Below are 487,587 nucleotides of genomic sequence, written 5' to 3' on the forward strand. Positions count from 1 at the left end.
TGAACCATGAGGTCAGTTTGTCAACTAGTATTTTGAGTTTCTTCCTTGCACTTTCTGGGAGTCTTCCTGACGCTACGCTAGGGCTATCACATCATCTGGGTATAAGTCCTATGGTTGTGTTTTGAGATTTCGGTATGCCATGTGTGTATATGTTGGAAAGTATTGGTCAGTCAAAGAGCCTTGTGGTACTCCTATATTTACCTGATCTTCTGTATAGTATGAAGTATTCTATTATTTATAGATTTCTTCTATTATACTTCACCATGAATTGTCGAATATAAATTTACGCCTATCATCTCCTAAAATATTTCGTTCCATGTCATATCAGACAATGGTAGCGAATGATAAATCCACTATGTCAGTAAGTTCTCAAATTATTCTGAACCATAGCAGTGTCTTTCTTTGTGAGATCTTGCAAATAGTATTTAAAAAATGGTATCCAATATTTTATCTAAAACTGACGATATTCTTCTTGCAAAACTACTATTTTGTTAGTAAATGTCTGTCGGCCAGTAAAAAATGTCTGTGAATCAGCAAAAACTGTGGCAATTGCTGAATGTTCACTCTTTCTAAGACTTTTATTGTTAACAATATTGTTACAATTCATTTCTATCTTCTCCAACTCCCTAAATACCAAATCAAAATTTGCTATGCATCCTTGTTATACATCCGTTGTTTCATCTAATGATAATCAAATATTTTCATCTTTAGCTTTTTCTCGTAGCTTTTCTATTGTGGCTTTATACAGAATGAGTTGGTTTGTACATATATTTCAACCTCAGGAATCTTCAGTTGAAATATATCAAAGGTTCACCCTATGTATAATGACAGAATAGTTTCTTCGAAGTGTATATTCATCTGAAATATTTTGCTTGGTATATTCTTCCAAAAAGATTTTAAATTTCGTCAAAGGTATGTACGCAAAAAGTAGAGCTTCATACAAAACTTCGTTGTTCATGTGTAATAACGAATTTTATCTTGGAAATATGTAGACAAATAACAGAAAATGACTAAAATATGCACTTCGAATCAAAGATGTCTCAAATATGAATTAGAATAAGAATATGCAATTATTCAAGGGCATTATCCGAAGTCTATTAATGACAAATTTGTTTTAAGTGAAACAGATATGAAATTATATCACAATGTTAGACAGTCGACACACCATATACCTCGATAAATTCAATTACATTTATTGATACTATTTTGCTATTTCTCATATAGCAATGAATAGAACTAATAAAAGTGGATACAATTATTGGACAGGTGTATCGCTGATATTTTATCAATGTTCCAACAATGCTTATATAAATGAGTAAGGCTGCATTGAAATATAAACAAACACATTGTGTTTTATGATTACCAGCTGCATACTCTGGATTAGTGGACTGGACATGGTGTAAAATATTACTCATCAATTTGCATATTTCAATTCGAACTGAAATTCTGGTAGTGCAAAGGTGTGCTATGACCAGTCTTCCCATTGTAAGAGGTCGAGAATTTTGAAGTCAACATAAAGCAAGGTGACCTTGAGGCATTCCGAATTTTCTTTATTTCCGAAAGAAGAATAATAATTACTGACTCATTCATTCTATCACTGTTGAAAAGAAAGAGAGATTACTAATACGAAACACGATTTTTATTAAGCAGAATAAAATGATATGTTCAGAATATAGGTAATGATAAAAAAATTGTTTTTAACACATAAAATAATAAATAAAAAAATTACCAACAAAGTAATGATACTCGGTTTGGGAAAAATAAGTAAGTAAATGATACATTCAGAATATAATTATATAAAAATTAAAAATTTCCAACACCTATGATACTAAATAAACAATTTTACCTACAAAATAGTGATAAATGATGATGGGACAGAATTATTTTGAATTATCAAAAACTTTTTTACATAGACACGATAATAAATAAGAACCACAATAAAAATTCAGATGTTTGAAACTTGAACATAACAACACTGTTTTGAAAATTATTAAAAACTTCTTTTAATTGATTTATTTATTTAATTATTTATTTTTTAGTTTTAAATACATCAATCAATAAGAGAGGAAGCAGGTTTGGAAACTATTATAATTAAAACAGAAATTCTTGACTTACATCTTCTCTTCGTTAGTTTTGGTTTCAATATTTAAAATTTTGGAAAAGTTAACAACTGCTTGCATGAAGGATTATTCCACGACTGAACTCATTAACATGATAGTTTTTGAAAAATGCGCGAATCTCGATGGCAATCTATACACTTGGGGTTGGATAACAAAATTTCTAGCAATCTTTGATTTTTTCAACGAAATGATGAAAAATTTCCTTCAAGTTGGTGGAATATTTCAAAACAGTCAACTATTTACTAATTTCACTAGATGTAGTCTTACTTCATATTAATGTTCCACTTGACTTGGCACAAGCAACGATAGAAAATAATTGGGTGAAAATTGAGCCTGATACATCTCTATCAATTGATGAGTTTTTTTAATTGTTCACATTCACAAGTCTGTTAGCCATCAAAATATTATGCTATTACAATCAATTTCAGACATCAACCAAATTTTCTAGTTTCTTTTAATGATTCTGAATTTTTCTTCAAGGAAATATTGGGGAATAAAAATGAATGAATATAGTGCTCAACATTTCAGGGCCTACCTATGTAAATATTCACACACATCCTACAAATGAAATTGGATCAAGCTCTTCTAATGCAATAATTCTCATCATAGAAATAATTGTAACGTCCTAGTTGATAATTGAGATTACGATTTTTATCTAGTGTTAGGACAAAACAAGTGAGAACTTGAAATTAGATAACTCCTCTATTATATTTTCATCACTGACGCAGTTTTCAGTACCCTAACAATACACCACAATTAAGAGCAAGAATTTTTTTGAGTCAAGATTGCATCAATTACCCACCTTGATCGCTCAATCATTATGCGCAACTCAGTTCTCAGAAATCTCATCCATTCTTTCTCTACCGGTAATTCACATCCATTCAATGAATGGTATGAATTGATAATTGCGAAATTCAGAACGTTACGTTGAATTGATATTAGATTAATGGGTGGGTATAACTTCAACTCAACCGCTGATTCATACAAAGCCAATGCATTTTCTTCGCGGACAAAGCTCTGCATGCAACAAACACATATTATTCCACCTACAAGAGTTTTTAACGGCTGTATCTCAAGGAGAGTTAATCCAAGTTCCGAAAGGTAGAATCATGATAAGATTACTAACCAGTTTCGATGCCATTAAGAACAGATACACCTTAGGCGGCTCAGCATACACTAAGCGATCGGTTTGTCGGCCGACAAAGCCCTAGATATATGGACTATATCCTCAAGAGAGCAGTGCAATTTTCATAATTGCTAAAAACTAAATGAGGTGGTGTTGCGTAAGCCGGCAATTCAAGTTAAATTCTCTAATGATTTTTGATTGAATTGGAGTTGGAATGAAACTCTTCTCAATAGGAAAATTCAATGATCAAACAAATCCCGTTCCAAAGGGGACCACCCTCAGGGGTGGATTTATCATCCAAAGAAGAACTAACAGAAAAAGGACGATTGCCTGATCACCTAGTTTTAAATTACCAAATATAAAGTGGAGTATTTCTTTGTCTTTTAATTATCGTAAACCAAGGAAAAAAAGCACGTTATAAAGAGAACGGAAACTTCTTAGTAGAGATTCACGGCTTGACTTGAAATCAAGTCAAGTTGTAGTTTTTCAATGTCATGAATTGCAAAAATTCAGGAAGAAAGAAACCTAATATGGCAATTATTGTAACATATCCGACTTTTTTGAGATTTTTGTATATACAGGGTCATTCTTTGACTTGTACATATATTTCAACCGAAATATACTTTTTCCTCTACCAATTTTTCGATTCATTTCGATTGAAAAGATAAAAATCCATAAAAAAATTTAATTTTCAGTTGAATCTCGCGAATGGAATGGAATCGAAGGCATTTATTCTCGGAATATATTTTTTTATTGGTGTGATGAATTTTTTCCGAACTTGAAATTCCATCGAAGTCCAAACTCCAGAATGGCCGCTATAGTAAGTGAGACAAAAAAATTGAATCAGAAAAAATGGTAAAGGAAAAAAGTGTTTGTTTTGGCCTCGGGAATCTTAGTTTAAAAAGTCAAAGACTCACCCTGCCATGGAGTAATAATTTCCAGCTTCCTGAAAAATTTTGAATTGACAGCGTCGCCAATACCATAAAAAAATCAAGCAATATCCAAAAAAAAATTCAAACAACATACAAATTCACTAGACATTAGTCTAGCTAGATAAACTAATTGACAACAATGATGTCAAATCATAAACAGGGTGTCCCGGGAGTAATTGTATATACTCTTATCTAACAATATGGAAAACAGCCAATAAGTAATAACTATCTCAAATTTCAGTTGTCAGCATGCTTTCAGCATAGAAAATGACCTGAAATTCATTTCTTGTCTTTGGGAGAAAATTTTTGTCTACTTTTTATTGTTGTTTCACTGATCAATTATTTCAATTCTATTATATCATATTATATATGTGAATTCTTATCATCTATTAGACGTTCACTGTGTTTTGAAGAAGATTTTTACTCTTTATATTCATTCACGACTTTCACAAGATACATCAATCCTGAATAAATCAATGTTTTCGAACTTTGTCAAATATCAAAAATTCATAAAAAAGAATGAGAGATGTGACTTTGAGTGATACCGCGTATTGAAGCGGAAAGGGTAACAATGATTGCAAATTCGAAATACAAAGTGATATTTTCAACCTAAACACTTTGAATTAGGAATAATGAGTCAGGTCCTGAAATATTGAAATAATTATTATGTCTCTGATACGTCCTCGGCATGTGTTGAAAACATCCCAAGTTTCAATAAGTTCAAGCCATAAGTTTGGTTCTGATGATGATTTCATTATTTCCATGAAAATGAAAACTCACCTTGTAGCTTTCTGAGGAAGGAAGAAATTAATTTTTAATAGTAAATCCGTACTCCCCTAGTCCTACTTTAGCTCTGGTAAGAGTATGTGCACTTACTGCCGGGCCACCCTGTATATTTAGGTATACAGTGCAATAAGCGCATGATGACAACGCTCCAAAACTCCTGGCGCCCAGTCGGTTTTTTTTTCGTTTTTTTTTATGTCTCTTCCTTTTTCCCTTCTCCCTATTCTCAAAAGATCAATAAAATAATTTTTTTTTTCCACAATAGGCTTGTTGCATTTCCTTATGTTGTTGAAATATAATATTTTAATTGCTGAAGCCTCGGCTGAAGCTAACCTTTTTTTTTGAAAAATTGGAAGTTGCCTCAAAATATAGATAATAATATATCAACAATAAACCTAATGATAACCCAAAATTACCGATCAGAAAAGTGCAGACTGAAAGTATACAACCGTACAGGTAGGAGTGAAAGATCTGTTCCAAAATAATAAAGAGAAACGACTCAACAGGTGCGAATGAAGCTGCAAACAAATTCTAGGTCTCTAACTGACAGGTACTCATTTTAGCGATAAATAACTGTTTTCTTCGAGAGTGCATTAACAGTATTAACTTCAGTAAGGGTCAACAGCAATTATCAGGCCCATCTTTCCTTTTCATACTTCCTTGAAGATGTTAATCCACATGAATGGTCAAGACCTCTATTGGCTTCATTGAGTTTTGAATGGGGTATTCACAAATAATTCCTTTTTATGGTTTGAAAATGGGATGAACAGGTGGGGATACTAACCGTACTTGTGATAACTTTACTGATAACAGTGACACGCGCTTCAATGCTCTAATCCACTTCACCGTTTATTCTGAGAGTATTTTCCATTGCTTATACTTTTTTAATTTACTTCACTTATCATGTGTGCGAAATCAGAAACTTCTCAAAATTTGAATAAGAATTGACAATACACAATTTATAATCCTCATTTTCGAAAGTTGATTATTTTGAAAAGCAACACTTTTCCCTTCAAAGGGAAAAGTAAGAGGCCAATTGAAAAGTCCCCTGTCTAGCATAGTAAATTTTTATTTTATTATTCAACATAGTTGTCTTCGAGGGCGTTATAGCGATCTTCCAACTTTTCGATAACATTTTTGTAGTACGATTTGTCTTTCGCTTCAAAATAGGCCTCAGTTTCGGCGATTACTTCTTCATTGGCGCTAAATTTCTTTCCAGCGAGCATTCTTTTGAGGTCTGAAAAAAGAAAAAAGACGCCGGGGGCCAGATAGCAAAAATTCAGGTTTATTGCACTTAATCAGCTTCAAACACCGCTCAGAATCATTAACACGTTATTGCTTTTGATCGATTGTGAGCTCGCGCGGCACCCATTGTGCACACAGCTTTCTCATGTACAAATATTCGTGAAGGATGAGCTGTACACGTTCAGATGATATCTTCATAATGTCCGCTATCTCGATCAACTTCACTTTACGGTCATTCAACATCATTTTGTGAACTTTTTTGATTTTTTCGTCGGTGACAGTCTCTTTTGGACGTCCACTGCGTTCGCCGTCTTCGGTGCTCATTTCACCACGTTTAAACTTAGTATACCAATGAATGATGGTTGATTTTCCTGGTGCAGACCCCGGAAACTCTTCATCAAGCCAAAATGAAATCGTTAAAAAACGGCCCCATTCGAAGAAAAAAAAAAGGTGCTGTTTCATCAAGACAATGCGCCATGTCACAAATCAATGAAAACAATGGCAAAATTGCATGAATTGGGCTTCAAATTGCTTCTGCATCCACCGTATTCGCCAGATCTGGCCCTTAGCGACTTTTTCCTCTTCTCAGACCTCAAAAGAATGCACGCTGGAAAGAAATTTAGCGCCAATGACGAAGTAGTCGCCGTAACTGAGGCCTATTTTGAAGCGAAAGACAAATCAGTCTACACAAATTATACCTGAAGAATTAAAAATTGCTGAAACAACTTTCAAACTTCAGGAAACTGCGAAATTTCTTGGAATAACCTTGGATGAACACCTTACTTGGGGAGAACACATAGAAAAAACCAACAGCAGCCTGAACTCAGTATGCTACACAATCAGGATATTATCCAAATACTTAAGCATGGAAATATTAAAAACTGTTTATTTTGCAAACTTCGAATACAAAATGAGGTAAGGTATAATCTTTTATGGAGCAAATAGAAACATAAAAAGCATCTTTATAACTCAGAAAAAATTACTGAGAATCATCCTTGGACTCAGATATCGGGAGTCCTGTAGAGGTCTATTCAAAGAAAATAAAATTCTTACAGCATATGCTGTGTACATTCAAGAATGCTCAAATTTTGTCTTTAGGAATAAACAACTGTTTGAAAATGAATTGAGCCAAAATAAATATAAATCAAGAGATGCCCATTACATATATCCCAAACATCACCTCACAATAACAGAGAAAAATTGCCACTACTCTTGTCTAAAAATTTGCAATAAACTACCAAATTATATCAGGAGAGAATCTGAAGTAAAAAATTTCAAGAAATCTTTATATAAATTATTGATGGAATTAGAACCCTATGATATGGAAGAATTTAATAATATGTGATTATTTTTTGTTTGACACTATTTTCTTTCTACTATTTGTAGTATTTAGAAATAAAGATCTGTTCTATTCTATTCTATTCTATTCTAATCGTACTACAAAAATGGTATTGGAAAATTGAAATATCGCTATAATCGCTGTATCGCCCTCGAAGGCAACTATGTTGAATAATAAAATCGAATTTTGCCAAAAAAAATGTGTTTTACTATGGTAGACCGGGAACTTTTCAATTGGCCTGTTACTTTATGATTCAATAAAAAAATTATAATAAAAAAACTAAGAAATGTGTTAATTTTGGGAAACCCTTCATTCAAATTTGAGCAGTTATAGAGAAAAATTGTTATTTCCCCACTTGTTGCACAATATACTATTTCCCTTCTTTTTGATAAGCCATAATGAAGAATCCTACAGGTGAAACTGATCTTTGGCAATCTCATTGTTGCTCCTATCACGACCAAACAAAAGGACCTACTGCGTCCCACCCCAAAACCGATAGACCGATTTCGACAGCAATAAAAAGACGAGTCCATGAGTGTATAACACACCGAACCCAACCAACACAAAGGTTGGGCGATTGTGTGAACGTAATTATAAATGGTGGAATGCATATTGTTGTTCTTGGCCTGTTAGGCGCCAAGAGCCGATACGGTCGGAAAATAGCTCACCGGGTTGCGTTAATGGCAGTAAAACAGTAATTAATAGGCGCTTGTAGGGTCTGACAGACAGGGCTTGATCGCTTGACGTATCGTGACGCCTAGGTGTTAAATGGGAATAGAACGTGAGCGAGCTTATGGGTTGATTGTGGCCTACAAGGCTACAAAGGATTTTACCATGCTTATACTGTGACGGTACCGAGACTGGATCATTAAAAAAGCCTGCTTGAAGGGATTGTTGTTGAGTTGGCAAAGTTGTCAAGATCTATTGCCATGTGTCGATGATGATAATAATCACGTACAGGGTGTTCCCAAATTGGGGTACAAAGGAAAATGATATAATATATTCCTTGGATGATTGATATTCTAAGGAATATATGGACCCGCAAACGCTTTGTTTCCGAGATACATTATGTTTCTTGTAGTTCTACTTTTTTTTTGATTATATCAATTTATCGAATTTTTATTAATAATCGGCAGATGGGCTAAATAAGTACCAAAGCTCACAATTAATTCATTCATCACGGCTTACTAACTGGATCATTATAATGATTTCGATTTTCCTGAGAATTACTGGACAATTTTTTTCTCAAAATAGGTAGCAGATACGACAAAGCTACAAAGAATCAAAAAGAGTAACTAACTAGACCAATTGGATGATTGGGTAGGGTCAAAATCACCTGAAAATCAACTTTGAATGACATTGTATGATATATCGTTGAATTCAGCATTAAAAGTTATTTCGAAAAGTGTCAAAAAATATACAGATCCGTATTGAAAAAAATGAGGTTGAGGGTGGCCCAGAGAGCACGAAACGTTGGATACGAAATCTGATTACGTCAAATTGAGAACAATTTACTGTCGAATAAAAAATTCCTGTAACATTTGAAATAAAGTGGGAAAAAAAGAAAAATCAAAATGACAGAATTTACTTTTCTTATGATATCTCAATAACCGGCCCTGATAATCTCGATTTGTTTAAACTGCTTGATAATGCTTCTATGCATGCAACTTTTTCTCCATTTGACCGACCTTATAACTATTATGGTTTAAAAGTCGCCAATACAATCCTATTGAAAAAGTGGCCACCCTGTATATCATTGAATAATGGGATCCTTGAATTATTTCCGAAAAACGTATTTTTTTATTTGTATTTCAGATTCAATTTCGAAACGTATCTTCTATCTAGTACCTCGAACACTCATATTCAAAGAATTTTGTATTTGGTTATTTTTTATTGGGTTTCTTTTATATCTTTGCCGACGATTGCATGTTTTTGGCAATATTCTAAGTTATTTCGGAAAAGAACTTTTATGGAAATGAGTAATTTCTGAAAAAAAACACAAATAACATAAACGATTTTCACGATGTCATAGGTAAAATTTGATCCATTCTTTCACGATTTCCTTAAAAAATTTCTTGTTTTATTTTCTAATCTGTACGCATCTCTACTCTCTATCCTATTCATCAAGAAAAATTTAACCATAAGAGACATTAGACTAAAGTGTATTCTGAATGAAGTGAAAATATAATGCAGCGCTATCTTTGTAATTTTGTCAAAAAGGATGTCAGTAGATTTTTGGTAGATTTCTGAACGATGTTGGAAGATTTTCAGTAGATTTCTGCGGCAAGTTTAGTAAATTCATCATATTCCAATTTGGTCACGCTGAATATGGTCCCGCAAACGCTTTGTTTCCGAGATACATGATGTTTCTTGTAGTTCTACTTTTTTTTGATGATATCAATTTATCAAATTTTTATTAATAATCTGCAGATGGGCTAAAAATGTACCAAAGCTTACAATTAATTCATTCATCACGGCTTACTAACTGGATCCTTATAATGGTTTCGATTTTCCTGAGGATTACTGGGCAATTTTTTTTAATTTTTTCTCAAAATAGGTAGCCGATACGACAAAGCTACAAAGAATCAAAAAGGGTAACTAACTAGACCAAAGTTTTTTTTACATCTTTCTAAACTACCAGTGGTCTACCAAAAAAGTTCTGGAGGAAAGGAGTGGGCACTGTTGCAGAAAAAATATCACCCTGTAGATTGTGCACTCAAAAATAGCATATCTCATGATGAAAACTTCGAATTGAAAATATTTGCCAAATATAAGTTGAATATCTTGTGAAGGGACTGTAACTGTAACACCCTGTGCCTCGAAAACAAAACGTTTGCGGACTTTTTCTCAAAATGATCCGAGGAATCTCTAAAACAGCAATTTATAACTGCGTGGAGTAGTCTGTGACTTTTGGAAAACACAGAAAGAAATTGAAATTCGATGTTTCTATATCTAAATTTTAGATTTCAAGAATTGTAATGAATTATTCGTAATTGAAAATTGTATTGGTTTATGTATTTCTCAACAATCCCAACGAAAAATCAATTACAATTCATGAAATGTAAAATTTAGTTATCAAAACATCGAATTTCAGTTTCTTTCTGTGTTTTCCGGAAGTCACAGACTACTCTACACAGTTATAAATTGCGGTTTTTCCTCATTTAAAGTTAAGACTAAAATAATGAAAAATATAGGTTCTACTTTGAAAATCTTGAGTTTTGATGAATTTGAGTTGTCCAAGTTCATGATCTTCTTTTGAACACTCTCTATATTTTTGGTCCAAACCGCTAAGTTTTATAATACTACGTATTTGCAGAATAAAAAAAAATTTTTTTCGAAGAAAGCTTTTTCTGCCAAAAATTGAAAAAATATGAGTCCTCATCGCCACCATTCTTTTCATAAGAATCCCATTAACTCATGAACCATTGAGTTTTTACCCAAGGTATGGCATATTGCCTAAATTGTCGTCAAAAAAGCTATCTAATGATGCAATAATATTTTGGTTGTGCCATTTGAAATAAAGAAGTAGTAGTCTGTTTCCGGTATAACCGGAAGTTGTAGAGATCTGAAAATATTTTAGAGAGAAAGATCATTGTTTTTAACCCCAATATGCAAATTTTTGGCTCAAAACTATGATTAGCTTTCCATAAACGTTTAATAGGCCATCCCGGTGAATCACCCCATATGTATATCGACCCCCATGCAAGAACAGAAAAAATGCAAAAAAAAAATAAACTTTGGTTTCTAGGGGGAAATTTCATACGGATAGTTCGAATCAATTTGTACCAACCCTGTGAGCTTGATGACAGCAACCTCCAAAATCTTAAATGAGGGGTTGAGTGACACCTGTTTTAAAGGTAATTCGATTGAAATAAATCTAAATGTGTCAAGTCTGGGGAGCATGGTGGCCATTCAATCGGCCGGCCCTCTTCTACCTTTAAAACAGGTGTCACTCAACCCCCATTTCATTTGAGATTTTTCAAGTAGCTGTCACCAAGCTCACAGGGTTGATACAAATTAATTGGAACTAACCTATTTCTCTTGGAAATGATCTGTGAGTCACTGCCTGTTCTACTTCTTCTTTTTGATTTTTCGGAAGTGCAAACAAAAAATGTCATTTTTGCGTCATTTTTGAAAAGGCCATCGAATAACCTTCAAAACGAAGTGTCACTCAACCTCTCTTATCATTGCTGTCACCACGCTCACAGGGATGTTTCATTCAGTATATTAATTTTTCAGAATTCTGATATTATTATATATTCATTAATATAGGTACAATGGTTTTATTGTCAGTCTGTAATTGAGTAAATTCCAAGTAAATCTATAAATGGTGAAACCATTGACTATCAGGTACCTGAACTGACCCTTTAATCCCCTAACTTTGAGAGTAAGAGTAAGTAAGAGAAAAACTCATAATTCCTTCGTTACATATAAAGTTGGGCTTAATTATACAGTTTGTGAAGGCTCTTGATAAGATTGGGTCATGTTTTGCATATATAGGGGTAAAAATGCATCAGTTGAGCACAGAAAAACTGAAATCAGGAATATTTGACAGCACACAAATAAGACAATTAATTAATGAAGCTGCTTTCATAAATTCAATGAATCAAGTTGAACGAGAAGCTTGTACCGGGTTTTTCACCATAATTTGACCACCCTTTAATTTTTTTTACTATAAGAGGTACTAAAAAATGTTTTCTACAAAAGTTTCATGAAATCGACTAGTGTTTTTTAAAATGATTTCACAAAATGAAATATATACAGAGTGGGCAACATATTGATAGCAACTTCATTTTTTCAAATGGAACACCCTGTATATTTTTCTATATTTGACTAGCTCTTCTTCCCCTGATTTCGAATATATAACATATGTTTGGCCTATCTTTTTTATATTCTGAGTACCACAGAGTAATCTGTTTTCAATTGGAAGGCTGCAATAATTCAGAATGCCTTTTTTTGAGTTATCTCGTTGGCAACGATATATAACATACGTTTGTCATTGAATAAAACTATTCATCGAATATGAACTACACAGAAGCGAAAAAATTTGAAATATTTTCACTTTATGTGGAAAACAATAAAAATAAGGAAGCTACAACGAGAGAATATATGGAGTTGCATCCAAATGATCCAATTCCAATTTATAGTGAAAAACGTATGTCATATCGTTGCCAATGGGATAACTCAAAAGGGAATTTTGAGTTATCGCAGCCTTTCACTTTAAAACTGATTACTTAGCTTGCCAGGTGCTTCTTAAAATTTGAAACTCTGTGGTACTCAGAATAAGAGAGATAGGCCAAACATATGTTATATATTCGAAATCAGGGGAAAAAGAGCAAGTTAAACATAGAAAATATACAGGGTGTTCCATTTGAAAAAATGTTATTAAAAAAGTTAAAGGGGGGTCAAATTATTGTGAAAAACCCGGTACATCATTTGTAGCAGTTATAAAAAAATTTCTAGGCAAACTTAAAGCTCTTATTGAAATGGTTAAAAATATGCTTAATTATTTACAATATGAGTATTAGAATACACTATTTACACATCCACTTAGACCGTTTTTCCCAAAATTTAGGAGACATGAGTGAGGAAAAAGGTGAAAGATTTCACCAAGGTAATAAACTTATGAAGGACTGTTACCAAGTAAGATGGAATATGCTCATGATGGCAGATTACTGCTCGAGTTTAAAAAGGGACTGTCAACATTCAACAATGTCGCGGAAAGAAGCTTTCAAAGTGTTTAGTGACTATTTGATTTCTTCAATGTTTTTTTTTGTCTGTGAATACGACATAATATTGTATTTTGTATAATTAAAATAAACCTTCGTTAATTTTTTTTTATTTTACTTTTATTTACTATACCTACGGATTTAAGTTAAAATAATGTAACTTATATTTCTCTAAAATTAAATATCCTAAAAATATGAGATACTTGGTAAAAATGTAAACGTTATTTGAATTCAGGAAAACAAATTGATTTAGAGTCAGCTCAAAAAAACCTCTACACCAAAACAGTTGTTCCCTTGTGATAATTCATTAAAGAAATGAAAAATACTGGTGTACCTACTATATGTTTGCATAAAAACGGCGTTGCATACACAAAAAAGATTTGAGAGAGTCTGGTGAAGTGTATATTTATAGGAAGTGTAGTATGTAATAGTTTTCTATTCAGTTCAAGAAATAACTGATTATAAACACCTATAAGATGAAAAAAACAATAACTTTATCGCCCTGTAACTTCATTATCTACATAGGGAAATATGGAGTTTGTCAAATTCACACGTTTTCTTCGAAAGTACATAAATAATCAATTTGTGATGTTTTTTTACCAAAAATTGAATCGCCATTCATGATTAGTTACAATTGTATATGAAAATTGAAAATTATCTAAATGAACATCAAGCAACTGTGCAATATATACATCAGTTTCAAGGATATCAGATGTCTCTACCAGTTCACCTCAGATCCACCTTTCTCAGCAAAAATACCACTGATATATCTAGCTTACCTGATCCAATACAGATGGCTAAGCTCGTGAAAATATGAGACAGCTGCATTTGCATCATTTTATAGCGTTTCCGTTTCATTTGGTATCATTTTATCCATCGTATTCGAACATGATATTTGTTTAACATGTGGCAAAGCTTATTGACTTTAATACCTAATGAATAAACTCAGCAACTAATGTGAGAGAGCACGTGGATACTAAACCAAAAAAATTAATGTTTAGAAAACAGCATATAGTTCATTTATTTTAGCAATGGCATGACGGTCGAAGGAAAATATCGAACCTTTCAATGTGTACTGGAAGATTAATTATTCAAAAACTTATCGAGAAAAACTATGAGTTAATTAAACAAAGAATAACAAAACCAATTCTTATGACGAATGAAATAAATACGCACCTATATCATAACGAAGGGTTAAAACAACAACTTTAGAGATTGTGTGAGTTTTCAATGTGGATACAGACGATACAGTTGGTATCTCTGATTCGCCATCCTTGATGTAACCTATCACTTAAATTAATAAACTTTAGCTATTGGAAATGATGTTTCAATTCCCAGGAAACAATATTTGTTTGTCCACATTATGGCATCCTGAAGTCTATATTTCCAGCTAATTCCGGAAGAAATACACATTTGGTCCAAATTAGGTATTGTTGAGCAAGGCGAACCGAAAAGAGACACAATAAAAGAGTCCCAAAGTGCATTGGAACTTGCCGCTGGGATCTTCAACAATGAAGAAGTATAAACATCTGTTTGTTCGTTTTAAAGAATTTCAAAGGAATTGTCCTGTTAATTTCAAGTGGTTCTGAGAATGTTTATTTAGCAGTTTTACTTTCTCCCAGACATTTCTATATTATTGTAACTGTTGAGCCGAAATTCTTCAGAATTGTCTTGCAGATGTTGACCGGTTAGGTTAGACCCATCATTACATTACCTTTGATTTATTCTTTCATTGTTTCGGTTTTGATGAAATCCATAGCTTAAACAGGTGAGTTAAGTAAACCAACTATACAAAACAATATTATTATCTATAAGAAAGTTATACATACAACACATATCAGATACAAATAAAATCTGAAATTTTTAAATGGGTGTTGAATATATTTCTTCTATTTTTTTTTTCATTCTTTCACATGCGAATAAATTCCAACAGCCCAGGTTTTAGTTATTCGCGTTTGAAAAAGAGATTTCTGTATAGAAATTGAACTTTTATTGTGTCGTGATAATATTTATTATTTGAATTAGTTTTACAACAAATAATTATTTGAATTAGTTTCACTATAACTAAGGTCATTAGCTGAAAAGGTGCGGACTCATAGCAATGCCAAACAGAAAATTGTATAAAATATGTAAACAGATATAGACACATATACACTCATATATAAATTCTATAAAAAATATAAGAAATAATATACAAACGAAAATTATAGACAAATATACGAATAGAAATATATGAAAAATATAAATAACTAAATAAACAAATGAATAAATAAGTAGATAAATAAATATTAACATAACGATAAATAATAATTAAAAGTAATGAATAATTATTATATACAAAACATACACACACCGAAGCATAACAAGGAAGTTAAATTGAAGATTGAACAAATATAAACTATTTCAACGAAACATGTGTTGATCAAACGAACAATGAATTTTGCAGATTAAGTGAAGTTGTACGAATTTATTATTAGTTTTGTTTATTTATTCAATAATTATCATTTCGGGAGGATAATTATTGAAGAAAATCAATTTATTCTAATTAGTTTAGTTTTTTCGATGAGTATCCTTTCAAAATGATAATTATTGAAAAAAATGAACTAAAACAAATAAATTAAACCACTACACAATAAAAGTTAAATTTCTATACAGAAATTTGAAGATATTCACTGTAATAATTTACATCAATATCTAATATACTGAAAAAAAAACATGCTTTCATACAAAGAAACTGAAGTTGACTCATTTCCCATTCCCTGATAGTCTTGGAATCCCAGCGTAAGAATATAATACACCTTATCGCACTGATTTTATGTTCTTTTTCTTCTCATCGTGGTTAAATTTTATTTTCACTGAATGTCTGATATCAGTTGGAAATAGAAACCTGACGAATCCATAAAATACAGCAAAAATAATGTTTTTTGTATCCTTATCTTTATTATACTTTGAAATTACTATCAAATTGAGAACCTTATATCAATTGCATATCTGTTAGAAACGATATACATATATATCATATCATACTATATTATGCAATAAAATATTTTTTTTAATATTGTACATGTGTATTTCACAATGCAGCTTTTATTTTATTTAAACCACTCGAATCGTATCAATAAGTGGAAATTGGTTATGTCCTTAACAACCGATAAATAATAATCTTTATGGGCCAAGTCGGTACATATGCACTCAGAATGAACAAGAGTATCAAGAGTGAGAATTCTAAATAGTTATAAACAGTTTGCTGAAAGTCAATAATTAATCCTGAGAGAGCATACAATATGGAAAATAAAAAAAAAATTTCATTTTTGATTCAGTTGAGTTATTTTTGGTACTGGTGTACCCGATGATGATCTGATTAAACATTATCTTGTCAGATTTTATCAGTCAGCACTCTCCTCATATCCATCTGGAACAAATAGTGAGAATAAAAATACTGGAAGTGATAAAAACCAAATAATCCTTGATTGCGCTCTTATGAGAACACGTTCATGTGTATAACGTTTATTATCCTTGAGATGTTATTATTCCTAAATGTTGGGCAGGTCCTCTGAGTCCTCATTACAGGTGCAGAGATTCCTGAAAGAGGAATCGAAACAGGGCCGGACTAACGTACTATTTCATTTCGATTCTTCAATAATTTTGATGATTTCTAAAGATTCCCAAGAAAAACATAACATTCACACATTTTAATCAACCAAGTGATTGTTCACAGAGTTGAAGAATTCCGTCCTTTTCAGGCATTTTTTATTAGGGTTTTTCACCTGATGCATCTTTGGAGGATCATATTCAGTACCTATCAACTAAGGAAAAATTCCTCCGATCCAAGTAGTTATCGTCCTCTTAGTCTTCTGAGTGTTTTTTATATGATTAAATCCACGCAAACATTTATGGATTAATACTTTTCTTCAATCTAATGAAAATGAAAAGTCTAGTCGTTGATCCTTCACAGAAAGTTCTAGGTTTCAATCTTCCTAGGAAAATTTTGTATATTTCAAGTCGACTTAGGACTGGTCATGGTCGTTGTAATAGTATGCTTTTCAAATGGCATTCTATTAAAAGCCCACTATGTGAGTGTGGTGTAGAAAAAACCATTGACCATAGCGAATACTTGTCCAATTTATAAATTTCATGGTGGTTTCCAAGCTATCTATTCAGTTTCAGATTCTTTTTTAGAATGGGTCGCTAACTTCAAATGAATATAATTATAACTAATATTTAGTACTCCTTTCTGGTTCTTTTTTTTTTTGTTTTAGGATTTAAATATAAAATCGTTAACCGTTGGTGAAGAGAAAGGGTGGAGAAGATTTTGTTTTGGATGAGGAAGAACCCCTTCAATATAAATATATCAGCTCATTCTGTAAACGTATACAAATCAGTCACTATACCTATACAGGGAGACAGAGTTTTTGCTGAGGTTTTGATTTGTGCTCTTGTATCGTACGAAAAAATGTATGATGCCCTGTTTACATTTCCTCTCCTAATACTGAGATTATATCTACACATACTTTGTTATTTGAAGTTGACAATTTTTTGTATTGCTCCATCTCAAGAGAATATTTAAGTATAAAATGCCGTAAACTAATAAAGTAAATCTCATTATAAAAACAGCTAAATGAATAAAATTCGAAGTTACTGATCTTCTCTATTCAAATGTTGATATTGCTGAACTCGTTAAAATATAACTCAAAAACTCTGAATTATGTGTGGAATCTATTACATTTCGACAGTAAACAATAGCTGTTGTTTTCTTCAGGCTGAATAGTTCATTTCAATTTGATATCACCAAATTCTACCGAACTTATGCGGTCCAAGAATATTTCCCTGTGGGTCTCCAAAATTATTAGAATAAAAAGAGAGTTCGATAAATGGAACCAATAATGGGAATAAAAAGAAGCTTGTTATATATATTGGATGAGTAGCTTCATGAGATCTTATGATAGTTTGCGAAGTAGATAGGTTTTTCGGTAACTTCTAGGAAGTGGCGTTTCTCATTTGAAGCCATTAAAATAGAAATATATCTACGTTCTTCCGAGATATTTCCGTCCGAATAAGTGTGTGCAGATTAAATGGGCCAGAAAATTTATTCCATCATGTGTGACATGAGAGTGTCCGTGACGTAATAATTGCCCAGATTTCACAACTGAAAACATCATAACAACTCTGCTCATATCAAGGAACTTCCGTGCTTTGATCGATTGACGCTGAACACTGTTAGAATTGGTTTTTCGAATAGTTATTTCAAAAATGTGTCATTTTTATGAATCGAAAGAGATGTATTTTTGGATAAAATGCGAGAAATACGTAACATCCATGCATCATTCTAATTGCATTCGTATTTTATTGAATCTATTGAAATCCCAATCCACTAATTTTTCACAAGACTCAACGATGATTTTGGTAATATTAAGGGGGGTTCATACCATGTGGCTCTTTCGTGATCTGCTTAAGTTTAACTACTCCTTCCTGCTCAGAGTTTTGGAGATTTCAAAAGGACGGTAAAACTGTTTAATCGTCTCTTTCTACCACATGCAAGAATTCAAAATAAATAAGTTTCTACGTCTTCATTCTCAATTTTGAAAAAACCGTTCTTTCAGCCTTTGGCAAGACTTTTTGTCTAATATTTTCATGTGAAAATTTATAAAAAAATAAATGATTGTTCGGAAAGTTATATCACGCATATATTTATTTTTCAATAAATCAATCTAATTATTTTTTTTTCTTTCCAGAAAATTTAATAAATAAGGACTTTCCACAATGGCGTACTGTTTAAAATGAATAATAGCGATGGTCTGTAGCATAAAATAAAGCATATTAATTTTTAAACTCATGGCTGAAACGGTATAGACAGACCCTGTTTTTTTACATGCAAATTAAAAAATGTATTCCTACTGCGCAGGTTTTATCTACGAATAAAACCTGCGTTGTAGGAATAAAATATTTATTTTCATGTGAGAAAACCATTCCTAACTATTTTTCTTGTACTACAACTATCGTTACAAGTATTATTATTCTCGATTCCGATATTTTCACTTGTCTTAATATCACCAATAAAAATACTTAGTGCGAAATTGTATGTTATATGAACTGATATTGAAAGATAATTTTTTCAATATGACTGTTACAGCCCTATTGTGATGATAAGGAATAATAAATCGGTAGATACAACAAATGGAAGTTCTTTTGACGAATTTCAATTCAATGTTACTTTCATAGAGATACTGTCGTGCTTGGAAGTGCGGAATTTTTTTGAATAAGTTTCTGTTAACAAACACTTTTAAAATCAATGTCGGCAATTCCGAACTCCAAACGTGACGTATATTATTCGTGGATTTAATTCAGGAATTCGAGCACCAAATTCCCTGAAGCAGTTGTTTTGAAAAACGATGATGCTAATTGGCTGGCAAGATGCTGTAATTTGATATCATTACAGATAACTCTGTTGGAATTATAGTATGTAAAACTAAATCGTAAGAGAATCATGAGCTGAAAAAAGAAATAATATCCTTGTAGAGTACCATATAGAGAAATCTATTAAAAAAACTTCCATTGCTCAGAAACTGTTTGTAGTAAATCTTTAGGGCAAAAAAGTGATTTTTACAGAATGATAAATTGTTTTATTAAAATATGATGAACAGGGTGACCCAGGATTGAAGCGCCAATGATATTTTTTATTTGGAAACCATTTTTTTTCTACTTTGGGTGGGTATGTTTCCTAACTTGCTTCATTCTCTAGATGCAGAGTGTCGAAGTTGACCCATTTTTCTTTGAATGAAATGTAAACAGAATTAATTCCCACAAATATTAATTTTTACATTTCGACATGTGAAATTTGCCTCAGAGTTAGCGAAACAATTATTCCGAATAATAAATTTGTGGAAATTAATTTTGTTTTCATTTGATAATAAATTTTTAGGTAAGGACCAAATGCATTAAATAGGCAGCTTTTCATTACTTACCGAGAAACTGGTTTTGATAAAAGTTGATTTGCGGATATAAAATGCTTAATCAATCAGAAGAATACATACCTACCTACCAAAAAAAAAATAGGGGCACCATCGGAACTTAAAATTTTTTTCCCAGCTCTTTGAAAGAAGCTTCTTATTGCCGCAAATGAGCATACCAAGCTCCATCAAATTCAGGTAAAAAATTTCCGTGTATTTTTTTTTAATGATTTTTACACCCTGACTACAGGAAAACATTGAGGATGCTTGAAGGAAAAAAATCTTATTTTACAAAAAGTTTATTAACAGTTATTATAATTGAAGGCTTTGGTTCTGATAAACATTTTCCAATTCTTTGTTATCGAGTTATTAGATTTTTGGTATAATTTCCAAACTACAAACTTCGAAACTAGTATGTTGAATAATCAACATAATTTGATACTATAGTATCGCATATGTGTGAAGTTGATGTTCTTCTCTATCTATAAAGATAGAGAAGAACATCAACTTCACACATATGCGATACTATAGTATCAAATTAGGAGAGGAAAAAATATTGTACAGCATGCTTTCTTGACAAGACAGGTTCAAAATAGAAACACAACGAAATAAAAACATATATTTTATCAAAAATTTTCCACGAAATAAAATCAACAATAATAACTAACTATTAAGTTTTATGGAAACAATGTCGTTCTAAAATTTAACAAACAAAAAATAAATAAATAAAAATGAAATAAATAGTTTAGTTTTTGCAGAGTACCTATATGTAAGTTTGCTCATATTGCACATTTCTGGCAAATTGATATAAGAATTGTACAAGTTTTGAAACCATTTTTAATGAATGAAATTTCGGGTATTTGTGGAACTTCAAACAATACAATTTTCAATCACATCTAATAAAGTTACATGTTTCAAATATTACAGAGCAATCTATCAATAATAAAACTAAGAATGTTTTTTAGACGTTTAGAGTTATGTCCCACTCTAATCTAAATAGTTACTGAATTGGATAAGTAGTTAAATATTTTTTCCGAAGATTCGAAGGAGTTTGGTTATGTTGCACATTTCTGTCAAATCAATATAAGAATTGTACAAGTTTTGAAACCATTTGTAATGCATAAAATTTCGGGAATTTGTGACACTCCAAACAGTACAATTTTGCAATCACATCTAATAAATTAAGCAATTTATCACAGGAATTTGGACAGAAATAAATAATCAACTATGATTTTGCCAACGTTTCGGAACGTCTTGTTCTTTTTTCAAGGCTGAAAATAAAGCATTTATTAATCATAAATAGAAACATTAAACATTGGATTTCATACCTCATCATACAATTAATAAAATAAATATATTTAAAATAGTTAGTCAAAGTGAAGAATAAACAAACGGTTTCGACGTATGTCAGTCAGATTAAAAACAAAAATCGGAACTACATATGTTCTAGTGCGATGTATCATTGACAAATATTTTCAAATTTAGCCTCGCCTTATTCAACTATTCGAACCAGCAAATACACAGCACAAAAATAAAAACAAACACAAACACAAGAGGCGAACATCAATCTGGCGACGAACACGAAATTGCTATCCATTAGGATAGTGAATAGTACAGAACATCTAATAAAGTTATCTCAAATATTAACAGAGCAATCTATCAATAATACATCTAAGAATGTTTTTTCAGTCGTTTAGAGTCACTCTAATCTAAATAATTACCGAAAGGTAAAAGTTCATCAATGAAAAAAATGAACCGACGTAAAATCCGGCCAGTTCGGCGGACATTTCCACACCTGGCGCCGGCGAAAAATCCACACAGGCCGGACCTGACGCAGTGGAAAACATCGGTAGATTAGGGGTATATCCTATATCTGAACGAGCACCTGCCAAAAGTCTACATTCCAAGCCCAGCACGACTGTAACTTCTCACACTCCCAGTCCGGAGACGAGACTGCTGGCGCCAATGCACGGCGCCTACGATCCGCCTTCAACCTTTTACAACACAATATCCATGTCGACTTAGTGTTCTTTGGACCTTCGCGTTGGTAACTTGGTCGTAAATCGGCCTCTCTGCTGGAACGTCGACTCTCTCATCATCATTCTGAAACAATACGCGAAGTGCAACATCTGGTCGGCTCCGCTCGATTTCTGGTCCACCGATTCCGGATAGAAGCAACGTGAAATGTGCTGAGGAAAAGTTCGAACTTGGAAACGTGAAAATTGGACTGTTACTTGTGATATTTTAAATGCATTTTCTTGTATTATGACGTATGGTTTAAGGACACTAAGTTGTTTATCAGAAGGTAAGAACGCTCTTGACATTATTTGTTTCAACAAGTTCGCTCGAATCCGATAAATTTTATATACTCATTTCGCGATAAATCAAAACGTACAAGTCTTTTGAAACAAGAGTGCAGTAAAAAGTGCAATTAATTTTGTTTTTCCATTTCTTCACAATTGAATGAAAACTTGATTGTTTTTATCATCCTGGTAATTGAATGTTGACATAAAATTTTGGTGGAACAAGTCATTAGGAATAAACTAATGGAATTTCTTTATCAATGTTGAACGTTATAGTGTTATGATTATCAATAAATAATGCAGCTAAGAATTTTGATAACGATCGATGAACAATAGAAAATTAAATTGTAAAGCAATTCTGATACAGTACATTCCGAAAGAACAATGCGTATTTTGCAGTAATAATACCAATACTCTATAACTATGAAATGTAAGGGAAAGTTATGCATGTATTTGAAAATTATTTATTGATTGATTGTATTTTTGATCTTTTTATCTTTGAATTTCGAATTATTCAATAATTCGGAGTTTATTAATCGATACCGGATATGAACTAATTCAAACCGAATAAATCTCATGGAGACTTGTTTCATAGATATATTTTTTGGTGATTCTAAAAACTTTGTATTTCATGAAAACCAAAATATTGTTCGTATCGGAATAAAATTTCCCAGTAATTCCGATTTGCTATTCTTGAGAATTCAATATTCGAAAATACTTGCCCAATCCAAAACATTTAGGGAAAAAAATTAAATTATTACAATACATATTTTCAAACGATTTTCAAAAATCGACTTCAGTACTCAGGTCGATATGAAGAAGGTTTTATCGAAAGGATAATGCATCATTTGTAAAGAGGAAATCATTGGTGGCTCAAAAAGATTTCTTAATATTTTAGACAAAAATGAGTCATCATTGCAAAATTCAATGCAACACTTCAGACACTCTTTGTTCGAAATTTTATTCGTCGAAAGAATCCTTAACAACGAAATAAATAAAAAATGCAGGCTAATATAAGTTCATTTTAAACAATCAATTCCAGTACTCAGGGTGTTCCTAAATTGGAGGTGCAAAGGAAACTGAGAGATTCCTTGGATAATTTCAAGAATAAAAGTCCTATAAACATGGGCCCGCAAACGCTTTGTTTTCGAGATACAGGGTGATTCTTGTAGTCCTACTTTTTTGTGTGATTATATCAGTTGATCGAATCTAAATCAATCTTCGGTATATATTGGGTAAATAAGTACCAAAACCTATTATCAGTTTATTCATCTCAGCTTACTAAGTGGATCTTCATAATAATTTGGATTTTCCTGAGGATTACTAGATAATTATTTGAACGTTATTTCTCGAAATCGGTAGCAGATACGACAAAATTACAAGGAACCAAAAATTTTAGTTTCTTTTTACATTTTTATAAACTACTCGTGTTCCAGAAAAAATAACACCCTAAACATTTACATTGAAAATTAGCACATCACATGATGAAAACTTCAAATTGGAATATCTATGCGGATTCAAGTTGAATATCTTGAAAAGTGAAGGTGTTATGAGAAAAAAAACTTGAACTCAACACCTGTATCTCGAAAACAAAGACTTTGCGAGCCGATGTTCATAGGACTTTTTTTCTCAAAATGATCCGAGAAATCTGTTTCGTTTGTACCTCCAATTTAGGATTCTATAAATAATGAAATGCTGTTATTATTCTATAACAAACTGAAATATTAATCATAAAAAATTTTCACTAAACCATTCTCTTTAATTTTCCAGATACCATCATGTCGAAGGCACGTGACGTCGACTTCGGCTCCGCAGAAGAAGAAGAATTCTTCGAGGACATCCACTCCCCCACAGACAATAGCGAGGACAGTGTCGAGGTGAAAGTCATCCCCATCTCCTCAAGAAACAAGAGAAAATGCTCCGAACCCCGCAAAGTGCCCGATAAGTTCACAGGACCCCTGAAAAAACGCATGTGTCTGAAGGTCCAGTCGGAAAAACTTTCGGAAAAACACAGTGAGAGTGCGCCCTTCCGGCCCTGGAGCCCCAAGGCGAAACCGGAAGCCAAAAGGCCGGAAGTTAACAATATAGTAGCGCCAGTTGTTAAATCGGAAAAACCTGACTGTGACTCGGTGATCGGACAAAGATTTGTGGTGCCTCGAATGCCAGTTTTACACCCTTACGGTTTTACCAACCCTGTGGACATACCTAGGATGACTAACGGGTATTTTAGGCCACCCTCACCTGTGAAATTCGACGCTGATGAACCAGTAGCTTTAATCAAGAAGTGCCAGAAGACTGAGATTAGTGTTAAGAAGGAAGTGGAGATAAGCTGTTCAAGTTCATCAAGGCAGGATATACCTAGGGTCCCTTTACACCCCCAAGCTTCTTGCATGTCTTCAATGGATACTGAAAGAATGATTTTAACAAGTTCTGAAACCTTTCCAGCTTTAAAAAGACCAGACAGCAACTGTGGGAAAAGAGAGCAAAGGAACTACAAGAATATGACAAGAGAACGAAGAATAGAAGCGAACGCTAGAGAAAGAACCAGAGTGCATACTATAAGTGCAGCATTCGACACTTTAAGAAAGTCCATACCTTCCTATTCCCACAACCAAAAACTTTCAAAATTATCTGTGTTAAGGATAGCGTGCTCGTATATAATGACCCTGTCCAATATAGTCAAGGACGATGATCCAGCCCAAGTAGCTGAAGGGGTGAATACGATCACCAAGACTATACAAAAAGAAGGAAAACTTCGCAAAAAACAGGATGACAACGATTGAACCATAAAAGCTTGAATCTCCACGTGCCATACTGCTACTGGTCGATGTTGAACATTTCGAGTATTCCTAGAAAATAACGTTAATGTAGATAAGATACGAATTATGTGAATCTCCAAGTGCCAAATTGAGGATATTTCCTATAGTCCGTGAAGGAAGATAATAAAGTGACAATAATGATGTCTAAGTTCAAAATCTGGTCGAATAGAACGTTGTTCCTATATTTGTATTGTGTAAATTTCCAAAAATACTCAAACTATTTTGGATAGAGTCTTGCCAAAAGTTCTGTGAAATTGTATATAGATATATCGATATTGTAAATACTGAATTGAAATTTTATTTATTTATAAATATATACAGGTTGATGTTAAAATGTGTTTCATTTCGGTAATTCAGGGGAGTAATAATTATTAGTGGAAAGTAATTTATTAACACGTTTCTTCAATCAGGTGTTAATTCATCTATCAGAAGATTAGGTGACAATGACATTGTGAAATTTCTTCAGATCAAATATATTTTCTCCTCGATTTTCTCGAATATTTTAATAGTACGCTTCAAAATTTTTTAAAATGTATTATATTACGTAGAAAGTGATAGGAATCATTGAGAGAACTTGAAATGAATAGCATCCTATGATTATGGGGTGTTGAAAAAATAGCCCTCATAACTGCGAACGATTGAAGCCAAATATTTTATTCATGTACAGGCTGTTCCAAATTCGATTCCCACTGAAAGCATCTCGAAATATATAAGAATTAGAGAAAAAATCTTCAAGGTGCCCTGAACTCTTTTTTTTTCACCGCGATGGACTTCTAGACGTTTATGGATACCTGATCGTAATTTTGTGCTGAAAATTTGTATATTGGGGCTTGAGACAATGATCTTTCTCCCGAAAATATTTTCAGACCTCTACAACTTCTGATTATACCGGAAATAGACTACTACTTTCCTAATTCAAATGACACCCCTAGTATATTATTGCGTCTTTGAATAGCTTATTTGATGACTATTTCAGTCATATGCCATAACTGAACAGTTCATGAGTGAATGGGATTCTCATGAAAAAAAAAGGTGGCGATGAGGACCCATATTTTTTAGATATTTGTGCAGACCAAGTTTTCTTCGGAAAAATCTTTTTCATTTTGGGTTCTTTCATTATAATACTGTTTGGACCAAAAACGTATAGGTTGTTTATGAGAAGAACATGAACTTAAACAACTCAAATGCGTCAAAACTCAAGATATTCAAAACAAAACCTTTACTTTTTATTATTTCAGTTATTTCTACGTATTAAAGATTTAGCCATAATAGTTTCGGACGTATAACATTTTATTTAGAATTCGAAACAAATATGCTAGTTTACGTATGTGTAGAAATTTGAAAACGTTAAAAAAAATTGGTGCGAATTCACAGCTTTTCTGGAGAATTATAACAATATTTCATTTATTCTTCAGGATCGAGAACTTGATAGCAAAAATTATAGAATCATCTTCCGACAACTTGACGATATACAATTAATTAGGAAATAGTTACTATCAGATTTCTACCACCACTAAAGAAGTCATAGGTCGAAATTGTTCAACTTTGGAGTGATGAAACATAGAAAATGTATTTGTGTTATTATGTTTTATGTATTTAATTCATTCATTATGAATCAGTCTTATTATTTGAAAGAAATGAATGATAAAAAAATTTCAACATTGTAACATTTAGGTCTGTTTCTGTATTGATAGAATAATCAATGTCTATCGGTGTGTATTTTTCATTGTTACAATATTCTAAGGTGGTCTTCGGATAATCATATAATGTTATCTCTGATTCCCATCAGTCCGGTTAATAGACACTTGATTGACAATTAATTATGTTGTTTTGGCAGGCACCAAAGAAGAAAGAGATGTATGTACCTATCTTATTTTTGATTACACAGTGAAGTTGAACGTTCGAAGAAGGATGACTACTATTTTACAAGCTTCGTTTCATTCTTAGGAAGAAAGAATACGAATTCTGCATAGATCTATAATTGAAAAAAACGTTATAAGTATTGTCATGAAAATTGGTACGAAAATTGATGCATCCCAATGATTTTCACTTTAGTTGGAATCAATAAAAACAATTCATTTCTGAAAAACTAAAACAAATAAATTAATAGAATAAGAAAACTGCAAGTTTTATACAACAGTGAATTAGTCCTATTTCGAAAAACTTTCAAGGTGAATATTCTATGATAAACATCAGTGCGTGTAGTTTTGATATGTGGATTAAAGTCGTCTAAAAAAAATTAAATTTTTCAAATATTTCAGCCGAGAATAACAACAATAATAAAGATGAAGTCATCCTTGAGTTCAATTCTGTCCCTCCAATTGTAAAATACATATAGAACGGAAAAACGTTTGTGGCCAAATCTGGCCATTAATTTGGGGGTTCGAAAATTTGAATCCGAACGAGATGAAATTTTTCAATAACATTCAGAAAAAAAATTCAAATTTCATGCGAGATTTTATCGAAAGAAAACATAACAGTGATAACAGATCTGGCCGAGTTGAGTTTTTGCGTGTATTTATGAAATAATTTCAAGCTTCATGCAATAATATTTCATATTGATCGCTGCACCAGAACTATAAAATATTCAACCTGAATGTTGAAAGAGTTTGTTGATTCAATTTGTATTTTTTTTTTAATTCTTCTATACATTCTAAAAAGTAATAATAAAGGTTGTTCGCTGGGAATTTTTTCGAATGATTCAAAGCTTTTATTAATGGAAATAACGAAAGTACCTATGATTAGTAGATATTATCTGAAGTGAGGGCATTATATCTTATGTACAAACCTACATACATCTGGCAGGAAAATCAGCAAGATTATTTTGAAATCAACAAAACTCTATCTCAATCATCTGGTAAATACATTTTTGATTGGAAGAATTTAAGTGCATGTGTACTTAACTGGCTACGAATGAATGGTCTATTTCTATGTCCTGATAAGGAGCAACTCCTGATAAAATGTAGTATGGGCTTCAAGTAATACTTGTATCAGAGCTATCTATGCTGTAATATCTCAAATGAATTTTAAGTAGAGGCAGAAAACTGCTTTGTTGGGCTTCAAGTATTACTTGTACCAGAGCTATCTATGCTGTAATATCTCAAATAAATTTTAAGTAGAGGCAGAAAACTGCTTTTTTGGGCTTCAAGTATTACTTGTACCAGAGCTATCTATGCTGTAATATCTCAAATAAATTTTAAGTAGAGGCAGAAAACTGCTTAGTTGTTTTCAGTGAAGCTACCATCTGCTGGTTATCGCCGGGAGCTTCATTATACCGTCATCGGCTTCTTCTCAACATGAATTCACTTCCAAAAAATTCCATAGATGTCACTAGCAGTATTGAATAGTTATTCAAATATGGAAATGAAGAACCCTTCGCAAAAAAAGACTAGTAACAGAAGCCTATCCAAAAAAATAGTATATTGAAAAATGTCAAAAAAACATATATCGTTAGTCAATACAAAAACAATCTTGGACGCCTGCAGATTCGTTCTTATTGGGGCAAATTCTTCTAGTTATCTTCGGAAGTTTAATACCTTTTTCTGTTTTATTCTCTTCAGAGTTCGATCCACCAATTTTTGATTTCCTTGGCAGTAGTCCGTGTTTCTTTTTGTACTCCTGAAATATTGATTAATTGAATTCCTTTGAGTATCCCTATCTGATTATTGTTATGTTTCAATTTCCAAAATTATGCAGATTGAACTGAAGGTCAAAGTAAATGCTAAATATAAATAATCTCAAACATAAAGTTTTCTTTCAGGTGTTTCTAGGATATGTGATACATTCTCAATATCGAATTCAAAATTATAATAAAAATTTGACAGAGCGAGCGCAGTCAATCTCTCACTTCCCATTGTACTTCCTACATAGGCATACAACTTTGCTTCTGCCGTTTTTTCCGAAATTCGAAGCTTTACTGTGAAAAACTGGTTATACATTTATGATTCAAAGTATTGTCCATCGCTGGCCACTAATTTCTCTCATATTTCATCTTCTCCATAAGACCGGAAGTGCTGGCTAGCCAGGCCGTGTGCCATTGATCGAAACAAGTGATAGTCCGAGAGAGCAACGTCTGCACGACCACTTTCGCAACATGGGGTCGAGCATTGTTATGCTGTAAAATCATTTTATCATGTCTTTCGTTTTATTGCTGCCGTTTGTCTTTCAATGCTCGACTTACACACATCAATTGCGTTCGATAACGACCACCTGTAATTGTTTCAGTCGGTTTCAACAACTCATAATACACTACGCTTAGCTGATCCCACCAAATACTGAGTATGACGTTGGAACCGTGTATATTCGGTTTGGCCGTCGACGTGGAAGCATGGCTGGGATATCCCCATAATTTGCTGTGCTTGGGATTATCGTGAGGGACACAGTTTTCGTCTCCAATCCCAATGTGATTCAGAAATCCATTCCGTCTTTTGAGTGCAAACAGCTGTCCACAAGCAAACAAAAGCCGTTCAACATATCTCGGTTTCAATTCGAACGGCAATCAATTTTCTTGTTCCTGAATGACCTTTAAGCGTTTTGAAATAGCTTGTTGCGTCACTCCCAATGATACTGCCAATTCTTGATGCGTTCGACACGAGTCTTGATCAAGTAATGCCTTCAATTCTGCATCTTCGAAAAACTTCTCTCTTCCATTGATATGCTGGTCTTCGTCATCAAAATAACCCATCTTCCACTAATAGGGTCCTCACCATATGTATTTGAGAGCATTCGATGAGCTTCAGCCGCAGATTTCTTCATTTTAAACCACAAAATTACAATCTCCCGAAAATGACCAGAATTTGGCTCCTAAGCAGACATTTTTAATCCAGAATAACTTTATGATGCAGACAAAAATCGACTAATATTTCGACGACGTTGTGTTTACAAACAGCTGAACTTATTGTATAACTATAACATCTACGATCTATTTATCTCGACTACCGCTACAGCCATCTATTTCAAAACGGCGGACGCAGAGTTGTACACCTATAAATACGTTTTCATTTTTTTATTTCATTGGCTATTTCTAAATCTATTTCAAATAATTTTTTAATGCAGTTGAAGAGTTATTACCATACTACGATCAATCAAACACATGAAGGATGATAACACAGATAGATGTTTGAGAAATATGTTACTCAATCGCAAATTTTGACGCATGATTTTTCTATTGCTTCGGAACCTTTTTCGATTAGCATAATTGCTTATTTTTTCATGACCGAGCAATCCCAGCATCCATCGGCAACTTCATCGGCTCTAGGAAATATTATTGTAGGAAGTGTTCAAAATCATGATAGTTGATACGACGAAATAAGAATATTTCTTTGTATCATGCTGTTCAGCTTATGAACTATTACCTGGTAACCATAAAATTCAAATTTTGTTGATTTTGATTTCATTGAAGTTCATTAGAACAGCTTTGATATGTGCAAACACCTAACCCACAAATGCTGTTTATCAAAAATAACATTAGTTTCCAAGGATACTACCTGAATATTTCGGTTTGAAATGATAATATGATTAATATGTTATACTTATTCTAGTTTCTAAGTTCTCACAACTATTCTCGAACTTGAAAGAGATTGAATAAATCAAAATAATTACCAATATCGCCGATTCTATCGGATAAGTAGATTTTCCAGCAGCCTTCTGTTTCGCTAACATCTCTGCACCGTACTCTAGGAACATCTGATCTTTTTCTGGGAAATCATTCCATTTGAAAGCATCCTCTATTGCCTGTTTTTCAGCCCTCAGTTGGTCATTTCCTTTCTGAAAAATCATAATCAACTTGAAGGACAAGGTGAAACTAATTATTTATTTTTTGTAAATCTCATAGTGATGGTTTCAATCGTTCTATCTGAAATATTCCAAATTATTTCGCATTTCACAAACCACTTGCTCGTCTAATAACGCTCTGTAGTTTTTCATTTTCTTTTTCCGATCTTCTTCCCTCTGTTCCTCTTCTTTCTTACAAATTTCAATCAGTTTTATTCTGTTCATCATTTCCCATTTACGTCCCTCCTTTTCTATGTCTTCCTTGTCTTTTGCCTTTTGGATAGCATTGTCAAAGTTTTCTTTTCTTTCTTTGAGGAGCCTAGCCTGATATTGTTCACGTTTTCGTCTTGCGAAATTCTCCCTGTAAAAATGTCATTATTCAAAAAAATTCGGCCTTACGCATTGAAAGGATTACACTTCTTCTTTTTCGGCTATTGCGTTGGCTATTAGTTGATCCTCATTGGAGACCAGCTGCTTCTGAATCTCTTCGAGCTTACGAAAGGCGATGTCTTGAAAATCTAGCCGCTTTTGTATATCCTATTGAAGGTAACAAAGTTATTGCAAATCGTGAACTGTTGATGTTTTACGCTGTCCAATCACAAACAGCGTTTTCTTCAAATGTGGTAGATTTTGGCTTTCATACTAAATAAGTTTTCAAACATTTGTGTTTTAATTCAATATAACATGCATTCCTTAAGGATATGTGAAAGAATATTGAATGAGAAAATTTCAAATTGCTAACAACATAACTGCCATAGGCGTTTTTATTATAAAGACGGACAATTAAGTTTAGTTTGAGCGCGCGTGAAAGATGGACAATAGTAAGGAGGAAATACGCTGTATTTTACAGCTTTTCTGCGATAAAGGCGAAAATGCAGGCCAGGCGGCTGAATATATAAATAGTGTTTATGGTCATGATACTTTAAAAATCAATCACGCGCCATTTTGGTTTCGTCCATTCCGTTCCGGTAATTTCGGAGTCAAAGATGCACCATGCACTGGAAGGCCAATTTTCTAAAATGTCGTTAAAATGATGGATACTGTCGAGTATGACCGTCATGTAAGCACTTTTTCAATTTCCCAAGAGCTAAAAATTACACAAAAAACTGTTTGGAACCATTTGCTCAAGACTGGTCTCAAGAAGCTGATGGACCACACAAGTTAATGCAAAAAACCTCATGGACCGAACTTCCATCTGCGAATCTCAACAAAATCGTCCCATTTTTGAAGCGCTTTGTTACTGGTGATGAAAAGTGGATCACTGACGACAACGTCAAGCTGAAACGGTCGTGGTTGAAACGCGGTGAGCCGGCGCAAACGGTGGCCAAGCTAGGATTGACGGTTAGGAAGGTTTTGCTGTTTGTTTGGTGGGAATGGCAGGGAATTTCCTACTATAAGCTGCTCCCGTACGGCTCAACTGTAAACTGTATTGTCAACAATTGAACCATCTGATGGAGTAAAAGTAGTACGTTTCGATAATTTCTTCAGTCAAAATATGACGTTGTTATTGTACATTTGAAAAAAAGGTACTATCACTATAAGATTAGGTATGGCCTACATTCTTTCTCATCTTTTCTCGTTGACAATTGATTTGAGTTCTGGTATCCTTATATATCTCACAAACTGTTTCCAATTCAGCGGCTTCTTTTTCTTGTACTTGATGTTTCCTTTTGGCTTCATCCCTGCTATCTTGCAATATCTTCAAGGAACAACGCTTCGCCTTGATGAACTGTGAAAAATGAAGAAACAAATTGAATTTGGACAAAATTTAAAGAGTTAAGTAGAATACGGATTACATCATCTTCTGCGTTCTTGCGGATTATTGCCATTTCTTGTAATTGTTTGGCGTTGTCCGATTTCTCATTTTCAAGCTTGGTTTTCTCTTCTTCTTCTCGGAGTTTCTGCTTATGTGCCATTCTTAAAGAAATATGAACAAAATATGTTAGTATCTGATTTCACCTCTCCAGTATTATATTATTGTTGTTATTCGAACAATTTTGTAGCTTTTGAGAGCTCGTTAAATTATTTCATCATTATACAGGGTTAGAACTATGCAGAGTGATAATACAGGGATATCGAAAACCGTTAGAAATACAGGGTGGCTAAAATTACAAAAAAGTTGCTATATTTAGGGATGAGTGTATCGGTTTGAACAAATCTAAAATATCTCCAATGGTTCCCGAGATATCTCGAAAGAACTTAAAATCGAGATTTTCTTTTTTTCTGTATTTCATCATTTGTTTTTAGAGATAACATCTCGAAATTCGGTTTGTAGCTATTATCCAATATGGAGGTTCTAATGGTATCTGATTTTGTCTGTTTCCCATTGTTTCAGAGATGCGATAGTCAATTTGTTTTTTATGATTGGTTTTCCTTATGGGGTGATAAAAAAAATTATGAATTCAACAATGTATTACACTCTACACAAAATATTGAGTCTAGCTACCCAAATTTGAACTTCATTATTTATTTTATTAACAAGTAGTTTTTTTGACAGTTGATATGTGAAACCACGAGTTTTTTTAATTATTTAGAATAATTTCTACAGACATTGCCAATTGTACGCGATTGTAGAGCGTTGGTATCAGCATGATTATGTAATTAATAGAACGTTAATTATCAAACAGGATTCAGGTTTTTATGTTATGATTTCACATAACAACTGAACAAAGTAACAAGTTATTTGACAATTCTGGCACCAGCCTATTACTTAAACAAAAAAATAAAAAGGAAGTTCAAATTTTCGTAGCTAGACTCGATATTTCTGTGAAGTGTGATACATTGTAATATTGTATCACAATGTCTCGCTGAATAATATATGTGTTTTTTTTATTTTTAAATTGTATCTTCACTATTGGAAAACCCCACTTACGAATCTACAGCTGTTTCGATTTATAACTTACTGTTCTCTCACGAAATTTGCATTATTTATTGCTGCAGTTCTCTTCTTACATGTTTCTATAAGAGTATTCTCTTTGAATTCCTTATCTTCCCTGATTATTTGCTGTTCGAACTGCCTCCAATCTTCATCTATCTTTTCCTTCTCTCTTTTTTTATGTTCGATAAATTTATCGTTAGTGTACAAACAATCAGAAAAAAGCACGCTTGAATTGATTTCTCGCTGGGAACCTCTCATCATAAAAATTTTCTGTTTAATTTCTTCATTGTAACGCTTTCGGTCTTCAGCTTGGGTTTTTAAGACTTTGAAGTACTGTTCCACACGATCGTCAGCTTTCTGAGCTAATTTTTGTTGACGGGCTTCTTCCTTCTTCTTCCTCAAATTCTATGTAACAGAATTACCGTATGATTGAATAGCAGAATAATACACCAACAGAATCAAAGAAAAACAGAATAATAGATTTAAAACAGATTAGACAAAAGGAGGATAACCATAATAATTGAACTCATAATCATTCAATTGTTATACTATCATATACAGTATGATTCTCAAATGATACAAAAGTTTCTAACATATCCCGTATATCCATCCACATATTTATCTCATTTATATCTTTTTTTTAGTTTTTATATAAATTATTTTCATATCAGAATTCGTCATAAGTAGGGTTTGTGAATTGGTTGGAGGACCTACTGCTCAGTTATCATTCATTTTTCGATTTTTTTTTCTGTTTTTATCTACCTTTTTTCTAAAAGTTGAACTTTCACCGATCTATGAGGAAAATGATCTATTAAAAAAGAAGTTATTGAAAATTAGAGAACGACTGAAATTATCATCGCTTTCGAAAATAAATCACTTAATGTTTTTAAGAAATAATAAACTCTCTAAAACTTGAATTCCGAAAACATTGACAAATTTGACCTAATAGAAGATGGTATAAAGAACCTTTTCTGGTGAAGGCATATCTATTATTTTATGGTAATCTTATCCAATATTCGATAACGGATTGGAACTATGAGAAAAAAAATCTCATCAGTATCATCAAATTTCATGATCGAAATTCATAATTTCATTTATATTTTCAATTCTGAGAAACTCGAACACTACCTACTTCTACAGAGTTATCCCATTGAGATGTCATTGCTTTTGTTGCATCTCTTAGATATTTCCTGTGAGCAGCTTCTTTCTCCAGATCTTCTTTGAGCCTTTCTTTTCTGTCTAGATGACCAGTTATTCTCTCAAATACTTTTCTGCTTGCATGGAGAGCTAGCTTGTGTTCTCCACCAGGTCGTCCTTTTTCTGAATAATATCTCGTTTCCATTATGAAAAAATCAACAAAAATACAACAAACAAATAGAAGCTGACTGATACTGAGTGACAAGTTGTCACCATAGACTAATGGTTCCAAAATGAAATTCGCGGTACCCTCAGAGTAACATTCTATGGTGGTATCTAATCATCAAAGTAAGTATCGATTTTTTGTAGTTTTGGAGAAATCATCGAATAACGTCAGATCTTCAAAAAAAACAAAATAACTCTGAGTGATTTTGGTATTGAAGCTGAATTTATGACCTTCGTAGAAATCTAAAGGATTATTTCAAATTCGAAATACAAATTGATATTTTTAACCTGAACACTGAGGAATAATGAGTCCGGTCCTGGAATATTGAAATAATTAATATCTCTCTACAATTCCAAGTTGCAATAAATTCCGCAGGTCAGTTTGGTTCTGATGGTGGTTTTATTATTTCCATAAATATGAAAACTCACCCTGAAGCTTTCTGAGGAAAGACAGAAATTAATGCGTACAGCCCTAGTCGTACTCTAACCCTGATAAGATTATGTATAGTTACTCTCGGGACACCTTGTATAAACTTAAAGAAAATTCCAAACGTTTCGATATATTTCCATGCCGATAATATTTGTAATGAATATTCATTGACAAAAATTCATATCATAAAAAAACTTAATTCACCTAGTGGAAAAATGTCATATTATGAAATCAATTCATTTCCTTTTTGTATTCAAAAGTTTGAACATCGATCAATTCTACAGCATGAAGTAGTAGTGTTTTTTTTTTTTTTTTTTGAGAAGTGGTTTACATTCATTGTATATGTTTGCATATACCTATATATATATATATTTTTGCATATATATATATATATATATATATATATATATATATATATATATATATATATGCATTTATCAGAAAATATAAATTCAGTCTTTCCTTCCTATTTAAAAAAATATAGATTCTCTATAAGTATAGTATGTATATTTATTTCTTACAGGATTGTGAATGGAAAATTACAAAATGAAAAATAACATTATTTTAAGTGATACTTATCAGACAACAATGTCTCTAAAAGTAAAAATATATGTACCTATATGTTGTATAATAATAGAATTAAAAACTAATAATTGTCGATTAAATTAGCCTTGTGATTGAAACCAAAATATTCCTTATTAGAGTATTATTGTTGATATATGTTTGCTTATACCTAATGTTCTATTATCTTTCATGCATTAACTGTGAGTCTAAATCAACGAATTTTTTCTGAACTTCAGAAGGTACATTGATGAATTGTTCCTTGTAAGATAATAAAAGCTTTTTTCCACATGGAGTTTCTGTCCTCTTCCTCAGTATCAATGGTTGGGTTTTCTTATAATTCTGTAATTCAGGAAAATATTATTTTTCCAAAGAAAATAAATACATTTAATTAACTCTAAAAATGAATTGGCTCCCCTTCGAAGAGCCTAAAAAAATAAACAGAATAAAGTCAACCACTCCTAGAGCTATAATAAAATTAAGATATGTTTTTCGAAATGATTCAATCATAATTTATTCCAACGAGTAGTACTACACGAGAAATACAGACTAAGTCAATTATATTTATTGATATATTTCATCATTCTGCCGAGGACTATCTTTTCGAAAACTTTAGAAAACGAGTTCAGCATAGAAATTGGCCTATAGTTGGTGATGTCATGAATGTTATTCTTCTAAAAAACTGAAACGGCCGTAGCTTTCTTCAACAATGAAGGAAATATACCCTGACTTATTGATAAGTTTATGCAATGACGACAAACAATTCAGACTGGGTCAGCATATAATAATAATAATAATAATATTTATTTGCCAAAAATTTGAAATTAAGTATACAATATATATAATATAACAAATGGTGAATAAATATAAGAAGACCCACAAAAGTAAAACTTGTGCGTGCGTAGAAAAGTAAATTTAAAAAGTATAACAACAATTGAAAAAACTGATCTCCACAGAATTTCAGGAACAACGATGATGACGTAAATGAAGAAAACACCTAATTTAGACAATACAATATCAACAACATAATATAACACCAACAATATTCATTGCTCCTGCATCATATTAACGAATATCAGCATCATAAAATGATTTTCACGAATAAACAGGTGGACCCACAGAAACCTAGGTTGTGCGTTGGGTCCTTCCTGTCCACTCATAAATTTTGCTGCTTGGTGATATGAGATCACACATTCAATACCGGACTCAACAGGGGGGCAATAACCCAGTAATTTTCAACCAACTGTCCTGTACTCATAATATATCGTGAATTATTTTTCTGTCCAAACCCAATGTATACGATTTTAGCTTTTTTCTAATTAAAGTGATAGAGTTGGTGCGAATGATGAATTCCTTCATACTTATATGTAAGAAGTTGAAGAGTCGAGGTGCGAGGTAAGTATAACATCGCTGTCCTACCGCTTTTTTTGAGGACTTCGTACGAATATCAAAATTGGTTTTCTGTCTTGTTGTGTACTTGTGCTCTATTGTTTTCAGTTTGTGTCTGTTTCTGTATAGGTTAATTAGGATACAATAAAAAAATGATTGTTTCAGATCGAAGCATTTCGCTTCTCTATATAGTTCGTCTGTTGGATACCTATACGGTTTCTTGAATATTATCTTCAGGAATCTTTTTTGCAGAATTTCAATCTTTTTTTGGTGGATATCAACTACGCCTCCCCACCCTAGAATCCCATATTGTAATCTGGATTCTATTAATGCGTGATATAGGACCTTCATATGGTGAGTATTCAATACCTTTCCCAAACATTTGAATCTCGGGAGCATGTACCTCAGAGTATTAACGACATTCTGAGCGTGCACATCCCATCTCAAGTGTCGATCTAATGTTACTCCCAAATATTTTATACTAATTGTGGAATGTATAAGCTCAACTGTATCATTTTTTTGAATTGAAATCATTTCATACCGAGGTAAATTATTTTTGTAGATGACAAATGGCATAAACTTGGTTTTATCGTAGTTTACTGTGAGGTATTTCTGGTCGAACCATTTCAAAACATTTCCAAAACCCATCTCGATTTTATTTTTCAGGTTACCCCATGAGTCATCCTTGTATAATACAACTGTATCATCAGCAAAGCTAAAGATTTCCCCTCCACATTTCAGGGTAAGTAGTTTATTTATGTAAATGGTGAAAAGAATGGGTCCTAAGACGGTGCCTTGTGGTACACCACAGCTGATTGTCTGCCTAGTGCTTATTTTGTCTCTAATTTGTACTGATTGTTTTCTATTTGATAAGTAATTTCTGAATAATTTTAGCACCGTGCCCCTGAATCCCAACTCCTCCAAGGCCCCCAGAAGCAGCTCATGATTAACTGTATCGAACGCCCTGGAGAGATCGAGGAATATACCAATTGTCATCAAACCGTCTTCCATACCTTCATATATTCTTGATGTTATATTCGCGATTGCATCCTGGGTAGACTTCCCCCGTCTAAAGCCATATTGCCTATCCGAGATCATCTGATATTTATCTAGATATTGTGTCATTCGACCTTTGATTATTTTTTCAAAAATTTTTGTTATATTCGTTATGAGTGACACGGGTCTATAATTTTCCGGTTTTGTCCTCTCTCCTTTTTTAAAGAGGGGCTTTACAATGCTCATTTTGAATTGTGAAGGACAAAATCCAGTAGAGAATATTCTATTTATCAGATGTGCCAAGGGGATTGAAATTTCTTCTGATATTTCCTTGAGCATTTCGGCGGTGATCGAATCGTATCCGGGTGCTTTCCCATTTTTTAGTGAATCAATCGTTGTCCTGATTTCTTGTTCCGTAGTGGGTGTCAGGAAAAACGAGTTTGGGACTGGTTCTCCCTCAGGTGTGGCTTCAAGTGAGGGGGCTATATTTTCTGCTAGTGTTTTCCCCACATTTATGAAATAGTTGTTAAAGATTTCAGTCATCTCCTGTTCATCTTCGACTAAAATGTTATTTTTTGATTCAATTTTTGATATCTCTTGTTTTCGGGGGGGGTTGTGTAGAGTTTCCACAGTGTTCCATAGTGCTTTCGTGTTACTTCTTTTTTTTTCTATACTTCTGACATAGTAGTTTTTTTTTGTAATTTCTATCAGCCTGGTCAACTGATTTTTATATGTTACATATTCTCTTTTGTATAGTTCAGGATTTTTAATATATTTTTTATACAGTTCTTCTTTGGTATTAATGGATTTCACCAAGCCATCTGTTATCCAAACTTTCCTCTTGATTGATTTCCTCTTAATTTTTATCATCCTAGTGTGTTTTCCGACTGTACCAATCAATTTTTCGGTGAAAGCTTCCATCGCATCTTCAATCCTTGTTTCATCACATATAATTGACCAGTTAGTTTCTCCCAGTTCCGATTTCAATTTATGATAATCTATGTATTTCTTATAAGCAACGCTTTGCTTTTTTCCCGTTACTTTGAAAACCATCACCAATAATGTAATAAAATGATCGGTGATGCCTGATTTAATTATAACTGGTAAGCTCTCTTCTCTAACGTACTCTGACTCTGTTCTCAAAAAAATATGATCTAAACAACTTGATGAATTATTTTGTACCCTTGTAGCTTTGTTTATCATTGAGACGTAGTTATATTCAGATAGTACATTTAGATAATCACTAGATATTTCCTGATCTTCCACCAGTATGTCAATATTAAAGTCACCTATCAAAATGTGATGCTGGAATTCATTATTTTTTATTTTTTCTAGGTATCCTGACCAGCTCTGGACGAATGATTCCAAGGAAGTTGATGGGGGTCTGTATACAGCTGTTATGAGGACATTCTCATTTTTTGACATCTTTATCTCTATCTCGACAACACTCCACACCCCCAAAGACACTATATTCGATTTATATTTAAGACTGTTCAGCAGGAATACAATAACACCATCGTTTTTGTTAATTCCGCCATTACTATAAATTAAATCATATCCACTCCTGCAGAACAATCCTGGATCGCTTATTTGAAACGTTTCAGTCAAAACTATACACTCAAAATGCGTGTTGATTTGACCGAGATATACATCCATTTCATCAATATTTTTTGAAATACTTCTAATATTCTGGTGAAGAATTTTAAACATTGTCTTGCGTTCTGTATTACACATTACTTGATTGAACTGTACAGCGTTGTCAACTTCTAAAGTATCCATTTTTGAGAAATTGACATCTCTTATGAAAGGATCCATCGATTTAAGTTTATGAGAGCACGCATGAAGATGAAACCTTTTATGTAGGCATTAAACGAAAAAAGACAATAAACAAACAATTAAACAATTGAAACGTACCCACCCTCAAATTTTTCAGCCCAACCAAAGATAATCAGCGTATGAGCAACAAAACGGTGAAAGAATATTGAGCTGAGCTAAACCATTACCATCTACTTATTTGATCTAAGTCTATCTCGAACTGTTTCCTTGGTTAATGGCGCAATAGCTGGTTTAGTGGTTTTCCTTATGGTACCTGTTTTTGGGGTGTTAGAATGTTGCTGTAGGCTCGATGGTTTTTGCTTTTCTACAAGTTGACTTGTTTGCCCCTCTCCAGTGTTTGTTTGAATTTGCTCTAAGGTAGGTGCTTTGGTGTTTTCTTCTTGATTCGATGCTGGTTTGGATGTTATATTGGGAGTAGGTGGCGAACTATAACTTCTTGGTTCTGGTTCCGTCTCGTACTTTAGATCCTCAACAGTATATGCGACGTTATTAACATATAATTTGTTTCCTTTAATATAGCAGCTGTTTTCAGTATCCTCTCTTGCCCGACTGAGGTGCTCTCTCAAAATCTTATATTCACCCCTCTGTTCCTCAGTAAGGTCGTTGGCTATGTAGATTTTTGATCCCTTCAATTTACGGCAGTTTAGCAGGATTTCCCGTTTTTTCAACATAGACACCAATTCAAGTTTAATTGGGCTATTTTCAGCATTTCCTAGTTTGTATAGGTTATTGATGTTGGATTCGTCCAGTTGCACATCCAGCAATTGTTTTATTTGGCTGCTGATAAAATCAACAGATACTTCTCTGGGAACACTATTTAGTCCGAAAATTACCAGATTATTCCTTCTACTCTCTCTATCTAAAATTTCTACTTTATTTTTCAGTTGACGATTTTCTTTTTCCAAAGTTCTTATCCTGCTGTTCAGGGATTCGATTTTCAGTAGTACCCGCACCTCACTAGCCTCAATGGAGCCTCTCAATTCATTCCTGCTTTTCACGATCTCCTCATAAATTTGTTTGGTGGTTATTTCCACTTCATCATTATTCATTTTATTGGAACTCTGCGGGTGCGATCACCTTAACTGATATTTATATTTATCGACCGTGATATGAGAAAGGAGGATACAAATAGGACTCTTCACTTTCTTGGGCCTATAAGAAAGTCTTACACAGACGTTGGAGGGCCACGGAGGGAAAGTGAGATAGAATGGATCAAGGATCACCGTAACACACCGCGTAGGAACCGTCGGTCAAGCCTAGCGTTGCGCTCGGAGCGCTGCGCTGAATGAACCGCTTCACACACGCTGACAATCGGCGAATGTAAACAAAAATAAAAGAAAAACAACTGAGGAAAATTATCCTAAGGAATCAACAAAACTCGGTTATTCGGATTGGAAATGTAAACAGAATCAAAAGATAACTAATTCTTTACCTGCTCACACACTAAAGTAAGAACAATACCAGGGAAATAAAAGAACTCGAGGAGCACAATAGTTCACGTCTGTATTCTACAATATATACCTAGGCTGGATTGGAGACCGCTCTTTGATCCATCCGAAATCACCAGGGTGGGATTTAAGAAGTCAAACAAGTGCTCAAAATCTTTTGACTAATCCAACGTCAGTGCTTTGCTTACCTCGATTACTTTTCTAATAGGAACAGTGGACCATTTCTTATCTTTTGCAAAACTAATAACTTCATCCGCATACTCAGCAAAATGATCGTCTTGTTGAGAGAAGCTATAAGCGACATATTCGTCTTCCAATTTCTTTTCGTGATCTCTTATGAACTTCTGTTCTTCCTTGAAAAATAATAAAAAAGTTTAAATATTTCTCGGAATTCTCACTGCTTAGGTCAGTTCCTACTGCTTGTCTCAGAAGTTCCTGTCCATAATTCTTCTTCTGTCTAATTTCTTCTTTTCTATTAACTTCGTCCAAGTGCTTCATTGCTTCTGCTTTTTTGTATCTTTCCATCATTTCCATGCGTTTCAACTCGGCCTCTTCATCCTCTTTAATTTTTTGCCGTCTCATATCGTCTTTGTAATTGTTTATTCTATCTTCGCTATGTTTCTTGTGCTTCAACAATTTTTCCTCCATTTTTCGTTCGTATCTAGAATATACGAATATTGTAAAAGAAACAAAAAATCATTTCCTCCATCAGCAGTAAAGAATGTAAGTATATTTAATTCAATACACTCATTACAGATTCAATACGAGCGGGTTCCATTTAGATAAGTACCTATTGACTATTTATAAATTGATTGGGTGACCTTTACCATTGTTTAAAACTCTTCAAAACAATGCCTTCACTGAGCCAGTATATATCTGGTGCATATATATTATCTTTGAAAAACAAAATCAAACTAACAAAGATATTGGTCATTCCATATACAAGAAGCCATGACATGACATTATGTGGAAAATTTCAAGAGGATGGCCTCACAAATTGCATTTTACAAAATATTTTTATTCTATTTATTAATTTGAACTGGGGTCATTGTGGCTCGGTAAGCCTTCCGGGAACTGCGACCATTTTGTTCTTTACCCTTCTTATTCATGGAAACCTAGGGAGGTCGTCAATGGCGTCGATAAAGCTGACAACCTCTTTAGGGGCCCTGGGCGTTACCTCACGGGTATCCAGGGCCGGCTTCCCCATATGAATGGTTCTTAGGCCAGCCAGCTCAGGACACTTGCATACTATGTATTCAGCTGTTTTCGCTTCTGGTCCACAGAGCCTGCGAATCTCATCTGCTGATTTTCCATACGGTACAAATGATCAAATGATGTTTGTTCCGACAGTGCCCCGTCAGCAGTCCACCATCACCCGAAGCTCAGCTCGTGACAGCTTCAAGAGCTTTCTGGCATAGGTAGGTGAAATCATCATGAATTTCTTGGTCTAAGTAAGTCCAGGAGTGTTTGTCCATTGGTTATCCTGTTATTGAACTCTCATTGCTGGACCGCTGCCTTATATTGGTCTTTTCCTAGCCCACACACTTTTTGCAAGTTCATCGCATTTTTCATTTCCTTCAACATCACAGTGCGGCAGTGTCCTGGTACCCATAGTAGAGTCACCTTATTGCCTCTGGCCAGTTGCCTTATGGTGTTACGACACTCCCAGGTCAACTGAAACCCTTGGCAGTATGATTCCAGGGATCTCAGCGTGGTCTGGCTGTCCGTGGTGATGTAGGCTTGCGCCCCCTTGAGATTTTACAAAATAAGGAGGCATGCCATAGGAACTCCATGTTACGTTAGCAAGCAATTAATAAGAGACGATCTAAAGAGCCCGGAATCACAGAAAAGATGAAGAATAGAAAAAAAATCATAAGGACGAATGAAAGGACAGTAAGCGAAATAAAGAATCAATCATAAGAGTTGTCAGGAGAACAGGTGATTATTCAGTTGCGGAAACTCTTTTCATGGGAACTAATATGTTCTATTTTTGTGAGATTCTAAAAAATTATCTCATGCAAGTACAGTTCAGTTTCTTATATTCTTCAGACATAAAGCTCTCACTTCTCAATGAATGCATGATCTTTTTGAAAGTAGAACACACTCTATTCACTAGGCTATAGGGGCTTGGTTCTAACATCAGGCAGCTTTCATGCGATTGAATAATAAAACCACTGATACCAAGAAGTTGGCAGTGTGCAGTTAGATTCATTGAGTGATTTTTTTTGCATTCTGTTTGAAAAAATGAAGTTGGTAGGTATTTGAATTTCTTTTCAGGCCTGAATATTTCTTAACCAATAAAAACATATTCGGTTTCGAGGTAATTATTTATTCTCAATGATTGAAAGCGAATTTCCTCTAACTTTGATTGTAAATGTACTCACTCCTTCTGATAATGGCGAACTCCATTTTGAAAAATTATTTCCTCACTTGGCTCGATTGGCGGTAGTTGTGAAATATATTTCACATATGATTCTTCATGTTGACTCACTCTATCTCTCGCTTCCTAAAATATAAATCACTGATAAATACCACGTCTCGAAAAGACTAATTTGGCTAACATAACAATAGAAGATTTTTTCGATTTTCACCTTTTTTAAACTTGATGTAACGAGGCAATTCCTCGTATTGAATACATTATTGATAACTTCGTTAACCTTGTAGAGTTCCTGTTCCTCTTTCTTTTTGGAATGACGTCTATGGTGGGCATCCTCAGCGGCCTTCTTCAAGAGCGACAATGCTTTCTTCTTGTTTGATAACAGCTGCGAAAAAAATCTATATGTAGTTCAATCAGAGTTCGAACATAGTCTCTTTATTGTTATTAATGAACTATTTGATTTTGGGTTAATTATGGCATTTCCACCGCCATCTTCAAAAAGCAGATACCTCTAATTCACGTCCCATAAGAGGAATGAATTTTCAAAATTACCTGTTCTCTCCTAACTTCCTCCTTGTTTTCTAATTCTTCAGTCATTCTTGAGAGATCCATTTTCTCTTGGTTGACTTGATTCTTATATTCCTCCTGTTTTTTCCTTCGATTTTCCTGGCACCTAGTCATTTGAAAGATAAATGAAATAAAACAAAATTAATTTCCGCAAATATTTCAATATCAACAACCATTGTTTCGCAACACTGTGACTTCTTCAGGTTGATTTTAAGTTTTGACCGATACAAAGCAGAAGAGCTTATACACTTACCTATATAGGTAACAAGATTTTAACGTTGACCGAAAAAGCCAAAAAACCTAAAAAGACCTGAGGAACTTCACATGTACATTGGAAATTTGCCGCCTGATATTTCCAAACTATCGGATGATGTTCACCAATGGGGATGATGAGCCTATATAAGTATATATGTTCATTTAAAATAATATTTTGGGAATTATACCTATTTATTTCGAAAGATTCTGACAGTGTTAATCTTCTTCTTTTATTTTCCATATAGAGAATTTAGAAATAAGTATTAAAGGTATTGCCCATATGTTTAAAATTACTTCCAAATGTTGAAAAGACCCACGCAGAAGTAAAGGGTTTTTTCGAGGTATATAACTTGAAGTTGGCATTACTGTTCAAGATGGCGACCGATTTAACAGCTGTCAAGTGATTTATTCTCAGTTTGGTTTGGCAATTCATCATGAATAGACTCATGCCTGAACAACGCTTGCAAATAGTGCAATTTTATTTCGAAAATAATGGTTCTGTGAGGAATACGTATCGCGCACTACGTCCATTTTATTTTGTTTAGCGATGAAGCGCACTTCTGGTTGAGTGGCTACGTCAACAAACAAAACTGCCGCATTTGGAGTGAAGCTAATCCTCAAGTGTATGTCGAAACACCGTTACATACAGAAAAACTGACTGTTTGGTGCGCTTTATGGGCTGGTGGAATCATTGGCCCGTACTTCTTCAAAAACGATGATGGCCAGAACGTAACAGTCAATGGTGATCGGTATAGAGCCATGATTACTAACTTTTTCATTCCTGAATTGAACAACCATGATGTCCAGGAGCTGTGGTTCCAACAAGACGGCGCAACATGTCACACAGCTCGTGCCACATTCGATTTATTGAAAGACACGTTTGGTGACCTGTGAATTGGCCTCCAAGATCTTGTGATTTAACACCGCTAGACTACTTTCTGTGGGGCTATGTAAGGTCATTGGTCTATGCGGATAAGACACAAACCCTTGACCGTGTTATTGCCGATATACGGCCACAAATGTTGGAAAAAGTAATCGAAAATTGGACGTCCAGATTGAACTACATCCGAGCCAGCCGTGGCGGTCATATGCCAGAAATCATATTTAAAATGTTATGCCACAAACTTATCTTGCGGATAAATAAAATTCATTAGAATAATCCATCGTTGTTTTATTTCAATTTAAAGTTCTATAGCTCTAAAAAAAAACACCCTTTATAACTTCTTTAATGTTCATGTACCCTATTCTTAAATGATCTTCTTTTTTATCCAATATAAACAAATCATAGAGTAATCATTTCAAATCTACTTGTAGTTTCCGGATGTACTTTCTCAGTTCTATCTTAATTGTTTTTGATAAAAAATTTCAAATTAAGAATCATTGAATATTTGAAAGATAATTGATCGAATTATATTTGGATTTTTCTACTTACTGTTTCCACACTTCCGCTTTTGTTTCGATTATTCTACATTTTTGATTCTCTTCTTTCTTCTGTTGGAAAATATCATGAGCTTTCCATTGACGTTTCAACTCGTTCGTTTCCTTCTCTTCCATTTCTTCTTCCTTCTCCCTTATCTCCTTCCTCAATTCAATATCTTTCTCCCTTTCATGTAGAACTTTGGCTTCTCTTAATGCTCTTGATAATTCCAAAGTGGGAGTTCTGTTTATTATTGTTTCTCTTTGATATTTCTTCACAATTTCCTGTCTTTCCATTTTTTGATTTTCCTTTATGCGTAAGTAATCTTGTGTTAAGGCTTCATATTTACGGTCCAGTTGGTTTTTCTTGTCATCTAGCCGTTTGGCTGCTGCTTCCTTGAACAATTCAAATGCAAATGAGATAAATTCTGGATATCACAAATCGTCGGCTAAGAGTGTAAATCTGCTATGTCCATAATGAACAATTTCACAGGAGACCAAAAAAACCGTACAGTACAGTGTTATAATAATAATAATAAGAGAGTTTATTCATGAAAATACATTCAATAGAGTTTATTGAATGTATTTTCATGAATAAACTCTCTTATTATTAATATTATAACACTGTACTGTACGGTTTTTTTGGTCATAGCAGATTTACACTCTTAGCCGACGAAATGATATTTTACGAATTTATTTTTATTTTTGTCATATGAATATTTCACCTTTTTTGAGTCATGTCCGGCCACTAGAGCAGTACTCATTTCCTTCATGTACTTCAAGTATAGTCTCTCTTTTTCCTGTTTTTCCTTCTCACGTTGTTTTTCAGTCAGCCAATTAGTTAAAGAATTCCATTTTCTTTTTGGTAAAACGCAAATTCCTTTATCGATCTGCATTCTTCAATGAATTTTTTGTGTTTTGTTGATACTGTTGATCAGGAAATTGGCTTAGGTAGAACTCTGATGTTTCTAATGACAAATATGTTGAATCGATGTAACCATGGCTTTGTTTATATCGGTTCAGTTGGTCGATTACCTACCTACTTCGTTACATGATTTGCAGAGTCCTAATTTCAACAATGAAAATTTACTTGAATTTTTTCGCAAACTCGATTCTGGTAATTTTTGGAGTTCGAGTAAATACAAAAAAATCACCTAGAGCTCGGACACCTTGTAGAAAAAAACGAAAGCATTTTCTACGAAGAAATTTTTCTACATTTTTTTTCTGAATGAGGAAAATTTGGGGTGTGAAGTTTTTAATGATCTACCAGATAGGAACTAAATACGCCACTTTGTATAAGTTTTGTTTATATTTATATAATGCATTATTAAACATGAGTAAACTGTATATAAATATAAATATAGATGAACATAACAAAAAATTGAACAAAAAGATTATTTTCAACAAATTGAAGTTTCTGAGGTTGGGTATTATTGAATTTTTATAATCGTTTTGGAGACTTCTTTACTGAACTCCTTCAAATTTTTGGCAGCTTCACTTGATTCATTGGAGTTGGTTGTGCAATATTTCTTTTTTCCAAACTGTCTTCTAGATGCATGGGTAGTTTATTTTTCTTAGAGTATTTCTGTAGAAAACAGAATAAATTAACAAAGAAAATCATTTTTCCATAAAAATAATAATGATATTAATCCCATCATATCCTCCAAGATATATAATATGTTGTTTCTGGAGAAATAAAGTGTTGAAGGTATTGAATTTCATACCTCAAAAGGCCTTGAAAGTGTTTTTCTTTGAATTTTTTATATTTTCTCAATCATTTGGCTTTTTCTGAAATTTTGAAGAATTACTACACACTACACTATTACCCTAAGAAACATGAATAAAAAATAATTTAATTAATCAATATTTACTGGGTGTCATTTTTTATATGATATATTGCTTAGTATCTTTTCGGGCAGGTAAAGCTGGCCAAGTGTCTTTGGAATTACTAATTACTATATTCGGAAATTTCCGAATCAATAAAAAGAAGTAATAAACCTACATTCATTTCTCTCTTGATCGGATAATCTTCCATCCCTTTCCTTTTAACATCGTCCAGAACATCCTTTGCATAAGCAAAAAATCTTTCATCTTCAATTCCATGAAAATCCACAAACTTCTCAGGAGTGTTCTTTGGAGCATATTCTTTCCTCAATATCTGTAATTACGAAATTTAAAACACCTTCAAACACAAAAATACAAAGAATTAACTTTTTGCTTATCCCATTCCTTTGTGAAATCAATTTCGGATTCTCTAATTTGCTTCCTTCTCTCTACATCGTATTTTCTGTGTTCTTCCATGTCTTTCAGACGTTCAGCCAATCTGAATCTTTTTACTTCTTCAGTTACTTCGTCTCTTTTCTGGGATTTTGTCATGCAGTCGGAATACAGCGAATTTCTTTCTTCAATCATTTTCTTTTTTCTGTCATCTTCTTGAGCTTTTTTCTGTTGATACCTGAAACATTCGATGTAAAATATCTTCTAGTGTCAGACATTTATCTAATTAATTTTACTTATTTTCTTCTTCTCCATATTGCTTCAAATAAATTCGATTCTCCTCAATTCCTTTGCACTCCTCTACTTGCATATTGGCAATGCCCATTTTGTGTTTCTCTTCTCTTAATTCCTCAATTTCCTATAATTTATTCCGTTAATATTTATAACTATTTTCAAACTTCATCACATAACATCTTACCTGTTTTTTCTGCTTCAGAATAAAGCATCCTCTTTTCGTATAAAAATCGTTGTATATAGAACAAACTTCTTCCATTTCTGCTTCTTCTTTAAGATGACTGTTTTTCTCTCTTTCTTTTCTCTGCGAAAGAGCACTCATATATCTTTTCACACTCATTTTACGATTTCTGAACTGAAATTGATGAATATTAGTTGGTGCATCTATCTATAAAGAAATTTCAATGAATAGAAGGTCTGTAAGGTCATATTTCAGACGCATATATCAAGTGAAGTTCCGTAGGTATCTATTCCTTGTTCAAGAGACAATAATTTCAGTCAAAAACTTCTCCAATCCCCTCCAAAATTTTGCCGTCATCCCCTAGAATTTGACATACTGAGGCTATAATAATTACAAGATCTGCAAAAATTTACTTTGATTAAATTTCTGAATCAAAAATGCTGACAGTACGGATAAAGAATACCGGAATGCCCAAAATACCACTACCTTTTGGATTTCGAATATCTAAAAGGCAAAAGATTCCCCCCAAAGAGTTGGACCTTAATCCGCAACTGGTGAACACTCAGATTTGCAACTGCTCTTTCCGCTGAACGCAGCTAAAGATACGCCGAGTAAAGTGATACCTGACGGCGATAATCAAAACTAACAACACTTGAGGCAGATTCCTTTTAAAGGTAACATTTTACAGCCTAAGTTATTCTACTTGATAATAGGGGGCACCTCTTGTAATCTTAAAAATGAATTTTTACATTGTTGATAGTCCAGAAGTTTGTTTCACTTACATCCTCTATTTCATTATTCTTTCGATCCTTGATTTCTTGTTCCAATTTCTTCAAATCTTCTTGTTCCTCTTTCATTCTTTTCTGTCTTTCCTGTAATTCTGAGTCCATCTTATCTTTAATTCTGAAAAAAATTTAAACTATTTATGTATTCCTTGTAAATATGACCATAAATTTCTTCAATATATTATCCTATCGTCATATTAAGCTAATTCAAGTGAACAATTTAATATTTAATACCTATATTGTCGCTTATGAATAATGAAATCTCCAACACTTGCATGGCCTCGGTAGCGCAGTAGGCAGCGCGTAAGTCTCATAATCTTAAGGTCGTGAGTTCGATCCTCACCCGGGGCAAATTTTTGTTGTTTGGAATGAATCTCTAATTGATTTTGCAATTAGATTTTGCCTTTCTCAGTTTTTGTGGAATTTGATATTGTTGAGAAACTAAATTATACGTACTGTTTCAACTGGAACGCTTGAAGCAATTTAGACTTTTCTCTTGCTATACATTTCTTCTCCTCCTCATTTTGTTTGAATTCTTTAACGGCTTCATGAACTGATTCAGCCCATCTGGCTTCGTTTTCTTCTTCTTCGCGTTTTATCTCCATTTTCAACTTGATATTGGCCTTATTCTCTGCTCTAATATGTGATTCCACCAGTGCATTAGACAAAGACGAGTTTGGAGCTCTTTTCATTTTCATCCTTTGTCTTATATCATGAAGAATCTGTTCTCTCTCTTTCCTGTGGAATTCTTTAAAATATTCCATTTGCTTTGTTCTCATTTCTTCTAAAATGTGTTCTTTCATTTCCCTGCGTTCTTGCTCCCTATGCTTGATGTTCTAAAGATTTGGAACTTAAGTAAATGTAGTTCACCGAAATGAAACAAGTACCGGGTTTTTCACCAAAATTTGACCCCCCCTTCAACTTTGTTACTAACAGAGGTACAAAAAAAATGTTTTTTACAAAAGTTTCACGAAATCGATTAGTGTTTTTTAAAATGATTTCACAAAACGAAATATATACAGAGTGGCCACATATTGATAGCAACGTCATTTTTTCAAATGGAACACCCTGTATATTTTTCTATATTTGACTAGCTCTTTTTCCCCTGATTTCAAATAAATAACATATGTTTGGCATATCTCTCTTATTCTGAGTACCACAGAGTTTCAAATTTTAAGAACCACCTGGCATGCAAGCTAGCAGTTTTCAAGTGGTAGGCTGCGATAACTCAAAATGATCTTTTTTGAGTTATCTCGTTGGCAATTTGACTATATGTCATATCATTGCCAACGAGATAACTCAAAAAGAGCATTTTGAGTTCTGCCACTTGAAAATTGATTACTGAGCATGCTAGGTGGTTCTCAAAATTTGAAACTCTGTAGTACTCAGAATAAAAGAGATAGGCCAAACAAACACATGTTATATATTTGAAATCAGGGGAAAAAGAGGTAGTCAAATATAGAAAATATACAGGGTGTTCCATTTGAAAAAATGAAATTGCTATCAATATGTGGCCCACTCTGTATATATTTCGTTTTGTGAAATCATTTTGAAAAACATTAGTCGATTTCGTGAAACTTTTGTGGAAAACATTTTTTTGTAACAAAGTTAAAGGGTGGGTCAAATTATGGTGAAAAACCCGGTAACTAAATCATGAGATTATTAACTGTTAGGTCTAAGATCAAGTTTCGGAAAGCCTCACAGCAACTAAGAGCCTCTTTGTAAGAGGTACCTAAGTAGGTAGGTACTATAAGAATTTTCGAAGTTACGAACACTAAAGGATTATTCTATAATTATAATTAGGTTATAATAATAATAAAATCAATACACAAACCAATCACTACACCTATACGTGAGACACTGTATTTGCTTAGGTTTTTCATCTGTGCTCTTGTATCATACGTTAAAATGTATGATGCCCCGTTTACATTTCCTCTGCTAATCCTGAGATTTTATCGACACATGCTTTATTGTTCGAAGTTGATAATTTTTGTATTGCTCTATCTCAAAAGAATATACCTCTGTATTCTATCTTTATGAAGGAATAAACATTCCAAACCTCGATAAATACTGAAACATCCAATAAATTTCAAATAAACGCAGGTGTCGCACAAGGTACTGTTCTTGGGCCGACATTATTTCTACTATGAACTTCGGATGTACCGGTACGAATGATACAATAACAGGAACATTTGCGGATAATAATGTGATTCTATTCAATCATATCAACCCACAAACATCATCGGGCAATATACAGAGCCATCTGAATCTTCTAGAACAGTGGATAAACATCAAATGGAAAATTGAAGTCAAAGAAGCAAAATCCTCTAAGATAATATTCACTCTAAGAAAACTAGCCAGTCTTTCAGTGACGATAAACAATGTTACTATACCACAAATACAGTCGGTCGAATACCTCGAACTTATAAGCTACTTTGGAAGCAGCACTTGATATAGACAAAGAAGCAAATGGAAATTAAAATGAGAGATTTGCAATGGCTGCTTGAAAAAAATTCTAGACTCTCGATTGAAAATTAGATCCCACTGTGAAAATGTGTCTTCAAACCTATTTGGACATATGGAATTGAACTTTGGTGTTCTTCCACAAAGTAAAATATTGCCATTATTCAAAGAAGTCAGCTGGTCGGTGCTCCCTTTTATGTTTGTAGTGACTCTGCATGCCCGAAAGGTGACGTTATTGGCTTCGCGTCACTGTCTAGCGAAGCATCGGTGGGTTCATGAAGAATCACCGAATTTGTGCAGAGTCACCTCTCCACGATGGTGTGAGAGAGTATGTCTTGGGCTTGGGCAGAGATCGCTGCATAGCCCCACCTACATTTTTTTGCTTTAGAAAGTCAAACCATATATACAAATCCTAATATTCCAAGAGACAATACTAAGCTGATCTACAATTTATCATAACAAAATAGAAGTCCATCTATCTCATCTGATGCATCAGGTCAAGACTAAAAAAAAAATATGTCCAATAGAATTATCTAGTTTTACAAGGTGATGCTGTGACCTGCAACCGTCTCTTCATTTGTACCTTTATGCCTGATTGTTAAATAATAATTATAAAATATAACAAAAAATTATGAATTAATTCAAATTCTCCTTCGAGATGAAAAGGATATAACAATTGTTTAAAACTTCAAACAGTATTTTTGAAAACGACTCCTACACAATCGAAAGATTTATAAACCTTACTTGTATAGAATCAGGCCACCGTTCAGCCATCTCATTAGAAATTTTCTTCAATTCTTCTTTGTAAGCTTTTTCTCGAACCATATTCTCATCTTCTATTTCTTTTCGATGAAGGTGTCTCATCAACCTCGAGTAACTTTTACCGGATAAAAACAGAAAAGAACCAATCTCTTTTTCCACCATTATCACAAAACTGAAATAAATATCCTCACAAAAGTAAATCTAGTAGAATTTACGTAATATCGAAAAAATTGTCATCTTTCAATTGACTTTTTCTGGGGTATGATGACATAATTTTCAAACTGACAGACTTATTCCTCCTATGAAATGATAATTTAGAATTTATTTACTTTCATGTTCTATTGCGAGAAGAAGACAATTTCCAAATTGAAAACTGGTGGAAAAATTGACTAATTCAGCATCATTGAATAAGAAATATAATTTCTTCCTCTAATAAAAAAAAAAAATACTAAATTGATGTTTCTATTGTATATTTGCTCAGTGCTCCATTTAAAAATTTCAATGCAGAAATGTCGTCTTCAACATTTTTGCATATGTAGGGTGAGCATGAACTACTCTAGCCAAGTTCTCAGCGGTTAATCCATACTGCTGCGCCACAGTCACTTCATTTATGATTTCCCCAGCTTGCGCTCCTATTATATGAGTTCCTAAGATTCTGTCTGTGTATGTACAAATAAGAGCTTTAATATAACCAGTTTTGTTCAAATCTGTCCGTGCCCTTGCGCATGTGTCGAATGTAGACCACGATACCTGAAAAAGTCAAGATTATTAAAATATAAAAATTCAGGCAATGGTTTAGTTATGCACAAGTTAAGTTGAATAAGGATACAACATAAGAGAAAGATAGATAGATAATTATTCTCAAAGTTGCTATAAATAACAAAATGAAAATAGGTCATAATTCGAGGAAAAAAATCACCCAAAAATAACAACAACAGAAAAGAAAATATTTCACCTAAAAAAAAACATATATTAAATTTTATTTTCACAATACATTTCAAATTCTGATATGCAATAAGGTTCACAGTAAATTAAAATTAAAGATACATTTTTCTCGAACAAAGTAAAACCTGAAATATCTCTTATTTTTCTTGGAGAATAATTAATATAGATATAAGTATAGAAAGTCAATTGTGATTATTAGTTTTTCTGAAAAACATCAATGTTGATTATGAAAACATGATGTCAAGAATGGAATAAGAAGAAGAAAATAATTTCATAATATTCCTGTTTACCCGATAAGGATGTCCTTCTTTCTTCAACTGGTCCTCATTTTTTCCCACGCAAGCAACTTCTGGATGGGTGTATATGGCCAGAGGAATATGATCGAAGTCTATGTGAACATCCTTGCCATTTAGTATATCCATCACTAAAATTCCTATAGAATCGACAATAAAAAAAAACAATAAGGTTATCAAACAAATGATATAAAATAACCTCCTTATATTATTTCGTTTCATAGGAATAGCCATGAATTGTTGATAAAAACTCTGCGAATTATTCCTCTGAAATAATTCCTGAACTATTTTTTAACAAATTATGGCTACATGTACCGGGTTTTTCACTATAATTTGACCCCTCCTTTAACTTCGTTACTAAAAGAGGTAGAAAAAAATGTTTTCAACAAAAGTTGCACGAAATTGACTAGTGTTTTTCAAAATGATTTCAAAAAATGAAATATATACAGAGTGGGCAACATATTGTTTGTGACTAAATTTTTTCAGATGAAACACCCTGCATATTTTTCTATATTTGACTAGCACTTGTTCCCCTGACTTCGAATATATAACATATGTTTGGCCTATTTTTCTTATTCTGAGTACCACAGAGTTTCAAAATTTAAGAACCAGCTAGCAAGCTCAGTATTCAGTTTTCAAGTGGTAGGCTGCGATAACTCAAAATGCCCTTTTTGGAGTTCCAATTTATAATGAAAAACGTAAGTCATATATATCGTTAACAACGAGATAACTCAAAAAAGGGCATTTTGAAGTATCGCAGCCTTCCACTTGAAAACTGATTACTTAGCTTGCCAGGTAGTTCTTAAAATGTGAAACTCTGTGGTACTTAGAATAAGAGAGATAGGCCAAAGATATGTTATATATTCGAAATCAGGGGAAAAAAAGATGGTCAAATATAGAAAAAATGAAGTTGCAATCAATATGTTGCCCAATCTGTATATATTTCAATTTTTGAAATCATTTTAAAAAACACTGGTCGATTTCGTGCAACTTTTGTAGTAAACATTTTTTTGTACCTCTTTTAGTAACAAAGTTAAAGGGGGAGTCAAATTATGGTGAAAAACCCGGTACATAATTCATAATTACATCGCATCGAATATATTTCATTATACTAGTACTCTAGTCAAAGAAACCATAAGGATATATTTTCGAGAAGTTATCCAAAAATGAAGATAATTTGATCGTTGAGTATCAAATTTTTTCTCAGTGAATTTATTTGTAATAACGCTAATATAATTTTTGATTCTGGTCGATCAATGAATTTCGAGAATATGATAGAATCTTTTTTCTACATTCATGCAAAAAGCAAAACTTTATTGAACTATATTTAGTGGAAAAAGAAGTTCTTTATTGCACTAGTGCAATAAAGTTTTTATTGCACTCATCTGTCATTCTACTTCAACGTGCTGTCATCTTGACAAACATAAACGTTCAAACCCACTACATATTTATCAGATATGCTGTGAGATTAGCAATACGTTTTAAAAAGATATATTATTTTGTATTAATGTTAGCAGCCAGAGATAAACAAACAATGCCTTCCAGAGAATAACTCCTTACTCAAAACTGATCCGATTTGTAACCGTCTACCTCCATAGAGCAAAATGTCTGTACTATGACCACACCCCATGATACATACATTTTTTGCTTTTTGCATGAACGTAGAAAAAATGTTGTATGCAACTCGTGCAAAAATTGTTTATTGCACTTGACGTGTTGTCCACCTCGGCCTAACGGCCTCGTCGGACAATTTCATGTCGAGTGCAATAAACATTCACTTTTTTTCACTTGTTGTATAAATAACTATTATTAGTATTGTCTATGCTTTCTAATGCTTGTTTATAAATATTTTATCATTGATAATGCTTCAGATTGAAAAAAAATATTTGAAATTTATCCAATTTAATTAATTCACTTTAGCAGATGAAGATGAAGATGTCCTGTGTAAACATAAACATGGACGACTATCAATATGGTACTTACCATCTTCTATAGCCTTGTGAGCGGTCATAGGACCAGGTGTGATATCGCCAACCGCATAGAAATTGGGATTACATGTCTGATAATGTCTGTTAATTGGTATAAATCCTCCTTTATTAGTCTCAATTCCAGCCCTTTCCAAACAGAGGCCTTCGGTGTATGGCATTCTTCCTATAGCTACCATTAAGACATCACATTCGAGCTGAAGCAAAATGTCCAGTAAAATAATTAAAAGAAGAGATAATAGAATATTATTAAATTCCTTTGTTCATGAATACTTCTGTGTTTTCTGAAGAACCCCGCACGTTTAGTGAATTATGTCGGATGTGTGCACCGGGCCTTAGCCCCGGTGCACACATACGACTTTTGCAGTTACGACACCCGTTGCGGTGTCGTACCTATTCAATGCACACTACATACTACACCGACGTGGTTGAGTAGCCGGATCAATTCAATGCGCACTAGTTTTCCATTTAGCATCGTGAATGTAATACTTTCTGGACTTATTTGATTATAGTATTTGTTGGATCATAAAAATTTAAAACTTTTTCAGTTTTTTATGATTTCTACGAAACTGTCACCCATATGATCTTGAAATCTCTAGCTGTTTCAAAAATTGAATTTAAATATTTATCATTAAGAGTTTGAATAAGACACTTTATTACTTTCACAATAACTATAGACAATGATAAAATCGTTCGGAAGAAAATATAAAGGCTACCAGCGGACTCACCGATCATGAGAAATAGAGATGAATTGTTGAAAATCCTGTTGTTCGAAGAATTGATGAGAACAACATACTACTACCCAATAAATTTTTCTGATGACATCATCTCATTTTAGTTTCTTCAATGAAGAACTCGATATCCAATTCCCTCTCTACCATTGTGCGAACTCACGACAAAAGTCGTATGTGTGCACAGGTCAATATAGAAAAGAGTACTGAGAGATCGCATGATTCGCATGTACGACTGCGGCCCAGTTACGGCCTAGAGGGACATGCTACCAAAAAACGACCGCATGATGGCAGTAACGACGTCGCAACGGCACGGCGGGTAGTGTGCATGTTCCCATTTGATTCTTTGTACCACAGGCCGCAAGTACGACACAGCAACCGTGTAGTAACTACAAAAGTCGGATGTGTGCACCGGGCCTTAGGACTGTAGGTCAACTCAAGATCTATCAAAAGATTTATTTGGATAATGTTCTAGTATTAACTGAAAGTTCATACATTAACTGAATCAATTTACATCAGCCAAACAATGAGTTCATGCGTTCACGTAGCTAGGTGGATTTACAGAACCCATAGTTCTAATTTATTTATCTAAATAAATAATAAGGTGTCTACCCTTTTGCGTAATGTTTACAGACCTCTTTATTGTTCTTTCCATCTTTGTCCGCTGTTTGATATCTCACGCAATTATCACAGTTGCTGGCGCACACGACTTTCGTCTCGAACATGAAGTTCAAACCTTGTTCTTGCAATATCTTGAGGTATTTCTTCTTGATGTCCCTGTCCAAAGTCGGTCCGACAATCGAGTTATCGTGGGAAATTATAGTCACTTCAGACCCAAGGTCCGACCAGATGCTTCCCTTAAACATAACCCTGAAGATATGAATTCAAAATATAAACTGTCATGAAATTCATAGCAAGTACTTATTGGTGGACAGAATCAAATGCCAGATTCAAAGGTCGAAAACTTCTCATCGTAATAAGGCTAAGGAGACGTTCCTGAGACATTTTTAAAAACAAAAAATACAATTTCAATGCTAAACGAGGAATGATATCGACATAGGTCACATGAGGGTACGTTTTCTTCGGACGGTCTCCGAAGACCGTCGCGTTCGACGACTTTATTTAACCAATCGCAATTCTATTAGTGGCGTAGCTGGGCGGAGCTATGAGAATTGCAATGGATATGTCATGGTTCCACAGACGTCATTCATTTCATTTATCTTCTAGATTCATTAATCTATCTAGATGGCTCTCGCCATCTATACATTGAACAAGTCAAATCACATTTTTTCAAAACAATGACAAATTCATTCCAACAATTTACACCATACAAACACTCCTCTATATTTTTTTCTTCAGACTCTATCAAATCTTTGAGTATAACTTGGGTTTAGAGCGCCAAAATGGGACCCGAGGAAAAGTAGACATCTCGGCGTAACAACCATTTTGGAAGTCCAAATTACCTTCCACAGACTTTGAATGGTGAACTGCCACACACTTTCTGAAGAGAAATGCCAAGAAGATTTTTGAAAAGCAAGTCAACATCCAAATGACGACCTAAAAAACTAGTTGACTGCAACAACCCTGATTAAGAAGTAATCCACTGTTTCTTTTTGGTACATTTCCAAGGTGGCAGTGCCCAACAAACCCCCCACCACCCAGATATGTGCAAGTATTCCATGGGGAAAGATAGAGGGCGCCTAAAGATTCAGTTACGACGTTCTACTTCCCAAGAAACATTGAATCTATCACCAAGGAACCAGAGGTAAACTATAAAGGAACAGAAATTAAGTGAAATTCAATTTCAAATATCAAATAGAAGATACTCTCTTATGAAGGTCATATGTGAACAAAAAACCACACGGTAGAAATCGTGGAAAAAAGGAGTCAAGAACTTATTAAGCAAGTAATTCCGGAAACCTTGAAAAAAGCAGGTAAGGTTTAGTGAGGTAGGTTGTGCGAAAACCTGCATCGTTAGATAGTTCGTCCATGAAAATTTCCCCTTTTACCAAGCTCATGCATCTGCCACGAGATTAGCTTCGAATTATCACGTGACACAAACGGTATCAAGGACCATAACTAGACAACCTAAGAAGCATCTTCTAGGCGAGACAGTTCTAGATTATTACTAATTGATAACAAAAGCTGAGGAGAGCATAGAACAGAATGTAATCTAAAATCTTATAACTGAGTATCAAGCTCTTGGCAGTAATAGCCAGGGCCGCTGCCAGACATTTTGGCGCCCCGGCAAAATAAAATGTTGCCGCCCTGCTTTGCCTAATTCATCTTAGTTTTCTTTGAAGGTGCCTCTGGTAATCCCCTCAGGCAACGTTTCAATTTCTTATGAAAGCGTATTTTGTAACTTAAAATCACCTTGTCAAATTCATCAAAGGTCATTGTGTCGATTTCATGAAAAACGTCCTGCATTGTTCAAAAGAATGACGCTATATAAGTCAACAATAAAATGACGACGTACTTCTTAAAGGTGCATTTTAGTACCTATATGTATTTTCATAACTATAGTTGATAGGTCTTTGTAACTTTATTTTTTTTTATATTTTTATATTTTTGTTTCAAAAAATATGTCTTATTTTATTAACTGACTGCACCCCAAAAAATTGGCGCCAAGCCAAAATGTCCGGTTTGCCAGTCCTGGTAATAGCATCTGTATAGTGCTCAAAATTATAGTCTAGACTATCAAGAGGAAAAAAGTATAGAGGAAACAAAAATCCTCTGATTTCAAGTTTTGGTTCTCGACCTCCTTTTAATTGACTTAAGAAGGGTTCAATTTTAGAAGACTGGAAGTTCTTTATAACTCTAAGTTTTCGAATTTATTCGGAAACAATGAGAAAAGAACGGTTTCGATAAATTGTATTTGATTCAGTCCATCCAAATAATAAAAATGCAGATGTTTCCAGCAATACTCACCATCTCCAAACCTATTATGCCAGCCCCAATCACCGTCATACGCTTAGGAACTTCTTGCAAAATCATAGCACCATTCGACGAAACTATCCGCTTCTCATCTATCTGGAAAATGATAAGTTCAATTTTTATCCCGAATCTTCTAATCTACTGTGGGACTTTCCAGTATCTCCCAAATTTCAGTAAAAATCGCCGTCTCAAGAGGGGAAAACCACCACATGGCTTTCTCGTGATCTGCCAATATTTGCGCAGAGGAGAAGGGGGGACAAAAATAATGTGCGGTGTTGCCAAAATGATTGAATGATCAGCAGAAGTTAGGAATATTAAAATTGTTCCAATTTTTGTCGGAAGGAAGTCTTTTTAAAAATTTTCACATGATTAGAGTAAGCCTCTTTTGATTTTTTTTCAAAAATTATTTCTAAAATACATACATGTAGGATCCAGTTATTGTTTCCCGTAAATAATTGAGATGGTCAATGGGATGCTTGGAGACCTATTAGTTTTTCAAGTGTCGAAGGCATGACGGTTTCAATGAATTTACAGGGAACTAATTGTTATTGTACATATAATGTAAAAAGGATGTGTAATTCTTCGGGGTGTCGAAGATGTGTCATGTCGGTTGTAAAACTTAAGAGATTCACTGGGGTTGGGAGAGTTCGAGAACAATACGGTTGTACCAGATGTGTTACATCTGTGTATCAGGTTCTAGGCCTTCGGGAATATTCGATTTCCAGGAATCCGCGAAGATCTTTGTGGGCGGTACGGCAAAGCTCTTATTGGACTAGGGGATAGTACTTTCCTCTAAGGGTGTAGTCCAGCCGAAAGAAGAGAGGTCGATATTCGAGACAGGGTAGTTCTAATCGGGGAGAGACAGTTCAACTTAAGCCGAAGACGAGTCAAGTTCGGTCGGTCAACTTAAGACGTAAGACGAAAAGACGATTCGCGAACTAAATTAAGACGGTTCCCGGACAAAATTAAGACGAGTTAGAGACGAGACGACCGAAAACTTGAAGTACGACGAAGACGTGATAAACGAAGACGTTTCGAGTAATCAACAAACGAGTTAAAGACGAAATTCAATACCGTAATGAGAAACTTGTAATTAAGACGTAATTAGGATCTTCTCAATACTGAGTTTGTACGGTATAAGTGTGGCTTTGTAAATAGATGTAAATAATTGAAAAGAGTTTAATTATTACAAATCCAACAAAGTCACGGAGAAAAAGACGAAAAGCCAGGTAATCGAATCATACCTCTAGACGATCGATTAACCAAGCCTACATACATACAGTGATTTGTAGGGAAACCTTATCATTAATTTTTTTGCGAAAAATCAGCAAAACTATCATTTTTTTTCAATTCGCAAATTGAAAATATTTGTAAGAAGAACTACCTCTAATTTAGTTTCGAACTGTGCAATCACATGTTGGTGTTGCCTCTAAACCACTGTTTTCTGTAGTAAGAATTTTTGCTTACCACTACGCCAGGAAGTGGGCGGAATGTCGATCCAGTTGCTAGCAGGATAATGTCAGACTCAACAACTGAGTTCTTTCCATCATTTCCATCTACTGACAGTTGGTTACAACCACATATAGTCGCCTTTCCTCTTATAATTCTTATTCCTTTCGCCTTGAAAGCATTCTGCATATAATCGCTGAGATCCTTCATCACCTTAGCCTTCGTCCTCATCATTTGGTCTAGATCGAGTTTAGGTTCAGATGCTGAAAAAATATCACAAATAATATGATACAATAAACCAGATAATCAGAGCAAATTTGACACATTCGGTTATAGTTTCTTCTCCTATCCCAAAGAATATTAAAATACAAAAATTACATGGCAATATTATCTTACTAGATTGAAAATCAGCTGAAAAGTTCATAAATAACGTATTTGAAGACTCCAACATCATGTGAGTCATGTAATGATGAACATACTTTTCTATGATCATTGGACTAAGCTATAGCGACCAATTTTTGTACCTTATTCCCAGTAGATCACATTTCGTACGATACAAATTGTAGTGTGAGTAACTTTTTCGGTCAATGGATAAAAAATGTAAGAAATTTGAAGGAAGAGGTCATAAATAATGTTTCTGGATCGGTTATCGCTTGTCACGGAAATACTGGGTATTCTTTTTCCAATATTTATCTTGTTTTCTCTTTTCTCCCTCATATAATAAAATTGAAATTCTGTGCAGAGGTTGATATTACAATTTTAAATCTACACACAAAATCTCAACACCGTCGGTTTTGTGATAACGGAAATATTGGGTAATTTTTTTTTTGCATACCTATTCTTTTGTAACGATCAGCATGAAATTTGAAATTGATATTCATCTAAATCCAATATTACATTTCGATCAAATGAGTAATTTTGAAATGATCAGGAACAAATTATGAACTGCCTAGAAAGGTATTTTCGATTGAGAGTTATCGTGCTTACGGACTGCCGAACAGAATCGAATTTTGGGACGGACTTGTCACCAGTAAGTTGACCTTGAGACCATTCCGGCTCAAAATTCGAAAATTATAGAATTATATATAAAGATATAGAAGAATTGACCTCTTCGGGAAGGGCTGCTCAAAAATTCAGTAACCAGACTCTTAAACACGAAATTTTAATTGACTTCAGCGTCATATTGTTCGACTAATACAACGCAATATCGATAATATGTTACTCACAACAGGTCACACTATTTCTGAATAACCCATTCGATCTAAAGAGGGATTACCATCACATGGCTTTCCGCGTATCAGTCAAACTTTGTTACCCTTTCATTTCTCCTCTGACGGTTCTGAGATGACCGAAATTTGTACGGTGTACATTCACTTCATCTTCTTTCTCTTTTCGAAGCAAATTGGTAGAGGGTAACACTGTACGACGGTCGATTATTTTTTTTGACAAGATTATAGTTTTAACTCTTTTGTTATGGTAGTTTTTTTTTTACGAATATTTCAAAAATATATCAGTGCTTGCAAATATTGACTTTCCAAAATGTAGATTATAGTTCGAAAGAAATTATGAGAAAACCTCATGAAAATCTATTATTTCGTTTTGAACTAAGCAGTCACGTGGTGGTATTCCATCTTAATTTCCTACTTCTTGACCAGCCAGCTTATTTTCCAGATCTAGTCTTTTTTCAAAACCCAAAAATTTTCCGGGAAAAGAAATTTGCTTCCGAAGAAAGCAAAGACGAATCTTTCTGCAGAAAAGTTATTGAAAAAGTTAGAAAATCTTTGTATGTAACAGGTGTTTTTTTTAGAGCTATAGAACTTTAAATTACAATAAAACAACGATGGATTATTCGATTAACATGAATTTTATTTATCCGCAAGATAATCTTGTGGCATTACATTTTAAATATGATTTCTGGCATATGACCGCCAAGGCTGGCTCAGATGTAGTCCAATCTGGACGTCCAATTTTCGATTACTTTTTCCAACATTTGTGACCGTATATCGGCAATAACACGGCGAATTTTGTCTTGCAAATGGTCAAGGGTTTGTGGCTTATCCGCATAGACCAATAACTTTATATAGCCCACAGAAAGTAGTCTAGCGGTGTTAAATCACAAGATCTTGGAGGCCAATTCACAGGTCCAAAACGTAAAATTAGGCGGTCACCAAACGTGTCTCTCAATAAATCGATTGTGGCACGAGCTGTGTGACATGTTGCGCCGTCTTGTTGGAACCACAGCTCCTGGACATCGTGGTTGTTCAATTCAGGAATGAAAAAGTTAGTGATCATGGCTCTATACCGATCACCATTGACTGTAACGTTCTGGCCATCATCGTTTTTGAAGAAGTACGGACCAATGATTCACCAGCCCATAAAGCGCACCAAACTGTCAGTTTTTCTAGATGTAACGGTGTTTCGACATACACTTGAGGACTAGCTTCACTCCAAATGCGGCAGTTTTGTTTGTTGACGTAGCCATTCAACCAGAAGTGCGCTTCATCGCTAAACAAAATAAAATGGACGTAGTGCGCGATACGTATTCCGCACAGAACCATTATTTTCGAAATAAAATTGCACTATTTGCAAGCGTTGTTCAGGCGTGAGTCTATTCATGATGAATTGCTAAACCAAACTGAGAATAAATCACTTGACAGCTGTTAAATCGGTCGCCATCTCGAAAAAAAAACATCCTATATATGCGTTGTATAAGCATGTTAATTATGTTGACGAATAAAATCGAATTTTCAAGAAAAAATGTGTCTTTACTTTACTTGTTAGGCCTGGGTATTTATTGAGTGAAATGTTACCGGTAAAAAGAAGTGAAGACAAGTCAGGAAAACGTACCTATCTAGTAGTAGGTAGTGGAGTATAATAACTAGAATTGTAGCTCTGGATTGCTACCAGCATGTTTTCATTTAGTTAGTTTGTACATTTAATTTCTGAAGGAGAAAAATAGCTGTAGAAACAACGTTGATGGCAAAATATTCTTGGGAGAAAGTAGAACATTCAACATTTCAATTGCATTTTGATTCATTCACTCTCAATAAGAATGATTAATATAATTGTTCAACTCACTGACAATTCCTTGAAGTGCAAAAAATCCTTTCTTCATCAGGTGATATGTGTGGGAGCACTTCAACAGGCATTTCGTTGGAATACAACCATAACTAATGCAATTGCCACCCATAGTTGGATATTTATCGATCACAACAATCTGAAATCAAGACAAAAACATTTAAATCAGGCGGTTGGTTTGTTAGTGGTTGAGAACAATCCGTACTCCTAATCTGAACCTCGTCTTCAGACTGGACTTCAGTGAAGCAAGTTGATGCTCAACTCAATAATACAATGCGAAAGACTACTAAGTCATAAAATATGAGGTAATCGAAAGAGAAAAACTCTGGCGGAATCTTCCTGGTTCGGATCACTCCAAAAAGTTTCTTCGAAACTTTGACTCTACAAGATCCAAGAAGTATCTGGATCTTAGTAAGAATATGCTACACCCCCTCACTGGATTTTTCACACGGCATTGCCGCCTTAGGAAACACCTCATGAGAATGGGTCTAACAGAAAACGACGAGTGCAGATTCTGTGGGGAGGAGGAAGAAACTCCGGATCACCTGGTGACGGAATGCCTCGCCATCGCTAGCCAACGCAAAACCTGCCTTGGACACGAAACTTATAGAAGTGTGGAATTAGCCTCCTTGAAGACATCCCAGATAATGGAGTTAATCAAAACTCTGGAATTGGAAGGCGGGTTGTAGAGAGAATAGCTCTGAAGGGGGGCACAATAGACCATTAGGTTGCAGTGAAACGAAACCTCCTTAATTAAATCTAATCTAAAATCTAATCTGAGCCATAAAATAAATATAAACGTTCTGAGAAAGTACAAGAACATCCTGAACAACCAGAAAATTCCAATATATATGGGGTCATTAAAGAAGTCTAACACAAGAGTTTGCGATCCAGAATGCCATCTATCAAAATAGCAGTTACTGTCATACATTAATGCAAAATTTCGAAATTTCACATTTGTAAATGCGCGATTTGAGAAATTTTCACTTTTGCACCGAAAGACAGGTTCACAAAACCAAAGTTGATAAGAAAGTTCTCAAATGCATTTTGCGAATGAAAATTTTGAAATCGGTGATTGAATTTTTTTTAGCCCAAAAGTTAGCACAAAGATCCCTCTACCTTCGATAGATTCGGTGGTAACGAATTTCGATTTTTTCTGATATACAGTTCAGCAAGTGCAAATCTAACATTCACGAGATCTCAATTTTTCGAGGTACACAGGTTGGATTTGAATGATATTATATATCGGTCGTCGAATTGATATAGTATTTTGGTTAGACAAGGGGATTCGATTTTGTCTGAGTTATTCACGGCAGTTTTTGAGCGGAGAACATCTGCGACTCTAAACAGAAGCTTGAAGAATTAGTACAGGCCTCACTGAAAGTCGGTCTCCAAATAAATGCAAGTAAAGCCCAAATGATGACAAACCGTGTACTGACACAAAACAACATCACATTGTTCTCATTCACTCTTCATAACAGAAGAGATACATTTAGGTAAACAATTATAAAAATACCTTGGACATGAAATACAAGTTGAAAAGAACAATCAAACTCACGATACACATCATAGAATGAGTTTGGGTTGGGCAAATTATGGGAGATTTTTAAAAGCGATTCACCCATATGTCTAAAGAGAAAAGTACAAGAACTATACGTGCTACAACTAATAGCATACGGAGCAGAAACTCTGACACTAACAAAAACCTTCCAGAATTGAAAAATTGTCTGAACGCCGGGAATTTAATTTGATACTAACAAAAACGTCAGCAGAAAAACTAAGACTAGTCAAGAAAGCCATGGAGAGAGCCATGCTTGGGACCAACAGAAGAGATAGAATACCTACCTAACAGTGCCATCAGAATAAAAAAACATAATTGAACACATGGCTAGAATGTAGTGGAGATGGGTAGGTCATATAGATGGACCAGGAGAATATTGAAGTGGCGACTACAAAAGGGACAAGCGTAGCATAGACACACAACCAACATGGTGGATTGATGATGTTAACAGAACTGCTGGGAACTGGATGAAGACGCCTCAGAACCGTAGGACGTAGAATAACCTGAAGGAGGTCTACGTCTACGCTACATGATGATGACTGGTTAGGCCAGTGACTTATTAAGAGAAGCGGTAGACACCACTGATTTTTTATACTACTGAATTCATTAGAGATCCCGGGATGAAGCACCCCAATCCATCTAACTTGGTTGGAAACACCTCACCAAAATAGCAAACCCCCGTTAGAAGAAGGCACCCTATCAGAAAATATTCGCAATAGGATTATCAGTTTTTCTGAATCTACAGCGCTCATTGCTCAGTCACCAAGTTGGAATTCCCAGGATCTCCGAAGGGCGATTCGGATTGATTCATAATTGGTTCCATGAAAAATTCAGCTAGTGAAAAACTGGAAGGCAAAAATGGGTAACACATAGTATTTTTTGTTTGACTTACATTCTTGAATCCATTTTCTACAGCTCTGAATGACCCAAAAAGTCCAGCTGGCCCAACTCCAACTATAGCCAAGTCCGCCTTGACCCTCTCGCAGCAGAAGTCACGGTATAATTTTCCGCAATCACGAAATTTCAGTCTCCCCTGATGATAAACAATGAGGTATTAATTGCTAATAGGTAATTTATTTGTATATGTACTTACTGTTAACCATGATTTCCCACAAAACATAAACATGGTTGATATTGAAAAATGAGTTGAAAAACATTCTATACTAGTTGATTCATTGATTGACATGAGACGTCAATTGAAGTGATTTCTGAAGAAAACAGTTCATAGAATACAATGAAAATGAAATATTTTGTTGGCATGGTTGGCAACAATATCTGATATATTGAGCACAGATTATTCTATGAGTTTTTTTTAGTCAATTAATATTTTTAGGGTTGTATAAAAAGTTCCTACCCTAGTGGACAAAGAAGAAAAAAATTCCTAAATTGAATGTATATAAAAAGCTGATTATTTGATTGATTTCAAGAAGAAGAAACATGCTGGATCCGCAAACACTTAGTTATCAAGATACCTACAGGGTGTTAGAATTTGCCTCGTATCCAGGTCTTTCCTACTAGCTCTGCTTTTCTCAACGTACTTAGCTGAAATTTAGCAAAATAAAACTTTAAGGTTTACACCTTATTAGATGTCAAAAATTCGTAAAATGAATATAAAATTACAGGAGTTCCTAAGTTGGAACTACAAACGAAAAAGAGGTGAATAGTCCGATTACATAAAAAAGAAGTTCTCGAATGCATTGGTTGAAAGAATGCTTCCTTTTTTAAATAGGTACAGATTGTTAAATTAAAAATATTTTCAAAGAGTTATTGCCATCGAATGTGCATTTCTCAAGATATCCAGCTGAAATTTGCTGGTATACATACGGCTAGTTTCATTCGTACAAAAATTCAAACTTTAACACCCTGTATGTCGAAAGGAAGCGTTTTCAGGCCCATATTTACAAGACTTATTTTTAAAGTATCATCCAGGTAATTACTTCTCGTCGTTCGTTTTGTTGTATTATCATCAAGTATCATTTTTTATTAGTTTTTCTATGTTTGACTTGTTTTCTTTTCTGAATGTAAATTTTGATCATAAAAATAAATATGATTATTATTATTATATCAAAAGTAGCATATTACAAAATCTTACTTTACATCTAATTTTAATCTGTTGAATAATAAATAACATGTGATTAAACCTGGCTTCTGAAAATCTTTCCAAAAAATACTTGTAGTAATTTCAGAAAAAAAATCAGTTAAATGCAATTTCGTTGTTTGAAACCAAAATGTCTGCGATGGCCGGGAATCGAACCCGGATCAACTGCTTGGAAGGCAACTATGCTGACCATTACACCACCATCGCACGTTGGTTCTAGAGCATTACAAGCCCGTTAGTCAATTCGATTTATTAACCGGAAAATGATAAAAAAAAGTATTGCGATGGCCGGGAATCGAACCCGGATCAACTGCTTGGAAGGCAACTATGCTGACCATTACACCACCATCGCACATTGCTTCGACAGCATTATAAATCCCTCAGTCTATCAGCAACTACATTAGCTGGAAAATGGGGAAATTATTCAAAAAAAGTAACAATGCGATGGCAAATGGCAATTTTGTTTTCAACTTTTCATATTATATTTTATTACTATACGTATATAGGGTCATTACTATACGTATACAGGGTCAGTCTTAAAGGCGTACATTAAATTCAGCCATAGATTCCTCCCCTTTTTCATTTACCTAGGTACCATTTTTCCAGATTCGGCAAGATGAAAACTTACAAATGCAAAAAATTTTGTTTCAGCTTTCACTTGATCATTCAGAATTAAATGAAATTTAGTGTGAATTTTATTATAACCGGGAGAATTTTATTATAACCGGGAGACATATTCTTCAATTATAATTTTTTTCTACATGCCATGGTTTTAAAGTTATAACCTCGCAGATAAATAAAACTATAAGAAGGTACAGAAATCAATTGGAAATAATCCAAAGTCACCCTTTAAGAGCTTAATCATTTTAAAAAACAAAATTATTTCCATCGTTTTTCGCAAAACGCATTATTGTTGAAGATATTCAAAGTTGAAATCAGTGAAAAATTCGGCAAATCAAATTTTAATCAGCAAGGAAATGCCTTCAACACAGCTAAGGCTATGTTGTCGCCTTTTTTGTGTATAATTAAACTCAGACCATTTTCCCTTTTTACGAAAGACATGCACACCAAGATTCTTTCGATGACAAATTCTATATACAGGGTAATTCACCGCGATGACCTATTAGAATATTTATGATAAAATTGTGCTGAAAATCTGCATATTGGGGTTTAAGTCAATGATCTTCCTCCCTAAAATATTTTCAAACCTCAACAAATCCGGTTATAGCGGAAAGAGACTACTACTTTCTTATAACAAATGGCGCACCCAGTTTATTATATTACACTATTAGACAGCCGAGTAGACAGCTTATTTGATGACAATTTCAGTAATATGGCATGACATGGGTATAAACTCAACGATTCATGAGTTAATGAGATTATTATGAAAAAAAAATGGTTGCGATGAGGACCCACATTTTTTTGAGTATTTCTGAAGACAATTCGAGAAAACCTGTTACAATTTCGTTTTTGCGCCAATATGTGATATTATAAGACTGTTTACGGTTTGGACAAAATATGTACATGTGTTTATGAGTTCATGAACTTGGACAACTCAAATTCATCAAAACTTACCTAAGATTTTCAAATTACAACCTATTTATATAGTTTTACTATTTCAGTCAATTCTACGTATAAAAAGAAGGTGGTTACTTATGCAAACCCTATACCTAAAATGAAAACTTCAAGATCATCGAGGAAAAATAAGAACTAAGGAGTAGGTTGTCAGTGACTTACGCAAAACAAAAACTAAAAGTCGATGTTTTCATAACTGAATTTGACGATTCATGAATTGTAATTAGTTAATCGTAATTGAAAATTTTATTAGTTGATGAATTCTCATCAACAATTCCAACGAACAATAAATTACAATTCATGTTATGATAAATTTAGTTATCGAAACATCGACTTATAGTTTCTTTCTATGTTCTATGAAGTCACAGACTACACCACTCAGTCATAAATTTTTCCTTAGTTCATGCTTTTTCTCGGTAACTCTTGAAGTTTTAATTTTATGTAGGTTTCCTCTTTTTAAAATTTGTATCTTTTTAAGGACAAAGCCAAAGTCATTCAACCAAATGCAGAAATAAATTTATATCTGTCAAGTCCCGGTTCAGTTTTATAAGAAAATAAAAAAAATATATCTGAATTAACGATCTCAATTGTAAAATTTGTAGATATACATATAGACCTCAATAATTTAAATATTGCATCTATGTAGTACAATAAATGCTCATCTCATCAGAGGTTCCTCAATAAAGGTAATTGGGTACGTGCTCAACTTCTTCTACCAAGTCTATAGTCTAGTTCTGAATAATACGTGAATCAGAATGAAAAAGTTGGAATAAAGATTAGCAATATTTATATTTTTTGTTGCAACAACTGGTTAGCGAATAAATGGCATGCGGTATGCAAAAGTAGTAGGTGGTTATGGTCAAGGCGTACTTGACAGAGAGAACGTTACGAAAGCCACTGAGTTGATAAAGCAGCCCTTTGACTACACGACTTGTGTGATAAATAAAAGCTGAAATAATTGCTCGCTTATCCATGATTTTTTATTCAACGCAGCAGATACCTATTCTTCTTCCAGAAATTAGTATTATTCATTTCAATCATCTCGATAGTCTCCTGATTTTATAATTTTCAGTTTGTTTGGAATTTTTTCCATGTTTTGATAGTTCTGCTGTTCGAAGAAAAATCTAACAAATCAAAGATGAAAGTCCTGCTGTTCTAGAGTCAATATGCTCATGAATTTCCATTCAGAAAAAATGAAGGAAGTGGGATATTGATCTAAAATGAAATTAAAATACTTTTGATAGAATTAAGGAGAACCATAAAATTAAATTGAATAATAATAATATATTTATTGAACCTTTACAACAATTTTATGGGCGAAGTCCCAACAAGAATATCAAAAGTATGAACAAATTATTATGCAACAAATCTAACAGAAAAAAAAATTAAGAATGGTTATACCTACAGGGTTCATAATTATCGAATTCTAATCAGAATGCTATTCTGAGAACACTTCAAATCTGAAAATTGGTATTACAGCATCAATAAATAAAAAAATAAGTAAAAATAATTTGTAGAGAACTTATGCACAACAATTTTAAAGTTCCACAATACAAACGACTCTGGAGAACTATTAACTTCAGATTATAAAAAATTGGAGAAATCGACATTATAGTTTCGGGATATTTCTTTATTATAATTTCTTCGAAGAAATAAAGTGTATAATTAATCATTATACAGGGTGGACGACTATTGAGTACCAATTAAAAATATCTAGAGAAGAACATAGATTTGACTTATGAAAATTTGACTTATATTATTATTTATGGTTCTACCTGCAATGTGGATCTATGAGCAATATGGATCTATCGGCAATGTTTATCTATGGGCAATGTGGATCTATGGGCAATATAAAATGCAGATCTACCGGAAATGTGGATCTACTTACAAGGTAGATATATGGGCGTAACAGTTACATGTTAAATAATTGATCATTCCTAGAGGGTATCATCACCAATAAACCCTGAAACTGAATAATTACATTCACCCAACAAGATTTTCATTATTGTTCTTCTAAAATAATTATTTACTAACAATTTCTAAGAATTTGCTAAATGATTGAAAAGCTCTGGTAAGCAGGCAAACGCTCATAACTTGATGTTCTGTGATTTGACAAATTCAGAATGTTTGTGTTTCTAGTGTTTTAACTATAAAAAGTCAGAAAGATTTGTGAATTTATTTCAATAAACACCTGAAAATATAAACGGTTTTTTTTCTGGCAAATTCAAAATGTGTTCAATTCAGATGAGCCTCCCCATATTAAAATATTTTACGATAAGTGAGGGTAACATAAACAATAATACACATCCCTGAGAGATTGGAGTACAACGCTGTTCACGGTAGCTTCATTATAATTAGTGAGTTTGTGATGGTGTTATCTTGATACACTAAGGGTGAACTGAGTTAGAACTTCAACTGAAGATGACTGAGTTGTCATAATCGGAAACTACAGGTCACTCAAGTAACTTCATTAAGCTGTAGCTTCTGAACTTAGTTGTCGAAACGTGCGTGAAACGCTAATTAAAAAAATTCTGTGCGCAAGATTGTGGTTACTTTCAAGCTTTCGAATTTAGTATCAAGTCCACAGAAAACTTTTCCATAACAAGGTAATTGATGTGTTGCTTACAATTCTATATAATGTTTTTGTTTCATGGACTTTTTCTCGCGTCTCTGAATTTTTCATGTGCTTCGTACTGTCGACAAATACTCAATCCACCAAAATTTGATACAATTGTTGATTCAGATTAAATGCTAAGAAATTTTCAATGCTTGTCTTATGCTACCTGGTGTTCGAGGTAAGTCTCGTCACGTGTGGGAACTTTAGGGACTTTATCAATTCGTTGTTTACATAGCGCCGTGTGCCCGGTCCCTTAGCCTCTGGGCGTGGACTTCTCAGGAGACGGGGCCCCAGCTCAATTCCAGATTCAGTCTCCCATTTGATGTCGGGATGAGCAAACATATAATTCTCGTACCGGTGAGACTTCGGTCACGTGTTATTGCGTAGACGTCAAAATGACAATAGGGACTCGTTCTAGTGCCATATGGATCTTTGGTTTTTTGACGGTTTTGTGGTGCGGTGACAGTGTGTCGGCACAAGGTGGGAGGAGTGTTATTATTTATGTCTTTCTGTTTTTATATTTTATTTTTCGCGCTTTTATTTATGAAATTTTTTCTAACCTATGTTGATATACATATAGTACATTCCTATAAAATTTGGTTTTATATGTGAGAAATGGATGGCATTTGCTTTTACTTCATGGAAAACAAATAATAAATATACAAAATGTTATATCGATTACAAAAAACTCGAGAAAAAACTCGAGACAACGTTCAATGGAAGTTATACGAAAATACACAACCTGATGAAAAACAGTGTTTTTACTGAAACTAGGTATTACTATTATTATACATTATAAGACTTAAGGATCACCTAGGTATATAACTCACAGAACCTAAATGAATTACTATTGTTCATTCATTAAAACAAGCTAGGTATTACAGATCTGTCCGATATCAATTTTTTCAGATTTTTGATTGGAAAATGTCCTCAGCATACTGGTAGTAGTAGTAGTAGTTTGCTTGTATCACTTCTGAAGTCATCGTTTTTTTGGCTAAAATATAACGATTCATTCTGAAAATATTCAACCTCAAATTTGAATTAATTGTTATAAAAATAGGTAATTGAAGATTATAATTCTAGGTTAAACATGAAGTGAGAAAATCATAATTCCTAATAATAACCACCACGATAACCACTGATTTCATCGATGATCCATTTAGTTCATTCGAATCGAAAATTCTTCACTCAGATTTATTATTCCTATGAAATTTATTAAATATGTAAGAATTTCTTGCTAAAAAAACATTCTGTGTCGCAAAAAAAAAACTAGAAAAATTAATTCCGTTTTCATGTTTACAATAAAACTTTATGATCATCCTCGTACCTTTCTTAGTCCACTCGACATCTCCACATTTTGATTTTGTCGTCATGGAAATATTAGCTAATTTTTTTCGATATTCTTCCTCAATTAAGTACAAACTCATGCAAAGCTTGAAATGGTTATTGTATAGAGTGTGTTCCTAATTTGTAGGTACAAAAGATAATGAGAGATTCCTCAGATAATTTTGAGAAAAAAGTCCTATAAACATAAATCCACAAACGCTTTTTTTTCGAGATACAGTGAGTTAAATTTTGATTTTTTTTTGAGTTTTTTCTGATAGCATCTGCACTTTGAAGATCTTCAACTGAAATTTGGCCTTGAATTTGGCATAGATACTGCAAAGTACAGTTTACATCACGTGATATACCAATTTCAAATTCAAATGTACAGGGTAATATTTTTTTCTGGAGTAGTAGCCGATTTTTTCTCTATAATTTTTTTTATAGGACCACTAGTAGTTTGAAGAAATTTAAAAAGAAAATCTGGTAAAGTACTACACTTTTTGATTTCTTATAGTTTTGTCGTATCTGCTGAAGATTTCGTGAAAAAAATCAAACACTTTTCTCGAAATCCTCAGAAAAATCCAAGTTACCTCAAAAGTTCAGTTGATCATTAATTTTGGTGTTTATTTTGGCGATCTTAAGAACGGTTCATTCGATTAACTAGTATCATCGTTTGAAAAGAAACATCCTGTATATCGAGAACGAAGTGTTTCGGGCCAATGTTTATAGGAATGTTTCTCGGAATTTTTCGTCCTAAAATTAATTATCCAAAGAATTTTTATTTGTACCTCCAATTTAGGAGCAACCTGTATTATACAGAGAATTTCAACCTGATTGGATCTCTTATCCAGGAAATATTTATTTATTTTTTCCTAAATCCCCCTCAGATTTTCTATGGTTCTGATTTTGTGATCTGTTTGAAAATTCGCACGGTATTTCGTATCAACACCAAAACTACGTCGATTTTGTGGAAATATTGAGGAATATTCTTTCGATATTCATCTTGAAGTTTCCATGATTCTTGTTACGCTATCAACATAAAATTCCAAGAGAAACTTTAAATTGTTTATTCTATGTATGCAGGAAAATTCTCGATATATGACAGAATATTTAATCACGGAAATATTCAGTATCAATACAGAATATTCCCTCGAGTATTCCTAGATTGAAAGTACAAAGGAAAATGAGTGATTCCTTGGATAATTTTGAGAAAAATGTTCTATGAACTATGCCTTGCAAACGTTTTGTTATCGAGAAACAGGGTGTTTCTTGTAGTCCTACTTTTTTGTGGTGATTATACCACTTTATCGAATCTTTATTCATCATCGCTACAGAATAGCTAAATATGTACCAATACTTAATATTAATCGAGATATTATTTTATTCATGACATCTTACTAACAGGATAATTTGGATCTTCCTAAGGATTACTAGAAAATTGTTTGAAATGTATTTCCCGAAATCTGTAAAAAAAAGGCAAAAAAAAATTAGTTTTCACATTTTTCCAAACTACTAGTGGGTAAATCAAAAAAAAGTTCTGGAGTGTTCCAGAAAGAATATCATCCTGTAGATGAGCATTCGAAATTAATGCCAATTTCGATAGTACCAAAACTTAATTTATTCATCATGGCTCACTAACTAGATCTTTATAATACTCGTAATTTGTAATTTCCTGAAGATTACTCTAGGAATTACTCTCGGAATTACTAGAGAATTGTTTGGAATTTCTATCTCGAAATCAGTAGCAGATACGACAAATCTACAAGACACCAAAAAGTGTAGTATTCGGACAAAAGTTTCTCTTTACATTCTTCAAAACTACCAGAGGTTACCAAAAAAAAGTTCTGGATGAAACAAGAGGCTACTGTTGATTTGCATTTAAAATTATCTTATCACATGATGAACACTTCGAATTGGAATATATCTTTGCCGAATTTAAGTTGAATATCTTGTGAAAGAAAGGTGCTATGAGATAAAAACTTGAAAAAAAATCAAACTTCAACACCCTGTATCTCGAAAACAATGTATTTGCGGGACAATGTTTATGGAATTTTTTTATTGAAATAAATAATAATGATAGTTTATTCTGAAATACACTATAAACGTTCCACACGGAGGTATGACCTGTACGTGAACCGAGGAAAGTGTAATTTTCGTTTTTACCCCAATTTGGAAACATACTGTCCATCCAATTTGGAAACATACTGTATTCAGTATTTTTTTTTTCAATATTTTCCGTCAATTTTCTATGGTTTTGAAAAAGGAACATAACCTCTACTCGGACTTTGTCCATCAATTGCCGGATTCGAAACTTATCCTGAAAATTTCAAGTTTCTTGGTCCTTCGAGGACGGATTTATCCTTGGATTTATCATCATTGAGTCGACATTGCGATGTAATGATAAAGCGCTATGTTCGAAGAACGAACGCTCAAAAACCAAAATCACCTCGTGAGCGTCGAGGTGACCCAGCGACTACCGAAATTATTCTTCGAAACTAATGGGATATCATTCCACTCTAAGAACCTCCGGTCATTATACATCAAAATCAATATGTACAAGACCCTTCTGTCTTAAAAATTAATGAAAGAGGCTATCGATTTCACGTTGTGTAAATATCCCCGGGTGAATCCAGTGGGGTTCCGTAGAGAGAATTAATTGAATGATTTAAAACACAGGACGAGCATAAAATTCATCTGCCCAATATAAATTTAATCATGTTAAATATAGACTCGGCGATGGGTTGTACAAGTATCTCGGTATGATATCATACGCTTCTTCATTTTTCAAATATGTGTCATCTACAAGTAAATTACGCTTTTAATTAAAGGTTTGTGTTTTCCATTAAAGATGACAGTGATTGAGTTGTGAATTAGAAAGTTGAATAGTTGAATATAAAGTGCATTTACTTGATAATGATATGTATTACATGTTTATATCTTAATTGATATTTAGTAATGTGGCAGGGAATGATTTTGATGTTGTGGATCTGGCTCGGGATCTGGTTTATTCGAAGTTTAATAGTTTTCTGCTATTATTCTACTATTCTTTTGTGGCTTTATCAAAAAAATTTAGTTATACAATGATATTGAGGTTTCCAAGATATGTTATATGAAATCGTTTAAATCTCGGTTTAAATTTACATAATTTTATTTATTGCTTGATTTCTAAGCCCAACCATTCCTCAGAAATCGTGATCAGAAGATAAAGTCGATTAGTTACCAGGCATTTTTGTTATGGAGGATTTATATCAACTGAATCATTATTGATGCTTCCAAATTATTAACCTTCTTAAGCAAAAGGTACAATATTCTTCAAAGTAGTAGTTTTTAAATTGTTATTATTCTTCATCTTTTTAATCCATCGGAAACTAATTTAATTACTTTTGCAATTTTGTTTTATGATGAGAAAAATTGAATTAAAAATCCGTCTTTACCTATGTCCAGAGCATTTCTCGGCAATTACAAAAACTAGAAAAATGATTTTTTTTTGGTGGACATACATACATTCATTGGTATAATGGAACAATTTTTAAATACATAGGCGTGATAGCTTTGATAGTTTCAGAGATCCGAAAAATATTACTGGTTTTCAGTCCAGCAGCTAGAGATTTTTTTGTATGAAAATCTACCCTCATGGTCTTAGTATGGTTTTGTCTGAGGTTTTGTCGATCTCTAAAGATCTCAAAAATTTTTGGGAAAATATTCGAAGAGGATTCAATTACATTATATTTGATTTGAACTATCAATGTTGCCTGTAATACTCTCGGTAATACCAACTTGAAATTTCCACATATTACTTTTTGCAATTTTGATGTCTATTGAGCCATATTCATTGATAACAGAAAATCAACAGTTTCCGAGATATTTGAGTTCTTCTCACCTTACTTCATCTTTTCATTTTTTTCTACGTTAGCTAAGTTGATTCTATTATTGGGCTATTTTCAACAGAAAAGGATATGATATGTATGAAAAAAGCAAAACTATGATGTATTAGATGTTGCATAAATATTGCATTATTATTTGAAAGTTGGTATATGAAAAAAAAATTGTAATTTCTAATATGATTTTGCCTGTAACATTCGAATTCCACATTTTAAGTATCAAAATTACTTTGAAAACCTGTTAAATTCCTTCTTCATTTCCCTAAGAATGCAGTCAACTAGATTTGTTCCAGCAGCTTTTGATCTGAAAGATGAAAGAAGCAAAGAAAGGAATGTTATCAATTTAATATTTTTTTTTGCAATTTAACTCAAAATTTCAGTACAAAATGTTTGAAATGACATCCATCATTCCTCATACAAGCACGTGCCCTCTTTCTTATTTCTTCAGTTGTTACTTTCCGCCTGAAATGTACTCTCAATCTTCTCGCTGCTGCGTCTATTCTAACGGTGTTAGATCTAGACTTCTCGCCAGCCATGAAAATAATCCAAAATTATAGCCAAATTTGGTCAACATTAAAAATAATTGACGAAAAACGAAATAATGTGAGAAATCTGTCAAAAACCACAAGAATACAAATATCTCGTAATCTGTTTTTGGTTATCACTAAAATGTCTCAAACAACAACAAATTAGTCCTACTAACACGTCCTCCAAAGTTCACGTCTAATTTGGTAAAGTCCTGTAAATCAATCTAATTATGTATTCTTTCGTGATACACGAGTACCCTGTTCAGTTCAGATGAACCTCCCCACATCAGAATATTGCATGCCATATGTGGATAGCACATACCGTTAATATTGTAAACGTCCAGAAGTGATTTGAAAAAAAAAACAATTTTTATCTAGAGTAAATATGAAGAATTCAAATTTTTACATATAATATTTATATGTTCTCTCTATCTCGAACCATCGTCAATAAGGATTCCCAAAAATTGTGTGGATTGCTTAGAGATTATCGAAACATTTTCATGAGATATTTCTAGTTGTAGTGCCATTCTTCATACTGAAAATAATGAAATTGTTTGCTCTAGATTGACAATAAGATTATTCATTTCTATCACATCAGTCGGCAAACATTTCAATAATCATTGAGGTAACATAATTCCTCGAGACAATGCTGTGGTCAAGAATGAGGAATCTGCGTGAAGGGCAATCACCGTGGCTCGAATATGTCCTGGTAAATAATAATAAATAATAGTTGTCCATGTACTGAACCTTGTGGAACACCAATATCTACTTGAAACTCAAATTTTCGTAGCTACCATTGTCGACCAATTTCAAAGATGAATCAGGCAATACAAATGAGAAGTATAGTATGACAAACAGATCCCTATCTCAGTGCTGCCACCTAAATCACATTCCAAACAGACCGGGGGTATCTCTCCATTCAAATTGCGCAAGATATGAGTCGAAATCCCCTGGGGCCGGAATGCAAAATGAAAAATCAGAACTGGCGACATAAAAGAAGCAGATACACACACACACAGGCATAATGCAGAAAACCGGGTGGTGGGTATGGTTTATGCACCTACTCCACCGGATTATGCAAAGTCCAGACCTGCTGGACATAAATTATTTTAATTGCCGCTAGGTGGAAACTGGGGTTTGGATCTGGCCTGCAAGACCACCCGAAAGTATCTGACTGGCAGATTGATTGGGACGATTTTCGACGAGCTATGCATATTCAACTAGCGCCAATTTGACGGAGATTGGCCTCTTCTTGTTTGGTGTATTGATTTGGTTTTTTTGGCGAGGTGATATCTCAATTGTATATCCGGAGATCGATTGATATGTCTCGATTGAGTGTCTATAAGTTGAATGAGGTTGGGATGTTGTGAGACAGTGGGGGAACATGTATTTATTGCATGGTCTTGATGATATTTAGTGAAATTTTATGTTGATCAGAATCATAGAAAATTCGAACGTTTTATCCTCAGAGTAATAAACATAGATAGAGGGAGCATATGTCATTTTCAGTAAACAAATTACGCGGAAATGATAATTTATTTTTATTTTATTTTAAGGATTCAAAACACTTTGAGTTTATGTTGAATTAGATTATGTTGAAGGCGAGGTTGAAGTCCAGTTTATTTGTTGAAAAAAAAAATGGAAATTATTCATAATTCATGTTTTTAATGAATTTGGTCTTTACTTGATGAAATTCATGATCAAATAAAATAAAACAAAATTAATTTCCACAAATATTTCTTCATTTACAATAGTTGTTTCGCGAACACTGATGTGTGTCCCATCAATATTCATCGCTCATATGATCTGCTGAGATGTCTACAAACTTCATCAATAATTTTAGTATAATTGAAAAGAGATGCAGTTCCATTTGAAAACAGTTTGCAAACGTGGTCTCCACTTCATTTAAAAAAAATGAATATTCAGATATATTTTAATGATTTCTTCGGTTCGGCTTATCTTTAATTGATATTATTAGTAGTATTGAGCAGAATTGAGTATTTTTATACCTTTAAAACTGTTTGAGTGGAAAGTATACTGCAGACCCCGTAAAAAAAAAGAAATTCGAAGCTTTTCGAAAACTATTCATTTTAGGCACAAATTGTCTAAAAAAAAAAGACTTTTCACTAGGCTATCTGACAGGACAGGCAAGACAAATCCAGGCCATGTCATTCAAATAAATGGACTTATGGAATAAATGTGCAGACGACTTGAAAACCTTTCGGAAATTTAATGAAAAAAGTCATACAATTATCTCGAAGGTTTTTCCAAATATAATCTTCAGTTTAAACTTTTATATCCATGAAATTTATCGAAGACAGTGGACTATATCAAAAAGTACCATAGATAAATGATGACAAGTGGCGTATTTCGAAATCATAATTTTATTGAGATTATGAGAATGATATAAAAATTTGGCATTTAAAAAAAACAGGGTGGTATTGTCTTCCACCACTTTCAGACCAGTCTGTAAAGCCAAAAATAATTTAAGCTTATGTGCTGAGTACTGCCGATTTCCTCAAAATTTTAATCATTCTCCTAGCCATATAATTCCCAAGATTTATCGACCTATTCAGCACTATTGACTCATCAGTGGCGTATCCAGACATAAGCCTTGGGGGGGATAAAGAAAAAATTTTTTCAATTTTCCCTTCTTTTGAAGAAGTTTTTCAAAGAATTTTGCTCACTCATAATAAGATTGTGATATATAAGGTTGTTACATATAATGGATATTCCTTCTGGGGGGGGATATATCCCCCTTATCCCCCGTTTGGGTACGCCACTGTGACTCATCCTGTAGAATTCAGAAAAATCAATTGCTTCATCCATATCTCACACTTGAGAGTTAATGATTTTCGAAGGTGGAAAATAATGGGATAAAATTTGGAAAAATCTAATGATTTAAGGACACTAACGTCATTGAATTAAAAACTGTTATTAATTGAACCCCTAGCAAGTACAGAGTACAAAAATTTCATTAAATCAAATCATATTTCATCAGATATTTGTTTAAAGCGGTTAAATTATTTCTGAACAGCTGAAAAAAGAAATAGTGAGCTTGTTTGAATCCTCCAGTGCTTTTCATCTTTCAACAAATCCAAAAAAATTTACATACTATGAAGGCTTTTGCTAGAAAAGCAATTCTATTGAATGAACTGCAAAACCTTCAATCGTATATTTCCAGTGTGCCAACCTGAACTCAATCAACATTGAAAACGAGGCTGAATGTACCTGCCCACAAGCGAACATTTTATACACATTGCACTCTCAATATAAGTAGATGCTGACTTATTTATGGATCCAATATATACCTTCGCGCCGAGAGCAAATTAAGATCAAACGATTTAATAACTCTTGATATTAATGATGCCATTAAATCTATTATGGCTTGTGGTTTATTGGTTTTGTTGGGAATAATTCACTGTAATGTTATTTTGTATCCACATCCAAACCAGTATAAAAGCTAATTGGATGGTAGTTGTATACCGAGATACATTTTTTTGATCAATGTATTGAGCGTATGAATGAGGGGAATTCCATAAGAGAATGAACAGTAATTTTTCATTGACAACGGTTTATTTTTTGATTTTATTAGTTTGTCACAGTTTTTAAAAATTTCATAACTTTTGTTATTTCGCTTATTGTAATCAGAGACCATCATTTTTTCAATTAATTTTCAAGTCAAAGAGCACAAGACTTGTTTTAATGGAGGTCTTAAGGCTGATTTACAAAATTATAGTAACTCTCCTGATACTACTATCTTGATAGTGCGGAATTGCAGGTGTTGCGTCAGTGCGGTAGTAACTATCGAAACATTTTATAAAATAACGATATTGAAGTATTTTTTATTATTAAAATAGTTATTTCAAGAATTTTAATGAATTCCGGAAAAAAAATTTAATAACGATTAGAGTATATTCTGCATAATTTTTTTTTATTTATTATTATAATATCAATAATTGATATTTAGAGATGTTCAAGAAAAAAAATAAACCCTTCCCAGAAATGTCCACAGTTAACATTGTTAAATCTATAGAATTTGCATAAAATATACTACAAAAATCATTTGTTTTGCCTCATTGATATAATTTATCCCTAAATTAACTCCAATCGAGACTCCAATGTACTTGGAAATGTTATTGTCACATCGATAAAAAAGGTGCATACTTTTTTATCGGATAAAAACTTATCTTCCACAATATCTAGTGAAACTGACAATTAGTTTGTCAGATTTTTGAATTTTAAACATATAGTGCTTTTATTTTGAATCGGTGTGTTAATTTTTTAACTCTGTTGATATAATTATTGTTGTTGTTTCTCTTCAACTCAAAGTTTTGCCAATCACTGAATTTGCTCGAAAAACTGACATTAGATAAAATCGTGACACCGAAGGTGGAGCTTCAGTTTTTCTCGTAAAATTAGTGATTGGCAAAACTGTTTCGTTGCAAAGAGAAATTTAGCCGATAAAAAAAAAGCTCTTGTGTTTTTACTGTTTTTTAAAATATCGAAGTAAGTATATAATGGCAAATTTATAATCTAATGGTTTTTTTGTGGCGCAATTTTGACAAATTTCACGAAATTTAATTTTAATGAAATGAATATATTTTCTTTATTGTTGAATAGCAAAGTTTTTTATTTGATCCCGTGAAAAAGTTTCTTCAGATATATTGGAGGGCAAAATTTTTCTGTCAAATTTCGTAGTGTATTTGTCGAAAAAACTTCTAATTCAATGGACCTTTTATTCGAAACATTTTTCCGTAAGATATTTCCATTTCGAGATTTTTGATTGATACAACTCAAAAAATTCACCCGGTATGCTCCAATATTGTGAGATTTACTGCTCCAGACTTTTCTCTTTTTACAAATATGATTTCTAGTGGACTAACATTTTTGCGATCTAGAGTATAGAATAATGCCGGAAATAACAAGTTGCGAAATTGTTTATCACTCAGAATACGGCCTACTCACAAGTTGAACTTTTTACTTTGTATTCGAAATACATACACAGATATTTTTATTCCACTTCAGTTCACGCGGAAATCATTATCGCTTAATTATAAATTGTATTATGAAAGCCGAAGGATTTCTTGGCAGTTTTACAATCCGGAAAATTGTTTATTTCGACTTCAAAGCAGCGGTAGAAATCCGAATCTTGGCTAGAACGTTTGAAGTTATCATAAATATTATTTTGACATTATGGTGACGGTTTCAGGTCATTCATTCAATGACAAAAGGATCAATTGATCTTAACAGTATAGTCCATCTGATGAAGAGGATTTATTATTGGAAATTAAGCGGGCGGAGAGAAATAAAAAAAGGATTATTTACAGGGTGATACAAATTTTATATTATATATTTTTATATAACTTCGGCAATTAAACATTTATACAATTTAAAAAAACTATATGTGGATACAACTTTCTCCGGTTTTATGGGCATATTCTTGTGATCAAAAAGAATTATCACTCCTGTTGAACCTTGTAGTTTCTCATTATTCAATAATTGAACTAGACGACAAATCAAATTTGGAATTTTCAGAATGTTCAATAATTTCTATACACAAAAGTAACTTTTAAAAAAAACTTCATAAAATATACTCTAATCAGATATATTCATAAAAATAACATATCCCAACATGCCTAAATCCAACAAATTAATGAAAATACAATAATGGTTCTTTATAATAGAAGTATGGACATTAAAATGTATGTCACCCTTCTTAACAAATACTGGCAACTATTCTATACAGGGTCCTGCAACAGTGAGGGTTTTCCATATTTATAGTAGGGGAAGTAATAGAACTTTTTAAAAAGTTACGTAAAAATATATTTTCGGTTACACAGGGTGTTGAGTTTTTCCTGGACGGGTACCAACTTTGTTGTTTTAAAGAAAAACTTATTTTTTTTTCATTCATTTGGTTTCTACTAAAAAAATCAAATACCCTGTACATATATTATAAATTCCTGAGATGAACTCATGAAGGTTCTTCACTTTTATAACCAGTTATGGTCCTCTGGTTTTCCTTGAAACAGCTGTATTTAATTTGAAATAAAGAAAATTCTGCAAATTATCATTTACAAAATTTGCCAATTTGTTTTTCATGAACTAGGATCTGCGACCATGTAGATCAATACTGGTCATTTCACATATACTCTTCGAGAGAGTGACTCATGTTCAATGTTTTACCAGAAATGTATTTTGATAGGACTCACCATTACTTTGTTAAATCAAGTGACTAATATTCAATTAAAAGAATGTCATTCTGAATATCTCGAAAATTATCAATATTTTCGAAGTGAAATTCTGTATTAAGTTTTCAATATTCGATGTTTGCAAATTCGTGATGAATCTATTGAGAATGTTTGACAGGTCTTTACGATGGCACAATTATTAGTTATAATTTTATGGTAGATACAAAATCTTTTTTGAATTCAACTAGAAATTATTTGATTCCGATACTGTATAGAATGAATGGTTTTTGATACTAGGTTTCTATGTAAAAAATCTTCATTATCGATTCATCTAAACATTTTTTTTTCAGATTTAATGTGCTGTTTGCATGCTACAGGATCATGCAGAAATGTCTGCGAAAAGGTAAAAATTTGAATATTATACTATTACATATTTAAGTCAGTGAATATTAAAAATAATTTCGAACAGGGAAGGTAGTGGAGTGAAGAAAATACTTCTCTTGTACTTTTAATGCTTGTTGAAAGCGACTATTCGATTTCAATAAAATTAGCGCCTGACAATTTTTTTTTCTACAAAGAGTGGTATTTTCACTAGGAAACATTTTTGTATCGAAATTTATGTCTTGTTTTATTAATTAACTTTGCGACCCTGTAATTTGGCGCCCCGGAAAAATGTTGGGTATGCCGGTCCTGGCGGCAGCCCTGCATAGAACTCTCTATGATCCAAACCATAGTTATATCTGTCATAATGAAAGATATTTTAAATACAGGATGTTCCTAAATTGGAGATACAAACGAAAATGATATATTCCTCTCATCATTTTGAGAAAAAAGGTCTCATAAATATGGATCCGCAAACGCTTTATTTTCAATATACAGGATGCTACGTTTTTTTTTTGCTCTGTGAAACTTCTCTTCACAAGAAATTCAACTTCAATTTGGCGTAGATATTCTCATTCAAAGTCATCATGTGATATACTAATTTTGAATGCAAATCTATAAGATAATTTTTTTTCTGGAACAGTGCCCGTTTTCTTCCTCCAGAAATGTTTATTGTTGAAACAGTGGTAGTTTAGAAATATGTAAAAAAAACTTTGATCCAGAAATACACTTTTTGGTTTTTTGTAGTTTTGTCGTATCTGCTACTTTTTCAAGGAAAAAATTTGAAAATTTCTCTAATAATTCTTAGGAATATCCGAATTATTACAAAGATCCTGTTATAGTTAGCTGTGCTGAATGAATTAATTATAGGCTTTGGTACTTGTTCAACCAATCCAAGCAAAGATTAATAGAAGGACTACCAGAAACACCTTGTATCTCGAAAACAGAGCGTTTGCGGGCCCATGTTCATGGGACTTTATTTTCTTAGAATTACCCAAGGTTCCTTCCATATTCTTTCGTACCTCCAATTTAGGAAAACCTTCAGAGTAATAAACATAGATAAAGGGAGCATATGTCAATTCCAGTAACTATCAAATTTGACAAGAAGCGCGCGGAATTGAAAACATATTAGTGATGAGACATTTCACTCAATTCGCGAGTTTCTCCACAAAGAACGCACTTCTTATGTCCTGTAGTAAATCAACGTTTCATATTAACTTGAAATATATTGAAATAAATACCTCAAAATAAAAGAAATTCAGAAAACAAACTTCAAGCGCGCCAAACGACGTGAAACAACCAATGAAACTAGAAGAGCAAAAGTCGGCAAACCTTGGATTTCAGCAGGTAGATATAGAAAATAATAAATATTCTGCTTAGTTATAATTCCAAATATTCAAATTTGCATATTTAATCGGGAATCACTCAAATAAATATATTTTATTCGATATAATATACATTCGTAATGATATTGTAAAATTGTGGATTTGAAAATATATCAGAATCCGACAATGTAATCTAACCATGTTTGGGACATGTAAAAATTGCGTATACTTCCTCTATCTATGTTTATTACTCTATGGTTAAACCCTTTATATATGACATATGTCATTTCATTACGCTGTCATATATAACATCTCTTTCGACTGAACACTACGGATCACATGAAACCAACTGATACTTCCATGAATCAGAATGCGTCTATTTTCGAAACGGCGTTGTCTATGAAAAATGAAGAAATGAAATTCAAATCGCCATAATTGAACAGCTGAGACGAAGCAAAGCGTTGGTTGCTATTTATTCACAGGAGAATGAAAAAGGAAGGACTTGATCACAGAGAGTCGGGCCTCCGACTGGCTCTTGGCCAAGTGTGTATTTCCATCTGTGCGTTCGCACCAAGACCTTTGTCGTCCTATCTTATTAATTATGGCATATCTTGTCGTAATAAATTGGGAAGGAATGACGATCGTGATGTGGACGTGGTGGAGGAATTATCGCCTATTTCAGGACGGTTTCAGGAGGGTGAGAAGTAATTAATGAGTTCATTACCAGACCGGAGTACAGTGACTTAATGAAACACAGTGGCGACAATTCTTTCCGGTCGTTTTTCAGTTTTTTGGTCATAACCTCCAAACTAAGTAGTTTTCGAGCAAAACGTCCATGTTCAAAGTTGTAGATCATTAAATTCTCTACAATTTTGTATCCACAAACTTTTTCTCAAACCTAATATCAATTGAGATATACTCGATCAAATTTCTAGTCCAAGCAAAAAGTCTGCTGTCCACAACTTTGAAAATTAACGTTCGGTAATTCTTTACTTTAACGCCCCCTCGTATTTTTTCGACCAGAACGTTATTCTGGTCGAAAACTACTTAGTTTAGAAGTTATGAGCAAAAAACTGAAAAAAGTCCGAAAATGTTGAAGTTCTTCGGTCCTCCTCAAGTTAGCACAGGGTCCTCGTATTGGATAACTTGACAGTCATGCCACAACACCCCCGAACAACCTGTAGAAGTTTCATTAAGTTCGGAATTATTTCCAGGCAAAATGTATTTATCTACTGGACTATTCGTTCAAATTGAGCTTAAAAATGGCGAACCGTATGGCTTAACCATAGAACTTATGAATACAATTGACTGAACTGAACTGACATTTCGTCAAAATCAAAATTACTGGGCGTGATAGTATTTGATTGTATATAGAACAAATTTATTCAACTGAAGAATACTACAGTGATTTAATAAAATGGGCCTTACATTTTGAATAAATACCAAAAATCAGGTAAATGGAGAATGTTAACAAAAAGTCGCCATATTCAGGCTCAGCCAATCAAAAACCAGACCACGCGTGTCGCCAGTGTGGTTTATTAAGTCTCTGTAGTTATTTCTAATGACATGTGAAGAGGATTCGAGCAAAAGCACTGGGATGAAGTCAGGAGCTTTTGGATGCTACTTCACATAGTCATTCAGAATTGGAATTTCTGAGTTGTTTAACAACAAGATTATCAGTGCATAAAAGAGCAATCACCTTGCCAGATACTGACACCTTCCAACGCTTGACTTGTACCTCAGAGTAATAAACATAGATAGAGGGAGCATATATGTCACTTTCAGTGACCAAATTTTGTCCCCAACATCAAATATCAAATTTGACATAAAGCGCGCGGATATGAAAACATATCAGTGATACGATATTTCACCCAACTCGCGAGTTTCCCCACAAAAAACGCACTTCTTATGTCCCATAGTGAATCAACATTTCATATTTATACAAAATATATCGAAATAAATACCTAAATATATCAGAAATTCAGGAAAATGGTGCAACTGGCCCTAAGACTAGTTTTCGAGATAAGTTGAAAAATGGCATATCTTTAAAGTAATATTTCTCGTAGGAAAACATCTTGTATAAAACACTTTTGCGTGACAAATATTGCTTACCTATAAGGTAATAATTTTAGACTTGCTTTTAATAAAAATTCTGTACGTACTAATCAAAGTATACAACAGAGACCAGTGGTCAAGCTATGTCCTTTACCCGTGCAGTAGGTGTAGATGGATATATTCCGAACTCCTGTAGTTCAAAGAATTTATCATATTTTTGAATTCATACGCGCGGCATATAACATATGTAAGAAATGCGATAAACGCCCGAAGAATAAAGAAACAGTACGTCTTCGACACTACCATAAGAAGGTACGCGGTAACTCGATTTTCTTTGCTCTTTGCTAGTTTTAGAACTATTTCATTTTCGTTATTATTCAACTCAGAGTTTATCATAAACTCTATCTATTGTATAAACATTATCGTATGTGCTTGTGCGGTGCTGGTTACCAACAACGTCAATGACTTCAGCTAGCTGACCAACAGATCACTCAGGAGTTACCTGCCTAAGGATTGTCACCTGTTCACGGTAGGCTTAATATCGCTCGTTTCCAACATTCGAATCTTTCTCATAAACTTTCCTTTGGAAATAATTTCTATAACCAAGCTATTTGGTCCATTTCGGGCCATATTATGAACCTTATTTCGAAATTCTTTGAATTACGCAGTTCGGAATTTATGAATTTCACATATGGATTTGGTTACAAAAAATTATCGTTGTTAAGTTAGATTAGGCGCTTATCGTCATACGTCAATTCGGTTCGAAATCACAGACTAATTATTTCATATATTAAGTTTCTGTGCTCATAACCATAATTTCAAAACAAAAACAATTACCTGAATATTCTCCATTTTCAATATTTTCGAGAACAAACAAATTCGATTAATTTCTCAAAAGGGATGTTGCCTATTTTTTGAAATTGCTTTTAATTTGCAGGAAAAATATAGAAAGTACCAAAAAAAATACGTAAATAAAAAAGTTTTTAAAATTTCCGCTGAAACGCTCCATTTTGTAACGGTATTATGGTGAAGTCACTGCATAATAGAGTCATCACCATAGACAAACTAACTAATTTATCTATGGTCACTACGTGCTAACGGTCTGTCAAACTGAACTGATATCAGCTGTTATTGACAGTCAAGTTTGATTATATCACTCTCTCTCTCTCTCTATCTCTCTCAATCTTTTAACCATGTGCTTGGCTAGTCGCCATCGACACATTAAACAATCTGTAACACAAATCACAAAAAATCTTAACAATCACAAACTATCTTCACAATTTCAACTTCACAAACTCTTCAGTATAATTTTGAAAAGACTGTTTCAAATTAAGGAGCTCCAAAATGGAACGTGAGGAAAAGTAGTCTTCTCACTGTGACGACCATTTTGGAACTCCTTATTATATCATCTGACGTTCTAAACCATAGATAAACTAGTTCTAGATAAGATTAGTTTGTCTATGTTCTAAACGTTTCAGTGCTATGAAGTCAAATTGGCCTGATTGACGTTCGCAATCACGTGCTAGTCGATAACAATTAACACAATTTAAATCAATTTTATTAAATTGAATTCGAGAAATAACATAATGAAAATGCTATTTTAGTATTTTAAGAACGGCCTTTAATCTCTATTTCCCTCAGGTTTTGTTTTTGTTTCAATTATTTTAGGAAATATATCCAGAATTATTTCTGTTCATTATTTTCAACTTCTAATTTCGTTGCATTGTTTCTCATTTTCAAGTTTGGAAATCATACAAATAGATTGTTTACATTTATTTATTCTTTGCAGTATACCTTGAACCTCTGAATTTCAGTATTTTCAATTTATTCCATTCATTATGAATAATGAAATTAAGCAAAATAAAGCTCTACACAGAGCCGTAGTAGGTACTATTGCGCCTGTGGCAATATATTAGACAGCGCCCCTCATTTTCGAAGATTTTTTTCATCCATTATATTTTTTATAGTATTTTTTTGTTCATAATTCGAGTCATATATTTTAGTTAAAGTTTCAAAATAATATACAATATTATACAGGGTGTAAATGAAAAGTTGCGAAAAAATTCAGGAAGCGATTCCTCGTGTCAAAAAATAGAGTGGGTCTTTCATATGAACTTTTTTTTGAGCCCCCCCCCGCTTAATTACAGCCCCCTAAATATGGCGCCCGAGAAGTAGTTTTTAATGTGGGAAAAGTTTTTAATCGTTTTCTTGTAACAATTATTTTATATTTATATTAAAAAAAATATCGTTTTAACTTGCGCCTATTGGACAAAATTTGAGGTCGAAAATAATTCCAACCTCCTCAACTCAGGTTATATCTGTTGATATTTTTTCTTCAAAAACCCTGAATTTAATCAAGAAATTACAAGAGATCTTATTCGTCAAGAATGGATCAGTTTGTCCAAAATTGATTTTCTTATTGTAAAATATGAAAAAAAAGTTATCACGAAGCAAGTTTGATGGGTGGCTTTTTCTACCCCTTGGAATCATAGAGGAAAATCATCATAAATTTTTTGAATACCTTCTCTTCCGCATGAATTGTCAGCTTAATTTCATTTTTGTGAATTTTTTGGTTTTCAAGAAAATAATTGGAAACTACTTTTCGGGCGCCATTTTCAAGGGGCTGTAACTAAGCGGAAAGGGGCTCAAAAAAAAAGTTTATATGAAAGACTCCTCTTTTTTCTGACAAGAAATCAACCGCTATTTTTTTCATTCATAAACACCATGTATATATTTACTTATTTTTATTGAAATCATTGAAATACTACTTTCATATACATACATAAAAAAAGATAACTCCTGAAGATCTAAAAGATCGTTAGAAATTGTATAACAGAAAAAGATGGCGCACTTCTCACAAAAATAGATACCGTTTGTCGGCGAAATATCAACAAGCTTGATGAAGCTCAAAAAAATTCGCTAAAATAGGGGTAAGCACAAATGCCGATGTGCGACCGTAACATTTATGATCCGAATACGGCACCTTTGACCATGCCGAAGCCCAATAGAAATATTTATACTAGACTATGGCACGCTTGACCAAAGCCAAATTTATAATATTTCTTACCTTAAAGTTTTGTTGATCTTGTAATTATTGTAGGCATAAGTTTTCGTAAGGTGGTATTTGGTCTGTATATGCATATTATGACTAGTTTTTTGTGATGGCTTGTTTCATATTCTACTGCTGAGCATTCAATTACACGTGGAAAACTCTTCTATTTTCTCATCTTGCACTTATTTCTTAAATTATCCTTCAATATATGTCGCTGCCACCAATGTTCAATATATTGTGATGCTTTTGTAGTTCTCCAATTTCTCTCGCCATTTTGTATATGTTGGCTTCTTCGTGCTTGCTGATATTTGACTTGCAGCCTGTTCCATACATTTAGGGTGGAAGTTTTCAAAGCATCTATAAGACTTGACTGCATCCACAACTTTTTTTTTTTGCATTGTATGCATTCAAACTCACTTTCTCTACTATTTTAGTTGCCTTCACATGCGTCATCTTCCCCCGCCATCTTTTACAATATTATATAAAATTATTATAGATCATATTTTTCTTGAAGTTAATGTGTAATTTTATGGAAAAGAACTTTGAATTTTCAAAGTCCGGAAGCCATTCTCTGTCTAGCTGATTCTCTCCGCTGTCCTTAATACCAAATAATATGTCCTAGTGATATCTGTTCTGATCTCCCAATTTCAACGAATACTTCTCCACTTTGTCTTCATCCATGTTGCCAAATTCTGTAAAATTCCCTTCAGTGTTCTAAGGATAACTTCAGCCATAGTGCAGATGTCCTTCTTCTAAGAATAGGATTTTGAAAACCTCTGCTGCTTGTTCCATTATTACATTCTGAACATGTTTTGGGTTTCCCGGGTTCACAAGACAAGGCCAAGAATGTTTTGTCAATTATTTTTTTCGCAACCATATCCTCGTTTTCAAATCTGTAAAGATCCAGTTCTTTCGCTCTAAATCCGAAGAAGAACAACATCTTTTCTAGTTGGTATTTATGCATAGAGGATAACATGAGTCTGTTTTCCCAAAATCCTTTGAATGTCCTTTCTCTAAGAATAGGATTTTGAAAACCTCTGCTGCTTGTTCAATTATTACATTCTGAACATGTTTTGGGTTTCCCGGGTTCACAAGACAAGGCCAAGAATGTTTTGTCAATTATTTTTTTCGCAACCATATCCTCGTTTTCAAATCTGTAAAGATCTAGTTCTTTCGCTCTAAATCCGAAGAAGAACAACATCTTTTCTAGTTCGTATCTTCCAATAAGCGCTAACATGAGTCTGTTTTGCAATCCTTCGAATGTCCTTCTTCTTAGAAAAGGATTTTGAAAACCTCTGCTGCTTGTTCCATTATTACATTCTGAACATGTTTTGGGTTTCCCGGGTTCACAAGACAAGGCCAAGAATGTTTTGTCAATTATTTTTTTCGCAACCATATCCTCGTTTTCAAATCTGTAAAGATCCAGTTCTTTCGCTCTAAATCCGAAGAAGAACAACATCTTTTCTAGTTGGTATTTATGCATAGAGGATAACATGAGTCTGTTTTCCCAAAATCCTTTGAATGTCCTTTCTCTAAGAATAGGATTTTGAAAACCTCTGCTGCTTGTTCAATTATTACATTCTGAACATGTTTTGGGTTTCCCGGGTTCACAAGACAAGGCCAAGAATGTTTTGTCAATTATTTTTTTCGCAACCATATCCTCGTTTTCAAATCTGTAAAGATCTAGTTCTTTCGCTCTAAATCCGAAGAAGAACAACATCTTTTCTAGTTCGTATCTTCCAATAAGCGCTAACATGAGTCTGTTTTGCAATCCTTCGAATGTCCTTCTTCTTAGAAAAGGATTTTGAAAACCTCTGCTGCTTGTTCCATTATTACATTCTGAACATGTTTTGGGTTTCCCGGGTTCACAAGACAAGGCCAAGAATGTTTTGTCAATAATTTTTTTCGCAAAAATCTCCTCGTTTTCAATCTGTAAAGATCCAGTTCTTTCGCTCTAAATCCGAAGAAGAACAACATCTTTTCTAGTTGGTATTTATGCATAAAGGATAACATGAGTCTGTTTTCCCAAAATCCTTTGAATGTCCTTTCTCTAAGAATAGGATTTTGAAAACCTCTGCTGCTTGTTCAATTATTACATTCTGAACATGTTTTGGGTTTCCCGGGTTCACAAGACAAGGCCAAGAATGTTTTGTCAATTATTTTTTTCGCAACCATCTCCTCGTTTTCAATCTGTAAAGATCCAGTTCTTTCGCTCTAAATCCGAAGAAGAACAACATCTTTTCTAGTTGGTATTTATGCATAAAGGATAACATGAGTCTGTTTTCCCAAAATCCTTTGAATGTCCTTTCTCTAAGAATAGGATTTTGAAAACCTCTGCTGCTTGTTCAATTATTACATTCTGAACATGTTTTGGGTTTCCCGGGTTCACAAGACAAGGCCAAGAATGTTTTGTCAATTATTTTTTTCGCAACCATCTCCTCGTTTTCAAATCTGTAAAGATCCAGTTCTTTCGCTCTAAATCCAAAGAAGAACAACATCTTTCTAGTTGGTATTTCTGCATAGACGATTACATGAGTCTGTTTTCCCAATATCCTTCGAATGTCCTTCTTCTAAGAAAAGGATTTTGAAAACCTCTGCTGCTTGTTCCATTATTACATTCTGAACATGTTTTGGGTTTCCCGGGTTCACGAGACAAGGCCAAGAATGTTTTGTCAATTATTTTTTTCGCAACAATATCCTCGTTTTCAAATCTGTAAAGATCCAGTTCTTTCGCTCTAAATCCAAAGAAGAACAACATCTTTCTAGTTGGTATTTTTGCAGAGACGATAACATGAGTCTGTTTTCCCAAAATCCTTCGAATGCTGCTATACTTGTTCCAGGTTCAACAAGAATAATTGGTTCGGTCAAATCTTCTGGAAGATGGAAGTTGGGTGCCATCCTAATAAAAACACAAACATCTTCTCCTACCTCAACTTCGTTCAAGAAATTAGCAAAAACCCCAAAATGTCTCGGTCATTTTCCATCTTGTGTATTTGCTGCTTGTTCCATTATTACATTCTGAACATGTTTTGGGTTTCCCGGGTTCACGAGACAAGGCCAAGAATGTTTTGTCAATTATTTTTTTCGCAACAATATCTTCGTTTTCAAATCTGTAAAGATCCAGTTCTTTCGCTCTAAATCCAAAGAAGAACAACATCTTTTCTAGTTTGTATCTATATTGGGTTTCCCGGGTTCACGAGACAAGGCCAAGAATGTTTTGTCAATTATTTTTTTCGCAACAATATCCTCGTTTTCAAATCTGTAAAGATCCAGTTCTTTCGCTCTAAATCCAAAGAAGAACAACATCTTTTCTAGTTTGTATCTATATTGGGTTTCCCGGGTTCACGAGACAAGGCCAAGAATGTTTTGTCAATTATTTTTTTCGCAACAATATCCTCGTTTTCAAATCTGTAAAGATCCAGTTCTTTCGCACTAAATCCAAAGAAGAACAACATCTTTTCTAGTTTGTATCTATATTGGGTTTCCCGGGTTCACGAGACAAGGCCAAGAATGTTTTGTCAATTATTTTTTTCGCAACAATATCCTCGTTTTCAAATCTGTAAAGATCCAGTTCTTTCGCTCTAAATCCAAAGAAGAACAACATCTTTTCTAGTTTGTATCTATATTGGGTTTCCCGGGTTCACGAGACAAGGCCAAGAATGTTTTGTCAATTATTTTTTTCGCAACAATATCCTCGTTTTCAAATCTGTAAAGATCCAGTTCTTTCGCACTAAATCCAAAGAAGAACAACATCTTTTCTAGTTTGTATCTATATTGGGTTTCCCGGGTTCACGAGACAAGGCCAAGAATGTTTTGTCAATTATTTTTTTCGCAACAATATCCTCGTTTTCAAATCTGTAAAGATCCAGTTCTTTCGCTCTAAATCCAAAGAAGAACAACATCTTTTCTAGTTGGTATTTTTGCAGAGACGATAACATGAGTCTGTTTTCCCAATATCCTTCGAATGTCCTTCTTCTAAGAAAAGGATTTTGAAAACCTTTGCTGCTTGTTCCATTATTACATTCTGAACATGTTTTGGGTTTCCCGGGTTCACGAGACAAGGCCAAGAATGTTTTGTCAATTATTTTTTTCGCAACAATATCCTCGTTTTCAAATCTGTAAAGATCCAGTTCTTTCGCTCTAAATCCAAAGAAGAACAACATCTTTTCTAGTTGGTATTTCTGCATAGACGATTACATGAGTCTGTTTTCCCAATATCCTTCGAATGTCCTTCTTCTAAGAAAAGGATTTTGAAAACCTTTGCTGCTTGTTCCATTATTACATTCTGAACATGTTTTGGGTTTCCCGGGTTCACGAGACAAGGCCAAGAATGTTTTGTCAATTATTTTTTTCGCAACAATATCCTCGTTTTCAAATCTGTAAAGATCCAGTTCTTTCGCTCTAAATCCAAAGAAGAACAACATCTTTTCTAGTTGGTATTTCTGCATAGACGATTACATGAGTCTGTTTTCCCAATATCCTTCGAATGTCCTTCTTCTAAGAAAAGGATTTTGAAAACCTTTGCTGCTTGTTCCATTATTACATTCTGAACATGTTTTGGGTTTCCCGGGTTCACGAGACAAGGCCAAGAATGTTTTGTCAATTATTTTTTTCGCAACAATATCCTCGTTTTCAAATCTGTAAAGATCCAGTTCTTTCGCTCTAAATCCAAAGAAGAACAACATCTTTTCTAGTTTGTATCTATATTGGGTTTCCCGGGTTCACGAGACAAGGCCAAGAATGTTTTGTCAATTATTTTTTTCGCAACAATATCCTCGTTTTCAAATCTGTAAAGATCCAGTTCTTTCGCTCTAAATCCAAAGAAGAACAACATCTTTTCTAGTTGGTATTTCTGCATAGACGATTACATGAGTCTGTTTTCCCAATATCCTTCGAATGTCCTTCTTCTAAGAAAAGGATTTTGAAAACCTTTGCTGCTTGTTCCATTATTACATTCTGAACATGTTTTGGGTTTCCCGGGTTCACGAGACAAGGCCAAGAATGTTTTGTCAATTATTTTTTTCGCAACAATATCCTCGTTTTCAAATCTGTAAAGATCCAGTTCTTTCGCTCTAAATCCAAAGAAGAACAACATCTTTTCTAGTTTGTATCTATATTGGGTTTCCCGGGTTCACGAGACAAGGCCAAGAATGTTTTGTCAATTATTTTTTTCGCAACAATATCCTCGTTTTCAAATCTGTAAAGATCCAGTTCTTTCGCTCTAAATCCAAAGAAGAACAACATCTTTTCTAGTTTGTATCTATATTGGGTTTCCCGGGTTCACGAGACAAGGCCAAGAATGTTTTGTCAATTATTTTTTTCGCAACAATATCCTCGTTTTCAAATCTGTAAAGATCCAGTTCTTTCGCTCTAAATCCAAAGAAGAACAACATCTTTTCTAGTTGGTATTTCTGCATAGACGATTACATGAGTCTGTTTTCCCAATATCCTTCGAATGTCCTTCTTCTAAGAAAAGGATTTTGAAAACCTTTGCTGCTTGTTCCATTATTACATTCTGAACATGTTTTGGGTTTCCCGGGTTCACGAGACAAGGCCAAGAATGTTTTGTCAATTATTTTTTTCGCAACAATATCCTCGTTTTCAAATCTGTAAAGATCCAGTTCTTTCGCTCTAAATCCAAAGAAGAACAACATCTTTTCTAGTTTGTATCTATATTGGGTTTCCCGGGTTCACGAGACAAGGCCAAGAATGTTTTGTCAATTATTTTTTTCGCAACAATATCCTCGTTTTCAAATCTGTAAAGATCCAGTTCTTTCGCTCTAAATCCAAAGAAGAACAACATCTTTTCTAGTTTGTATCTATATTGGGTTTCCCGGGTTCACGAGACAAGGCCAAGAATGTTTTGTCAATTATTTTTTTCGCAACAATATCCTCGTTTTCAAATCTGTAAAGATCCAGTTCTTTCGCTCTAAATCCAAAGAAGAACAACATCTTTTCTAGTTTGTATCTATATTGGGTTTCCCGGGTTCACGAGACAAGGCCAAGAATGTTTTGTCAATTATTTTTTTCGCAACAATATCCTCGTTTTCAAATCTGTAAAGATCCAGTTCTTTCGCTCTAAATCCAAAGAAGAACAACATCTTTTCTAGTTTGTATCTATATTGGGTTTCCCGGGTTCACGAGACAAGGCCAAGAAAGTTTTGTCAATTATTTTTTTCGCAACAATATCCTCGTTTTCAAATCTGTAAAGATCCAGTTCTTTCGTTCTAAATCCAAAGAAGAACAACATCTTTTCTAGTTTGTATCTATATTGGGTTTCCCGGGTTCACGAGACAAGGCCAAGAATGTTTTGTCAATTATTTTTTTCGCAACAATATCCTCGTTTTCAAATCTGTAAAGATCCAGTTCTTTCGCTCTAAATCCAAAGAAGAACAACATCTTTTCTAGTTTGTATCTATATTGGGTTTCCCGGGTTCACGAGACAAGGCCAAGAATGTTTTGTCAATTATTTTTTTCGCAACAATATCCTCGTTTTCAAATCTGTAAAGATCCAGTTCTTTCGCTCTAAATCCAAAGAAGAACAACATCTTTTCTAGTTTGTATCTATATTGGGTTTCCCGGGTTCACGAGACAAGGCCAAGAATGTTTTGTCAATTATTTTTTTCGCAACAATATCCTCGTTTTCAAATCTGTAAAGATCCAGTTCTTTCGCTCTAAATCCAAAGAAGAACAACATCTTTTCTAGTTGGTATTTCTGCATAGACGATTACATGAGTCTGTTTTCCCAATATCCTTCGAATGTCCTTCTTCTAAGAAAAGGATTTTGAAAACCTTTGCTGCTTGTTCCATTATTACATTCTGAACATGTTTTGGGTTTCCCGGGTTCACGAGACAAGGCCAAGAATGTTTTGTCTATTATTTTTTTCGCAACAATATCCTCGTTTTCAAATCTGTAAAGATCCAGTTCTTTCGCTCTAAATCCAAAGAAGAACAACATCTTTTCTAGTTTGTATCTATATTGGGTTTCCCGGGTTCACGAGACAAGGCCAAGAATGTTTTGTCAATTATTTTTTTCGCAACAATATCCTCGTTTTCAAATCTGTAAAGATCCAGTTCTTTCGCTCTAAATCCAAAGAAGAACAACATCTTTTCTAGTTTGTATCTATATTGGGTTTCCCGGGTTCACGAGACAAGGCCAAGAATGTTTTGTCAATTATTTTTTTCGCAACAATATCCTCGTTTTCAAATCTGTAAAGATCCAGTTCTTTCGCTCTAAATCCAAAGAAGAACAACATCTTTTCTAGTTTGTATCTATATTGGGTTTCCCGGGTTCACGAGACAAGGCCAAGAATGTTTTGTCAATTATTTTTTTCGCAACAATATCCTCGTTTTCAAATCTGTAAAGATCCAGTTCTTTCGCTCTAAATCCAAAGAAGAACAACATCTTTTCTAGTTTGTATCTATATTGGGTTTCCCGGGTTCACGAGACAAGGCCAAGAAAGTTTTGTCAATTATTTTTTTCGCAACAATATCCTCGTTTTCAAATCTGTAAAGATCCAGTTCTTTCGCTCTAAATCCAAAGAAGAACAACATCTTTTCTAGTTTGTATCTATATTGGGTTTCCCGGGTTCACGAGACAAGGCCAAGAATGTTTTGTCAATTATTTTTTTCGCAACAATATCCTCGTTTTCAAATCTGTAAAGATCCAGTTCTTTCGCTCTAAATCCAAAGAAGAACAACATCTTTTCTAGTTTGTATCTATAATGGGTTTCCCGGGTTCACGAGACAAGGCCAAGAATGTTTTGTCAATTATTTTTTTCGCAACAATATCCTCGTTTTCAAATCTGTAAAGATCCAGTTCTTTCGCTCTAAATCCAAAGAAGAACAACATCTTTTCTAGTTTGTATCTATATTGGGTTTCCCGGGTTCACGAGACAAGGCCAAGAATGTTTTGTCAATTATTTTTTTCGCAACAATATCCTCGTTTTCAAATCTGTAAAGATCCAGTTCTTTCGCTCTAAATCCAAAGAAGAACAACATCTTTTCTAGTTTGTATCTATATTGGGTTTCCCGGGTTCACGAGACAAGGCCAAGAATGTTTTGTCAATTATTTTTTTCGCAACAATATCCTCGTTTTCAAATCTGTAAAGATCCAGTTCTTTCGCTCTAAATCCAAAGAAGAACAACATCTTTTCTAGTTTGTATCTATATTGGGTTTCCCGGGTTCACGAGACAAGGCCAAGAATGTTTTGTCAATAATTTTTGTCGCAACCATCTCCTCGTTTTCAGTAAAGATCCAGTTCTTTCGCTCTAAATCCGAAGAAGAACAACATCTTTTCTAGTTGGTATTTTTGCAGAGACGATAACATGAGTCTGTTTTCCCAAAATCCTTCGAATGCTGCTATACTTGTTCCAGGTTCAACAAGAATAATTGGTTCGGTCAAATCTTCTGGAAGATGGAAGTTGGGTGCCATCCTAATAAAAACACAAACATCTTCTCCTACCTCAACTTCGTTCAAGAAATTAGCAAAAACCCCAAAATGTCTCGGTCATTTTCCATCTTGTGTATTTGCTGCTTGTTCCATTATTACATTCTGAACATGTTTTGGGTTTCCCGGGTTCACGAGACAAGGCCAAGAATGTTTTGTCAATTATTTTTTTCGCAACAATATCTTCGTTTTCAAATCTGTAAAGATCCAGTTCTTTCGCTCAAAATCCAAAGAAGAACAACATCTTTTCTAGTTTGTATCTATATTGGGTTTCCCGGGTTCACGAGACAAGGCCAAGAATGTTTTGTCAATAATTTTTGTCGCAACCATCTCCTCGTTTTCAGTAAAGATCCAGTTCTTTCGCTCCAAATCCGAAGAAGAACAACATCTTTTCTAGTTGGTATTTTTGCAGAGACGATAACATGAGTCTGTTTTCCCAAAATCCTTCGAATGCTGCTATACTTGTTCCAGGTTCAACAAGAATAATTGGTTCGGTCAAATCTTCTGGAAGATGGAAGTTGGGTGCCATCCTAATAAAAACACAAACATCTTCTCCTACCTCAACTTCGTTCAAGAAATTAGCAAAAACCCCAAAATGTCTCGGTCATTTTCCATCTTGTGTATTTGCTGCTTGTTCCATTATTACATTCTGAACATGTTTTGGGTTTCCCGGGTTCACGAGACAAGGCCAAGAATGTTTTGTCAATTATTTTTTTCGCAACAATATCCTCGTTTTCAAATCTGTAAAGATCCAGTTCTTTCGCTCTAAATCCAAAGAAGAACAACATCTTTTCTAGTTTGTATCTATATTGGGTTTCCCGGGTTCACGAGACAAGGCCAAGAATGTTTTGTCAATTATTTTTTTCGCAACAATATCCTCGTTTTCAAATCTGTAAAGATCCAGTTTTTTCGCTCTAAATCCAAAGAAGAACAACATCTTTTCTAGTTTGTATCTATATTGGGTTTCCCGGGTTCACGAGACAAGGCCAAGAATGTTTTGTCAATTATTTTTTTCGCAACAATATCCTCGTTTTCAAATCTGTAAAGATCCAGTTCTTTCGCTCTAAATCCAAAGAAGAACAACATCTTTTCTAGTTTGTATCTATATTGGGTTTCCCGGGTTCACGAGACAAGGCCAAGAATGTTTTGTCAATAATTTTTTTCGCAACCATCTTTTCGTTTTCAAATCTGTAAAGATCCAGTTCTTTCGCTCTATATCCAAAGAAGAAAAACATCTTTTCTAGTTGATATTTTTGCATAGACGATAACATGAATCTGTTTTCCCAAAATCCTTCGAATGTCCTTCTAAGAATAGGATTTTGAAAACCTCTGCTGCTTGTTCCATTATTACATTCTGAACATGTTTTGGGTTTCCCGGGTTCACGAGACAAAGCCAAGAATGTTTTGTCAATAATTTTTTTCGCAACCATCTCCTCGTTTTCACATCTGTAAAGATCTAGTTCTTTCGTTTTAAATCCGAAAAAGAACAACATATTTTCTAGTTGGTATTTTTGCATAGACGATAACATGAGTCTGTTTTCCCAAAATCCTTCGAATATCCTTCTTCTAAGAATAGGATTTTGAAAACCTCTGCTGCTTGTTGCATCATTACATTCTGAACATCAACATGAATATGAATGTAGTCATCGACACTCAAAAGCTTTATTTCACAGATCAGGCCAGAAATCTGGGCTTGCTTCTAGATACAGATATCCGCTTCACGGAACACGTTAAAAATTTACTCATCAAGGCCTACTCTAACCTAAAGTTAATTTATCACAGCCGCCATCTCTTGGTCACTAGAGCTAGAAGAACTTTGTGTGAGTCCCTTGTCTTGTCTCAATTCACATATTGTGATTTCATTTATGGTCCTTGCCTCATCAAACTGGGCAAGGAGAGAATACAGAAGGTTCAAAAATCGTGTTTTCGTTTGATTTACGGTGTGAGAAAGTTTGAACCCATTTCACACAGGATTAAGGAAGATAAGTGTCTTAATATGGAATCTAGAAGGCTATATCACTTGGGTTCCTTCACTCATGGAATTGTCGCTAATCCCAGTAGTCCGTATTTTTTGAGACGAAGGTTTGTTAGGCAAAGTACTGTACACTTCAGAGCCACGAGATATAATGATAAATTCATATTACCACATCATAAAACAGCTATGTTTACGAGAGGTTACATTTACCAGTCCATTTCACTTTATAATGCATTGCCTTCTGACAAAATACAAAAAAATTCAAATATGAACTTAAGGACTTTTTACTCAAAAAGCAATGATTAACTTTGACCTTGTATTTCTATATGTGTATTATTACTGGGTGTGTATATATATATCATATATGTTTTTTTTCTTGATTTTTTGCCCTTGCTGTGGTGGGGAGGAGGTGCTGGGTGCTCTCTGATTCACATATTATCGCATATTATTTTTATTTCAGCCATCTCGTTGTTTCAATCTTCATTAAAATTATGCAATATTAGTCTTGCTTCGTACATCATTGTGGGGTTGAGTTGAATAGCTTGCTAGACTTCGCCCCTGATGTCATGATTTCTAGGCATATTATAATCTTTCTCGGAATAAAGACGTTATTTATTTATTTATTTATTTATTTAATTTGGGTTTCCCAGGTTAACGAGATTCTCTAGAGGTCTTATGGATCTCCGCTGTAATACCAAATATATCCTCTTGATATCTGTTCTGATCTCTCAATTTCAACAGATACTTCTCCACTTTGTCATCATCCATGTTGCCAAATTTCTGTAAAATTCCCTTCAGTGTTCTAAGGATGACTTCAGCCATAGTACAGTCGCCACAGACTTCTTCTAAGAATAGGATTTTGAAAACCTCTGCTGCATGTTCCATTATCACATTCTGAACATATGTCTTGGGTTTCCCTGGTTCATGAAACAAGATCAAGAATGTTTTGTCAATAATTTTTGTCGCAACCATCTCCTCGTTTTCAGATCTGTAAAGATCCAGTTCTTTCGCTCTAAATCCGAAGAAGAACAACATCTTTTCTAGTTGGTATTTTTGCATAGACGATAACATGAGTCTGTTTTCCCAAAATCCTTCGAATGCTGCCATACTTGTTCCAGGTTCAACAAGAATAATTGGTTCGGTCAAATCTTCTGGAAGATGGAAGTTGGGTGCCATCCTAATAAAAACACAAACCTCTTCTCCTACCTCAACTTCGTTCAAGAAATTAGCAAAAACCCCAAAATGTCTTGGTCATTTTCCATCTTGTGTATTGGTCTGGATAATAGCAACAGTGAGATTAAATTCTTTTTGATGCTTTAGAGGACTCGAAGAAATTGGCTTAAGAGCAAATATTGAAGCAAACACCAACAATTTACGAGGAATACTCTAATTTCACGAGAGATTACTTGAATTGTAATCATAGGTCAGTGGTGTCTTCGTATTTCAAGACCGAGAAAACATTTTATATCCCCCATCATTGCTTTATCAAACCAGATAGTGTTTCAACCAGGTTGAGGGTCGTGTTTGATAGTTCAGCTCATGTTCCAGGAAACTGTCATTGAATGACACCCTTCTAATTGGTCCTAAGCTGCAAAAGGACATTGTAGTCAGTTTGTTGAATTTTCGTATTCACAATTTTGTTTTCACAGCCGATATAAAACAAATGTACTGGCAAATATTGATTCAACCCTCACATCGATAATTTCAAAGAATAATTTGGAGATTTTCTGGATCTGATCCTATCGGCTTCATTTCTTGCTCTTCGTACTTTATTTCAGCTGGCTAAGAATGAGGAAACATCTTAGCCTTATGCTTCTAACGGAAGGCTTACATTTTCCGGTCTATCATACGACCACAAGCACCCAGCTCTGCTCCCTTCTTCTCATCGGCTCACTGAACTTATAATTCAGCACTTTCATAGAATTTACTTTCATTCAGCTCCTCAAACTCTGCAGTTCCTTCTCACCCAACAGATCTTGTTATTGGCCGCCCGAAGAATTATAAACAAAATCATTTCTCGTTGTCTTACTTTAGAGTCAATCCAAAAAGTTCTCAACCCTTCATGAATAATTTACCCTCTTTAAGAGTGAATCAACTGAAACTTTTTAAATGTGTTGGTGTAGATTATGGAGGACCATTTCATATAACTATGTCCAAATCTCGCGGTTCAAAATCTCTTAAAGCTTACATATGCCTCTTTTTATATTTTACTACAAAGGCTTCACATCTAGAATCGGAATCAGTTCTCACTTCCGATGCTTTTGTTGTTTTTTTGCTGCACTACGGCGATTTATTGCTAGAAGAGTCACATATTTAGTGATGGTGGATCTGATTTCAAGAGAGCGTATCGAGAGCTCTCAAATTACATGAGCAATGCAGTCATAGAAGGAAGGATAGAGTGGAGTTTTAATTCACCTTCCAGTCCTCATTTCAGGGGCCTGTGGGAATCAGGAATCAAATCTGTCGAATCTCATTTACTTACTTATTTGGTAATCAAATTCTGACTTATGAGGAGTTTTACTCGGTATGAACTCAAATTGAATCTACTCAACTTACTGTGCGCTCAGTAATGATCCAAATGACATCTCCGCTCTAACCCCCGAGACATTTTTCAACATTATCCCCATTAAGTGCGCAACCTGACCCGGACTTGTCGCATTTGTTCATCAGAAAACTGTCGCATTGGCAGCTCCATAGAGAAATGAATAGAAAAGAGTTACAACTCAACTGGTAAAATAAATAAGCGTGATTCTGCGCATTTGATGCTTTAAATCATGATTCGAAACAATTTCCCAATTTGAATGAAAACCTACACTGAAAATTCTGAACAAACTGTAATTGATATTAGAGTTTGTTCAATATTTCAGTGAGATTTTGCATCCAACTTAATTTTAACCTACGTAATAATAATCAACGAAAACTGAAATACTTTTTATTGCACATAATAATTATACAAATTTATATTTGTGATCAGAAATTAATTAAATAATTGAATCAAATTATTCCTGACTAAAACCAGGAAATCGAAGGGTTGATTTAGAATTGGAATCTTCAATTCTTTGGCAGAACTCCCACGTAAGCCGTTCGAAACCTGATACAAAGTGAAAAATTAATGGTGATCATTGAAATTGTGATAACAATAAAACAATATGAAGTGAAAATATAGCTCTGTTTTCTTCAATTTAGACAACTGCTTTCTTTGACATTTACTAATATAAGAAATTTCTCTCCATATTTTAATTGACCCTCTCCCTTGATATTAATTTGATTTAAAATGCCTGATCTTTTCTTCACAAAAGGTTAAACAGTCACAGTACTCGATTGGTTATTTCTGATATCTGAACTTGAATCTGTCAGACTAGTACTCGGCACACAATTAATTAAATCATTCTGATCTGAAAGCAGTGCATAATTTGAAAAATCTGGCGGAGCTGAAGGTTAAAGTCTTGTTTTAAGTGTTTTGAAAAAATTGTCTTCATTGAAAAATTCCTCACATATTCTACTGCTTATATTAATATTACAGCTGGAATGAACAGCTTTGATTGTTTTATCCCATTCAAAACTTCTAGTTGAAGGGGGTCGAAAAAAGTGCTTGTTCGTGGTTGAACCCCTAATATATATAATCGCACAATTTGGGATACAACACAATGATATGATGACATGATGATCAATTATAACAAAAAGTGCTTTATATTTATACTTACTGTACTTATACCTTATACGAAAAAACTAGAAGATAACAAAATTGAACCTGCAAAAAAATAAGAATCAAGACTGAACTGAAACACAAAAGAAAGGTTGGAATTTACGCCGAAAACATTTTTCAGTAGAAAAGGATGAAATATGTTTTTGAGTGAAATAGTGAAACATTAATTCCAAACTCTGCCCCTTGGGTCGTAAGCATCAACATTTCAAACGACTTTACGCAGTCGTCAGTGTTCTCCTTTATTTGTCTATGGGCAGCTCTTGAACCGAATCCATCAAGATTTTTGGGAGCGTTGGCACCTAGAATATTTGAATACGTTGCAACAACGCAAAAAATGGTACAACAAAAACTCCGATTGTCTGTCACAAGATATGCTTGTCCTCATTAAAGATGAACCATTACCTCCGTTGCGTTGGCGATTTGGTCGCATCGAAAAGCTCCATTATTGTGGTGATAAAATAGCTCGAGTTGCTACTGTACGTACTGATCAAGGTATACTGCAGAGACCAGTGGTCAAGCTATGTCCTTTACCCGTGCAGTAGGTAGATGGATATATTTCCTTATTTTCTTTTTTTTTTCTTAAATATATTTTTTGTAAAATATGTTATATTTTAGGTGGCCGGAAATGTTATTGCAACTCACTATATCAGTGAGATGTAATTGATTTTTTTTTATTTTCATTATAATTTTTATACTTATATTCCGAACTCCCGTAGTTCAAAAACTGATCATATTTTTGAATTCATACGCGCGTCATATAACATATGTTGGAAATGCGATAAAAGCCCGAAGAATAAAGAAACAGTACGTCTTCGACACTACCATAAGAAGGTAAGAGACTTTTTTAATGACAAGGTGAATGAACTAAATGAATTCGTTTTGGAATAATGTTTGACTCAACCCGTATCTAACAATAATTTTTATTGAGAATGAAAACATAAAATAAAATAATTACCTTATAGGTAAGCAATATTTGTCGCGCAAAAGTTTTACATTCAAGATGTTTTCCTACGAGAAACGTTACTATAAAGAAATGCCATTTTCCTTTCTTGTTAAGGAGGTCATATTCTACGAAAAAATCAGAAAAAATAACCGCTGACATTTTTTTTCATTTGGCTGCTGCCTGTTCCTTTTGTCAAATTTGAGTTCAATGACAAAAAAATGCACTGTTACAACAAATCTGAATGTTTTAATTGGGCATTCGACAAAGTAGGCCATTCCATTCAAACAACCATTGGTTGTACTCGAACTAAGAGTAATGACAAAAAATTGGAAAATTCCACGAACGACTTTTTTAAAGAGAAGATGAATTATGAACTAAACGAAATCTATTTTGAATAATGTTTGACCCAACCCCTATCTAACAATAATTTTTATTGAAAATAAAAAATAAAATAAAATAATTACCTCATCGGTAAGCAATATTTGTTGCGCAAAAGTGTTACATTCAAGATGTTTTTCTACGAGAAACGTTACTATAAAGAAATGTCATTTTCCTTTCTTGTTCAGGAGGTCATATTCTACAAAAAATTCAGATAAATTAACCGGTGACAATTTTTTCATTTGGCTGCTGCCTGTTCCTTTTGTCTAATTTGAGTTCAGTGACAAAAAATTGCACTGTTACAACAAATCTGAATGTTTTAATTGGGCATTCGACAAAGTAGGCCATTCCATTCCAACAGCCATTGGTTGTACTCGAACTAAGAGAAATGACAAAAAATTGGAAAATTCCACGAACGACTTTTTTAATGAGAAGATGAATTATGAACTAAACGATTTCTTTTTTGAATAATGTTCGACCCAACCCCTATCTAACAATAATTTTTATTAAAAATGAAAAATAAAATAAAATAATTACCTCATCGGTAATCAATATTTGTCGCGCAAAAGTGTTACATTCAAGATTTTTTCTACGTTACTTTAAAGAAATGCCATTTTCCTTTCTTGTTCAGGAGGTCATATTCAGAAAAATTTTTTACGTAAATATTAAATTCAGAAATCTCGCAAAGACGAAGAACGAAAATTTCTCCATAAAATGAATCAATAATAATCATTTCACTTTCTTTGAAATCGACACGTCAGTAAAGCTTGTCTTTGTCCGAGGTTTATTATTTTCCTTTATCTATCAGCTTTCTCGGCATCGCCCCTTAGTTGCCATCTGTGATTTTTGTTTTCGGTTTTTTGTATCATTGTATCACATAATTTCGATATGTAGTTATCAAAGAACTGAACTGAGTAATTCGCATCGAAAAATTGTCTAGGCTTTGTTGTACAATTTGTTGAGTTTCATTCAAATTGCAATTTATTTGTGAAGACATTAGTTTTGAATTGACTATATCTATAGGGTGTTCCTAAATTGGAGGTACAAATGAAAATGATAGATTTCTCGGATCATTTCAAGAAAAAAAAGTCCAATAATATGAGTCCGCAAACGCTTTGTGTTTGAGATACTGATCAAATTTTTCTCTGATAGCACCTTTCCTTCACAATATATTTGAATTTAATTGGCATAGATATTCCAATTTAAAGTTTTCATCATGTGATATCCTAATTTTGAATGCAAATCTACAGGGTGAATTTTTCTGGAAGGTGCCCGCTTCTTTCCTCCAGAATAATTTTTTTGTGAACCACTGATAGTTTAGCAAAATCCGAAAAGTAACTCTGATTCAGTACTACACTTTTGATTTGTTGTAGCTTTGTCGTATCTGCAATCAATTTCGAGAAAAAAATTCGAACAACTATCTAAAGTATTTCTCAGGAAAATCCAAATTAATATAAAGATAAATGAAGTAATGAAGTTTTGGTACTTATTTACCAACTATGTAGCGAAGATAATAAAAAGTCGATAAACTGATTAAGCATCACAAAGAAGTAGGACTACTAGGAAACATCCTGTATCTCAAAAACAAAGCGTTTGCTGGCTCATGTTTATGGGCCATTTTATTATACAAGGCATCTCTCATTTTCCTTCGTAACTCCATTTCTGGAACACCCAGTGTAAGATAAGAACAATCGAATTGGTAATAAAAAAAATATTTCGAGTATTTTGGTTCAAACTTCGTTATCAAAACCTCTTTTTCTTACATTATAAGTATGAGTGTACAATGTCGTAAAAAAATTTTTTTTTGATTACCCCCCCCCAAGAAAAAAAAAGATCTACGCCCTCGTTTTAAATGAGAAGTAGAGCGTCGAGTGAGTAGAATTATCATAGGAAAATAAATTAATGAATCTCTCATTTGAGAAAACCCACCTCTTTTGTCACTGCTCAATTAAGTAGGTACTCAATAATTCCCATAGGAAATTTGGATTTTTTTTATGAATGGCGACATTAACGACGATGCTGAAAATAGAAACAGGGTCACAATATTATCTATCATCGAAAAAAAAATCTTCCAAGTGCCGAGAGGTTATCCAAACAAACAAGCAAACCGAAGATAAAAGAATGTTATATTACATTCATCCTCTGCTTGACAGCAGCATCAGCGCATATTCGAATATTAATTGAGAAAAATTACGTTCAGATCCCGATGAATATGTAAAGGAATTATGAATAATTTGTCAAGACATCATATTGAAAAACATCCAAGTTGTCAGAGGAATGTATAAAATTAAGCAGTTAACTAATGGATCACTCGATGAATTAAGTTCTTTGACCGCATCTATCTCGAGACGCGCATATTAACTTCAATTAGCTATTTTAAATTCATTGAACGCTGTCCCGTCCAAAATAGACAACTATTATACTTTATTTCAATTTCTTCTTAATTAAGTTTCGTTTTCTATCTCTCAGTGTTGTATTAGAAATTGAAATGATTAAATTATAAGATTATGAGAAAAATTGAAACTTGTATTAATGCATTTAATAGAATTCAATTAAAAGAATGGAATAAAAATGTAATGAATAATTTAACATACTCATCAACAATATACTTCAGATTCAGTTCATCTTTTTATTTTGTTAAGTCTAACGAGAAAAATGTAGGTATAATGTTTCATAAGAAGTAAAAGTGACTTTTTGTGTCTTGATTGTATGTTCAACTACAGAATTCAACTCTATAGTGCATGGCGTTGCATTTATGATACTAACAGTCAATAATAGTATATTCTTCCATAAGGAGAAGAAGTGTCACTTTTCATGGTGAGCCTGTGTTTACTGAACGTAGTATGCGGGTAATTGAAGGCGAGCCATGAAAAGTCACTCCGAATAAAATAAGTAATTTTTTTTCCAAAAATTTTGGAATTCATGAAAATCTGGAGATTCAACTTGAAATGAAATTTATATTGACAATCGCTATAATTGATTGATCAATGAAAAATTTTCCTAGTTACGGTTGTCATGTTGAATTAATTTAGACAGACTTGAAGTATAATAGTTGATAGTTTTCAATTCTAGGCAACACTTTTCCCTCCGGCGGACAGAAAATAGTATAGCATTTTTACTACTTCTTTTACCATTCCACATCAATGTGTGCAAAAGAAAATCCTATTTTTCCGATTGACAGCAAATATTGATTTTGCAGACCCATATCAATCAGCACTTTGTTACCTATACAGCAAAGTGATTATTCCCAATGCGAATAAAACATTCGACATTTTCTGACATCAATATTTTTGCAACCTTCCTTATTTCTGTAGTGACTCGGTTTGCTCAGAGATGGCGCCATGGTCGTAATGCGCCACACAACATCGGCCCCGGCGTATTTATAGGGGTCGACGCAAAGCAACCGATTCACTTCTCACCCGATGGGTGGGAAGGTGTGTCTTAGGCAGAGATCGCTGGATAGCCTAACCGATGAGTCCACCAGCGATCTCGGGACGAAACACAATACCCCCGGGAGAGGGCGCAACTAAATATTAGCTCGAGAAAGACTCGCTAAATTTCTAAGTCGCCATCACTGTCCATAATATAAATATATCCGATATTTTTCCAAAAGACTGTCAGATATTTCATAAGCTCTCAAACTATAATTATCATGTACATTACCGTAGCAATCAATCATTCCAACAGTTGCGATTTCTATCAAATTTTGTTTTAATTTATCACTGCAGAAAAAATATAAAAAGATTGTGTGAATTGTTATAACTTGCAAATACAATATCCTACATATATCGTTATAAACAATCCAAGAAAAAATTATATGTTTAACTCGGCTGCAAAATAGATTGACTGCCTTGTCTGAATTCCTATGAACTATCAGCCGCGGCAGTTAATCTACTATTTTGCCGCCTAGTGAAACAAATAACTATTTTTTGTTTGTGTTTGTCGCTTAGTCTTGTTATGGGTATTGCGATTCCTAATCTCAAAGTTAAAACATTGGAATTTCATTGAATCTTCTTGTGCTTTAGCTCAACAATTGAAATTATTTTTGCTTTCTGGTTGAGTACTGTTGCATGCTACTTTTATAATATGAAATCTACACAAAAATATAGATGCTACTGTTATGCTATAGGATCTACAACGCATAATAATGCAGCTGTGCACACATTTCCATAATTTATTCCCTTTTATTTATTTTTGTTTTTATTTTTTTCTGCAAACTATACTGATTTTTGGTTGGAATTGTAAACACACAGGAACAATCGTGTAAAATGAAAGACCTTCTATCACACCCATCGGTGTCTTAATTATATGTCATTGATTAATTTCCCTCCATTGTTTTCCAAATTACGCAAATCCAATTGCTTTATATGACAATTTAAGTTGTTCAGCTCCTAACAAATTCGAGCCATCATCTTCTATACAATTGAGAACCGACGCCTTCCGAAAATTGAATAGGAGTCCAATTGTCAATCTTAGGAAATTCTCAAATTATACTATGACTTCTCTACATTCAACCATACGAGAGTTAACTAAATCAATTCGACCTTGCTATCCTTTGACACAATCCAGTACTCCTACTTTCGTTCTAATACCTATTAACCCGAGTAGGATTCTTCGAATATTTTACATATTAGCACAAATGAATCCAGATTTATAAGATTCCGACCAAATCGTATCCGCAAGGCTAGGGATCTATAAGAATGAGAGAATCGAATAAAGGGAAATTTTTGGAGAAGAACCTCACAATATAAAATCAATTCTAAACGTATGATGATGGGTCAATAATAAATATTGGACTTCCCCATGGTTCGAAACTTGGATCTCTATTATTCTTAATTTTCTTGAATTATCTTCTTGACAGAATTAGTTGTTATGTTTATAGAACTTTTTTCTTGAAATTATCCGAGGAATCAGTCTTTTTGATTTGTACCTGCAATTTAGGAACACCCTGTATATTATCTATCTATCTTTCTATTAATCATTTGAAACAAACAAATGTTCATTCATATTTTTATTAGGTATACTATCATTTTCATACTAGTTTTTTTTACAAATTTTTTATTTTTTTAATTACTTATTGCTATCACGATTTTTGTCTCTTCATTTAGATCCTTTTTTCTGAAATATTACAGTAAAGGCTGCTTATTGACCTTTTCAAGATGTATCTGTTAATACTTTATTCGCTTTTTCGTTCATCCTGTTTCTCTTCTCGCAACTTTCTGTCATTATTATTTGATTTATTAGACATTCCTAAGACGTTGTGTGTTTGTGAAAATAACTCATTTATTTACTCATTCGTCTGTAATAGCTGCATCCAGCGATTCATCTATGTTTTGTTTGTCTTCGATATTTCAATGAAATGTTTTTTATACCAAATACAATAATATTATTCTCATTTGACTTTTTTTTATGAGTTTTATTTGACTTTCTTATATGGCATTGCCTTTTTTCAAATTCTTAACTTTCTGTTTTAATAGCTCTCCTAACAATTTCATTTCACTTGCATCAAAGCACGTTTGCCTCATTTTTTGAGTATATTATTTCTTTCAGAATAGTTCCCTTGTGTTCATCATCAAAAGTGCGGTCACCTTCGGATTGGATCTTTCATTAATTGCAATATATATTTTTGATGCCTAATATCAGTGTTTCTTCTGTTAATGTTGTTGTTTATCACTCATTATCATACATGAAGCACTTTATATGAACAACAACACATACATTTCAAATATCTAATTGGTTTTGTTAATATTCACAAGTTTGTAAGTCTCATTTGCTGTTGTATACCATAAATGAAGTATCCCATATTAGCGCAAATAAATCCAACGTAACCTAAACAATTAAAACGGACAGTTCACATATTACCAAGACGCAACAAACACCAACGGCCACCAGGGACAGTGCAATAATAGTATATCTTGAGAAAAAGACTACAAGATACCCTGCCTGCATGAGTAATTATCAAACATTAACATTGCAAATGTATGTCCTCGCTCTGTCAGCCGATTTGATAATAAATTATTGAACAATAACCACCCACTTGGCTCTGTCTAACGTGCTTGGAAAAAGAGAAGTGTCAAGTGGTCGCGTCACGTGACCGGATGCGTTAGTATCTACCATCAGTGGCATTTAGTATTTCCATGAACTTCCTCCACATGAAGGATGTGAGTGATGGGAGTCACATTCTTATTGAGTTGAATATTCCGTGGCGAAGTGAGTGTCGTACTTCGTTCTCTGCTTGGCTGTAAATGAACAAACAGAGGCGCTTTTCAGGTATAAATGTAGAAAATTTGAGAGAATAACTCAGATATGTGGATTAATTTCAAACTGAACTTCCACTGTGAAATCAAAGTTTTATGGTTCTCCTAATATGGCAAGTTTTTGATAAACAATTCAGCAATTTCCAGACGTTGTTGAAGCGTGTATCTTTCCATGTGAAATGGCACCCTAGTAAAGCTATCGGAACCACTTTGGAATTTTAGATTTTTTTCACCATAATTTCAGGCTAATTTATTTTCCTATCGAAAAATGTTTAGCTCTTCAATTATGGGAAAAATCGCTGGTTTTGCCAATTCCTTTCATAGTTCATCATTGCGGAAAGTTCTTATTTATTGATTTTTTCGAATTGGAAAACTAGAATTCAATCAATTTTTCAGTGGAGAATAAATATATGCATGATATAACTTTCCAAAAAAACAAAAAATTCACAAACATGAAATTACGCTGACCTTTTATTCGAGCTAGAAGGCGTTCAAAAATATTTTTGGTGGTGTTTCTCTATATTTCCAAGAGGTAGAAAAGCCACTCCTCAAAATTGTTCCGCAATAACTTTTTCTCTATTCATATTTCACAATAGGAAAATTAATTTTGAACGGTTTCTGAGAAGAAAAAAATTATCAACCGATAATACGCCTGAGTTGTGGAAGCTGGAATTATTTTCGACCTTAAATTTATCTTTATCCTATAGGCGGATGTCAAAACAAAATTTTTAGTGAGAACTGGTACAAATATAAAATAAATATGACAAAAAAACAATTATAAATTTTTCACAAATCAACACCATCTTTAGGAAGCTGTAACTAAGCAAGGGAAGGCTCAAAAAAAATTCATATAAAAGACCCACCCTAATTTTTGACAGAAATCGTTCCCTAAATTTTTTCGCAACTATTTATATACACCCTGTATATTTCAAATTAATTAGTATATGAATTAAAATTTATCGAATAAAATATTATATTAATCCATTATAACTTGCAAATCATTTCTTACGGACCGGGAATTAATAAACATAGTTTTAACAATTAAGCGAAAATTTCTCACACACTTGTTGTGCTCCTTAATGGAAATAAAAACAGTAGTGAACATTGAAAAAAAAAGAACATCTATATGGGATAATCAACAAGAAGGCCAGTCGTGATGAAATGTAACTTGATATTTTTATACTTGAGGATGCCAACATGTGGCTTATCCTATACCACAATATTGACCATGTGCTAACAGGAACATAGATGATTTCATTATCAATACATTCATGTATTTCTATCTTGAAAAATTGAGAACTGAATTGGCGACAAGAGATGATTTCTTATGATCTCATTGTTGTCGGTTAGTTTATCTAGATGACGGGCTCTGCTGATACGATTCTTCTGAAACTATTAAATTTCAACCTAATCGAGTCTGTTGTTGTATGTTGGAAAAAAAGGATGTTTTTGAGAGCTTGTTCTTGCGATCCAATCGTTCTACATGTATCATTTCGATATAATATTTGTGAGTTCTGTAACTCCCAAGAATTTATCTTTTTTAGCTTTTTTCGTTCGTGATTTATCCTGTTTATGACCAGACAGAATTATATTTAACCATGACTTCATTATCAGTGAATCGAATCCTTTTCTTTTGATACCATTTCCATCTCAAAATTCGAAATTCACAGACATTATGAGGGAATTATTTAGAGCTGTGTTCAGGGAACGAGCGCTAAAAAACACAAACTGCGGTAAAATTAGGGAACAACGTCCTCAATTCACGAAATAAATGAGCAATTCCATGGTCTGAAATCAGTGTGAGTATTCTTAATGTACGCCACTTCTAATACTTATCCTTCAAGGGACAAATGATTTCCTCTCACGTTTCTATTAGGCATTCAATTATGTATGCAAGACGTAGAAAAGTTTTACTGCATTCAGAGGAAAGGTTTTTCCTGTCACTCTATTCTTATTCGGAGCGTGAACTCCAACTATTACTAGAAGAAAATCATTGACATTCGAATCGAGTTAGAAAAATAAATTTCAACTACATATTTTGCTCTGATCATAATATCACCTAGTGTCTAGATGTAGTTGCGAAATTTCAAAGATCCTAAGAGTCCGTAAAGTATGAAAAAAATTCATTTTTAGCTAAACAGGCCAATTCAAGAAATAATCCTGAAACACGTCGATTTTTTATTTCAATTTACCGTATTTTAAAATAATAATCTAATATACAGGTAGAATTACTTTCGAGTAATGACGTCACCGTCATTTTTTCAAAATGGAACACCCCCATTTTGTCTCAATTTTTCGATTAATCTAGCCGAGCTGATTCCAAAAATGTATCACATGCTGATTCCAATTGGTTCAGGGAGGACAAAAATATAATAGTTTTGTGTGTGTTCATGAAGAAACGCGTAACATTCTTTATCAGTTAAATTAACAATATTATCAAAAATACTTAGTGTCTAGCGGCAATAAACAAATAATGGATTTCACAAAAAACTGGACGACTATGTTTTTTCTTTAAATTGATAAAAATAATTTCCTAAATTATTATGTCTACTAGACCACAAGTACCAAACATGTTTGGAAACAGCTAATTTTTATTAATCTAAAAATGTAACAAACTACAGGGTGTTACATTCAAACCAATTGCCGCTAGACAATAAAAATTTTTGATAATATTGTTAATTTAACTAATAAAGAATGTTACGCGTTACTTTATGAGCACACACAAAACTATTGTATTTTTGTCCACCATGTACCAATTGGAATCAACATTTTTGGAATCAGCTCAGCTAGAGTAATCGGAAAATTGAGACAAAATGGGGGTGTTCCATTTGAAAAAATGACGGTGACGTCATTACTCGAAAGTAATTCACCCTGTATATTAGATTAATATTTTAAAATACGGTAAATTAAAAACAAAAATCGATGTGTTTCAGGATTATTTCTGAAAATGGTCTTTGTACCCTAAAATGAATTTGTTCCATACTTTACGGATACAGTTTATATGACTGTCATTATACTTGACTTCTATTCAGGAATGATCTTCGTGACATAATCTAAATCCTCGTTGAGAAATTTTTCTGTGTATATAGATGTCCAAAGGAGAATTAGCTATTCAGGATCTAAAAATTAATTGATTTCCATATAGAAAAAAAATTAATAAATTTCTGCAGACAAATAACGTGATATTGCTTTGTAGATCACAAGATTGCATTTCAATAAATATTCAAATTAGCAACTCAATTAAAATACCAGTTTGATCTTCTCTCATCCAAGACTTTTAATGGCTTCCTGGTAATCCTTATGGTATTTTATGTTTAGTTTTTAAGTGGGTTTATTATGGTCCAATTAAAAAGGAGTTTATTATGAAAGACAATATCCTCTAAATGATTGATATCCGAGTAGATATCGTTTCTCTCAATTTTTTAAGAGGTAATGAAATTGGAGTAATAACCGAAGAGGTTACAACTTTGGATTATAATTCCTAGAGATGGACGTATGGAATCGTTCAAGGGAAAAGCATATTTCAATGTTTATGTTTTGAAATCTTTGAATCCCAGAAATTTGATACAAAAACGATCCAAGACCGTCCAGAATATCTATAAGTTGTTTGAATTATTAATGAAATTATTTGCGTGCAATTTGGTAAAAAATATAAGATAGACTCATTGATTGCTTGAACATATGGTTCTGATAGAACTAACAATACGAAATTTTGCACGATGCTTGAAATTGTTATTCTAAATACAGGTTGTTCTGAAATTTGAAGTACGAAGGAAAATTATAGATTCCTTGGATAATATTATGAAAAAAAAAAGTTCAATAAACCTGGCTCCGCAAATGCTTTGTTTTCGAGATACAGGTGTTTCCTGTAGTCCTACTTTTTTGTGATGATTATACCAGTTCATCATAGTTATTTATAATACAAGTGCAGATGGCATTGATATTCTTCCACGAGTTCGAAATTCAAAAACGAGACACGAAGTGGCGAGTTTCGGAATGAACGAGTGGTAGAATGAGCCTTCTGTACGAGTATTATACATTATTTTCTCTAATTCATTGCATTTTCATTGAAATTAATGAAATATTTCCATAAATATATTTTAGTGATTTTTGCATTGAAAAATGTTGGTTGGCAGAACTGATTTCTTTAAGGCAAATTGATGAATTGACAGATAAAGCCGTGGCGGAAAGTTCGGAGTACCAACATAGAATAATAAAATATAACCATGAAAACTGTGCGTTTCGGATATATTCTCGCACGATTTTGTTCTACAAGATGTGGAAGAATGAACGGAATAACCACAGAATTAGAGAAAATCTTTTCCAATCTACGCTACAGATTGGGTGAATAAGTACCAATACTTATAATCATTATATTCATCACAGCTCACCAACTGGATCTTTATAATAATTTGGAGAATTGCTTGAAATTTTTTTCTCGAAATCTGTAGCTGATACCGAAAAAACAAAAAGTGTACTGTTGGACCAATTTTGAACGAAGCTTTAAAATATTGAACAATCTGCGACTGAGGCTCATCGAATGCTCTAAAATTTCTATGGTGAGGCTGCTATTAGCGAAAGAACGTGCTGGGAGTGATTTCAACGCTTCAAGAATGGTGATTTTGACGTCGAAGACCAGCATGGCGATGGAAGAGAGAAGGTTTTCAAAGAGGCATTGCTTGATCCAGACTCGTGTCAAACGCAACAAGAATTCGCAGGATCATTGGGAGTGACGCAACAAGCCATTTCAAAACGTCTGAGAGTCATGGGAATTATTCAAAAACAAGGAAATTGGGTGCAGTACGAGTTGAAGTCGAGAGATGTTGAACGTGCTGGGAGTGATTTCAACACTTCAAGAATGGTGATTTTGACGTCGAAGACCAGCATGGCGATGGAAGAGAGAAGGTTTTCAAAGAGGCATTGCTTGATCCAGACTCGTGTCAAACGCAACAAGAATTCGCAGGATCATTGGGAGTGACGCAACAAGCCATTTTAAAACGTCTGAGAGTCATGGGAATTATTCAAAAACAAGGAAATTGGGTGCAGTACGAGTTGAAGTCGAGAGATATTGAACGGCGTTTGTTTTCTTGTAAAAAGCTGCTTGCAAGGCAAAGACAGAAGGAATTTTTGCATCGCTTTGTGACTGGAGATGAAAAATGGGTCCATTACGGTAATCCCAAGAGCAGAAAATCATGGGGATATCCCGGCCATGCTTCCACGTTGACGGCTTAACCAAATATTCTCAGTTCCAAGGTCATTTCCAGTATTTGGTGGGTGTAGTGTGTTATGAGTTGTTGAAACCGACTAAAACAATCAAAGGAGATTGTTATCGAACGCTATTAATGCGTTTGAGCCGAGCATTGAAAGACAAACGGCCGCAATACAACGAGGGACTTTATAGTAATTTTACAGCATGACAATGATTGACCCCATGTTGCGAAAGTGGTCAAGACGTACTTGGAAACGTTGGAATGGGAAGTCCTACCCTCGGTCCTACACCACCCTCCAGACGTTGCTCCCACGAACAATCACATTTTTCGATCAATGGCACACGGCCTGGCTGACCAGTACTTCCGGTCTTATGAAGAAGTAAAAAATTGGATCGATTCATGGATCGCTTTAAAAGATGACCAGTTTGTTCCACCTGGGATTCGTACGCTGTCCGAAAGATGGGAGAAAGAAGTAGCTAGCGATGGACAATACTTTGAATTATAAATGTATAACCAATTTTTTATGATAAAGCCTCAAATTTCGGGAAAAAACGGCTGAAGCAAAGTTGTAATCCAATGCAGAAAAAACTTTCCACAATAATATTAGACTGCATTGAAGTTCAATTGCAGGATCGAATATCAAAGTTCAGTAATAAATACTCAAAGCGCCGATAAGATCAATCGTAAATGTCCGCAAAAAACCTATTATCGGCGTGTCAAAGCAACCTCAAATTTCGCATTATCTACAAAAGAAACCTGATCAACTCCGTTTCCAAATATTCCCGTAAAATCTTTTCAACAATTAAACGCTTCTCAATGGCACAAAAGACGTAACAATCGAAGCATCCCATGGGTTTTGGACAGGATCATTCACACCTCGTCTTGGGTTTTACAGTTTTCTATTGTGGAACGTTTAGTGTAGAATTACCGCTCCAATTGGGGGCTATTCTTATTCCTTGAATTCGACAAACGTGAGTTTCATTGTGTTTCTTTTGGGGATCCGAAATACACTTGTTCGAAGCGGAAACGGAGTGCATAGAAATTGGTCCTTCCATGGGGATTAGATGGGATTAGAGCCAACTGAAATTTATTGAATTTACCGGGGGTGTTGGGGGTGTAAATCAGAGCGGAATAAGTCTTTTATGCTGGGATACATTTTATGGATGGATTAGTGATTACTTGGATTTTCGATAGGCACGTATGTTCTTGTTTATGGTGCGTTGATAAATAACGTGTGGAATGGGATGTTTTGTCTTCAGGGATGATCCGAAACAAAACCTAGTAGATTTATTGTTGACAGGCACTGATGAGAGATAAATGAATATTTTGATATTTATTTAATTTTCTATGGTTTTGACGACGCTATCAACGTGAAATTTCGCCCGAAATTGTTATTCTACAGGTACATGTAAAATCTCAACCAAATTGAAACTGTCGTTACTAAAATATTTCGATTTTCTCTTCCGATATTCTTATTGAATTTTCTATGGTCCTGATCTTGGAATATAGAACAACAGGAGGTAGCATAAGACCTAAAATTGAGGACCAAAAAGGTTTCCGCATATGGCCGACTCCAGTTTCCGTAAGCAGTGGCGTAGTAGAGTAGAAACTTCATTTTCAATAACGAATGTCAGCATTGAGTATCAAAGTAGATATATTAAAATGAAACTCAACTTAATGTTTATGATGGAAAAGGAAGATGAGGAAGAGACTTTATGCAGTTCAGAAAAACAATTTCACGAGGAAGAACGGGACAATCATTATTTTCAAAAATCAGTAATATGAATTAAAATACAAGGAGAATAAATTGGCGATTTTTAAACTTTGTAAATGATTTTTGAATAAATAAATAAAAGTAGTTCATATCTTGTTATTTTACGTGAAATTGTCATTTTTGGACTGCATAAATTTTCCTTAAGTTAATAAAACTTTACATATTGAACAGTTATTGAATTTGCAATTATTTTGACATAATATAATAAGACTGCTTTGAACTGAAATTGAAATAAAAAATTAGAAGGAAAAAAATATATAATAATCAATTTTTTTAAGACGATAATAAATAAAAATTTACAATGATTGTTCATAAGTATGTGATAAAATAATGAACATTCAATAGTTCCCCAAAATACCAAGGCCTGCAAATTTATTCAGTAAACGTTCTCATGGTAAGCTATCTTCAGAAAAATGATGAGAGCATAAAAAACTATTGATTTCGAAGATAAAGTCAAGTTTATTCGCAAACTGTAAGTTTGCAAATAAACTTCATCTTTGTATAGCATTCACAACTACAAAAAAAAAAAATCTTAGTTTCTGATCTTATAACTCTCTGAACCACAGAATGTCTTTATTATATTTAGATTTTCGTTAATTTGCAGGGAAGGTTGAAAAAATGCACAAAAACCAAAAAAAAAGAATATCGATGCCAAGAGGACGCAGTATTTATTTTTGTAAGAATTTGTAAATTTCCATAAGAACGAAGATCTATTTCATCTGAAACAAGCAAACTGAAAAGTGAAATAGTGAATGGTCTGGTGCACTTACATAATGACAAATATCGAAAAGGGAAAAATTGAACATTTTTCAATTTTCTATACTTTTTCGTTCTTCGAAAAAATCATTCAAAAAAGTGATAAATATTAATTATATAGTATTATATGTTTTCACGGCATGCCACAGATCAGAATTTTTGAGAAGATATTTGGTTTGTGGAACGAGTAACCCGTGATTCAAAATCAGTAATATCATATGTCTTCTTTGATTTGGGCTATAAGGATGTTATGTGACCAGAAATTTACGAAATAAGATTCCATAGTCTAAAATGATTTGAATTTTTTTTCAAAAAATAATCATAATAATGAAAAATTGTTGCAATATTTCAAAATTACCAACAATATCAATTTTCTGAATGAAACTTCGGCAGTATTTCAGAAAACTTATCTAGAATTTTTTAGGTATATTTCATGAATAAATAAGTAGTCCACATGAAACATAAATCGCAGTAGTCTCTTTCGGCGGCACACTTTGTTTCATCAACCGAAATCGGTGTCTTTGATCTTTGACAAGTTGGAAGACGGACTCTCAAACACCAAAAGATGTAAAGTTTAGGTTTATCGGCTGCCAGTACAAAAAACGTCGTGATTTAAAATAGTCATCCTATAAATCGTTGTGTGTTTGTTTGGGAATTCGTAGGTGTCCTCTTTCTGGATGTAGATATTTTTAGTGTTCTGTCTTATTTGAAATACGCCACGAGGTCGTATTTTATGGGGGTTTCCATAATGACCCTAATGAAATGTTTCTACAAAGTGTTTCAGGCCCCTCAAATATTACCGCATTATTTAAATAAAACTTCTGAGGAACTGTAGGTATCGCATGTGTCTTATGTTTATGAATTTTTTTCTTTCGAAAACCTGTATCATCATAACAGTATATGTACAGGGTGAGCTACATTGAACATTTTAGTCAAATAAGAAACCCAAGAAAAACGCTGAAGCGAGAAATTTGAGTAACAAACAATTTTTGAAGTTTTGCAATTCTTTGAATTATTGAACATGCTGAAAAATTTGGCGTTTGTTTTGGGTGTGAAAAACTCTTTGAAAATGATGGGTGGAGACTGGAGATCATTAAGGGGTCCAGTTTCTGAACTAACTAATGTTGAAATTGAATTGTGGATTTGTTAAACTTTTTCCCTTCGTTTAATATTAAACATGGAATAGGAATTTTATTTTTGCCAGTTAGCAAAGGATGAACAATTCCAATATCTCAATACCTAGGATTTGTTCAAAACCTAGAACATATACTGCTTTTCACCCATCACTTTTAATGACGTTCGAACGTATTATACTCTCATATACCTAATTGAATTGCGGAATGTTCTATGTGAAATTATATGTGAATCGACCCCTGACCTTGAGGGGGTTGTCATCAAGTTTAAGTGGAAAACCCACAAATTAGCAATCACAAAATGAAGAAGAAGATAATGCTCCCTTCAAATTAAAAAACACTACTTAATTTTAGGCTATGGTTTATTATTTCCTTGTTGAACTTCTTCAAATCATTAAAAAGGGCGGTTATAAAAATTAAAGAAAAGACTATATTTTTCACTCTATGAATGAAACCAACAAATTTCATTTCGCAAGGAATAGAAAATTCCGTACAAAGTGGCAAATAAAAGATAAGACAAAAACGCAGTGGAATCTTTCGAAGAAAAAAAAAGTTTTACGTACGATAATATCGTACGCTGTTTTCCCATCTGAAGAATTGCCCCCTGAAGCCTCTACAAATATTTCGAAATAAAATTAATTTTATTTCGAAATATTTGTAGAGGCTTCAGGGGGCAATTCTTCAGATGGGAAAACAGCGTACGATATTATCGTACGTAAAACTTTTTTTTTCTTCGAAAGATTCCACTGCGTTTTTGTCTTATTTTTTATTTGCCACTTTGTACGGAATTTTCTATTCCTTGCGAAATGAAATTTGTTGGTTTCATTCATAGAGTGAAAAATATAGATAGAGGGAGTATACGCAATTTTTACATGTCCCCAACATGGTTAGAATACGTTGTCGGATTGTGATATATTTTCTAATCCACAATTTTACTATATTAATATGAATGTATATTATATTGTATGAAATATATTTATTTGAGTGATTTTCAATTACATATACCAATTTAAATATTTGGAATCCGATATTTTTCCTAATTGTCAAATTTATAATTAGCAGAATATTTATTTTTTTCTGTATATACCTGCTGAAAGGTTTGGCAATTATTGCTCTCCTAGTGTCATCCGTTGTTTCACGTTGTTTGGCGCGCTTGAAGTTTGTTTTCTTAATTTCTGATATATTTAGGTATTCATCTCAATATATTTTGAGTTGAAACGTTGATTCACTATGGGACATAAGAAGTGCGTTCTTCGTGGAGAAATTGGCGAATTGAGTGAAATATCGGATCACGGATATGTTTTCATTTATGCGCGCTTCATGTCAAATTTGATAGTTTATGTTGGGGACAAAATTTGCTTACTGAAAATGACATGAGCTCCCTCTATCTATGATTATTACTCTGAGGTTTTATTCCATCCTCCCATCAATATCTAGCTTGTGGTTTATATTGTATTCGATGTGCACTAAAAAATATTTGAAAATAACAGATTCCTAGGATAATTAAAAAAAAAGTTGAACGTTTTGTTTTCGAGATACAAGGTGTTTTTTGTAATCCTCCTTTCTTGTGATGATTTTATACCAGTTTATCGAATATTTATTGATCTTCGCTTCAGATTGGGTAAATTAGTACCGAAACTTAGATTTGATTGATTCATCACAACTTTCTGACTGGATCTTCATAATAATTGTTTGTTGAAATCGGTAGCAGATACGACAAAACTTCAAGAAACTACAAAAAGTGTAGTACTGGACCAAAGTTTTGCATTTCTCTGAACTGCCGGTGGTCCACGAAAAAAATTCTGGAGGAAAGAAACTGGCACTGTTCCAGAAAAAAATATCCCCTGTAGATTTGCATTCTAAATGAGCATATCACATGATGAAAACTTGGAGTTAAAATATCTATGCTGTTTTTAAGTAAAACATTATAGGTTTGTACCTCTACTCTTATTGAAATAATATTGATAATAATTTTGTGAAAGGAGAGTGGTGTGGCCTGTGAGAAATTCACTTAAAAAAATTAAATTTCAACAACAATAAAATCACAAAAACAAAGATTTCACGGACCCATATATTTTATAGGATTTGTCCTACAACTGTTATGGAAAGTAGCATATTCTTCATAGTTCACTCAATTTCAAAACTATGTATGTGATTGCTCATACTGTAAGAAATATTATTCCACACGGCACTTTGCCCACACCTCGCTTGGTAGACCAATGAAATTGGGCTTTTGGGAAGTCGTTTCTATGGAAACGCAAGACATAAACAGATACTGTCAATGAAGGCCATAATATTTCTCACAGTATGAGCAATACATAGTTTTGAAATGAAGTGAGCTATGAAGAATACGCTACTTTCCATAGAAGTTGTAGGAGAAGTCCTTTTTCACTCGTGTGTTTGCAGCACTCACTGCCATAAACTTCCACACTCGTGAGAAAAGTTTAACTTTCCCCACATGTTGCACAATATATTTTTTTCTCTTAAAATGATCCTAGGAATCTGTTATTTTTGTTTTGACCTCCAATTTACCAAAACCCTGTATTAACATCATTTCTGTGGATCATTCTCAAGAACTACATTTTAAGTTGTTGCAAAACCTAAAACCCAGGATTGCATCCGATGTCCAAAACAACTCAGCAACGGAATGTCAAATACAACATCAAATGACTCCAAACAGATAAAAATGCAAATAAGTCATGCATAGCTTTTGAAGAAAAAAAAACTCTGAGGACATCTACATATCACGCCACTATATCTTAATTTCCCTCTTAACATCACTACCAGCGAAAAGGTGACCAGAATATAATAAAAATCCGTCAGGCGTCAGGTAGTTATCACAAAGTTGTCACCCAGAACGCATAAAAAAGTGGTTATACCAAACGTCTTTCGAAGGGGGCATTGTTTGAGATATTTTATTTTTGTTTTAAGTTACAACCTCCTAGATTTATAAATTCGGGAACGTGACAAGAGTTAATTAATCAACCTTTCAGGGTAAAAACAAACAGACAATACTGAATGAGTTATGTCGACTTTTTAACACCAAGTAGGTGAGGAATCCAAACAACTTGATTATATTTTGACTAGGAATTTGTGGCGGTTTGGGCTTTCAGGATTATTCATGGTTTAAGACGGTTTCTTCAGGATTGGAGTATTGTGTAGATGTGGAATGTTTTGTTTCTGTGGTATGTTTATGGTAATTGGTATTTTTGTTACGTGGTTACGTCGAAGAAATGAATGAGCGACCAGGTTTTCATTGGTATATTATAGTCCAGTGTTTTTTCCAGAGGAAAATTTTGAAGAAGTTTTGGTTTCTTCGATTTCGAACTTTTTCTGGGGTGGTGAATCCGAATCTGAGGTTTGCCACTGGAATTTCGTGACGGAACATTGAAAAAAATGCAAAAAAAAGAAAAAAATCTCTTTTTTTGGTTTTTTGCACATACCTCAGAAAATATCAATTTTTCGTGAATGATCTTTCCATACTAAAACAGAGTAAATCAAATTTCTCAAAAGTTCTGGCTCGAATTATAGTTAAAAATTGGCGTATTTTATATGTCCCTACAAAAACCCACTTTTTCTACTCGAAAACTCGATTTATTATTGATGGCATGTCCTTTACTCAATAATTCCTTCTTCCAATACAATTCAGATAGGTTCAATTTATATAGCCATCATCAGTTTAGAAGAGAGCAATTTCAAAATTACTTTTTGAAATTTAGTTAATTTATTCCTTTATATCGATTTCAATATTGACGAAATACAGAGTGTCGAGTGCATTCCCGCATTCTTCCCGGGACACCCTGTATAACCGTCGTAGTATTTACACAATACAAGTACTCAAATTCAATATTTTCCGAGTTATATGCAAATAATCGCCAAAAAATGAAATTCCTCCAAAATGTGGATTTTAAATATTTTCTTCAAAATCCCTGTCACTGTTTAATTTTGTGCTATAGTGCATAAATTTAGCAATAATTGAGCAATCATTAAAAAATATTCGCGGAATAAACTGATTCGAAAAGTATTTAATTGTACCTATAGCATGAGAGAAAGTATTCAAAGTGAAAAAAATTCAATATTTTCATAAAACATCAAATATTTCGAAAACTGTGAGACTTTCATGAGAACGCTTTTTTCGCATTCGGTAGAGCACATTCTAACTCATACCATTTTCGTTTGACGTGTTCTATTTTGAATTATGTGAATTTATTAATTAATGGAATGATCATGCCGTTCAGGAAGATTGTATCATCAGAACTTGCCAACAATAATGACTTATAAATGCACTGTACAGGGTGGGTAAATTTCGATATTTGAGAATTACCATTCTCGTTCTCTTTTTCTGAGAAACTATCAAGAGTAATTTTTTATTTTTGGCCACCTTCTTTTGTTTTCGAGTTATAGGCGAAAATTGGAAAAATGGCGATAATGGCTCTTTTTTTAAGTAGAATCCAGTGGCGTGCTCAGATTTTTAGCAGGAAATTTAATTACGAAACTATGACCCAAAGTTATGTTCTTTCAAATGGAAACACTAAATTTCTTTGTCATTTTTTGTAATTTTTTCTTCTTTCAAAAATATATAACATCTTATGGTTTGTATCAACATAAATAATAAAAAATGGTCAAAAACTTTTTTCATCTAAAAGTCTCAATATTTCTATGGTTGGAAACGAACACTCAAAAGCTCTCAACTATACAAGCAAATGATTTTGTCGGTTTTTTCAAACTGTCTCAGTTTAATCAAACGACTCATACCAAAAATCCTGTACATCTGGTAAATAAAGATATCATCAACGATTGTTCATACATTCTGGATGAGACACCATAACACGACCTATTCCATATTGAGGTTTTCTTTCAAAAGTTCCGACCTCGTTTTTGTTTGAATGTGTACGGTACTTTTATACCATTCATATTTACGTGATCCATCCAATAAATATTTTCTTTCACAATTGATTTCCAATCTGTTTGTTTAACAGATTATAATGTATGAATTAGATACACTGATTATCTAGAACCTACCATTAAACTACTATCATCAACTGTATAATATTTACTCCTACGTTCACTCTGTAATAACCGTTGCTTCGATAACCGGCATTTACATAAGCTATTTATTTATTCATTACATTATTCAAACAACAATCTACTACTTTATAAACAAATCATAGCATGGCTGATTATCATGAACGCCAAATTCCGAGAAATTGATAAGATTTAGAATTGCAGTCACACTTGTGGTCCTGGGAATGGAAGAATTCCTTGTACAGATACGAGACATGGCCTCAACAGTATTGAAATTTAAATGGTAGCACTGCGTACATAATAATGCCAAATGTGTGTTCAATATGCAAAATGGGTGGTCGATACCTTGATGGTTCCGTATATGTGATTTATTGAGAAGAGGATAAGCGGAATATGGTTTAGAGAATTGATATTTGTTTTACTTGACATCAAAGTAGTAGATTGATTGCCGCAGCTGATAGTTCATAGACGAGAGTAGCGAGGCTAGGAATTCAGCCAAGGCAGTCAATCTACTTTGCTGCCGAATTAAACTGTTGAACATACAATTTTTTCTCCGATTGTTTATAATTATAATGATACATGTAGGATATTGTATTTGCAAATTATTACAATTACCACAATATTTTTATTTTTCCTTTAGTGATAAATCAAAACGAAATTTAATAGAAATCGCAATTGTTGGAATGGTCGGTTGTTATGAAAAAAAATGTCCATGATAATTATGGTTTCACAACTTATGAAATATCTGACAGTTTTTTGGAAAAATATCGAATATATTTATATTATGGACAGTGATAGCGACTTAAAAATATTTACTCCTCCAGAAATCAGAAAGATGGCAAAAAATATTGATTGTCAGAAAATGTAGAATGTTTTATATAAGCTGTTTTCAAGCTAAAGAGAAACTTGGAAAATGGCGTGAAATAAAACGTTCTTATAACATATTTATTATTAGTGCTATAAACATGTAACAAAAACATTCTATAGGCTTTTTTTCAGTAGAACCGATTGCACTAAGAAACAAACGATTACACCAATGTATTTCACTGAAAAATGTGTCTGTTGAATGTTTTTGTTTCATGTTTATAGCACCAGTAATGAAGAAATTATGGGAACTCTTCATTGCAGGCCATTTTTCTATTTTCTCCTATAGCTTGAAAACAGTTGAATTTATTAATGGGGTTTTCACCAAATTAATTATGTTAAAAATCGAGTCCAAAAATGTGCCATCATTTCAATTTTTTCTCAATCTCAAAGGATTTTTGAGACACCGACACCGATACGCTAAAGCATTAAATTAATATTTCCAATCGAACCACCAAACATTTCCAATTCGGATCGGTTATACTTTCATTTACGTGAGTCACGTGATCTGTTAGCAGGCGGTCGGCAATGCTGATGAATGAATTCATTGGGCCAACGTATCAAGTTTATTGGGGGGATGAATGTGTTTCATTGGGTTGATGTACTCTGTATATTCCTATGATGAACTGTTAATCCAAAAGCCGAGTACGTACTAAAACCGTCAACGAACGCCTGTTCATTGGGACAACGAAACTGTACGTAAGATGAATTTCAACTTAACGAATTTGTTCGTTAGTATAATGAAAAGTACATTGTATCAACGTACGTAAGGTCGATGAACGGCATTCATTGATATTACGAACAATATTTTTTTCAGTCCTTTAAACAATAATTTTCATTTTTTCATATCAAAAAATAACTATTGGTTGAGATACTGTAAATTTCATTTCTTGATTTCATTTTCCATTTGCATGTCCATACATATACCTAGCAATGATTGACAAAAATTTATTACTATAATATAAAAAAAAAAAAACTATAATGGATTGGATATCATCGCAGCATTATTAGTTTTAAATTTCATGATATGGCATGTTTTTTGTCAATCTCGTAACGATTTTTAAGATAGATGAATGAAAGCGGTATAGCATTGCTATGATTTTTTTCAAGTGACTATACTGTTCGAATTTTGAGTTTTTTTTTTCGTGTTTCGACTCACTGATGAAGAATTTGAGGTCAGAATAGATTATGTTCGGCCAACCGTCCGTCGTGTATAGGTTAACTCTTGAATAGAATGAATTAGAAAATTGGAAATTGAAGTATATGTTCAGGGTCCTTATATATCGATTAAATTAGTCAGAAGGTTTCGTAATTATATTCATATTTTTGTTTTCTCAAATATTAAAAAGAACTCATCTGATCTTTAGAAGTCAATTACAAAATAGTAAAACGAATGTTAATGTCATATTTCTTGAAAGATCGCATCATTGGGAGGCCATAAAAGTACTTTTTCTAGTTTTGAAGTTCACTTTTTGAAACTTATTGACGTTTTGAACTCTTTTCGTAAGTATATTAATAATAATAATAATAATAATAATAATAATGAGTTTATTCACCAAAAAAAATGTTTTACATAGATAACAAAAGAATAGTTGAGATGTAAATAAACATTGAAATCCCACTAAAACTAAAGTTGCGCGTGGGTAACAAAAACTAAATGATTTTGCAACTTTTGAGGAGAAGTATATTGCGCCTTTAATGTTGTACCATATAAATACGAGTATATTATTTCGTCTAGGAAAAATTCAATTAATTTCTATAACTATTTTTAGGAATTTCTTTTTTCATCAATATTGAAAAAAAAATGTTTCTTTCCTTTCTTGAAAAATATAAAATGATTATCCTTGAGAATAATATAATATTCATTTGATATTGTTCAAGAAAAAATTACAACTGTCAGATTTTTTTATTAGTTTGAATTGTCGAGGAATCAAATAAGAAAATATGCCTTATCACTTATCAAAATATAGTTAATGAACATTGTATTGTCTTACACCTCATAAAGCTTCTGTTCAGAATCAGGAACAGTAGACGCGAGAACTTAGAGATCCTTATACATGAGTTCAAAGTGTTTAATTGCTGAAACCGAAGTGTTGTTAAGTCAGGCTTACATTCTGGCATTTAAATGACGGAACAACACATGCTGCTTGAGTTATTTCAGTCCCGGTTGAAAGACATATAGGTTACATTTCCTCTTTTATGAAGTATCCCACTAAATAGTTTGGTCCATTGTTAACTCGAGTTGATGGCTCTCAAGTATTTCCTTTTGGACTTTTATTTCCAAGGGGAAACGATAGAATAATTCTATTAAAATCCACCAATATGTTTTCCATGTTTTTTATTATTGTACGAGGTGTAAATGACCCAGATGTCCGAACACCTCAAATTATTTTATGAATACAAACAAATCAAAACTGCTGAATACATGGAATTTTGCACGATTATTTTAATATTCCTCGTTGTGAAGTGTATCCCTAATATTTTCGAAGTTACACATTAATGGGAAAAGTTTTTTTTATGGTAGTTGAGATACCTTATTTGAGAAATGGAGGCATGTGTGAAAAGAATTAGTTTTTACAATGCAAATTGGTTTCTTGATATCATATTCAATGTGCCTCAGTTTTTAACTATAAATATCAATTTGTTAATGACAACTAAAATTAATTTCAAATGCATTAGACCAGATCTTTTTTTAATATTCAATGAATCTTAATCAGGATTCTGTCGATTCTGAGTGCCTTGGCTGTGCATATCTGAATAAATAAGAATTATTTAATGATCGTTTCAAATTAGTTGGGGTTCAAGCAGCAGAAAGAAGAGTGATGAATTGAAGACCCTTCTTCACGCTGGGCGCCATATGCTGTCGTAATTTGGTGGAACCCATCGGATACGAAGAAATGTTTTTTCTATTTGCCAAAATTATATTTGGATTGTCCCATGAGATAATTTAATAATTTCATTTTTTTTTAAGTCTAATCGTATTTTTCATTTCGTGTACTGATTTATATTTCACTAATTTTTATACAGGGTGTTTTTTGAATTGATAAAAAATTTGGGAGGTGGTATTTGAAATATGGGAAATCCTTCAATTGCATAATTTTTTGACTTCTGCAAATTATTGGTCAATGAACATATTTATCGTTAAGAATTTATTGGATATAAATTTACTTCATTTTTGTTAATATGACAGCAGCCTAGTTCATTTTCTAAATATATTATAACGCTTCCTTGAATTGATGTGAGAAAAATCCGGAGAAGCAGAGTACAGAGGAAAAAAATTGTTGCTTTCTAATTTTAAATTTCTGCACACAAAATGCAGACCATCCTAAAAATTTTGGTTTCGTGTCTGTCTTCTTAACTTATTTTCTGATTTGAATGAATTTTAGTGTGGATGTTTATTTATATTGAGCTGTAGGGTCAAAATTCAGCTTTTCCATATAAAAGGTACCTTCGTGTTGATCTTGTACGAAGATGAAATTCCTGCTATTTCCAAGTTTGTTATTTTAATCGTCCGATTTCCATAAAAATTGGTTCAGATATCAAAATCGTTAAAATCAGCGCTTTCCGATGTGCCTTTGCCATATGCGAACTGCAATTACCGGGACCTCAATTTGTGTTTCACTAGTCCGATTTCAATGCAATTAGGTATGAATATACGGGTTGGAACATTTGAGGTGTAACTCTACAACGTAATATTTATTTTCAATTGAATTTTTAAATTTTATGGCAGCTAAGATATTCTCGTTTGAAGCAGGGAATTATTTAGAATTTCTATTGGTTTTTGACATAATTGATGACTTTTTTGATGAAATATTTGTAATGAACAGAACCTTCTTTAAAAACGATTTTATTTCTGTTCGAATTGCATTCGAATCCTATTCTTATAGTCGTGAATTGAACACACCTCGTGTTTTTTGCTCATTTCGATTTGATTCATTCATGAAACTGACGATAAAAAATAAAAATGATGAAATCACACTTGTCACGTTACTCCCTATGGTTGTTCTTAATGTTCTCATGTATAAATAATTTGACATTCAGGTGTATATTTCAATACCTGGTTTCTCTTCACAACATTACACCTGCTGAGAAAAGATAATATATCTTTGCCTTCTCCGAAAAGACTATTTGATAATATTTTATTTCACGGTTGACCGCTATGAAGATAAATTTTCAATCTTTTGTTTTCAGTTCTTGTACTTAGAGGATTTATTGAAATTTATTATTTTTCTCGATTTGTCGGGATGTAGAAGACAAATATGTAGATTTGATGATATATTTATTCGATTCTAATGATTTTTTTTTAATTCTTTTCTTCCGTTGTAAAATATTGATTGGTGTTTTCTTTTACAGATTTCGTTAGTGGATTTAGCAGCCAATAGTGGATTAAGAAATCAAACTACCCAAGAAGTACAAAAATACTGCTCCTCTCAATTGGTAGGTGAAGCATTTTCAAACCTGTTTGTTTATTAATTATTGAACGATTGAAATCATTCGAGGGAAATATTTGATAAATTTTTGGAATTTTCACGATTTACGTTTCAGAATATTGAACGGAAAATTCGTCAGACGTCAAAAGCATTTTTCAAGAACTATTTGCATGATATTTGGTACAAAAATTGGACCATAAATTTACAAGGAAAAATACGGGGAATCATATACAGAAACTTTTTTCAGAATATGTCCATCACTTGATAAAATTGAAAACATGTATTTCCATGAAAATAATGATTTTACCGCAAAATTCTAAATATTATCGTTCGGAGTTTTTCATTTTTTAAATGTACTTTATGAATTTTAACGTTATGTGACTGCGCCCCGAGGGAGAACATGTTTTTCATCTCATGAAGTCTTTTGTTTCAAGGATTTTGATATTTCACGAAAGAGGAGGAAATAATAAATCGTAGTGTAAATTTTGGAGTGTTTTTTTTATCACATGCTTTCGGGTCAGCTTTTTTAAAATTGTGAAGAAACTTCAAAAGATATACAGTGTATTCCTGAATTAGAGATGACACATTCTCCGGATAATTTGAAGAAAAAAAATCCTATAAAGATGGGCCCGAAAACGCTTTGTTTAGATACAGGGCGTTGAAGTTTGGTTTATTTCAAGTTTTCTTCTCATGGCATCTAAAATTCACGAAATATTTGACTGAAGTTAGGTATGGATATTTCATTTCAGAGTGTGCATCACGTGCTATGGCTATGTCAATTTTGTTTGCAATTCTACTGGGTGATTTTGGGGAACAGTGCCTTCTTTTTTCCTCCAAAAATTGTTTTTAGTTTTCCATTGGTAGTTCGAAAATTTCAAATGAAACTGTAATCTATTACTGAACATTTCGGTTTTTTGTAGTTTGGCGTATTTGCTACCGATTCTGAAGAAAAAATTTCGAAATGTGCTCTCGAATTTCTCAGAAAAATCCAAATAAACATGAAATCTGTGATAAATGACTTAAGTATTAATTTTGGTGCTTATTTTTCTGATCTGTAGCATTGATAAACTCGCATACCCAACTCCCACAAAAGGGGAGGACTACAAGAAACACCCTGTATCTCGAAAACAAAGCGTTTGCGGGGCCATGTTTATAAGATTTTTTCTTATAAAATTATTCAAAGAATCTCTCAGTTTCCTTTGTACCTTCAATTCAGGGACACTCTAAAGAGGTACTGAATGAATGAAGATGCAGTGAGTGAACTGTGATGAATGAATGAATTAAAATTTTCAGTACTTATTTACCCAATCTGCAGCGAAGATTAATAAAGATCCGATAAACTGGTATAATCATGAACAAAAAATAGGACTACAAGAAACACCTTCTATCTCGAAAACTAAGCGTTTGCGGGGCCATGTTTATAGAACTTATTTTCTTAAAATTATCCAAGGAATCTCTCCAATTTAGGAATACCCTATATGAGCTTTTTAATGTACAATGATATGTAGAATGATTGACTGTTGTTATGAAATATAGTTTTTGTATTGTCATGTCAAAAACTTTATACATCCTTCGTTATCAGTTTCACTATGTTTTAACTATCAGGTTCAATCAATCAATCAATTCAATGATGAAATAAACCACAACGGTTATCGTCATTTTTCGTGTCAAGATACGGTTGACTTGAATAGAATCTGTTGAGTTTCTCAACATTTATCTCCGAAAAATGACATTTTTCCTGTATCCTCTTACATCTCGACATCCCGACTCCAAGATTGATATCAATCATTTTTAGCAGACGACCCTACAGTTCCATTTGAAATAAATGTTGAGAGAGAGTTGATTGTTTCAAGTGGTTAGACTGGATAAAATGAAGTCATCCAGATGACGGTCTTGTCATGTATTCATTTGGGCTTTTTAGGAATATTAATGGGTTTTGAATAGATACGGGCGCATCAGTCCTGATGTTATCCAGACTTCGGGATGCATCAATCATTTTGGTTCGTCATTTCCAATGATAAACTTTTTTGAATCTTTTGAATGAAGGAAAACACTAGATTCTACCAATGTCTGTTTATTATCACTTCCCATCTCAAAGAAAATTTGACTCCATTGGGAAAAATCATAGGTTCATTTTTTAGTTTACATTGAAAGTGAGTTTTAGCGCTTTTTCTCTGTAAGGTGTACAGGGTGTTACTAAATAAGTAGAAAAGTTTTATAATAATTAATAATAATTTATTCTCACATGATGAAGTAATATATAGACAGAATACATGAACAAATGATTTGTCATCAAATAATTTCATGGCTTGTCAAGGGCTATTTAGTCACACTCCTTGATAAAAGTACAATATGTACATAAAACCCCATAAGTACTCATATGCAAACACTTAGAGACTGAAAATAATTATTATGGGACATAAACAATATTAAGTAAAATAAATGTACTTAAAAATGGAGTTCATCCTTGTCAAAAATTGAAGGTGGTCTTTATTTAAAGCAAAACTCTTCAAGCACTATTTTGGATTGCATAATAATTGAGTCATTTGTTTAATTCTTCGTTTTCCTTTTTTTTTGTTGTTTCTGAAATTTCAATTCATTTTTAGTTTTAATGTGAGCAACCATTTGTGTAAATACATAGGTTAAGTAGAGCAGGATTGAGCTATCTGTATAGATGCTCAACCCTGGACTTCGCCTTTTTTCTCAATGAAGATATGACTAAAATAAATGTTCCACTTTGTAATACTCATGTATATTGAGAAAATATAGTCATAATTATTATTATTATTATATGAAAAACAGCTCTGAGGAATTCCATTAAAAAATTTCAAAATTTAGAAAAGAAATATATTATTTTTTCAATTTGCTTAGGAGTTGAAGGATTGGCATACTGTCGTCATTTTTCATCAATAGGATGGATACCTTAGTATATTTTTTAAATTTTGTTGTGATTCTTTCAAGGGGCAAAATGCAAAATATAATTTCAAACTTTTAAAGTTACTTTTGAAAATAACGATTCATTGCGAAAAAGTTCGGACTCTTGTGTTATGTCCATGCAAGTAATAAAAAAATTAAATACAACCTTGTGCATCACCGCATCTTCAGTAAATGGAATCGAAAAAATCTAGCAGCTGGCTTGGAGGCTATCTCGTTTTTGTTTTGTTTTGTTTTTTATAGAACATGATCACAAAATGATATTTCTTCAACTGTTCAGTAATTTCAAGAGAAATAAACATTTTGAAGCAAAAGGATGTAATACACTTACACATTATTTTTTGACGTAGATTCCACCTGAAATTGGTTATTATCCGAAAAAATTAGTTTTGAGGTTTTTTGTCATGGCTGACTTTAACATTGAAATCTTCTGTATGTTCAATTAAAATATAAATTCTCATGTGATAACCTCAAATTTATTAACATTGGAAGAAAGCCCTATTTGACGAAATTTGAATATTATTTGCAAATTTCGGACAAATTTTCTGGGAATAATGTGCAAAGGATACATTGTAGCAATGAAGAATTCAATGAGTGATCTGATTATAAATGAAAAACTAGCTGTTACATTTAAAAAATGAAAGTTGGTTTCATTTCCGGCCAAAACGGATGCCGAACGAATTTGAAGTTTTTCCCTAGAATCCATCCCAACAACAAAGCTTAACTATAAAATTTCAAGTGGTTATCTACAGTTTTTCTTTGACATATTCTAACCAACAGTTTTTCTGAATCTCCCTGTAGATATATGCCTGTATATCTTCATGGATGATTGTTTAAAATTTAAACAATTCTGTCATATTTAGAAGAATGTTTGTAGTAAAAATATTTTTCATCGTCATAAAAAAAATACGCTGCTAAAAAGTGTCGTGGGTTATTGTTTATATTTTACTCAATAGCTATTCCTACAAAATGTTCAAATGGGTAAATATGAAGTATCTATTCTTTATGGGGATTCAGAATTCAGTACAGAAAAATAATATGTAAACTGTTTTTTTTTAAATGAAACCTTCTGTATTTTATTTTCCTTTAGTAGATCTCTTCCTCACGATTTTGAATATATATTCTTTATTGAGATTATCTATGTCAGTTTTCGAAAAGTATAGATTTTTCGTCTGAATCTAAGGTAGCTGTATAAAACGCCACATAACAATGCTGCGATCAGAAAAAAATATGTTCACAGATAAGAAAAAAAAGATATCAACAGCAATGAAAATTAAATCAGATTTCCTATATCTAAGTGAAACTGAACAAATTTCAACAATGAATTTTCAACAATTAATTTCCAATAAATATTCAACCATAAATTTTCAGCGGATCTTCATATATGAATCTTCAATTAATTTAAGTAATGAATCTTCAACAATGAATTTCTAACAAATTTTATAAAGAAATCACTGCATTGTGATGTGTTATCTACCTTAGATTAACACGGAAAAATCTATATTTTTCGAAAACTGTGAAAGATGACCTCAATAAAATAAATATAGTAAAAATCAGGAGAAAAAGCTCTACCGATTAGGAAAATAAAATACAGGGTGTTCCTTTTAACAAATACCAGTTCACATAAAATTGTTTGAAAGTTGTTTAGAATGCTTTCTTGCATTTCCTAGTACTGAATACTGAATTTAGAATCCTCATGAAATTACTTTATGTTTGACATTTAAACGTTTTTATAGGACCAATATTAACTCAGCCAGCTATTGAGTAAAAGATAAACAATTAACGTGTACATATTCTTTTAAATTCAATCTTGATAATTTCGAAATATTTCAATTTTAATGAAATTTCAGATTGCCCCAATAATGACCTCAATGAAAATACCAATAATAATCATCCACTTAGTATAAAAAAATAACCTCCAATGCGGAATGTCTTTCTCTTATCGCTTATCATTACCGATCCGTTTTACTTAACGAGATGTCACATGTGCTTGGAATTTGAAATGGTGCATGCTAAGTTTATTTTTTCCAAGGAATATCTTTTAATGTTGTGGTGACCCATGTAAAGCCAAGTTGGTCGACAGTTAATAAAATGGATACCGATATTCATTTAACACAGTCGAATACTGGCATATACATTATTTAGAGCGTGGGCTTATAGGACTTGAGTGTGAAATAAAATATCACCTGAGATGCTATCAATTTTGTCGTTTCAATTAATAAGATTCTTTTCTTACAGACGACGTTTTGGGAGTGTCTCAACGCTACATTTCGAGGTAAGTGTTGCTGGACTATTTTTTAATTAATTGGTAATATCGGGAATTGTATAATGAGATGTAGTGAATTAATTTTGGAAAAATACAAGATATAGTTAATTATTGGGGGAAAAATTATTTTGTTTCATTAGGTGTAAGTCCATGACTTTTTTCTGAAGTTGTTCAAAAATTCCTACTTTCTCAGAGCAAATTCATAGCATAAAATACCCTAATCCAGTATTCTGATCCATTTATATGCCACGAACTGTTTTCTATCCGGAAAAGCTATAACTTTTTTTTTTTTGAATGACTACTCAATCTTTTTTCCTGATTCATTACACTTACCTAAGTGATATTGTGAAAAATTGGTCTATTAAGGTAGTTAAAATTTATCCCAACTAGTTTTTATATAGTATAGTGACACCTTGTATAGTAGGTAAATTATTATTATGATCCATTTCTATGCAATGAAATGTTTTCTATCCGGAAAAGCTATAATTTTTTTTTTGAATGACCACTCAATTTTTTTCCTGATTCCTTAACTTACTGAGTGATAGTGTGAAAAATTGGTCGATTAAGGTAGTTAAAATGTATCCCAACTGGTTTTTATATACATAGTGACACCTTGTGTAGTAGGTAAATTCACGCTCAAAATCAACTCATATCAGAACATATATTTGTAGGATATATTATTCGATACATTGTGGAACGTTGAATGTTTATTATACAGTGTGTGGATAAATTAGGGAACATAACCCACAACTCTGTTATTGAAAGTTCTCGAACAAAACGCTCGAACAGGTCAATATTAATTTTTCATTAGCCACCTCATGGCATACAATTTTACTTATGAATTCATTCATTTTTACAGAGCGACGTCATAATTTTTTTTCTAAATGACTACACCATTTTTTTTGCAGATTCATAACTTACTCAATTGATAGGGGAGAAAATTGGTACCGTAGATAATTTTTTGTTTGAGAAAATAACACATTTACTGTGAAAGTAGAAAATATTTTTTTTGGAAAAACTGTTCGAATTATGCTCCGTTAACCATTTGGCAATACATATGTACCCCATCAAAATATGTATAATCAACAAGATGATCGGGCTTCTTCTCACTTTAGAATAAATCTTCCTCAAGACGTCGAGAACCTATTAGTGGCCCCCGCGTTCCTCAGATTTGACTCCCTCAGACTACAAAGTGTCAAAGTGCCAAATGGTTAACGAAGCTCAATTTGAACATTGTCGCTAAATTTTGTTGGTTTCTGGGGTTGAATAAAGATTTTCTTCCATGAAATTTCAATTTTTAACTCTCACAGTTAATGTATTAATTAAAAAAAAATTTTTATCTTTGGAACACATTTTTTTACACCATCATAAATGAATTCACAAAGTAACAATCAATTTTGAATACTAGTTCAAATAAGAGGTTGTAACCAATTTAGTGTTTCTCCTCTCTTCAGAGATCTGTTACTTACTAGCTTCAGTCGGAGAGGTGGTCGGGGTTAATAGGTTGTAGCTAGCCCGGAACCTATTTTCAAAAAAAAAAAAAAAAAGAAAGCAATTTCGAAGGCTTTGGTTCCCACACAAAAACAAACCCATCCACTTTCAGAGATTTATTAATAAGATGAAATGATCCACTAAATTGATCAAATTGTAATGAAAAGTTAAGAGTGAAATATTGAAAAATAGCTGCTTACAATTGAATCTCAACAATGAAAATTATAATGAATAGCTTCGAAGCGAAATGTCTCAAATGAAAAATGAAATAGAGCATACGAAATTATATAAATTGGATATCAAATGAAATTACAAAATACATAGCAGAATACTTCCATTAGCATTTAAAATCCAGGTGAAGTGCTCCCATGCACGAAGAACCATCTGATTTGGTACGATACTGTCGCAGCACCATGTAAGGATTTCCAGGTTCTTATGACCACAGTTTTCAGGTGTGATGGACCCTTCGAAGTTGGATGTTGGTCAACGAAGTTCAATCTTGGAAATATATGTTCAAAATCGAAATTCTGGGCTTCACCCAAAAACTGGAAAATTAATTTCTTTCAGAGACCGTTCAGTAGAATATATTGTCCTTGCCGTCCATGTTTCACATAAAAAGTTGTGTACTCAAGTATAAAAAATTACATATGTGAATCGACAGCCATTTTTCAAAAAAGAATAATAATCTAGCAAATAAAATTGGAACTGATTTCAACTGTTATATTAAATTTTGAATGGGAAAATGAAAAATTTTTAATGAGTGAATTGAATTGAATGGAAGATTTATTTTATATGGCGTGAGATTTTGAATATGAAAATGATCTAAATAATGAAATCTATAAGAAAAATTAATTTTGAAGCGAATGAAAATGAACCTGAACGGCAAGGATGAATCGAAATTTGGTTGAAAGAAAAAAGAATCTTTGTTGGGCAGAGGAGATTGCAAAAAAAAAAAAAATAAATATACATTTTAAAATATATAGGTACCTTACCTCAATTTTTAATTGAGATTCACTAAACCAATAGAAACTATGAAATATTAACTGAATCTCAAAATTTAAAACAGAAAAAATATCTATATCAAGAACCCAACTCTGATGACTTATTTCATTCACCAGACAAAGCAGAAAAGAAAGAATAAAATCTTCGAATAACCGATTAATATCTTATCAGATTGAAAACATGCGCCCATCTGCAAATCTGAATTCTTCGATACACGTACAAATGCAGTGGCGGTACAACCAATATGTAATGAATAAATTTAAATTTTGAAAAGAAAGAAAGTTGTAACGATCGTATCGTTACACATCTCCTCTACCCACCAAAAAAAAAAAAAAAATGAGTGCATAAAACCCTGAAAGTGGCAAAAATTTTAATGTTTAAATATTGAAATAGAAATTAATCATATTCGAAACAAGTACCCATCAAAAATAGAAAGGAGACATGGTATGCTAGATGGTCAGCAAACCTATTGGACAGTGCGCTACAGGAAGTTTGTGTCTGTACCCTCTTCAGTCCAATAAAACAAAAAAAAATATTACTAATAGACATTACTATATATGAAAGATATTTGTCCTCACATCAGATTTCTAAACAAAACATACAATTATAATCACGAATCACAAATAATTCAAGGTTATTTCATGATGCTCTCAATGATATGAGTAGCTAAAAAGAGAACAGTTCTACGGTTCTTCTTTAATTTGGTTTGAAAAGTTCTAAAATAAACCACTCAGTGAACAGTTCAAGGTTGGCAGTATATAGCTACAAGAAACTATACACAAACAATCTGACTCTCCTCCCTACCACCCTTTTCATAATATAATTTATAACCCACGACAAAATAGGAGATCAAATCAGAACGACATTAAAAGATAGAAAGAACAACAAAAAACCAAAGTTGGGCGCCAGTGAGATACTATCTCACACTCAAAATACTACACAAGGTAAAATTATTGGTGCTAATCTATTCGAATCAATTACAAAAAGAGAAAATCTGAAAATATTGTGAATCTAAACAAAAGCAGTTGAAAAATCTATCCAAAAATTAGTTTCACTGAATAGTAACCAATCGCTTCTGACAAATTTCGGACAGACAGAATATTTATGCAAACTTACATACCCAATGCATAATCTCTATGCCAAAATAACCAAAAATATGGGAATTCAATATTCATAACTGAAAGCCCCAGCTAAAAGCTGTCTGTCCAAGTTTATCAATTGAGAAAATTCAAAAATAAAAAAAACACTAAGCTGAAAATCAAATAAATGACCTCAACATACAAAAAATGTGAATTAATAAAAAAAATTGAAAATTATATTTGGTACTAATAATTGTCGTTCTGATCATCAGTGCCACTATCACTAATATCCAACTTCAAATGGCTAACATGAAAATTACCCAGGTCATTTCCATTGAGATCCCTCAAACTGTATACCAAGGGTGAAAGAACTCTATGAATAACACAAGGAATATACTTAGGTGCTAACTTAGAGGAAAAATCATTAGCTGCATTGGATAACATAAAATTCTTCTTCCAAACCCTGTCTCCCACTCGAAATCTGACATCCCTACGTCTTAAATTATATCGACCCTTATTTAATTCATGCGAATGCAACAACCGCTTTCTGACATCCTCGAATAGTTCAGGGACTTTAAGCTGAACTTCGGGATCTAATACATTCCCAGAAATATCTATAAAATTATTATCTCTTTCCGAAATCTTTCCATAAAATGAACCATCAGTTGGGACGTTCCTCATAAAACATAAATATGAAGGGGATAACTTAGTGACCTCATGTTTAGCTAGGCGAATAGCTTGTGCTATTTGATGGATATTTTCATCCCAGAGTTTGTGATCATCCTGTATATAAGATCTTATAGCAGTTACAATAGTCTTATTGACTCTTTCAGTTGGGTTTGCCTGTGGAAAATATCGAGCATTGAACCAAATTTTCTGTACTTTATATTTATTCATCAAATTTTTGAATTCACTAGAAATAAACTGAGGTCCATTATCGGCAACGAAAATTTGAGGTACTCCGAATATCAAAAATACATTATATTCTAGGAATTTCACGATAGACTTACTAGTTGCTTTCGCTAAGGGATGTATGAAGACAAATTTGGTGAACCAGTCAGTTACTACTAAAAGATATCTATTGCCGCTTTTCGATCTAGGATAAGGTCCTAATAAATCAGCCGATATTAATTGAAATGGAAAACGTATGTCTCTATTTTTGCCCATAAGTCCTGCCTGAGGAAGATTACTACTTTTACAAGAAGCACAGACTTTACAGTTCAAAATATAGTTTCTCACCTGTTTCCTCATTTTTGGCCAATAATATAGTTGTGATATACGTGACAATGTTTTATAAATACCCAAATGAGCAGCAAGAGGATCATCATGATACATTTTCATGACTTCTTTCCTATGAGGACATGGAATGACAATTTTCCATTCTGGAGAATCGTCACAAAGTCTAGATTGAGGAAGTATATGCTTGTATAAAACTTCACCTTCTACTTTGAAATCGGGATACTTTTGAGGATTTTTCTGTACTTCACACAGCATACGTCGATACCAAGTGTCAGTTTTCATATCCTTCAGATCAAGCACAGCAATCTCGTCTTTATGGCTTTCCGGAATTCTGGATAGAGAATCTGCCACTTTATTGAGAGAACCGCTTCTATGGACGATGTCAAACTTATGTTGTGACAACTTTGTTATCCATCTGGCTAAACGTGGAGATGGATCCTTCATCGAATTCAACCACTTTAAGGATGAGTGATCAGTGATAACAGTAAATTCAGTACCTTCAATGTAAGGTCTGAATTTATCGATAGAGAAAACTATAGCCAATAGTTCCTTCTCTGTAGTGGTATAATTTTTTTGGCATTTGTTAAGGGACTTACTGCAGTAAGCTATAGGATGCTCAAAGCCATTTTCTTCCTGGAATAAAACTCCTCCTACTCCATAATTACTAGCATCAGCAGCAACGAAGAAACGTTTTGAGAAGTCAGGACTGGCAAGTATTGGTGCAGTAGTCAACATTTTCTTAATGTTTGTGAATGCTTCATCAGCCTCCGTTGTCCAAACGATAGGTTGCCCCTTCTTTCTTCCTTTGAGAAGATCGGTGATAGGAGCACAGATTGTTGAGCTATTCTCCAAAAATCTCCTGTAATATCCAATTAAACCAATTAATCGTCTGACTTGAGTAGTATTTGTAGGAGTGGGATATTCTAATAATGCCTGAACTTTATCGGGGTCTGTTCTCAGCCCATCCTCATCCACAACAAAACCAAGAAAATTCAATGAAGACCGACAAAATTTACATTTATCGAAATTAACAGTCAAGTTAGCGTTATTAAGTTTTGAGTAAAGTTCCTTCAACACACGTATATGAGTTTCGAAATCTGGGGTTACTACAACAATATCATCAATATAATAAAATACCCAAGGTTCCAATGAAGGACCTATAACTCTATCCATTAACCTACACATAGCTTGGGCGCTATTATTCAAACCAAAAGGTACAACTTTAAAGCAGAAGAGACCTCTACCAGGAATAGCAAAAGTTGTTTTTAATTGAGATTCTTTGTCTAAAGGAATTTGAAAGAAGGCTTGTTTCAAATCTAATGAGGAAAGATATTGTGCATCTCGAACTTTGCTGATAATAGAATCTATTAAGGGCATAGGATAACTATCCGGTAACGTGATAGAATTTAGCTTCCGACCGTCGAAGCACACCCTATATGAACCGTCCTTCTTTTTGACTAACCACAAAGGACTTAACCACGGAGAACATTCAGTTACCGGTCTGATTATGTCCAATTTCAACATTTCGTCTACCTCATTATTCAAAATCTTCAACATAGCCGGAGACAAAGGATATTGCCTCTGCTTTATTGGTTTCGAACCCTGGGTGTCTATGTGATGGGTGTATAAATTAGTTTTACCAATTTTATCTTTAGGGCTGATATTCTCGAACGAATTGACAACACTATCGAGTTGAGCTTTTTGCTCTTTAGTCAGAGATTCAGGGCCGTGTATAGCACGAATCGCAGAAATATTCAACATTTCTGAATTGAATGAATTATCCCTAAAATCTATGGACAGTTCAAAACATCGGATAAAGTCCATCCCCAAAATTAATTTGTGCGCAATAGAAGGAACAACCAAAAGTTTTATTGTTTTTGATGTACCCTCTAAACAAATAGGAACATGAATAAAACCTAGTGTGTTCTGCTCTTGTCCATCTGCTGTCGAGACCTGAACAGATACATTATAATTCAAGGACAAATTATATTTCTTTAACAAAAAGAGAGCCGAATTACCCATGATTGAAACGTTGCTCCCACTGTCCAACAAAGCTGTTACCGAATCATTGAATACTTTAACCGATATGTAAGGACGATTATCACTAAATTTATTAGCTAAAATTGGACTCATCTCAACAGGATGATATTTTGAAGACTTCAAGTCCGAAAGAGATGGTTTTGTGGGTATAACTTTGTTACCATAAAAATTTTTAACTGTGATGAGCCATTCACGCCATCTTCTCCTTTCAGACTCAAAATCTATATGAATTACTTGTTCCCGTTGTGAACCTTGTTGGCAGGCTTTGCTTGTTCTCCCGAAGGTCCTGCAACGTCTGCCTGATTGCAGTACCTGCTCGCGTTTTTTGAACAGTTAGGGCAGTTACGTTTGGTAAAATCAACTTTTCCGCACAAATAGCAAAACTTCCTCATTGCCTTTTGACAATCCGAAAAAACATGCCCTGACATATTACAATTCCAACATTTTACATTAGAAGAAATTGCGGAGACAATAGTCCCTCTAGGACCCGAAGAAAGATTGAGTGACAGAACATCTTCAACTTTTTTACAAAGGGAAGTTAAATCCGTAATAGTCTCAACATCCTGAAAAACTAAAGCCTTCATATAATCGGGTAATAAATTATTTTTTATGATTCCAACAATCTCCTTTTCAGAAGGTGAAGAATTTAATCTATTGAATTGACATTCCATATCTGTGATGAACATAGTTACTGATTCTCTAATTGATTGCTTTCTTGACTTGATCTCGGCTAACTTAATTTCATCATGACTACTATGAAGAAAAGTCGATTTTAGTTTAGAAACTAGATCAGACCAATCACTAAATCTATTTTTCAGAAAGTTATTATGCCACCACGTCCAAGCATTGCCTTCAAAAAGATCGGCAGCTGAATCAAAAAGATCGGCATTATCACAACCCCTTGAAAATTTTAACGAGTCAATCAATTCTAAAAAAGATAATAAATCTTCTTTTCCAGAAAATTTCTTTATACCCCATTTATAAACTGGGACCTTTTTAGTAGGCACCGAAAAACCTGCTGCACTATGATGAGTTGGAGTTGATGTTTGTAATGGATTGTTATTTTGTGATGAATGAGATGGCGATTGAACAATTGGATTTCTATTAACATGCCTATCCGAAAAATCCGCTTCCAAAATTAATACTCTTTTCAAAAGTTCTTGTTTAACATTGTTTTCAAATTCTGATTGGGCGAACAACCTCGAAATTCGCCCTGTGGCGTGAGTTATTCTAGACTCCAACTTTTTTTCATCATCAGAAGATTCATCACTAAGATGTTGCAGTAAAGCCTCAATGTCATTTAAGGTATCACCAATTTCTTTAACATTCTCATCAAACTTATATGTGTCCGATATTTCAACAAAACTCCTGTCGGAATTTTCCTGAGATAAAAGACCTCTTAAAACTTTCCGTTTTTCCTGAACAGTAGTGGGGGGAACAATACCCCTTATTGATATTTCATAGGTTAGTTCGAGACTTCTCAAATAATTTGGATTCAATTTAACCATAATGAAGATTAAAATGAAAAATGTTGTGGAGACAAATACCAGTTGAGACAATTACTTGTCGTGCTATACTTTGTAATGTGAAGAAGATATCTATGAATATGTGATCGTGTGAGGAGCCTTCAAAATTGCAAAAATTTTAACAAAGGATGCAAAATAAGAAAAATTCGCCCCACGTTGGGCGCCAAAATTGTGTAACCAATTTAGTGTTTCTCCTCTCTTCAGAGATCTGTTACTTACTAGCTTCAGTCGGAGAGGTGGTCGGGGTTAATAGGTTGTAGCTAGCCCGGAACCTATTTTCAAAAAAAAAAAAAAAAAAGAAAGCAATTTCGAAGGCTTTGGTTCCCACACAAAAACAAACCCATCCACTTTCAGAGATTTATTAATAAGATGAAATGATCCACTAAATTGATCAAATTGTAATGAAAAGTTGAGAGTGAAATATTGAAAAATAGCTGCTTACAATTGAATCTCAACAATGAAAATTATAATGAATAGCTTCGAAGCGAAATGTCTCAAATGAAAAATGAAATAGAGCATACGAAATTATATAAATTGGATATCAAATGAAATTACAAAATACATAGCAGAATACTTCCATTAGCATTTAAAATCCAGGTGAAGTGCTCCCATGCACGAAGAACCATCTGATTTGGTACGATACTGTCGCAGCACCATGTAAGGATTTCCAGGTTCTTATGACCACAGTTTTCAGGTGTGATGGACCCTTCGAAGTTGGATGTTGGTCAACGAAGTTCAATCTTGGAAATATATGTTCAAAATCGAAATTCTGGGCTTCACCCAAAAACTGGAAAATTAATTTCTTTCAGAGACCGTTCAGTAGAATATATTGTCCTTGCCGTCCATGTTTCACATAAAAAGTTGTGTACTCAAGTATAAAAAATTACATATGTGAATCGACAGCCATTTTTCAAAAAAGAATAATAATCTAGCAAATAAAATTGGAACTGATTTCAACTGTTATATTAAATTTTGAATGGGAAAATGAAAAATTTTTAATGAGTGAATTGAATTGAATGGAAGATTTATTTTATATGGCGTGAGATTTTGAATATGAAAATGATCTAAATAATGAAATCTATAAGAAAAATTAATTTTGAAGCGAATGAAAATGAACCTGAACGGCAAGGATGAATCGAAATTTGGTTGAAAGAAAAAAGAATCTTTGTTGGGCAGAGGAGATTGCAAAAAAAAAAAAAAAAATATACATTTTAAAATATATAGGTACCTTACCTCAATTTTTTATTGAGTTTCACTAAACCAATAGAAACTATGAAATATTAACTGAATCTCAAAATTTAAAACAGAAAAAATATCTATATCAAGAACTCAACTCTGATGACTTATTTCATTCACCAGACAAAGCAGAAAAGAAAGAATAAAATCTTCGAATAACCGATTAATATCTTATCAGATTGAAAACATGCGCCCATCTGCAAATCTGAATTCTTCGATACACGTACAAATGCAGTGGCGGTACAACCAATATGTAATGAATAAATTTAAATTTTGAAAAGAAAGAAAGTTGTAACGATCGTATCGTTACAAGGTTATTCCGCATAGTTTCATTCTCGAATTTGATCTAGTCAGGAATTAATGTGCCATCCATTTCCTAATTTTTCCAATAGTTTTCGAGATAACTTTACTAGATAACGAATTAGGAACTCCTAATGTCAAGCATATTACTATTTCACTTATTTGAAATGAAGCAAAGGACTCATTACACTGAGTGAATTTCATGACCGTTGGAATGACTATTGGTCTGACCTATACAGTTCCAATTTGATGTCTAATGATGGAATCTCAAGAACTAGAGCAGTTATAGAAAAAAAGATGGCACATTTTCGAGCTCCTTTTTCAAGAACGGAAGAAGCTGAAAATAGGATTTTTTCCTACCATCATTTTTATTTCTATTAGAAAGAACAAAACTTTGTAAACTCAGAAAATTCTTGAAAAATGTTTTTTCTTCATAACCCATCAGTACCTATGGAAAATTTAAATTCAATTACGTTGTTTCATAGCTATAGCATAAAAAATCTGGAAGTTATCAAGATCTGATGAAAATATAAAATCTTCAAATATCGATAGCTCTCGTTTCCCGAAAAATGATTTCTAATCCAGTCAATTTGTGTTCACAAGAGCCCCCCTCATGGGAATGTTTTGGGGTAGTTTTGATTTCTTCGATTTATTATTTTTTTTGGTGCTGAATTCGAATCTGAGGTTTTCCATCGAAATTTCTTGACGGAACATTGAGAAAATGCAAAAAAGTTAAAAAATTTAATTTTTTGTCGGTTTTTTGCATATAAATACCGATTTTTCGTGAATGACTTTCCTATGCAGAAATTTTAATTTGAGAACTCTATGGTGAAAATAATACTAGGGAATTATTTCCTCAATATATTGATTGAATCAATATAAAGAAATACTAAATAGAAAATGATTTTGAAAATGTTTTTTTTTAAACTGATGATAGCTTTATAATTTATACCCATCTGTATTCTATTTGAAGAAAAAATTATTGAGTAGAAAACATGTCATTAATAATAAATTGAAGTTATGTAGAGGAAAAATTGGGTTTTTGTAGAAACAGATAAAATACGCTCATTTTCAACTATCGTTTGAGACAGAACGGTTTATCAGACAAAATACCTCAAAAAAAGAAATTTGTAGGAAATTTTATTGACTTTGGTTTTGTATGGAAGGTTCATTCACGAAAAATTGATATTTTCTGAGTTATATAAAAATGAAAAGATCGCCAAAAAGAAAATTTTCTACCTTTTTTTTTGCATATATTTCAATATTCCTTCACGAAATTTTGGTGGAAAACCTCATCGAAGAAATCAGAACTAGTCCAAAACTTTCCTGTGAAAAACACATATTGACTGAACTCTTAGAATATTAATAAGAAGAACGGAAATCGACTTGTAACAGATGCATTTGCTTTGATTCCAACATTCGCCACTCCTTGTCTGACAGGACACTATAGCAGTAGCGTAACATAATTTGATTAATTACGATTATTATCAATGGATGCTCGAAAATAGTTTACAATGAGATTTATTCATAAAAATTTTTCGTGCTTCATTAGTGTCAATGTTTTTCTCAGTTTAAAGATGTAGCTTTGTGAAGTTATGAAAAAAAGGATCCTGATAAAGCATTCAACAATCAAATCAGGATTCCCCACGATTGTTCGATTGTGATTGGTGACACTTAACTTCCACCTCGCTTGTATTTGGGATCGAGCACAAATGTTTACTTTCCGTTCCTTCTATCTATATTCTAAGAATGGACTACTCGTAAATGTGCCATCCATTTTCTCCAACTTCCGTATTTCCGGAGATGCCAAAATCAGACATCGAATTCGGACCACATGCACCCGTACACCTTCACCTAATGAAACTTTTGCTGACATCTTCTCGCTATACGCATATCCACCCGATATTCCTAGAATAAAGATACAAATCAACCGCACTGAAAGGTATACCCCAAGGTGATATCACGGAGTCTCCGAGAATACCATAACATCATGACCACTTTGTATCGGACGCAGACAACGGGGACACGATACCTCTCTCCTAAAGACCATAAATCTGGTACAGCGTAGCGGTCAGCGATGCTGCGTTCAGCCGGCAGAATCTGGTAGCCTCTCGTATCGCACACATCTGCATGCCTGCCTACCCTCCTGACTGGAAGCCTACCCCGTCACGAAGATCACGACGGTCTCGGACTTTACGATGCTGATTAATTCGCGAGAGAAGTTCCTTGGAGCTTGGCTCATTAGACACGTCGATGGGGCATCATCGGGCCTAATTGGATTTATAGGAGGGTCTGCCGTTAGGCTGGAGTCAGTAACGGATCTTGGAGTTTTCTAGAAGGAGAGGCAGTAGATGAACCCTTGTCATTACTTTCATTCCTGAATTTTGAGCCAAAAGTCTAGCGCTACTCATTCCCTGCTAAGAGGGATTACCACCACGTGGCTTTCCGCGTATCAGTCAAACTTTAGTACACATCCATGTCCCTTCTGGCGCTCTTGCGGTGACCTAACTTTGTAGGGTGTACGAAGTTGCACATTCACTTCATCTTCTTTCCTTTTTCGAAGTAAATAAGTAACGGGTGTTTTTTTTCGAGGTATATAACTTTAGTTGTCATTACTGTTCAAGATGGCGACTGATTTGACAGCTGTCAAGTGATTTATTCTCAGTTTGGTTTGGCAATTCATCACGAATAGACTCACGCCTGAACAGCGCTTGCAAATAGTGCAATTTTATTTCGAAAATAATGGTTCTGTGCGGAATACGTATCGCGCATTACGTTCCATTTTATTTTGTTTAGCGATGAAACGCACTTCTGGTTGAATGGCCACGTCAACAAACAAAACTGATGCATTTGGAGTGAAGCTAATCCTCAAGTGTATGTCGAAACACCGTTACATCCCGAAAAACTGACTGTTTTGTGCGCTTTATGGGCTGGTGGAATCATTGGTCCGTACTTCTTCAAAAACGATGATGGCCAGAACGTTACAGTCAATGGTGATCGGTATAGAGCCATTATTACTAACTTTTTCATTCCTGATTTGAACAACCATGATGTCCAGGAGCTGTGGTTCCAACAAGACGGCGCAACATGTCACACAGCTCGTGCCACAATCGATTTATTGAAAGACACGTTTGGTGACCGCCTAATTTCACGTTTTGGACCTCCAAGATCTTGTGATTTAACACCGCTAGACTACTTTCTGTGGGGCTATGTAAAGTAATTGGTCTATGCGGATAAGCCACAAAACCTTGACCATTTGGAAGACAACATTCGCCGTGTTCTTGCCGATATACGGCCACAAATGTTGGAAAATGTCATCGAAAATTGGACGTCCAGATTGGAATGCATCCGAACCAGCCGTGGTGCTCATATGCGAGAAATCATATTCAAAATGTATTCCAACAAGATTATATAGCGGATAAATAAAATTCATGTCAATCGATTAATCTATCGTTGTTTTATTGCAATTTGAAGTTCTAAAACAAACACCCTTTAGAAGTACAACGACCTTCACGAAATTTTAATTTCACCTCATTTCTAATGATTTTTGGTAGTTTTCTTTTCACGAATATTTTAAAAATATATCAGTGCTGTGTGCAAAATATGAATCTTCAATTTTTCTGCGTAAAACGAAAAGTAACCAAAATGTTTTTTTTTTTCATGAGAATAAATACCTCTAATGTCGTTTTGAACCGAGCAACCACATGGTGGTTCCCCTTTTGAGACTATACATAATTTTTTTTCCTACTAGCGTTTCGAAAGTATTACTTTCCACACGCTTTGATGTTTGGAATGTAGTATTTTTCCAAATTCGTGAGGGAAAAACGTCCTGCTATTCACTCCGCTTTGCGTCGTTCGGCCAACTGCAGCCTTTTGCGGAAAAGTATCACTTTCCACACTTGTTAGGAAAATAACTATTTCCCAGACTTATTGGAATTTATTGGACAATTATCAAATAAAGGGCGTGAGAGGAAACAATCAGAAATAACAAAAGATTTAAAGTGTATAAATGTATAAGTGTATTATTAAATTATAAACTTACTTACTTACTATTACATTTCTCATAACATTACAAGTTTACTCTTCCAGTCTGTTCTACAAATGAATCTGTCGCCTTTTCTCTCAAGAGCAGTTCGATTTCATTAGGTGTAGTATAAAGAAATTCATTATTTTTCAATATATGGCTTCATTTATCTGTATCTCGCATTGTCCGATCGGGTTCCACTAGATAGCATTAGAAAGATTAGATTTCATACTACAAAAACTTTTTTGACAGTTTTGTGATTAGTTGACTAAGTTTAATTTGAGTGCGCGTCAAAGATGGACTCTAGCAAAGAGAAAATACGCTATATTTTACAGTTTTTCTTCGATAAAGGAGACAATGCAAGCAAGGCGGCTGAAAATGTAAAAATTTCTTTATGATCCTGATACTGCAACAGCCAATCATACGCAATTTTCGTTTTCTCGATTCACCACGAACTGGAAGGCCAGCTGTCAAAAATGTCGATAAAATCATAGACATGGTCGAGACCAACCGTCATGTTATCACTGTTTCGATTGCACAAGAGCTAAAGATTACACAAAAAACCGTCTGGAACCATTTGCATAAGGGCGGTCTTGAAGGAAACTCGATGTACCACACGAGTTAACACAAAAAACCTCATACCATCTGAGAATCACTGCTGAATCGCAACAAAATTGACCCATCTTTGAAGCAGTTGGTGACTAGCGAGGTGACTAGTGATGAAAAGTGGATCAAGACAAAGTGAAGCAAAACAGTCTTGGTCGAAAAGCGGTGAGCCGGCGGAAACGTTGGCCAAGCTAGGAGTAACGGCCAGGAAGGCTTTGATGTGTGTTTGGTGGAATTGGCAGGGAATTATCTACTATGAGCTGCTCCCTTACGGTACAACTGTTAACGCGGAAATGTACTGTCAACAATTGGATAGTCTGAAGGAAGCAATCACCCAGAAACGGCCAGATTTGGCCAATAGAAAAGCTCCAAACAGCGTTTAGAATCGACGATGTGTTGCTTTATATTAGTTGTGAGCAAGCGCGGTCTCCATTCCAATCAAAATTCAAATTTTTACGCAAAAGAGTAACTGCTTTCTGATATCTTTAACCCCATCGATAGCTGACGTAACTTCAATTTACGATCGCTTAAAACCCTTTCGTGGACTTTTTTTTATATGTATTTTCTGAAACAACTGCCGAATTCGGGCGACCCTAGCGTTCAGTACTTCAGACTTCAATTCAACTTTTAACCATTGTTGTCGATAAAGCAGTGACTGAATAACACTTATCTCAAGCCATTGCTTTGCATGTAGGTACAGTATTTTATTCATAGGATTTTATGAATACACGAAACTCGTTTTCATCCATTTTACAAACAAGAACAAATGTAGCATCACTTAACCTTCCGTATCTCGATCAGGACTTGACTCTAAGTTGAAAAAGTGGTATTTTTGGTGCCATATGTGCGCTAGACCTTGGACTTATTGAGTGATGTAGAAAGTATGAATCACTGTAATCGAATTTAATTATTTTATCTTTTTGAAAATGTAATGAAAACTCTGAAGCATTATGTGATTTTATTTTCTTATTTCCATTATATGTTCGTAAATAATTGTGCACAACATTATTTGCAATCAAATTAATGGAGAAAATACACTAAACTATCTCTTAACTACTTAACAGTTTTCACAATAAGTCATAAAATTCGATATTCAAACATGTAATTAGTTGATGAGATATGTCCATTTCACACTGGAAATTGATTAAAACTAACATAAACTCTTAACGTAATGGTACCCTTGTTAATTGAGCGTAAGCCAATGTCAAAGGAATTGTACTAAGCACTCAGTTTATGATCACTCTTTTTTAATGCACATTCCTCGCACAGAGCGCTATATGCCTGTATTTCAGAGTCAAGATCGTCTCAAACGATAACCCTCGACTCATTGATGACGTATTCGTGGGGAAATGAAATTCTGCACGTTCATCCGGTCGGAAACGAGATAAATCTCAAACGGAAACCTCTAGAGAATTTTCAGGGTAATTTCGAATCTCGAATGCCTCTGTTATATTTGTTTATAGGTGATTTCCGACTGGGAGCGAGGTGAATATGGCTGTATAAGAAATTTTGTTTTCGTGATATTTCAAAACTACAGAATCGATGGAGATGAAATTTTACTTTCTGATGTAGAATTACAATTTCAAGCAGTGTGCAAAACTTTATTATATTCACGTCTCTAGAACCATAATAATTTTTAAAATAATATAGGAAAATATAGAAGAGACTGGAGACGGTGGATACATTTTTTACGAAATGGTAATCGTAATATTACGATTGATTATGAGTTCTTAAAAATGTCGGTGCAAAGTCTCTCAAATCTCCCAATACTTGGATGGCTCGATACACTTAAAGGGAACTTTGATACAATTAAAAATAAGGTACAAGCAATAACATGAAATTAATCTTTTATTATTATAACACTACCTAATTCCTACATAATTCGCAAGTAAACATTTTTATTTTACTACTGACACTTGCACAGCCTGAATGGCACTCCATTTTCTGGTGGAGATGACGATCCAGCTTGCATCTACTGCAATTCATTATTTTCGGCATTCATCAGAAAATGGATCTTTTTCATTTTCGTCCTCAGGTTCCAAGTCATCAAACACACTTTTTTTTCTGTTTGTTCATTTCTGTTTAAAATTTTTTTTATGAGGTGAGATTCACTGTGTCAAACCTCACTAGAAGACAAATTTAGAAAATATAGGACTTGAACTTATTATAATATTCGATTGCAGATTTTTACTACTGGCTCCTATATTCTAAATCAAATGCGAATTAAGAATAAAGTAATGAATTTCGTTAGTTTTTTTAGATAAATAGATAAAGCCTTACGTTTGTTATGCAAATTTTCACATAGAATATGTAGAAAACACACTTTAAGTTAAAAACTCTTGTTAATGACGCGATCGTTGCTAGATTTCAACTGACACTATTCTCACACCCTTAGATGAACTGCAGGCGATTACGCCTTTTCTGAAGAACCAAGGCGGGAAATTTGAACGTGTATCAAACCTCCCTTGTATCAACCCTCCACAGTCTCTCCTACTCCATATTTCAGTGACAACAGATCAGACCAAGTTGGATTGATTGTACGTGTATACAGGGTGTCCCGTAAAGACCACGTCAAACCGAGGAAGAATGTAGATCAAAGGTTAACTCACCTGCTATGACAAAATTCCCATTATAAAAGTCTTACCGTTTTCGAGATATTCTTTTTTTTTGAAAATAATAAATTTTTGCCCCTTTTAATAGTTTTGCCCTTACGGTTGGTACAATTTTACATCTTTCTGGTTAATTTTTTCAGTAAAATATTGCTGAAGAATGATTTTAATGTTTACAATAAAAACATCCTCCGAAAATTTTAAAGGGGGGCTATGAGAAATATTCCTATTGGAAATATTGGTAGTGGATTATTTTGTTCATGAAGTTTAGCCCATCGTAGTGGAAAAAAAATGTACCGAGCTACTGCTGCACATAACACCAATAAATTGTCTATTTTATAGTGATTTCAAAGAGGTATCACACAAGTCATTTTTTATTCAAAGAAAAGAGATATGGTTGTTTTTATCCAAATGGGTACGTTTCTGACAATCAAGTTTGTCAATTCTGTTAAGAAATCTTCGATGTTTTCCAATGAAAATATTTCTCATAGCCCCCCTTTAAAATTTTCGGAGGATGTTTTTAATGTAAACGTTGAAATTATTCTTCAGCAATATTTTACTGAAAAAATTAACCAGAAAGATGTAAAATTGTACCAACCGTAAGGGCAAAACTATTGAAAGGGGCAAAAATTCATTATTTTCACAAAAAAAAATATCTCAAAAACGGTAAGACTTTTATAATGGGAATTTTGTCATAGTAGGTGGGTTATACTTTGATCTACATTCTCCCTCGGTTTGACGTGGTCTTTACGGGACACCCTGTATATGAATTGTCATGCAAAATTTCGTGATGATCGGGTCCCCAAAGAATATCGAGAAAAATTACCTGTAAACATTTATGAAGTTTGAAGGGCGCAGTTGGCGCATGAATGATGCTTTTCTCGAATTTTCCACTTTCATCATAATCATCAGTACAATTACAATTACAGTTCTATTCAGTGTATGTGTTCTCTCGCTCAGCAAGACAAATTAAACCAGTTAAAAATATTATCGTATTTTCCTTCATCCACCATCAACATTATACAGTTCTTCGAACCAGAAGCAACAGTTTTGGTACTTCGAGCCAAATATAAAATTATATATTTTGGTACTTCGAGTCAAACAAAATTACACATTTTTCACATACATACGCTAAATACAAGGCCACTTTTATTATTTATAATTTTTTTGTTGGGATTTTGTATAAGAAACGCTTCTCCGAGATTCTATTCCTAAGGTGTGTTGATAAACGAGGTGGCCATACCGCAATAATGGAGGCATTTCGATTTTCGAGTCATACCTGTGCTTGCACCTCTAAAATAAAAAGAAATACTTCGCGTATACCTTCGTTAATGAGGTAGACAATAAAAACTCCAAAGAATTTAATTGATAAGAATTCGCGTGCTTCGAACTTGTTGCATTGGTTTGTGTACACTCGAAGAAAGGAGAGAACCGTATAGCGTTTACGATTCCTTTGTATACGTTAATTCCGATTTTTGCATTTTGCCCATTTTGTTTCGTTATTTCAATTAAGTCTACATTCAAAACTGATGAATAATTCACATACTTCACACGTTGACATAATATTATGTCAACGGGTCCCATATTTTTCGTTTGTTTGTTTTTAGTTTGGACAAACGACTACTCCATTCGTGTGAAATAATATCTTTGAATGACGATAGTTCTGCGAAGATATCGCTCTACCATTTGTCTGTAAATTTCGAATTTTGACCTATGAATGGTCTCAAACGATAAAGTTCAAGTTTAGATCTCGAATGAGTTCGTTGATGGGCAAAATCAGACTAGAGGTTCCGTCAATGTGGCTCTTGGAAATGTTGATTTCCTGTTTATTTTGAAACTGCAGATTCGATCGAACTACATATGGATGTAGAATGACAATTTCAAGCCCCGTGGCAAAATTCATGTTGATTGAGTAACCAGAGCCACAAACGTTATTGACCACAAACCGACGTAGATGAAATTTCCGGTTTTGATATGAATATTTCTGTGATTAAAGATTCGATTCGGTTTTCAATTTTGTGAATAACCAGTTCTAGCTTTGTGCAAAATTTGGTGGGGATAGAATCATAGAATATCCCAGCAAAATATCAATCAAATTCATGTTTCTATCGCTTCTGGAAATCGGTAGAGGGCTTTTACCGAACTACTGTTTCGTAGAAATTTTGCAGTTTTTTTCTGAATAAGATCCGTACGGTTGGAAAAATATCCCTAATATTTTGCGTCATGATAGAGGTTTTGAAGAGCATTCAAAATATGCGAAAATATAAGGGGTGTTCCATTTAAAAAATCACTCATTTGTTGAATAATTTTATTTGGGAATACCCTGTATATTAGAAAATAATTTCCGGAGATGAAAGTTCAAAGGGAATGCTTTTCAACTAAATTTCTGGTTTGGCAGAAATGGAAGCCTAACGCACTATTGCAGGACCCTGTATATGCTGATGGTTGACAAAAATAAAAGTGAATTGAGTTTTTTATGGATTTATCAAATGTACAAACATACGGTACAGCTTCGTTATACAAGATGACCTTCTGAATATGAAAAAAAGTCATATTTAGAAACTGTATCAACTCTTCGATAAAAAATTGAAGAAGGACATTATTGTCCAATGAATTGAATGAAATAATAGTGAACAATGAAGACGTCCTGATGAATTTCTACCATGCTCTGTTCCACAGTTCCATGTCCTATACGGTATCCTCATTTGGGGTGATGCACCGGAAGCAAACAAAGTTTTTCTGAAGCAGAAGAATCGGCAATACTGTCTAAATACTTGGTAAAATACAATATCTTCACTTTTTATGTTCAATTCATCTATATTTTTTTGCTTCATGTTCATTAAAACAGGCACAAACACATCGAAAATAGCGAATTCCATCAGTTTGCCACACATAAAAGACAAAATCTTTGCGTGCCATATCATAGAATAAAGCAAACACAGAAAGCCACGATATTATTTGGTCTTCAAAATTATTAACCATCTCCCAGAGGTAATAAACTCATATCTTCAAGAAAACATGTGTTTCTACTTGTCAGGCCTAGGAGTCATTGAGTGAAGTATTACAAAATAATGAAGCATAACAAAAAACGATGATTCTGTAGATTCCATAAATAAATGGAAAAAATTGGACGATAAGAAAGGAGTAACCGTAAAATTGATAAAGTAAATAAATTTTTGAAATTTTATCGTTCTCTGTAGACGATGCTCTCCAAAACAATTGCTCGAATTTCATTCCGATTATTACATCGATAAGCTACAAACAACATTGAGGCTTTTTTTCATTGGAATCGGAAGGAAGAAAAAAGTCATCGTCTAAATCTCCCACACGAAGAAAGTCAAGGGTAGAAAATAGTACTAAATGAGAATTTAAGAATCTACACTTTCCAGCAAACAATAACCAACGGAAAAATTGTCAGTCATTCTACTTAAGTACGCTGATGGCACGAATTTAATTTCTTGATTTGCATTAATTTGTGATGATTTGTAAACTTTTCTGAATAGTAACTTCAGGTTGGAACTTTGTGACATCATTAGTTTTCTCATTATGTTGAGTTGTTCTGCGAAGAAGGAAATAATGAATTAATTTTTTTTTCATTAATTGTAATATAATTTCTCTCATATCCATTGAAATAGGAAACGCTCTAGAAATCTACCTATTCATTGCAAAATTGAATAATCTGCATTTCGCTGGTTCATGCTGAGACAATAACTCTATGAATAATGAATTAAACATTCTCCTATAAGATAAAAAAACACCCACCTGATGTCACGAATCTATTGCTTTACATAATTCGAAAAACTACTCGGAATCCTACTTGATATTATGTAACCAATGAATTGTTCCTTCATGCGGAAGATAAACAATGAAATCTTAGGAACAGCATGATTCAACTTCCTACTGGTGTAGGTTGCTTGTTGTATTTTATTGGTTGGATAGAATACTTTGGATTATTATTGTATATACTATATTCAGTATATTGCATTTTCACTTTCATTGAATATATTTTCTACGAATGAAGTAAAACAAAATTTCCACAAAATTTAATATCAACAATAATTGTTTTTCAATCACTGGCTTTTCAGCTGAATTTATTTTTCAATAGGAAAATTCCGAAATATCCACTTGAAAGTGACAAATATCGCATTTTGTCAAAAGTTTCAATTGACCGTTTCTGGGAATTCCCAAATCACCACAGTTATTTCATTCTAAACTTTTGACATTTCTCAACGAAGAAGTATTATCATGAAATTAACCTTGCCTCTATTTCAAGCAATAGCCGCAAGAATAATTTTTAACAATAATCTTTAATATTGATATTGAAAAGAAATAAATATTTCATTCACAAAGAAACCATATCTTTTGATTCGAATATTGAAAGGAATATTTGCATGTGAAAATTACTACTACAACTAAATATTGAAGGGAATATTTTTATGTAGAAATTCAAGAAGAATCTAGCTGATGCAGTACAATCTTCTACAATTAAATATTGAAGGGATATTTTTATGTAGAAATTCAAGAAGAATCTAGCTGATGCAGTAGATAGAATTGCGAAGTATGTTAATTCCTTAGAACTGTGTCAAATATGCAAATATGTAGATCTGAACTACATAGCTACATACGATGAGCTACTCAGATATAGATCTCACAAACCTATATCTATGTTTCTTAGATCTGTGAACTACATAGAATTAGATCTGTGAGCTACATACAGATAGATCTGTGAGCTACATAGAGATAGATATGTGAGTTATATAGATCGTTTGGCTCTTTATTGATATTTGGGTTAGATAGATCTGTGAGCAAGGAAGATCTATCAGAAAGTAGATATTATAGATTCAAAACTAACTGAGAATCATAAACGTATAAGCATTCATTCAACTCAATATTTCAATCGAATATCCGTTACAATAAATAAGGAACATGACCAAACTATGCTCCCTCGGAGGATCCATCATGGTATTCTTCTTGAAAAACAATAAGACACGACCCTATGGGTTTTATTTTATTTTCTGTGGGTATTGTATTTATTTCGCTTCGGTAGGAACATGAATTATGAATGAAAATAGCGAATACGATCTCACGATCTGGGTAACGTAGAGAGATATCTGGAATAGATAGTGGATATCGGATCTGCGGAGTTACAGGTTATCGTGCAGAGATTATTTTCCAGGGTTCAAGTTTACAGCAGTGAAATATTTCTATTTGGAGATTTTTTTGATCTAAACTGTTATTTCTTTCCTTTTATTTCAAGGATTTTGGATCATTTGGGATGAATATTTTTGAAATAACAATGATTTATAAAGAATACTCTTTCAATTTGAAAATCAGCATTCCTTAAGTAATATGTTTTTTCGGGTATTGCAACCATGATCTCACAACGATATTTATTTTGCTCATTTACAACCCAAATTGAATTGGAAGGAACTGAAATTTCCATGGAACTTTTGATGTCCTATCCCAAATATTCATAACAAAATACAACAGAATCGGGTAAAATGCTAAATGCTCAAAGAACATTCTTATACATTGCTAGCAAGTCTTTCCCTCAGGATGTAATATCAATGTGTTAGGAAAAATGCATAAATAATGTTGAAAGTCAAATGAAGAGCCTCAATGTTTTTCCATCTTCGCTTTCACAAACAGTGAAAGTCCAACTATAAGGTGTCTGGATCATTGATCTTGATGATCATGATTCAAAGATATAACACCACTAATCCTACTTATAACGGGTGATTTTTTTTCGAGGTATATAACTTTAAGTTGGCATTACTGTTCAAGATGGCGACCGATTTAACAGCTGTCAAGTGATTTATTCTCAGTTTGGTTTGGCAATTCATCATGAATAGACTCACGCCTGAACCACGCTTGCAAATAGTGCAATTTTATTTCGAAAATAATGGTTCTGTGCGGAATACGTATCGCGCACTACGTCCATTAGCGATGAAGCGCACTTCTGGTTGAATGGCTACGTCAACAAACAAAACTGCCGCATTTGGAGTGAAGCTAATCCTCAAGTGTATGTCGAAACACCGTTACATCCAGAAAAACTGACTGTTTGGTGCGCTTTATGGGCTGGTGGAATCATTGGTCCGTACTTCTTCAAAAACGATGATGGCCAGAACGTTACAGTCAATGGTGATCGGTAAAGAGCCATGATTACTAACTTTTTCATTCCTGAATTGAACAACCATGATGTCCAGGAGCTGTGGTTCCAACAAGACGGCGCAACATGTCACACAGCTCGTGCCACAATCGATTTATTGAAAGACACGTTTGGTGACCGCCTAATTTCACGTTTTGGACCTGTGAATTGGCCTCCAAGATCTTGTGATTTAATACCGCTAGACTACTTTCTGTGGGGATATGTGAAGTCATTGGTCTATGCGGATAAGCCACAAACGTTTGACCATTTGGAAGTCAACATTCGCCGTGTTATTGCCGATATACGGCCACAAATGTTGGAAAAAGTCATCGAAAATTGGACGTTCAGATTGGACTACATCCGAGCCAGCCGTGACGGTCATATACCAGAAATCATATTCAAAATGTAATTCCACAAGATTATCTCGCGGAAAAATAAAATTCATGTCAATCGAATAATCCATCGTTGTTTTATTGCAATTTAAAGTTCTATAGCTCTAAAAAAAACAGCCTTTACTATATTCACTAATTCATTCATCCAAAAATTCTCTTCCACAGACATATCCAAGGGAGAAAACTGGTCTGGCAGATACTGTTGCCAAGTTCCAAACAGCGAAAGTTGTCGAAGGGCCTGTATAACAGCCACCTCACCCTACGATTTGGCCCAAGGATGTCGTCAGAGCGACGAAATTGCCTTCTTCAGCTGTCTAGACCGCCAGAGAGAGGGGGATAGCTGTTGCTCTAATGCAAGAACAGATGATTGCAGAGATGCTTGCTTGGATATATTTAGGAGCAGGCTGAGTCCCAGCAATTACCAACGACAAAGAGTCAAAGATATATGTGATACCACTAGTCCCGATGTCAGCTCATGCATCAAAGATTTCGTACAAGTTACGCCAATCAATCCCAAAAGACGTAAGTACCTTACCTCAATTTTCATTCAGTTCATTCAGCACACACCACTTCGTTAGAGCTCGTCTCATTATATATGGTCTTTTTTTTTAGTAAGCCATTGCTGTGATATGTCCAACAAAAGTAAATGTAGAGAAACGTGCAAAAGAATCTTATCTACCACTGAAAATACTCTACAATCTTTATTAGATGATCTGGAAGTTGGAGGGTGTGGACCATTTTTACTACAGGTAAGAATGAATTTTCATTTCTCCCCTGATAAATATTCAATGTTTTAATTTTTTTGAAGGATTTCTTCTGGCAATGCTTCTTCCAATCACCAGAAACTCCAACGACCTCAGTGGGAGGATCTATAATTTCTCGAGTTGGAATAGATAGCGCCAAATGGCATTGCTGTCAGAGAGCAAACAACCCTCAATGCCAAAGGCTGTGTTCCAAAACGTTCAGTAAATCATGGATCACGTACTGGAAAGATTTCCAGATGAAATGCTTGAATCAATCTTCAGAGGAGAATTTGAGGAACTGCATTGACGAAGGTACGTGAATATTTGATGAACTTTTACTAGTGACTCAGAAGCTTACTAGTAAGATTAATACTCTTCTTCAAAAAAGAATCGCAGTACTTCAATTCAATGGTTGGGGAAGAATAAGAATATACAGCTATCGTGAAAGTTATGACTCTCATCCTTCAATGTTAGGTTTCAAACTTACTAAAGAGGGAACAGCACTATGTGCGATTCTCGTGATCTGTCAATATTTTCCCAGAGGAGCAAGTGTTGCCAGAACGATTGAGTGATCAGTAAAAGATAGAAATATTACACTAATTTCAACATTCGTGGAAAAGAAATACTATACGAGTCTTTTTATACATTTTCACAAAGTTAGAGTTGTTTCACTGTGACGTGTCTCTGAAATAGAGTCAAAAAACTGTCTTTTGAGTTGGTTGAGCTGTTCTGTTATTTGTCTGTTAATGGTTATCCATATTTAATAGTCTCTCTTTATCGAACGTTTTACGAACATTCTGGATACTCTGGACTGATCGATATGGAAATAATTTACAACTTCATCCATCTTTGCCATTGTCTGATCTTGGGTTGATTAAATTAGGTGTTCATTGGAACGTTCATTTCAAAAGAAAAAATATTGTTAACTGTTAATTATCCCAAGCGTAGAGTGCAAAAAACTAATCGATAATGCTTAGAATTGCACTTAATTCGCAATATTTTTTTTATGGTCAGAATGAAAATGTATAGATTGTTTATAAACTTAGTAAAACGTTTTTGTTTTTGGTTGAATCGATCAACTGTAATTCTATCAAATTGGGATAATGAAACACCGGATTTCTCAACTAATATATTGAATTTGGCTGTACAAGTTACGTGTTTACAAGGTAACAGCTACGAGCGTACTGGTATTGCACCCCGATTTCCTGGGGATGTTAAGCATCGCTTTGGATTTTGCATACCAAAGCGCAATCCAAGTCCCTGATTGGTCCACGTCTTCGTTCCTCGCCCTTAGATGTGACTTCAGGGTGACCATATGTAGCGCCAACGTGGCGCCAAGGATGCTGTTGTTCTATTTTTAGCCCTCGCTGTACCTGCTGGGGTTGATTTCTCGACCTAAATGCGTCTTTCTGAATATTCAACTGCCCGTAAAGTTTGCGTGAAATTCACTTGACACAACAGTTTTACACTGATGATGCGATCCTTTTCTGGTGAAATATAGTATATTACTTTTGATTTGAATTGCTGCTTATTCGAATTCTATGGCATTATATCATATCTATTCCCTAATTGTTTTTCAGTTGACGAACCCTGTGAACTAGGCTGCGACGGCCTGAGTTTCTGCACAAACTTCAACAACCGACCAACTCAGCTCTTTCGATCCTGCACAACCCAAGCAGACGACGCTGCAAGAAACGACGTGAGTTACTGGCAAACCGGAAACAGGTTCTCCCTCTTCGGCATGAGTCTCCCGTTGAAAAACACCACCAACTGCACTCCAAACCTCTGGCAAACCGTTGCTTGCACTCTAGAAATCAAGCCGTGTTCACGCCACACACATTCTACCCAAATCTGCCGACAGGACTGCTTGGACATCTTATCCCAATGCGTGGACTGGGGTGAGATGGAAGCTGAACACTCTGCGGACACCATCTGTTCCAGTATATCACCGCAAGATCCCACAGCTTCATGCATCAGTTTGGAGCAGTTCACAACACCTCTGGAGAATGTCCCTCAGAGAATAGCTGCCCAGGTGTCTTCACCGTGTAAGGGAAGCCCTTGTGAGGCCAACGAAGTCTGTGTTGTCGATCACAGTTGCGTTCATGGTACTCGTTGTTCACCATACACCTGCGAACCGGGTTGCAAGCTTGGAAACGTGAGTGAGTACATGGTACCCCATGGTACCTACGTTAGGATCCCTATACCTAACAATCCGAGAGGTTGTCTGAAGATATGCAAGTGCAACAAGGGTAGAATCGAAGAATGCCAACCTTTAATTTGTATCCCTTTGTCACCTTGCGCTCTGGGAAATACCCAACAATCTCACGGATCTTCATTCGATGTTGAGTGCAACCATTGCAGTTGTTATGCTGAAGAAGTTATATGCAGTAAGAAGCAATGTGAGACGAGTGCTTTGAGTGGCAGGAATACTGCGTATACTACGTTACCGTGCAATTGTCCACCTCATTTCATTCCTGTTTGTGGTAGCAATGGTAATTCATATCCATCAGCTTGCTTAGCGAAGTGAGTACATTTCACGTCACATATTTCGATAGGAGGATCTTGAACGCTTATCTGATGTTTCATTTTTTCCAGATGTGCGATGCTCAGTGATTCTAACATTGATCTTCAACCATGGCAAGACCCCTGTAAAACTCAGAAATGCCCAATTGGTTACAAATGTGTACCTGATCCAAAAGTATGCCTTTCACTTATGCACAAGCCTTGTACGCAATATATATGTGGTAAGAGAATTTCCTAATATTTTTCCATTATTGCTGTGTTGAAGTATCTAAGACATGAAATACCTTATGACCTATTATGCTCCTCAGTCATGTTCGAGCTAGACCTTTTTATTCTATTCCATAGCTAATGTCCATGGTTGTATGGTTTTGAAATCATCATCAACACAACTCTGCCGTCCTTCAATATTTTCGGATCAGCAGAAGCTATTTATATTTAAGTTGCAAGAAGAAGTTATCTAAGAATAAAATATGAGTAATAACGAGTCTTAAAAAAGTTCAGAGAAATCCTGTAAGAAAAGCACTCCCCTTCGATTAATCGCGAAATATTATTTTGAATAAGTTGTCGTTGAACTCACCGAAGCTAATAACAAAAAATACACCTTATTGGTGACGGTTGAATCCATTTCCAAGAATACATAATAGATAAATAGGACTTTTGCCCATCATATACACATTACTCTTCTTTTAGTTATAATGCATTCTTTGGAATGCGTGATATCCGATTAGTTGCTGACAATGAATACTAAGATCATAAGGACCATTTTATAAATATTCACCCTCAAAGAACTAACTCCTTGATTTTAATGATCTTCGCTCACATTCGAATCCTTTGAAGATATGATTATTCATATAAATTTTCTTATTCTTTTCTAGTGAACGGCTCCACCAATTGTAGAAATCTCCCAGAGGATCCAGTATGCGACACCGAGAATCGGCAATATCCAAATTCTTGCTTCCTTGCCCATAACAACGCTAGATTCTCCTACAAAGGACCTTGCCTCAAGAACTGTCAAAACAACGGACAAGTCTGCGGCATTAACGGTCGAACCTACTCATCAGAGTGCGCTGCCTTTGCTGACATGGTTTCTGTGGACTACCTAGGACCCTGTGTTGCTGTTGGACTCATAACCGAAACAAAAAGTCCAAGTTGTCCTAACGTTATATGCAAAGAACTATCAAACCCTAATTGTTTAGGGATAACACCACCTGGAGCTTGCTGTCCTATTTGTGGAGGTGCATTGAGGCTATTATATTCGAGGAAACAGATAGACCGAGCTCTCTACGCCCTTCAGAACGAAAGTACTGACTCTTTGACTCTTAGAGCTCTTCTTAAGTCACTCGAGAGGCAGATTCAAGTAGTCCAGTGTACATTACGTGGTTACCTGACAGTGGAACTGGATGTTTTCGTTTCTGTTCAATCGACAGAGAGAAACCCTACTGATATACAGCTTGAAGCTTGCATAAGAGAGGCTGAGAAGTTGGCCAGCCTGATAAACCTGCAGAGTCCCAGAATAGCTAGTGAACTGAGTCTCAGTTCTTTAACTTCAGCGAAGATCGTTCATACGTTTGATACTTCTGGAGCTTCTTCTGACTCTTGTACATCCACGTTAACAATTCTGATGGTTTCAATTGCTATTGTTTTATTTCACAGGTGAAGTTCTGAGTTTATTTTCGTCATTATGACAAGGTTGTACCTGCAAGTCTGAATTCATTATTGTTAACTGTTTTTGAGAAATTTTATTCCGCAAGTGTTAGATTTCAGCTGCAAAAGAATGAGTCTATTAAATATATGTATGTAAATAAATAGCAGGAGAGGCTGTCTGAAAAATGTTGAAAAAAAAAGAACTTTTCTCAAGAAGTTTAATCTCAAAGTGCCAAATTACTAAAAATATAATTATAATATTTGCCTCTGTGATATAGATATAGAAATATGGAAAAATCTTCAGATGATTTCATTTGATTAACAAAAAGTTTTGCTAAACTCATTCAATTTTTACCAAAGATGATTATCACAAGTGCAAACTAGAATTTGTTGTTATCTGAGTATAAGCACAATTGTATGTAATAATATATTGTCAAGACAAAAGTGTATATAATTGTATATACTTATTGAATGTTTGTACTGATATTATTTATATTGTATAGTTTTAAGATGTTGATTCGATTAAACTTTCATGAAAATGATTAAAAGTGTTTAGAAGAATTGAACCCTTTTTATTCAAGTGTGAATTTTATTCCAGAATAAAACAATACATGAAATATTAAATGCAGCTGGTCGTCAGTTTTCCTATCGTTCACGTTTGTAAGTTTGTAAGCTATTTCATTATGTGATACCTTTAGTAGCCTTGAGGTTTTTTCTAAGTAACCTGCAAATCAATTTGCATTATTTCGTTTTTGTGATTATATTGTGATGAAAACAGTATATGGATATTTTGAAAACACCCATCAGAGTGACAGGAATACAAGAATATTTGAATTATTAAAGATTGAAAGTTGAATCTGAAATATTGGCCACTTGACTAAAATGAAGATAGTTTTTGCATCAGATGAATTCTTGGATTTCAAGTTATGAGTTGAATAGTGAATCAATAATTGCATAGTGCAGTAATTAAAAGTGAATCAGTTCTTTTTCATAGCAAAGCATTGTAATAACAAAATCATTCTATCTCCCTCTCTCTCTTTTTCTTGATATCACGTTTTTCAGCTGATAATTTAAAGAAACTCAAATTTTGAATTCATCATATCAAATTCATTCTGATAAATACAACCTTATAAAACTACAACCTAACCTGAACATAACCTTCTTAGTCTTAATTATTCGCATGGTGCTGAATGATCGTTCCACAGTACAAGTAGTGCACGGTAGAGTGATCAAAATTTCCAAAGCCTTTACCCTGTGAGACAAAAAGTCCCTTGTCTTTTAATAAATCAATCACGTATGAAATTGAGTTCAGGTTTGGACCGCCTTACCCTTTGTCACAATTCGAGTTCATTTTTAATGGTTGAATTATAATACTTGGAAAAGGAAACATCAAAAATAAACCACAAGGTTTCTACTTAACCTAAAGGTGTACCTAAAAATCAAAACAAAACTAATACCGCGTTCGATAGGAATGCGATGAGTTACCCTATTGCTATAATTTAGAAACATAAACAAAGTTGAATACTGTATGATTTAAGTAAATAAAACACCACACACTATATCTTGAAGACTAGTAGGAAGTGAAGTAACGGAATCGAACTGAAGCGAATTTATAAGATTCGAACGAATTTCAAAGAAGGATTTGATAGATACTTCAAGAGCAAACACCGTATTACGATTTTCGTGAATTATGGATAATTTATCAAAGATTTTGAAAAAAGAGTCACTTCTTTTTAGAGTGGACATTTTTTGCCCCGATGTTCTACTTCAACAGTACCACTTATTTTCTTTATTTATAGCATCTCTATTTTTTTGCTGGCTTCGCTGTACTACCAACCTCATCAATAACTTTCATCCTTTAGACTTCATTTCCTGTGCACCAATCAACATTTAGCTCACTACTGTCCAATAAATGGCTCCTTCCTAGTATGGCACTAACAAGTCTAAGATTGTCAAACGTGGGTTATTACTTTTCACTGCTATTGAAATTTTAAATTCAGCTCTAAAAAAAACAGTAGTGAAAAGATGTAAGCCGTTTGCCCTTTTGGCACTTTCCACTTCAAAGAATTAGTGCTTAGACCTCTTAGCCATTTTGCTGAAAATAGTTCAAATATCTTCACTCCTGCAAAATTGAATGTCTTTTGAAGTTGGGTATAGCTTTGTAGGATTTCACATATGCCTACTTATGCGTTTCGTCCCTGGCACACACACCGGACTCATCAGTGTGACTTTGGTATATTTGTGTGTGCCGTGTCACAGACGCTTGGGGAATTTATTATTATCGGGACCTTTATGAGAAGCCGCCACAGCTTTAACTGAGAAAACCTAAATTTGTGGATTAGATCCATTCAAGCCCAAGGTGACAATATCCGAGTACGTACCCTCGTCGATCCCAAACTAATTCTTCATGGTTTTCAGAAAAACAACACCTGCAGTGAACTGGATCTCTTATTTCTACATGTATATTCCGAAAACTCTAATTTAACACTGATTCTCGATGCTCAACAGCAATTGGCAAGGAGATTATCCGATGTTTCTTCTCCGTACCATACTGATGAAATTATCATTTTGGCAAGTCATTGGTCTCTACCATATACACCTTCTATCTCCATAGCGAAGTATGGAGACTTTGTCGTAATATGGTTAGGTTTATATTTCAAGCGGTACCGTCCGAGGACTGTGGAGTCTTCAACGCCATCTCTCAGGTTAAGAAAAAGCTACTACAAGCTCAATATCTTCCAATCATCTATAACATGACAAAACTCTTGACTGCCATATTCTTGTCATGAATGTTTTTTGATTTACAATACTTCCACATTTGCGAGGCGATATAGCAAGTGATGACATCCTATTGAATTCACTTTCATTAATAATAGAGGCACAGAATTAATAATACGACTTTGGAAAAACTCAAGTTTCACTTCCTAGGGTAATAATTGTAGTATTATACTGCAATGAGAAGGCCATAAAAAATGGATTCAAAGAGTATTCGAACAGTGAAAAAATTAAAATTTTTCTGAATCACAATAATATTCGAAATGAAAAATATGGTAGTGATTTTGAAGTACCTAACGGAAATTTAGTATTTAATTTTAATTTTTCCATCTAAATGGATGTCCAAGATGAAAAAACTTGAAGCTAATAATCGAAACATATTATTGAGAGTGTATTTATTCAGTGGAAATTTTCTGCTATGGAAGAAATTCAAATTGATAAAATCAATATGTCAATGCGATAGGTGAGATATAATTTCTATGTAACCTACAATGATGGAATGATGGGAACAGCACACTCGATGGATAATTCCAGACCTGGTTTAAAACCTGCACATCATCCTCAATTTGCCTTGAAAATACATGTTCCCACTGCCCGTCAACCAAACAATAGTTTTTTTTTCATTTTAACTGTGGGTGTTTGCATTTCCACTGATCAATTCACTCATCAATAATTCGAACAAACATAAAATAAACGAACAAGAAAATCATAAATTTTCACTGTTAGGTACGCTCATACTTGTTTTTATTCTATTTGGGAAAACCTACCCTGTCAATCCAATTTTCCAATATTTAGTGATTGATATTGTTTTCTTGAAACTTGCACCCCTGTAAATATAGAGTGCTGTTGTGGAATGTTTCCGGTTGCATATTCTGAAATTTTATCAATGTCAGAATTAGTAAAGTGATTGGATGGAATTTTTGATACATCGATTTTGTGCCATTTGCATTGAGTAATAATAGGTATAAGTATTGTACTTATTGAAATACGTCAATATTACTACATTAAAACTTGGTTAAGACGGTTTTTCGCATGATACGTTTTTTTTCGTCGGTCCCTTGAATTTTCCTATGCTTATACAGTAAAATAGTACTGGCTAAGACGCTCTGTCATGTTGGATAAGACCCTTTTTTTTCGCATTACATACTCGTGGAACATAGTTCAGAGGTTCATCAATGATTGGTAAACTCGCGTTGGGTATTTGTTTACATGACACATTGAACATAAGTCTCAAGCTCGTTTTTGGTTGGATCTGTTCAAAAAATGGATTCAGCAGTTGGATGCCATTTTCGGTAAGCAGGAAAAAATAGTTATTTGTATGACTAGGCAGCAAAGTATCTAGTATATTGACTGATGCGGCTGACAGTTAGGAATTCAGCCAAGGCAGACAATCTACTTTGCAGCCGAGTTGAACATAAAATGTATGTAGGATATTGTATTTGCAAATTATTAGACTTCCCACAATCTTTTCATTTTTCCTGCAGTGATAAATTAAAACGATATTTTGACAGAAATCGCAATTGTTGGAATGGTTGCTTGCTATGGAAATGTATGTTCTTAATAATTATAGTTTGACAATTTTTGAAATATCTGACAGTTTTTTTTTTATATCGGATATATTCATATTATGGACAGTGATAGCGACTTAGAAGTATTTACTCCTCCAGAAATAAGAGAGGTGGCAGAAAATATTGATTGTCAGAAAATGACGAATGTTTTATTCCCATTGAGAATAATCATTTTGCTGATTGCTTTTTTTTTGTTTCTTTTTTTTGTTGTTACCTGCCCTGCACATCCAAAAGACATTCCTGTCAACGTCATAAGAATCGATTTTTGACACTTTATGTCACATCCAAACTGCAGCCCTTAGATTAGGGTATTATTTAAGAAGTCAAACAAAAGTAGAGAAAAAAAATAGTTCAAACGTTACTTGACAGACAACCAATCATTTCCTCCGATTCCATTCCATTCGCAAGATATTACTAAAATTACATTTTTTATGGACTGTCAACAGCTTGTATCTTTTCAACCCAACCGAATCGAAAAGTATGGTCAAGGAAAAAAATGTTTCCTTTTTACCTCAGGAATTTTCGGTTGAAATATATGTACAAGTCAAAGAGTCAACCTGTATATAAAATTCATTCTTTATCACATTCCCGAATATTATGCATTTCAATAAATTTTTTGCACGATAGAACAACATTCATTAATTACCGCGTTTGTTGCTTGAACGGTATATTATCATTTATACTGGTTGCTAAATAAACAGAACTGTAAAGAATCACTTACATACAGTTCAGCGAACAGTGAGTGAGTGAGAATATGTGTACTTATATCGGTATATGTATGGCGACAAATTTTGGGGAGAGCTCATAATTTTTTTATTTTTGATTAACAAAATTAAAAAAATATATACTCGTATTTTACGCACACTAAGAAGTACGAATTTAGAGAATTGGGGAAAAATTAACATATTTAACGAAAATGATGGAGTGCAACTCATAAAGTTAGAATTAAATTGATAGAAAATGCAATAGATATGATTGTGAACTGAAGTATCAAAATTTAGAGGCGGCAAAAGTTCAATTGCCTACAGGCTATTAAACTTTTGTATAGAGCTGTTTATTATAAGTATCTTTTCAATCGATGATTTATCCCTTACGCTCCCTATACTCACAATTGTGAGTGTCTTATTTTCACTGGATATAAAAGCGAAAATAAAGTTATAACAAGTTTGATCCTGCATCACATTATTGTGAGTGTTTCTGTCAACAGTGTTGCGTATGCATTTTACTAGGAAGTCGGTGTTTATGTTTATTCCAGACACTGTGAAGTTGTGTGTGTTCGCTTCCCTGTTGGAAATAGCATCAAGAAGTAGGCACATATTGAAAAATTTTTTTTATATTTAAAACAATGCAAAATTGTTGAGGATGCCCCATAGTTTTATTTTAAAGCTTGATAATAAAATTTGAATAATTACTTCCATACGACAGTAGAGTTTTGAAAGAGTAACACAATTGTGAGGGTCAGGAGTGAACCATTAAAAAAAAAAAATTGGAGTCTGCCGTAGTGTTGGTCTTTACCAATTCAATTTTTTTTCACAGAACGAACTGAAAAAGTCGATCTTAATAGATTGGCGAATAATCCTGATGAATTATTCGAACTTCTGGACGAGATTGGTTCAGATTTTTAAATTGAAGACGGTGATTGGAAACCATGTTTTGACACGAATAAATCCTCTTCTGAAAAATATGAGGATTCATTCGTGTCCAAACATGGATCTCAATTAACTCTTTCTTAAGAGTGATCGAAGACAGCGATGTACAACCCGAATTGCGCACATCTTCTTCTTCCAGAAGTATTGTAACGTTTTCGTAGAAGAAGTCTAAGTTTGGAAGTTCAAGTTATTCTGCAGAGGAATAATCCATCTGAAGTTATATCTGCATGGAGTTATTTCAGGAGATATTTGGAAGACTCTTTTTCCGAACTTTGCGCTAATCATACGTCACTATATTATCTACAAAAAAATGGAAAAGAACTCAAACTAAATTTAACTGCCGAAGAACTACGAAATTTTTTGGAATGCATTCCATTGCATGCATCATTATGGGCTGTATTAAATTTCCGAGGATTCACATGTGTTGGAGCAAAAAGTTAAAATTTTCAGCAATTGCAGATACAATGCCAAGGAATAGGTTTACTCTTGGGAGTAAATACTCAATATTGTGGATGATTGCGGAATTGTTTTCAAATTTTCAATACAAAAAAATAATATTTCCTATTGTTGTTACATTTTTTTGCTTTGTTTTTCAAAATAATAATCCCTTTTTTCCTTCGTTAATTCTTAGTATATGAACACTCCTGGTGCTCACAATTGTGACACCGTCACAACTGTGCATGTACCTTATAGACTCCTGAACATCACAATCGTGAGTATAATCAAAACCTGTCAAAATGACATAATTATTTTGTTTTTGGAATTAGACCTAATATTTCGTCCACATATGTGATAGAAAAAATGTGTGGAAATATGAAATCTTCGCTGAAAATTATTCGGGAGTGTAAGGGATATAAGATGTTCAATTTGAAATAACAAGCTGTTTTCTGTTTTTTATACCCTGTATATCACTGATTCCCGAAATTTTTCCAGACTCATGAATAATATAAATATTTCACCAGAAATAAGTTTTCATAGGATTTTCCAGCATTATTTTTTGTAAATTATTCCAAATGCCGAGTGACTAATATTACTAAAAAACAGCATGCTGAATATCAGACAAACCATCAATATTTTTGAAATGAGGGGTATGATGTAAATTTCATTTATCACGTAGAAAACAAAAAAAAAATTGAGAAAAAATGTTGGCACCTGTCCAGCATATACTGCATGGCCGAAAATATTTCTAATACATATTACTCAAGCAATGTATAACTCTTTAAAAAGTTATATTGCTATAAATACCAATTAGATATGTAAAGCACCGCACCACTGTTGCAGGACCCTGTATAGAGTATTAAGATCCTAAATATAAAAATACTAAAATATTTCGACAAATCAAAATGCAGCGCTTCCTATCATCATGGAATTCGAAAGAGGGAAAGGAATTCAATACAGTTCACACCGGTTCTCACCGTTCCAAAAAGAGTATGGGATTCGGTGTTCAGATATACCAGGAGCGCATAATGTCAAGAAGAAATATATCTCTTACATTCCGAGATTGGTGGGAATGTGGGATGATAACTCCTTGCGTATTTTTCGAGAACAGGTAGACAGAAAAACTGAGAAACATACCAGTAAAGTATTCTCATGTTCATATACATATTGTGCAAAATTGACACATGTGTGGAGGGTCTGGTTAGATCGGTCTCATATGTGGAGAACGGACGCCACATGGTCGGCTCATTTTACCCCACGTGTTATGAAATTTTCATCAGGATCACAGAAAACCGAGGAGGTGGAACAGAAGATGCTGGATGATCTTTCGTGTATTTAGAGTTGACTACTTTTAGATGTGTTGGCGTATGGAATGAGATACGATATCCTTAACTTACAAAAGCATAAACTTTAACTTTATACTTGTATTAAATTTAATGAGTTTGCTTAATTTCCTATCATGCAATAGAAACTGAGTAATGTATTTATTTTGCCAAGTGGGTTCTGGGAATAGATCATTTGAAAAGTTTTCTTGGAGAGATAGTTATAATTTGGTTCAACGTTGGCACAAGTCAAGGGCGTAGATTTTTTTTTCTTGGGGGGGTAATCGAAGAAAAATTTTGACTACAACGTTGACTCATTTCTGTAATGTGAGAAAGAAACGAAGTTTGAACCAAAAGTTACTCGAAATACTAGCTTTGTTTTGATACCTGATCCGATTGTTTACCTTATACAGGGTGTTCCTTAATTGGAGATACAGGGTATTTCTCATAGTCCTACTTTTTCGTGATGCTTATAACAGTTTATCGAATTTTTATTAATCTTCTCCACAGATTGGGTAAATAAGTACCAAAAACTCATAACTAATTTATTCCTTACAGCTTACTGGATCTTTATAATAATTTGAATTTTTCTGAGGATTACTGAAGAATTGTTTGAAATTTTTTCTCGTAATCGGTAGCAGATACGACAAGAAACCAAGAAGTATAGTTCCGGAACAAAAATTGTTTTTTACATTTTTCCAAACTACCAGTGGTTCACCAAAAAAAGTTCTGGTGGAAAGAAGCAAGCACTTTTCCAGAAGAAATATCACCCTATAGATTTGCATTCAAAATTAGCATATCACATGATGAAATCTTGAAATTCAAACATCTGCGATCCTTTTGCTTTTAGCACGATCATTTGAGTGCCTATTTTAAATATTACAAACAAAATTTCAACATAGTCGGATCTGTAATTACAGAAATATTCTGTATATATATATTTTTTGCCTGAATTTTTTGGTGGAGGGATGAGCATGGGTTTTTTAAAGAAGCTTGGAATTATCATTGTACATACAGCTATGGTTTTGATGGCGATAGTGGTTTTTTTTTAAATTCAAAAATAATTAATTCGTCTTACTAGAATTTGCCGGTAAAACTATTATTAAAATGAGCCGCACAGTTTCAAAGAAAGAAATGAAAAACAGTGCAGAACTAAAGAAAAACATTATTTTTATTGGTAATCAAAACAGTGTGAGTTTATTATTTTTGTTTGTTATCTTTAACTTCCCAAACGGCTCATTCGATAAACATGAAATTTAGTATAGAAATAGTGCTCGACTGAAGAAAGGGAACTTTTTTAATTGCTTACTTTCCGTTGAAATCAAGAAATAACTAACTGTCATTTTTATTCATTAATATTTTTGTTCGTTTCAACCTACATATTCTGAATTACTTCAGTTGCTATTTATGGAATATGGATTTTTTCTAGTTTTCTTTTTTTCCATGATGTCATACTCAAAATCAAAAATTGCATGAATATAAAATTTTTTTAACCGTATTGAACATATAATAGAAAGAGAAAGATTAATTGAATGATAAAAATAGTATAACAATAATTTCAAGATCGATTCAAAATTTTCTATCTATCACGTGTTAAGTTAAAATTTGTGTAACACAGAGCTGCTTTTTTTTGTTTTTTTTTTAAAGAGCTGTTAGTTTTTAATTCAGTTACTCAGTATATGTAAAATATCATTCAAAATTTAATGATTAATTTCTTCATTATATTTTGTTGTAAAGCAAAATTTCGAAGATTCCAATTCTTATTTATATTAAATATTGAAATTCGAACAGAAAAAAGGTACTAACACCAACATTTTAATTCTCAATTATATTAATTGTTATAGTGAAATTCGAGCAATTACTGATATAGAAGGGATTCAATTTGTTCAAAATGCTTGGTAAATGGTAGGTATATTTAAGACTTTTGTTGAAGACAGAACAACAAGGTGAAGTTTCCGTTACACATTGTTTTCATTTCATAATTTTTAAATGGTTTCTGCAGTTTAAATTTTGTTTGTAGGTGAACATATCCTTCAGCGACTTTGGCCTTCCAGCTTCCAGCCATAGTGTCTCTTCGAAATTTGTAATTTTGTCATCATCAGCAAATAACGTCGCTAGAGTCGACGAATGCTATCGCTGTAAAATCATTTAAAACTCAATAAATTGAATCAATCCAATAAAAATCAGCATGAGACATTTCGTCAATCTTGTCGCCTTTTTTCTGAAGTTTGGTTCTTTGCATAATGCTTCATGAATGTGTTTTCTGAAAATGCCAAGACGTAAATTAAAAAACGCTGAGGCTAATAGTGCTATCGGAATGCTACATGGTGGCCTAACTCAGGTTGTTGTAGCGGAAAGGCTCCAAGTCAGCCAAAGGGTGATATCTCGACTTTGGATAGGTTCAGGGAGACAGGTTCTTTGTTGAAAAGACCAAGGCTTGGTGGGCGATGAAAAACAACACCTGCTCAGGATCGTTTCATCACCGTTTCGGCGAGAAGAAACCCTACATCTACGTGTAGAATGCTACGGAATACTCTTCAAAATGCAGATGGGGTCCAAGTTTCCATCGAAACCATCAGACGACGTTTGAGAGAGGTGAATCTAGGCTCTAGACGTCCATTAAGAGAAGTTTCATTAACACTTGACCATAAGCATCAAAGACTGGAATGGACAAGGCAACACATCAATTGGAACGATCATTGGCGTAGTGTCCTTTTCACTGATGAATCCAGATATGGATTATTTTCAGATTCTCGAAGAATAAGGATGGACAATCCCAATCATACCCCGTAATCGTCGCTATGTCCAAGAAGATTCTAGACGATAACGCTAGACCGCACCAGCCATAGTTGAGAATGCGCGCGAGGAGCTTGGTATTTCACATTTACCAATACCTCCGCACTTACCAGATTTGAATTGCATAGAACATGGATGGGATATGCTCCAAAGAAGATTAGATAATCATCAACCTACCCCAGAATCCTTAAATGATCTGAGAGAGCTTCTGCCCCGTTTATGGAACCAAATTCCTCAAGAAATGTTCCACAACCTCGTGTGTAGTATGCAAAGAAGATGTCAAGCTGTTATTGGTGCCCGTGGAGGCCATACATTGTATTGATAGTCTTAAAATGTTCGAATTCTCTGAAAATAAAATTTCGTTGTTTTACTCGATATGTCTTAGCAACCCTGTATACGCTGCAGAACTACAGGCTAAAATTAATTTTATTTCCCTTAACTTGAAATCATATTAATATGAATTTCCATCACAAAACTCTCATTGAAACTATATTTTTTTTGCAATTTAAGTCAATATCCATAACTCATGTGGAGCAGTTTATGTTAGGAAAACCTATAATTTCCTCAGTGAGTCTGTACCTACCGACCATGGGGGCTAGCTAAGTGCGGTTACGGTGGCCTCAGCTACCATCAGGGGCGACAGGTGTGAAAATTTTATGAACTGAAAAGTATATTAGAAAAGCTGCCGATTTAATATACTCTTATACCTATTCAAAATCGAAACGGCAAATGATTATAGCAGTGGAGAAGTGGTGGCAGAAATTTTCAAAATTAAAAAAAAAAATTTTTTTCAAAAGTATTATAGGAAACTTGAAATTCATATATATTATTCTTTGAAGTTTCAGAAGTTTAAACTCCTGAAGGCAGGCCGGTACGTCGGTTCCTTCGACCTGGCAGACAGTAAAATCTTTCCCCCCTCGAGTATAAAAATTCAGATTGGTCCAGATTTTGGTTCACTAACTTTGGCGTCAGATTGAAAAAAAGTTTCATGAACTCAAGTTTTTTCTCGGGAAAAGCGAAAAAAAAAATAGAAGTTAGTGCCCCAGCGGAATGTGATGTTTTTCTACCATCAGTATTCTTGAGGTACAAACAAAAATTTTTGTGTCACAATTAGTTATTAACGAATGCAAAAAAGTTTTCGTTTCCGAAAAGAGGGTGCTCACTTCATGGACAAAAACTGCAGATGAAATCGATTATCAGCTTCTTGAAATCACGACTGGCTAAGGAAAATAATTAATTTGCAACTTTCTGTTTTTTTTGCCCAATAATATTCCTAACTCACAAACCTTCCCATCCACGATTTCTCAGAATTTCGTCCACTCTTCACCTTATCCAATAATTATTCTGTTAAAAAAACAAACAGTAGCCAGTCTCCAAACTTCAAGTTCAACAAAAAACTGTCTAGAAGCAACTTTAGAAACTTTTAACAAGCACTTATCGGCAAGGGTAGGAATCTTCTAGGAAATATCGTGATAATTAGACTTCAGGCGCATTGGAGGTGAGCGTAGGTCGGCATTTCAGTTCAGTTCCATTACCCCTTAGTGCCTGCTAGGGGTTGTTTCAGTGCTTCCACCGCTTGCGAATCGGACGCACCACTGAAACGAGAGAGTCGCGTGAAAGTTTCTTTTTACTTCTTTGAGGTGAGTTTTTCGTTCATTGGGGCAGTTGGGTATATCGCAGTGTCATTTTGGGTTAAACAAGTGGAATTTTCAGCGTTTAATAATTATACACTGTGTCCGTAATGTATGGAACAAATTCATTTTTAGCTAAACAGACCATTTTAAGAAATAATCCTGAAACACGTCGATTTTTTATATTAATTTACCGTATTTTAAAATAATAATCTAATATACAGGGTGACTTCCTTTCGAGTAATTTCTTTTTTTTTTTAATGGAACACCCCCATTTTCTCTCAATTTTCCGATTACTCTAGCTGAGCTGATTCCAAAAATTTATCACATGTTGATTCCAATTGGCAAAGGGTGGACAAATATACAATAATTTTGTGTGTGCTCATAAAGTAACGCGTAACATTCTTTATTAGTTAAATTAACAATATTATCAAAAATACTTATTGTCTAGCGGCAATTGGTTTGAATGTAACACCCTGTAGTTTGTTACATTTTTAGATTAATATAAATGAGCTGTTTCCAAACATGATTGGTACTTGTGTTCTAGCAGACAGAATATGAAAGAAATTATTTCTTATTTTTATTAATCTAAAAATGTAACAAACTAAAGGGTGTTACATTCAAACCAATTTCCGCTAGACAATAAGTATTTTCGATAATATTGTTAATTTAACTAATAAAGAATGTTACGCGTTACTTTATGAGCACACACAAAACTATTGTATTTTTGTCCACCCTGTACCAATTGAAATCAATATGTGATACATTTTTGGAATCAGCTCAGCTAGAGTAATCGGAAAATTTAGACAAAATGGGGGTGTTCCATTTAAAAAAAAAGACGGTGACGTCATTACTCGAAAGTAATTCACCCTGTATATTAGATTATTATTTTGAAATACGGTAAATTAAAATCAACAATCGACGTGATTCAGGACTATTTCTTAAAATGGTCTGTTTCGCTAAAAATGAATTTGTTCCATACTTTACGGACACAGTGTATGTACGGTACACTTCAGCGCTTCTATTCTCATTATTTTTAAAAAGTAAAGAATAAACAGGCAGAATTCATCTGACACTGAAAGCTCTTCAAATGGTAGGTACTGTACGGTAATTATACAGGGTGGTCCAGATTTTAATGCAATAACTTTGGCGACGGATAGAACAATTCTTTCCATGAAAAAAATTCTCTTAAACATATATTGTAACAAGCTTCGTTATCGAGATACTGGGCGTTAAAATTTGAAAAAAAAAGAGTTTTTTACTTATAACTTTGATATTATTACTTTCATTGCATTAGTTTTTAGGCATTGAAGTCTTGATAATGTGATATTTCGAATTAGGTAAGTTTCTCCCTCCAAAATTATCCAGTGGTTTAGATATTGGGGTGCGTTGATCCTTTTCTTATTGAAAATGTACACCACTGTCTTTCTTCGAAAAAAATTTTCCATTTCTGAAATTAACAGAGCTTCAAAAAAAAAGTCTCTTGAATTTTTTCATAGAATAAAACATTTTCGAGATAATCCAGTATCAAGCAAACACTATTCAAAAAATTTACAACAATTTATTTTTTCAAATTTTCCCATTAGTGAATGAAAGTAAAAAAAAATACGTACTGTATCATAACGCTTTCAGATGACATTTAATTGAACATTAATAAAAATATTTTGTGAATATTTTTTTATTGTTTTTGTGTCTGAATTTTCTTTCTAAAATGTTCAATTAAACGCCATCTCGAAGCTTAATGACACACAAAATCAATTTTGTGCTTTCTTCTATCACTAATGGAAAAATTTATTTTTGTAGATTTTTGTGGATAGTGTTTGCTTTTCAGAACTCAATTATCTCGAAAATGGTACATTCTATGAAAAAAATTGAACAGATCTTTTTTCAATGAAGCTTTGTTGATTTCAGAAATGAAACAATTTTTTTGAAAAAAGCCAGTGGTGTAGATTTTCAGTAACCCTATATCTACGTCGCTGGATGATTTTGACAGGAGACGCTTAACTAGTTCGAAACATTACAATATCAATACCAATACCTAAAAATAAAAGCAATGGATGTAAGAATACTAGAGTAAAAATCTGATTCTTTTCAAACTTCAATACCTTGTATCTCGAAAACGGAGCTTGTTAGGATATATGTTTATAGGAACTTGTTTCATGGAAAGAGTTGTTTTATCCGACGCCAAAGATATTGCACTGAAATCTGGACCACCCTGCATATAAATTCAGATACAAATCATGATAAGAAATACCGAAAAAGAACCGATAATTTGGTAAAGACAGAGAAAATTTTTGTGAAATGAGGTATGCAAACAAATGTCTAGAATTTCAGGTATTATTTGAATTCGTTGAATATTGTGCAATAAAACAGTTCTGTTTATTCATTCATAATTTCGAAACTATTTCTCTTCACCAACTTACAAATTTCAATGTATTCTGAAATCTGAATGGTTGTTGTCTCTTGATTCCACTTCCACATGTATAATTTTTTTGTTGTCAATTGTGTGGGAAGGGTGAACATTATCTATTTAAAAATGAGGTACAAAGGAGAATTGTTTAATTTTTGGTAAAATTCATCCCATGTTCGTTAATTCTAGTTTTCCAGTGTAGTTTGAGTTAAACATGGTCCATAAACTCCTGATTTATTGTGTTTGGAGTTGAATCTTTTGTATTAAATAACAATGATATTCTAATCATTTTTATGAAGGTAATATTCAGGTTAAATTTGGAGATACTATAAGCTACTTTTTCACTTATATCACCTAAGTACGAAAATTTTCTACATTTTTGGGTGTCCCAAATTCGTTGTTTAGTCTCAGAATTTCTTCGAGCTAGGAAAACATGAATGGCATATTTACGGGCTCAATTTTTGAGAGAATTGATTTGGTGAAAACCGTAACCTTATTAATTCAACTATTTTCAAACTGAAAGGGAAAAGTGGAAAATGAAATAAAGGTTACCATAACTTCTTTATTACTGCTGCTATAAACATGAAGAAAAAATATTTTAGAAACACTTCTTCTAGTAGAATTTATTGGTATGATTATTTATTTTTTATTGCCATTAGTTTTGAAGTTATAATACAAACTTGTGTTTTTCAAATGTGGGTAAACCATAAAAATTACTCGGTATATCAAATAAAATCGTTTTTTTTTCCTCTCTCAAAAATATATCATATAACATGATATATAAATTCCTCATCAACCTTTAAAAACCATAAAAAGTTTCAGTTTCACACAGGAAATCAATCCATATTCGGTGGCTACCAAGGTCTCTGGATTAATAATGTTAAATTTTTCCTTTAGTTACATCTTAAGAATAACATCAATTTTAAAATTGTTAAAAAAATCAAATAATGTAAAATGCGGAGAACTTGGTAGCCACCGCATATTTTAATTATCTGAAGTTCAGATTATCACAGGTAGGTACCTGGTTAATTTTCCGTGTGAAACTGAAATTTTTGATGATTTTTATAGTTCGATGAGAAATTTAAATCTCACATTATTAATATTAATTTTTATATATTTATTGTACATATTCCTACTTCGTTTAGAGGCTACTTAGGGGAACATCAAATGAACATTTAAAAGTGCATTGACCTCTTCATAAGTTTTTTACAGGGTGATTTTCGGATTTCATTCGAATAAATTCTTAAGTGCCTTCATGAAATCAACATTTTCAGAAATCTGAAAATCAAAGTCCGGCTCTGAATATGTTTGTTGTTTTTCTCTTTCGCGAAAATTTCAATGTTTGATGGAAATTTTTCAAACCGTAGTAACTAGAAATTGAGGAAAAACTGCCAAAAAGATTTGTCCTAACACTATTGTAGGATTTTAAACTTAATAATGAATATCAGTTTTTACTTTCGTTTAACATGAAATGATGATTTCCTCATGGGAATCAATAAGTATAAGAAGCTTGAGTATCTGTGATCTCTACACATCATATAGTATTTTCATAATTTCATATGATTTTTAGAACCGAATTTCCCATTGAATTTGTTCTTAGGATTGGAATACCCTGGTTATTGAGCACGATTCAGTTTTGAGCTAGAAAATTTACAAAACAAAATAAAACAAAACGAAAGAGCTCATACGTTGGGCGCAAAGTTTCTTTTATATTAGACATGTGCAATATTGCCATGATCTCCTATACAATCTTCAAAATACAATTTACGAGAAATTATCTAATATATCCAGCAAGTTTTTCAACGAAATCTTTCAGGTTACGTTTTGTTTCAATGTTTGGAGGCCAGAATTGACCCGTTATAGAATGTAATCAGGGACCTTAACGAGATTGAGTATTTGCCGAGGTATTTGCAGAAAACCTAGGCTGTTCGGAACAGTTCGTCCAAACAATAGTTCGAAATGATACGGGTCTTAGACCTTCTGTTTCTGTCACAATTTCTATCGCTTTTGTTAATTTCAATTGTTCGAATGATGATAACAGCCCAGAGCCAATAAAATATTTCCCGTCTTACCTCATCTGAATGCAGGGCCGTCGCTAGGGGGTAGGCAGGGTAGGCGGTCGCTAGGGCGCCAAAATTCAGGTGCGGTATTTCAAATTGGATCAACAGAAATTCCATGTTTAGAAATTCAAAGAGCCGAATGAAAATTCAATTCAGTCTAAAACAACGAAGGAATGATGCAGACGAATTTAACATCAAGGGATATCCATTATATGTACGTAAATATCTCAGATGGCATGATATCCTCTAACCTGTATAAGAATTCTAGATAATTCAAGAAAAATATTCAAACAAAAAAATTAACTAATATGTCTATATAACACACCACCAACTGACTTTAGATTTGGGTATTGATATTAAACAAGTGAGTGCAAAATTTCAAGCTGATCACGTGGTCAGAACCATAAAAAATAAAAAGGGAATATTGAAAAAGAACTACTAAATACTCAATATTTAGTAGGTATTGAGGAAGCTGTATGGTTGATATTTTGCATATCTACAAAGAATAATCATATCAATTTCGTCTTGATAGCATCATCAGAACCATAGAAAATTGAAGAATAATGTTAAAAAATATATACCTAAAATTTAATTGACAGTGAGTTAAAAATTCTCAAACATAAAGAATAACAATTTTATTCCTCTTGGTGATCAGCAAAATTAGGTGGGTACAATCATAAAATTATTTCCAAGGGCGAAAGAAAAAACGAGTGCTCAAAAACTCCAGATTAATGTGATGCTTTCACATTTTTTCACATTTCGCTCGTAGTTCCCTCGAAAAGTCCATCAGATTTAAGATTTTACGCATTATTTTTCAAATTTCAATCCATTGTTCTGAAAATCAATTGGACATTTAAGGCCTAGCAGTAACATGAGATTTCAAGAAATTGTTTGTTTCTTTTTTCAGTCCTTAGCATGTTCAGATATTTTCTGAATAGGTATAGATACCTAAGCTAAAAAGTTTGGAAGTTTCCTTAGAATAGATGTTTAGCAAAATTGGTTTTGATTGGTGCTTTCAAAATAATCATATAGGACAGTTTTCATCAAAGTATAATGAGTTATAATATCACAAGAGCATAGACAATATTCGATTATACACCGATTCACGAGACGCCGTACGCCCGTAACTGTTGGTTCATCAAAACATGAGTTAGATTCAGAAAAATATAATTATTTTCAATAATTTTAGAGAATATTCTCCTCATATGATATTCTATTGGATATTTGAATGAATTAACAATGCGTAGATATATAACGACGCTGTTGGCATTGATAGCCAACCGGTTCCATGGTGTAATGGTTAGCACTCTGGACTTTGAATCCAGCGATCCGAGTTCAAATCTCGGTGGAACCTTCCTTTTTATCTTTCGTCTTTCAGGAGGGAAGGAAGAAATTTGAATTATAGTTGTATCTGATCGCCGTCTTATAAAAATAGCTACTCGTTTTAACACTAATGCTATGATTTTTAGATGTATCATTATCGAATTGCAGCATTCGATACTTGTTGATTACAAATATAAAATCATAATACATTCTCGTAATACATAAAATAAATTCAACTTGTACGTGTGATTTCAGTTATTTTTTGAAGCTAGTAATGAATTATTGAATAAAATTCAAATGAAACTACCAATATGGTGAACGCATTTTTAATTCGAATATAAAATTATTTTGTTCGATGTCCATGAATTCTATTATGTGGGATGAAAAATATTATTGAGAATGAAACTTAATTAAAAAGAATAATATGACTTGGATCCCTAATGCTTAGGTATAACATTATATCGTGAAAAATTACCTTAAAAAATTATCGCAAAAAATAAAAAATAAATGTATTCGAGAGGTCTTGGACTGGAGACAGTTCCTCTGAAATTTGACTTGAAGATTTAAGTGATTATTTAACATTAAAATACTAAATTTCAACCTAGTTGTTGTTCAACAATACTGGATATATTTTTTTGATATTCTATTTGAATTCTCTACATTTATGGTTAAGCGATTCACATGGAATTCTGCATTAAACATTAGATATTTTACACCTATTTGCAGAACTTCAACTCGGTCGGATCTGTAGTAACTGAAAAAGTAGGTTCTTTTTTTATATTACCTTTGAGTTTTGTATATTTTTGACCGAAGAATCACTATGAAATCTCGGATTAATCTCAAATTGTTAATTCAAATATAAATACAAGTACCTTTGAACATGAACGAATTTGTCGTCACTGAATTATTGAGTACCGTATCCACTTATTACTTCCAGATGATTTTTGAATTTTTTCTGATTTTGATAACCCGATCAAATTAAAATTTTTGTTTTACGAATTCATGATTCTGAGATTAACAAGAAAAATTTTCGAATAGCTGTACTTACGGAATCCTAAGTCGAATTTGACCCATTTACGATCCCAACTGTTCGAGAACCGAACCAACCCTAACAATCTTCAGTGCTCAGATGTTTCCGCTCAGGAGTTATCGTGTTTACGGCTGGACGGATATAATAATAATAATAATAATAATAATAAAGGTCTTTATTATTTAGACATTAGTTACAGAAAATATATCATACAAATAAATAGGGCGAGGTTCAGTGTGGGTAATTGCACATTTCTGTACAACCCCCACCTGTTCTTACACCTAACCAATCGAATTCGATCATCAATTGGTCATCATGGTCTCGACCTCAAGCTCCAAATTAAGTAATACAGACATCGTGACGTGATAATATTCATTATTCATTGAGAATACTCACCTTCCTACTTGAGTACAAATAATATTTTGCATTTTACATGTGAAAAATGAAAGTTGCATGATAATTAGTTTGGTTATTAATTGATGAATTTTATGGAAGTTTCCAGAAATTAAACATGGGTAAACATGGTATATTTTCCCCCTACTCTTTTATCCAATGACACTAAAAATGGGTTGCCATGTTTTGTTATGATTGAAAATACAAACGAAAATTAAAGATTTCTGGGATATTTTATACGAGTTTATGAAATCTTCTTGAACAGATCAGAAGCAGAACTATTAAAACTAATAATTCATTAATTCATCACAGCTCAGATTTTCATGATAATATTGATTTTCCTGATAATTTCCAGGGAATTGTTTGAATTTCTTTTCTCGAAATCAGTAGCAGATACGACAAAAACACAAAAAACCAACAAATTCCGTACTACACCTTTTCAATTTCAAATTGGGACTCAAAAAAATCAAATTGGGAATTAATAAATTCAAATTGGGAAAAATCAAATTCACATTGTGACTAAACACATTCAAATTAGCAATAATTTATTTCAAATTGGGAAGTCAATATTGATATTTAATTTAATTTTTTCTATGAAATTCACGCATCTTTGTATGTCAAGATCCAGTAAAGGACGAATTTATACGAAATTTTGATTCGAAAAAATACTCTATATCAAAATTAAATGCAGAATATTTCCAAAATTACATTGATGTTTTTTCACAAATACAAAAAGTGAAATAATGGATTGACATAGAAATTAATGTGTTTAGTGCCAATTTGAATTTGATCATTCTCAATTTGAATTTTTTTAGTCTCAATTCTAAGTTGAAAAGGTATGGATTAAAATTTTTTCTTTCACTACGAGTAGTCCACCAAAATTCTGGTGGAAAGGTGGGCACTGTTCCAGAAAAAATATAATCCTGTAGATTTTTGATTGAAATTAACATATCAAGTGAGGTGAACTCGAAATTGAGTATCCATGCCAATTTTCACTTGAATATTTTGTGTAGTGCAGATGCTTAATAAAAATCCAATTTTAACACCCTGTTCCTCGAAAACAAAGCGTTTGCAGCCCAGATTTATAGGACTTTCTTCCTCAAAATTATCCGATGAGTATTTCATGTTCTTTTGTACTTTCAACTTGGGAAAAATCTGTATGATAATATTCAGGAAATCAGAGTATGAAAATGAAACAAATCTTTTAATAAAATGAAATTAAAAATTAATATTGGATACCAAACTATTAAAATTTCAAATCAAAAGGTCAATGAATTCTGCGGTTTGTCTAGCCGAAATAACTCTGAATTGCGTGCTAAAATTTACGATGCGAAAACATTCTTTTCAACTCTATTAATATTCAGACAGAAAATATTTATTCAGTCCGCTCCTACAACTTCCAAAATGGAATTGAGAGAATTTTAGACGGGTTATTAGAAATGACGAACAAAATATGGAAGGCCCTTTCTCAGAGGGCTAATTCTGCGCCGTTATGTCTGTCTGATGAAATTGCGTAGCACGGCTTTGAAACGTTTCGAGCCGGTGGTGGAAAGTCCTTGATATTTTTGTAATTCAATTCGTTCCCACGTTATCGGATTATAATCGGACGGCACAGCAAATCTGGAAAATTCTTCTCACTGAAGTGAAATGGGGAAAGAATTAGGTCAAGAGCGCCCTCTAGTTGTAGATAAAAAAATTATGTTCGGCGAAATTCAGCGTCGAGTTACAATCTATGATCTAGGAACTTATGAAGATGCCTACGGAAATAATAGTCGAAACGTCAGGTTAAAAACCTATAAACCGACTTATAAATTAACGTTATATGATAGATTGAAATGATGGCATGTGGATTCTTTTCTCTGAATATTATCAATTTGGTCTTGGTTCATTGTGAGTTTATTCTTCCCGAGCCATTTTTCGAAGTTTTCCAAATATTTTTCTCCGGTTTTGCATTCATCTGGAGTTGAACCAACGGAGATTACTGATACGTCGTCGTCTTACATTACGTTAACATCTCGGGTATCATTGGATATTACTTCAATCAAATCGTTTGTGTACATTATATGAAGTAGAGGACCTCAGAGCTTTCCTCTGAGTAGGGGATCTAATACTGATCCTTGGGGAACCCCTCTTTTCATATTATTTGCTCGCCATTTTTCTCTATATTCTCCCTGTTTAGAATGATCGGAATAGTTTTGAAGTTATACCTCTTATACCATACTTTTCCATTGTTTGCAATAAGATGTCGTATCAAACTCTTTGGTCAAATGTACTAGAAAAGTGTCGGTGTTATCTGAAATATATCAATGATTTTATTACAGAGTTGAGAACTTTATATAATGTATTTCAAATTATGTATATACATTTGAGATTAGAGATAGTGGACGGTAGTTATGGAAATTGTCTTTTTCTTCTTTCTTGTGAATCGGTTAAACCCAAGCTTCTTTGAGGGCTTGTGTATATTTCCGTATTGAAACATTTGATACATTATATGTATTGAGGGCAACGTTATAGGACTTTTTTCCTTAAAATGATCCGTGGACATTATCCCTTGTACCTGCAATTTAGGAACAACCTGTATATCGTCGTTTCGACAAGAGATGGCAGCCTTCAAAACTGGATGACATTAAAGAAGAAATGACACTATTGATACCATATGATAACTCCTATTTGTATTGACATGAATAATTTACATTATTATTTCACTTATCTTCGAATTCGAAATTGTTTCAAACTGTATTCAACATTCAAAAAGTAATATATTGTTATTTGGTTTCATTTCTTAAAACTGGAGAAGATCACTGAGTTGTAACAAGACTTTTTGAGAGCTGGTTCATACACATGTAATTAATGCTGAAAGTAAGAAAAATATTGATGAATAAATATGTAGGACAGTCAGCTACTTCTTGACTTCAACAGAAATTAACTTTTTCAGATTATTACTTTCACTTTCATCACCATTCATTCGTGTCATTTGGAATAAAATAACGAAACAATACTATTTCCAACAATGAGGTACATAAAATTTTTTGACAGAGATCATTCTTCAGTCTACGAGTTTTTATAAGTTCATTACTTCAGATTCCTTTGCAAGCGGAGAAATGCTGTTATCTCTAAGGAACGATCTGGCATTCGAATTCTCGAAAAATAGGATATTCTTGAATAACTCTCCATCCGTTCCATGTTGGTTTTTGTAGGTAAAATTTAAAAAGTTGTCTATCTTTAGTCGAGCACTATTTGTGTGCAAAATTTCATGTCTATTGATTCAGCCGATTAGGCGGTTAAATATTACAAACAAACATTATAGAGAGTGTACATAAAGTAAGGAATAAATTTAATTCATTATCAAGAAAAGGAAAGCTTTCCGAGAAAATCCGCAGACCTATAAAATTTTATTTCAAAATGAACATCTTTTGAATTATTACTCAAATTGATGACGTTATTAATGTTTCGGCGATGACGTCATTGACTTTTTTCAACATGGTCCCGTAATTTTGTTTTGTGCCATTTGAACGAGCTTAGTTCTTTCCACACAGCACATCAAAAGTTTCGTCATGTTACATAAGGAAATTTTTGAGAAAATTAATATTATGCGATAAATCAAAAATTCCTCAATTATTCAAATTATTGTGAAGTAAGAATAAAACACATTGTATCCAGCAGAGCGGGCGAGACTGGTGTAATCCTAGGTTATTTTGGCAGCAGGATATTCATTATTTATCTTTTTTTTTTAGTTATCACCTCGAGACGTCTCACCATAACGTGGGTGAATTCGATGCATATTTAAAGGATAAGAATGGCGAGGAACCAAATTGATTAGTACTGGGATATTTTGGCTTATCTGAATTCAGTCAGCAAGGTTGCACAGTTTCCAGCACCCAGTGCCAGATGAGAGACCAGAAAAATCAACCAGGTTGAAGGCGGATGCTTTGAAAATGAAAAATGACAAAATTTAAGGAATGCTCAAGTGGGGCTGGTATTCTGGGCGGATTTAACATACGCCGATGTTACGATTTCGAAGGCAACAAAGAAAAAAAGTAGGGTCGTTTACGGCTAGTTTTTATAATCCATTCGAAAAAGCTCTCCTTGGTTAAGACCGTTTCATTAGGAAGTCGCCATCATATGGAGCTTGAAAGTAGCTCCGGTTTCATGAACACATTCCGACCGTATTTCAGAGAAAGATTCATTTTATTAGTAAGTGTTAAATCTCCTAAGGTTGCCTACTCAGAGAACTAGTGGTTTATTTTCTGCATATGGTAATATTTCATTGAAATTGAAATTTTGTTGAATTGAAATTGAAATTTCCTGTGAAAAGTGAAAGTAAATGAAGGTGTTCAATTTCAAATATGATAAATTCAACAAAAAAAGATTGTGTGGTAGAGAAAAACGTGTGATGGGAATGACACAAAAGAATGAGGTTATGCTTGGTAGTCAAAGAGCATGGGTGAAGAAAAGGATCCCTTTCTTCCCATTAGTGGGCCATAATCGGAAATCAATGAGGAAGGACACTCGAAAACATTTTTCTAATCTCAAAATGGTTTTATGATTTGGCGAGACGTTCTCGAGCCAAGTTACGAGGTGTGCGCCTTTTCCCAGGTGTTTGGTATTACGTTCCGAGATCGCTGGTGGACTCTTCAGATAATCAATCCAGCGAACTCTGCCTTATACACATCCTCTCACACCATCGTGGAGAGGTGACTCTGTTGCAACGCGATGACCCCTATAAATCCTCCAGGGCCAAAGTAAGTGTGGCGCTATAACCTATGACGCCATCTGTGAACAGATGGAGTCACTACAATGAAAAACGTTTCATTTGTGAAGGAAACTTCTCACGGAAAACAGGATTTTAAATCCTTCTATGAAACCGGTCCTTAGGGACTCATAGAGGTCTTTGGAACTTATACTTCGGGCGCGGAACCGGACAATTTCTTCGAATATTTGAGTGACAAATGATACAGTCAAGGTGTTTAGAAAATAAGAATCCGTAATTGAGCTATTTAATCTTTAATTGGTAGAAGACAAACCAAAACTGAGATTCTAAGGAAGGAAGAGTTATGTCAGAAGTAGTTTGAAAAGGGGTTTTAAAAAAGTTTCGGTTGGCCTATATACCAACCTAGCACCGCGAGATAGGGGCAAGTGAAAACGATCTTTTTGATTTTTTTTCTGAGAAACCATCAATACTTCCTTCTTCGAAAATAAGTATTGTTGAGTAGTCCCTAATTCTCTCAGATTCAAATAATTCTGTTAGTTTTTTATATTTTGTTCAAGTATCGCATCATTTAACGAAATAAAACGAAAGATCTTGGCTTTTGAGCCCACTGACTTAAAATTTTGTTCTAGTTTAATTTTATTCATTATATTTCATTTGAAATAATTTTGAATTTCATTACCTGATATCTAATCCGGTTCCCTAAGAAACGGAATCAACAACAAGACCTTTACATTAAAGCTACAGACCGAATCCACAGTGAGATTTTGGATTCTTGAAAATTATTTCTCTCCGAGACCACTGGAAAGCCGCTCTTCCAGGGGTTGTAAACTACATCAACCGGAGACAAGTAAACTTGGTATTATCGGTAGTTAGACAATCACATTTGGTCACATCGATGACCCAGCTTTGAGCTTAATAGAGTTATATTGATTGATTATAGACAGTTAATTAAACCAACTTATTGATCAAATGTTCGAACTGAAGTCCTTCCTAACCTAAGCCTGGCAGTCTCATGAACGAACAATAAATTCTCGTTGGGCTTTAGTGACAGTTTGTTGAGTAACATTGTTACATTCAATTGTTTGTAATTCTAGTTCTCAATTTCTCGATATTAAAATCATCTTGAAATAAAAGTTGACGTTTCCGCGGATTTGGTCGATAAGCTTTCCCCTTTCGATAAGATGATGAACTTTTACTTTATCTATAGCAGTTGCAATGGACTAGTTTTCATTTTTTTGTTAAGGCATAGTTCTAAAAATTTAAGTAAAATGAAACAAAAATGTGGAAGAATCTTCGAAATATCTCTAGAAATGAAAAAGTTATGGGACTTTGAAGTTGCGCTTGGAAGAATAATTTCATAGTACGTGTAAGTGGCGTGACGTCACACACTAGACGACTGGTATTCGCAGAGTGCTTACGAATTCATTGGTGTACAATCACTTGTGCCGTTCGTGTCGTGTTTTGTTCGATACACGATGGCTGAAATAACTTACTATATACATACATATAAATTCCTTTTTTTCTTTTTACTTTTTACTCCTCACATTAATATGTTTTGCCATTGATAGACTTCAACAACCAGTACTCAACTACAAACTTTTCATGAAACGTTTTTTAAATAAATCATCGTTATAAGTTGAACCATGATGAAGCAAACTCAAAAGTAGATACTTACTTGAAAAGTTTATCTCCTTTTATTTCAGCACTGACATAAGATGGACTTGAAGAAAAAAACTCCATCACTGCGAATATATCTATTTTAGGCAAATTATCACTTTGTCCTTTCACGAAGCCTTCTTCCATTATGGTGACATAAAAACAAAACTCGAGTTAAAACTACACTCTACAACTACAAACGGCGCGAGAGCCTTGGCGCGGCTAAGTATTTGAACCTAATTTATGGTGTAGCGATCACAGGCAAGTGCCGTGACGTCACAGACCAAAGACGTTCCGCGCTAAAATACGTAAATTTAAATAATCTATTTCTCAGTCATTTATTGATGGATTTTCAAAATGTTTTCACTGATTTATCAGTTTTGCTCTATATTTTGATTCTATCGTGTCAAATATAGTATTATCATCATCACTAAACTAGTTCATTGAAAAAAATGTCAAAATTGTCATCAGTGACGTCAAAAGATGCGCATCTTGAAATAAAACTTGACGCGTTCTCGGATTTTTTTGAAAAGCTTTCCCTTTACGATAAGATGATAAACTTATTCCTTACTTCATCTGCACACTGATTTAGTATGGACTATAATTTCAGAAAGGTAGGTACTGATTACAGACGATGACAATATCAAGTTAGAGGTGTCCTAAGTTCTTGTTATCCTCGGGTCAGACGAACATTATTATCTCCCATCATTTGTGACGGCTTGTGGAAACACAGGATTTGAAAAGCTTTGAGATGTGAACTGTGGAGTAATGGAACGTATAATGAGGAATTTCTATTCAGAGTTCATCAAGCTAACTGAACTGATGTTTACAACTCGATTTAGTTTGGTAGCATGTCCATTGTGTGATTTCATGAAGCTCTTATTACGTCAATCAAATAATGCATATTTTCGGTTCATTTTCAGCTAGATTACAAACTGAAATTAGCGACGAGATTGGTCCATCAAAGTTTTTGTGAAACCCGCAGAAGAGTTGTCAAAGTTGTGGAATATATAAATGGATTATAATTATCTACGGTCAGTTGGAGTGTTGCACTCTCAACGAATTTGCATATGTTCGTGTGATTTGCATACTTGAACCTAAAATAATTTCATGAAAAATTCATCGGAGGCTGATTACAATCGATTAGGTACCTATATCATGATACTAGCTTCGTGTTTCTGTTGATGACAAAAGTAGTAGTTTCAATACGTTGAATAATGGAGTTCCGCAAGGATCGGTTTTGCCTTCCATCCCTGTTACCTTATCTGAAAAATTCATCTATTCCGATGATATTGCTCGTGTGTTTCGTCATTCTGATTTCGAAGTTATTGAGAATATGTACTTTAAATGAAGATTTAAAAATTATGGAATGTTATTTTCTTGAGTGACGTTTATGCTCTAATCCCAATAAAACAGAAGTTTCCTGTTTTCATTTGAATAATCAACAAAAATTTAGAAAATTGAAAGTAACTTTCAATAATTTCGTCTTGAATCCTAATTATATCCCCAAATATCTTGTAGTTAAACTTGATTCTTCTTCGAATTCCAAGGTCCACTTGGAAAATTTGCCTATGAAGTTGTCGAGGAATTGTATTCTTCAAAATTAGCTGGATCTTTATGGGGCGCTGATGCCAGCACTCTTCGTACCGTTGCTTTGGCCTTGATTTTTTCTGCTGCTGAATGTTGTTGTTCTGTTAGCTTTGATAGTGCTCATGTTCATAAAATTGATGCACAGCTTAAAGTTTCTAAGAGAACTATCAGTGGAACTATTAGATCTATATATTTACATTGGTTACCAGTGTTATTACCGAGGTTATCAAATATACCTACTTCCGCCTCATATTCGTAGACAGGTCGTAGTCCGGAAATCTTAGGATAAATTTTATTTCTACCCGAACTTATTTCCAATTGTATCTTACCTCCCAGATACTAGGACTGCCAGATTGAAGTCACGCAAATCTTTATGGATTAATACCTTCCTTCAATCTAATGGAAGTGACAAGAAAACTTGGCTCGAAATAGAGTTTTTGGAATGTCTTAAACAGAAGTGTTATCGTTGATCCTTCAGAGAAAATTCCAGGTTCAATCTCTCGAGGAAAATTTGGTGTATTTTAAATCGACCTAGGACTGATCATGGTCGTTGCAATAGTATGCTCTCCAAATGCAATTCTAATGGAAGCTTACTATATGAGAGTGGTGTAGAAATAATCATTGACCACTTAGTGAATACTTGTCCAATATAAATTTCATGGTGGTTTCCAATCTATCCATTTAGTTTGAGATTCTGTTTTAGAATGGGTCGCTGACTTCAAATCAATATAATGGAAACTAGTAGGTTAGTCATTACTCATGTCTGGCTCTTTTATGCTCTGATTTAAGATTTAATTAAAATATTTATATGTCATCAACTTATTTATGGTGAAGAGGAAAAATGGAAATTATTTGAATGAAGAAGAAGTCCTTCAATAAAAATATGTCAGCTCATTTTGTAAACAAATACACAAACCAATAACTACACCTATACAGGTAGACAGTTTTTGATGAGGTTCTTATCTATACTTTTGTAATATACGTTGAAATAAATGATGCCCCGATTATACATTTCCTCTGCCAATACTAGCACGTTTAATTGACTACGGAAAAATTACGGTTGAAAAATTTAATCCTAACCTTACAAAGGTAGAACTAAAATGCAAAAAAAGAGACAATAGGTTAAAACGAAAAATTTTAGATGGAATTTTGGTGGGTTTCATAAAACTTTCATCGTGGTGATTCACTGAATAACATTATTTCTGTGTTCAATTTCAGTATATTTTTGACATTAATAATTTTGTCCTCTGTTAAGTGGAGGAGATATCAGCTTGACTTCCCTGAGGTTATAATAAAGACCTGTTATTATTACTTCTATAGATTTCAAACTATAATCAATCGGTCAATCAAAGTTTTATGAAAGTCGTCATCAATGTTTCAAAAGGAATAAAAACATCTATGGTCATGACTGAACTTTTGGTCAAATTTCAACTTCTCACCTTTAATTTTCATATTCCTAAAATCGAATAAAATCCTAGACAATACTAGCGCAGCTATGGGAGGGGGAGGTTTCATGGTGTTTGGCGCTCCAAAATTTTGGGTTACTTTTGTAATCTTGAAGATTTCGCTACTTCACTTTCAGCTTACCTACTGAGAATTATTGTACAGTTTGTTGAACTAGAATGGAGAATGATGCCAGTTTAACATGCTTAACGGAAATATTTCATAAACAACTACGCCACTGATTTCATTGATACCTGCAGTTCGTCGATGAAAGTTAAAAATGTATTACAAATATCGTAGCGGCTGGACATTCACACTTATTAAAAGAAGATTTTCGTTTGTTTACAAAGCAAACGTAAGCACGAGTTATTCATCTAACGGTAAATACATAATAATTATCTTTTAGAAACTCTCCTAGATCTCGTGCTGCGAGATACTGCAGAGGAAGACATATTCTCACATCATACTTATCTTCTAAGAATAACAGCAAGTGTATAATCCACGAAAAAATTCACTAGTAAAAGTTATTTACGACAATGTCGTGACAGCTTCTTAATGATATTCTTCGGCTGCAAGTGAAATATTGGAATTGATTCCTCTGCAAACCAACACATCCTTGACAAAATCTATTGGCCTTTGAACTTGACATCTGACCAAGAATGTACAGGTACTGTGATTAAATGGGCGGTTTTATTTGTGTTTTTGATGTAGAGAAAGTGCGTATGATTTTTTTCAGATGTAGAAATTGGTATATTTCAATGATTGGTATTTGCTGAATTTTCTTTTTATTTCGTATTCGTTGGAGATTCCAGAGCCTGAAATTCTTAACTGTGGAGGATGTTCTACCATTGACGCGGCGCTATTACGGTTAAGCGATGAAATTTTAGATGTTTTTTCTAGGTTAGGTATCAAGTAAAATATGTAATATCAAGTAAAATATATAAATTCGATTAAACATATTTTCTTTATTAGCTGGTATGGCACATTTGGCTCGAGTAGCCATCAGTAGGTAGGTACGTTTGAAATTACAAAAAAGGTCATACAGATTACAAACGACAAAACCAAAAAACTCACTTCTTATGAAGTGAAAGAAATAAAGTTTAGATATCAGCATGGAATGAAGACCTCATAATCTCACAAATAATTGAAAAAGTTTTTATGAACAATGCATGTACCGACATTCATATAGTCAAAAAACTAAAAGATCAATTGAACATTTCGGTGACAGAAAAATATTAGAATTATCTTTATATCTATAGGTTAACTAGTTTCAACAAATGACGAAAAAAATATGGCCTTAACTAAAAGTAAATGCCATAATTTTTTTTTGACACAATATCATAAGGCTACTTTAGAGTTACATTCTCGTAAGGTTTTTTATAACTATTGGGATCCAAGTGGGACAATTCATTGATGACTTAATCAAACGTTATTATCTGGATTATTCTAAATGGCACACCCTATATTTTATTAGGTAGCGAATTTCATTACCTCCATAAAATTATTGTGGTCTATCTTGCCTAATTCTATAATCTTTAGATTTATTTTTCATTTCAAATAAGCCGACTTCAACGTTTATATAAGTGATCAAAGAATCGTCCCACATGAACACTAAGTAGAGTTCTAAATGGTTATCGAAAAGTTTCTACTCACCTTCATTCTCCTGGTTTTCACTTCCAAAAATTCATTCAACTGAATTCATTAATTTCCAAGACATTAGGATTTCACAAAGATCTTAAAAATTTATGAAAATTCGAAATATCCCAAAAACAATATGTTTTGTGCATATGAAGCTTGGAACAATCTTGTGTTCATTCATTCCATGCAATCAAAAAAATCAATAAAAAACAGGGTGTTCTATAAGAAAAAAATTTAAGTTTCGTCATTTACACTTTTTTGGTTCATCCTGTATCCTATGTATTTCTGAACCTTTTGTAGTCAAGACATACTTGGAAACGTTGAAATAGGAAGTTCTATCCCATCCGCCGTATTCTCCAGACGTTGCTCCATCGGACTTTCACTTATTTCGATCAATGTCACATATCCTGGTTTACGAAGAAGTAAAAAATTGGATGGATTCGTGGATCTCTTCAAAAGATGATGAGTTTTTTTGAAGCGGGATTCGTATGCTGCTTGAAAGATGGGAGAAAGTGGCCAGCAATGGACAATAACATTGGCGGAGCTGAGATTCTTGGTGTTGATATGAAAAACAATTTGAAGCCTTCAGTTCCTTAAGGAAACGAAAAAGTATATTAAAATATTTATAATCCTCAAGTGCAGAATACTCTGGAATTCATCAGAGACATCAATTTTAAAATATAATTGTTTAGTTTGTAATTAGAGTAATATTATATTGTTATAATTCAATAATTTCTCCAAACACAAAGAGAAGCTCTCCAATAGACAAAAGAATCAAATAACATCACTACGTTATTTATGCTTCATATCATTCCAGTTGATTATTTTGTATTCCTGCGAAGTGCTGTTAAATTCCTGCTGGTGACTTGCTTACTGAATCGTATCAATAGTTGCAGTGCCTCATTGGTTTACGTAATTTCATATTAATTGAATGTTCGATTCGTGCTGGGCCTTCAGGGTCCTGCCATTCACAATCAGAATTCAACTGTGTTAGTTTCATATTGGGAATACCTTAACAATCTATGGTACGAATCTGTTCGAATCCATAGCTGTAGAATGTCATTGTCAATGCTCAATGGATTACCAATGAGACGAATCGGATTTACAGCATCCCTTCAGGGAAATGGATCCAGGCATCTCTGTGATGGTTAATATATCGATCGGATCTGAAGATTATAAGATAAAACTGATAAATGATGATGAGAGCCATGTATATATATATATTGAGTGAATTCTCACAGGTTTCTAGGTCAACGATTTTTCTCACAAAACCAGCTTTTGGAAAAAAGGAAAACTAGTTTCAAATTTATTTTAGTCTTCATCAGGGCTCTGAAATGTACAACTATACAATAAAAACTTAGATGTTTAAAAATTTTAATCATTACAGAATTATTTTAAATTATTGAATATCACTACTCTTATTCATTGAATCTTTGTCCTGCTTTATATGGATATCATCTCATGTAAAAAGCTTTTTTTCAAGTTATTTTGTTTACCAAAAATTGTCACAGAGCCTTGATCAAAATCAAATGAATAAAGGGTATCTTTCACATGCTGATGCTGTATTACTTTCTTTTATTATTATTATTATTTTTCTAAAAAATAGAAAATAATACAGCATTACCGGAGCATGTGAAAGACATCCTTCATTCATTTGATTTTGATCTGGGCTCTGTGACAATTTTGGGTAAGCAAAATAACAAAAAAAAAAGATTAATATATGGGATGATATCCATAAAGCATGACATTGGTATTTTGGGAGGTACGTGGTATATTGTTCATTGACTTTCTTGACTAAGGTGAAACAATCGAGTGAGTGTTAGTTATAATGCATACTTATCAGCGTTTCTGTCCTTATAGTCACCTGGTTGAAATAAGTCCATCAACATCAACACTAATTTCTTGAAAACTGCTACTTCCATAGACCATTTTATAATACACGAGAGAAAAACTTCACACTAACATACTCAAGACTAAAGAAAACACAACAGAGTTTGAATTACACTTGCCTGAAGCTTTACTATAAACTACACGAATGTCTTAAAAAGTTTAGTGCGATTGGATTTCATAGGAAATTTGAAGATTATGTCATCAGAAAATGAATTCTTAAATTGATAGCATCTTCGAAAATTATAACTTGTGTACGTGATAAACTCGTCTTATACTTTTTGAATAGTTGAAATATGTATTTCATTTTTAATTACTTTTTGTAACATAAACGAAAAAAATTTGGTTATGTTTGCATAATGAGCGCCTGTAAGCTCTGACAGACGCTTGTCACAAAGCTTTCTGAATCCAAATGGATATCCAGGTTAATGTTGCTGAGAGTTCAACATGTAGATCTGATTCGATACTTAATTACTTCTGAGGATAGAGCTCACCCTTTAAACGACAGTCCATTATAGAACCATTAAAAGTTTAATTAGTGACGCAAGTCAATATCCTGCTTTCCTGTGATTTTTCACTCCGATACTGCTCTTTGAACATTTTTCTGAATCTTATGAACCGTGAATTTAAACTGTGGAGTGTCATTTCATTTCGTTTCTGATGGACGTCATGAACTTGTGGTGAGAGCTTTCACTTCAAAGGTCCAACAATTATAATGCTCTCGAGATAAAATTGTCTCCGCTTGGTAATGAAGGTTTTTGCGCTTTTGTTCTAGAGAACAGGCAGCTCTAATCTCCTTCGAATGTCTGTACTTTTAGAAATTATTACAGAATACTCAATATTCTTGTAGTCTGGATTAAAATGAAATTTCAAGAATTAATTGTTACTGAAATTTTTGATCCAAGTTAATTTTTTGATTGGATTGCGTTATTTCATTCTGAGATCACTGTTAGAATTGACAGTTTGGCACCTTCCATTCCTATAGCAAAGAACTTTACACGAGGGAAATGAACTTGAAGTTTACAGAACGCGGTGTTCCTAAGCGGTCACACATCCAAGCCCTAACAGCGCGTTTGGCGCTGCTTGACTTCAGTATTCTAACGTGAACTGACGATTTTAGCGTGTCATGGATGACTTTGCTGGACTAGTACTACAAATAATAATATAATAATAAATCGTAAACAACCGCTAGTATAAAAGTGTAAATGTTTGAACATAACAGATGAATATGAAGAAATATCATTCTTGTACTTCCAGGTTACTCAAAATAACTTTCTGTATTACAGATCTAATTCCACATATCAAACATAGCAGATATTCAAATTTTGTACAAGGTGGTTTACGTAAGTGAGCTCTGGATCTTATGATAAATTCTTTGAGCAAAATTGGAAGTGTCCCATCAATATGGCAGTATTGATATATATGAAATACAGGCATGGAAAGTTATAAAGGAAAATCCGTAATTCCAAAAAACAGAGAGTATGAATGATATTTTTATATCAACGTTGAATGAAAACGTGCTGATATAGTTATCAGAAAACATAGAATCAATGTGTTGTTCAAAATGCAATGTTGAAATAACGTCCAATGCCATCATATTTATAGTAGTTATAATTTATCTACACGCACCTGAAACACGTTTGATAATGAAACCAAACGTGGACAACGTGGAAAATTCAACTGGTTAAGTGAATTTCAACGATACAACATTGAATAAACGTTGAATCAACGAACGTGTACCCATTGGAATTTAACAATACAGATTAATATTGAATTTTTTTTTATTTCTATCAAGGCACACCTTTCTTAGGTCGAATGATTTCATGTTGAATTTATCGAAAAGCATGACTCAATGAAGAATAAAACTCCCAATCGGAATAAAATTGAATTCCCGATGAAATATCAACATCCAGCATCCGTTCAAAGGAGCAGTATTGATAGCAAATTGATTAAATATTTCCATCTCATTTCTTCCTCGTTATCTTTTGATTCACGCTGAGGCATATCTTCCCTAATTCAAAATATAAACATTTCTTGATAGAAACAACAGGCGGTGGAGGGTTCTAACCTAATTTCGGTAGAATGTACAACCGTACGATTGCTCCACGCGTATCTCAGCGACATCTACATCGAACGGTAATTGGTCTCTTCGAAATGGCAGATGCTTCTGAAAGATTATTGACAGAAATGATGTTATCTAAGGATGCGAGGGGAATCTGTTTCGTGTGGGAGGTCAAGGGGATGGCATTAATGTACCACCCTGGGGGGAGCTATAGGGTTTCGCGATGTACGTTACTAGCTTTGTTTCTTACCGACCTCATGTGATTTATTATTGGACGGGAAGGTTGCTGGATATCATATCATGTCATTAGGATGAATGGAAACTTGCATGATGGATACATTTTTCTCGTTTTTTTTTGTATGAGCTTCTTGTTGTTATGTTTTATTTGTTCAGATAAGATCAGACGATATTCGTCCTTGAATCCACCAAGCTGAGAAACCTATAGAGTGATTTTATATACTGTTCCACAAAAATTGAGGGTAATTTTTCAAAAATATATTGGCTAAAAATTTCCGGTACCGGGAATCGAACCTGAGCCTCCTGGGTGAGAGCCAGGTATCCTAGCCACTAGACCATACCGGATTGTGAAAGAATTGTATTTTCGGGCAATGAGATCCATATAGAAATTTTCGCTTGAAAAATAAATTATAAAATTGTCATTAGAAATAATAATTCATAGTTCGCTGTATATAATTCGCCTTTCAGTGAATCGTAAAAAAATTATAAAAGCCTTTCGACTAATATTTGGTATAAAAAAATGTCCATCCTAGCTAGAAATTAGGATCGATAAATCAAGACTAAAACTTAAATAAAAGTATTCCTCAAAAAACTCACGGAATTGAAATGTTGATGTTTTGATATCGTATTGATGAATAACTGCAATTCTCATTATATATATTTGAGGACACGATGACTTTGTCTACAGGTAATCTATTTTTCCGTGAATAAAGGAAGAGACATCCAAAATTTGAGAACGATTTAAGGAAATATATGATTGTTTCTCGTAAAAGAACAAGAATTTTCATTATTGGAAAAGCTTTCTTTTACGGTCCAATGTATAAGTCATATATAGGGGGTTTCATTTAATTAGTAATTAATTATAGTTTAAGAGATATAGAGAAAAGTTTGTGTTTTTGAATGAAACACCATATTTATGACTTTATTACAGTTATACCTACAATGGACACAAAATGAATTAAATATAAAAATAAATGAAAAATATTCTTATATAAGGTGCCCCATCGAAGAAATGGAGACCACAAACTCAAAAACTTTGAAACGTATCAACCAATCTACGGCTAAAAAACTGAGTTGAAAAATATAGGGTGTCCCTTTTAAAAAACACCAGCCCCTGTATTTCTTAAACGATAGTTAATTAGTTTGATATGTGTTGAGTATCCTATAAACCATAAAAATTACTGACAAAAACGTTCTAGAATTTTTTGAAGATCTCGAACTGAAACCAAAATATAGCGAAATATTCGAAACATTTTTCAGAAACACCCTGTTACTCGAAAATGAATCAAGATATCTATGATCTTGTTACACTATAAATGTTGTTAGAGAGATGGTAATCTGCTTTCTGATATTTTATAATTCCGAAAAAAGAGATTAGGAGTCCTTGAAGATGCTTTCAGTGGGATCAGAATTTGGGACTCCCTGCACATATTTGGTGAATAAGTCAGATTTACCAGATAGGAATTCACGGCTTGACTTGACTTGAAATCGAGTGAAGCTCAAGTCAAGTACCTAGCAGTTTTTCAATCTCAAGTCAAGTATTCATTCATCAAGTATTTGAATTCTATCAAGCCAATTGATTTTTAGCATTGTGTAGTGTCACATCCATAAAAAAATGGTAAAATGAGAAGGAACTTTACAAAAAGGACTTTTATTTATTGAACGAACATATTGTAAAACAGAACCAAAAATATAAACTATTTTGAAATGGGAACCAAAAATAAATCACTATAAATAATAACAAAATAAAAATATGACAAAATACAGTTACTTCATATTGATAAACTTCCAAGTACTTTTTAGATTACATGATTAGTGTAGAAATTCAGTGACCGTTTCAGAAGTTCCCAATTCTGGTCTACCATATGTTCATTTAAGGAGATATTAAGTGTTTACTCTTTTATATCTGAATGTTTTTTTTTTTGCTTCTCGTGTGATAACTTTTTCAGTTTCAGACCAGGGTTGATATTATCGGATATATTCGGATATTATTCTGAAAATTTCATTTTTATCAGTGTTTAATAGTAATTTTTTTATGTACTTTTCTTTGTACTGAGAATTATTAAACATTTATGTCATTATATTCTGCGTATACATTCATCAGGAACTTAAATAACTAATAGAAAACTGATCATTTTTATAATTATTGATGTTCAGTAGGTAATGTTACAAATCAACATGGATTTTCCGAAAAATATCAAGATTTTGGGGTAATTTTTGGCATAATGCGAGATATTTTCAATCAAGCAACTCTGTTTCAGACACGCTTCTGTTGTTTGCATTGTTAAGAATTTTGGATCAGTTATCGTTCAAAGTTCTTAGACTCAACTTTAAATCAAAATCTGAAAATCTGTTTGGCAATAATGCCTAGACAGAATGATCTAAATTTATTGTGGTTGAAGCCAAAAGGGACTATAGGTGTGATTGTGGCGGAACGTAATCATACACTGCGCAAAAAAATTAACGCACATTCTGAAAATCTCAATTTTAATGAAAGTTAATTCTACATTGACTTTATAACTTATTTTTTATGTTCTCTCGGGAAGGTTTTGAACGAAACAAGACACATTAAATGGAAGAAAAATTCAGGATTTCACCGAATCTCATGTAAAAGGAGAGAAAGTGATTTAATACTTGGTATTTACACCCCTTGCGTTAATTACAGCTCGGCAACGACGGTTCATACTCAAAATGAGTGACCTTAAAATGTTCTGATCTAATCCTTCCCAGATTTCTCTGAGTTGGATTCCTAAGTCATTAAGAGTAGCTGGATGATTTTCTGAACTTCTCAGCCTTCTATTGAGGTTGTCCCAAACCTGCTCAATCGGATAGAGATCTGGACTTCTTGCTGGCCATTCCATTCGAGAGACTTCAATCTCTTCAAGGTACTCCTGAACGATGCGCGCACGATGGAGTCTGGCATTATCGTCCATAAACATGAAATTTTCACCAATGTATGGGGCAAATAGCACTACATGCTCTTCAAGAATGTTCCTTATATACCTATCAGCATTCATAGGTCCATTATCAACGACCACTAGGTCTGTGAGAGCAGTCAAAGATATTTCACCCCATACCATTATGGATCCTCCCCCGAAACCAGTAGTATTCAGGAAATTGCACTGAGCATATCTTTCATGTGGACGTCTGTATACAAGGGAACGTCGATCACAATGATAGAGGCAGAATCTAGACTCATCTGTGAAGAGAACTCTTTCCCAATCAGCCTCTTCCCAATGGATATGCTCTCTCGCAAAATCCAAACGCGCCCTTCGATGGGCTGGGGTAAGAGCTGGGCCTCTTGCCGCGACACGAGGCCTTCAATCATATTCTCTGAGGCGATTTCTTATTGTCTTATTTTCTCTTATTGCACCCCATGAGTTTGCTCAAGCTGATTTTGAAGGAGGTGAGCGGTTGCAACCCGTTGTCTCAACGAAGAAACTCTCAAGTTACGTTCTTGAATGGCATTTGTTACCCGTGGTCTACCCTGTCCTGGTCTTCGGATATTCATACCTGTCTCCCTGAATCGCTGCAACATTCTGGACACACTTGTATGGGAAACTCCAAACTTTTCTGCAAATCTTGTGTATGTCCACCCTTCTTATCGCAAAACTACCGCTTGGGCACATTCCTCTTGGGTCAAATTGCGTGTTTCGCGTTGCATAGCGATCGAGTGTAGAAAATCAAACGAAAGAAAAACTATTGATCACTAAAATTGATCGAGAACAACTGATTTCAGAATGGAGTCAATACATTCAAAATCTGATAATCTCATCTTTTCTTATTCCTGCTGGGAAAAAACATCTGTATTGAAGAAATACGTTGAAAGTGGATAACATATGCATGCATAATTCTGATAATAGTATATTCTAAAACAAGTTGCAGAATGGGCTCCTATTCCAACACGAATGCGAAATTCGAAAACGAGCGACGAAGGAGCGAGTTTTGGAAAGCATGAGTGTTGGAATTGCCTTCTGCAACGAGTATTAGACGATATTTTCTCTATTTCAATCAAGTTTCGTGAAATATTGTCGAAATTCAATGAAAAATTCTGATTATATATCCTAGTGACTTTTTTATTGCATATTGGCAGTTGGTGTGACTGTTACGAAAATTGACAGATTACGGAATTTCAATATGAATCGTATGTTTCGAATTTAGACATAATTTAAAATTACCCATTAAATTCGTGAATTATGTCTGACGAAATCGATTTAACACTACCAGAATTAAGAGAATTTGCAAATAATGTAGCAAATTATTTCACTATATCCCCAAATTATATTATATTGACAATTATTGACGTTTGTCGAAATTTGATAGGATTGGAAGTCAGCATAGACAACCACACGAAAAATATATCTGAAAACGATGCTGTAATGAGTTCATTACAGCACTGTTTTTAGAACTGTAATGGACTCTTTACGATACTGAAATAGAGAAAAATAATTATCATTGAGAACACCTTCAGTTGTAGAATAAATTTGAGATTTCCATAATGTGCGTTAATTTTTTTGCGCAGTATATAAATTGTACGAATTTCTTTCAAGTAAGCGCAAACGTAGTTTCCTGGCTCATCCGTCGATATCGAGAAACTCGAAACGTGACCGAAAGACTGAGAAGTGGACGCCCAAGATCTGCCATTCATGCACAAGATCGGTTTCTGTCTGTGTCTACACGTAGAGAGCCTTTGAGTACTTGTCCAATTCTGCAACAGCGGCTTTTGAGCGCTTCTGAAATTATAGTTTTCATTTAAACAGTTCGTCGAAGGCTTCGAAACAATCTACATTCTCTATGACATTTGACAGTAATTCCATTAATTCAAATTCATATGCGATTTCTATTGGAATGGACTAATGAGCACGTAAATTGGAACAATCATTGGAGGTCTGTACTCACAGATGGGTCAAGATATGGATGGTTTTCTGATAGTCGGCGTGTTCGTGTATGTACCCATCCTCTAGTTCCCAGAATAGAAGAAGATTGGTTCAGGGAGTTCATCCGTTCCATTGAAATAAATACCTCCCCAAACAGTAACTAGAACATCTTTATGTTTCAGTTACTTTTTGGGGAGGTATTCAACTAACAAGTCTTAATGACATTGTAATACTTATTATATCAACATCAAAAAGAATAATCTTCACAAACCTCAAACTTGAGAGGTGAAATATTTCCCAGAGTAGTGACTAGGTTTCGAAATGAACACGTCCACCTCTCCAAATTCACTCATGAATTGTCGACAGCCTCCACAATGAAGGTATAGAATGCGCATATTTACATAGAGCAAGTCCTTAACAATATATCATAATTTCTTTGTTTTTTGCTGTTATTGAGCCAAATTTCTTATTTTTGGACCATAATAAAATCCATGGTATTCCACATTTGACCTAAAGAAATTAGAAGGCTTTTACCGCAACACTGGATAGAAATTGATCAAGCCTACTTCAGCAATCTGATCCAAAGAATCCAAAGACGTTGACAGGCTGTGGTTGATGTTCATAAATCACTGGATTTTATTTTTTGAGAGGACTGATTTTTGTACTACAAAATCCTGAAAATAATTTTGCACCTGAAAGTTGAAAACTTGTGAGGAAATGGGCAAAAGAATGAGTTAGATAAGTCAGTATACATTTAGATTTCTCATATTCAAAAACTTGGAAAACAAAAATGGAAACTTTTGAAAATCCTACTGATGTCGCTATATTTCGACGACGACTTGGATGAAAGGTGACTTGCGGCTTCCTCGGTGACTCGATTGGTGAGAGCGTCGGACTAGTGATTCGGAGATTGCGGGTTCGATTCCCGCTCGAAGAGGTACTTTTTCGGAGTTGAAAACTTGTCTGTCTTGCCAATATATATATATTTCTCAAAATATGTTCAGAAGAAAAATCATTATTTCGAGAAAAAATATCTTTCACCAAGACCATGAATTTAATCAAAAATGAAAATCTTGGTCAAACGAATTACGCTTTCAATCATTATTCTCCATATTTGGACTCCAATGATCACTGAATTTTCGCACACTTTAAAAAAAAGCCCCAACGCTCATAAATCATCTAATTTTCAAGATTGTGAACTTTCCATTTTTACCAGAAATTAATGTTGTAGTATGTGGTTTAACTGAAATGATGAAGTCGATTTTCGGTAGAATTTACAAGATTATATAAAATATAAGTCGGCAAAATGATGGAAGAAACAGTGTATTTACAGAATAGTCTCATACTTGTTGTTGTTGAGCATTACTAGGATATTCTAGGGAAGGAACTAACGTATCAAGATCACCTCTTCTGGATTCAGAATCAAATATCCGTAATTTGTCTCCTCGTCGTACAGGGTTGGCTCAGGATGCCACAAGGTATTCTCCAGTATTTACAATTCACATGAATGTTGTCAGGACACCACCTATTATACAGGGTGACTGCTGATGTAAGAGACATCGGTTCAGTAGAGATAGAAAATCTCAAACTGAATGAAGATTGCATCTTAAAATGTGGCATGAGGATATTGGTTTCAGAGATATAGGGTGATTCATGACAAAAATGCTGAAACAATGAATCATCATTTTCAGGGCAAACACTGATTTCGAAATACTGAAGATAAGTACTACCATAGCATAAGGAAAGGATAGTAAGCCTTGGTAAGTTGGAGAAGTAACTCGATAATAGATGGCACTGAATCATGAGCTATAGATGGCGCAGAAATAATACGATAATTCATTCAGTGGCGTGGTTGAAAAGGGGTCGCATGACATTGCCAACAATTTTTATGTTATTATTAAGTTATCACAAATACACGCCACTGGCCTAAATGCTCATTACAGAGCAGAAAAAATATCAAAATATAGAAATCTTCTGACCATTCTATTTCAAATATTTTAGTTCTTCAAAATAACACCGATTTTTTCAGAGGGCTCCACTTTACGGACCAATTTTTGACAGTAAAATTCGAGTAAAACGTGAGTACAACTAGATGGCTCTCAACATCAACAAAATCGAAAAAAGCACTACACTGGCTTACTATCCTTTCCTTATACTATGATATTACTGTACAGGTCCTAAGAAATTTTTTTTGGAATAAAAAATGTTATTTTGGCCTTGTGCAGATCCTGATCATAACACATTATTAAGGATGTCAATTATTGTTCCACTTTTTTAATTCAGGAGTTCTGGGAGTAATTGAATGAGTCGGACTAATCTTCAGTAGGTACCTCGAAATTAGTGTTTGGATCTATCAAAAATATTAACTATTTCATTGAGTGGATCTGAAAATTTTTTGATATTTTCCTTTCAACATATCATGAGAACCACACAAAATTTGCGCCATTCAAACAAAAACCTGAACTTCACTCAATATTTTTCAATTGAATTGAAATTTTCAATACGGGCGTACAATTTTTATTTTTTTTGTGGTCTGTTGGAGAATGTTTATATCCATCCTGTAAAATATCAGCGAAATACGCCATTTTTACGAAGATGTGTGAGTTCATAGTTTCAGCATTTTTTCATGAACCACCCTATATCTCTGAAACCAATATGCCATTTGGACATTTTAACATTTTCAACGAACAATTCTCATTCAGTTTGTAGTACTAGTAAAGTAATGTATCTAATTAAATTCAAAATGGCCTTAGTTGACAGAATCTATTCATTTCTTGCGTTTCCATTGAGGCGACTTTTCAAAAGCCTAATTTCATTGGTCTACCAAGCGAGATGGGCAAAGTGCCGTGTGGAGAAATATATCTCACAGTATGAGCAACACATATTTTCAAAATTGAGTAAGCTATGAAGAATATGCTACTTTCCATAGCAGTTGTAGTAAAAGTCTTTTTTCTCACTCGTGAGAAAAGTTGAACATTCCTCGCCTGTTGCACAATATACCATTCCAATAACTTTCATTTTAGGATTTTTCTGATTATTCACTAAATGTTGTGGTAAAACCATATACTGGCTGAGAGAAGTCGATAACATAAAACACCTTTTTCTTAGCTTCTTAAATGAGCCTCTTCGTGAATTCTTGTGGACTGACTTCCTGTTAGTCCTTTACGCCTTATTCTCACAAGGCCATTACTTGCCATATCGTTCTAAGAAAAGGTCAAAGGACATTTTTTATCAATGAACATAAAATTCTCTTATTCAGCGAACGACTTTCAGTCATTTCTGAGTTGAAATTGGAGGTAGGTACATATTAATAAGTATTCAATAGAGTATTTCTAGGTATACTTCACAAATCGAGTGAAGCCTTGGAACTTTCTCGTTAAAAATTCCAGAGCCGTCTACATCAGGAAAGACGAGTATTCCTGGAAATCGTGCCATGCCCGGAAAAGTTATGATTATAACAAACTCTTTCCTTCCAATAAAACATACAAGAAATATCGATTCTATCGATACGGAAACCCCAAACCACGTCCGCCCTCGCAGAAATCCAAGTTCAATTCCTTACTTCCTTCCAATCATCTTAACTTAGTGACCTCTCCTAACACTCCATCGCTAACCCTAAAATAAAATAACCCAGGATGAACCTAACTTTATTCTCCAGTTAGTTGAGATAAATTTTTGTTGTTACCACGAAGCGTTGTTCTCTCCCAGGCCGTTTTCTTGGTTTTATCGTTTCCTTTTTCTGCAGCAGAATCATAAATTTAACATTATAAAATACACTCTGTTTCTGGGATTGCTTAGGATATCTTCACGGCGGGGGAATGGAATGAAAAAATACTGTGAATTCTACAAGATGTTTTATTGTTTCTTTTTAACTCGCGGAATATTTTAAATCTCGAATTTCTTGGGGAATATAAAGCCGCGAGCTTCGAACCTCAGATAATTTATTCCTCCATCCATTTTTTTGAAGTTCACTACGAAATCGAGAAGATTAAGTATTTGCGATGGAATTTATTGAATTTGTGATAATCCTAGGAATACCTAAATGTAATGATTGTGTTTTGTGAATAAAAAGAAAGAATAAGTACCGAATGAATTAATGGAATGCGTTCAAAATGAGTTTTTTCCACATAGATGTACAACATTGCTTCCACCATTTCTTTTCTGGAATTCGAGGATTCATTGTAAAAAACTGTGGTTATACATATATGATTGAAAGTATTGCCCATTGCTGACCCCATCTTTCACGCAGCGTATGAACCCTGAGTTGAAAAAACTGATAATCTTTCGAAGCGATCAACGGATCGATCCAATTTTTACTTCTTCATAAGACTGGAAGTGCTGGTCAGCCAGGACGTGTGTCATTGATTGAAACAAGTGATAGTCCGAGGGTGCAACGTCTCGAGAATACGGCGGGAAGGTTTCTTCCAAAAAGTGATAAAACCGATCAAGTGAATTACGCACAGAATAAAATGAATCTACACTGAAGAACCTAGTGATAAAAAGTTAGTATATACCCTCAAACATGTTTCTTTCCGTTTCATGACATTTATATTTTGATTCATCTCTTGGATAACTTCGAAATTTTTATAAGAGTATGATCATATTATGGACTGTCCCATAAGTTTGTCAACAACGATGGAATTATGTTTGCTTGGTCACCGAAAAGTACTGATTTAAATCCTATGGATTTCTCAGTTTGTTCCCAAAGGAAGGCATCAATTTACAAAATTGAAGTAATTATCTTTCAGAATTGCTACGGAAAAGAGAAATAGCCCTGTATTTGATTGAAAATAATAGTAAAAAATTGTTCGATATTATTAGATCATTCCGAAAGTGGATCATAAAGTGTATCTAGGTATATTGAGGCATTTAGAACTTTCACTTTGAAGTTTTTTCATTCGTTATTTTCACATATAACGTGAATGAAATCTTTTATAAAATTAAAATTCATTGGAATTTTAAGGAGCAAACAACTCGATAATCGCCAATGTTTCCTACATGAATCATAAATGAGTTATTTTGTTTGTAGAATTCAACGCAATTTTTGAATTATTACATTACCTATATTATCCATAGCTTATCCGCAATGAAATTTGTATACTGAATACAATAAAATATAAATAATGCCCTCTATTAGCAATGCTCAATTGAGTCCAAATTGGCAATCATCTCGACAGAAAAACCTAAAATCGCAAATTTTCAAATTAAAATTTCAAATTGAGAAAATTATTGTGAAAATTCAAATTCATATTTGAACTTCAAACATCCGATATCTCGGAAACTATCAATATTTTTGTAAGAGGCATGTTGGGAGGAATCATCATATTTTAAGGTCTAGAATATACAATTCAGCGAATGTGAATCATCGTTTATATTTTGATTTTTTTATTGACCAATTGTATTCACGCAACAATCCAAACTCAAGATGAATAATTTAAGAAAGAAGAAGGAATTAAAATAATTTCAAGAGCAGAAAGTAAAACTGTTCCATTGCTTCCTGTAGTTCCTCAACATTACTTAATATAACTATCAAAACAATACACCGTAATAAGGAATTAATAAAAGTAGGAACTCGAAAGATTAATCTAGCTATTGACTTATTGAGTAATATTTGGAACACAAATATTCAATGAGCAATTGAAATATTTCCTACATAAAAACCCGAACTCTATAGGTATCCTGTTCCAGAACAGCATGACAATTCTCTCTTCACTGATACAAAAAACCAATTGAATAATCACGATCGGACATAGCTTTCTCTATCTTCTATCAAATTAACGATTAGGTAAAATTCAATTTATTCACACTTCTGCACCAATTCACTCCGGTAGAACACATTTTCTACGAAGAAATGCTGAAATATGTACAAATTACCCAGAAAGTCGAATTCTCACGTTCAACAACTAAAAGTGCATAATTTCACAGAATTATGATGCTTCATTTGATCTATCTTCCTTGTTTCTCCTTGGTGGTTGGTGTTTTTCGAAGTAATACCCTGAAATTGACTATTGAAGGGTGCAATTTCGTTAGCGGAAGTAATAATCGGTAGTTTATAACAGCCATTTAACGAAAATTACTGGATATTTTCTGTCGACTCAACAAACATCTTATAACACGTATATTCGTTTACATTTTTGAAATATCATTTGATAATTTATAAAGATATGTTGCTATCCACTATGAATTGAGACATCGTTACTTTTTTAAATGTTTTCCTAACACTAGCTCAACATTTGGTAAACTATTTGAGTATTTTAGTAAGGGGAATTGAAATTTTCGACAACAAGATGTCAAGATGAAAACACATGTATTCATTAAAAACAATTTATTCCGAAACAAATGTCTTCGTTATAATAAATAACTTATAAATAAAAAAAGAATAAGCTCTCTAGAGACTTCCAAAACTAGCAAAAATTCTCGAATACAGAGTAGAGTATACTAGAGTTTTCCACAATGTGAGATTTCAGTTTTTCTTTATCTTTTTTTCATCGAATCAATCGTCAATTTCATCTCAACCGGAAGGAGTCAATATAGTTGTGGTCCGTAATAAGATAAACTGTCCCATTGTAAAAACCGATCAACAAGGATATCCCAGATATGTAATTGAGTTATCCCTAGTGATGGTAGTACAACTATAATCGCAGATATCAACGCATTGACAGAAGTGAGTAGTCACTTTGAAAAAACTTGGTTGACCATTGACAGACAATGAGAATGCGATGAATTTTGTTTTTATTGAATTCAAACTCAATTACATCTGTGTCAACCATGCATATATCGATCTCAAGACATTTTCAGTTGCTCTAGAATTTCCATCCCAAGTTTTTTCCTCAAACTACCGAATCATCTGCATATAAGATGACATTTATATTTGGGAGATTCATAATATCTTTTATGAAAACAAGGAACAATAAAGACCGAAGAACAGTTCCTTGTGGGATTCCCGTGTTTGAGACCGGTGGATGACTCATACGTACTACTGCTCTAAAATGCTTATTCCCAGAGATAAAGGGCAAAAAGCGTAGTAGAGAAAACAATAATTTAATAATTAATATTAGGTATATTTTTAATTTTAAGTCGCTTTATGCCTTACGAATTACCATCATTCAGGGTAGATGTGGATATTTTGTATTGAATCCTTGGCATGTTCTTCTGGGTACGGAGTACATGGAATAACGTTCTATGACTAAATTTGAAAATGAAGAGAAAATTTGAAATTAGATTTTTGACGATGATATCAATGAAAAAGCAATGGCCAAGAACTTTAAAGATCCACTTCAATGATAAAGTGAATGAGTTGAGAATTTTTTATGATATAAAAATAATACCTTTGATTTGGCATATCAATTCTGTTCAAATTCGTGAGGCATATTGCAATCCCTTCGCGTGATGAAACGGTGGCCGTATGGAAGATTGAAACCTTAATATTAATTACCAAATTCTTGTTTTTTTTTCATCATGACTTCTGAAGAATAGATGAACCTTCAATAATGTAAACGAGAATCAGACCAAAAAAATTGGATTTTTCCCTGGATATCGGGAAATAAGCATTTTAGAGCAGTAGTATATAACAAAAATCAATAAATAAACGTATATTCCACCTGAATAATAAGAAATTATCTTCTCATTCGAAAAAAAAATTTTTGTCATGGCAGTAGTTATTATTGAAATCGAAACGCCCTGTATATTCAATTGAATTTTCAATTAACAACGGAGGAGGAGCATTGGGTTGCCTTCTGATAGAAGTAGGAGAATCAGAAATTTTCATGCAAAAATTTCGAAGTTATTAACATTGGAATGAAGCCGATGATTCTTTCGGATTTCAGACAAACTTTCTGAGAAAAATACATAATGCTACATTAGAGCAATGTAGAATTCAAAGGGTAATCTGATTATGAATAAAAAAACTGGGTGTTCAAAAAACGGAAGTCAACGAAACTGAAGTATTTTCCAAAAATTCTTCTCTTTCAACAAAGCTCCACTATAAAATTTCGAGTGCTTATCTTGAGTCTTTCTTTATGAATATTGTCACCAACATTCTTCGTGAATTACCCAGTATACGCATTTACCTACAAAGAGCCATGGGTCAGTGTTTAACACTGAATATTCTTGAAATATTTGACGAAGAAATAAAGAACATCAGTGCAAAATTTGCAACGTTTTCAGCTTGGGATTCTACACAAAGTGAAACGTTTGTGGACATCTCATTTGGAAAATAGTTTACAAGATTTCATTATCCAAAATAATAAACCAAAAGTAGTTCTACCACGTGTACCAATCACGAACCCGGATTTAATATTTCACAGCAAATTCAAATGAAAGCGAAATGACAGCTTAATCCTACTTACTCCTCGAGTTTTATTGTTGGGAACAACTGTCGAGTTTCGAGTTTTCCCTTTCGAACTGCTTGAAATTAAAAAAGACATTGTAGTTGTCGCCTAGGAATTTTAATTTCAACCACGGTTTGTGACGACGTGAAGAATTAATTATCCAGTTGCACTGACTGGTTAAATCTGAGGAAAACTGATTTCTCTTTAGTTGAGTTTTAAAACACCATCATTTGTCGAGTTCATTGACGAGTATCGAAGACCATCCAAGCGCAATTAAAACTTTTTAACACATAATTTATGTTGCCGTTGATCATCATCGTTCATAAATGTATTCGAAGATTCGAAATGGACTGCTGTTATTGATATCTGACACTGACCGAAGGAGATATTGGAAATACTGAGCAGGTGATTTGTTTCGTTGTTATTGACATGTTTTATTGTTATGCTAATTGTTTTTGTAGTATCTACTGGTCTACAATTCATATCCTGGATCTGATTATGTGAAATATAATGAGTTATGATCATATAGTAATGAAATATCTGCTCAACTAAAGTGTGATGATTCTATGATAATTCCAAAAGGTTATAGGGTAAAGGAATTTGCATAATTTTTTCGATTGATTTAGAAATGAGAAATTCGTGAGAGACTTCTCTAAGTACATACTACATAATTTCAGCAGATGATTATATGCCAATAAATCAAATATTTTCTTTCAACATACTAGGTTATACATGCCGTACTCCGGATTTCACAGCACTGTTTCAATGACATATTTCAAATAGAAATATCATCCAAAGCGTTATATGTTTAAGGTTAGACATTTAACAATATGGATCGTTTATCTGCAGCTGAATATGGGACACTTGTGAAAACTCAATACAAAAATAATTATTCTGTAGTAAATACCATTCCCACAGAATTGAGCATATTTTATGCTGACGACAAAGCATTCAAAAATTTTTTGATAATGTTTCTCTATGATTACAAGGGGTAGAAAAATCCACTCCTACACCTTATTCCGCAAGAAACTTCTTCCATATTCATATTTTACAATATAAAAATCAATTTTGGATAGACTGATTCGTTCTCAACAAATTAGTTTTCTTGTAATTGCTAAAATTCACGGTTTTTGAAAAAAAAATATCAACAGATAATACGCCTGAGTCGTAGAGGCTGAAATTATATTCGACCTTAAATTCATCTATTACGCGGATGTCGAGTTAACATTTTTATTGCGAACTGGTCCAAATGTTAAATGTAACAAAACTTTTCACAAATTGAATGCCATATTGAATAGATAAAAGGTACACGCTGAAAGGCCAAATGCAATCACAAATAGCAAGAAAGAAATATTCATGGATTGTAACCATCAAATTTGTTTAGAAGGGATCAGTGTATCGAAAATTATTTTTTTATGGGAAAAAATGAATATGAAATATGGAAAAATTTTCTTACGAAACAAGGTTGAGGGGTGGCTCATTCTATCCCTTTCAATCATAGAGGAACACTACCAAAAATTTGTTCGAATGCCTTCTTGCCCGCGTGAGGTGTCTGCTTAATTTCATTCTTGTCAGTTTTTTGGTTCTTGAGAGAAAAATTTAAACGGCTTTTTGGGCACCATCTTTAGGGGGCTATAACTAAGGAGGGCGGAACAAAATAATTAAATGAAAGACCTACCCCTACCCCTAAATTTTTTCGCGAATATTCTTATGCACCCTGTATAAATAAATTTCAATTTCATTTTTTTGATTTGAAATGATGATCACAATAATTTATTTTTGTTTATTTATGAATTTCTGTTTTAATTTTTTCAATCACGAATGAAACGAAAAATTTTTTTTCCAGTCTATATGTACACCTGCTACAAGAAATAAGATGTATTTCGGAAGTGGTGGTTGAATTTAAGTACCTACAATGAACACTATAAGGTGTTCCAGTGAAAATTTTTCAGATACTCAACGATGATTACCATGGCATAAAATAATGTCGTCATAAACAGAGTAGATTATTTTATAATTGATACTCATTTTCCTAAGAAATTGCCATCTTCCCAAGATGAGATTTCATTTTGTTGGTCCACAATGGAACATCAACAGCGAAAGGGCAATTAGTTGACAGATTCGCCGAATACCAAACAAATTAAAATGAAAGTATAATTTGTGAATGTGATGACAGTTTTCGATGGTTAAATCGTCAACTTATTCGGTAGATCGAATGTGAGATAACTGGATAACAAGAATACTGTATACTGTTATATTACACAGGCCAATTCACATTTTGGTGCTCGAGATTTTACAACTGTTCCTCGTTAATTTTTAGGTTCACAATGGATCCTGAATAGCCCTCAGATTTTGTTTATCAGATCTATTCTTTGAAATAAGTTAAATTCAGCATTTTCCATTTGTGTATTCTTCATGTTATAACTATAGTTAATAAAACACTCGAATTTAAGTATTTATCAACAGCAACATATTGACTTGAATATTTGTTAAAAAATTTACATACGTTAGTTTCAACTTGAAAATTTAATATTATATAATTTTCTAACTTGGAGTTTAGTAGAGTAGTTTCTCTGGAGACACCAACAATAGTCGTCCATCATGTGAATATCTCATCGTCCTAGATATCGACCATAGTTTTAGTGATCTTATGGTATGTAGTAAATCTATGCTTGCATGATAGATGGCGCCGTAGTCTGCGCGGCACTACAGTGACTGTATATACTACAGTACGACAACTTCGGCCATCCGTCATTGAATGTCGGCGGGAAATGATAGATTCAGACGCTATCCGGTGTTTCAAGATTCAGATGATCGACTGCGCATGCGCGAAGGTTGGTCCACCGTTCGTTTTTTTTTTGATAATTTCTTCACATGTTGGAGGGTTTGAACTCCCTAAACCAGTTACAATCACTAACAAGTTAAACGACAATGCTTCAAAGCATGTGAAACAGCCCGGCACTCGAATGTAAATAGTGAAAATCAGAGATCTCTGGTGAAAGTTCGACATTTAATGGCGGACAGAGCTCCAACCATTCAAAACGCTGACGAGCCGTGTCCTCGCTGTAGTGTTACCAGTCACTGTACGCGGCACCCTCTAATTCGGTACCACTGGGTATATAAACCCACCGCATTACGTAAGAGTCACCTCTATAGAGACTTGGCAGAGATCACAGAGTGCCAAACTGATGATTTCATCAGTGATCCCGAGATGGAACACCGCAATCCTCAGAGAGAGCGCACTACTCTCGGTTCAAGTACGGCAAGTATTAAAATCGCATACTGAAGTTCGAAAAATACCTTGCTCCCTTTTGGTTTTTCTCCTTCACTCGAATAAATTCAAGAAATTTTGATAAACAGAGTGCCTTTTTTGGGTTGAATCTTATTTATCAATTTTCCCTAGTATGGACCTGGAAATAAATTGAGTTGCTATGTGTGTTTGAAGTAGTTGTTGCAGAGAATAAACGTTTCAAATATCATGAAAATATAAAGAGTGGTTGGAAAGTTAGGTCTAATAGAAGGAATTGACGAAATAAATAATACACTCTGTAACTTTATTATAAAAAGAGATAGACTCTTCAAATTAGATTTTTTTGACTGGTCTCAGTGTCCTCTACCTACCCTCAGCTTCCGCCGATTTACCAATGCATCACTCTGTCTATTCAAATCGAGAAGTATCATGGCCGATCTTTGACAATTCCCAATTCGAAATCTATCTGGAGTTGGAAATGTTTCGAAAATCTCACTTACGAAAGTGACTTTTGATTCAATAGAATTCAAAATTCAGGAAGAAATGAAACAAAGCGACAAATATTTGTGGAAAGTATTTTATTTTATTTTATTCATGATGAATTTCCTCCAAGTAAGGACGAAATCCTATAAATATTAAAAAATTTAAATTTCTCGTATGAAATCATTCGTTCATGAAACATTAATGAGTAAAACCAAGCTGAAAATATTTCAGTGGAAATATAAGAACATACTCTCTTCCAGCAATCTTTTCAGATATTCTTTGAGATAATCATAAATAAAAGAAGGGATAATAAAGAATAATCGTAGTGAAAGGTATTTCTATTCTATGCTACAATATAAAATTCGTGTTATAGCGTCGTTTCCAAGAATATAGATCGTTGGAACCATTTGAGAGATGATATTTTCTGGGATATCCAAACAATTTTTCCAGAATTCTCTGCAAGGACAATGCGTGTAGAAAGCATCGTTGTTTGAATATTCGACTTTTCATTGCATCCAGGTATTCCAACGAATTTCAAAATGGTGTCGGAACGTGCTCACTGCTGAAATGAAATTTTTCATTGTAGGTAGCAGCTGTTTAGACTCAAACATTCGATGAATTCAGGATTCTGTTTGTGTTCTCATCTGATTAAATACCTAGTTAGAACCTGAGCGAAAATATATTATGAATTTTGAATAATGAAAGGAATCTTAAAAATTTCACACGGAGTTTTGTTATTTAAACATCTTTCCGTTATTTCAGCAAAATGTTACGCTGAACTTCATTATTGTTTGAGGTACATAATACATAACGGTCTGAGCTTAGAAGTTCTTAGAGAATTCATATCAAAATTTTTATATGAGTTGTGATAATGAGAATTTTTCATTACAAGGATGTTTTTGGGCAGTATACTTAATGATATTCTTATTCTTCAACTCAATTTTTAGCAACAGAATAACATCATTTTAAAAAAGGTAACTATTCAATCATTTCTCATAACTTTAGAGACTACAATGCATAATTTTTCACAGTTTTTGAGATATCTATTTCACTAATTCATGTACCTACTTGGAACAAAATGCCACAATCACAAAAATCTGCTCAGGGCTGTGGATATACACTGCTCAGCAATCGATAGGGATCACTTACTTGTTCTAAATTTATTTCTGAAATATTCGCTCCAAAATTATAAATTTAGTCAGATATCAGAGTATTTTCAGTTGATAATATGGTTCACTGGAGAAAAGAATGAAAAAATGGAAAGTTGGAGAAAAAAAAGACTTTATTAGGAACACTCAAAATTCTGTGTTTGAATAACATAAAAATTTTATGATGAAACCACAAGAAGGCTGAAGTTTCGGTTAAGCTAGTACTTAGTTGGTCCCCCACGAGCTCGTCTCAAGCATTCTACCCTACGAGGCATACTTTCGATCAAACGATTTATAAAATTTTGGGGCAAATTCGTCCAAATATCCCGTAAAGCGTTAGAAAGGTCCTCAAGATAATTGATCGGTTGTTCTAACGTTGACAATTGTCTAGAAATCTCAGACCAGACATGTTCGATGCAGTTCATGTCTGGAGAGCGAGCTGGCCAGTCCATCCTATCAATAGCATGAGTTTCTAGCGCTTCATTAACCAGACGACTACGGTGTGGACGGGCATTATCGTCAATTAAAATGAAATTCTCGAAAGAATTTCAAATGATGTTGGACTCACTCCGTATATTATATAATTAATAATAAATAATTAATATTGAAAATAAATCAAAAGTTATAACTTTCTGGGTGAGAAATCTGCAATACTTATCGCGAAAAAGTGTTTGATTCAAGATATTTTCCTACAAGAAATGTCATTTTAAAGAAATGCAAGCCAAAGGTATTAATTTTCTACTTCAATATGAAGAAATCTGCAGCTGAGACTCATCGAATGCTCTCAAATAACTATGGTGAGGCCGCTATTAATGAAATAAAGTGCCGATAGTGGCTTCAACGCTTCAAGAACGTTGATTTTGACGTCTAAGACCAGCATGGCAGTATAAAAGAGAAGGGTTTCGAAGATGCAGAGTTGGAGGCATTACTTGATCAAGAGTATCAGGACTCGTGTCGTACGCAACAAAAATTCATGGGATCAATGGGAGAGTGATAGAACAAACGAGCTATTCCAAAACGCCTGAAAGTCAGAAACAAGAAAATTGGGTGCCGTACGAGTTGAAGCCGAGATATGTTGAACGGCGTTTGTTTGCTTGTGAACAGCTGGCAAAGAAGGAATGGATTTCTGAATCGCATTGAGATTGGAGACGAAAAATGGGTTCATTACGATAATCCCAAGCGCAGATAATCATGGGAATATCCCGGCCATGCTTTCACGTCGACGGCCAAATCGAATATTCACAGTTCTAAGGTGATACTTAGTATTTGGTGGGACCAGCTTGACGTAGTGTATTATGAGTTGTTAAAACCGACGGAAACAATGACAGGCGATCGTTATCTAACGCAAATAATGCGTTTGAGGCGAGCATTGAAAGACAAACGGCCGCAATACAACGAGAAACATGATAAAGTGATTTTACAGCATGACAATGCTCCATGTTGGGAAAGTGGTCAAGATATACTTGGAAACGGTAAAATGGAAAGTCCTACTCAACCGCCGTATTCTCCAGACGTTGCGCCCCCGGACTATCACTTGTTTCGATCAATGACACACGGCCTGGCTGACCAGCAGCGATTCGGGGATCGCTTCAAAAGATGACCAGTTTTTTCAATGCGGGGTTCGTACGCTGCCCGAAAGATGGAAGAAAATAGTGGCCAGCGATGGACAATACATTGATTCATTAATGTATAACCAGTGTTTTCACAATAAAGCCTCGAAAAACGGCGGAAACGAAGTTTTACACCTATGTATAATCCGCATCAGGGTTCGTCAAAAATTTTTTACAGATTTGTTCCAGAATAATGATTTTCAATAAACTTTTTGCCAATGTTTTCGATATCACTCTATGTGAAAAAGTACCTCAAAAAACCCAAATGTTCATGATTCCAAAGATGATAACAAACCAAAGTTGTATTCACGGTCCTGTATAAAACTCAATTAGTTTTAAACAAGAAGTAACATCTAAAAAAAAACTGTCTGATAAAACATCGAATAATTCAGAACTAACTGAATCTTCGACTGTTCGTGCTTGAAATATTTATGGATAAATTAGCTTCCTAAGCAAATTATACAAGCAATTACCAGTGGCTCCAAGATTTCCTTGAGGAATAGCATCCCTTATAATGAGAGAAGGTGAGCTCAGCACGTAATTAGAAAATATGAAGACTATGTGCTTTGAGAATTTCCCCGTATAGCTCATTCAAACATATTCGATTCGATTTGAATTATAATCAGAAAAGTTCTTGAATTAAATTCGAAAGTGATGCAGATATATTTCGGTCTGGATTTAAGGTTATTAACCCCGATTATAAAGGAATAAACGTTTGACCTTTATATACAATAGGGTGGGTCACGGTTGATGGTACCCTACACTATTAAGGAGAACGGAAGGTAGGATTTTATTGAAAATTTGGTTTCTTGAGTAGGAACCACTGCTTTATCGATCTGAAATGTTTTCAGTGCCGAGGGTTGCCGCTTATGTCAAAAAATACTTACAACTTCGATTCTTCAAGTGAAACACCCTTTCTATTTCGACTTCTTTCGAATTGCCGTAGTCTTTTGATTTTATTTATCTATCTCCAGCGATTTTCGAAAAATTGATTGATCCCAGAAGGAGCTGTCAATATTTTAAATTTTTTTTTGGTAAAACATAGATAGTATAGTGAGGAGTAAACATTGAAATTTGGAGGAAAAACGAAGGGTTTACAATTTTTTTTTTAATAAATTTGTTAATAGTGTGTTTGTGCACCCAGATTATCTATACACTCCCCAACACGTCTCGGCATTGATGCAATAAGATGGTCAATTTCTTCTTGAGGGATACTATTCCAAGCTAACTGTTCTTCATATTCAGAGCCGCCAAAGACCGTGGGGGCTGGGGTAAATTTTAAAGCCTTCTACCCATGATGACCCCCCAAACATGCTCTACGGGCGAAAGATCGGGGGATCTGGGTGGCCATGGCAAATTATTCACATCGGTCGCTTCGGAAAAGTTTAAACTAACTCTGGCAACATGAGGTCGGGCATTATCTAGCTGAAATATTGGATTATCGAGCCTGTTAAGGTAAGGGAGAACATATTGCTGCACTATTTCTTGAAGGTAATGCAGCGCTGTCATGTTACCTCGAATACAGACTGAAGATGACCTACTTGCATGTGCAATAACATTTAATACCATAACGCCTACTGTCCGGTGTACATGACACTCAATATCAAACTGAGGTTCACGTATTTCTCCCTGACGTCGTCTAACCCTTCTTCGGCCATCATGTGCATCCAAAGAGAATTGAGATTCATCAGAAAAAACGACCTGATGCCATTCCACATTCCAATGTTGACGTTCTCTGCACCACTGTGATCATTGCCGGCGATGCTCAACCGTCAGAGGACACAAAAGATGGGGTCGATAATGCTGCAGTCCAAAAGACCTTATTCGGCGGTAATCCCTTCGGACAATTACACGATGGCCTTGTTCTTCTAACCACTCATCAGCCAAAGATCGAGTTGTCGCTAATTGGTCTCTAATGGCCATAAGTCTTAGACGTCGATCTTGAACATTTGTGCCTCTTCGACATCCGGTGCCTACTCTTCTTCGATTTTGGGCATTATCAAACCACGCTTGGCAACATCTCACAACAGTAGTTGGATTTCTGTGTGTACGGTTAGCGATTTCTCGAATTGGCAACCAATAATTCGACCTCTTTCAAATTCACTTAGCTAGCGATAAATTCCACGTACACGTGCTTTAGGCATTTTAACAACAAATAAACATCGACTTTGGATCTCCTCGAACAGCTGGTTTGTTGTAAAATTTGAAAAACTTGCAAAAAACGACTACAATATTCAAGTAACAAATATTGTTCACATGAAAAAACCTTCACAATTTTTTCCTCCAAATTCAATCATTTACTCCTTGCTATACTATGTTTTATCAAAAAAAAAAAATTAATTTAAACAGTTCCTTCTGGTTGTTGCTGTTTTTTTGTCAGTTAGTATAATAACAATAGTTGCCGATTGTCCTACATTATCAAAATTCAGTTCTTTTCATAATTTGAAGCGGATTATTATGATACAGTATACCTATCGAGTTGAGGTTCGAGCTCAACAGTTGGAAACTTATGATACCAAGTCCTGAAATATTCAGTTTTTCTGTTGGAAAGGAAATTATAGGCCTTCGTATGAACTCTTCAGAATTTTTGCTTCATTATTTCATTAAAACAGAGCGTATCAACCATGTATGCGGTTTGTCATCGATCGCCTTGGCTCTTGGGGGAATGATAAGAAAAACTCGCTTACGTCTTCTTGTTCTACACTTTGTATGAAAATTTTAGAGACGAAACGTTTTTAATGTATACAATAGTGAAGTGTTTCGTTATCTTGAAATATGTATCGTACCAAATTTATTCTTCATGTAAAAGCCCGTTCGAAGGACAATTTCCTTGGATTAACATTTTCAATTCAGCGTAAGACAGGAAAATGTGGAGAAAGGGAGGCTATGAATGAAGGTGAATGAAGATTGGCAGACGAAGAAGTCTCTTGTCAGTGTCTGTTTATTTGGTTTTGTATTCAGTTTTGTATACAATCTGACAACTTGAAAAGCAATACATGCACATGCAAAATCAGAAAAAAATTTATACGGTTGGCTCTAATCAATTTGTATCATCCTTGTGAACGTAATGCGAACAATCCCTAAAGTCTCAAATGGTAAGGAGGTCAAGTGACACCTTATTTCAAAGGTAATTATTGCCTTTTCGAGAATTCCATACGAATGACTTTTTTGTTGGTGTTTTCTGAAAATGAAAAAGAAGTAGAATAGTAACGATAGCAGGAGTTACAATTAGGGAATTCATTCCCGCATATGCTGGATCCCGTATTTTCGGTATTATAAACGTTGAAATGTCCTACTTACCCGCTATATTCTCCAGAAGTTGCCCTCTTGGACACTTGTTTTTTACGCTACCCGAAAGACGGAAGAAAGTAGTGTCCAGTGATAGAAAATACTTTGAATTATAAATTTATAACCAGTTTTCACAATAAAGCCTCGAATTTCGTACGAAAATGGCGGAAGCAAAGCTGTACGCCTATGTATAATCCCTTTTTAACCTCCTTCTAACCTAACTCTTCGTTTCTTAGAGCCAGAACAACTTCTTTTCACTTGTCTCCAAATATATATATATATATAATATATAATAATTTGTTGGCTACTGAGTATTATTTTCTGTTATTCAAATACTGAAAATAAATTGTTCTGTGGTATGTCTGGTTTTACGCCCAACGACCTAGTTCTTAACCTTTTCAATATGAATCCATAAGCCATACTTATTTTCTTCTTCGTTCTCTACGAAAATGTAACTTCGAACGAGCTTCTGGCTTATCTGAAGCCCTTCCAAATATAAAAAAGATTATCACCCCCAGCTTAATCATTTATTCATTAATTTTTACACCTTCAACTTGGCTACAGCCTGATTTTTCAGCTATCTCAGCTGGGAGCTGAAAACTGTTCAACTTACTAACAGACACAGATAAGCCAAATTCACGCTACTAATTAATTTTTTTCATCTCTACTCTTATCACTGAAATTTGTATCACATTATACCACCGTAGTGGCAAGACGTCTAGAGGTGATAACAGAGAAAAAGTAATAACTAATAATGCATATCTGGCAGCCAAAATAAATTCAGGTTGCGCATGTCGCCCCAGAACCTCTAAATATAATGTATTTCAGGGGCACCGACTCTAACTTAATTATGTTTTGAATAGTTTATGAATTTCCGATTTACTACATTCAGCTTTCTACATGAAAACTTCTGAAAATGCCATTTGTTTTTACTTCCATATACATAATTGTTCCTGCAATTAATAATGCTTCAACTAGCATATCACAACATAAAGTTTCAAACGTAATAGAACTTTCTGACTCTCATCATCCAGTACTCAAGTTTCAGTTGAATTTCTAACGTTACTCCCGAATTAAGTTAATTTTATTCAACAACGTTAAAACTCTCATAACCAGAAATCTAGTATTTAACATCATAGCAGAGTGCTCTAACATTGTCATATTCTGAATAGTTTATGAATTCGAGATTTACTACATAGGCGTACAACTTTGCTTCCACGGTTGTTTTTCGGAATTCGGGGCTTTATTTTAAAAATCTGGTTATACATTTATGATTCAAAGTATTGTCCATCGCTGGCCACTTCTTTCTCCCATCTTTCAGGCAGCGTACGAATCCCGCGTTGAGAAAACGGGACATATTTTGAGGCGATCCATGAATCGATCCATTTTTTTAAAATTTCATAAAACCGGAAGTGCTGGCTAGCCAGGCCGTGTGCCATTGTCCTGACCACTTTCGCAACCTGAGGTCGAGCATTATCATGCTATAAAATCACTTTATCATGTCTCTCGTTGTATTTCAGCCGTTTGTCTTTCAATGCTCGGCTCAAACTCATCGATTGCTTCGAGAACGATTGCTTGTGATTGTTTCTGTTGGTTTTAACCACTCATAATACACTACACCGAGCTGGTCCCACCAAATACTGAGCATGACCTTGGAACTGTGAATATTGGTTCTGGCCGTTGCCGTGGAAGCATGGCTGGATATCCCCATGATTTTCTGCTCTTGGGATTATCGTAATGAAGCCATTTTTCGTCTCCAGTCACAATGCTATTCAGAAATCCCTTCCATGTTTGCCTTGCAAGCAGCTGTTCACAAGCAATGAAAACATCTCAAGATGTCATTTGTTTTACGTACATGTACACTTATTGTTCCTGCAATTAATAATGCTTCAACTGGCATACCAAAACATAAAGTTTCAAACGTAATAGGACTCTCTGACTCTCATCATCCAGTACTCAAGTTCCAGTTGAAATTTCCAAAGCAACTCTCGTATTAACTCAATTTTATTTACCAACGTCAAAACTCTCATTACCAGAAATCTAGTATTTAACATCATAGGAGAGTGAAGTTGGCCGAGCCCGAGGGAAATTACACGTAAACTTTGATTAGACAAATTTCAAAAATCACCGATGATCCCCACAGGTAATTGAATAGGGGTTTGCAAGCCTTGTGTACACGAAGCAGCAGGGGAGAAGTTTGGAGTTCGGTGAAGAATATGTCGATGGTAATTGATTGGATAGGATTCCAAGTATATGGTGCCAGGTTGTATTTAGTTGGCCTAAATTCAGCTTTGATTAGAAGTCAATGTCAGGCTTCCAGATGCTGAAGTTGTGGGAATTTCGGGGTGTTAAAATGATAGCTCAATCAATCATTAGACAGATCGAAGAAATGTAATAAAAATGGTACTGGAAACCCAACAATCAATTTGAAATGTTTTTGATGTGCTGATTTCAAAAAGGGTACTAGATTTTTATATCAGATTTCGAACTGTTATCGGTCTATTTATAGAACCTTAGATCACTAATAATATTAAAATATCTAGTGCATCACATCTCCCCTTTTTAATTCTAACATCGTTCTTCATTCCCCCTTTTTCATGTTAAATTGATATTGGCGGATGAATCTTCTGTTTCTCACGTAAATTCTTCTAATTGGCATATTGATAGTATACTTCCTGTATGGTTAAGTCCCAACGATTGTCGATTTGCCGATTTAATCTCAACTTTTAGTCATTTGGTTCTGTACCCATATTCTATTTCCGGTTCGAATTGGCCTCAGATTAACCCGATTTCTCGTTTCCTGATTAACCCGAATGATGCAGAATTCGCCCTTCGGTCCTTCTCGAGGAGCTGACCACTGATCGAGGCATGCCTCAAATCTATATTTAGAAACCGTCTTCAAAGGCGTAGGAATATTCTCGATTTCTCGTTGCGTGAATGTAGATAACGTTCTAGACAAAGAAGCGCTTGAGGCATGCCTGGAGCCGTTTACTCCTTAAAGAGGAAGTGAGATGAATATACAAGAATCGTGAGATTGGTCATGGATACTATGGAACAAAGACTCAGCGCTGTACCGTATGAGGAACTGCTTCATAGGACAAGCCACCACTGCTTTACGTATGTGAAACATTTAGCATTCGCAACAGTGAACAGTTGGAAACATTTAATTTTGGAAGTGACTTGATTTTGGTACATCAGTAGTTTGAAAAAAACTGTTAACCAATCATAAACTGCTTATTATGTTTCGTTAATATTAAAGCTATAAATAGAAATCGACACAAATGGATATACTCTGACTTAGGTCCTGCACGAAGACCTGTATTTTATTCGAATAGAAATACCTGTTCCATCCATTAGCAGTTTTCTTAACTCTCAAAAGATAAACATAAACATCGTCGGATTAATTCAATCTGATGGCGGTAAATTTGAAACAGATTAAACAACTCCAGAGTGTTTTAATTGAAAAAAAAAACTGAGTGATTTCATTGGAAGACTGAGTCTCTCAAAAGATTCTGCTGAAACTCTTGTATCCATCACGAAAGAAAAAAAACTGCTTTATTCAGGTTCCAAGATTACATTTTATCATCAAAGAGATCTGCTGACTTTTTTTCGCTAGAAATGAACACTAGATTAATGGAAATAACGTAGAATTGCAGTTCATTACCTCCACAGCAATCTACATCGCTAGAAAACTTGAGTGATTTCAATGAAGAACGAGGGGAAAGATTCCATCAGGATATTGAAACTGTGGAAGATCGATATTAAGGACGATGGAATATGCACACGGTGGCAGATTTCTGTTGAAGGCTTTAACGAAACTGCCGTACCAAAGTCCATTCTAGAAAATCATATGAAAGGTAATTTGAAAGTGATAAGTGACTTGTGTATTTGAAGTTATAAATTATATTATAAATGTTATAAACACTTAAATCCTCGTGTTTCTGTTAATGAAGATATGACGCGATGTAATAAACCCCTTCTTTGGGGGTATATGTGTCAATGGAAGAGCGGCTTTCCACTGACTGAAAAAAAATGATGTTGTTATAATATTCCTCAGAATGAGGATTATTGTGGGGTTCGGCCCGTCGCACTAGGGACAGGTCTTTTTGTTGAGTATCTTTCTTGAGGATAGGATTAGATTTTCAGGTTGATTGAAATCAATTAATTCTTCAAAATTAAATATAATAAATCGAAAACCAAAATTATAATATTCACAAAATTTGTATAATTTGACTCTCAATATGATCCACTACTCAACAAAACGAAACAAGATTAATTATTGAACATTGAATTTTGGGAGAATCAGGACTACTCAACAAGACAAAAATAAAAAGACACCCAAAAGATCGTTAGACTGCTACTTGCCCTTATCCCGAGGAGCTAGGTTGGTATAACTAGTTATAATAAACTCTTTTTCAACTTTTCACACGAGCCGTGTAATTCTCTTTTATACACTTCACCCCCGAATCACGCACTCAAAGCTAATCTATCTTTATAACAAAATAAAATTGAAACTTTATCAAAAACCCCTGTTTTCCTATTCCTACTTCTGAGTTTGACCTAACTCGTCCTTTCTTAGAGTAAAACAATTTCTTCTTTCTTGAATACTTGAAGTTCTTTGAACTCACTCATCTACAGAATTTTTATTTTTATTTAACTCAACCTTATAGAAAAATTACTCTTATCTTCAAAAACATTGCTTTGCTCTAAGTCCGGTTTCGCATACTATTCCCGTTACTATTGACTCCCTTGAAACCCCGATCGATACTTTTTTCTTCCGTTACTAAAGATTCCCTTGAAACCCAGATCGATACTGCCTTATTTTTCTAATTCATTCTCCCAATAGGTCTCTCACAGAGGGGCTTAGTTGAGGGAATTAAAAGCAAACTCATGTTATTTACCACATATTTTTCTAAAGAATTATTTCGTTCAAAAATATTAGATCATCTTAACTGCGTATTAACATTGGAAGACAAATTTAAAAACCATGTTGAACACTCAATTTATGTGGCATTAATGATCAATATACTTTGAGATACAGAACAAAGAAACTGCTAAAAGATCTAATTATGAATTATCGATAATTCGAACCTCTCGCACTGCGTAGAATTTGGTTCGATTTAATTTAGAAGGTTTTACCAATTTCCGATTTATTACAGCGAGATATGAAGGAATATTACGTTTACAATGATCTAAACTGTATTTTGAGTGCGGAAAAGTTTAAATCGGAAATGTAAAAACAATTTGATCCCAACGTAATGACAAAGTTTCTTCTTCTACTGGTAGACCTGTAAGCATTTACACTAGGGATTCATCAAGCCAAGTAGCTTACATTTTAACCAACTACTTGAAAATCAAGCTCGTGAAAAATTACATATTGGGCTTGACTTGATTTGATTTCAGATATTTATTGCTTGACTTGATATCAAGCTACTTGATATTACTTGAGCTTGATATGCACGCATCGCAAGGCTTATATTTCTGTAATCTCGTACGCGCTTAGACTAAATAAGGGGATCCCTAAGCGCCGAAAGACTGAAGAATTAGCCAGTGTGACTTAATTTGTAGTTTTCTCACATTTCTATGAAATCTATTGGTAGTAGATATTGGTAGTTTTAGAAATATTTTTCCAAACTTGGACAAAATGGCCAGGGGTTTTTAACCACGCCAGCATCTTCAGCTATTGTTGAAAGACTATTTTCCAGAGCTAATCTTACAAAACCCACGATATGTTAGGCGACAAATCTATTAGATGCCTTATGTGTCTTAGACCCTGGATGGAAAATTATGAAATCAAACAAAGCCTGGAGGTTTTTCAATATTAAGAAACTTTGTTTTTTAATTGTTTTTTATTTTGTTATGCTTCAAAGTGATTCAATTAATATTTCTATTCCAAAAAAGTTGATATTTTCAGTTCTTTTATAGAATGAGTTCAATAAATAAAATTGTTTTTTACAAGTTTTCTTCTCATTTTTTTTTATGTGACAGTACACAATAAAACTGCTAAATATCAAGTTGCTTGATATGATTCAAGTACTTGATAAATAAATACTTGACTTGACTTGATATTGAAAAACTACTACTTGACTTGAGCTTGACTTGATTTCAAGTCAAAAAGCTTAAAAATCAAGCCAAGCCTTGAATCTTTAATTTTCACATAATAAATTATTACTTTCTTCAATTTCAGTCTCTTTTGGATGCACAATTTATTTCAATATTTAACCAAAGAGTTTTGTGATACCCGTAGTCATTATAATATATTAATATTTTCTATGCTGTTGACTACATTAGACCTCTGTGAGAACCCTCATAGGTTTGACAGCTGGTATACTTTCGGAAATCGGAATATTGAATAATATATCATCCAAACAAGGCATCATTACTGAAATTATTAAATTATTATACGTTAAATGAATTCATGGAGTGAGATGATTCCATCTTCAATTCTCAATTAACATCCATAATTATTGCTAATTGATAGGAAAATCATATTGTAAACTCAGCAACCAAATCACTTCAATTCCCAAATTTCTCACATTTCCATATACCTATTACAATGAAAGCGAAAGGATATATTCAACGACCGGCTCCCAAATATACATAATATCGAAAGGAAGCCACCACATCCAACTCAAACCTCCTCGAAAAACATGAAATCGAAGTGGCATCAGCTTGAACCAAAGAAAATTTCCACATTATTTATCACTTAGGAACACAGAGCAGGAATGTACAAGTAATCCGAGTTTAAAAGACGTAACGGTCACAGATCCAGAGATAAGTGGCTTGGTGAGAATCAGATTCGCAGACTCACTTTCACCCGGTGCAGAGCTAGCGTTTAAAGCGAATTAAACTGTGTAAAGCCAACGCTGAGGCACCGGCCATTCGTCAAGTAGAGCGAGTACCTACTTAAGCTCAAAGAGCAATATTTACTTCTCATTTGACTCCCGAAGAAGCAAGCGTCAACAGAGAAGTTTGTTGCTGTCCGCTGACGTATTGCAGAATTATGTGATTTGTGAAAGTGATAGTTCGTATACCCTTTTGGATTAATTTTTTTTTTCGTCTGACGGAGCTGCCTGGTTTGGTTATCTAACTTATTGGATTTGTGTTCGTACATAACGGAATTGCTGTTTTGTAAAGGTAATTGATATGTTTTCGATCGATGCTTGCCAGATATTATGTTTTTTTGAGTTCCGGTGTTACATGAGACAGTTTATTGATTTGAACCGATTATTTCCGCATGTACCTAGATTGAAATAATAGCCTTCCTACTGGAGTCTTTAGCATTACATTCTACATTATCATTACTATCGCACAAATCAGAGTTTCGTAAGCTACATAGTCAATTTCACTTAGTACTTTGCTGAACGCGTGATGTAAAACTAAATCCTGTTGCTCTATATTTCGCGAAGTAAGGTTTCTAGCATTATGTAGCATCTAGTTTTCGTTTCTAAATTCCAGTCATGCAATTTACTCTTTTGAAAAATTTCAAGGGTGTTTACGGCTCCAGTTTCAAAAGTTTCTGTAGTGATCAGTAATTTTTAGAAGACATCATAGTGATGATTGCATCAATTTGTTTCATTGATCATTAACGGAAAGAAAGGATCCTTTAGAATAAAGATTCTCCAACTTATATTGATGAACTTGAACTTGGGAAATGAAAATTATAAAAAGAAGAATACGGGCTTTTACCCTTTCATAAAATTCGATAATATATATAATATCCAATAAAAATGAGCAATAATATATCCAATTTCTTCTGGGAGGTTTTTTACTTAGACTTTCAATATTTTGTAATTTTTTTGTGTATGATCACCAACACTTTATTTCAAGAACTTTTGAGTGAGTACCATTTATAGTTGTTATTGTTGTATCCCCTTCATTCATTACTTTTTTTTGGTTTTTGCGAAGCAACTTGAACATAAATATCTCTTTGAAAATGTTTGAGCGTTCTTTTCTTGAAAAGGGCATTATGTCATTTCGTAATTATAGTTGTATTTCATGATAATTCTCGAACGGATAAAAACTAGAGGCTTGAAATTTTCAGTGTAGGTTCGAATCTCGATTTCTGCGGTTAAGTTCGTTTAAGGGCATAATACAACTAGAAGTTCTGCAGATATGGCCGTTCAAAATGTTGTTTTCCTGTTAATATTAAAACTGCATTCTCAATCGGCATGAGAACCTAACATTATCGTGACTACAGATCCGACCGAGTTGATATTTGTAGTGCATATAAAGAATAAATATATAATTTGAAATTAAAATACTTGAGCGTTCTTTCTTCGAGAAGATCACTAAATAATTTCATCATTATCGATGTATTGTCCCCAAGCACGACAACTTTTGAACGATGAACCTAGATAATACTCTCCTAAATTCACAAGAAAAGCTGAGCATACTGCAAAGCAAATGGACAATGTAAAGGTTCTTCATGAACGATTGTAACATGGCAGTAGTTTTTGAATTATTTTTGCCGCTTGTCACTAAGAGGAATTGATAAATATGATAATAAATAAATAAATAAATAAATAAATAATGATCTTTATTCCGAAAGAATGTCCAATATAATACATTACATACAATACAGTACATTAGATGGAATAGTGTCAACTAACAGAATTATTAAATCCTCACTTCTTTGATTTTGTATTCATGAATGGAATAAGGTTCCATGTTAATGAGCATAATTTTCACATCATCCTTAAATTTATTGAGTGTTGTACTTTTTTTTATATTATCCGGTAATTGATTGAAAAATTTTATTGCTGCATATGTTGGATGTTTCTCATATTTGACTAATCTATGTTCAGGATAAAGAATATTTACATGTCTAGTACTGTAATCATGGACGGAACTACTGTATACAAACTTATTTCTATTCTTGAATAAATAAACTAAACATTCATATATATACAATGCAAATACTGTCATAATCTGATTTTCCCTGAATATACCTCTACACGATTCTCTGTGTTTGAGTCCAAATATAATTCTTATGACTTTCTTTTGAATACGGAAAATCTCCAACACCCCTGAATCCGATCCATAGAAAATCAAACCAAACCTCATCAAACTCTCAAAATTAGTGGAATAAAAAATTTTTAAACAATTTTCATTTAAATATTTACTAATGACTCTTATGCTATAGCTGACTGAATTTAATTTTTTTCCTGTACTTATAATGTGGTTGTTCCAGTTCAGATGTTCATCAATTTGCATACCAAGGAATTTAGTACAATGTTCAGGTCTCATGCTCAAATTTGACAATTGTATTTGTGATGGTGTTGTGATACTTTGTTGTTTGGTTCTAAAAAGAATAGTGGTAGTTTTCTCCTGACTCAAAAGAAGACCATTCCTTTCAATCCAGTCTTCGATTTTATTATACGAAATACTGGCTTCATTTATTAAGTTTGGGTAGGTGGATCCAGCAACCAACAAATTTGTATCATCTGCATAATTGGTGAGAAGACTCGAATCGGACATCAATGTTCGTTCCATATCATTTGTGAACAAAATGAACAAAATAGGGCCTAATATGCTTCCTTGAGGTACACCGGTATAATTAATTTTTATGTCTGATTTCGTACTTTTTCCGTTTTTCATAACTTTAACCCTCTGCTTTCTGTTATTCAGATATGATTCTAGCCATTTCAAAGCAGTTCCCCTTATTCCGTAAGCTTCGATTTTTGCTAACAAAAGTGGTCGATTAAGGCAGTCAAATGCTTTTGATAGATCTAAAAATATTCCTAGAAGTATCTCATTATTTTCGAACGATTTTATTATATTTTCAGTGAATTGAATAGTAGCTGTCATTATGGATCTTCCTTTTATGTATGCATGTTGGTTATCATTCAGTATATTGTTCTCCAATAGAAAGTTAACTAGACGGTTACACATTGCCATTTCAAAAAATTTTGAGAAACTTGGTAGTACACTGATGGGTCGGTAGTTTCCAAAAGACTCGCGATCACCTTTTTTATAAATTGGTGTAATTACAGATATCTTCAACTGACTAGGAAAAATACCATATGAGAGGGAATTATTAATTATGTAGCATAGTACTTCTGCTAAATTTTTTATACAAAATTTTATCAAACTAATAGGTATATCGTCATCACCACTAGAATGTTTATTTTTAATTTGTTTATTTAGTTCTTCTATTTCTTCTGGTGTAACAGGTGTCAAAAATATTGATCGTGAAGCTCTAGGGATATCACATGATAATACGTTTACGGGCAAAATAGGTACATTTGTTGTTAGGTACTCATTAAACATGTTAGCTACTCTTTCAGGATTTCCACTAATGAAAGTGTCATTTACTTTATCTCTACCCGTAATTTCATTGAAAATATTCCACATTGTTTTCATTTTATTATCAGATTGGGAAATACTGATTTCATATTTTTCAGTTCTTTTCTTTGCCAGTAACTTTTGATATTTTTTCTTGGTATTATTATAAAGTGATTTTATTTCAGGATGATAATGCATAATAGTCTCTAATATACTCAATCTATTTTTAAAATCCAGTATTTCCTGATCGGGTTTCAATTTCAATGATTTTCCGCTGACACACTTTTTTCTGAGTGGAAAGCATTCATCAAAATGCATTATGAAGGTATTCACAAAAAGATTCCATTGTTCGTCTACTTCATTTGCAGCGATGTTATATATGTTGGACCAATCTTGTTCAGCTATTTGTTTTTTGAATTTAATTTTATTTTCTTCGGAAAACAATCTGATGTTTTTATATATTTTATTTTGTTTCGTATTTGTTGAGAAATTTATTTTGACTCCCATATGATCAGAGATATTAGTCTGCATGATACTCACTTCATCTATGTTAATAGAGTTAGTAAAAACATTATCTAAACATGACTTACATTTATGAGTAATTCTTGTGTACTCATTCACTAGATAGGTAAATGAATATCCATTCAATAGCAGATTCATTCTGTGAATATTCACAGCGTCATCTTTCAGATCGATATTGAAGTCACCAGCAATGAGGATGATTTTCTTCTCCATCACTAAAAGTTCCAGTAAGGTCTCCAGCTTTTGGTAAAACTCATTTAAGTTTTCTCTTATGGGTGGTCGATATACACTTACGATGATATAGTTTTCAATTCCAATTTTGCATTCAACACCTGCACATTCAAATACCTTCTTTTTGGATATTTGATTAATTTCATATTTTACATTGTATTCGAATCCAATTCTCATGTAGATTCCAACACCACCATGTTCATTTTTTTCTCTACAAAAATATGTTGCTAATTTGAAGTTGGGGATACTATATGCCCTCAGTTGATCTTCCGTTTGCCAGTGCTCAGTAACTGCGAATGCAACACAGTCTGCATTATCAGATAATAAGACACCTACCTCATCTACACAATTTGCAATTGACTGTAGGTTTTGAAGTATCAAGCTGGATGATATATACGTATTTTGTCTTTTTGTTGTTGTAACCTTTGGAGTTTTTGTCTTCATAAAAAATGTCCACTTTGTCCATTAAGAAATTGACGATGACGCTCAAAGTCGAACCGCTTCACAGCAACATATTTAGGCCAAAATTCCGGTTTATACATTTCATCCTTCTTTTCAAGAGGAGCCGTAACAACAAATCGCTTGAGTTGATTTTCATCACTTGGAATTTCTTTGACCGTGATTGAATCTCCATGGAATCCAGGTTTCTTCAAAAGATAATCCTTAATATGAGTTTCATTTGCAACTCTTTTCACACGATAGACGTATAGCCACACTTTCCGTTCACCTCCAGAGAAGCCAGTTTTATTTGCTTCATCCGAAACTTCAGCAGTTCCTAGATTCTTAATGTTTTTTCTTTGGTATTTAATCCTATTATTTCTCCGACGATTGACTTCCGTAAATTCTTCTGTTTCATTTTGATTGTTTTGTCCTGTTCTATTTATTATTTTTGTTGTGTTTTGCTTATTTAAATTGGAGGTTATATTGTCATTGTCATTTGTGATTGATGTTTCCGTATGCAAAGGTCTATGAATCGAAATTTTTCTTGCTTGCAGGTTTTCTTGTGGAGCCCTCTGTTGAATAGTAGCTGATCTTGTCGCTCTTGCATATGAGTAGGTTTCTGTTGTTCCTGTATTTGGTATTTGCGTTTTTGACTCATCCTCTGTTAACGTTATTAGTGGTATTTTTTCATTGATGTTTACCTTTGTTTTTATGGATTCCCTGATTTCAAGTGTTTTAATTTTATCTATGAGTAAAGAGTTGTTAAACTTCAATATTTCATTCTTATCCCTTGATTCTTTCAGCAATTCCTTAAGATATATTATCTCTATCTCCATTGCGTTGTTATCTGATTTCATCTCGTCTGTTTGTTTTTCTTTGATTTCACTTGATCCGTAGCAACAAATTACTTTATTTCCCGTTAGAAATTTCAGATTTGGGTTTTTTTTCGCACAAGCTTGATGAAATATCGCAAAACACTGTATACACACTTTAAACTTGCAGTTTTTGGTAGCACAACATTTGAAATATTGTGAATCTTTATCATTTTTATCGGAGACATCCGACAACACATCTTCTTCGTCCGCCATCTTTCATAATTATAGTGTTTTAATTCTCATCAAATTTCGTCAACCTTCTGAACTGATTCCAATCAAAGTTGTTGGAATATATGATTTAGGACAAAACACATTTATCGTGATGTCCAGGTACCGCAACAGTACATTTACCAATGGAAAATGGATTTATTCAGTATACAAGCGTATACGAATGAATATTTCGATGTTCAGATTCAAGAATATTCCCTAAAAGCCCACGTCAGAGCTTTTATGAGCAGACTGAAGACGTCAACAAAGGAAAATGTACAGAAAGACCTCAAGCTTCTAATTCTGAAAAAGTTGTTGCAAATCTAAGAACATGAGTTTCTCGAAATCCTCAAATATGTCTGAAAAGATTATTATTATGTTCGATTTTTGGACAATACTTATTGAACATGATTTTTCGATGAAAATCCTGACCATTTCGATGCATTTCAAGGATCCAATCGGCGAAGATACGACGTTACTGGATATCAACAGTCTTAAGTTCTTGTAATAACTGAGTTTCAAAAGTCTTAAGTCCTAAATCTTGATGAAAAATGTAATGTCGTTTGTTAATTCTTATTTCCAAAATCAACGTGGAACCGACAAACCTAGGTTTTCGTCAACACTACGAGCTACAGAAGCAATATTCTCAGTTCTTGAGCGACCCACGTGGTTTTGATTCTTCAAATCACTAACTTGTTCCAACAGCTCAAATATTTCTATTTTTCATTTATTGATTAGGGTCATTCTCAACGACTGTTTCCCTAGTCTCAATTTACACCAATCACAAACGCTCAAGTTTGAATTAAAAATGGTTTCTAGATGGAAAACCAGTATGATAGCACCTGTCAGTACTTTTTTCGAGTCTACCTGCGGGAAAACTTGACAGCTGTTGCCATGAAAAACTACAATATCTTTGAAAATATGAAATAGTCTTGTGAAATACCATTGGGATATTTAATTTTTTCTGTGGAGAAAATCGAAAAAACACAATGCACACACAATCCAAAGTAATATTTTTTTAACAGAAAGCATTCGTGCAGGTGCATCAGCCCTCATGATTTTGGTTAAAATATTACTTAGCAACGTGTTTTTTCGATTTTTTAGGAAAAATTGGATGGCCTTGATATTACTCACGAAAAGTCGAATTCTCGAAAATTGTTATTTCTATTGTAAATGTTGATCTGCATATCCATTTTACAGAAGAGTAAGAATGCATTTAACTGCTGAGATTGCTATCTCTGTAAATCTTTCAGTTCACTTACCGTGTTCTCAAATGCAAGACAGTGAAATGAATATACATACATATGAGTTGTAATTCAGTTATTGTTTCTCGAACTATAAGAACCTGACGACGAAAAATTGTATTAAAAATACAAAAAGAGCGAAAATTACGTTTGTTTTTTTATTAATGTAGTTAATCAATTTGATAGCTGTTTCCTCAATTGTATGGTTTCGGCAAATTCACTTTTCTTTCAGTTGATTTCAATATTATATCAGTTGAAATTGAATTTCTAGACAAAAATATACCAGATAGTGAAGGTTTTGGCACAATTATGTCATAATTTTCATATTTAATTTCAAATTGAAAAAAAAAACAATCCTCCGATATGAAACATGAACAGTTCAAGAAGTAGTTTTCCCAATCATCCCGAATCATATCAAAACTTTGATATTCAAAAAAACAAACCGAACTCAACACCCTGATCATTCCTCTCTTAACCTTGAAACTCCTCGAAGCGGACAAACGTTTTACAAGCCAACGAACTAACCGGGGGGTGAATGAAATGGAATATTCAATTCAACCTGACTCTCAGCGAAAGTTCACGCACCCCCCAAGTTCAATGAAAACTGTATACCCCAAATTAGCTCTGTAACTGTAAACATCGGATCTGGAAGTGCGTAAGGAAGAAGAGGAAATGGAACTCGCTGTTTAGGAAAACGCAAATCTCCGCCTTAACAAGGACTTCGTGAGGGAGATGAGCGAAGCTGTTCCGTCAATGACCCGCTATGCGTTCGACGAGAAAGTGCCAGAAAAAATTAGGACTTCACAAGGCGGTAAATTGGGGAGGTTAGCGTATATAGTGCGTGGCAGAAGTTCAACGTGACATTTATGGATGAGCAATGGGAGGAAGTGAAATTCTGTCACATCGTTTAGAATGTGAACAAGAAATGTTTTCTTGCTCGCAATTCTACCGAATATTCTTCATTTTTGGTGTTGTTTTGGCCGGAAAATTGTCTATAACGTTTATACAGACAGGGTGATTCAACGTCTATTAGACTTTTATGGAACACTAATCATAATTTCCACAGATGATTTGGGGTTTGAGACAATGATTTTCTTCCCTAAAAATTTTCAGATCTCTGAAACTTATAAGGAGTAAAGTATATCACTTTATTGAATTGATTCGGGCCTTGATGCAAATCCATTAACTAACAGATGAAATAAAACAAAATGATTTCAACAAATATTTCAATATTACCAACACTGTGGCTTTTTTATCATGTAAAATTAACCTGAAGAAGCCACAGTACTGGCAAAATAATAATATTAAAATATTTGTGGCAATTGATTTCGTTTTTAATTTCAAAAAATCGATAACGCTGTGACCTTTCCCTTCACTATAATATATCTTTATGACATATTTGGTTTAATTTTGTCTTGAAATACGATTTCAATTCTAAAAATGACAAAATTAATAACCAACCAAAAGATAATTCAAAATAAAGGACACGACGTTGACAATTTTTTGATATGTATATTCAATTATCTTCATCAAGTAGACTCAAATAACTTTTACAATTTTATGATTTCGTTTTATTTCATTTGTATCTGAAACAGACTACTACTTTTTCATTTCAAACGGCACATCCAGTATATTATTGCATCATTAGATAGCTTGTTCGATGACATTTTAAGCAGTAATCCATAAATCGGGTGAAGACTCGAAGGTTCCTGAGTTGAGGAGTTATGAAAAAACAATGAGTTGTTGAGAACTCGCATATTTTCGAATATTATTGCTGAAAAAGTTTTTTCGAAAATACTTTTTTATCTTCTTTTTTGATTTTTTTTTCTTTTTCGATTCTGCAAATACGTAGTGTTCATGATGAAATCAGGAACTGGGACAACTCAAATTCGAATATTTTCAAATTAAAACCCATATTTTTTATTCTCTCAGTCAATTCTATGTATGAAGAGGTTACCCTATACTAAGATGTCTTAAATCATGGTGTATGCACTCCTCAAATTTTGAATGCAATGACATTCGACCAAATTGAAAATATTAGTTTCAGTTCGTGTCGGCGCCGCAATGTCATACTTGTCATTTAGATCTTTTTCCGTTGATTTTGATTGGATACATTAATTAAAACCCGATACTGACCAATCAAAAGCGATGTGTAACCGAGTATGATCGTGCAAAGTCGTGAAACAAAACACCAAGCGTTTACTGGAATGAATTCAAACATTTGAAATAGAGAGACAGTTTATTGGTATTTCAATTACAAGAATTGCTTCCATAGATCATAACTATAATGAAAGATATACATATATAGGTACATAATGGCACAAAACTCATAAATAATAAATAACAAGAAGCTTAATTTGTTGATAGCGGTACCTACAGTTGACATAACGAAGCTTAACTAATATTCTCAAAATTGGCAAAACAAAAGCTAATCAGTCCATACACCTGGTTTTTAGACATCTTACCCTATACCTAACATAAATACTTATTATCGAGGAAGAACTCAAAAAAACCGCAATTTCTAACTGAGTGAAGTTGTCTGTGACTTCTAGAAAACATAGAAACAAACTGAAAGTCGATGTTTCCATAATAAAATTTGACATTTCATGAATTGCGATTAAGTTTTCATTGGGATTGTTGAGAATCCATAGAACAATAAAATTTTTAATTTCGAATAATCCATTACAATTCATGCATTGTCAAATTTAGTTATCGAAACAACAATTTTTAGTTTCATTATATGTTTTCCGGAAGTCACAGACACTCCACTGCGTGTTTTCCTTAGTTCATGTTCTTCCTCGTTTACTCTTGAAGTTTTCCTTTTGGGTACTTATAGGGTTTGCTTATGTAGCCCTCTCTCTTAATACGTTGAATTGATTGAAATCGTACAAAAAATGTAGGTCGTAATTCGAAAATCTTGAGTTTTGATGAATTTGAATTGTCCAAGTTCATGAACTTCTCATAAACACCCTCAATATTTTTGGTCCAAACCGCAAACAGTCTAATAATACTACATATAGGCAGAATAGTAAATGAAAACTGTTTTTTCGAAAAAACTCTTCTGCAGAAATATTAAAAAAAAGTTCTCATCGCAACCATTTTTTTCATAAGAATTTCATTAACTCATGAACCGTTGAGTTTATACTCAAATTATGGCATATTGCTGAAATTGTCTTCAAAAATTCATCTAATTATTCCATAATATACTGGGTGTGCCATTTGAAATAGGAAAATAGGAGTTTGTTTCCGGTATAACCAGAAGTTGTAGAGGTCTGAAAAGATACAAACTGACAAAGAAACTGCAACACCCAGAAGGAGATATTTAAATTTTGAATTTTTTGGAAAACATAGATAGTATAGCAAGGAGTAGATAATTGGAATTTGTAGAAAAAAGGAAGGGTTTACAATTTTTATTTAAATTTGTTAATTATGTGTTTGTCCACTGCGATTATCCATATAGGTACTCACAAACACATCTCGGCATTGTTGCACTAAGATGGTATATTTCTTCTTGAGGGATACTATCCCAAGCTACCTGTACTATATGTCTCAGAGACCCGAAAGTCCGTGTTTTAGCAGCTTCTTTGTCAATTAGTATAGTTCAGGGAGAAAGATCATTTCCTCAAACCCCAATATGCAAATTTTAAGCACAAAATAATGATTAGTTTTCTATAAACGTTCAATACGCCATCGCCGTGAATCATCCTGTATTATGTAGATCGTTTAGTGAAATCAGAAGTACTTCATGCTTTAAAGGTCTATCATCAAAATATAACACTAATGACTAGGCTACATACTAATATTTCATGAAATAAAGATGAAGACAAAAAGTTATTCAAAAATGAAACTTTTCCGTAGAATTTGTCAAGTTTTACGTTCCAGCTCGAGTTCATACTCTTGAATCATATCATATAACCTGACCTGATGAATAGTTCACGAGTATCTCAAGAAACCAATAGAAACACGTGCAGAATATAATATTCGCAATTACCTGTTTGAACACCGTTAACATGTCAACTTTGTATCAGAGGTGACACATATAGTAATATGAAGGGAAATTACGTTGCTGTCATCACACCACCGAGTTGATCAAAGACAACTCCTGCCTCAAAATTAAATCCTGTAATAAACTGGATGCCATATTTTCCCTTTAATGTTGCCGGAATATACCAACAAAATTGAGGTCAAGTTAATTGAGGTGTCAATTACGTCAGTCTTTCCACAGCCTGTAATTTTCCCTCAACACTCAAGGTTTTTCTGTACAGGAATAACTGACACGGAGAAGGAGCAATCTTCATCAGCCTGTTGGTAAACAGGGCTGTTGAATATATTAGCATAATTGATTTGTATTCATCAGTGGCAGTCTTAGATTTTTCAGAGATGTTCTGCTTACCCACGATACATCTTCCCTCAGAATTATTTATACCTTTAATGACATTTTGCTTGTTTCTGTTTGTTGAAAACATTTGTTTTATTTTACGTTTCGAAGTGTATGTTTATGATTTGAAAATCGAATGAAGATTCTTTTTGATATTCACCGTTTTACTTGCATGACAATAAGTGAGAAAGTATTTTCGTTCCAATCTTGAAACAGGAACTTTTTTCGTATTTTTGACCTTATGCCGCTGAACAGTCCAAACCGAAACTTTTATGAATATAATTTTAGCTATACCATTGGAAAGATCTTCAAATTTACTATTATCATAGGTTGATAGATTTGGTTAAAAAAAATGAGAAAAGCACTGAATTTATGTCAGCAGCTTTCGAGCGTTCCTTCATTGATGCGCCATTTGTATCATTGGAGAACTCATAACTGTGAATATATGAATAATAATAATAGTAATTCATTTATCCATAGCGACATATAACAAAAACGTATTGGACACGTCAATAAAACAACATATAGAATGGAAAAATTCACATATTAGCCATTATTCAAATGATACTATATCAACTTCCTAGCCTGATATGCTCACAACAATCACAAAATTCACTTAGGGTATAGAAACTTTGAGTCATTAAGAAATCATCAACTGCCCTCCTGAAACTTTGTAACCTTCAATGTTCCCATAGTTCTTTGGAAGGGAATTAAACAACTTAATTTCCATATATCTTGGAGAGCTCACCAGTGTGTGCTTCGATATATTAGTAGCGAGGATTGTAAAGAGGTGTTTTTTTTAGAGCTATAGAACTTTAAATTGCAATAAAACAACGATGGATTATTCGATTGACGAGAATTTTATTTGTCCGCAAGATAATCTTGTGGCATCACATTTTAAATATGATTTCTGGCATATGACCGCCACGGCTGGCCCGGATGTAGTCTAATCTGGACGTCCAATTTTCGATTACTTTTTCCAACATTTGTGGCCATATATCGGCAATAACACGGCGAATGTTGTCTTCCAAATGGTCAAGGGTTTGTGGCTTATCCGCATAGACCAATGACTTTACATAGCCCCACAGAAAGTAGTCTAGCGGTGTTAAATCACAAGATCTTGGAGGCCAATGCACAGGTCCAAAACATGAAATTAGGCGGTCACCAAACGTGTCTTTCAATAGATCGATTGTGGCACGAGCTGTGTGACATGTTGCGCCGTCTTGTTGGAACCACAGCTCCTGGATATCATGGTTGTTCAATTCAGGAATGAAAAAGTTAGTAATCATGGCTATATACCGATCACCATTGACTGTAACGTTCTGGCCATCATCGTTTTTGAAGAATAACGGACCAATGATTCCACCAGCCTATAAAGCGCACCAAACAGTCAGTTTTTCTGGATGTAACGGTGTTTCGACATACACTTGAGGAATAGCTTCACTTCAAATGCGGCAGTTTTGTTTGTTGACGTAGCCATTCAACCAGAAGTGCACTTCATCGCTGAACAAAATTCGCTTATGAAAATCGGGAACAACGGCAATCTCATTTTGGGCCCATTCGACGAATCTACGCCTTACTTGATGATCGTTTGGCTTCAATTCTTGCACGAGTTGGATTTTGTAAGCACGCAAACCAAGATTCTTCCGCAAAATCTTCCATAAAGTGGATGGACACAGATCCAATTCCTGTGCTCGATGGCAGATAGACTCATTCGGGTCTTCCTCAATGCTAAATTTGTAGTATTAATTTTTTGAGATTTATAATGTTTACGACAGAACCTAAATTGTCAGATGTCGATAGTGAGCCGAATCTTGAAATGATATTGCGCTCTATTTGGGAAACGAGGGCTCAGAGCTAAGTTTCAAAACGTACAATCCCTACAAATTTTCGAAACTTATTTCCTTGCTGCTGACCTAAAAGATGCATCAGACTCATAGCTTCTTAAAGTTATCGCCATTTAAATTCTATTATTATTAAATTATTATTATTAAGTTAACTTCCTATTGAACGACTCGGGTTCAAATCACTTCCTTCAGAGGGAATAATGTCTGGGAGGATTTCTATTACATTCAAATATGCAGTTCCATATTCGATTCCAAGTCCCACAAAAGTTATTGTATTCGAACTTCCTGAAAAAAATTTGAATTCCATATTTCTTTTGTAGTTTATTGAAAAGTTGCATATTATGTACATATATTCCGTATTTCTTCCCGACAAAAGGAAACATCTCGGGAAATAAACAGAGTAGATGCATATCGCGTTGTCCCAAACCTCATTATTCAGATGTATAATGCATATCCTTGTTAGAGTGAAGGACACGTCTCAAGATAGATTCATCGATATATGTATGTTACTCTTGGCAACACATTGTAACATGGAATGTTTATTTTTCAAGCTTTTTCTGGACCACGAACGTTTTTGACATATCATAGCTGTTTCCGATATGGATATGCCCTGACGATAGTATGTTACGAAAATGATAAATACACTGCGCAAAAAAATTTACGTACATTCTGAAAATCTCAATTTTAATGAAAGTTAACTCTACATTGACTTTATAACTTATTTTTTATCTCTTGGGAAGGTTTTGAATGAAACAAGACATATTAAATGGAAGAACAATTCAGGATTTCACCGAATCTTATTTAAAAGAAGAGATATAAACAATTTTCAAAATACTGGAATGCTGATAAGTGATTTAATACTTGGTATTTCCACCCCTTGCGTTAATTAGAGCTCGGCAACGACGGTTCATACTCAAAATGAGTGATCTTAAAATGTTCTGATCTAATCCTTCCTGGATTCCTAAGTCATTTAGAGTAGCTAGAAAATTTTCTGAACTTCTCAGGCTTCTATTGAGGTTGTCCCAAACCTGCTCAATCGGATTGAGATCTGGACTTCTTGCTGGCCATTCCATTCGAGAGACTTCAACCTCTTCAAGGTACTCCTGAACGATACGCGCACGATGGGGTGTGGCATTATCGTCCATAAAAATGAAATTTTCACCAATGTATGGGGCAAATGGCACTACATGCTCTTCAAGAATGTTCCTTATATACCTATCAGCATTCATAGCTCCATTATCAACGACCACTAGGTCTGTGCGAGCAGTCAAAGATATTCCACCCCATACCATAATCGATCCTCCCCCGAAACCAGTAGTATTCAGAAAATTGCACTGAGCATATCTTGCATGTGGACATCTGTATACAAGGGAACGTCGATCACAATGGTAGAGGCAGAATCTAGACTCATCTGTGAAGAGAACTCTTTCCCAATGGATATGCTCTCTCGCAAAATCCAAACTCGCCCTTCGATGGGCTGGGGTAAGAGCTGGGCCTCTTGCCGCAACACGAGGCCTTAAATCATATTCTCTGAGGAGATTTCTTATTGTCTGAGTGCTAATTTGCACCCCATGAGTTTGCTCAAGCTGATTTTGAAGGAGGCGAGCGGTTGCAAACCGTTGTCTCAACGAATAAACTCTCAAGTAACATTCTTGAATGACAGTTGTTACCCGTGGTCTACCCTGTCCTGGTTTTCGGACATTCATACCTGTCTCCCTGAATCGCTGCAACATTCTGGACACACTTGTATGGGAAACTCCAAACCTTTCTGCAATTCTTGTGTATGTCCACCCTTCTTCTCGCAAAACTACCGCTTGGGCACATTCCTCTTGGGTCAAATTGCGTGTTTCGCGTTGCATAGCGACCGAGTGTAGAAAATCAAACGAAAGAAAAACCATTGATCACTAGAATTGATCGAGAACAACTGATTTCAGAATGGAGCCAATACATTCAAAATCTGATAATCTCATCTTTTTTTATTCCTGATGGGAAAAAACATCTGTATTGAAGAAAAACGTTGAAAGTGGATAACATATGCATGCATAATTCTGATAAAAATAATTATCATTGAGAACACCTTCAGTTGTAGAATAAATTTGAGATTTCCATAATGTGCGTTAATTTTTTTGCGCAGTGTATTTCATATTATGCAATCTGTACATAGAAGCACAACTTTGCTTCCGGCCGTTTTTTTCCGAAATTCGAGGCTTTATTGTAAGTAACTGCATTTATGACTTAAACAATTGTCCATCGCTGGCCATTACTTTCTCCCATCATTCGGCAGCGTAGGGATCCCGCGTTAATATGTTTAATTGAGAATAACTTCATGATACAGACCCAAATCTTCTAATATTTCGATGGCATTATGTTTACAAATACCTAAGCTTATTGATGACATCTACGATCTATTTATTTCGACTACCATCTACCGTTACAGCCATCTATTGCAAAATTGCGGTGGCGAAGTTGTAGGTACACCTAATATTTGAGAAACCCAAGAAAAAAACAATTCTAGGGAAAACTCAAGTTTTGAAGTATTAGAAAGTATTGAAACATGTTGATTTTTTCAAATTATTTTTCAAAGTAAAATCTTGTTGTTGATTATTTGGGGATTATAGCGGACATAATTCGATCTGATTCTATTTTCAGAGAATTTTGATTGGCGATAGATAAATGACTGTCCTTTTGAAGAAGTTTCAAATGATGTTCTGTACCCAGTTGAAGATATGTTTTCAAAAAGGAACACCACCACGTGGCTTCTCAGTTACAAACGAAATTAGAGATATTTTCTCTTACAAATCACCGATTTTTATGAGATTTTCGCATAATTTCCTCAAAAAATAATCTACATTGTGACAAGTAAATATTTTTAATTTTCGAATAAAAAAAATTTGTTAATTTTTCGTTTTTCACAAAGAAGTTATGATATGTACAATATACAAAGAAACGATATTTATTTTTGAAATATTCGAAAAAAAACCTACCAAAAATCGTTACAGAAGAGGTAAAACTATAATTTTGTGAAGAAAATAATCGATCGTCATAGAGTGCTACCCTCTATTTATTTACTTTGAAAAGAGAAAGAAGATAAGGTGAATGTACAAATTCATACACTGTACAAACTTTGGTCATCGCTGGAGCGCCAGAGGGAAAATGAATGTGTATCAAATTTTGACTGATACGCGGAAAACCACGTTATGGTATTCCCTCTTAAGAAGTGGGCACAATAACGCCTCGTAATTTCAATCAACCCTTTTTCATTGACTGCTTTATAGGCAAACGCTGAAATAGAATAATTGAATAGAAGCTCTATGAGAGTGATTCGTTATTTTGTACTTTTTCGTACTCATTCCATAATATTTGGCCGATATTTTCTTCATCCATTTTGATACTGAATTTATTCCCTACGCCCTCTTTCAAATTTGAAAGAGTAGGAGTCATGAATCTACATTTTCTTAATTTTTCATTAGCGATTCACTTTCCGATAAGAGTTTAGAATCACCTTGGGAAGTTTTGAACATTATTGGATTATATTCTACCAGCCCAGTTCTCCACAAGGATCCAGAGGATTATTTCTTTTTTTGCAATTAGCTCTTATAGCCCTTCTGTGAAGACATCGATAATATATACCGACTTTTGCCTATACGCGTAGGATTTCTCCTCGCCGTCGGCTTCTCACTCCTCGCTAAGAGGAACATTCACTCAATCCCAGATATTTAAAATATCAGAAGGGTAGAGCTCGGTCGTGTCCGGTCCTTGTGGTCCCCCTGGTTCTCGTCGAACTTCGGGTCCTCTTACACGCGATCCTTGGACCTGTCCTTCGCTTCCTGGGAATTTTCTCACCGCCCTTGCAGTACCTAAAAGAACAGCTTTTTGCATTATATTACAAATATACTCACTAGTCCTAGTTGCTTAATATTTCTCTTGAGATTTTTGGGTACTATTCCTGTTGTTGAGATTATAATTGGAATAGTTCTCGTTGATATCATTCCCCACTGGCGCTTTATCTGAAATTCGAGGTCCCTATATTTCGAAATTTTTTCGACCTCTTTTTGACGCACGTTGTTGTTATTAGGTAATGCTACGTCGATAAGTATTGCTGCCTTTTGATGTTTATCAACTAGCAATATATCTGGCCTGTTGTGAGGTACTGTTTTATCAGTCAAAACTGTACGATCCCAGTACAGATTATAGCGTTCGTTTTTTCGCGATAATATATTATTATTATCAGAATTCTTTATTGCAAATTCATATATAACAGAAGTGTGTATAAAAATGTGCAATGTTATATAATAGGAACTTATTCTGTAAAATACTACAATCAGTTGGGAACTAATGAAAATCCAAACGTAGTTGAAAATAAGCGAAATTTCTCCAACTCAGATACAACTGATAAATCATTATCATGGTTCTTCATTGATGACCTTCAAACATCAAAAGATTATCTCATCAGATGCATCTATGCTTTCTGTTTCCTTTCAAATAACTGAATGAATATTTGCATTGAATACTTCATGAAAAATTCATGTATATGTAATAGAGAGTATCGGTGTTACGTATAGCGAATTATTCTTTGCATACAAAATTTCGAATTACCCTCGGAATTACCCGCTCTTCATTTCTATAGATCACGATTGAAATATGCTAAATATTCGTATTGTCTGACATAATGCATAATTCCATGCTACATATCCCAGAAAAATTGCAAAATGCAGTTTGCTCTTCATTGTCCTCGTCTTGTACTATCCACGAGTTTATTTTTTTCTGATTTATACTCATCATTTCAATTCATATCGAACATTTACTGATGTGCAAACTTTGAAAATCGAATAAGGAAATTAATTCGCTTGTTCAAAGCTTTTCTCGGAACTATAGGAGATATTCGCTAATAATTAATTATATTAAAATATTGCTGATATTAGCACCTGTTGCTACACTTTATTGATCTTCCTAGCTTGGGAATCTGACCTTTGAATAACGGAATTAAATAGGATACTACTGAATAACATATTCGTACCGCTAAGTTCTTGATTTGATAGTATTAGCGTTATGAGTTATTGAATTCGAAATTAGCAGCACCGAAAGTTAACGGAAATTTCAAATTGTCATGACTTCTTGATATGATTTGATAAATATTGGAATTTTTTGGGCAGTAAGTTGGCACTGCACATCACTTTCACTCTGTGATCATACAATCTTCTGGGTGTATGTAATATATCGTTTAGCTTATTCCAGTGCTCAATTTTAAAAATTCATATCAAGTATGCTCTGCAGTTTTGTGAGCTGGATGAAAATATCATATAAATAATCCGTTTCAAGATTTATTATTGTACCACGTCACTCAATGAGTCCTGGTCCTGCCGCGAAGATGGCATTGCTAGTGCATCACCACTTTTTTTCTAGTTAGTACCAGCTACAAAAGACAAGTGTAAAAACTTCGAAATGAAGAGTTATGTCAAGTCTGGATCGAAGTCTGGATCGAAGGTTATTAAAGGTTGAGTAATGCTACATTCGTTGTTATTTGAAAAATAAATAGAAACGAGTTTCTTTGATTGATAAAACACTGTTATTTGATGGGAGAAAATACTGTGCAAGTAGAGCAATAGCTTCATAAATGTTATTCAGGCTCTGCTCGATCGACAACAACGATTAAAAGGTGGTCGAAGAACTATCGACGATGCTGAACACTCTAGTCGCCCGAATGTGTAAGTTGATCCAGAAAACGTCAAAAAAGTTTACGAAATGGTTTTAAAGTTGCATGAGTTTGAAAATATCAGAAAGCAGTGTATTCACTATGATGCGTGAACATTTGTCCTTGTGATACCAATGAACTTTTGAGATTCATCACTACACACTGAGCGTCAGCTAAGTGAAAATCAGCTGGCAAAGTTTTGGCATCCGTATTTTGGGACGTGCATGGTAACTACTAACTAGGCAAGTTTTCGATTGATCACTTAATTATAACGATCGTAAATATGAATCTTATTGATGAGTTGGATCTCCTGATTGATATGAATATCAGAACGTATGAAAAAAATAGCATATTTCATTTGGAGGAGAAGTGACGTTCGGCTGGTAAATGCAAGCTTGCCATGAAAAGTGACACTTTTCTACCTTAATAATAATATTCTAATTACTATGTCCTCAACGCGTCTTGTATCTCGTTATTCCTTCGTAAATATTGAGATATGCTCTGACATAAATACCCAAACTAAATTCCATAAATACCGGCCAAGTAGAACGCAATTCCTTTGTAACCTCTTTCGTTTTGTAAAGCAGGTGGAATCCTCATATGATTACCACCTCATGAAAAGCCGAATAGTGTCATAGACTCCTTTATCCCAATCTGATAAGGGTTAAAGGGTTGAAGGATGAGAAATGGGATTGCCTATCAAATTTAGTGGACTTTTAGAAAGGATACATTAGCTGAGCAGGCCTTTTGGATGGGGCCCTCTCACAGGAGGTCATCGAAAGGTTCGATTTGGAGTACAAGTTTAGGACGCTTGCGTCTGGTAAAGAATTCGTCGTAGTCGAGAAATTCTATGACTAATCGGTGTGGTTGTTTTTCTGCTTTCGGAAGTGTTTTGATTCCATCAAGAAATTTCTTAAACGGTGCGGTAGGTTCACCTCATGATGAAGTTGGGAATAACGAAGAAACCAAAGTGCGTTGAAGGCTGTCCTGAGGATTTTATTTTGCTTTCTTGCATGCTGTTGACGAGAGTTCCCTAACTACTTACTACTATTTACGAGCAATCCAATTATACAGGGTGTTCCTAAATTGGAGGTACAAATGAAAATCGAGTATTCTTCGGATAATTTTAGGAAATGAATGTCTTCTAGACATGGACCCGCAAACGCATTGTTTTTGAGATGGAGGGTTTCTTGTTTTCATACGATTACATTATTAGGCCAATTGAAAAGTCCCCGGTCTGATGCACAGATAGCGGTGCTAGTATTAAATCCATATGATTTTTAGTTAGTACCAACCATCAAACGATACGTGTCAAAATTTGACAGCAGTCCGACCATTAGTTTGTGAGATATTGCGTTGTGAGTGTATCTGCTTTTGTTATTTGAAAAGAGATGGAAAAAAAATAATTTCGTGTGCTGATAAAATATTGCTTCTTGAAGGGAAAAAATACAGTTGAAGCAAAATCTTGGCTTTATGAAGAGCTTCCGGAGTCTGCACCAGGAAAATCAACCATTATTAATTGGTATGCTAAGTTTAAACGTGGTGAAATGAGCATCGCAGACGGCGAAGGTAGTGGACGCCCGAAAGAGGCTATCACCGACGAAAAAATTGAAAAAGTTTACAAAATAATTTTGAATGACCGTAAAGTGAAGTTGATTCAGATAGCAGACTTTGTTAAGATATCATCTGAACGTGTACTTCAAATCATTCACGAATATTTGTACATGAGAAAGCTGTGTGAAAAATAGGTGCCGTGCGAGCTCACAATCGATCAAAAGCAACAACATGTGATTGATTCTGAGCAGTGCACCTGAATTTTTGCGTCGATATGTGACAATGGATGAAACATGGCTCATGGCATCAGTATTCTGGGATGCGCAAGGTATAATATTCATTGATTACCTCCAAAAGGGCTAGACCATCAACAGCGATTATTATATAGCGTTGTAGGATCGTTTAATGGATGAAATCATTAAAAAACGGCCCCATTTGAAGAAAAAAAAGGTGCTGTTTCATCAAAACAATGCGCCGTGTCACAAATCGATTAAAACAATGGCAAAATTGCATGAATTGGGCTTCGAATTGCTTCTGCATCCATCGTATTTGCCAGATCTAGCTCCCAGCGACTTTTTACTGTTCTCAGACCCCAAAATAATGCTCGCTGGAAAGATATTTAGCGCCAATGAAGAAGTAATCGCCGAAACTGAGGCCTATTTTGAAACGAAAGACAAATCGTACTACAAAAATGGTATCGAAAAGTTGGAAGAGCGCTATAATCGCTGTATCGCCCTCGAAGGCAACTATGTTGAATGATAAAATAGAATTTTGCCAAAAAAATGTGTTTTACTATGGTAGACTGAGGACTTTTCAATTGGCCTGTTAGTTTTCGTAGTTTTTCGTACCTTTATGAATCATTGCTACAGATTGGCAAAAAACACCAACATGGGTGTAAGAGCGTACATTACCTCTCTCACTAGGTTCTTCAGTGCAGATTCATTTTCAGTCTGTGCGGAAACGGCTGGATCAATTCTTTCAATTTTCGGAAGAATTCATTGATTTTTTCTACAAAAACATTTATGGTTTTTGTATTGTATCATTTCGAAACTTAAAAGGTTTATCGATCGTATCTCAATTATTTCAACATTTTAGAAATTTTTACTTTTTGATGCATAGTAAGTTTTCAACGAATTCAACCTTTTATTCGAAACATTTCTCCGAAAGATATTTCCTTTCAGAGATTTTTCGACTTATTCAACTCAAAATAATCACGTGGTATGAAATATTGCTAGTACTCCTTTGATAAAATGCTACTGGAGAAAATAATGTATGATTCAGTTGAATTCGCAGTGTTCCATTCGTGTAATATTAACTCATTATTAACATCTATTGAAAATTATCTCGATAATAATAGCAATCAAGATTGAATTTCACGCAGATAATGAAGGATTTAGTACGATTACACACGGATGCAAGCATATCCAGCTCGTCCGATCGATACGTACGATAGGAAAGCAAATTTCTCTCAATTCTCATTGATGTTCGAGCAATTGTGTGTTGACTCAATTTATTCAGAGTCGACATGTGGCGTCTTGAGGTTCCGGAGGCATCTTTTCTAGGTGAATGTGAGACACTCTAATTAAAAATTTCATACAGAGTACCGTTAAAAACATACTTGGAAGTTTTTATTGTCCGAGTCGGGAGCATTCGTCATTGAGAAATGCCGATGCTATTTATCCAACTCGGGTTTCATTGATTTCCAATTTGAGGAGAGTTCTTTAGGTGTTAGAGCTATACGAAAAATTATTAACTTCAAATAACAAAGATTGTTTAGATGTAATCTCAGTATTAGCAGAGGAAATGTAAATGGGGCATCATACATTTCAACGTATGATACAAGAGCACAGGACTGCATTTAGAAATAGCTAATTTTTGAAGGATATTAGTTCTCAACTTCAATATTTCAATAGTACAATTATAGGATTAAAGACGGAATTATTGAAAGTTATACTTTAAATTTTCTATATTTTCTTTTATTATTCAAATGAAAACAGAAAACTCCTGTTCTTTTTGGATTAGGGCATAAGCGCGACTCAAGAAAATAATTTCCATAATTTTTAGATCTTCTTCCATTGTATTTTCAATAATTCCGAAATCAGTATGACAAGAGCAATATCATCATCATAGATGAATTTCTCAGATGAGGTAACTGGATGTCACACAAGTGAAAACTCAGCATGCAAATTTCATATAGTTTGGAATACCTCTTGTTTTCGATAGACTACGAGATGAACATGCTGAGTATGTAGATACGTACATGTACATGTATCGTCTAATATTAACATTACTAACACACTCAACATGATGCATTATTCCACTATATATTCCTTCCGGAAACACTGAATATATCATTGTATGTCATATGATATAAGAGTATAGTATTATCCAAAGTCACTTGGAGGAAGCCAGAATATTTCCATTATACATGGGTTGTCCAAGTTTTCAGCATTTCATTGCCAAATAGTTCATGGCTTGAAAGTAGTTACAAATGAACTCGGGTATTTAGCGTATCGTCTCTGGAACAAGAATGTGTCGATATGGTTTTTTCTATTAAATAAAATAGTCCACGTTCCGGCAGGGTGCCGATTTGGTTACTTTCATTGGTAGCAACTAGCAGCTGATCACATCCATCACTTTTTATTTAGCTTTCTTATCATTCACATATCAGCAAGTTTACTCGGTTTTTGTTCATTGTATAATTTATTTTTTTTTCTATTAACATAAAGTATAGTTACTTGAAGTATGCCAGGATATTTTCAATATACAAGGGTTTTCCAAAATAACAGAAATTTATTAGTACTTTTCGATACATTTCAGTAAGCTAGTTGATTGTCTACCGGAATAGTATGCTCGAAATAGTGAACGTCTCTTCCTTTTCCTCACATAATCTACACTCGCTGGTTTCTGAAAACCTTATTCTCGTCAGATGCTTTCAGAGGCAGCAGTGCTCTGTAAGTTTAGGTGAGGAAGTCTAGCATTTTTAAACAGATATCATGCAATATTAAAGTTCCAAAGGAACTATTTGGAATGATCCATCCATCCAGGGAATTTCTCTTTCGGATTTATCATTCTCTTCAAGAGGTGCATTTGCCTATGCCACAAATAGGTTCCCAACTTAGCATAGTAGTGAAGTTCTTTTTGATGTTATGGTTAAAGAAGACCAGAAAACCTAACTTTAAATTTTTTCATCACCAGTACCTTTCCTACACATTCTGATAATGGCACCATAGGCTTGCTTGTCTATCACCAGATGTAAAAAAATATGTGACTCTACACTTGTTGATTTTCGAAAAATGGTTCAAACAATACGCTTTCTAAGCAATGGCTTAACAAGTCTTACACATACCCAGCTCGATCGATAAAACGATTAAAATTTGGTATGCAGACTTCGAAAGGAACCGAAAAACGCCCGAATTCGCATATTGTTTCATCAGAAAACTTAAAAAGAGTCCACGAAATGGTTATGAGCGATCGTAAATTAAAGTTGCGTGAGATAGGGGTGGAGTTGGAGTTATCAGATGGCAGAATATTCCCTATTTTACGAGAACATTTGTCCATGTGAAAGCTTCGCTCGAAATGGACGCTGCATTCGCTCACCGCTGATCAAAAGCAAATACGCATCGTTGATTTCGAACTCTGTTTGGAGCTGTTTAAGCGCGATAAAACGGATTTTTTGCGTCGATATGGAACAGTAGATGACACATGGATTCATTACTACTATTCTGAGTCAAAGAGAGCATGAGCTAAGTTGAAAACAGACGGTGAGATCCATCCAAAGTGAAGAAAATATCAAACATCAGCTGAAAAATTTATGGGGTCCATGTATAGGGACATAGGATATTGTTCATCGACTATCTGTCAAAGGAAAACCAAAACGGTGAATTTTACATTACGTTATTGGATAGATTGAGTGCAGAAATCCAGAAGGACTTCCTTAAAAGCAAAAGAAAAAATAATTCTTTTCCACCAAGATAATGGATCTTGTTACAAATCGATGAGATCCATTGTCAAATTAAATATATTGCTGTTCCAATTGCTTGACCACCCAGCTTATTCCGAGGCTTATTCTCAATATCTGGCCCTTCGTGATCACTGCAAAAGAATGATCCGAGTAAAACAATTTGGCTCTATTGAAGTGATCGCCGGGGTCGAAACTTCGCGCAGACGAATCCTTCTACAGAAAACGCATTGAAAAGGCAGAGGAGCATTAAAATACACGGATCGCTCTTGAAGGTGACTATGTTGAGGATTAAAGTGGAATTTCCAAAGAAAAAAAATGTTTTTACTTGTTAGACCCTGGACTTATTGAGTGAATTGTTGCGAAGCTTGCGTTGTGGCGGACAATCTTTGGTAGAAGAAAGACCAAGTCACTTCTGTCTTACTCGAAGAGTTGGAGTATATAAGTTCTCTCACTCAAGAAAACAGTAACTGGAGAAACTGATGGGCGCACTCATGGGACATTGTCTCTTATAAGGTATCATCTGAAAAACATGGAAAAGGAGCCACTGAGACAGCCAAATGCTTGCTATGCGAATGTGTTTCTATTCACCGGAAAAGAGTACAACAACTTGACTATTGGTTTTAAAAGCCAGATGAATGTAGCAACCAGAAAAAAAAATAATAATGAAGAGAAAAAAAAATAAAGTCCATTGAGACATTAATGTCGGACTGGTAAATAGCACGTGAATGCACAATAGAAGTTAGGTCAAGGTGCTTGCGAGGTCGGATGATTTTTCACCCCTCCTCTAATCTAATCTAATCTAGATAGCCTCGCCTCGCCTCGCTAGCGCTCGGTCTTCAGACGGTTTTCAGTAACTGGGTGAAAAGACCCTTGGCTAACGTCGGCCATAATGATGTTGCCTTTCATTCTCTCTCCCTAAAAACAATGAAATGTATCTCCAACTGCTTACCACCCAGCTTGTTCTTCAGATCTGTCACCAAGTGATTACTGGATTTTTGCAAACTTCAAAAAAATAATTCAGGAAAAGAGCTTTGGCTCTAATGAAAAATTGAATCCTATTTCGAAAACAAAAACTAATTGTTTTTCATTTAAGCTATTGAAAAGTAAAAATGAGCGTTGTACTACATCTATCACTCTTGAAGGTGAAAATGTTGTTCAATAGACTAATGACTTCTTCAGTGAACTGTGGCATTCGAGATCCGAATCTGCCCTTAGAATTTTAAGTTTAAGGTTTTCTCTTTCGAGTGTTATCGTGTTTACGCTCGATTGCCTGGAAAGGATGGAATTTGACTGCGAATCAGTGAGTTGAACTTTATGATTGGAGATTATAAGCAAAATGAAGATATCGTGACTAAATCATATATCGCTCAGAAAGAATAATGAGGAGATATTGGCTTTTGTGTGATTATTTAAGTAAAACTCATTTCAACTTAAGTTTAGTTTTTATTATTAAAACATTTCATACACTAATTGTTCTATCAATGAACGGAATCATCAAATATCACGAACCACTCACATCTCTATCTTCAAACAGAGTTCGCATGTGATACTGTGGTTCGACAAAATTTTTCCAACCTTTAGTACACTCGAGAATATATCATGACATGAATATCGCTGCAATTTTGCCGATTTAACATTGTCGCCCTACAAGGTTCATTGTGTATTCAAAGCAATTTCTCTGTCTGTCCCTAATTGACACTTTATATCACCTCAGCGAATCTATCAAGGTGAGAAATTGAGTGTTTACGCGTTAACAAACAGGATGAATGTATGTGTATCGTGTGCACACACAAAACAGGAAATTATATATCGGATCTTGCAGAGTGACAAATCCATTGTGTAGATTGCTCGATGGAGTGCACGAGAACAGTTCAGGAAGTTTTTCTCTGAGTGAATTGCGAAAAAATCGATTTGACATATTGTTGTGAATTCTAAACGGTTATTTTGATTTTTCTCTTTCACAGGTTTGGTTTCACCTTTGTTTTAACTCTTGAAATCAAATAAATTTGAAAGACATTTATATTAATGAGGAAATTATGAACTGGTGTGTTGAAATTGGCATCGTTTTTAAAATATTTTGACCGGATCATTTTGTTCTTAATTGTTTTAAATCCTATAAGCTATATTTTTACATAGAAACTAGATTTTTGGATTTGCATATTATGAAATAACTCTTTCGAGGTGAATTGAAAGTATTGAACCCATTTGCACGATCTAAATAACGAAACAAAACAAACCGGCTTGGGAAAAGTGCAAAACGATTAAGTTGAAAAAAATATTTTCTTTCAATATATTTAATTTATATTTCTGGTACAAAAGGGCGTACGGTATCTCAAGATTATAAAACAGGCTTTGTTCAATCGCTGCAAGATTATTCAAATTAAGCAAATTATCCTTTTTTTGAATATTTCCTCACCCTCAATTGTACCACACTTTTTTTTAAACTTTGAAGTTTTAATGAACTTTCGGATACAGAATATCATGTGCCCGGAACATGCTTTGCCAATATGCATTTATCATTATGGTCACTATTTATGTGACCCATGTCTTCTTTATATCTTGTAGGTTTGGCGTGGAAGGAATCATTAACCAATACTTGTCCAATTTCATGGCAGTTTCCAAACTAACCATTCAATTTCAGATTCTTTTTTAAAATGGGTAGCTAACTTCGAATCAATATAATGGAAACCAACATTCATAACTCCTTTTTGGTTCTTCAATTTTTTGTTTTCGGTTTCAAGTCATCAACCCTTAGTGAAGAGAAAGGATGAAAAAGATGTTGTTTGAATGAAGAAGAACAGCTAAAATATAAATATTCTGTACTGTAAACAAATACACAAATCAATCACTGCACCTTTACGGGGAAACAGTTTTTGCTGAGGTTTATATCTGTTCTCTTGTGTCATACGTTAAAATGTATGATGCCCCGTTTACATTTCCTCTGTTAATGCTGAGATTATATTTAAACATGCTTCATTACTCGAAGTTCATAATTTTTTGTATTGCTCGATCTCAAAAAAATATATGTATATAAATATGTATATACAATCAAAATGTAGAGGTTTCAAATATCAATGGAAATACGGTATATTCAGAGAATAGATAAAAATGTCCAAATTTATATTTATTATTAACACCAATGTGTCAAGTGTAAAAAAATATTCATTTCAATTTTAGGGTGTTGGATCAAATAAGACAGTCACACCAATCCTATAAATGACAATTTCAGAATATCACCTAAAGTAAAATAAATACCTTTTTTTCCGTGATAGATACATCCAATATATTTCAATTCAGCAACTGTTGATAGCTGTGTATTCAGGCGAAAAATTAAATTCAATGATGAAAATCTAGATTCATAGATAAATAAAAGCAGGTAGAGATATAGCGAAGAAAAAATTAATTGAAAAAAAAATAGTCTTTGATCTTATGCGGCTTCTGTAGTATAAAAGATTTTCAATGTGTTAAGAATTCCACTATTCAGAAATCTATCAGTAAGTAGTGTTCAATCGACTTGTCTCGGATACTTCAGTGTTCAGTTTCAACCACTGAATAATTCCAATTTAACGGATTCACGTTGGAAACTTCTGAAACAATCATCGGCTCCTCTCAAGCGAATTCTTATCTTGTTATCCACATGTTACCTTATTACCAGTACTCCGCTTCTGAAGTCCAAATGCACCGATGTCATTTATTTCTATATATTAGGTTTAAAGTTTCGAAATTTTCCGTTACAACAGCAAACAACAGATTCGACTGGATTGAAATTTAGAGTGTATATGTAAAATAGTTAGTCAAAAGTTTCAAGAGGATTTATTTCATCAGAACCTTTTATCGATAACAACTAACCGACAATAATGGCATCATAATTCACGTATACACTTCTCCAATAAATTCACCACTAAAAATCAGGCAAAAGTTTAAGATACATTTTCGTCGGAACTACTTGAATGACAGGTTATTTTCTTCTGAACGTCAGTGTGTAAACCGTATACGCATAAAAACCTCTATTTCACAAATACCGAGAGTCGCAATTATAGTCTGTTTTTTTCATAAAATTTATAACATTCTTATGTAACTTATACCTTTGCCCTATCTTTTTTCAACATTTTCATTTTTGATTCACTCCATTATCTCGCTAATTGTTTCCATTAGATACATTCTTCACGTGTAAGAATTAGTGTTTCCTGTTGCATATTCGTTGATATTGGAATTTTCCAAAAATTTTATACTTGTACTAAGAATTTGCATTTGACAATTACTGGTACTCTTTATTTTTTCATTGCCTGCTACTAAGTCTAGATGACTAGATACACTCTGCCACTTCCGTGCTGATAATGCTAATTAAATTCAATCAAAAATCATGTCATGCTATAAAATGGTGTTTCTCGAATAATAAGAAAAATAATGAAGTGAATAAAAGAAGAAATTTTGAAAAACGATGAAGCTAAAATGTGAGTTTGATTCGAACTATTACACTGATATTTATAAAACAGAGATTTTTATGCACATACGGTTCACACACTAACGTTCAGAAGAAAATAACCTGTCATTAAAAAAAAATTCAAATCGAACAAGTAGTTTTGACGAAAATGTATCTTAAACTTTTGCCTAATTTTTAGTGGTGCGGTAATTTATTATTATTTATAATTTATCTGTGAATATTATAAATAATTTTTTCAATTGGTATATTTTCAGCCTCATTGGTGGTTCAAGTTCTTCTTTTCATAAATTCTACCTAATATTCAGCGAGACTGAGCGAGAAAGGATAAACAAATAAATTATTAAGGAGGCAAAATGCCAGATCGTTGATTCAACTATGCGTATTTTCACGCACGAAAGAAGGAGATGATAATCTGGTTCTGGAATTCATAATTGCCGAACTGATCCAAATAAAGAAAAAATTATTACCTAACTTACGCAAGATGATAAAAGAAAGCATAGAAAATTTAGGCAAATCCGTATTGACTGCCTCGTTAACCATCCAAAGGACCGTGAAGCCAAATTCCCTAACTTGTAATTCGAATATTACTGAAACGTGAAATTATTTGAAGGAATTCTCATTTTAATGTCACACTCTCTCTCTCTGAAGGATTAGTAACAGATCAAATGGAAAATTAGGAAACTGAATTTGAATGCATTTATCACAAGTTTATATAAATTACCATATCGTTTCAGTCTTGTGAAAAACTTGCCATAAGGCGAGTTAATTCATAAAAATATCATTGCAGGTTGCACAATAATTATGAATTAATACGAAATAATTTTCTTCCTTTTTTTCAATTAAGACATGCTTTTTGGTTTATTATTTTCAATAATAAAGCTTCGGAATCGATTGAGGAAAATATATATTCAAACCCCTTAAAGTTTATGTTGAGGAATGTTTGAAACTAAAAATCGAAAAAAATCCTTCCATCTGTCATCCACAGCTTTTATGGTGAAGCGTAAAATCAATCGCAGAACTGCATAAATTTTTTTAGCTAGGGAATATGCTATTTTTGAAGCAAAAACTAAGTGAACAAAAGTTAAAAAAAACCCTACAGTATTTTTCCGCAGTAATCAATTCCGAATATATTTTTTCATCATCTTAATTACGCATACCTATTGAGGGTAATGGCTCAAAATTTGGCGCATGAAACATTGGCGCAGACGAACTGGATTAATATGAGATATTCTAAGAAGAAAAAAAACAGTAGTTGTAATGTTTTCTGGCTGGGATTCTACTCAATTGAAAACCTTTATGAAAATAATAATTAACCAAAAGTTTGTAAAAGAAAGAAGCGTTCGCTCATTCATGAGCCTATATTTGACATAATAGTCGCATGAATGAATTGAATGATCAATACATGTGTTTTCTTATAACGGGTGTTTTTTTCGAGGTATATAACTTTAAGTTGGCATTACTTTTCAAGATGGCGACCGATTTAACAGCTGCTAAGTGATTTATTCTCAGTTTGGTTTGGCAATTCAAGAATTGAAGCCAAACGATCATCAAGTAAGGCGTAGATTCGTCGAATAGGCCCAAAATGAAATTGCCGTTGTTCCCGATTTTCATAAGCGAATTTCATGTGGATTATCATATTATTCAATGTAGCTTATTGCCCAGATGAAGAAATTATGTGGAATCCCCTCACGAATCGGTGATTTGTAAGAAGAAATATCTCTTATTATTTCGTTCTGAACAGAGCAGTGGTCGTGTTCTCCCTCAGTTGTTCATCAGTTCAGTTCAAATTTCATCAAAGATTTCTCAAGAAATACCTTTTTGAAATATTATTTTTACTTTTTAAACACTTTGTACCACAACGATTGAGTTTGAGACAGAGATTGTGTAACTCTCGAGAAATAGCTTTTTTAGATATTATTTTTACTTTTGAAACACAACAATTCAGAGTACCCACCTAATGAAAATTGGCGAAAATGAATTCTATTGAAAACGAACAACAACTATAAATTGTTTTTACTGAATATTTCAACGACAAGATATAATCAATGTTCTACGAAGATTAAAAACACTGATAAGTATTCTTGTTATAATATGGATGAATACTGTTGAATCCAAATCATTCGTAAAAGTGAAAACTAGGTTTCTAATAAGGAATTATGAATACTTTTTTTGTGGAATTTCATTCGTTGTAATCATAGAATCAGAGTATTTTCATCGTGTTGAACTGTTGAAAAACCTTGACACCATAATTAATTGCAAATCCTCGTGAATTCTTCTGGAAGAGATCTTGATAATGAAAACAATTTCTACGATTAAAAGCACGGTTGCTATTTCAGTAGCACGCAAAATGCTCGAACTTAATCTTTCATACACACTGCAGTTTGATAAAAAACCAACCCGCTGTGATATTTATAACCTGTTTTGCGGATTCGAACTGTATTGTTTCCTGTTCTACCTTTCGCCTTTTACTTTTGTCAGTGAACTAGACTTGAGACATTAGGATGAATTTACGTAATAACTCGAATTGTTACAGAACTCGCCACACTGGTTCGCATAAAAAGGAAGGAACTACTCTTATTCACATCTAGGCTATTACGAGAACTTGCACGATATTGAGAGGGTGTTGAAGCATAGCAACGCTGAGAACAAGCAATTGACATTTTGAAATAAATTGAGTATGGGAAATAAGAACTTTGAAATTGAAGAATACTTCGTCGGTGTTTCATTGAATTTTTTCAAACGGATCTTCATAACATCCTAAACCAGTTTTATTTATGATATGTGGAAGATGAGCACAATTTCGACCAATGAGCGAATTTTTAATTGTCGGGAGCCGCCGGGACTCGAACCCGGCACCTTGTCGCATCTCGGTGAGTGAGTCTACCTCTTAACGTCTAGGCTACCGAGTGCTGTGTTTATTGTTGCTATGTGGAGCTTTATGAGAAGCCGCCACATAAGTATTCTGACTTCTTCCGAGTGACTTCGTATATACCATACTAGTATATTCTGCTACGAGGGTGTTCCATTCAAGACTACCAAAAAACATGTAAATGGAGCATTTTCCATATTATCAAAAGAAAACTCTCGGATTGGTTCTGTTAGCACTGTTTTGTTAGCATGTGATTTTGCGTGAAGAGAACAAATTCTTTTTTTGTTAGATATAGACATAATTAATGTTTTACACAGTTAGTAGGTGTGGTTGGAGAATTGACAAAAAAATAGCATAATACCTCAAATTACCCGATTCATCTTCCTACTGGGGCCACTGCTTTTGGCGCTCATCGACATCTTTGCTGGCCGATACAGTTGCTGATATATACATCATGAAACGCCATCGTGGCTGGATATTTAGCACTGTAGCAGATACTTATGTAGAAAATTTATTAGTTAAAGATGATTCTTCCTCTTTTGAAGAAAAATTCAACTTTAAAAGAGTGAATAATGCAATCACTTCATGAACATTTTTGTTTTGAATTATTGGTGTTAACAAGAATAATGTTAATTATGAATGAATCTAATAAAATTATCTGTATTCAGTAAGCTATTTTTTTACCAAAGAGAGTATTTTCGCTTTTGAGGAAGTAACCTCAGTATTTATGGGTCGTGCAGAAACAATTTGATTTTACCAGAATTTCATTAATTTTAAGTCGTTTTCACGCTCTGTGTTTTTGTATATCCACTCAACAATCTTCTACTATTTAATTGAATTATTTGTAGTGTTTTATGCGTTCGAAACATGTCCCATTTGATACCTTGAACAAATGATGTGGAAATCTGACTGGGTGCTTGTTATTATTGGTATTTATTTTCTGACCGTTGATTGATTCGAAATCCAAACTTTCTAAACTTTTTTATCTTGAAATAGAGGACGACTGCCTGTAGTCTCAATAGCTTCGATTTAAAATAACACTTAACAAGTCCCTTCAAACTCACTCTTCTTTTCAACAACTCTAATGCAATTTCCTACGCCTTGGTATTTCGGAAATCAATTGACAAGTCGAGTAAATTCATTTCTTCATGTTGTCCGTAACTATGAGGATGTTCAAAGTTTTTCATACATGAAGTTCTGCATTGGAAAAGTTCGGAATGTTTCAACTTCTGATGAGATATTCATCCTGAAGCTCGGTGAAAATATGCATGCCGCAAGGAGAACATGATATTCCATCGATTTTCACTTGAAACTTCAAATTTCATGAGAGCTTTTCACGTTCGGTTATTTTTTGTTATATGGTTTGCCTTTGTATTTCTGAATTGAAGGACTAGCTAATGAGTCTCTACTCTCTTCAAATAGATAATGAGATATCATGATTTATCGTACTTGTGAGTTTGTTGATGCAGTTTTCTAGTCTCACAGCTGTTTTTATTTTGTGGACTTGTTACCCTGAACTTATGGCTATGAATGATCCCACAGCTAAGGTAGTCAAATTATAATTCTCCCTTTGAATTTGAATAGATATGAGGGGTGTTGCGATACCTCATTTTAAAGATCTTATCAAGTACTATCTGATTCCGAAATTTCGCTTCAAATTTCCCATCGATAACAGATAAAGTTGTGGAAGAATACTTACTACTAAATACCTTTGAATAATATTCTCGACATAAATTTTCGGAGTAGTGTATTATGAGTTGTTAAAACCGACTGAAACAATCACAGGCGATCGTTATCGAACGCGATTAATGCTTTTGGGCCGAGCATTGAATGACAAACAGCAATACAACGAGAGACATGATAAAGTGATTTTACAGCATGACAATGCTTGACCCTATGTTGCGAAAGTGGTCAAGACATACTTGGAAACGTTGAAATGGGAAGACCTACCCAACCCACCGTATTCTCCAGACGTTGTTCCCTCGGACTATCACTTGTTTCGATCAATGGCACAGCTTGATTGACCAGCATTTCCAGTATAATGTGTAAAGTGAAAAATTGAATCGATTCATGTGCATGACATGACCAAATATGACCAGTTTTTTCAACGTGGGATTCGTACGCTGCTCGAAAGATGGGAGAAGTAGTGGCCAGTTTTCCACAATAAAGCGTAGAAATTCGACAAAAAATGGCGGAAGCAAAGTTGTACACCTTTTCAACATTTATAGAAATGACAATAATTATCTTTGGCTTTAATGTTAAGAATAAGTCCTGAATGGAGTTAAGTCTATCACAATAATTAGTTTCTTTAATCAATAATTGCCAAATTTCAATTGATCATGATATTTGTAGTTGAATTACCGCCCAAATCATCTAATCAATAAAACACCAGAAACAGTTGCTCTTTCACATTTCATGTTCCTATATCTTTCGTCATTTCAAGGAATAAGAACTACATGATACTCTCATCCACTTCATTTATTGATATTTTCACCCGAAAAATAGATCATTCCTTATATTTCAAGCAATATTATAGTTTCAGTTTACCGCATCAAAATTCTGATATGGTACATCCATACCTTCCAAAATCAAATTCCGTGTTAGATCTTTATAATTACTTCTGAACATTCAGATGTCACTGCTGTTCCGGCGCGTCCACTTGCGCCTCATCATCCAGCACAATTTCCTCAACCTGTCCAGTCTTATGAGTCGGCAGATCAACACATAGTTCCTTCGGCTTCTCGAAGATGGTATAAGGAACCATCGTACTGGGGATAGGCCAAACCTCATCCTGGTACGTATCAGGCACTACAGGACAGCCATAAATGTTGATGTAGTCCTCCAGATTCCTCAAGAACCTCGTCTGCACCAAAAACTGGAGCAGATTGATCTCCGGATAGAAAGCCTTGAGGACCTCTTCATACAAGGTGCTATCGAGACTGCCAGTTGTGGGCTCGACAGGCTTCGCCCTGAAGTCTATCGTCGAATCATCGTCATTGTCATTGCGCGTTTTTATCTCGCGGATCTCCCGGCACAATTGGTATACTTTCTGCACGCAGTTGAAGATGTATCTGCCGGATTTTTCCATGTCGGAGTCCGGGTCGATTTTCTCGAGAAGCGTTGCTGGTTTTCCCGGTATATCCATCCATTCGATTACGAAACGCTGATTGATGTGATTGACTAGAAGGACCAACTTCATCTTTGCGAATTTGTGGTAGACGTCGGTTTCCATCAGGAGGTGGAAGTGCTTCATTATAGTGTCTTCCGAGCCTTCCAGCATGTGGACGAAGTATTTTTTGTAATGCAGAAAAATTCCTGAAATTAATCATCAATATTAGTTAACCCTCAAGTTTTTTTCCGGAATGAACTGCGAAAATAATCTTAACAACTTCTCAGAAAAAAAAACTGAAAGCTTCCTGATCTCTGTATACGTCATACTGATTTCGGAATTATTGAAAATAATTCAAATGAAGATCCAATAGGTATGGAAAATTATTTTCTTGAGTGGCCCTAATCCAGATAAAACAAAAGTTTCCTGTTTTCATTTGAAGAATCAACTAGAATATAGAAAATTGAATGTAACTTTCAATAATTCCGTCTTAAATCATATTTACTCTCAAATATCTTGCAGTTAAACTTGATTCTTTTTTGAATTTCAAAGTTCACTTGGAAAATTCACGTTTGAAATTGAAGTTGAGGAATAATATCGTTCAAAAATTATATGATTCTTCATGGGGTGCTGATGCCAGCACTCTTCGTAAGGCAGCTTTGGCCTTGGTTTTTTTTTTCTGCTGAATACTGTTGTCCCTTCCCAGTGAGCAGATGTTCATTGGTGATGAGTAAGTAGCTTTGGTGAACAAGTATAATTATCTTGGTCATGAGGTCCAATCTCAAGAGACAACCAAACGTGGGAAATTAAAAGAAGAGTTACACTATCCTAAGCAGCCTATGGAAAGCTTGCGGACGCCTTTGGAAAGAGACATACCACAATGTTTGAAGAGGAAAGTGTTTGATCAATGCGTGTTGCCGGTCATGACCTATGGAGCTGAAACCTTAACACTAACTACAGCAAGTGCTAACAAACTTATGGTAACACAGCGTAAAATGAAAAGATCCATGCTCGAGGTGTCATTGCGGAATCATATAAGAAATGAGGATCTGCGAAGAAGAACAGGCGTAACAGATGTAGTTGTCCAAATTCGAAAGCTCAAGTGGAAGTGGGCTGGACATTTTGCACGAATGACGGACGGGAGATGGACGAAGAGGCTGCTCGAATGGAGACCGCGCTTGGATAAAAAAAGCAGAGGAAGACCTCCTACACGTTGGACGGACGATCTAAAGAGATGTGCAGGCAACTGGATACAAAATGCTCAAGATAGAAAGGAATGAACAGAAATGGGGGAGGCTTATGTCCAGCAGTGGACGCAGAGAGCTGAGTGATGATGACTGTTGTCCCTTTGGTTCTATAGTGCTCATGTCCATAAAATTGATGCACAGCTCAATGTGTCTATGAAAATTATCATTGGAACTATTAGATCTACACCTTTACATTGGTTATCAGTACTATCACAATAAGTTCCGCCTCATATTCGTAGACAGGTTGCAGTCAAGAAATCTTGGGATAAATTTCATTTCTACCCGAACTTATTTCCAATTGAAACTCACCTCCCAGATACTAGAACTGCCAGATTAAAGTCAAGCAAATCTTTATGTATTAATACTTTCTTTCGATCTAATGAAAGTGACAAGGAAATTAGGTGTTCGGAAAGGAGTTCTTGTAATGTCCTCAACAAAGGTCTTATCGTTGATCCTTCAGAGAAAGTTCCAGGTTTCAATCTCCCTAGGAAAATTTGACTTAGGACTGGTCATGGTCGTTACAATAGTATGCTCTTCAAATGGCATTTAATTTAAAACCCACCATGTGAGTGTGGTGTAGAAGAAACCATTGACCACTTGGTGAATACTTGCCCCATTTATAAATTTCATGGTGCGTTCCAAGCAATCCATTCAGTTTCAGATTCTGTTTTTTACAATGAGTCGCTAACTTTGAATGGAAACTATAACAACTGGTTCTTTTTTTTTTATTTCAAATTGAATTATAATATGTCGTTAACTTTTGGTGAAAAGGAAGGTTGAAGGGGATTTTGTTTGGATCAAGAGGATGCCCTTCAATATAAATATGTCAGCTTATTCTGTGAACAAGTACACAAACCCATTACTACACATATACTGGGAGACAAAGTTTTTGCTGAGGTTTTCATCTGTACTCTTGTATTATATTTTGAAATATATGACGCCCCGTTCACACTTCTTTTTCTCTGCTTCTACTGAGTTATCATCTACACATGCTTTATTGTTTTAAGTAAATAATTTTTTGTATAGCTCTATCTAGAGAGAATATAAATTCTGAAATAAAGTGTTCAAATATTTAATTTTATTTAATAATACTGAATCATGAATATGAATTATTCAGATGTAGATATCATCCATCATCTCTTCAATGATGAGTCATTCAAATGAGCTATATAAATTATCTTACCTGTCAAGATTTCATCATTATACCCGCTGTTGATTTCCTTCACTATCTCTCGGAAAACGTCCGATACGCCCTCTTCCGCTTCGGTGTCGAAAGAATGTTCTCCCAGATAAATTATTCGGTTGACATAAATGTTTTTCTTCGCTTGCTCCAAGTTATCGTGGAGTATATCAAGTAGTGAATCTCTGAAGGGTTCTGGAATTCCTATGGCTACTTGACTCTTCCTTCTAAGATTTTTTTTGCCTCTCATTGGCATTTTGAAGAATAGAAAGCTTCAACTCTGTTGACACTGGAAATGAGTGAAGTTTGATCGATAGGTAGTCATAGAACCTAGAACGCTAGAGTTGTTCATAGATAGGCCTGGTTTGCCACTCATAGAAAAAAGACAAGGATTTTCTTATTTCTCTTATTAACCAATGAATAAATAAGTATGAACAAATAAATGGTCTACTATGCACTATGCATTTCGGTAAGGTAGAGCCATTATCAGGAGCTCTAAAATCAAACAAATGTATCAAACAAATGAAAGGATCCATAATTTATTCAATTTGAGATCCTTTCAATTGTTTGATTTCAGAGCCCCTGATGATGGCAAGTTACCTTGCCGAATTGCATAGTGCATAAATTAAATATATGGTGGAGTAGATCATTTATTTGTATAAACCTATCATCAATAACTACACCGATGGACTATTACCAATATTCAATGAAGAAATATTCACCAACTTGTGTTTCGTGATAAATTGTATCTTAATCAAAGAAGAATTGAAACGTTCAAAAAAATATTACTTTTTGGAACAAAACCTGCACGTACTATTTAATTGGATCTTTTGAGAATGATGTATGGAAAAGCATACCTCATAGGATGATTCTGATAGTTCATGGAATTTTGGGAAAAATTTCATCGAGAAAACGAAAACAGATATAACACTTCAAGATACGTGATAGAAATATCCCACAAAAGCCTTATAAATCGACTTCAAGTAATCGAAAATGAACTTTTTGTACTCAAACATGTCCTTTCTGAATGAAGTCAATCTCTTCATTGAGATTAACAAATGTTTGAAAAATAATTGTTCCCAACATTTCACGAAAACTCCGTATTTTAAGTACCTTTTTACAGGATTAGATGAAGAGTTGTTGAACTGAAAAAATTTCACTCTTAAGGGAATGTTTATTGAGCGTGCCAAGCAGAGATTCAGAATTTTTATTAAGAACTAATTCTTTGTGGTTAATGAAATGTAAAGAAATCACGTTCACTCACAGTGAAATCCAAAATATTCACGAAAATAGGAAAAGTCTGAAATTTTCCTAGTCATAATCTGATTTACTCGATTTCAGAAATATAGAAGGAAAACGATAGTAAAGGGCGATAAAACTTCAAAATTTGAAATTATTCGATCTATTAGTTGAAGAGTTATTGAACTGTGAAATTTAACTCTTTAAATTAACATCACCCTGTATATCCCAAACGTAGGCACTCAGGCGATTGAAAACTCTTGATAAGAGTCGTCTACGATGACCTTAATTCATGGTATACTTTTGTCGCATTCTTCCCGGACACCCTTTAAAATCGTAAGGAATACAAAGTCGAGCACAGACAATATATTTCCATTATGCAAACCTCTTTACTCGACGTAGTTCTCGAAATACCACTCGCGAACTACGTCTCGAAAATCGGTGTATAATCGATTATTGTCTATGCTCTTGTGATATTATAACTGATAACTTCATGATTGGATTCACCAAAAAAGTCAAAATGCAAATGAATATTTGATAGGTCGATCGAAGTTTTGTGATACTAGCTATCTTTTCTATATATTATGTTGTTATGTTTTTAAGGCATCTTCGCTTGCGTAAATACAGCAAATTTTATTTCAGCATCAGAATCTGAAATCTGAATTGGCATCTCCGTTATGAATCTCGCGTTTTCTATAGATATCAACCTATTATCTTCAACAACGTTGTGTTTATTCTCCATTAATTTTGACGACATTAATAAAAAAACCTATAAAAATCTCGTAGCTTCATAATTATTGCCAGTATATCGGTCAACCGACCACATTTTTATGTGGTCGGTTGCCATGAAACAGAAGCTCAATATTTTCACCCACACTTATCTCTCATTATTCTTGATAATGAACCTTTAGAAATATTTGAAGAGTGTTGGCACGAAATTTGAAACAAAAATTACTATACCGTAATTTTATGAAGAAATTGAATAAAAAAATTAAAACATGAAATTTTCGACATAAACAAAATTCAAAACTACAGGTAGATAACCATAAGTCCCAATGCACTGTTAAGTGCTTTGAATGAGGAGGAAGTAAAAATTCATAATAAAAATCGTTTATAATAATGAAAAATATAGTAACGGAAAAGAAAGTATCTTTCTTCCATAAAATTAAACAAAAAAGTGAAAAACGTTGATAACACTGCTTTCCTATTCTTAATTTTCTAACCAATATTAATATCAAATATAGTCCTACAATATACACTTACAAAGAGTTTCGATATGCCTGAGCATACTCCCAATAAAATGCTTGATCTGTTGAAAATCTAAGCAGAATGCAAATGTCCAGATTTTTGATCAGGAGTGTAGTAAGTCTCGACAAATTATTTGTCTTATATTAGCAGTGTTATCAGGAATAAAAATATTTGGTTGATTATTGGACAATTTTACTCGATATATCTACCTCCGATTAATTATGAGCTTTGAACATTCCAAATAATCAAAATATTTCATTGATGAAAAGAATTATTTTCAGCTCTTGCTGCAGATTTATTTTCAATTATTACAGTTCATCATCATTTTCCATTGAACATTTTGATTTATTTTTTTTTATAATTTCATTTATATTTTTTGTTTATTTTGATTTCCATTCATTTCAGGGACCCCAAAGAACTTCAAAATGAAAGGAATCTTCTTTTTCTACTCCAGTGGTTTGACGTGATGAAGATGAAAGACAATATTGTGCGCGAGTTTATATAAAATCAGGACTTAGTAAATGAGCCCCAAAATGAACATAATTTTAGTGGTGTGTACTTTAATTGTAGCCATCAGCGCCATCAGGGTTCCTACAGTATGGCCAGATGATAACTCTCAACCGAAACACTTAAAATCAATAGGACATGGACACTACCATAGTAAATTATCTGTGAATAACAGAGAACACTTCAGGATACACCCACAAAAATCGAGGATACGTAAAAACTTCCATGTTCATAAGAAACCTTACAGGGTATCTAAGTTACCTACTAGAGTACAACATTTTCATTCCAAGCCTAAGAAGTTTTTCAGGAAACATAAACCAAGAGCTAGTCCTTGGATGCCAATAGCACCTTTCAGCAAAAATACAAATTTATTCTATACGCCTCCGAAAGCCCAAGCACCTCTCGATCTCAAGCAACACCCTCAGACTTACTACAGGCCAGCATCCAGCGAGTATGTCACCAGTAGAAGCTCTCCCCTTTACAAAAACTATAGGGATGATAGGACATACGAACATGAAGATACAGAAGATGAGAGAATAACAGAACCTTCTCCGGACGTTGAAAGACCATCAATAAAGGAAAGCGATCAAGAACAACCAATGGATATTCCAACAGCACCAATATATCCAGGAGATGGACAATGGGCTAAACCAGGTCAGAAGCACAAACCCTTCATTAGTAAACAAAAATATTCAGAGTTAATGCAAGATTCGGAAGAAAAACCTGACGGATTCGAAATTTTCGAAAGAGGTCAAAAATTGTACGACAACAAACAAGCAAAATTCGTAGATACCCGAAGGAAAATATACCCCGAGACTGAAACCAATGACGAACAACAAAATGAAAAACAACAAGAAAAATCGGATTCAAGTGAAGAAGAAGATGGCTTCGTTCCATCAACGATGTACGTACAAGTAAGAAGAAGCGAAAACGAAGAACATCTACCAAGTGACTCTGAAGATGCAGAAAATGGTAGACTGAAGGAAGTCATCAAGGATTCTAAGATTCTCACTGTTTATACTGAAGAAGGTTACGAAGATAGTGCGTACGACCATGCTGGTCACGAAAAGGAAGCCGAAGATTCTCAAGGCTACAAGGAATATAACAAAGAGGAAGAAAAGACCCTGGACCCAAAGAAAGGATCTTTGAAAAATCATAAAACAACAGTAGATGATCAAAATGAAGATGGAAGTTCGAATGTTTACAAACATGTTGAAAAACCCAACAAATCTAAAAGGAAGAAATATATACCCAAAAACAAGAACAAATTATTCAAAACTGAATCCATGAAAACAATGAAACTGAAAGAAGAACCTGACGGAACTCAAATGGAAATAACGAGTGAAGTTAAAACCATGACGAACCCAGGAAATGATGAAAAAATAGTACAAGTTCTTCCCAAAGTCATCAAATATTCGAATCACTCCAATCAAACTTCACAAAAAGAATTGGACAAAACTATTCAGGAGCTCTCTTCAACACCAGCCAATACGAGGAAGAAAAGATTTGCAAATGACTTTCCCCAAATCGATGTCAAAACCGATTTCATCAACGGCGTAATCGGTAATGACAATTCTAACTATAATACAATAAAAGAGAAAGAAAAATATCCATACTACAACTCAAAATATATCAATCCAAATTCACCATTAAAATACTCTGAAAACATGGACAATATTCCCATTAAGAAAGAGGGGGAAATGACATTCTATGAACAAACGAATGAAGTGCAGTGTCCCGAAGTTGACGAAGACATTGAGGCTATCCCTCGTCGAATACAAGATGTCGAAGAATCCCTAAACAATGGAGAAAAATTAGAAGATAGTGAAGAAGCCGGTAAGTCTCCTAGACTGGGTAAACTTGGACAGCGAATAGATTGTTTCAAACGTAAATACTTTGGCGAAAATCCCCTAGACAGTCCATTCTTCAAGGAAAAAGAAATAGAATATGTCCCTCCTTTATTCAAGGTGCTACAAGAGAGAAGTGCAGGCTTTCAAGCTCACCACGGTAAGACGAAAGAAGCACTAAATAACAATTACAGGAAAAAATACCACAGTAAATTTTCAGTGAGGGGTAGGAAACAACCCTCATTTGATAGAGAAAAACAAAATTCAGTGAACGACAATGAAGAACTTGATTCAGAAGAAATAGTTAACGATGTAAGAGTTCACAAACAACTTCCAGAAAACGAATCGAATAATTTGAGACAGTCTTTCGAAGACATAACTCCGGAAGTTGAAGTTATCAACGTTGACACTTTCAAGAGTATCAACCATGTAACAACAGAATCACCTTCGGTTAGTCTGATAACAACTCCAAATTATTCCATTAATATTACACCAAAACATATTTACGATCAAATAAAATTGTTGGATTTTCTACCATCCGTTACAACTGCAACAATACTCAGTTTGACTGACCAACCAAGACAGGGTAAGCTTGTTGAAGAAGTGACAGAATCAGCAAAGTTACAAATGAGACCTAAATACCATATTTATAATCAGAGGAGACCATTGAGGAGAAAAAATAAGCGACCTCAGTTTGATGTAGAATCTTTCATCCAAGATTCGTCCAGAAGAGTGACCATAACGCCAAATAGTTACAAAACTGAGGAAAACTCAGCTTACGAACAAACGCCATTGGACCAAATGAACGTGTTTGCTGATGTTTTCAATAACATCAGAAATGGATCTAATGATCCGTTGCGAATAGGAGCTTCCATTCTTCATAAACCTAATGATTTTAATCTCTTACAGAAACCTGTAGTTCGTATGAGGGTACCTCCAAAGAAAATACACATCAAAGTACCTGATTCTGTAGAACTTTCCAATGACAGAAAATTGTATCATAATACCACTACTCTTCCTACGACAAGAACTCCACCGACAACAAAATCTAAAAGAGGATCTATCAGGTATGCCCTCACCACAGAAAAAGAGGTGAACTATGACGACTACGATACTGAAGATGATTCACAATATAGCAATGAAGATAAATCCATAAGAACTTCAACATCTGGTTTCGTTGAAGATGAAGGTTTAGTGGGAGATGAAGATAGTGAAGCTTCTGGAACGCATACTACAGAAACCATTCGTAAACCACCTGTTAAGAAAATGGTGGATATTGTCGGACTAGTACCACCATCGAAATACCATTATCGAACAATATATCAACCTATAGAAGAATTACATGAAGAACCCATAGTATCAGAGAGTGAAGTAATCAATAATTATCATGTTCTGGGCATGAAACCACCCTCCACTAAGCAGAAAGTCTACGATTATAGTGATTTTCAAAGGCTTCTTTCTTTGAAAAATCATAAATATCGCAATCATAGAAGAGGTAAAAGAAGCCCCAATAGGAAATCTTACTTCGAAGTAGTGCAACGTCAGAACAGTCCTGAAGTGGAAGCAGAACAACAAGAAGATGATGATTACGTACCCCACAGACCAAAGAATTGGCACTGGGATGAAAAGTTGAAAAAAATTGTATATGATAAACCCATCGAAGAAAGACAACCAACTAAAAGCCGTACAGAAGAGGAAGAAGAAGAAGAAGAAGAAGAGGAAATTGTAGAGATAGAAGTTGAGGATACCCCTTCGAGAAATATCCAGCAAACCACAACTCGAAGATCTTTCACAAGTACTACACCCATCAATGGTCCTTCTTACGTCGATTTCGTAAAGCTTTTGAAGAGTAAAAAAGACTACATCAGTATTCCTGATCCAACTACTACCAAAGATGGATTAAAAATGGAATCGACTACTCTATCCACTACGACTATCAAATCTGAACCTACAAAACCACCAGAGTTCCTTTCATTCGTATCAAAATTGAGGCAAAGTGATTCTTATAAAGTCATAGAAGAAAAAAATAAAACGAAAACCACAACAACGGAAGCACCGATAGATGAAGAGGAAGAAGAAGAAGATACAGACACAGCTCTGAGTAATATTCAAAACTCTCCTGGACGAGGAGCTGTTGACATTGGTCAAAATTTCAAAATATTCGATGTTAACGATTTTCTGCCAAAAGTGAAAACCTACTCTCCTAGAACCGAGATAGACTATTCCAAATATAAGACTATTCAACGTCCACGGCCTCAAACAACTCCACAGCCAGATGAAGACGAAAAAGAAGAGGTTGTTAATATAGAAAAACCACACACGGCATTTCTTATAGAAGAATCTGAAGAAAAACACACTGAGCCAGCTACAGAAGGAAAAGTGGAGATATTTGAAGTAAGTAGACCCACCACATCAAGCACAACTTCCGCAACAACCGTGAAAATTCAAAAAACTAGAAGACGAAGACCAACGACAACTCAGAGAACTATTGCACCATCTGCAACTAACACTAAAGAAGCAGTAGTTCACCCTGTTCACCCCAAGCCAAAGAGAGTATATCCTAGAAGAAGACCAACGCATATACGTTCGAGAACAACTACACCAAAGACTGAAGAAGACGCTGAAACTGAAGAATCCCATAAGGTAGTAATAAGAAGCCACAATCCAATAGAGAGGAATCCCAAGATAATTTCTTTGGAAGCAATCATCCAAATGGACCAACCAAAAAAATCTAATGAGCAAATTCCTTCAAAAAGAATGACACCACATAATAAAACGCGAGAAATCACAGTTGATGATATTTTGAAAAACATAAACCGTTTAAAAGAAGTCAGTGTTGAAGAGGTGGTTCCTGATTATTCACTTGACGCAAAGAATGACGAAGAAGACGCAGATAGTAAAGATGAATATTTCGAAGATGACAATACGAAAATTGGTTTCGACGATGGTAGTACAACAGACAGAAAACTTGTAATTTCCAAAAATAAACAACAGGGAATGTTTTATTATACTTCAGTTAGATGAAGATGTAAATAGAAATAGTATTTAATAAAAGTTTTAAATTTTTCGTTTTCATTTTCTTTAGAGAGAAATGCATATCAATTCAAATGTATGATGATTATGTATTTTAGAGAGGGTGGTAAATTTTAATAATGCACAAGAGATTCTTTGGGAAAGCTCATATTATTTTATATTTGAATTTATTGAACCAATTAAAACAAGCTTTATAATTCATAGATTTTCACTAGTAAAAGTCATATATTAACAAAATGAGACATTGTGTAAACGCGCAGTTTCGAACTAATTTCTTCTTCAGGGACTACCAAATAGTAACGGCTGAAAAAGGTCAATAATTCGAATCGAAATATAGTATCCCATCTCTATTCAAAATTTAGTACTTATTTTATAACTCTCAAACTCTAAGGCCCAGTTTCACCAAACAGCACTTGATCCCAGATTGATTAAACTCCGCTTGTTACTAAAGCAGGCTTAACAGTGTTTTCTGTTTCACCATGCATCAACCCGTCCGAAGATGATCGCGATTAACCAAATCGCGATTAAATAGTCAAACCATTTGGCAACGTTGTGAACAAAAAGTTATATAGTGTTCTGTATGGTATTAGCAGTGATGACCACCATTGGCGCTAGGTGTCAGGTGTCATTCATTCATAATTATAACATTTCAAATCATTTGTCATCTTGTAAACAAAAAACAAAGTTAATTTTTGCCGAAAATGTCGAGTGATGTGCTTCGAAATGTCGGAAACTTGCAGAAGTTATAAAGAAATTATCCCATTTCACAAATTTCTGGAAAAAAAAACTATATAAGTAATTTTATTAACTTATTTATTTTTATTAACAAGTTTAACTGCTTCTTAAATAATATTTCAATCAAACATATCAATAAATTATTCTTTGCAATAAATTTCATAAAACACAAAAACAAAGTTTACGTGTATTTTAAATGGGAAATATTGAGCCTATACATATAGTCATATTTCGATAAAATTGACCCAAAAATTAGAAATTTCCGGAAAAATAATTACATAGACAAGAGTTCCATACTGATAAATAATTATTAATCTCAACTTGAAAGGTTATAATCCTCCAAAAATGGCCGATTAGTGCTAAATCGCGATTGGTCGATTAAATGGCGCTTTGGAGTGTGGTGAAACGCTACATTACATTAATCGTGATCTAAGGCCTCACTTAAGAGCCAAGTCAAGATTAAAGCATTTGGTGAAACTGCGCCTAAGTTTCAAGACATTGCTTTTAAGAAGATTGAAATTAATCATGTGTTATTGTAATTGTCATTTGTAGGATTAAAAAATTCGTTGCACCAGTACCTTACTGAATTTTGTTCACGTTGATTCATACCTTCGATGGAAAACGCAGATAGGCAACATTTTTATTAAATATTAATTTTTTTTTAACTTCAACTCTGAAGAAACTGAGGACAAAGTTGAAATTTTCAGTCAGGTATTGACAAAGTGTTTATTGATCACAGAAGCTTAAACACAAGAAACTCATTCACTCAATATAGTAGGGAAAACCTATGTCAATTTCAACAAAAATTTGATAGAAAAACAGGATTTCGGGGGGAACTGGGGGGAACGTTCCCCCCCCTTCCAAATGGCCCGTCACCTCTTAAATTTTGCCGGCCCTCCTAGAATTTGACATAATAAGGCTCAAATAATTAATTACAAGATCAGCAAAAATTTTACCTTCAATACATTTTGTGAAAACCCATATTAATGAACGGCAAAAAAATGACGTCCCAAAATGGCGAAAGTGTCTGGGTTCCACATTTTCATTATTTTGAGAATCTAAAAGTTCCCCCCCCAAAAGTGGGGCCTGGATCCGCGCCTGATCACCTGAGATTTAAATATATTGGGTAAGTACATAATACCAAAAGAGATCCATGCAATAGAAGTGTTCCTGACTGACCCAGTAAACTCCACTTTTATGGTTTATGCGATTCATAATGAATCCTAAACATTCTTAAACGACGTATATATCTTTTCTATGACTATGGTTATCGCATCCACCATTTTTGAGAACGTACATAATACATATAATAGGAGAGGAATAGTTATTTACCATAATATCTACAAGTGATATCACGACTTCAATTTTAAAATGAAATAAAGAAGTGTTAAAATGGGCCTTCTGTATTGGGTATACATTATTTTCTCTAACTCACTGAATTTTTTATGAAATTAGTGGAATATTTCCATAAAATATCGTTTAATGATATATAACCAAATAGAGAATAGAATAGAATTTTTAAGTCCAAGTTAAAATATTCAAACATAAAAAAGGATTCATTGAAATATGATTTTTTAGAAGGTTCGTATTGCCTACACGAAATTCATATTTAGATTAGAGAAGGAGAAAACCAAAATTTATGAATGAATTCATTCAAACATTTCTGATTGTTCCAGCAGAATATTTGCGACAAAATATGAAATTCATTTATCTGAATGAAATTTCTTATTCAACAGCAGATTTTGGAAAAAAATAACTAAAAGATAAGCAAAGGTAAAGGTTAAGGTAGGTACACTATGTTGAATGCTGGAAAAATTGATGAATTTCAAAAAGTCTTTGGAGGATGACCGAAGCTAAGATTTTTGAGGAATGCGACAAAAATGGTTGGATAGATAACCAATAAAGCTGATATTAAGTTTTATAAATAATATCCGTGAACAAAGTCTTGGTATGGCATCTATATTTATTTATATTCTATTTTTAAATTGAATATTGTTGTATCTTTTTTTGTTCTTCAATGAGCGATCCATGAATCTGATAAATTCTATTTTTCTTTATAGAAGTTTTATTGAGTAATTGGAAAATGTAGTTAGGAGAGTAAATTAAGGAATTTCTTCAGCTTTTAACCACTTAAAGATAATATCAGAATGCAATAAAATTTGGAAATTCACAAATTGAAAACTATGTCATGCAAAAATGATTCAAGTAGTTGGTGGGTCAATCAATACAGTTATGAGGAAATACCATACACTATGTCGTAAAGTATGGAATAAATTCATTTTTAGCTAAACAGACCATTTCAAGAAATAATCCTGAAACAAGTCGATTTTTAATTTTAATTCACCGTATTTTGAAATAATAATCTAATATACAGGGTGAATTACTTTCAAGTAATGACTTTTAATTTTTTTTTTATTGAATGGAACACACCCATTTTGTCTCAATTTTCCGATCACGCCAGCTGAGCTGATTCCAAAAATGTATCACATGTTGATTCCAATTGGTACAGGGTGGACAAAAATAATAAATTAAATCTAAGCAATAATTAAAACATTCACGAATACCAAAAATATTGTAGTAGATACTAAACTGTAATTGAACACCAATAAATTACTAAACAAATAATGAAATTTCACAAAAAAACTAGACGACTGTTTTCTTTTAAATTGATAAGAAATAATTTCTTTCGTATTCTGTCTGCAAGACCACAAGTACCAAACATGTTTGGAAACAGCTCATTTTTATTAATCTAAAAATATAAAAAACTACAGGATGTTACATTAAAACCAATTGCCGCTAGACAATCAGTATTTTCGATAATATTGCTAATTTAACTAATTAAGAATGTTACGCCTCACTTTAAGAGCACACAAAGAACTATTTATTTTTGTTCACCCTGTACCAATTGGATTCAACGTGTGATACATTTTTGGAATCAGCTCAGCTAGAGTAATCGGAAAATTGAGACAAAATGGGGGTGTTCCATTTAAAAAAAAATTACGGCCACGTCATTACTCGAAAGTAATTCACCCTCTATATTAGATTATTATTTTAAAATACGGTAAATTAAAATAAAAAATCGACGTATTTCAGTATTATTTCTCAAAATGGTCTGTTTAGCTAAAAATGAATTTGTTCCATACTTTACGGACGAAGTGTATGTAATTTAATATCAAATGGTATAAAAACATCTGCCCCCCCCTGAAAGCAAAAAAATTATCGTCATTAAATTTTGTTGCAAGAATTCATAACGATTCTTGAAATAACTATTTTGTTAATGAAAAAATACTCAATCTATTGTAAATTGTTGCAAAAAATCATAAAATTTTTTTAAATAACTATTTTAATGATAAAAAAATACATACTCTATTAAAAAAAATGGTTTGCCCCCTCCCTAATTTTGATCCCGGACACGCATTGTCTCTGACAGAGTCAGGAGCTTCTGAGCGCTCGTCATTCATGCAGTATGCTTCTCGATAAGTTCTGTGTTCTCTAAGGCCGCAATTACCCTATTAATTTTCTTTATTTTTGCCCTTATCTGTCAAAAGTCTAAATAACATTATAATCACGTATATCTAGGTATGAGTACACGAAATAAAATGTTTCTAACATCATATAATTATAATGAATAATCATTAATGATCGCATATACTTTCAGATCTGAAACATGAGCAATCTCGAACGATGAAGCTGTACGTTAAGAAAAAAATTCCGCTGACATGGAGCATGAACCCGTCACATCCTTGGGGTACGTTCAGGAATGTTCGTTCCTCCGAAAGTCCCAGCAGTGATTCCACAGAACCCGCAGGAGAGACGTTCGTACAATCGGTGGTCTCGGAACAGAAACAAGAAATCCCTTACGGTGAGTCCTAATTTTATGAATTGATTGCAACAATTTTAACGATGAAATATTTGTTGGGGAAAACCGCATTATACGCCGCTCTGAGCTTTCTCGTTGGGACCTAATGGAAATATCAGGTATTATGGGCTTTTTGCGGTCTTTATCATTTCTGACAGTGGGAAAAAAAGGACAAGGAGGAAATTAAGCAGTGGCGTCAGCAATGTATAGACAGCCGACAGCCTCGCGCCCAAGGGATTCTAGAAAAAAAGTTGGATTTACATACCTACTCTTCTTATACTATATCTAATTATTCATATTCCTATATTTTACTAAATGAATGAGTTGTATTGATCTAGAGACGCAATTTGATCTTGTTACATTATGGAAGTGGGTAATACAGCGCGAGAGACTCTTCATTCATAATTTTTTCCATTATATTATTCATGAATCCATTTATTCATTAATTAATGTATTATTTCATTCATTCATTCACTCATTCATTTACCAATTTATTGATTATTATTCCTTATTACTTATTACTAAGGTCAAAAACCTTAAATACAGTTATTTATTCATTTATTTCATTAAGTTATTCATTTATTTATATAGATATTGTTCATTCATTTTTTTAAATATTCATTGATTATTTAAGCCAAACCTACCATCGCAGGAGAACTCAATCCACTCAAAATCGTTATTTTTTTCAAATATTCATACTAATATTAAATCCGAATGTCCGATAGATTATTTTAATGTTTCCTCCAAAAATTATAATGGAAAGGAGGTTGAATATATCATTTAAAAGTATCCTACTTTTCCAGAATTTGGGTATCTGCTCCATCCACTATTATTTATTATTTTTCCACCGGTATTTCTTTGTTTGTACTAGAAATTTATGAACTCATGAAAACTGTTTGGCTTAGGATAGTATTGTTTCGCTCCAATTTTATTCCAGCTGACACGTAGAAAAGATGACGAAAATTTAATTAATATTCTGAAGAAATTAATTTCTGTTGAATTGAAAAAATAGACGACATTATATCAAATTCGATCAGTTTTCATTAATTAAATATTGATGTTTTTTCGATTCGACTTATTCTATACTATAGTTGAAATAACGACACTCTTTTCCAGGATGTGGTCATATCAGGAAAAGGAGATAAATATAAACATTATTTTCAATTTCAACCAAATAGAGCATGAAATGGAATAAGGGAAATTATTCAAACAAATTTAAAAAAAATTGGCATTTCAAAATATGGGAGGATGACTTGGGCTGCTGATATATTTGTACCTAATCATCATGGATCTTTACACATATACAGGGTTGGGAGGAAGTATGGAATCAAGTAAATATCTTTTGAACGAAAAGGACAATATTTATGAAATTTTGCAGGTAAATTCAATGGCGCAATATGCATCTGATGTACATTTTTTTGTTGATAATATACTTCCAGTTGAACTGGAAGTACCCCTCAACTTTTTAATTCATAAGGGATCTTATTGAATAATGTGAACTAATACATGGAGAGGTCCTGGAAAGAATGACTCAAGAATTTATTAATAGGATGGCACATTGTCAGGATGTGAACGGCGGGCATTTTGAAATTTTATTTTATTTTTCTCGAAACATTTTTCTCATTAGTCTGCTGTAAATTCAGCTATTCTAGAAGTAACACTAAGTTATTCCTCGTTTTCATTACATTTTGAACACTAAATCCAGTATGTGCGCATTCGAAATCTCAAGCTCTTTAAACATCTGCAAGATATACAGGATGTTATACATAAACTGAAAAAATTGAGGGTATTTCTGGTTCAACCGGGGTATCGTATCAACAAAAATTGTACATCAGATACATTTTGATCCATTGCACTTACCTGCAAAATTTTATCAAATTTGTCCTCTTCGTTCAAAAGCTATTCACTTGGTTCCATACTTCATCTTTTTCCCAACCCTGTATATTCAACTATTTAGGGAGGTCAAAGGGGTAGTTGACTGGCCGTTTCCCTCGCCTTAATTTCCACCAATCAAAAATGAATAAAGCACAACTTGAAAGCTGTTATCTCCAAAAATTACAATACCTTTGATAACTAGTAATTATGGTCTCATGACATAGTCTTTTGTCAAATACTATTCGGACATCTTATTTTTCCTGTGAAAAGAATTGATAGCACACAATGCAAAGTTATATTTTTTCAACAAAAATGAATCAGCGACATATATCCGCTTATGAGCTCTTTTCTCTATGGAGAACACTAGTATCCCAAATAATTTAGCCAGTATAATTATAATTTTCAGTATGTCCAAATGTTTCATAATTATCAGAGTAATGACCACAATTCCAGTCAGTATATTTGCTGAAAGGAGTTTTTCAAAGTCAAAATTGATGAAGACCTATTCGAAAAAGCACAATAAATATGGTAGACTAACTACATTATCAGTTATATTATCAATTCTGATTGCTTATTTGAATGAAATTATGTATTTGACATCAGTCTCATTCTATTCATAGTTTTCTTTTCGACTAAGAAATAAAAAGACTAGACTTTCCTTATATATCAGTCGAAAAGAAAACTGCTCATGTCGCCACATTTGGTCTAGCGCCGCCACTGAATGGGATAGTTGGAAAACGAACTGGGAGGACATCAAGCTGACTCTATCCGCCCACAATTTTCATGTCAGTGAAACGAGAAAAGCCATATGTTCCGACAAAGTGAGCTCCTTCTCCGTTTGCCCACTGTTGTTTTGTTAAGGTGTCTCACCTGCGTAAGTTGAACTCAAAGACAAAGAACATAGGATAACTTTAATGAGAACGGCAGGACATACAGGCTGTCCTGTGGTAGATTTATATTTTCGAAAATGAATATATAATTATAACGCTTGTCTCATTTTCTTCCTATTTTATCTAATTTAACATTCTTTAGCTCTATCGTAGGTATAGTTATGTCGTTTTTTCTAGAGGCCTTATAGGTATCCTCCATTCTTTCTTTTTGATTTTCTGCTCATTTTGATATTTGTATATTCTTTATTAGGTGAAAAATGAACTTTTTGCTTCTTCTTCTTCCATTCGTTCCAATGAGATCTCTATCTATTATTTCATTATATGTATATTATATTAGTCAAGTGTCTCATTTCTTTTCTTCTATTAAAATTTCATTTTATGTTTGTATGATACCGATATTCATCTTATCCCTTATCTATTGGTTGCTTTCTTACTATGGATTTTCTATTTCATCTTGAAATTGGTTATGCTGTTTTTTTCTTGAACCATAAGGAAGAAATTAGCAGTTTGTGATAGAAGAGCACTGCAATCAAGCCATAATTCTTGTACAAATAATGATTAGGAAAAATCCTTTCAATCGTCGATTTCTATTTACAAAATTGATTAAATCCAAGCATTTTCAAATTGAAGGTTATTACCTGCATCCACCAATTTTTTGGTGGAAATGGGGAGTTGTGAGAGTTTGTAAAAATATCAAATTAAGGCGGTTTAACAAATCGAACGTTATGCCTCAATAAGATGGGTGAAATTTTGAATATCTTCTCTCAAAACCAACATAACATAACAACGCTCTTTCCGGGGTAACGTCATTTTTACTATTACAAATAGTGATGAAATTAAAATTGGCTAAATTGTTGGAAAGCTAAGATTGCTATGCAACTTTTAGGGTTGAAGCAAGGATATAATATGAGAAAGTTTTCAGGTTGAAATTCATTCAACTAAACTTGCAAGTGCTGAAAGTTTCCGAAGTGGACTTTGGAAACTTACATTTTACCCAATAAATCTAGTAAAAAAGTTTTCATTGGGCAACATGGCGAAAGGAAATTTAACGGTCTTTCCATCAGCAGAGCTAATTTCATATTGACCAATAAATGTAACAGGCCATTCTCTTAGAAAATTATTGGTTATATTGGATTCAAAATGAATAAACTGCTCAACAATTGATAGGGATCACTTACTTGTTCTAAATTTATTTCGGAAATATACGCTCCAAGATTATAAATTTAGTCAGATATCAGAGTATTTTCAGTTGATAATATGGTTCACTTGAGAAAAGAATGAAAAAATGGAAAGTTGGAGAGAAAAAAAGACTTTATTAGGAACACTCAAAATTCTGTGTTTGAATAACATAAAAATTTTATGATGAAACCATGAAACCACAAGAAGGCTGAAGTTTCGGTTAAGCTAGTACCTAGTTGGTCCTCCACGAGCTCGTCTCAAGCATTCTACCCTACGAGGCATACTTTCGATCAAACGATTTATAAAATTTTGGGCAAATTCATCCAAATATCCCGTGAAGCGTTAGAAAGGTCCTCCAGGTTATTGATCGGTTGTTCTAAAGTTGACAATTGTCTAGACATCTCAGACCAGACATGTTCGATGCAATTCATGTCTGGAGAGCGAGCTGGCCAGTCCATCCTATCAATAGCATGAGTTTCTAGCGCTTCATTAACCAGACGACTACAGTGTGGACGGGCATTATCGCTGCCCACGGCAGCCGCAAACGAAACAATTATGGGTTCAATAATCATATCGTGATATCTCTGGCTGGTCATGGTGGTGTTCTGCAGAACAACCAACTCTGTGCGTTGGCTCAAACAAATGCCTCCCCATACACATATAGAACCTCCGCCAAAAGCTGTTGTGGGTACCATAAACTGTTCTGCATACCTTCGACCTCTTTCCCTCCAAGCAAGAATACGTCCATCGGAGTTGACCAAACGAAATCTAGACTCATCCGTAAATAAACATCGGCTCCAATCTTCAAGTGTCCAATTGAGGTGCTCCTCAGCCCATTGCCGTCGATGAACCCGGTGTTCCCTATTCAAACGGGGATGTTGTACCCTCCTACGTGCTCTCAAACCACGTACATGTAGTCGTCGTCTTACAGTCTGGTTCGAAATTAGAACTCCTGTTGCAACTCTCAGTGATCTATTGAGCCGCGACGCCGGGTAAGTGGGATTTCTCCTAGCATTGAGGATCAAAAGACGATCTTGGGCAGCTGTTGTACTGCGCTGCCGACCTCCGCATGAACATAAGCTACTGAGTAGTTTTGGATGAACCTATTCCAAGCCCGACTCACGACACTTTGCGAAACATTCAACCGCCGGGACACTTCTCGCTGGGACAAACCTTCCTGTATCCACCGTATGATTTGGTCCAGTTGCACAGGAGCCAAACGTCTTCTCGGCATGACTGATAAGCTGATATTGTTCTCATTTCTTCAATTATTGTCACCTTATGTGTTTGAACGAGAGAAAAAAACAGATTTAATAACAAATACCACATTGCTTTTCACTCCACCTGTAACAGCCTACAGATAATAATCGATTTTGTGAACAAGAGCCGATGAAGTGAGGAAGACTTTGATATAATCAACTCAAAACATCTTACTTTTTCCTTAGATAACATATAATGTACAGATATTCACGAGATAACTTGAAAAAAATACAAATGAAGAGAAGTTCATAAGTGATCCCTAGCAATTGTTGATCAGTGTATATAGACTAACTTTGCTCAATACTACAAACTTTATTGATCATGACTCTAGGTACTCGTCCCTAAGTAAATCTTATGCGAGAGTGTCTTATATACACACTGGCACCATAAGAGAAACAAAAAAAATCTACATGGCATTTATAGATTCTTCTTTTTTAACCCTTCGGCCTATTTCAGCAATTTTTCTTAATTGTAGTCTGATCTAATACCTTACTCAGATACTTTATTTTTTGTTATATACAGGATGTTTCATCATAAACTGGACAAACATATATAGTTGGGTAGATGACACTGGGAGAATCATTTTTGCCTTATGACATATACCTCGTTTTCTAAGCTGGAGCGAGATTTAAAATGTAAGGTGTTCAACCTTTTTTCTGAGCAATATTCTATTGAGTGTGGTCATTTACGTAGAACTTTTGAAGTTATGATTTCTGGTCACATCAGAGTATTATTCAGAAAAACAATTCATCAGTATGATGAATGACTTTTCATTGTATCAAAGTTTCTCTTAATTGTTTAAAAAATATGCATCAATGAATACAATCAACTTTTTCATGGAATATAGATACACTTCTTGTTGTACAAAATTACAAGAGACCTAATTCGTTGAGAATTGGTCAGTATCTCCAATATTATTTTTTTAAGATAAAATAAGAATATAGAAAAAGTTATTGCGAACCAAGATTGAGGGGTGGCTTTTTTTACCTCTTGGAACCATAGACGAACACCACTATTTTTTGAATGCTGTCTTGCCCGCATGAAATATCAGCTCAATTTCATAGTAGTGAATTTCTTCATTTTTAAGAAAAAAAAATAAAAATTACCTTCAGGGGTTCCCAAAAAAAAGGTTATATGAAAGACCCACCTGAACTTTATCGCATCTATTCATGGCAAATCCTTAATCATTGAGCTTCCAATCTGAAAAGTGTACATACTCCGAATTTCATGTAAACAAATCCCTTTTTTGCAGAAATAATCTACTCTTCAATTGTTGTCGGATCCTGCATTCTCATATTCCTCCTCATAGCGACCCTCCTGTTCATAAAAAGAAGACGTAGCAAGAACGATGAAAAATCCGGATCAATTCTAGTTTACCCATCGAGCCAAGGAAATACTGCGCATTTTCTGTAAGTATTCCGGATTTTATTTATATTCGATTTCCATTGTTCGTAGATAAACACGGAAATGGCATATTTATGAAGCTCTTCGATATCTAGCTTAAAAAGAAGTTTATGAGGATTTTCTCCGTTTATTCTGAGCTCAGGTGTAATTTATGGAGAAAGAATTTTTAGACGTTCAACTATTTGATGTTTTACCGGGCGATTCACCGCGATGGTCTATTAGACGTTTATGGAAAACTGATGAGAATTTTTTGCTGAAAATTTGCATATTGGGGTTTGGGACGATGATCTTTCCACCTGAAATATTTTCGAACGCCTACAACTTCCGATTGTACCGAAAAAAGACCGGTATAAAAACCCAGTATATTTTTGCAATATTCGATAGTTCATTTGTTGAAATTTTCAGTTATATGCCATAACTTGGGTACCTATGAACTGAACGATTCATGGGTTATTGAGATTCTTATGGAAAAAATGGTTGCGACGCACTTACATTTTTCTTAAGATTTCTGCAGAAATATTTCTTTTCGAAAAACCTTTTTCATTTTCGTTGCGGTTTTCACGTTCCTGTCCTACTTTTTCGTGAAACTCAAGTTGGTCTAATCAGATTTTGCATAACTGTTTCCGTTCAAGAGATACAGGATGATTTTGGAAATTGATACTTCTCGGAACCCTCCTTTATCTCCGAAGTTATTGGAAATAATGCTGAGGTAAAAACTACGTGTGAATCAGAATTCTGCGTAGAATCCAGTGGCGTACTCAATTTTTTTTTTTTTTTGGGTATGATTTTGAAGATTCAACACAAACCTTTTTAACATTTCTGAACATCCTACCTACATAGTATTATGCATCATTTTGAAGGAAAAAAAAATGACGAATTCAACGAAGTAATGATATATAGGGTGTTCCATTAAAAAAAATATAGGTTTGTGTTGAATCTTCAAAACCATACCCCGAAAAAAAAATTGAGTACGCCACTGGATTCTACGCCAAATTCTGATTCAGACGTAGTTTTCACCTCAGCATTATTTCTAATAACTTCGGAGATAAAGAGGGGGTCCGAAAAATATCAATTTCCAAAATCACCCTGTATCTCTTGAACGGAAACAGTTATGCAAAATCTGATTAGACCAACTTGAGTTTCACGAAAAAGTAGGACAGGAACGTGAAAACCGCAAGGCTCTATCTTAAATAACAAGCGAAAAACCTGGCTGTCTCATCCAAAATGGGATGCACTGTACAACTCCAATTCATCTTCAGGATCTTCTCATTAACACCTTGTTCATTTTTGATCCTAACCTCAGTCTTATAATTCTACATATTGGCAGAATCGAGAATAAAAAAGGTTTTTTCGAAAAAAAACTTTTTCTCCGACTGACAGCAAATATTAATTTTGCAGACACATATCAATCAGCAAAGTATCACTTTTTCTATCTAGACAGCAAAGACCTACCTGCCTTAGCATCAAAATGATTTTTCTCAATGGGAATAAAACATTTTCTGACAATCAATATTTTTTCCCACCCCCTCATATTTTTCCAAAAAACTGTCAGATATTCCATAAGTTGTTAAATTATAATTATAATGAACATATTCATTTCCATAGCAACTAACCATTCCAACAATTGTGATTTCTGGCAAAATAAAAATATTGTGGGAATTGTAATGAATATATAATATAATGTTTATTCACTATAAACATCAAAAAAAAAATTGCAAATACAATATCCTACATATATCATTATAAATAATCAAAAAAAAAAAAAATATGTTCAACTCAGCAGCAAAGTAGATTGACTGCCTCAATGACCAGACAATGTTATCCGATTTATTTACCTCTGTTGAGTTTATTCAATTGTGGTCCAGTGGATTTTTCCAATGGCAATGAAATAACGATTTTGTACCCTATGTAATTTGCAATCTTTGAGCCAGTTGTTTCAAAATATCTGAAGAAGTTGCAATATAACAAGATGCGTTATGTTTTTAGAATGAAATATAAATCACCACAAAGTGTGTATCATTAACTGCTCAGTATAAAGGATGCTATGAAACTGGGGATAATATATTAATAGGGTGTAATAAAACAAAAATATATTTTTAAAATAAGAGAAAAATAAAGCAAAGGGAATATCTGAAGTTTTTCATTCAAGATGTCTATTTACTTAGTGGAGATTTGTCGATTTGCAAACCATCAGTTCTCCCTAGACTAACATGTCACTCACTTAATACGTCCAGAACTTGGAGTACAGATGGCACCGCCATTGACATACCACTTATTTCATCATCATCGTGTTTTATCTTCCAGAACGAAAGAAATTCATTTTAGTCTTCCTCCCTTGAGGAGTTCCTCCATGGGAAACCTGAACGAGCCTTGTGTTGAGGAGTCAGATGTGGATACTGAGTGTTTGCTTCTACCTACAACGCATAATCAACGATCCAATTCTTTCAGTAAGTCAATGTTTTCAATCTCTTTTCAGTAGTAATATCCCTAGGTCTTTGATAGTAATAGACGAGATCATTTTATGACAATCGGAAGCTCGTTACCCTCAGCCTTCGGCTTCGGACTGTAACCAAGATACGAGCTTCAAAAATTTGTCATAAAATTATGTGACATTCGTCAATGACCGAGGAATTTTCGGTGGAAAATTTTTTAACAAAAAATCTATCAAATCAGATCGAATCAGAATCTTTATTTTCCATAAGACAATTATAACATTGTATCGGAAACGTCAAAATTCTAAAAAATAGAAATATCAACAAAACTTCACCATAGAAATCAAAAACAATTATATATGTATATAATTATGTTTTTCGTTGAGAAAACCACGTTTTTAAAAACGAATTTATTTACAAGGAAATATGGAAATGAACAATAGGATGAATCTAAGATGATTCTAAAGCTGACTGACAATAACATATTGTCTCCTATTTATAACATTATATTTTCTTATCTTAATTGACGCCACGCGTCGAACCACCTACATTATGCTGGTGTGAGCAAAATGCAGCACATTGATATGTGAATCTAAATGAACAATACAATATTACGTCAATTGATCAGAACGGGATGGAATCCTGTAATTATATACATACAAAAATTATTTAACTGTAGAGGACAGTTAAAAAAAAATGCTCAATATAAAAAACGTTCTGGACCTAATATTTTCAGATGAATGATTGAAAATACGTGGTACTAGTTAGTTAGATGCATTCTAAGCAATCCTGTATTTTGCAACCTGGGTGGGAATCAATCCTTTTCGGCGTGTATTCATGTTATGAATATCTTCATTACGTTTGGAAGAGCTTATATTGCAATAAATATAAAACGAAATTTCCGAAATTGCCGGACCTGGAAGCCAGTGTGCAGGTTTCTCTCCTAGGGATGTTAAAAATGCACCTCAAAATTGCCTTCTGTGCAACAAATACATCCTTTGATCTGGTTGAGATGCCCCACAAGCAGATTCCATATCGGAGACGAGATTCCACCTGAGTGTAATAGATACTCACAAGCAGGTCAACATCCATCACCAGCCTTAAGTTTCTAAACATATAATAGAAAGAGTGCAACTTCGAAGCCAGACCCTCACAGTGGTACATCCAGTTGATATGACTTTTATTTTATTATGAATATTAGCAATACTTGACCAGCATATTTTTTTTGAGAATTTTTGGCATCGACTGCTTATACCACTAGCCATTAAAGAGATACAGAAAACAGGTTAATACAGGCGGAAACAAAAAAATTCAAATGAAATAACAGAAAAAATAGATACAATTTAGGAGAAGGTATAAAAAAAACTACAAAATGTATAGATGAAACTGCAGAGGAAGTATTGAAATAAAACATGGTAAACAAATGCTCAAAATGAAAAACTAAGATAACAAATATATTAATATGAACATATATTACGACACATTGTATATACACAATTTACCCATTTTAAGGGTAAGTAGGTTTAAGTCTTTCCAATAACTGTATTCGATTAAGACATTTCGGTACCCTTCTCTGACAGTTATCCAGTCTTATTTAATCGTCTGAGCCTTTTTAGGCCAGAATTCAGGTACTGTAGATATTTCGACAAGATATCACTCTGATTCCAAGACAAGCCTGTAAAACTCTAAATCAGGAAAACAACCCAATTTTCCACCAAGATTACAAATGGAAATTCATCCCCGCAATACCCCCATATTTTTCTGACATATGACAGTCCCCTTCGAATATTTTACATCCAATCGTTGTACGATTTATCTACCAATCCTGGTTTTTCCTAACAAACTGTGAAATTCCAGCGCACTCTCATTTTGACGGGAGAGGATTATTTCAGAAATAAAAATTGGCTGTATTTTATGGGCTGTAAGAATGAAATATGGGTTCAGCTTCATGCGGGAAGTGGTTTTACAGAATATTCAGGCTTTTCACGAGAAAAGGCTACCTAATTTTCATAGTCCATTCAAAAGGTAGCTATAGAAATGAAGTTGCATAAATTTTATACGACTACTTTGATAGGCTCAATATAAATTTTGCATTTAATGAATATTTCGAATACGATCCAGATGGAGCTTGTGAAATCGCCGATTGAATGGATCATGAAAAAATACTTGGGAATTTACTCAAATATAGCTTATTATGGGCGACACATTTAGGGGTATTTGGGAAACATTTCCTTTGGAGGGAGGATGGTATTTACCCAGTGAAGGGCCTCGATCAGATCATTTTGTTGGATAGGTTAGGGGTCGTGCATTTTGAAATAACTATTAAGCTATTATCCCTGAAGTTTTTTCACAACCTTTCACATGGTAACCTTGATTGCCCTGATCTTCTTGCATCTGTAAATTTTTTGGTTCCAAGGTTGCATCCTAAATCCAATCATGTATTTTACTTGAATTTTTCTAGAATGAATTCTCTTATTCAGTCACCTATAAGGCATTTATGATAGTTTCACTTTTGTTAGGAAGAGGTTTTTAGTGTATTAACTTAGTAAAAACGAAGTGTAATAATAGGTTTAAAAATATTTTGGCGTTTGGATTTAAACGTCAAGATTAATTGAGTTTGTTAAGGTAACTACATTTCGACTTCTCATTTCGAATATTTTTGCGATTTTTTGAATGTTTGAAAAACAGTGACGTTGCAAGTCAATTATGGACACAAAAGAAGAGTCTTAATAATAATAATAGCTTCACCACTGGTTAACACTGGGTTTTTCATGCCGTGGCCTTGATTTCACAGCCCTGTTCTAATGACAAATGTCAAACAGAATTGTCATCCGAATGGTCATTTGTTTAGTTGAAGATTAGCCATTTAACAATATCTATCGTTTCTCTGCAGCTGAACTTGTCAAAACGTACAACAAAATAAGGTTTCGTGCTAATACAGCTTCCATTTCTATAGCGGAAGATTTTGCCTGAAAGGAAATAAACTTAAAGCATCAGTATTCTAACGTGAACTGACAATTTCGGCGTGTGATGGGTGACTTTGCTGAACTAGTAAAGAGTCACTGCAAGTGTATATATTATTAAAGAAGGAGAAAAAAAATAAGGGAGAAAAGATGAAGAGAAAAAATACACGCTAAAGACGACAGGGGAAAAAAACCGAGAAGAAAGAGTCACCGATGAAGACAAGATAAAACTGATGAAGAGACGTACCTATACCGGCTGAGAGAGGGATCACTTAGAGTTGAAACTTATTTATCATTTATTATGTATAGTTGCTGGTTTTTCAGTTTTTTTTTTGTTACCGTAAAATAGGGAATAAATAATAATTTGAATGCTGTACACAGTTGTAACCTCAGGGTGAATAACTCACAGCTTTATTTTCTGTAGTTTATTTTGTATTTGTACTAAATAAACTCTATTCTATTCTATTATAGTAAACAACCGAATGCCGAGCTCCGGATTTCACAGCCCTGTTTTAATGGCATATGTCAAACAGAATTGTCATCCGAATGGTCATTTGTTTAGTTGAAGCCATTCAATAATATCGATCGTTTATCTCAAGCTGAACGTGTGAAAACTCACAACAAAATAATGATTCTGTAGTAAATAGGTTTCGTGTAAATACAGTTTCCATTTCTATAGCGGAGGACTTTGCCTGAAGGAAATAAACTCAAAGCTTCAGTATTCTAACGTCAACTGACAATTTCAGCGTGTGATGGGTGACTTTGCTGAACTAGCAAAGATTCATTGCAAGTGTATATAATATAGTAAACAACCGAATGCCGATGTCCGGATTTTACACCCCTGTTTTAATGGCATATGTCAAACAGAATTGTCATCCGAATGGTCATTTGTTCAGTTGAATCCATTTAACAATATCGATCGTTTATCTGAAGCTGAAAGTGTGAAAACTCACAACAAAATACTGATTCTGTAGTAAATAGGTTTCGTGGAAATACAGCTTTCATTTCTATAGCGGAGGACTTTGCCTGAAAGGAAGTAAACTTAAAGCTTCAGTATTTTAACGTGAACTGACAATTTCAGCGTGTGATGGGTGACTTTGCTGAACTAGCAAAGAGTCACTGCAAGTGTATATAATATAGTAAACAACCGAATGTCGATGTCCGGATTTCACAGCCCTGTTTTAATGGCATATGTCAAACAGAATTGTCATCCGAATGGTCATTTGTTCAGTTGAAAACATTTAACAATATCGATCGCTTATCTGCAGCTGAACGTGTGAAAACTCACAAATAAATTATGATTCTGTAGTGAATAGGTTTCGTGCAAATACAGCTTCCATTTCTATAGCGGAGGACTTTTCCTGAAAAGAAATAAACTTAAAGCTTCAGCATTCTAACGTTAACTGACAATTTCAGCGTGTGATGGGTGACTTTGCTGAACTAGCAAAGAGTCACTGCAAGTGTATATAATATAGTAAACAACCGAATGCCCATGTCCGGATTTCACAGCCCTGTTTTAATGGCATATGTCAAACAGAATTGTCACCCGAATGATCATTTGTTCAGTTGAAGCCATTTAACAATATCGATCGTTTATCTGCAGCTGAACGTGTGAAAACTCACAACAAAATAATGATTCTGTAGTAAATAGGTTCGTGCAAATACAGTTTCCATTTCTATAGCGGAGGACTTTGCCTGAAGGAAATAAACTTTAAGCTTCAGTATTCTAACGTGAACTGACAATTTCAGCGTGTGATGGGTGACTTTGCTGAACTAGCAAGAGTCACTGCGAGTGTATATAACATAGTAAACAACCGAATATGTCTCAATGTTTGGACATCACAGATAAGAAATATCATTTTTATACTTCTAAATTACTCAAAATAGCTCTCTGTATTCTAAATCTTCTTCCTTATAACAAATATAACATAAATTGAAATGTTGTATAAATTGGTTCACGTAAGCGGGTCGATGGATTTTGTGATTACATAATTCTTCGAGCAAAATTAAAAAATGACCCATCAATATGTTTTTCACGGGCCCTCCAGATATCGGAAGAACTATCAAACACAGGCATGGAAAGTTATAAAGGAAAACCCGTTTTTCCAAATAAAAATTCATCTACAAATTCGACCGATTTTCGAAATTGAATGGTTTAAAGACAATTTCCGATATTTTTTTTTTCATTTGAACTTTTTCGTAAATTGGAAATTGGTTCAAAACTTCTGAGACAATGAGGAAATAACGTTGCTTGAAATGGTTTTGAGCGGTCGTAAATAAATTGAAGTAGCATGAAATAGCGGTGAATTTGAAGATATCATAGAGAAGGGTTTTCACTTTTTCGTGAACATTTCTCCATGAGAAAGTTTTGCTGAAAATGGGTGGTGCTCTTGCTCATCGCTGATTAAAAGCAACAATGCATAGTTTCCAAATAGTGTTTGGAGCTATTTAAAAAAATTAACAGGAGTTTTTGCGTCTTTATTCGATAGTAGATGAAACATAGATTCGTCACTACTCTCTTGAGTCAAGGAGAGCGTCAGCTGAGCTGGAAGCAGACGGTGAAGGCCACCCAAAGCTATCAAAATCTCGAACATCAGCTGGCAAGGTATTGATAATTCAGAGGAGCGTTGGGTACCCACATCTTTCACCCTAAAAAGTGAATGTCTTGAAGAATGAAGTCGAATTTTAAAGAAAAATTGTGTTTTTATTGGTTAGACCTGGGCTTAATGAGTGAAGTGTTACTTCTACCATCGACAGGTCTGAGAAGGGTGGCATGAAGATTACGCTCACCTCCCACCTAGAGTTTCAAATAGTCGATATTGTTTCAATAAATAATCTATATAACTATACCATAAAAAAACACATATGGAGAGTTAAAATACAAATGAGTCACAAACAAGAAGAACACAAAAAGTTCAACTATACCGCCAAAAACCAACTTTAGGGTCTCTATTATTCCAGTAAGCCTAACTTCCAATTCAACTTGTTGAATGAAGATTTATTATCAAGCGTTTCGGCAATTCTTCCTACAATCAATATCTCTGCTTTCCGTATTTTTGAGATGTGATTAATATTTTCGATGTTCCATCAGAATGCAACTCTCTTTCTGAAAAACATTTTCAATCTGCCAGTGATTCCCACAGAAAAGTTCAGGCCATTTAGATTTCAGAGTTATGAAATTTAGATTCAGAATATAACTATATAAGTATAACAATAAGTAATGTTTTTATGTTTAAAGATCAAAACACAAAATATACTTACTTTATGACTTTTTTGTAGGCTGTTATGGTTTAGGAATCATAGAACCGGCTCTCTACAAGAGCACACTGGATTTGGACGAAATTCAGTGGCCAGAAGGACATATAGGACGTTTATGGTTTTCTCTACGCTACGAACCGTCGACAGAAAAACTGCTTGTTTCACTCCTGAAGGCAAAAAACCTTCCTTCACGAACTGTGGGTACTGTTAACAGCTGTGATCCTTTTGTTAGGTAAGTGAAAAAATCAATAAATCGTCTTTTCTAATTCTGATAGCTTTTGTGAGTTTGTTATCTGAAGGAGTTTTATTTGGTCTAACACAATAGGTTCGTTTTAGCATCAGTATTTGGTTTTTCGTTCAAATTTGAAAACGTTTTCAGTGTTAATTTTAACTAGATATCAAAAATAAGTGAAAACGAATGCTTATAATAATGTTGGTAAGCTTTTAGAAAAACTATTTTTTCCTCTTTTCTCTATTTGTAGTAAATTTTTCCGATCAAAATTATTTATTTCATATTGAAATGACAATATTCTATGAAGTTCAAACTGCAAAGCAATTAGCAGAAGCATTTGGTTACATTATGATGGCAGAATGAAATTGTTGTGAATCGAAATGTGAATGGAAAATGCCGAATAATTTTCTTTTGTGTGGTAATTCAACACGAATTGAAAAACGTTTGCTGGATAAATTTCTATGAAAAACGTGATCAATTATTTTTTTTATGTTCTGGAAAATACCCCGCATTGGGATGGAGTATTTTTTTCCGATGAATGCAAGGAATTATATGCTCTCATAATCTCCGAACGTCTGGGCATTTTCAGTGAGGAATGATCGAACTCTGAATGAAAGATATTCATAATTCTCTCCTGATATTGAAATAGGTTTTTATGAGGGTTTAGGTTTAGAGAAATATTTCTTTCAGAATAACCAATAAAAATCTCATATAACAGCATCCACTGGTCTTTTTATTATAAGTTTTTAGTGAGTTGTCATTTGAATCTGCAATCATTTTTAATTCTAACAAAATTCTCATTATTTTTTTTTTCAGACTCCACCTACTACCCGACGAAAGAAGATATCTTCAGTCTAAGCAGAAGAAGAAAACATGCAATCCTTATTTTGATGAAACTCTTGTGTTTCAGGTATGATCAAGATAGGTTAAGTGAGAAAACGAAGAGAATAATTTTTATTCAGTTTAATTGTACTCATGATGAGCTTCACCCTACAGGCTAGAGGGTGGGCTACAGTTTCTAGACTTTCATGGAGAATGGAAAGTACTTATTGAAAATTTGTTTTCATGAATAGGAACCACAGCTCTATTGATCTAAAATATTTTCAGTGCTGCAGTGTTGCCGCTTATATCCAAAAGTACTAACATCTTAGATATTTTAGATAAACAGTTTGCCGTAGTCCCTTGATTATTATTTTATATTTACTTCCTTGATCATATATCTAGTGGTTGCCGAGTAATTAATTGATGTACTTCAGTGTTTGTGCAAAACATAGCTTCAATTAAACATTCATCACTTAGATACTTGAAATCCTAGAATGGTGAAATTTCAGATATGGATTACCAATATCCCGTATCCCTAATCATACAGGGTTGTTCGGAATCACAGGCTTCAACGGGACATATTAAAATGATAATAGTGCGTTTTTTTGAATGGAACGACCTGCATCATCTAAAAGAAGATGTAATTTCCTTTCAGGAGTTAATACATGTTCCTACACCTGAATTGTAAGGTTACCTAATTAGAACAAGTTCACATCCCATTGGCAATATCAAGCTACATTTGTTTCAAATATCAGTGAAATATTATGAACTTGCGAATTATGATAATTTGATTTTCGGCATTGGTCAAATTACCATAATTTATATGTTCTATGTGGTTTCATGGATATCTGAAACAATTGTAGCTTAATATTCCTATTGAGATGAAAACTCGCTTTTAATTGAAAAACCTCACATGAGGAACATGTTAAATCTTCGGAAAGGAAACTTCATTTTATTTCAATAAATCTTATCATATGCAGATCATTTAATTTGAAAAATCGCACTTTTTATCATTTTAATATGTCTCGTTGAAGTCTGTGATTTCGGACAACCCTGTATATCGAAGTTGTTAGCACTTTTTGACATAAGCGGCAACACTGAAGCGCTGAAAATATTCACGATCGATAGAGCAGTGGTTCCTATCCAAGAAACCAAATTTTCAATAAAATCGTACCTTCCGTTCTCCATAAAAGACTAGGGTACCATCGACCGTGGCCCACCCTGTATGCAAGAAGGACGAAGGTTTATCGTCATCCTTTAGAAATAAAGGAGCCATAATACAAATTATGGCTCGAATTTGGATTGCGAAAGCGAAACTTTCTATTATCAGATGGGTGGGATTTCTTCCTACATTTCATGAATTTGAACTTAATGTTATTATTATGTGCATTTTAGATATCTATATGATTGGAAAAATATATTCGCGACATTTAAGTGGTATGTGGAAATATCAATTTGGAAAAAATAGATTATTAGATTGTAGTGACTTTATGCTTTCTCGAAAGATGTCGTCGTAAGCTGCGAATCTCTCACGAAATCGGCACCGTTTGGGATATAATCCCAACCTTGATATAGTAGAGTCAGCATGCTCCGCTTTGGAGATGGAGTAGTTTGGAAAGGACCCCGCACGTTTAGTACGGAAAATGGCTTTCCGTGAATTTGGCTGAATTTTTGATATGTTGTAGTTCTTGATGAACTGATCAGAAAAGTCCTTAGCCACAAAGCTCAAAAATGGACAGTTTTCGAGATATGGAGCTTTGAAAATGGATTTTTTGCAATTTTTGGGGTTTTTGCTCATCAATCGGGGAGCTCTCATTTCTGGTTTTGATGGAATTTGGATGTTCGGCGGCCAGAACCCGACTGAGAAATGATCTACCTTGGTTATATTAGGCACCGCCATCGATAATTTTTTATACACTGCTCCACATTGGCTATGAAATGAGATATAAAATCCAAGATCTTCCATACATCTTTTCAAGCCACAAGATGACGCCAGAATAATTCACATGACCGAGAAACGACATATTGTGAGATTTTTTTAAGACAGGCCATAATATCTGAATCCTCATATATCTGATGTCCAATAATATCAAATATGTTAGCCGAAATGTTCATAACCAGGCATCGCGAGCTGTAATGGGGGAAAATGGGAAAATCATAATCATATTTCCTCAGGGATAACAATTGTGATCACTATTGATCTCATTTACATATGATATGTGATTTGTTTCTCACAAATCTCCATAATCTGACAATGGGGTGCCAAGACATTTTCCTTGGAATGTCTCGAAATTGATGATAGCATCTCACAGACAAACGAATCCGTGAAAATGTCTGCAGTTTTGATGCAATATAGTACTATACGGGTAGAATATAGAAGTCCAAGTGTTGGAAGCTAACTATGAATGGAACATCCCATATTAACCCACGAATTCTTGAAAATAATTTTTTTTTTCTATGAACTTTTTGAACTTCACACATACGAATGAATACTATCTAATAATATGATCGTTGGCTAAATGAATGAGTAGATCAATCAAAAACAATATAATAATGAGAGTGACATTCATAATAATGATAACAATAATGATAATAAACAAAAAACAATTTGAAATTATATTAGCAATCGCAAGAAATCATTTATAATAGAATATTATGAATCGAATCGAGGGCAGAATTATCATTATTGTTATTATTATTATGAATGTTATTCTCATTATTATATTGTTTTTGATTGATATACTCATTCATTTTGCCAACGATCATATTATTAGATAATATTCATTCGTATGTGTGAAGTTCAAAAAGTTCATAGAAAAAAAAAATTATTTTCAAGAAGTCGTGGGTTAATATCGGAAGTTCCATTCATAGTTAGCTTCCAACACTTGGACTTCTATATTCTACCCAGATAGTACTATATTGTATCAAAACTGCAGACATTTTCACGGATTCGTTTGTCTGTGAGATGCTATCATCAATTTCGAGACATTCTGAGGAAAATGTCTTGGCACCCCATTGTCAGATTATCGAGATTTGTGAGAAACAAATCACATATCATATGTAAATGACATCAATAGTGATCACAATTGTTATCCCTGAGGATATATGATTATGATTTTCCCATTTTCCCCCATTACAGCTAGCGGTGCCTGGTTATGAACATTTTGGCTAACATATTTGATATTATTGGACATCAGATATATGAGGATTCAGTTATTATGGTCTCTCTTAAAAAAATCTCACAATATGTCGTTTCTGGGTCATGTGAATTATTCTGTGTGGCATGAAAAGATGTATGGAAGATCTTGGATTTTGTATCTCATTTCATAGCCAATGTGGAGCAGTGTATAAAAAATTATCGATGGCGGTGCCTAATATAACCAAGGTAGATCATTTCTCAGTCGGGTTCTGGCCGCCGAACATCCAAATTCCATCAAAACCAGAAATGAGAGCTCCCCGATTGATGAGCAAAAACCCCAAAAATTGCAAAAAATCCATTTTCAAAGCTCCATATCTCGAAAACTGTCCATTTTTGAGCTTTGTGGCTACGGACTTTTCTGATCAGTTCATCAAGAACTACAACATATCAAAAATTCAGCCAAATTCACGGAAAGCCATTTCCCGTACTAAACGTGCGGGGTCCTTTGATCTTAATTCCAAAATTTGTTATTCAAAGGTTAGTCCCTTTTTTGGAAAGAAAAAGGTTAAATGAATGGTACCAGAATGGGTTGACATCGTCAAAGCCTCAACGTCTAAATAATTGGCACCTTACTAGGTACACAGGTACTATACTATATCTGCATCTACTGCATGTCACATCTACTTTACGAGCCCTGTTAGTGTGGATATCGCTACTAGAATCTACGCAGACAGAAAAAGGATTTGTACTAAACACTCAGCCCCGAGCTCTGCAGAAGCTTTTAAATTCGATGAATTCCACCCTGATGATGCAGCCAGAAAAAATATCTCAACAAGGCAGTATAGATTTTGATAGAATTGCTTTCCTAGGCTGAGTGGGAAGCACTCAAGTCCTTAGAATTTTCCTAATAACTTCCGTTTGAATATTAGTTAGTTACAAGTTACTGAGCTATACAAATTATTGAAATATTTCAACATTTTCAGGTATCATGCAAGGAAATGTCAGAACGTATACTGAAACTGACAGTCATCGATGGAGGTAGAACGAAGAAGAGATGTGAAATTGGACACGTGACATATGTTTTAGGAGAGTTGGATTTTGGAGATGGTTCAGAGCAACAGCTGTTCAAAATGGATTTAGAAAAGGTAGATATCAATAAAAAATAGAATCCCTATAATGAACTACCAAATCATCTTATTCGAATACCTACTTCAGATTCTTTCCTTCGGAAAAAGATGACTCCAAGCCTGCAGTGTTTTTATGAATGATTTGGGAGAGTAGAAATGTTGAGGATGCCTACAACAAATCACTGCCAATAAAAAAGATCCAGAAAGAATTCGAATATCTATAGCTAAAATTTTATTATTCTTTGAAAACAATAGTTTGACATCTTATGTGATTAATTTTCAATAAAATTGTTCGATAATATTCATAATAATAAAGATTTATTATTCTGTAAGATTCGTTAAACTTATTAGTTATTCATATACGTCATATACATATGGAAAAAAAATCTTTTTTCGAAGTAATAAGACATCAGAAAGCAGATCATACATGTCTTGATTCGTTCTCGAGTTACAGGATGTTTCGGAAAAGTGACTCGTTCAAATATTTTGGTTACTCTTTAAGATATAAAAAAATTGTTTTTCTAGTAATTTTTATTTTTGATATCAGGCTCATAATAGATCGTAGTGATTAATTATCGTTTAAGTGATATAGAAGAAAATTGGTGTTTCTCTTTTCAATATCTCTAAAACGATAATTAATTTATAATTAAATGGGGCACCCTATGACTTGAATATAATTATACATAGGACACAAAATGAATTGAATCGCCAAATGAATGAAAATAAATAGAAAATAATTAAATATAATATCAACCGTTTTTATTCTACACCTTATATTTACTTATTTTCTATTTATTTTCATTTATTTGGCGATTCAATTCATTTTGTGTCCTATGTATAATTATATTCAAGTCATAGGGTGCCCCATTTAATTATAAATTAATTATCGTTTTAGAAATATAGAAAAGAGTTGGTGTTTTTGAATGAAACGCCGTATATTTATATGACATACTATATGTATGATTGTATGATTACAATCATACAAGGCACACAAAATGATTTAAATTTAAAAATATATGAAGGTGTCCAATGAAAAATGAAGACGAAAAACTCAATATTTTCGAAATGCAATACATTTTTGAAAAACTGGTATCGGGATGCTTTTTGACAAATCTACGGCTAAGAAACAACATTGAAAAATATAGGGTGTCCCATTTATAAAACACCAACATACCTCAATATCCCTAAGAGGATCATTAATATCTAGATCTATTAATCTATCATATAAACGATAAGAATTACTGAAAAAAAAACCATTTGAAATTTTTTGAATATCTCGAACAGAAAAAAAGATATAGCGAAATATTCGAAACAGTCATTTTTCAGAAACACCCTGTAAATCGAGAACACTTCAAGAAATATATGATTTGCTTTTTGATATGTTATTATTCAGAAAAAAGAGATCGGGGGTCCTTGAAGAATTCTTATAAGATGGAGGTTATCTCTCATTTCAAAAAAAGCTTGAGGATATAAGAAATATTATCCTGTTAAAAGTTATGAGCGTCTAAAATACGGGACTTCCTTGTGAACCGCCTTGTATACTTTTTCTTATCTTCCACTTCAATCGTTCGCAGTACAATATTAGTAAGGAAGGAAATAAATCAGAAAGCTATGAGAAAATGGAATTTTACCATTTTTTTTCTATGTAATCATGTTTTTGAATGAATGGAATGATTAATGACAGAAAATCCTATGTAACTTGACATATAATAGTATATTGTGCAACAAGTGGGGAAAGTCCAACTTTTCTCGCGAGTGTGGAAGTTTGTGGCACGAGCCTGAAAGGCGAGTGCCGCAAACACACGAGCGAGAAAAGGACTTTCTCCACATGTTGCACACTATACTTTTCCTACAACTGCACAAATTTCAATAATTCAAGTAATGGACTTGATTCAAATCAAAATGACCATCGTTGACAGTATGTGCTAATTTATTGCGTTTCCATAGAAACGACTCAAAAACCCAATTTCATTGGTCTACCAAGGGAGGTGTGGGCAAAGTGCCGTGGGGAATAATATTTCCCACAGTATGCGCAATACATAGTTTTGCAATTGAGTAAACTATGCAGAATACGCTACTTTTCATAGCAGTTGTAGGAAAAGTGTTTTTCCCAATTTGCTTTTGGACACAATAACAAAAATTACTTCTCCTTCTCGCATTATGATCTTTATGGGTGCCCTGCAAATGAATAGAACTTTCTGCGTTCACTGGAACCTTCAATATTCTTAATTTTTCAGGAACCACATGAAATGAGATCCGACCTAGGTGAGCTGCTTATATCATTACTATACAACGAGAACCTCAATCGATTATCAGCAACAGTAATAGAGGCACGCAGATTGAAGGTAAATGATCGTACCTAATCTTATATCGAAGTTCGAGACCAATACGAAATGATGAAATGATTATTTTCCAATGTTAAAATCTAGCTGAATTATATTCATTATGAATTGGTGAACCACGTTTTTTAGTGTTGCTAAAAGAGATTGCAAGAAATAATAATGTGGTTTGGTTTGAGAGTCTTTAAGTGGAGGTATATGTGACTAGATATCATGTTTGTGTTAAGTAATAGAAATTAATGGTACATGGTCAGAAACAATCATCGACAGTTATCTGCAGCTATTCTGATTTATTTAGTGGTTAATTGAATAATTACTATGTGCAGTATATATAGGTAAGTTTTGGTCCCGCGAGTATTAATTATCCAAATTTCGAGATAAAAACTAGAATATAATAATAACTTAATATAAGGAAATTTTTGCTTAGTGAGAAACTCAAAGCAAATAATTGGATGTCCAAGTGTTGAATACTATAATTATTGAATTATGAATTTGTATTTTGCTAAAGTGGCAGATACATAACGAAATTGTGAAGGTGTTGCAATTTGAAATGAAGAAAATTCTGAACTGCATCTAGGAAATAAATCAACTGATTTCTTGAACTGCTTGAAGCCCCAAAAAATGGTGTACTTGAAGGAAAATGGAAATCATTTCTTCTCGGGATTCTCTTGGAGTATGCCTTAACATATTCTAACAAAAAACCGTTTCTGATTTAGTGTTGCCTATACTTCCTTTGATTTATCAAAATATATTTCATCAGTAATCTTGATTTAACCCATTTCTAAGAACACATAATTGAAAATTTCAGAGGCTGTCCACCAAAAATATAATAAAATTTTTATGAGTTCAACGAATTCTTCGATTGTTTAATTAGTATCTAAGTGCCAACTGATGTTTAATTCTCAGCTCAAGTTTACAGATCGTAAAGCAAAGATTCATTTTGGCAGTTTGCAGTTTCTTATTTGTACCTACTTAGATTAAACAAGTCAAATTTACGTTTGGTTCGTGGCCAATGATTTAGTAATAGAAATAAAGCTATTTGTATATATTTAGTGAAAAATGAATCAATGACCAATTAAATATAGTGTGTAAACATGTATGCTCGAAAAAATATTGATATCTGAAATACACTAATACACATGGAAATCTACAATCTTACCTGAGAAATTGAACAAAATGATTTTCGATGATGAAATTGGCTCGAAGAAAGCCTTCAAAAAGATGTGAAATTTTGTGATTCTTCCATGAAAATAACTGGAAATATCAGGATCTTAATCAAACAAAGGAAACGAAAAATGAAACAGTAAGTATCCAATAATTTATTTTCTTTATTGCTTAATCCTTTACCACTCAAGAACGCCTATTTGTAGGCTGATTTCTTACAGATTTCATAAATACATTATGCATTCTCTACGCTTGTTTCGGTACTAATTACAGAGCTGCAAACACTAAAGTTGTTTTTTTTGAGGTTAAATTTGTTTTGTACATAAATATTCGAGAAATTGTTAGGTGTTAACTTTGCTTTTCTGTCATTTTACAATAGATTTCTGTAGCGGTAGTTGAAATATATAAATCATAGATGTCATACAATAAGCTAAGATTTTTGTAAACATAACTCCATCGAAATATTAATCGAATTGTGTCTGCATCATAAAGTTATTCTCAATTAAACGTGTCAGCTTACGAGCCAAAGAAAGTCTCGTCATTGGCGGGAGGTTTTGAATTTCTGCTTTAATATGAATAAATCTGCGGCTGAGGCTCATCGAATGCTCTCAAGTACCAATGGTGTGGCTGCTATTAGTAGAGAATATGCCAAGTGTGGTTTTAATGCTTTAAGAACAGCGATTTCGTCGTCGAAGACCAGCATGCCGGTGGAAGACAGGTTTTCGAAGATGCAGAATTACTTGATCAAGACTCATGTCAAACGCAACAAGAATTGTCAGGATGATTTGGAATGACGCAACAAGCCATTTCAAAACGTCAGAAAGTCATGAGAATGATTCAGAAACAAGGAAATTGGGTGCTGTACGAGTTGAATCCGAGAGATATTGAACGGCGCTTGTTTGCTGGTAAATAGCTGCTTGCAAGGTAAAGACGGAAAGAATTTCTGCATCGCGTTGTGACTGTAGATGAAAAATGGGTTCATTACGATAATACCAAGCGCAGAAAATTAGGGGGATATCCCGGTCAAGCTCCCACGTTGACGCCAAACAGAATATTCACGGTTCCAAGATCATGCTGAGTATTTGGTGGAACCAGCTCAGCATAGTGTATTATGAGTGTTAAAAACGACTGAAACAATCACAGGCGATCGTTAACAAACGCAATTAATGCGTTTGAGCCGAGCACTGAAAGGCAAATGGCCGCAATACAACGACAGACATGATAAAGTTATTTGACTGCATGACAATGCTCAACCCCATGTTGCGAAAGTAGTCAAGACATACTTGGAAACGTTGAAATGGAAAGTCCTACCCTCGGTCCTACACCACCCGCCTTATTCTCCAGACGTTGCTTCCTCGGACAATCACTTTTTTCGATCAATGACACACGGCCTGGCTGACTAGCACTTCCGGTCTTATTAAGAAGTGAAAAATTGGATCGATTCGTGGATCGCTTCAAAAGATGACCAGTTTTTCCAACGCGGGATTCGTACGCTGTCCGAAAGGTGAGAGAAAGTAGTGGCAGCGATGGACAATACTTTGAATCATAAATGTTTATCAGTTTGTGACAATTAAGCCTCGAATTTCTAAAAAAAACGGTGTAAGCAAAGTTGTAGGCCTATGTAATATCACATTTTTTTGCATTAAAACAATCAGACATCAACAAAACATGAACTGAAATAACAACAAGCTGTTATACATTGTTATAAGCAGTGTCCTTCCCAGAGAATTATGCCACGACAAATAAATGAAAAAAGTGTTGGTCGACCTTCATTCAGACATAAGTGGTGAAAATTTTTGTGTTGAATTCAATGTTTCACTGCAGCACCAAAAATGGGTCTGAAGACTCAAAAGGCATACTCATTTTAAGCAGACACTGTCAGTCTAATAAATATACACGAAAAAGACTAAGTGTGATACGAGCTTTAGCCTTGAGTTTATTGTTTCCTTTATCGATTGGTTTTTTCTCATTTTTAGAAATTGAAAAAAACTTGTCATTCCAATCAATAACGTAAAACTCTTTTTTCGGCAACCGTCCGGGAAGTGCTCACTTCCCGGACGCTTTTTCTCTGAGAAAGTAGCATTTCCCGGCCTAGTCCGGAAAGTACGTACTTCCCGGACTAGGCCGGAAAAGAATCATAGAATCCATAGCAACCGAGATAACGGCTGACAGTTCATATGAAATTAGTTGTCAAAAATTTGCATGTTTTTTGATCGCAATCGCAATAAAATATGAAAAGCAGCAGCGATAGTGTTATTTTACATGGTTGCCGAAAAAAAATTGTACGCAACATGCCCGAAAATGGTTTTTTTGGACTCACAGACTTCCAGGACACGCTTACGCTCGTCCTGGAATTTTGTCTATTCGTCCAAAACAACCCTATTTTCCGGACTTGTTACGTAAATTACTATATCGTACCTGCATCTCATTTCACTAGAGTAAAATACTTAATTTTTTTCTCGGCAATATTTCATTTTATATCTGTTTACCTATATTGTAATTATTCAAGCTGAATTGCCGAAGTGATGACCTCACATTTAACGATGAGTAATTACTAATTCCTCCCCCAAAATTAAGAAATAGTGGCTCCTTCAACTCTTTTCGAATAATGCGTTATATCGATTAACACAGTTACATAACAAATTATATTCGAAGCTCAAAATATCGTTTTCATCACAAGAGTATCGAAGACATTTTGAATGGAAAGTACATTATCTATCGTTTGCCTAATAACAACATAGTTTAAAACTTTATATAACGAGTTTCTGTATACTAATACCAGGTTGATATGCCGAACAGAACTTTATGCATCATGTTAAAATTTAACGAGACGATTAGACTTCTTGGAATGGTTATTAGGGTTTATTAGTGAAGTTGATTCATTCTAATTTTCGGAGTACGTGTAGAATATGATAATATTATAATTGGTTGAATCCAGCAGTCATTCATATACGCATATAATGAAGGATGGTCTAATTAAAAAACTACATGATCATTTGAACTGTGGAAAAATGATTCGTTTAATCGAAAACATGTTGTCTGATAGGAGACTTCGTGTTTTTGTTGATGATAAAAGTAGTAGTTTTAAAACGTTGAATAATGGTCTTCCGCAGGGATCGGTTTTGTCTCCCATACTTTTTAATTTATATTTGTGTGATATCCCTGTTACTTCATCTGAGAAATTCATTTATGCCGATGATATTGCTCTTTTGTTTCGGCATTCTGATTTTGGAATTATTGAGAATACTTTCAATGAAGATCTAAAAATTATGGAAAATTATTTCCTTGAGTAACGCTTATGCTCTGATCCAAATAAAACAGAAGTATCCTGTTTCCATTTTGAATAATCAACAAAAATACAGAAAATTGAAAGTTACTTTCAATAATTCCGTCTTGGATCATAATTTTGCTTCCAAATATCTTGGAGTTGAACTTGATTCTTCTTTGAATTTCAAGGTTCACTTAGAAAATTTGCGTTTGAAATTGAAGTCGAGGAATAATATCCTCCAAAAATTAGCAGGATGTTCATGGGGTGCTGATGCCAGCACTCTTCGTACAGCAGCCTTGGCCTTGGTTTTTTCTGCTGCTGAATATTGTTGTTCTGTTTGGTTCAATAGTGCTCATGTTCATAAAATTGATGAACAGATTAACGTTTCTATGAGAATTATTAGTGGGACTATTAGATCTACACCTTTAGATTGGTTACCGGTGCTATCACATATAGTTCCGCCTCATATTCGTAGACAGGTTGCAGTCAAAAAATCTTGGGATAAATTTCATTTCTACCCGAACTCATTTCCAATTGTATCTTATTTCCCAGATTCTAGAACTGCTAGATTGAAATCACGCAAACCTTTATGGACTAATACCTTCCTTCAATCGAATGAAAGCGGCAAGGAAATTTGGCGTTCGGGATGGACTTCTTCTAACGTCTTCAACAAAAGTCTTATTGTTGATCCTTCAGAAAAAGTTCTAGGTTTCAATCTTCCTAGGAAAATTTGGCGTATTTTAAATCTACTTAGAACTGGTCATGGTCGTTGTAATAGTAACCTCTTCAAATGACATTCTATTGATAGCCCACTATGTGAGTGTGGTGTAGAAGAAACCATTGACCACTTGGTGAATAATAGTCCGATTTATGAATTTCATGGTGGTTCAGTTTCAGATTCTTTTTTAGAATGGGTAGTTAACTTCAAATCGATATAATCATAACTAATATTTAGTACTCCTTTCTGCTTCTTTTTTTTTTGTTTTAGGATCCAATTTTAAATTATAGAGTCGTCAACCGATGAAGAAAATTTTGTTTTGGTTAAAGAGGAAGTCCTTCAATATAAATTTTGTCAGCTTATTCTGTAAACGTTCACACAAACCATTCACTACACCGATACGGGGAGTTTCTGCTGAGGTTTTTATCTGTTCTCTTGTATCATACGTTGAAATGTATGATGCCCCGTTACATTTCCTCTGCTAATACTGAGATTCATCGACACATATGCTTGATTGTATATATGAATGATAATTAAAAAAAAAGCTGAAACTCCGATATACTCAAACAGGGTGAAACATGAATAGTTGGCCATAACAGGCCAATTGAAAAGTACCCGGTGTACCATATTAAAACACATTTTTTTGGCAAAATTATTCAACATAATTGCCTTCGAGGGCGATACGGCGATTATAGCGATCTTCTAACTTTTCGATACCATTTTTCTAGTAGGATTTGTCTTTCACTTCAAAATAGGCCTCAGTTTCGGCGATTACTTCTCCATTGGCGTTAAATTTAATTCCAGCGAGCATTCTTTTGATGTCTGAGAACAGGAAAATGTCGCTGGGGGCAAGATCTGGCAATAACGCTATATAATATTCGCTGTTAATGGTCTGGCCCTTTTAGAGGTAATCAATGAATATTATAACCTGCGCATCTCAGAATACTTATGCCATAACCTTGCCAGCTGAATGTTGTGTTTTTCTTCGCTTTGGATTCGGTTAATCGTGCGCAGTCCACTCAGCTGACTGTCGATTGCACTCCGGAGTGCAATGGAGTGATGGAGCCATTATCCATTGTCACATATCGACGCAAAAATTCAGGTTTATTGCAATTAAACAGCTTCAAACACTGCTCAGAATCATTAACACATCGTTGATTTTGATCGATTGTGAACTCGCGTAACACCCATTTTGCACACAGCTTTCTCATGTACAAATATTCGTGAATGATATGATGTACACGTTCAGATGATATCTTCACAATGTCTGCTATCTCGATAAACTCCACTTTACGGTCATTCAAAATTATTTTGTGAACTTTTTCGATTTTTTCGTTGTTGAGAGACTCTTTTGGGTGTCCACTGGGTTCGCCGTCTTCGGTATTCATTCACCACGTTTAAACTTAGCAAACCAATCCAGATCCTGGAAATTCTTCATCAAGACAAGATTTTGCTTCAATTGTATTTTTTCCCGCCAAAAAGCAATATTTTATCAGCACACAAAATTCTTTTTTTTTCATCTTTTTTCAAATAACAAGAGTAGCTACAATCAGAGAAGTGAAAGAAGCGATAAATCGCGAGAATATTATTCGTATCCGACAAATTTCAAAGGTATTTAGTAGTACTCTTCTACTATTTTACCTGTCATTTCGTTATCGATGGAAATTTTGAAGCGAAATTTCAGAATCAGATAGTACTCGATAAGACCTTCAAAATGAGGTATCGCAAGGCCCATCATCCCTACTCAAAATCAAGGGATTGCACTCACCCCTGTTAGGGGGTTGCAGTTACGGGGATGAAAAAAGCGGAAAAATGGTTCCCCCTCTAATCAGAAATTGACGGATCCAAGCGTTTCTCCTTATTTTCATTTTGAAGTCGGAGAATCGAGGTGTTAAGTTTTTGTTGGAGCACCTTGTATAGGTATATCGTACCTACACTGAATTTTTTTTCCTGAATTATTCCAGTATATTCCAAGTATATTACCTAAACCAAAACGTAATTATTTCGTATGTTCTGAAAATTTCATCGATTCTGTCACCTTTAATTATCTTGTATATAATGAAAAATTCAAATCCCTTTCTTGTCCAATATTCAACGGTTCTACCTATAAAAAGAAAATGCAGTTATTTAATGACAATGTAAATAAAACTGGAAATATTGGTTTTTACTTTAATTTGATGCTTCTCATGATTTATTTGAACTGGGTTGTGAATACTCAAGTCAACAAATTCATTTGAATTTTATCCTGAATTTTTGATAGGTACGATATTATCTTCATTATGAGGAAAATAATCAATTTAATGATGCAATAATCTAAATAATATACAACTCTTTCATTATTCTCATCGATTGAAAGATCCTATTTGCAACTGATTTTCTGCTTGTGGGTCATTGTGGCCAAGTTTTGAATATTCGATCAAAACATATACGAATACATAGAGAGAGTTTAATGATCACTTTCGAGATGAAAAACATTTTTCTCGGAATTATTGCTTACAATATTCATTGATTCATTGGCAAATGTCAAAATAACTTATATTTGAAGCGTATATTTCTCTTTATAATCAAGATACATTGATTTTGACAATTTCTTCAAATTACCTATAACACTCGAACCACCCTATATATTTTCATGATATTTGGTAGGTTTATTCTTTGCAACAACTCCTTCATACAGACATAACAACTGAATTTTTTCCGGCCTAGAAAAAATTTCAAATAAGATGCAATCTAAAAAAACTACCTCTATAACAAAATTTTTTGAATTTGATAGAATATTCGAATAATGAAGAAAAAATTAAAGGGAGCAACAAGATATTTCTCGATCTTCCGCATTCGATTTCAATACTCAATATATCTAATCAAACCTCAATATTCAGAGTTCAGACAACACAGTAACTAAAATTTAAAAAAAATGAAATTACCAATCTAATTGTGTGTTTAGGTCACAAAATTGAAACAATTTTTGGGGGACAAAATTGAAACACAACGAAATGAATTAATGGTTTCAAGTAGTGATATCGCCACTGAAAACGATAACATCGAGAATTGAATTTATTTATCGAATATCTTAATTGAAAATAAAATAAAAAATAAAATCTTGATGAAAAAACTTGCTAAAGCCTTCGAAACAAAATAAAAATCACAAAAATTGCTCAAAATAGCTAACATTTTACTCAATGCATTTCTGTGCTCATTTGATTTGACAAGTTGTTATTATTATTATATTATTATATAACAGAAAAGAGTTTTCTCATCTCATACTACAGAAAAACTACAGAGTATGAAACTAAAGATAATACAGAATTCAAAACCAAAAGAAACAAGTGAAATAACCAAAAAAAAACCCGACCGTCAACACACACCGGTTCGCCACTAAGAGTCCAAATTTTTCTTGAAGGAGTTGACACAAGATGCGCCAACGACCTCATCAGGAAGACTGCTCCAATTATGGAATATCCTATTGGTGAAGAAAGATTGTCGCGGTTTACATTTGAATCTTTCCTGTGACAACTTGAATCTGTATCCTCTAAGTTGGCTGGTAGTCGCCAGATCAAACTGTAACCTCTTCGTTACAACTCAAAATGCCCGAGAACAGTCGTTTGTTTGAGTCGTGGTTCAGATCCCTGAATCTACCAAATGGAAGGGACAAAAACCCAGGTCGATCAAACACCTCTTATAATTACATAAGTATTTCACAATCCGAATCTTTAAAATATCTGGTACCAGAAAAATTTACCTACAATATTTATAAAATGAAAATATATACAAGTGAATCCGAAATTTATAATTGTATAAAAAAAGAATGAAATTTTCTAAGATCCTAAATTACTTTCCTGAAGAGGTAAAAGTCCTAGCTCTATACTGAGCCAATCTTCCTCCACCGAAGTTGATAAGAACTTAGGTCTGGCAGTTCTTCAATTGTAAGGAGAGTAAATAATTTGACTTGTAAGTTGACAATTGACAATGATGGGCTGTCTTTAGACGAAGAACTCTCAATGTAATTATCCAACTTTCAACGTTTATCAAGAACCAATCAGGAATTCAGCAAAGAAAATATACCAAAAAAAAACTGAAAATCAGAGAACAGAAATTAATAAGAAGCCAAATTAAGGTGATGGCTTTTCTGTTTCTGAAACAACCAAAGTTTACATAAAAGATATTAATACTCATGTACTTATTTTATCGCTTGAACAAAATGACTGCCAAATGAGATAAGAAACTAAAAGGATGATCTCAAGGCAATCATATGTAGATTGTTTCAGAAAAGATCTCTTTCAAAAATGTAACAAACGAAAAATGTAAAAAATAATAGATACGAAAAACATCCTCTACATAAAAGTTTTGTGAAAATACTCATAAACTGAGTTATAACTTATTATGCTTCATTTAAGATAAAAATTCACGATAGTTAAAACGAAGTTACATTTAAACATCAATAATAGGTATTAAAAAATATTTGATTATAATAAATTATATTTAAATAAAGAATAAAAATTTTCATTTCACGTAAAATGATGAAATGTTAAAATGGCGGATGCATTCCTTTATCAAATTAAATCTGAATATCAAAATTTTCATATATATTACGTATACAACAATCAAATAATGACGATAAGAAAAATATACAACTTACCCCTTTTTTCAGGGTTTTATGAATGAACTAGAGAAAAACAATTATAACAATTTTGCAGCGATAATTATCGATATATGTACGTTCGAAGAAACTAGAAAAAAAAATGATATCATAATTTCGAAGTATCGAGTACATATGCACGAAGATACGCATTGGCGTACGCCCAGATTTCCATCAACTGTCTGACTCAGTTGAATATATAAAATTTGAAATGTAGCACGCTACAAAACATATCACCCATGTCGACCCCAAATCTCTGAGTCAAAGCTCGAAAGGCAACGATCAGGTCACCACGATCCCTTCTAGTCTGAAAAGGGGGAATATGAAAAAGAGCCAAACGCTGCTCGTATGTCGGTCGCCCCCTTTCCATATGGTATCCTAGTGGCGCTTTTTGTATGGACTCCAATAATTCTCGCTGCCAAACCAGATTCGAAAACCAGACAGGGCCGCATATTCCACAATGGGTCTAATATGGGTCTTGTAGAGTTCAGAACACATAGAGGGATCACAAAAACGAAAGGTATGTTCAATCAACCCAAGCATTCTTCTGGTCTTAGAAGAAATATATAAAATTTGCTCCGCCTATGAGAGGTCCTCAGTAACAACAACACCTAAATTTAGTTGACTCCTAGTAGTGGTGAGGGAGATGCCATCAATATAGTAAGCTTTTCTTGGATTATTTTTTCCCAAGTGAAGAACTCTACACTTCGATGAATTGAGCTCAATCAACCAGTCGCAGCACCAAGAGAATAAAGTAGTCAAATCCTCCTGGAGCAAAAAAGATTTGGTATGTGCATAGTTGTAGAGCTCAGCATCGTCAGCGAACAAGGACACCTCAGACTTGAGCAGCGAAGGCAAATCGAATATGTAGACCAGAAACAGCAGCGGGCCAAGAACTGATCCCTGGGGAACTCCGCTAGTGACATAATTAGTTCAAGATCTTTTCTCATCAGGGCCAACGAAGAATTTTCTTCCACTCAATTAACTGTGGATCCACTCAAGCAAACCACCCCGCACTCCGGAATGTTCCAACTTGTACAGAATTCGGCGGAAGGGTACTCTATCGAACGCCTTGGCAAAGTCAAGATACACGACATCGATTGGTAAATTTTTATCTATTGTTTTAGTCCAATCGTTTAAGCATTTGAGTAGGCAAGTTATCGTTGAACGCCCCAGAATAAAACCGTGCTGCAGTTTCGGCAATATTCCATTGGTTTGGAGAAATTCCAATAGTTGATCGAAGATAATTTTCTCCATAACCTTAACAACCGATGAAGTCAGTGAGATTGGGCGATAATTCCGGGCATCAAGTTTATCACCCTTCTTGTACACCGGCGTAACTCGTACAGAAAGTTATGGATTTTTTTTTATCATTTATTGATTTTGATTTGTTGCAAGCGTCCTCGATTCTCTGGCAAAGTTTTATTCCATCGTTCATTCATTTAGAATAAACTTCTGATTTTAAGTAACCCCCATACAAAATAATTGATAGGATTCAAGTTGGAGCTCCCTGCAGGCCATTTGTGACGGTTATGAGGTCCACCCCTACCTATCCAATAATGATTTGGAAATTTTTCATTAGAGAAATGAAATGAAACAGCCCCATCGTGTTGAAAATACATTCCTCTGACATCAACAGCTGCATCAAGAAGAACAGGTAGAATATTTTGAAGAAAATAGAAGTAAACTTTGTGAACCAGTTGAAAACCAATCTATTATTATATACACCACATCAAACATGTATTAATAATGGGAATGTTTTGTAGCAAATGGGAGTCTACAAAGGACCTACACGTGGTTTCGAAATTTTATTGGCATACAGCAGCAGTCAAAGTATATCAAACAGCGGAAGATATACAGATCAGACGGGGAGTCCGACAGGGCTGCATCTTGTCACAGCTCCTCTTAAACCTGTACTCAGAGTCTATATCAAGAGAAGCATTGGAAGAAGCTCAGGGTGTACTGAAAATTAACGGAACAATAATTAACAACATATGAAACGCTTACTTATAGAAAAGTGGATGAAGGGGACGGCGCAATAAGAAGAAGGGTCGAAAGTTATTCAAAGGAAATTCATCATCTTCCAGATGAGCATTACGTCTTGCTCTTGCGCAAACGTTATATTCCCGGAACCTTAGTATTTCGCGTTATATAGATGGATATTTTGTTGTATGTGAGGCATATTATAGAACTTATGCATATATTCGTCAGTTAATTTTATACTATCCCACATAAAAACAAATGTATAAGACTCAAATATTATACCTACATATATAGCCAATTTTAATTTTTTATTGGCAAAGTTTTGAAATTGGAAGGAAGGCTATTGAACACGACTACAGCCGCAAATTGAGGTGATTTTTTGAATAAAGAAGTACGCTGTTTTGGTACTATCAACGTAGGAGAGTTTCTAGTTTCATACTGATCGATATAACATGACAACTCATTGATAAATGAGAAAGTAGAAGAGGACCCAGGTTGGACTCCTGGGGAACACCGAAAGAAACCTCATGAGGTAGTAGACCGATGTTCATGAAGTTCAGCATAAATTTTTAGATCTAGTTGATAAGTTGTTTCTAAATTTCTGGAGCATCAATATTGCATGTTTTACAATTCCAATTTCAATGAAATTTGATTCCAGCTGTCAAGAATAAAAGAATATACGGTGCAGGCTAAATTAGTCCTCTCCAAAGAATATAAACTTACAAGTCCAAAATTAACGTAGGAAATAAAAAACCATCGTATAATATTTGTAATTTTTTTTTATTATGTAGGTATGTCTTAATGTACAGGGATATTTAAAAAAAATGTACAATATTTGAATTGTAGATTCTAGAACTCGAAATATGATAATACGGCCTAACTTGACCTAAACAAATAATGCGCTAGCTTCCGAAATACCATGTGTTTGAAATTTGGATATGAATTGTGATTTAAAAAAAATTATATATTGTTTCAACTCCTACCTGAACACTAGCAATTTTTTTATTTTGGCTAAAGGATCACTAATTTGGTCTAATAGATGGGGCTACACGAGGGGTAAACCTCGGTGGAATTATGGTGTACAAACAAGTGAGATTCCGTAGAATTCCATGGGATTCCTTGGATTGACGTTGAGCGAGGCGCTCAACGTTATGGCTTCAGAGTTTATGTGTAGAGCAGGAAACGACTCACAACACCACAATATCGCGGCTTCGCAAGGAAAACCTCACAACTCGCTTGCGCTTTCTCTCTACAGATATACCTTCGTACCTCCTCATCTGGGACGTTGTTGGTACTGGCAGGGGAGTGTGTAGTTTCTCTGTGCATGCTCGAGAGATGGCGTCATAGGCTTCGCGTCACACTCTAATACGGCACCGGTGAGTATATAAACTCCAGAGTCACCTCTCCAAGATGGAGAAGGATGGTGTATTTTGCAGAGATCACTGAATTGCCAAACTGATGATTCCATCAGCTATCTCGGGATGAAATACCGTAATCCTCAGATAAAAGGCGCATCTTCAACATTGGCTTGAGAACAGCTCACCAAAATATACTTCATGATTCAATTTTCCAAAGATCTATATCCTATTAAATCGCCCTCAAATATGGAGAGAGTTAATTGACGTACAAAAATGATAATCTGTTAAATATTCATCGTCCTATTGAATTATATCGCTATGCTGCAGGGATAGGTAAACGTTTTCAACGATGAAAAGAGAAGGATTTGTTCCATGCAATATTCATATAGACGACAAAAATCAATTTTCGTTTCCTCGAGTCTGTAATTCAACTGGGGCATAACGATCAATTTTCCCCTCAAAATTGTGTACAATCTGCGTAGATTGTCTTATGCAACGTCAATAATAAAACACCAATCCTAAAATTACTCTAACTTCTTTACAAAGTAACTGAAAGTTCCGTTATAATTGTTAATTTTCGCCGAAGTTCCTCCAGATTCCTGAATTAATGATAGGAGTGGTGTCTTGATTTATTCAAATGCCTTGAATTTTACAAGAACATTCGCAGTAACTTCGCAATCGGTCTATGGAATATTCAATAACTTTTCGATAACGGGTTTCTGAACTATAATCAATGTGTTTTATACAGAAGAAACAGGAACGTATATTTGTAGATAATAACGGGAGTGAAGTAAACTTTTCCGGCTTAATTATACCTTGTTGAAAGGAGGGGAAATTCATTTTTGTTCCATTCATTAGTATAAGTTAAATATTTTTCCTGAAAACCAATTTAAGTTCTTCTGAAACAATGTGTATTATAATCCCACAAAAAATCATATCTTAAGTGGATTTGAAAAGAAAATAGCTGATAAAACTTGTTCTCTTGTTCACCGTGCATATTGAAAGTTTCGATAATCTTAAAAATTATTTATTTCATTCAAAATATCAAACATGGGTCCGTAAACGCTTCAATTTCGAGATACAGGGTGGTATAATTTTTTGTTTTTTTTATAGCATCTACACTTCACAAGATATTCAACTAAAATTTGACATGAATATGCTATTTGAAGTTAGTATCACGTGATCAAGGGCGGAGAAATGGGGGTACGGGGGTAATTACTCCCCAAGATTCTTAATAATAATAAATTTATTCATCCCAAAATCAATTACAAAACATTATTATAGCTAAGAAGAGCGATTTGGCCTAAGTTAAAACTTGTGTGCCTTAATCACCCTCATCACAAAAAATATGTATACGCAATCGGGCATAATGGGCTGTAGGAGCACAGAAGATAGATGGTATTGGTTGTCAAACAAGTAATTATATTCACATAGATAGATGTTCAACAATTAGAAAACATATGTAGGAATTTAACTTTATTTTCTTCAATGAAGGATTTTATGGATTTTCGACTTTTTCCTTTTATCACCAACTTCTTCAAATAGCCTGGAAGCTCGTTATAGATTTTTGGTAAAAAGTAAGTAACAAATCTACCACAAAATGAGTTTCTGATCTTGGGTATACGCATACACTCATTCATATTAGCTCTAGTACTATGATCGTGAGATACAGCTACAAAGGAATCATTAATCTTTGGAACAAAATTCAAGCTTGACAGTATATAGAGATTTCTAATATTTAGAATGTTAAGTTCTTCATAAAGTTCTAGAGTTGGATATCTAGATGGTTTGAACGATAAAATTTTCAATATTCAATAATTCAAAATATAAAATTTCAGAAATCTCGCAAAGACGAAGATTTCTCCATAAAATGAACCAATAACAATAATTTTACTTTGCTTTGAAATCGATACGTCAGAAAAAAATCGGACCCCTTTACGCTTCATGAGTTTATTATCGCTTTCAAGATGAGTACTTTTATTGCACTACGTGCTCGTCTTTGTCCGAGGTTTATTATTTTCCTTTATCTATCTGCTTTCTAGGCATCGCCTCTTATATGCCTTCTGTGATTTTTGCATTCGTCATTGGTATACACTTACCTCTTGTTTTCGGTTTTTCGTATCATTCTCGTCACAAAATTTCAATATATAGTTATCAAAGAACTCAACTGAGTAATTCGCATCGAAAAATTGTCTGAGATGTGTTGTACCATTTATTGTGTTTCATTCAAATTGCAATTTATTTGTATTCGACATCAATTTTGAATTGACTATATCTACAAGGTGTTCTTGAATTGGAGGCACAAATGAAAATGAGAGATTTCTCGGATCATTTCAAGGAAAAAAGTCCTATAACATGAGTCCGAAAACGCTTTGTTTTTGAGATATCGGTGTTAAAGTTCAAGCTTTTCTCTCATAGCACCTTCCCTTCACTAGATATTTAACTTGAATTGGCGTTAATATTCCAATTCAAAGTTTTCATCATGTGATATCCAAATTTTGAATACAAATCTACAGGGTGATTTTTTTTCTGGAAGGATAGGTGCTTCTTTCCTCCAGAATAATTTATTTTGTGAACCACTGGTAGCTTAGAAAAATTTCAAAATAAACTCTGTTTGATTTGTTGTAGTTTTGTCGTATCTGCAATCGATTTCAATAAAAAAATTCAAACAGCTCTTTATAACTAATTCTCAGGAAAATCCAAATTAATATGAAGATCCAGTTAGGTAGCTGTGATAAATAATTAATTATAAGTTTTGGTACTAATTTACCAACTATATAGCGAAGATTAATAAAGATTCGATAAACGGGTTGAGCATCACAAAAAGTAGAAACACCCTGTATCTCGAAAGTGAAGCGTTTGCAAGCTCATATTTATGGGCTATTTCATTTTCATGATATTCCAAGGAATCTCTCATTTTCTTTCGTAACTCCAATTCAGGAACACCCAATATAATAATAATAATTATAATAATAGGACTCTATTGATTTAAATTCTTTACAAATGAACAGAAAATCAAAACAATCCCAGGGCGAAGTTCAGATGGCATTCGATGATGCCTCTGTTCTGCCACTCAAACCCTGATTTAATAACTTAAACATAAAATTGATACATCCAAAAAATAAAAAAAAATTATAAGATAAGAACAATCGAATTGGTAATGAGAAGAAAATTGTCGAGTAATTTGATTCAAACTTCGTTATCAAACCTCTTTTTCTCACATTATAAATATGAGTAAACTATGTCGTCAAAAATTTTGTTTTCGATTACCCCCACCCCAAGAAGAAAAAAACGATCTACGCCTTTCCACGTGATGGTCAATTTCGGTTGAAAATGTACTAGATGTAGTTTTTTTGGAACAGTGCCCACCTTTTTTCTCCATTACTTTTCTTTCTGGACCACTGGTAGTTGAGTAAAATGTGAAAACTTTGATCTAGTATTGAACTTTTTGATTTCTAGTTTTATCGTAGCTTCTACTCATTCACTTTTTGGAGTAGTTTTGATTTTTTCGATTTTATGTTTTTTGGAGTTCTGAATCCGAATCTGAGGTTACCGAAATTTCGTGAACATTGAAATAAATCAATATAAAAAAATAAAGTGATTTTCAAATTGCTCTTTTCTAAACTAATGATGGCTTTATAGTCTAAAACCATCTCGATTATATTGGAGGAAGGAATGATTGAGTAGAAGACATGCCATTTAAATTAAATTGAAGTTTTAAGTGAAAAAAGTGGCCAATTTTCAACAATCATTCGCGCCAGAACGGTTTATCTGACAAAAAACTTTATAAAGAGCAATTTTCAGGGAATTTTATTCACTTTGTTTAATATGGAATGATCATTCGTGAAAAATTGATATTTTCCGAGTTATATGCAAAAACTCGCCATAAAATAGAATTTTTACCTTTTTTTCAATGTTCCGTCACCAAATTTTGGTGGCAAACTACAGATTCGTATTCAGCAGATCGAATATATGACATCATCGAATTGTTCAAACTTTTTCAACGCTTTATTGTTAAGGATAACACACCAAAATAATTCCTTCTTAGTACCTCTTATACAATCAATTCATCAAACAAAACATCATAATCCAACCAATCTGAAACCCAAACAAAACCCCAACTGAACAAAACCGATAACTAATTCAACGATCTCAAAACAAGGCGCGCAACTTGAAACATTTCCCCACACCGACTTGTCCTATCGAATCGTTCGAAGCGCGAGCTCCTCCAAGAATCTGGTTCAGTCGACCCTAACCTACCATCCGAAAAGCTCGGGGGTCATCCCGCCATGACAGAGGTTAAAGATGACTTCATTCTTCCTCGTGTAGAGCAAGCTAACGGCACGGTCGGCCATCCTACAGTCATAGACATCGTTGATCCGCTTTTCGTCCGAAAACAAAACATGCCTCGACCATCCATGACCACTTCGGAGGTGGTGCGTGCATCCAGGGCTGCCTTTAGGTCCGGGAAGACCAAGCCGCTGGAGTACCGCAAGGGGCAGCTCAAGGCCTTGCTGAGATTCTTCGAGGAGTGCAAGCAGGATATCGAGGACGTTTTGTATAAGGATCTGAGGAAGCACCCCCAAGAGGTTAATATATCGGAGATTATCCTGGTGACGAATGATATCAGGCATACGTTGATGGATTTGGATGAGTGGGCAAAGCCTAAACGTCCTTCGAAACGGCTGGTTAACATGTTGAATGATGTGGAGATCCATACTGACCCTTATGGTGTGGTGCTTATTATTGGTGCTTGGAATTATCCTTTGCTGTTGACGCTTGGGCCTTTAGTAGGTGAGTTTTGGTATCATTATTATCATTATTCTATGGGTGTTAAATTGGTTGAAGTTCTTGAAATGAATATTAATAATATAATGATGATTGGGCAGTTGAGGTAGATATTATAAAAATTAGATCTGCATGCTCGACATCTGCCAAATAAGATGAGTGAATACGATCGAAATTGAATGATAGTTATTGTATTCCTACTTTGTTATTACAATTATTTCGCTACACAAAATATTAATAATTGTTTTGATAATTTAATTTAGATTTTAAATGAATTTTCATCGATTAATGATAGAGTCAATCCAATATTTGAGTACAATATACAAATTGATTTTTCATTTATTTAACTGATCTATAGTTGAAGGAAATTGATCTTGAACTGATTGAAAAAATATAGCTTCATTTCCGCAGAACTATTTTTTTGAAATTAATTATGTTTAACTGATTTATTGGTTCATTGCTTTAGGTTTAGAATTTTTAGGGTGTTCACCATTGAGAATCATTTTTCGCGAGAAATACATATATTAATTTAAGTGGTTTGAACCGTATTTTTCAGTCATGATTTTTCTCTGAAACTACAACTCAAACGCATGTTTTTTTGTAACAAAATACTTTTGCCATATCAATTAATTTTCCATTGGTTAGATTTCTAATCCTTTTATTTCATATGCAAAAATTAATGCAAATTAATGATGATTAAATCAAATTTGCCAATATTAAATCAAAGTGTTAGGACAACTCATAATTTTATATTCCTAGTTTCATATTGTTGTTTTCTCGATCTTTACGATTGTCGAAAAATTTAGAAGAAAAAAACCGAATTTCTCATTCACAATTTCCACTGATGTTTCACAGTGAAAAAAACAGGATATTACGTCAACACATTTCAAATTCGTAGATTTTTATATGATAAAACATTCCTGGTGTAAATTCTTCACGAATTCCTTTTGATAAAATTTTAGAACTTGACTGGAATAATAACAATAGTAGGTGTATTTTTGAGTCCACTTTAGGAATAATTCTGAAAAAAATTGTTAACCACCATTGATCCTTCTAGTTCAAAATCAAAATTCATAAGTTTTAATTGGGAATTAAGAAATTAATAAGGAAAACACTGCTCAAGTGCCGAGTCACACAAGGAACTGATTCTCCTACGAATTTCAGTTCATAAACACAAGAGAGCAATTCAGTCAATTATCTGTATCTTCATCATTATCTCATCCAGTAAGCAATGTGAATTTTATACGATCGTTTATTGCTTCTACATCAGTTTATTCATCGTATACAATGGTAAACTAGACAATTGGCTGTTGAAATAGACATTATTTTGATAATTTCATTTACGACAAAATTTAATAATATGTTTTATTTGTGCAGAAAATAGTTTTTATTGATTTTTTATATTTTCTACACTTTCTTGAATCTTAATGAATCAATGAATACGAAAACTCTCGAACGGAAAACGGTATGGATTTCAAATGGCAGATTTCGTTATTGATCATAATCTGACTAGGGATTCCGTGAATATAACCGATCAAACTTTTACACACAGATTTCCATGTTGGTCACATCATCAAACCAGAAGAGAAACACTCAATATTTCAATGAAAATTGATCCGACCAAGTAGAGATTTCTCGAGTTTTTCACCAGAGCCATTGAAAAATGGAAAAAAATATGAAATAAAATTTCCAATATATTCATAACAACAAATCATTTTTTTTTCTATTTTTTGTTCTATAATATTTGAAATGATTAGTGATGCCAAATCAGAACTCCTCATCTAGATAAAATAACCGACAACATCGACATGTCACATGATAAATCATATTTCATTATAGTATAATATACAACAGTTCTCTGATCTCTAATACGCGCATGAATTAACGAATGCTCAAAATCTCCTGATTAGTAAGAGATTCTCTCAATTTTTTCTGATATAAATATAAATATGTAAATATTGATTTCATAATTTTTAAAATTAATTCTATCCATTCAGTCTTGTATAAATATCTTTGAAACGATATTTCTTTTGCGTGCTGAACATATCTTCCAAGTTTTCTTTTTAAATTCGATTTATTGAGGGTTTGCCTTCGAAATTTATGGATTGTGTTTATACAATGAAATTCAGAATATTTATCGCAACGAATAATGATAATATATCATATATCAAATATGTATTATCTTGAAATTTATTTTCCTAATTTTTAGCCTTCGAAATGCATGCATATTAGGTTTTCAGGATTAATATTTTCAATCGAATAATTCTGATCCAAAATATCAATGACCTTTCATTTTTTCTTCTGAATTCTCAGAATTTGCGAAGTAACATTTTTCTCCGAACTAATCCTAAAATTTATTATTGGTAAGAATAATTTGAATTCATTGAATACCGATCAAGAGATAAAATTACCTCTGCTTCATTGGAATTCGACGAGTCTACGACCAACTTTTCTCACTAAGGTACAACTCAAAATATTCAAACCTGTAACGTGAAGGAATTTCGCCATATCCTTCTTTACTCACATGATTTGAGCGCATTGAGTTCATATGAGCAGATTCGGCCGCTCTATTCAATATAGTTACATAATTGGAACATTGAATATATTTTAATCCATCAATTAAACAAATTAAATTATGCGGACACAGCACCAAAACAGTTTGATGTTGTAATGCAGTTGTGCAACCATAATATTAACATTTTCGAGTCTGAAATGAGAGAATCGGAAAGAAACCAGTTTCTCTATATAAAGTAGCAATATTTTATGATTTTCAATGCACCCACAGTTTCAGAAACTACTTCAGATCTACTGCAGTTTGAATGGAGTTATCGACAAATAAACAGATTAACCATTCAAGAGTTTCACATATTTTCTTGAACGATTCACAAGTTTCATAATCGGAATTAATAAACGAATAGTTCAATTCATTGATTATGGTTTGTTGGTGTAATCATTGCTTGTCTTTCATATTCCTGTTTAACAATGTTCCTACATTATTGTGGGTGGAGCTTCAAAATCTTGTTAGTTGTTATTCCATAATTACTGAGTAAATTTGAAATACACTGCTCAAAAATTGATAGGGATCACTTACTTGTTCTAAATTTATTCCTGAAATATTCGCTCCAAGATTATAAATTTAGTCAGATATCAGAGTATTTTCAGTTGATAATATTGTTCACTTGAGAAAAGAATGAAAAAATGGAAAGTTGGAGAGAAAAAAGACTATATTAGGAACACTCAAAATTCTGTGTTTGAATAACATGAAAATTTTATGATGAAACGACAAGAAGGCTGAAGTTTCGGTTAAGCTAGTACCTAGTTGGTCCCCCACGAGCTCGTCTCAAGCATTCTACCCTACGACGCAAATTTTCGATCAAACGATTTATAAAATTTTGGGGCAAATTCGTCCAAATATCCCGTAAAGCGTTAGAAAGGTCCTCCAGGTTATTGATCGGTTGTTCTAAGGTTGACAATTGTCTAGACATCTCAGACCAGACATGTTCGATGCAATTCATGTCTGGAGAGCGAGCTGGCCAGTCCATCCTATCAATAGCATGAGTTTCTAGCGCTTCATTAACCAGACGACTACGGTGTGGACGGGCATTATCGTCAATTAAAAGGAAATTCTCGCCCACGGCAGCCGCAAACGGAACAATTATGAGTTCAATAATCATATCGTGATATCTCTGGCTGGTCATGGTGGTGTTCTGCAGAACAACCAACTCTGTGCGTTGGTTCAAACAAATGCCTCCCCATACACATATAGAACCTCCGCCAAAAGCTGTTGTGGGTACCATAAACTGTTCTGCATACCTTCGACCTCTTTCCCCCCAAGCAAGAATACGTCCATCGGAGTTGACCAAACGAAATCTAGACTCATCCGTAAATAAACATCGGCTCCTATCTTCAAGTGTCCAATTGCGGTGCTCCTCAGCCCATTGCCGTCGATGAACCCGGTGTTCCCTATTCAAACGGGGATGTACCCTCCTACGTGCTCTCAAACCACGAACATGTAGCCGTCGTCTTACAGTCTGGTTCGAAATTAGAACTCCTGTTGCAACTCTCAGTGATCTATTGAGCCGCGACGCCGGGTAGGTGGGATTTCTCCTAGCATTGAGGATCAAAAGACGATCTTGAGCAGCTGTTGTACTGCGCTGCCGACCTCCCCCATGAACATAAGCTACTGAGTCGTTTTGGATGAACCTATTCCAAGCCCGACTCACGACACTTTGCGAAACATTCAACCGCCGGGACACTTCTCGCTGGGACAAACCTTCCTGTATTCACCGTATGATTTGGTCAGTTGCACAGGAGCCAAACGTCTTCTCGGCATGACTGATAAGCTGATATTGTTCTCATTTCTTCAATTATTGTCACCTTATGTGTTTGAACTAGAGAAAAACAGATTTAATAACAAATACCACATTGCTTTTCACTCCACCTGTAACAGCCTACAGATAATAATCGATTTTGTGAACAAGAGCCGATGAAGTGAGGAAGACTTTGATATAATCAACTCAAAACATCTTACTTTTTCCTTAGAGAACATATAATGGACAGATATTCACGAGATAACTTGAAAAAAATACAAATGAAGAGAAGTTCATAAGTGATCCCTAGAAATTGTTGATCAGTGTATTTGAGATGATGTAGGCACCTATGTTAGTTTTTTCTTTTTTTTTTCGAGCCTTCGTTCTCCGAATAGATTGCTCTATAATTTCTTCACAATGTTTGTGAATGCTCTCAAACGATAATGTTCGACAGTTATTTACAAAACTATTCTCAAATTCGAAGCTGTCCGTGTGTATACACCATAACATTCAAAAGGAAATATCTACCTAGAAAATTGAATTTTGCATAGTATGTTCGGCTCTTGAATGCCTCGGTTTAGTTTGTCAATAGACAAAATCAGAACTACGAATTGTAACGAGATGAAAATTTTCATTTGTATTTAGAATGACAATTTGAAACCTCGTACGAACGTTCATGTTCGGCGCAAAACCAGAACCATATAAAATTCAAGAATAATATAAAAAAAAAATTTCATAGATAACAGATCTGATCATCTTGATATTTTACTTGTTTATATAGAAAAATCATTTCAAACTTCGTGGAGGATTTCGTGTCGATAGCGCCAGAAAAACCATTATAGAATACTTGAAATGTATTTTAGTGAAAACAGATCGAACCCAGTTGAAAATCTACGTTTTTACAGGGTGATTCACCGCGATAGCCTATTCGGAGTTTATGGAAATCTTATCTCAATTTTCTGCTGAAAATTTGCATGTTGAGGGTTGAGACAATGATCTTTCACCCTAAAATATTTTCAAATCTCTACAACTTCCGGATATACCGAAAACAGACTACCACTTCCTCATTTCAAATGGCACACCCAGTATATTATTGCATCATTAGATAGGTTTTTTCATGACAATTTCAGCTATATGCCATCCATACCTTGGGTAAAAACTCAACGGTTCATGAGTTAATAGGATTCTTATGAAAAAATTGTCTTTTTCGATTCAAAAAAACTATAAACCTGTTTGTGGTTTGGACCAAAAATGTAGACGGTGTTTATCAGAAGATCATAAACTTGGACAACTCAAATTCATCAAAACTCAAGATTTTCAAATTAGAACCTATATTATTCATTATTTCAGTCGATTCAACGTATAAATAGATAAGGGGTTACTAAAGCAATCCCTATACCTAAAATGTATACTTTAAGAGTTATCGAGGAAGAACTTTAAATTAATAGAAACCGCAATTTCCAACTGTGTGGGGTAGTCTCTGACTACAGAAATAAACTAAAGTTCAATGTTTCGATAACTAAATTGGACATTTCAAGTATTGAAATGAATTATTCATAATGGAAAATTGTATTAGGTCATGGATTTCTCAACAATCCCAACGAAAAATTAGTTTTCTTTTAGAATTTTGTTTCTTTCTGTGTATTCAGGAAGTTACAGGCTACTCCACACAGTTAGGAATTGCGGTTTTTCCTCATTTGAAGTTCTTCCCTGATATCACTTCAGGTATTCGTATTAGGTATAGAGTTTGCTTGAGTAACCCCCACTATTTTGTATATAGAATCGAATGAAATAATAAAAAAGATACATTCTAATTTGAAAATCATGATTTTCAGATGAATTTGAGTTGTCCAAGTTCATGATCTTCTTATAAACACTCTGTACATTTTTGATCCAAACTGCAAATATTCTTATAATACTACGTATTTGTAGAATCAAAAATGAAAAAGGTTTTTTCTAAAAAAGAATTTTCTGCCGTACTATTCAAAAAAATGTGAGTCCCCGTCGCCACCAATTTTTTCTCATGAACCGTTGAGTTTTTACCAAGGGTATGGCATATAGCTGAAATTTTTATAAAAAAAAGGTATGTAATGATGCAATAATATACTGGGTGTGCCATTTGAAATGTGGTTTTCGCTATAACCGGAAGTTGTAGAGATCTGAAAATATTTCAGGGTGAAAGATCATTGTCTCAACCCCCAGCATGCAAATTTTCAGCACAAAATTATGATTAGTTTTCCATGAACGTCTGAAAGGCCATTGCGGTGAATCGCCCTATATATAAGAAGAATTCAAGTCTCAATGTTTCCATAATCATGAAAAATACTAAAAAGTAAAGAAAAATTAAGAAAGCACTGAAGCGAAGTTAGAATCCTATGAGAGCTCGTCCATTCATACGCCATGTGACCCCCTGGAGACAACATAATTTCATTTTATTTTTAATTATTTAATTGGTCTCCAAGGGTGCAATTGGAATACGAATTGAGGAGAGCACAATAGCTACCGTCTTCTCGTCAATGCTTTCCTCATTTTCTGTTGAAGTTCACCTTCTGAATATTGCAAGATCCAAAATTCAATTTTCGAGAAAAAGATGACACAAACGGAATAATGAATTTGAGGATGACGAAATCTTGATCCTTTTTTTCTTAGAAAAATATATTGAAAGAACTGAACATGAACTTGATTCAAATACAGGGTGTCCCGAAACTGTGGTGCCAAATTGAAACAGAAGATTCGCCGTGGTCCCTTTTCTCCCTTATTTTTACGCCACAGGTAAAATCAGAATAAAAATGCATTTTTCGCATTACCCATTCAATTTTCAGTAAAAAGTTCTGCTTGTTTGAATCTGGAAAAACTAACCATTTTCAATATAATTGCGCTCTTATGAACAGCAACTTGTTTAGCAGAAATAAATTATGCATTCCCAATTACTTGTCCAAATAACAACAGGATATTCAACAACAAGAAAATAATGACACCTTCACATGCATTTTTTCAGAAAGCAGTCTTATTGCTGTGATGCAGGATGCAGCTCAATGAAAATGTTCTAAGAAAACTCGAATTCAATTTCCTCGAAAGGAAAAGAGCTTGTATCCAAAACATTGGTGGACACTGGACTGGACTCCATACGATGAAATTATTTTTCGAAGAAATTGTTCAATAATTAACTTCTAGAATCTTCTATTTTTCTTTTTGATAAATTGCCATGACACTGTTATTCCAGTATGGCAAATGACTTCTTCAAAATAGTGTGATTACCCATTGAAGGGTTTCAACACAATGTACCTCTGTAAGAAAGCAGCTTTGGTGAAAAAATGCATGTGGAAGTGTAATTATTTTTTTTGGTTGATATTTCCGTTATTATTCTGACTAGTAATTAGATTGTAAAATTGATTTCTGCCATGTAAAGTTTTCATTAGTTGCGTATTCGAGTATGTTTGTATTCGATAAATCGCAATCATTTTGAACACGGGTAGTTTTTCCAGATTCAAACAAGTTTAAATTTTTTACTTAAAATTGAATGGCGATGGAGAAAAATGCATAATTTTTCGTTATTTACCAGTTGCACAAAAAATAGGAGCGCTGCTTGAACGGCACTGTTGATAACTGAAAATGTGTTTTTTTGTAGAAATGAAGCACCTATTGAACACAAACATTCTTGCAATTTCAATTAAAAAAGGTTGAAAATTGTGGAAGTTATGAATGGAAATTACTTATAATTATTCATATTCAACACCTTGTAAGTCTGGCACGAACGATATTCGAGAAAAAGAATATTAGGAAGGCATTATTTATTTTTCAAGGTGAATCTTCTGTTTCAATATACCGTAGTTTAGGGACACCCTGTATAATATAATACCTAATAATGATGAACTATTATTTCGAACATGAAACACTCTGAAACTAAAATTCAGTTCGATTGCTGAGTTCAAAAGTTAAAAATATACGGAGCTCTTACATAAAGAAATATCATTGAACGATTCTCATGAATAATTTAACAATCTCAGAAAAAAAGTCCATTTAGAGGATCATTTCCATCGATTTAAGAAATTATATCTATAATGGTATTTGAATACCTGCACGACGTGGATCAACATTTCCGTCGGCATTTTATTGAAATATGTATAATGTATAATAATAAAAATAATGCTACTCAAGATCCTCAAACAACACTCACCTACGCTTGTCTATCAAGTTGACGCATTGAATGGACAAACTTCATCAATTAGGCAATCATGCGGATTTAACATGAAGTGACATAAATGGAAGAAAATAGAATATCCTGTCGACAATTGATGTTTACAGAATTCTGAAAAAACTACCCCTAACTTCATGCGTGAGAGCAAATTGTAGATGATCATTACCGGGTCATTTCAAGAAACAAATCCGATGTGAAACTGAACACTATAAGCAAGTCCTAATAAGATTGCAGCACAACAGGAACTTCACTAAAAACGAAGAGACGATTGGCAAGCAACACAGGGTGATTCACCGCGATGACCTATTAGACGTTTATGGAAAACTAAACATAATTTTCTGCTGAATATTTGCATGTTGGGGTTTGAGACAATGATCTTTCTCCCTAAAATATTTTCAGAACTCTACGACTTCCGGTTATACCGGAAACTGACTACTATTTCCTTATTTCAAATGGCACACTTAGTAAATCATTGTTAGATAGCTTTTTTGATGACAATTTCAATAATATGCCATACCTTCAGTATAAACTCAACGGTTCATGTATTAATGGGATTCTTATGAAAAAATGGTGGCGACGAGGACTCACATTTTTTTGAATATTTCTGCAGTTTTTTTCGAAAAAACAATTTTTATTTTCGATTCTGCAAATACGTAGTATTATAAGACTGTTGGCGGTTCGGACCAAAAATGTATAGGGTATTTATCAGAAGATCATGAAGTTGGACAACTCTAATTCATAAAAACTCAAGATTCTCAAATTTGAACCTATATTTTTTATTATTTCATCAGTCGATTCTACTTAAAAAAATAGTGGGGGTCACTTCTACAGACTGAGAATATTCATCGAAGGCTATAAACGAAAACTTGGAAAAATAATTTTCGAAAATTCCGAAAAAATAATTAATAGAATACCGAATGACCAAACGTCACCAAAATCAGGAAATTCTCCTAACACCAAAGATATTCAAAATTTTTGAACATATCAACTGGCTGCAACGATCCATTATAACTCCCAAGCGAATTGGACGAATGAGAGCATAGAACATAAGAAAGCATAATGCAGTTTCATGAAAGATTGAAAAACACTAAGAATTAGAAATCTGCAGGACAAGGTGGAATTTCAGATGGATAAGAGCCAGGAATGGTCAAAATAGACAAGGTTCGACTTACTGATAACGACTCTTCAAAATCGATTATTTTCGTCCTGCAGTCTGCAGTATACACGATTACATTCAAATGGAAGGATATAAGCAATTGAAGTTTGCTGAGATGGTTTTTTAATGATCAAAATCGGAATTGGCGTTCAATATTTATCGAACATTCATTTTACTTTTTATTTCGAAACTATATATTTGAACAAGTCAAAAATTAGTAGTAGTATCCTTTAAAATTGCATGTTAATCAAATAAACAGAACCATAGAAAATTCCAGATGGATACCAAAAAAATGTATCCAATATTTCCGTAGATATATTGATATAAAATAGCAATTTTAAATACAATAAAATATTTCAATTTATTCCCATCATCAGAACCATAGAAAATTCATGTAGAATATTGTTAAAGAAATTTATCCATTTTTCCAATATTTCCGTGATCACAGATACGATCAGGCAGATCACGTTTAAATTTTGGGTGTGTAGATGAGATACATAGAATAACAATTTCAAGCGTCGGCGTCGTGCAAAATTTCATGTTAATAGTGGCTTCATAAAATTAAAGCAGAATATCAGCAAAAAAAGGAAGATATAGATGTAAAGTGAGGAGCATATATGGGACATATATGTACTCCAAGGGTGATATTTTGCTTGATTTTTTTTTGTGTATTTTCTATTCATATTCCAAAACTGAAATTTTAATTTTTCTTAGGTGCCATAGCAGCAGGAAACTGCATCATCATGAAACCCTCAGAGCTGGCTACAGCAACAGCAGATCTTCTGCACAGAACGCTAACCAAATATTTGGATGAAGAAACCTTCCACGTAGTTCTTGGAGGAATCCCAGAAACCACCGAACTTTTGGCCGAAAGATTCGACTATATCTTCTTCACGGGATCAACAGCAGTAGGAAAGATCGTCCACCAAGCTGCAGCAAAACATCTGACACCCACCACATTAGAATTGGGTGGTAAAAGCCCATGCTACATCGACGACACTGTCGACATGGAAATAGCAGCAAGGAGGATACTTTGGGGGAAGTTTATGAATGCTGGCCAAACCTGCATCTGTCCCGACTATGTCATATGTACGCAAGAGGTTCAAGAAGCATTCTTAGCAGCAGCGAAAAAGATCCTGTTCGAATTTTATGGAGACCAGAAATTTCCTTCAGACTTGAGCAGAATTATCTCCGAGAATCACTTCAAACGTCTCCTTCAATTCCTAGAAAGTTCCAAGGTTGCTATTGGTGGCCACTACCTTGAATCCCAGAAAATAATATCACCTACAATCTTGGTGAACGTAAAGAAAACGGACAAAGTAATGTCTGAGGAAATTTTCGGTCCAATACTACCCATACTGAATGTCTCTAATTGCGATGAAGCCATCGACTACATCCTCGACAACGAGAAGCCTTTAGCTCTTTATGTATTCTCCCAAGACAAAAAAGTGCACAAGAGATTTTTGGAAGAAACGTCTAGTGGATCTCTCAGTATCAACGACACCATTATGCAGATTTGTACCGAAAATTTACCATTCGGAGGTGTAGGTGGTAGTGGTATGGGAGCCTATCATGGTGAGGAAGGCTTCAAGACGTTCAGTCACCAAAAAAGCGTGTTGAAGACAATGCTCAATTCTGTAACAGAATTAGGTTTGCAATCAAGATACCCACCTTATAGCCAGACAAAAATAAATCTTCTGCACCTTATTCTGCAGAAAAGAAGAGGTATACCTTTGAAATATATTTCTAATATTCTGCTTTTCCTCATTGGATTTGCGGTGGCTTTCATTTTTCATAGAATGTTCAATCACCACAAAGAACACTCCGAGTAATTTTATAAAAAATTAGGAAGTTTCAGTGTTTCGGTATTGAGTACACTAGACTTGAGGATTTACTGCACTTGCTTACTTTCGAGATATAAGAAGTGGTATCTTTATATAAAATACTTGTATTTCTTGTATGGAAAGGATTGAAAGGTCTTGCCCTAGTTGGAGATCGTTGCAACAACCTCGAATTTTATAAAAGTAGATTGAAAACCGGATTAGAAGCAGGTTGTCTAAGACGTCTTCATCTCAATCGTGTGGTAACATTGCTCGATACAGATGAGTCCACTGGAGTCCACTCATTTCAGATTTGTTTAATGAATGGAAAATTTTTAATGATGCTAGTCGCTGAAGGACATTGAATTGATGGAGAAATGAAAATCATTCATCATCTATCTTCAATATTTTTATTTAATTGAGTTTTTTATTTTTCTTCATACTTGATTTTGATGCCATACAGTAGCACTTCTTGTAATAGTGTTAGGTGTTAATTCCTTTCTGTTCGAGAATGATAAATAAATAGATAAGACCCTATTGGAAAACAAACATTGTACATAAATGAAACATTTTGAAGAAATATATTTTTTCTTTAGTGGTTTTAGAAAAATATAGCTTTATATAATTAAGTACATTTACTACTATTTTTCCACATAGAGGAGTGCTGATGAAGAGCTGACACGGAAAATCATAATGAAATGGACAATAGAATAAAACATTCAATTTATTTTTCATACGAGAAATATTGAACGAAATAAATATTCAAATCTGTTGAAATTAAAAGTAAAAGTCAATTTGGGGGTACTATTTTTTTTGAAAAATTGATAAAAGTTTTTGAGATAATATATCAATTTGAAATGTTAGTAGTAACCTCATTATGGCTGATGTGTTGAACGAAATTCATGAAGCTTATTGAAAAATATAATTAACCAATTATAAACAATCAGATCTCCAAAATTATTTTCTATTTTTTCGGATATTTAGGTACTATTCATTCATCAGTAAGGGTGACAATGAAATTATTATTAAATTATGAATTAGGTGGAGTATTCTCAATATTTTATTTTTATCGATACATATTCATTTTTGTGAGGTGAAGTATATTTGACAAGAAAAATATTTTTGTTCTAGAAAACTGGCAGTTTGGATTATTCTCAATATTTAATTTTTATCGATACCTATTTATTTTTGTGAGGTGTTTTCAACCATTCATAAATTTTCTCAACAGCATACTCATATTCATTGATATTCTTCAACGATTATAATGAATGAAACGCAATAATAAAATACATACAAACATTTTATAATAATTTATCTGTAATCTGAATCATAGAACAAGGATTTTATGAATAATTGTATTATCATATCAAATATTGATTTACTTATTATAGGTTTGAAACCAGAAACTTCACAAAATTTGTAATAGAAATGATAATATGTAATATATAATTGTCAATTTCGAATTAACACCCTAAAGAACGTTCGCCAGTATTAGTGAGAAACGGAAAAAACATTCGAAATGCCAAAATGAAGTAACAATCTTCTATAAAGATTCTAGAATATATCTAGCTACGTATCTCTCACCTTATTTCATTTTATGCTCGAAAATGCAATCATTTTTTTTCGTGAGTAGTATTCTTGGTTGTCTAAATAATATAATAAATTCATTTATAATTAATTCTTTTCAATCAGTCATATGAAGACTTCATGATACTCTGGTATTTCCGTCATATTAAAAGTTACTATTGGTCATTCAGATTCCGATGTATCATTTTTCAAATACTATCCCATATCTACTGTAATCGCATCCACCAATATATTTCAAACGACGACAAATTAGAATTCTGGAATTGCTAAAATGGAAGCGCTAGTATACCATGAAGCTGTCATTAATTTTTTCTCATTATAACATAATTCTAGGTCTCGAGAAAGTATATTGTGTGAAATTAAAAGAAAGAATTTTTGGCGGAATCGCCTGTCCAGAACTCTTCACGAGTTACTTAGAACTTCATATTGTGCTCTCAAACCGAAATTTATCAAATAAGAAGAATAAACACTTGCACTTTCGATGCTCGTTATAGGCAATCAGTACTGACTATGAATTATTTGCCAATGAAACAACTAACCAAATAAAACTGATATGAATGGAATGTAATAACAAGCTTCTCTTCTCTTATCCCAAATTAACTTATTAAACTATAAATGAGTATCATTCCCTAACATTTGTTACAATAATTGATCCATTTACTAATAACCAAACGAGCATAATAGTTTTATAATTTCAGAGTTCATGAGAAGCGTTCACATCAGTTTCAATGTGAAATTTTTGAGTAATATAACTTCAATTAGCTATACAATTGAATAATTAAACCACCATCATGAATCGTAAATCCAAAATTTCAATTATAATCATCAATTATTGGAATCTACGACTTTTCCAAAAATAATTTTATTGACTTATTCTTATAGTTTACATGCACCTATCAGAAAAAGACATCAATTGTTACTTCAATTGAATTCACTTCGAGCGAGTGATGAACAGTCATAGTTGAGCTGAAAGTGTTCATTATCGTAGATTTTCACGTGTTGAAAAGCTACGACTACCCAGCACCAGATGTCAGCAAATTGTTTCAGAGCACAATTTTATATACTAACAGTTACTATTTATCATTTTATATACCGTATCGTTGTATCGTATACAATAAAGCCATACCTATGCCAATAGAAAAAAGCATCAAGTCAATTGCTTTAAATTATTAAATTCTCTGTTCTCTGAGAGGTTGAGGGGACCATTTTTTTCAATAATTTCCAATTTTTTATTTTGATATTGTATGTACCTATATATGTATGTGGAATACTACAATAAGTATTGAAGAAAAACTCCGATTCACTACTTTTGTCTCATTATTTCCAATAATTAGCATTCAGGGAATAGTTATTTATAATACAAGTGCAAAAGGCATTGATATTCTTCCACGAGTTCAACATTCAGAAACGAGCCACGAAGTGGCGAGTTTTTGAATGAACGAGTGGTAGAATGAGCCTTCTGTACGAGTATTATACATTATTTTCTCTAATTCATTGCATTTTTATTGAAATTAATGAAATATTTCCATAAATATCATTTACTGATTTTTGCATTGAAAAATGTTGGTTGGCAGAGCTAATTTCTTTAAGGCAAATTGATGAATTGACAGATGAAGCCGTGGCGGAAAGTTCGGAGTACCAACATATAATTACAAAATATAACCATGAAAACTGTGCGTTTCTGATATATTCTTGCACGATTTTGTTCTACAAGATGTGGAAGAATGAACGGAATAACCACAGAATTAGAGAAAAATATTTATAAACTTACATGAAATTGTCAGAATTCACGATTTGAAATTTGCAGAATTCAAAATAGTTATGAAGTTCAGAGCATTTCTCGGAAAATATAGAAGCTATTTGTATTAAACTTTTCACAAAATCCTCTTACCTGAAGAACAAATTCCATAAATTTCGAAATTACAAATGTATAGTATCTATCGTACAGTATAGATTTTATAATTGTTTTTTTTATTGATATTTATTATCTAATTATTTTCATACATGTTGAAATATAATAAGAGAATAGAATAATTAATCGGCAGTGTTCAAAGTGTTTTTGACCTTTCGAACTGATCGATGTCTGTATTTTACAAATTTGGTCCCCAATCAGTGATGACGAATCCGTGGTCAAATTCAATTCTGTCCTTCCGTCTGATCGACCGTAAACATGATAACTGTCAAACAAAAAGGTTCGAAATGTTGTGTTTCTGATAACTAACTGAAACCAGAAGAAATTCAAGAAAACTAGCGGAAGAGAAATACTCACAATGACAATTGACTATCCGATCAAGTTCAAATTTTGCGTGTAAATGAAGAATAATAATTTCAAGCATTGGAAAATGTATGTTGATCGAGACACCAGAACCAGATAATTTTCAAGCCAAAAATATTTCAAATATTTCCGTAAAATAAGTTGATATTTATTTTGTACTTATACCTATTTATAAGAGAATCACTGATATGATTTCTAATAGTTATATTGAAAATTTTATGAATTGGGCTGGGTTCTAGTCACTTTAACAAAATTTTGAAATTTAAATTTAGATATCATACCAATGAGCGCCCCACGTTGGGCGCCAATTGATATGAATATCTATCAGTAGTGACTACAACCCAGCCCAATTCTGAAAATTTATAATTCAACTGATAGATAATCATATCAGTACATGCTGAATTTCATAATTTCATGATCAGAATATTTTTTATAGATATAGTCAACAATGGTGACACAATAATGAATCATATGATATCGAATCCTATACATAAATGATCAAAAACTCAAAACTGCCAAGTCAATCCTTTTTTTAAATGTTTGAAGTGGAGATGAAAAATCATTATCATTTAAAATAAATGATTTGTTGCCGGTTCGAGTCCCGCTTGGGGAGGTACTTTTTCCAGAATTGAAAAATTGTCTGATTTGCCGAAAAATGAATTTAATATTTAAAATAATTTGCATATTATTTTTGCCAGCTTCATTTCCAGTTTCTGATGAATTAGGTACCTACGTTCTTTTTAACTAGTTTTTTCAATTGAAATCTTTCTAAGTAATTGATTTCCATAAAATACAGAAAAGGTGGTTTGAATAACATTATTATTTTAAAGGTTCTGCATGGAAAATGAAGCATTTCATTGAATAAAGAATGTTAGATACATATTGAAAACTCTCCGATTTTTTGATCAGATTAACAACTCCACGAAAAAAAAAATACTGAAACATGATGTTTCACTATAAAAATTATAAATTGATATTAAATATGACTAATTCTAATTTCTACTTTTCTAATAGTTTGAACTGTTGTTTCGCTAGACAGTGAATCCTTCAGATTTCGTACGTTTTGAAGAACTAAAACTTTTTAGTTATGCAATTACCAAATCTGAACTGCGTACCGAAAGTTGTTATTTACAAATTAAAATAGTGGAAATTGGAATAATTCGTATTCAATAACAATTGAATGGATTTCCACAATTCGATCAAATATTCGAAAAAAAATTATAAAACCATCAATTTCATGCAAATTTGTCGTTTCAAACTTCCATAAAACATAAAACCGACTAATTCCTTAACGACAAAATAACTCAAAAAAACACCGCGTCACATCCACAGAAATAATGAACATAAAATGCTAATTCTCCACATCCTCTGACCTTGACAAAGCTGCCCGAGCAAGTTCAAGAGGAAAGAGTGGCCGAAGAGCAAAATCGAGGCGAGCAAGAAACACCGCACACAGCCAAATCATTACAAGCACACGAATAGACCGCAAAGCGCCTACTAGATCAACAAAAGTCGCATGTCGATGGAAGTGTGAACATCAGTGCTCAGTGCTCCAGTTGTTTACATAAGATATCCAAGCACCGGCGCCTATCAACGATGAAGCCGACCGCAGAAGCCGTGATCGACATGTTTCCTGTACCGGTGAAAAATCCGGAAGAAGTGGTGGCCACCCTTCGGAAAAATTTCTACGCGAATAAAACTAGATCGCTTAAATTCCGAAAAGCCCAGCTTAAAGGTATGATCAAGTTCTTCGAGGACAACCAGGACGAGTTGTGTGAAGCCCTTTACAAGGATCTAAGGAAGCCGAAGACAGAAGCAATTCTTTGCGAAATTCAGTTCACCCTTAACGAAATCAAGAATCTGCTTTGGAACCTGGATGATTATGCGAAGACTGAGCATCCCGAAAAAGGATTCGTTAATATGTTGGATGGTGTGGAGATACTCAAGGATCCATATGGGGTCGTTTTGGTTATCGGTTCTTGGAATTATCCGTTAAATATTGCGTTGAATCCTATGGCAGGTGAGAGATTATTTTGTTTCGTAAAATATATTTATTGCATTTTAAACTCATTAACTCATAAGATCTGTTTACATACCCTACAATTATTATTTGTCTCTGATTAATAATAATAATGAATTATTAATCAATAAATTATTTAATAATTTATTTCTGGAGCAATAGTACACATATCTGAATAATATTCAATAATATTGATCGAAATGTAAATAAGTAATGAATTTTTTAATTCGTACCAAAATATCTAATATTTATTTCAACAAAAATCTACCTTGGAAGTCATCTAACATTAATGCTGTAGTTCAAAAATCCAATCATTTGAAAACATTTATTTCCTCAAAATTTTTCAACATGGAATAGAGAAATTTCAAATACACAGTACACAGTATCATATATACTCAAAATATGTTTTTGACTGTTGAATAGTTTGTGAGTATTAGGATTTTGAATGACTGATTAACCAATTATTGAAATGAATAGGACCCAATTCGTCTACTGAAATATTGAGATTTACTCTAGGTATATCTGCTATAATTTCAACGAAAAAATTTATTTATTAAATTGGTTGAATTTTGAAGCTGAAAATGGATGATATACAAATTTTCCTATACAATACACACACTTCAACTTCGATACCTGATAATGATGATAAACATAATCATTCGCACATATTCAAGGATTTTCTAAACAATTGGATCAATTGAAAACTCAATAATGCAAAAAATCAGCATGTTAATTGTCTCGATACGAGATACAATCATTTTGAAAGTATAGTCGTTCTGGAAGTTAATGAATTAAATAATTAACCTAGAGATTATACCTAATAAATATTAAGAAATATCAGGATAAATAAAATCCCGAAATTTTTTGAAGAGACTAGGAAATTATAGTTCAAATATATATATGATTCCTCGATTTTTAATCGTCAACATTATTTTAGTATTAGTTTTGATAAAATACCAGCTTACGGAATCATTCGAGAGTTTATGTTTTAGAAAAAACCAATTCCGGATATTTTTGTATGACCTTCAGATTTTTTAGAGATAACTTTTAGAGCTGAACTGAATGCACTACGGTTTGCTATACTATATTGAGCCGCTAAGCCTTCTTTAAACGCATTCAGAAAAAATACTATTTAGAAAAATTAAATAGTCTGATTTATTTTCTCGTTTAAAATAAATGATGTACCAAATGTAATGTAAGTATGTATTTATATAATCCGTATTTCGTACATTTGTGTTAACTCTCAAAATTTTTCAAACGATATCAGTAGTTAATTCTCATCTTTCAATTGTTTCCGATGATAATAATAATGACGAAACAAATGTACTGGTCCAGTGATTTTATCAAAAATAAAAATTTGCGTGAATTGAATCGTGTTCCTTGAATGTTTTGATAATAAGCGAAACAATTTTAACATCTAATCATTAATCCTAAAATGATCTATCATAAAAATTTCGATATTATAAAGAAAATTCAAATAAATCTTACAGAATAATCATTTTACAGCCCATAAAATGACTGATAGTATAAAAAGGATTATCATAAATGCTGGAGAAAGCACTGATAAGACTCCATCGAAATATTTTTTTCAGTTGAAGTTTTTTCTGAATCATGAATTCCACGAAAAAATAAAAACGTCCTTAGTAAGGAATTCATTGGAAAATATATAGTACCTACCTATTAATCGAGATCTACTTTTTATGACTTCAATTGCAATAATTTTCACAACAGTTTTACCGATATCACATGACCTGAATGGTTTCTTGGTATAGTTGATTTCTGACACAATATAAACAAATACAACGAAAATTTCATGCTATTCAGCTCATTCATGAGCGAACAATGACATTTATCGAAATATGATTGAAAGAAATTTCCTTTTTCATTCATTTATTGTACAAATCTCTATTAAGATTTTGATTGGATCAAAAAACATAAAAGACTCTCAACATTTACGCACAACATCAAAATCATTCATTACCCATTTCAATTTTAGAGGTCCTCAAATGAATAATAAATTTCTATTAATGGATAATGCTTTTTGATATTGAATCAAGAAGAAAAAAATAACTAAGCATGAATTTTAATTTTCAACTTCATTTAGAATATGTAGAGTGATTGATGTAGTGTACTAACTGAACGATTTTTATTCATAAATTATTTCACAAAATCGATTGAACGATCAAAATATCATGAAAATCATTTTCCAAACTAGGTAATCCAAACATAATTTGACCATATACCACATTGAATAAGACAAATGAAATTCTAAGCTTTAATGCGTCTTTTGGAAAATAGTTTCATTCACAATCATTTTAAAATGTGAATGGATTCATTGTACCTATGTAATTAAACTGTTTTCCAAAAAGCACAATTTTAAAAAACAAATGGTCGATTGGTGTTTAGCTTTATATTTTTTTGGCTAACTTGAATAATATACATGAACAGCGATTTTCATTGATATTAATTAATAATATTCAGTATTCTCATTTTCACTTAGTGTTGAATCAATACAAGATTTGTAGAGATTCAAATGACATTCCGTTATGATTAACGTTTGCATCTCTATTTCATGGTTACGATGCCTAATAAATCATCTAAAAACCATTTGAGCAAGATTTGCATTTATTATCACATTAAAACATATTTTTACTGACATCTTAAAATATTCATGTAAGCCTTCAATCGAAAATTAAAATTTCACACAGGGCAATCATTACGTATTGGTTTAAACGATCAAAAAATTAAATATACTCGTTCTATTCAATGTAAAAATCCTTTATTTCAATAACAACACAGATCCTACCAATTTGAAATTTTACCAGTAGACAAGGCAAACCAAAATGATTTAGCGTTCTGTTAGGGAAACGAGCTCTGAAATACTAATTTTCCAGAAAAGTGCTGATTGTATACATTCGCTGAACTTTGTATGCCAAGTTTAAATACTTAAATAAATAATGGCGAATTGAAATCGATATTACTTTCATTTATATTTAATTTTCTCAGAATTGGTAGGCAATTTATTAAAGAGTACATGGGATTGTGAATAACAAGTGCAGTCAGTAAATAAATGAAAATATTGTATGTCAATTCGTGGGAAATTCTTCAAACAAACCTTTTTAATTTGATTCCTCGCTCAAAACTTGGTGAAACATCGTTAATACCATGGAGAATAATATAACTATCCACTATAATATACTTGATGAAAAAAATTTTGATCACAGTCAAGTGTAATATTTTCTATACAAACTTTCCGGTTTCCTAGTCCAAAGCAAATTTTTTTATGATATCCTCCGTTCATATTTACAATCTTTGCTGATTATATTACTTCATAATAGCGAAAATTACACTCCTTATGCCATCATCAGGACCATACTAATGATAATGTTCCACATCTATCTACTTCAATTCGCTCGACTCGATGCACTGAATTCGAGACCGATGCCGAGGATGTTTGGATATCCATCGACACAAATGGAGAGGGTCGTTTCCTGTTGTGTTGTGCATATGTGCCTCCGGGTTCCGAGGGTTCGCTGTGCGAATTTAAGGACGGTTTGTGTAGAAACGAAAAAATTTTCCAGGAGGGTGCTGTTCTGTTGGTAGGCGACTTTAACCTCAGTTCGGTGAGTTGGCAATCTGTTGAAGGAGAGTATTTTCTGGAACCCACCTTAAGTGGGAACAGATTCTCTGAAATAGTTGACACTTTTGCTTACCTGGGACTCATGCAATTCAATACTACCTGTAATGACGCTGGTAGGATCCTGGATCTCATTCTTTGCAATGAAGTTGACTACATCAAAAATCTGACTAGACCAACTGAATTTCTAGTCAATGAAAATCGACATCATAATGCCTTAGAGTTTATCTTGAATTTAACTCCTGCAAAGATATTGATTCACGCAAAAAACTATCATCATAATTTTAAAAGGGGCGATTTTGATGCTGTTAACCATCATTTGTCCCAGATTGACTGGAGAACTGAGCTCTCGGGTCAAAATGTGGATCGGATGGTTGACAAGTTTTACTCAATCATAAATGATATCATTAAGCTTTATATTCCAACCCGTAGAGTTGGTGGTAGTTTTCCAATCTATTTTTCCCATAAACTAATAAAAATTATAAAAGAAAAGAATAAATTCCACAAGAAATATAAAAAATACAAGGATCTTAATGCTTATAATCGATTCTGTGAGCTTCGCTGTATGTCAAAAAAAATTATTAGACAAGATTACAAAACATATATAAAAAATATCGAGAACGAGATTTCTCATAATACAAAACAACTTTGGAAATACTTAGCAAATAAAAGAAAGAGCGTAGCTAACATACCACAGTCGGTCTCATGGAGCAACAAACGCGCTAAGGGCCGAGAGGTCCCCGAGCTTTTCGCCAAATATTTTCGTGATGTTTATGTCCCGCCTGTAGAGGGAGCTCTCCCGGATACCGAATGTCCCAAAATAAGTTATGTCGAAAAAATAAATTCTCGAACGATAGAGAATGTAATAAATGAATTGGATATATCCAAGAGTAGTGGTCCCGACGGCATACCACCATTATTTATAAAAAAATGTATGAGCAATCTGATTAAGCCACTTCAATTAATATATAATCTTTCACTCGAAACCGCATCATTTCCATCTAGGTGGAAAACAGCTGAAATTTCGCCTATCTTCAAAAGTGGACAAAGAGATAACGTTGAGAATTACAGACCCATTAGCAAATTATGCATTTTCGGCAAACTACTTGAAAAAATCATATATAATCGTGTACTACCCTCAGTGAAAAATATTATCATAGAGGAACAACACGGCTTCTTTCCTGGGCGATACCTAGAAACTAATCTTCTTTCATTTTCGGAGCATGTAATAGAACAGATAGACGCCCAGGGTCAGTTAGACACGATATACACAGATTTTAGTAAAGCGTTCGATAAGATCAGTCATGAGAAATTATTGAGAGGACTCGCGGATGTTGGCTTACCCGAATCGTTGGTAGAGTGGTGTAAATCCTATTTAACAGGAAGAGCTGGCTTTGTCGCGATAGGTGGCCACAGATCTGAAACTTTCTATATTACATCTGGCGTTCCTCAGGGTAGCCATCTGGGTCCTCTATTTTTTCTTATTTATATTAACAATATCAAGGGTTGCTTCCGACACTGTGGGATACTTCTTTACGCGGACGACTTGAAGATCTATCGGGTCGTTCGATCGATGGGTGACTGTCATGGGGTTCAAGAGGACCTCGATAGATTGGTCCAATATTGTGAACTCAATGATATAGTTCTGAACCCGTCGAAATGTTTTCATATTTCATTCACTAAGAGAGTCCAAAAAATCATATATGAATACAAAATTGGAAACAAAAAGTTGAAATACGTTAGTGAAATTGTTGACTTGGGTGTGACGCTTGATGAAAAATGGTCATTTCGATCACACATCGAAAAAATGATTAGCGCGTCAAATAAAATGGTTGGATTTATCAACAGAAGTTGCAAAGAATTCAGAGATCCTAGAGTCTTTACTGGCTTGTACTACGCGTTTGTGCACAGTAAGTTGTCTTTCGCATCCGTTATCTGGAATCCTATTTACGAGGTTCACATAAAAAGAATCCAGAGAATTCAAAATAAATTCCTAAAATTTTTAGCTTTCAAAACTCATACCATCATAGAAAATAGAGATTATACCCCTATAAGAAAAAAATATCATATGTTAGCATTGAAGGATGGTAGGTCGGTGCAGGAACTTTGTATTCTCCATAAAATTATACACTCTGGGATTGATTCACCTTTTCTCCTTAATAAAATCAATTTGCATGTACCGGGAAGAGATCTGCGAGATAGAACTCTCTTCAACGTCATATTTCGTAGAACGAACACAGGACAGCACTCTCCGATGCGGCGCCTTCAAGCTACTTATAATAGTCTTGAATTAAATAGTGGCATTGACATTGTTTCGGATGGTCTTACAAGGTTCAAAAAACTCTTAAAACACTTTTTCATGTCGGGTTAGGGGGATTTTTTTTTTCCTTTTGTTTCAGCGAGTTGTTTCTGTACCTATTATAATATTAAGTGGATACTCTGTTGGTAAATTTTTTTTACTGTTTGTATCCTAAATGGGCAATAAATAAATAAATAAATAAACATCTCGAAGCCATAGTTTATTACAAACAAAATCAAAAAAATAATTACACACATAAGAAACACGGAAGTTGGGAGTATGTCTACACTATATTCGAAATTAGATATTATTCTTAATTGGATTGACATTGACCTCACCGTGTTAATGTTTTGGAACACGCTCTCCTTCGTCTGTATCTTCATTCAAATGGATTGAGAAGAAATAAACAGTTGAAAACCTTGGTATTCATTGATATCGAGTAACGCCTTATCAAAAGGAATTCCTTTCAAATTCGAATTTTCAATACTTCCTTCCTGTTTCTCTTATAATTTCAGTATTGAATTATTCATTGAAGGTTTATATACTTATTAAGGTAAATGTCCCAATTATCGACAGTCTCCCAATTATCGATCATTTCGATTTGTTTTCTAAGTCTAAGTAATAAGATGAAGAGAAGTCTGATGAAAATTTTCAGTCTACAAGGGACAACTTTGTAGATCCCTGAACATATATGAATTTACCACCTATTTCTAAGTTAAAAAATCATTTTTGCCATATGACATATACCTCGTTTCCGAAGCATAAGCGAGATACAGGGTGTGCAACCTCATTTCTGACAAATATTCTATTGAATGTGTTTAGTTCAGTATAACCTTTGAAGTTACGATTTCTGGTCGAATCAGAGTATTTTTGAGTGCTCAATTCAGAAAAGGTAAGGAACCTTGAAAAAAAAAATTAAAATGGCGGAAAACCTGCAACGTTTGAAATTTTTTTGGTTGTCAAATTGAATTTCATTATTTGATTCAACTCATTTTTCTAATATCTACAGCGAAAAAAAAGTTTCACCCGAAATTGAAGAAATTTCTCAAAGGCAAAATTTTGAAATTGCACTGTCGAAACATTTCAGATGGAAATCTAAAATTATCAAAAAGCGAAAAATAAATTTCACTGTGATTTTAATTAATCTCTGTGGTGGAGTAGAACTCTCGACCTCTCGAGGTATTACCCAGAATGTAATTTTGAACTGAGGCAAACATATTAATTCAGAGAATTTGACAAATCAATTTGAATTTGAAATTTGAAAATTAAATTACCAACGTTTTCAAAAATCAAAATACATATTCGAATTTTAAACACAATCCCTATTTTGGAAGGCAGCATTATTTTGTTGGGCAGAATCATCATAATTTACAATTCAGAGGTTGAACATTCCTGTATAATAAAAATTTAGAATGCTGAAATAGAGAAAAACAAACTCATTCTATAGATTCTAGAACAGCATTAACTAGTAGATAGTAAAGAGAGGGTGTAGCATATAATGAAGAAATATAAATTCGCAAAATTTGCAAATCATGGTTCATAATCACATATCACACTTCAAGTTCTCATACCAGTTTTTCGAATAGAATTAACGTTATAAATGAAGAACCATAACCAATTAGTGTTTTTCTTCATTCCGTTGCTAGTCTTATGTGGATTGAGTTATTTCAGGAACCTCGATTTCGACCCTTGAGAAATATTTCTAAATTATTCCAATCGGATTTTTTTCCTCAAAAATAATTTACATCCCTAACTTTAGTATGATAAAATATATGAAGACAATGAAGTGAATGTTACCTCTCAAATTTGACCTTTGTCTTTGAATATCAATATAGAATATATCAGTCGTCATCATCATAAATTCCAAACGACGTCATTGGAATTCAGCTTTATCAAATCCGCTTGATGATTTGAAAAAAAAAATCTGGTCTTGGTGTAACCAGTTATTCTAAAAATTCGTCGTAATAATGGAAACAACACTAACCCATATGAGTCACTTGAGACTGAATGGATAGAAATCAAGTGTAAAAAACTTATTTTGGACTTGTAATTTGTTTACCAGACTAGATTATTCATATTAACGAGAATTTCGTAAATGGCCTAATCTACTTCACATTACATGGAGTAATGAACTGATTTCACTCTTGCGCAATTTAAATACAATTTATTTATACTCTTAATGACTTGGTGGATTAATATTTTCATGGACCTTTAAAATAGTTTGAGAACGAGATTATGCAGATCCGATAAAATAAGTCCAAATTAACTGATTAATACAATTTTCAAAACTGTAGGACATATAATGAAGAAATTCAAAATTATGAAATCGAACGTAATTACCTTGAGGTGATTATCAGAAGAACGCCATTTTCTGAGGCACCCTGTAAATTTTATTGACCTATCTGCAGAGTGAACTTTCATTGTGAACGATCGACTATTAAGGAAATTTGAAGCATCTAAATAATATGCAGTTTGAGAAGAAATACATAATCATAGATATGTCAGTTCAGGAGAGGCTAACATAATAAATCGCAGTTGATATTGATATGCCATAAAGTATCTTGAAATCTTTGGACTCACCCTGTATACCTTCTATACGTGCAGGAATCATTTTTCTTTTAAGTGGAAAATAATCAGCTATATGGACAATCGATGCATTCTGCATTTGGTTTATATATTCGAAAAAAATTTCTACACAATGGCCATTTGAAATTTTAGGAAAGTTATTTTAGGCACCCTATATTATCTGAACGATTGAACTCGAACCGGTGATGCAATGAAGACTTCTGATCAGCATCACAACTTCTACAACATAATATAAAAAAATCGACGAAATTTACCGAAAGCCAATTTCCCTGGTTCTTTCTCTCAGTATTCAAAAATTGAGCATTAATTCTGATAAAACAATTTTTCACATTGCTGAAATGTGCATCTTTTCATTATTAGATGGTATATCGTACTGACATAAGAAATGTGAAAAACTAATTTACAGTGTTGCCTTTAAATATTTCGAATTTTATTTTTCTTACTGGAAAACGTTTTATGTATGGGGTGTCCCAAATTTGAGGTTTACTGAAAGTATCTCAAGAAATGTAAGACTCAGAAAAAAAATCTTCGAGGACCCTAAAGCTCTTTTTTTGAATTAATCAGATATCAGAAAGCAGATCATAGATATCTTAATTCGTTTTCAAGTAACAGGTTGTTTCTGAAAAATTACTCTTTCAAATAGTTCGCTATACCTACCTATCTTGGTTTCTGTTCGAGATATTTTAATAATTCTAAAACGTTTTTTCCAGTAGTTTTTATGGTTTACATGTTACTCATTACAGATCATAGAAATTATTTACCGTTTTAGAGGTATAAAGCAAAGTTGGTGTTTCTTAAATGGCACACCCTATCTATATTTTTCAACGCAGTTTTGTGTTCACAGATCGCGTTATCAGTTTTTCAAAAATGTCATCCGTTTCAAAAATATTCAGTTTTTTGACTTCAGTGTTTTGATGGGATATTTTCCATATTTCATATTTTTCATTTATTTTATATCCATCGTATTATTGTAATTGAGTTATAAATACGGTGTTTCCATTTAATTAGTAATTAATTATCGATTCAGAGATATAGGATAGCGTTGGTATATTTTGAATGGGACACCATATATGATTGGACTAAAATTCTACAATGAACACAAAATGAATTAAATCTCTAAACTAATGAAAAATATTTATATGTAGAGTGTCCCAACAAAAAATTAAGACGAAAAAATCTTCGAAACGAATGACATTTTAGGAAAACTGATAACGGAATACTTTTCGACAACTCTGAGGCTAAAAACTGCGTTGATAATATAGGGTGTCCCATATAAGGGACTATATGCTCTATATTTCTAAAACGTTAATAAATTTCTATGATCTGTGATGAGTATCATATAAACCATTAAAACTACTGAAAAATAGGTTCTAGAATATTTTGAATATCTCGAACAGAAACCAAGATATACCAAAATATTTAAAACGGTCATTTTTCAGAAATGCCCTGTAAATTGAGAACGAATAATCTGCTCTCTGTAATCTTATTATTTCGACAAAAGAAAAAAAAATTTCTTTAAGTCTCATAATTCTTGAGATGCTTTTAGTGAGCATTGAATCAGGGACACCCTGTACTTTTTTCAATCTCTTGAACATAAATGCACTTTTGAAATATACGCCATCATATATTTTAGCAGCACCACATAATGCATTCAAATTCGCCTTTTTCAGAATAGCGTTAATGAAATTTTTAGGAAGGAATGCTGAGTTTTCTTGTCATGAAGTAAAAGCCTCACGAAAATTCATGTTTTTTAATCTTCTTGTTCTCTGCACTTATTCAATCTCTTCTGAAAATGATAGAAAAGGATCTAAATGAATCTTTCCTGAACGATATAGTTCGGAGAGTAATCAAATTAGAAAAACTCGATCAATTTTATTCATGTTTAATCTACATACATAACAAAAGTTAGGCTATTTACTCCACCTTATCGATGAACTTTATGCAGCACCTACCAGTACTGTGTAGGACTGTCCTATACACAAAATTTCAGTTAAATCTGAAAAATAGATTCTGAGATATCAAAATTTTGGAGGACACTTTTTTTTTAATTTTCCAATGAAACGATACTAACTGTAAATTTTACCTTGAAAATTATTTCCTGATGAGACATACATGTTATCAAAAGATGGAAATAATTTATCTTTTTTTTTCAGTTGATAGACTCATCTCTATTTATATCGCATGTTATTGATGATGTCTATCTACAAGACCACAATAATTATAATATAATTTTTTGTTCGATAATTCATGGCATATTACCGAAAAAAAAATCGTGGGACATGTTTATATCAAGCATAATTACTCTTTTTACTTACCCATCAAGCTATGAATAATTATGGAAGTTCTCAGCATCATTTACATTATAAAGATATTGCAAAATTAAGGTTCCAAAGACCAGTAACGAAAAAATTTATTCCTGAATTTTTATTCAGATCTCATATTTTTTGCCATATAAATTAGCGAAATCACTTCATTATATGAACATATAATTTTTTCACCATTGTGAAAGGCAATCATTGTGACTTTCAAAACAATAATCTTCAACAATTTTTTTCACATCACATTAACTTCTCGAAAAGATGAAATGTTTTCGAAAAGTTAAGGTGATGTAAAAAAAATTGAGAAACAAGAATTAAGGCAGGAGAGGGAATTATTTCAATAAAACATTGTCATAAAAGCTTTTTTCTTATATATCTCGAGATTTCAGTGGGAATTTTGCATATTTCCATTAGGCATTAAAATTTTCTCTAATCATAAACAAAAACAGATTGAACAAGAACTTTCAGATCGGAACAAATAATAATTTATTAAATTCTTTGTGAACAGTTCACGTTTTATTTATCCACTTTACTGATCATATATTTTCTTCAGAAATGAACCTTGCTCTTGGGAAGGAAAACGAGAAGTATAGAAGCATAAATTGTTGAACCTTAACTTTCATTTCTTGAACTACCGTTGTTTAAAATGGAATTCCCTTTACTTTCGTCATTTTGTCTTCAGTTGCAAGTAAGTTGCAAAGTGTTGCAATTGAATTGAATGTGAAGTATATTTTATTCTGGGAACATTTGGTTAAATCATCTGGATTCACAAAAAATCAATTCAACAATTTATTATTTGAACCATTAAGGTTTTACTCATTCACCAATCTAACAAAAAAATTTGAATCTCTGAGTTATTCTTTTAAAGATCTATTAACTCACACAGCATATTGATTGGTTCTGGTTAACCGTTTAAACATAGATTAAGATTGAAGCGAGCTTCATGAGTAAAGAAAAATTCAAAATATGCCAGCATATTCGCATTTTTCGAGCAATTTTTCAACAAAACAAAAATGAAAATGGAAGCATTTCCCCGTGTACAATTATAACTATTAGCAAACATTTATTGACACTAAAATGAACGTCATAATTTTTTTTATTTTCAATGTTATTTTGAATACCAAAGATATACACATATGTATATATATATATATATATACATAACTGACCACACTCAATAGAATATTGCTCAGAAATGCCATTGGACTCCCTGTATCACTCTTATGCTTCGAAAACGATATATATGTCATAAGGCAAAAATGATTCCCCCGGTGTCATCTACACGACTATACATATATGTTTGTCCAGTTTATAATGAATTCAGGATATGCTGAAGTTATTCGACATAATCATGAATCACTGTGTATAACCCCTTTTCATAACAAATTCACATCTCTCGAATGCAGTGTTTAATTGATTCGTTCGAACACATAATCTCCTTTTCGTATTGTGCATTTATGATGTTTACACAATGAAAACAGCTATCAATTATTCTGTACGATAAGCAAAAATAGTATTCCAATATTTCATTATGTAACAACACATTGCGAACATTTCCGTAAATGAGAATTGAAGCTTGATAATTATGCAGTCTGATTGAACAGATAATTAACGTGAGAACCAAAGATAATTTCCGTTTTCATTAGGATTTGATGAAAGAACTTCATCAGTACGTAGGTACCTAATAATCTTACGAATATTCGCGGAAATACCTAGCATTAGGATGTAATCCAATTAGTGTGATGAAATATTTCCCCAAAGTTCTTGGGAAATATTCAGAATACTAAATAGTACCTACCTCGGTGTATTCCATGAGCAGTGATTGCCCTAAATGGTTCACAACTATACATATTATGTTCCCTCATTGTCTTTGTTCTTAATCAAGCTATCGACCAAGACCTAAATGTTATTGAATTCAATACGTGTTGACAATGAAAATTATTTTCTGCAATGGTAATGAAATACAAGGTGAAGATGAATACCTATAGCAGGTTTCACACCTTCGTTCCCTGAACAGAAAACTGTATCAGCTTTATTTATTTATTTTATTTAATTTTACACAAACTGCAACTCATGTAATTACAAATGCAGAACTGAAAAATATCCTAGCCTAGAAAAATGAAGTTTTCACTTCATTCATATCAGTATTAGATATATCCACCTAAAATTTTGTTTTATAGGCGTACAACTTTGCTTCCGCCGTTTTTTTTCCGAAAATCGAGGCTTTATCGTGAAAAACTGGTTCTACATTCATGATTCCATATTGACTATCGCTGGCCACTACTTTCTCACGTGTTTCGGGCAGCGTACGAATCCCGCGATGAAAAAACTGGTCATATTTGAAGAGATCCACGAATCGATCCAATTTTTTACTGGTCAGCCAGGCCGTGTGCCATTGATCGAAACAACTGATAGTCCGAGGGAACAACGTCTGGAGAATACTACGGGTGGTGTGAGACTTCCCATTTCAACGTTTCCAAGTATGTCTTGACCACTTTCGCAACATGGTGTCGATCATTGTCATGCTGTAAAATTACTTTATCATATGTTGTATTGCGGCCGTTTGTCTTTCAATGCTCGGCACAATTGCATTAATTGCGTACGATATCATTCGCCTGTGATTTTTTCAGTCGGTGTTAACCACTCATAATACACTACGCCGAGCTGGTCCAACCAAATACTGAGCATGACCTTGGAACCGTGAATATTCGTTTATGCCGTCGACGTGGAAGCATGACCGGAATATTCCCATGATTTTCTGCGCTTGGGATTATCGTAATGAACCCATTTTTCGTCTCCAGTCAGAATGCGATGCAGAAATTCCTGTTCACAAGCAAACAAACGCCGTTCAAAATTTCTCGGCTTCAACTCGTACGGCATCTAATTTCCATTTCCATGATTATGATGATGATTCTAATTCTGAACCATTCCCATGACTTTTGAAATGGCTTGTTATGTCACTCCCAATGATCCTGCCAAAATACGGGTCTTGATCAAGTAACGCCTCAAACTCTGCATCTTCGAAAAACCTTTTCTCTTCCACCTCCATGCTGGTCTCCGATGCTGAAATCAACGTTCTTGAAACGTTGAATCCACTCTCGGTACATTCTTTCATTAATAGCGGCCTCATCATAGGTATTTGAGGGCATTCGATAAGCCTCAGCCGCAGATTTCTTGATATTAAAGCAGAAAATTAAAACATTCCTTAAATGGTTATTTTCACCTTTTATTTTTTATTTGATTCTCATTCCATGGTTTTGTAGAATTAAGTAGATGCCCATAATTGAGCCTTCGAAAGCTCTAGACCAAAAGTTTGTGCTTTACCCATTCCGAATCTTTTCAATATATATTATTCCTCAAAAACCATAAATTCCTGGATTTTCTATTACTTTTAATAGCATGCGTGCAAAAATGAATTTCTCCGTTTTATTTTATCATTCATTATAAATTTCTGCTAATATAGATTCAATATAATAGTAATCAGCGATTATTTCCTCAGGTGCCATAGCAGCTGGAAACTGCGTAGTACTGAAACCTTCCGAGAAAGCTCCAGCAACAGCTGAACTGATAGCAAAGCTACTCCCCAACTATCTTAGCACCGACTGCTACCAAGTACTATGTGGTGGAGTACCCGAAACAACCGAGATCCTGAAACAAAAATTCGATTACATCTTCTACACTGGATCCACAGCTGTCGGAAAAATTATCTACGAAGCGGCAAATAAACATCTGACACCTGTGACCTTGGAACTTGGAGGAAAATCCCCTGTCTATATCGACAACACTGCCGATATGGAAATAGCCGCTAAAAGAATACTTTGGGGGAAGTGTGTCAACGCTGGACAAACATGCGTTGCTCCAGATTATATTCTATGCACTAAAGAGGTTCAAGAAAAGTTCCTCCCTTATGCTGAGGATGCCATTAAGGAATTCTTCGGAGGTAGCGTCAAATCATCTCCAGATTTTGGGAGAATCATCAACGATTTTCACTTCAACAGACTTGTGAAGTTACTCAAAGACGTTAAGATAGCTATAGGTGGTCACACTGATTCAACCGATAGATTCATTTGCCCAACTGTGGTGATAGACGTTCTTCCTGGTGAACCCTTGATGCAAGAAGAGATCTTCGGTCCAATATTACCAATCGTCAACGTTACCAACGTAAATGAAGCTATTAAATTCATAAACGAAGGGGACAAACCCTTAGCTCTCTACATATTTTCCAACAACTCCAAAGACACCCAAATGATACTCGATAACACGTCTAGTGGTGGAGTAGCAGTTAATGACGTCATACTACATATTGCTGTCGAGTCTTTACCGTTTGGAGGTGTTGGTAGCAGTGGTATTGGAGCTTATCATGGAAAACAGACATTCGACACATTTGTTCATAAGAAAAGCGTGCTTAAAAAGAATTTCGCAGCGCTACCTGAAAAAGTTCAAGCACTCAAATATCCTCCTTATAATAACAAGAAATTGGCATTGATGCAAAAAGCTATAGAAAAGAGGAGAGGTATGTCCTTGTCTTGTTTGCCCCAATTATTCTGCTTCTTGTTGGGGATAGTGTTAACTATTGGAGCCTACGTGTTGTGGTTGTATGTTCATCACGAAGACATCTTCAAGTGATTCACTCTTGGAGGGCAGTTCAAATTAGCGAAAATAAGGAATTAAATCATAGTGATACGTTAAGGAATTCAGACTTCTCACATTGCATTGAGATGGATCATTCAAATGCATGATAATCATTCAAATGCTGGATGCTGTCAACTCACTCTCATTCTGTGGTGTTTTATTTATTCTGTGTTGATTTTAACAGTTCCATTTTCGGTTGGGAATTTTTTCTTTTGTAAGTTTTGTGAGTGGTTGCACTACGAAACGTTTTATTTTATTATTTAGGTATTCTGTATCAGAATTGATGAAATATACATTTATTTTTGGACTACATAATATTTTTGCTATCTTAAGAATTATTTCAGTTGAAATACTTTGGGTTATATTTGGACTATATCTAAAAAAGAAGTTCAAGTTTAAGTTTGGTTAGCAGAAAGTACATGTACAAGTCCATTCGTGTGAATGGCGTTATATCTGGAAAATTTTAGGCGGTTTTTCCTTGCCAGGAGGGTTTTTTGTTATTTTAATGTCCAATAATTGAATACTACTGACGAATACCCCCTCAAATTCAAACTTTTCTCAATGTAAAAACTATTTTAATCGAAAATTTCAAAGTGCGCTGGCGTCATTAGCTGCCTACTTACATATCAAAATAAATTGATATATTGTTGACAGTTCTATACGAATCACAAATTGTCTATATATTTTCTTAGCAATGGGGTAAGTAACGCTTTTTCATTGGCAATATTTGGATATTTTTAATGGAAATATTCAAAAATAATTTCACCACGGAAGAACTATCACAGCGGTAAAAGTAAGTGCAGAATTACTGCCCAAAAAGTCACGTAAGAACTATTTGAAGTAGTATCTTTTTTTTACAACTGTGGCCAACAAAAGAAAGTTATAAATTTGAGAGATCATATTATTCACGAGAAAATGTATTAATTTACCAAAAATTACTCCATTTCTCAAGAGAGAAGGTGTTGGCTACACTTCGAAAAAGTCAGCTAACCAAATTGTAGATCTAGACGAGTAGTTATGTCGAAAAGTAATTATAATTTTGTTTTGGCATATTCAGCGATTGCCGAAGAGATGACTTGATTCATTTAACTCTGGAAGACGTGGAAGATAATGGTCGGTTTGTGATAGTTGCTTTTCTTTCGAGAGCAAAAATTACAAATCAAGAAGTTTCATAAAAAAAAAGGAAAAATAAATCCTTCCTTTGTACTTAATTATGAAACTAATTGATGTCCTGGATGTCCCTTCGATCAACGCAGTTTTTATTATTTATTGCGTACTGCAAAAGATATTTTGTTCATCATGTAGGGTGTCATACAATCAGTGGTACAACAAATCAGATTGCTGAATATCTAAACCAAGAAAATCCAGAAGATTATACTGGGCACGGCTCGAGACAACAATGTTAGTCGAACGCGGAGGAGTTTTGCTTACTGCAAAAAGTCATGGTGTTTTGTGTTTCTCTACTATGGCTGAAGGCTACATTGGAGAATCGGGAAGCAGAAAAATTGAAGTTTCTCGTGAATGGTTCAGGCATTCAGGATTATTAACAACAATGCCAAAATCAAACTACAATGCAGTGGGTCTGAATAATTCATTGAACAAGACGATAACTTCGTACTTTTTCTTTGAGACTGTCTTTTAGCGTCGAGACGTTTCAATTACGCTCGAGAAGATAATGCAATTTGATCGTCGTGTGCAATACAACATTTTTTCTAAATCAAGAAATTGCAATTTTTGGCACCTACTCTGTCAACAAATGTATAACAAATTTTACATTCTGATTTTTGCGAAGTGTTTATCATTCTTGCGTTTTATGTACGAAGCGTAACACAAGAATAAGAAAACTTTTCATAAGATGTAGCATTGGAACCAGAAAGTTTATTGTTGTCCCAAAAATCTAGGATGATGTTGAGAAGGAATAAAAAAAGTAAAAACATTTCATCTGCCCTTGCTGTTAAAGTGTTACTTTATCTACCGTTGTGGATAAAGTGTTACTTAAACAACCCTTGTGGATGAAGTGTTACTTCATATACTCAAAAGAGTTGCTGTAACAACATTTCAACATTAGCTACAGAAAAAAAAATATGTTTCTACTAATATAGTAGCACCTTCGACTTTATCAACTACAGTTGATGAAGTAGCTATTTATTATAAAACCAATTCTACTATAAATATTCAAATAAATGAAATTGGAAATACATGTTTTTGTTCTTGACTCCTTAAAAATGAATTTTTCTCAACAATCTTTACTTTTCAGGTAGATATAATGAAAATATCGTTCATTAAACGACAATAAAGGCTTTTTCTCGACTCCTAATGAAATATAAATACTATTTTCTTTTAATCCTGCACCTGCGAAATTATATAAACAGTCAACTCTTTCAAAAACTGCTGATATTTATCAATCTCATCTATCATAATTATTATGTTTATATTATTTTTCTGAATTAATATCCAAACTTGTCTTTTTCCGCGAAGTATATGCTTATGAATTGTTGCAATTCCAGTTTTTTGATGCAATAGATTAATTTTTTCCGTGGCAATTATTTTGAACGAGTCCAAATCAAATTAATTTCTTTTTGAAAACAACTTTGTTTTCTGAAACTAATAACTTATTCTCGTTGTGCACATTTAATTTTTTATCATTCGAATCATTTAGCTTACCTCGACCCATCAGTTCCACATAAATAACTATGAATAGATCAAGGACAATAGCTTGTAATGGAGAATTAATCGTAGTGACAACAGAGGTTAGTTCGATGGTAACATATTATACGCATAATATACATTTTTTTTTCATTGTAAAACATTCCGGCAGTTTTTATAGGTAATGAACACAACTGAATAATTACAATGCAACAATCGATTCACGAAGAGATTGAGATTTTTATCTCCTTATTTTCGATTGACAAATTCACTCTCCCATCACGATGGCAAGTTTCAAGACTTTCTGAACTGATCCTTACGGGTTTCAAATCTTTTATATGTTATAATAGTATTTTATTTCATAAGGAGGAGAGGTGTCACTTTTCATGGCGAGCCTGTGTATAATAGAGTTGATTCTCGTATATAACTCAAACCCACAAGAATTACCTATATAACTTAAATTGAGTAGTTGATTCGAAACCCCGCCGCTCAAGTCGCAACATATTGGAAATCGATCATATTTAATGGTGCAATAATTGAATTATTTAGAATGGTAGAGGCTGAAGGAATTACATCATTTGTTTAATATTTTTTCATACTGAATCTGCTAGGACCCTATAGAGTCCTAGGAATGAGATGCTCCTGTAGATATTCTGCACTAATTTGTCAGGAGTAAATCAGTTGAAAAAATGTTGCCTCGAAATAAACATTAATTTACACTTTCGACGTAAATCAGATTAAAAATATTTAAGCTAAGCTAGGAAACTCACCACATTCTCCTGATATTTCACCAAATTATTATCATGTTCATACCCACCTCTTGACAATTGTTTGTATCATAGACAGTTCAAAAATTAGATCGATGATGTATAATAAGCAGTCAAACCATTTTTTTCCTTCAAAATTCTTAATTTTCAAGTTCTAATCCATATGCACTTGTATTACGCTTGCAGAACATTAAGTTCCATGGCTATCATTCTGCTGATTGATGCTGCTGATGACAAATAATACAAAATATTTTTATAGTCTATAGGCAACTAAACACAGTGAATACCAGTTAAAGATAAAGGAAAAATCTTTTAACAAATTACCTGTCAGAAAATCTTCACAACTAAAAATTTAAACACAGCTTCCTTTTTACAATGCTTTCCATAGTTTCAGGGTGATAAACACGAAGCCTACGTCAGGATTACCCTGAACCAGAACTACCGGGGTGTGAAAGAGAAAAGGACAAGGATCGCCAGACCATCCAGGGACGGAGAGGTCACTTTTGCTGAGGGGTTCAATTTCAAATTAGCTCCGACTCAGGTGGACATCAGCAGTTTGGCTTTTCACGTTTTTCAAGCTACTTCTGGTTATGGTAGGGGTACGTGTTGCAATTAGGGATGCTTGAGCTACTTTTTGTTTCAATTGATGTTTTAGATGCTTTTGTGTCGTGAATATGTTTCGTGTTGCATGGGTTTAGAGTTCGATTAATATGTTGCTTGGAATTAGATCCAGAGTGTGTTTAGGCTAAATATACTAACTGACAAAGAAACTGCAACACCCAGAAAGAGCTGTTTGAATTTTAATTTTTTTTGTAAAACATAGATAGCAAAGAGCATATAATTGAAATTTGGGGGAAAAAACGAAGGGTTCACTTTTTTTCAATAAATGTGTTAATAATGTATTTGTCCACCGCAATTATCTATACACTTCTCGGCATTGATGCAATAAGATGGTCTATATTTTCTTGAGGGATTCTATTCCAAACTACCTGTACTTCATGTCTCAAAGCCGCCAATGTCCGTGGGGGCTTAGTTAAATTTCCAAGCCTTCTACCCATGATGTCCCAATCATGTTCTATGGGCGTAAGATCGGGAGATCTGGGCGGCCATGGCAAAAGATTCACATAGGTCACTTCGAAAAAGTTCAACAACATGGCAACATGAGGTCAAGAATTATCTTGCTAAAATATTGGATTCTCGAGCCGGTTAAGGTAAGAGAGAACATATGGCTCCACTATTTTTTGAAGATAATACACCTCGAATAAAGACTAAAGGTGACCTACTTGAATGTGCTATAGCACCCCATACCATAACGCCTACTGTCTGGTATACATGACGCTCAACATCAAACTGAGGTTCACGTCTTTCTCCCCGACGTCGTCTAACCCTTATTCGGCCATCATGTGCATCCAAGGAGAATCGATATTCATCAGAAAAGACGCCTTGATGCCATTCCACATTTCAATGTTGACATTCTCTGCACCACTGTAATCGTTGCCGGCGATGCTCAACCATCAGAGGTAACACAAGATGGGGTCGATAATGCTGCAGTCCGAAAGAACTTATCCGGCGGTAAACCGTACGGAGTTACAGGATGGACTTGTTTTCCTAACCACTCATCAGCCAAAGATCAAGTTGTCGCAAATCGGTTTCTAATGGCCATGAGTCTTAGAAGTCGATCTTGAGCTTCATTTGTGCTCCTTCGACGTCCGGTGCCTACTCTTCTTCGATTTTGGGCATTATCAAACCACGCTCGACAACATCTGATAACAGTATTTGGATTTGTTTTCGTGCTGTTATCGGCCAATGATTCGACCTCTTTCAAATTCACTTAGCGGGCGATAAATTCCGCGTACACGTGCTCTAGGCATTTTAACGACAACTTAACATCGACTTTGAATCTCCTTGAACAGTTAGTTGTAAAATTTAAAAAACCTGCAAAAAACGACTACAATATTTCGTAGGTAACAAAAATTGTTTACACAATTTTTTTCTCCAAATTCAAATTTAAACTTCTGGGTGTTGCAGTTCCTCTGTCAGTTAGTATATATTCTAAATAAATGGAGGTGGTGAACTGTGGAAGAGGGGTGAGATTGGTCTCGTTCATGAGAGATCATCCAATACAAGATTGTGATTGACCATCGAACTGAAGATGGCGTGTTGACTGCTAGCTGCCATGCTATCGTTTAATAAATTCCATATTCTTTATTAACGAGTAGTGTTAATGAGTGAAACTGCTGTTACTGGAGCACTGACAGCCCACAGACCAAAAGTCACAATTTCGTGTGTTGTACTTATTCGAAGAACGTAGTGTCAACGTTATATTAAACTCTGATCGGCATTCTTACATGCAGCAGATTTTTTTGCGATCACTGAGTTGAGGAATTTGGCGAATAGCATGATTCACGGACTTCCTTGATCAAACTACTTTACAACTTTAGACTTGGTGCTTTTATAATTAATTACGTTCCACGAAAAGCATTTAGAATTGAAAAAAGCGAAGTGGAAAGTCAAGTTGCAAAGTAGTTTGGTGCATGAAATGCTCGATGCATATTACTGTTCTTGCAAATTTGACATAATGCAAAGGGGAGAGTTGGGAAGTGATTTGGTGCAATATGCCTAAGAAAGCACCTTATTCCAGTCATAAGTAAGCCTGGTGGTCTCCTAGAACTAACTGCTTCAGTAGACCTTGCATTGTCCATATTTGATCCTTTGTGGATTATCTGTGTCACCTCAAACCCGCAGTCTTCAAATAATGTCCAAGGAAACTGGATACCTGAAAATTGTGAAGAAGTGGAAATCGTCTAAATAAACCACGGCACTATTGTCAAAAACAATAAGCCAACAAATTTTTGCCAATCGAGGCTTCAATTTAGACAATGTAGTTTATAACTTTTTTGAATATCATATTTTCCTCGAGAATCCTTGGAAATATGTGATGAACTCAAGAGCAAAATAAGGAAACTAATCCGAAAATAAAGTGCTTATTTGAAATTTTTCCTGAGCTTTCATAAACTTTGATTGTTAATGAATAGTTGTCGCATGGTTTTTCCTTTATTTTTCTCTGTTAGCTATGTACATCTGTTATACAGGGTGGTTCAAAGGTCTGGAAACGGTGAATTTATTTCGCGCACAGGTAGAAAAACTAGGGTCTTTAATAATTTCGCCTGGAAATCGAATGGGCCTATCAGATTTTGGACCCAAAAGGGTCTTATACGAGATATGAGGCCCAACTTTGAAATTTCAAATGCAAACCCATCTTTTTTATTGCAGATTTGGATTCAGCGGAAAAGTTTACATCCGAATTGGTTGAAAACCAACATTTTTCCGTCCTTTTTTGGGCCCTATGCAGCGTTTTTTGTTCAAAAATCTGGGGGCGTTCATTCAGATCAGGATGCAAAAATTCATATTCTGATACTGAGGTCCTTAGTAATTTTTCTCAGCCCATCTCCACAATTTCAAAGTTCGCCTGTTAGAATATGTGAAACGCCCTAAAAGTTAATAAATTCGTTTCTGAAATCCTTCGGATGACCTCTGTTAACCTCTGCACTCGCAGATTATGAGAGCATTGAAGGTACACTCCGATGATCACAGTCAGCCAATATAGGTAACTGGTGTAGGTTGGAGAGAAAGTCAGTCCAGGAAATCGGAACTCTCCTCATTACATAATTCTAATTTTAACCATGCAAATAACGCAGTGATATAATGACGTTTTTATGGGTGAAGAGAAATGCTGAATGCATTGATAGAAGTCGTTACTGCCATTCAGAAGTACCTACCTTAATATTGAACCTACCTACTATTGTGTGCAGTATGAGACAAAATCATTTTCTTTTGTTTACAGGTTGTTAACCTTAATCTTAATATCAACAATTTTACGTCCTTCACAATGTATATAATAAACAATCTTGATTACGTACGTAGCATCTTACTGAAAGAGTAATTTTTCAACTCTTAAAAAATTATTTTCATCGAATTCTTCAAACGTAACAATTTTCACTATCAGAATTTGTTTCGTATTTCGACCTAATCTATAGCGAAAAATGTGTATTTTAAATGTACATAATATAAATTTCACATCGATTACATATCGTCTAACTCTAGATGCATACATTTTTTCTTACCTGTAGTAAGTAAAAGTAAAAACAAATGTTTCCTTGAGAATTTTACTTTATTCGTCAATACAGTCAAGAGTGATAGATCATGTATCCTTTCAATACTTTTCTGTTCCTACAGAAACATCTTTCTAGATGCGTCTTTGACTTCATTAGAGCCAAATTTCTTTCATCCTTTCGAAATCCACTAAAATCCAATAATCAAGCAGTTAAAAGAGCAGTTCGTTCAATTTGACAATGGTTCTCATCGATTTGTGACAAGGAACAATGTCTGAAGATGAAATTCGTTTTCATCCATTTTTCCAATAACAACAAATGTAGCGTCACTAAACCTTCAATATCCCGATCCAGACCTAGCTCTAATTGTTCCTAAATTTTAACGTTAATCTTTTGAAACTTGGTACTAACCACTAACGAGAAAAAAAGTGGTATTGCGTCAGTCCCAGAATTTATAGATTGAAGAAGAAGAGTTTAAAACTCCCTTGTAGAAGACATTTATTTAGTACCAAGGATGCATAATAAGTCAATCGTTCAAAAAAACTTGAAGAAATTAACGATATTTTCGGTACGTGGGCAAAACTGTCTATAACTATTCACGAGGAATTTGAGCATAATCTGTGAAAAATCTTATTTTCCAATTTCAATTTCGTATTTCTTCAATTCGAATATTTTCGCTACGTGGGCAAAACTGTCTATAACTACTCACGAGGAGTTTGAGCATAATCTGTGAAAAATCTTATTTTCCAATTTCAATTTCGTATTTCTTCAATTCGAATATTTTCGCTACGTGGGCAAAACTGTCTATAACTACTCACGAGGAGTTTGAGCATAATCTGTGAAAAATCTTATTTTCCAATTTCAATTTCGTATTTCTTCAATTCGAATATTTCTAGTGATTCAAATATTTGTAGCTTCAGGATTGTATTATATTATCTACTTATTACAACTCCAATCTATTTTCTTTTGTTTATGTTAGAATGAACAGAATTGAATTTGATCACGAATTCTTCAACGTTTGAGACCATGAAAGAAAGTGAATGAATAAAATCTTCCTTTTTATCTGAAACGTAATTTTGATTTTCTATCTTATTCTGATTCTATCTACTATTCATGTATTTTTTGTTCTCTTGCATTGATTTTATTTGTTCTTTCAGATAAATTGATTGGAAAATGTGTCTTGGGATCATACATGTTCGCAAGGGGTAAAGCTCTTGACCAATGGAACATTGCTATCTCGAATCCAATGGAGCAGAGACAAGAGTGGCACAGTTTGTGTGAATAAAAAAATTTGTTTCTTCTGGAGCCATACAAGTATTTCTAAACCTTAATAGTATCATCCTGAAAAATACAATTTATTAATAATTCAAAAAGATCAATGAAAAATATAAACGATTATTGGATAAAACAATCATACTCACTACTGTAACTGAAATAGATTTATTGGAATGTTGTATCAAAAACAATTTATTATGAATGTCTATTGATGGTTTTACGTGTCAATTGTTAATAAATACGCCTATTCCTCCCGATGCAGAGAAGTAGGAAAATTGTATTTTCTTTACTGAGGAATTTAAAGCTAATTTTTTGATTTAATTCACGATGATTCTGAGTAACTACTATTCCGAACATAGAAGAATGATCTTTAAAAAATCGTAAAATATATTTGAATTCTTGTATATTTCCATCTAGAATCAACCAGCATAAAATTGTTGAGAATATTCAAAATCCAATTCAGCCTTTTTTTTGAATTATACGACAATATATCAAAATTTTCTTTTTCAATTTTTGAAGACATGTTTCAAACAATATTCTGAATATTTTTGAATTCGAAATGCGCCCATTGATTATTATGAATCCATCAAAGAAAAAATGCTAATGGTTTTCTGATACCATACTAATAGTATACATATTTTCATAGGTCATGGTTTGAAAATGAATTTTGCAGAAATGAAGTTGTTTTGCTTTCAATTTTTAATGAATTCATGAGTAGAGTCCCAAACATTTGAAAACTGAAATTTGTTACAATACTTTTAACTTTTTTCTTCTTTCATCAATTGCATATGCATAGCCTCCTTCAAAACCTCTATAAAAAAATCTTGAAAGTTATTATGCTTTTTCTATCCTGATTCTTCTGAGCTTACCTATGTAGGGAGAATACAAAATCAAATGTAAAATACTGTAATAACAGTATAATAACATCTCATTCTCTTCGAGTGTTTATCTCAATGTTCAAGACCTCCCAAAAAATAAGGATTTGGGTAAACACTTTTTATGTATCCTACATCAGCTCAGAAAAAAAAACAAATACCTACTTTTAATTATTCAATCGAAAACAATATGGTGGAATATTACTATTTTGAGAGTTAATCATCATTTTTCATGTTGAAAATATCTATAGACATTTGGGATATCTCATGAATCGAATTCATTTCAATATTTTTTGTTTGTTATGATTGATAATTCTTTTGACAGCATGTATGATTCATTTTATCTTTACTGGATCCAAATTGCTTCGTCTTGAAAAATTCTAATAAGCTTTAATCCACAAGTTTTGTCAAATTTTTGCGTTTTTCCACCACATTGTGCCATATAGCTAAATAAATGTTGTTTAATTTTTAATATATTGCAAGATCATTTTTCAAAATTGTGTTTTTTTCATTCTCGCTCTCTTAAATTTGATTTCTTTTTCAATTTGCTCATGTAGACCAATCATCATCCACAAAATGTATTATTTAAAAAAGTATTTTCAGTTATGCACTAAAATCCAATTGGAAATACTTTAACTTTTTTAATTCCAATTCAATTTTAGTGAATCGGACAACATAACGTATTCAATTATAAGAAACAGGAACCATTAAGATAATGTGTTTAAGAGTTTGATAATATTTTCCACATATTGAACATGGACCATACATTTGTAATGTCACCTTATCCATCTGACTTATGATCATTTTAACAACCATTGTTATAAGTTCATTGATAAATTTGAAAAGGAAACTTATAGGAATAGAAGTAAAAATTACAATAGTTGAAATAAGTATAGAACAGTGGTTTTGTATTGTCACACTGAAAAAACAGAATGTAACTATTGCATTTAAAGATTAACTGTTATCTCTGTATTCAATGTTAACAGAATAAAACAAACAGTCCATCAAAAGGTTGATTAATTTAAAATAGGATAATTAAAAATAAGAGTTTAATAACTTCAATAATTTATTTTTTATCAGTATGTACAGCTTTAACAATTCTCTTCTCCATTGAACTACAGCTATAGAAATTTAGATTTGATCTGAACTACATACCACAATGATTATGAGTATTATCTACGGCCTAATCTCCAGATATGGATTCACAGAAAATTATGAAAATTGATATGTAGGATGTGATGATTTTGCTTCACTTATAATTTGTTATAATTTTTCAAGGATATGACATCAGAGTGCTGAGCAATTTACAACAATGCATTTATACAATACAATTTTTATAGGATTTTCATTATGAAAAATGAAGTGATAATTTCGTCTACGGGTCTGTTACGTAGATACAGAAATGAACATTTTTAACACTTACAAGAGAGTTTCTGTGACGAAATAAATTAATTTAAAATGATGGGAAACAAGAAATTCATGACAATTTTATAGATGAAACAGTTGAGATTGGAATAAACGTGTAGAAAAAGAAATTTCTTTCATTTATGGCTTTAAAATTTCATTCGTGGAACATCACGAGATTTTGATTGCAGTAGATTAGCAAATCTTCTACCTCGTAAAATACAGAAATACGAATAACCGACAATTAACAAAACAAAATCCCAATTCATGTGTTGAGGCCAGCTCTTTTTCCACAAATAAATTGGGATTTTGCATGTTACATGTTTATATTGGAATAATTGCTGAGAAATATGCTGGTATACCTTCAATTCTTTCGTATTTGAAGAGGAATTAGCATATTACATCTGATTAGATTGTTCCGTGAGAGGTTTGGTGAACCTCCTCCTTGATTATAGTCCGTTCAGAGCTCAATAAAAGTCCTCGTGTTATCGTATCATGCAAAAACTATAAATTTCTGACTCAGATTGTGGTGGAATGAGAATATGATGAAGAAATGGAAGGGGACAAAATAACAGGTTCTATCTAGGATGAATATGGATGTAAGATGGATGATCTTGGAACCTAAAATTGAATAGGTCTAAGAAACAATAATAAATATTACGAATAGCAATAGCTTCTCTTTAGCATATGTCTGACTTAAAGTATCACAAGAAGAATCTATTCGTGAATTAGCAATGCTGATATGAACTTGACAAGCTACTGCCTGATTGCACATAACCTCAGAAACCAATATTTCATTATTGCTCCGACTCGCTTAACCTATGAGATTCCTACCCAAATTCTAAGGAAAAACACTGTCACATGTACCATCAGTCTTTTGAATCGAAGTAAAGAGATATTTCGATTGGTAACGCAATTCCCTCGATTTTCACTCGTGCAGTATTCGTGTATAAGGGTAATTATTTAATTTAAATTTAAATGAATACTGCACGAAACAAAATCGAGAAAATTGCAGACTTTCTATACAACTTTTACATTTCATATTAATTTACAGAATATAAAAGTGTCTATATCACAAATATTTGGTGATTTATCGCAGAAAATGTGATAGTGTGATCAATAGTGATATGACCATGGATATTGAAGAACTCCTTGAAGCTGATGAGGTCTCAATACCGCAAACCTTCGGGGTGTACTCATTGCAATGACTCTGAAACAAAAAAATAATATATTATTATTTCTGTAAATTTTCTGTGTATTTCGAAATTCAAATATTTCTACATATGTAAGTACGTATAATGCGTATTTACAAAACGCCACATGACGCAGCAGTTTCATTTGGCAGCAAGTTCTGCGTTTAAAATAATTTAAAAAGTTTAAGTTAAGATGGGTCTATACCGTTTCAGCCGTCAAAAATAAGTGAGCTATTTTACGCTAGCGAGATGAGGTTTTCATCATTATTAATTTTGAGGAGTTCGTATTTGCGGAAAGTCCGTATTTAGGATCCTTATTATTGTCCCTTTAAAAAGTTATCACATATCAAGTTTCAATATGCTTGGAAGAATATTTCCTCTGAGGTTGGGTCCTCTGGTCTCTACCAGGGAAGTTCCTCTGTGGGGGTGTTCTGATCCTCCTATTTTTCTTAGACCTATTTCTATTAGTTCCTTAAAGCGTCGGCGACATGACGTATTCAATAGGTTTAGAATAGAACCAATTCTGTTGTAAGTACCCAAATCTTAAGAGATGTTTTATTAATTCTTTAGTATCGAAGGCATGTCGTTTTCAATTGATTCACAATGGAACCAATTTCTGTTTCAAAACTTCATTAATTCATTCATTTAGGTTTATGTATTTTTTTTATTCAAATTAACGCGTTTCAGCAACTAGGCCATTGACACATGGTATTTATTAAGGATGAGAAGGCTAGAAAACGAATATAATGCGTACCACATTACTGCCATGAAAGTACCACGTGCAAAACACCCAAGGTTCGAGAATATTCCCTTGCAAAAAACCACCTTAATTTGCAGGAACAAAGAAATATTTTGTGTGCGGTATGGTGATAGCTTTTTTTGGACAATGAGTGATACTTAGTAGTTCTCCCGCTACCGGGGAGATGCTGAGGGTCTGGATGGAGGAGAAAAAATTAGATAAGCATGGCGTAATGAGGTGAGAGAGCACTGATGGAATACTTCAAGAAATGGAGATTCCAAGTGAATATATCGAAAACAGTTGCAATCTACTTTGGAGGAACAACAGTAAAGAAAGAGAAAGCAGGAAACGTGAAAATAGAAAATCAGACGATAGAATGGAAAAAGGAAGCAGAATATCTGGGAGTAATTCTACATGAAAAAATGAACTTTAACACGATGATAGAAGAAAAACGCAAGGCACGGGAAACTGTGCCCGCTGCTCAAACCAAAAAGTAAACTTTCTTTAAAAAACAAAATGAAGATAATAAAAATAGTGCAAATGCCAAGCATTACGTATGAAGGACTAACTTGGTATAATACGGAAGACAATAATAAAGATCAATTGCAAAGTACACTAAATTCAATAATCAGAACAGCGGTTAGCGCCGCATGGTATATAAACAACCAACAAATCAGAGAAGAATTAAAAATTGAAACTATTGAGGAAATAGTTAATGAACGAAGATAAAAGACAATAGAGACGCTGAAAGACCATGACAATAAGGAATTAAGAAAGATACTACAAATCAAAATGAGAATAAGAGATAAAAGGAAATACCTCTTTCAAAGAACCAAATAGAAGAAAAAAGTGTCGTTCCTACTGCATGTCTCCCAATTAGACAACAGTAGGCAATCGGATAAATTAAAGTAGAGGCGTAGTCAGTAAAATTCCAGTCCTTATACAAAAAGAAAATCTGTGAAAGACGAGAGAGCAGTCAACAGTTAGTGCTCAACCGTATTGGATTTCTTGCATGTGGTATAAAAGGAGGGTAAATCAGAGAAACGGTTGAGATTGCTTCACTGATCCTGAAAAGTGTTGGTATCTCATGCTGAGGGAAGAGTACTAAGTGAACTTAGCAAATCTAGAGAATTTCGCGTGGTATGAACCCCTCTAGACATTCATCGAAAAATGAAACCTTTTGCAAATGGAATGATCGCCTATGAGATTAAACATCACTTAAATTGTCAAGAAAATGATTTATTGAGTATGTAAAAAAGGTCTGAAAACTCGAATAATTCATGCCTATTGTGATTGTGATGATAACTGTATGGGGAGAACTTCAATGATTCAAATGATGTCAAATGGCCTATTAGGATATACAAACTCTTACTCTTATGTTATTTCATTCTATATTATCCCATAGGCGTGGAATTGAATATGGCAGAGCAGATTACACAGATTCGAATGACGAATCCCATAATTTCATTAAGTGACAAGCCAAAGTTCTCGCACCGACCGTAGCAGCGTTAGAAACACTGCATAATCAACGTCAGACTAATTGAAGCAATTACCTTTCTTTCATTCCAAATTCAAACTTTCCAACTTAATTTCATCGTGAATGGAAACAGTTAATGCAAATAAGAGCTGTTAATGTTTGACGTTTCGTAATATAGAACCATCAAAATTTCGGTCCCGCAGGAACTCTGCAGGACTATGCTTCACACGCATCGTTAACCCTGGGCTGTGCAGCTCTAATTTTTATGGAAAGTTTTAGTTCACGGTTTAGTTGAAAGAGTGAGACCCGTCGTTTCCTTTTACGGCGCGAGTAATAACGTGAAAAAGAAATATGAAAGAGTCGTTTCGACCGGCTGAATTTCCACTACGTGGAATTATCGAGTTTGGGTCGGTGTTTGGGTGGAGGATCGAACTGGACTAGGATAGTTATCCCTTATGTTGTAAGTTGAGATGGAGTCTAGACGGCCGAACGAATGTTGCTACTAATATTTAGGGTACCTGCTACTTCGAGAGGTTTCGGATGAAGGTATTAATTATATGAAAGGGATAATGAAGGAAATAGATTACAAACAAAGAAAATATTGGTGGACATACGGTTTATGGTAAGCGCTTCTTCTTGAGGGATACGTCCATAAATATTGTCTTTATTTGTAACCAATTATGATTTTAGTCTGGATCATAAAGTTCTCGATCAAACATGTCAGCTAACGAACCAAATTCTCGTCATTTGCGGGAGGTTTTAATTTTCTACTTCAATATCATAGACCTAATATCCTTGGACGTCGCGTTAGAGAGAGAAGTCGGTAGAACGAATAAGATGGAACATCTAGTGGGCTGTTTGTCAACTCTCTTGATTTATTGCGTTAGAGAAAGAGAACAATATAACCTCTCCCAAAGGTTATTTGAAATTTGAATTTAACGAAAGTGATAGTGAATATTAGCTTCCGAATTTTGCTTTCAAGGCAGTGGGCTTTTATTTTGGGAGAATCTAGTGAGAAGAAGAGACATTTTCAGTCAAAATTTGGAACTAGATTTATTTTGTGAGAAGAAAAGACTTTCAGAATTTCAACTCAAAACACCTAAGTTGATAGAAATGACCTTTATTACTTATTTCCACATTATAGCCAATAAGTTTTGTTGATTCCTGAAAAAAAAATCTTTTTCATCTCATTGCCATTGTAAATTAAATCCTGTTCCATCTCCACAATCTCAGTAAGAAATATAGTTTGAAATTTCTCAATTTTCCTGATTCACATATGACATGATCATATATATTTTTTTTTATCATTGAATTAAGCTGTTCGAAATGAAATATATGAGAAAAGTATGTACATTTGATTTAATTCCATAACGTATAAACATCATGTCTAGATTTGTTTTCATATGATTTTGACATTTGACTACCTCAGAGTAATAAATCGCCTATTTTATTGCTTTTAGATTCTTGACAGATGGCCCACGGTAGCATCTCTGTTCGTATCAAGGGAACTCATGAGTTCTTCTCTTTCTAATGCTTTCCCCTCTACGATCTTCTGAAAAATCACGTGACACTCGGTCCATGGATATTAGGTATATGTTCAATATGAAGATATATGCAGCTGAGGCTCATCGAATTATCTCCAATACCTATGGTGAGGCCTTCATTAGTGAAAGAACGTGTCGAGAGTGGTTCCAACGCTTCAAGAACGGTAATTTTGACATCGAAGACCAGCAGATGCAGAATTGGAGGCATAACTTGGTTAAGACTCGTGTCAAACGCAACAAGAATTGGCAAGATCATTGGGAGTGACGCAACAAGCCATTCAAATTGCCAGAAAGTCATGCGGATGATTCAAAAACATGGAAATTGGGTGCCGTGCGAGTTTAAGCCGAGAGATGTTGAATAGCGTTTGTATGCTTGTGAACAGCTGCTTGCAAGGCAAAGACGGAAAGGATTTTTGCATCGCATTGTGATATCCGGGCCAAGCTTCCACGACGATGACCAAACCGAATATTCACGGTTCCAAGCTAATGCTCAGTATTTGGTGGGACCAGCTCAGTGGTTAAAACCGACTGAAACAATCAAAGGCGATCGATATAGAACGTAATTAATGCGTTTGAGCCGAGCATTGGAGACAAACAGCCGCAATACAACGATAGACATGATAAAGTGATTTCACAGCATGACAATGCTAGACCCCGTGTTACGAAAGTAGCCAAGACATACTTGGAAACGTTGAAATGGGAAGTCCTACCTCACCATTCTCCAAACGTTGCTACCTCAGACAATTATTTGTTTCGATCAATGACACACGACCTGGCTGACCAGCACTTACGGTCTTATGAAGAAGTAAATTTGTATCGATTCGTGGATCGCTTCAAAAAATGATTTCAACGCGGGATTCTTACGCTGCCTGAAAGATGGGAAAAAGTAGTGGCCACCGATGACCAATACTTTGAATCATAAATGTATACCTAGTTTTTTCCAATAAATCCTCGAATTTCGGAAAAAAACTGCGGAAGCAAAGTTGTACACCTATGTAGTTATTATCCTGGACTCGGATGTCACGTAGGTAGCTATAGCTGCCTACGTGGTGACGTTGATTGTTGCCCTAATAGTCTATTGGGTCTGCCTATTGAAACCACAAATGAGCGGCTGGCTTCTATTGTTCAGGCCAAAAAAAAAAATTATTAATCATTTGGCTATTGCCAGTAGAATTCATGGTTTGAGTAACAATTTCTTCATTTTCAAAGAAATACTGGCCAATCACTCCACTAGACCAAATTGCACACCTTAAACTGAATTTCTGTAGATGTGATGTTCTCTTAGCAGTTACATGAGGATTATCACTGCCCATATGTAACAATTTTGCTTGTCCATACAGTCACCTGTTGAAAAATGTGCTTCTTTGCTGAAGACAATTTGATGATGCGAAAAATCGTTTTTCAAGCATCCAATCGGCATATGTTCTACGCATTCCATGATCAGGTGGCTTCAGTTCTTGCATCAACTGAATCTTATAAGGATGGAGATGCAATTCCAGATGTAAAGTACACTATAGCGTGCCGTAAGAGAGGACCAAATGTTGTGCTCGTCGAGGAATTGATAGATTTTGATCTTGTTCAACACCGTCTCTCACAACAGCAATTTTGTTGGTCAACCGACATTTCGAAGAAGTATAGGCCTCAAGACATCATTAAACAGGGCTCAGAAATCCGAACCATGACATGGATAACCCCCAGTATATGCCTTTTTCTCTTCCTTGAAAAAATTTTTCAAAATGATATGGTTTTCATGTCATCCTATATTTTCCTTGATTATCTCAGACGAAGAAGTTTCGAAGGCCAAATTAAGTTTTAATCTACATTACAAAAATTATATGACCACGAATCTTTACGAAGTCACGTTCAGTGATTCAGGCATTCTTGTTTCATATGGCGTAACATCAACAACAAAAAAAAGGATCCACGTAAAGAGCCCTGGAAAAACCGGCAGATTATGATATATGGGACTGAAATTTTCATAACCCCAATAAAACTAAAAATCATGCATTCCCAATAACATATTCGGCATATTAGGATTACAAACGGATCTCCGAGCAATAAAACCATCTGGCATAATCACGTAAGTGCCATATATTGTATATCCGAACGTTACGACATATTTATTTATACAAGTTTTATTATTCTCATGCTCCTCTGTTTCCTTGTTGCCTTCGTCAAATGAGGAGATTTATGGGCTTCCATGGGGAGCACAGAATTTGATCGCGTATTTTAGATTCCACATCATATTTTTACGTCGATGCCCCTGTATCTTTTAACACGCGCTGGTTCTATTTATCGACGGGGATCCTTGGCGTCATTTGAAATTTTAAACGATCATTTTTCATAATTTGGGGGGTTTGAAAGATGGAGTTTGAAGCCGGGATGAGAGAGGTTATGAATACGTGGTCTCGCTTGGGATGGAATGTGAAAATAATAGGGATGGTTCATTGATGATAATCGTTTTTCGACTATTTATTATTTCCTGATAACTTATAGAATCGTACTCGGAAAAAGAAACACAAAATTGCAAGAAATTTTGAATAAAAATCGGTTGTCATAAAAAAAACATTCATCATAGTAGCTTATCTTTGAGAGTTACTTTCAGCGTTGTGATATCAGGATCAGAAAGATAATGCGATTTCATCCTCGTGTACAATACAACCTTTTTTCTATAGCAAGACTTCAAAATAAGGTGAAAAATAAAATTTCAAAGAAAATTGTAATTTTTAGCACAAAAATCGCAAATGTGTTGCTCCTTTAATAGGGAAATTCTGTCAACAAATGTAATAGTATATTCTGATTTCTGAAACAAATTGCAGAATGGGCTCCTATTCCAACACTAATGCGAAATTCGAAGACGAGAGATGAAGGACAGAGTTTTCGAACTCGTGAGTGTTGGAATTGCCTTCTGCAACGATTATTAGACGATATTTTCTCTATTTCACTCAAGTTTTGTGAAATATATTGTCGAAATTCAATGAAAAATTCAGATTATACATCCCAGTGGCTTTTGTATTATATCTTGGTAATTGGTGTAACTGTTACGAAAATTGACAGTTTACGGAATTTGAATTTAAATCGTACGTTTCGAATTTTGAAATAATTTATAATTACGCATTAAATTCGTTAATAACGTCTGACGAAATGGATTTAACACCACTAGAATTAAGAGAAATTGCGAATAATGTCGCAAATTATTTCACTATATCCAAATTACATTATATTGACAATTTACGTGTGTTGAAATTTGATATGATCTGAAGTTAGTGTAGAGTAGACAACCATAAAACGACAAATACAACTGAAAACAATGCTGTAATGAGTTCATTACAGTACTTTTTTAGTACTGTAATGAACTCATTACGATACTGAAAAATAGAAAATAAATTTTACATTCTGGTTTCTGCAGTGTTCAGTATTGTGGTGTAATGGTGTTCCAAAAATAGACGTTTCAAATGATGTTAATTGTAGAATTAATCCTTCGAATAAATGTGTTTGAATTTGTCAATTCGATTGAATAAACAAGTTGAATCATTTTATCTACCCTTGCTGTTAAATAGATACTTTATCTACGCTTGCGCTTAAAGTGATACTTTATTTACTCAAAAGAGTTTCTATAACAACATTTTACTATTAGCTATAGCAAAAACAAATGAACACACGTTAGGATTCATTATAAAACTATGGATAATCACTGGAATGTTCTTCGTCTAGATGAAATAAGCGAATAAGCTCATATGATACATACAACAGTTCTGTGGTATCCACTCTCAAAAGTCAGTGTGTTTATTGAATTTATTTAAAATCGAGTAAACCATAACTAACCCAGACTAGGTTTGTTTTTAGAAATTCACTCGAATAACCGGAATGTTTTTATCTAATTGTTCTACCCTAATTTGAAAGCATTCTAATTTTTTTTTTGATAAATAAAAGTTTATCCCATGAACAAAGTTGTTCGTTTTTCAATATATGATGAGATATCTATCGAATAATCTGTCCTAAATTCCGCATTCCGATTATTGGACTACGATTAATCGATATCATCATAAAAAATAGTCGATATGTAGCGAAAGACCAGCTTCGCATTTGGCAGATGATTGTCAATATTTTCCAAAACCCAAGAATGAAATGAAAATTATTATTATTATTTCCACATTTTTATTCGGATATCTTTCAAATCTGAATGATACAAAAAATAGAACAGTAATTGGTTTGTCCATTTCTAACAAAATTGAAATATAAATAAAGTGAAAATCTAATATGAGATCAATTATGTATTAGTGTAAGTGAAAGAGAGAGAGAGAGAAGTTCGATGTAATCGGGTACCTATTGATTTGTAATTTTTCACATCATGTCCAGTACAAAATTAAACGAAAACAGCCGACAGGTTAAGATCATCAGATGACTCATCATCGAGAAATGAGTGTAATTGAAGCTTTGTCGGCTTCAATTTGCGAGATTGATTAAACTGTTTATCTGCTGATTGACCTCTTTCATCCAACATATTTCCAGTCGATCGGAACATCAATTATGAGGTGAAGAAGTGTGTCAGCTGTTTAATGATTGCTGCGCTGTGCTCTTTTTTCATAGAAAACCGCGACAAGCGCATTCGCCAATTTGCAGCCAATCAGTTTTCGTTTTCTTGTTTATTATTTTTGATTATAACAATTATCAACGTGAGAAGTCAAAGAGAGCATTTTTATGTTAACGTTTTTGAGTATTTGAGATCACCAAGTCGACTTCAGAGTCCATCTTTCTTGAACACTTTCTTGTCGAAAATTTAAATTTTCTTATAAATTTCTTATGACATAAGGCTTATTTCACATCTCAGAAAAATTTGTGGATATGAGGAAAATCATGCAAGAGGTTTGAGCACTTTTGACTCTCCTATCAGAAGTTATCAGCCTCGCAAATACTGGACTACTTCGCTCTATATAGGGTGATTTACCGGGATGGCCTATTAGACGTTTATGGAAAACTAATCATAATTTTTCGCTGAAAATTTGCATATTGGTGTTTGAGACAATGATCCTATCTTAAATATTTTCAGATCTCAATCTGATGATGAACATTTTTGGTCCAAACCGCAAACAGTTGAAAAAAGCTTTTTCTGCTGAAAAATTTAAAAAAATGTTAGTCCTCATTGCCACCAATTTTTTCGTAGGAATCCCATTAACTCATGAACCGTTGAGTTTTTACCCAAGGTGCCTACCGATGCAATAATTTACTGGGTGTGCCATTTGAAATGAGGAGCAGCTGTCTCTTGCAGGTATAACAGAAAATTGTAATTATTATGATTAGTTTTCCATAAACGTCTAATAAGCCAACCCGGTGAATCACCCTATATATCATTTTATATCAACACCATGTCAGGGAAGAAGGATATTCTGCATTAAATAAAAGCTCAAAAAGTGGCAAATTGAGAAGTGCAATTATTGGAGTATAGTTTGGCACATGCAAAAAGCTGATTGAGTACATTCATAAAAAAGTGGATTTTGTGTTGATTTGAAAGTTGCTCCGAATGCTGGTGCCATCAGTTTAATTAACGAAAATGTATGAGTCGTTCATCCAGACTAATATGAAAAATCCCGAAATATGATCGAAGACAAATATATTTGCGAAATGCTATATTGAACGGAGTATCGTAGGCACATATTGAAGTAGAATCCATAAAAGCTCGCTTTCTAATTCTATAAAACGAATTCTCAGAAAGACCGAAAATATTCGTTATTTTTTGCTGCGTCTGACTCAATATTTTTATTTGCATCCATCTTCTTGTTGTATAAATATGAAATCATTCCTACTATCGACTGCTGTTGGTATTATATATGTCCTGAACAAATATACCATGTTATCGTTCTATATATCGGCAGGAGTAGACTTTATTAAATTCCGATAAAAATATTTATCTGAAACTGCAATATCGGTGCTGGGAATACGTCACTAGAAATTTTACGCTTGACGTGATCTTTACATGAAAAAACACTGCAGAAACATCCAATAGCGATTGTTGTTCCACACGTTATTCGGTTCAATTGTATTATGTAGTTTGAATCAATATAAACACTCACCTTGATCATGGCTGATGACATCTGATCTAGGAACTTTCGACTGAATTTCTCAGCGCCTTCTCCGCAGTGTTGCCGCATGGTGCTGGAAGAACACTCAACGTATTCTTGGAAATTGCTGGAAAGAAATTCACTTGTTATTTCATGTGCGAATTCAGCAGAATATTGCGATATGTTTAGGGTTTTCTTTGGAAGAAGGAAAATTTATTTATTCGACTTACTAATTGTTAACCAGTCAAACCTCTTCTTTGCCTCTTTAGGTTGATTGAAATAACGATACAGTTACAGATAAAGACTAGCAATAAACAGAAATTTGATATAGCGATATATTCTGATGAGCACTGAGCTCACATATCATCGATTCTAAGATGCTATTGGATTGCCGAAGAAAACTCAATGAAATAGGCCACTCGGAAAGTAGAGGGAATGAAGAGGCCAACACACTTGCCAGAAAGAAGTACAAACTCCTCTCATCGGCCCGGAATATTTCTGTGGCGTAGGCAAATGTACTAACAAGAAAGAGTATCATAAGAAGGAAAAAACTGAAAGAGAAACACTCCTGACGGAATCTTCCTGATTTGGATCACTCCAAAAAGTTTCTTCAAAACTTTTACACTGCGAGATCCAAGGAGTATCTGGATCTTGATAAAAATATAGTACATCTCCTCACTGAGTTCCTCACAGGGCATTGTCGCCTTAGGAAACACCTCATGAGAATGGTTCTAGCAGAAATTGACGAGTGCAGATTCTTTGGGGAGGAGAAAGGAACTCCTTTTCACCTGATACCCGAATGCCTCGCCACCACTAGCCAACGCAAAATCTGTAGAACTTGTATAAGTGAGGAATTAGCCTCCTTGAAGGCAGATACTGGAGTTTATTAGAATTATGGAACTGGAAAGCGAGCTGTAGATCACTTTATGGAGAGGATAGCTCTGATTAGGTCACAGTGAAACGGAACCTCCTTAATTAAATCTGATCTGAAATCTAATCTGATGAAGAGATTTGCCCTGAGCTCAAAACAAAATTTTAAGCGATTTCACTAATTGGGTGATTCTTTGTAAGTCACAGGTTGCTTGATACTTGGCAGAATGCCGCTGATTTCCAAATGAACCTAGGTACCGAGGTGATTTCTCAGGGTCCTGGGATGAAACACTGCAATTTCCAATAAGGGCCGATGTTTCTTTGATGGAACGTCTAATTATAACCTTCAATGTTTTAGTAATCACAGGCTTGAAGGCATAATAAATTTGTTACTTCAAAGAGACTCACTGCCAATATTATCATCATGTTATATCTCAACTAAGCCACAAATTTTGATTCAGCAAAGCACATTAACTTTTCATGAAATACTAGTATCACCACTCTATGGTCTGATCAGTTGCTAATGTAACAACAAATACACATATCGGATTGGACAGGATATTCTGACTTGAGGTAGTTGCCAGTAGTCGTGACCAGTCAGAAGCATTTTCCAGTCATAAGAAGCGTCGAATTTACCCTTAGCAGCATATCAGCGAGAAAAAGAGAGAGAGAGAGAAATTCATTGGTAATTATCACAAATAAAACATTATTTTCACACGTCATTGAAGGTTAATTCAGAAACCAGAAAATGAAGAACTGGCTAGAAAAATAGCTCATTTTTGTTTTAAACTTATTCATTGGCAGATTCTTCAGGCCACCAGGAAGTTTATTGTAGAGAAACACCGCAACCGCACGGAATCTATTGAGATTTAGTCCTTTCATAAGAAAGGTCTTAATCCAAGTCAGTAGAGTGACTTGTTTCGTGTACTTTATGTATATGCATGTCTGATTGAACCCATGTATAAATCAAATTTTCAAAAATTAAAAGTGATGGGAATAACTAAAGCTTTGAAGGTATTTTTACAGCAGTCACGCTAGCTCAGACCCTCTTAGATCTTTACTGCTCGCCTGTGCAGTGATTTCAGCTGATATTGTACTATTGGTGGCATTGTTCACAGTGCAGTGGTACAGTTTATGTTTATGTTTACCTAAAAGTTACCTATCGATCTGTCATGTCACTATCTCTATTATGACAGCCAAAATGACGTTCTACTTTTGATACATCTCCCAGTAGACACCAGGTAAATTGAAACTTAAATCCTTTTCGCCAAAAATGATGATCATCATAACACACATCGCCAAATGAAGGTAACCCGCTGACTCACCAGCTACAAAAACTTCCCAAACTCAACCCTTCACTTAGGAGAGGTTCCGGCCGCATTCCCATTCCTTATTCCCGGTAATTACACTTTTTCCATGCGCCTCCCGATAACGGCACCTCTGAGAGAGCCGCGACGTATGCAGGGCCGATCTCCTAATATGAATTTTGGCTGAGGCCAGCAGCAGGAGCACGTAATCTCGGGGGTTACGCTCCATTAACTTTTCATTTAGTCGAATTTGAAGAGCATGTACTTTGAATGTACGCCGCACCGATGCTCTGTTTATCTACTTGAAATTAATATTTAACACAATTTAACCGCCACTTTTCGAAGTGGCTGTTGCGTGGGATTGGGCCAGGAGAAGGTCACGACGTGGTTGGTTTAATGAAAACGGAACGGAGGTTATTTGATAGGAAAACGACTAGAACTCGTAGAATATTCTGACGTTATGGTTGGTGCTAATTATCGGACTGGGTAAGGATAAGAAACTTTATCATGACTAGCTTGGATGTAAAGGATGAAACAGAAACGTGACCGCACAAAGAACTCTTTGGTAATTTAGTTTTAGAGAAATAGAATCGAAATGCAAACAAAGACGAATTATTATTGAATTATTAAGTCTCATAAACAGATGAACCCATTAATACACCGAGCCTTTTTATTTCATATTTCTGAGCATGATGGTATGTACTTTCGCGTGCCTCCAGGTTTTTTAAAGCTTCAGTAACACAACTTAGCTAAATTAGGAAGGAGAGCATCTATAGCAGTTATAAGTAAGGTAGATTAGATTATTTTTGATTGGCTGCGGTCTTCGTCATCTTTCTCTTTCTTCCTACACTGCAGATTTCATCTGCTGACAGACCATTTGGCATAAATGGTATATCTGTACCGATAGTACTCTGCCAGCAAACCTACCATGACACGAAGTTCAGCTTGTAGTAGCTGCCAGTAGCTTCTTGGTGTAGGACAGCAGAAATTCCCAAATTATTTTGACTACTGTAATTCTGGGTGTATTCCTCCAGATGATCAATTTGCTTTTCAGTTCCCACTGCCAGATCGCTGCCCTGGAGTGTTCTTTTCAAAGTCCAAACAAGGGTTAAGGTCTAGCAGATATTACCCTTGTTCCCTTTTTTGCCAGTTCATCAGCTTTTTCATTTCCTTCGATACTGCAGCACCCTGGTAGAATCACGCCCAGTTGCGTCAAGGTAATAAGGCATTTCTAGGATCTCTCTTTTCAGTCCATAATGGACAAATGTTACAATCTGGGATTTAGAGGACTATCCTTCTAGTGGATCTGTAGTTATCTTGGTGGTAGAGTTGAGTCTGTAAAAATAAACTCTTTTTGCAGAGAGCATAATCTGAAATTGGGGGTACCTCAGGGCTCTGTATTGGGACCGCTCCTATTCTCATTGTTTATCAATGATCTTCCAAAGAATTTGAGAAGATTATTCATCGAAAAATCTAATTATCGGAAAGTATTTCAACACTGCTTTGCATTTTCATCTTCAGATGCCTTGAATGCCGTGTAAAGGAGATTGAAAGTAATATTGTTAAACACAACCAGGAAATAGAGAAATATTGTCATTAGGTTCAAGAAAGTAGTTAAGGCTTTACTTGTACAGAAGTGTTTCAACAGTGTGAATGGATATTTTCCTGTTGATGAAACTTTATATTAAATTTACTCACCAACAGACATCTCTGATTCCCTTGTCAGCGGTTTCTCGTTTTCTTTTTTCGTACATGAAAATGTCTGTGTCCATGATCACCTCCCTTTCTTCTTCTAAATTTGTTTTGGTTTGGATGTCCTGCATCGCTGTGGCATACTTGGAGAAACAGCCTTTCGTTTGACTCTCTACGTTCTTCATGCATGGTGCGTAAGTTAGATATTCTGTGGAAGAGTGAATTGAAATTTAGAGCCATCTCAACGAACTACAGACAATTTGATTGTTAAACAATGTTTCAATAAAAAGAAATGGATGAATTACCTTCTTGGTATGTTCCGTTTTTGCATAATTCGTGAACCATTAGTGTAGTTCCGTGAAATAGTTTCTTGAAGTGTTTTCTCTGGTCGTAGCTCATACACCTTCGAGTGTAGGCTCTGATACATCTGAGGGCTTCTTGGAAGTTTCTGCAAACAAAAAAGAGTTTTAACAAAATGTTTTTCATATCACATACATAATTTCATTCAGAATAACGCCTAGGCCCAAGGACGAATTTTATATTTTTAAGCTGAAATAATGTTTTCACAGGTGTGAAATTCTTCTGAAATATTAAAGATGATACCAGACAACTAGGAATTGACACCTGTACAAAATTCAGGGTAGTCCAGGAGCTCATTGTATTCCGTCCAATGGCGATTTACATTTATGAAGACTCAATTCCCTCCAGCTTCTTTTTGAATTTTTTGTACAAATGATTTTTTCACCAACTTGTTTTGTTTTTGAGAATTTTTGTGGTTATTGAGTGGGATTAATAATTATTTTTTCTGTTTTATCTTATCTTTTTAAAGAATGTGATTGAACACCTGTTGTAGTACTTTAGCGGTTACATTTCAGATAGTGAATTCCTCATATTCATCACCATTCTACATGCACATATTGAATGCACAGTTATGGACGTCTGTTTGACCAGGAAATATCATTTGGCCTTAGAAAAATGTATGAACTGTCGCCCTATATACTCTCTGTTGGATTTGGTAGGTTTTGATTCATTTTCAACTTTAATTTTCTCGAACAATTCTATTTAGCATTCACCAAACGGGACATCTTCTCCTTTTGATGTTTATCTGGTCGGTCTACTTCGATATGCATATCAAAATTATATTAGGTATACATCCTTGCTTCCGCCATTTTGCAGTAGATGGCTGTAGCGGTGAGTGGTAGTCGAAATGAATAGATCGCAGATGTCATACAATAAGCTTAGGTAATTGTTAACATAACATAATCGAAATATCAGTCGATTTGTGTCTGCATTATTCTCGACTAAACATGTCAGCTTACGAGCCATATTCTCGTCATTTGCAGGAGGTTTTAATTTTCTGCTTTAATATAAAAAAAATTACGGCTGAGTCTCATCGCATGCTCTCAAATACCTATGGTGAGGCCGCTTTTAGTGAATGAACGTGCCGAGGGTGGTTTCGAAGCTTCAAGAACAGTGATTTTGACGTCAAAGACCAAATGGCGTTGGAAGAGACAAGGTTCTCGGAGATTCAGAATTGAAGGCATTACTTGATCAAAACTCGTGTCAAACGCAAAAAGGATTTGCAGGATTATTGGGAGTGACGCAACAAGCCACTTCAAAACGTTTGAAAGTCATGGGAATTATTCAGAAACAAGGAAATTGGGTACCCAACGAGTTGAAGCTGAGAGATTTTGAACGGCGTTTGTTTTCTTGTGAACAGCTGCTTGCAAGGCAAAGATGGAAAATACTTCTGCATCGCATTGCGACTGGAGACGCATAATGCCTGTCCCTCTTCATACCTGTCTTCTAATCATGGTGTTACCAATGTAGAATTGAGACAGTTCGGTATTATGCATAACAGATAGTGAAGGTTTGATAATGTTTTCATAAGTTTGAAATTTATATTATATTACTTTCATCAAGAAGCCTCATTTCACCTTTGTGATTTTTCAGTATATTTGTGGTGTAATTGGCAATTTCGCGATGAAACTTTTGCTCCGCAGTGTAATACCGCTGTTATTTTTCTATGATTAGATTCTCATGATAATAAACTCTAAGTATGTATGGGGGAAATATTAGGAGAACGAATATTCAATTCCTCACAGCTTCTCCGTTGCAGAATCCCAAATGTTAGCACCTTAACGAACCCAATCCCAATAGTCTGGTACACCGTCTACCCAGGATAATAGATATATGGGTTATTCCCAACGAAAATCACCTGGAGCGCCAGGAAAATGAGAAAAATAGATACGGCATAAATATGGCCGTAATTGAACCCGGAATAAGGAAGCACAAAGAAACTTTTTCCAATTACATCCCTCATTTTCAGCGACCGATGCGTCTAAGGAACTAATCATCCAGTTTATATGCAGACGCTCGCTGCCCGAACTTTATTTTTATTCATGGGAACTTTTCTTCCCGGTTAACTTATTGTTTTCTTTTACAATTGCCGGGAGGAGCGGCTCCCCTATCGTGGGGATTTAATGAAGACGCTAAAATACAAATTTTCGCGACAATTCGCGAAACAACGGAGGTGGATTCTTTTCGTGAATGAATTAATTTTGAATGGCGTAACAGTCCGTCTGCTGGGAGGGGAGATTATACAGTTTTGTCAGATGTTTAACTTCTGTTCGCGATTTACTTGAAAGAGTTTTCGGTAAAAAATATTAGGAAAGCTGTGTCTGGAGCGTTTGGGCGCTCGTCATTCATGCGTCTATTGCTCCATTGGAGATCGCATTACTTCAAGTCGGTTCTTCACTAATTTTTTTCTACAGCAAAAATTATGAACTTTCAATAATAACTTGTGTAACAACTAACAGGCCAAAAAAAAGTCCCCGGTCTACCAAAGTAAAACATATTTTTTTTGGCAAAATCGATTTTATTATTCAACATAATTGCCTTCGAGGGCGATACAGCGATTATAGCGATCTTCCAACTTTTCGATACCATTTTTGCAGTACAATTTGTCTTTCGCTTCAAAATAAGCCTCAGTTTCGGCGATTACTTCTTTATTGCTGCTTAATTTCTTTCCAGCGAGCATTCTTTTGATGTCTGAGAACAGGAAAAAGTAACTGAGGGCCAGATCTGGCGAATACGGTGGATGCAGAAGCAATTCGAAACCCAATTCCTGCAATTCTGCCATTGTTTCCATTGATTTGTTACACACTGCCTTGTCTTGATTAAACAGTACCTTTTTTTTCAAATGTGCCCTTTTTTAAAGATTTCATCCTTCAAATGATCCAATAACGCTATATAATAATCGCTCTTGTTGGTCTGGCCATTTTGGAGGTAATCAATGAATATTATACCTTCCGTATCCCAGAATACTGATGCCATAACCTTGCCAGCTGACTGTTGTGTTTTTCCTCACTTTGGATTCGGTTCATCGTGTGCAGTCCACTCAGCTTACTGTCGATTGGACTCCAGAATGAAATGATGGAGCCATGTTTCATCCATTGTCACATATCGACGCATATTGCATTCAAACAGCTTCAAACACTGCTCAGAATCATTAACACGTTGTTACTTTTGATCGATTGTGAGCTCGCGAGGCACCCATTTTGCACACAGCTTTCGTATGTACAAATATTAGTGAATTATATGATGTACACGTTCAGATGATATCTTCACCATGTCTGCTATCCCGATCAACTTCACTTTACGGTCATTCAAAATTATTTTGTGATCTTTTTTGATTTTTTCATCGGTGTCAGACTCTTTTAGGCGTCCACTGCGTTCGCCGTCTCATTAAAAAGCAATATTTTATCCGCACACGAAATTCTTTTTTTCCATCTCTTTTCACAAAACAAAAGTTGCTGCACTCACAACGCAATATCTAACAATTTAATGTTCGGACTGTTGTCAAATTTTGACAGGTATCGTTTGAAGGTTTGAAGGTACTAACTAAAAATCATATGGATTCAATACTAGCACCGCCATCTGTGCATCAGACCGGGAACTTTTCAATTGGCCTAATAAGCCCATTCTATCATTGATTCAAAAACTTTATCAGGAGAAAAAATATTAACTTTGTTTCAAAATCATGTTCTTCTATTATCTAATAATACCCATATTTTTATTGCTACAAGCTTCGGAATAATAATTTCCAGAACCAAGAGTCAAATTTTCCATTTCCAATTCCAATTCCGAAATACGGTCGGTAAACACTTCTGATGAATACGAAAAAACCAGTCGTTCCTAATTAGATTTGCGGAAAGAGCCACATTTTCCAGTTTCCGGATTGCGTTCATTCCGTTTCGAAATTAACTTAATGAACAATATATTCAACGCTATCATTGCTCGAAATCCAGACACCGACACCATTTGTGAACCTGTATCATAAAAAATGCGGATGAGAATGAATTTGCATTACACATGTGGCATAGATAACTATTTATACTCGTTAACTTCTCTTGGTTTTTACCCTGTTCAGCGTTTCGGCTATTTTACTCACTGCTATGTCTAAACGGTGTTGTTTGACCCATTCCAACAGAATAAAGATTAATGTGTTTACAGTAACCCTGAGCTGTGCTTGATAATAATATATCAAATCCGAATGTGTGTTCGTTTTTTTTTTAATTTTTAATATTTGTTTATTTGTTAGCTATCTTCAACCACCCAAACGGCTCATGCAATAGACACAAAATTTGGAACAAAAATACAGGCCGACTAAGGGAAGAGAACTCCAAAGATTACCATTGATAGATGGACAATTAATAATTCAAAACGACCTCACAGTAATTCAAAATACCTAATCTATTACTAATAAGTCGAAAGTAAATGAATATTATTTAATTTCATTACTAACTTCAGGCTAACTTTATAACTTATGTTTACCGATCTAATAAAGATACAGCTGTTCGTGGAAGAAGATAGATATATATCGTGAACATAGACACTCTGGAAAAACTAGAGGAACGAACAAACTTTGTAGATCATTTTCTCTTGGAAGCCTTTGGCCGATTTTGGATTGTAGCGTGATTCCTCAAGAACATTCCCTGTCCTCCTCAGTTACACTTATATTAGGCCCCGGTCTGAATCACAGATGGCGGTGCTAGTATTAAATCCATATGATTTTTAGTTAGTACCAACCTTCAAACGATACGTGTCAAAATTTGACAGCAGTCCGACCATTAGTTTGTGAGATATTGCGTTGTGAGTGTACTGTTATTCGAAAGAAGATGGAAAAAAGAATTTCGTGTGATGACGAAATATTGCTTTTTGAAGGGGAAAAAATGCAGTTGAAGCAAAATCTTGGCTTGAAGAGTTTCCGGGGTCTGCACCAGGAAAATCAACCATCATTGATTGGTATGCTAAGTTTAAACGTTTACGAAAAAAAGGTGCTGTTTCATCAAGACAATGCGCCGTGTCACAAATCAATAAAACAATGGCAAACTTGCATGAATTGGTCTTCGGATTACTTCTACATCCACAGTATTCGCCAGATCTGATTCCCAGCGACTTTTTCCTGTTCTCCGACCTCAAAAGAACGTTCGCTGGAAAGAAATTCAGCGCCAATGAAGAAGTAGTCGCCGAAACTGAGGCCTATTTTGAAGCGAAAGTCAAATCGTACTACAAAAATGGTATCGAAAAGTTGGAAGATCGCTCTTCCGCTCTAATCGCTGTATCGCCCTTAAAGGCATGTTGAATAACAAAACTGCCAAAAAAATGTGTTTTACTATGGTAGACCGGGGACTTTTCAATTGGCCTTTTACATAGTACAGGTACAGGGGTAAATAAATAGAAAGAAACAAATACTTTTATTTCATCTGTGAAATGAATCGTTAATAGACGTGAATGTTTATGAATAATCACATGTTAGATCATTTGTTTTTAACATTTTCATTTTTTATCAATTGTGAATATCGTGATATCTCAATTTAGAGAGAAATACATAACTTTATATATATGGTATTGTTCGTTTTAACCTTCTCTGAATATTTTTTCGACGTTCACAATAAGAATGCTATGTGAGCAAGTTAAAAATAAAAAATTCCAAGTATTTTATTAGAACAACAAATCAACCAAATATAAAGTGTGAAATGAAAGTCTCCCCATTTTTATCAAATTCCATTCTATCGAATGGAGCAATACCTAACCAGAAACCAGTGATAATCGAATAACTGAATAAGAATCTGCGGAATTCAGAACGCCACAAACGAAGACAACACATCACGTGAGAATCAACAATAAACTTGGAATAACTTCCCAAAGGCTGGCACGAACGAACAGAACTGCGCCCTGTGTGTGAGAAATGATGGAGATGTTTCCACCCTTTATAATAATTATAGACCTCGTAATTTCTGAACAGTTTTATAATTTGTTTCACAGGTTTTTTTTCTGAATCGGATTAAAGTGGATTTTCTGTGGAAGATTAAATGAAGGCTAGCTCTATAGATATAGTTAGGACGTTTCAGAAGCATGAACTGCCTGACCAGCAGTATATAAAATTAGGATTGTACCATGGCTTCCTTAATTCCCTGACTTATAACCCATCGAGTATTGTAGAAACATCAGGAGAAAATTTTTTGAGATAATTAACATTTCATAGTTAGATAAAGTTTAAGCAAGAATTATGTTTGAAATGAATAACTGAAGAAAATATTGAACATTTCAAGAAGACAGAGTCGAGGAAAATTTTAAAACAGCTTCAAACCGCGGCGTATTGACAACACATTTGCGCTGATGAAAAAGTAGACTAACGATATCATCACTCCAAAGACCACACCAAATAAAGGGTTTTTCAATAGGAATGATGAAATTTAAAATGGTTATACATAATGGCAACACTGTGTATTATTTTTTGACATTTCTTATGTCATTTGTATTTCGTAGGTTATGACATTTAATGATGAAAATAATCCATTTTTAACAACGTTTAGAAGTTGTTAAAATGTGTTATCAAAAATCAGTGCTGATTTGTGAAAACTGAAATTCAAGAAGTTTTCAAGAACGACATTTTTCAGTTTATCCATTATTCGTCGTATTGCAGACAAATATGAAAGTGGTACCAAGTACCTACGGCTCAGTACTGGTACTTTCGGATCGTGTAAAGAGAACTGAATAATATAGTCTATGAATTATGCCAAAAACAAATTTCAGTATTCACAAATGAGCATTGGTTTATATAAAACAATTCAACAAATCCTAAAAGTTAGGTTACTTACACACTTACAGGATTCACCCAGAAGTCGAAACACTTCAAATCCATGGCATTATTTTATAAATACAAAAATCACATATAAATGTTAAACAGTTGTTAACAGTATTGCCCTTATAACCATTTCAAATTGTGTCATTTCTATTGGAACTCTATAGTTTCTCGTAATTGCTACTCTTCAACTATATGTGTTTTTTCCATGTCATTATTGATGAAGTCATTGCCAATACACAAATGAAAAATGTATAGTCCTTGGAATTTCAGCCTCTCGAATGGCCTATGTGAGCCTTCTAAACGATATGATTTTCCGTGAATATTTGCTAGAATATTGGATCATTTTTAAAGCAAACTTTCATTGTCTACTCAATAATTGCTGATAGAAAACAATTTTTCACACGAAATTTCCATCCAATAACCTCAAAAAAAGCGATGAACTACACTCTAACCATCAAACAATAACAATCAAAATTTCATATTGTCATCCTGCTGAAGGGTAAGTACACCCAATTACATCGATTGCTCTACAATCAACTTCACGCTTCGTGTAAATATTGAATACTCACTACAAGCGGTAATGTTTGGTGTAAAACCTGTAATTCATCTACTAAATTGAAACTACGGAATTATTAACCTTGTAGTTTCCCCCGCCTGCACACTTTGAGGTCCTAAAACCAATAAAGATGCGTTACAAATAAACACGTTCGAAGTTTAGAGCATTTCCAGGAATTGTAAAGTAGTTCCCGAAGTTTGCCGGCTTGGGTTAATCAAAGTCAATTGGGGCTTGCATACTTAAACTTAATAAGCTCTGTCCGTTGTAGCAGCTCGTTAGAATATACGTCTGCCGCCTGGGAGAATGTAGCGGATTATTTGCTTCAATGGAAGGATAAGTTACGATCTCGGAATAAAATAGTTGCCCTCTAACCCTTCCATGGAAATTGAAATTAAGGGAGGTTTTGTTCAAAAAAAACAATGACATAAACAGGATCACTCATTTTTGGGCAAATTGTTCCTTTACATATTACATAGGTGATGTGGCCTCCAAGGGCACATGAATGATCAACATCTCAAAGACTCCAGACTTCACAACAATGCTTCCCTCATTTTTTTTATGAATTCTGCTGAATATTCTAGTATTGTGATTTAGACGTCATTATACGAAATTTTGTTTGAAGCTTGAATTTGTAATTTTTCGTTTCAACCGAAAATATCAATTGCTTAGGTTTTTTAGTCATAGAAATATTAGCTATTTTTTTCTTCTTGAATTGTTTATCCAAATGCAAATGTTCTCAATCAAATATGTATCAGTTTTGTTAGAAACAGGAAAACAAGATTTCAAATAGGGGAGGGTGGGGCAACTGAGACACCTTAAGGTTTAACGAGGTATAACTTCCTCAAAAATGTGAATAAAACAATGTTTGTTGATTGAGACACAACTCTAGAACTCTAGATACTTATTCAATACATAAAACACACAAAATTAACAAAGTAATAATTCTTAGGTGAGAAATTTCCGACTTGAAAAAAAAAACTTCAAATGCCTCACTTGCCCCATATCGTGGGGCAAGTAAGTCCTTCTACTCTTCGTTCATCGAGGCGCTATATTAATACACATTATTCATTAATTCAAAAGCTTGGTCCAGCATTCTAAAAGTACTTAGGACTGCTTTGGTTCTCACTGTTTTTGCTTTTTCTTTCAGTTGGTCTTTATAGGATGAATTTGTGATTATATATTAATATATTATATAATATATAATATAACTATATTAATACACATTATTCATTAATTCAAAAAATTGGTCCAGCATTCTAAAAGTACTTAGGACTGCTTTGGTTCTCACTGTTTTTGCTTTTTCTTTCAGTTGATCTTTATAGGATGAATTTGTGATTATCTTATTGCATCAATGCCGAGACGTGTTGGAGACTGTATAGATAATCGCGGTAGACAAATACATTATTAACAAATTTATTAAGAGAAATTGTTGCAGTTTCAGTTAGTATATTTATAGGTTTTTTCTTGACATAATGCTAGAAATTTCTACGGCTGTGATGACTCATTGGACATGAAATTTTCAATGGAGCTTGAAAATGTTATTGTATATCTGATTGCAGCCATCGTATTTGTAGTTTCAGCTGAATGCAAAATTTCATTTTCTTCGAATCCATAGTTTTGAAATAATCAGGAAAAATGTATTTATAATGAAATAGCAGAGGACATTGATATTCTTCCACGATTGCAAAATTCAAAAATACCACAAAATTGCGAGTTTTTGAATGAATGAGTGTTAGATCCACTCCTGCATTCTGTACGAGAATTATACATTTTTTTTCTTATTCACTTAATTTTTATTTAATCTAATGGAATAGATCGTTTAGTGATTTTAACATAGACAAATGTTGGTTGGCAAATAGTTTTTTGTATTACAAATTTGACAGATCTGTGACAGTAGAGTTTCGCGTACCGACATATAAAAATAAAATATAACCTTGAAATATGTGAAATCTGAGATATTCATGAATGGATTTTCACTGAATTAGAGAAATAATTTTCATCAATTTACCTTTTGTTTTTTTTTAGACGAGAATTTAAAGTTTCAGTTTCACGTGGATTATATCGCAAATAAAATGTCCAAAAAGGTTGGTTTCATATCTAGAATAAGGGCTAAAATTGATATGAATACGTCACTGATGTTGTTCAGATCATTGGTACTTCCTCATGTGGATTATTGCTCGTCAGTTATGTTCAATTTAAATAAAGGTAGCACAGATAGGTTACAAAAAGTACAAAATAGAGGTATGAGAATTATTTTGAAATGTAATAAAAGAACTCCCATAAGAAATATGTTAAATTGTTTGAAATTGATGAGTGTCAATCAAAGGATTATTTATAGAACATTAGATTTAATATTCAAAGCAAGGAATGAAATTTTACCTGAATATTTGAGTGAAAACCTAAAATTTGCTAATGAGATACATAATTATAATACACGACGTCGAGATGATTTTTACATAGAAAAAGTTAATACTACATTAATGAATAAATCTACATTTAGCAGGGGATTAGTTAACTTCAATAAACTACCTGAAAAGATCAAATATTGTAATAATTATAGAGAATTCAAAAAATGTTTAATGAGTTATATTTATGAAGAATTTAATTAAGTTAGTGGATTACATTTGTATTGTTTTCAATAGCCGAGTGCTAAATAAAGTTTATTATTATTATTATTATTATTATATTATTATTATTTTAAATGATTACTTCCAGGTGCTCCTAATTCAATTCGTGCCACCAAACCCTGACAAAACTTCATTAAATGCAAGTTCATCAGAATAATTTCCGAAGGATGAATTTTTCAATTGCAGTACAACTTTGCATAGTTAGTTTCAATTGACTCGCAATCCACCTTCAAAGGGAATCGTCGCAATTATTTTCAAGTAGTAGTAGACAATATGACCGTTCATTCCATTCTATCAAATGCCGCCTTCTATATGCGAAAATATCGCAACGTTGCATTCGGCTTGGTCGCCATTCTTTTGTACGTTTTTAATGTTTTTTGTGACATTCGCTCGTTGCGTGGATGCTTCCCTTTGTACTTGTTCCACTCCATGAGAATCATTGGACAAAAATACAAACCACTTACGGAATGCTGGATCAAACATTGAAAAATTTGCATTGTTTGCGATATGAACTCTCTTATATTCACAGGGGGTTCAATAGTCCGTCAAGAACACATTTGCTCATCGTTTTTATGCACTACATATTGTTTTAGACAATAATCGTTTATTTCAATACACTAGTTTTCTCATTTTTAGCTCAATAATCAAAATTATTTTAGCAAACTTCAGATAAAATTATCAATGTCAACTTGCATATTCATTCTTTTGTCAAGTGCTGGCTCATTAGTCACTATATACAGCCTATATATCAGAAATTTGTTGTTAAAATTTGAAACATCCTGTGGAAAAATGTTAAAATTTTTTCAAATTACAAATTTTCATCAAAATCCATTTTTTTTTCAACATTTTGTTTTTTGATTCATGGCTCCAAGGGCACTAGTTCGTTTTTAAGGGACAAATAAAAAGTTTATCCAATTCAAAGAAATGAAGAAATTGTTACGATATGGCTTTGCTCATTATGCCATAATGTGAAAGCTCAGTTTATGAGTCTTCTAATGATAATCAGTTTAAAATTTGAGAATAGCCTGATTATTTTCAATTCAGATTAATATTTTTTTATTTAGTGCCTGCATACGTCAGTTCATACTGTCGACTAGATTTCGAATAGCGTCTTGAAGAAATTTTCATTTCTCAATGTGAACCGTTGATGACAATTACATTTTTCTAGTGCACTTAAAGCCATGAACCGAAAAATATCGAAAAGAAATGGATCTTGATGAAAATTGGGTTTTTAAAAAAATTTACAGAATTTACATGTTTCAGAATTAGGGTTTAAAAACAAACTTCTGATTAACTCTGTGTGTATAATAAGCCAATATTCAACAAAAAATTGAATATAAAAAAGGTTGAAATAAATCATTTTATCTAAAATGAAAAAATTTTGAAAATTGAGATGAAAATAAGAAAACTATGCCACTTCAAACTATACTAAATATTGTTGCGTTGTTTTTTTTTGCACCTGAGTGTATCTTTAATTCTTGGGCCTGGTATGTTACCCGTCCATGCAAGAAAGAGCTAACACAAAATCACATCGAAAATAACAAAACTAATAAAAACTAATAAAAATACTTACGGGCATGTTCTGTCTAAATCTTCCTTGGTAGTTACAAAGCTTAGCCCGGAATCGGTAAGCACAGACAGAGGACGAGCACACTGCATAAATGCCGTGTTACAATTTTGCTGCCCTCTGACCTTGGTAGTAATTACTGAAAAAAAAAAGAAAAAATTAAATTTTAAAGTACAACAAAAAAATCGAACTTTGTGAATTCCAATATGATGAAGATTATCAGAATTTGTAAGTTCATAGAAAACGGTTTTTGCATTTTAGTCCCTGAAGAAGATTTCAAGAATCAATAAAGAGTATACGAAGCTCAAAAGTATTAGCCTCACAAAATGAGATCATCTTTTATCATGAAGGCTTTTTTCTCTTTCCTCAGAGTATCATAACAGTCACTTTCCGATAACAAAGCGTTTGTGGTTTTGTTGAAACAATAACAGATTTGGCCATTATTTATTCAAGTTTTGAAATTAACTATTTATTTGTAACTTATTTTTGCGTAATATTCATCCTGATATACAGAATGATGCAGATTTAAGGGCAATAACTTTGGCGGTTAAAACAATTCTTTTTATGAAGTATAAACATATATCCTAACAAGCTTCGTTTTGGAGATACAGGGTGTTACAGTTTAGAAAAAAGTCAAAACTTTTTCATAAAAAGAGTTGTTCTATTCGACGCCAAAGTTATTGCACTAAAATCTGGATGACCCTGTATATTCATCACTTACATATTCTTTGATTATTGTCGCTAAATATATTATTACTGTTATTATGTTTAGCAAAAAGATCGATGATTGTAAACATCCACCAAGAATGAGTTATATTCAAAATTTACGACAGATAATTAGTGGAACCTGAAATGTGGTAAAGCAATTCCGAACAGGATGAAACTGCCTTGTAATTGGTCAGATAGTCGAGCTTGTTCCGAAAATGAAAAAAGTTCCAAAGAAAGAGCCCATTAAATGTTCGATATTACGATTCCTTGCTCGGAAAGTCCTCAACTCATTCTCTATATATTTTTAAAATTACACCCCAGTTTGAAGTATTCTTTATGGAACACCAGAGGGCATTATCCTTAAATTCTGAACGAATTCCAGTTTTCCATCAATATGAATGAGAGGCTTATTGGTCACTTCAATAAACAGTGAAAACACTTCGTACGTTTAACTTTTATAATTCATGATCATCGTTGTAGGGCATTTGGAATTGGTCAGAAAAAAAAAATTCAACCTGTTCCAAAGGAAACAGATGAAATCTTCATATTTCAATTTACATTCCATCACTGAATATTTGTGAGAGATATCTATTGTATACTCTAGATGAATTGATGAAATGTTGATTAAGCTACAGGTTAAAGAAATTTTGCAATTATTCCCAATTCCTATTGTCGATCAGTAACTGAATATTTCATATCGATGAAAGATCACAGAGGTCAATAAAGTATAATAGAATTTCAAATCAGCATTCCTCAACGCTATTGTCCAAAAATTTTTGCTATTCAGCCAACAATAAAAGTGACAGTGACTTTCAAGTTTTTTCTTTTCTATTTGAATAATGCAATTCGATATTACATCAGCTCAATTTTGCAGATTTATACAGATCCATATTTAAACGACATTGATCGGAATGAAAAATCCATTTTTCAATTAATTTCATTCCAAAAAGGAACTGACTTTGCATCAGCAGCTTTTTAATTCTCGTTCATTCATGCACCTGCTTCCTTGGAAGCCATAGGGATTGAGATCTAGATAGGGTGTTTCTGAAGATATGATCCTCCTAAAATTTGGTACGAATATTTGAGTGATTATCTTACATACACAAACTGAATCTCAACGGTTCTGTTATTACAGAATAATCAGTTATTTTTTTCATTTTCTACTTGAATTTTTAAATGATCTGATGATGAACACAAAAATTTGTATCAAGTTTTCTGGAGTGGATTCTACAGACTTTCAGTTTCTTCAATATTTTAATAGTGTTGAGATATAAGAACGATCTTTTTTCTTTATAATTCGAAGTGCCTGTTGGTTTATTCTTCTAAAAAACTCCAACAAAGTTGATGAAATTATGGTATCATAAAAAGCTCAAACTATGGTTCTTGTTAATAGATGGAAACACTATATCAGCGTTACTCTATCAGACGTCTTGTGTATAATATGGAAAAATGAGATTCTGAATTGAAATTTTATGTACGTTACTCTGAATTAATAATAACTACTTATAGTAGAACCTTGACGCTGCGGCCAACTTCATAATTGACATAATTAGCCGACCTTTTTGAGAGAAATAACCAAAGAATGCAATTTTTAATAAGCCATTAAAACTCTTTTCACAAAGCCTTCCACAAAAGGAAATCAATAAGGAGATAATTATTCGACAGAGGCGGTACGAACAAAAGGCATTTTTGAAATACAACAATGTTCACTCTTTTGAATGATACAATAAAGAAGGATTGAATCATTCAAGACTTTTTATCAGTGCGAAAGGAACCTTTATCCTTCCAGGTTTATATCAAAGGCGATTGCTGTTTCTCTTGCTGGTACACAAAGCTCGACTTTCTGCTATTAGACACTAAAAGCTCTTCCTTCCATTTCGGAATGATGAAATCTTTTCGCTGAGCTCTGTATCTGTGTATGACGGCACTGTCTGGAAGAATAATGCAGAAGGAATTGTAAGGTGTAAGATATCGTTCTCTGGATTAACTCGATTGTTTTAAAACAGGGGGAGAACAACGGCCGTTTCAAACCTTTTCTGCCTGGTTTAAAAGGGTTTCTTTTTTTTCAGGTAATGAGAACTTCAACTCTTTCTGGAATTACTCTTGTTCGACTTTTGGTGATATAGTTTACGTAGATTCAATTACAAAAATATTCCAGGTTTTGTTTTTAAAACTTTTATTGACATGCATTTAGGTAGAAAAGTAGGTATCACAAAATCCAATCCTATTTTCAAATAGACAGCTGTGTTAATTCTCATCCATTGACGGTAAAGGTCTTCTTTTTTCCCCACTGTATCATGATCGTCAGATTTCGATAACATTGCAATAAAGTATTTGTTCATTTGTTAAAACAATTACAGATGTTGTTCTTCTTTGTGTGTTAGTGTTTTTGAATGTTATTCTTCATTTGTAATATATTTTTGTATATTTCTTATGAAAACGTTTTTTCAATAGGAATTATACAATTTGAAAAAATTATAATAGCAATACTGTGTATTATTTTTGATATTTCAGTAGAATTTACCATTTCAGCATGAAAAAAAACGCTTCAACAACGTTTAGAATTTCTTAAATTGTTTCACCGAAATAAGTTATTATTTGTGAATACTGAGAGAAATGTGAGAAGAATTCATAAATGCAATTATCGTAGGTAATTGCACAAGTGCATCAAAATTACCGATAATTTTGCATGACAGCGTGTTGTCATAAAAACTGCATGAGTTCATTTTCATTTTTGGAGAAAGAGCCCGACACCGAAGGTGTAATTCGGGGGAATATTTCCCGAATCAACTGTTAACTTGTAAAAGTGACATAGATTCCATAGATTCGAACTGTGTAAGATTCATAGAAACTATACATCTATGAACAGAACAATTATCGCAGTGCTATTTCGCTTCCTACAATGCAATTATCGCTGTAATTTCCGATAATTGCATTCCATTTACATAGAATTTTTGACAGGAGGGGAATATTTCAGTTGATAGACTCACTATTCGTGGTTTTGTGGACAAATTTGAAAATGAAGTATCTTTACAAAAATTGGTACTAGGTACCACTTTCAAATTTGTACGCAATACGACGAATAGTAAATCGATTAACCGAATAATGTCGTCCATGAGTTTTTCTTACATTTTCCTTAGTATTCGCAGAAGTATTTTCTATACGATTGTTAACAGAACAATTTCGAGTTAACGGCTGTGCCGTAGGGGAGCAGTTCATAATAGATAATTCCCTCCATATCTCACCAAACACACGGCAAAACCTTCCTGGCCGTCAATCCTAGCTTGGCCACCATTACCGCCAGCTCACCATGTTTCGACCACGACCGTTTTCGCTTGACGTTGTCGTTAATGATCCATATTTCATCACCAGTCCCTTACAGCTTCACAATACACAATAAATGGGTCGGGCTTCTTCTTAAGATCAGCTTCATTCAAATGGTTCCAAACGTTTTTTGTGTAATCTTCAGCTCTTGGACAATCGAAACAGTACTTACATGACGATCTTACTCGACAATGTCCATGATTTTATCGACATTTTCAACAATTGGCCTACCAGTGTTCAGCCGCCTGGCTTGCATTTTCGCCTTTATCAAAGAAAAACTGTAAAATATAGCGTATTCTCTCTTTGCTAGTGTCCATCTTTGACACGCGCTCAAAACTAAACTGCGTCATCTAATCACAAATATGTCACTAAAGTTTTTTGTTGTACGAAATCTCATCTTTCTAACGCCATCCAGTGGAATACGATCGGACTTATACCGCGTAAGATACAGATAACTAAAGCCATCTATTGGCAAAATAATGGATTTTTTTTTACTACACCCAATAAGATTCGGCAAGAGTGTGATTTTATTACACATGTCAACTATATTGTAACATAATCTAATCACTGAAATATCAGTTTTTTATATACTGCTTGAATTTTCTATAGTTCTGATGACTCCATCTATATGAAATTGTTTTTTTATACCTAAATGCACTATTTTATCTTTATCGAATTTTCCGTTTCAAAATTATCAGAGAAATAAAATTCCATATTCATTAATATTATTATTATTTTTCGTTCGATTCTAACCGATATTATCGAAAATGAAGACGAATTCGTCAGCAGTGAATCGAGCCTTATCCTTTAAGGCCATGTTCTACTCGAAAAATTTCAGACATTGTCAATCGATTCGTAGAACGCAAACACTCAAAAATGGTTTTTAGGTAAAAACCCTGTGAATCGAAACAAATTTCAAATTAGACATTATACCCCTAGCCACTTCCCAACGGGCCGAAAAAAAAATCCCACCGACCACTACTCCTAATTGGACTCTTTCATTTGGCCCTCGTGCCCAAAAAGTCAAACAACCGAAGGTCCACAAGCTATTTCCGTATCGTCCTAATTGAAAGGACATAAGGATCAAATTGGGACCTGTTCGGAACTACGTGATCACCAACTCTAATCACCGATCCAAACTTCATCGCTTTCATGTAGTTTTCCGGAAAACCGGTGCTTAGAGCTACACAATAAACCATAATACTTCATAGGAAAGTTGCACAATTTTATCGGAGTTTTCGTATTGTGAGATACGTGAGTTTTGATTCTGAATTTGAGGATGTATTGAATGCACGTATTCAGGAGTTTGTATCCCGCTTCAGGTGGGTTGTTTACTTTGAGGGTTTGAGCTTGAGCTCAACTTTCGGTATTACATCGGTTGAACGTTGGGTAATGGCATTTCTAGTTGGGAAAGTAGGTAGTTGAGTTGTATAGGCGATCAGAACTACTCTCTTTTAATCTTGCCGTTATATATTTCCCTAGATTTAATATTCACCAATCACAAACGCTCAATTTTCAATTACTAATGGCTTCGAGATGAAAAAACTGTATGATATCAGCTGTCTTAGATCTTCTTTTTGTATAAGGACCGGAATTTATATTCCCTTCGCCTCTCCTTTCTTTTCACCTATTTTCTACTTTTGTCTGGTCAGGAGGCTTTCCTCCCTACTTCATGTCACTTTTTTCTTCTATCTAGTTCTTTGGAAGAGGTATTTCCTCTTATCGGTCGTTCTTACTTTAATTTGTTTTATCTTTCTTAATTCCTTATTCTCGTGTTGTTTCAACGTCTCTATTATCTTCTTTCTATGCTTATTGACTATTTCTTCAATAGTTTCAATTTTAAGTTCTTCTCTGATTTGTTGGTTAGTTATATACCATGGGGCGCCAACCGCTGTTCTTATTACTGAATTTAGTGTACTTTGCAACTGGTCATTATTGTTGTCCTTCGTATTGTACCAGGTAACTCCTGCATACGTAATGCTTGGTATTAGCACTATTTTTATTATCTTCAGCTTGTTTTCTAAAGAAAGTTTACTTCTAGGGTTGAGCAATGGGTACAATCTGCCGTGCAATTGCCTTGTCTTTTTTCTGTTTTCTGCTATCTGTTTGTTGAAATTCATTATTTCATCCAGTATAACTCCCAGATATTTTGCTTCCTTTTTCCATTCTATCTTCTGGTTATCTATTCTGACGTTTCCTGCTCTTTCTTTCTTTACTGTTGTTCCTCCGAAGTAGATTGCAACTGTTTTCGATGTGTTTATTTTGAATCTCCATTTCTTGAAGTATTCCATCAGTGTATCTAGGTCTATCTGTAGCTGCTTAGTGATTGTTTTCCGCATTCTACTGTGAAAGTATATGGCAGTGTCATCTGCAAACTGGGCTATCTTGCATCTATTCATTTTCGGTATGTCTGCCATATATATGTTAAACAGCAGCGGTCCTATCACCGATCCTTGGGGAACTCCGGCTTCTATTTCTCTAATCGTTGACCTGGTACTGTAGATATTCACCCTAAATTTTCTATTTGCCAGGTACGATTGTATCAATTTCGTAAGTTCGGTGGGAAATTTCATCAACTTCATTTTGTAGATCAGTCCCTGATGCCACATTTTATCGAATGCCTTTTCTATGATAGCAGCTGTTGACACCAAAGATTACAAGAACTTTGATTAATACCTCAGAGCTATAAACATAGATAGGAGGAGCATATGTCATTTTCAGTAAGCAAATTCTGTCCCTAACATAAACTATCAAATTTGACATGAAGCGCTCAGAAATGGAAACATATCAGTAATACGATATTTCACTCAATAAGCAAGTTTCTCCACAAGGAATGCACTTCTTATATCCCATAGTGAATCAACGTATCATGTTAACTCAAAATATATTGAAATAAATACTAAAATATATAAGAAATTCAGAAAACAAACTTCAAGCGTGCCAAAAGGTGAAACAACCGATGAAACTAGGAGAGCAAAATTTGCCAAACATAGGATTTCAGCAGGTAGATACAGTATATAAATATTCTGCTTGTATAAATTCGACATTTAGGAAAAATATCGAATTCCAAATAATCAAATTTGCATATTTAATCGGGAATCACTCAAATAAATATATATCATTCAATATACTATACATTCATAATGATAAAATAAAACTGTGTATTTGAAAATATATCACAATCCGACCACGTAATCTAACCATGTTGGTGACATGTAAAAATTGCGTATACTATCTATGTTCATTACTCTATGATTAATACCTACATATTTATTCATATATAATAGTAGTATGCTCTGTAAACTATGTGTACACAGAATAATCTGTTACTCATAAAATAGTCTTGTCAAATAAATTTCAAGCATCTTATTTTTTCTGTGGAAAAATTCGAAAAAACACAATGTGAAGTGATATGTTTCAAAAAAAGCACTCATGCTTATTGTACAGGTGCAATTTTCTATTTTCCTATTTGGATTGAGTTGTCAACCAAATATGAGTACGATTATGAAATCATCAGAGAAAACTTGATTTTTCATTGAATAAAACCAATAAACTCAATTTTCACAAATTCATAATATTATAGTACAGCAATTATTTCCCCACATTGAGGTCTAATCAGGTGACTGATCGTCAGTTGATTGTTCATGATATTATAATTTTGTACAAATTAAATGTATTACTTTTATTCTATTCAAAATGATATTCATTCTAGTAGGGACTGATTCCATCAAACCTTCATTCTCATAAATTATGCTAATGAATCAACATAACACATTCAATATGTTTATTATTACACTAAGATTCATCTTCTACAATGAATTTTTCAACAGGCAAATGAAGACGCATTAAAAAGTACTCTTTCAACCCCTTTCTTGATTATACGTCAGGGTTGAGAAATCATCTAGAAACTTTAATTTAATCAGCAAAATTTATCTGGCGAAGTAGTACAGAGCTATTTTAGCCCTAACTCTTAAAGGATCTAACTTCGGCAGTAACTGAAATTTAATTCCCAAAATTTTCTTCTATTGGACATTCGCATTCACTGGTAGGTATAACAAATAACAATTACCTAGTCTAGACTTGTTATCATTTTCTAGAGTGCAATCTACGACAGAAGTTCTGCCATATTCTTTGATCCAGTCTCTGCCCTTTTTTCCAAAGTGACTGAATTAGGAGGCTTTCTTTCATGTTAGATTTATAAAACGATTTTTCTCGTATTCGGGAGTACACTCTGCCCTCCAATTATTCTTTGTGAATCGTAGACTCGATGTTTCGATCAGATAATTGAAAAGAAGAATTCTTTTCTCACCCTACGGCAACTTCAACTCTTAGGTAAAAAAAGGAGATGAATATAGCATTGCGAAATTTTTGTTTGGCGAATACATCAATTGGTTGAATATTATATTGATATGGATAATATTTCAGCAGATCAATCAATCCCCGCATTCTCTTAAATCTCTCTTTTTTTTAATTTTCATAAATAAAGTTTCCTCTTCCTCTCCCTTGAATGGTCAATTCAATTCATAAGGTGTACAACTTTGCTTCCACAGTTTTGCAATAAATGGCTGTAGCGGTAAGTGGTAGTCGAAATAAATAGATCGTAGATGTCATACAATGAACTTAGTTATTTTTAAAAATATCGTCATCGAAATATTGGTCGATTTTTGTTTGCATCATAAAGTTATTCTCGATAAAAAATGTCAACTCACGAGCCAAATTCTCATTATTTGCGGGGGGTTTTAAGTTTCTGCTTTAATATGAAGAAATCTGCGGCTGAGGCTCATCGAATGCTTTCAAATACCTATGGTGAGACCGCTATTAGTGAAAGAACGTGCCGAAAGTGGTTTCAACGCTTCAAGAACGGTGATTTTGACATCGAAGACCAACATGGAGGTGGAAGAGAGGATATGCAGAATTGGAGGCATTACTTGATCAAGATTCATGTCAAACCCAACAAGAATTGGCAGGATCATTGGGAGTGACACAACAAGCCATTTCAACACGATCGAAAGTCGTGGGAATGATTCAGAAACAAGGAAATTGGGTGCCGTACGAGTTGAAGCCGAGAGATGTTGAACGGCGTTTGTTTGATTGTGAACAGCTGCTTGCAGGGCAAAGACGGAAGGGATTTCTGCATCGCATTGTGACTGGAGACGAAAAATGGGTTCATTACGATAATCCCATGCGCAGGAAATCATGGGGATATCACGGCCATGCTTCCACGTCGAGGGCCAAACCGAATATTCAAGGTTCCAAGGTCATGCTCAGTATTTGGTGGGGTCAGCTATACTGAATCGTCTAAACTCGAAAAAATAAATCCCTAATTAAATAATTAAAACTGATGAAATGTGAAATAGTTTGAAACAAAGAAAAATATTGATGGATAAGCATAACAATCAGTTATTTCTTGACTTGAACAGAAATTCACTTATTCAGAATTTGCGTTTGTTTTCGTCAACGATAGTACTCTCAACAATGAGGTACTTTAGAGTTACTGACAGAGATTTTTTTTTGCCTAAGAGCTTTTATGAAATTTTGTATTCCTTTCAAATTCTTTGTAGACGAAAAATAAAGATGATTCTTTTGGAATGATAAACTCTTCTTTCCTCCTTCAATGATTTTATAATAGATTGCCCCTTGATTACAAAAATCTTCCTGTAGCCAGGTTCCGAACTAAAGTCAAATACTTTCTGATGTGTAATAATAGGATCAATAATGGTTAATATTGTTTATAATCTGTTATATGACTTGTGTTGATTCTGTTATTTTGTCCAAATTCTGTAATAAGTATTAACATATCTTAGTCACACCTGTATTGTACATTCTGAAAATGGATTTTGGTTGTTTTTTAAGTTTTGGAAAATTTATTGTGTATTTTCTATCACTTCAGGGATTAAGTTGAATAGCTTGCTAGACTTCGCCCTGCTGTGATAATGATCTGCAAATAAAGACCAGCTATCTATCTATCTATCTATTCTTGGAGATTGAATTTCAATAGTTTTCTCATTTTAGACGATCACTATTTGTGTGGAATATTTCATGTCTTTCAGATCGTTTTTGCGGAAAAAGACAACAAACATATATTCACATTCATTTTATTATTATGGATTATACAGTTGAAAATTAGTTGGGTTGATATCAAATAAACTCATTATTGTTATTTAAATTCAACCCAGCCGGAAGAAATATGCCTGTCTATGATGATATAACGTGAATAAGCGATCACATGAAGGACGAAAACAACAAGTAAACTTGATTGATTAATGTATAATTATTGAAGGTGAACGAAGGAAACCTTGTGTAGTGTTTTCAATCACTCAAACTAGCAATTACCTTGAGGGAAAGTATAAAAATATTGCCTCTTTGAATAATCCAATCAAATAGCAAAAGAATGTTACTTACCTTAAAAAAACATTATTTGCCTGATTGGAAGGGTCAGGAAAATCAGATTCATATTCAAACTTCGAATGAATTGTAACTTGAAGATGTTTGTACCGAGCGTAAATAAAACCCAGATCACCGAAGAATCGACTGAATATAATTTCAGTAACACAAAAAAGTTCTCCATGGGGTAGAACGAAATTTAAGGAAACTCATAATCGAACTTCATAGTGGTAATATGAAGTTTATCTACCCAATTGAAATTTTCAGATCGATTGTCAGGTCTAGCGAAATATGAGGCGAAGCCCAAATTGAATTCTTTTCATATCGGGATATATACCCCCACCCCTAAATTCGACGCTTTTTCTCCTCCCTTTCAGTGGCAAAATGTCAAAAGTGCAACTCTCGCATATTGAAGTGAAGAAGTTTCTCAACGTCTTCGCGAATCAGAGTTTCCCGAAGAAAATGCGGAGTTCATCACATGACACGTGCATTTATATGACGCCAGATGAATATGGATGATGGAATAATAGAGACGGTGGAATTCATCATGGTAAAACATTGTAGCAAGAAGAGCACTTCCGAAGAGAATGACTACCAGACATCCAATCTTTCGAGTGCTGTTTTCTCATGAACGATTTCATTCATCATAAACCTAGGACGAACTTAAATTATTCCAAGTTAGTCGATGAATTCCGAGCCTGACACATAGATGGAACGCGTTGGCTAATAATTACCTTAAACCATTTGTTTAGCTAACAGTTATTTCAGTCATGTTTTTCTTTCGTTTTCGAAATAATAGAGTAGAAAGAGGTGAGAATTGTAAGATATCGCAACGATAACTGTACGCATTGATGCAATGAGGAAACCATAACAAAATATTCTGAAGAAACGCTTTTTGTTCTTGTTAAATGGTGACAAAAGCAAAAATTAACAGTTCAAAAATGTTTGTTCAATATTCCATGATGAAATACCGAATATCAAATATATTAGAAGCGGCCATTTTATTTGAGGTAGTAGAATGATGGTTATAGCACCAAAAAGTGAAAGGTAGTCACAGAAAAACAACAATTTACAAAAATATAATTATATGTTTATCGCCAGTAGGGGTGCAACATCAATATTGGTTGAGAATAACACGTAAAACAAATTTTGCCGTCCAATCAGAGCTTTTCTCACCAAAGCATCTACATCTCACCGTCCAAGCCTGGAGTTCTAATGAACTCTAGTATCTAGGACGGCTTCAAGGAAGCTAAATCCCCAGTCTTTCAAATTCCTCTTCCAACACATTTTAACGTTGGCTTGCAATGGCGAGGCATTCTGTAACCAGGTGATCAGAAGTTTCTTCCTCTTCCCCATATACATAGACTATAGTAGCTGGTTTCTAAAAACCTTATTCTCATTAGATGCTTTCTAAGGCAGCAGTTGTCTGTAAGTGTGGGTGAGAAAATGGAGCATTTTCTTACAAAGATCATGCAATATTGAATTTCTGAAGGAACCTTTTGGAATGATCCATCCATTCAGGGAATTTCTCTTTCGGTCTCCTCCTTCTTTTTGTTATCGGTGCATTTTCCAATAGCACAAAAAGGTTCTTCTCCACAATTTTTTCCCAACTGATCTTCGTAGTAAAGTTCCTTACGATGCTCTGGTTAGAGAAAACAAGAAAGTCTGTCATTCCATTTTTTTCATTACCTGTACCTCCCCTTGATATTCTGAGAATGGCCCCATAGGCTATTGTCTATCACTAGATGTCAAGATGTAATAATCTTGTGATAATCCCAAATGCTCTAGTAGAGAACGTTCTCTTAGTTCAAGTGATGCACACAAAGGTTAGTCTTTGTACTTTTTCGAGAATCTTTCTGGTGCCATTCACACTTTGGCTTGCTAGACTATTATGTTCTAGGTTTTTACAATCATGACGTAAAACCATCGCAGTATCTTAACTCTCCGGAAATCGATAACTACTATTTCTTGAGACAAACTGGTGAATCTAGATTACTTCTTCTTTCGAAGATTTAATGTTTGCTAATTCCACTCTCCTACTCTCTTGAGCCTCTATGAAGCCTCGCAGAAGCTTAGACCTTGTACAAATTAGGCGAACCGATTGTGTTTTGTCTAAACTTTGGTACTATCCCCAACACAATTTCAGGCACAGCGCTGCTGAATTCAATCAAGAATTGTCTTTTATCTACAAAGGCAGCAAGTACAGCAAGTAATATGTTAAAGAAATTTGACCGAGCATTGGGGAATACATGGTAATCCCCACTACCTAAATTTGTAGATTTCGGTAAATGTTACATGAAATACTTAATATTTGTGAATTACACAAATCAGTGAATCATTTCAAGAATTCCGATGGGAGTATGAAATATCTGAACTATGTGTTGCGAAAGTAGATGATAAACTGAAGACAACCTCCGCGAGATAAACGATTGTATTTTCAGATCTCTTCACGCGAGCAATGCTGCGGTTGAAAGCTGGTATGTAACATTACCACCACTTATGGGACCAACACGACACTACCCTCTCTCCAAAACGGTATCGAGCATGAGAACAAACCTTTGTCCGACAAATTTCATCAGCGGACAAGCTACGAAATATATCCACCGGCTTCCTGCTGCAGCATAATCAGCCTAGTGTGCGTTATCAACCAGTATGTGTTCAATTGGATACGGTTATAATCTGACCATGCAACCGTGCTGCCATCTTTATCGAAGAAATGCACTGTGCATCACACACGAACGGATATGTATGATGTAGATAGCGAATCTGCGGAGATCCGTACGTCTGTTATGGGATTGTGCATCAATTAGGGGTGCAATTGTGCTCGTCCAGAGCGTAATGGAGATATAGGAATAGGATTTGTGTTGAGCAATTTCAAGAGATTTAATGAAAGTGAGAATGGCGTGAAGTTGGGTTTGATTTCATGGAAATGGGAAACAGGGCATAAGCTGGAAAGATGTACTGCTAGTCGGTTTGTTGGTTATTGTGGAACAATCAGAATGTGCCATAAAAGATGGTGTGCAATTTTATGTATGTGTCGCAGTGAAATAGTAGCATCAGTGGTTTAGAATTCACAGCTTTTGATTCATACTATTTATATCAGACTACACTTGCATATTTTTCTCATAAAATCATTTTCAGTGATGGAAAGCGTTTATGCCATGACGACTTCAATAAAAGACCAAATTTTCACATTTGGTGCTCAGAAAATCGATATATAAATCATGAAAAATGCGTGCATTTTAAACTTGTGACTGTTTGGTTTGCATTCTGAACAGTGAATATGAATGCTACCATGCTATAATGAATCAATTTTTGTTCCTTAGTCGAAAAATATCGTCTATATTAACTAGTGATTTCAACATAAAAGCCCTACTGTTGATATTGAATATATTTTCTCTAATTCTGTGGTTATTCCGTTCATTCTTCCACATCTTGTAGAACAAAATCGTGCGAGAATATATCAGAAACGCAAAGTTTTCATGGTTATATTTCATTATTCTATGTTGGACTCCGATCTTTCCGCCACGGCTTTAACTGTCAATTCATCAATTTGCCCTAAAGAAATCAGTTCTGCCAACCAACATTTTTCAATGCAAAAATCACTAAATTATATTTATGGAAATATTTCATTAATTTCAATGAAAATGCAATGAATTAGAGAAAATAATGTATAATACTCGTACAGAAGGCTCATTCTACCACTCGTTCATTCCAAAACTCGCCACTTCGTGGCTCGTTTTTGAATTTTGAACTCGTGGAAGAATATCAATGCCTTCTGCACTTGTATTATAAATAACTATTCCCTCATCGTGTCAAATTCTAGTCTGCGATAAGATTTTTGAAGGTCGACAATCAAGGTTTCAAGGTCGGGATTAGATACTATTTCATCAAATATTGCTAGACGTAGGTGATGACGTTATTGGAATTTTTGTCAAATGAATGAGCATGAGGCAACAAAGCAGTGAAAGACACCCGTAGACGTTTTATTCCATATATCCAATAAATATTAAAATTCCTCGATGAAGAATTCAATGAAATCCTTATTTCACCAAATTATTGGAATTTCCTCATTATTTCTAAAGGAAATAACAATAGCATATTCGTATATATAAGTTATTCTTTATCTCTCTGCGATGTTTTCGTAGGCGTATATTCATAGCAAATGACCAGTTAACAATACCATATATTTTTATCTATAAATGCCTTGTTGATGTAAGGGACAATGAAAGTAGTATTATGAAGCTATCCAGCTTTCATTCCAATAATAGGAGAAATATTATCTCATCCCAATCATCTGCCTCGTTATTTCAAGTGACCCAATATTGTTAGGTTGGAGTTATTAAGTCCTTACTTTTGGAGAAGTGGTAATATACTATAAACGACAATTCTTCTGGTAATCTAAAATACTCGTATGTCTGAATTGATCTTTCATTTGCGACTTACCCTAAACACAGTTGTCTTCAAGGAACAATTTCTCATTATTATGAAGTGAGATTTATGTTGGATTTTATCAGAAGAAGATTTTTCAACTCGCCACATTCGCCTGACATGAATGTGAGCCAATAGTTAGACGCTTCAATATCTACATGTTTCTGGTTCAACTCATAGCAATATCTTCCATGCAGGGACTTCTTTCCCATCTTTGCAGTTTTTCTTGTATTGTCTGGAGGTGGTATGAAATATGGTCTTGAAATATATGGAGGTGTTGATTCGTCTGCTTCACACAATGTTTTGTAGAACTCTGATGTACTTTCTTGGTTTTTAAAGCATATTCGAAGGCTTTTATATGCCCATGAGCAAGTTCTATGATGACCTGCTTCATTCCTCCTGCTTTTTGAATGGTTCTTGTTTGCTTTTGTCGTCAAAGTTCTCATTTTGCATTGCAACTTCTCAATGTAACAAAACCAAAAAGAGTATATAGGCATTGAACATGCATATATAAACTTTTTCTTGGATTGTCTGTTGGTGTGAAATATTGCTTTATGCACGTGTAAAAGTGTTGATTCGTCTGCTTCACACAATGTTTTGTAGACCTCTGATGTACTTGACTGGTATTTGAAGCATGTGCGTAGGCTTTCTATCTGCCCATGAGCAAGTTCCATGATGTCCATCAGACCCCTGTTACCTTTATTCCTCGGCAGTGTTGACCTTTCAATAATACTTTTGGATTGTGCTTGTTTGCTTTTGTCATTAGCATTCTCATTTTACATTACAACTTTTCAATACTTTGAAGTATGTTCTTAGCTTTTCTATCTGCCTATGAGCAACTTCCATGATATCACAGGCCTCTGCATGCTTTATTCCTCGGTAGTGTTGTCCTTTCGCAATGCTGCTTTTTGGACTGTGTTTGCTTGCTTTTATCATCAACGTCCTCATTTTGCATTGCAAGTCTTCAATGTCTGTTTTGCTCCATGTAACTATATCAAAAGAGTATGTTGGAATTGAACATCCACATGTATTGATGACTCTAGTCATGTTCTTGGTGTTGAGGTTTATTTTCGTAATTCGTTTGGTCCCCTTTATTAACTCAGTTGTTAACTCTTGTTTTATTCTTTGATGGATGATTTTTAAGGGTCGTATGCCCCAACTTTTCCACTAGTTTGAACATATCTTCCAGGTGGTATTATTATTATTAATTAAGACTTGCAAATTAGAAAATCTATCGGCCAAATTTCAAAGTTCTTCCACTTCAATGCCAGATTTCCATTCGACCGTTCGGATTTCATTAAGGCCAATTCCCTCCCGAAGCCCAGGAAGATTACATTTATATCGCATGTCCAACACTGCCCATAATAAGTTTGCCGTAACACCCGCGAAGAGCGTAAGCGACTGAGATTGAAATTCGATATCCAATCAGCCGGTAATCCATAACCTACGGTCAAATTAACAAAGAAGACATTACGATCCCAGTTTGAAATCTGGCCGTTATCGAGGCCACGGCAGCGTGCAATATGCACCCAGTTCCGCAGATTAGGCCGCGAATATGTGCACGCGTGTGCACGGCGCCATAATTTCCCGAAATTAAATTTCAATATGAACCGACCGGGCGTGAACCAATCCTGCGTGCGGAGATAGGAAACTATCCACCTGTTATTGTTTCCTGAAGCGGTGCAACGTGGCGAAACGAACATTTTTTAGGGTTGGCGAACTATATGTTTGAGTAGCCGAGGATTAGGTACGAAAGTTCGAACCGAAATCGGGGTATGCGGAGTAATTGCGGATTCCGCCGGTAGATGGCTTCTCTGCTGAACTACCGGGTATATTTGCTCGGTCGGTTCAACGAATCTCGTCCGGGAATCTCGACGGAAATTCAGGTATGTTTGTCAGGATTAAGACGGGAGTATTTCGGGATAATTGCCGAAATTAATATCCTGAAAATTCAAAGTCGGTCTACTTCGCCGCATTATACAGGGTCGGCACGGTTTTCTTAATGGTGTTGTGTTGATTAAAATTACTACAACCGCATTAACAAGCAAGTGAGAGTATATACTGATCCCTATGTTATCACCAAGTGTACCTAGGGTGAGGAATACTCCTAATTTTGAGGTGAATTGAAGAATTAATAAACCTAATAAAACAAGGCATTGTAAAAAAAAGTTTTAGCATCATTCCTAACTTTCTAGCCGAGTAAAATGCTGAAGGCATTCACGGCTAAATTTTTCAATATAATTGAAAATTCCAGAGGTTTTAACCCGGGAGCCAACGAAATATATAAAAATTCGAGGAACATCAACAGAAGAGAAAATATGCTTAAAGTGCACACCGCCTTGTTACAAGCAATAGATCTTACAAGAACGAAATCTATCAGAAGTGGAAGAACAAAACCTATAGCTCCGCTTCTTCGGGTGAAGATAGTTTAAAAATACCGCGTCAGGAGAGAACAGTCCTTCATTCGAAGACGAAAACAGAGAACGCAAAACCACACGACAGACATCAGGATAAAATTACAAACAAAAAACCAGGTTAGGTTAAGTGTTTTACCAGTTCGTCCATGAGGAAGTTTTCTGACTTTGTTCGTCACCGAACGTATGGAAAGCAAACAGCTTTCTATCATGTCCGCTCTTGTTTAAAATCTTGGTCTTAATATCAATATTATTTTGCTACATAAATTTTAGAGAAATAATGTTCATTCTATTTCTTTCGAGCTTTAACCATTGAACAGCAAGGATTGTTTCAAGTGATCTAATTACTCCTGGAGGTATTTTGGCTCACATCCGTCGAACTCTCTCTACAAGTTTCTTGATTCCCCTTCGTTTTGTTGATAATGTTCTGCATGTGAACAAACATATTCGATATATCGTGCTTGATTACATCTAAATCTGATTGTCGTGGCGTATTTTTTTCCGTTAGATCGTTGTCGGCGCTATTCGCAGGACGTGATTATAATCAAATTTTGTGGATATTCGGAATTAGTCGATTATATGGATCTTTCATGTGTCCATGAGCCGTTCAAAATACGTATGCATATCTGGTATCAATTGCACGGACTGTATGGTATAATTGGATACAAGCTTAGGCTAACGTGCTCGTAGGTTAAAAGGATTGAATGATTTATTTTAAGCATCAGGTATCATAAGCTGTTAGTATAATCATTCATAAATAAAGGAGAAGTCAATAAGCTGAATCCAATTAAATTCAGCTTATTGATTTCTCCTTTTCATTGTGAATGAGATCAGTTGGAAAAAAGAGAGGGAAATACGAAATTACTTTTCCCCAACCTAGTATTTCTTAAAACACTGTTGATTACCGGTGGCTCTTCTATGTATAATACAATTATTTTTTAGTTGAATCAATCAGTTGGAAAAAAGAGAGGGAAATACGAAATTACTTTTCCCCAACCTAGTATTTCTTAAAACACTGTTGATTACCGGTGGCTTTTCTATGTATAATACAATTATTTTTTAGTTGAATCAATCAGTTGGAAAAAAGAGGGGGAAATACGAAATTACTTTTCCCCAACCTAGTATTTCTCAAAACACTGTTGATTACCGGTGGCTCTTCTATGTATAAGACAATTATTTTTCACTTGCATCAATCAGTTGGAAAAAAGAGAGGGAAATACGAAATTACTTTTCCCCAACCTAGTATTTCTCAAAACACTGTTGATTACCGGTGGCTCTTCTTTGTATGATACAATTATTTTTTAGTTGAATCAATCAGTTGGAAAAAAGAGAAGGAAATACGAAATTACTTTTTCCCAACCTAGTATTTATCAAAACACTGTTGATTACCGGTGGCTCTAATATTTATAATACAATTATTTTTAGTTGAATCAATCAGTTGGAAAAGAGAGAGGAAAATACGAAATTACTTTTCCCCAACCTAGTATTTCTCGAAACACTGATAATTACCGGTGGCTCTTCTATATAACGAGCGGAATAATTTTTGATAATATATAGCGTAAAAATGATAAACAACTACACGATAACCAACAAGGAGGACAGAAATTCAACCGCTATTAAACAGATCTTTATCAGTCACTCATTTATTCGAGAAATGGTTGGTTAGTCCATTCCAAGATGGGGAAAATAATCAGCATAAGAACACCAAAAACGCGGCTCGAAAAAAATCCCAGGCGTCGTCGGCAGAACGCAAGGGTTGAAATGAACTTGAAGTTGGGCCCAATGAATTATTTCAACTATTAGGAAGATTAATTCGTTCGAGTTTTAAAATGTTTCACCCCTCCGAGAAGAGTGCTGATAAGATGAATGTTCCGAACTAAGTTACAGCTCCGTAGTGACTGCGTTTGTGGTGGGATCTACGTTCGAGTCCGGGGAGACTAATATATTAATTTGGTTTCCGGTTTCTCAGCGGTCGCTAAAAGCTGGATATCTGACTTAATTAGTTTAATCCTAACCCATTATATATTTAGGTGAATATTCATCTGGTATATTGGAAGATTCGGGGTTAATTAAAGTATGAGGTTGTGGAGGTATCGAATTGTTTCTTATTCGACTAAGTTGGAGCTCGTAGTTCTATTTCTTCTTGACCTCTGGCGATCTTAACGGAAATTTATGTTGATAACTGTTGAATAATGTAGTCAAGAACAAAATGAAGAATCTCAAAAATTCTAGATGATGAAATATCTGGTTTCAATCAAATATTTGTAATCCAGTGATTGATTAAACTGTTGTTAATAGTTATATTATAACGAACGTTCATTAAAATTCGTGGTCAAGAGTGCTGTGGAGAAATTAGAGTTGCAAATTATTAATATTCGCACAATCTTTTTATTTTTCCTGTAGTGATAAATTGAAACGAATTTTATTGAGATCTCAATTGTTGGAATGGTTGATTGCTTTGGAAATGTATGTAGGCTTGGTTAATCGATCGTCTAGAGGTATGATTCGATTACCTGGCCTTTCGTCTTTTTCTCCGTGACTTTGTTGGATTTGTAATAATTAAACTCTTTGGAATTATTCACATCTATTTACAAAGCCACAATTATACAGTACAAACTCAGTATTGAGAAGACCCTTATAACGTCCTAATAACAAGTTTCTCACTACGGTACTGAATTTTGTCTTTAGCTCTAGTGTTAATTACTCGAAACGTCTTCGATTATCTCGTCTTCGTCGTACTTTAAGTTTTCGGTTGTCTCGTCTCTAACTTCTTCGCGACTCGTCTTAATCTAGTCCGCGAACCGTCTTTTCGTCTTACGTCTTAAGTTGACCGACCGAACTTGACTCGCCTTTGATTTGCCTTGAACTGTTCTCGTCTTCGACTTAACTTAAACTGACTCTCTGCCGAACTTACCCTGTCTCGAATATCGACCTCCCTTCTTTCGGCTTGACCACACCTTTAGGGAAAGTACCTAGTCCAATAAGAATTTTGCCGTACCGCTCACAAAGATCTTCGCGGATTCCTGGAAATCGAATATTCTCGAAGGACTAGAACCTGATACACAGATGTGACACATCTGGTACGACCGTATTGTCTTCGAACTTTCCCAACCCCCCAGTAAATTTCTTCAAGATTTACAACTCCATGACATATCTTCGACACCTCGAAGAATAACACATCCTTTTTACATTACATGTACAATAACAATTCGTTCCCTGTAAATTCATTGAAATTGTCATGCCCTCGACACTTGAAGAAACTAATAGGTCTCCAAGCATACGGTTGACCATCTCACTCATTTACAGGGAATAATAACTGGATCCTACATGTATATGTCGATAATATTCATAGTTTGACAACCTATGAAATATCTGAAAGTTTTTTAGAAAAATATCGGTGAATGTTCATTATGGACAGCAAAAGCGAGAAATAAAGGAAATGGCAAAAATATATATTGGAGAGAAAAGTATTTTTTTCTCCGATTGACTGCAAAAATTAATTTTGCAGACACGTATCAGTGAGCAAAGTAATATTTTTCCCGCCTGGGCAGTTAAGTTTTCTGCTTAGGCAGCAAAATTTTCATTCTCAATGCGAATAAAACATTCGACATTTTCTGACAATCAATATTTTTGCCACCTCCTTTATTTCTGGACGAGTAAATACTTCGAAGTCGCTATCACTGTTCATAAAATAGATATAACCGATATTTTTCCAAAAGAATGTCAGATATTTCATAAGTTGTCGAACTATAATTATTATGGACATATACATAGCAACCAACCATTTCAACATTTGCGATTTCTATCAAATTTCGTTTTATCGCTACAGAAAAAATAAAAAGATTGAGAGAAGTAAAATAATTTGCAAATACAATATCCTACATATATCATTATAAACTATCGACGGAAAAATTATATGTTCTCTCGGCAGCAAAGTAGATTGATTGCCTTGGCTGAACTATCGACAGTCAATCTACTACTTTGCTGCATAGTAAATCAAATAACTATATATTAATAATATATTAATATACTCAGGCATGTCGTTCGCGAAATCAAACTTCTATACATTATGTACTGATGTTAATAAAGCCAACATTTTCAGGCATTCCTAAAAAAAAGTTTCTATTAAATTATTGCACATCCAACTATTTTCCTAAAAGCTCTTGGAATCAGAGTTCGAACCTTCCACATTCCCGTTGAACACGAAACGAAGTATTTATTACCATTCTGGACGAAGGTGGAGAAGAATAAGACCATCAATAACATTTTATTGAATTCGTGAAACACCGAACGCCACCCAGGTCTCGGTAGTGAAAATATAACTTCTATTTCCTAAATAATTCGAAATCGTATGTCAAGACGGAAGTAACGAATTCCCCGACGTGTGAGATACCTCCAGGACAAATCGACGGAGCGTGAACACCGCAGAAATATAATAAAAGCATCCTCTTCTCCGGTTTCCGATATCACAATAACTTAAATTCTTCGCGGCTTTCGGCCGAAGTGATAATTGTATGTTCTGTGCCACAATGGGTCATAGAAATGTGTTTTGGGCCGGTCGCGACCCGAATACAGATCAGTGCTCTCATTGATCTGTTCGAATCTGTATTTATTGGGATTCTTCGGTAAGTTCAAAACGAGAGAAACTGATTCGACTCAGATGGACGTACGAAACATTAAAATCAAAAACTATATCTGAAAAGGGATCACTACAGTCATTTTAGTTCTGAATACTCCTTTACAAATCAAGATTCTCATGTGTTATATTCTGTTATAAATTTACATCCCCTCCTTATACGCTCATATCTGCATTCACTCCAATGCCGAAAGTAAAAATCCTAGAAAGTGCAATGATCACAGACTAATAAGCTCAATGGGCACAGGTACGTTGAAATAACGTTGTGAAATGATTCGGTAACCTGCCCTTTATTATCATTAAAATGTAGCGAAAAATAATGTCAACATTATGTCAATATTGAATGTTGTTTTCAAACGTACAAATATGGTTTTTTTTATAATATCAACCGAAACATTGATCGAACACTTGAATATATAAGCAATTGTATATATGTAAGTATTTTATACAACAAAAATAGACACGTATGAAACATTCTGATTATATTTCTGATACATTCTGAATATTTCATATATAACATTTGGTGGGACGTACAATCCACCTAAGCTTTTTTTGAGGGGATTGCGTTGTTTCATCCTGGAATCACTGAAAGAATCATCAGTTTGTCAAATACACCCTCCATTTCTATTGCGTTCGGCGCTGCTTGGCTTCTGTATTCTAACGGGAACTGACATTTTCAGCGTGTAATGGGCGACTTTGCTGGACTAGCAAATGTACAAATGTATATACATATAATATGGAAAACAACCGCTTCAGTGAATGTGTGAATGTATGGACATCACAAATAAAAATAGATAAATATCAATCTTGTACTTCCAGGTTACTCAAAATAGCTCTCTGTAATATTGACCTTCTTCCTAATAACAAACATAACAGGAAATCAAATTTTGTACAAGATGGTTCACGTAAGTAGGTCACTGGATTTTGTTATCAATTCTTTGGGCAAAAGTGAAAAGTGAGCTCCTTTCTGATATAAACAGTGAGAAAATCACATCCTCCTATTCTTGATATAGTACCATATTCCCAAATTATCGAATTCATCTGAATACCTATAACACCTTCAATATTACTCAGCAATAATATTCCCAAAGCGCAATATATTGAAACCGTTATATTGAACATTCGACCTTTGAACGATAATATCGACTAATAATCCTAGAATCAAATAGGTTCTAGACACACGAAGTCATCCGAATATTTATTCTGCTGCCCGCTTTGGGATATAGGTAGTCAAGTGATTTTGGTTTACAGTAATATTGAATATTAAGGTGATGACATTGCGTATTATATCCGGATCATTTATTATCAGTCAATTCAATATCGACTATCAGGTTAATTTGAGTTATATGGAAGATGATATGTCTCAATGTTTGTAAAACTACTAGAGAACCTATTGAAGTTGATTATTTAGACACGAATGAAAATATTCGAGCAAGGTTCTATTCTAGACATAGATTAATAAACATAGATAGAGGAAGTATACGCAGTTTTTACATGTCCCCAACATGGTTAGAATACGTTGTCGGATTGTGATATATTTTAAAATCCACATTTTTACTATATCATTATGAATGTATATTATATTGAATGTAATATATTTATTCGAGTGATTGCCGATTTAATATGCAAATTTGAACATTTAGGATCCGATATTTTTCCTAATTGTCGAATTTATAATAAGCAGAATATTTATAATTTTCTATTTCTACCAGCTGATTTTTGGAAACTTTTGCTCTCCTAGTGTCATCGATTGCCAAAACTTTGCATTTGAGCAGGTAGATAAATAAAATAATGAATATTCTGCTTGTTATGAATTCGACAATTAGCAAAAATATCAGATTACAAATATTCAAATTTGCATATTTAATCGGGAATCCCTCAAATAAATATGTTTCATTCAATATAATATACATTCATAATGATATAATATCACAATCCGACAACGTAATCTAACCATATTAGGGACAAATTGCGTATATTCCCTCTATATATGTTTATTACTCTATGAGATAACCCTTTCATACTTCAACCAATCTAACCTAATATTTCATAACCTAAAAACCTAACTGTCAGTTATGAACATCAACTCTCATTTTGAGGTTATCCATTCCAAATGTTCAGAAATAAATCAAAAGGTATGCGTTTCATTATATGAAATAAGGTGAATCATTCCAATTTCGGATGGAACAGTTCCGTTAATTATTCCGATTTACGAACATTGTTAGGTCGATGCAAGCTATCGCCTTCCTCTGAAACTAATACAGGCTTCCCTTAATGCCACAAACATAACGGAACACACACATTAACGATATCGTATAACTTTACGCTCTGGAAACTAAGACCTCCGAGTAGAAGCTCAGAAGGGATATGTTCCTAGAAGATTATTTCATATCAACTTTGTCGAATATGTTTCAATTAGATCAGAGGTTGAAAGGGGAAAAACTCATTTTGGAACGAATCACATTTTTATTAGCATCCTCACAGTTTCACTTGCACGTCACGTAACTCAATTTGAAAATGGAGACCGAACCACGATTCTAAGAGCAGACAAGAAATGAAAAATTCATTTTTTTTTTATGTTTCTTGAGGTCGATTCAATTATAATCCTGTTGAAAGGATATAACCTGGCATTTTGGAAATGTTCAATAAACTGATACAGTAATTAAAATACAAAGGTATTCAATTATTTAAGCTAACTTCACTTAAGTCGTTGTTATGCTGAATGACGATGAAAATACTCAAAAACTACTTGCAGGTTAGCATCTAACTGGCAGATTTATGGACCTTGTAGATTTACCTATAATCAACAGATCTACCTAGCTGTAATCTAGTCCTCAGATAGAATAGATAAATCATTAGCACTCTATTCTGAGAGCAGAAATTCAAAAAATACTAACCTTAGCTTCTGACAGAAAATTCTCTGGAAAATGGGCTATAACATTGGTAGGGAATGTACAGACCAAAGGAACTTCCATTCGGATGTAAGAGGTTGCAGAGATATGAATGTGTGGAGAGATAATAAAGATGGATAGAGGAAAATACTACTCCACTACTTAAACAGAAACAACAAGAAAAATTGAACTCATCAGACATCTATTTCATGAATTGAATATTCGAAAAATTTCAAGAGAAAAAATTTAAGAATTTGTAAATTGCAGATCATGAGAAGAATTCAATTATAATGCAAATCAAGGTGCAACGAATTGCACACCTATGGAACTCCCATAAACCTGGGATGCCAATGGCAGTCAAGGACCCAGTTGACGATAGTCAATCTAGGAAAATTAGCATTAGAATCTCATGATTAAAATTCAATAAAGCTGTTTAAAAGGAGGGCTCCCCTGAAAGTGCGAAGCTACTAAAATTGCTAATGATGAGATTGAAATTGAACATAACTTCAGATCGTATAAATTCGTTTTTTTTCAACGTGAACTGACATTTTCAGCGTGTAATGGGTGACTTTGCTGGACTAGCAAATGTACAAAATTATATATTATATGGTGAACCACCGCTTCAATAAATGTGTAAACTGCAAATCATGTGAAGAATTGAATAGTGATATACATCAAGGTGTATCGACTTGCACACCTTATGGGGTTCGAACAAGCTTGAGATGCCAATGGCGTGCATAGACTCAGGGTAATTACAATCTTGAAAAATTAGCATAAGAATATGATAATTGAAAGTCAATACAGCTGCAATGCCACTAAAAATTGCTAATGATGAGATTGAATTGGAACATAAAAAAAGAATGAGATAAAAGAGAAAATCTTCTGCAATTTTTTGTACTCATTCCATCAAACTGCTGATACCAAAAATTATACGCATTCAACAGTAGATCCATCGAAAAGAATTAATTTAAGAGGCGATCATCTCCTATCTAGTTAAAGCTACCCATAGAACAAAATTATGACTTGCCAAAGTCTCCTCCCTTTTGTCGGATCTAAAAGACTGAAGTTTTACTGCCTGACGAATTGGCATATCGTCGAAATTACCGAAATGCGTCCGAAGACTACGTCTCAACTTGTCTACTCTAATAACATCATTTCTTCGGTAGAATTCCCATTCAGCGAATATTGAATTAATGGGAATTCTCATCGGATATTCCTTCTTCGATTTCCAGAGAAAAAGGAAATTTGGACAGAATTAGCAACGTCGGAGTTCGGCCTTAATTATTCAAAGAGAGACATTAGGGAGGACAAAATTTTTCTTCGCTACGTCTGGGAGGTTTCATTGAATGAGTTTCCGATTGATTTACAATTACTTATTCATTAAATTTTTTTTTGTATTCTCGAGTTTTTTTCCAATTGGTTGTTGGAGTTTTTGGTAGGTTTCACATAGAAACCTGTCCCAAAATAACCGTCAATTTAATTTGGAAATAATATGTACGTATTTTATTCGGAGTTTTAATCATTGAGTCTGAAAACATCACACAAAAATAAAATTTTTATTATATTTTAACGTTTCCCCTTCAATATTTCAAATGCTCATTCAAAATAAAATCAATTTTATGGAATTTTTTTTTCACCATTAAACGAAGGTTTCATAATTCGGGTGTTTGTAATTTCATTAGAATAGAATAGAATATTTCGTAAAATATTCTCTTAGTTACACAACATTTTTCTGCTTGCTGAATCAGCATCTGCCTTGATACCAGAAACATCGAAATCTATTTTACCAAAATGTTTGTAACCTTAACGAATGGCATCAGCAAATGGAAATGCTTTTCTTGCATACTACTCTGACTTGTGAGAGTGCAAAATATTGGTAACAAAAGACATGATTTATATGATCTCCTACTAGTTCAAATATACTGCTCCACAGAAGTTAAGGAAATTCAAAATTAAGGAAATTCAAAAAAAATTTGAGCATTTCAAAAGTTGACGATTCTTGTCCACCATTCTTGTTCACTCATGAGAAATGGAATGTTGTTACAATCTTGAATCTAAATGGTTTGATAACGTTTTCAATTCCAGGCAAGTTCTTGTCGTTTGCGTTTCTAAGAATTTTGGATCGGTTATTGTTTTACGTGATATGACTTTGATTCAAAATCTGAAAATTGGTTCTGCAATAATGCCTAATGAAGCCAAAAGAGTTAATTGAATCGGTACTTTCTTACTAACACTAATTCATTCAATATATATATATACACAACCATATACAACTATTCATAGATAATTTATTTCAACTACTTCATTAATTTATTTCCACTTATTTATATCTACGTGTGCACTGACTGCCGTTTACTTCGACACTGCCCTCCTCTGCTACTTCCATTGGTTTATATACCGCTGGAATATCTCTCTAGAAAAGACTTCATCTTTCTAGCGAGCTCTCGGTGCGTCCGGTAACTTCCAGTGGCGTAGGACTTGCGAGTTCGTTACAGTATGATCGAGGCGAAACGTTATCAGAGAGATATTGCGAATTTATTTCAAGTTAGTGAAAGCATAGGTTCCACACTCGTCCATCGATATCGAAAAACTGGAAACGTGATGGAAGCCCATAATCATGCACAAGATCGGTTTCTGATTGTGTCTAGACAAAGAGAATCTGTCCGCTCGCTCGTCAGATCTCAATCTCATGGAACAAGCTTGAGATCAGCTATAAAGAGTTTTAATTCTCATCAACCACCTCCAATTCAAGAACTCATATGTATCCCACCGCAACTCTGGAGATAAATTGATCAAGGCTACTTCAACAATCTGATCGAAAGTATGCAAAGGCTGTTGTTGATGTTCGAGGATGTTCGACATATTCTTTAGTGAATTTTCAATTTTTTGAGTGAACAGATTTTTTAAATACTACAAATACTAAAAATGAAATCCCACCTGAAATTGTGAAATTTATAAAAGAAAAGGCAAAAAAAATTATTTCGATAAGTGACTAAATATTTAAATTTCTCATATTAAAAAAACTGGTAGAAAAAATTGAAACTTTTGAAACAGTCTAAAAATATTTGAACTTCCTTAACTTTTGCGGAGCAGTATACTTGTTTATACTTGTGCTATTAGTAATTTAAGAATAATTACTGACGAATGAATCCCTTCACGAAAAAATTTCGAATTAATAAATACTACCATAGTAAGTAATACCTTGGAAATATTATTTCCACGCCTCTTATGTCTTTCGATAAGGAATAATAACTATGTAATATTATTTACTCATGGTATAATATGAGGTAATTTTTTTAGCCATTATATTTGCATTCAATTAAGTAAAATACCTCTGAATATTACCCATAATGACGACATGGACCTTGCTTAATGTGTGCTACACACGAAAAATCCAAAATTTCATACGAAAACTTCTACAAATAATTTAAAATCCTAGATGGCAAAAAATATTGGGAATTAGGTATTACCAGCCTTTTTTTCAACATTTCTAGTACCTCATTGTCGTCAAATTGTGGAGTGAATAGCTGAAGCTTGGCATCATAATTTACCTGAAAAAAAAAGTTAATATTAGCAAATTCATAGAACTAAATTTTCAAGAATGAAAACTTTCAGATATCAGCTAAAATATTATAGAAGTATATTAACCGCCAAAAATATTTCGGACCTATCTATCGATCGATAAAAACATAAAGAATGCTGAGAAAACTTCGAAAGAATTTTTATTGTTTCATGTAACTCCCAACAGTGATTTCACAGACGATTCTGCCAGAGCAAGTTCCTTTATCGTCCATTTCAATACGACTTACAACAGGAATTTCTGAAAAGAAGAGTGATTCCATTCGAGTGGAACAAGTCTCTTGAAAATTATGGCAAACAACTTTGTCCGAATTCAACTGAGCGTTATCGAACAAACTTTCTGTACGAACTGATCTTTCAGATTTTTCCAATCTGGGGACTTTTCCCTCGATTCCTTCCGGGTTCTATTTGACTTTCGACAAAAAAATAAACAATGCGATATCGAGTAACAATAAAAAATTCTTTCATTAAAAGGTTGATTATGTTGAAGTGAAATTTAGCAGTTGTATCAAATTCTTGGGTGTATTGTTGGATGCACAGCTTAAATGGGAGAAACACACAGAATATGTCCTGAAGAGACTCTGCTCGGTCGAATATAGTTTAAAAGTAGTAAAAAAACAAGTAGGTGAAAATATTCTCAAAATTATATAGTATGCAAATGCACAATCAATAATGTCGTACGGTATTATTTGCTGGGGAAGCACTAACTTAAGATCAATCTTCGTTGTGCAAAAAAAATATTGAGAAATATGTTTGGATTAGCATATAGGGCATCTTGTAGAGGCATATTCAAGAAAAATAATATACTGACTATTTATGGTCTGTATATATGTAGATTACTTTTGTTTTTTCATAAAAACCAACATCTTTATAGTTCCTACAAGAATACAAATAACTCTAGACGACTAGAACCATATTTTTACCCTAAACATTCACTATCGCTAACTGAAAAACATCCAGAGTATGCTGCATTGAAGTTGTTCAATGCTTTACCTAGAGCTTTGCACCTTATAAGTGTACATAAAGAATTTAAAAAGCTAGTATATGAGTTAATACTTGATTGTGAGCCTTATAATATGGAAGAATATTTTGATTTTTGTAATAGATAAACTTTTGTTACTCGTTGAATTTTTTATGAATTTATTTTTAAGTTTTTGCAATTTGTGAATATTTAGTTATGCCTCTTTTATCAGTTTCTTTGATTCTTCAATATGCTTATATATAGAGGTTATTTTTTTATTTTGACGATTTTCGTAATTTTGTCATATTAACGCGATAATTTGGGAAATTAAGTAGTCATTATTATTACTATTATTATTATTATGCTGTATTTTAGACCGCTTTTTCTCTGAACAGATCGCTCTACTATTTCGTCACAAAGTCTGTAGTTTTGTGTGTGCTCATATTCTGTCTGCTAGACCACAAGTACCAATCATGTTTGAAAAAAACTCATTTTTATTAATCTAAAAATGTAACAAACTACAGGGTGTTACATTCAAACCAATTGCCGCTAGACAATAAGTATTTTTGATAATATTGTTAATTTAACTAATAAAGAATGTTACGCGTTACTTTATGAGCACACACAAAACTATTATATTTTTGTCCACCCTGTACCATTTTGTGTGATACATTTTTGAATCAACTCAGCTAGAGTAATCGAAAAATTGAGACAAAATGGGGGTGTTCCATTTAAAAAAATGACGGTGATGTCATTACTCGAAAGTAATTTCACCCTATATATTAGATTATTTTTTTAAATACGGTGAATTAAAATCAAAAATCGACGTGTTTCAGGATTATTTCTTAAAATGGTCTATTTGGCTAAAAATGAATTTGCTCCACTTGTATGTATGAAATGAATGAATGGGTACCAAAGATTGACTGATACACGAGAAAACCACGTGTTGGTAATCCCTCTCAATCATTACGAGGGAATAAAAGATATCATTATTTAAATTATTATACTACTAAATGTGGTGTAATCCGCCATCAAATGCTAGAGGACTGATGAAATTCAAATATCGTTGCAATCCGTCCCTGCAAACTGCATTAACTTTTCTCGCTGATTAGGGAATTGTTAATCGATGAACAACACAGGAGTGATATCGTAACATGATGCGTGTCTGTAACAACAATAAGGTACGAAAATGGCCGTGTTTGCCATACATATTCGGTTGGATTAACAAAAATTGCATCAACTAAATCACACGCAGTCACGCCACTGTATTATTACACGAAAAATACATTTTTGAGGCACCGACATTTGCGATAAATTACGTCGGAAAAGACTCTGGGAAGTTGCATGTTGGAAGATTTTTCAATTTGGGCTAATGCACAGATGATCGACATTTTGGTTTATTATTTCCAATAATAAACCTTTGGAATTGTTCGGGGAAATCATTAGCCGCCCCTGACATTTCGCCATTTCGAATAAAAAAATTTCAGACACATTCGGTGTGGAGATTGAAACAAAGAGTGGTAGCAACAATTATATTATATCTAAAGTCACTTGGAGAAAGCCAGAATATACTTTCAAAAGAACCCCGGTATTCAGTGGATCGTCTCTTGTTCCTGAATGTGTCGATTTGTTGTTTCTATTGGCTAAAATAGTCCACGTCCGCCAAGTGCCGATTTTGTTATTTTCATTGGCTGTAGCTACAAATAGCATTCCACTTAGCATACACGTAAAATGCTATCAAGAACAGAATGCGGAGGTCTTCTTGCAACAGCTTCTTCAACTTGTTGTTATGGGGTAGGTTGCTGCATTCGAGCTCTATTAACCCACTGAAACATTTCATCTGCTATTGGGATTTTTGGTTTTCTTTTATTTCTCATATTTTGAAATATATGGTTTAAAATTTTAGTTTCACATTTGTTCTTAGAGGTATTAATTCCTTATTTATCATTTATCATATTTTCTCATTTATAAATTACCATTTTATGTCATATTTTGATATTTTTATTATCGTAGTATCACATCAGAATAAAGATAAAGATTGTATCCCTTGATTTTTGCTATGTGTGTATTTCCCCAAACTGTGAATGGAACCAGTAGATATGAAGTCGTCTGCAATGGTGTGAACCGAGTATGAAAACCCAAATTCGATTTGGTCGCGTTTCACATCCCCCACTTTTTCAAGCATAAATATTTGCTCACCCCTGTGTGGTCCGTACGGAGTCGAATAAAAAAAAACCGGTCTCCACAATTTCGTTCCATTTAAGTCTGACTGATCTTCATGCGAGTGAAAAATTGAATCTAATTCCGAACATTTCAGCCCGTTGAACGAAATAATTATGTCAACATAAATAATAATAATAATAATAATAATAGTTTATTGATCCTTTTAGACAAACAAGGTATGTATAGGACAAGTCACAAATGCAAAAATAATAACAATTCAGACATTTTCTGAGCTATCATTATAGTACTCATTAACACTATAAAAACACTTCTTGAGAAGTAAAGACTTAACAACTTTCTTAAATTTAAACAAATTGAGCGACTTAATGTTACTAGGTAGATGGTTAAATAACTTAATACACTGGTACTTAGGTGACATTTCAAATTTTGATGTCTTATGTTTGGGAATTGACAATATTTTCTTATTCCTAGTGTTATGGGAATGAAAGCTTGACAATTTTACAAAACTTTCCTCATTTTCCTTTGCAAAAACCAAACATCTCAATATGAAAATGGAAGCCAGTGTCAATATCCTATTTTCTAAGAAAACTGGTCTACAAGAGGATCGTGGAGATACGTTGAATATCATACGTAAAATTCTTTTTTGTATAATAAATACTCTATCAGTTTCTGTTGAATTACCCCATACCATGATATTATACGATAGGTGACTAAATACTAAACTATAATATACATTCATAAGTGAGCACAAGGGAAGTAGATACCTGACTCGACTTAAAGCATAATAAGAACTGTACAGCTTTTTACATACTTCATCAACGTGTGAATTCCACTTTAAGTGCCTATCGATGTAGATACCTAGGAACTTCGTGCAGTTCTTTGATGCAATAATAGAATCAGTTTTTGTGATCTGATTATTGAAAACAATACTCTATAAATATGAAAGCACAACGCATGAAATACGATTAATAAATGTTCGAAAATACCAACATTTGGAATATTCGATTCGAGTCGTAATTTCCCTTTTATTAGGGGCCGAAATTGCGCATTAACGCCAAATTTACGGTGAATCATGCGAGCCCGCCAACAAGGCGTTAAAAATTACACAATGTAAATTTTATCAATGTCAAATAATCTGGAAATAATTCAAAGTTTTTAAAAATTGAACATTTAATTGCTTAACTTGAGACAAGGATTACATTACTGAATTTCGATACAAATATTTAGAATTTTAAGACTTGAAAACAATTAGAGGACCAAGCGGTAATGGACTAGTTTAGTGATGTTGATAATACTATATTTGACACGATAGAATTAAAATATAGAGCAAAACTGATAAATCAGTGGAAAAATTTTGAAAATCCATCAATAAATGACTGAGAAATAGATTATTTAAATTTACGTATTTTAGCGCGGAACGTCTTTGGTCTCCGACTCGTCTGTGACGTCACGCCACTTGCCTGTGATTGCTACACCATAAATTACGTTTAAATACTTAGCCGCGCCAAGGCTCTCGCGCCGTTTGTAGTTGTGCAGTGTAGTTTTAACTCGAGTTTTGTTTTTATGTCACCATAATGGAAGAAGGCTTCGTGAAAGGACAAAGTTATTTTTACTCATTAACTTATTTCAAACCAACTTACAACTTAGTATTTTTATTATCAGAAATAGACAGCTAGTACTGATAGGTGCTTACATCAAAATAATCTTCACACACATTTTAAGTAGTTTTAGGTCCAATTAAGTCACGCCTCATTAATTTGCACCACTTCTTCCTTTGATTCATGTCATTTGGTACATGAAAAAACAATTTATTGGGGTTTTTAATTGTCGTACTTGCACACATAGGCACAATACAATATTTGTAGGTTTCTTTTTTTATTTCAGCCATCGTGTAACGAACAAAACACGACACGAACGGCACAAGTGATTGTACACCAATGAAGACTATGAAATTATTCTTTCAAGCGCAACTTCAAAGTCCCATAACTTTTTTATTTCTAGAGATATTTCAATGATTCTTCCACATTTTTGTTTCATTTTACTTACATTTTTAGAATTAATCCTTAACAAAAAAGAACTAGTTCATTCCGCATACTGAACTGCTCAAATTTAATGTGGATTTTGATTTCCATTCATTTTTTGGAAGATCATTCACATATTGAAAATAATAAATCAAAAAATATGCATTGGCGGAAAAAGAAGACTCTGAATCTTGGTCCTTCGATCCGGATAACGCATTTTGCCGAAAATTCGTTTTTTCGAAAACAATGAGCTTGTAACAAGAACCGAGTCCACGGCTAACCCAAAAACTTGAAACTGAAATGGATAGAACTATCCAGTATCCTTAATTAGAACGGTTCCAGTGAAAAAGCCAGGATTTATTGCCTGCCAGTAAATAAAGGAATAAAATGGAAGTTCCCAGTTACAAAATTCGGACCTCATATCGGAGTATTCAGTACATCATCGTATCTCTATTTATTTTCCAGGATAGCATGTTTTCAACTCGACGATATGTATTTCTACTTCCGAATTAAATTCCCCTCTAGGAAGGATGGCATATTTTCGTTTTTTTTTTTTTCAGGGAATTGCCTTTTTCAGTGCAAACAAGGAGGAATTTAACTTCTTGGGGATATTTTAGGGAGAACTCTTGTTTCGGAATTGTTTTATTTTGATCTCTACCGTTGTATATTGGGAAAGAATGGCGAAATAAAATGGTATGGTAACGTTATTGAACCAAACTTAAATGTTCCCTTCCAAAAATTGTTTCGTCTCTGATGATTCATTTTTAAATGCGTTGAATTAACGCCTTAAGTTTGAGCAAAATTATACGAACAGTATCGCAAACGGGACACAAATTGAAAATGACTAATGGGTCTAGTCAATAGCGAGCTCCAAACATTCCATTGGAAATTTGAACAGCAGTGACATCAAATCCAGCAGATTAACATTTTACGTGTGGGTGTATAATAACAATTTCAAGCGTGCGAATTTCGATGGGGATCGCGTCACCGGAGCCAAAGAGTTAGTTGAAATTCAGTTTGCACTTGTGAAATAATCACTTGAAAGTTCATGCTGTAATTCAGGAGGATCAAATCATCGGGACCATTCTAGATAAAACGACCTACAACAATGACAATGGACTAGTTTCGTGATGTTGATAATACTATATTTGACAGGATAGAATTAAAATATAGAGCAAAACTGATAAATCAGTGAAAAAATTTCGAAAATCCATCAATAAACTGAGACTGAGAAATAGATTATTTAAATTAACGTATTTTAGCGCGGAACGTCTTTGGTCTTCGACTCGTCTGTGACGTCACGCCACTTGCCTGTGATCGCTACACCATAAATTACGTTTAAATGCTTAGCCGCGCCAAGGCTCTCGCGCCGTTTATAGTTGTACAGTGTAGTTTTAACTCGAGTTTTGTTTTTATGTCACCATAATGGAAGAAGGCTTCGTGAAAGGACAAAGTTATTTTTACTCGATAACTTATTTCAAACCAGCTTACACCTTAGTATTTTTATTATCAGAAATAGACAGCTAGTACTGATAGATACTTACATCAAAATGATCTTCACACACATATGAAGTAGTTTTAGGTCCAATTAATTCACGCCTCATTAATTTGCACCACTTCTTCCTTTGATTCATGTCATTTGGTACATGAAAAAACAATTTATTGGAGTTTTTAATTGTCGTGCTTGCACACATAGGCACAATACAATATTTGTAGGATTTTTTTTTTATTTCAGCCATCGTGTAACGAACAAAACACGACACGAACGGCAGAAGTGATTGTACACCAATGAATTCGTAAGCACTCTGCGAATACCAGTCGCCTCGTGTAAGTGGCGTGACGTCACACACTAGACTGCGTATTATGAAATTATTCTTCCAAGCGCAACTTCAAAGTCCCATAACTTTTTCATTTCTAGAGATATTTCAATGATTCTTCCACATTTTTGTTTCATTTTACTTAAATTTTTAGAATTAATCCTTGACAAAAAAATCAAAACTAGTCCCTCATAAGTTACATCTCATATATGCGGGCGCTTTTTCGAATTTGAAGGCAGATGGCACTACATAAAATTCACATTGCAAAATTGATATACTGTATGTAAAGTCACCTGGAGGACGCCAGAATATTTCGATTATACAAGGGTTGTCCAAGTTTACAGTAATTCATCTGGGGCCATGGAATTTATTGCCTAAAACTACTTTCAATTAAACCCTGGTATTTAACGGATCGTCTCTGGAATCAAAATGTGTCAAGTTAGTTGTTTCTATTGGCTAAAATAGTCCACGTTCGGCCAGGTGCCGATTTGGTTACTTGTATCGGCTATAGCTAGGCACACTTTTTGATCATATTTCTTATGATTCACATAGACCAGTGCAGACTGTAGAGGCATTCATTAAATGAGCATTTTATTCAGCTGTAGTCCGTTGTGCGACTGATTCCTTTTTTTAATTAGATAAAATATATTCAAAGTCACTTGGAGTAAGCCAAAGTATTTCTAAGAAACAAGCATTTTCAGAGTTTTTCAGAAATGTTATTGAAGAGAAGGGAATATATTGTATTACCAATCATTTCGATTGGTAATAGGTAAGTATTACAATCCTCTCCAGCTTTGATACAGGTGAATACCGCAAAAAAACACACAAACGCAAATTACATCAGTTATTGTCCTATATCCACAAAAGATCAAATACTGGCAGGATAGAAAGGTCCCGCAAAAAAGGTAGACGACGGCTCGGCCAGTTCAAGGACATAACCTCTGAATAGTCTGAATGGATAAATTCTAAAAACGCGACCGAAGCATCCCTACATATTTTCCACCAGACGAAGTTTTCATTGAACACAGCACCGCATCGGACGATCATTCACGATTAAAGTGTCCGATAAATGACGGTATAATCGCCCAAGAGTCCAGATATATATCCCTTTCATCAATATCAACCGGAAACCTACTAAAACTCAATTATTCAGCTGACTTCAACCGGACAAGAAGCGAGGATCGGCTCAGGGATCTGACAAATGTTCCCGGAAAAAACCCAGGGATTAACCGGTTAGAACGGTGACTACACTGGCCAACCAAAACATTCAATATCCTCACGTCATGAACAACGCGTTAAGATAAAAGCAAGCACAAAAAAATCATTATGCAATAAGACGAAGTTCTTTTTTTTTAAATCTTATATGTATATTACATTCGAGACGTTTTGGAGAGAACGCTTCCGTAATTGTGGTTGGAATCTCAAATAAATTGAAATTGAATTGAAATTGAAATTTTCAAGTTGAAGAAAATATGCCCTCTACATTTTCTTTCACTAACGTGCCATTATTCGAATTAAATGACAGTCATTCTATTTCCTTTTTCAATTATTCAATAAAACAATTGTTTCACTTCAAAGTAACTCCTTCACAAATGTGAAATATCTGAAGGAGCTACTTTGTAGCGGAACAATTGTCATATTGAATAATTGAGTGGAATAAAATAACTGTCATTTAATTTCTTTTAAAATGAATTTTCATCAAGTGAAGACCGAATCAATCCAATATTTGTGGCATTATAACACTCGCACTTTCCAAGACGTCTTGAGTATAGTTTATAAGAATATCGAACTGATAAATCTAGGTTAAGAGTTAACAAGAGTTAATGAGCTCAAGACAAAGCGAAACTGGTCTATCACTACTCTTCTTTAATGACAACTCATTTTCCTGTGGTTGAGTCTTAACTTAAATTTCAGCTGGTCCGACTTTCTCATTTATTTACGATCGCTCTTCGTTAAAGCGTTATTCTTGATTATAGTTAATATTAACAACATCAACAGAAGTGGAATTGATCATTTTGCATAAATTATTTAGGGAACAGGGCTTCATATTATTCTGCCTCATTTTCTAAAATCATAAAATTTTAATCTAATTCGGAGTCGAATCAATTCGGATTAAAACTCGACATTCCACATAAAGAAGTTATAATTCAGTTGAATGAAGTCTATATAATATGAAAATCAAGCCGAATCGGTTGTAGGTGAGTGGTGTATGCGTGGGTGATCAATTATAGTCGTCAAAAACACTTGTATTTCGAAAGTTGACAGGTATACCAAGATCAAATAACAAATAATAATAATAATAACTGATCTTTATTGAAAACAAGTTATCAAAGGCAATCGACCGAGGTCCTTCAGCCCTAACAAATATATTTCAGTATAAAACAAAATTCCACTATATCTCCAGAGAAAAGTCTAATTGGTTTTATAAGGGTTCTTGAATTCGTAAGGAAATCTTACATTCGTGCACATAAGATTCGAGCATCTTGAACCAGAACCAACAAGATTCGTATACAAGACCGAGGTTATTTAGAAATGCGTATGAATTTTTTTATAAAAATTCCTTTTACCTTCAGCAGAAGCGGAAACGATGCCCAATTACAATTGAAATAAAACATTATTGTCATTCTTATAGAATGAAAATAGAATACAGTCACATCGCGATTTACGTTTTCAAATTGTCCCTGCTAGGGCGCCATATCTTACAGAAGTGCTTCTTGGCACTCCTCAGCCAACCAAATTTTCTTTTACGAATAAATATTTCTTCTAAATATGAGCTGATTTATATTTGAATTGTGAATTTTGAATTCAGCATGAACCCCGATTGCAATACTTGAGTGTTCATAACCGACAATTGTGCCAAAATCTACAAACAAACCTTTCCCAACCTAATAATGTAGAATACCATAACTGTGTGCATTTCCATTGTCGGGCAGTGGCGTCGGTCGATATGGATTTCCAAACTTTCCATTAGAACGTCGATGAATCGCCACTATCGGGCATTGGAAAGAGAGTAGGCGACTAATCAGTTATCCCGTACCCTTCACGAATGACGCATCACGCTGTCACCCACCTACGGACACGGTGGTCGGACGGCAAGGACAATCATTCACTAGGCCGCATATTAGTCAGCCGAGACCCATACACTTGTAAAACGGTCCGGTGTGGAACCCTTAAACGGTCGCGATTTGATAGAATCCGGGACAATGAACGTAGGTGGTCATTAACCGGAATTGCGTGATTGATTCGGTTATTTTCGGCATTTTGTTGACGTGAAAGCAAGGGAGATGTTCACCTCCCTTTTTATGACAGACTAGCTTATTCGTTGCTGAGATCACAAAGGAGAGGAAATCTAAGGGATCTCATTATGATTATTTTGATTATTTTTTCGTGTAATTTTAAACCAATTAGACGTTAAAATTAATAATTGCCTTGGCTGAATTCCAATGAGCTATCAGCCGCGGCAGTAAATCTAATACTTTGCTGCCTAGTAAAACAAATAACTATTATTTATGTAGAATCCAGTAATTGTTCCCTGTAAATAATTGCGATGGTCAACCGGATGCTTTGAGACCTATTATTTTCTTCAAGTGTCGAGGGCATGACAGTTTCAATGAATTTACAGGGAACGAATTGTTATTGTACATATAATGTAAAAAGGATGTGTAATTCTTCGAAGTGTCGAAGATATGTCATGGAGTTGTAAATCTTGAAGAGATTTATTGGGGGGTTGAGAAAGTTCGAAGACAACACGGTCGTACCAGATGTGTCACATCTGTGTCACATCTGTGTATCACGTTCTAGTCCTTCGAGAATATTCGATTTCCAGGAATCCGCGAAGATCTTTGTGGGCGGTACGGCAAAATTCTTATTGGACTAGAGGATGGTACTTTTCCTAAGGGTGTGGTCAAGCCGAAGGAAGGGAGGTCGGTATTCGAGACTGGGTAAGTTCCAATCGTCAGAGAGACAGTTCAAAGTAAGCCGAAGACGGGTAGAGTTCAAGTTAAGACGAGTCAAGTTCGGTCGGTCAACTTAAGACGTAAGACGAAAAGACGGTTCGCGGACTAAATTAAGACGAGTTAGAAACGAGACGACCGAAAACTTGAAGTACGACGAAGATGTGATAAACGAAGACGTTTCGAGTAATCAACAAACGAGTTGAAGACGAAATTCAGTACCGTAGTGAGAAACTTGTAATTAAGACGTAATTAGGGTCTTCTCAATACTGAGTTTGTACTGTAAAATTGTGGCTTTGTAAATAGATGTAAATAATTGAGAAGAGTTTAATTATTACAAATCAAACAAAGTCACGGAGAAAAAGACGAAAGGCCAGGTAATCGAATCATTCTTCTAGACGATCGATTAACCAAGCCTACATTTATATGTAGTGTTCAGGCAATTAGAGAACTTTATGAAAAAATAAGATTCTTGTCTCTTTCCCAACTAGATATATAGAGAACCGCGCCACTGTTACAGGACACTGTATAATCTTCCTCCATATCCTCGAAGTACTCGACCTCATCATGCAGCTGTCATTTCATTATCTCCCGACACGACAACGTCAAACAATATCTGCCTTGCAGATCCAATTTGTTCAACAAGCTGCCATCATTTTACGTTGAACAATCTCCAGGCTCAACCAGACATAGTTCCCCCTTTATTCTTATAATTGAGGACATAGCCTCAAAGCCTCAACGTCCGGATAGTGTGAGACAGGCTCGTGACACGTGGTTTAATCCAGTGACAACTCTCGAAACAGCCAAAAACTGCGACTGTCTGCTCGACGTGAATATATACGTCTTCATACAGCTACGAAATTAATTAGAGTTAACGTAGAGGAAAACTAAGGAAACTTTGGGTAAACATTCTGGGGGTTTTGTCTGGATGAATGTGTTATTCTGGAATTCGAGTGAGGAAGAACAAATAGGAAAGTTGTTGTCATATGGAGCATTCGGTGGGGTTTAAGGTGCTGGGAAATTGTTACACGATGAAATATGTAAAGAAAAGTTTCCCTCTACTCCCTTTCAATGCGGTTTGTTCCTTTCAGCCTGCGGCAACTTTTAATAATTCAGTAATTTATGTGAGGAAAAACCTTCGTGTTAGGCCGTCGTTTATGGAAGTTTGATGAAAAGCACATTGAATTATGAAGATGCTACGGGATATTTTCCTACATTACCAAGTAATTTGGAAAAGGTGCGTATTGTCCGAAACATCGTTATCCAGTTTTTGAAATATTAAAAGGTGTATCCGTAAAAGGAAAACAATCCAAGGAGAAATATTGTTTTCTATAGCGAAGCATTACAATGTAATATAATATCTAAATATTTACAGTATCAAAACGGTACATGTCAAGTCAACAAGAATTTAGGGTTATGTATCCGAAATTAAATATTCCTCTCTATTTTTTCAATTTCTTCTTGTCACTACTTTGTTTTCAAGTATTCTGCAAATCTACGGATCACTCTACAGGTGGTCCGGAAGACACAGCAATTACAAAAAAATTATCTCGAAAAAATATTATTTAGGTGTACAACTTTGCTTCTGCTGTTTTGTAATAGACAGCTGTAGCGGTAAGTGGTAGTCGGAATAAGTAGATGTCATACCATAAGTATTGGTTAACATAACACCATCGAAATATCAGTCGATTTGTGACTGCATCATAAAGTTATTCTCGATTGAACAAGTCAGCTTACGAACCAAATTCTGGTCATTAACAATAACAATAACAATAATATTTATTAATCTCAAAAATTATTCACAACATCAAAATCAATGCAAACGAATAAAATAGAGACAAGTCATAAAAAAGCTTATTTTCTACAAAATGAAATAAACTCATCAACTGAATAAGGTTCACAATCTAAAATAAAATTGTAAATGCGCCTTCTAAACAAGGTTATATCTTCAACCACCTGTAATTGCTTAGGAAGCAAATTAAATAAACGCATGGCCATATAGAGTGGTCCCCTTTCAAACCTAGTAGTACTGTGAATAGGAAGAAGGAAAGGATAAACTTGACGAGTATTATTTTTATTGACATATGGCAAAAAATAGTTTTTCCGTAACTTAAGGAAGATAAATAGGCGATAAATGTAAAGACCAAAGACAGTTTGGATTCCATTAGATCTGAAAACTCCGCGACAGGACTCACGAAAGCCCAACCTATTCATTATTCTCATCACTCTTTTCTGGATGAGAAAAATTTCATCGGCACCAGACGAACTGCCCCAAAAAATAATTCCATATGCCAGCACAGACTGGAAACTAGCAAAGTAGAGAGCTCTCACCACAGCACTCTCCAACTTGTCCCTCATCATGAAAATCAAGTACGCCGAAGAGTTGAGAGACTTCCCCAATTTAGACACCTGATGATCCCACCGCAGGTGTTTATCTAGAGCAACTCCCAGAAAATTTACAGAATCCTCCAATTTAATTTGACCGTTACTATGCCACAAAAAAGGAGGATAGTTCTTCACCGACTGGCTGCCATAAAAGAAAATACCTTGAGTCTTGCTATGATTTAGAATAAGACCACTTTCATTACACCATCTATCAACAGACAAAACCGTATCCATTCCAGCCCTGCTACAGGACTCGACATCACCTGATATAATCAAAAAATTGCTGTCATCAGCATAAAGAATCGACTTACAATTAGCAGAGGTCTTAATATAACAAAGGGAATTCACAAAAACAATAAAAAGCAAAGGGCCCAGTACACTTCCCTGAGGAACGCCCCTAGTAAGAGATCGTTCCCCAGAGAAGTGGACTGCACCATCTAGAGTGAGGGTAACCCTCTGACGTCGATTGCTTAGGTAGCTCTCAACAAATTTCAAAGAGATATCCCTAATCCCACATAACTCCAGTCTAGCCAATAAGGTTCTATGCTCAATGGAATCAAAAGCCTTGGTCAAATCGAACATCAAAGCCAATGGAACTTCATCACTCTCAAGCGCCAAAAGAACAGAATTTAGCAACTCAAATAAAGCAGTCTCGGTACCTCTATCTTTCGTGAAACCATGCTGACTATCAGCAAGAACATTAAATTTTCAAAAAAACTGATGAGTCTGACGGCAAAAACCTTCTCAAATATCTTAGAAAAACTAGATAGAATACTAATAGGTCTATAGCTACTGAGGTCACAGGTATTTCCCTTCTTGAAGAGTGGTTTGACCAGAGCAATCTTCAGCTCGTCAGGAATTTGGATTTGCAGGAGGTTTTAATTTTCTGCTAGGATATGAATAAATCTGCGGCTAAGGCTCATCGAATGCTCTCAAATACCTAAAGTGAGGCCGCTATAAGTGAAAGAACATGCTGAGAGTAGTTTCAACGCTTCAAGAACAGTAATTTCGACTTCGAAGACCAGCATGGCGGTAGAAACAGAAGGTTTCCGAAGATGAAGAATTGGAGACAGTACTTGATCGAGACTCGCGTCAAACGCAACAAGAATTGGCAGGATCATTGGGAGTGACGCAACAAGCCATTTCAGTAGTAAAAAATTGGATCTATTCGAGGATCGCTTCAAAAGATGACGAGTTTTTCAACGCGGGATTCGTACGATGCCCGAAATATGAGGGGAAGTAGTGGCCAGCGATGGACAATACTTTGATTCATTAATGTATAATCAGTTATTCACAATAAAGCCTCATCAGTATGGTTTGCTCAGATGTCTTCAAATTGTTTTAATAATTTCAATATAATTGAATAGAGTTCCACTTCGACTTGATATCTAAACATATAATTGGTTGAATTACTTTTGAATTACACCATGATTTCGAGATCAGAGGAACAAGACAAGAAAGGGTATCCGACAGAAAAAAAACAGGGCATGCCATTTGGAAATGGACTTTTTATAAAGGTCATACTTCAAAAATTATCGTGTTTCTTTTTCAGGAATTCAATAAGAAAAATGAGGCAATTATCTCGAACGGTTCTCAAGATATTATTATCTCTTGTTGGATCCATTTTATCCATGAAATTTGATGATGAGGATGAGGACCTACGTCGAAAAGTAGCACAGGTAAATGGTTTCTAAATCAGAAGTATATGAAGATTATGCGAATGGTATAAACCAAATTAAATCAAATCAAATTGATATTCTCATTTGAAAACAGGTTGGTATCGAGTTTCACCACTTCTGCACCAGTCTTTAGAATAAAAAATAATCTGAGCTTAAGCGCTGAATACTGTCGATTTCGTCAAAATTTGAGTTATTCTCCTAGCCCAAAATTATCATTGTCATAAACAAGTGTTATATTTTCAATTCCAGAAAAACAACAAAAAATATGATTATTCTGCTTAGTAACAATCACTACCGGAAGCCAAGACAATCAACAAAATAACGCCAATCATGCCTGACTTCCCAGCAGACAAAGCCATAAAGGAAACGCATCAAAGACGGCTAAATCGAATACCCGGCGCATCCGCCATCTAGCAACCGGCAACTTATAATCCGCTAAATTTATCTTTTCGGACGCCCCCTTCAGGAAATGAATTCTGAATGGACGTCCGCTCTATTCAATACCGGCTTAAACATTCGTTCCGTCTCCCACAAACACTAAGACGGCCGCATTGAGTGGGACTCGACGTTAATTTGAATGAGAATAGAAATCTTCGCTTGTTAAAGAGCCGATTGTCTCTCGAAACAATATAAGATTTCAAACAGTCGGGAAACGACCACCTGAACACTTCCCGGAGAGTCCTTTGACGTTTATCGAGTTAATGCGCATATCCGATTAGTGGATACAATGACGGACATACTTTCAACTTTTGGGGAATCGACGTGTGGAATTTATAAGTTTGGCTTTGATGCGAAATGGCGGAATCTTCGGTATCTCGCAATTCTAGCGGTATTTGGGAGTTGGAGTGAAAGTTGGAGTAACTTTTAATGCCTTCATCAAGAGTCGAGGGGATATAGCCCAGAAGTGTGATGATGTAAACGAAGTGATTCGAAGAAATTAAGATGGAGTTTTGACGTATAGTGAGGAGTTTTGTGACAGATACAAAGTTAATTGATTATGTATCAGCAATCTAAGATGTCTAAAAACCAGGTGTATGAACTGATTAGCTTTTGTTTTGCCAATTTTGAGAATATTAGTTAAGCTTCGTTATGTCAACTGTAGGTAGCGCTATCAACAAATTAAGATTCTTGTTATTTATTATTTACGAGTTTTGTGCCATTATGTACCTATATGTATATCTTTCATTATAGTTATGATCTATGGAAATAATTCTTGTAATTGAAATACCAATAAACTCTCTCTATTACAAATATTTGAATTCATTCCAGTAAACGTTTCGTGTTTTGTTTCACGACTTTGCACGATCATACTCGGTTACAAGTCGCTTTTGATGGGTCAGTATCGGGTTTTAATTAATGTATCCAATCAAAAACAACGGAAAAAGACCGAAATGACAAGTATGACATTACGGCGCCGCCACGAACTAAAACTAATATCTTCAATTTGGTCGAATGTCATTGCATTCAAAATTTGACGAGTGCATTCACCATGTTTTTAGATATCTTACAGCAATCTATTTTTGGAAAGCAGAAGATGTATTGATGAAAACAATAAAAGTTTGATATATTATAGGAAAAATTCAAGGGAATCCTGCACATAACCATATTAGAAGAAACATTACGATCTAGTAATATTTTTAGAATTCATTGAATTAAGAAAACGACTAGGTTCGGTTAGGTTAGTAATATTTTTATAATTATTTAAATTAGGAAAACGACAGACAATAATATGGACGAATATAAATTCAATAATATTATTCATATATGAACTTTCTGAGAACTCTGGAAGAGAAAATATAAAAGATACCAAATGACGAAGAAACAGCAACACCCAGAAGGAGCTGTTAAAATTTAATTTTTTTTTGGTAAAACATAGATAGTACTGCAAAGAGTAAATGATTGAAATTTGCAGAAAAAAACGAAGGGTTTACAATTTTTTTAATGAATTTGTTAATTATGTATTTGTCCACCGCAATAATCTATACACTCCCCAACATGTCTCGGCATTGATGCAATAAGATGATCTATTTCTTCTTGAGGGATACTATCCCAAGCTACTTGTACTTCATGTCTCAGAGCCGTTAAAGTTCGTGGGAGCTGGGTTAAATTTCTAAACCTTCTACCCATGATCCCACAAACCTGCTATATGGACGAAAGATCGAGGGATCTGGGCGGCCATGGCAAAAGATTCACATGGGTCGCTTCGAAAAAGTTCAAACTAACTTTGACAACATGAGGTCGGGTATTATCTTGCTGAAATATTGGATTCTCGAGCCGGTTAAGGTGAGGGAGAACATATGGCTCCACTATTTCTTGAAGGTAACGCAGCGCTGTCATGTTACCTCGACTAAATACTAACGGTGACCTACTTGCATGTGCAATAGCACCCCATACCTTAACGCCTACTGTTCGGTGCACATGACGCTGAACATCAAACTTAGGTTCACGTCTTTCTCCCCGACGTCGTCTAATCCTTCTTCGGCCATCATGTGCACCCAAGGAGGATCGAGATTCATCAGAAAAGAAGACCTGATGCCATTCCACATTCCAATGTTGACGTTCTCTGCACCACTGTAATCGTTGCCGGCGATGCTCAACCGTCAGAGGTAACAAAAGATGAGGTCGATAATGCTGCCGTCCTAAAGACCTTATCCGACGGTAAACTGTTCGGACAGTTATAGCATAGTATAAGGAAAGGATAGTAAGCCAACCGCCGTTTGACGGCAAGGAGCTGGTCACTTGGAGTCGCTTCTGTATTTGGAACCAATGTTTTACGGGTTGCATATATCGAACACTATTGACTACCCAAAGTGGAGAAGTAACTCGATAATAGATGGCGCTGAATCATGAGCTATAGATGGCGCAGAAATAATACGAAAATTCATTCAGTGGCGTGGTTGAAAAGGGGTCGCATAACATTGCCAACAATTTTTATGTTATTATTAAGTTACCACTACATTTGAATATTCGAATATTCATTGAATATTTATTCGAATAATTGCGTTTTGCATTACGATAAAAGTTTGAATGATCACTTAACTCTCTATTCAGGAATAATTACAACAAATTGATAGATACAATTGAATTAAAATTATTCATATAATAGTAGAAAGTGGTTTCATCCGAAGAAATATGAATAGAATTGGGATATTATCAATGAAAAAAATATAAAAATTGGATATAAGATTCAAACATATGAATTTAGCAATAAAGAGTTCTAAAAATAATAATATAAGATTCCACATTCGAAATGTAATGCCGTCTTTTAAATCGTTGGTAAAGTTTTTTCATTTGAAACCTTGCTTTTCTGATCCCTATGCATTGTGATTTTTAGACATTTCTCTATTTCAGTGGTCAAAAATTTTTTTATTCTTAATTGAGAACCGACGAATCTTTCTATTCTTTTAAACCTGGGGTCTTGAAATGTACACACATCCTCCTCTAACTAAACTGAATCAGAAAAACAAAGTGTTTTGAATCATTCATAGAATTGAGGACGAAGTGTATTCTTGGAGGATTAAATGTTCTCAAAATCCACTCTATCATTCTTTTTGTATCTGTATACCTGTAATGAATCTTATATAGGAACAAAATTGACACAAAAATATTCGAAAGGGTATCATAAATTACAAAGTTATATTGGACAATTTACCGCCTGGGATTTCCAAACTATCGGAAAAAATTCAATAAAGGGGATGAGTTTACATCCGTTTGTTCGTTCAACAGAATATTTTGGGTATTATACCTGTTTATTTCTAGGGATTCTAAGAGTGTTAGTCTTAAGCTCTTGTTTTCTAAATGAAGGATTTCAAAGTTATTATTGAAGGTATGGTCCCATTCTTTTAAGTGATTCGCCTAGGTTGAAAACGAACTATCAGATGTATAACTCTTTTGGTGTTCCTTTATCCTTTTATTGAAAGATCTTCCTGTTTGTCCAATATAAACCATAGGGCAATCATTACAGGTTACTTTCCTTATACTATGCTATTATTATTAAATCACAGGCTTCGTGGCGAAGAACGAGCGCTCAGAAAAAATCGTTAGACTTTTTGATTGCCCTATGGTTTATATTGGACAAACAGGAAGATCTTTCAATAAAAGGATAAAGGAACACCAAAAGAGTTATACATCTGATAGTTCGTTTTCAACCTACGCGAATCACTTAAAAGAATGGGACCATACCTTCAATAATAACTTTGAAATCCTTCATTTAGAAAACAAGAGCTTAAGACTAACACTCTTAGAATCCCTAGAAATAAACAGGTATAATACCCAAAATATTCTGTTGAACGAACAAACGGATGTAAACTCATCCCCTTTATTGAATTTCTTCCGATAGTTTGGAAATCCCAGCCGGTAAATTGTCCAATATAACTTTGTAATTTATGATACCCTTATACTATGGTTATAGGTTGGCCATGTTCTCCTAACCATTCATCAGCCAAAGATCGATTTTTCGCAAATCGGTCTTTAATGGCCAAAAGTCTTAGACGTCGATTTTGAACTTAATTTGTGCCCCTTCGACGTCCGATGCCCACTCTTCTTCGATTTTAGGCATTATCAAACCACATTTGACAACATCTCATAACAATAGTTGGATTTCTGTTCGTACGCTAAGCGATTTCTCGAATTGACAACCCCGCCTCCCATAGACCAATAATTCGACCTCTTTCAAATTCACTCAGCTGGCGATAAATTCCGCGTACACGTGCTCTAGGCATTTTAACAACAACTAAACATCAACTTTGGATCTCTTCGAACAGCTGGTTTGTTGTAAAATTCAAAAAACTTCAACATGTTTTTCCATGATGAAGCACCCTGTATGGCATTCGATTACTGAAACCATAAGTATGAAACTGAAATTATATATTTTAATGGCAAAAAGGTTTCAGAATAAAATTCATTCATTTCGACGCATAAAATTATTGGTATCCAATACTAAAACAAAAACTTTCTAATTAAAATTAAAACTAGTAATGTTAACAGAAACGAAATAATTCAATATGAAATACAGAACATTTGATTCAAAACTTCTATGCGAAATTCATAAGGAGATTTCGCTGAAATAGGTGTTTTTTGGCATTCCCAACTGTCAAACCATAGACAACAACCATCGAAACTCCTCATACAGCTAAAAAGTAAAAAAACCACTCGTTATTAAAACAAAAACTCCCCTCTCTGTACCTGTTGCGACATGCCAAAATATCTATCATTTTGAAATAATAATCTAAAACTGAACTCTATCACGTTGGAAGTATATTTGACAGACGTCAACTACATAACCCTCAACTTGAAGCGCTGTTTGAACGCAAAGTTTCCAATTAACCCAAATTCCACTTCGTCGTTTACTGAACGTGTCCAAAAAGACTGTCATAACTGCGTCGGTTGCAAATTTCGAAAAACCCGTTGGTGTAGATCCCGGATGAGATCTGGTCGGGAATAAAACGGGATGATTCAAATACGGGATGAATTACTGGGAGAAAGACGTAACAAGGATATAAATATTCATACTTTTCATTTGGATTCTTCTGCAAGGACGACAGGATAATTGCACATGTTTCTGAGGAAGACAGAATTTGTTAAAAGTTTTGCTCTCCGTTATGAAGTTTGAAACGGGGTTGTTTTCTCGCAATGCGAGAATCGTATGGGAAATGTTTTTTGTGTGGGGTTAAAAACGACTTTTAGCACTTGTCTACTCTTAAAATGGAGTTCCGCGGGTATTTTGCTGAATACTCAATGAAGTTTTTTTTTTCAATCGATAAAACAGATTTTTTTATTACAAAAATTTAAAGGTAATTCTTCAAAAGCACGGATTTGGAGTCTGGAGCTTTTGGGCGCTCGTTAATTCGTTTGTCAAAGGCGTCCTTGGAGACCATAGAACTGATACATGATGTCATTGTTGCTGGTTAACTTATCTAGATGAGGGTTACTGATGAAGCGATAATCCTAAAATTTGGCATGAACATTCCAGTTTATAATTCTTAAAAACCTAGATTTCAGCCTAGTCGGATCTTTTCTAAGGAAAATATTGGGTAATTTCTTTCTATATTCTGTCCAAATTTTCTCTGGTTTTGGTAACGCGATCAACATGAATTTTAATTGTTATTTTAATAGTTGTACCTACAACTTTGCTTCAGCCGTTTTGCAATAGATGGCTGTAGCGGTAAGTGGTAGTCGAAATAAATATATCGTAGATGTCATACAATAAGCTTAGGTATTTGTAAGTTGATGCCATCAAAATCTTAGTCGATTTTTGTCTGCATCATAGAGTTATTCTCGATTAAACATGTCAGCTTACGAGCCAAATTCTCGTCATTTGCGGGCGGTTTCAATTTTCTGCTGTAATATAAAGAAATCTGCGGCTGAGGCTCATCGACTGCGCTCAAATACTTATGGTGAGGCCGCTATCAGTGAAAGGTAGTGATTTCATTGCTTGAAAAACGGTGATTTTGACGTCGAAGACCAGCATGGCAGTATAAGAGAGAAGGTTATCGTAGCTACAAAATTGAAGGCATTACTTGATCAAGACTTGTGTCAAATGCAACAAGAATTGGCAGGATCATTGGGAGTGACACAATCTTCACAATACAGTTCTTAAATGTGATTCAATTAGCTATTCCAACAATATTATCATCCGAATATCTCAATATTTCACTTAAAAAAATTAGAAGCGCTTTTAATTCCAATAACCAAATTAAGCTATTTCAATACTCTTCTCATCCGAATAACTCAATATTATTTCTATTAAAAAAAAATGAAAAAGCATTATTCCCATAGCCAATTCAAATATTTTGCCATTAATTATTCCATCTCTTTGATAGTCCGCAAAGCGTAGCGAGCAGAAGCCACATGAGGGCCAGTCCATGTTATTAAAGGTCTATGGGTTCAACTAATATTTATTTTCCCTGTTAAACTTCTGCTACACCATCTTTTTCTTGCCGTGAGCGCACAAAAAAGGAAAATTCTATGAAATCAAACTTCAACATTATGAACCAACATTAATGAAGTTGATATATTTTGCCTTTTGTAGAAAAAAATTTCTTCCGACTACCTACCCCTGAAAGTTATTAGTTCGCAGTCCTTTCTTAATACCTCACCTTCATGCGTCTAGTATTGACTTTTGAAATCACATTCGAATTAATTCATAAATTTTCTCTATTTCAGTATCGTAGTGAGTTCATTACAGTCACAACAGTGCTGTAATGAACACATTACATCATCGTTTCCAGATATATTTTTCGTTTTGTGGTTGTCTATACTGACTTCCAATCCTATCGAATTTTAACAAACGTCAATAATTGTCAATATAATATAATTCGGATATAGTGAAATGATATGCAACATTATTCGCAATTTCTCTTGATTCTGGTGGTGCTGAATCGATTTCGTCAGACATAATTCACGAATTTAATGCGTAATTGTAAATTATTCCAAAATTCGAATCGTACGATTCATATTCAAATTCCGTAATCTGTCAATTTTCGTAACAGTCACACCAACTACCAAAATACAATACAAAAGTCACTATAATGTATAATCATTTTTTGAAAGAAATGAAAAACTGGTTAATTAAAGAAGATAGAACATTTATACACAGTCTAATCATCTCTTCATGACTTCAGTTGGTGGTATTTTCAAAAGAAATGAGATGATGAAATAAAATTCACAAGATGAGTCAAATTCCCGATTATGAAAAAAAAATCCTAATTATTAGTAAAATTCCAGATTTCCCAAATGACCAATTAGTAGACGTCTGGTTAATGAAGCGCTAGAAACTCATGCTATTGATAGGATGGACTGGCCAGCTCGCTCTCCAGACATGAATTGCATCGAACATGCGTCTGGTCTGAGATGTCTAGACAATTGTCAACCTTAGAACAACCGATCAATAACCTGGAGGACCTTTTTAAAGCTTTACGGGATAGTTAGACGAATTTGCCCCAAAATTTTATAAATCGTTTGATCGAAAGTATGCCTCGTAGGGTAGAATGCTTGAGACGAGCTCGTGGGGGACCAACTAGGTACTAGCTTAACCGAAACTTCAGCCTTCTTGTGGTTTCATCATAAAATTTTTATGTTATTCAAACACAGAATTTTGAGTGTTCCTAATAAAGTCTTTTTTTCTCTCCAACTTTCCATTTTTTCATTCTTTTCTCAAGTGAACCATATTATCAACTGAAAATACTCTGATATCTGACTAAATTTATAATTTTGGAGCGAATATTTCAGAAATAAATTTAGAACAAGTAAGTGATCCCTATCAATTGTTGAGCAGTGTATATCACAATCCGACAACGTAATCTAACCATGTTGGGGACAAGTAAAAATTGGTTTAATCCAAATTTACTGTGATTGTATTTCAAGCATGACCTATATGATTGAATATGATAACGTCCAAAAGACTATATTCATTTTTTCATCATTCAACTGGATTGTAAAAGGGAAGGAATCAAGGAAACCAATTTCCATCTGACAAATATCGCAAGTTATCAGATTTTTTTCTCCCTCGAATAATGATGGAAAGAACTGTATATTATTTTTTTTCTGTCGTTAGAATCATATTTTTATTTTATAGCTGTAAACAGTTATTCTAGAGATAACTCACATTTTATTTATCTGAGTTTAATTTGAATGTAGATATTGTACTTGAATAAACTCATTTATTATTAGATATTATTATCTGAATTTTCATTGAATCTCGACAATATTTCACAAAACTTGACTGGAATAGAGAAAATATCGTCTCGAAAATTTTCATTCGTGTTGGAACAGGAGCCCATTCTCCAACTTGTTTTATAATATAGGGGAGACTGTAGAGGGTTGATACATTTTTTACAAAATTGTTAATAGAAAATTTGTGTTTAACATATGCCATTCCATTTATGTCAGAGTGAAACTTTTTTCAGAATATACTATTAACATTATGAACCAACTTTAATGAAGTTGATATTTTTTGAATTTTGTAAAAAAAATTTCTTCCGACTACCTATACCCCTGAAAGTTATTAGTTGGCAGTTCTTCCTTAATATTCCCGCTATATTCCCGTTCTAATTTCTGTCCGTCGTTTTTACAATGTAAATTGATTAAATCCTCCAGGATGAGAAACAGTTAAGCCTCGTCGGATACAATAGAGCCCCGTCTTAAACTTAATTGGGTAATACCCTGGATGGGATATAAATTTCGGTAAAGAAACAGTTATCGCTTTATTTAACTTTATTGTGGCGAACTGGACTAATTCTTAGCACCATTAAAACGCGAATGGTCTGCAGTTCTATCAGTATTTCTCCTAAGGGTAATTGACACTTCTACTTTATTACGCTCCAAAACCTCAGACCTTTTTCTGTTGCCGACTCCTTGCGAATTCGGATCGACGAGCTCTTTCAATTAGAAACGATATGTCGGGCTTTCTGGAGTGTCGAAGAGAAGACATAAACTCAACTTCCATTTATCCAGTTTTGGACCGGAAACATTTTTAGAACCTCTGATGGATGCCTCTAAAAAATTTTAGTGGTACTTCATTTTCAATAATTTTTAAGAATGGATCGTAAAAATACTTTAAAATTATATGGAGTGGTTTTTTGATCACCAGTTTCCATTTTAATTTCTCTAATCGTTCAAGGATATTCCGAAGGAAATTCCTATTCAGTTAGAAACAATATGTCCAGCTTTCTGGATTGTCGAAGAGAACCAACACACTCGCCAACACATAAACTCAACTATCATTTATCCCATCTTGGACCGGAAACATTTTTAGAGCCTTGGATGCTTTTAACAAATTTTGGTGATACTTCATTTACAATAATTTTCAATAATGAATTGTAAAGAGTTTTTAAAATCATATGGAGTGGTGTTTTGTTCATCGGTTTCCATTTTAAAATACAAATACAAAAGTCACTAAGATGTATTATCTGAATTTTTCATTGAATTTCGACAGTATTCCACAAAACTTGACTAAAATAGAGAAAATATCGTCTAGTACTCGTCACAAAAGGCAATTTCAACTCTCATGCATTCGTATCAGAATAGGAGCCCGTTCTGCACCTTGTTTTAAAATAAACTATTACCTGCAACCAAAAGTTCACTACTGAATATTTTCTCACCATTTCTTCTTGGTCATTGACTTCTTCAAGGTGCATTGAACAATATGACAAAGAATCAAGCAGAATGGCTCTTACCTGAAAAAAAAACCTTTATTGATTTTTGATTTATGAAATATGCAATCGATGTAGCCAAATAGAGAAATTATAAACAAATGTAGAAAATTTTAAATTCTCATGTATGTTTTAGTTTTTTCAATACTTGCAATTTCTTTTTCAGGGGGAGGAAGTAAAATTTAAACTATAAAATTAAAATATTCATCAGTTGTAGAAGCAGATAATGACAGCATACAAGCTTGCTTAGGCTGTATATTTCTGCAAGTGAAGTTTTTGTCTGATGTATATTTATACCTATTGATGAATAAAATTGAAATTGAAATTGAAACTGAAAAAGAGATATTAATATAATAAATGAATCCAAGTTTTCATATGATTCGGAAAACCCTAATACCTTTGAAATGCATAAATTTATTTGAATAATATTGTGAAAGTGAATAGTAGAAAAACCGCGTTGAGTAATAAGTTTTTGATAATCATAACTGACAATAGGTTCGGTTAGGTTAGGAATAATTTTAACCGAAACTAACCTCCTATTACAAACCTAAACTAACCTTACCTAATAGACAATAGGTTAGGTTAGGAATGATTTTTTAACCTAACCTAACCTATCACAAACCTAACCTAACTTATTGTCTGTAAGGTTAGGTAATATCATAGTATAAGGAATTCCTTATACTATGGTAATATTAGATTAGGAATGATATTTTATGGTTTTTAATGATGGCGAACTGAACAAAAATCAAAATACTTTGCCATTATTTGAAAACCATCAAAAATCATTCTTGAATGCTCATTTTCAATGAAAAATAATAAAATAATGAAAAATACGAGAGTGCGGTTCGAAAAACATTTACATACGATTGAAAATTTATCTTAATCCATCATTCCGCAACTTTCATTATAATAATAAACCAAAAATACGCGACTATGCGATTGTTCGCGTGAAAACTTTCTCCAACCTTTCGCCTGTTCATTCCTACGTTTTCTGCGACGAAAAGAACTGTGTGCCAAAGACGTATAACTCACAATCTCTATACGATGACAGCGGGAGCAAAACAACATTTTGCCGTTGAGGTCTTGAGGGGCCTAAGAATGAATGAAGGCAGAGTTAGATAGAAGTAATATACTTCCCAAACTTGCCGCTCCCCCGAGTCTTACAAAGATTTGTTATCGCGCAATGGTATCGTGTAGTTCAATTCTAGGTTGGCTGATGATTAATTGTAAACGTCACGGATGGGAGACTCCAAGTTGATCTCGTTTCTATACACGCTGAAAAAATATTAATACCATAATTGGTCGAAGTTTCAATTTACGAGACTCTGGGGAAATATCGGTAGTAATACTGGAAGCATACATTTCAGGCGCATAGCATAACATGGTGAAATTGGCGGATGCGCCTAACGGTTTCTTGAATGCAGATTTTGGTGGAAGCATTGATGTTTATTTGTTCTACTACGTTTAAGAAGATATTCTATCTGCAATACCTAAAGAATCGTCATAGGATATCGAAAATGTTTGAAGAAATATACATTAATAGTATTTCAACATAATATTGTCCATGTCAATAAATATTCCTTTCAAATCGAAACATTAGCACAAGTGTTACCATTCATATAACACAATTTGTGACAGATTATTTTCTAATCATTGTTATGCATTTTGATAACGTCATTTAGCATTCTTTTTCGAATAATTCAATATACACACAAAGGAATTTCTATACATGAGGGAGCTTTTCAATTTTGATAATTCCGAACATAAATTGAACGTTTTCCCATTTTCCTGTAAAAAAAATTAATTTCCAGTAGGTAGTGCAGATGGTAGAGAAACAAGGCCCAGTCGGTTAGTGAAATGTGATCCATTAATTTCAATTATCATTTGCGATATTGCAAAAAAAGGGGATATCATAACTCACGAATTGGTTGAATCTACACTAGGTAAAATTAAACCTCCCATTTTAAATTCCAATAATTCCATTATTTCATTTGGCATAGCTTTCACGTGATTATTTCAACCAGATTCAGGAATTGGATCAACGATACCGAATAGAAACATTTTTGGGGAATATTTTTCTTGTTATATATCCAATGAAAAAATAAATGGATTAAACATGTGGAGAGCTCAGCTGGTAATCCATCTAGGAGCAGGTTTTCTCGAACCTCTGTAGAACGAAACTCGATAGAAAAATCATTCACTAGGCCGTTCAATTGATTTCGAAACTTGAAATAAAGAAACAAGATTAACAAAATCCATTCAATAAATCTATTCTACAAAGAATTTCCAATAGAATAGAATATTTTATAAAGTTAATGAATTGAAAAAATTTAATTATAATTGAAGTTTTAACTTTAACCCGATAGTTATAACAGAAGTTCTAATGATATAGAATAATAAGTCAAACCCTATCGAATAAATAGTTTCTAGAAACTCAATTGAGGTGAAATTCCACATTTAGATGCAGGAGGACAATTTCAAGCTTCATGCATAATTTTTCGACCAGAACCATAGAGAATTCAAACAGAATATTGAAAAAAAATTGTCGCATAATGAACGAGTGCTCAAAAGCTCTTGAAGCCAGTTAGTCGATTTCGTGTCAATTTGTATTACATCGAATAAAATGCTGCGATGAAGACAAAAAATTGAGAAGAACAAGACTGGTATAACGCAAAATCAAACCAGTTCAGAACTGGTTCACAACTGGTATTAGGACCTTTCAACTATTCACTAATTCGCGCAAATCTTGATTCGCATTTATATATTGATATAAACCTATTGTTTCATACTTTAGCACTTGAAGGAATATTCCTAGTTCACATTGAAATAATGGAATTTTTGGAAAGTCAACTATCAAATCATTCCATTTCAATTAATTAATATTGACCGAAATCAATGGAATTGAACGATTCACATTTGAATATTAATGTGATTCAAAAAAACGAGGCGTTCAAGCAACATTTCCTTTCCATTCTTCAACGCGTATTATTCATTCTTCTAGAACATTCTGTATAGACTTGCCATTCCTACCTACCTTACAAGGTTCACCAATGATGTGTCAGATCTATAAACATCTACTTGTACCGCTTCTTCGGCAACTTTTCGGATTGTTACTTGTATATTGGACAGGGTTGTATTTTGTATTTTACACTCTCGAACTGCTCATTTTCTAGATAAGCTCCTGTCTTCTTTTGGTATAAGAACTGGAATTTTATTCCCTACGCCTCTAGTATAATTTCTCCAATTTCCTACTGTTGTCTAATCTGGATACATTTCTCTGTTCTGCATGTCACTTTTTTCTTCTATTTGGTTCTTTGGAAGAGGTATTTCCTCTTGTCTGTCTTTCTTATTGGGATTTGTATTATATTTCTTAATTTCCTTTTTTCATGCTCTTTCAGCGTCTCTATTGTCTTCTTTCTTTGTTTGTTAACTATTTCCTCAAAAGTTTCAATTTTCAATTCTTCTCTGATTTGTTGATTGCTTATATACCATGAGAGGCCAACCGCTGTTCTGATTACTGTATTTAGCGTACTTTGCAACTGATCCTTATTATTGTCTTTCGTATTATACCAGGTTACTCCTGCATACGTGATGCTTGGTATTAGCACTATCTTTATTATATTCGGCTTGTTTTCTAAGGAGAGTTAACTTTTAGGTTTGAACAGCGGGTACAGTGTCCCTTGTAATTGCCTTGCCTTTTTTCTGTTTTCTTCTATCTGTTTGCTAAAGTTCATTGTTTCATCTAGAATTATTTCCAGATGTTTTGCTTCCTTTTGTCATTCTATCGTCTAATTTTCTTTTTATACGTTTCCTATTTCCTCTTTCTTTACAATTGTTCCTAGGAAATAGATTGCAATTTTCTTCGTCGTATTCACTCTGAATCTTCATTTCTTGAAGTATTACATCCAGTGGCGTACCCAAGGGGGGGATAAGGGGGATATATCCCCCCCAGGAGGAATATCCATTATAATTATGTAACAACCTCATATATCACAATATTATTATGAGTAAGCAAACTTCTTTGGAAAACTATTTCAGAAGAAGGAAAATTTGAATTTTTTTTTTCATTTTCCCCCCAAGGCTTATGTCTGGATACGCCACTGATTCCATCAGTTCATCTAGGTCTATCTGTAACTGTAACTGTAATGTTCGCAATGTATACGTTGAACAACAGCGGTCCTATCACCGATCCTTGGGGAACTCCCGCTTCAATTTATCTAATCAATGACCTAGTACTATCGATATTCACTCTAAATTTTCTATTTGCCAGGTACGATCGTATTAATGTCGTAAGTTTGGTTGGAAATTTCATCAACTTCATTTCGTATATCAGACCTTGATACCACATTTTATCAAATGCCTTTTCTATGACCAGAAATATTGTACCAGTTTCTGTAGATAGCTTCATTTGCATGTTTTCTGAGAGTAGTACCAGTTAATGAATCGTTAAATGCTCTTTGCGATATTCAAATCTTCATCCTGAATATCAGAAAAACCATCAATCTGCACCTACATCGGAATATCAAGAGAAAATAATCGAAAATTGAAAAATCGGGAAAAGTATTGACGTCATAGTTCTTTCATGCAATTATTACGACCTTGGAGGACAACGGGCTGTATATGAGATGTGATTTATGTTGTTGTCTGTTAGTTCGCTTAGATAAGAGGTTCTGAAGATAGGATGCTGCCAATTTTCGACATTCTAAAATTCAACCTAGTCGGATCTATTGTCCAGCATGGGCACAAAATACACAATGAAAGATTAAGAGAAGGTTTACTTAACCGTTACGTCATAAGGGAAGCCATTACACATCTGCGCGTTTTCGCGCAATAGATTCAAATTTTCAGAAGAAAATTCCTTGAAACTTGAGTTCATAGCCGAAATAAGTTATTTTAGGAGGTAGTGGTATTCCTGTTATCCCCTGTGGCTTTTCAGTATTCAGAAAGCTCGAAAATAAACACTTTCAAACCACAAACTCATAACTGCATTTCTAATACACCATAAGTCTTCCTTAGTAACCACCAATTGATGAAGCTTCACAGATCCCTTGAACATAATGGCTATTATAGTACGAAGCAACACATTCTATTCAAGATTGGCTGTAATAAAGGCATTACATCATGGGAGATCCGTTCCTGTACGCCAAGTTAGAGATATATGCAGACCTGATACATGAAAGCGCGTAATGCCTGAGGCGTTTTACTAAAAATAGATTGTCGACATCCCATGTTATCAGTGGTTATAGTCTGATGCATCTCTCTAGTTGAATGAATGGAATTCCCGTCAATTATACCTAGTTGAAGTTGATTTAATCGCTATTGTCCATAGAAACGACGCAAAAATGCTGGTTTCGTCCCCTCGTACTGAAATAATACGTCCTGTTTTTGCGTTGAATATGTTTTCGATTCAGTTGAGATGGTTGGCTTTGAAGTCAGGTTAGGTTAGGTTAGGTTTGAATGTTTTCTTGATTTAGGTTGGCGTTTGAGTTGGGTTGCCAAATATAAGTATTTTTAACTGGACAATTACTGAAAATAGTTGTTTTACTAATAAGTGAGGGAGAGACAATTTCCGCAAGAGTTGAGAGAACCTTTTTTTCTACAAGCGCACGAAATAAATTGAAACTTGAAGAAAAGAAACTACCTCAGAGTAATATGCATAGATAGAGGGACCATATGTCATTTTCAGTAAGAAAATTTTGTCCTCAACATGAACTATCACATTTGACATAAAACGCGCGGAAATGAAAATATATTAGTGATACGATATTTCACTCAATTCGCGAGTATCTCCACAAAGAACTCACTTCTTATGTCCCATAGTGAATCAACGTTTCATATCAACTCAAAATATATTGAAATAGATACCTAAATATATCAGAAATTCAGAAAATAAACTTCAAGCGCGTCAAACGACGCGAAACAACCGATGACACTAGGAGAGCAAAAGTTGCCAAACCTTGGATTTCAGCAGGTAGATACAGATTCAGCTCATTATAAATCCGACAATTAGGAATAATATCGGATTCCAAATATTCAAATTTGCATATTTAATCGGGAATCACTCAAATAAATATATTTCATTCAATATAATATACATTCATAACGATATGGTAAAATTGTGAATTTGAAAATATATCACAATCCGACAACGTAATCTAACCTTGTTGAGGACATGTAAAATTGCGTATACTCCCTCTATCTATGTTTATTACTCTATGGCACTTCCATAGATTTCAAACTCGAATTGATCGGTCAATCAAAGTTTTATGAAACCCTTCAATAATCAATAGTTTTCTTTTCGATCGCTTTATATTCTTGTTGCACAAACAACTATTTGAAGAGTCCAGTATTTTACTTAGCTTAAAACTCACAAACAGTTCATTTTGTTCTCTACAAATTGCAAACGAAGTTCGTCCTTTCAATTAAAAAATCTGCAAAGTAGCTGTACATCCGAGTTGTTTTATATTTGTTATTCGTTATCTTTCTGGAAACTGACGCTATTAAAAGCTGATATCGTGTTACGCCACTGATTTGGAGTAGAGATAGCGGTAGATTGGGACATTCCATAAATTCTCAACACGTGCTCGAAACTTCGCTATACAAATATGATCAATTTTCAGAATATTTGCAGAAAAAAACCCCTCTTAAGTATTCACACAGAAAATCCAATACTTAGATGTAATCGAATCGATTAAAAATATTTTCTCGAAAACTATGCACACACAATCGGATTAGACATGTATAGTGATTATTGTGGTGCCATAATATTTATCATTGGATTATTTTTAAACCATTTATTGTCTTATTATATGAGATAGGAAATAAAAATAAACCATTGAGTGAAATACGTTATATTTTGTTGAGTTTACGTTTATTTTCTATTACTTACTGTTATTGGCACCTTCCCATTTTAGAGCACTTATAATTCGTAAATTTGGTGACTCACAAATCGTTGTTATAGTTCGAAAAACTCCGAAAATGACTGGGCGATCTAGACATTAAATAATAATAATAAACAATCACGTTCTAATCGTGAATCATTGAAATTGACCCAGATAAGGATTACTATTTTTAAAATTCAAGTCTGACGATCGTTTATATCGTTTACGATATCAAATTCGCATTCTGATCCAGTCCAAACAAATGTATTTGCATCACTTGTCGACATTGAAATATTGCAACGTAAAAAATAAGAAGTAATGTATACAACATATTGCGTTACTATATTGTTTAGTAACTAGATCAAAGAACTGACCCATCTTTAACGACAAGAAACATGTCAGGGTGATGTATAACTAGCATTGCAGAGGCAATATACTGACTAGTGGTTTTAAATATTATGATTTAAAAAAAAATCTAAATATCCCAACAGGCGGCCAATCCCTACTTTGAAAGAATCAGCACATTTCTTCCGCCGTTTTGCAATAGATAGCTGTAGCGTTAAGTGGTAGTCGAAACAAATAGATCGTAGATGTCATACAATAAGCTAAGGTATTTGTAACCATAACGCCATCAAAATATTAGTCGATTTGTGTCAGCATCATAAAATTATTCTTTACTAAACATGTCAACTCACGAGCCAAATTCTCTTCATTTGCGGGAGGTTTCAATTTTCAGCTTCAGCTGAGGCTCATAGAATGCTCTCAAATACCTATGGTGAGGCCGCTTTTAGTGAAAGAACGTACTGAGAGTGGTGGTTTCAACGCTTCAAGAACGGTGATGTTGACTTCGAAGACCATCAGCATGGTGGTAGAAACGAAAAGGTTTTCGAAGATCCAAAATTGGAATCATTTCTTGATCAAGACTCGTGTCAAACGCAACAAGAATTGGCAGGGTCATTGGGAATGACGCAACAAGCCATTTCAAAACAAATAAATGTCATGTCATGGAAATGATTCAGATACAAGGAAATTGGGTGCCGTACGAGTTGAAACCGAGAGATATTGAACGTCGTTTTTTTGCTTGTGCATAACTGCTAAAAAATTGGATCGATTCGTGGATCGCTTCAAAAGAAGATCAGTTTGTTCAACGCTGGATTCGAAGGTTGTCCGAAAGATGGGAGGAAGTAATGGCCAGCAATGAAAAATACTTTGAATCATAAATGTATAACCAGTTTTTATAATAAAGCCTCGAATTTCGGAAAAAAACGGTGAAAGCAAAGTTGTACGCCTATGTAACTAGTGGAAATGTATGAATCATTTTCTGATCAGGACAAGCTACAAAAATCAATTAAAAGACAAAGTAGTGTAGCAGAATTCATATACAGGGTGTAGCGTAATTAAAGGATAATCCTGTACTGGCGAATAGGGGAGGTCATGGCCGACCAGAAAATGTAAAGTTATGTTCAGTGAAAATATCATAGTTTTCGAGATATCGGACAATTTCATTTTTTTCTAAAAAGTGCAAACATGAGGATTATCATCCTTTTTTTCTCTTAATTAAGCAAGATGGTAGGAATTTGGTAGTTTGTCTCATAGTACAGCTATTTGAGAGTAAAATAAAAAACAATGCCCAAAGAAATAACAAGATTTGTGATCACAGTAATGAATTTAGTGAGTGAAGGTGCACTTTTCAGAAAAAAATGAAATTGTCTCGAAAACTATGATATTTTTACTGAACATAACATTACATTTTCTGGTCGGTCATGACCTCCCCTATTCGCCAGTACAGGATTATCCATTAATTACGCCACACCCTGTAGAGGCCGGTATAAAAGGAAAAAAATTCTCTGTGAAACAAGAATCGAGCATATACTAGATATGTATAGTATTCGTAGGGCAGTTTCCCCTCTTCTCAAGGTCTAGCCACGCCACTGACCGAGAGCCATAACAATTCGGGAAGACCAGATGGCCCCATCCCTAGAAGTTACGTTTTATAATTGATAATAATGAACAAGAACTTCAATTACGGATTAAATAATATCGATTAGAACTGTTTGAAATTCGGAAACCGAACAGTCCATTACTTTGTGGGACAGAAAACAACAGGAAACCGATAGGGCTTGTTTGTGTTCTTCATGTTATTGAATATCCCTCATTGGTTCAAAAATATAGGCCATTATGCATTTCCTAAACCATTAATCATCTCTATTTGCTTTCAATTTGGATTCGTTAGTGTTAAATAACCATTAGTAACTGTTTATACCGTTTGGAGGCTTGTATTGTGGAAGTATTCTGTAAATATGTTGTGACGCTAAAGGTAGGTATCGACTCAACGTCCATGTGTTATCGACAAGTTTGATATTTGGATAATGAAAAGTCTTGAATTCCTTGTCGTTGTTTCTCATCGATAAAAACATAAATTGTTAGAGCCAAAAATTTGATCTGAATTGAATTGAAAGTGAATACATGCGAAAAAAATTAGATTGCATAAACAATTCAATATAAAATAATTAGATCGGATACTTGTGGGGATATGATGATACTTTGTGAATAAAATTTGTTAGTGAGAAATAAAAACACTATGCACATAAATCATTCAACTTTTCCATATGATTTATGCATTAAATAGAGAAAGAATGAATGATAAAACATTCTCTTTTATGATGGATAAAATATGGAACGAAATATGCGTTTCGAATTATGCACTGTTAATCAAATTTGATGTGCTTGAAACTGTTACACAGGATGTTCCTAAATTGGAAGTACGAACAGGTATGACAAATTTCTAGGATCATTTTAAGAAAAAGAGGCATGTAAATTTGTTTTATTTAACTTTGGCGTAGATATAACAATTTAAAAATTTCATCATTTGATATACTGATATTGAATGCAGATCTACAGGGTGATTTTTCTGGATCTTCTTCCTCCAGAACTTTTTTGGCGGGCCACTAGTAGATCACAAAATTGAAAACAGAAACTTTGGTCCACTACTACACTTTTTGATTTCTTGTAGTTCTGAGAAAAAATTTCAAAAAATTCTCTAGTAATCCTCAGGCAAATCCAATTATATCCAGATAATAAGCTGTGATTATCAATTCTATCTATCAATTATAATTTTTGTTTTGGTACTTATAAACCCAATCTGTAGCGAAGATTAATAAAGATTCGATAAACAGGTGTAATCACATTTAATGAATTTAGTCCCTACTTGATGGAAATTTTATTGATTGATTGATAAAAATGAATATTAACAGTTTTTAATTTCCACTTTTCAATGTAACCTATTCTTGATAAATCCGCTTAGACGGTGAAACAATTGTTGAATCAATTGAAAATCTGTAGAAATTAAAAAGAGATTATATTTATTCTTATCAATGGTATGAACATCACAAAAAGTAGGACTATAATAAACACCCGACATTTTGAAAAAGCGTTTCCTTTTTTGTTCCTCCATTTAGAAACTACTTGTATAATTCATCAAAAAGGATCAGAATTTTGAAGGAAATTAATAAATTATACACGAATATAACTAACGGCAACAAATTTCTGACCAAAGACTTTGTTCTTCCAAAACTACTTTTGTTCAGAACTGAACCTACTTTTTCCATAATTTTTATAGGGTAGAAATGTTACAGTCTATTTCTGAAGATTAGTGAAAATTGTTCAAAATACGTCTTGATGATTGGATTATTATTAGTTAACATTTGGAAAAAAAACTTCATAAACTTTCTGTGTTTCTTTGGCCAATTGTTTGTAGTATGGACTTGTCTGGAATATACTATTAGATAATAATGTGAAATTACTTGTAATATTTGTCAGGCTACGTCGATAGTAATATCTAAAAACTGATACCAGCGCAACCTGTAAGATAGCAGGAGGACCTATAATCATTCTTCTTTGTTTTGAATGTGGGTTAAATATTCAGGGAATCAGCATTATCATGGTGATATTTCACCAATTGTTCAAATATCCGGTGCTCAAGTTCGACCTTGAAAAGTTCTAATACCTTCCCACCACCACGGATCTGCCGTACAACAAATCCTACCGTCCGTGCTCAATTTCACACCTAGTGACGTCAATCGCTAATGCCACTAGATATCAGAACGAAGTTATGCCAACTGTCCCATACAAAACTGGCGTCCCTACCACTTGTAAAACGGGCAATCGTACGATTATATCAAGCCAATCACAGGCCTCGATCCGTGGGCTCGTCTACTCTCTCTACATCGTACCCCAGCACACGTCACATCGGAAGACCTTCACCTTTTATTTACCTGCTAAGTCACTTTACGGCGCGAGCGCAGCGGTACCAAATATTGCGGTGTTTCGACAAGGATGAAAGAGCGCCACGGAAAATTTTCGCATGACGCTTGTTTGGTTACTGTACGGTATTAAACGTAGGTTAGTATTTTTAATGGGCGTACGTTTATCGGTCGTATGATTCGTATGTTTTAACTGATTTAAGTCATCACTGAGTGTGAGTCAATTGTTATTGAGGGAATAAAATGGAGTTAGATTATTTGTCAGATGTTTTGAATCTGTATCTTTAGTTGCATAGGTGGAATTGATGTGAATTTGGTGAATGAATAGAGGAAACTAGCGAATTCCACATCAAAAGTTAGTTTCAATCTCTTCTTAGGATTGAATATTCGTTTCATTCGTTAAATATTCAATCAAAATTAGTTTCGAATACCAATGTACAATATTTGATTCAAATTTCAATAAAATGTTCAAAATTTGCTTCGCCACGCTGTGATTATATCAGTTTTTAGATTTTAACTAACACTCAAAAGATTAAATATGGTTGGTTCAAGTCATAAATAAAAATAAAATTTGGCATTTCATTCAGAAAAAAAACAATATAAATATCATGAGAAGATTTTGAACCCTGGATTATGAATTCCGAATATTTTCAAAAACTGATAACTCCTATACAATAAGGTGTGGAACTATGTAGAAACAAATATTAAGCTGTACTTCTTCACATTTTCAATATAATTTTAGCCAACGAAAAATGATTTTTTAAGTCATACCTACATAAATCTATTTTGAACCTTTCTAATAGTGAAAGATCATAGATATAAAACAACAAGTTCTTGTACAAATTTAATACAACCAAATCTTAGTGTCCGCGAAAAGCAGATAGATTCTTCAATTAATTTTTTATACTTTCCAAATCGCAGACTGTAAAAAATATTATTCCCTGACCCTTGTCAATTCATCATAGAATGCGAATAGAGAGATCCTTCTTTATCTAGCTCAGAGCAAGTTCTGTGTCAGTTCAAAACGATTATATCATTGAGACACAATAAAATTAGTTATCCAATACTCTGGGAAAATTTTTGAAAATTCAACCGATGATAATATAGGTATCTTAAAACGGATTTTGTAGAATGTTTGTCAAAAATACTGTCTATAGCACTATACGTGCCTACATGTCACAATAATTCTGATTCGCCACATATTTTGTTTTATTTTAATATTAAGGTATATTCATTTCAAAAAAAGTTTTGATCTCTTATCAGGTCTAAAAAATAGATAGGTAAATGGAGTCAATATATCACATACAGGATTCATATATGTACATTACCTCCTATCATATATCATTAATTTTGTTATCTAATTTTAATATGAATTGGATAATTTATAAATAAAATAGACGTCAAAACAATTTTGCAATTGCTTTGTTTTTGCTTGTTCCATCCTTACTCCAGGAACTCAGTAAAACATCTCTGAAGTAGGTACAACTTCTCAAGGTTGGTGCAATTTAGAAGAATGCACCTATACAAACAATATTTGTATGAATCAGATTCTGCGGAATTGTCTGAATTTTTCAATTGCGTTTGACTCCTTGCTTAAAAATTGGAGGTAAAAATAAATTCTTTTAGTCTTTCCAGTCAGCTGTTGTGTACTCAATTACCCTTGAACAGAAAATGCTAAACTTCAGGGTCTCAATATGTATATCGGTTGAGTTCGTTAATAGAGTAATCCACATGAAAATATTTTTTTCTCAATAATTAAAAAAATACATATTCGATAGAACTGGAATTTGAGCGTTAGTAGCAAAATTGTGAAACAAACACTCAGCAAAATGTAAATCTCGCAATCTGTACTTCAGAATTAAGTACAATTTTTATGAAGTTCATCGATAAAAACCAAAAAGTTTTTTCGATAATTTGCGGGGAGGGTTGAAGAAAGGAAAAAATTCAACAAGATACAAAAAGGAACTTTTTGAGGGGCGTTGGTTTCATTATCAGTTTGAAAGAATTGTCAAATGTTAATATAACGTTCTGGGTATTTTACTCAAAGTGTCACGATATAATAATCGATTTTCGAAAATTTTATGATTATTTTGGTCCCAACTCGTCTTTAATTTCCAAAGTATTTCCTTACTATTTCACTTGTCATACAGGATATTAAAAAAGTTCACAATCAAATGTGTGAATCAGATACTTTCGTCCAACATTCCATGCGACATTTTCGACGAATTCAACATGAGATAAAAATGAAATTATTTCGTATACATACACTACTCATCTATGTAATGACGCAACTGAACCAATGTAAACTACGCCATACAGATAGCACATTATCAAGCCCTTACTATACAACTTCAAACATCATCAATCGGAAGAATAGATACACGTAAAAAAAGATAAATATCGACAAAAAAGATAGCGCAATAAAAAACTCATTCCTTTCAAATCGTGATGGAAAAAGACCGAAATTTCCACTATGGAAATTCGTGATTCTATTTTACGCCTCTGCTGATAAGCACAGATATCGGTCACCTGACGTTTTCACTGTTTAGATTTCCTATCGTATCACGTACCATTCAGTCCGAATTTGGACAAAATCAACTCCATCATCGGGATACGAATCTGTTTATTTATTTATTCTTTTTTTTTTGGACGACGCAGCATCTGTTTTGCCGAGTACGCAGCAATATTTACGTTCGCTAGATATGAAAATCTGGAAGGTCGAAATACCGTCAAGCATGAAATTTCCTTGTGCGGGAAATAGGGAAAACACGGGGTTTTCTGCGTATCGGGGCTCATAATCGATAAAAATAGTATTATTTTTCGATCGTGAATTTCATAATTTTATGTATTTTAGTTTTGTACAACAGAATTTCACATTGTGGATAACCTTAGGGTATTGAACGAGTTTGTTTAGGGTTGTTTTATTCGTGCTAGAGCACTAACATTTCCTGAATTCACGAAAATAAATTTCAATAATTCGGAAAAATTTTATCCCAACGCATTATTAGTGAAATCCTGACATAAATATGTTTGTGGAATTTTGATACGAACTTTGTGTGTACGTATGCTAGATTGATGGAATAATATACCCAAAAATTCCATCGATGATATTCATTACAACTGAAAATAATTTCATGTAATTTTTCTAGGAAGTTTCGCATGAACTTTAAAACCATTTTAACATATACGGCTCAATTTCTCAATTAAACTGCCACATTGCAGAATAATTGAAGAAATGGAAACATAGAATTGCGTATAATATAAAACAATTACATTTATCACGTTTTTGGAGTGCTGAGAAAACGAAGAAGCATATCAAAATAATAAATTCATATTAAGACAACTGGTTTTCTCCTTTCGATATATGCCAATTTGAATAGACACTAAATCATGGAACAAAAAAGTTCAAATATGTCTACTTTATAGACTCTTATTGAAATTTACAATAAACATAAGGAGGTTGCAACGATTTTGAAAGCTTCAATTCAAATTCGAAAATTTGCTATTATGTAATTTGTCAATTCATCGTAAGTGATTGGTTGCCGATGAATCGGCCACGGATGTACGTATAGCTTTATATGTCTATCTTCACACAGAATTTCAGTTGAATCTGATGGATGAATTCGGAGATATCGAAATTTTACAAAAAATTTATTTTTAATCCCAATTATATGATTCTGACGAAATATAAAAAAAATAAATCAAGGTTTTTTGGAACTCACAATATAATAACGAATTACGAAATACTTCAAAACGTGTTATAATTTCAAATTATCGGATCTAAAAATTAATGGTCGCGGCTTAGCTTCTAATTAACATCTTTATCAAAATAATAATCGATATTACTGCTATTAATTGGTCTTGTGCATATCGTTATTACATCGGGTCAATTACAAATGTTCAAATCGGTTCAATAAAAATCTGTGTTTTCGAAAGATTTGATGACATTTTCAACTTTCTGGAATTAACTTTTCATTCGAATGAAGTTTTCTTCATCGAAACAATGAGTGTACCTTCAATATATAAAAGAGTATATAAAACAGAATGAATAATTTGTTCCAAAACTCCTCATATTTAAAAAAACGTAGTAACACTAAAAATTTTCATCTTGAAGGAATCTAAGGGACATACTGATCCTAGACAGCAGTTAATTAAATCTTCAGATTTAGTTCCATTATTCACAATTAATAACAAAGAAAAAACTCGAAGCAAAGAGTATTTTTGTTTTATTATTTGGAGGAATAAAGTGCTGAAATTAGAAAGGAAAATCCATCAAATATACAAAAGCCATCGAAAAAACATTGAAATAGCATAACTAGCACAGTATGCTTTTTCGTGAGAATTTATCACCGAATAGTAATAGGCAAACGAATAAAACATATGGGTTTGTGAACAAAATATTATAAAAAAAAATGTGGTTCCTCCTTGTCTTTTAGCTATTATGATCCTCAAGACATGAGAAAACAATGTAAATCAATTACGAAAGCTTTCCTTGAGAAATGCCTCTCACAAAAAATCAACCAGACTAAAATCAAGTATGCGAGAAACACGCCTTAATTTTTATCTATACAATATTGCTGTATGAATAATTAATATCGCAGTCGAACAGTACTTTGAGAGGTAAACATCGTTTTTATGGCAGAGTTCAATGTATTTTTCTCTTTACTATAATTTATTCAATCATTAGCATATTTAATCATTGAGAGTGTTATATTGCAAATTTTTTTGGTGGTGAATCTTCATTGAACATTATATATTTTAGCTATTCTGAAAAAATCATTATTCAAAGATAAAATGCATATCAACAAAATAGAGAAATAATTTGCTACATTGTTTTGAGACTGCTGCAGTACTGTATGTGTTCTAGGAAACCAGTATAGAGATATTTGTGCCAAATAAGCGGAATTTCACTCTCCAATGTATGCTGGTATGCGTTTCGTGTTTGTTTTCTTCATTTAACAGTACTGGTGGTATAGATTGATTTTTTGTTTGTTCAGCTCACTTGAAGATGAAGAATTAGTTTGACCTAATAATGAAGAAATGAATATTATGGTGATTTGACTTGAAATATTTTCTCACTTTTATTTTCTCTTTGCCTATAGTTTTGATAGTTTTTATCACGACAGAATATTTTTTTGAATGAGTTCAAAGAATTGGATTGACTCGATCTTTAATTGATGGAAGTTCATTCCAATCGAAATTAAATGAGAGTTACTCTATTTCTACTTTTTGAATATTAAAATACAGAGGGGGGGTGGAAATAAAATAACTGTCATTTCATTTCGAGTTTCAAGGATTTATTATGGAATTAATTTTTTGAAAATAAATTTATTCAGTTTAAAAAAATCAATTTAGAACGTAGTGAACTTAGAGATAAGTTGAGGGAATCAGAAAAATAAAACCTCTGTTGAAATTTTTTCACTTTTCACTTTTTGAAAGTTTCACTAATCCATAATTCATATTATGCTTTTTAACATTCTGATGCCAATTCCAAACTTTTTACCCATGAATTGGAAACTATTTAGTCTCCAAAGAAATAATTATATAAAGGAACGCTCAATACTATAGGGTGATACCTCAATATAAAGTAAAACATAGTGTCGAGTGTGTTAGGTCATAAGAATTTAAGAGATAAACTCATTATGAGCCAACAATTTCAAGTTAAAATTAACGAACCTCATTCACCCAAATAGATATCCTAATCTAGTCAGCTGAAGTATAATAAAGTATTGATCAACATAAAAATTCTAACTTTCTCCACGAAAGTAAACACACTAATTTGATGGAAATATAGTGGCGTAACGATTTCTATCAATTCAATTTTCCTATTTCATCCCAAAATAAATATCAACAGCCAGTGGTAACACCATAATTTCTGTACAAACATTCATTTTACACATTTTACGATTACTGCTCTAACAATGGGAGGAAATTAAAAACATCCTTGGATTATGACAATAGAACGTGAGCAGCTGGTCATCTTGACTTTATTGCTTTTTGGATAATATTTTTATAGATCCATAGAAATAGCTTCGAATTCTATGACGTTTTTTATAATTCACCATAATATTGAGTATTTTCCGAAATTTTCCACAATTGGGTAGAAATTCAAACAAAGATTAAAATACGAATAATGTTAAACGACGACATGAAAAAGTACTCATCAAATACAATAAGTTACCGCTAACTGAAATATTCGATCAAAAAGAAGGAAGTAAACTCTAATCAAATGTTTGCATAAATTTCCACTTATGTTAGGATATCAAGGAACGAAAAACAAATTAATTTGAATTGCAGATATAATCACAGTTCCAAATTAGTGGTTATAAAAACCAACAAAACTATTTCCTTCATTGAATGAGTAGTTCCCCACCTCTTGTCAAAATTTGGGAACTTCTCTTGAAACTTGTTGATGACTACGGTTTGTATCTTTTCTGGGACGGGCACGTTTCCAAAAGGATATTTTTGTTGGATTGTAAAATCCATCACTGAACGAAGCACAGTGAGTTCATAAGGAAACTTGTTTATCTCCTAAGATAATTTGCAATATTATGATGAAAGGGATAACCACATAGAAATTATATTTATATGCTTCATTTGAGAATGTCATCATTCTTATCGACATTGCTTGCATCTTACTTTATACAGTTTTCGTAATCAAAACATAAAAAAACAAAATTATCCAATAAACAAAAAAGTTGAGAAAAACAGTGACTTAACTTCAGTAGCTTTTGAGTAGGGATTCACGGCTTGGCTAGATTTTCAAGCGACTTGGCTTGAGCTTGACTTGATTTCGAGTCAAGTATTCATTTATCAAGTACTTGAATCATATAAAACTACTTGATTTTAAGCTGTTTTATTGTGTAGTGTCACATCACTCACATCAATAAAAAAAAATGATGAAATGAGAAGGAACCTTGCAAAAAACATATTATTTATTAATCTTATTGTATAAAAGAACCGAAAATAGCAATAGAATAGGATCTAAGGCACATGAGGCATCTTATAGATTTGTAGCCTAACCTATTATTAGTTTTTTGTAACTGTAAGAGCAGCTCTGGACAATTGTCTTTCAACAAAAGTTGTGGATTCTGGCGTTGACAAAAAAACCTTGGCCATTTTAGCCAAGTTTGGAAAGTTATTTCTGAAACTACCATAATCTACCAATAGATTTCATAAAAATGTGAGAAAACTACTAATAAAGTCACACCGGCAAATTGTCGAGCGCTCTCAGCGCTCGAGGAATCCCCTTATTTAGTCTAAGCGCGTACGAGATTGCAGAAATATATGCCGTGCATATCAAGGTCAAGTAATATCGAGTAGCTTGAAATCAAGTCAAGTCAAGCTAAAGTATGTAATTTTTCACGAGCTTAATTTTCAAGTCAAGTAGTTGGTTAAAATGTCAAGCTGCTTGGCTTACTTTTGAGCACTCGTTCATTCATGCCCTATTGCACCCTTGAAGACCAAAAAACTGTATACCTAAATACTGGATGGTCCAGATTTTAGTGCATTAACATTGGCGTCGGATAGAAGAATTATTTTCATGAAAATAAATTCCTATAAATATATATCCTTACAATCTTCATTTTAGAGATACAGGGTGTTAAAGTCTGAAAAAAAAACAGTTTTCTAATTATAACTCTAGTATCATTACAGTAAATGTTTTAATTTCAAGGTATTGAAGTCTTGATAATGTATAATGTTTCGAATTAGATAAGTGTTTCATGTCGAATTTATCCAGGGGCGTAGATATAGGGATGCTTTTGTTATTGATTGATCTTATTGATCTTCCTAAAATTTAACATGAATATTTCAGTTCTAAATTTCGACCTAGTCAGATTTATTGTTTCAGAAATAAGGGATTCTTCAGTCGATATTATTCCTGAATTTTTCACGATCAAGATGGAGTTCCATATCGAGCTTGAAATTATTATTATTCATTTATAGGCAAAATTTTCATTCGGTCGAATCATTCTTCAAGTACTATTGAGTTTTCTTAATATTTTTTTAAAATTTAAATGGTTCAGCTTGAAATACTACAGGAAGCTTGAAATTTTTATTTTATATCTGCATGCAAAATATTAACATAGTCGGTTTGTAGTTATGGAAATATTAGATAATTTTTTTCGATATTCTATATATTGAACCTTATCGTTTGGGAACATTCTCGTTTCAAAATTCGTTCGGGAAAAGAGAGGTCAAAAATGAGACAGAGATAAATATTTGAAAAATATCCATTGTACGTATGAATTACTGAGGTTGAGGTTTGCTATTGACCTTGTGTTGAGTTGAAGTTCAATGGATATTCCTCCAATTCCGTCACAAGTTTTTAATTCACGTACGCGTATTGAAGACGCAATGTTTGTTTATTACAAATTACTACAAACAAGTTTGTTTACATTTTATCTAACATGAATGCTGGAACGATTTCATTTGGAGACTAATTGGTAATTTTAAATGGAGTAAATATTTCCTCATTCTATTCAATTATGGAAAAATGTGACAACTCTGCAAGATATCTTCATATTTGTGAAAAGGATTTTTTGCAATTTAGCATTGTTCTCCAAAGAATGCAACAATCGTGCAGTTTTGATATTATTGGGACTAAAATGTATTCAACATGCAATGGTCAAAATGATTGCATTGTTTGAGTAGAGTATGTAACAGAGGTTATTGAATTGGAGTTCAACGAATTGTTCTTTTGCAATAAAAATAGACAAGTATAAAGATACAAAAAGCTTCAATACTGATCTGAAAGTGAATTATCACCTAATTTTCTCATCAATTCTATTATATGAAAACCTACAATTGTTGAAGATAGAGGCTCCCTAATCTGAATTTGTTTCTTTGACATCGAATCATTGAGAGCTATCAACTTAAAATCAGTGCATTTCGCATTTTTGTAAATTTCGTAATTTTCATCTTTTTTATAAATATTCTCCATGAATTTTTTATAGCTCTAACGACACTATCCACAAGAAATTTGGAAAAAGTTCGATATTTTTCATTTTTGTATTATTGTTTTTCATTCTTTATTTTTATTTAACATCTCAACCAGAAAAGATCTATTGTCATGAAAATATAAGGTGTTTCCTTCAATATTTTTTCTTCAATTTTTTATGATTCTGATGTTTTGATCAACTTGAAATTCTGCGTGAAGCTTGAAATTGTTTTCTTGTTGTTTTGAAATTATCTGTTGTTTTGAAATTATCTGGAAAAAAATATTACGATAACATTGCAACATTCTGTTCAGAAAACAAGCAGTCAAAAATGAACTACATAGAATGAAATTAATTTTTGTTAAAAATTTTCTCTAGTTGAAAATTAGTCTATATTTTTTTAATGATTTTATTGAAATACCAAAAATCAATCATTTCGAAAATTCATTCAAGAAAAAACTGAATCTTTCAAAAAACTATCGAAAAAATATAATAATTTTTTGTCATTTGAATTAACGTGTCTCGACAACTAGGCCGTTGACACATGATACAATGTTCTATTCCTCTAATTATTACAGGTACTAATTTTTACAGAATTTGAGTATTTACAAAAAAAGAAACGTAGTATTATGATTACCATTGATCATATATGATTGAACAATTGGCATTCTTTCAGAAATTTTATTGTTGCTTCAATCAATTATTTCAATAGCATTTCATTTTGATTTGTTTTACTAGTATTGTTTGTCTTATTCTCGAAAGCCTTGTCAGTTTTTACAGTAGTTTTCGCAAGTAGATACATTTCCAATAACTTCAACGCATTCAATGACATGTTTCACGGATGAGTTAATATGAAAATTCCCGAAAAATCTTTGGAAACATCGTATTTGCCCACGATAAATATTTGCAACGACCCTGCATAATTCAAGACAAGTATTTATACGTGAAGTTGTTCTTCACTCGTCAAAAAAGGCCCCAAGGTTGATTTCGATAAAACATTAAGTATATAAAGCGATATGAAACACGTTTTAGCGTACAAACTTGATTGTCCGATATAAATTCACCAGATACAACAACATACGTTACCAATATGTTGAGAAAGACATTACCAACCTTGGATTCGACCAACACGAAAGCATTTCATTTTGTTTGTATGTTGATTTGCCTTTTACGTGGAATCTAAAAACAATTTGACAAACGGAAGTTGAACAATGGAATATTCCAGACCGATAATGTTGGGCTTTTAGAATTCCCTAAGAACAGAAATCTGATAATGTGGCAGTCGACAGAAAAAATTCGTCCACCTTTCACATCAACCATATTCGATAATTTCCATGAAAAAAATTGAGAAAGCGTTTGGAAATTTTCGACCACAAACGGAAACCTTCAGAAGCTTTTAAACTTCGTTTCTTCATGCACCTATTGCAGACCACAGAATTCAGTTGAGATTGAATTATTATTTTTTTGTAAACTCCACATTATTTGGAATAATCAATTATTTTTCAATGAAATCAAACATAATAATGTTTGTGTTCGCATAATTTTTAAACTTAAAAAACATACCCTACTTGCCCCTCATTTCGATTCTAATTTCGATAAATCACAATTGAAAATTTGGTTTTCAACTTCAGTTCCGGTAAATAGGGTAAATGCATATCCGTTACATCACTAATTATTTTACATATATCAATAAAATCTCAACCTAGTCCGATTGCTGTTACAGAAATATTATGCTCGAATTTTCTATGGTTCTGACCTCGGTTCTGACACTATATTTTGTATGGAGCTCGAAATTATTATTCTACATGCCAAAATTCCAATCTAACATAGCTTTGGACTTATCATATAAAAAATATTTGGGAAAGCCATATTCACAGATTTCACCCATTAACGAACTAAGTCATTAGAAGCATCAGAACCTACCCTAAAAAATTCAAGTTTCTGGGAACGAACCCCCATCAATAAGGAGTCAAAAACAATGTTTATCTTCCCCCACAGAGCAGGAAAGCCTTGAGCCACTTGCAACAAAATCCAAAGCATAAATTTTATGTAACTCTCCAATAACTAGTTTCAAACAGCTTCCTACCACTTTTACTCTGAATAGTTTCCTCATCTTAAATGCTACTTGTTATCTAGCGTTGAGACTGATGTTGTCGTGGAGCCATAAATGATCAAGTTTATTGGAGAATAAGAATTGTTGTAAAATTCCTTCAATTTTCTATTATAAATGCTCATTTCTCGATAGCTCTGAAGAAAAACTTCACGCTGAAGCTGCGTTATTCTATATCTAAATGCCAAATCTGAAACGAAATTTATTTTTGAGACCATCAATTGCTCAGAATTCGAATAATATAGGCACTAGCTCACCAACACAAGGAAATAGAGATAAAATTCATCATATCTCGACGGAGATTTGAAAAGAGAAATAACAAAATATGCAGGGTGTTTCCAAATTAGACGTGAACCTTGAAGGAGGTGAAATATAAAATTTCTAATATAAATTTGCCTGCGACTTTCAAATTCTACAATTTATATAGGACAATATTATTTCAAAAACTTGCTAAATTCCTTATTTATTTCCTAAAATAAGTTTTCGTTAGAATGCAGGCACTAGTTTTGTTTCAGCAGATTTTGATTTGAAAGGGAGAAGAAGCAAATCAAACTCAAAATTTCAGAAGAAAATGTATTCATAAATTACGTTTGAAATAACCTTCACCATTGCTTATACATGCACGTTCTTATTTCTTCGGTTGTTACTTTCCCCCTGAGATTTACTCTCAATCTTTTCGCTTCTTCTCCTATTCTAATAGTGTTAGATCCGGAAATCTAGCTGGTCACGAAAATAATCCAAAAACCTCAACGTAGAAAAAATTGACGAACATTAAGTAAGGTAAGAAATCTTTTAAAAATCAACTCAAATATATCGTAAACTTTTGATTTTTGGTTATCACTAAATCGACATCAAATGATACTAACACGTCCTGCAAGGTCCACATCTAATTTTGAAACACAAACAAGTATATTTAAGAAAAAAGGATGTAGAGTTAACATTTATCATATCTCAACTGACGATATTTAAAATCAACTAGTACCTACTAATCCAAAATATATCGCTGTCTGGAAGTAAAAATGATTCTATTCTAGAAGATAAAATCACAATCAATATCAAGAGCTTATCCTCGTCTATACATACAAAACCAAGTACAGATAAAAGGGATATATCTATTTTCGCATTTTTTCCTAAAAACTGTGATATGTATTTTCATTCAGCGAAATCATATTTCAGAGAAACAATAATATTTGAGCTTGATTATTTTGGTTACTTGGGAATTATATTTATTTTATAGAAAATATTCGTGATTTTCGACATAATTCATTATTCTCGTTCGAAAATTAAAAAGAATATTAAATCAAATGAAATGCCACAGAATTGTTCGAGAATAACAATTCCAATGACCCTATCACATTTGTTATTTCTCCTCTTTCGTAGCCTGGATCATGATTGCAAATATGTTGTAATGGATTCTCATTTTTGGATAATAACATAGATGTTGTGAAACCGGTAATTTAAAGGGTTCCCAAAATTTGAATACTGGTCTAATTGGTCATTGCAAACTGCGCATTTCACCGAATATCTGGTATTCAAGCAACGAATCAACCTTGTACAAAAAAACTCGAAATAGAATTTCTGATTTTCATGGAATTCTATTGAGATTTTGCAAATGAATTTCCTTATGGAGATGTTCATGATTTTTTCGTCGTTACCACATGTGTAGAATAAATAGCGTTTATGTAACTTCACCTTCGAAAGAAAATCAATGTACCTATGAAACCTTTCAAAGTAGTTTGACCTCGCTTGCAAATTGACTTAGATTCACCGATATCCTACCAATCCAGCTCAAATCTCTTCTGTATCGATATTAGAAAAACTACAGCATTTGATCAACAACTCCCAGAAATTATTATTAAGACACATTTTTAATTTCTATTCGAAGAGCAATACAGTATATCAAATTGACATCAGCAAAAAAATCAGTTAAATGAGCTTTTGAGGGCTCGTTAATTAAAACGCCTATTGCGACTTTGGAGACCACAAAACTGTATATATTTATTTACAGTATCGGCCACGATATTGCCAGAAACACAGATGAAACACCATTAGTTGAATAAAGATGGTAGATGAAAAATTTGAAAAATTCCCATTCCAACATCGCTTTGATGGAAGGAGGGTACACATAGACGTGCTCAAAATGATTCCCTCTATTAGGCCAATTAAAAAGTCCCTGGTCTAATGCACAGATGGCGATGCTAGTATTGAATCCATTTGATTTTTAGTTAGTACTAACTTCAAACGATGCATGTCAAAATTTGACAGCAGTCCGACCGTTGGTTTGTGAGATATTGTGTTACGAGTGTAGCTACTTTTGTTATTTGAAAAAATATGGAAAAAAATTATGTGTGCTGATGAAATATTGCTTTTTAAGGGAAAAAATAAAGTTGAAGCAAAATCTTGGCTTGATGAAGAGTTTCCGGGGTCTGCACCAGGAAAATAAACCATCATTGATTCATATGCTAAATCTAAAGGTGGTAAAATGAGCACCGAAGACGGCGAACGCACTGCACTCCCAAAAGAGGCTGTCACCGACGAAAGAATCAAAAAAGTTCACAAACTAATATTGAATGACCGTAAAGTGAAGTTGATCGAAATAGCAGACTTTGTAAATATATCATCTGAACGTGTACATCATATCATTGACGTATATTTGTACATGAAAAATCTGTTTGTAAAATGTGTGTTAATGATTCTGAGCAGTGTTTGAAGCTGTTAAAGTGCAATAAACCTGAATTTTTGCGTCGATAAGTGACAATGGATGAAACATGGCTCCATCATTTCACTCCGGAGTCCAATTGACAATCAGCCGAGTGGACTGCAAACGATGAACCGAATCTAAAGCGAGAAAAAACAGCTGGCAAGGTTATGGCATCAGTGTTCTGGGATGCGCAAGGTATAATATTCATTGATTACCTCCAAAAGGGCCAGACCAACAACAGCGATTATTATATAGCGTTATTGGATCGTTTGAAGGATTAAATCGTTGGAAAACGGCCCCATTTGAAGAGAAAAGGTGCTGTTTTATCAAAACAATGCGCCGTGTCACAAATCGATGAAAACAATGGCAAAATTGCATGAATTGGGCTTCGAATTGCTTCTGTATCCACCGTATTCGCCAGATCTGGCCCCCAGCGACTTTTTCCTGATCTCAGACCTCAAAAGAATGCTCGCCTAAAGAAATTTAGGGCCAATGAAGGAGTAATCGCCGAAACTGAGGCCTATTTTGAAGCGAGAGACAAATCGTACTACAAAAATGGTATCGAAAGGTAGGAAGATTGCTATAATCGCTGTATCACCCTCGAAGGCAACTATGTAGAATAATAAAATGTGTTTTACTATGGTATATCGGAGACTTTTCAATTGGCCTGTTAAATTATCTGAATTCTGAGTTTATTTGTAGGAAAAAATTCTCCCACTTTTATTTGCGATGTTTTCACGGTGATGCGATAATTTTTTTTGTGATATCTTGTCCTTATTGGTACGGTGGAATATTTATTTTCTCGAGACCAATATCTGGATTCTAAAGGATTGTGAAGAAAAAATGTGGATTCATAAGTAAGATGATTTTTTTATAATTTCGTTATTTTCTAGAATTTTTGCTGTGTTTTATACACGACCCACTTTGAATGTCATCAGAGGAAAAAATTTTAAAGGTTCAAGTCTGCAAAGCGTGATGGCCATTTAATCAGCCCTCTCCTATATCGATCCATTTCTCTTTATAATATTTTTTTTTATTTTCAGGAAGTATGTACTAAAATGGAATGAATTTATTATTTTGGTAACTGCACATATTTTTAGGAAATCTTGATATTTGAAACTTTTAGACATCGTGAAGAAATAATATAGCGCTAGGATCAGGAAACGAGCGTTCACAAAATAAATCATTCCAAAGAAATTCCGGAACTTCTGACAGAGAAACGTTGATGAAAACAAGATCAATTCCGGTTCACATCCAAACTCTTCAGAGACAGACGAGAGAGTATTCATTCATAATAAATATCCCTAATGAGATTTCGATAGCCCTTTTTCCAGTTCCCAAAGTGTCCCTTGTCTGATGAAATTACAGCCAAAATCAATTTGCCCCTTTAATTCCAAGCCAATCAACATTGGAACTTTCCTATCATCATCCGCATAAATTGTCGTAACTTATTGTACGCCATTTATTCCCCCTCATTTACATTGTAACTTTTTGTTTTGTCTTCTTCCTGTTCGAAGTTTGTTTCAGGAATATAGATTCGGCGTGAAGTTGTTATACTACTCGAGATGGAAATCAACTCGTGAAACAAAATTAAATATTTATGTTTCTGGTTGGATTGGGTGTCGGGCAAATGTCGAGATCCGACGTAGTCCTGTCATTTTACAATAAACTAGAGGATTTATTAATGATCCTCGTGATGAAATACAAGGACATTACGATGGATGTAGGTAAATTTCGAGTTTACTAATTCATTGGAGATTGTGGTATTCACGTTTGAATATCAATGAATAAATGTGGAATTTTCGAATAGACATAACCAAAGTAGTTTATTATCCTTCAAAATATAAAGTTTTCACACACAGAAACATCTTCACATGAATAAAATAAAAAATCAAAATTTGTGAGCTAAAAATTCTGTGAGACTATAACACGAATTCTCTTCGAGTAATTTCCTCATCTCCTTTTAAAAATTGGCATGTTTGTGAGCCAGGAATGGCGTCATCCCATCAAACGATGAGGTGAGATTCATTAATGATGAATTCGTGCAAAATTCATGTAACTTCCGAGCGAAAAGACTTAGAAACTTGAAATTTTCAGGGTGTCGCGGTTGAGTTCTTTAAACGACAATATTCGACTACGGGTTCCGTAAATAAGGCCGTTGAAAATTTTTATTTCCTGATACTTTCTGCTTTCAGACGTAGAAAACTAATTCAATTTTCACTAGTAATACCACTAGAGGTCAAATTATTTCCGGAAATTTTTTCGAGCTCATGAAAATTTAGATTGAATGAAATTTCTAAAAATATTCATGAGCGAGAATTAAATTTGACCTCGTGTGGTATTTGGTAAAAAAAATTCCACACCAAATGTGTTTATTTCCAACAACATCAATTTTCGTCTTCATCAAGTACTCTGAATCAAGAACAAGCAACTTCCAATCAACCTGCCATAGTATATAATAATTGCGTTTTTATATAAACATTAATCATAATAATAATAATAATGTTTATTTGAGAACGCTCTGTTACAAATAAACTTAATCACAGAGATAGATAATCTATCTGTGCGTGATAATGGTCCAAAGAATTAAGAACAGCTTGTAGTTGAAATGAATCAAAATTATCATGTGAACAAATAAAAATTAAATTGCCAAAAAGAATATTGTGGCATTATGAACGTCAAAAAATTTTTTAGTATAATTCGCTGTTGGGTACCCACGAGGAAAAAATATCCACTAAAATTCATCCGTTGCGATGATGATTTGTCAGAAATACACGTTATAATTGGTTAAAAATCACATTGATTGCGTTATTACCCAACTGACAAACTTGAGAGTTTGAGAGTAGATCTAAAATAACAATTTCAAGCTTCGTGTAAAATTTCAAACTGATTTCAATTAACAGAACCATAGGGAATTTGAGAAAATAATAGGATAAGCAATACTCGATTATTTCGGTAATCAACAAACAAAAAAACTGCTTGAGATTTTGCGCGTATAAGTATAAAGAGTTTCTGAATTGAAGGTACAAATGGAAATAGCAGATTCCTCGAATCATATAAAAAAAAAGTCCTATACACATTTTTTTTATAGGATCGTCTGAACTAGAAATTGAAGCAGAATATCGAAACTGTCAAGCACTGAAGTAAATTCAGAGCTTTCCTCAATTTTTATCGGTGTAAATGAAATCAATTACATTTTCTGTATTGACTGTAATTGTAACTTTGATGCAGAATCCACTGATGCGAAATCGATATCAGGTGATGTGATAAGATCCATTCAATTCCATTGTTATTCAGAAAAATAAAAACACTCATACGATATACATCCAATTCACAGAATCACTATTCAAACAATCTCTAAAGAATCGCATGAAATTTGTAAAAAAAACGAATTTCTCCATTCTCCAGATGGCTATTAATTTGATTCGAATTCTAAAATGCATCCTCCTTTTTTTAGAATATAGTAACCTAATTCTTTATATTAATTCTGACTGACTTTAGAATCTACGTCGCTAAATACGTCCTTGAATAGTAACCAATCATTACCAGATTCAATTAGGACTAATAATGGGTAGGATACACAATAATTACTGTAGTTTCAAATTACAAACGATTCGCTTTTGAAAGTCTTCATATAGTCATAATTTGCTGGTAATCTATTTTTATGATACATAATGCACTTCAGCGATGAACGAAATTTGCCTTTCCATTTTAATGACACAACACAGAAACTAGACATTTCATCAGTGAAAAAACATCAGTTCTGTAGGTGTATATGTATCAATAAGGTCAATTTTTGACCTCTGGTTCAATAAATACCAATACGAATTTAGATCCCAGCTCCCAGATTCATTACAGTATTAACAACAGCCTGCTGTTGACAACTAGGTTCACGGTGTCAGTTAAATATAGCAAAACGGAGGTGACATAATGAACCTTTCAAGGCAGATTTTTTTACATGCAAATAAATAAATTTATTAGATCAATGAATTACCCCAACTTAAAAAAAATGTAAACAAAAACCTTTGAAATTAACAAATAACTAATAGTCGCCTCAATTTATAACTCATTATACAAGGTTTGACTACGTCAATCTCTAGGATAATGCAGATTCCTGATATAAAAAATCGTCATAATACTGAAAGCAGAGAGAAAATGCTGACAGACTCAAAAATTCGATGCTTTTATTATGTGGATTTTTTCGTCAATTGATATACCAACATTATCCTCAATGTTTGACCTGTTCATACCGAACACCCTGTATATAGAAAATATGTCTATTGAATGATTTACCTCACACGTGTAGAGTGAATAAGGAATTCAAGGACATTTATTAATTTTTTAATCGTGTTTAGTTTCTTTCATTCACTCAAACACGGTGTATTTATAATTTAATGAATTATAAATGTCAGTAATAATGGATAATTTATGGTTAAATTTTGACTATGCTCTTAACGATTCATGCTAATCTTTTATCTAATTGTGCTCAACAATGGAATGATGATTTTGAGTACGATAAATTTTAGTGCAATTACAATTATTAGTTTTTTGCCGAATGATTTTCATCTTTCTGGAGTTCAGAGTAAACTGAATTATGTTAATTAATTTTATTATCTATTTTACCATACTTCACCGTATTCAAAACCATAGACAAATTTTTTTTTATATAGTAAATTGTAGATGGTGCGTTCAAATTTTCTGGGTATTTTGATATTGAAGTATTATGGTGAAATTAAGTATGACAGTACAGTGCATCCCATTTTGGGTGAGACAGCCAGGTTTCTCGCTTGTTATTTAAGATAGAGCCTTGCGGTTTTCACGTTCCTGTCCTACTTTTTCGTGAAACTCAAGTTGGTTTAATCAGATTCTGCATAACTGTTTCCGTTCAAAAGATACAGGGTGATTTTGGAAATTGATACTTTTCGGACACCTCCTTTATCTCCGAAATTATTAGAGATATTGCTGAGCTGAAAACTACGTCTGAATCAGAATTCTGCGTAGAATCCAGTGGCGTACTCAATTTTTTTTTTCGGGGTATGGTTTTGAAGATTCAACACAAACCTATATTTTTTTTAATGGAACACCCTATATATCATTACTTCGTTGAATTCGTAATTTTTTTCCCTTCAAAATGATATAATACTATGTAGGAAGGATGTTCAGAAATGTTAAAAAACACTAAAACGTCAAATAATGATGATTTTCTGTAAATGGGCCATGAATTTTCTATGTTTCAATAAGATGATTATTACTTTCGATTTTTAAAAGTAGTAGGTCATTGATGACACGAACATCCTTGTTGTTATTATGGCTACTATGCATTTGGGAGCATTATTTTATCAAGTAGGCATTGGAGGGAAAAACCAATCTGATCTAGCTGTCATCGCTATAAATTATTGTTATCATTATTGATTCTTCTTTTCTATGGGAAATCCATTGCCCATTAACAAAAAATCATCATTATTTGATGTTTTAGTGTTTTTTTAACATTTCTGAACATCCTACCTACATAGTGTCATATCGTCGGCTAAGACTGTAAATCTGCTATGTCCATAATGAACAATTTCACAGGAGACCAAAAAAACCGTACAGTACAGTGTTATAATAATAATGATAAGAGAGTTTATTCAGCGATATATCATTTTGAAGGGAAAAAAATAACGAATTCAACGAAGTAATGATACACATGGTGTTCCATTAAAAAAAACATAAGTTTGTGTTGAATCTTCAAAACCATACCCCGAAAAAAAATATTGAGTACGCCACTGGATTCTACGCAGAATTCTGATTCAGGCGTAGTTTTTACCTTAGCATTATTTCTAATAACTTCGGAGATAAAGAAGGGGTCCGAAAAGTATCAATTTCCAAAATCACCCTGTATCTTTTGAACGGAAAAAGTTATACAGAATCTGATTAGACCAACTTGAGTTTCACGAAAAAGTAGGACAGGAACGTGAAAACCGCAAGGCTCTATCTTAAATAACAAGCGAGAAACCTGGCTGTCTCACCCAAAATGGGATGCACTGTACAGTAGTTCGTCCGATCCGGCCCTAAACACCCCAACTCTCGATCAGAAAAAGCTAAAAACTTGGCCTCAGAACTCTGGAATCTATTTTTTTATATTTCCGACAAATTTCTCACCGAATTGAAAAGAAATTGTCTGAACCATGTCATTATTTCGCATCAATACAATCAATGCAATTCACCTAAATTTTATCATCGATATATTAAAATATTTATTTTTTCAGAATTCATACAACTCAAAATGATAGTTTGCGTAGAATGCATTATTATCAACAAAAATACCAGATATTATTAATCACGTAACAATAGGGTTTTCCAATAAAAATGACACAATTCAAAATGGTTGTAATGGCGACAAGTCTATTATATTTTGACGTTTCTCAAGTCATTTGTGTTCTGTAGGTTATACCATTGAATCATGAAGAGATACACGATTCAAATACGTTTAGAAATTGTTGAATATTTTCATCAAAATTCAGTGAATGGACTAGTTAAGTGATGTTGATAATACTATATTTGACACGATAGAATCAAAATATAGAGCAATACTGATAAATCAATGAAAAAAATTTGAAAATCCATCAATAAATGACTGAGAAATAGATTATTTAAATTTACGTATTTTAGCGCGGAACGTCTTTGGTCTATGACGTCACGGCTCTTGCCTGTGATCGCTACACCATAAATTACGTTTAAATACTTAGCCGCGCCAAGGCTCTCGCGCCGTTTGTAGTTGTACAGTGTAGTTTTAACTCGAGTTTTGTTTTTATGTCACCATAATGGAAGAAGGCTTCGTGAAAGGACAGAGTGACAATTTGCCTAAAATAGATATATTCGCAGTGATGGAGTTTTTTCTTCAAATCCATCTTATGTCAGTGCATAAATAAAAGGAGTTAAACTTTTCAAGTAAGTATCTACTTTTGAGTTTGCTTCATCATGGTTCAACTTATAACGATGATTCATTTAAAAAACGTTTCATAAACAGTTTGTAGTTGAGTACTGGTTGTTGAAGTCTATCAATGGCAAAACATATTTATGTGAGGAGTAAAAAGTAAAAAGAAAAAAATGTAATTTATATGTATGAATATAGTAAGTTATTTCAGCCATCGTGTAACGAACAAAACACGACACGAACGGCATAAGTGATTGTACACCAATGAATTCGTAAGCACTCTGCGATTACCAGTCGTCTTGTGTGTGACGTCACGACACTTACACATACTATGAAATTATTCTTCCAAGCGCAACTTCAAAGTCCCATAACTTTTTCATTTCTAGAGATATTTCAATGATTCTTCCACATTTTTGTTTCATTTTACTTAAATTTTTAGAATTAATCCTTGACAAAAAAATTAAAACTAGTCCATTGGTGAATACTGAGATAAAAAATCCTGAACGACATTATCCAGTTGGGAGGGAACACCACCACGTGGCTACTCAGTTAAAAACGGAATTAGAGATATTTCTTCTTACAAATCACATTTTTATGGGTTTTTCACGCAATTTCCTTAAACAATGATCTACAAGGAAAAAAAGTGAATATTTTTAATTTGCAAAAGGAAAAAAAAAGAAATTTTGGTAACTTTGCGTTTTTCGCAAAAAAAAAAGTATGATATGTAATACGGATTAGAATGTCAACTTTCAACACCCAGAATATCCGAAATTACCAACACACAAATGTGGCATATTTTCTCCGATCATCACCATTTGATGATGTAAATTTCAGAATGTCCATTAGTCGCAATTCATTACAAATTGTACCCTTTTAATCCTAAACATCACGTATTACAAGCTTAATTTGTATTATTTCAGATGGATTCTCGTTTACGCCGACATGTCGATGAAAATTTCACGGAAAATGGCCATAAACGGAAATGCAGTAGATGGTCATTTGGCTGATAATATTTTCTGATTTGAATGCAACGCATTAAAATTCGATTATGAATGAGAAATGAGAACATTGGGAATTGATATTTCATTTTTGAAATAAAAAAGGAGGAAAGCAGACTTGTTCATTCATGAATCAATTGCACTATTTGATAATGCACAACTGTATATATGTATATCCAAGGAAACAATTGACACACGAATGAACGCTCAAACTCTTTCCTAGCTTTTAGCATCTTTTTATATTCTACTTAAATTTTCCAGACCATGCTATCAGCACAAAATTTCACAGAAAGCTTTAAATTCTCATCCTATTAATATCATTAAGAGGGATTTATACCACGTGACTTTCTTGTGATCTGCCAAAGTTCAACTACCCTCTGATATACCGTCTTTTCTATCACGTGCAAAAATTCAAAATACGTTTTTACGTCTTCATTTTTAATTTCAGAATAAACGCATTTCCAGCCTTCGACAAGACTTTTTGTATAATAATGTTATGTGAAAATTCATTAAAAAATAAATGTTGGGAAATTTATATCCGAGGTTATATCATGCATATATTTATTTAACAAAAAAAATCATCTTATTCTTTTATTTCCATTCCAAAAAAAATTATAAAAAAAGACTTTCCGCAATGACGAACTTTTTAAAATAAATAATTGTGAAAACCTAGTAGGAATCGATAGTCTTCAGCGTAAAATAAAGCATACTAATTTTTCAGACATTCTTAATATATCACCTTGTATACATCCAAAATCCCAAGTGGGTCAGAACTATTATCTGATCTAATACATTTTTTCTCTTTTTTTTTGCTTGAATTTTCTGATTTGATCTTTATTGATGACGCTTGTGTCTAAAATTCAAACATTTTTAGCCAAGAGTGGTCTTAAAGAATTGTTTTGAACTAATTGATGGAGAATTTTGGGTAAAAATCAAATTTTACATTTATAAATAAGTATCAAGTGATTAAATATTTTTTCAATACGAAAAATATAGAAACGTTCAATCAAGTCTTTATGCGAAATTTCGAGGAAAAATAACAAGATACATATTCAAACAAATAAAAACTGCTGACATCATTATTGTCCTCCTCATTTTTTTACATTTTATTGCGAATCGATTTCATAACATGAATGTCTACATAACAGTAAGTTGTTAGGACGAATCGTATTTTTTTTATGATATTATATAGTCATCAGCTGTACCATCTAATGGACAATGTTCATTAACCATCTGGTTAACAATTCCTTTTGCAACAATACGCTACTTTCATTATAGCCTTCGAATCGGCTTTATTTTGGAAAGTATCACGCAGATAGAGCTGCTTAGTTTTAACATAGAATGGACACCTACTTAATTATACGTTGCTCATTATCCTGTAAGGCAGCATTATATGCAAACCAAAATCCTACCTGTGTAGGGGTCGATTAGAATTCAGCAAACGAGTTGGCTGATTCTTTCTGGAATATTCCAACCAGAACTCTTAGTCTTATTAATATTTGCAATACTTATTTAGATGTAGGAAATCCTGGGCAAGTTTCAACATCCAACTGGAATTCTTGTCGATTTATCACTTGTGAGTGATTCGTAACCATTGGACAGGTAAATATTACGTGATAAGCGATGAATTTCAAAGATGAATAACATTATATTATCATAGTAACGCAAGAGGTTGAATGTACTTTCTTTCATCCTGAAAAATCAACATAAGGATGACCTTGAGGTTGGCTAGATCTTCCTTTGCGTCATCTCTTTTCTTGTATCGATTGAATACTAACCACTATCAGTAGAATACGTTTTGAGTCATTGATTTGTATTTTTATCGTTTCATTGAAACCCTGCAGAACATAATTAGCTTGTACTGTATATTCTGTGTTTCGTAACTATTTCAGGAATAGCATTATATCAATGAATATTGCAGAATCTAAACATCTTTTGAGGAAAATCTCAGAGAGATACTAAAAATTAAAAAATGAAGAACATTGATGATAAGACATAATTCCTGAAAGATGTAGTCTCCCTTGAGAATTTTAAGAGGAAAATAACATCAATAGTTATTCCTCAAAAATTGAAGACACACCAGTGACACTTCTGATTCGCAGTAAAAGAATCGGAAATATATTATAGTAAAATGAAACTAATTCTTATTTCATGAGAATTCTGAATACGAATATGCATGATCACGCTTGAACTAAGCTTTAGTGAAACTTGCATCATTTTTTGAGGTAAATGCCATTGTTTCGATTGGCGTTTTTGTTTATTATGTGTTAATATATGCAAAATAGATTTTGTTCAGGAAAGAAACGTTCGACTTACGTATTCCAGTAAAAGTAGATAATGATTGATTTTTACCCACTTCAGGTTCTAAAACAATGGATTTCTCAAAACTGTCTTGATCGAAATATTGATATATTATCAAGATGCAGTTATCTTATTGTCTTCTAGATGTATGTCAGATATATTCAATTCATTAATTAATTCGTATGCGTTTTCAAATCGGTTTTCAATTAGTTCTCTCATATTTCGTAATTATTGATAACTTACTTTTGAATTATTTGGGGTAGTTTCCGATACAATATCGAACTGAATCAAGTGATATGCGATAAAAGATTGAAATGGAGATTTCAGAAAATTTCCTATTCTCTAATCATTGCTCTCGCAGATTCGGCATTTTGATTCGAATGACCATTTTTTTTTATACAACTACACGTGTTTTTTCAAAAAGGAATATGGAACAATTAAAGAAAAATAATTTTTGTATACCTATTTAAAATTTCATACCAGGTGACAAATTTTCGCAAGAAAATTCCAGAACTATCTGTTCCATATGAGTTTTTTCTCCATGATTCAAATAAAATTAAACAAATTTCCATGAGTCAGGATAATTAAATTCCACAACGTAAAAGGAAAATTTCAACGACCAGTGATTAGTCGCCTAAATATTAATGAAAATAAACAATGAGGCAAGTGACATTGAACAAAAAAATCACGCGTTCTCTGTGTGGAATGTCATCGAACTTGGTAGGTACTATTCACAACAGCAGGGTATGTCCAAAAAACTCATTAAAGGATGCATAAATCCCCTACTTGACACATAAAAAAAATCATTTGAAAGAAATAGCAATAAACAACAATAACATTTGGAGAAGTCAATTATTAGTATTCTCCCATAGAAGTGAATTTATTCTTTAAGTTTTGTAATACATAATTTTTATATGCTTATTAATTGAAATCTTTTTTTTTTTAAAAGGTGTATCATTCCTAAGGAAATTTTGAAGGATGAATGAGTAGAGCTAACCTCATTGAATAATTGGAATAATGTTTTGTATGTTCTCTGAATGGACTTAATCTTTTGATTTACTTTTTCTAGAGGTTTATTTGAATATTCCAAATTTTTGTGATAGTAAAAATATTGTGGTAGGTAATCTAAAATGAGAAAAAAGGAATCAAATGATATGAAGTTTCAATATTTTGTTGGAAATTTGGAAGGAAATAGAAAAATTGGTGGATTCACATAGATTCAAATATGTAAGTATTTGTTTTAGATACTTAGATATTTAATTTTTCTATGAGTACCTATTTTTCGGGAGATAATATAAAATTTATTGATATAATTCTGTTAGTTTCTTTCGATACCTATAAATATTTATTGATCTTCTGCGAGATATTCAGTTTTTAGTATTCGTATTCAGAATACCAATGAAGACATTCACCACAATATCTGAAGTGGTATTTCCATCTTCCCAATCAGGATAACCCTATTCGTGCCAATCTTTCTGTTGACATCACCTGAGAGAAGACTTGGAACAAACAACCAATTTATGTATCATCGCACAGGACACAACAGTTAGATGCGCATCAAATTCTGGTCTATTTCTGGTCATTCAATTAAGAGCTATATACGCTCCAATAATTACTAGTTATTGTATAGTTTGTGTTCCAATCCAAGAACGTCCATTCGAAAAATGATAATTCGGCCTTGGTTCCGATGAATCAATTACCATACAACTATTAAACAGGATACTCCCCAAATATACGATGTTTATGGTTTTTTTCTACACGAATAATTTGTTGAAATTAGTTGAGTATAAAAACTTGTAAACAACAAGTTGGCTTTTTCACTGCACATAAAATAAAGCGACTATGTATATTATTTTCAAAAATTATTCATGGGCTAGAAATTGACGTATACAGGGTGTTCCAGAATTGAGGGTTCAATCGAAAATGGCAGATTTTTCAGATCATTTTATGGAAAAAAGTTCTATAAACATGGGCTCTCAAAAGCTTTGTTTTCGAGGTACAGATTTTTTTCAAATTTTCTTATCGAACCACCTTCCCTTCAAAAGATATTCAAATTATATTTGGCATAAATATTCCAATTCAAGTTTTCATCATATGCTAAATATGAATGCAAATCTACAGAGTGATATTTTTTTTGGAACAGTGCCCGCTTCTTTCCTACAGAACTTTTTTTTGATGTACCACTGATAGTTTATAAAAATGAAAAGAGAAACTTTGCTCCAGTACAACACTTTTTAGTTTCTTGTAGTTTTGTCGTAACTGTAGTCCTATAGGACTACAAGAAACTAAAAGAAATAGAGGAGTTTGCGGGCCCATGTTTATAGGACTTTTTTCTTTAAATATCCAAGGAATATCTTATTCTACTCTGCTCCTATAATTTAGGGACATCCTGTATTTATTCTTGAGATTGGCATATCTTTGAAGGACTTGCGTATACATCACGGAGTTCGACTTGTTAGATCATAGACTTATTTTTTTTTTTATTTGAGATGTACTGGAGATTTTACGCCATGCTCCATAATTTGTTATCTTCAAGAATATCTTAATGAATATTAAAATACGATGAATATCATGGTGCTGGTTAAAAAACCGGCAAATAAAAAAAAATCCCAAATTATTTCCTGAAACAATTTGGGATAAGACTTTGATCTACCTATGAAAAACCGAAAAATAAAAAAATTTCAAATTAATTCCCGAAACTCTTGGAGCTAAGACTTTGATGTACCTATTGAAGATTATATTCAGTATCATTATAAATTTACAATTCCATAATTATATGTAAAACAATTTCCTAGTTTTCTTCATTTTATTCCTTGATTTTCATTGTTTAACATTGATCGATGAGATTATGGACTTGGAAGAATCAATGGGGTAAAGCAGCAATTCTTTGTACCATACCTATAGCACTTATTTGAATAAAGCCCAGACTAAACAATAAGAATACATGCTTTCCTTGGATCACTTTTAAGGCGTTTTGTAGCTAGAGCTAAGTTTGAAAAACAGTTGCTTTAGTTACACCGTAAATTTTCTCACAAAAGCAAAACAGTGTTTTATCAATACACGAAACTCGTTTTTATCCATTTTTCAAACAACAACAAATAGAGCGTCCCCTAACCGTCCTGCCAATGTGTTCCGTGCGCACGATAACTCTCCACAAACATTGAAAATCTCAAGGTAGATTAGAGGTCAGAATATCTCAATTGAGTTGGTTCCGGAGTTCATTCATAAGAAACTATGTTTTCTAAATAATTGAAAAAATACCGATAAGATGGGATTGAAATTTGGAAATCAGTTACAGAATAGTGAAACGAATGTTAACGCAAGATGATAGTATCATTAATTTTCTCAATAAATATTTAATATCTCAGAATCTAGTCTGTCAGATTTCACTGAAATGTTATGCCTCGTTGAATACTTAAATTTGTATAAATTTTTCATGTACTCTTTTTTTACTCTATTCCCTGTATACTGTATCTATTTTTGTTTGTTTATGAGCTTCAAAAGCATAGCCTCTGCTCTTGACTTTTAATTAATAATAATAGTAATTTGTTAAGTTCATTCAAGTTTTTCTGATCCCTTAACTCGCCGAATCACAGAATATCTATCGGAAAACGTATTGATTTTTTACGTATTTATAGGGAGTCTCAAAGAAATATCAAGTTACAGAAATACTTATAATACATACAAGGACGGAACTTTCGTGGGGTGATTTTTAATTTTTTTTTATTTGGAAATTGCAATTGTAAGATCGATTTCATCCAAAATAGATAAATTTCAATGAAGAATGTTCTTATTTCATGAGTTGGTATCTATATCCATAATAACATTTATATATGAAGGGAAAAAATCGATCCATTTCGAAAAAATTATTCAAATTTTCATGGTATGTCACTTAGAGGTTAATTTATTCATTGCATTATATCAAATGGTTTTCAGGTCCATGAGCATAAATTTAAATAGCCGCAAAAACTACTGGCTGTCAGTACTTTTATGTTTTTTTTATGACGTGTAAAATTATTAGGTTTATAAAAATGAGATTTCCCATCCCCATACATAGATACCTATGATGAATGATTTTCAAGAACAAAATTTCAATGTACAGAATCAAAAATCAAGCCACTGTTGACTCATCTTGTTGACAAGCAGTTTATTTGAAATGGCTGAAATGTAAACAATAATTATGTAAGCTTTTTCCGTCATTCAGAATTTTATAAACAATCAAAATACTGTTATAACGCAAACTTGAGAATTAAGAAAAAGCTTCTTCATCAAATTCGAGAAACGGCTGTAACTTATAACAAGCCAAATGTCACGAAATTAATGAAATGAATAAACACCGATATTTTTAGCCCGTATATTTTAAAAATACGTTCTCATTATTTTACGTCCGGTATGGTAAATACGACATATCTGAAAAATACTAATTGAAAGCGGCAAAAATAAGGAATATTTAATAATTATTTCCTTATCGAATAAATACAGTAAAACCCTTGATAAGAATTCAGGTGAACACTCGATATCCGAACAATTATGGTCCCTTTCAACACTTTGTGAAGATTATTAACTCGAATATTTGGCACACTTCCGAATAGGTCCCTCAACGTCATTTAGCATTGATTTGTATTTATTTAAGGATATTCACCACGATAAAATCGATCGAAATAGACCGGTGTCAAAAACCTAAACAACGTCCTCAAAAAATTAAAAACACAACAAAACAATTAAAAAAAAAACTGAAACCAGATGCACACTATATTCGAACACCACTCACCTGTTATAAAAACCGCTGAAAATAATGCAAAACTGCGTGTGAAAGATTGAACAACTGGATGCATAATACGTCGTCTCTCTTCAACTCGGTAAAAAAACTCTGGATTCACAAATTCTCGGCAAATTTCACCTTCCGGATTACGATTGTCACGTGTAAAAAGCGCTTCCGGGCAAAGCGACTACACTCCCTCAGAGTAAACGGACGACTTGCGAGAGTTTGAAACTTGCGAGAATTCAAACGCGAAGCCAAGCCAACGCGTATTCCGTATGTAACGTGGCTGCCGTGTTGCCGGAGGTGGGTCTCGGTCTCGCATTTGAAGAAATCCTAGACGAAGTTGGTGTCCTAGATAAGCGAGACTGAGGTGCAAGGAATTCCGTAGCGTATTGCTAGTAAAAGTAGAATTTTTTTTTCTTTTCGCGATGTATGGATTTTCCCATAAAAATGAAAAAAATTATCATTTTACTTTTCTTTAAAATCGTCACAGCTTTAGAAAATTTCACCCTTTCACGGTTAATGAGTTCATTATCACTTTCAAGCATAATACTCATTGAACTGTGAGCACGTCTACGTCCGAGGTTTATTATTTTCCGTTATTTACCCGCTTTGTCGGCTCTTGCTTTGCCATCTGAGATTTATGCATTCGTCATCGACCATCAGTATACATTTACTCCAGGGTTTGCTGTTTTGCATAGTCATTGAATTAGAAAAGAAATATGATTCTGGTTTTACGCAAAATTCAACAGAATCAAAATTTAAAAAAAAATGTATCGCTTCTAGTTCAATAGAAACAGAATCATAGTTGTGGTAAAAAAATGCACTAGTTCGAATGAAAATCTGCCAGATACAGCATCAACTGCACTAAAATTTTGCAATAAGTCAATATCAATCAATATCAATATCCGAATGTTTACTTGGCACTATATTTGATCTCAGAAATGCCTGTAAGTGAGGTGAGCTCTGCTCTGAGAGGAGTTTTTCAACATTGGAGAGGTTGGAAACTTGGCTCAGATAAACAATTGGTCAGTAAATATTGGCAGGTTTGGCCTTTTTATACTTACATCAATAAGGAAATTGAACTCGATATTGATTCTGTTTCATAACAACAGTTTTCGAGTCATTAGTGTTTCGGCATGTTATATTTATATTTTTTCTGTTCATTATGTTTACAAATTTATTAAATGTTTTCTTACGGCAACAAAATTTGTTGTTTTGAAAATATTCCTTGTTGTGTATATGTTTTATAAGTATTTATTTTTGATGAAATAATTGATGAGTACCTGACGAAATTTCGACAAAAAAACTCATTATTCCAGTGGCAGCAAATTCGATTAAGTTGAGATGCGTGTATATAGGTATAAAATAACAATTTCAAGCTTCTCCCAAGACTTCATATTGATTTCTTCCTTAGAACCATAGATAATTCAAGTAGATTATCGAAAACATTTATTAAATCTTTCCATTACAAAATTCTAACTATTGTCTGAAAGTTGGTTCTCAATCGAATGGGCCTTTCAAATTTCAGTAATTATTTCTTCAAGAGGCGTAATAGACTCACAATCTCCTACTCAAGGGCAAACTCAGGAATTAAGTATACTGGAGTAGAAGTAAAAATAATGGCATTAAGGGTTTTTTTTATAGTATAGGTTATAGATCACATCTTTTAGTTGTTTTCTTGAAGAACTAATACGACGAATGGCAGTTGTCGAGATTGATTCCTCGCTTATCACTTGGTGAAACATTTTTTGAATATTAATAAATAAATTAATTAGTTATTTCCTTTTATTAATAATGGCAGTTGTATTTTGGTAACTTAGGTTTCATTCTTCAAAATAATTATAATCACATCAGAGTTGTTATTAATTATTAAAAAATTGTTCGGATCGTGAAGCTCATAGTGCACACATATCTCAATCAGCCATCATTAATATTGATAAGATGAGGTTTCAACAGGACGGACATACATGCCACACAAGAATTTATTATTCGAAGAAATATTTTTCATTGATTCATTCCAATTTGAAGTTGTCAAGCTCCTAAATTGAAAGATTTATAATTCACGACTGCTTTTTTTGAGGTAGATCAACTCTGATGAACTGCCTGGGTTTCTTCAATGATTTGGCTGGCTCATAAGCTGCATATATTTTCAAGATAGTATTCCTAATTTTCAGGCTCTCCTGCCAAGAATTCTCAGTGTGACATTGACCTGCTTTTTTCAATTATATTTAAGAGTATAGAGAGTAGTTATTCCAACAATTACAACACTTTCCAATTATTATCTATTTTAATTTTGTAGACCTCATTACATACAAACCCCAGCAAAATCGGAATTAAAATTTTTAAATGAATTAATATTTTTAAATGAATTAAAATTTTTAAATGAATTAAAATTTTTAAATGAATTAAAATTTTTGAATTAAACTAGTTTTTTGATCTTCTCGAAATCTCAAAAAC

At 33.8% G+C, this 487,587-nt stretch overlaps 12 protein-coding genes, 1 long non-coding RNA gene and 5 other non-coding genes across 20 annotated transcripts; 8 read left to right on the forward strand and 10 right to left on the reverse strand.

Moving 5' to 3' along the window:
- Window positions 1-20,826: 20,826 nt before the first annotated feature.
- LOC123682968 lies at window positions 20,827-22,090 on the reverse strand. The gene is made up of 2 exons (XR_006747923.1): window positions 21,550-22,090; window positions 20,827-21,492 (listed from the first exon to the last, which is right to left on the reverse strand). It is a non-coding gene; the product is annotated as an uncharacterized LOC123682968 (long non-coding RNA).
- Window positions 21,465-25,677, forward strand: LOC123682967. Its single transcript, XM_045621826.1, has 2 exons — window positions 21,465-22,526; window positions 24,295-25,677. Exons 1-2 carry the CDS (start codon window positions 22,487-22,489, stop codon window positions 25,305-25,307), a joined length of 1,053 nt encoding a protein of 350 aa, XP_045477782.1. The 5' UTR covers window positions 21,465-22,486; the 3' UTR covers window positions 25,308-25,677.
- Window positions 25,678-28,748: 3,071 nt separating this feature from the next.
- LOC123682969 (vicilin-like seed storage protein At2g18540) lies at window positions 28,749-35,412 on the reverse strand. The gene is made up of 8 exons (XM_045621827.1): window positions 35,126-35,412; window positions 34,019-34,398; window positions 32,912-33,032; window positions 32,674-32,844; window positions 31,531-31,652; window positions 31,233-31,476; window positions 30,945-31,109; window positions 28,749-28,961 (listed from the first exon to the last, which is right to left on the reverse strand). The coding sequence occupies exons 1-8, from the start codon at window positions 35,333-35,335 to the stop codon at window positions 28,794-28,796; spliced, it is 1,581 nt and encodes a 526-aa protein (XP_045477783.1). The 5' UTR covers window positions 35,336-35,412; the 3' UTR covers window positions 28,749-28,793.
- Window positions 35,413-36,270: 858 nt separating this feature from the next.
- Window positions 36,271-47,631, reverse strand: LOC123682970 (trichohyalin-like). The gene is made up of 8 exons (XM_045621828.1): window positions 47,356-47,631; window positions 46,647-47,026; window positions 44,945-45,065; window positions 44,607-44,777; window positions 44,400-44,521; window positions 42,433-42,676; window positions 42,204-42,368; window positions 36,271-36,688 (listed from the first exon to the last, which is right to left on the reverse strand). The coding sequence occupies exons 1-8, from the start codon at window positions 47,524-47,526 to the stop codon at window positions 36,530-36,532; spliced, it is 1,533 nt and encodes a 510-aa protein (XP_045477784.1). The 5' UTR covers window positions 47,527-47,631; the 3' UTR covers window positions 36,271-36,529.
- Window positions 47,632-47,920: 289 nt separating this feature from the next.
- Window positions 47,921-53,604, reverse strand: LOC123682972 (trichohyalin-like). The gene is made up of 8 exons (XM_045621831.1): window positions 53,315-53,604; window positions 50,564-50,943; window positions 50,105-50,225; window positions 49,326-49,496; window positions 49,144-49,265; window positions 48,842-49,085; window positions 48,633-48,788; window positions 47,921-48,215 (listed from the first exon to the last, which is right to left on the reverse strand). The coding sequence occupies exons 1-8, from the start codon at window positions 53,492-53,494 to the stop codon at window positions 48,108-48,110; spliced, it is 1,482 nt and encodes a 493-aa protein (XP_045477787.1). The 5' UTR covers window positions 53,495-53,604; the 3' UTR covers window positions 47,921-48,107.
- Window positions 50,386-50,458, forward strand: Trnam-cau. Its single transcript has one exon. It is a non-coding gene; the product is annotated as a tRNA-Met (tRNA).
- Window positions 53,605-53,785: 181 nt separating the features above from the next.
- LOC123682971 (dihydrolipoyl dehydrogenase, mitochondrial-like) lies at window positions 53,786-67,532 on the reverse strand. Of its 2 annotated transcripts, none has more exons than XM_045621830.1 (9): window positions 67,402-67,532; window positions 67,201-67,341; window positions 64,748-64,886; window positions 61,688-61,932; window positions 60,215-60,316; window positions 57,922-58,143; window positions 56,554-56,752; window positions 54,568-54,701; window positions 53,786-54,082 (listed from the first exon to the last, which is right to left on the reverse strand). In XM_045621830.1, the coding sequence occupies exons 1-9, from the start codon at window positions 67,492-67,494 to the stop codon at window positions 53,831-53,833; spliced, it is 1,527 nt and encodes a 508-aa protein (XP_045477786.1). In that variant the 5' UTR covers window positions 67,495-67,532; the 3' UTR covers window positions 53,786-53,830. The 2 variants fall into 2 exon arrangements, with proteins under 2 accessions (XP_045477786.1, XP_045477785.1); XM_045621829.1 differs by having other exon boundaries at window positions 54,568-54,710.
- Window positions 67,533-68,541: 1,009 nt separating this feature from the next.
- Trnag-ucc lies at window positions 68,542-68,613 on the reverse strand. The gene has a single exon. It is a non-coding gene; the product is annotated as a tRNA-Gly (tRNA).
- A 73-nt stretch (window positions 68,614-68,686) lies between these two features.
- On the reverse strand, window positions 68,687-68,758 carry Trnag-ucc. Its single transcript has one exon. It is a non-coding gene; the product is annotated as a tRNA-Gly (tRNA).
- Window positions 68,759-72,898: 4,140 nt separating this feature from the next.
- LOC123682973 (reversion-inducing cysteine-rich protein with Kazal motifs) lies at window positions 72,899-166,225 on the forward strand. Its single transcript, XM_045621832.1, has 10 exons — window positions 72,899-73,078; window positions 84,874-84,926; window positions 132,161-132,244; window positions 137,410-137,446; window positions 161,295-161,651; window positions 161,742-161,878; window positions 161,938-162,184; window positions 163,453-164,395; window positions 164,468-164,616; window positions 165,271-166,225. The coding sequence occupies exons 1-10, from the start codon at window positions 72,994-72,996 to the stop codon at window positions 166,050-166,052; spliced, it is 2,874 nt and encodes a 957-aa protein (XP_045477788.1). The 5' UTR covers window positions 72,899-72,993; the 3' UTR covers window positions 166,053-166,225.
- An 11,905-nt stretch (window positions 166,226-178,130) lies between these two features.
- Window positions 178,131-365,794, forward strand: LOC123682977 (synaptotagmin-15-like). 2 transcript variants are annotated; one of them, XM_045621836.1, is made up of 10 exons: window positions 178,131-178,227; window positions 280,003-280,206; window positions 286,660-286,816; window positions 289,116-289,258; window positions 295,486-295,696; window positions 296,513-296,606; window positions 300,641-300,802; window positions 303,022-303,129; window positions 357,678-357,888; window positions 362,559-365,794. In XM_045621836.1, exons 2-10 carry the CDS (start codon window positions 280,029-280,031, stop codon window positions 362,684-362,686), a joined length of 1,392 nt encoding a protein of 463 aa, XP_045477792.1. In that variant the 5' UTR covers window positions 178,131-178,227; window positions 280,003-280,028; the 3' UTR covers window positions 362,687-365,794. The 2 variants fall into 2 exon arrangements, with proteins under 2 accessions (XP_045477792.1, XP_045477793.1); XM_045621837.1 differs by having other exon boundaries at window positions 357,678-357,882.
- Window positions 183,971-184,042, forward strand: Trnaq-uug. The gene has a single exon. It is a non-coding gene; the product is annotated as a tRNA-Gln (tRNA).
- Window positions 200,932-201,003, reverse strand: Trnae-cuc. The gene has a single exon. It is a non-coding gene; the product is annotated as a tRNA-Glu (tRNA).
- On the forward strand, window positions 230,465-275,643 carry LOC123682974. Its single transcript, XM_045621833.1, has 2 exons — window positions 230,465-230,781; window positions 270,628-275,643. Exon 2 carries the CDS (start codon window positions 270,744-270,746, stop codon window positions 275,598-275,600), a length of 4,857 nt encoding a protein of 1,618 aa, XP_045477789.1. The 5' UTR covers window positions 230,465-230,781; window positions 270,628-270,743; the 3' UTR covers window positions 275,601-275,643.
- Window positions 264,660-268,058, reverse strand: LOC123682978 (testis-expressed protein 47). The gene is made up of 2 exons (XM_045621838.1): window positions 267,739-268,058; window positions 264,660-265,514 (listed from the first exon to the last, which is right to left on the reverse strand). Exons 1-2 carry the CDS (start codon window positions 267,989-267,991, stop codon window positions 264,835-264,837), a joined length of 933 nt encoding a protein of 310 aa, XP_045477794.1. The 5' UTR covers window positions 267,992-268,058; the 3' UTR covers window positions 264,660-264,834.
- LOC123682975 (aldehyde dehydrogenase, dimeric NADP-preferring-like) lies at window positions 320,437-333,156 on the forward strand. Its single transcript, XM_045621834.1, has 2 exons — window positions 320,437-321,044; window positions 331,417-333,156. The coding sequence occupies exons 1-2, from the start codon at window positions 320,540-320,542 to the stop codon at window positions 332,532-332,534; spliced, it is 1,623 nt and encodes a 540-aa protein (XP_045477790.1). The 5' UTR covers window positions 320,437-320,539; the 3' UTR covers window positions 332,535-333,156.
- Window positions 337,821-354,183, forward strand: LOC123682976 (aldehyde dehydrogenase, dimeric NADP-preferring-like). The gene is made up of 2 exons (XM_045621835.1): window positions 337,821-338,404; window positions 352,744-354,183. Exons 1-2 carry the CDS (start codon window positions 337,981-337,983, stop codon window positions 353,868-353,870), a joined length of 1,551 nt encoding a protein of 516 aa, XP_045477791.1. The 5' UTR covers window positions 337,821-337,980; the 3' UTR covers window positions 353,871-354,183.
- On the reverse strand, window positions 364,600-485,366 carry LOC123682979. Its single transcript, XM_045621839.1, has 6 exons — window positions 485,137-485,366; window positions 391,746-391,878; window positions 380,142-380,284; window positions 379,843-380,044; window positions 375,980-376,094; window positions 364,600-366,165 (listed from the first exon to the last, which is right to left on the reverse strand). The coding sequence occupies exons 1-6, from the start codon at window positions 485,198-485,200 to the stop codon at window positions 366,046-366,048; spliced, it is 777 nt and encodes a 258-aa protein (XP_045477795.1). The 5' UTR covers window positions 485,201-485,366; the 3' UTR covers window positions 364,600-366,045.
- Window positions 485,367-487,587: the final 2,221 nt, after the last annotated feature.

The sequence above is a fragment of the Harmonia axyridis genome, chromosome 6 (genome assembly GCF_914767665.1).
Source record: "Harmonia axyridis chromosome 6, icHarAxyr1.1, whole genome shotgun sequence".
NCBI classification, from domain to species: Eukaryota; Metazoa; Arthropoda; class Insecta; order Coleoptera; family Coccinellidae; genus Harmonia; species Harmonia axyridis.

What these genes read in the sequence shown, in the direction of transcription:
- LOC123682967 (XM_045621826.1), top strand. Translation starts at nt 22,487, where the DNA reads ATGACGTATGGTTTAAGGACACTAAGTTGTTTATCAGAAG. An exon ending in ACTAAGTTGTTTATCAGAAG is followed by an intron (nt 22,527 to 24,294) that starts GTAAGAACGCTC and finishes TTAATTTTCCAG; the next exon opens with ATACCATCATGTCGAAGGCA.
- LOC123682969 (XM_045621827.1), bottom strand. Translation starts at nt 35,335, where the DNA reads ATGGAAACGAGATATTATTCAGAAAAAGGACGACCTGGTGGAGAACAC. An exon ending in ATAGCCGAAAAAGAAGAAGT is followed by an intron (nt 31,477 to 31,530) that starts GTAATCCTTTCA and finishes ACATTTTTACAG; the next exon opens with GGAGAATTTCGCAAGACGAA. An exon ending in CGATAGAATCGGCGATATTG is followed by an intron (nt 28,962 to 30,944) that starts GTAATTATTTTG and finishes TCAATATTTCAG; the next exon opens with GAGTACAAAAAGAAACACGG.
- LOC123682970 (XM_045621828.1), bottom strand. Translation starts at nt 47,526, where the DNA reads ATGCAGATCGATAAAGGAATTTGCGTTTTACCAAAAAGAAAATGGAAT. An exon ending in AGGAAGTTAGGAGAGAACAG is followed by an intron (nt 44,778 to 44,944) that starts GTAATTTTGAAA and finishes TTTTTTTCGCAG; the next exon opens with CTGTTATCAAACAAGAAGAA. An exon ending in TTACATCAAGTTTAAAAAAG is followed by an intron (nt 44,522 to 44,606) that starts GTGAAAATCGAA and finishes TTTATATTTTAG; the next exon opens with GAAGCGAGAGATAGAGTGAG.
- LOC123682972 (XM_045621831.1), bottom strand. Translation starts at nt 53,494, where the DNA reads ATGGTGGAAAAAGAGATTGGTTCTTTTCTGTTTTTATCCGGTAAAAGT. An exon ending in TTCTGAAGCAGAAAAAACAG is followed by an intron (nt 49,266 to 49,325) that starts GTAAGATGTTAT and finishes AATAAATTATAG; the next exon opens with GAAATTGAGGAATTAAGAGA. An exon ending in TATGGAGAAGAAGAAAATAA is followed by an intron (nt 49,086 to 49,143) that starts GTAAAATTAATT and finishes CGAATGTTTCAG; the next exon opens with GTATCAACAGAAAAAAGCTC.
- LOC123682971 (XM_045621829.1), bottom strand. Translation starts at nt 67,494, where the DNA reads ATGTCAATCAATGAATCAACTAGTATAGAATGTTTTTCAACTCATTTT. An exon ending in TGCACTTCAAGGAATTGTCA is followed by an intron (nt 61,933 to 64,747) that starts GTGAGTTGAACA and finishes ATATTTTTTCAG; the next exon opens with CATCTGAACCTAAACTCGAT. An exon ending in ATGGAAAGAACAATAAAGAG is followed by an intron (nt 56,753 to 57,921) that starts GTCTGTAAACAT and finishes ATTTTGCTTCAG; the next exon opens with CTCGAATGTGATGTCTTAAT.
- LOC123682973 (XM_045621832.1), top strand. Translation starts at nt 72,994, where the DNA reads ATGACAATAGGGACTCGTTCTAGTGCCATATGGATCTTTGGTTTTTTG. An exon ending in AATACTGCTCCTCTCAATTG is followed by an intron (nt 132,245 to 137,409) that starts GTAGGTGAAGCA and finishes CTTTTCTTACAG; the next exon opens with ACGACGTTTTGGGAGTGTCT. An exon ending in TCTCAACGCTACATTTCGAG is followed by an intron (nt 137,447 to 161,294) that starts GTAAGTGTTGCT and finishes TCTCTTCCACAG; the next exon opens with ACATATCCAAGGGAGAAAAC.
- LOC123682978 (XM_045621838.1), bottom strand. Translation starts at nt 267,991, where the DNA reads ATGCCAATGAGAGGCAAAAAAAATCTTAGAAGGAAGAGTCAAGTAGCC. An exon ending in TAATGATGAAATCTTGACAG is followed by an intron (nt 265,515 to 267,738) that starts GTAAGATAATTT and finishes GATTAATTTCAG; the next exon opens with GAATTTTTCTGCATTACAAA.
- LOC123682974 (XM_045621833.1), top strand. Translation starts at nt 270,744, where the DNA reads ATGAGCCCCAAAATGAACATAATTTTAGTGGTGTGTACTTTAATTGTA.
- LOC123682977 (XM_045621836.1), top strand. Translation starts at nt 280,029, where the DNA reads ATGAAGCTGTACGTTAAGAAAAAAATTCCGCTGACATGGAGCATGAAC. An exon ending in GGAAATACTGCGCATTTTCT is followed by an intron (nt 286,817 to 289,115) that starts GTAAGTATTCCG and finishes TTTATCTTCCAG; the next exon opens with AACGAAAGAAATTCATTTTA. An exon ending in TCAAAATGGATTTAGAAAAG is followed by an intron (nt 300,803 to 303,021) that starts GTAGATATCAAT and finishes TTAATTTTTCAG; the next exon opens with GAACCACATGAAATGAGATC.
- LOC123682975 (XM_045621834.1), top strand. Translation starts at nt 320,540, where the DNA reads ATGACAGAGGTTAAAGATGACTTCATTCTTCCTCGTGTAGAGCAAGCT. An exon ending in GACGCTTGGGCCTTTAGTAG is followed by an intron (nt 321,045 to 331,416) that starts GTGAGTTTTGGT and finishes AATTTTTCTTAG; the next exon opens with GTGCCATAGCAGCAGGAAAC.
- LOC123682976 (XM_045621835.1), top strand. Translation starts at nt 337,981, where the DNA reads ATGAAGCCGACCGCAGAAGCCGTGATCGACATGTTTCCTGTACCGGTG. An exon ending in TGCGTTGAATCCTATGGCAG is followed by an intron (nt 338,405 to 352,743) that starts GTGAGAGATTAT and finishes TTATTTCCTCAG; the next exon opens with GTGCCATAGCAGCTGGAAAC.
- LOC123682979 (XM_045621839.1), bottom strand. Translation starts at nt 485,200, where the DNA reads ATGCATCCAGTTGTTCAATCTTTCACACGCAGTTTTGCATTATTTTCA. An exon ending in AAACGGAACATACCAAGAAG is followed by an intron (nt 380,045 to 380,141) that starts GTAATTCATCCA and finishes ACTCTTCCACAG; the next exon opens with AATATCTAACTTACGCACCA. An exon ending in TGTCATCAGCCATGATCAAG is followed by an intron (nt 366,166 to 375,979) that starts GTGAGTGTTTAT and finishes TTTTTGTTTCAG; the next exon opens with AGTCATTGCAATGAGTACAC.